Below are 576,716 nucleotides of genomic sequence, written 5' to 3'. Positions count from 1 at the left end.
ATAAGGAGTTTTATTGATGAAATAGTATGGATTTCAACTGATTTCACAAAGATTCTTGATTGTACAGAGGTGTGACATTGGGTCAGATAAGGCGATTTGCAGTTTTATTCCAGGATGAGAGTCTTGTTGATGAGGGATAACATTTAGGAAAGTAATTAATTTCAGCAGCTTTGAGCAGTTAGCTGTTATTTTATCTGTTTTCCCAGCTATCACTTGAGCACAGTCCCTTCGAATACTTGGGGATTTAATCTCACAAAGACATAGACACACACACACACACACACACACACACACACGCACAATCACAAAAGTAATATGACATGGTATGTACATCATATTGTAGCATAAACATTTTGAGAGGCCAGAATATAAAACAATAAAAATATTGAATGCATTATAAAGGCCAAAATGTTTTAATAAACAAAGAAAAAAAATAGTTTATAGATCATTAAAGGTATTTTTGTGTTTGTTTTTGCCAGTGGTCTTATCCTGAAGGAAGAAAAATTATTATCTAAATCAATTGATTTCTTTTTCATAATTATAATAATTAGCAGTCAGAAATACTTGAGAATCCTCCTAGTGATATAAAACTTCAGAAAGTATAATATTCATCTTATTAAATTTACTAACAAGTCTCCGAAGAGAAACAGCTATCGTTTTAATAAACAAAGGCCTAGTATCATATATAGGGAATGCACATCACAGACTTAATTAATGCTTATGCTAATTGGTCTTTACTAGTGGGATATTAAATATTGTATGATAATTAGATAAAATATTAATAATAAAAATGTAAATATATTTCATTAGATTATTAAGATTGAAATCATACAATACTTATAGAATGGTGTTGTAGGCTTTACTGATAGTAATCATAGCCAGTTCTTTGTCATTTTCAACTATAGTTGGTTGTGCTAAATGCTTGTTTTGAAAATGCAAATTTGTTCCAACTTGATTCACATAGTAGAAACTATTTGAGCAAAATGAAGTTTTTGCATTTTGCTTATATGCAAACTCTTCCTGAGAAACATTAGGTGCGCACCTAAAACTGTACCCAGATAAATGAATCCAAGCAGGAATTACACAAACTGCATACACTTCAAATATCTGCTACCTACTTGCATTCGTGGTACAGGTTAAAACTTGCAATGGTCTGAATATTTGTGCCTGTCCAAACCTCATATATTAAAATCCTGATCCCCAAGGTAATCATATTAGAATTGAGGGCTCTTGGGAGGTGATTACTTCATGAGGGAAAGAGGCTTCAGACTGAGATGACAAGCTTTATAAAAAAGGCCTCAGAAAAACCCTCACCCCCTTCCTTCCACCATGTGAGGACACCGCGACGAGGTACTATTTGTGAAACAGAAAGTGAGCTTTCACTAGATACTGAATCAGCTGAAACCTTAATCTTGGACTTTCTAGACTCCAGAACTGTGATAAATACATTTTGGTTGTTTATAAGCCACCTAGTTTATGGTATCTTGTTACAGCAGCCCGAAGGACTAAGACAGTCCTATTTCATATAATCCTCTTTCCACGCCCTACAAGTTGCTATTATTCTGACCCACACATCTGCAAGGAAACCTTAGATCTGGGTTTCAAGGTCAAATGCTATTATTCTTGTAGTATTTATATGTTTCTTAACCATAAAATTATATTATTATTTTTAGTAGTACCTACATTTTTTATTTTTTATCAGGTGTCACTGATGAAGTTTTTGACTGCTTGTTTTCCTAACCCCATTTCTTTACATAAGCCCTGTGGTTTGCATTTCATAATTTTACATAATGTGGTAATTTTAAGGAAGAATTACCTATACTGGAAATTTCCACTTTTCAGCCTCCTTTCAGTAATTTACGCAGCATTATGTAACACATTTTGGCTAATGGGCTATGGACAGAAGTAACGTGTAACTTCTAGGACAAAGTATAAGATCACAGGCACACAACCTTCCAATTGTCTCTGATCCTGCTTCATCAGTGTGGGAGGAGTAGTGTTCCAGATGGTGCAGCTATAGGAGGGTGGAACCCCTGTCAACTAGATCATTGCATCTCTGCATGAAAGACACTTTCTTTTAAAAATATTTGAGAATGTAATCATTTTTATATAAAAGAAAAATAAACATTTATAGTGTTAAACCACTGAGATCATGAAATTGTCTCCTACTGAAGCATAACATAGTATTTTGACTTGTATAGGAGGGAAATCCATAATCCATGAATTCAGGATGTAGAGTGTTTCATCATATATTAATATATGGATTTTTAATATTCACCTTTATTAATCTTACTTTGAATGCATACACGGTGCTCTGTTATGCAAAATGTTCTGAAGTTTTTACTAAATACATCATAGTAAATATTGTAACGTCTCATAACACCCTGCCCTCACATTGCCCAACTTCTTACCCTTAGAGCCATAGAACGAGAGTCAGGTCAACTGTCTAATGTGACTATTTCAATATCTCATACGTGAAGGATGAAAAGAAAATGATTTTAATTTGCTTATGAAGAAATAGAGGCAGCTGTCCCTCTTTTCTCCTGAAAGAGTCTACTCCTTACTCTGGCTCTTCAGTAAATAAACAAAATCTCTTCAGGAGCAAGGTAGTCCTTTTGTTCTTCTTTTACTGCATGTAGATATCTCTAACTTTCTTGGCTTAATTGCTCTTTGAAATGAAAATACCAAGAAGGTTAGCCACTCCAGTCTTCTTGGCACTCGGGGCTAAACAATTGTCCCCCTAGAGATAAGAGTTATTATTTTGGGAGGGTAAAAGCAATTAACTATACCAATGGCTACCGACAGAATTTTCATGCTTTGTAAGGAGTCTTAGGAGATAGATTCTAGCCATATCTATCAATGAAGCAAAAAAGATATCTTCCTTTTTGTAACTAGATAAAAAATCATCACGATTAATTTAAAATTAAACAAATTGAATTTTATACATGCTCTGACAAAGTTGACAAATTTTGCTCTTATTGAGAAAGGATTTAATAATTTTGTACTCCAGTCAAAAATAAGCATTATTTAAGCAAACACCATAAAAGTCTGTTTTTAAATTTTCCAAGAATAACTTCTTGTTTCTGACAATATTAGTAGTAGCTGACACTGTCCAAATGCCAACTTTGGGCTACATACTATTTTATGTGCTGTTTTATATTAACTTATGTATTCCCCACAACCCAATAAGGTTGGTACTAATAACAATCCCATTTAATCTGTAATACAACTGAAGTAAAGAGAAATTTGTCCAAGTACACACACTTAGCAAAATCTCTAGTTACAATCTGATCCTAAGTCCAAATCTGTTTCCATTCCCTTAATTACACTCTACTACTCTGAGGCAGTGTGTCCTATTGTCTCTCCCTGTTGCCTATTCAACCCAAGAGATTTTATTAAAGGACATGAAAGTTAATGGGTTCAGTTGAATTAACAACAATTTTGATAGTGACCAATGCAACTGCATATAAAATGTTAATATTTGCAATAAGAAACCCAATGGATAGGTCAAAGAGCAAAATGAATACAGCTAAATCATAAATCAGAAATGGATAAAGATAAAATTGCTATAGTTTGAATTCATGTTTCTCCCCAAAATTCATGTATTAAGTCTCAGATGATGGTATTAAGAGGTGAAGCCATTTGGCAAGTAACCAAGTCTTTAGGCATCTGCCTAAACCTCTTTTAAAAGAGGTTGAAGGAAGTTCCCTGATGCCTTTTTTCTTCAGTCTTCACCGTGTGAGAACAGAGAGTCTGCATAGTTTGCCCTATGAAGATGCAGTAAGAGGTACCGTTTGGGAAGCAGAGAGCAGTCCCTGCCAGACACAATCTGCCAGCACCTGGATCTTGGATTTCCAGACTCCAGAACTGTGAGAAATAAATTTTATTGCCTATAAATCAGCCAGTGTGGGTTTTTTTTGTTATAGCATCATGAATGGACTGAGATGAAAGGTGAACATGGTAAGATGCCTCATAGTAAGATAGATAAGAATAACAGTCACATGCTTATAAATGTAAATCCCAAAGAATTTATGTATATTGAATCACTCCACAAAAAATTAACTAAATAAATGTTTTATTTTTATTCTAAAAATGTTGCTTGGTTTCTGCAGTTTTAGAAAACTAGCGTTGTTTATACGCATGGCGATAGATGGGTTCCATGTTTGTTCCTTATTTTTGACTTCTTTGTGACTTGGCTCAAGTTAACCTTTGCAACTTGTTCAATGAGAAACTCCAGTGAACTGTGTCACCATACACAATTAACGGTTGAGTGGTCCATAATAAATGAAAATGCCACCACTGCTTAGCAATTAGCTTATGGATTATCTCCAACCACTTAGAAACTCTTCCATCTGCACCATTTAAACATGCTGAGTGATTTAAATATACTTAAAGTGGGCAGCAATAATATTCAAATACTCGTTGGTTCATCGTGTGGAATTGTCATCATTATGATTAATAACCCTTATAAAAAAACAATTAATTTGGTATCTTGTTGCTGGGTCAACTTTAAAAGTTAATTCCCTTAAGAGAAAATTAGTTTATCAGTACATACCCTTTTATAATGTTTTTTGATCTAAAACATTAATGTGATCTCTTTTTTAGAAAAGTTGTAGACTTTAGTATGACAAATATATCTCTGTTGTTTACCTAGGGGGAGAGGGATTATTTATGTTTTATACTGAAAGAACATAGTGACAGGTAGAAGGGAAATAAAAGCTTCAATTTACACAGAAATCAGGTATAGAAATCAGGTATATCTCATATTTCAAATCTGTCTTTGGGAACTCAATTATTCACACTGAAGAGATAAATTGCAGCTAAACAAAGGCATTTGCCTTCTCATAGAAGAGTTCAAGTACCCAGGAGATATGCTTCATTTCAAACCCAGTAGCACAAAACACAAATTACTATCTCGTCTGACGAAAACACTGAGTTAAAAAGAAAACAAGAAACAAAGCAAAACAGCCTTTTTCTCAGCAAATGTTTTCAATAGGGATATAAAAGAACTGTTCTTGACTTATTCATAATGCCCTGGGTGAGATGAGAGAAAACACTACTCTGCTCTTTTGAAACTCACCTTCTAGGCCAGGCGTGATGGCTCACACCTGTAATCCCAGTACTTTGGGAGGCAGAGGCGGGTGGATCACCTGAAGTCAGGAGTTCGAGACCAGCCTGACCAACAAGGTGAAACCCTGTCTCTACTAAAAATACAAAAATCAGCCGGGTGTGGTGGCAGGCGCCTGTAATCCCAGCTACCTGGGGAGCTGAGGCAGGAGGATTCCTTGAACCCAGGAGGAGGAAGTTTGCAGTGAGCCGAGATCGCACCACTGTACTCTAGCCTGGGCAACAGAGCGAGACTTCGTCTCAAAACTAACCCAACAACAACAATAAAAAAGAAAATAACCTTCTGCTCATATTTACATTTTTCCCTGAAGGATATGAGGTTTAAGATCATTCTGCTCCATGAAGCCCTTGAAATCAAAAGGTCAGTGAGTTGGATCGTGATGGTTTTAAGGTGGTAGAATTTGAACAAGGGAGTTATACATTATTGCGGTCTTAAAGGGACTATTTAGATATGTTAATCACTTTTCCAGTTTTCATTTCCTTTTCCAAGATTATTGCCTAATGTATTAATCATTTCCATAATGATAATTTCCATTATGACCAGTATTTTCTCAATTAATCAAATTCTTTATTTGAGCCTATGCAGAAGTTTCTTACATGATAAATTATTACTCTGAGTTTATCATGTGTCTTGATAAGAAATAAATAAATTCTAAAAATGTAGAAAACTATAGAACTGGAAGGAAGTTGAAAGATACTCAAATTAGGTTTTATTCATTACATACATTGTTGCCAATATCACTATTGAAAAATTTTGTGATTGTGGTTTCAAATGGCAATTTATTGTTTGCTTTATTCTTATTGAACAATCTATTGACATGACTGTCAGGTTTTTATTTTTCGTGCACCAACACCACCTTATATGTATTTTTATTTTTTTATTCATAGCTAATAATACCTATGAATAATTCTTCATTCCATTATGACTCCTTAAGAATAGAGGCTGTATTTTACTCATCTTTATATCACCTATATTTAGTCCAGTAGATGGTTTTTAAATATGTGTTGAATTAATAAATGAAGGAAGCAATAATTCACTCAATCTTGTCTTTATTTAGGCTGCTATAACAAAACACTATAAACTGGTTAGCTTATAAACCATAGAAATTTATTTCTTACAAGTCTGGAGGCTGCAAAGTCCAAGACCAATATACTAGTTGGTTTGGTATCTTGTGATGGCCTATTTCCTGGTATCTTCATAAATGGAACTTTCCAGTTGTATCCTTACATGGTAAAAGGGGCAAGGCCATTCTCTGGGAACCCTGTCCCCTGTTTTTATAAGGTCCTTAGTTTCATTTTTTAAGGCTCTACATTTATGAAATAATCACCTCCCAAAGGCCCCACCTCCTAATACCATCACCTTAAGGGGGGACATCAAAATTCAGACCATAGCAGATAGAGTAATTCATTTTATTCAGCAAATTTATTGAGAAGTGTACTGAGAAAAAATAATTGTTCTAAGACATGTATATATAATGATAGGCAAAATATCATTGTACAATTTTACTGTCAATACTATTGTCCAATAATACTTTCTACTGGCAATATTGAGGTATCCATAAATCCACATAGGTATAATATGGGACTCAGAAACCACATGGCTTACTCTTAGGCCAATTAGTCTGGCAAAAATCCAAGAATAGATCCTCAGCAATTTGCAAGTGAATGAAAATTAATCAGAGGGAGCTTCAATTAGGTTACAAATTTAAAAACTGTAGAGAAGCAAAGAAAAAAAATAACTACTACTCTCTCTAATTTATACAGCACATTATAGTTTATAAAATATATTTGGGAATGAGTTTGACTCAGAAGAACATTAAAAAATAGGCTTGACTTTGTTATAACCATTTTATAGCCAAGGAAATAAATTCACAAAAATTTAGGGAACTTCACAAGATAGTATGGAAATTTGAGCCAAGAAAATTCTACGGCCTTGCTTCTCAAAGTGTGGTCCTTAGATCAGTAGTATATACCTTGTTGGAAATGCAGAATTTTAAGCCCCAGATCTGAATCAAAATCTGTCTTTAAACGTGTTTTCAAGTGATTCATAGGCATATGTAATACAATGTTTGAGAAACACTAGTCTACTTTTCTCCACACTATAGCATACCTACTATTACAGTAACAAATTTAGGCATTCTTTTAAAATGCAATAGTCTGCCTAGAAATAGCAGAGGCTGAGGGGTAAAAATGCAAACCTACAGACACAGAACCCAGTGAATAGAAAATATGACCAATATTTGAGGGTTTTGTTTACTCACTTTGCAAAGACAATGTTTTGGGGTAAAATAAGAGGCTTCAAAATAAATGACAAATAATGCATGAGAAAGCCAAGGATCAGTGCTGAGTGTATAAAATTAAGACTAGGATTATAAACACAGGTGGGATTAAGACTGGGATGATAAGCAGCTTTCTTCATTTCTGTCATTAAAGGGCCTATCAAGTCCTTATAGTTAAAGATTAATTGCCAATCATGATAATTAAATAAAATATAAAAATTAGTGACAGAAAATATCATTCTATGATAAGTACTAGAAATTGCAATTCATATGATTGCCAAATTAAATTAGAATGTGTGTCAAGTGGAAGTTGGAATGTACTGAAATGCAAAGGCATTTATGAAACTATTTGTTTTGTTCTGTTTATTTTATGAAGTATGTTGACGATTTTTTTCTTTCCTAGGCTGACTCTTAATGTCAATATTGGATAAGATCTCAGAAGAATATTTTACATGAGAAAATGTGAATAAATATAGAAACATTTACTTTAGTTGTTGTTGCTACATACTTCATAGAGTTTTCCAAAAAGAAGTGTAACAATGTATAAAGACAGCAAATAAATTTCCTTATGAACTCAAACAAATGACTATGAACCATCTAGAAAGTAGAAAAAAAATTCATTTTAGTCCATTTGAGAGGTAGAAAATATTTAGAGGTTACAACTGTCTGAATTCATAGATAAGCAGCTACCTCTTTGGCTATATGTTTAAAGTGTAGATTTCTTTCTCCCTCAGAGATTTGCTTATTATTGATAGATTGTACTGAGATTCATACAAATTTATAGTTTTCATATAGAATATAGCTTCATATATGCAAAGATTCTGAGCACTTCAAATAATACTTAAGCCACTCTGTACTACTGTCATCAACCTTTAATAGCTTAATATTGAAATGACCAATTCACAAATGCTTAATGAGCTAAAATGCACCTGGCTTACAGATTTAAAGAGGGGTTAAAAAGTAATGCATTATGTGACATCTGCCTCAAAAGAAAAGCACTATGATTTGGCAAATATCATTATATGATGAAGAATCATAATGTGTCAGCTTTCACCTGTCAGCATGTGTGATGATGGTTAATTTTATATGTGAATTTGATTAGTCCACAGACTGACCAGATAGTTGGTTAATTATTATGAGTGTGTCTATGAGAGTATTTTTAGATAAGATTAACACTTCAATCAACAGGCAAAGTAAAGCAGATTGCTCTCCACAGTGTGGGTGTGCATAGTCCAATCTATTGAAGGCCTAAATAGAACAAAAGGGCTGAATAACTGGGAATTTGTTCTCTGCCTGACTCTTTTCAAGCTAAGACATAGATCTTCTTTCTTTGGACTCAGACTTGTGCTGAAACTTACACCATTGACGATCTTGGTTCTCAGGGTTTTAGACTAGAATTATATTATTGTCTCTCCTCAGTTTCCAGCCTGACCAATGCAGATCTTGGGAATCTCAGACTCCAAAATCACATGAGCCATTTTTTGGAGAACTCAGCATGTAACATTGGGGAATTTATCTACATCTTGATGTTCTCATTTTTAAATGAAGATAATACCACTCCTTCTTTTATCAACTTTCTCAACAAATATTTACTGGATAAATGGGACAAAGTCTCTTTTCAATGGAGGAGGATACCAGCACGGGAGATGAGCTGTTTAACAGAATGAAATAAAATAAACCAAACACCCTCATCTAGTAATACATGTAATAAATGAATTAAATAAAAATAAAGTGATGAACAGAGCCTGAAAGATTATTGAAATGTATTTGCATATAATATCTAGGGAAGCCATCTCTGAGGAGGTAATGTCTGAGCCTAGGAAGTAAAAGATAACAAACCGTTAATCACTGAAAGAGCTGATTAAATCCATTAAATTTTAAATATTACTTTCTCTTTAAAGGAAAAGAATTTAAATGGCAAATATAGTAAGGGAAATAAACTATGGTATGAATTATGTCACTTCATAAATGAGAAGATTGCCAATTAATATTTTAGCACTCATCAATGAAAAACCAAATTATTATGCCAATGAACGATATATAGAAATGGCATGCCCTCGACTGAAAAATATACATATATGAAGAACCAGTTGTGGGTGGGTGTATTAGTCTGTTTTCACACTGCTGGTAAAGACATACCTGAGACTAGATAATTTATAAAGAAAAAGAGGTTTAAAGAACTCACAGTTCCATGTGGCTGGGAAGGCCTCACAATCATAGCAGAAGGAAAAAGGCACATCTTACATGGTGGCAGGTAAAAAAGAGAGAATGAAAGCCAAGCAAAAGAGGAAACCCTTTATAAAATCATCAAATCTCACGGGACTTATTAACTACCAGGAGAACTGTATGGGGGAAACCATTCCCATGATTCAATTATCGCTTACCTGACCCGTCCCACAACACATGGGAATTATGGGAGTTACAATTCAAGATGAGATTTGGGCGAGGACACAGCCAGAAATAGTTTCTACAAAAATATGACTGATATTAATTAATTTATTATATATTAATTAATGAGATTGATGTGGTCAAACATTCGAACACATAAGCAAGAAATGAAAAGTACAGAGCATTCTAAAGGACTCCAAGCAGGTGCAGAAGAGAAAAGAAAGTCAGGCCAGTGATTTCCTTTAGCGCTTAGATTCTATGTAGCATTAATCTTCGTGAAAAGATAACTGCCCATTGATTTTTATCAATTAACAACAGCAAGGTATACAAACATATGCTATAGAAGTACTAATTTGCTGTTAATTTAATTAGTTGTTAAACTATATTTTTTGTATGAAAGAGTATCTAGATCATTTTCTAAACTTTAGGAAGACCGAATAAAATATAAAATATGTATCTGCAGTTAATGTTACAAGATCACAGAAGTCCCCAAATGAATATCTGAAAGAGTTTTCCTGTAAGGACCAAATTATTTCATAACTTTCATAAAATTATTTAATACAACGAATAAAACATTAATAATTTTATAATTAGAGTATAAAACAGAACCAAGGACCTATGAAATAATCCTATTTACTTTGGGAACATGAGAACCAGGAAACTCTACTTCTTCCTACAGATGCTATAGGAAGAGGGTACTGTAAAAGGACATTTATAAAACTGGTAATGGTGAATTGTGCTAGGCTGACTCACTACAGAGATGATTGGGGCAGAAAAAGCATACACCTCAAATATAATTTATAGAATTCTATACTCTATATTTTTGTTCCCTTCCGAGTTTCAGGATAAACTGTTCAGAATTCTGGATTTTACTGTGATGGGATAGAACGTAGGTAGGGTAAGATTTTACTGTGACGGGTTAGAATGTGGAAGGTAGAATGTAAGTAGTGAAACTAAATTTATTTTATCCAAATAATGTGCTATTTTCCTGTAGTCAAATCATATCCAACTGTTTTTTTTTCACTATAGTCAAATAATACTTAATATCATTTTAGATGTATTATTTTCAACAAGGAACTCCTGGAATTTTATTGTGACTTACGGCAGCAGTATAGAACAGTTTACTGATTTTTTACTGCATGCAGAATATACATTTACACTCTATTCATTAACCTTAGAAAGATATTTGACTTAATAAAAACACTTGGAAATGTTTGTTGATGCATTTGTTATCAACATAGGAAAAAGCAGCTATCATCAGTGGCAAGACTCACTAAACTCGATTGATTGCTTGAAATGAGGCAGGACATAAATTGTAATATTTTTCAACAACATAAATTGCTTCATTTGGAAAGAAACTGCATCTACATTCTGTAATGTATCTATATTAACCAGGTTCCTTTATGATGATGATAGTGATGAAGCTTAGACATCTTGCTGACCCTGGAAGGACTGCCCCTCAGGGTTAGCCCATTTTAAGGATAGTAAACAACTCTCCCATAAGTGCATTTTTCAACTGTATACCAAACAGCCCAGTTTCTATATTCCCAGCCTAGTATCTCTTTTATTATGCTCTCACATTCTGGGCCACTGTCTACCTGCCCTGATCACAAAGGGGCAGGTTCCAGAAACCTATGGAGAGCACCATAACTCCAGGGCTTGCTGAAATTATTCAAACTAGCCAATCCTGTGACTGCTTACCTTGCCTCACTCATTCCTGCCCACAGAAATCACAAATAAAGGCTCTTTGCACACTATCCCTGTCCTTCCTTCCCCTGAATGTTCCTGGTTGGAAGGGGAATCCTTGTGAGATCCCTCCTTCCTATCATGTGGGGGTAACCGCCGCCTCTTAAGGTCTGTGAACATAGTGTGCTGTCTTTTCAATGACAGTTATCTCCTGAATTGTTGGCCTTACCGTACATAAATAACAAAGAAACCTTCATTAAAAAACAGAGTTATATTTTTCAAAGTAGAAAAAGTATAATATTATTTTTTGAAAATAAGCTTTGTTTAATTTTTTACGGGAGTTTTACATTCACAGCAAAGATGAGTAGACAGTTCTCAGAGATTCCCCATATACCTACTGCCTCTATACATTCATAGTTTCTCCCATTATCAACATCCCCTACCAGACTGGTACAGTTGTTACAACTGATGAAACTACACTGACATATCATTATCACCTACAGTTCAGGATTTGCATTAGTGTTCAACCTTGGCATTGTGAATTGTACAGGCTTGAAAAAAATGTATAATGACATGCATCCACTATTACATATTATACAGAATAGTTTTATGGCACTACCAATCCTATGTACTCTGTCTACTCTTCTCTCTCTCCCCCCGACCCCTGGCAACTACTGGTCTTTTTTTTTTTTTTTCTTTTGTCTCCATAGTATCACGTTTTCCAGAATGTCATATAGTTAGAATCATATAGTATATACGTTTTCAGATTGGATTCTTCCTCTTCATAATACACATTTAAGTTCCCCTCACGTTTTCATGGCTTGATAACTCTTTTTGTGTGCTTAACAATATTCCAGTGTCGGATACACAACAGTTTATTTATGTATCCCTGTATTAGAGTAATGCTGGCCTCATAGAATGATTTAGGAAATTCTATCTCTGCTCCTATCTTCTGAAAGGGAATATATACAATTGGCATAAAGCAATTGGACCTCTTGGACCTCTTCCTTAAATGTTTGGTAGAATTCTCTAGATAACCCATCTAGGAGTAGTGACATCTGGCACCAGTGAGGGTCCAAGGAGGTTGGAAACTCCTTTGTCCTTGGTCAGGTCACAAAGCTCCTATAAATGTTAGTTGTTTACATATTTGACCTTTAATCCCAGAGTTTGTTTTAAAAACTACATGACTGCTGTTTTTGCATATTTTCTCAGTGCTCTAAAATTATTCTAGCCTATATGCAGGAATAAGTAAATGCCCCATGAACAATAATTGAGTTAGTTGTGTTAGTTCTTTTGCTGTTTCACTGTTAGCATTTCCCACTGTCAAAGACTCATTCATGGTCTTATGAGATTAGGTATATCAGGCATCTTCTCTCATCTGGCTACTTACGCGCTGAATGGGGTTAATGTGGAGTGTTTGTGGAATGAAAGTTTAGGTTCTTGTTTCTTTTCATTTTATTTTTTTACTCTTTAGGAAGATCTGATCTCCCAGTCAAAAAAGATGTAGTGCCACATCTGTGGGATGAGTGGTCCTGATAGAAACAAACTCATAGACAGAAGTTAATACAGTGCCTATAGTCTTAACATATTGCCAGTTGCTATGTTTCTTAAAGTATTAGCTGATTTTTTTCCACTGGAGCAGAAACCTGGAATGGCCTATCATGTAATAATTTAAAAGGACTCAATTTGTGCCCACTTCAGGGAGCCATTCTAATCTACAACAGAGCAAATGACAACATCTTATTCCAAGTTAAATTAGTTCCTTGACATATTTTGGCAATCCTTTTTAGACTATAGTTCATCTTTTTTAGATTTTACTAGCAATTACGGTCTCCAACATGGCAATCTAAATGTTATAGGAAGTGGTGAGTCAAAATTTCCCTTGCATTTCTGTAACCATCATATTCTCATTTGGATCAGGGAATAGACAGGTGTTAACTACAAAATATATGGCCCTCATATCCATAAGGAAGTTAATAAATGTGTTCCCCACTGTCAATGGTACCCAGGGCTCCAGTGAGATATGAATACAAGTTGACTAAACATACATATTCAACAAGTGAAGGGGCTATGAATATTTATAAAGATGGCCTGACACTTGCTTATTCAACAGACATGCTTGTAACATAAAACACATTTTACTTTGGGGTGGAGACAACATTTAAATATGCTACAATTAGGCCCTATTAGTCAAAAGGCTTTTTTCAGGACACAAAAGCACACTAGTGCACAATCTCTGTAAACTGGTCAGAACTGGTCCGTGCTCAGTGGTCTTCTTATCTGGTTTTGAGAGATAAAATTAGTTCAGACCCTCCAAATCAAAGACAGGCCCACAGATGTCTAAACATCTGATGGCCCAACACATAAAACTTATAAACAAGTCATTTTGTCACCTTTCTTTTTTGGCTTTTGGTTTTGGCTTTTATGTTACTTTAAAGGATTCTAAATATTAATGTGTACTTGCCTAGCTCCATTCTTATCTAGACTAAAAACATTGAAACTGGTTCTAAGTCTTTCGATTCCAAGTCCCTTGGCCGTAGGAATTCTTCACATCACTGTCTTGTACTTACTGGTTCCTCTCTACCGGCTTTTATAAATAACCTTTAAATAAACTTCTAATTTAAAAAAAATTTTCTTAATTAAAACTCAACTTACAAAATTACATATTAACTAGAATTCTTATTCCTAGTTAAGTGTTAGTGACAAGGAAGCAAGAGATTCTGAACTGTTAGATGCTACCATTGCATAAATAAAACCAAGACATAATTTTTAGAAACATGTTTCCCCATATCATAACCCTCTCTAAACTGGAAATGCTCAGACAGACATCCAATGAGCATCTATTATTCAATTCAAAATAATTTTCAGATTTTAAATTATACAGAAAGTTCACTTACAAGAATTTATCCCATTTACATGTACTCAATTGTTTCATAGCTTTTCTAGATTACTTTTGAAAACTGAGATATTAGACAAAGCTAGTCATCATTTAAACTTATTTTCCTATGAACCATTTTTAAAGCCTGTGAGCATCAACTGTTCACCTGAATGTGAGTCTTGAAGTTAAATACATGGGTATTTTGCTGATAGCTCAGAAGATTCAGCTGTTTTCATTGAACAATCTTACATTAGTCTTATTTGTCAAAAAAAAAAAAAGAGAGAGAGAGAGAATAAAACAAAACACACACACAAAGATTTTCTGCTTTTGGCTGGATCTATAATCTTATAATCTTTGTGCCATACAAACACTTTAAAATATCTAGCAAAGACAGATATAAAACAATAAGGAAACCCAGATAAACATTTATGCTTACAATTCTGAAAACATTCTTATTTTACCAGTAATTTAAAAACAATTATTATTTACTAATAATTACCAAATTCACATGAACTTGATAGACTTTTGGACTTAATTTACAAGTAATTATTTACTTAGAAGCCAATTTGGTAGCATTCTAAACACAAGACCTAACATAATACATGTACATATACCTAAATACCTCTACACATGTATACCCGCATAGAGATTCAAAACCTTTTAACCTGGAATTCTAGCCATGAGACAGCATCACAAACTCACCAGCCTGCAAAAGATGGCTAGATCCAAATTATTTCTGAAAATATTGGGACCTGCCCACGAGGCTAAACTTTGTTTTCCGGATAGGTAATCCAATGAAGGTCGTGAATCAAAATTTTGGACAAAGCAGTTTTCATGGCACTTTTGATTTAAAAATGTCTCTAACCTTTGGTTTTTTTTTTTTTTTTTTTCAGTTTTAAATGAATTTCCAATGTCTTACATTTTAGCTAGAACTGGCTGAACTGTCCAAGAAAACCAAAATCTCCAAGTAACTTTGAATCAGTGATTTTCATCTCAACACCAGTAGCTTAATAAATGCAGATACAAAGTAGGCAGAAACAAGAGAGAAATAGAGACTTTTAGAAGACCCTACTTAACTTTATAGTTGCAGATTAACCATTTGAGCTCTGAATTTTATTTATCGTAATTTGCTCATTAGTTTTAAAATGTGTACAAGTAGGCCATACTATTTAATCAAATGGAGTCCCAGAAATTCTGGTATGCCTTTGAACTTTTCCATGTTTTTAAACAATTTAAAACTAACAACACAGATACTGAAACAAACAGAGCACTCCCGAAGTAAAAGAGAGACTAAAGAGATGACGTTAAGCATCTTATATCACACCAAACAGTACTGCAGATGACCCATGCTAGGTCCAAATGGCACAAAAACCCAAACAGAAGAGACAGAAGATTCCCAGTGTGCACACTGGTTTGACTTACCCAGTGTTGGAGCCGGTCAACTCTCAGATACTGTTTTTCTTCACACCAACTGAGTCTTGCAGGCAGCTGACGCTGAGAACGGGGAAAGAACGAGAATCCCCAAGACAGACGCATTCTTAGCAGATGCTGGGATATCCCTGGAATTCTAGCTGCAGGGTCAGCTAGCCACCAGCAGCTGGTACTTAGGAGTGTTTTTTGTTATCCCCAGCAGAGTGACGTCCTGGCATGCTGCCAGTGGCCAATTGTTCCTTCCTTAAAAACCCGGAAGGCTTTTAGGCACACAGCCCCATGATGGGTGGCGCTAAATTGTAACCAAATCTAGATTTGGCTGCTTGCTGCTCCAAAGACGAACACAAGAGATGAGAGTTAGTGGGAGAAAAGGCAGGTTTATTCGGAGAGTCAGGAAACCGAGCACATGGTGGACTAGCATCCTGAGATACTCTCTGAGGTCGGCACAAATTTCAGACATCTTTTATGTTAAGAGAGATGGGATGAAACAGGGGTTGGCACCAAGAGATGACCAATGACCACAGATACCTGGGTGCCATAGAGAGTCTGAGGAGGTTGGGAACTTTGTCCTTGGTCAGGTCACAATTATGCTCCTATATATTTGAATAAAACATAGTTGTTGACATACTTCTCCTTTAATTCCAGAGTTTGTTTTAAAAACAGCATGATTGCTCCTTTTGCATATTCTCAGTGCTCTCAAATTATCCTGTCGTACCTGCAGGTATGAGTAAAGTGCCTTTAAACAAAAGTGGAATTAGTTATGTGTCCCGTCCCGCGGGATCGTCAACGTAGATCCTAGAAGAGGGAGTGGGAACTGGGGGGACAACAGACACCAGAAACGGAGACAAGACAGTATCCTGATCAAGTCTCGTTTATTGGTGGCAGCGTAATGCCTTATATAGACCAGCAGGGGCGGAGGTTGGGCCAGGGCGATGACGGTGGCCCTGCGGTGCCAGGTAGGTTTCGGTTTCTTCAGTCGGACGTCATGTTGCGCCTGCGCCGACGGTTGGTAATTTTCCCTGGCGCGGAATTGCGCCTGCGCTGTAAGTTTATCATCTTCCCGAGCGCGGGAGATGGGTGGTGAAGAACCCAGAAGAGCGCCATTTTGTACTGGCGTATGAGATATCAGTACAGGAAGGAAAGTAAATCTAGGGAGGAGGCATAGAGTAGAAACTTATAGAGTTCAGGCATCAGAATAGTGATAGAGATGGCTTTAAGGGTGAGATACAAGGCAGCTCAGGCACTAGAAAACAACGCCCTATGGCCGGGCTATTTGGCCCCGGACAGTTATGTTAGTTCTTTTGCTGTTTCAGTGTTACAGTTCCTCAGGACTCTGACCTTCACACATGCTTCTCAGTTCCTTCCCTACTCCTTACATGCAGCAGGATGGAGAAAGTGGGCTGGAGATGAGTATTCCCTTTCTTACCAATGTAAAGATCTGCTAGGACTCCAGCAGGTTAGGTTCTGCTTAAATAGTTTATCATGAAGGTAGACCAGTTAAGAAGGACAGAAACTGCCCTTCCATAAGCTCTGGCACATTTTTTAAATGATTCCTCTTTTAAATGGTTCTTTTTTTTTTTTTTTTTTTTTTTTTTTTTTTTTTTACCTTTTGGAGACAGAGTCTCCGGTCCCGGAGTTCAGTAGCTGGATCTAGACTCACTGCAACCTCCACCTCCCGGGTTCAGGTTATTCTCCTGTCTCAGCCTCCTGAGTAGCTGGGATTAAAGGGACCCGCCACCATGCCTGGATAATTTTTTATATTTTTACTAGAGACGGGGTTTCACCAGGTTGGCCAGGCTGGTCTCGAACTCCTAACCTCGTGATTCATCCTCCTCAGCCTCCCAAAGTGCTGGGATTACAGGCATGAACCACCGCGCTCGGCCTCCTCTTATTTTTCCTCAGCTGAAAACATGAGAAGATTTAATGATTTCTCTTTTTTTTCCTTCTCCTAAAAACATGAGAGGATTTTTCTACAATATTCAGTGTGGTAACTAGGTTGAGTACCCGGAGGTAAAGCTCACAAAAGTATGTGGTATTCTGTATGACTGCATCCCCCTTTGATTTTTCGGCTTTCAGAGTTGACCACACTGAGCTTTCAGCAATTAATCACTTAACATTTCACTTCCTCCATTCCACGGATGGATCCTGAGGAGGTTTCAGTTCATGAGTTTCTGTTCTGAGGAGTTGTGACTGGAATTGGCTCATGTGGTTGTGAGGGCTAGCAAGTTCAAAATATTCAAGGTAGGCTGACAGGCTTGAGACCCAGGGAAGAGTTGGCATTGCAAGCTGGAGTCCAGAGGCAGTCTTGAAACAGAACTGCTTCTTCCCCAAGGAACCTCTGTCTTTTTTCTTAGGGCCTTCAACTGACTGAACAAGGCCTGCCATATTATGGATGGTAATATGCTTTATTCAAAGTCTTAAATGTTAATCACATCTAAAAATTATCTTCACAGCGATATCTAGACTTGGTTTGACCAAAAATTATGTGTCATGACCTAGCCAAAATGACACATAATAATTAACTATCATATTTATCACTTATAAATTCATATTGAAAAAAATGCTAAAGAATTTTCTTTCAAAAGAAAGATGTTGAACTCTTATTTTATCCTAAATAACTCCTGGAATTGATATTCTCAGAATAGTTCAGATAATCTTGAATGATAATTTGCAGTGTTGTATATATTCCTTTTGACAAAAGCATCCAAAATGAAGACAGGTTTGCTGTTCATGGCTCAGATATAGAAATAGAGTGAAATTGATTCCCCAGTGTTTTTCTTTTACTGCATATGTATAAATTCTGAATTTTATTTATACTGTCTTTGAATTTTATTTCTGGATTTGTTTCTAATTATTTTACTCACCACAATATCCGATGGTTATCATCATCAAGATATTATTATTACCAAAGATCAGAGCTAATTCCTTTACATATTTACTAATGATTAATTGTCTTAAATCCGTAAGGATATGTTAGTCGAGAGCTCCATATTCGTCTTTTGATTTGAACGCCATCAAGACAATACTAGAAGGAGGTTCTATATCTCTCTTTGCCTTTCAAGAAATATACTATTAACTGTACACAAAAATGTTGCTTTCTCTGGGATTAGGTATCAGAATTATCCATGTTAAATAATTGTACAACTAATTTTGTTAAACAAAGAGAAGTCAGCGAGGAGTCTGCTAATATTCATTGTCAGAAGTATGTAATTACTGGGCAAACATTTTTTTCTGTTTGCATTTCTTGCTACTTTTCTCAGTTTGAACTTCTTTTTATTATTTTATTTTATTTTTCCATAAGTTATCGGAGTTCAGGTGATATTTGGTTACATGAGCAAGTTCTTTAATGGTGATTTGTGAAATCCTGGTGCACCCATCACCCGAGCAGTATACACTGCACCATATATGTTGTCTTTTATCCCTTGCCCTCCTCCCACTCTTCCCCGCCAAGTCCCCAAAGTCCATTGTATCATTCTTATGCCTTTATGTTCCCACATATCAGTAAGAACATACAATGTTTGGTTTTCCATTCCTGAGTTACTTCACTTAGAATAATAGTCTCCAGTCTCATGAAGGTCATTGCAAATGCTGTTAATTCATTCCTTTTTTGGCTGGGCAGTGTTCCACTGTGTGTGTGTGTGTGTGTGTGTGTATATATATGTGTATATATATATATACATATCAATCACAGTTTCTTTATCCACTCATTGATTGATGTGCATTTGGGTTGGTTCCACGATTTTGTAATTGTGAATTGTGCTGCTATAAACATGCATGTGCAAGTATCTTTTTTCAATAATGATGTGTTTTCCTCTGCGTAGACACACAGTAGTGGAATTGCTGGATCAAAAGGCAGTTCTACTTTTAGTTCTTCAAGGAATCACCACACTGCTTTGCATAGAGGCTGTACTAGTTTACCTTGCCACCAGCAGTGTGGAAGTATTCCCTGACCACCACATCCATGCCAACATTTATTGTTTTATCAGTATTTTGATTATGGCCATTCTTTCAGGAGTAAGGTGGTATCACATTGTAGTCTTGATTTGCATTTGGAGAAAATCTTCACAATCTATTCATCTGACAAAGGACTAATAGCCAAAATCTACAACAGAACTCAAACAAATCAGAAAAAAACAAACAATCCTATCAAAAAGTGGGGCAACAACATGAATAGACCATTCTCAAAAGAAGATATAGAAATAGCTAAGAAACACATGAAAAAATGATCAACATCACTAATATCACTAATGATAAGGGAAATGAACTTCTCTATGCACTATGAATTTTGTCCGTTTAAACTGGGTTTCAGTGTTATTTTCTCTATTTATCCAAATTATCTGCAGTTTTTTTTTTTTTTTTTTTTTTTGATAGTGTTTCGCTCTTATTGCCTAAGCTGGAGTGCAATGGCACGACCTTGGCTCACTGCAACCTCCGTCTCCTAGGTTCAAGTGATTCTTCTGCCTCAGCCTTCTCAGTAGCTGGGATTACAGGCACCCACCACCACTCCCAGCTAATTTTTTGTATTTTTAGTAGAGACGAGGTTTCACCATGTTGCCCAGGCTGGTCTCGAACTCCTGACCTCAGGTGATCCACCTACCTCAGTCTCCCAAAGTGCTAATATTACAGACATGAGCCACCACGCCCACCCTTTATCTTTAACTTTGATCTTTTTTAAAAGATATTCCTAAGGGTTTTTATCACTCCATTACTTACTACTTGCTGAAAAATCAAGAGAATGAGGACATCCTTTGACCTAAAATCAGATACACACCAGAGACAATTCTAAAGGGAAATTTGGAATGAGACTTTTTGGTAAACACATACAAAGAGAATATTAAAGTTCTAAACTACTCATAAAATTATTGACCCAATTTCTGCAAATCATGGGAAAAAGAAGAAAACAAAAAGAAAAAATTGAAATAAAGATACACTATTTGTTTGCTTTTTACCCTGCTTTGACTGGATTTAGAATATAAACTTAAGACACATTGCATAATCACAATTAACATTAATTTTGCCATGCAATACAAAACAAATCTCCTTTTCAAAATAATTTACCTTCGAGGATAAACTTTAACATATTTTACATTGAAAATAGGACACCTTAGATTTAAAAATGCAGTACTTATTCTACTTTTAAGCACCTTTGTCATGGAAGCACAGTGGTTTTAGAACACTTTCATAAGAATTGGATTTTTTTGCATCAAAAAATAAACATTTTTCACTTTTGTTTTCCTTACAAGAAAATTGAATCTTTAGCTATTAAGAATTACATTATAAATATTATATTTGACAAGTAAATGCAAATTTCCTAATAAGAAATATTTATTTAAAAAGTAGAATTTTTAAAAATTGTAGATGGATATTAAAATGATAGTTTTAGTAAAAATTTTAGTTATTAGAATATTAGCATAAGAGTAGTTGCTTTGTATATTTTACAGCACCACACCAATGTTTCTTTGGTTTATAACTTAGCCTCCAAAAGGTAATATTTAACTGAAATAATTTACTGGCTAGAAGCTCTTAGTAGGTCTTAGAAATATTATTTTTCACAGGAAATCATATATGAAAATGATTAATTATGCCTTGAAAGTTATTAATTCTGAACTCTTAAAGCAAATTTATGGATTGGAATTTTAGGAAAAGGCGTCTGTAAGCTATAATTGATATTTTTTACAGTAGACAATATTATATTGTGTTTCTGTTTATTTCTGATCCACTAAGCATTTATATTTCTGGTATTCATGAAGAAATTTCTCTTCCTTTGGAATTACTTAGATGTTTCTCTGTTTTGAAAAACAGTGATCCCAAGCACAGCAAATTATTAATATTTATTATAATCATATATGTTTAAAAAAAAATTACACCTAGAGTTTTTCTTATGGCTGTTCTGGGGATCCTTGTGGATTTTCATTATGAATTACAATATTTTCTCTTGTAAACATCTTACTCTTTTTCCTCCTTTCTGTAATTCAATAAATGACTCAAAGGTCACATATAAAACTGAAAGATCTAAAGCCAGATGTCTCTGGATTCAACCAGGAAGCTGCCTCTTGCTCAAAAGTGAACCGGAGTAAACTGTTGTTATGCACAGAATGTTTTTCAATAATTATTTATTATATTCACATTAATTTAACTCAGAACAGCCTGGATACAGACAGTAAGTACTCTCAAGATAATATGAAAAATGGCAAGAAATACTAAACTTTCTAGGCCATATTTACTATACTTCCTTGAATATATATTTTATTCCAAGATTTTTCTTAAACAAATAATTTTTAAGTTACTTTAAAAATCACCTTTAGGTTCCTGCTTCTCTTCCAATATGTGAAGTGCTTTACAAGTTATAATTTCCACCCTAACAACAACAACAACAAAAAGCCAAACAAACTGAAAAAACACTTTCTAAAAACCCATCAGAGAATTGAGGTCACTGGACAAGCTACCACTCTGAAAACTGGAGAAACAAGTGAATTCTGGGAATACAGATCAGTTACCTGAAGCAGAAGCCGCTGGATCCTCTGAACAAGCTTCAGTGAATTATTGCAAGCTGAGGGTGGATAAGCTTGACAGGTGAAAACTCCCAGGTGCCCAGCTTGGGAAAGGACCACATATTTTGATGGGTTTTTATCTACAGGGACCTTACTGAGGTCTCCTAATGAAGATCAGAGAAAAATTACTTTTTGTTTGGCTAGGGGACAGGAAAAAGTAACCATTTGGAAATGTACACAAGGGAAAGGTAATCATTTTCAAAGAAATCCAGAATGATCTCAAGAAAAAAAAAAAAAAAAAAAAAAAAGACCTACACAGAAAAGAAGAAGGCTTCTCCACAGCCTTATCCAACGTGATGAAAGGAAAATTACACAACTCTAGCCACTGCGAACCTTCTGTCTCACGACGAAGGGGTGCAAAACTGAGAAAGACTTGTGAAAATCACAGCAGACGGTCACAGATCCACTGAATGACTGGAACCTCATTATAGGTTTGCAGAACGCTTTTCTCCCCAACAAAATACATCAACAGGGCTACTATACAACAGCAGGAACACAGCTGGAAATTCTGCAAGGCTCAGACTCTACTTAAGGACTTTCTAGGAAAGCCAAGGGCAACAGAAAAGACAAAAAGTAAAATCAAAGTACACTAGAGGAGACTGAAGCCACTGAAACCAACAACTAGAGCAGTTAACACAGCTTAACTCCCAGACAGTTAAAGGTAAAACTTCACATTACAAGTCTATCTCAGTTCCTATTATCTAATACAAGCATGCTAAAAGGCAAAGTGCACATCCCCATCCCATGCCCCACCCTACTCCCACTCACACAGGAGAGCATGCAAGCAAAATAAAATTGAGTTTAAAGGGAACGTTTTCTGATTGTGGAAATGATTTCAATATTTAGTAGTATATTTTAGGAATGTGGGGAAAAATTAAAATAAGCACAAGGTATGTACTTGGGTATTACTACATCTCTGAAAAAACCCACATCACACTTATTTTTTCCTACTTAACATATTTGCAGAATGTTTGGCAGACATGAGCAATGCATCATTAAATTTTAGTTTATTTTGAGGCAACTGATCTCAGAGTTATGCCAAGTTCTTTTGGAATGATTTTGTAATTTATTATTTCTCTATCATCAATGAACCTAATACGATGAGCAGAGAGGAAGAACAAGAATAATCAACTTTAACACTATCAATTATACAAAGCCTGGAATATACTAGAAGTGTTTTAAATTTAAATGTCCATCTTATTGCGCTTTTTGCTACAATCTACAGATACTCATCTTTGTTACCTGGTAATCTAAAACCAATAAATGTTTTGAAGTGTTTTATTTTAATTTTGTCCCCCGAGCATTCATATTTTTCAATTTAAGTTTATTGAATCTAAATGGTTCAATTCATTAAGTAAGATGAAAACACAAACTGGTCAGGCTGATAAATATCACCACAAATAAAACTTATACATAATACTCTTGCTACAATCTGTATCCTTACATTTTAAATATTTTCTGGCACTTGAGATAGGACTTTTTCTTGAAATTTTCAATTATAAATATCCATACAGTTTTCTAAAATCAATCACTATAAAAACAACCAACACAAATAATTACATTTTATTTTTTCAAAATCAAAAATCAAGTTTGGTAAATGCCCCTGTTTATTTTCCATTTATAACCACCACCTTGTAATTTGTATCTATCTGATAAAAATATAAGTCTCTGATTATATCACCTATATAAAAAGATCTGACTGTCGGCACCAAGAAAAGAAAAATTAGCTTCTTACAGTGTGCTGGGATTAACAAGGATTGATCAGTTAAAGCTGTGTATTAATAACACATAAATAGAAGAATGGGAGGGAAAGTTTATAAATATGCCTAAATGTATTTATTAATTTAAGGTATTATGTCAATTTGTGGGGAATAAATGGGCTTGAGATGAGTAATTGACCATGTGGGTAAAAATTAAATTCAAATCTATAACTTATAGAGCAGAAATTTAAAACTAATTTAATATTTAAATTAAAAACAATAACTCATGAGAGACTATGAAAAATTGTGAGAGAATTTAGTTATATTCTTGAAGTGGGGAAAATCACAAAGCCAATAAGAAAATTTTGAAAATTTTAGTTGTATTAAAGAAATGGATACAGATATGAATATAGGCATAGAAATATGTTACTACACTTCCCATAGATAAAGGGCTAATATCTCTAATAAAGATCCTTTACAAATTTATTTTTAAAAATAGAAAACAAGCAAAGGGTATAAAGAGACAGGTTTCAAATAAGGGAAGACCCATTTAATATAGAAAGAAGTATTGAACATTCCTCAGAGTAAGATAAAATACACTTCAGGAAGACATTGAGACACTGATTTTCACCTGTCTGCTTGGTAAAAGCCAAATGTTGAATAATACCTCACATTTGTGAAGGTGTGGAAAAATGAGCTGATATGGACATACAATAGAAACTGATAAAGGATATTTGATAGCTTTCAAAATATTTCCTGTATTTTTAAAACGTGTGTGTATAAAGATAATAGATCAATAGATCGATCGATCGATCGATCGATCGATAGATAGATGGATAGATAGATAGAACTTCCTTGTAACTCAATAATTGCACTACAGGAATATATGCTACCAACACTAGATCCATATAACACATTCAAGAAGGGATAAAGATGCACAGGACTGAAACGACTTATGTACAGGTTTATTCACCATAACATTTTTCACTATAACTAGCACCTGGAAACAAAAGCACACCAGTAGGTATCTGTTAAATAAATTATAGCACATCCTTCAAACAAAATAATTCTTTAAAGTATTATATCCACATACAGATACACAAATGAAGAGTGAGGAAGCTCTTTATGTATGGCTAGGTAAAGACATAATGTTAAATGAAAAAGAGCAAGGAGTCAAGCAAATGGTATGTTATGCTATATATTACAATAAGAAAGAGTAACAGCGAATATATACTTTATTATTTAAAAAATACTATGGAAGATTAAATAAGAGACTAATACAAGTGCTTGGCTCTGGGCAGTAGAATACCCAGGAATAAGTTAAGGAACCAGGAGGATTGAGAACAGGTATCAAGCAAAACTCTACTTTTCGCCTGTTTGCTTTTGGAATCATGTGGTTGCATGATCTATGTAAAATATAATTTAGAGAAAAACAAAACTACATAGATGATTACATGGTTGTAAGTCATTAGTTGCAGAACAACCTGGGGGCCTTGGTGCTTACCCAAGACTGTCGTTTGTACCTTTGCAGGTTCAGTTGCATAACAATGCTGGCCAGAGGGTGTTTTTGCCTTTTCATGTTTTTTGACCATTTTTCCCTGGAGCATTTTTTCAGCTAATGTACAGGATTTTAAATTTCTTCAGACATTGTTCACTATACATAGAAACAAAGAATTGTTAACCAATTTTTTAAAGCTGCATTTTAAGGTAAATTTATATATCGTTAGCAGTAAATCTGTAGAACAGTAAGTCTCTGAAAACACTGAGCATCCTACACAGGGAAAGAGAAACAATGTTCACAAATATTACCTAATTGAATATTCAAGCAACTCATAAACAGAATTATTATTACAAAAATAGAGATAAAAATAGAGGCTGTCTTTGTGTATTTAGGCTACTATAACAAAATGCCGTAAACCAGGTAGTTTATAAATAGCAGAAATGTATTTCTCATGGTTCTGGAGGCTGGGAAATTCAAGATCAAGGCATCATAGATTTAGTATCTGGTGAAGGCCTTTTCCTGGTTCATGGATGAGGCCTTCTCTCTGTGTCCTTACATGGTGGAAGGGGCAATATAGCTCTCTAGAGTCTCCTGTATAAGAACACTAATCCCACTGTGAGGGCTCTACCCTTATGACCTAATCATCTTCCAACACGCCAACCTCTTAATACCGCCACACTGGTGATTAGGCTTCAATACATGAATTTGGGAAAGACACAAATATTCAGACCATAGCAGACTGTCAAACAGGTTAAATTTTCTAGTCATAAAATAAGTGATTTAGGCTGAGTGCTAAACCACATCACTGACTTCTTATACTCCTCTTCCAGAAAACCATGCTTCTAGCACAGAAGACTTTATGCAAGAACTAATTCTTTAATGGATGATGGTGGTATTAGCAATTGCTCACAGCTCTAGATACTGATTTTCTGCTCTGGAAATAAATGAAGATCATCCAGATGAGAACAAGCAAAGACTATTTTTTTAAAGCTTACCATAGCAAGGGAGTCAGCCACCATCACTTGTGTTTGACAAAGAATCAAAGGCAGATGGGGGCGTTTCAAGTCCCTGCTCTGATTGGAGATTGTGGGCATAGACAAAGTGGAGGCAGGCTAAAGAGAAACAGCAACCTATGTGCTTAGTCACAAGAACACATTTGGCTTTTTCTCGTTGGTTCTAAGTTGAAATTAGGGGCAAAAATTAGGGAAGCTGGCAGTTAGAACAAGTTCTGACCTGGTTGTTGCAAAAGTTGTGAGGCAGAGTCCTATCTAGTGGCCTAGCCTTTGTGCGTTCTGTTTCTTGTTGTCCTCAAGGAACTCATTCTCTGTTGGAGAAATATCTGACAGACGTGGATGAAACATTCCCCTTAGTGTGACAAAACTTTAGATAGGCTTCATCCTGACTCTAGACCCTGATCTCCCTTTTATTAGAGAAAAATTACTTTAAAAAACTTGTAAATTTTTTCTTTTCCCCTTTGTCTGCAAGCCTTTTTAGAAGCCTCTTGCCAGTGTTACAACCCAGGACTGTCTTTCTCAAGGACCTGAGACTCATCACTTGTTGTGTAATCACTAAGGAAAATGGCACCCATATCTCCCAGTCTCTGTGGGAGGGTAGGAGCCTAGTTTCGTGGGAGTCTTGCTCCAAGCTGTAAAATTATTTCCTATGTAAAAGAGAACGTTGACTGTTCTTTTGGGCCAATTAGCCCAAATTAGCAAACATAGACAGCCCGTGATCTTCTGTTGTAAGTTCCACTAGAACTTATTCCTCCTGTATACTCTTAGAAACTCTCCCATCCTTTATTTCACTTGAGCTGAGTTCAGACTCTCTCCCCTCATGCAAAGCCTTGAGGGAAGCCTTTCTTACCTATTTCACATTGGTGCAAATTTTGCTTTGACACACACATCAAAACTTTAGTGTTGAATTTTTTTCTTTCTATTCCTTATTTTAAACATTAACATAAACAATTATAGCTGACGAAAAGAAGTTCATATTAAAAATACGATTTAAAATGTTAACAGTGTAACAACACATAAATGAATATTGGTTAAAACCCCTAATTACAAAAGAAGTCTTATTTACATAATCATTTATTTTAAAAAATAAAATACAATTTGCTTAAAAGAATTAACACATTCATGATTAAAACGGTAAATTAATGTGGAAATACAAAAATCTCAGACAATGAGTGCACGTCGAGTCACAACCGGTCTTTTGGGTCAAGCAGCTTCAGCTTTTTGTGTGGCTTATTTCATAAAGAACTGGTGGTCATGGTGAGGGTAATTACCCCCAAGACACTTTTTTGTGTGTCATTTTGTTTAAGATTATAGTAGTTTCTCAAACTTTGATCATGCTCCACAATTCTTTTACCACAATCATTTACAGAACATGTAGGGTTCACAGTCAGCCTATACAGAAAGGGAGGAGTTTTGAAATGGCTGTCAAAACAAACAAAAATATATATCTGTCCAAAACTGACTATAAGAATAGTGGTTACAAGTTTTTAGTTATGTTACATCCATTAGGGATTGATAATTATCTTGCATAATCTTTGGAAAAGTCTTTCAGGTAGATGTATAAATTTTGGGCAGATATATAAATAGTTTCGGGTTATTGAAGTTACACCATCCAGGAGAAAGATGTAAACTCAGGAGGTAGAGCTTGCAGTGAGACGAGATCATGACACTGAAATCCAGCCTGGACGACAGAGATTCCATCTCAAAAACAAAAAAAAAAAGAAAAAGAAAAAACCCAAAAACTTGGCCGGGCGCGGTGGCTCAAGCCTGTAATCCCAGCACTTTAAGAGGCCGAGACGGGCGGATCACAAGGTCAGGAGATCGAGACCATCCTGGCTGACACGGTGAAACCCCGTCTCTACTAAAAAATGCAAAAAAACTAGCCGGGCGGGTTGGCGGGCGCCTGTAGTCCCAGCTACTCGGGAGGCTGAGGTAGGAGAATGGCGTAAACCTGGGAGGCGGAGCTTGCAGTGAGCTGAGATCCGGCCACTGCACCCCAGCCTGGGCGACAGAGCAAGACTCCGTCTCAAAAAAAAAAAAAAAAACCCAAAAACTTTAACAAACCTACATAAAGATAAAAAATATGCATATAGTAACTTGGAATACTTCATAGGCATTTCCTTATCTGTAGGGGAATGATTAGTCAGAAATATCTGCCAGGTCTTATGTGACTTGTTTTCTTTGCCTCCTGGTGTAATGTTAACTCCCTCTAATCACTCATTTAGTGCCTCGTACTCCTCACGACAAAGCCCTACATTAGAATAAGTGCCTGATTTTGGGGGGAAGTTAACATAATGACAGAGACTTTTTTGTCTTTTTGGTCTATATCATAAAAATCTTAATTTAACTATATAATCTTCATAAAGTGTTTGTTTATAACTATCTTTTTAATTTTAAGATTATTTTTAATTGACACAAAATTGTTTTTCCATATGGGGTACATACATATGTACTTCAATACATACATACGGTGCGTAATATTCAAATCAGAGTATTTGACATATCCATCACCCCAAATATTTATTATTCCTTTGTGCTGGAAATAGTCAAAATCTTCTCTAGCCATTTGAAAATGTGCAATAAATAGTGTTAACTATAGTCACCTTCCAGAACTGTCGAACACTAGAGCTTATTCCTCTTATTTGATTGCAATTTTGTATCTGTTAATGAAACTTTCCTATCCTCCTCTCCCCACTATCCTTCCTAGACTCTAGTATGCTCTATTTCACTCTCTACTTCTATGACCATTTTTTAGCTTCCAGATTTGACTAGAAACAGGCCTTATTTATATATCTGTGCCCGGCTTTTTCCATCTAATATCATGTCCTCCAGAGTCATCTGTGTTGCTATGAATGACAGGGTAGTATTTTTTTTTATAGCTAAATAGTTTTCTCCGGTGTATATACACCACATTTTCTTGATTTATTCATTTATTGATAGACACTTAGGTTGATTCTGTATCATGGCTATTGTGACTAGTACTTCAGTAAACATGAAAGTCCATATATATCATTGATATACAAATTTCATTTCACTTGGTTATGCACTTAGTAGTGGGATTGCTAGATTGTACGGTAGTTTTATTTTTAATTTTTCGAGGAAACTTCCTAAGGTTTTTCACAATGTTTTTACTGATTTACATTATCACCAAGAGTGTATAGGAGTTCTCATTTCTCTGCATCTTCACCAGCATTTTTAATTTTTGTTATATTGACAATATTTATTCTAATTGGTGTGAGATGATATTGCAAGGTGGTTTTGATTTGCATTTCGCAGATGACTAGTGATGCTGAGAATTTTTTCATATACTTCTTAGCCTTTTGTATGTCTTCTTTTGAGAAAAGTCTATTGAGATCATTTTCCCATTTTTAAGATCAGTTTATTTGTTTTCTTGGTGTTGTTTGATATCTTTGTATATTCTGCATATTAATCTCTAGCTTGCAAATATGTTCTCCCATTCTGTAGATTCTCTCTACACTCTCTGATTGCTTTCTTTGCTGTGCAGAATCCTTTAGTTTGACATAATCCCATTTGTCTATTTTTCTTTTTTGCTTGTGTTTTTGAGGTTTTACCCATAAAAATCAGTTTGTCCTGTTTTCTTCTAGTAGTTTCATAGTTTCAGGTCTTACATTTAAGGTTTTATTTTGAATTGATTTTATTTTATGTTGTGAGAGATAGAGGTTTAGTTTTATTCTTCTGCTTATGGATATCCAGTTTTCCCAGAATCATTTACTGAGGAAATTGTCCTTTCCCTCGGTGCATGTTCTTGGTGCCTTTGTAGAAAATCAATTGTTTGTAAATATGTGGATTTATTTTGGGGACTTTTATTCTGTTTCATTGGTCTATGTGTCTGTTTTTGTGCCAGTACCATACTGTTTTAGTTACATTAGCTTTTTAAGTCAGGTAGTGTGATGCGTTCAATTTTGTTGTTTTGGTTTAAGATTGCTTTTGCTATACTGTGCCTCTTGTGGTTTCATATTATACACATTTTAGATTTTTTTTTTCTATTTCTGTGAATAATGTCATTGACATTTTGATGGGGATAGCATTGAATCTGTCGCTTGCTTTGGGTAGTATGATCGATCATTTTTAACAATGTTAATTCTTCCAATTCATAAATATGGAATGTCTTTTCATTTTGTATGTGTTTCCTCTTCAATTTCTTTATCAGTGTTTTATAGTTTTCACTGTAAAGATCTTTTCCTTCATTGGTTAAATTTATCCTTTGAGTTTTTTTCTAGCTATTGTAAATTAGATTTCTTTCTTAATTTCTTTTTCATCAATCTTCTTAATTGTACTGAACTAGCAGACATCTGATTCTCAGTTATACACTTTGCCAAATGTCTAACGTTGCTATCAATTTCCCAGAGAATGGTTTCTCTGTATATGTTCTGTATCCTTAAAACTGTTCTAGTGAGAAGAGTTTGTTTTTTTAGTTTTTGAGGGAAAGAGAAAAACTTGCAGAACACTTATAACCTAGAAAAGTGCTCTCAGTAAAAACAGCCACAGTTTATTGAATGTTTACTTATGATATGTCAAGGAATTTATAAAAGCTTTAAAATATACAATTTTACTTTTTATAATTCTGTGACACAGATAGTATGTGACGTAAATATTATTGCCTTTCATTTTGGGCAGATCCCACACCCGTTACCATGACATAATATTGACTCCTTGTAATATCATGTCCCATAAACAATACCAGGCACTTTAGAGGCTAGAACCACAGTGAAATAAGATCCTAGTTTGTGATTGCCTTGGTCTATATACTATTGTTAAATATATGGAATCTACATTCCTTCTGTAAATCCTAACAAAATTATTCAAAACACATGACCAATATTATAATAAATATATGATTCAAAAATTCTAAGAGGATAGAATGAGACTCTTCTCAGCAGATAATAAATATAACCAATAAAAAGATAATTAATAATATTTATCTTGGCTTTTGTTTCGAATCACTATGAACCTCTAATAGTTCTAAATGAAAATATGCAAATTTGAGTATGTCTTTCTTTATTATTTTCAATGGTTTTTTATTTCTAAGTATTTATTGGACATTTTACCTCCTCATATAAAACATATCATAATTGATTTCCTCCAAAGACCCAAGTACCTCAAAGAACACCTGAACTTAAAAAGTATATATTTAAATATATTGACAAAATAGGATATTGCTCTGTTCTAATTATTTTAAATGAGCCCAAAAATATATACAGCTGACATATATTTTACCCTGCATCATCTCCAAACTTTTGTGAAGAAAATATGAGAGTGGACCTGATACTTTTCACTTTTCAAAATTATGTAAACCTCCTTGAACTCAATTGCTGGTAAAATTTCATCTTGTCCTAGTGCGTGAAAAGGTCTTTGTTGCTCTTTGTCTCATAACTTCATTCTTCTCTTGTCATCAGACCCTTAAAAGATACAGAATTTGGGGCAGAGTCAAGATGGCCGACTAGAAGCAACAGCAATTAGAGGCTCCCATGGGAAAGATCCAAAACAGTTAGTGAGTCCTGCACCAGCAACCGATGTATCCAGGTTCTGTCAGGATTGACTGGGTGGCTGTTGTGACCCATGGAGAGGAAGGAAGAGCAGTGAGGTATCACAGCCCACCTGAGAGCTACATGGGGCAGGGGAGCCCCCGACCCCCTGCCAAGGGAGGCAGTGAGTGAGCATGGTACCCAGCCTGAGAAATTGTGCTTTTTCCATGGAACTGTGCAACCCATGGATCAGAAGATCCCACTCAGGAGCCCACGCCACCGGGACTTTGAGTCTCAACCATGGAGCTGTGCAGATTCTCAACAGCCACTGAAATCGAATTGGCCTAAGCCTGCCGAGTTCCATATGGGAGGGGCAACTATCACCACTGCTACCTCTGCCTTCTATCTAAGCCACCTGAGCTCCTTGGAGGAAGGATGGCAGTCAACACTGTGATTGCTGGGCCTCCCTGCAGGACCTCTAACTCCAGTCAGGGTCTCAGGGAGAGAACTCTGATCTCTCTGGGCCTGAACCCCTGCATGGGGTGGGGTGCGGTGGCCACAGTCTCTGCAGACCAGCAGACTTAATCTTTCCTCCTGCTAGCTCTGAGGAATCTGTGCAGCCCAGACAAGTGGGTTTCCCCACAGTGCAGCACACCTCCTCCACCAAGGGACGGCAAAATTGCCTCGTTAAATGGCTTCTGCTTCCCAAGCCACCAAACTGGCTGAGACCCCCACAACAGGGTGTATCAGACATCCTGTACAGGAGTATTCCTACTGATAACAGGTTGGTGCCACTCAAGGTCAGAGATCCCCGGGGAAGGAGCAGGCACCCATCTTTGCCATTCTCCATCCTCCTAGAGTGACATCTCCAGGTATGGGAGTGAACCAGATGAATAGGGCCTGAGTGAATCCCCAGCAAACCACAGCAGATCTACAGAAGAGGGACCTCGCTATGGAAAGAAAAAACAAACAAACAGAAAGCAACAACAATGGTGTCAACAAAAGAAAGTCCCCACAAAAACCTCATCCAAGAGTCAGCAGCCTCAAAGATCAAAACTAGACAAGCTCAAGAAGATGAGAAAGAATCAACGAAAAAACAATGAAAACCCAAAAGACCAGAGTGTCTCTTCTCCAGATGATTGTAACACCTCTCCAGCAAGGAAACAGAACTGGAAGGAGGATGAGGTGGATGAATTGAAAGGAGTTGGCTTCAAAAGATGGGTGATAACAAACTTTGCTGCGGTAAAGGAGCATGTTCTAACCCAATGCAAATAAGCTAAGAACCTTGGTAAAAGGTTAGGGGAACTGCTAACTAGAATAACCAGCTTAGAGAGGAACATAAATAAGCTAATGGAGCTGAAAAATGCATCATGAAATATTTGTGTTGCATACACAAGTATCAATCCCATTAGTGATTCTATACCCAAAGGAGTATAAATCATTGTATTATAAAGACTCATGCACATATATGTTTATTGCAGCACTATTCACAATAGCAAAGACATGGAAGCAACTCAAATGTCCGTCAATGATAGACTGGTTAAACAAAATATGGTACATATACACAATGGAATACTACAAAGCCACAAAAGGGATGAGATCATGTCCTTTGCAGGGACATGGATGGAGCTGGAAGCCATTATTTTCAGCAAACTAACACAGAAAAAAAAAACCAAATGTTCTCACTCATAAGTGGGAAATGAAAAATGAGAACACAGGTACCCAAGGAGGGGAACAACACACACTGGGGCCTGTTGGGGGTGGGACAAGGGGAGGGAGAGTATCAGGATAAATAACTAATGCATGCAGGGCTTAAAACCTAGGTAATGCTTCGAAAGGTACAGCAAACAACTATGGCACACATATACCTATGTATACCTATGTAACAAACCTGTAAGTTTCGCACATGTATCAGGAAGCTAACGTAAAAAAAATTAAAAAAAAATGTGTATATATGTGTGTGTGTGTGTGTGCGCGCGCGCGCACGCGCACGTGTGTGTGTATGTGTGTGTGTATATATATATACACACTCATCCTCTTGCCCATGGTCCTGGTCTGAGAATCATACAAAAGAAAAGTTAGCTTATAAAGTTAGCTTATAAGGAACAAAGCGGCCGGGCGCGGTGGCTCAAGCCTGTAATCCCAGCACTTTGGGAGGCCGAGACGGGCGGATCACGAGGTCAGGAGATCGAGGCCATCCTGGCTGACACGGTGAAACCCCGTCTCTACTAAAAAAATACAAAAAAAAAACTAGCCGGGCGAGGTGGCAGGCGCCTGTAGTCCCAGCTACTCGGGAGGCTGAGGCAGGAGAATGGCGTAAACCCGGGAGGCGGAGCTTGCAGTGAGCTGAGATCCGGCCACTGCACTCCAGCCTGGGCGGCAGAGCGAGACTCCGTCTCAAAAAAAAAAAAAAGGAATAAAGCAATGTTGATTCATGAAAAGCTAAATAGTGATTGACAAGCAATATCAAACCTATATAGACAGGGTCAAGTTGAGTGAAAAATTCAAGAGAGAGAATTATGACTTGCAGGGCTTACTTGTAGATGTGTAGATTTCAGAAAAGTCATAAACACTGAGAAATTCATATAAATAAAAACAAAAGTGTTACAGCTGTGTAGAAATCTGGGAAATATATATAGAATGGATTGACAAATCCAATGTGTGCCTTTGAGACCAGCTGTTCTTTTTAATATTGCTTACTAGGAAGACTGTAGTTACCATTCTTGGACTGATAATATGTAATAGTTTTCTGCAGACTGTGTCTCTTAATTGACTACTTTACTTTGAAAATAAAAATAATACGAAGTTTAATATTTAATATCATCCTATTTTTTATTTATATTTTTATTGGAAATATTATCATGTTTTCCATATTTTCCTAATGTTCTGCAATAACTATATATGACTTTTAATCAGAAAAAATACATGCTATTAAAATTAGCTAATATATAGTTATGTTTAAACTTGCTAGATGAAGCAAATAGTGAAAATGACAACATTAAAATAATTTTCTTCTTTGGGTAATTTTTAAAAATGGCTCATGCAAAGTGAAGTTAATTTAGTGATTGTCCATGTTTTATGTTGTAAATATTTTCATATGTGAGCTTGAATATATATATATATATATATATGTAGTGGAAACGGTTCTTATGTTCTCTATCTGTATTCAGTGAAACATTATGAGACTACTCGTAAACTTTCAAGAAGCTATGGAATAAAAAACAACTAAATAAACAACTGAGTCACTGAACAAATGAATAAATAATGTATCCCAATTTGAACATGTGGCTTGAAAACAATTTTGTCATGTACAGGTAGTACAGAATGAAATGTTCCGAACAACTGAATGAATTTAGGGTATCCTTGTGACTGATCTCAAATATTCTGAAGTGAGAAATGCCCTCACGATTGACTTTCTGCAAAAGCCATCTCCATAAAGCCATCACGCTTGACTTACATCTTAAAGTTTAGAAAAAATGCTGCCTCCTCTGGTGTGCTACACAGCTTTTAGTGTACTTTATAGTATTTAGATGTAATTGACAATGTCGTTAAATTAGACACATATCTCCACAGAGTTTTAGAGGCCCGAAGTGTTTTTACAGAGTATTTAATCCAAGTCCCTTCATCTATTGGATCATAGGGAAGTGGCATAAACACTAAAAATATTTCCCCAGTTCACACAGTAAGTCAGCATTGACTCCAGACTATCCATGCCCACTCCTCATTCCCTATATAGCAGTGAGACTGCTTTTCTTAACACACAGATACACAGTTACAGGAAAAATAGACATATCCTATTACTTTATATTTCATCCACTCCCACCCTCACTTTCTTTTGTAGTCGTGAGTCGTAACTAAAATTGAGATACATCACAGAAATAAAATGTAATGAAAAAAGTCTAACAAAGGCTATTAATACTGAGATCTGCAGAACTCTTAACATACTACAAACTCATCCTAATCTCTGCTCTGTGATGCTTGACCACACTCTAGCATGACTTCTAGCAGCATTCAGCTGTGTGACCCTCAGATGACCACCTTTAAAATATCTGCCTGAGAATGTTCAGTGTTGGCAGGAAAATGTACCGTTTGCTCCAGCTAAAACCTGGTGATAGGCAGATATCTCCCTCAATTCCCTATTAGGGCAATTACTTTATAAATCTGTCAATTATCAAACCTTTCTCTGCGTTTTTCTTTTTTTTTTCCTTTTGACAGCACTGCATTGTCGCCCAGGCCAGAGTGAAGTGCAGTGGCACAATCATTGCTCACTGTAACCTCAAACTCCTTGCCTCAAGCGGTCCTCCTGCCTCAGTTTCCTGAGTATCTGGAACTCCAGGAGCAGGCCACCAGGCTCGGCTAATTTTTTGTAAAGACAGGATCTGGCTTTGTGCCCAGGCTGTTGTCAAGCTATCCTTCCACCTCCTTCCCATATGCTGTGATTACTGCCATGAGCCACCAAACCTGACCCTCTGTGTTTTGAGATGCAAATCTACCAACCAAAACTGTTTTCTCAAAGACCTGAGAGCCACCTCTGAAATGGTAATAGTTAGGGAACTGACTCTCTCAATATAGTTCCTGGGCCTGGTGAAAGTATAAAGGCCTACCATTTGTGGGCAGCTAACTTCAACTTGTTATAAGGACAGATTTTTGTTTCTCCTCCCAATAAGCAAATCCATGTGGCCTGGTCACATGGACCTGACAGCCCTTCCCACCAATCAATGCCTTTCCTTTAGCACACCCAAGCCTGTAAAATGTTTCCTGCCTTTGTTTGCTGGAATCTAAGTTCAGTTCATACTTGACTCTTTTCCTTACTGCAATAATGTTACTGAGTTAAATCTGTCCTTATTGCTTTAATTTGTGTCTGACATTATGTTTTCTTGATAATATGTTGCTGGATGCATAACTGAGTAAGCCTATCTCATTTAACTAGCCAGGGAGAGTACCAGGGCCTACACTGCAATATGATAACATGTACATGAAATCATTGGCTTACCTTCAATGCCTTTATTGCATACTGCATTTTGATATTAAATATTTTAAACATGTACATCAATTGCTGAATGGCTTCAGTGTAGGTTGAGAACTGTACTGTGAATGCTGGAGATAAGACTGACTCCACACTCTGTCCAAACAGTTTTACTGAGAAAAATCACTGCTCCCTAACCTTGAGGCAGGCCAAGTACAGGCTGTTTTCAAAGGCCAGATGGATTAAATGTGTAAAATCTTTGTTACAAATCATAGGGAGTCCAGGGAACTGTATCTAACTAGAGTGGAGAAATCTTGCAAGAACATTTGAATTCACAATAAAAAGAAATGTTAATATCCAAGTTAATTTTGAACCTCAGATGGCTATATTTTTACCTACCGTTTAAGATAATAATTTTATTGTATGCATGAAAAAATATTAACTATTTGGGGTTATTTTGCATTTAGGTCTATTAAATGCTGAGATATATATTTTGTATGTTTATAGAAAACTGTTTCTCTTTTATTTATTTAATTTTATTTTTCAAGACAGAGCCTCTCTTTGGTTGCCCAGGTTGGACTGCAGTGGTGCGATCTCAGCTCACCGCAGCCTTCACCTCCTGAGCTCAGATGATTCTCCTACCACAGCCTCCTGAGTAGCTGGGACCACAGGTGTGCACCAGTATGCTCAGCTAGTGTTTTGTATTTTTAATAAATACGGGGTTTTGCCATGTTGCCCAGGCTGGTGTCAAACTCCTGGATTCAAGCAATCCACCTTCCTCGGCCTCCCACAGTGCTGGGATTACAGGCGTGAGCCACTCCTCCTGGCCCTGTTTCTCTTTTAAGTAAAGATTAAATTGACTTATTTATAAGAAAACTATTTTGTATCTAGTATATTTATAAATGTAGTTTCTAATAAATGCTATATTTGTAGAAATAATTTGTTACTTTCTTTACTTATATTAAACATATTTCATCTTTTAAAAATTATTTCTCTGGGTTTTCAGAGACACATGAAAGTTATGAACATATCAGATACTGAAAATAAGAGGATTTGGTACAATTTGAGAGTTTTAAATATGTCAAATATAAAGCCCAACAACATTTTTTTCTGAAAGTATACTCTCATGTATGTAATTCTTTTAACTAATATAAAAATGAAAACATTTTAAACAATAATTTAGCTTTCAGTTTCTTTAGTTTTGTTGGGAATTACTACTAGGAGATGTATTTTTCTAATGGGAACAAGAAATTATGAGGTTTGCCTACATTAATTTTTATTTTTGTTTGACAGGAACAGGTGTTGGACTTTAAGTTTGCACCAGGAAACCAAGTGTTAGTAGAAAAACTGTGCCAAGATTTAAGAGCGAACATGTGAACCTAACACAGCAAGAAGTCAATGACAAACTTAAACAACTTGATAATTTCTCTACAGAAAGGCTGAGATATAAACTTGGCTTTGTTACTTATAGTAAGCACTATCCTCAGAATAGCTAGGGGTACTGGGACTTATGGTAACTTCACACAACTAATGAAAAGTACTTCTTGAGTACCTATAATATTTAAGGCCCTGAGTATTTTACAACACCTAAAATGGTGCTACTAAAGGAGTTAAAATATTTAGACATGAGTAGAATGAAGGATCATGTGGGAGCAATTTTTTTTTTTTACTTTAATTTGTAAGTTTATTTATTTTCTTTCTCCCATATCAAACATTCAGAAATGTTGACAAAAATACTGGAAAAGTACTAGAGCTTTGGTGAACAGGATGAGAAGCTGCTCATTCTTAGCAGAAGCTGTAGAAATGGTATATTTTAAATCATTTTTAATGACAGTGTATAGACACAAAAGTTTTTGACTTTGATGAAAACATACTAAGGAAAAGGGGTTCAAGATTTATACCACGTAACAAGCAGACAGGTGCACGGAAGATTCTATTTGCATCTTCAGATGCCAAATTTCACTGCTGGATCTTATTCTTAGCCTTCATCCTTCTGAAAGATTATTGTGGCTACCATTTGCACATTACTTATATTGAGTACTTGAAAAATAGATAATATTTACTTGCTATAAATCTGTTAGATGTTTTAGAAAAAAGAAAGCAAAACTGAAGAGAGGAGGACTTTATTTGATAAATAGCAGACTGATACTCATGTGGCAAATGCCTTCTTAGGTCAGTATACACCTATCCCACTGCACTCTCTATTGCACAGATAAGTTCATTTGTGGCTGTTAATGAGGAAGGATGCTTTTATGTGAGTAGCTATAGAACCCTTACACAGAAACCACGCATAAGGAAGGAAAATACTGGCTCTTAAAAGGCATATGTTGCTAGTATAATTCATATTTAGATTATCCAAAAAATATTGGAGTGCTACAAAGTTGTGGTAAATGATGTTATCTAAACTGAAAAATCCATCATACCTCTATAGATACCTATATTTGGAAGAGTGGAGTTTGAAGACAAAGACAGTAATTTTGTGAGTTTAAGAAGAAAAGGCTTTGAGGATATTTAAACAGTAAAAATAGCAGTTAACCTTGAAGAGGCTCTTTCATGAATAACTTGCCTCAAGAAAAGGATCTAGGCCCCTGGAAAGAAGTACACTGGAAGAATACAATTATTATATGAAATTGAAATGCATACTTCGTGTGATTGAGCTGAATGAAGGTGGCTTACACCATTTATGTGGCACTGTAAGACTCAAACCAGAGGCAAAAGTTGAAAGGCCGTTTATTCAATTCACAATCAAATTAAAAGGTACAGAACCAATGTTCCCTAAAAGCAACCACCTGAATTAATCTTTAACAATTTGAAATCAAGGGATGTTTTTTACACAGACAGTATACATTTAATGACTAAATTGGAACATACACAGTTGACTGTTAATTTCTATTGAATACTCTTCATAGTATTTTCTAGTTTATATTGAGTCAAAAAACCAAGAAACCAATGCCATAAATGAAAAGATGCAGAGAAACAAAGCCATTATTTCATCAGTAGGAGTGCAAAACGTAGAACAAATGAAACAACTTCTAATGGAATGAACTATTGATATAATTAAGGTATTATAGAAGCTCACCGAATCAAGCTATGAATAAATCAATTATTTTAATTCACCAGCCTGCAGTTTGTACCATATGATGTTTCTCTCTCTCTTCCTTTTTCTTTTTCTTTTTGAATAATAATATGTTCTAATAATCAGTAAAAATATCAGAGAAAAAAATAAAACCTTTAAGGTGATATAGTATTTTATAACAAATAATACCACATTAATTTGATAAAGTAATATCAAACATGACTTTAGGCCTATACTGTTGATAAAATGGTGTGAAATATGACTTTAAACTTGCCCTATTCATTACTATAACCTATAGTCAGTCAAATATGGCTATTGAACCCTTGAAATGGTTTAGTCCAAATTAACATGTGCTCTAAGTATAAAATATGCACAGAATATCAAAGGAAAATGTGAACTATTTCATTTCATTGACAATTTTTATATTGATTACATATTGAAAGGATAATATTTTGACTATATTGGGCTAAATAAATATATTGTAAGGTCAATTATTACCTATTACTTTTTCCATCCCTAAATATGCCTAGTAGAAAATTTAAAATTATATATGCAATCACTTATTTCTACTAGACATCATTGTTTTATAGTGCTAGGATATTAGTTAAGATGTTAAAAGAAATGAAGAAGTTTTATGTTCCAGAATTTGATCCAATATGATGTATGAAAATCTTACTACTTATGGCAAAACATGGTCAATTGTTTTTATAAGAAATTATCTTCAAGTTTTCTAAAACAAAACATGCTTGTAATATTATATTTTAAAACTCATGTGGCTATTTTAATACAATAGTTGATACAACTAAAATTAGGCATGAGAGATTTGATTTTTGGCATTTGTAATTAAAATAATGCAGAATTTTATTGAAATATTGATGACTTCAAAATGTTTGAAGGAGGTTCATTCAATTACTGGACTTGTTGGTTCTTTTGCTTTTTCTCCTCCACTAAGCTTGTCTTTACCCTCACTTCAGCTACTTACTATTAGTTGTAGCCCACACTTTTTCCTACAGTAATTTCAATTTCCTCCCTCATCATCTGCTTAAAACATTCAACTCTCCACCTCCTTCTATCATTCTAGTTTTTTCCCTCCAGAACCCCAATTGTAACAGTCATTCAACACATCAGAAACTAGAATTATGACTCTTATAACTCTTTTATAGGTACCAGCCTCATTTCTTCCCACTGTACACAACTGAAAGTTCATGATCAGTCATTAAAATCACTTTGTTTCATATGTCTTCTGATATCTTGCTCCTTACTTGTCTAAACCCTAATCCCTTTAAAAGTTAACTCTCTGCCTACTGCTGCTGAACATGGCTGGAGAAAGACACACGTCCACGATATGGGTCTCATTTTAAACTAAAGATCATTTATTTGAAGAAGGTCTTTGATGTTGCTCAGAAATGAGATTATACTTCCCTTTACTCTTTCAATTATTATCTTCCTCCATGTATCCAATAACTCCTCCTTCGTCCCAAGTCCCTGTTAGTGACCTTCTTTACAGTTGCAGTGTATGAAGAATGCAAAGTGTTCCTGAAGACTCCACTACCACAATCCTTTGTTTTGAAAGCAGTATTATCTAGAGCTTTTGTGACACAGACCCAGAGAACAGAGACCATCAATCTTCAACACATTGTATCTCAAGGTATTGTTAAAATAGTTGTCAAATGGCAAATGCTTATTTTTATTTTTTTAGAGACAGAGTCTCACTCTGTCACCCAGGCAGGAGTGCAGTGATACGATCATACCTCGCTGCAGCCTTGAAGGCAAATGAATGAATAAAATATAATGTATCAGTGGGATTTTCCCCCATTATTCCACCAAATAACTTTCTTTTGTATTGATTTGCAAAATAGTACATTACTAATTTCTATTTGATTTTGGTTTCAAGAATGGCTTATTTCCTTCAAGAATCTTTTATTTTTAGTCACAAATAGACAAATAATTTGCCACTAATGGAAAGTAATCAATAATTTAGTTTAACATTTTGGAAAACAATAATATATGACACTTGAATTACTATTTATATCATTTTTAATTAAAAATATTTTACCCAAGTGTTTTATTTAATTTGTTATATTGACCACTTTCTCAAAATGACCTCAAATTTATGAATTTTATGAACTTGTTTTTTCCCTTTTGAGAGATCGTCTTTTGAAAGAAACATTTTATTTACATATTTTCAAATTTGTTTTTGTTTACCAAAAGAAACGTTTTTTTAATGTAACCTTTATTAACTCGATTTTCACACTGCCCCTTACATTAATTGCCAAATATAACTTCTTTTTTGTCACGTTTCATAATAAGCTTCATAAATTACAAGTCAATTGTAGTTACTTGAGTTACTCAATGTAAGAATTTTCAGAGACATTAAAAATTATCTTTTTCATTTCTCTGATTCCCATTATAATACATTTAAGAAAGTATTACAGATTTTACTGTATTTTTTGCAAGATGGTCACTGGTTTCAAAGGTGGTTTAAAAGCACATACTTTTAGATAGGGAACATAACTGTGATATAATTTTGTTCACCATGTCATAAAATGTCACAAAATACATGTGAAAGCTGCTGCCTAGGAATTCCAAAGCTTTGCCCATTAACTTGTACAAGCAATGCTGTGTTTACTTTGTTTGTTTGTTTGTTTTTTAAACGGAGTATCACTCTGTCACCCAGGCTGGAGTGCAGTGACACCATCTGGGCTCACTGCAACCTCCACCTCCTGTGTCCCAGCAATTCTCCTGCCTCAGCCTCTTGAGTAGCTGGGACTACAGGCACAGGCCACCATGCCTGGCTAACTTTTGTATTTTTGGTAGAGACAAGGTTTCACTATATTGGTCAGGCTGGTCTCGAACACCTGACCTCAGGCGATCCACCTGCCTCAGCCTCCCAAAGTGCTGGAATTACAAGCGTGAGCCACCACACCTGGCAATGCTGGGCTTTATATCCCATAAACTTAATCTAAACAGTTTATTGTAACAAAAATCTTCATTAGTCAAGATTTTTTAAAAAGTACCTAAATAGCTACATTTTACATGCCTAAGAAACAAAAGGAGTTAGCATATTGTTTAATTCAATCTAATTCAACTAGTTATTGAAAGGTTCCATGTGAAAGTTAGTAGACTGAGTGTTGACAGTAAAGGATAGCACCCTTATCACTCTGGTTCCTGCTCTCAAGTGTCTTATAACTCGGTTTGGCCTGGAAGAAAGACATATTTAAAATTATTCTGTGACTCAAAAATTCAAATACACTGGTTCTATTTGATAAAGGTAAATGATTTCCCTTTAAATTCTTCAATAAATGCCTTAAGACTATTTATACATTCAATTTTTATAGTGACTCTTAAATTCATGTGATGTGCTAGAAAGAAAAATAACCTTTGAATGATGCAGGCCTAAGTTTAAATCAGTTTCTACAACTTAATGATGTCTGGCTCTGGGCAAAACTTTACCCTCTTTCTTGTTTTGGTTTCTTAATTTCTGAAGTGTAAATAAATATCACCCTTTCAGAGTAGCTATAAGGATTATACGTAAGGTTTACAGGTGCCTGCACAGTGCTTGAAAGTCATTTAGCACTCAAAATATGGTAACTATTTCTCTAGTATAATGTCTAAGTAGTAACAGATGCAGATGTTATTAAGATTATCAGAGACACTGGAAGAAGTTAACATTTAAAAGATAATAAAAAAGAAGAGAAACATATTTCTTCTCAAACCTAATCAAATTCCACCAACTAACTATTCAACATTTGAGTGTTTGAGACACTTAGTGTAACAACAACAAAAAAATAGGAGATTGAAAATAGAAAAAAAAAAATTTCCTCTAGAGATTCTCAATAACAGAATACTATTTAAAGAAGTGAAAATACATCCATAGATTATCACGGAATTGTAAAAGTAAGAATGATTTCATTAGTTACATAATACAAATCTCTTGTTGTATAGCTGAGAAAACCAAGGTCAAGACAACTCGGATTAATTCCTGTAGTCAACATAGTGAATGAGTTGAAGACTGTAAGTTTTCTTTCCCTCTGCCAAGACCTCTTACAAGAGCAAGAGCCACTTCCACTTGGAAAAACATATACTCAACCACAGAGATTTACACCATACACAGAAATGAAGAAAGAGAAAACATGCTAAAAAATAAATTGTTAAAGTAAGAAGCTTCAAAATAATTTACAGGTAAAACATTAATAAACTTTATATTTCTTTATGTATCTTTACTACTCTTTTCAAACAGAATTTACATAATATCATTCTAATCACATGATTAAGACCATTTAATTTCTAAGAAGTTATTTATTTTTTCTTTACTCATTTATCAACGTGGTATTTTTCAGACTATTTGGTAACTACCATTACTTATGCTTACCATATATTCAATGAACCATCATTCACTACTGAAAAATTATCCAAATTGCCAGTGATAATCAGTCTCTTTGTGGTAATCTTAAACCAACTGATTTGTTTTACACGTACCATATTTGTAACTAGGGCACACGTGGAAACCCGGGACACTTTTGTTAATTAGGTGTGATTTATAAATGTGATATTGAATATCTGTTATATCTTATTTGGAATTTATAAATTTATGATTGTGATATTCAGAACTTATAAATGTGATATTGAATATCTGTTATACCTTGATTGTATGTTAATAAGTCATGTTCATATTCATATGCAATTCAAGTTTGATTTCTTATTTTTTCATTTCTTTGAGATTAATATCCAGCATTGTGAATACAGCTAATAGTTGAGTATTGTACATATACATTTTATTCAGAGAAAATTTCAAATGTTTTATTCACAAAATTGTTAAATATTTGAGGTGAGGAATATGTAATAAATTTAATTTCACCATTCCACATTATGATAAAAAATCATAACACCACTTTTTACCCTATAAGCATATTGCACCTATAATTTGTCAATATAAAAATAACATTTAAGTTTCAAAATTTTAAAAAATCCCTTTTTAGGTACCACATTTATTTACAATTAATGTAACAATAGAACAGTAATACATTGCCTTAGTCTATTTGGGCTTCTATAACAACATACCACAGACAGGGTGGTTTATAAACAACAAACACTTTTTTTTTTTCTTACAGTTCTTGAAGCTGGGAAGTTCATAATCAAATCTGGCAAACTCAATATCTGCTGAGCGCTCATTTTCTAGTTCAGAGATGATGTCTTTTCACTGGCTCTGTCCTCACATGACAAAGGGACAAAGGCTCATTCAGAGGCCTCTTTTATAAGATCATTTGTCCTATTCATGAATGTTCCCATCATGACCTAATCACTGACGAAGAGCCCCACCTCCTAATACTATCACATTGGGTGTTAGGTTTCAATATAAAAATTTTAGAGACACATTCAGTCAAGATCACACATCAATTCAATTCTGCTTGTTAGAAAAGATTTTTTAAAAGAATGAGTTTGTGTGTGTGTGTGTGTGCATTTGTTATAGAAACTTTTAAATCTAATAACTTGAGTTTATTAAAAGAACCAAAACTAACATCTCATAGAAGAAAAAAAGTTTTCTTTATTAATTCTATCAAAAAACGAAGATATAACAGGAGGTGAGATATCTGCCCTCCAGAGATGATGAACATTTTTCAGGTGACAAAAATCATTTGGTTATCAAATTTATGCTAACATCCAAATTGCCTGGCATTATAATTGTATATTATTCTGACTTTAAGATACACATTTTTAAATGGTTTCATGGATTAAATAATATTCAGCAAAATAATAGCCTAAAGATATTACATTTCTGCCAGGTTCCATTGAAGTTCGTAAACCTACTACTGCTACACAAACACAACAGGCACATGCACACATACTCTTTAACCTCCAAAATATCACACAACAATTTTTTGTAGTTGAACTTAATAGGCTCCTTAATTTTCAAGAAAATATGTTACATTACCTCAATTGATTTTTTGATATTTAAGAATTTTCCTCTATTGGTTTTTGCTATGAGAAGTCAAATAGTGTCACTGTACTCCAGGCTATTTCCAGGAAATAGAGCCTCAAAATACTCAAATCATAATGTAAAGTTATAATGGATAAGTAATGTACATAAAGGATTGACTGAGAGATATGTTTTATATATATATATATATATATTTCTGTACTTGTCTAATATTTATTGGAAGATCTAAGTGGTCCACCACAGGATTATACTATTGATTGGGTTATTATTTCTATCTTCTCCAAATCTGAATCATTTAAAACACATTTTTTAGTAGGAGTTACCCTCTTTCTAATACAGTGCCACTAAAATAAAAGTAAAAAATGCATTCATTTCAGCATTGTTAATCAAGATATTGCTCTCTCTATCTCTACACACACACACACACACACACACACACACATATGCATATACACCTATACAGAAAGTTTTCCTAAAAAGTCAGTATTATAAAAAGAATTCTCTTCCTGAAATCCTGATAGGTATTAAATGTTTAGTACTGTCAACATACTTTATTTTTTGCATTTTGCTGAAGTGGTCAGTAAGCTCATATTCAGACTATTTTTCATCACAAAAGAGACATATTGTGCAGTACCAGGTAGTATGTGCTTCTTTTGAATCTCTCTTGATTCTGATAATTTATAATTAATTAATCAATTAATTATTTCAGTTTACATCATATTTTTATCCAAAATAATTATATTTAGATGCTTATGATTTTTGTAAGTTATATTTATTCTTGCTTGGCTCAGAGAAAAAAGAATTTAATAAATACAAAATGTAAATCAAATGGTTTGATCAAAAACATGCTTACTCAATTAGTTTCTGTAGCACGTACTTTAAGACTACAATCATCATATATTTTATTTCCTCCAGTCTGTATATATCCACTGATAATTTTGACAAAATTATTAAGAATAATCAAGTGTTTGAATATTAATCAAATGCTCCTTTTCAAGGAAAATGCCTCTGACATATTAGACTTTCAATTTATTTCTTGCCTGTACACTGGAGATTTACATGGATTTACTCAAATCCGTGGTGAATTTATTGAAACTAGAAACTGCCTTATTCTTCATTATACCTCCTGTGCCATATATGATGCTTTGCACAAATACGTGTTTTAAATTATTTGTTGGGTGTGGTACAGGATGGAGGAAGGGAAGTGCTGGGAAGAGAAGGGCAAAGACCCCGGCTAGGGCTCCACTCTCGGACACTCCTCTTTTTACGCCCCAATGTTGCGTTTTCCAAGATCACTCTAGCCCTCCATGCCTCCCTTTCTGTGCCCATAGAAACCTGAGACCTTAAGTGGTCACAGACACAAGTGGCTGGGTGTCAAGAAGAAAATGGGAGCACACCAGCAGACACCAGAGACACCAGCCGACCAGCAACGGCAGAAGGACACAGACCCCAGGGGAATTCAGCCAGGGACAGTTGGAGAAGAGTCCGATTCCTGGGCGGCGGGACTCCGGGACAAGATCACCTTCCCACTCCATCCTCCGCTTCTGGCTCCCCAACCATGTCGCTGAGAGCCACCTCCACCATTCAATAAACCTTGCATTCAACCTTCCAGCCCACGTGGGATCTGATTCTTCCGGTACTCTGGGCAAGAACTCAGGCTGTCACACTGGCGCCCCTGTCGTTGCGATGAGGCAGAGAGTCCATTGGGCTAACACAAGTTATCTGCAGACGCATAGCTGAAAGAGCACACTGTAACACACGCCCTCCTGGGCTTTGGAAGTTGTAAACGCTCACCCCTAGAGGCTGCCAAGTGCGGTCACAGTCCAAAAATGCTTCCCACGAAATAATATGCTGTATTGTCAAAATTGTATGCTAAAACTAAATTTTAGTTAATTTTAGGATGGCAGTGAAAGAGAATTTCTGGGATATTTGAACACATTATAAAAGTAACAAAAACACTTTAATGGCATATTTATTTAAGCTATAAAATCGTCATTTAGATATTTACTCCAGAAAGACATTCATGACATATCAAGTGTTTGAGTATACAGCATTTTTAGCAATAAATTTACTTTTTAATATATATATATATAGTACTATAGTGACTTTTACTCAGCTGATGTTATCAACTCAGTTAATGTTCTAAAATTAGCTTTCTCGGTTTTGTGTCAATATAATCAAAATGATCAAAATAAAAAAAATGAAAATTATGTTTCTTAAAATGGCCAAAACCTAAAAGTAGTGAAAATTATATTGCAAAAAGTATTATAAAACTATGCTAATCTCTTTATCTCAGTTCTGTTAAAATTACCCCGTCTTTCTTTAATTTATATACTATGAAATTTGAGAGTTAATGAAAAATTATAAATCATATGATACATTAGTGAACACATTATGAATATCTCATTCTCGACTCAGAAAAATAGATGGAGTTCCAAACATTATGAAACAATTATAGAATTTTCAACAAACATAAAATAACCTTAAGTGACATTGTTGAAATAGCAATCATCTTAGCAAAAACACAGGCAGCATTTTCAAAGAGCATGAAGGTATAACATACAAATAAAAAAAAAAAGATACAATAATCACTGATATAATAAACAAGAAAATTTCATTCTCACCATAAATTCATAATTCTTAAGGTAATAGATTTTTGAAGACTGTGTACATTGGGCAGTATTATTAGTTGCTCCTGTCTTCAAAAAATAAAATAAAATAAATTGGTGTTTATCTACAGTTTGCTCTGAAATGCCAGAATCTCAATTCTCAATAGACTTGAAAAGAGACAAAATACTTGAGGGATGAGGGCCAAGAGCAAATAACACATTGTTTTTATTCTGTAAGAGCTAAAATAAACTCAATCTGAAACCCAGAAGACACTTCACAAAGGACATCTGAGAAGGGTAAAATGTAGCTTCCTAATGAATAGATTCATGGACCATGTTTTTGTAAATCGCAATATTTATTGAAAGTTCAAAATACCTTGAGTCATAGATTTGGTTTCCCAAAACTAATTACTATTCAATATTTTTTGCTTCCTGCCATGTGATTTTTTTCATTAGATATACCATAAATTCTAAGGTTATTATTAGGATTATCAGATACCTGGAGAGATGAAGTGCAAGAAGACCTATGGCATAAAACAAGGGTGGCCAATCTTTTGGCTTCCGTGGACCATACTGGAAGCAGTAGAATTCACTTGGGCCACACATAAAATACACTAACACTAATGATAGCTGACGAGCTACCAAAAAAAAAAAAAAATTGCAAAAAAGTCCCATAATGTTTTAAGAAAGTTTACGAGTTTGTGTGAGCTGCATTCACAGTCATCCTGGGCTGCATGTGTCCCATGGGCTGTGGGTTGGATGAGCTTGTGTAACAGACAGTAAGTGTAAAGAAGAGATATGTCATAAAGAGGTAAGATGTTTGCTTTCTCTTCAAAGATAAACAGAAGGAAAAAAATAAACTGCCACTGTAATATAAAGCTCTCTGTAAGTAGGCAAATTTCATAAATAAAAACATGAAAATAAAACAAAGCATATGCATGAAATTTAAATCTACCATGTCAAAAGATAGAACAAAATAAGTCCAGCATAGGGAAATATTTAAATATACTTTGATATCAAAATATTTAAATCATGTTTGTAAAGATTAACTGAAAGGCTTGAAAGACTAATTTTTAGCTAGTTCATTACTATAAATATTCTCAAACTATTTTTTAAATGACAGAACTGCTAATTGTAAAGATATGATTTTATTTGTGTAGACTGACATATTAAATAATGTTGACCATGTGTTTAGTATAAGTTTTAACATTATGTATGCATAATATAGTTTCATAAATTTTAGTGAGACTAATTTGTTGGAAGCATCCTTAGTTTGAATCTGAAGACCTATGATTAGCATCTGTTTGTCAATGAGCTATGTGGTCAAATTACTTAAACTATCCATTGTAATGATATTATCTTCTTAGCTATACTACAAATATAGCATCAAATAGGACAATATATCAGGGCACACTCTGTAAATGTTTTTATACAAACGCTATATATAGTTTTATGGAGGTAGAGAATATACATATATATATATGGAATTTAAAAGATTGGTTTGTTACAGACACTATATAAATAGAACTTGATGGTTGACTAGATTAGAGCGAGGAGAGAAGAAGATGAAAAGAATATTAGTAGATTTATTCCAAGAAGTAAAATAAGCATCTATAGTTAATATATTTGCTCAGTCATTCCTGACTACTAAATGTAATATAATCCAAGTTCAAAATTATATAACAAACTAATTAGACTGCCATTTTTATCAATATGGTGGGAAAATTGCCATGGTCTGGAAAGCTGGTCATAATTGGAGATTTTTAGAAAGTAGTTTCTTAGAATGAAAATAATAATGATAATGTAGCCTTCCCTATTCAGAATAAAGAGTGATTTTGGGATCACAGTGAATCCTGTAGCATGTTTGACTTGCTTACTCTTTCTCAATTCAAACTGGCAACTTCCTACAAATGTTTTTGAGTTACCTTTATTTTTTCTCCAATACTGTTGGTTTCATTGAATAAAACATAGCTTAAAAAAAAAACCAGAATTATGAATAACTCTTTTGTGCCACAGGACCAATTTGAATGGCCAAGCCAATGCCTAAATTGGAAAAGTGGCAATATACAGCAAATAGAAGACAAAATGCTACATGATTAAACAAAGGAAAAAGTCTCGTAAGATTTGCTTGGTAGCCATGAGTACTTTTGCTTCCAAAACTGTGAACTATCATGACAGTGAAGAAGGAAGCTCTGGAAAGTGGAGCAGAATAGAGGATTGAGGGTTGGATGAGTGCTCAGAGAAGTAAGGCTTCAATTGATTGTCCTTTAAGCATGTACTACTGTTTTTAAAACAATATTGTAGAGTAAGCAAAGAGGTGATTATGAAATCTTAAAATAGGTTAGTATATATTATAGAATCATGGCTATAAAAACGTACAAATATATGAAAATAATTGCAAAGTTAGAACTTCATCCCTAATTACGAAAAAAATCTGTAAAATTAGAATTTCCTGTTTAATAAGCCTAACATAAAAATAAAACACATCTTGAAGATTACATATATGTATATATGTAGTCATACATATATACAAAATGGAGAATATTATGCTTTTAAAGTACTGAATTTATGAACATCAATAATAAGATAACTGTTATTTGAAAGAAATTTTTAGAAATTAAATAAGTAATTATTATATCTGTGTTTATCAATTCATCACTTTAAGACTGCAATTTGCTCTGATAAAAGACTGCGGTTTAACAATCAATATTTCCCTGAATAAGTGAGCCGAGATCGTGCCACTGCACTCCAGCCTGGGCGACACAGCAAGACTCCATCTCAAATATATATATATGTGTGTGTGTGTGTGTGTGTGTGTGTGTGTGTGTATATATTTCCCAGAATATAATATGTAAGAATAGGCAAAATATATTTTGTTAATAAATAGTAATAGAGATAAAAACAAAATCATCAAACAAGCGAAAGAAATGTTTTTATGGGAAATATAAAAGAAAATATTTTGGGACAGTCCATCTGACAGATAAAAGCAGGGCTGTCACTGGATAATCAAAATCAACTTATTTATAATTGAATAAAACAACTTTATTTTATAGCAATTATATAGGTTATTTTCCCATTTTGAACCAATGAATAAATCAGATAATTTATTGGTGGTTTGCTTCACTTTTCTTGAACAGGCAAAATATATGCAAATGCAAAGCCACTGTGTAAAACAGCAGAGAAAATTATATCCCTGATTAAATATTTTCGTACGTATTTAGTAGCAAAATATTATTCTTATAAGCATTAATTTAGGGGCAGAATGTATATTTTATGCCATAAGAAATAAAATGATAATAATGTTCAATACTAAGAATTTTCTAGTGTTTCCATTGTGGAGAATTCTCCACTGTGGAAAAAGAGTATGTGTAAATAAACATATTAATCAGATATCAGGAATAGACATTTTATTTTCTCAATACACTGGGATTTGAGCAATGGAAATACAGTATTTTGGTGACAATAACAGCAGTTATTACACCAGAATTGACAGCTATTTGTATTGCCTTCATGGAAGCTTAGTTATAGCAGCAGCAACACTTCATTTTAAGTTGCCTCTGGGGAACAGGTGAAATTGTTCCCTGTAAAAAAAGGGACAGAGTCGTGCTCTGTCACCCAGGCTGGAGCGCGGATCACATGACTGTTTTCTAGGTTCACGATTAACGAACCAACAAGCAGGGAAGTTCTTCAGGCTATTGTGCCGTCTTGAAATTATTTACCTAGGCCAGCATTTCCTAACATAAAGTTCTTCACTACACTCCACAGAAAGAAAAAAAAAAAAGCATTTATATTCATAATAATTTGAGGGGTATTGCAACCTGCTTTTTGAAAATGTATGAGCATGCATGCACACATGCATACACACATATACCTAGTGGACATAATTATTTATAGTTATGGCTATGCAAAAATAAATATATATATATATGTACATATCTATAATGATAGCATAAAGTTATGTATAAATGACCTGCAGTAAACAAACCTCCTTTATTTTGTTTTGTTAAAAATTCTGAAATTTTATGTACAGATTGGCACGTTCTCTTTCTGCTACCCCAAAGTGCACAGAGAACTTTGGTAAACGCTGAAGTAAACATTAGCAACAGCTGGTGAATCCTTCAACACTGATGAAAGCAATCTTTTACTTTAGGCCAAAGTCAACCAAACCTGGCTTACATGGGGGCAAATCATGTATACCAGGAACAGATTAGGAAGTTCAGAACACAATAGCAGCTGAGAAACTCATATCATGTTCCTGGAGTCCTAATACTCTGTATATAGTGATTGCTCAATAAATTTAATTAATTTAAACCAAAAGTTAATTAATCATTTAAGAGATTATGTGCAGTGTAGAACTTGTGCTAAAGAATATAGCATTCACTAAAGAAGATATTAAGCGTGACCATGTGTCCTACAAAAGATGTTGGATTACAATCATAGGCTTATACAAATTTATAATAGATAAATTCATTTATATCTAAAACAATATGTATATCTAATATGTGACATTTCTAGTTCTACAAATTATGGAAATTATTTATGTAAATATCCCATTGTCCCAAAGTATAATTTATTTAGAAAGTCATTCCATCAGTCTACATGAAACTTTCTGGAAAACATCAGAGTCACTGCATCCCCACAGGAAAAACACCCTCTAGGTTTAGGCTTGCAAAAAAGAATCACAATCTCATTCTAATCTGAATAGTTACAGCACTGAGATAAGAGTGTGTCGGATAGATAAATAACTTTCCTGTTGACTTACAATGGGAGTTGAGGTGGCTCCAACCCTTCTCCCTGATAAGACCTCAGCTCAACTCACTGAGATCTCCTCCAGCCACCTCTTTTAAGGCTGGAAATGTGTTTACCTGCCTGCTATAGCCACAACTAATTACTACCCAAAAATACCTCCAGTACTGGCCTGAAGCCTGAACCATCAAACCGATAAATAAAATACTGGGGGAAAATAAATAAATAAATAAATAAATAAATAAATAAATAAGTGCATGAGAAATGAGATAAAGTTTAAGAGACACCACAGGAGATAGTGAACTTGTTCACATACTGAGCACATTGCTACTAAAATCAGCATATGAGAGAACCATCATACAAAGACTCTCTATAACCAAAGAAATATTACAGAATCTTTACCCCTGAAAGCACTAATAAGAGAATTAGGCTATAATTAACTATAAGCATTAAAGTCTCATCCTTAAAGGGAAAAAAGAAATTAAAAAATAAAAAAAAGTCAAATCAAACATAAATTCAAGAATAATTAGAATAGTCTAACCAAGTGAGAAGGAAACAGAAAAATAACTCTGATAATATAACAAAAATCGAGTGCGTAACACCCACAAAAGTTCATACTAGCTCTCCAGCAATTGACTCATGCCAACATAATATCTTTGAAATACCAGATAAGGAATCCAGAAGATGGATTATTAAACTACTCGAAGAGATATCAGAGAAAGGTGAAAATGATTATAAAGAAAATTTTAAAAGCAGCTCAGAATATTAATAAAAATCTATATAAAGATATGGATATCATCAGTTAAAAACCAATCCAAACTTCTGGAAATTGAGGGAATTACAAAATGCAGTGACAAGTTTTAATAATAGCCTGGAACATGTAGAAGAACAAATTTCAGAACTTGAAGACATAGCTTTTGAATTAACCCAATCAAACAAAAATAAATAAAAAAAATTAAAAAAAAAGAACAGTCTCCAAAAAATATGCAATTATGTAAAATGGCCAGACTTCAGAATAAGTGATGCTCCTGAAGGAGAAGAGAAAATAATAAGTCCGAAAAAAGTATTTGATGCAATAAATGAGGAAAACTTCCCTGGTAGGCTAGAGATCTAGATATCTAAATCTAAGAAGCTCAAATAACTCCTGGGAAATCTATTGCAAAATGATCTTCACCAAGACCTATAGTCATCAGGCTATCCAAAGTCAACAAGGAAAGAATTCTAAGAGCAGTAATAACAAAGCATCAGGTAACCTACAAAGGAAATCCTACTAGACTAACAGCAGACTTCTCAGTAGAAACCTTACAAGCCAGAGGGATTGGGGTCTTATCTTTAATCTCCTTAAGCAGAACAACTGTCAGCCAAGAATTTTGTATCCTGCAAAACTAAGTTTTATAAATGAAGGAGAAATACAATCATTTTCAGAAAAACAAATGATGAGGAATTTGTCACTACTAAATCAACAGTACAAGAAATGCTTAAAGGACCTCTAAACCTTGTAACAAAAGCCAGATATTCAGCAAAATGGAACTTCTTAAACGTTTAAAACTCACAGGGCCTACAAAACATTAACACAATGGCAAAAATACTATGTAGGTAATAATTATAATGAGTGTGGAGAATATTACCTCACATCTCAATATTAATATTGAATGTAAGTGCCTTAAATATTCCACTTAAAAGATACAGAATGGCAAAATGGATTAAAAATCACAATCCAAATATCTGCTATCTTCAAGAGATTCATGTAACATGGAAGGATTCATATAAACTCAAGGTAAAAGATCGTAAAATCGTATTGCATGCAAATGAAAACCAAAAGCAAGCAGGAATAGCTATTCTTAAATGAGGCAAAACAAACTTCAAAGAAACAATAAAAGAAGGCAAATTGATCACAATATGATCATAAAGGGACCAATTCAGCAAAGAGATCAAGATGATATTACAGTCCTAAATTTATATATATCAAACACTGGAGCTCCTGGATTTATAAAACAATTACTACTAGACCTTAGAAATGAGATAGACAGTAACACAATAGTGGGAGACTTCAATACACTACTGAAATCACTAGACAAATCTTCAAGACAGAAAGTCAACAGAGAAACAGTAGATTTAAATGACACTTCAGAACAAGTGGACTGAACAAATATCTACAGAAAAGTATGCCCAAGATCTGCAGAATATGCATTCTTCCCACTGACACATAGAACATTCTCAAAAAATGGACCATGTGACAGACCACAAAACAAGTCTCAATAAATTCTTAAAAACTGAAATCATGTCAAGTGTCTTCTCAGACCACAATGGAATAAAACTGGAAATCAAATCCAAAAGGAACTCAATACTATATGAATACATAGAAATTAAATAATCTCCTGAATGAACCTAGGTTAACAATGAAATCAAGATGAAAATTTAAAAAAAAAAAATTGAATCAAATGATAATAATGACATATGTTACCAAAGCCTCTGAGATACAACCAAAGCAGTGCTAAGAGAAAAACTTATAGCACTAAGTGCCTACATCATAAAGTCTATAAAAGCACAAGTTGACAACCTAATATCACAACTCAAGGAACTGAAGAAACTAGAATAAACTAAACCTAAAGCTAGAAGATGAAAAGAAATAACAAGTTTAGAGCAGAATTAAATGAAATTCAAATAATCAAGTAAACAAAAACAGTACAACACAAGAGATCAAACAAAAGGCTGGTAGTTTGAAAAATTAACAAAATCAGTAGATCATTAGCTAGATTAACCAAGAAATGAAGAGAAAAGTTTCAAATAAGCTCAATTAGAAATGAAGCTGGAGAAATTACAACTGACACCATAAAAATACAAAAGATATTCAATACCACTATGAACATCTTTGTGCGCACAAACTTGAAAACCTAGAGGAAATGAACAAATTCCTGAAAACATAAAACCCTCCCAGGTTAAACCAGGAATAAATAGAAATCTTGAACCAACCAATAATGAGCAGTGAGATTGAATCTGTCATTTAAAAATTGCCAACAACAACAACAAAGACTAGGACCAGATGGATTCACAGATGAAATCTTCCAGACAATCAAAGAAAAAATGGTACCTATCCTACTGAATTCCAAAAGATTGAGAAAGAAGGAATCCTTCCTAACTTATTCTATGAAGCTGGTATCACACTGATACCAAAACCAGGAAAGGACACACCAAAAAAAGAAAACTACAGACCAATTTCTCTGATGAAGAAAGATGCAAAAATTCTCAACAAAATATTAGTCAACTGAATCCAACAGCATATCAAAAATAAAATTCATTGTGATCAAATGGGCTTCATCCAGGGAGGCAGGGATGGTTTAACATATGCAACTTAATAAATATGATACATTACATAAACAGAGTTGAAAACAAAAACTATATGATCATCTCAATAGATACAAAAAAAGCATTTGACAAAATCCAATCACTCATTATGATAAAAACTCCTAACAAACTAGGCATAAAAGTGACCTACCTCAAAACATTTCCTCCAAAAACAGGAACAAGACAAGGATGCCCACTTTTACCATTTCTATTCAACATAGTCCTGAAGGTACTATCCAGAGCAATTTGGCAAAAGAAAGAATAAAGGGCGTCCAAATTGGAAAAGAGGAAATCCCCCTGAAAGCATTCCCCTTAAAAACAGGAACAAGACAAGGGTGTCCACTTTCACACTCCTACTCAACATTGTCCTGGGGAGTACTAGTCAGAGAAATTAGACAAGAAAAAAAAAATGACATCCAAATTGGAAAACAGGAAGCCAAACTATCACTGTTTGCAAATAATATTACTGCCTACCTGGAAAATCCTAAAGATTACTCCAAAAGACGTTAAGGTATCAGGTTACAAAATCAACGTACACAAACCAGTAGCACACTATACACCAAGAATGGTGAAGCTGAGAATCAAATCAAGAACTCAACCCCTTTAAAACAACTGCAAAAATTAAAATATCTAAGAATATACCTAACCAAGGAATGAAAGATCTCTACAAAGAGAACTAGAAAACACTGCCATAAGAAATTATAGATGACACAAACAAATGGAAACACATCCCATGCTCATGGATTGGAAGAATCAATATTATGAAAATGACCATACTTTCCAAAGCAATCCACAGATTAATGCAATTCCCATCAAAATACCAACATCATTTTTCACTGAATTAAATAGATACAATCCACAAATTCATATGGAAGCAGAAAAGAGCCCAAATAGCCAAAGAAAACCTAAGCAAAAAGTTCAAATCTGGAGGTATCACATTACCAGACTTCAAATTGTACTACAAGATTATAGTTACCAAAACAGCATGGTACCAGCATAAAGGTTGACACACAGACCACGGAACAGAATAGAGAACCCAGAAATAAAGCTAAATACATATAGCAAATTGATTTTTGACAAAGCATACAAAAACATTGCAAAAGCGTGGTCCTATTTAATATATGGTACTGAGAATACTGGCAAGCCACATGTAGAAGAATGAAATGGGATTCCTATCTTTCACCTTATACAAAAATTAACTCAAGATGGATCAAAGACTTAAATATGAGACCTGAAACTATAAAAATTCTAGAAGACAACACTGAAAAAACTCTCTAGACACTGGCCTTGGCAAAGAATTCATGACTAAGACCCCAAAGAACCAGCAACAAAAAGTAAATAGAAGGGATATAATTAAACTAAAAATCTTCTGCATAGCAAAAGAAATAATCAGCAGAGTAAACAGACAACCCGCAGAGTGGGAGAAGATATTTGTGAACTATACATCTCACAAAGGACTAGTATCCAGAATCTGTAAGAAACTCAAACAAATCACCAAGGAAAAAAAAAAAAAAAAAACAAAGAATCCCTTTAAACAGTGGACAAAAGACATGAATAGTCATTTCTCAAAAGAAGATATACAAATGGCCAAAAAACATGAAAAATATGCTCGACATCATGAATCATCAGGGAAATGCAAATTGAAACTACGATGACATACCACATTACTCCCCTAAGAATGTGCATTACTAAAATGTCAAAGAGCCATAGACATTGGCATGGATGTGAAGAAAAGGAACACTTACATGCTGCTAGTAGGAATGTAAGTTAGTACAACTTGTACGGAAATTAGTGCGGAGATTCCTTAAAGAGCTAAAAGTAGATCTACCAATTGTTCCAGCAATCCCACTATTCGATATCTATCCAAAGGTAAAGAAGTCATTATATGAAAAAGACACTTGAACACTTATGTTTATAGAAGCACATTCCACAATTGGAAAGAAGTGGAACTAACTTAAGTGCCACCGACTAATGAGTCGATGAAGGAAATGTGCTATACATACATTATGGAATACTGCTCAGACATGAAAAGGAATGAAATAGTTTCTTTTGCAGCTACTTGGATGGAGCTATAGGCCATTATTTTAAGTAAAGTAACAGAGGAGCACAAAACCCAAAGTCGTATGTTCTTACTTGTAAATGGAAGCTAAGTTATGAGTATGTGAAGGCATACAGTGATGTAATAGACTTTAGAGACTCAGAATGCGAAGGGTGGGAGAGGAGCTAGGAATTTTAAAACTACACGTTCAGTCCAATGTACTCTACTTGGGTGATGGGTGCACTAAAATCTCAGAATTCACTGCTATACAATTCATCCATATAACAACAACAACAAAAAAACCTGCATCCCAAATTCAAATAATAATTAAAAAAATAAAATAATACATATATCAAATATGTTACATTTATACTTCTACAAATTATGAAAATACTTACAGAAAGAGCCCATTTTCTCAAAGTATAATTTTTTTATAAAGTCATTCCATCAGTTACATGAAACTGAAGCTATGCAATTTGCCCAGCATTAGGAGCAAAGGGGATAAGGTGCTCATTAGTGTAGCTTCAAGTTAATTACTAGAATGGCATTCCTGATAACATTATTCAACTTTGTCAATGTTCTGTTGTTGCTTACACATCTGGAAAATCAAAGGCTTAGGGCAGTGGTTCATGACTGTAATTCTAGCACTTTGTGAGACTGAGGCATGTGGAGCACTTAAGCAAAGGAGTTTGAGATCAGCCTGGGCAACATGGCAAAATCCCATCTCTAAATAAAATAAACAAACTAAAAAACCCCACAAAAATTAGCTGAGTGTGATGGTAAATGCCTGTGGTCCCAGCTACCCAGCTACTAGGCAAGCTGAGCCGGGAGAATCACCTGAGCTTGGGAAGTCAAGGCTACAGTGAGCTGTGATCTTGTCGCTACCCTCCAGCCTGGGTGACAGATTGCGAACCTATCTCAAAAATACATAAATAAAATCAAAAAGAAAAATCAGACCATTTTACACCTCCTTATGTGAACTTTTTACTTAACAATTGCAGAATGTAAGGTTTGACCATTTACAAATCTGTAAATGTAAACCTAAATATTTGTCTGCGTATATTTTTTAGGGGAAAATAATTATCTTCCCTGAATATTAATGTTTTCTCTTCAAAAACAAGGTATTTTAAATTTAAGCTTCTATTTCACAAATATATGATATAAAGATATAGGTCATTCTTATTTACAAAAGGTTTCCCTTACAATTCAGGCTGTACTCTTCTCCTGGCTAAACTGAATAGGCATTGATGAATAAAGAATCCGAAGATGTTGGCTTCAGGGCAACTGAGATAAATCTCATTACACAATATTGTTAAGAAAGCTGCTAGTTTTACACAGGGCAGCTATTATATGTGACATAGAGTAGGCAAAAGATTAAATACATATTGTACATTTTAAAAATAAAATCTTTTCAAATTAAAATAGATTCCTGAAGAGAATATATGCTGATATGAAAAAAAGGAAATTTATAAGCAATTCGTCCTTTAGCTTAATTCATTTCACCATATTAAACATACAAGATGGAATAAATAATATTTTTACCTAATTTAAAGTAAAACTTTAACTCTATCATAACATTCTTGCTGTATATTAACTTTTATCACTTCCATTGTATATTAGATTGATGTACATTGAAGGATATGAAATCAACATGTTTTTTATCACAATATGATTACAATAGGATATAATAATTTTCCTAAAAATTAGAAGCAATTTTAACAGCCTGAAAACATTGATAGTCTGTAAGAATCTGTATTTTCATTAAGTTGTTAAGTTGTGAAATGTGGAATTTTTTAGGTGAATTATTTTCAGGAGACCGAAAAAAGATTTTCACCAAGATTATGAAGATTGCTAATTTATATTGAACATATTTTTATTGACCAAGATTAAGCAAAAATCAATAATTTTCCAGGTTGACTTTAATTTTAATTTTATTCACAATATGAATATATAACTATATCTCTATAAAAATGAAACATTCTGAACACATAAAATGCAATAGAATGTTATGTTGGCATATATTACTGTATACTATAATGAATAATATATATGAAAATATAACAAATTATTATTCAGCACACATTATTTAGAAACATACATTAAGGATACCTTATTCTTGGAATTGACGTTTTAAATGAAATGAAGGCATTTAAAGATTTAAAAACATTTTGTTGGAATGGGCATTTTGCATTCATTTACCTCTTAGGTTAGATTTAAACCACTGCGTTACACTTGTTTTTAGCACCTGGAACTAGTTTTTTTATAAAATATAACTACCTATCATTTTTAAACAAGCAAAAATAAATCATTTATTAAGCATGATGAAATTGTGTTCTGTATCTAGATTCATCATAAAATTATAGGTATGTCAATACAAATTTGATGTGGTGAGTTGAAAGATTTAAATGCCATGAACTATTTTCTTGATACTAAGAAAGAATAACTATCCAGGTGCGGTGATATTTTCAGTTAATGTTTCTGTGGAGGTAATTAAAGGGTTATCAAATTATGACAAAGATTTAATCATATGTTAGGTCACAAATAACTAATCTAAATCTGTCCTCAAGGAAGTTTGTTAAAGTCAGTTTGAATGTGAACTTGTGTTCAAAACTGAGGTTTGCCATCGGGGCCATATCAATCAGCATTTTTTTCTTCAGTTCATCAAACTCTTTTCTATTTATGCTGGCAACCAATAGATGTGCATCTTGTATGCTAATGAAATGTGCAAGTTAATTCATTTAGGCCAACCAATAAGCCACTTTTTTCATGTGACGCCAGTTTAATCCCAGCCTATATGTGCTTTTCATGTTCCCTTTGAATTGCATAGTGAAAATACACAGTTCTGTTGTGGGTTGATACATCCTATAGAAGTCTTTATAGAGGGAGAAAACATTACTGGAGATTAAATAGGATTAGATTCATTTAAATGCATTTTATATTAATATATGCATATAGATCACACTTTTAAATGTTGATTTTATGTTGGACAGCCATAAAATAGCAGACAGGTCAATTGGATACTATTCTCTAAAAGCTGACTGAGGACAGGAATGATGTGTAACAGGACCTGCCACATAGCAGGCAGAAAGTATTCAGGTAATTTGTACTGAATAAAGGAAGTAGGGAAACTGAAATTTAATACAATTGCAGAGATCTCTATGTGATGCAAATATCCTGGTCACTAAGAGTAATGTTGCAAAGCTCGGTCAATTTATTAGAATTTTTATTGCTTAGTATAAAAATATATTTTTGGAAATAGCTGTGTATTTTATGGAATTTTCCAGTTTGGATTTAAATGTTTAACGTCTTGTGGTTGTACCTATATAATAGCATAATTAGGTATTTTGGGTTTACGTGACTTGAGGCTCTGGAAATTTTTTAGAAAAGACATAAAAATTAATAATGATTGCTGCTTGGGGGATTTAGTAGTGACTGGTATTTTAGTTACTTCTTCCACCCAGCATTACTGGGAGCTGGAATAATTCCTTAAAGACAGAGTATTACATTAAGGATGCTCCACTTGAATCTCAATTCTAGGTAGTGAACCGTCAAAAATATGTGAGTGAGGCCAGGCGCGGTGGCTCATGTGTGTAATCCTGGCACTTCGCGAGGCAGAGGCAGGTGGATCACCTGAAGTCAGGAGTTTGAAACCAGCCAGGCCAGCATGGTGCAACCCCATCTTTACTAAAAATACAAAATATTAGCCAGGTGTGGTGGTGCATACTTGTAATCCTAGCTACTCAGGAGACTGAGGCAAGAGAATTGCTTGAATCTTGGTTGGGGGAAGGTTGCAGTGAGCTGAGATCACACCACTGAACCCCAGGCTGAGCGACAGAGTGAGACTTTGTCTCAAAAAAAAAAAAAGTATACACACACACACACACAGACACATATGAGAGGTGAATGAGAGCACCCTTTTTAAAATTGTTACTCGAAGGAACTTGTTAATGAATTGTCAAATAATGTGGCGGAGATCAGTGTTTCCAAAAGTTTTATCACATTATTGTGAGTCTTGAGAGATGCTCTATAAAAAAAAATGTTTGTTCTCAATGAGTTTAGGAAATACTGTGTGCTATTCCACACAAATATTTAAAGTACACATTAGAATATTAAATGCTTATCGAAGTCATTCAATAAATTGTTGAAATGAACTACAGAAGTGCTGATGTAGGTAAATACACAAAGGATGAAATATTTTTGTCAATATTAAGTTATTATATTAAATAAGAGAGCATTAGTATTCTAATCTTTTTTAAATAGATGCCTCATAAAGAGCTACTAATTTATAACATTTCAGATAGCAAAGTACCACCTTGAGGTTATATCATATAAACCCTCCAATGGGGAGGAACACTTGACTTATCTGAATTACACCTGAACAGCTTGGGGACCTCCCAGAGATAAGCAACTCTAACAGCTTGCAGACCTCCTGCATAAAATAAAATAAAATATCCAGAGTGCTATAAAAAAGCAAAATGCTGTAAGTCTGTGAACATCTTCCTATTTTCTGTTTTATTTATACTGTTTATAAAAGTAAATTACTTGTTTGAAGTACTACTCTTGAAGCTGCCTGGATCTCTATGGGAAAGTACTCCTGTGAATCCTCTTTTATTGGAAGTGGTTGATCTTTAGCTCCGGGGATGAAATCTGCCAGGCTGAAAAGCTTTGCTTTTTAAGAAGAGAGTCAATCTGATTTGAGAATAGAGGGAGACCTTCTACGAAGAACTAAACCTGGTGGAAATTATCTCTTTTAAACTGACTTTGAATAATGTACACAGGGCAGCTTTATTTCTGTAAATAGTTGGGTACGGCTGTTCTTTATGTTTCACCTCCATAGAAGAATTCTAAAGGTAACATCTTTTTTTTTTTTTTTTTTTTTTTTTTTTTTGAGACGGAGTCTCACGCTGTTGGCCAGGCTGGAGTGCAGTGGCGCGATCTCCGCTCACTGCAAGCTCCGCCTCCCGGGTTCTCGCCATTCTCCCGCCTCAGCCTCCTGAGTAGCTGGGACTACAGGCGTCCGCCACTGTGCCCGGCTAATTTTTTGTATTTTTAGTAGAGACGAGGTTTCACTGTGGTCTCGATCTCCTGACCTTGTGATCCGCCCGCCTCGGCCTCCCAAAGTGCTGGGATTACAGGCTTGAGCCACCGCGCCCGGCCAAAAGGTAACATCTTAAAGGAATTTGAAACTATTTTGCTATCAGAAAGCTTACTTAGTTTCTTTTTTATTTTATTTTTCTTCTTATTTGCAGTTTTGGTTAAAGAACAAAAATGCTGTTTACTTCGATAAGTTATTTTAACTCAGGGGAATAATTCATTCTAAATATACAAATGACATTCCTGAATCTATTTATTTTACATAACAAGAATACATACAATATTTTCTAATCATCATTTTAGGTTGATCATACGAAACAAAATTACGTATGTGCTCCTAGCTAAAGAAGTTGACTTTTATACCTTTAATAACACTAAAACAGGGATTTCAGCCCTTGTTAGAAAACGTTTTTGAGAATCAGATAAAAGCTACGAATATTATTCCTAAGATAATAAAATAGTTTTGCAATCTAATATGAGTTTCCAAGACCTCAGATTAAGAAATGAGTAGGGGGTTAGGGGAGGAACTAGCTATAAGCCTTATTCACTCTATTCTCTTTTGTTGCTTTTCGTCTCTGATAGATAAGGGCTAGATGATTGATTGATAGATAGTTAGAAAATTGATAGATAGATGATAGCCAACCAATGCACATTTACATACCACATGCACTCACAAATTCTCTAACAATCACAATTATAATTATGAATACACAACAGAATATGTCCTAGGAAACTTGAATTGTTCCAGGTTTAAATGACAAAATTCAACATCCCAAGCTAATCTTCAGTAGGAGTGAAGTTTTTGAAACTGATAGTTTTAATGACAAAATTCTCTTCAACATTCCTTATGCCTACCCCATTTTGTCACACACAGATTCAAGGTAGAATGTACCAGACTGGGGGAGAAAGATATCTTAAAAATTTAATTAAAATACACAAATTATTATATGTCTTTTCTAGAAAAATATGTACTAATTAAATTTTTGCTTATTTATATGGTTTATAGCAGTAAATAACTTGCTCAAAGTAATTTGAAGCTGCCCAGTTCTCCATGAGAAAGCACTCTGTGAATCCTCCTTTTTGGAAGTGGTTGATCTTTAGCCAGAGGGATATTGTTTAGAGATGGCCTTATAGAAAGAGGCAAGGGCATGTCATGCTTTTTTTCAAATGGGAAGCAGGAAGGAAGGTATAGTATTTTAGATTTTTGTCAGCCAAATATTCTTCCTGTAGCTAAGCATCACCCTCAAAGGTCATCCATGAAGATGCCACATACATGTGTTAGTTACCTTATACTATTTCTGCTTTTGTGCTTATGACCTTTGTTTTTCCTTATCTGTCTCCTCTTTTTCCAGTCCTAATTTATTCGTAATTGAGTTTCAATCTCTATTGATCTCAGTTTAATTGGGGACACTTGTGAATCCTTTTTTCTACTAATTCAAAGACAAAGTCATAGTGATTACCTTCTTTTCTGTATTTCTAGATAATTTTTAAATCTTATTTTTACACTAAACATGTATGTTAACATATTTTTAGAACAATTTTCCTGACAGTAAACCTTGTCTATTCAATGACACTATAATGTTTAATAAAGACTATGAGCAAAACTTGCTTTCTAGCAATGTCTCTGGAAATAAAATAAGGGGTTCAAGTCTGATTCTGGAACTAAGTCCTTGCTGTCACCTATGAATAAATATGAAATCAAATTTCAATTTCATTATCTGTGGTGAGGATCCATTTGGGAAAAACAATGAATGAGGTAATAGTTCTCTAAGTAGTACATTTCCATTCAAATTTTTATATTTAATATAAATTCAAATACCTAGCAGATAATTTCTCAATACAATGTCTTGGTAGGAATTTAATCTATGTTATCAAATTCTTTAGGGATTATTTTGTTTCTTTCTCTTTAATATTGTTGAAAGGTATATCAATATATGTTAAGGTTTTTTTAAGAACATAGACATCTCTGAGATACATGAAATGTGAGTTCAACATATTATACAGTTAAAAAAGGGGAAAATAAGGTATGACATGTGAGAATCTTTATAAAAATGATCATTCTTTAAAATATCTAACACAAGACTTTATTTGAAGAGAAAATAATAGAAAGTGAGGTGTTACGATGAAGGAGTTGAATTCAACTTTTCAGTATCTATTTAAATAACTTTAATGAGACATTTTTCTCTAAATAATGATTTAGATAAATCTTCTGTAATAAGTTACTCATCTTGCTTATGAGTATATGATTGATATAAAGAAAGGCTAGTATTGTTTACTAGCTAAATGTCTCAGGTATTTATAAAATATTTGAAATTTGCCATACCATCAAAAATAGATAAAAAATATTTTCTTACAGAAAGGATAAATACATATTTCTTACAAAGGTGAGTAGCAGTGAAAGAGATGTCCATTCTTTCAGAGGTGTCAGAATGATGTCTAGCTATTAGTCTCCTACTGGATTTACATTTAAAGAAATTATCTCATTTCAATCTATCTCCACAGTGCCAACGAGTTACTGTTATTTTCTAAAATGAATCTGACATGTATTCACCTGTGTATTATCTGCAAATGTGTTGTGTGTGTTCCTACCTCAGTTGTCACCATCTTTGTGTCATGAGAATGGAGTCTTCATTACAGACCTGTGCCCTAGACGTCATTTCCTCTCACATTCTTTAAAGCTTCCAGCATTGAATCTGCCCTTTCTCTTGTCTTTCCCATAGTCTAATCATTCTGTATTACTTGATTCATTCCTTTACATTTATAAGGACACTTGTCCATACCTATGTCCTACGCTTGATCTTAGCCAAAAGGCCGAGAAGTGATCATGGGCAACGACTTCATGTCTAAAACACCAAAAGCAATGGAAACAAAAGCCAAACTTGACAAATGGGATCTAGTTAAACTAAAGAGCTTCTGCACAGCAAAAGAAACTACCATCAGAGTGAACAGGCAACCTACAGAATGGGAGAAAATTTTTGCAATCTACTCATCTGACAAAGGGCTAATATCCAGAATCTACAAAGAGCTCAAACAAATTTACAAGAAAAAAACAAACAAGCCCATCAAAAAAGTGGTCGAAGGATATGAACAGACACTTCTCAAAAGAAGACATTTATGCAGCCAACGGACACATGAAAAAAGCTCATCATCACTGGCCATCAGAGAAATGCAAATCAAAACCACAATAAGATACCATCTCACACCAGTTAGAATGGCGATCATTTAAAATCAGGAAACAACAGGTGCTGGAGAGGATGTGGAGAAATAGGAACACTTTTACACTGTTGGTGGGACTGTAAACTAGTTCAACCATTGTGGAAAACAGTGTGGCAATTCCTCAAGGATCTAGGACTAGAAATACCATTTGATCCAGCCATTCCATTACTAGGTATATACCCAAGGGATTATAAATCATGCTGCTATAAAGACACATGCACACATATGTTTATTGCAGCACTATTCACAATAGCAAATACTTGGAACCAACCAAAATGTCCATCAATGTTAGACTGGATTAAGAAAATGTGGCACATATGCACCATGGAATACTATGCAGCCATAAAAAAGATGAGATAATGTCCTTTGTAGGGACATGGATGAAGTTGGAAACCATTATTCTCAGCAAACTGTTGCAAGGACAAAAAACCAAACACCACATGTTCTCACTCATAGGTGGTAATTGAACAATGAGAACACTTGGACACAGGAAGGGAAACATCACACATTGGGGCCTGTCATGGGGTGGGGGGAAGAGGGAGGGATAGCATTAGGAGATATACCTAATGTAAATGACGAGTTAATGGGTGCAGCACACCAACATGGCACATGTATACATATGTAACAAATTTGCATGTTGTGCACATGTACCCTAGAACTTAAAGTATAATTTTAAAAAAAAGGACACTTGTTTCCCACTTGTTTCAGCTATGTAAAAATAGTCTACTCTTGATTCTTCCTTAATATGTAGCAGCTGTCTTTTTCTTCTCTTCAAAACCAGACTGTAAAACAGCAGTAATTACACATTCTAGGATTTTTTCCTTTAAGCTCCTGTTCATTTATTATGGCTTTGAAGTGTGGCTTCATCTCACATTATAGTTTGCTTTAAAATATTGCCAATCACATCTCAATTGCTACATTTAATATGTACTTCATCGTCTACATCTTAGATAATCTCTCTTAAAAACTTGACCAAATTGGCCAGTCTCTCAATCTTAAAACTCTTTTGACTTGAGCAACATTGCTCTTCCAATTCTTTTTTAAGTTTTAGCCACTTTGGAGTCTCTATTTAATATTACTGTTCTAAAATATTATCATGTCAATGAAAAGTATTTTATTATCTCTAAGTGGCTTCTTCCTTGTATTGCCACTGCATTCCTTTAAACATACCATTTATCCCTTTAGTTCTGTCATTTTCATAGTTAGTTATTTCTACACTAGTTTTACAAACATGTATGTAATTTTTTTAGTCACCTATGGAAATCTTTTCTAAAACATATTAGGAATTAGTTGGCTTAATAATTGATTATAATTATAAATATGTCATCAGATTGATGTTATAATTTTTCTTTATTTTTCCTAATCCCAGAGACTGTAAAAAATATGATCTTCAAAGTTATTAGAAAATATAATCTCTTCATGGAGACTTTCTTCATTTAATAGGGTTAAAAAATCAGATTGTTGTTACTTTGATATATAATATGGATTGTTATTGTTTGCAATAGTATCACATGATAACATAACACAATGGCTGAGTACAATATGCATTACATCCAGCTAAACCACAAGAGCCCATTTGCTGATGATGATTACAGAGAAGTTAATGATAATCATGGTAAATCACTGGTTAACACATATTCTTGCCATTCTAAATTAGCATTAATTATCTATTCCAGATTAATACATTTAAAATAAAGGAAAATCTAACCCATCCAGAATTTAATAAATTACCTTTGTAGTATTTACATATTCTTAATTATTTTCAGAGAATGTTATATCAATCTTGATGATGTATATGAAAGAGGATAACGATTTCAAAATAAGGTTCTCAATTAAATTAATTGAAAACTAACTTACTTTCATCGGTGGAGGCAAGTATGAACTCTTTTTAGAGTGTAACATCGTTGTCTTTTTCTGAATCTATGCCAGTGCATGCCACCTATTACATATTTTTATTTTATCCCCTGAAATGTGTAATGACAAGGCAATTTATCTGTAATGATATACCAGGAAGTGTATACCAGAAAGTATTATAAAGAAAAGCACAGTTTCAAAGAGGTACAACTACTTTCTAAATCACTAACAGTAGGGAGTTTCTAACTCTAAGATAAATCAGAAAATATGCAAATTGCCTTCTTAAATTTGCTTCTTGCAAAATGAATAGTGTCAGAACGACCTTGTACTTGGAAAAAAATTGTATGGGAATAAAGTGTTGAGTCTCAGAGCACCTCATTTCCAAACATTTCCCAGTATATCAGCATGTGCCGGCTTAAAAATTGCCAATTAATAGTTAGTTGCTAATGATACATACAGTATATTAATAAAAAGTAGGCAAAATACTACATCAAACTAAATGCAATTACAAGTTTTTCTTCTGTAAATAAGTGTAAAAATGCTTAGGGATAGACACGACCTTTGGTGTCAAACAAATATGGGTTTCAGCCATGGCTCTGCCATTCATTAGGTATGTCATGAAGGGTTGAATATTTCAGCTCTTGAAGACTAAGTTTCTACTAAGATTAAGTAGAAAATGTGCATACCACCTGCCTTTTAGAGTGGTGTGAGAATTAATTATTATATATGCAAAATGTGTGCATGTAGGTTCCCAATAACTTGGAGTTCATGTGCATATTATTATTTAGCTAATAGAAATTCCATTAAGTATTTGTGAATGAAAGTACTTAAAAAAAAAAAAGAAAAGAACAGTATGAGAATAGCGTAAAATCAACGAAAAGTCAAGATCATTATTTGAATGCACAGAAATATACATTAATTGAGCAATGTGTGTTGAAATAAACTCTTGCTTTGTGATATTTTGTGTCAGGAAAAACTGCAATCATAGTGTCAGGGTATATTTTTGAAAGGGATTACAGATTTCAAGGAGACTCGTTTAAATTAAGAAGAAATAAAATGTCTGTTTAATTTGTGCAATTTAGAATGAAATAAGGAAGATTTATCAGGGAAGGACACTTCACAAAGGGAATTTAGATTGTTTACAATATTCCTACAAAATGGATTAGAGTATAAATACAGACCTTGTTACAGGTTTAGGGAAAGCTAGTTTATTTCATGGAGTAGCATAGTGGCGAATCTAATACAATGATAAACTCAGGTTAACAAAGCATGCTTGTCAAATATATAATCAGATAATTCAAGGACAGGCAGAGAATGGAAGCTATAAAATGATGTGGGTGAAGTGACTCCTCACATAAAAGGACCAGAGAGCATGAAGCAGCTGTTAAATAATCTAATGGTCAAAATAGTTATTTAGAGAAATATTTTTCTATTCTTATAACCATATAAAGAATAACTCAATACTACTTGTTTTGCTAAACAGAAATATACATTTTATGAATTAGGCATAACTTCATTACTGGTATGAGAGTTTAAATTCACAGACGCTGAAGAATGCATTGATTAGGGAAAAACGTAATTATATCTAACATTCTGCTATTATCAATAGTGGTTGCAGATCAGTGCTGTACTTCTGAGTGAGTCCATAAATTTTGTCTTAAAAGAAAATCAGGTCGGGCGCAGTGGCTCACTCCTGTAATCCCAGCACTTTGGGAGGCTAAGGCGGGTGGATTACTTGAGGTAAGGATTTCGAGACAAACCTGACGAAAATGATGAAACCCCATCTCTACTAAAAAAATAAAAATATTAGTCCAGGCACGGGGAGGAGAGTGGGCACTTGTAATCTCAGCTACTCAGGAGGCTGAGGCAGGAAAATTGCTTGAACCGGGAAGCAAGGTTGCAGTGAGTCCAGATCCCGCCACTGTGCTCCAGACTGGACAACAGAGCAAGACTCCATCTCAAAAAAAAAAAAAGAAGAAGAAGAAGAATGGAAGAAAAAAAGAGAGAGAATAAAGAAGCAAAGAAGTAAGGAAGGAAAGAGAGAGAGAGAGAGAGAAAGAAAGAGAAAAAAGAAAAAGGAAAGAAGAAGGAAGGAAGGAGGAAAGGAAGGAAGGAAGGAAGGAAGGAAGGAAGGAAGGAGGAAGATCGCAAGAGATAAAAAATATTGTGGCTCTAAAACTGATAAATAAATGTTGTGCATGGCATCAACAAGTAAATTATGGTGCAACAATGCAACTTAGAATACATCAGTCCAGTGCAACCTAGAATAAATTAACCAACAAATGGAAGAAATTTAATATGTAAATTCAAACATTTTGAAATCATCTTTGCCTTTACCATTTATTATGGGGACATGAATAAACTTATCTATGTTTAGTTGGACTGTTATGAACTGCCATAGATAAAAAATAATGTAACCCCTCTTCAAAGGGGTTACAATTTTATTGTTATAGCTTTGTTTTTTCTATGTTGACTTGGAGTGCAGTCATTGTGTAACGTAATTGAGAAAAAATAGATATAAAATATATTATATATTGAGAAATTAGGACATTGAACTCAATTGTCCTGTAAGATTTTGGTTTGGATTTAGGTATTAAAATTATATAATTAATTGGTGTTAATACATTTGGACAATATGTCCACATGGGTTGCAACATTAGTCTGAATTTAGGGTAGATACACTGCTGTTGAATGAACGTATTATAACTGGAATTTATGAAGCTTTGCATCGACATGTTGAAGAAATGGAGCATGCACTTTGAAATATTCTATGTGTATATTTGTAGTCTTTTTCTTAGCTCCAGAGTTGACATTGTAGTTACAATAACAAAATATTTGTGGAACAATTGTATTTTCTGCTGCTTCTGGTATATATTATAGTCATTTGGGATAGTTTTATGTTTGTTAAAGATAATCATTATTTTTCATTATTATTGAAAACTATAATGGCAATAGTATGTTGTGATGGTATGTGGTATGTTCTATGAAAGGGAGGTGAGACTGAAAGCTAAGAAGACAGTGGGAAAGTGAAGAGATAGATCTTAAATAAACAGTTGATAAAAATTATACAAAGTAGGTAGAAGGGCAATCTTAGACTTAAGAAAACGGGTAACATAAACTGGAAAATAGAAAACTTTATTGGAATGCTCTAAATATTTAGAAAAATTGTGACAAATATGTTCAGGATTATATAATGTCTACAATATGTGACTTGTATGGCAGTCCTAAAGAGATAACCTATGTTTAAAATTTTGTTCTCCTCTAAACAGTGATGCAAAGACAACAGATGATTTCATCTTGACTGGCTATAATCCTGTAGAGCTTTGCTACTATCAGTATCCAGCCCATGGGAAGCAACAGAATGTGTGAAGGTATTAAGCCTGCCCCTTAAAAGCCTTGGCCTGGAAAGACCACACCACTCTCCTCACATTCTTTTGGTAGAATTCAATATTACACCTAACTGCAAGAGAGGCTGGGAAATGCAAGCTAATGCTCATGAAAGATTCATTATTGCATGAATTGTTGGTGAAAATCTAGCAGTCTCAGCCACAATGACATACAAAGACACATACTCTGGGGATTTTACAAGGGTAAACTACATCAGTGAAGAACAGATGCACCTCTATAAATACAAATGAGGAGCATCATTCTAATGTGAATTAAACAATGTAAGAAAGAACAAAGGATAGAAACCAGATCGAATCTGGCACCTGCTGATCTAAGTTGAAATACTGACTGCTTAAATTATTACTTCCTTTCCTAGGTCTCAGTATCTGCATATAACATAACATTTTTTAGTACTTTGGAAGTATTATCCAAATCAAAACATTCATAAATGCAGGTATTTGTTTTTCTATAAACCAAAAACCTGATATATAAAAGAAAATCTTAATGAAACTGAGGTTAGTGAAAAAACTTGATCATCAACAATGTAAGAACTGGAAGAATTCTTTCTGGCTGAACGTATTGCATCATATGGACAAAGGTAAATCAGAATACATTTTGCCATATGGTAACATCTTCTCTGAATGCCAACTGTTTAACTGGTAGTATCTGGAATGGTATAAGCAGAAGACCTTCCCTTTGACGACTGTTTCCTGTCCCCCATAATTAGTGTCTACATTTTATTCCTCACTAGAGAAACCCAGGGCCTTCTGGGTTGTGAATTTTTGGGCAGAGAAGAGGATGTGCCTAGGACATCCTGCCATTTCTAAAGGACAATGTTGCTCTAAACAACCTTTAAAAAAAAAAAAAAAAGAAAATGAAAGAATTAGTAAAATTCAATGGGCAAAAGAGATTTGAAATGTAATGTAATTAGCCAGTTCTGAAGGAAAAAAGGACTTTCAGTAATACATAGATGAAGTATAATATCCATTCCAAACAAACTGAGATCCAGCTAAGTTAGAATTTGTTTCTATTTTATGTGAGACAAAATGTATCAAAATACTGAAGTTGAATGTGAGTGTGTGAGTGTATATCTATATGTTTAGCAATAAGTAAAGATTGTTGAAATGATATTACATTTTGTAAAATGTAGGCTAAAAAATGTGTCTGATCTTGGAAAGTGGGGTATTGGGGGACAGGGACTTTATACAGCCATTCAGGTCATAGGTTGATTGATCGTCTTCAGTATATTGCTTCCAAGATTGTACTGGAATTTATTTCCATCTCAGTCACTGAGAAGAGCAAACAAGGAATGGGGGGAACATACATGGGAACCTTTTATGATCCATTTCAATCAGTGGCAGACATGACTTTTACCCCCATCCCATTGACTCTAACACACAAGAAAGGCTGGGGAAGAGAAGGATCTCATAATTAGCTAACAATTTCTATGACACAATGATTTGTGTATTTTTTTTTTTTTTTTTTTTTTTTAGACAGAGTCTCGCTCTGTCGCCCAGGCTGGAGTGCAGTGGCCGGATCTCAGCTCACTGCAAGCTCCGCCTCCCAGGTTCAGGCCATTCTCCTGCCTCAGCCTCCTGAGTAGCTGGGACTATAGGCACCCACCACCTCGCCTGGCTAGTTTTTTGTATTTTTTAGTAGAGGCGGGGTTTCACCATGCTAGCCAGGATGGTCTCGATCTCCTGACCTCATGATCCACCCGTCTTGGCCTCCCAAAGTGCTGGGATTACAGGCTTGAGCCACCGTGCCCGGCCGATTTGTGTATTTTTAATAATAATTATAACACATCTTTGGTTAGTGTTAGATAATAAATTGAACTTACATTCATTTCTAATTGTTCATATAAAAAAGTGTGGAATAATTAATATTTTGGGGTTTGGGACTATTAGAAAGTAATGCTTGTGGTTATAACTCCACAGGACTAGTAAACCCAGTCTGTTAGGAGTATGACGTATGAGATGGAGTTTTTCAGAATAAATAATAAAATGAAGGCTTTAAATAAATTAAGATGACGTAAATTTCAGAATATATCGACCTAAGATGAGACAATTTCTTTAAGGAAGATGTCTACGTGTTGTTGATGCAGCAGAATCAGTTCACTGTAATTGGAGAATTTCTGGTATGGTCATCTACTGGAGAGGGAATAATGACTTTTGTGGGAAAGATCTTCTTTAGGTAGTAGATGTTTGCCATATTGCAGGAATATTGATAGCTCCATAATACATGAAGTCATAAACTTGCAAGATCCGTCTTTGTGAAAAACCCTGAAAATATCAGTGACCATTCATCCTTATGTTTTTATTTTATTATTTTGCCATATAATATACAGTTTAGGAAGGAGAAGGAATTTGAATAAATACTTTCAACATCTACACTGGAACCATGTCTATCATAAGTTGTTTTAACAGAGTTTTTGTGTATACAGAATGTCTGTGAATGATAGTTAAACATACACATCTGATCAATTATGAAAATATATTCTACAGTATTCTATTCATTCTTCTTCTTGACATTTTCTACACCTTCTTCAGTCTGCCAGCATAATCCCTAGGTCCCCTTTGACTAACTCTTGTCATAACTTGTTTTTACCTGAACACATTTATGTTGATTACTGATCTGTCTTGTATCCCTAATTAGATGGTAATCTCCTTTAGGTAAGGGAACACATTTCCATGTTAATGGATGGTCCAACTATTCAGTAACATGCTATGAATTCTCAGTGATTCCTTTTTATTCTGATTTATTTTTGATATTTTGTATTGTCATATTATTGACTCAGATCTTTCTGTGGTATCTCTAATGTTGTCTCATCTTATTTTATCTGAAGAGATGTCAAAGTATCAAGCTTTATTCCTAATAATATTTAGATGTATTCCTAATATATCAAAAAAAGGAAGAAAAAGAAAGCTTGTAAAAGAAAGAAGTGTGCAAATAAAGCATGATGAACCTCACAGGTAACATCATTTTGTCCTTGATCCCTCCATGGACTATTCATATTATTTCTTGAAGTCTTAATGCCATGTTATCTGTGACAAGCCATTATCATTTTATCTATTTTAATCTTTAGATTTGACATAGTATCCCTTATGGGAAATGAAGGAATGGGCCAAATTAAAGGAATAGGTTGGACTAGTTAACTGCAGCAGGAGCATGTCCTTAAGGCACAAATCACTCTTGCTATTGTTTGTGGCTTAAGAATGCCTTTAAGCGGTTATCCACCCTGGGCGGGCCAGGTGTTCCTTGCCCACATTCCCATAAACCCACAACCTTCCAGCTTGGGTGTTAGGGCCATTATGAACACATTACAGTGCTGCAGAGATTTCATTTATGGCCAGTTTGGGGACCAGTTTATGGCCAGATTTTGGAGGGCCTGCTCCCAACATGTCCCCCTTCTCCAATTTGCAAATCGATCAAAGGCAGCTTTGTCATGGTGAGCTACTTCTTGCAGGAGTCAGGATCCACATCTGCAGACTATACAAAGACAAATAACACAGATTGAAAGCACAATCATCATTGAAATACAGCGCTTCCTAGTGTTTTTATCCATTCTAATGGCTTACTAGCTGCTAATTTGTCTGCAACTCCTTTAAGCACTCCAGTTCCTGGCATTAAGGTCAGGTGTGCCTGGGATACTTTAAATATTTGTTCTTTTAATTTCAAATCCTTTCGCTAAGCTCCTAGAGTGGGCCATATCTTTTGAGGTTGAGGTGCCATTATACCATCATGGTTCCAGATAATAGGAATTTTTGCCGTACTTCTTATCATTTCTACCATCTAACCATTTTGTTCAGATGGCCGTCGCACGCAGACTGAGAAGTGTGATTCAAGCTAAACATCCCCTTAGGGGACCAATTAATAATGATTCCATAGGTATTATTGTGCAGCACCTCTGCCTGTTCTGCAATGTAATCTTCCTAAACAAGTACATTCATTTTTTCTAACTGGGTCCAATTCTGTTTACAAATAAGTTTTTGAGGGCAGTATATCTCAATTTTAGTAGTAGATTTATTGTGGTAAATACTGAGATTAGAAAGCATGTGTTACTGTGTCATAGAGTGACTGCATCCAGGCATTATTGCCAGTCAAGATTGATAAATATACCCAATAAGTATAATTATTCTCTGTGTCAGCGCTTGTTGAAGGAATACTCACAGTAGTGGTGATAACCGCTATCATAGCTACCATTAAATTACTCGTTGTGATTGGTTGTCCTGCTTTCCTCAGGTTTTCTTCCGCCATCTGTGGCAGCTTCTTGATCTGTCCCCAGGTGCGTGGCTGTGTTCGACAGGTGTTGCTCGTGACAGTTGGGGTCCTCCTCAGCGTCAATGTCGACATGGCTGCAACCGGGGGTTCCTCGGGATCCTCCCAGAGTCTCTTCCTTGGCATGACTCATGAAATCGTAACTGAGCATTTTCAATTAACCGTGTGGAATGAACCACGTATGGAGAATCAGAAATCACATGAATAGGCGTATCAAAAGCAGTCAATACCTTAATTACAGTTACAAGCTCCACTTTTTGAGTTGAAGTATAGGGCATCTGGAAAACTTTACTTTTTGAGCCAGAATAAGAAGCTTTACCATTACTAGATCCATCTGTAAAACAATGAAAATGTTTAGCAGGCTTCAGGTTGTTTACCACAGGAATTGTAAATGCAAACCATTCACAGCCTTGGTTTGCCAAAGGGATAGTAAAGAAACAGTCTTTTAAATCTATGACTATTAAAGGCCATTTTTTTTTTTTAATTATAGCAGGAGAAGGCAATTCTGGCAGTAATGCTCCCATAAGTTGTATAACTGAATTGATGACTCTTAAGTCAGTTAACATTCTTCATTTACCTGATTTTTTCTTAATTACGAAAACTGGAGAATTCCAAGGGGAAAATGTTGGAGCTATGTGCCCATTTTCTAATTGTTTAGTAACTAATTTCTCTAAAGTCTCCAGTTTCTCTTTCCTTAGCGGCCATTATTCTATCCAAATTGGCTTATCTGTTAACCATTTTAAGGGTATAGGTCCTGGAGGCTTAACAATGGCCGCCTTCAAAAATGATATCCTAATCTTTGGCAGGAACTTTTTCTTTCCACTTGAAGCGGTTTTTTCAAACCTTGCAAATTTTTTTTTCTAGTCCTATACCAGGGACATACCCCATTTCATGCATTGTATGTTGACTTTGAGGGCTATATAATTGTTCTGGAATTAGAACTTGTGCTCCCCATTGTTGTAATAAATCTCTTCCCTATAAATTTATAGGTACAGAAGTTATAATTGGTTGAATAGTCCCAGATTGTCCATTGGGCCCTTCACAATGCAAATTATAACTACTGTGATATACTTTAGCGGCTTTACCAACTCCAACTATGTTAAACTGAGCAGGCTGAATTGGTCATGCGGACGGCCAGTGCTGTAGAGAAATGAATGAAATGTCCGCTCCTGTATCTACCAAATCTTTAAATTTCTTTCCCTGAATAGTTATTTCACGGGTAGGACATTTATCAGTAATTCGATTTACCCAATAAGTTGCTTTGCTTGTTTATTTTTGCTTCTAAATCCTCCTGTTTGTTTAATTTCACTTTTTCCCATTCCCACAAAAGACACTATCAGGAGCTGTGCTATGCGCTCCCCTGGCTCTGCTTTCCAGGGAACAGAAGTAGATATAATGATCTGAAATTCCCCCATTGTAATCTGATCAATGATTCCTTTATGTATGTGTACACCTTTTAAACTTAAACTTGATCTTCCTAAAAGTAATCCTATTGTGCCTGCTGGCAAGGGTCCACAGACTCCTGTTGGGACCTTTTGCAGGGGTTCCCCAGGCAGAAGGCTCACAGCTTTTGTGCAGCATAAATCTACTGCATCACTACCAGCTGTGGCGGTGGACAGACATTGTACAGGGGTGACGGAATGGCCTGAGCTGGAAATGCCCCAGTTTAGAATGGGGCCCGGGATGGGCCCCTCATGACGTTTCCTGAAATCAAGTTCCCATCTTTATCAAACTTAGAGTGACGTTGGTCAGCCAAATATTTTCCTTTTTTACGTTTTGGATATATGTCAAGATCAGCAGTTTTCTTTTTTCCCCTATCTGGCGGCCTGACTCGCTGATTTTTTCTACATTCTTTTTTGGTATGACCATGCTTCCCACAGTTAAAACAAGCTCCAGGAAACGGAGTATTTCCTTTATCCACTCTCAATCCTGCCATTACCTGTGCTAGCAGAGTAGCTTTATGCAGGTTACCTCTGATACCATCACAGGCCTTGATATAATCAACTAAATGTGCTTTCCCTCTGATAGGTCACAGAGCAGTCCGGCAATCGGGATTAGCATTGCCAAAAGCTAATAACTGCACTATATCCTGAGCAGCCGAATCTACAATCATCCTTTTAAGAGGCTCCTGTAACCGAGCTATAAAATCAACATATGGTTCTCTTGGTGCCTGTTTTATAGCACTAAAGGAAAGGTATTGTTCCCTACCTGAAGTGATTTTTTTCCCAAGCGCTAATGTACACTCTGCTAAACTGTTCTATGGCATCATCCTGCATGACCAGTTGTGCATCAAAACCAGCCCAGCCACCAACCCCCAAAAGTTGGTCTGCAGTTATATTAATTTGAGGTTGGGCCTGGGCATTACAAGCAGCCTGAATGGAAGCTTCATCTGCCCACCAAGTTTTAAATTGTAAGAACTGAGCAGGAGTTAGACAAGCTAGAGTAAGAGGGTCCCCGTCAGTAGGTATCATCTAACTGGAAACAGCAACATTCTTTAACAGTCCCATTACAAAAGGAGAACCTAGTCCATACTGATTTATAGCTTGTTTAAATTCTTTGAGTAATTTAAAAGGAAAAGGCTCAAATGTAGCTATAATATTTCCCTGTTGATCTGGGGGGTGTATTCTAACAGGGAACTACCAAGCCTCTAAATCACCATCCAGCTTGCTGAATTCCTGCCTGAATAGAGCTAAGAGCAGTCACTCGAGGCAGTGCTTGAACAGTCACTGGGGCAACTACTTTTCACCCAGTGTCCTCCAGAACAGAAAGATCTGGAGGGTCTTTTTCTTCAAAATAATAAGGAGTGGGTGGAGAAGGGTAGGGATGAACCTCTCCTTCCTTTGCCACTTTAGCTTTAGCTGGTAAATAAACACACTCTGTTACCTCTTCTGCTACTTTGTTATACTCTCCTTCCTCCTCCTCATCGGTGTGAAAAAGTTCCAAGGTGGAACGAACCAGACCCCACACCTGTCCCATTGTTACCTGACACTTCCGAGCTCCCCTTCTTACTCACCATGGGGATTGCTTTAAGAGTACTCAGGTGTCCTCCAGCTAGTTTTTCGTTCCAACCATTGCTCCAGTGACCCTTCGACCTGGATTCAAGCCCCCACAATGGATGCCACTTGCTGAAACCAGCTCGGTTGGGGAGACCCTAATCCAGCAGTGCTAGAGGAATTAAAGACACACACACAGAAATATAGAGGTGTGAAGTGGGAAATCAGGAGTCTCACAGCCTTCAGAGCTGAGATCCCCAAACAGAGATTTACCCATATATTTATTAACAGCAAGCCAGTCATTAGCATTGTTTCTATAGATATTCGATTAACTAAACGTATCCCTTATGGGAAATGAAGGGATGAGCTGAATTAAAGGAATAGGTTGGGCTAGTTAACTGCAGCAGGAGCGTGTTCTTAAGGAACAGATCGCTCATGCTATTGTTTGTGGCTTAAGAATGCCTTTAAGCAGTTTTCCGCCCTGGGTGGACCAGGTGTTCCTTGCCCTCATTCCCATAAACCCACAGCCTTCCAGCTTGGACGTTAAGGCCATTATGAACATGTTACAGTGCTGCAGAGATTTTTTTTATGGCCAGTTTTGGGGCCAGTTTATGGCCAGATTTTGGGGAGACTGCTCCCAACAATATACACATGTGTTACAACTCTATATCTGTTTTTGTATGTGCATTGCTCTCTGTAACTTACATATTATTAGGCTTGGTTATCCAGTTTAAAATTATTAATTATTGGAATAATTCTGAGGCTTCCTTAGAGAATTTTAAATTATCAATTATTCTTAAAAAAAAAACTCTTCTGGAATATCACACCTTTTTTTTTTTTTTTTTTTTTTTGACAATCAAATTGTGTGTCAGGGTCCATTCAAGAGAAAATGTGATACTTGTAATTTAAATGTGTAAGATTTCATATAACTTGTGTGTAACAGTAAAAGGACTTTTAAGGACAGATAAATAGCAAATGCACACAGTAGTTACTGCCTCAAAGGCTAAGGACAAGTACATATGGATGGAACTAAGAACTGAAAAGACTCCTAACACTGAGATCCAGATCTCATTTTAGAGGTTATGACTGACCAGGAGTACCCAATCCAAGTTGTGAGCAAAGTTAATAGATCGTGTGGTCCAGAAGTTCACAGTAAGTGGCTCACAAAGAGTAGATTTTTTTTTTTTTTTTTTCCACTGTGATGTACCGTGGGACCTTGTGCATGTTTCTGCCAACAGCAAGATGGTAGGAAAAAAGACACAAGACTACTCTGGCATTTTAGTGTCTTTCCAGCACCCTCTATTGACCAAGGTAGCATTGTGCAAGTAGGGCACAGGATAGTAGGTTTGGAGATATGAAGAAATAAATTGAAAATGGGCACAGATCACTGTTTTGTGTGCTAAACTCTTGTATGTATCTTTCTACATCCATTTTTGTTCTACTTAATAAATGCTACTGTCTTTCATACAGGTGAAGAAGTTCTCACTCTTCTTTCCCCAAAATGTGGTTCCAGTTTTCATTGAATCTATCTTTGATTATACCTATTAATTACTCTTCAAATTGAGTTCATCACAGTGAATATTTTTAAATTAACCTTCAATAACTTTTATGAAATAATCAGTGGAATAAAGTTAAATGGCATAAAAGAAATAATTTAATATATAATAAGTATGCAAAACAAGTAAAGAGAAAATAAAACTATTACAATCTTTATTTGTGAGCTTTTTCTAGTTTATTTATTCCATATATTTCTTGTCTTCACCAGAGCCTCAGCTGGCCCACAAAAACATTTATTCACTGAGAGACTGAATCCTTTATAATCCTGAATTTGGAATGCTGTAGCTTTCCATTAGTTATAATTACTGGTCATGGAGGCACTAAGGGGAGTCCATATAATTCCCTGGGTTCCTGATATTGTTCTTCCTGACTTGATTTTTTTTTTTTTTTTTTTTTTGTTAGCAGCAACTCAATTTCCTTTGGTAATTGCAGTCAACCATTCTAGCCAGTAGAATAGTCCCTTTTTGCCTGCTTGTTTAGTACCATAAGAATCCTCAAATGGCCAAGTGGCAGTCTCATTATAAAGTTTAATGCAACCCTCTTGGAATCCCAGTGGAATAATTCCCTTTAGTGGAAACTAAGAGTCCAAAGCCAAGATAGTTACCAGGACAAAACGTTTAAAAAGCCTACAAAGGGGTTATTATGTTTAATAGAGAAACCACTTCCATTTCTTGATTTCCAGACTTGTTTACCCTACTATAGGTGAGACATGCCCATGTAACCATCTCCATTCAAAACATGTAATACACCTGTAAGAACCTTAGTCTTTCAAGGTCTTATCTCTCAGCTGGTGCCATGACTAAATTTTTAATAAGCCATTCCATCTTTGCATTAGACTAATCGACCCTCATGTATGGAGTTTACAACAAATCTATTAATTCCATGCACATTATCCCATCGTTGTACTTTGTTTTGACTGCAAAATAAGTTTATTGATCAGAAATAATGCTGTGCAGACTGCTATAATGGTGAAAAATGCATTCCATGAGTCCACAGAGAAAGCTGCATGAAGATGTATTAATTATCTATTACTCCTGTGAAAAATTGCCATAAACTCTGTGGCTTAAAGTAATGAGATTGATTACTTTACTTTTCCTGTAGGTAAAAGTTTGATGCAGGTTTCACCGGACTAAAATCAAGGTGTCAGCACTTTGTGCTTCTTTCTGAAATTTCTAGGGGAAAATCCATTCTGCCTTTCATTCTGTTTATTTGGTTCCTTGTGGTTCTGGAACCAAGACCCCCATTTTATTTCTTGGTCTAAGCTGTTGATCTAGAGGCTGTCTCATTCTATGATTCATGCCTTTCTTCTTCTATCTTTAATGTAGACAGTGGTCTAATCTTTGTCATCCCACATCTTTATGACCTTTCTTCCATAGTTGCCTATTTCTCCCTAGCTACAGCTGGAAATGTTCCCTATGTTAAAGACTCATATGATTAGACTGAGCCATCCAGATTAAAGCCATTTTTTTGTTTCATTTTATTCACTCTTATCTGCTGACACATTTTCATATCACTGAAAAACTAGAAGTTATTAAATGTGAACTCTCTCATTTAATCATTCACAAATCTTCAATACCAGCAACTTTTGTACACATCATTTTGTACTTTTTTCTAGGTACAAGGGAGAACATATTTTTTCTCTAAGCAAGCTGTCACCCCTACTTGTACCCTATTTTATTCAGAGATACTAAATATACCTCAGTTGATTTAAATGATGATAATTTTTTTATCTTTTTTGTTAATAGATATTTATATACTTCTAAGAATCTTTTAGTAAGGTGTGTATAGACCTAAGGAAACAAACAATGAATGTTGAGGCCCCATGAGACAGGTAACAATGGAAAACCATTACTACTGCTAGAGTTAAAGGGGGAGAAATTATATCACCCTTATTCACTAGAGCTCAGCAGGGGAGGGGTCACACAGCAGGAACTGTCTACGAAGCCTTAAAATCACTGCCAGAGGCACAGCGATAAAGCCGGGAGAGGAATAGGAAAGGCGTAGCTTAACTTATATTTCCTTCTGCTTTTGAATATCTTGAAATGTTTCTCTTTGGCTAATGTCAACTAGAATCTTGATAGAAAGGAGCCCAGCTCATCTATTATGTGAAGATCAGCTTCTAATATATAGAACAGAAAAAAGAGAGTAGAGAAAAAATAGGAGTGAATCTAGTTAATAATAACCTGAACAATACACTCCTTCTGGCCATTCAGAATCTTTTTTTCCCGTTTATTAAGATAAAGAAACATTCATGTTCATGGCTAATACAAGAGAAACACAAACTCCTATCAGCTGCCAGATAATTCACATCAATTCACTTATATACTCAGAATTAAAATTGTAATATTCGCCACTACCAAATGTCGATAGAAGAAAATAAGTGAAAAAACCAATTAATATAAGAAGATATGTAGAACTGCTATAGTTCATGCTTTAGTACACAGTTCCAAGCCCGGGTTTAGGTATCTTCACTTGCTTTCACTACCAAGTCTCTGTTATCTTTGCCAGTTGGCATAAAATAGGATTTTTTACATGAGGAGGTGATCTAAACTTTCCTTCTCAAACCCTCTATGTATCTTTCTTGCTAATACTGAGAATTTTTTTATGTTAATTTTGCCCTTCATTATTTTAGAAGTTAGTTTTATGAGCCACTTCAATACATTTCCTCATTCCCAAACATAATTTATTTTTCTCACATTGCATAGCAACACATCCTTGCCTGTGCATGTTTGAGGGTGATTCTCCATGCATGTCTCAAGTTTCTTCAAGTCCTGTGAGCAGAGGCACTACATACTCATTTGTTGTGTCTGCCTTTTTTTTTTTTTTGAAAAGGAGTCTCTCTCTGTCACCCAGGCTATTGTGAAGTGGCGCAATCTTGGCTCACTGCCACTTCCGCCTCCCATGTTCATGTGATTCTCCTGCCTCAGCCTCCCAATTAGCTGGGACTACAGGCACATGCCACTACACTCGGCTAATTTTCTGTATTTTTAGTAGAGACAAGGTTTCACCATGTTGGCCAGGATGGTCTCGATCTCCCGACCTCATGATCTGCCCACCTCGGCCTCCCAAAGTGCTGGGATTACAGGCATGAGCCACCGTGCCCGGCCTGTGGCTGTCTTTTCAAGAGTGTTGATATAGTTAACAGCTTTGAAATATATAGTTAGGATTTCCCTCCAAACTAAATGGAATGTTTGGTTACTGTCTTGTATAGTAGAGATAATGTCTCCATCCAGAGAAATAGGCAAATTTACTTGCAGCTTGTTATTAAAAAAAAGGGGGTTTCTTAAGCACTGGTTTCCTCGGCTATCATAGAAAACCATAGCATAAAGAATTTCCACTTGGGTACCGCTGTTTTGCAACCAGGTGTCCCAAATCATGTTACTACTGCTTATATTTCTCTTGAGTTTCAGTTTTGTGTATTCAGTTGTTTGTTGTATACATTTCCTTGTTTGTCCATTGATACTATACTCACCTTTTCCTGAAAATGTAGTTTCTATCTTCCTACCTGAACTGCTCCTTACTCTAATTTTTCTCTGTTGCTGAATAATATAATCACATGATCAAGTCAATCACATGACCTTAGTGTCATTCCAGATACCTTTTTTCACCTATCATTTTCAATGGTTCTCTTCGTTCCCTACCTATGTACACAATGCTCATTCTAGTTCCAAAATATTTATTGGGTCTATCCCTTTGCAATCATCAATATTAAAATTGGCCTTCTTTATGCCTCTAAAATCCCTGGGTTCTTGCTATCACCCTTTTCCCTTTTCCAGTACTGACACCTCCAACTCTATTTGTATCACCCTGTCAGACTGATTACTCCTCTGCTGTATTCTCTGCAGTAGTGAGGTTTACTGAATGCTCATCATGGAAGTCTATGCTGTGCTATTATTTATTTTGATTCCTTGCTCCAAAAGAAGTTAAACTATCTTATGTTCCTCAAGACTCTCTTTTGGTATCATCTCACAGTTAAGTTTCCACAGACTTCTCAGATTGGTTATTTTTCTACTATTGTGAACAAGTAAAACATCCCTTTCTTTACTTTATATTGAAATTAAATGTCTAGTAGGTTCAACAGTCTCCAATAGATTATAAGAATTTATGATTAACAAACATGGCTTTTGATATACTCTTAACTCTCAAAACTTCATCTCAAAATAAAAAGCAATGTTTCCTTTGCTAATCATTACACCGAAAGTTAAAAATAAATTCTTAGTAAAACAAGCCAAGCAATAATTTCCATGATTTGAAGATACTCAAAACCTTGGACTTTCAGGATGATATGTAGATTATATAAGACATTTTTCCAACTCCAAACAAAGGCAGCACATTTTATAAACAAACAACCAAGCAAACAGATGAACAAAGTAACTCAAAAATAGTACCAATTTAGTGGGTTTTGCATATATCAAAATTTTCAGTGTGAAATCAATTCTGAAATGTAGCTTTTACACATTATAAAACATTGAAATTATATAGGAATGATTTATCATTCAACCATTTAATATCTAAATAAATATATTAAAAATACAGACAATATTTATATTTTTATATCTCAGAAGTTATTTTCTAAAAATATTGAAACTTGTTTTATAATATTGCTTAACTAATTGTTGATAACAGAAATAGCCTTATTAGCATAAATCCTCAAATTAAAATTGTCCTTATTAGTAAAGAATTCTACCAATGTATATAAAGACACATGAAGATGGAAAATTTATGTGTAATTATTTGTAAGAAAGATCTCTAATAAGATTATTTCAGTCACAGCAGAATAAAAATAAATAAACTTGATTATAATGCAAAATTGGGTAGAGGATTTATTGTATTTATAGAATTCTTTCCTAATGTTTTCTCTGGAAATATGATGTATAACTATATATAATTCTCTGATTTTTAGGATTAGAGAATTATATGGTTTGGCTCTGTCTCCACCCAAATCTCATCTTGAACTGTAGCTCCCATAATTCCCACATGCTGTGGGAGAGACCGAGTGGGAAATAATTGAATCCTGGGGTCAGTTTCCCCCATACTGTTCTCGTGGTAGTGAATAAGTCTCATGAGATCTGATGGTTGTACAAGGGAAAACCCCTTTTCCTTGATTCTCATTCCCTCTCTTGCCTGTCACCATGAAAACGTTTCTTTTCACCTTCTGTTGTTGTTTTGAGCCCTTCCCAGCCTGGGGGAACTATGAGTTCATTAAACCTCTTTTTCTTTATAAATCATCCAGTCTTGGGTATGTCTTGATCAGCAGTGTGAAAACAGAGTAACACAGGGAATGTATTTAAGTATTTATCACTTGCTCTATCTAAATATACATATGCTTCTTTAAACAAACCTGAAATATGTAAATTCAACTTTTCTCACAAAAGATAAACCAGAGTAGTATTTTATATTAGGATTCCCAAGTCCTGGAGGTACAGAATGGTACCAGTCTGGGCTCCAGGAAACTGGGAAGTGGGCTCCACAGCAGGAGGTGAGCAGCAAGTGAGCAATTACCACCGGAGCTCTGCCTCCTGTCAGAACAGTGGTGGGTGGCATTAGTTTCCCTAGGTTGCACACTGCTTATGAGAATTTAGCTAATGCCTGATGATCTGAGGTGAAACAGTTTCATCTAAAACAATCTCCCCACCCCCGTCCAAGGAAAATCTGTCTTTCATGAAACCAGTTCCTGGTGCCAAAAAAGATTGGGGACCGCTGTTGTAAATAACATCTAAACTTACAAAAACAGAAAGATAATTGTTTTCTCATTTACATTAATATAATTTGAATGGCATAATGTGGATGTCAAAATTTTGTTGAAATTCGACAATTCATGAGTTATGCTAAAATGATTAATTGTGATAGGTAATGGATTACACGTATTGTTTAATTTCTTTCTTCTTCTTCTTCTTTTTTTTTTTTTTTTTTTTTTTGAGACGGAGTCTCGCTCTGTCACCCAGGCTGGAGTGCGGTGGCCGGATCTCAGCTCACTGCAAGCTCCGCCTCCCGGGTTCACGCCATTCTCCTGCCTCAGCCTCCCGAGTAGCTGGGACTACAGGCGCCCGCCACCTCGCCCGGCTAGTTTTTTGTATTTTTCAGTAGAGACGGGGTTTCACCGTGTTAGCCAGGATGGTCTCGATCTCCTGACCTCGTGATCCGCCCGTCTCGGCCTCCCAAAGTGCTGGGATTACAGGCGTGAGCCACCGCGCCCGGCCTTCTTTTTTTTTTTTTTTTTTTTTTTTTTAATTTTGTGACCCACCAAGTAATAGCCCAAGTTGAAAGCAAGCGTCTCACATGGTCTCTTGTATCCCACCATTCTCCTTTAAGTTTGTCAAGCTATGATGTATGAATAATTCATTTTTATTTTCATATTAATTCACAGCTGAAAACTATACATATATAAGAGTTTGAATTTTTTGTCCCCATTCTGGTTCATAAGTGTCATCCACATTTGTATCTGGTTCTAGGTCCTCTCCTGCACCATATTTCAAATATTCTTTGAATATACATTTCAGAACCTTGCATAATTGACAATATTCAGATATCCGACTTGGCAGATGTTCTCAGTCTAGCCAAGTCTTCAAAACTAGTATATTCCTATCACTACAGGAATGATTGTCCCAGTTGTCAGCCTTTTAAAAAAAATCTTAAACTTCTGTATCATCACAGTTTGTCTTATTTGACTGACTTATCTATTTGATTGTAACTTTATTTGATGAAATTTTATAAACCTCTCCTTCTTCTAGCCCTCGGTTATATAAATTCACATGCCATTGTATGCACTGTAACTACTTACAAGCTTTAGAAACAGAAGGAGTTTGTATAAAATTATCGACCAGATTTTTTTCTTATAAGGATTCGGCATATGCTATCATAATAGAAACAGAATGAGAAAAACAACCAAAAAACTCTGTATAGGTTGGAAAACAAAACAGAAATAAATCTCACCAGAGACTGACATCCAGCTAACAAGTCCCTTCAAATCTGTAAATGCCCTTGTCTTTTGGCTTCCTCATTAAGAATCAGTAAAACCGGATTTAGTCACTATGCCTTCTAATAACATTATTTTGAGCAAGAAACCCAAAGGAGACAGAGGAACAATAAGGTTATTCTCATAACAAGGTTGACTATCGAACCTGAAAGTGAAGTTGAAAGTCTCTGAGTTAACACCAGACAAAATCTTTCCACAGTATTTGTACTGTCTGTTGTCACCTAGATTTGTCCCCATGACCCAATTTTTATTTTTATACCAGGATGATTGCCATTATCCTGTCAGTCCCTGAAGATCCTAACATTTTGTTCAGTCATCTGAGCTTTTATCCAGGCAAACTGCGGCAATATAAAAAATGTATGTATTTGAATATAACCAGTTCTATTTATACTGCTTTAAATATCATCAAGGTGAACTTACTTTTGTGTTGATTTAAATATGTTCTTGGGAAGGTTTACAATAATCAGTCTCTGTCTCTCAGGAAGATTTGCAATAATCAGTCTCTCTCTCTCTCTCTCTCTCCACCTAGTTCTCTCTCCCCCTCCAGTACACAGGTATACATATCTACACTTCACATTTACACACACTCAATCATATTTGGAAATTCAAAGGCATTGAAAATAGTGATTCTCTTACTATATAATATCAATTCTCCAGCTACTGATATAAATCTATGCCAATATTCATTAAAGAAAACGAAAAAATACACCTTTTGGTGATTTGTTTGAAATATTTTCTTGGATCGTCAAGGTTCATGTAAATAGCTGCTTACTCAACATCTTCACTTACTTTTTAATAATCATCTAAAGCTTAAAATGCTTGTTTGTTTGCTCGAGCTGCCATAATAAAATACTGGTTGGCTTAAACAAGAGAAACGTACGTCTCACAGTTTTAGAGCCTGGAAGTCCTGGATCAAGGTCTCGTAGGGTTTTGTTCCTGGTGAGAGCTCTCTTCCTGGCTTCTCACTGTGCCCTCACATGACCTTTCCTCAGTATGTGCACATGGAGGGAGAACAAATTTCTCTCTTTTTCTTCTCATGTAAGACCACTAGTCCTATAAGATTATGACTCTCCATCCTTATGACCTCATTTAACCTTAATACTTCCTAAAAGTCCTATCTTCAAATATAGTTACAATGGAGGTTAAGGTTTCAACATAAGAATTAAGGTGTACACAATTCAGCCCATATTAATATCCAAACAGGAACTCTGGCCTTCCCTCAAAAATCTATGTACTCACAATTTTCCATGCCCTAAAGTTAGAAGCTTCAATCCACGGTGAATCTCACTTTCTCTCATGCCTTGCTTGCCCTCTGACCTGCTCTCATGCACCCTTCCCCAATCATTCTGTTCCAACTCCATTGGCCACCTTTTTTTTTCTTTGATGTGCAAGACAGACTGTTCCCTTAGGTCATTGCTCATACCTAATACCTCTGCTAGAATACATTAGCCAACCACCTTAAATTATATACTCAGAGGAGCTTATTCTAATCACAATGTTTAAAATTGCAGCTTATATGCTTCGCATTCGTAATGTTCTTTATCTCACTTAGAATTTTCTTGAGAGAGTGGCAATTAGTTATTACCTTCCAATATACTATGTTACCAATTATCATATTTATATTTTATGATCCATCCATCTAAAATATAAGTTCCATATTCAGTGATGTATCCCAAGTGCCTAGAACAGTGATGAGCACATAGAAAATAATCATAAATAATTTGTTAAATACATGCAATATTTTGGGGTTCTCAATTTAGATGTCCTGCTACCAAAATGTGCATGATTCATGCCTGACTTACAAGCTATAATAGTTTTCTATTGATTCATAACAAAAAACGAAAATATATTGATTTATAATAACACTCACATTAGAGCACAGCTTAGCTGATCCTCTGATGAGGGACTCAAGGATGGACTGCGCTCTGATCTGGAGGCTTCACTGGGGAAGAATGTTTCTATGCTCATTCAGAATACTGAGAGAATTAATTCCCTTGCTGTTGTATGACTGAGCACTCCCACTTCTTAATGAGTGATTGGTGAAATTTGTTCTCCTATTCCAGAGGCCACCCATAGCCACCCCACCACATGGCTTTCTCCTAGCATGGCAATTTGCCTCTCCTGGTTCTAGGTCCCCTCCTGTAGCATACTGCAAATATTCTTTTAATATACATTTCAGAACCCTGCACATTTGACAATGTTCAGATCTCCAGCTTGGCAGGTGGTCTCAGTCTAGCCAAGTCTTCAAAAACTGGTATGCTCCTGTCACCTACAGGAATGATTTCCCCTTCAAGATCAGCAAAGAGAATCTCTCTGATAGTAGGGAGAGGCCAGTTCAAAGTACCTTCACTTCATGAACTCAGGTCCAACACGTATAATAATCTTTTTGATTGATTAAAAATTCTTTGATTGAAACCTTATTTTTGTATGTACAAGCTATTCACCTTGCCGTATAAAGTAATCTATTCAAGGGGGTAACATCCCATCAGCTTTGCTGTATAACATACTTCAATTATAACAGTGACATTCTTTTTTGTTTGCCATGTTCTCTCTCTCTCTCTCTCTTTTTTTTTTTTTTAAGAGGGAGTCTTTCTCTGTTGCCCAGGCTGGAGTGCAATGGTGCAATCTCAGCTCAGTGCAACTTCCAACTCCCGGGTTCAAGCTATCCTCCTGCCTCAGCCTCCTGAATAGATGGGATTACAGGCATGCACCACCATGCACAGCTATGTTTTGCATTTTTAGTAGAGATGGGCTTCCACCATGTTAGTCAGGCTGGTCTCAAACTCCTGACCTTGTGATCCGCCCACCTGGGACTCCCAAAGTGCTGGGATTACAGCGTGAGCTACTGCGCCCAGCCTGCCATGTTCTCTTTACCAGAAGCTAGTTTGATCACTCAAGCGGGAGGAGGTTAAACAAAGGCATGAATACAAAATGGCAGAAAATCATTGGGGGTCACCCTAGTTTCCGCTTGCAATGCAGACTAATAGGTGCTTATAAACTGGCTGCAAATCAAGCAATTTGTTCTGTGTTAAAACTCTTAATATTTCTAGAAACAATGTAATAATTCAGGTTATGTACTTGAAAATACTAGTTCGCCCCTCACACACAGACACATAGGCACACCTACCACATGCACACACACAAAACTAAGTGAAACAAAGTAAAATTCAACATGTGTACCTGGTAAGTATGAAAACAAGCAGTTGTCTCTAGTTCAGTTTTTGTGACTACTAATATATTTAAGTATCTCGATAACTAAATACTTACTAGTGATAATCACTTCCTCTTTTTAGCCCTTTTTAAAATTAAATCTTCTATTGTATGCATACTTTGCTATTTTTTATCTACTCTTTATATTAGATTTATGTTGGTTAAATTGTTTCACAAACAGTTCCTTGAATTTTGAAGATTTTATTTGCATTTTATTAAGAATTTTTTTGCTTTCCATTTAAATTTATTAATTTTTTTATTGATTATTTTATTTCTTGTCTTTTAAAAAGTCTTTCCTACCCTTAGTTTGAAATAATACTATCTTTATTTTTAGTGTTTTAAAATTTTGTTTTGACGCTTTGTTTTTGGGGGGACTTCTGAGACCACCTCTGGACATTTATTATATTGTTCTCTTTTGCTATACCAGCACCATGGCATTTTACTACTAAATCTTTGTAATGAGTTTTTACATCTACTAGGAAAACATTTTGCTATTTTTTCTCCTTCAGAATGTCTTGGCTACACTTGGCAATTTAAATTTTTCATACATATTTTAATATAACTTTCCAAGAGTCACAATAAGAACAACAACATAAATGCTGATAGTATTTTGATTGGACCTGTATTAGCTCTCTCTATAAAAAACTTTTGATAAAATTCTTATCTTTGTAACATTAAGTCTTCCTATCTGTGGGCATGAGATATGTTTCTCCATTAATTTAGATTTTAAAAAAATAATATTTTAGTAAAGTTTTAGAATATGCTATGCACAGAACTTGCACATCTTTTGCTAGATTTAATCCTATGCACTTTGTATATCTTTTGCAGTTTTAGATAATATATTTTTCTTTCTGTTTTTGAGTCATTAATTTTTGGCCTATGAATTGAATTTAACTGCCATAGTTTGATCTTATATCCAGTCCTCTCAAGCTTTCTTACGTTCATTGAAACTAACTTTTATAGAAATTCTTCCAAAAGATAGGATATTTTTTCATAATATTAATCATTCATAGATTTCAAATTGACTAGATATTTCATTTCATCAAGTTTAATTTGATACAGTATTAAAAAATAAGTAACAAAAAGTAAGATTAAAAAAAACCCAAGTGTTAAAGAATGTAGATTATCTGAATTTTTTATACTTTTATGCAAATATTTTAAATTGGTACTGTTTCTTTGGGAACATTTCACTGTTAAAAATGTATACTCATGGCTGGGTGCGGTGGTTCATGCCTGTAATCCCAGTACTTGGGGAGGTTGAGGCGGGCTGATCACAAGGTCAAGAATTTGAGACCAGCCTGGCCAACATAGTGAAACCGCATCTCTACTAAAAATACAAAAATTAGCTGGGTGTGGTGGTGCATGCCTGTAAGCCCAGCTACTCGGGAGGCTGAGGCAGCAGAATCACTTGAACCTGAGATGCAGAGGTTGTGAGATCACGCCACTGAACTCCAGTGGACAACACAGAGAGACTTCATCTCCAAAAAAAAAAAACAAAAAAAAAAACCAAAATTATTCTCACATATCCAGGAATTTTACACATAGATGTGTTCCCAGGACAAAGTTAACATGTATGTAAGTTTGAAAGCATGTATAAGAAGTCCTATAAAAGCACGGTTTATAAGAGCAAAATCCCCTCAATTCCCATCAGCAGTATATAGAAAAATAACTTGTGTACAGAAGTAAAATTAATGAAACAATGTAAATGCAGCAACATGAATATACCTTAGCAACACAATATTTTTTGAGTGTAGACATATACATACACACACACAATACACATTTCACAAAAAAGACCAAAAAAGAAATATAATATTATAATATTTTTTAAAATTCTACATTTATAATTTATAAATAAGAACACTTAAAATGGAGGAAGAGAGACAGAAATATTGACACAAAATTTACAATGACTGTTACCTCTAGGTGTGGGCTTATCAGGTAGGTAAGGGAGAATTAGAACTCTAGAGTCAACTACTAATATGGGTCTTGCTTGTAATTTGGGTAGCTTTTTGTATTCATTGTATTTATTGTATTTAATGAATACTCATTGTAATATTAAGTAAAACTAAAATATTATAAAAATACAACAAAGTAGGTATGTACATGGTATTATGCATATAGAATTGTATACCACAAATCAAGGAGACTTAACTCCTAAAAAAGAGAAATTACCAAAATATATTTTTTGTTTTTATATTTTTATTATTTATATAAAATATACTTAATAAATATTTTTCTACATGCTGTTTTCTGTTGCTGAATTTCTTTGAATAACAACATTCAAAAGGACACGTATGTGTACATATATTCACACATTTATATTATTTAGAGAGAATAGAGTATAGTAAGAGGACTAAAGCATGATTCCTATTTATATTTATTTTAGAATTGATCAGTCTTTCTTTGAATCCCAACATCACCATTTTCAAATTATGAAATTCAAGCCTTGCCTAGTTTCGTGAAAAGTATAAATACTGTTGACCCAATTGGTATATTTTAGGATTAAAGATCCAATACCTTATAAGTGTACAATAAATATCTATAATATCTAATGCTATAACTAATAATAGCTGTTAAACAAAAAAACAAAAAACCCTCTATATAACAACTTTAGTTTGGATGGCCTTGAAAGCAGATTCTGACATAAGGATTTACGTACAGATAGTTTATTTGGTAGATTGAGGAAGCAGCCAACAGGGAGAAAAGTGACACAACAGAAGGCAAGATGGCCAATAAAAAGTACACCAGAGTCAAAGTTTGTGTTCTCCCCAAATTCATATGTTGAAATCCTAACCCTCAATGAGCTAGTATTAGGAGGCTCTGACATTTGGTAGGTGATCAGATCATGAGAGTAGAGCCCTTGTGATCGAGAATACTGCTGTTAACAGGGGTACTAGACAGCTCTCCCCGCCTCTTGCCACCATGTGAGGATACCAGAAGACAGCAGTCTGCAACCAGAAGAGGGCCCTCACCAGAACCTGACCGTGCTGCCACCTTGATCTCTTACTTCCAACCTCCACAAATTACTGTGAGAAATAATTTTCTGTTGTCTATAAGCCATCCGATCTGTTGCTCTTTGTTATGGACTGATTAAGACGGCATGTTGTGAAGCTAACTGCCAGAGAGTTTACTGAAACTTCATCTTGTGAGAAAAGAGTAAGAAACGGTACAAAATACACACACCAGAATTATCCCACCAGAGAAGTGGAAAAAAGAAGCTGTGAGGCTGGGCACGGTGGCTCATGCCTGTAATCCCAACACTTTGAGAGGTCAAGGTGGGCAGCTCACCTGAGGTCAGGAGTTCAAATCCACCCTGGCTAACATGGTGAAATCCCGTCTCTAATAAAAATACAAAAATTAGCCAGGTGTGGTGGAGTGTGCCTGTAATCCCAGGTACTTGGGAAGCTGAGGCAGGAGAATCGCTTGATTCCAGGAGGTGGAGGTTGCAGTGAGCTGAGATTCAGCCTGGGCTGGAACAAGGCTCCATCTCAAAAAAAAAAAAAAAAAAAAAAAAAGCTGTGATATTTTAAATACCAAAACAGTCAGCAGTAGGCTTCTCCCTCTGGGGATTGTGGAGATTCTTTACCCCAGTCCTTCCTTAAGCACAGGTTCTTTTTGTGGTCCCAGAAAAAGCCTTCAGGTAAAAGTTGCATGCTTGCAGTTGGAAGTCAGTTGAAAAGTATTGAAATGAAAAGGTTTGGGCAACGCAAGGAAGGCACTCACTAAGTGAGTTGCTCTTGACACTCTTCCTTGAGAAGAGAACCTTAAAATTGCTTCAAAAAAAGGATTTTACATTTGAAACTATTCAAAGTAAACGACCATATGTGACTCCCAAGGGGAAGGATTCAAATCAACAATAAATCCTGAGACATTCAAGTTCTACAATGATGTCTTTCATATTATTTTATTTACATAAGATGATTCACAAAAACCAGACTTGATGACAAGATATGTCAGTATCAGACTTAGTGGTATTGATTAGATAGCCCTACCTTTGGATTTAGGTCATTTACACGTTAACTCTAGAAATTATTTTTAGTTGAAATTTTCACCCAAAATACAAAAATTTCTTTTACGAATGATCTAGATTTCTTACACTGCATAAAAATGAGAATGTATGCCTTAAACATTCTCAGCATTCTTGTCTAATACATCTTATGATATCATCATTTTTACAAAACCACCTTATTTGAGCTATTTATGCTTTTGTGAATGTTTTGTCCATATCTAGAATGACCTTTCTGATACTCAATCTAATGTATCTTCTTCAGTATTATTTCTTGGAATATGACTTGATACTAGGTCTTAGGTACTGGATTTACTAATTTATAAAATGACTGATAAATGTAGCAAAATATAAATTAAATAAAAACAAAGTTTAAAGCAAAATTATATATCATTTGATAGCATGGACATGAGATTGACCAACAAAATTTTCTTGGTTGTTCAGCCAAATGTTGAATGGAAATATTCTAGATCATATATTTTTGAGACAATTACTTGAGTTACTGTACTTTTGTTTCAGGATTTGTTGATTTGTTTTTGCTTTTGTGTGTTCATGTGTGTGTGTTTTAATAAACACTCTCTCATCCTTCCTATTTTGACTTTATCTCTAACTACATAGACTGATTGAAAAGAGAGTGGAGATTAATGTTCAAGATAAATTAGTGTTGTCTCTTTTTTATAACTTGCTATACAAATAATGATTTGCAATATCAATGTATTTTATAAGTTCTTGGTAATTTCTGTAAAAAATAAATGAGTATGTGAAGATGTGACATATCATTTACCACTCTCATTAATAACTGACCAATGAGTTGAGCTTTGTCTCATATACTGACATACATCTAACCTGTGGCAGGCTAACAATAGAGAAGAACAAGCCCATTTTAGTACTATTCTCTTTTGTTCCAGGAGGACTCTCACTGCAACAATAAAAATAGATCTATACATTAAAATATTATTAATGGAGTTGAATCTCCTGTCATAACCTATGTTTTAAGGATTTAGGCAGCTTAAAGGATAAGGCATATGTCAAAATGCTACATGGCTGTAAATTAAGAAAACATATTGATAACAGTACTTAATCTTTGTAATTAAATTCCAAGTCAACAGAGCTTGTTTGAAATAAGGAATTGATTTAATTCAGTTCCATTCAAACAATATAAACTGAGGGTTTTCATGTGCCGATCACCCTGCTCAACACTCTGAATGAAGCACTACTGTTTGAATCTGTCCCTTTCCTCCAGGAAGCTACAACTCATTTGGCGACAATGAAACATCAATATATAAAACAATTTGGGTTGAGCATGGAGCTGCTTTTAATCAGCCTAACATAGTTGCTGGAAGCATCTACTGAATTAGTTTTGTTCAGCTACAAGTTCAATTCCAAACTTAACATCATTGCCCTTGCTGATGTGGCTCTGAGCCAGGGTAGGCAAGAGGCTAACAAAATTTGTCCAATTTACTCTAAGCAATTTGATTTAACTGGCAGTTGTTACCTTTGTGTCCCATCTCCAAACAGGCAGATTTAGAGCTTTGCAATATCCAGGCAGGCTGCACGCCAGGGTGTCAGCACCTCATTGTAACTGCCTGCCCTGGCTCTTCCTACTGTAATCTCTATCAACAGCAAACAGATTAACATTTCACAGTCAAAACACAGGGCAGTGGCTAAAACTCCAAGTAGTGTGTTTGTGTGTGTGTGTGTATGTGTGTGTGTGTGTGTGTAATAGAAGCTTTTCACTTGTTTGGACAATAAAGTAAAATATCTTTCTTGTGTCCCAAACATGGCAGGAGGCAACAGATTTCTCACTGTATGTACGAGGATGTATACAATTTATAAATCAAAATGATTTGTAGTATTAAGTAGGTGGTACATATGCATAAATACAAAATCCAAACCTCAAATCACCAATTGCCCTGGCTTTAAAGTGGATTATGTTGATTCAGAAGGTATTTGGCTACCTACTGCAAGCATAAAAATCTACTTGAGAATGTTCAAATGCAACGCTGCATGGTTGGTTATTATTTTGCCTAGATGTGCAGTGTTTATTTACATTTGTATGTGTTTGCAATAAGGTTGGAAATATTTTGTTGAATTGCAGAAGCATGTATCTTTTTTGAAGAGTGTATCTGTTCCACATGCATAACTCACTGACAAAATGATGATAAGCCAATACAAGCTCTGTGAAACCATTCTTCTTTTCCAAAGTTAGAATTGGCTTTCTCACTTTACCTGACTGTCATAAGAATTTAGGTCATAAAGATCTATGGACCAGGAACATGGTTATTCAATACAAAATCATTGAGTAAATCACCTAGCAAAGATTTTTGTAACTATATTCTGAACAGCTTTTATATTATGAGCTGTAACAGACTATTCTTTTCTAATTCTCTCTTTCCTGAATTTTTCTAGCCCCATCCATAATTCATATAATTTTTAATTTCCCAATAAAATTTACTACTGCATAAGTATGTAAGTACACATGATTTACTATTAACAACTATAAAATAATTATATACTAATATAAAATCATTTCAGAAATCGTTCTTTGCTAAGAATCATAGTCTGAATTTTGGTAATCATTTTCCTTGTTATCTTTAACACATGTATATTCAGTTAAAATCTTTCAAGAATCTTCACAATGAGTGACAGTGTATTAGTCTTCGACAGTTGCTAAAATATATCACAAATGTAGTGGCCTAAAGCAACAGAAATGTATTCTCTAATAGTTCTGGAAAAGTCCAGAAGTCTGAAATCAAGGGGTTGGCAGGGCCAGCCATCCACCAAGAGCTTGAGGAGGGAATCCTTCCTGGCCTCTTCTAGCTGTTTCTGGTTCCTTGCATTTCGTGACTTTCAATCTCATAAATCTAATCTCTGCCTTCATCCTCACCTGGTCTACTCCCCTGTGACTTTAAGTCTCAGATCACCCTCTGTGTTTCTCCTATAAGGATATCTTTCATCGAATTTAGGGGAGACTGGCCCTATATCCAAGATGATCTCATGTTGAGTAACCTAATTATACCAATAAGAAGTGTGTTTTTATAAATAAAGCATCATTCACAGGTTCTTGGTAACTTTTTAGGAACCACAATTCAACCCGCTGTAGGTAGTAAAGAATTTATGAGGATAAATCTATTTTATTGTAGAAAGAAATTTTAGTAGCAAAATGAGCTGTTATTCTTAAGAATATTCTGGCAATTATGAGTGAAGATATGGTTAAAGTTTGAACATATATAGTGATGCCAATAGTTATTTTGCAAAAAAGCATTCTTGATTATCTAAGCTACAGGAACCCACCCACCTCCTGACTATGATAATACAATGAGAAAAATATATATAAATTCTTAGTAATTCTTTCTCTTTTGTACCCATTAACCATGTCCACCTTCCCTGCAGTTCCCCATGACCCTTTCCAGCACAACAGGGTGACTATAGTCAATAATAACTGAATTGTCCTTTTTAAAATAACTTTAATGGTGTATTTGGATTGTGTGCAATTCAATGGATAAATGCTTGAGGGGATAGACACGCTATTCTTCATGATGTGCTTTTTTCACACTGCATTCCTGTATCAAAGCATCTCATGTACCCCATAAATATATATACCAATTACGTACCCACAATTTTTAAAAATTATCATTGAAAATATGCATCTAATCAATTGTAGTTAGTGGAAAAGCAATATGATCCAGCTATCTTGTACATGGAAAAAAACCTAGAAATGAGTTTTTAGAAAATATGCACAGCAAAACATGAGGTTGCATGAGGAGGATTTTGAATAATAAATTTGTGATGAAATTGCAAAACTGATAAATTTCCCACTGACTTGTTTTATATTCATTAGAAATAGGCTGGGCATGGTGGTTCACGCCTGTGATCCCAACACTTTGGGAGGGTGAGGAGGGCAGATCACTTGAGGTCAGGAGTTCGAGACAAGCCTGGCCAACGTGGTGAAACCCCGTCTATACTAAAAAAAAAAAAAAAAAAATCTAGCATGGTGACAGATACCTGTAACCCCAGCTACTCTGGAGGTTAAGGCAGGAGAATAGCTTGAACCCAGGAGGTGGAGGTGCAGTGAGCCAAGACTGCGCCACTGCACTCCACCCTGGGTGACACAGAGAGACTATATCTCAAAAGAAAAGAATATAAATTAATTGCTTGTGGACCTATATTGTGTTACCTGTCTTATCTGATAATGAGGATAAGAAAAATCACTAAGATGATTGATTGTACATAATGAGAATGCTGAACTTGAAAATGTGGTTACCAACCTTGACCACCTCATCACCTCAAGAAGCAGCACTGTGTGTAGAAAAGTAAGAAAATTAGCACAATATTCTGTATTTTTCTCTGCATCTGGATTCCATTTGAGATAGGCTAATTTTGGTGAGGGACTCACCCTTTTTAGATGGAGATGGAGTAATTAAACATACTTGGATATTTAACTATGAGCTTGTTCGGGGAGTTATAACCTTGGCTCCTCCATCATTCTGATTGATGCGAGTGTAAAATTTTCTCAAGGTACTTCTAATTCCTGGCTCCACATGAGGGACTGAATATCCTTCTCAGAGAAAGAATTAAGAGAAAGAACCAAGTAAACTTGTTCTGAAACACTGGACTGTGTCAGATAAATTCAAGACATTCACAAAATAAAGAGAGATACAACAATGGTGTTTCTTATAGCTCATGATGTAAAATATGTTGAGAATTAGGTGGCCTAAATGTTTACACATTAACTTGCTCAACAATTATATATTGAGTCACTATGTTCCTGGCCTATAGAGACCATGAACTAAAGTCTCTTGATAGATCAAGTGAGAAAAATGATCTTAGTTTTATTAAAGCTTTAACTATGGATCAGGTCATATTAGTATAGGACAACCTGAATCAATGATTCTATTTATACATTAAAAAAGAAAAAAAGAAAGAAAAATAAATATTAATGAACTCCTATTGCTTATTGCTAAAAAAACATGGTATAACATAACTTCTGTTTGAAAAGACTTAAATAATTTAAGGTATACAAATAGGAAACACTAAAAATTCATCAGAAGAAAGCAGAATATAATAATGACTTTGAGGTTCTCAGCAGATTAAATAATAAATATTCTTTAATTTGGAAATTTGGGTTAAATATATTTTTCTTTATGGGCTCTTAATGAGAAGAAAAATGTGTAAGCCCATTAATCAACTTATTTGATGTAGAAAAATGGCTCATTAGTTATTTTCCTTGCCGAAAAATCTCATCTTTTTTAATGAGAGCAAGCTATGATCCCAGTATTATTTTGTGTTATTAAAATAAATGCAGTAACTTATTTCTGTATATATTGTAATTCAAAATATTAATTACAGAAAAAAGATCAGAATCCACTATATTAAAAACATCACACTCAGAACTAGTAGAAATATAGATTAGAATTTGAATACTTCATCTCCTATATGGTATCTGGTATCTGTGCTGCTCATGACATAGAATAATGTATTATTGGCAAATGAGCAGCGTACATAGTAAGCTATTTAAGAAACAATGACAGCTTAAGGAAACAGAGTGAAACATGTTTTTAGACTAACATACACATAGACATTTTTGGAACAAAGTTTCTTACATATCTCAGAAACAAAGTGTGTTCCTTTATGTAATTGAAAATAATGGTGCTAAAAACATACTAAATGCAGTATACCATGGTTGATTTCCAAATATTTATCTCAAAATTCTTAAGTGTTTTGCTGCCAGATGCTACTCTAAATGATGTCCAGTATTCACATATTGCTGAAAACCATCCTAGGAAGTAAAATTAGTACCTCATACACGCAGAAACACAAAAACAGGAATTAATTTGCCCAAAGTTGCACAGCTAGAACCTGGAAGGACAAAAACGGTGACACAGGAGAGTAAAAGAGAAAACACATTTGAAAAAATGTCATAGAACAGTAGGAAAACTAGAATTCCATTTTTTAACCCTTTTAGGTACTAATAAGATTCACTTAACAAATAAATATGTTTCTCAGTATCTTGTAGAGATCTGTGCTTTAACACATCCTTCATTTTTTAAATGAGTACAGCCAACATAATATCAATAAAGTGATATAAATAGTAAGTAATATAATCATTTTATAACCCAGTATCATCTTATTTTATATGTCCCAGGCATCTTTTACAAACTGAAAAAATAACTGTTCTGGGCAGATATCTGTTAACATATATGCTGTTTAAAATCACATCCAATAATAATATGAACAGTCTCTTGGGATATTTATTACAATACAGTATTTTTAATGGTTTTAGGGTGCTTTACATTGCAACTTTTTTTTTTTTTAATCTGGCATAATCCTGTAAACAAAGTAGATCTTTTGTATCCATTTAAAAATGATGAATCACATACATAAAGAAGGTAAATAGGGTCCCCAAATCACGCAAAAGAAAAACAAAACAAACAATAAGAGAGACTCAAATATAAGATCCTCGATTCCATATTTAATCCAGGTTCTCTTATATTTGATTCTTCTGAGGAAAAATTCCCTGCCTTTAGCTATGCTATCTGATACAATAATTGGTTTCAGTAAACTGCATAAACATTTGGATAAGTGTGTATTACAAAGGGAGCAGTGAAAGGGGTACTCTGTGGCGAATTATGATTTAGGATTTTATAAGAAACATTTATAAATGTTGGACTAGATAATTTCCTCAAAGTGAAAATTAAATAAGCTCAATAATGTTTTAGCTACATGTAAAAATAATAAAAATATTCCTATATTTCTCAAATTATGTTAGCTCTGGAAAGAGAATCCTTAATTTCTGGTTTATTAAATATATGTAAATTTATAGACTTGGCAAGCACAGCACCACAAAATGCACCCACAGCCATATGTACATACACATACATGCCTATGATCCATCTAGATGCTGTAATATTACACAGAATAATACACAGAATGCTATACAAATTAAAGAAGAATAGATATATTATTGTTCTAGGACTCTAGGTCTTTAAATTTTCTACTAGGCTTGTGCTTAAATAATTCACCAAATAGCTTGAAACCCAAGATTATATCTCAGATTCAATAGATGTGAATCTGTCCCTTTCCATAGATTTCACTAATGAAAATGATTGAGATTAATCCCGAAAAGCTAAGACAGACCTTTCTAATAAATAAACCGGCTTTCAACACTGTTAATCTGATGAGGCTAGGGAGAGTTTAATTAAAATTCTGTCTCCCATTTATCTAGTATTCCATAGTAAAATAGCTACCAAAACAGCTCAGCTTTCTCTTTTAACATAATTATGGTTACTTATTTATTTATTTTGGGGTGCTGACTGACCAAAATATTTAAGTTTCAATAGAGAAAATGTTCTGACAACTTTATTTATTTTTTTAAGTAGGTGATAAGAATCACAGCTGTGAGGCTAGGTTTTATTTATTATTATTATTTTTTTCCCAGAAATGTCCATTGTATTGGTCAAGGGTTAACACAGTTTGGAGAATTTAAAACTCTCTTTTTCTCTCTCTCTCTCTCTATTTGCTTATCAATAATTTTGGTAAAATATTTTGTGTGGGCTTTTGGACTGTATATAGATATCATACATTTTTTTTTTCCTATTCCAATGCCTGACATTATTCAAGAGATAAACATCTCCTCTTCAACTGGCCAAAGGTTAAAAAGAGAAATCAGAAGATACTGCAGGTGGGAAGAGGGGACTAAGAGAAATCACTGAGTCTACCCAGCGACCCTGTTGGCCTCTCATGTGGCACTGAAGGCAACATAATGTGAGTATTCTATGCATGTTTTATTAAATGCTCAGAGAAAGATAGTTTCAAGGCTGTAAAAAGGGAACAAAATGGACATTGTCACTTGATTCTTGAGTCAGTGATACAAGTTGCTGGCATGCAGTCAGTAAACAAATAAAGATGATTACTATTATTATATTCAAATGCACATTGTACCCTAGTTGAAAAGATGAGAAATAGAAATATTTTCTAACTAATCCAAGCCTACAAAGATAATCAGTTCTAATAAAAACAGCAAAACCCAAGTTTTGATTGGCTTAACTGTTTGGGTACTAAACACTATCCTACCAACTAAACCATTAAAAATGTATCTTATCCTTATATTATATTCAGGGAGGTTTATGAATAAGCAGTGTAGATTTATGTTAACACTTTCCAAACTTAGGAATTCCTAAATTTTAGAAGAAAAAAAATGTTTGAACTTAGCGTTGTTGCTGTTGTAGGGACATAATACGTTTGATCTGGTGAATTTGGCATTTTGGGTATGACACATTATACTGTAAATACTTACCAGGTAGGAAGTGAGACTCGGCTCTGGAGGCAGGGCTCGGACACGAGACCAAACTGAGGACTAGCTAAAAAAGGGATAGAGAGGAAGTAGCTCTCCATAAGTCCCCCCACCAGTGTGCCATGTCAGTTTACCATTGCCATGGGAACGCCGGGTTGAGGGATGTTACCATCTCTTTCCATGGCAATGAACTGATTACCCAAAAGTGACTACCCCTTACCTAGAAGTTTCTGTGTAAATCACCCCTTAATCTACATGTAATTAAAAGCAGGTATAAATATGACTGCAAAACCGCCCTGAGCTGCTACTCTCAGCATGCTACCTGTGAGGTAGCCTTGCTCTTCAGACGCAGTCACAGAGCTGTAACACCGCAGGAGCTGTAATACTGCCACTTAAATAAAGCCGTTGTTTCCTACCCTATGACCATCTCACCCTTGTCTTCTTTCCTGAGCAAGCCCAGAACCCTTGCAAGATAAGCCCCACTTTGGGGCTTGTTGGCCCTGCATCAGTGTGGTGCCTGGCCAGGGGCAAAGAGAGAAGATGCTGGCATGAGAAACAGCAAGAGAAGTGGCAGTTAGGAAAACCACAGTGAGAGAAGCAGCAGTCAGGGATTCGATGGCCGGCAGGTGGCAATCAGCAGGTGGCATTGGTAAACGGTGGGTTGGCCGTCAGTGGTAGGGAAGTTGGCAGGATGGCAGTAAGCAAGACGGCAAGAAAAAGCGATCTGCAGCACGACAAGCTGGGAGATGATGAGAGGTGGCGAAGCAGAGCTGTTAATACCTAGAAGTTAAAACACAACCAAAGACTATTTTCAGAGCCATCACTTTCTTTGGCCACAGGGGAATTGAGCAGACAGGCAAGCAGCCATAGTGTCACTGTCTCGTGTGAGACTTGCAGTTCTGATCCGCAGGTGGGTGGGTAAGCAGCCCTGTGACAGCCCCTCCCACCACTGCAGCTGAGCCCATCAGCAGCCATAGTGCCACTGCCTCGTGTGAAACACGCTGCTCCAATGGCAGACTGGTGGGTTACAGTCTCCATGCTGGCATCTCTCACCATGGCAGCTAATCCCACCCAAGCTGAGGGATCCTGGAGAGACCATCACGCAGGTTCCCATGTGGAAGATTGTCAGCATCATTTGACTCTAGTGGATGGGTGAGTGTCCCCTCTGCCCCCACCCCCATAGTATCAAGAGAACTAGGGCATAAAATAAAAGCCCTTGGCCAGGTGATCAGTTTGAAGCCCCCATTGTTTCAGTGCTCCAAAGCATGTCCTCATCACCCCTTCCCCTGTCCCTTTCTCCTCTGACTCCATTTTACTGTTCCAGCAGTCATTTTATTTTCAGTTCTAAAATGTATGTTGTGTTTGCTTTTAACTTTCTGTTACCTGTGTTTTGGCAATTGTTTAAGGTAGGACACTTGATTTTGAGAGGTCCCCCATTTTGTTGGCTCTGGGATGCTACAGTTGTATTGTTTGGTGTCTGCAACTTGGTCTTGGGTTCACTGTCTGCCACCCCCTTGGGTGTCCCAGGGGTCTTGGCATTTGATGTGGGAAACTTCATTGGCTGAAACTCAAGCACTCTGGGTTTTCAGCATTGGTTTTAGCCACCCCCAGATGCTCTGAGGTATTCAACATTGACATTGTCTCTTGGATTGTGAGTTATATACCTTCCCCCTAGGGAAATATTGGTCTTGCCTTTTGATGCCCTGAAGTTAGATACATTTTTTTTCTAATAGCCAGTTGCAAGCTCCTTACTGTGTGTTGTCTCACAACTGCTTTGCTCAAGTCCCTCTTGGTCAAAGGAACTGGGAGTTCCCAGGCTCCTGGCCAGATTGACAGCCATATACAGTGATAAACAAGTGGAGACCTGATTTTTTTTTTTTTTTTTTTTTTGGTGTCTCTGCTACTGGGTAGGTTCTACAACAGGTGAGAGCCTTTGTGGTCTCCCCTTGGGGAGCACTAGTAACTCCCTTCCCTTCCTCCCTTCCACTTTCACTATTTGTTTAGCCTCTCTCTGCCCAGCCCTCACTCTGTGAAATTTAGACTCAACATCTAATTGCCCTTTTGTAGCTGGTAATCTACTTTAGTAACACCTTGCTATCTACCTTTTGTAGAAAGTGAGAAATTAGAAGGGAAAAGTAACTAAGTATTTGCTAAACATAGGCTAACTGTAACTCCCTGTAGAGATCTTTACTAGACATGTGGATAAGAGCAAGCATCCCAAAAATCTTGCCCGTAGGGTGTTCTTTAGACCAATGGAGGAAATTCCAATTATTGGACAAATTTAAAAGAAAGAAAACTCATTTACTACTGTAATAATATTTGGGTTCAATACAAATTGGTAAGCCAACAGATATGACCTAGGCATGGTTCTTTATGTTATAATGATATTGTACAATTACATTGGCTTTTTAAAATTAAGGAAATGAGAAGTTTCTTATGTGCAGGCTTTTATGGTTCTCTACCAAGATCCTAACCTAAAGGCTAGCTGTAGAATGTGTCTGGGTCATGATACTCCCAGGCACCCAGAAGCTTTATAGGACATCCTGGATGACTCCCTCCTAGCTGCTCCCCCTAAGAGGCCTATGTTTCCCCCTCATTCAGCACCCCTAGTTCTGAGGCCGCCAGTTCTCCTGCACAGGATTGCACGCCAAGGTCATCAGACAACCTTCTTATCCAACAAACCCTGGCTCATATCCCCTACTGCCTGAGAAGTAAGCCCAATGAGTCCACCAGGAGTGGGGCCCCATATCAGCCCCCCAAATTGAACTTGCATACATTCCAGTAGATAGCTGACGAAGATGGAGGAACAATGAGTATCGGTGCCTTTTTCCATGTCCGACTTGGCTTTATGACAGGAAAAATTTGATCAATTTTTGGAGGATCCAGAGAAGTTTGTAAAGGTATTTGATAAGTTCACCATATCTTTAACTTAACTTAGCATGACATGCAAATATTTTTATCCACTTGCACCATAGAGGAAAAACAAAGAATTCTAAGTACTACTCGTCAACATGCAGATGGGGTGACTATGCGTAACCCAAGCCATGACATTTATTGTGTGGGAGGAGGTGTAATTCTAGATCTAGACCCTGATAGAATTTCCAGAGAAGATCACAAAATCTTAAATGCATATATCATATACTAACTTTTTAAATAGATCATGTGGAAAAGTGTGTGCTGAAGCCAGTTAATTACGATAAGGTGAGAGAAATAGGAGAAAGATGAAAATCCCACTCTCTTTCAGGGCCATTTGGTTGAGGCACTCAGGAAACATACTGATACAGTCCCAGACTTTTCAGAAGTCTGAGTTCTTCTGGGTGTGCATTTTATTATTCAGCCTGCCTCTGACATTAGGAGGAATCGATAAAAGGTAGTAATGGGACCATAAACCTCCATGGGCTAACTCTTACACATTGCCTTTGGGGTTTATAATAATGGGGACAGGGCAGAAAAAGAGGTAAAAATCCAAAGAATTGCCCAAAAAGTACAATTGTTAGAGGCTGTTTTAGGTCCCCTGCTGCCTCAGAGTTACTTATCTCAAGGAATGGGTGAAATAAGCACCTAGGGCACTCAGATGAGAGCCTCCCACTCACTGGCCTCTAGGACAAAATTAGTGTGCCTTATGTAAGCAAGAAGGCCACTGAAAGAGGAACTGCCCAGGTTTAAGAGGCATCCTGAGATATCAGACCCATAGTGGCCAAGAAAGCAGAGGTTTGATGGGGCCTAAGGTCCTCTACAGCTCCCACTGGACACCTTACCGTCTCCATAGATGATCCTTCATTAACCCTTGATATAGCAGGCAAGAATACTGAGTATGTATTGGACCCAGAAGAATTATACTCAGTTGTAAACTATTTCTCTGGACCACTGTCTTCCCAGTCTTGTATAGTAACAGGAATTGATGGCCAGTCAAAAGTTAGGAAGTTCACCAACCCCCTTGGTTGCACCATGGGGGACCAGATACTTTCCCACAGGTTTTTACTCATGCCTGAGTGCCCTATCCCTCTACCCCATTACAGGCTACAATTCAGTTTTCAGGTGCCTTAAGAAAAGGCAACAGTCCAGGAAGTGATGCTTCTCCTAGCTCTAAGTGCTTGCCTTAACACAGATAAGGAGAAGACCTCCTTTCCACCACGTATTGCTTCTCAAGTAGACCGCTGTGTTTGGGATATGAAAGTTCCCAGTAGAGCTGTGAATGTACCCCAAGCCCATGTCATTTTAAAACCCAAAAAGAAAGCAGTATGGAATTGCAGCCTCCTCAGGCTAAGAGACAGTTAGGATCCTTTTGGGGAATGGCTAGATTCTGCTGAATCTGGGTTCCCGGATTTGAGCTTATAGCAGAGCTTCTCTATGAATCTCTAAAAGGGATGTTTATGAGCCTTTGAATTGGAATGGAACCTACCATCATGCATGCTTAACCCTTAAAGACAAACTGGGAAGAGCTTTTGATTTGGGACTCTTTAACTTAGAAAAGCCTTTCACCCTTTATGTGGCTGAAAAACAAGGGAGAGCTTTGGGTGTCCCAACTCAAATGCTCAAAGATAGCTGTAGACCAGTGGTTTACTTTTCTAAACAACTAGAGCAAGTGGCAGCTAGGTGGCAAGGATGCTTGTGAGCTGTGGCCACTACTGCTCTATTGGTAGAAGAAGGCAGTAAGTTCACTTAGGGACAACAATTATATGTCATGTTCCAACCACCTCCCCTCAACCCCAACACCAAGTACAGATGGTCCTAGAAGCAATAGGACACCAATGGATAACAGGAGGTCACAGTAAGGCCCTTCTGCTTATACCACAGATGTTACCCTTAAAGTATGTCGAGTTTTACACCACACTACCCTGTTGTCAGATTTCACTTCCCAGGATACAGATCCCCAACTTATTCGCTACTGTGCAGAAACCATAAAACAGATCTACTCTAGATAGAAAATGACTTCATAGAGAAGCCCCTGTCTATTCCCAGCATTGAGTGGTTTACAGATGGTAGCAGTTTTATGCATGAGAGAGTAAAAAAGGAAGGTTATGCAGTAGTTAGCCAACAAAAAGTCATTGAGGCAAAAGCATTAGTTAGGGATTGCCAATTAGGAAAACAAAACAAAACATAAGAGTCGATATATTTACATATTCCAAATATGGGTTCCTAGTGCTCCATGCTCATGTGGCTGTACAGAAAGAAAAGGGACTATTAATGGGTGAGAGATTCCCTAAACAACATCATTCTGAGATCTTGGAACTTTTAGATGCTACCCAGCTCCAAAGGAGGCAGCGGTTATTCACTGCAGGGAACACCAAAGGGAGACCTCTATTATCAGAGGAAATATGCTGGTAGACAAAGCAACTAAGGCCACAGCTAAAACAATACCAGTAATACTGTCCACTTCATTAATGCCAGGTACTCCATCCAGGTCAGCAACACCCTGACATGTACCATACCCCTGAGGAAATGAAATGGGTAGAAAGTCTTACAAAAGGATCCCTCAGGAAGGTTATGGAGAAGCAACAACCTCTTTCTCCTCGAGGCCGAGCAATGGAAAATAGTTAAGTATCTCCATGGCTTCTTACATTTGGAATGAAATTCCCTATTCAAATTATTTTCTCTTTTTTTTTTGGAAAGAAACTATTCTAGACTGCAAAGAGGGTCACCAGGGCTTGTGAATTTTGTGCCTGTGATGACTCCGAAGACACCCCATCCTCCCTCTCCTCCTTGAACCTGTACAACATAAAGGAACATATCCTAAGGAAGACTGGCAAATAGATTTTATACAGATGCCACCCTACCGGGGACAAAAACGTTTGCTAGTATTTGTCGACACTTTCACCAAGTGAATAGAGGTTTTCCTCACAAGGACAGATAAGCTATTAGAAGTGTCCAAATTTTTACTTAAAGAAATCATCCCAAGGTTTGGATTACCTAAAACCCTGCAGAGTGAAAATGGACCCTTATTTGCAACTAAAGCAACCCAGCAGGTTTCCTCGGCCTTCATCATTCCCTGTCACCTTTACTCCTCTTGGAGACCTTAATCGTCAGGTAAGGTGGAAAAAACTAATCATGCTTTTAGAAGGACATTAGCAAAGTTCTATCAGGACACCCCATAGGCCTGGGTTTCTCTACTACCCATAGCCCGCTTATGGGTAAGGATGGCCTCGAAGGGAACTCTAAAATTTTGTTCAAGAAGACATATGGGAGGGCCTTTTTAACTTTAGACCCCCTATTTGATGAAGAGACACATAAAATGCTCACCCATATTATCAACCTGGGCCAGGTTCAAAAGGCCTCCAAACATATGGAAATAAAATATTGCCCCCTCCCACAAGGGGAAGAATAAACCCTCCTATTCAACCAGGAGGCTTAATCTTGCTAAAAACTTGGAAAGAAAGACCCCCTGAAGATCAATTATAACCAAAATGAAAGGACCCCTTTTGGGTGTTGTTGAGTACCCCCACTGCTGTTAAACTTCAGGGAATAACATGCTAAGTACACTGACCCAGGATTGAAACTGTTTCTTATGAGTCACAGGCAGAAAAGGAGGCCACAATCTACATCTGTGAGCCTTTGGATGACCTCCGCTACCTGTTTAAAAGAATCAGTACTCCAACCAAAGAGGTAATGGGATGCTGTGGGTGGAAATAGGAGCTTTAATTGTTTTTCTTCTCCTTAATTATAATACTTCTTTTCTGCACTTTAGCCACTCTTCTGGGAAGTAGATCTTTTGCCCTTGTTGGGTGTGGAGGCCCAACTGGACACCCTGTTGTCACTGATAATACTGTTTGCTCTCCCAATTACACTGATCCAGTGTGGGTGGGAACATAATTCTATAGTAAATATTTCAACAATTATAGCAGCAGGGAATCATCTTCTTGATTTCTGGATTTGTCATCAACATCCCCTGGGTAGAGAATTCTATCTTATCCATAAAATCTCATGACCATCCCCCAAGACCTCCCAACTAACCACAACAATCTCAAAATAACCCAAACTCCTACTTATTAAGTGGAACTCTCCCCCACTTAATGGATTCCATCTGTGCACATCCCTTACCACTATTACCTGGATCTGGGAAGTCGAGTATCTATACCTCCAATGCACTCACGTTTCTATCTTTTGCGCCTATTGTTACATTACTGACACAAAATCAGAAGCTTCCCTGTGATGCTGTGATCCTACTTTAGTTGCCAACTTCCCGAGGCCACAGCAAGGTAAATGGGATTCCTCATGTAAGCAAAGAGACCATATAAGGTGTCCTTTCCCAGATCGGATCATACAAGGAAAACACAACTGCCTAGTCTAGAAAGGTGGAAATACTGGCCCCTTCTGAAAAACAGACTGTTTGACAGCCTTTATTGGAATAAGATAAAAATGTCTCCATAAACCCAACTTGGAAGCAAAGGATAAACATTACACCCCATATGACCTCTATTTTTGCCGCACCTGGGTTCATTTTTGTTTGTTACTATGAATGGAAACAAGTCACATTCTGTAACTGCTCCCAAATCCACAGGGAGTCACTTTTCTTTTGGGATTAGCTTTCCCTTGTATATCAAAAACTTAGAACAGAGGTAAATGTATGTTGGCCATTCTTGCCTCTCCAGGGGTCACTAAAATGGGAATGGGGCAGAAGCAACTTTCCATAAGAAATGCCCACCAGTGTGCCATGGCAACAGTCAGCAGTTACCACCCCTTTCCATGACAATGTCCTGACAACTCAAAAGTTAATACCCTTTCCATAGAAATTTCTGCATGAACCACCCCTGAATCTACATGTAATTAAAGGCAGGCATATATATGACTGCAAAACTGCCTGAGCTGCTACTCTCAGCACATTGCCTAGAGGGGAGCCGTGTTTTGCATGAGCAGCCACAGAGCTGTAACATCACTGGAGTGGTAACACTGCCACTTTAATAAACCTGTTTTCTTCCACCTTACCACTGGTTCACCCTTGAATTCTTTCCTAAGGAAAGCCAAGAGCCCTCATGGGCTAACCACATTTTGCAACTCTCCTGCCCTGCATCGCTTACACATTAGTTACAAATTTACTGTAGCCTTTTGACAAGTCAGGCAGGTAACACTAAAACACCCTTTTAATCTTTCTTATGGAAACTCCTTCTGCTGATTAAATACCTTTTTTTTAATACCATAGATGCCATCAGTGTCTCCATCCATTATCTCATCTCTCTGTTACATCTTCAAAATCTTTATCTTTACTAGATTTTGTAAATGAGTACCAACGCTTAAATACAAATTCATGAAAAAGCAAAACCAGTCAACAATGAAAAATCCAACAGAATTTTTTTTTAGAACTTGTATCATCTCTAATTTGTATACTTGCTTTCTCTTCCCCTTTTCAGCCAACGTTCTTGACATAGAAATTTAAAGCCATTTCTCTATTTTTCTTTGGTTTTTCTTTTTTAAAAATTCCTTTATCTTTAATCCACTGCAGCCTAGCCTCTTCTCCTAGTAAACTGCTGAAACACTGCTGCTACAAGTCACCAATATCCTCCTGATTGACAAATAAGTAAACATATTTAATTACAGTATTTAGCTTTGAGTGACATGGTGGACTCTTCATGATGTATGACTTGTGGCTGCCATGGCAGAAAGAAGTATGTTGGTTGATGGTTTTCTTCAACTCTGGCTCTTACTTCTCAGTGAACTTCTCAGGTTCATTATTCTCCTCTGTCCATTTTTTACATTGTTGATGTTCTTTTGGTTTTTACAATGTATACAGTTTTACTGGACAAACTTACTCATTTCTTTGTGTTTGACCACACACATAACAGTCTGCACAATATAGTCATTTTGATAACAAGGAGATACCTCAATGAGCATTTATTAATCTTAACTAGTGGTGTTGATACTAAAAACCCAATTGATATTTATTTGTCCACAGTGTATGCCAGGTTATATCTATTCCTTTGTAATCTTCACAGTTTTTCACTTAGTGGATTATGATGAGTTTTAAATGTAGCATTTCTGGTAAAAAATAAAAACAAAAATGAGATAATAAAATAATAAAATAATAAAAAATTATTATATTAGCTCAAAACATAAATGCTTATTAATATATAAAGTATATTACATTTAACATATATTTTACAATATATAAATTATAAAATAAAATTATTTCTTTTTCTTAACTATTATTTAACTGGAGTTTTGGCTTTCTCTTTGATTCCAGGGGGAAAAAAAACACTTTCTTACTTTAAGATTTGTTTATGTAGAAGCCAAGGGAAAGCTTTCCTTCTGCCCTCTAAAGGTTCATTGAAAATGAACTGACAATAGACAGATTAATAGGATAAAAGGCATACAGATGTGTTTATTGTGCACAGCATGAGGGGAACACAGGATAATGATTATCCAATAACCCAGTAGGGTACAGAGGCTTATATACCCTTTTTCATAGGGGAGGGGAGATGAGGAGAAGGAGTAAATGATTTTTATGGGAGAATGAATGGACCTAATGTTTAGACAATGGTTAGTGAACACTTCTCTTTGGAAATTTAATGGGGCCTGAGAACAGATGAGAGTCTGAAATAAAATTCATTCAGGCTCTGAGTGATATGAATTTTAATCTTCTCCAGTTAATACAATTTTAATAAAAAAATCAAAGCAAATTGTGTTCGTCTTTGAGAGTCTTCCATTTCTGTATAGAGGAGGTAACTTCACAAAACAGCCTCATTCTGTGCTTTTTGGGAGAGACAGAGCATGAGGTCAGAGGGTGTAGGAGGAAGGTCAGGGTGACTTTGAAGCTGCTTCTTTGGTTTAGCATGTCAAAGTACAATATTTAGGGTTATCGTTTTTGCAGACCCAACATTTGTTTGTTTGTTTGTTTTTGTGATTAGTACTCTTCTTAAAATAGAATCAAACTATTACTACTGTGAGAAATATATTGAAAAATTTGGTGCAATATGTATGTATGTATGTATGTATCTCTCTGTTTCAGTGAAAGCTTGACTAGGAGGTTCATTCCTCTATTACCAAAGTGTAGTGTCAGCCAATTATCTTTTGATTGAATAATTAAAATTAATTAGTCTGATGAGTTTTGTCTAAACAATTTTTCAAAAACTGAAAGATGTGTTAGAATGTTGTGGTGGTTAATACTGAGTGTCAACTTGATTAGATTGAAGGATACAAAGTATTGATCCTGGGTGTGTGTGTTATGGTGATGACAAAGGAGATTAACATTTGTGTCAGTGGGCTGGGAAAGGCAGATCCACCCTTAACCTGGGTGAGCACAGTCTACTCAGTTGCCAGTGCAGCCAGAATATAAGCAGGCAGAAAAATGTGAGAAGAGAGACAGGCCCAATTGCCCAGTCTACATCTTTCTCCCATACTGGATGCTTCCTGCCCTTGAATATTGGACTCCGAATTCTTCAGTTTTGGAATTTGGACTGGCTGTCCTTGCTCCTCAGCCTGCAGACGGCCTATTGTGGGACCTTGTGATTGTGTGAGCTAATACTTAGTAAACTCATGTATGTATGTGTGTGTGTATACACACACACACACACACACACACACACACACACACACACACACACCCCTATTCCATTAGTTCTATCCCTGTAGAGAACCCTGACTAATACAAATGACAAATGTTTTTCACTGCTAGTTTGTTGAGAGCATTCATCTAAATATTTCAAAGAATGATTACCATGTATCTTTTAAAATGTTTTATTGGTATTAAATTTATAAAGCCTAAAATTAACCATTTTAAAGTAAAAAATTCAGGATCGTTTAGTACATTTATAGCACAACTGCATCTCTAGTTCCATCCTCTATTTCTATCATATTTTCATCATCTCAAAAGGAAACCTCATGCCCATTAAGCAGTTATTCACCATTTTGTCACTGCCGTCAAGTCCCTGAGTATCACAATCTGCTTTCTGTCTTTATACTTTCACCTATTCTAGATGTTTTCTATAAATTGAACAATATAATATGTGATACTTTATGTTTTACTTTTTAAATTAATGTATATTTGAGGTTCATTTATCTTGGAGCATGTATCAATATTTAATTGATTTTCATGGTTAAGTAACATTTTATTGAATTTATACTCCACAGTTGGTTTATCCTTTTATTCACTGATGAACTTTTGGGTGGCATCCATATTTTGGCTCTTGTGAATAATGCTGCAATGAACATGTGTATATGTGTATTTGTCTGAGTATCTCTTTTCAATTGTTTTAGATATATTCCTAAGAATTGAAATTAGTGAGTTTTTCATAACAGCTGAATCATTTTATATTCCTACCAGTGATGTACAAGGGTTCTATTTTTTCACATCCTCATCAACAATTGTTTTTCATTACAAATAAATAATAGCTTCCCTAGTGGGTTAAAGTGGTACCTCAATATGGTTTTGAGTTATATTGCCCCCAATGATGAACACTATTGAGCATCTCTTCATGTGCTCATTAGTCACATTGAATATCTTTCTTATACAAATGTATACTCAAGCCCATTTCTCATTTTAACTGTTTCTTATGTTTTTGTTGTTGAATAAGAATTTTTAGATAAGCAAGATACTAGCCTCTGAGCAGGTACATGGTTTGCAAATATTTCCTCCTATTTCAAAGATTTCACTTTCTCAATAATGTCCTTTGATGTACAAAGATTTTAAATTCTGACGAAGTTCAATTTATCTACTTTTTTTTTATTTTATTGCTCTTCCTCTTGTTATTGCTAAGAATACACAGACATATCTAATGTAATGGAAATTTAACCATATGTTTTTAGGGTTTTATTTCTTAGATTTTGGTCTTAGACCCATTTTGACTTATGTTTTTACGTGGTGTGAGGTATGGATTCAACTTTCATATTTTGCTTGTGCATATCTAACTGTTTCAGTAACATTTGTTGGAGAGATTATTCATTCCCTTATTGAGTGATTTTGGTACATTTGTTAAACATCAACTGACCATTGATATATTGGTTTATTTCTGAAATCGGAATTATTTTTTGTTGCTCTATATGTCTAACCTTACTCTAGTATCACACTAAGACAATGCTTGACCAATTATCTCTAAATAATTTACTTCTTAAGTCTATATTATCTTGTAATTCCAAAATTGGAATATCATTGTGAAATGTGTGCCCATCAGTCTGAAATTTTGGACTGCATATTAAACCTTACAGTACAAATTGACTAACACTTATAAGATATATTAAGGGCATTGTGCTTGAACAACAAAAACATTTAGTGTATTTTTCATGTCTTTAAACACTTTGCCTCCTTCTATTTACCTTGCATCTTAAGAACTAATAGATTACCACTTAAAGATTATTGCAAACCAACACAAAAGAAACAAACCTTTAATCCCAGCACTTCATGAGGCCAAGGTGGGAGGATTGCTTGAGCCCAGAAGTTCAAGACCAGCCCGTACAAGAAGGCAAGACCCTGTCTCTACGAAAATAATTTAAAAATAAATTGATCATGGTGTTACGCACCTCTAGTCTCAACTACTCAGGAGGCTGAGGTGGGAGGATATCTTGAGCCCAGGTGTTCAAGGCTGCAGTGAGCTGTGATCATGCCACCGCACTCCATCCTGGGCAACAGAATGGGACTGTGTCTCTAGAAAAATAAAAAGAGAGTAATAAATTTGTAATCACTTTAATACTGAGACTGTTGATTCTCAGTGAGCTTAAATTTTAGGACACTAAGCAGATTTATGCCATTGTACTTTTCACTTGCTATGTCTAATCAAATCTCTAATTAGTAATGAAGTATCTCATTTTGGTTTTTAGCTTTACTAACAAATTTCAGTTTAAATATTGATCTCCCAGAATGGCTTATGAGGTATGACAATAGAGGAAGGGATTTCTGAGAAGTAGGAGTGTATTAATCTGTTCTCATGCTGCTAATAAAGACATACTTAAGACTGGGTAATTTATAAAGGAAAAAGGTTTAATTCACTCGCAGTTCAGCATGGCTGGGGAAGCCTCAAGAAATTTACAATCATGGCAGAAGGCAACGAGGAAGCAAAGTGCTTTCTTCAAAAGGCAGCAAGAAGGAGAAGTTCAAGCAGGGGAAATACCAGAAACTTATAAAGCCATTAAATCTCATGAGACTCGTTCATTATTATGAGAACAGCATGGAAGAATCCACTCCCACGATTCAATTACCTCCTCCTGGTCCCACCCTTCACATGTGGGGATTATAAGGATTACAATTAAAGGACAGATTGGGAGGGGACACACAGTCAAACCATATCATCCCACCCCTGGCCCATCCCAAATCTCATGTCTTCACATTTCAAAACACATTCATGCCTTCCCAACAGTCCCCCAAAGCCTTAACTCATTCTAGGATTAACCCAAAAGTTCAATCCAAAGTCTCATCTGAAACAAGGTAAGTCTCTTTCACCTGTGAACTTGTAAAATCAAAATCTAAAGCAAGTTAGTTACTTCCTACATACAATGAGGCTACAGGCATTGGATATATATACTCACTCTAAATGGGAGAAATTGGTCAAAACCAAGGGACCACAGGCCCCATGCAAGTCCCAAATCCAACAGGGCAGTCATTAAACCTTAAAGTTCCAAAATTATCTCCTTTGACTCCATGCCTCACATCCAGGTCACACTGATGCAAGAAGTGGGATCCCACAGCCTTGGACACCTCCACCTCTGTGGCTTTTCAGGGTGAATTTTCCCTCCTAGTTGCTTTCATGGGCTGGCATTGAGTGTCTGTGACTTTTCCAGGCACACAGTGCAAGCTGTCAGTGGATTTACCATTCTGGGGTCTAGAAGACAGTGGCCCTCTTCTCACAGCTCCACTAGACAGTGCCCCACCGGGGACTCTGTGTGGCAGCTTGCATACCACATTTTGCTTCTGCACTGCCCTAGCAGAGGTTCTCCATGAAAGCTCTGACCCTACAGCAAACTTCTGCCTGAACATCCAGGTGCTTCCATACATCTTCTGAAATCTAAGCAAAAATTCCCAAATCTTAATTCTCTACTTCTGTGTACCCACAGTCTCAACACCATGTGAAAGTTGCCAAGGCTTGGGGCTTGCCCCCTCTGAAGCAATGGCCCAAATTGTAGCTTGACCTCTTTTAGCCACAGCTAGATATAAAGCAGCTGGAATGTAGGGCATCATGTCCTGAGGCTGCACACAGAAGGCAGCCCCTGGGATGTACTCAGGAAACCATTTTTCTCTCCTAGACCCCCAGGCCTGTGATGGGAGGCGTACTGTGGAGGTCTCTAAATGCCCTAGAGAAATTTTCTTCATTGTCTTGGTGATTAACATTTAGCTCCTAGTTACTTATGCAAATTTATGTAGCTACCTTGAATTTCTCACCAGAAAATGGGTTTTTCTTTTCTATTGCATCATCATGCTGTACATTTTCCAAACTTTTATGCTCTGCTCCCTGTTAAATGCTTTGCGCTTAAAACCTTCCACTGCCAGATACCCTAAATCATCTCTCTCAAGTTCAAAATTCCATAGATCTCTAGGGCAGTGGCCAAATGCCACCAGTCTCTTTTCTACAGCATAGCAAGAGTGACCTTTACTCCAGTTCCAAACAAGTTCCTCATCTCCATCTGAGACCACCTCAGCCTGGACTTCATTATCCATATCACTATCAGCATTTTGGTCAAAGCCATTCACTAAGTCTCTAGGAAATTCCAAACTTTCCAACATCTTCCAGACTTTTTCTGAGCCCTCCTAACAGTTCCAACCTCTGCCTGTTACCCAGTTCCAAAATCATATCATTTTGGGGTATCTTTATAGCAGCACTCGACCCCATTAGTACCAATTTACTTTGCTAATCCATTCTCACACTGCTAATAAAACATACCTGAGACTGTCTAATTTATAAAAGAAAGAAGTTTAATTGATTCACAGTTCAGCATGGCTTGGGAAGACTCAGGAAGTTTATAAAAATGGCAGAAGGTGAAGAGAAAGCAAGGCACCTTTTCACAAGGCAGCAAGAAGGCAAAGTGCAAGCAGAGGAAATGCCAGATGCTTATAAAACCATCAGATCTTGTGAGACTTACTCATTATCACGAGAACAGCATGTAGGAAACCACCCCCATGATTCAATTACCTTCACCTGGTCCCGCCCTTGATACTTGGGGATTACAGGGATTGCAATTCAAGGTGAGATTTATATGGGGACACAGAGCCAAAGCATATCAAAGATATTATCTGATTACTGGATAACTACCACTTATGTAAATATAAAGAGACATGAACCTTTAAAACAACAATCTCATTAGTAATTAACTCCTGTTTTATTGAAACTCAGTTCTTAATTAGTCATATAGTTGGCAACTAAGTAGAACTCAATGATACTTGGTTAACTACAGTTTCTGTGTTTCTTTAAATAGCCATATATCACCTTTAGCTAGATTTTTCTTCCCCATACTATCTTTCATTGACAAAGATTAGATAGATTATTTATATTAATAATAAGGTGTGAAAATAATTTAAAATGGCTCCTGATTGATCAAAGTCTATATACATTATACTTAAAAATTTGAAGTATATTTTTATACAAAGTACATTGTATTGTCTCTGATTTCTTGAAATTAATGACACATGGATGATACGTGTGACATCATTAGTCAGAAAATACCTTCATTTTGAATTTTACATACCCTTAATATTCTGAATAAATAGGTGTTGAATATGCATACATACAAAACACGTGCTTTGTTCCTATAGGTTTCATGTAAGTAATGAATGATAGAGTGCTACCTACTTTGTTCCTATAGGTTTCATGTAAGTAATGAATGATAGAGTGCTACCTACTTCCATCTCTCTGCTTTTAAGATAATTGCAAGTTTCTTTAGAGTTTCAAATATGAAAGTTTCTGAATGAATCCATCTCTGTGGACTGCACTGAGGGAAATCTATTTCCTTTTTGTAGTTATAATTATAGAAGACCAACAATATCAGATATAGAAAATATTTAGTAAATGTCTGAGTTGAGCACTATGAAGTTCTAAGCAGCACATTGCCTTTAGACAGCCTGATTAGTCTATACAGGGAGAGTTCTTTTAGTATACAATGTTGAAGAAACCAGTCTTTACAAACTATTGATTGTTCTTTGGTAATATTTATTTACTTTTCAAATTATACAAACAGTTTATTATGAACTGGTAGGAGTCCTAAATATACTCTATTCTAACTACCTCAGATTTGAAGAAACAGAGTTAAGAAATATTCAAGTTATTTGATCATGTGCTAATGCCAAGGTTAGCATCTTCATTTCTTAACTCCCAGTGCAGTGATTAACAAATGAAAAAAAAAAAATTTTTGTAATAAGGGCACAAAAGACAGAGTGTGAATTTTCACTGGAAAAGCTTAAGAAAACTTGGAAAATATAGTAGGAGAAATTGATGAGAAATTTAAAACACACCTGTTTCTATTTTATCCCTTTAAGAGGATTATGAAAGGTAAGTGGTGTTTCAATTCCAACTATTATTTCCTCTTACATTTTTCAAGTTCCTAGCAGTCAGCATATCTAATTTACTTTCTTTTGCTCCTTTTATGGTGGCACAGAAAGTAGTAAATGCCAATTGTACCAATGATAATTAATTCTAGTTTTTCTAAGATATCTAAGGTGTAAATAATATGCCCATTTTAAAACTGAAACTATGTACTCAGATTAACAAATGGTATCATGTGATTCACCTAGTAAATGATATAATTGGGATATTAACTGTTGTCGGAAATTCTGTCAAGACTTTCTTTCAATACTGCTACCTGCATTCTAATATACCATCTTTGTTTTCATGATTTTTATACTTGAGCTCATAAGGCATCATGAGACTATAAGATTCCTACAATCAATAAATGCATTTGTCTTTACTATTGCACATTAAAGTTTTACAAGTGTTTGGGCAGAACTTTGGATATATCTTGTGAGTCAAATCTGCTCTTTTCACCTTTGTTAATGGCGACTCCATCTTTCCAGTTGCTCAGGCAGAAAACTTACGTTTTTCTTTAATTTCCTGTTGGCACTAACCTAAATGTGCATTCAGTGCTCATCCACTTCACAGCTTTTTCATTGTTATAACAGTGATACCAGATGCCCTCAACTCTCACCTGAATCATTCCAATAGTCTCCATCTCCTAACTCGTCCTGTTTCTGATCTTGCCCACATTGATTCTATTCCTAAAAGAATTAACAGATTTATCTTTATAAAGGGCAAATTAATCATCTTTCCTCACTTCAATTCCTCCATCTCACTTAGAATAAAAAGTGAGAAATCTTAGCATGTCCCACAAAGACCCAGAGAAACTGGATCCAACCCTCATACACATGCAAACAGATACAAATACACTTCTGACCTTATCTCCCCATTTCCTCTTTAACCCTTTGCCCCAGTCAATATGACCTCCTTGTTATTATTCTCAAATCAACTGGAATGACACTTTTGAATCAGGGCCTTTATAATTATTGCTTCTTTGGCCTAGAACTCTTTGCTTTCAGTTGTATGCACTGCTAACTCCTTTATCTCATTGAAATATCTGGTAATATTATCAGTGTGGTTATCTTTAAATACCTTATTAAAACAGAAATCAGTTATATAGTTTGGGTCTTCCAGAAGAAGACTTCATGAGTTACCTACATGGAAGAAACAGCTCTTTAAAAATTCAATGTTTTGCAGAATGGTGCATTTGTAAAATAAACTAATAATTTTATGGTAATGTCAAATTGCTATAAAAGTTTTTAAGCATGTACTCTCATTTTCTGTATTCATCTCAGTATACTATTGCCACATAGTTATGTAGATGAGCATTGTGTCTCATAAACATATACATAAGTGTTAGCTGGGAATCATGTTACAGTGAAGATTCTACTTTAGTAGACATGTGGTGAAGCCAGAGATTCTGCATCTTTTTTTTTTTTTTTTTTTTTTAGTCTTATTTTTTTTGAGATAAAGTCTCACTTTGTCACCCAAGCTGGAGTGGAGTGGCACGATCTTGGCTCACTGAAACCTCCGCTTCCCAGGTTCAAGCAATTCTCCTGCCTCAGCCTCCAGAGTAGCTGGAGGATTACAGGCGCGTGCCACCATGCCCAGCTAATTTTTATATTTTTAGTAGAGATGGGGTTTTGCCACGTCGGCCAGGATGGTCTCAAACTCCTGACCTCAGGTGATCCACCCGCCTTGGCCTCCCAAAGTGCTGGGATTACAGGTGTGAGCCACCACGCCCGGCGGAGATTCTGCATTTTTAACAGATTTCTCCGGGATGCTGTTCCTAATTCATACTTGAAGTAGGAATGACTGGAAAGCAGAGTCTGAAGTAAAGATGAAATTACTCACATTTTATTTGTAATTCCTAAGCCTCGAGTGGTTTGAATGAGAAATAGAGAAAAGTGAAGAAAGAAAAAACAGGGAAAGAAGCGAGGAAATACAATTCTTTACAACATTCACTGCAAGGAGTTAAAATTTTCAAAACAGTTTCACTGATGTGTAGTCACAATGAACTAAATTTTTCATGAAATGATGCAAGGATGAAGTTAACCTTGAGAGACAGAAAGGCTCTTTAAGTTAACCTTGAGAGAGAGAAAGGGATTATCTTCAAAGCTTGTCAATTCTCACTCAATGAACAGCTGTTTCCTTCATGCTTTTGAGTATCACCAGTTGGCCCCTCAGTGACTTCTTAGAAATCTAGATTCTTTCATCATGGGGGCAGTATTTCAGCTAAGTCCGAAAGTATAGGGGAACCACCTAAAACAGGCAAGGTGCTAAGAAAAAGAAAAGAGAAACAATGTGTAAGAAGGCCCAATATTCACAACAAATACATTATTTCGCTCTCTTCCAAGCTTATTTTACTTTTTCCTCCATAATAGGTATCACCACTTGATGGTGAATATATATTTTATTTATATATAACATATTTAAATTTAAATATATTTATATTATATATTATATGTTTATAATAAATATTTTTAAAAAATATATTATGTAATATATTCATATTATAGTATATGTATGTATAATATATAAAATACATATATAATATCTTATCATATATGTGTATATATATGCGTCTATGTGTGGGCATATATGTATAATAGGTTTGTTTTTATTTTCTTCCATTATAATAATGTATGGTACTTGAGAGTAAAGATTGTTTTTGTTATCTAGCCCCAGAATAATGTCTAACACACAGTAGCTGTTAAATAAAACTATGGGAAATAAATAAATGTGTCAGTAAATTTTAAGAAGTATCTTTATGAAGAGATTGAGTCCAAAATGAAACAGTTAAAATGACTTTTCCCTTCACTCTTCAAATTAGCAATGCATTTTCCTATACCAATTCTTCAAATCAGGGAGTTACACAGAAATTCACCTGATGAAAAGTTTGGGATTAGCATTTCATTTGCTATTGCAGATTAATATACCAAACTCAAAAATTAGCATGGTTTGTATTTTGGGCAATTTTCAACAAATCATTTTTCAGAAAATAGTATCTCCCAGGCTAACAGAAATTATAAAGTTCTGATAAAAATGAACAAATTTATTTTGCTGAATTGTGATTATATTTTCCCTTGATTTAGAAAGTAATTTAAATCATTTTCAGTACTGTCACTATAGAGTTCATTATTTTTAATTTAATTTATTGCAAATAGGACTATTTTTATGAATTTTAGGCATAATTTTAAATCATACTGTAACTAGGTCTAGAAACCTTTTCCTACAGGATGGATATATTTTAAGGTATATTACTTAACAATTTAAGGCACATTATTTTGACCTTATAAAATAGTATTTATTAATGTATCTGACATTGTAGCTTCATGGTAGCACATCTATGAATCTCCTTTTCATTTGGCTCCATATTTACTAGTAGTTTTATTTATATAATTTCTGCTCCAAGTAGAAATAGTGAGAAAAAAATCAGATTAACTTTGTTTTATATTTTTGACTGTTATGCTTAGATGTTCCTTTTATCAAATTCAATAAGTGATGCATTTTATCAATCTTTAGAGTACATGATAATATCACAGATTGTATTTCTACAGATAATTCTCTTACTAAGAGACAGAATTATAATTTCACTTACTCATGTATTTATCATTTATTTTGTGATTACTACACATATATTACCATAAAAAGCACTTATGGGTAGACTGAAAACACTGTATTCTCTTTATATTTCCTAAACAAGAGATCATTTTGCATTAATAGTTGTCATAACATAGAGACATACTATGTTGAATACTGCAAAATAGCATAGCTGTTTCAAATATAAAATATTTGTATTGAAAATGTGTCTTGTTTGCTAAGAAACTTTCATAACAGTTTGACCTATTGTGTCTTTTCTTGTTAGGAGAAGAATAATTTTAAAATAACTGTATATTTTAGTGTCTATATCTCAAGGCATAGGTAACCTGTAGACGTAAGAATAGGTTGGGGCAATATTTGCTTTTATAATCCTTCACTAATCTACAACAAAGAAATGTCAGAGATTTGTAAATTTTCCATTTGTGTCTTTTAATAGTTTTTCTCTGCTGAGATTTTTTTATCTCTCTGTATTTTTCTACCTCATTTGTATATCTATTTTAAAATATTTGTCTGATAATATTATCTTTTGGGTCATCATGGGTTTCTTTTATCCCTTTGATTGGCTTTGAGTTATATTTTTCTAATTCTTATTGTGCTGAGTATTTTTATTGTATTCTCAACATTTTGAATGTTATAATTCACAGTACATTTTGTTATATTCCTCAGAAGAATGTTAATCATTTTGACTAAAAGCAGGCAGTTTTTGTAAACAAACTCACACTGAATACTCTCTCTTGCTCTTAAATGACAACTCCAACCTCCTGTAAGTTTGTTTAAACTTTAGCTGGTATCCATCCTGCACATATATAGTTCAGAGATAAGCAGTGTTTATAGGCAGAAATTAGGTTCCATATCTTTGACTCTCGTATTTAAATAATCCCCATCAAGTGTCTGTATAATGATTATTCTCTATCAGAGATTCAGGCATCTTATTTCTGCCCGCTTCCTACTTTTGTTCAATCTTTAGTGCCTCCATGTAATTTCAAAAATGTTCAGAGTTTATAGTACTTCCTTGTCTCTTACAATTTTTGGTACTCCAAACATTAAAAGGTAAGATAATAATCAATAATTACTTTTTGTTAGATTATTAAATTAAAAATAATTAAATATTTAAAATAACTGTGTTTTATTTCCTTTTTCTGTGTTTGATTTTATATCTCAGAGAAATGATGACTAACTGTAGCTATGCTATTTTCATATGGAACATAAGATTACTGTGTCTCAAGTTACATCTTTTCTTAACTATAGAATTTTATGCCCAGTTGACTTCTTGATCATTGTAATGTCTTTCTGACATCTCAAATTAAATGTTACATAGGCATCTCAAACTTAATAATTTTGAAAAGGCATTTCTTAATTTTCTAACAAAATGTTTCAGCCCTAATTCCCATCTCAGTGCCATTTACAAGTACCTGAAGTAAAAAATCTATGGATTTAACTTTTGGATTTTTTTCTCTCAGTCTCTAAGTCCAAACTATTATTCAATCTTATAAACCAAACCTTCAAACAATAGTATGAATAAAACCCACTTAAAATTGCTAACAGTATTCTCCTAATTGTAATGTCAGTGCTTATATCCTCCCTCTCACTCCTGACAATCTTAATTCACATATTCTCTTTTTGCCTGTATAGAAAAGTTAGTTATCAATTGTATTGATATCCAACAGCCAGCTTTTGTGTTATTGACTTTTACATTATTTTTCTATTTTCTATTTCACTGATTTCTGGTCTTTATTTCTGTGTCAGTCTGTTTTTGTATTTCTATAAAGGAGTATCTGAGACTGGGTAATTTATAAAGAAAATAAGTTTGTCTTGCGGTTCTGCTGGTTGTGTAGGAAGTGTGGTACTCTGCTCAGCTTCTGGTGAGATCCAGGAAGCTTCTAATCATGGTGGAAGGTGAAGGGGGAGTAGTGCCTTACATAGTGACAGCAGGAGCAAGAGAGAGAGAAGAGGGAGGTCTCTCAGATGCTTTTAAACAACCAGATCTCACGTGAACTAGCTGAGCAAGAATTCACTTATCAAGGGGATAATGCTAAATTATTCAGGAGGGATCTATCCCCATGATTTAATCACCTCCCACCAGGCCCCACCTCCAATACTGGGAATCACATTACAACATGAAATCTGATGGGGATAAACTTCCAAACCACACCAATTACTAATTTCTTTCGTCACTTTATTTTGCCCTTAATTTGGCCTTCATTCTTTTTTTTTTTTTTTTTTTTTATGGTGGAAATTTATATCATTGCTTTGTGAACTTTTCTAAGATATTTGAAATATTTCAAAATATTTTTTCAAATATTTTTTCAAATATCTGTAATTTCTCTTTAATCACTGCTTTAGCTGTATTCCTTAAATATTCATATTTATTGTGTTTACTTTTACTTAATTTCATAGACTTCTTACTTTTCCTTGTGTTTTTTTCTTTGACAAATGAGTTATTTAGAAATCTGTCACTTCATTTTAAAATAATTTAAGATTTTTTAGACATCTTTCTGTAAATCTTCTGTAATTGCATTTCATTGTTGTCAAAAGACATACACTGTATGACTTCAATACTTACGTATTTGTCAAGTCTTATTTTCTGGGCTATACAATTGTATATCTTGGTAAACGTTCCTTGTGAAGTTGAAAATTATGTGCACTTTCCTGTTATTGTGTAGTGGTTACAGTGTTCTATAGGTGTCACTTTATCCAAATTGGTTGATGGTGTTGTGTCATCAGAATTCTTACAAAGTTCTGTTTACTTATTCTACCAATTTTTGACAGAAGAGTGTTTACATCTTTGATTAATTATAAATTAACAATATTTTCTTCCAGTCCTATCATTTTTGCTTCATGTATTATGAATGTCTGTTATTAGGTGAATAGAAGCTTAATATTGTTATGTCTTCTTAAGCAATTGATCATTATAAAATGACTTTTTAAAATATTTAGTCATATTTGCTACTCTAAAATCTAACTTTGATATTAATATAAGTCATTCTGACTTTCTTTTGTTTAGTATTATCATTGTAGATATTTTCCCACTTATTAAATAGCTTTATTGTAATGTTATACTACTTCTTACACTATAGTGTAAGAATTTAACCGCAGTTTTCCATTTCCACTCTCTTGGACTTTGTGCCACATTTTAAAGTGTAACTTATTTATTCACATTTAAAGTGAGTTTCTTAGGTCTTGTTTTCGTATCTGATCTAATTTCTGCTTTGGTTTGATGTAATTAGATCATATATATTTTGCTGTGATTATTTTATAGTTGAGCTTAAATCTACCATATTGCTTCTTGTCTTTTATTGGTGACATCTATTCTTTGTTATTCTCATTGTTTTGTTTCTCTGTGTATTCTTGGGTTATTTTTAGGACTCCATTTTATATCATTTTTGGCTCCTTAATTATGCCTGCTTGTGCTTTATTCTTAGTGATTGCCATAGTTTTTATATTAAGTATCTTTATTATAGTCTACCTGAAGTAGTGTCATACTACTTCTTATACTCCAATGTAAGAATTTAGTCCCAGAATTCTTCCATTTCCACTCTTCTGGACTTTGTGCTGCTATGGTCATACATGTTAATTATACATATGTTATAAAACCCACAATACTTGCCAATGCTTTAGCTTTTAACAATTATTTTAAAAGAGGTTTTTAAAGGGAAAATATAATATTTTATATTTATACTCATATTTAACATTTCTGTCAATCTTCATTCATTTACATGGATCCAGATTTTTATCTGAAATCATTTTCTTTCTGCGAGAGATGACTTTCAAAATTTCTGATAGTTTGACTCACAATAAATCTGTTCAACTTTTGAAGATATAAGAAAGTATTTACTTTTCCTTTTTTTCTTCCTCTTTTTCTTTGCTGAGTATGAAATATTAAGTCATTTTATGACTTTTTCTGGGTTGTTAAGACTCAATGGGAAAATGCTGTCATTCTTTATTTGTCTGCAAATAATCTGTCTTTCTAATTCTGGCTACTTATTATTTCTGTTGTTAAGCAATGTCATATTAGTCATTTCATGTAATATCCTTCATTTTTGTTTTATTTTGTCTACAGGAAGTTTTTTCAGTTTCTTGAATATATGTGTTTATACTTTTCAACAAATTTCATAAAATTTGAAACATTTGTGTCCATTACTTTGGTCAAATATTTTTCTGCTCTCCTTTCTCCTATGAGGATTTTAATTACATGTATATTAGGCAACTTAAAATTGTTCCACAGCTTACTGATGCTCTGTTCTTGTTCTTTTTTTTTCTGTCTTTTTAATATTTTGTTTCTTTTTTATGGTTTTCCTTGCTGTGTCATCAAGTTCACTTCTCTTTTCTTCCATGTTGTTCTGTCTGTTGTTGATACCCTCCAGTGCACTTTTTAGCCAAGAAATTGTATTTTTTTTCTCCAAAAGTTTGAGTGTTTTGTTTTGTTTTCCCAATATTCTCTGTTGCTAATATCTCATGCTTTTCTCCTCATTATTGAACTATGAAATATGATTATAATAACTTTGTTAATACCCTTATCTACTAATTATAACATTTCATCATTTCTGTGTCAGTTTTGATTAAGTTTTTTTTTTTTTTTTTTTCCGAGATAAGGTCTTGCTCTGTCATCCTGGCTGGAATGCAGTGGTGGGATCTTGACTCCCTGCAGCCTCTGTTTCCCAGGTTTAAGGGATTCTCCTGCCTCAGCCTCCCAAATAGCTGGGATCACAGGCATGCACCACCATGCCCAGCTATTTTTTTTTTTTTTTTGTATTTTTTAGTAGAGATGGCATTTCACCATGTTGGCCAGGCTGGTCTCAAACTGCTGAACTCAAGTAATCTGCCTGCCTCAGCCTCCCAAAATGCTGGGATTACAAATGTGAGGCACTATCCCCTGCCCGATTAACTTTTATCTGCTTATAGGCTACATTTTCTTGCTTATTTGTATGCTTGGGGTACAGATAGTCTATAATGTACCTTTCTGAATGCTGGATATTTTGTAATTTAAAAAACACGTTTTATTTCCATTTTGAGACACAGTGAAGTTATTCAAAAATAGTATAAATCTTTCAAGGCTTACTTTAATCATCAGATGAGCAGGGCAAGAGCAATCTTTAGGTTTAATCTTTTTTCCTACTAATGAGGCAATAGAATTCTGATTACTCTAGTTGATGCCCCACATATTACAAGTTTATTCAACCCTTGCTAGTGGAAAACAAACAATTCCAAATTCTAAGACCTCTTGTGATATTTCCAGACTCTTCTTTCTGGTGTCTCCTCTCATCACCCTCTTCCTGCCTTGTGCTATGTAGTCACAGATATTTGCTGATAATTACTCAAGTGAAGTCTAAAAGGGAATGCTTTGTAGGTCTCCGGAGCTTCCTGAACTCTGAGCAATAATCTAATTTCCATGCAGTTCACAGTTCACAGGTATCTACTCTATAAACTCCAAATGCCTTCGTGGCTTGAAAATCTTCCCTCTGTCTCCTCTGTTCAAGAAGACATCCTGCTCTGTTTGGATGACCTCTCCTAGTAGCCTGGACACTCTTTCTAGGCATTAAACTAGCAAAATGGATGGCTCATCTTGCTTTTTATCCTTTCACAACCTCTGTCTAGTGCTGCATATTATCCGATGTCTGCAATCTATTTTTTAAATATATTTTGTCAATTTGTTGATATGCTTAAGGCAAGAGATTAAATCATTACTTGTTACACTGCCATGGCTTAAAAGGAAAGTCTGAAAATGGTGATCAAATTTAAATTTGCAATTAAATGGATATTGAAAGCTATCTTTCAATAATTTGCTAAACTTTTTCTGTCACTTTATTTTCTATTAATTAAAATTAAGGTATTATACATACTAAAGAAGCTAATTTCTTTACCAGAGGGAGAAGGTCTTCAGTCTCAGGCACCTAACAGGTATGGAAGGATTTTTCACTGCAAGTTGTGTGAATGTGAATGCTCTTAGTTCAAATATAAGAGAGTCTGCAAACACGCCAGGGCAGGGCAGCTATTCTAGTTTCGGAATATCCTTAATCAAATTATTCTTTAATTTTGATAGAAAAGGTGTAGACACAGCAGGAATCTGTTACATTTATTATGTTAGTTGAGTTGTTAGTGAAGACATTTACTGTTATAACAGTAACCTGCTAGCATATCTCCCAAATTGAAACTGCCTCCCTATTAATTCCATCTCAAGGCAGTCAGCAAAGATTTTGTATTTTTTTCAGGCAACCACTGCGTCCTTTATCCTTTCATCCTTCTTGTTTCTTTCTTTATTATTTTTGGTAAAGTAAATCATATTGGATTATCTCTCTGACGAAAATCATTCAAGACATTCTTATCTCACTTAGAATAAAATCCAAAATATTAACAGATACTAAAAACCCTGCATTATCTGCCTGCTTATTTTAATGACCTTGTAGTTTGTCCCCCTTTTTAAATATATCTTCTTTCAAATTAACTGAGTGTTTTTTATGGTATCATTGCATTTCCTTGTTTCACTATGAGCTATACTTTTCTTTGTTACAAATTGATATTTCAGCCTTAGGTTTTACAGTATAAATCTTTACACGTATCACCATCTTCCTTAAAATAATATTACAACACTTCTGATATAAGAAACTGATAGTGCTGTACTTCTACGTCATTTCTTCCAGCTTATATGCTATTTCTAAAGGAAATACTTCAGAAAGATGGAAAATATTTCTAAATAGAAATTTAGAATAATTCAAGAAAATGAACATTATTGGATACGATAATGTGAATCCCCAAAATTTGAGAGAGGTTTCAGTTAATTTAGAAAGTTTATTTTGCCAAGGTTGAGGATGCCTGCCCATGACACAGCCTCAGGAGGTCCTGATGACATGTGCCAAAGGTAATCAGAGCATAGTTTGGTTCTATATATTTTAGGGAGACATCAGAGCTCAATCAACATATGTAAGATAAACATTAGTTTGGTTTGGAAAGGCAGGACAACTCAAAGTGGAGAGGGGGCTTCCAGGTCATAGGTAGATACAAGACAAATGGTTGCATTATTTGAAATTCCTAATTAGCCTTTCCAAAGGAGGCAATCATATATGCATTTATTTCAGTGAGCAGAAGGGTGACTTTGAATACAATGGGAGACAGGTTTGGTCTAAGCAGTTCCAAGCTTAACTTTTCCCTTTAGTTTAGTGATTTGGGGGGCTCAATATAATTTCCTTTGACACTCCCTCCCTTTCCTTTTTAAAATATTTCGGAGAAAGTATTTTAGAAGAAAATGAGTCTCTGGTCCCAGGTTTCATCTGAACTCTCATAACTAGGATGTTTTATTCCTAGACATGTAGGTATGGAGTTATTAGGGCAGCTCATTTTTAGAAGGTTGTGAAGTCTCATGTTCAGTGAAGATAAAATAAGGGGAGGAAGGGAGAAAAACAACAATAAACAAAATAACAATTCTGGAAAATTGATATAGGCCACATTACTCCAAAGTCCATGCATCAGTGGACAGTATGAAAGTGGTTTATGTACGTAAATTGCTGTTATTTTCTTCTGAATTTAAGTTGTCTAGCTTCAGTTTGCAGGACTTTACAAAAGTACAACTTAGTTTTCAGTAATTCCAAATTAGGAAAAATGGAAAAAACAAAGTTGAGAACTTATAGACAAGAAAAATTAGAATTCCATCCAAAGTGTAGGAAATAATAAAATTGAAAAACATTTGGCAAGACTAAGAATCTAACAACAGCTGTACTATAGTTTTTGAAACATAATTTTTCTCTCTCCAGTTACCCATTTTTACTAAAAACAAATCATGATATGACTTATTTGCTTTGTTATACTTGGTCTAATTACTTGTATGCAGTGCAGCAAGAATAATTACTTTTTATGTGGTCTTTTAAATTGGCTTTGATGGAACTTTGTTCCATAGAGGGAATCTCAGATAAGAGTTTTTTGAAACCCAGCCAAGCCATAGAATTGTGCCATCAAATACCTATGAGTTGAGTGATCCTTTCGTCTTTAAGTTCCAAGATAAACTTGGGGCTCCTGGGCCAGTTAGAAAGTGACATTCTTTACTTACCACAGGTCAGGAACCCTGTACAGTGAAGGTATGAGGCCAGTTTCCCAAGGGGCTTTATTGGCTTTATAAGTCAAGTTTTATTCCTTAAAGGAAAGACATCATTCTAGTCAAAGCCATGGTAAAATAACCAGTTTGTTCAATTATGTCCTGTTGCAAAATGAAAAAAGATTCTTATTGCATTTATGCAAATAACTGTATTGCCGTAAGTTAAGAATACTCACAAATAGTTTTCAAATTTCAGAGAAATCAGGTAGAGAGATAAAACATATGCTCCAAATTTTGTTCATAGAAGTTTACTAAATTGTATATTAAACCTGACCAATAGCTCAAAAGAAAAGTTTCATTCACTCTGGGAAAAAAAAAAATATATATATATATATATCAATGTTTAAAGCAAACAAAGTCAAGGAGACTACTTTAGTTTTCTAACAGTTCAGTTTACGCACTTAACTTCTGTTCTGCTTGATATTCATGAACATTTCAGCTCTCCATCAGAGTTCTGAAAGTTTTTTCCTGTATTTTAATGTCACAATCTCCAAAGTCATCAGATATTTCCATTTTAGAATACCTGTTAGAGTTCTATAGCTGATAATAAAACCATCTTCTAAGGAGGATCAAAGAGGACAACAATTATTTGTGAATAACAAAAGGTTTTAGGGTAGCCACCGTCAAAGTCACAATTGACAAGGAAATTTGTTACCTCTGTGGCAAACAAAAACTTAACATAGCAATTATAATTATTATTGAAAACATATACTAAGTCATGTCAGAATTATAGGAGTTTCCCATTATTTTGGAACACATACCAATAATATATTTATACAAATATGGCCTAGAGTAAATCAAGCACCATTTCAAATTTGAAAATGTTTCCTGTATAATTTTTGTACCAAATAAGCCATGCTATGTCATTTTTTGACTTTAGGGAACATAATATCTTAAAGGGTTTAATTAGGTTAGAAAAATATATAACCTATAATCTTATAATTTGATTTTAGAAAGTTTGTCAAGTATCAAAGGTTAAAATTCTTGATATAACAAAATAGAATCATTCCTTTAACCAAAGTGACAACAAGGATTTCAAAAAAGGCAAATTCTTTCATTCTTTGAGACAGGAGACTAAATATTCCACACAGTAAGTCCTAATAAAAACCAGCATTAAGCCAATTAAATTTGTTTTTGAAAATGTTATAAACAATCAATAGAATTTTAATCCTGAACATAAGATACAACTTCCATAAGCCTTTTATAACCTTTATAAACTTTATTAAGGAGTCAGTTAATGCTTCAGGAAAATCTTATTAATTTGACACAGGGGCCAATATGCTGATCGTGCATCAGTCTGTCTTTAACATTCATTAGTAATTTATAGAGTAAATAAACTTACTTTATCCTTTAAAATCAGCCCTTCCAATTTCATATGCCCACCTCTTCTGTGATAGCCCCTGAGTTTTCAGTTAAAATAATTTTAGTTTCTGACCTTGCATCTCAGGAATGTGCTCATTTTGATTGGTATCTTCTATGGGGTTTGAAGATGGGAATTTATTTGCTATTATTGTTTCAAATTTAGCAGAATTGATGTCCTTTTGATCCTGGGGTCAAAGCACTGTAGATCAGTGTCACAGTACTTTCGAAGCACACACAGAGGGATACACAGATGTAATAACCTTAATTTTTTAAATATTAAAGTCATTTTTTCCTAAGCAAACTAAAACTTAAATAATTATATACAAACTTGATTATATAGACATTTTGTTGTTGTTATTGTTTATAAATCCTCTTATTGTGACTTACACTGACTGTTCATGGTATGCTTGGACTTTCTGGTTTGTTCTGAACGACCCACTTTTTAAAACAACTAGTCATTTTACTCTAAGACTAAATTTACCATACAAGAGTTTTTCATATCTGAAATTATTTCCCTTTAAACTTTTTTACCAAAAAAAAAGCTCTTTATTTTTTACAACTTTCTTTCTTTTATTTCCTGGTGTCTTTTGCCTCATTTTTATACATGACATTTAAATAAGCTTTTAAAGAGACAAAACTAGCTCACCTTTTTTTTAAGGACACAATTTTTTAAAGAGTGTTTTCCTACAAATATATTTTTAAAAGAAAATACCCAGATAATGACATATGTATTATTTAATTTAATATAACTAAATTTTAAATTATGATGAATTTTTCTACAAGTATTCTATTATGTTTCCCTAATTATTTTATTTCAGTTGTTTACCTAAATTATTGATAATAACTTCGATTGTCATTATTTAAAGTTAGGGAAACATATTGCACAATTATAACTGAGATAGTGAAAAAGATTTGGCCTCCCTGTTTCCATCTGGCTTCTAACCTCCCAGCTGTCCTTGTTTATTCCTGGTGTAGGCTAAACTAACTTTGTGAGGAACTTAGTTTATGGTTTAGCTTTGAAACAGAGATGATAACAGTCCTTTCCCAAAACAAACCATACTGTCTATGGACTAGACCACCTAAAGTCACAAGGTTAAAGTTATGGTAATGTTACTAAATTCAAGATGTAGTTATTTTTATTAAACCAATATAAATATCTTATTTAATAAAGATTACAGAGCAAAGATATTTCTCTCTTGGGCTAGGTATATAGTTTTGTAATCCCTATGCCAAATTTTGACACATTATAGTATTGGGCAGGGATAAGTATGAAATTGTTTGATTAATAATTGCAAAGACAAATGTATGCTGGAATTTCTTAAGATATTTCTAGTATTACTTTACCAATAATTTAAAGCTAGCTTATTTATTAAAGATTTTACTTAAGTTGTATAAATTTGAAAAAGCTTTTGACTAGTCTTTTTTATGATAAAGTGCTTGATTCAAGCACTTTTCTTTTTTTTTCTTTTTCTTTAATTACTTGTTTAATCTAGAAGTTATAGGACTTTGCCAATGGTCTGTTTCTTTTTATTTTATTTTATTTTACTTTAAGTTCTGGGATACATATGCAGAATGTGCAGGTTTGTTACGTAGGTAAACATGTGCCACGGGGGTTTGTTGCACCTATCAGTGCATCATCTAGGTTTTAAGCCCCTCATGCATTAGGTATTTGTCATAATGCTGTCCCTCCCCTTGCCCCCCACCCCATGACAGACCCTCTTGTGTGATGTTCATGTGTTCTTATTGTTCAACTCCCACTTATGAGTGAGAACATGAGGTATTTGGTTTTCTGTTCCTGTGCTAGTTTGCTGAGAACAATGGCTTCCAGCTTCATCCATGTCCCTGAAAAGGACATTAACTCATCCTTTGTTGTTGTTATTGAGAGGGAGTCTTGCTCTGTCACCAAAGCTGGAGTGCAGTGGCACAATCTCAGCTCACTGCAAGCTCTGCCTCCCGGCTTCACATCATTCTCCTGTCGCAGCCTCCCAGGTAGCTGAGACTACACGTGCCTGCCACCACACCTGGTTAATTTTGTGTGTATGTGTATTTTTAGTAGAGATGGAGTTTCACCATGTTAGCCATGATGGTCTCAATCTCCAGACCTCGTGATCCATCTGCCTCGGCCTTCCAAAGTGCTGGTATTACAGGCATGAGCCACCACACCCGGCCAAACTCATCCTTTTTTATGACTGCATAGTATTCCATGGTGTATATGTGCCACATTTTCTTTATCCAGCCTATCATTCATGGGCATTTTGGTTGGTTTCAAGTCTTTGCTATTGTAAATCGTGCTGCAATAAACATACATGAAGAACTTTTATTTTCTCAGCACATTAAGTAGAGCTCTTTTATATATTTTCAGTAGTGAAAAATTGTGTATCCAATATATAAATACACAGACATATTAGGTATGCCAACAGAAGTACATCTTATAGATTTATAAACACCTTTTGTTTTCCTATCTTAGACTTTCGGATTCACAAGTCTAGACAGTTGTCAGCTAAATTGAATTAAATTTGCATATTAAAGGAAACAGCTCAGATGAAAATCAAATACCAAAATTTACATAATAAGATACAGAGAGAAAAAGTCTGGTGGTATTAGAGGGAGATTAATGATGGATGCCAAATCAAACAAAAAGTATAGAAATGTATCATAGGATTGCATAAGGAGACCAGTTTTATTTACATAGAGACTAGCTATCTTTTAACTGGATCTCTGAACCCACACTGAATCCTGGGTTTCCAACAAGGAATAATTTTTATGAGATTAGATCACGTGATGCTTTTACAGTACACTTAAATTAAAAAAAAAAAAAAAATGTTTCTAAGTGCCTAAACCATATTCTTCCTTAAAAACCTAAGAGTAACCTCTGTTGCAAAAACTATTTTCGGCAAAGAAAAAAGAAACAGGTAACACAGTACAAGTAAGCAGTTTAAGAGCTAAGATGAACTTGTCTGTTTACATTCTTGGGGTTCCATAGGAAAAACAGGTTTCTTCCCCAAAGGGCGTCTGGCACCTTCTTTATTTTCTTTAAGGAATCCCAGGCTGTTATAAACTATTTTATGTCCCCGATTCAGCAGACGGTACAAGAGAAAGAAGAGACAGCAGAAGTAAATGAAAAAAACATAATTCAGTCAACTGAGAAAAAAAAAACTGTTACTCAACAAAAGACGAAGTCCTAGGAGAAAAACAAAAACAGAAGCATGAAGGCTTTTTAAAAACAATACACAAACATATGCACACATGCAAACACACATCATGGATATTAGCTTTTAATTAAGCTGACTTTTAACCACTGAGCTTCTTAAAACAAACCTTTTAAAATCTCATTACCGTATTTCAACTAGGACAAATTGCTGCTATTTCAGAAGTAAAGCCATTGCTCTTTCAGTTTGTCCTGGCTTGCAAAAAGGTGGCCTTGTTATGTAAATAAAGTATTTTAGTAGTCAAAAATCTTTCCTCTTTTTTCCCCTTATATACATAATATATATATTTATATATTATATATAATTTATGTAAATATATTATATGTTATATGTAATATATTTATATATTATATACAATATGATATTTAGATATTTTATATGTTGTATATTTATAATATATATGATATGTATTATATATTTATATATAATAATATATTCTAATATTTATGTATAAATATATGTTTAATTTAAAAATATTCTTAAAGGTTATTTGATTGAATGCAAATATAACATTGTCATTCTATTCTTACTCCCTTTACTTAGCATACATTTTGTCCTCCATTCCGTTGTATAAACATGCCAAGAATGCCGTCTTTTAGGCTTAGACTGTTTTTTGTGCCTGTAGATACAGCATCCACACCCCATATGCAAGGACTCACTCCAGTGTTGTGGCTCATCTTTTTGTTTCTAATGTCTCATAATGTCTCAGCCAGCTTTCATCTCCCCAAAAGACCTTCCCGACTTGTATCATTTAATTACCACCCCTATCCATTATTCTTTGCTTCCAATTTCCTCAGTCTTCCTTTTCACAATTTGTAATTCTGTATTTATGAAATATTCTCCTCTAATAGTTTTATAAGTTCCATGAGAGTAAGAAACATGATTATATTGCTTACCATCACATTTCCAGAATCTAAACACTATCTGTGATGCAGTCATGGAATAATTCTGGAATATATGCAGGATGTACTTAGAACAAATTTTATTCGAAGTTGGTCTTACAAAAGTTCCAGAAAGTCATGTTTCAACCTATTTTATATAATACAAAGAGTCATATAAAGTTATTTAGATTCTCTTTATTTTGTCTTGTGTTCTGTCTACAAAATAAGCTTTAAAAAACAGGCTAATAGATTTTTGTTTTTAACATGTTTTCAGAAACTAGAAGAAAAAAGTTAACATATTATTTTTTTTTAGTCCCTTGAGTTTCTTTGAAGTGACCCTGTCAACATCTCTCAGTGTTTCAGCACTTAAAGTTGTTTCTTGGTCTGTTGCCAAAGGACCACCACAGGGATTTATACTGGCAGCTTCTTTAAAAATATATATACAGAACATTCTAAAAATAAGGTGTATTTTGGAGCAAGTCAAATTACTGTTACTTGCAATGAAAAGGCCATGTGCAGATATGTCATTATTTTTATTTTTAGGGCTGATAATGGGTAAGGTTCGACAATCAACTGAATAGTTAACTTCCACAAGAGGATGTCAATGGGCTTTGCAACTACTTAGTCACAAGTCAATGTAGTTTTTGAATCAGTGGTTGCTGATGCTCATATACATACAACATGAAACCTGTAGCACAGAAAGAGCTGAATAAAACCTTTAGAAGATATATAATGAAAAAGACATTTCTAAATCTACTTTTTATAAAAACTGTGTTTCCTTAGACGTTGTTTTTACTTACGTAGGTTATAAGTAGACTTTTTACACACACACACATATACACATGCCCACACACATTATATAAATGTTAAATTTGTATTTCATAAGGCAATTAGCTTTGGAATTGTAACAGCAGACTATTGTATATCTTGATGGGGTTGCTTGAGTTCAACTATCAGGCACCCAAATTAACATATATTTGACAAAAACTAGCTGGGTGTGGTGGTGGGCATCTGTAGTCTCAGCTACTAGGGAGGCTGTGGTGGGAGGATCACTTGAACCCAGAACTCGGAAGTTGCAGTGAGCTAAGATCTCGTCACTGCACTCCAGCCTGGGCAACAGAGTGAGACTCCAATTCAAAAAAAAAAAAAAAAAGAATACTGTCTACTTTAAATGTTACCAGATCATGGCAAATGTAAGAACATTTATTTGGCACACCATGCACAGCAACAATGAAGAGATATTTCATTATTCAGAGTTCTCTAGGGAAACAGAACCGATACAGCATGTATCCATATGTATATACAGAAAGGGATTTATTAAAAGGAATTTGTTCATGCAATTCTGGATAGAAAAGAAAAAGATATATTAAAAGGAACTGGTTCATGCAATTCTGGATACTGGCAAGTCAAAATCTGTAGTGTGGGTTGGCATGCTGAAGACCTAGAAAAGCTGATAATGCAGTTTCAGTCTGACATCTGGAGCCTGGGGATCCAGAAAAGCCAATAGTACAAATGAAGTCCAAAGGCAGTTTTCTGGAGAGAGAATATATATCCAGAAATATATATATATATTCGCAGTATGTGTGTGTGTGTGTGTGTGTGTATATATATATGCAATACACACACACACACACACACGTATAGTTGCTGCAGGTAATGTCAGTCTTTTTGTTCCATTTCTTCAATTGATTGAATGAAGCCTACCCACATTATGAAGGACAATTTGCTTTGCCTAAAATGTTAATCTCATCCAAAACACCCTAGTGGAAGCACCTGGAGTAATGTTTGGCCAAATATCTGGGCACTTCCCAGCCCAATCAAGTTGATAACTTAAAATTAACTATCACAAGGGTCATGGGTTTGGAAATTTAAAACAAAAAAATAAATAAAACAGAGTTGAAGGAGCATTTGTGGAATGTAATATTAGAAAGAATTAATAGTATTCCAGCATAAACTTTATACCTGAAATAATAGAGTGACGCTGAATAATTTCTAACTGTAAAGGTGTTAGTTGAAAAACATTGTATTACCCTTTAAAATCCAAATGGGAAGTTGCCACTGATAATTGCAAAAATTGCAAAATCTGGATGTAGCCTAACTGACTAGCAATCCCAGTCTTCCCACTGTTAGTGAAGTGATTTGGAGCAAGTTGCACAGCTTTTCTGTGCCTCCGTTCCTCATTTGTAAGATGGGGTAATAGTACTTCATAAGATCTCTGTAAAGATTAAACTACTTAAGCTTGAAATAAGCTTAAAACATATTTAGCACATAGTAAACCTTTGATAGTCATAGTTCTATTGTTACTACTATTATATTCTTTAGTAGTATCCAACTCTCCTAATCTCCTGCAGTTATCATCTGTACTTATTACCTCAAAGTGAATTCTTCAGATAGTATTAAAAGTATTTTTACTGTTAAAAATAAAACCAAAGCAAACAAAAAACTTTATGTACTGTAGCGAGGTAGAGTTGTTTCTATCTGTGGACTGCACAGATCTGAAATTGCTTCTGAGAGACACGGAGCTTTGACCTATGAATCACAGTATAAAGTCAGCCTGTTTATTCAGTCTTTTGTCTGAATGACACGAAAGGATCAATCAGGTAGAGAAGTGATTAAAGCTGAGTTTCTTTCTGTATATTTACTTAGAGGCAAAATCAATGAGCATCCCCAGTTAATAATAAAAAGTGATGAATAAATAAATAATCACATACATTTTGGAAAGACACTGTGTCTCAGCCTTGAGGTAGTTGTCAGTCAATTGTTGAAAGACTGATTCTGGCACTTGACATTTTCGAAGCATATCTTTAATGCCCATTGTATAATGCAGCTTATTTCATTTTCTTTTGAAAGAATAAATGACTGCCTTTTTGTTCCAACATTATTAGTGTAAAAAAGGTTTTCAGAAGGGCAAGGAGACCAGAGCTTATTGAATTTATAAAACAAAATAGCCTAAAATGTTACCATTAAAAAAGCCTCATTACCATGCCAGTAATGTAAATAAATGGACTCTACTTTCTTTCTTCACTTTTTTTTCTTTTCTTTTCTTTTTTTTTTTTTTTTTTTTTTTTTTTTTGGAGACAGAGTCTTGCTCTGTCACCACCCAGGCTGGAGTGCAGTAGCACAATCTCCACTCAGTGAAACCTCCACCTCCCAGGCTCAAGTGATTCTCCTGCTTCAGCCTTCAGCCTCCTGAGTAGCTGGGATTCCAGGTGTCCGCCACCGTGCCTGGCTAATTTTCATATTTTTTCAGTAGATACGGGGTTTCGCCATGTTGGCCAGGCTGGTCTTGAACTCCTGATCTCAGGTGATCTGCCTGCCTCGGCCTCCCAAAGTGGTGGGATTACAGACGTGAGACACCACACCAGGCCTGGACTCTACTTTCAAAATACCTGTCTTCCCTGGTGTATGGCTGATTTTTAATATAAGTCAAATTTATACTATAATCAAAATTTGTACTATAATCAAAAGCAAATGTGAGTCATCTGTGCAGGAAAACAAGGTATATCATGAAACTGTGGAAAAGGTGAAAGTGTGTGGCAAGAGTCATAAAGGATTATTATTCTCTTATCCAGATTCATCCACTGTAAATTGACCCATTAATATAAATTTTGTGTATTATCCTAATGAATAGTAACATACTATGGTGTAGAAAAGATTTTTCACATATTACATGTGAAAGTAATATAAAATCAGATAGATTGCTGATCATGATTCAGAATCCAAGAGAATGCTTTGAGATCTTGATTTCATTAATAATTTAGGCTTGAAATATATATCCAGGGAAATCATTAAAAAATAGTCTAGCATTATATCAATGTGAATATCAATTTTGTATAACATCAAGTCATGTCTCATTGTTTCTGGTCTAGATCATTAAAGGATTCTATTGATACTATCTTTAGGCAAGAAGATTCTAAAATACTCAAGTCATTTAGAATTTAAGGACCTCATTGTGGTAAAATTTAGTGGGTATTAAGAATGTAGCAGAAATAATTAGGCATGTTCTACTTCAGAAAACTCACTCCCTGGTGGCTTTTGGAAAGAAATGATGTTGGAAACTAATTGGGGTTTAAATAAAGTCTTTAGTGTCTGCAAATTTCTTACAGGCTTCTCAGTCATGGGTATGATTAAAGCTTAAGTCATATATAATTTGCAATTAGAGATTATGACAAAATTTTATTCAATATAGCTGTTTTTTTCTGAGAAAGTAAATATTAAATTCTTTTGAAAATCTCTAAGTGAAAAATAGATATTTTTAAAGGAGTATTACAGAAAAATTGAAGATGACCATTTGAATACTTACTCTTATTTTTATCCATTCAAGAAGAGGCATCTTCCTGGTGTTTGGAAGTTTGTTTATACAGTGTCTTAGTGAGGTAGGAAACACACATTTACAGTTTGGAGTTCAGGCCTGTGGACATTAGCTTTAGCCATGAAAGTTGACATTATATTAACTTAGTAAAAAAGAGGAAAGAGAATAAACATATTAGGAGGTCCCCACAATATACAGAGACAGCAAGAAAGAGCTATAAAGGATGTTAATTTGGTGAGAAAAAGTACTAAAGTAAAACTAGTGTAGAAGGAAGTCAAAGAGTAGAAAGGATTTTAAAACCACAGTTGGTGAAGAGGCTACATGTGACAAGAGAGAAATTAAATTAACGGTTTGAATATTGCAGCGTTAGATGTAAGGTGGCCACAAAGAACACACTGAATTTCACAAAAAAAAAATAATTGGACCTTAGGCAGACAGGTAATATTAAAGAGATTTTGATTAAATGAAGACTGACTGTAAATTATGCAAATGGAAATATTATATAAATATTTTCTTCAGGAAGCTTAGTGAAGAAGAGCAAGAAAAAGGATGGAGGGTGTATTCAAGAAGGCAGACTGTTATTCTGTTTATAATATGACTGATTTCTGAAATATTTGTACATAGAAGGAAGAATTCAAAGAACAGAGGAAATATTAAGACAGAAAAAAAATTAACTGGTTAACAATATGAAGTCTAGTAAGAGGGAGAAAGAGAAGCAATTCAGATTACAGGGCTATATAGCGTGAAGTAGAGAGCATTCAAGGAGGAAAATAGTATTTATACAGCAACCTTTCTTCCAAGTACTTGTCTTGGATAGTTAAAAAGTCCAACTTTATTTAAACACATGTTTAAATAAACTTATTGCCTAAGATAGTAAAATATCACTGCTGAATGTTTTCATAGTAAATGTTTGGTATAGAAATAATCAGTTTCAAAAAGAAAGCTTCTCAAACTCAAACATTTCCACAAATTTCTCGCCCCTCAAATTTATTGCTTACTCTTTTTTTCTTACTCAATAAATACTTACCAAACACCAGTTATGTGTCAGGCACTGGTCCTGGCACAGTGAATTAAAAGGTGAAGAACACAGGTTGAATCCCTGCCTTCATACTGCTGCAAAGTCAAATAAATACTAAATATGTTAAAAATTAAAATAACTAATGTTGTGGCTTTCAGAAGTTTTAAGGAGCATAAAATATGTAACATGGCTTGAGAAATGTACTAGCTAAGGTAATCTGCATGCATTTTCCCGAGAAGACATTTAATTCAAAAGATGAATATTAAAAAAAAATGAAACTACAGTATTTTACAGACAGAGTATTTCTGGAAGAAAGAACTATTAAGTGTCAAGGACCAGAAAATAAACAAACAAACAAAAATACTTAGAATATTTAAAAAACAGAAAAAAAATGCTTACTGGAATATATACAAGAGTAGAGTGATGTTAGAGGGAGTTGCATTTGGATGTTAGGCTGGCACAAATATTAACAGTAAGGAACAGTCAGATTGGATATTTGTTTTGAAATTAGAGAAGATACAGAAGGTATAGAGGAATCATAGATTATGCCATTTTTTAACCATACAACCAAGTGGATAGTGATTATATTTAATGAGTTGGAGATGACATGAATAGACTGTATTTTGATAGAATTTTTTTTTGGTAAAAATCAATAGTACTCTTTTAGACATGGTAATCTGAAGGTGCATTTTAGTGATATCTACATACGAAGAGAAGAAAATGTATCCAGACTATTGGTGACTGAAGGAATGAACACAAGCAAGGAATTCTGAGAAGAGACAGTGAGATAAGAAAAAATCAAGCTATGTAGTATTGTAGAAGACAAACAGCGTTTATTTGAAGGCAGAGTGAGACAATGGGAATCCCAAGGGTGGAGGTTGCAGTGAGCCCAGATCTCACCACTGCACTCCATCCTGGGCAACAAAACGAGACTCTGTCTCAACAACAACAACAACAACAACAACAACAACAACAAAATGGATAGAGATTTAATTATCGGTGATTAGGAGGAAATATACTGTACATACATAAAGCATCCCTAGTACCTCATAAACCCATTTATTCATCTACTAATTCATTCCTGCAACATATATTTACTGACCTAATATGTGCATAGCACTCTTAAAGTATTGTAAACTAGAGTGTGGAAGAATGATTGCAACACCAGCATGACTGACTGATGTTACATGAAAGTCAATGCATAAATGACAGTTATCCAAATGATCATTTCAAACTTAAAAATCACATTTTAGAAAAGTTGATGCAATAAAATATACAGCATAATTTACCCTAACATAGATCATGATATATATAAAACATATGTTAAAATATGTATTCTATTATATTCAATATGTCCAGTATACGTGCATATTTTAACATATATCTAATGTATTCAGTTCTTTGAAAAAGTATTTATATCTTACCTATCTTATGCTTCTATATTTAGAAAACATAATCTGTAGCATGATTCAAAACTGTGTGATTTTAAAATGCCATTACTTACATAGTAATCATTTTATATAAATGCATGTCCTTTTATGAGGATATAGACATTCATTTTACTTACCACATCCTCCCCACATTTGAATTAATTTCAGCTGATTAATTTCAGCAGCAGTTTAGAAACAAGTTTACTCAATTATTTTCATTTCATCCAGTGCTTAAGGACTCCAATTTTTTAAATAGATTGTTTAATAATCCACAAACAAGATTCACACTTCATTGCAGATTTATTTAAATTTTCTTTCATTTTACTTAACAACATGTTTTAACCATTATTCTTTTAAATCATATACTTGATTACTGGTGTTTTGTCATCTTATGCTTAGGCATATACATTGCATGGTCTAATTTTTCTGCATCGATGAATGGATTATAAGTTACAATGATAAAACCTGGTTTACTTTTTAACTAGCTGGGATCATTTAACTCCTTCTTGCTTTTAGCCAAAGTATCAGTATTTATATTTAACTATTGCAAATTGATTTTCTATGTATATCTTTTTCATGAAAAATGATTCATTTCAAAAAGTAAATTATGCGGCTTTCACACACCTTCAATTTTCTCACTTACAGCAACTTTACTTCCAACTGTTAAATTCTGTCCACTGTTTATGGTTTCAAATTGTTCAAAACTGTTGCATTTCTATTTTATCTAATACCTTAATTCTAGCAACTAGACATGAGACGTTATTGAGCAACAGTCCCCAGATTTGCACTATGTTTGAAATAGCATTGTTTCTATCCTGTTGCCATATGCCTAAATACTTGACTTGACACTCTGATTGTGACCTAGTTCCTTCAGCAGGGGATCTTTCTTCTGGTAATCAGATCTGTTACATCCTCTGGTTCTGTACCTGCCCCCTACCTGGGATACCATGTACTGTTGATCTTTGTTATTTCACAACATCTATGAACTGTTTTTATTTTCTCCTTGCACTATACATAAAATAGGGATAATAGCAGTACCTCCTTTGTTGTGAAGAATATTACCAAATTACTGATAAACATACTTATGTCTTGCAAGTGCTTGTTCAATGACAGCAATTATTATCATAAATAATGTGCATTTATATGTTATCCCACATAAACCATCCATAATATTATTAACATAACTTTAGCAAAAGAAGCAGGCATAGGGGTATTTGGGAATGAATTAAATGCATTTAAACTACTGTTATAAAAACAATATAGCACATTTAAATTTAATGTTAACATTTATGGCTAGAGAAAAATTTTTAAATGATGAGGAACTCCATCAGACTTCAAATTTATTAGTTGAAGAGTTGGTAAATGTAGGAATGTGGATTCAGATGTCATTCTAAGTAAGGTTTAAGGATATCTCTTAAACCATGAGACAGAAACTACAATGGTGAAAATTTGTCTACAAGAATAAATGGACTTCCAGTATCTCTACAATGCCTTAAAATAAATCTCAGTGTGAATACTTTTGTAGACTATCAAGAACCATTGCAGAAATATATAACCTAATTTCTTGAGTCCTTGTTTCTAGGTTTGATGTATATAATTCCATAGCATGGTTTCACTTTTGTCTTGTCAGGAATAATTAACATGACTTAGGAAGCTCAATTAGTCTGGAATAAGATTCTCAGCTTGCCTGAGATGATAAATTTTCTTAGAGATTAGGTATCTTCTAAATACTTACAAATTTAAATATAAATACAAAAATTAAGAAGTAAATCAAATACATACTTCATTACTCTTAAATTTAGAAGAGTGTGCATATGTTTGGTAAAAAAATGAAAATTGTTTTAATGTTTAAAAATTTGTCATACTGGATGATTGAATAGATTAGCAGGTTAACCTAATTTAATATTATTTCAATTTTTTGAATGTTTTAAAAACTGTTTGTGGCCTAAGATATGGTCTATAATTAAGAACGATCCATGTGCTGGGAAAATAATGTGTCTTCTCCAGCTGTTGGATGAAGTGTTCCATAAATATCTATTAGGCCCATTTGATCTATAGTGGATATTTAAGTCCAATGTTTCTTTGCGGATTTTCTGCTTGGAAGAGCTATCCAGTGCTGAAAGTGGAGTACTGAGATCTCCAGTTACTATTGTGTTGGAGTCTGCCTTTTGCTCTAACAATATTTGCTTTGCATATCTGGGTGCTTCAGTGTTAGGTGCATATATATATAGACACATATTTAAAATTGTTATGTCCTCTTGCTGAATTGACCACTTTATCATTATATAGTGACCTTCTTTGTCTCTTCATAAAGTTTTTTGTCCTGAAATTTATTTTTCCTTATGTAATATAGCTACACCTGCTTTGCTTTAGTTTCCATTGGCATGGATTACCTTTTTTTCCACCCCTTTATTTTCAGACTATGAATTGTGTTTCTTGTAGGTAACAGATCATTTGGTCTTGTTTTTTTTCCTTAATCCATTCAGCCATCCTGTCTTTTGATTGGAATGTTTAGTCCATTTACATTCAATGTTTGTATTAGTCCATTTTCATGCTGCTGGTAAGACATACCCAAGACTGGGTAATTTATAAAGAAAAAGAATTCAATGGACTTTTAGCTCCAGGTGGCTGGGGAGACCTCATAATTATGGTAGAAGGTGACAGGCACATCTTACATGTGGCAGACAAGAGAGACTAACCAAGTGAAAAGGGTTTCCCCTTATAAAACCATCAGATCTCATGAGACTTATTCACTACCATGAGAACAGATGGGAGAAACTGCCCCCATGATTCAATTATCTCCCACTGGGTCCTTCCCACAACATATAGGAATTATGGGAACTAAAATTCAAGATGAGATTCTGGGGGACACAACCAAACCATATCAATGCTATTACTGATAAGCAAAGTCTTAAACCTGTCATTTTGTTATTTGTTTTCTGATTGTTTTGTGATCTTTTCCTCCTTTTTCTTTCTTCCTATCTTCCTTTTACTGCAGGTGATGATCTCTGGTAGTACATTCTAGTGTCTTGCTTTTTATTTTTTGTATATCTGTTGTATTATTTTGATTTGAGGTTACCACAAGGCTTGTGAATTCTATCTTATAACCCACTGTTTTAAGTTGATAACAGATTAACACTGGAAACATAAACAAACAAGCAAGCAAATAGAAAACCAATAAAAACTCTACACCTTAACTTTGTCCCTTCACTTTTTAACTTTCTGATATTTCTATTTATATCTTCTTGTACTATCTGTGTCTTGAAACATTATTGTAGTTACTATTTTTTATTGGTTCATCATTTAGTTTTTTTTTTTTTTTTTTACTTAGGATAAGACGTAGTTTATACAACACAGTCACAATGTTATACTGTTTTGTGTTTTTCTGTGTATTTAATATTACCAGTAAATTTTCTAACTTCAGGTGATTTCTTATTGCTCATTAACATCCTTTTCTTTCTGAGTGAGCTTTCTGAGTGCAGAACTCCCTTTAGCATTTCTTGTAGGGCAGAAATGGTTTTGATTAAATCCTTCAAGTTTTGTTTGTCTGAGAAGGTCTTTGTTTATGCTTCATGCTTGAAGAATATTTTCACCAGATATACTATTCTATGGTGCAACTTTTTTTTTCTTCAACACTTTAGATATATCATGACACTCTTCCCTGATTTATAAGGTTTCCACTGAGAAGTATGCTGCCAGACATATCGAATCTCCATTGTCAATATGTTATGTGTTTCTTTTTCTTTTTTTTGTGTGTGACTTTTAGGATCTTGTCTTTATTCTTGACCTTTGGGAGTTAGATTATTAAATGCCTTAAAGTAGTCTTATTTGGGTTAAATCTGATTGGTGTTCTATAATCTTCTTTTACATAGATATTGATATCTTTCTCTAGGTTTGGGAAACTCTGTGTTATTATCCCTTTGAATAAACTTTCTACCCACATCTCTTTTCTACCTCCTCTTTAAAACCAGTAAGTCTTATATTTGACCTTTTTATTTTCTAGATCTAGGCATGCCTCATTCTTTTTCACATTTTTTTTCTTTTGTCTCCTCTGACTGTGTATCATTAAGTAACCTATCTTCAAGCTCACTAATTCTTTCTTCTGCTTAATCATTTCTTCTATTAAAAGACCGATGCATTATTCACTATGTCAATTGCATTTTTCAAGTCTTGAATTTCTTCTTGTTTCTTTGAAATTATTTCAATCTCTTTGTTAACTTTGTCTGATAGAATTCTGAATTCCTTCTCTGTATTATTTTGAATTTCTTCGAGTTTCCTTAAAGCAGCTATTTTGAATTCTCTGTCTGAAAGTTGACATATCTTTGTTTCTCTAGGATTGGTTTCTGGTGCCTTATTTAGCTCATTTTATGAGGTTGTGTTTTCCTGGATTGTCTTGGTGCTTAAGGATATTTCTCTGTGTCTGGGCATTGAAGAGTTAGAAATGTATTGCGGTCTTCGCAGTCTGTGCTTCTTTGTATCCGTCTTTCTCAGGAAGGTTTTCTAGGTATTTAAAAGGACTTAGGTGTTGTCGTCTAAGCCATTTGTGCATTAGGGGACACCCCAAGCCCAGTAACATTTTGGTTCTTGTAGACTGGTAGAGGTACTGCCTTGGTAGCCTTAGATAAGATCCCAAACAATTCTCTGAATTACCAGGCAGAGACTCTTGTTCTCTTTCCTAACTTTCTCTGAAACAAATGGAGTCTTTCTCTCTGTTCTGAGCTGTGTGAAGCCAGAGGTGGAATGACGCAGCACCCCTGTGGCCACCATCCCTTGGACTGCACTGCGTCAGATCGAAAGCCAGCACAGCACTAGATCTCACTCAAGGCCTGCTGTAACCACTACTCTGGGGCTCTGCAATCAGCATGTAGAGAGGTCAGTCAGGCTGTTGTTCTTTCCTCGGTACAGCAAGTGTCCACAAGCCCCAATTAGGTCCAGAGGTGCCATCCAGGAGCCAAAAACTGGAGTCAAAAACCTGACAAGCCTACGGTGTTCTATTGTATGATGGCTGAGCTGGCACTCAAACCATGAGATGCAGTTCTTTATAATCTTCCCTTCCCTTTCCACAGGCAGAGGAGCTTCTCCCCATGGCCACCACAGCCACGTGCCCATGAGGAGTTCTTCCAGGCTCCCACCAATGTTCACGTAAGGCCCAAGGGCTCTTCAGTCAAATTGTGGTGAATGCTGCCTAGCCTGGGACTCACCCATCAGGGCAGTGGACTCCCTTCTGGTCCAGGGCAGATTCAGAAATGCCATCCAAGAGCCAAGGCCTGGAATGGGGTGTCCCAAAAGCCCATTTAGAGCTCTACTCCCTGTGGCTGATCTGGTACCTAAGGTACAAGACAAAGTCCCCTTTCTTTTTCTCTCCATTTTTCTCAAGTAGAAGGAGCCTCTATCTGTCACCGCCACACCTGGGAATGTGCTAAGTCTCACCTGAAGCCAGCAAGTGTCAGAGTCTCTCCTGTATTAATCCATTTTCACACTGCTATAAAGATACTACCTGAGACTGAGTAATTTATAAACAAAAGAGGTTTAATGGACTCACAGTTCAGTTCTGCATGAATGGGGAGGGCTCCAAACACTTACAATCATGGCAAAAGGGCAAGCAAACAACTTTTTCACAAGACAGCAAAAGACAGCATGCATGAGGAAGTGTCACACTTTAAACCCTTCAGTTCTTGTGAGAACTCACACACCAACATGATAACAGCATGGGGGTGGGGGGAACCACCCCCATGATCCAATCGCTTCCCTTCATCAACACATGGGGATTGCAATTTGAGATGAAATTTGGGTGGTGACACAGGGCCAAACCATAGCATCATCCAAGGCCATGGCATACTACCTGGGTATCACTGCTGGTTATTCAGGGCCCAAGGGCTCTTCAGTTAGCAGGTGATGGATCCTGCCAGGACTGGGTCCTTCTTTTCAAGGCGGTGGGTTTCCTTCTCACTCAGGGTGTGTCCAGAAATGTCATCTGAGAGCTAGGGCCTAGAAACGGGTCCTCTGATTGATGCCCTATTCTACTGCGTCTGAGCTGGTATTGAGGATACAAGACAAAGTCTTCTTACTCTTCCTTCTCCTCTCCTTAAGTGGAAAGAAGTTGTCTTTTTAGAAGCCAGGAACTGTGCAGCCTGGGATTTGGGAAGGAGGGGCACAAACACTCCCTTAGCCACCTTGGCTGGCATCAGTAGATTGCATGTCCCCCAGGTTCACTGGCTCTGAGCTTAATTCATTCTTTGGATTCAGCTAGCAATTGCAGTTCGTGTATCCTAGGTTGCCCTTCAAGTTAATCGTGAGCCCCAGAGCCCTTTAGCCTGTGTTGGTGAGACTTGCCAGAACTCATGTCTCAAATCCTGGGATGAATGATTCCCCCGCAGGTAGGGCTGGTTTAAATACTCCTTCCACAGGAGCTGAGTTCAGCTCAGTTTTGCTATGATGGGGAGGCACTGAGTTTAATGCAGTGCCTCACAATTGCTTTGCTCACTCTCTCTCAAGAGCTCAAATTCTCTCTCTGTGCCATGCGGCCATTGCTGGGGGATTGGAGAAGGACGGCCTTGTCGATACAAGACTCCTTTTTACCGTCTTCAGTGCTTCTTTCAGTGATATGTAGTTAAAACCATGTACTGTGAGTGCTCATATGATTTTTGATTTTTTGAGCTGTTTTTTGTGTTTGTAAGGAGTTGTTAAATTGGTGTCCTTGAAGTGGGTGAAATCAATGAAGCCTTCTATTTGGCCATTACACTGCTCCTCCTTTCCTGTGAACCTAATTCAAAATGTCACTGACTTCACATTACTGGTGATGATGAAGTAGCTTTATAAGAAATTATTTTGCATGTAGCAGTTATACATTTTAGACAAGTAAAAAAAAAAATTGAAGAAAAAAAGCAGTTAAAAAAAAACTATATAAGATTTGATTCTTGAAAAAAGACTGAACTCTGTAAGACATGAACTTAAATGGCTTCTTAATGGAGTAGGCACTTCCTAGTCCATCTTGTGTAGAGTGGCCACAACTGAAGCAGAGAGACATATATAATCTTATTAGATTACAGTTAACGAATGGAATATGAGACTAATAGAGTATCTAAAGTGAATGGGAAAATCCGAAAAGTAGAAGCCCAAAGAAAGGTGAACCCTTAAAACTGCATAAAAACTCCATCCCTAAACTGTGCATATTTTGAGGCTTTGAGGAGACTCCAATAATCCTAGCCAGAAGGAATAGCTGAAAGCCTGAATGAATGGGGCTATCACACGTGTTAACATCTGTAGAGGTAATTGAATTCAGAGATTGAGTACAGTTAAATTACTTCCTGCTAGAACGATAAAAAAATAAGAGTTTTCAGAAAAAAAAAAAACAATGAAACCAAGAAACTTTAAAATAAATCACCTGGAATGTACAGTATATAACAAAATGCTACCAGACCAAAACAAAACAAAACAAAACAACAAAAAAAAAAAAATTAAGCCACTATTAAAAAAAAAAAGAAGGTCAAGAGAAATGGACTCCACAATGACCAAGATGATGGAATTAGCAGACAATGGCTTTTAAGCAGCATTTGTAAATTTGTTCATGTTAAAAGAAAACTATGGTCATTATAAAAGAAGTTATGCAGAATCTCAACAATGAAATAAATACTGTATTTAAAATAATGGAAAGTCTAGAACTAATATGAGGAATGAATATGATGAAAATTGAAATAAAAAACTGAGCATCAATGTGCTCTGAAAAGAAATCAAATGCCACAATAAAGGCGACGTTTAAGTACTTATTAAAAAAATGGACAGAAGTTGCCACATATTTTGAGAAATGCATATATCTCCAAATGAACCCCAAGCAAGATATTTGTAAAGTAAATCAAACCTAAGTAATTACTAATTACCCTGCTAAAAGCCAAATAGAAAAAGAAAATTTTAAAGTATTCAGAAAAAAGTGACAAGGGAACAATGATGCAAAATTTCTGACCGATTATCAGAATCAATGAGAATCAAAGACAAAGAACAACACCTTTAATGGACTAAAAGAAAAAAACCAATAAAACTGTCATCCCATAATTGTATATTCAGAGAAATACTCTTCAGATGTGAAGACCAATATTACAATTTTGGATAAATATACACTGATGGAATCAATCACTAGCAGATTTATGTCCTACACTGTGAGAAATGACAAGAACTTTCTTTTTTCAAGCTACATGTAAGTGACACAAGGTTATGTAATTTGAATTTATGAATTTATAGGAAATATATATTTTTACTCAATTACAATTAATCACAATTAATATTAGTACAATACTAACTCTAATAAGAATAGGATTGGAAAAACATACATATTATAATCTTAAAGTAATAACTAAATACTAATGCATAAAATATAGCTAATGAACTAATAAGTAAGGCCCGGCGCGGTGGCTCACGCCTGTAATCCCAGCACTTTGGGAGGCCGAGGAGGGCGGATCACGAGGTCAGGAGATCCAGATCATCCTGGCTAACACGATGAAATCACGTCTCTACCAAAAAAAAAAAAAAAAAAAAAAAAAAATTAGCCGGACGTGGTGGTGGGCGACTGTAGTCCCGGCTACCTGGAGACTGAGGCAGGAGAATGGCGTCAACCTGGGAGGCGGAGCTTGCAGTGAGCCGAGATTGCGCCACTGCACTCCAGCCTGGGCAACAGAGAGAGACTCTGTCTCAATAAAAACAAACAAAGAAACAAATAAACAAAAATAATAATAATAAATAAAAATAAAATACTAAGCATATTTGATTGACAAAAACAGATGAAGGAAATAAAGGAAGAGTAGAGTAAAACAAAACAGATGATGACATGGCAAAATGGTAGACATAACATTAACCATAGCAAATAGTATGTTAAATGTAAATGAAATCAAAGCAAATAGTACTTTAAAATGTAAATGAAGTAAAAACTCCAATTTTAAAAAAGGCATTGTCAATACAAATTAAGATCTAATTAGATGGTACTTACAAGAGATTAATTCTAAACATAATGACATAGTAGGATAAAAGTAAAATAAGGTAAACATTAAAGGAGTAAATATAAAACCAGCTGAGATGGCTAAAATAAGAGCAGTATAAATGCATTTCAAGGCAGAGAGCATATACACTTAATTGCAATAAACATGCATAGTTTATGAGGGAGATAGTAATAATATATATATACTTGATAATAGAGGTTAAAATATATAAAGCCCAAACTGAGAACTGATAGAACTTGAAAAAAGAAAGACTTCATAATTTTAGAATAAAATACTCTAAATATACAAAATAAAGAAATGTAATATATGATCCTGAAATGGAATTTGTAATAGAATATAAAGGAATACATTATTAAAATGATTAATGGCTTTTTAATACAGATAATGAATTAGATAATATTATTATATCAATGTTAAATTTTCTGATTTTGATCTTTCTAATATGGTTATGTCAGAGAATGTCCTTCTTCTCAGGAAATGCAAATTGAAATGTTTAGGTGCAAAGGACCGTGATATCTCCAACGTAGTCTCAAATAGTTCAGAAAAAATAACTATATAGAGCATGAGAGATAGAGAATATAAACACATAGTGAGAAAACATGTAAATAGCTGGATAAAGGGTGTTCAGGAGTCTCCTGTAGCATGCTGATAATTTTCCTGCGATTTATAAATTATATTAAAATCAGACAAAAGTACTCAAAAAGTTGTGTTCTCTTGGAATATTTTGAATAAAATGTTTGATAATTTGACAGACTGAAAACAATAGTTTTAGAGCACTTACTTTAAGTTTTTAATAATTTTATTTAATTAAATTTATAAGAATCATTTAAGTATTTTGCATAATTTTTTTTATTTTAAGCTTGTTTGTTCAGGCATTTTGGTGCTTGAAAAGAAAACTGAGCATTTTTAATATACGTAAAATTTCATGCATTTTTCGTGTGGCTAATGATTAAAATATTTATTTGACTTTGTTCTAACTGTAATTAGAGCCTCTCCAGAAAGTAATATTTCTTTGGAAATTAAAATTGAATAGACTTATGAATAAAATAACAAGATATAGGGGTATCACTTAAGAACATAACTAACTTTTCTAGTTAGTTAACAGATCCGGACTTTTTAAAACAGAATCTGACTTCTACCAATTAAAAAAAAAAAAAAAGAAAGATAAAAGACAGAAGCCCACATTAATTCATTTCAGTAATTGGACCATATTCTTTGTACTGTAATTCACCTACCAGGGTGTTATCACTCCAGTGATTTGAAAAGTATTCACTATTTACCTATCTAATTTAGCCCTTTATTGCCAGTAAGACTGCCTCTGACAGGACTAGCAAAATTCCCGTTGTTTCAAAATTAAAATTGAGTGTTTATAATTAATTTCTTGGAGGAGTATAGAATCATTTAGAGTAGATAATTCAATGTATATTACTAAGAAATGCAGAAGTATGTGCCAAGAGTGGAAATCACTTTCTTTTTGGAAAAGCTGAGGTTACTTGGCAACTCACATTCCTCCGGGGAAGTTAATCTTGGCTGTGTGTGAAACATGTTACCATAATTTTTGACACGTTTTTTACTTGATCATATTTGACAGCACTTAACAATTAAAGACACCATATTTTGACCTTGAATTCTTAGGGCATTTCTATAGTGACACTTGTGTTGGTTTTTGTTGAAAGGAAGGATTTGTCTTGATTGCTGATTTGCCTTTTGTATCATTTGATGTTTTAGAGTCTTGACATATCTGTAAATTCAAGCTAAGAAATGTGCTGACATGGAGAAATACACAAACATCGGACTTGCTTTTCAACTTTGGTTCTACATCTGAGGCAAAGTGAAAAAGAGACTGATATTTAACAGGATAAACCCATAGCCCCGAGATGGGCTTATTATAAAACTTAAGGAGAAAAGTTGTTAATTTTCTATTGGTTCAGTATTTCCTAACAAGTCCTTCTCAAGATAGGTTCATTGATGAAATTTTTAAAAATTATCTGAAAAATAATAGTTAAAAAAGGACAACTTCATACGCAATTGAAATAGAGGTATCATTTGCTTTTAAATGAACTTTAATTTTTAGAATAGTTTTTTATTTACAGAAAAAATTGATAAGTTCATGCAGAGTTCCCAGATACCCTTCACTTAGTCTTCCCCATTGTTAACATGTTACATTATTATGGTACATTTGTTATAATTAATGAAAACATATGGATACATTATTGTTAACTAAGGTACCTAGTTTATTCTAATTAATTTAGTTTTTATCTTTGCTTTTTTAGTTTAGAATCCTATCTTGGATACCACATTACTTTCAGTAGTGATGTTTCCTTAGGATCACCTTGGCTGTGACAATTACTCAGACTATATTAGTCTAATTTCATACTACTATACATAACTGCCTGAGACTGGGTAATTTATAAAGGAAAAAGGTTTGATTGACTCATAGTTCAGCATGGCTCCGGAGGCCTCAGGAAACTTACAATCATAACAGAGGGTGATGGGGAAGCAAGGCACCTTCTTCACCAGGCAGCAGGAAGGAGAAATACCCAGTGAAGGGGGATGACCCCCTTATAAAACCATCAAATCTCATGAGAACTCACTATCACCAGAACATCAAAGGGGAAACCACTCTCATGATTCAATTACCTCCACGCGGTTTCTCTCTTGACACTTGGGGATTATAATTCAAGATGAGATTTGGGTGAGGACACAAAGCCTAACCATATCAAAAAGCTTCCTTGTTTTTGACATTTCTTGTTTCCTTGTTTTGGATCAGGACTTCTCAAAAACTGTAAGAAAGCGAGTGATTACTTCTAAGCTCTTCAAATATTGGAACTGAAATGGGAAGTCTAGATGATATTTTCAATTTTTCACTAGTTAATGCCTTCAAAGACACTTCTCTGTATATGCTTGAAAAAACAAATTATGATTAGCCACATTGCCTTAGCAGTAATTTTTTAATTGAATAGTTAATGAGCAAAGCCTAAAATTTCCCAAGGGCCTTCAAAACATTTAACAGCAGGTGAATTTGTTTTTTTTTTTTTTTTTTTTTTTTTTTTGAGACGGAGTCTCACGCTGTTGCCCAGACTGGAGTGCAGTGGCGCGATCTCGGCTCACTGCAAGCTCCGCCTCCCGGGTTCCCGCCATTCTCCTGCCTCAGCCTCCTGAGTAGCTGGGACTACAGGCGCCCGCCACCGCGCCCGGCTAATTTTTTTTTGTATTTTTAGTAGAGACGGGGTTTCACTGTGGTCTCGATCTCCTGACCTTGTGATCCGCCCGCCTCGGCCTCCCAAAGTGCTGGGATTACAGGCTTGAGCCACCGCGCCCGGCCTGTTTTTACTTTTTTAAAAAAATTGCTTTTAACATAAGGTTAAGACAACTGTGATGCTTACCATATGCTTGTGTAGGAACACGTTTATACATCTGTTAGTTCATTGAGTGATTAGGAATATGTTGTGAGAAATGTGGATTTGCAACTTCTGTGATTGCCAGCAGCTACCACAACCTTAGTTCTAAAGAAATGGTCATGAACCAGAAACAATGAAAAGTCATAAAAAGGTTTATTTTTAAGTGAACTAAATTGAAGAATAAAAAGTTTTATAAAAATTGAAATATATTTCCTGGGTAAAATGACCTAAAAATTAAATAAACACAAGTTGAAGAAATAGATTAAAAATATTTTAAATTAAAATAATCCCTGGTAAACCAAAATGATAGTGAAGCCAAACTTTTAGGTGTCAGTAATCCCTTCTATGTGGAACATGATTAATTACATTTCTAGAACAATGGGAAACAATGCACACCAAAATAATGTTAATATATATTAATATAATAATTTGTAATGAAATATTTATTTAACACCTACTACATACTAAACACCATTAGAGAATAAATGAAGAATGATACAGATCTTTCTCTGAAGGTTCTGATGCTCCCAGTGCCATAGAACAGATGCATCTGAGGTTTATCTAATACAGCACTGAGTCTGACAACTACATTAAAAGTCTAGGAAACAAAAGACTGCAGAGTGAGATGATTTGCCTAAATTCATACTAACTGAATCTCAGGATCTCCAAATCCTAGTCCTTTGCTATATAGTTAGAAGAAAAAAAAGAACATGCATTTTAAAAAAAGGTAACAAAACAAATTGTGATACAAAGGGTAGCATTTAGTTTCATCAGAAAGTGCTAATAAAATATTTGTGACTAAAAATATTTTATGGATAATAAATCAAACACCACATCTATATTGTTTTGAACTTACCACTTCGGTATTCAAAGTGATATAATGAAGTTTTATTATTATTGGGATAATAGAGTTCAAGGCTCTCAAAAGGACTTGAAAATATATTCAGATTATCTGTCTGTTTAAAGTAATGAGTCAGCTTGGTTTACCATATAAGCTTCCCTCTTGAAAAAAATCCTAATTTTTGTCTCAATAGATTCTCCCCACACATAGCTTATGTCAAAATATTTCACATGTAATCATAAAATCTTGGCTAAGTATCTCATACCTGTCTTCAGTGTTTCTGTTCCAAATAAGCACCAGTAACACTTACCAAATATTGAGTAAACAATATGCTAGAAAAATCTCAACACCTTAGTAATCATCTGTTTCAAATAATATGGTCCCAAAATAGCAGTTAGTAGAATGTGTGCAATTTAATAACTAGTGTTCTTGGCAATACTACTAAAAATAACATTTGGTGATAAAGTCATTTCTGGCACTATTTTTTTTTTTAATCAAAGACAATACATTTGTTATCTTCACACTGGTAATTGAAGAAATTCTCATAAAGTATAAATGGAGATGAAAAATATGCAAGATGCCTACGTAGATTTTTATATAGCTCCTAATAGTTCTCTTCCTAGTATTCATACTCTTGTTATTATGGGCTGGGCCTAGTGACCCGCTTCTAATGAAGAGGATATGGCAATTGTGACATGATGTCACCTCCAGAAATAGGTTGCAAAGGACTGTGGCATCCACTTGCTGCCTTGCTCTGTTTGGTGGTACTCTCTTGCTCTCTTGCTTGCATACTCTGATGAAGCAAGCTGTCATGTTGCAAACTGATCTATAGAAAAGCTCATGAATCAAGGAATTAAGAAAGCCTCCAATGAGTAGTTTGTGAGGAACTGAGGTCTCATTCAAAAATATGAGAGGAGCTGAATCATGCCAACCATTAGCTGAGTAAGCTTGGAAGTGGAACCAGTCAGACCTTGTGATGACTGCCGCTAAGCTATGAGTCAAAAATTCTTGACTCACAGAAATTGTACAGTAATAAATGCGTGTTGTTTTATGACTATAACATTTGTGGTAATTTATTTCACAAAAGTGAATACACAATTCATTGTTCTAATGAAAAATGCATGTCATTGACAATGTTCATCATGATGTGCCACGATAAAACTTTTTCTTCCAATTGTTATTACTACAGAGTAAACTGCATTGCCGTGTGTCACCATTTTAAGAGTCAGGAAAGATACAAAGGCAGAAAAAGAAAACTGAGTTTACCAATACCTTTCTTCCAAAGGGTATTTTTATTTAAAAGAACGAGCTCATGAGGAATACAACTGAAGTTCAACAAATGTCATTGAAATCAAATCAAATTGGAACCCACCCATACTTCCTTCCAAGAGCTAGCCTCCCAGACCTGATTGGGAGGCATAAATGTACCCTGAATTTCTACTAGAGGGTAAAATGATTCTTGGAAGATGGCACAAAGGTTCTCTTAACTATGACAATGGCCATCTGCAAGTTATTTCAAGGTTCAGAATTCTCATCTCAGTGGAAAATTAATTATAAGAATATCTCAGTTTTTAATGGATTTTAAATGATCTAAAAACCCTCTCGGTACTTTAATGTATAATTCTTTTATATTAAAAGCAGAAAAGATATGAGGAATAAACTTTATGAAGCATACAGCACATCAATAACTCTCTAGTATTTGAAGTTCTTATGCTTACATTTTTTAATGTATGCTCTGAGTAAGATTAATTTTCTCATAAAAAGCATTTGCAATCTAGCTGAAAACACTTAATAGATATTTGTGTTATTTCTTTAGAATGAATGCTGACTAATTTTCTTTCTTGCTTGTTTAGCATAACTCTTTTTGTTAAAAATTTATTTGACAGTCATTTTCATAACTGTAACACAAATATTTTAAAGCATAAGAAAATGTTTTGTTTCCTAATCTAAATAGTGAAACTGTTTTAATCAGTGGCAGTATTCCATTCAAAAATTTCAATTAAGCAATAGAGCCCAAAGGATCATTGTAGGTATTTACAGTTAATAAAGATTTGGTAAAAATGTGTTTATTTTAGATGTTGCAAAAGTGCAACATTATATGAACCATTACAGAGTTCACCAAGAGCAGATCAAACTATCATTCAAAAAGTAGATCAAGCTATCATTCAAAAACATTATCAACTATGAAATTTGACCTCGGGCCATCTGGACCTCAGTTTTCCCATTCATTAAAATGGGGAACCATGGTACCTGGTGTGTTCCAGGAAATCTTAATAAAGTGCTTTACATAAATATCTAATATAAGATGATCACAAAACTTCTAATAACTTAAGACAATTTTAGACTTTGGATTAATCTCAAATACCTAGTTCTTTAAAATTTTAAACATAGGCCGGGCATAGTGACTTACGCCTGTAATCTCAGCACTTTGGGAGGTTGAGGTGGGTGGATCATGAGGTCAGGAGTTCTAGACCAGCCTGACCAACATGGTGAAGCCCCGTCTCTACTAAAACTACAAAAATTAGTAGGGTGTGGTGGTACATGCCTGTAATTCCAGCTGCTTAGGAGGCTGAGGCAGGATAATTGCTTGAACCCAATGAGCCAAGACTGTGCCACTGCACTCCAGCCTGGGCGACAGAGGGAGACTCTGTCTCAAAAAAGACGAAAACAAAAACAAAAAAAACTAATCATGGCATTTATATAAAAGGTTGAGTGAATTCAAGAAATCAGAAAAAAATGCAATGCATTTATAATACATTTTTCGTTCATTATTGTACTTAGTGGTTTCAGAAACCTTGTATTCTCTTTACAAGAAGAGACTATTATGAGGTTCAGATAGTTTATGTAATTTGATCAGTTACCTAGGATAGTAATGAAAAATTATGGCTGTAACCCACATCAGCAACTACAATTCCAGTATTTTTCTTATTTTACAGCAATCACTTCCAAATTATCAGAAGCACTCAAAGAATGAAATATTTGATATTCATTGCATTTTAAATGTTTTCATATTGACCTTTTCAAGTATGATCACACTTAAACCTAGATTCTAAAATTTGTAATATCATGTCATTTCATTGCCCAAACTTGTAACACAGAAGAAAAAAAAAAAAAAAAAAAGGAAAAAAGAAAAACCACTTACATATATATATATATTTTAGATGGCGTTTTGCTCTGTCACCAAGGCTGGAGTGGAGTGGCACAATCTCAGCTCACTGAAACCCTGCAATCTCTGCCTCCTGGGTTCAAGCAATTCTCCTGCCTCAGCCTCCCAAGTAGCTGGCACTACAGGTGCATACCACCAAGTCCTGTTAAGTTTTGTGTTTTTAGTAGATACGGGGTTTCACCATGTTGGCCAGGCTGGTTGAGAACTCTTGACCTCAGGTGATCCAACTACCTTGGCCTCCCGAAATGCTGGGATTACAGGCATGAGCCAGATTGCCTGGACCTAAATATTTCAAAAAATAATTGTAGTATCTGTTTTCCTTTCTCTTGTAGTATAGCAGTTAATGATCTAATGGAAAAAGGAGCAGTACATCACAACAGGGAATAACTGGATAATTGCATATATATACATGCAGAGACACACAGACACAAATACACATATACATACCCACATATGCACACACAACATGCTTGTTCTGACTATATTAGATATATTTCACCCCCCGACTTTTCATTTTTTAAAGGTGAATAAAACATTTGCCTATAAAAATAGAGCTATGAAATTTAAAGCTAATACAGAATCTTGCAGCTATGTAGATTTTACACTTGTCATAGTTGAAAATTTATTGACTCTGGAAATAAAGTACTGAAAATTGTCATTGTGTGAAATTTCAAGTTATACAGATATGTAGATACTGTTAAACTATATATTATAATATGATATATTAGTTAGCTGTGATGTTCTCTCTACAAGAATATTTTAAATTTATTAGGAATCCTAGAATTTTGCATTATCAATCACATAAACGACAGAAAATATTTATTATTTCAGTATTTTTAATAGCTATGTTGGGGAAAATAAAATCTATTATTAGTTTGTCAGAAATACATTACTGGGCTCTGCACATTTCATAATTGCTTTAGTAATTATATTGTCTTATAAAAATAAAGTAAATAACAATATCAATAAATGTTGGTACTGAGTAGAACACAAGCAATTATCACATATCTGTTTTACAACTTCTTTTCAAAGAGAAAAATTTTACTAAATTATAACCTGTATGAAATATCCCATTCCAGTTTGAGGAAAACTTTTAAAAGTATTCATAAATACTTCTAAAAGAAACATTTGCTTAGCAACAACTCAGATCTATTGCTATCATATTACTATATATATATATATGCATACTCTGAATTTAAAATATGAGTGTGAATATCTACTGATTTAAACATAAATGAACTTTGCTATTAAATAATGCCTACAAATTTAGCTTTCTACCTTTAGTTGAATTCTTTCTTTGGTAGCAAATGTATTTATTTGAAAATAACCATTTATCTTATTCCATATGTATTGACTCACAATTGTAGTAAACGTATGTTACTTTTTGCTAACCACAGGGCTGGACATAAGTTTTATTTTGTCTGCTCAGCATACATTCACCTATTTTCTTTATTGGGAATACTCCCAATTTCTTTTCCAGAACCACCACACCTCCAGTCCACCTGGTTCAAGGGTATGCGGGTGGACAATTTCTCAACAAGATTTAATTTAAAACTATTTTCTAAAATTTTGGGAAAGATAAATATTTCCATGTTTCCATTTGAAGTTACTGATCTAATAGGATAAAGTTTTGGATATAGAAAGATAATCTTGCCAACTTGATACAGAGGAAACGTCTCTGCCTTCTCGAAATTTAAACCAGTATAGGAAACAATAGGACTATTATTTGACAAAACACAGAATCCTGAGGAGAAATTTGAGACTCTGGAATTTTTCATTCCTGAAGCTAAAATTCTCAGTTTTACTTGGAAAGGACCTATGAATTTGCAGTTTGAATTTAGATTTTTATCACCACAAGGAATGCTAAATAGTTCAGAAATATTACTTACAAAACATCTTTTAAAAGGAAACATTTTATAAAAAGAAAAAATCCAAGTTCTCTTCAATATGAATTCTTTAGACAGAAACCAGATCAAACAAGTCGTTATGTATTATAAGCTTTCTAATTCTATGCTATGATAGATATAAGTGAACTCGGTTTTTCAATTTGTGGATCACAGTGTGGTTATATTTTCAACCACAATACCTTTGAAAAATCTAATTGGTTTCAATTAAGATAAGTTAATATAAATCATTTCCACCATTTGGATGAAAACAGAAAAACTGACAAGTTCCTTCAATCATAACATATAAAAACCATCCATAAAATACATCAGGCCCAGCTGTGTCTAGTCATCGGATTTGTGTTTTGTTTCACTTTTTCATAGGAATATTAATGCAGTGACGAAAAAAAGCTAGGTCATGCAATCAGAAGGCTTAAAGGCAAATCTTACAAGCACTGTGAATTTGAACAACTCTCTCTTCACATTCGGAAACCTGTTTCTTTCTGTATTCTGATAATATTTAACATGTAGAGTGGTGGCTGTGATTGATGAGACCATGCTTGGAAGAATATTTTGGGAACTCTTAAATGCTATACAAATACTATAGATGTGTATGTTTGTGTGTGTGTGTGTGTGTGTGTATAAATATATACATATAAATGTATTCTATGTGCTAGGTTTATGTTAATGTACAAAATTAGATTCCACACACTGAGAAACTTTTATGTAATAAAATACTGTGTGAGGTACTTCCATTCCCTGGAGCCAAGACCCCTGTCTACAACAAGACATACTAACTTTAAGTTGAGTATCTGCCAATGTCCAGCTATGTGACCTTTGGCAAGTCTATTTGACTTCTTGATGACTTAGTTTCCTCATTTATAAATAATAATTATTATTAATTTGGCTAACACACACAAAGAGCTTACAACAGTAAGATCTACAGCTGGCACATGATAGGCATTCTACTGCTATTAACTTTTAGTTTGAACAGTCCTTAGCTAATTCTATGTTGTGGCTTGCTCAACCTGTGACTCAGGTTCAGTTCTCTCAGATAAGGCCCTGTTAGGTTTTTCCATTCTCTGTAGCCTGAACAGCATTTGTATACTTCTTCTATTTCCCAGAATGCTGAAAAATGTCAGGCAGGACACTGAGGAAGAGAGCCCAGAGAAAACAAGATGTCACATTCTAGCCTCTGGAAACAATCAGGATTCCTAGGGAGGTGACAATTCCCCCTTTGGGTGTTAGCAATGGGCAACACATGTTATGTTTGCTTGCTTGTCACTGGATCTTCTCTGGTGGATGATGAGATCATTAAGGCCATGGGTCATTTTAAATTTATTGGACCAAGTCCAGAGAATTTTCAGCTATAGGAGAGAAATCAGAAGCTAAAGATGGGAGCCAGGCAAGCATAAGAAAGAAAAGGAAGTGGAAAGGGAAGTAGGAATTGCAGACAGTTGCATTAGTCTGCAAAGCAATGGACTTAGAGTGCAAAAAACAGACATGTTGCTGATGATGATAACTCTCCACACAGATTAGGTGAAGAGTATATAAAATGACAACAATAATTCAAAGTCGTAGTAACTGTGACATCAAGAGTGTCAGTGGAAACAGTTGGTGTCAAGTAAAAAGGATCAACTGTCTTCTAATCTCTGGGGTCACTGGTGGTCTGGCTAACACTCAGATGTTTTTGAAGCAATTGGAGTTTCCTCCCAGTGCTCTAGAAACCAACAGAGATATTTGAGATAGTAAAAGATGAGTCAAAATTGATTTATCTGAGGGATAGTTCCTCTGTGACCTCAGTAAAAGAAAAGAATATTCTGGGACACATTTATATTAAGCTATTTGAGATATCTCTCTATCTCTCTATCTATTTATGTGTGTATATCCCTGCTCCCATGTCCCAAAAAAGAGCTCCTAAAAACCCTTCTAGAGTTGCTAGGGGAATTTTTTGTTCTATTTAATGTTTAACTCTGGTTACGAACACAGAGATCCTAAGACTTCTTCAATTTCCCAAGTGACAAGCACATCCTTTGTTTTGATGAGACAATTTCTAATGGGTGTTTGGACAGCCCATTGAGTAGGTAGGAAATGAAGGCTGAATTGATCTCCGAAGATTCAAATAACCATGCCTATGTAATGCAGCGTCCACGAAACCCCAATAGGCCAGGGTGCAGGGAGATTCTGAATCGCTGAATAAGTGGAGGTATCTGGATGGTTGTACACTCAGAGAGGGCATAGAACCTCCATGCCTCTGCCTTCCCATACTTTACCCTGTGTATCTTTCCTCTCTGACTTCTGTATATATTTTATATATCTTCTGTAATATATTTTATGATAAATGGGTAATCATAAGTAAAGTGTTTCCTTGAGTTCCTTGAGCTGCTCTAGCAAATTAATTCAACCCAAAGGGGAGCTCTCGAAATACCTGATTTCTAGCCTGTAAGTCAGAAATAAAGGTAACCTGATACCTGTGACTGGCATCTAAGGTGGAGAGCATTCGTGTGGGACTAAGCCCTTAAGCTGTGGGGTTTGATGCTATCTCCAGGTAGACAACGTTAGAATTAAGTTAAATTATAAAACACCCAGTTGGTGCCCACCAGAGAACTGGTTGTTAGTGATGAGAAACACCCACAAATTTTGGTGATGGGAAGTGAAGTGCTTTGTGTTGTATCGAGCATAAATTTAGGAAAAGTAGCTTTAGTTTTCCAGTTGCTTGTATTTCCACACCCATGTGTATGGGTAAAAACTCAGGCACATTTGGTGAGCACAGGCAAAATGCTCTGTGTTCACAGTGTGAGAATAGGGAAAACACATTTCGTTTTTTCCTATCTTGTATAATATGTATTTCCTTATATCTATCTTCTATCTACAATTATTTTAAATATAGATCAATATATGGTTAATATTTCACCCTATGCACCAACGGGTATATAGACTACAAAGAAGTTTTATGAATGCTGCAGAAAAGCTCCTCAGACATAGAATAACCCATAGTTTTGATTACTCAACTGCACCTACTCTTTTGCTCTTACTTGTACTTTATAACAATAAAGATAGCAACAGTAAAATTATGCCAAACACAGCTATATGTTACATAAATGAAAATTTCCAAAAGATTTAGAGGATACATTGAAAACAACTTTAATGTATTTAATCGGATGAAATGGAAGGAAAAAGTTGACATACACTAAGATGTGTACAAATGTAGGAGAAGCCAGTTTAAGGTAAAAGACTAGGAGTTCAGTTTTGGACATGAGTTAACATATTATCCAATTATTAATGTAGTAGGAGACAGATCTTTTACAAATCCTCCCTCCCTCCCTCCCTCCCTCCCTCCCTCCCTCCCTCCCTCCCTCCCTCCCTCCCTCCCTCCCTTCCTTCCTTCCTTCCTTCCTTCCTTCCTTCCTTCCTTCCTTCCTTCCTTCCTTCCTTCCTTCCTTCCTTCCTTCCTTCCTTCCTTCCTTCCTTTTTTTTCCCCCAGAGGGAGTCTTCCTATGTCAGACATGCTTGAGTATAGTGGTGCCATCTCGGCTCACTGCAACATCCGCTTCCTGGGTTCAAGCAATTCTGCTTCAGCCTCCCGAGTAGCTTGGATTACAGGCATGCACCACCACACTCAGCTAGTTTTTTGTATTTTTAGTAGAGATGGGGTTTCACCATGTTAGCCAAGACGGTCTCAAACTCCTGACCTCGTGATCTGCCTGCCTCAGCCTCCTAAAGTGCTGGGATTACAGGCGTGAGCCACTGCACTCAGCCCACAGGGAATATATATATACTATATATATATTCCATATATATATTCTATATATATTATATATATTCTTTATATATATTCTATATATATTCTATATATATTCTATATATATATTCTAAATTGAAAAAAAAATCTGAAAAATTTTGGATAAGGCATAGTTCTTTCAAAAGAGTGTGCTCAATCCCAGCACTTTGAGAAGCTGAGGCAGATGGATCACAAGGTCAAGAGTTCAAGACCAACACCCCATCTCTACTAAAAAATACAAAAATGAGCCAGGCACGGTGGTGCATGCCTGTAATCCCAGCTACTCGGGAGTCTGAGGCAGGAGAATGGCTTGAACCTGTGAAGTGGAGATTGTAGTGAGCTGAGATCACGCCACTGCACTCCAGGTTGTGTGAAAGAGTGAGACTCTGTCTCAAAAAAAAAAAAAAAAGAAAGAAAATAAAAGAATATATATATATATATATGTATATATATATATATATATATTCCCTGTGAAAAATTTATCAAACCTTGAAAATGTTTAGTAGCATAGAGAATGTGTTTTACAGATGAGTTTTTGTCACATAAAATTTCAAATTTTATTTTGAAGTACTGTAAGAAACACTTAATTTTTAATATACCTCCACTTAAATATATTGATTAATTAATTAATTAATTTATAGAAATAGGGTCTCACTCTGTGGCTTAGGCTGGAGTGCAGTGGTGCAATCACGACTCACTACAGCCTTGACCACCCTGGCTCAAGCAATCCTTCCACCTCAGCCTCCCAAGTAGCTGGGACTACAGGAACACTCCATCACATACAACTAGTTTTAAAATTTTTTGTAGAGAACGAGTCTCCCTGTGTTGTGCTGGCTGATCTCAAACTCCTCAGCTTAGGCGATCATCCTGCCTCAGCCTCTCAAATTGCTGGGATTATAAGTATGAGCCACTGCTCCAGCCTATCTGCATTTTTAGATAAAAGATATGTGCATTAGATATTTTTGATTAACTGTTTTCTCTAAACATAAAAGTTGGATCTCAACATATTCTACTTTGTTTTGTTTTTCTGGCTTTCCTTACTCTGTTCTTTCTGAATTAAACCTTATAATAAACTGTATTTCCTGACAATGTACAACTTCACCTCTAGGAGTGTCATTTCCTAATCAGCCCATTCTTCTGGATGTAGGTTAAGTTAGGTGTCTTTTCTTTGTGCTCCTAAACGTCATTTCTACAATTTGCAGTAGCATTTTCACATAACATTGTCATTTATTAACTTAGGATAATTGCTTCATTAGATACTAACCTCTTTGGGTACAAGGAACATAAGCTCATTTCTATCTTCAGCACTTCTTTCAGTGAACTTTAATATTTTGTTTTTATGAAAGCCTACTAGCCTCCAGGTACAATACAAATTGAAACAAATTCTATCCCCTAAGATTTTACAATCCAGTGGAAAACATTCAGTGCAATGCAAAAGTTGTAATAATAAAGATAGGCCATACCTATTGAGGTACTTGTTGAAGGAATAATAGAAAAATTAAGAATTTCTGATCAGGTTAACAGAATCAATGACAAAGTAAAAGCTTTTACAACTGTTCCTGGAGCAATGACCTAAATTTCCCACTTTTTTTTTACTTTGATTCAAAGATAATACAAAATTGTCCTGACCATTTTTTTGGTTATTAAGGATGCCTAGTTTTTTCAATAAGCATACATTCTAAAACTTAAAACCGGCTGGGTGCCATGGCTCACACCTGTAATCCCAGTTCTTTGGGAGGCTGAGGCAGGTGGATCACCTGAATTTAAGAGTTTGAGACCAGCCTGACCAACATGGTGACACCCCATTTCTACTAAAAATACAAAAAACTAGTAGGGCATGGTGGCAGGCACCTGTAATCCCAGCTACTTGGAAGACTGAGGCAGGAGAATCAGTTGAACCCTGGAGGTTGAGGTTGCAGTGAGCTGAGAGCGCCACTGCACTCCAGCCTGGGCAACAAGAGCGAAACTCCGTCTCAAAACAAAAACAACAAAAAATCATCTAAAAACCAATCTATTTCCTTGTCCTGTGAAAGAATACCCAAATATTCCTTTTAAATTTTCATTAATATAATCTTCATGCAAAGTATAATACTTTTTATGAAAAGCGAGTGATCCCACTATTTTTCTTTAAAGCATAAATTCATATATATATATATATATATATATATATATATATATATATATATACCCGCTACTCTACAGAGTCTTCAGTTTAATGCCAAACAATGCCTTACACATAAAATATAGCATATCCTTCTTATGATCAGCTCATCACATATATATTCTATAATACATATAACTATTTATTTATGGAAACAGGGTCTCACTCTGTGGCTCAGGCAGGAGTGCAATGATGCGATCATGGCTCACCACAGCCTTGACCTCCCTGGCTCAAGAAATCCTTCCACCTCAGCCTCCCAAATAGCTGGGACTACAGGTACACACCGTCACATTCAATTTATTTTTAAATTTTTTGGAGAGAAGGAGTCTCCCTATGTTGCCAAGGCTGATCATGTAACAAATATGTTTTATATATTTGTTATTTAAATGCATGTACACTGTTATTTATATTTAAATTATTTATATTACCTTATTTCTACAGGATTATTTTCTCACAAAAAGCATTTTCCATTAGCAGCAAATGATAACATGCTAGCCCCATTCTATTGTGCACGACTTCTGTTGTATTCTTGTTCAAATGTAAAAATAACAATAGTCAGTAGAGAGTTAAAGAGTTGAAATTACTCATTCTGTGGCATATAAATATATAGATTTAATTATACCAAATATATTGGCAATTTCTTATATACAAAACTGTCACATATTTAAAAATACAGTATCTAGTCATTTTTAAAACAATTTGATTTCATTTTTAGAAAAGGAAGCGACAGTCATATTGGTTGAAGTTAGAAACATATTTAGCAGCCACACATTTGAGTAGCACGAAATGGAAATATAAATTAAAATTTTAAAATAACTACCATTTATTTTGCTTGTATTGTACCCAAAGGATTTCAGCAACATGGGAGCTAATATAATATAATGACATCTGTCTCCATCCCAGGCTCAATTTCCTTCCATGTTAATTGAATGCCTTGTGTGTTCCAGGGACTGTTCTAAGTGCTTGGAATGTATCATGCAACAGAAGATACAAAAACTGCCACCCCGGTGGAACTTCCAGTTGGGAGAAATATGCAATGAATAGCAAACATAATAAGGAAACTGTATTGTGTACCTAAACACGATAATATAAAGTCAAGTAGAAGAGGAAAACTGACCTGCGAGTGTTGGGAGGAGGGTAGCCTGCAGAATTAAATGGAGTAACAAGGTTTCAGCATGGGCTTATTGGAGAGCAAAAGTTTGAGCAAAGATTTGAAGGGCTAAAAGGAGTTATTTAGAGGAAAATAATTGCAGGCTTAGCAAATGTCTTATGTGTTCGCAGGTAAACCAGAAGGCCAGAATGGCTGCAGGAAAGGGATTGGGGGCAGCAAGGAGGAGGTTAGAATACACAGGTCATGGGGAGCCATCTCACAGAGGACTCTGAAGCCAGTGTGGGCACTTTGGATTTTATTCTGAGTGAAATAAAGAATAATTGGAGGGTTTTTGCCAGACAGAGGATGCAACCTGGTATATTTTACCGAAATACATTGTATTAGTGTTATCTCCTTTATTCCTGATAAAATTAATATTGGAGACTATATAGAAAGATTTACCTAGCATGGCTCTGGTCAAACTGGAGGATAGAGGCCTTTCCACAGGAGGTTTTCCCCTCATATCTGTGCCGTGGAGAAGCAGACAGGGATTCATATTTTCTGTCCTGCAAACTGGATTCCTATCCTATAAAGGAAAACAAACAAAAAAGAGTGTGGAAATAAAGGGGTATTTTTTTTTTCATTTCCAAATTCTCTAATTAGATTAAAGAAGTGAGTGAGGCACATAGAGCAGTCATTCAGGAGTATTGTATGAAGAGCTTCCCAAGTGGAATAGAACCTCAGGAGTGGGGAAGGAATGATTTCTTCCGACAGATCCATTCTTGCCTGCTCATCTGCAATGCAGAGTCTGACCCTGCAGAGAAGATGAGAAGATATGAAATTGTCTAGCCTCTAGGATTAATTAGTCATTTTTATTCAGGTGAGGGCTACAAGGCCATTTGGCCCTCCTCCTAAGTCTTATCTTTGAATCCAGTTTTAATCAGTAATAGTAGTTTAATCTACATTAATCTGATTTCTCATCTATCAGTTGCTTGTAAATGGGGAGAGGTGTTATCCATTAATCACTTAAATACAATCAGAATGAAAACTTGAATGACAAAAGTAGTGGGCAGGGGAGGGGGGGGAGGGTGTTGCCAGAAAGTGTCATGTGGAAGAGAAAAGAGAGAAGTGCTTTTCCTCTGATAAGAAAACTCTCCAGACAAGAGCATTACCACCAACTCCATCATTAATTAGAAGCATTTGAGTTCTACAGTTACAGTATTTGCATTGAGTTTCTCCTTCAAGGCAGAGGCATCTGAATCCCCATCATCAGCAGTGACCTTTGGGTTAATTGGAAGCAGCAGTTGCACCCAAGTGTCCAGATACAGGAAGATATACCTTTAAAGTACAGCTGACATGATGTAAAAGTAGAGAGGAGAGTTAGTTCAGGGGTCCCTACCATATATTCAAAAGTATGATGGAGTTGGGGTGGTACAAGCCATGAAATAGCTATCATTTATATTTGTAATATCTAATAAAATTACTGACTCTTGTCACTTAAGAGATCACCAAAGACTAATTATAAAGGTGTCATTTGAGGTGAACCTGGAAGTTTGTCATTTGAAGCATTTGTTGGAGCAAGTATGTTTTAGATAAAGAAAATAGCAAGCTGATATCACAAAGGTGTAAACATGCTAACCTAATTCAAAGTAAAATTTCAAAAATATGTCTTACAGTTTGAATTTATGACAACTAAAAGGAATATATGTAGGACAGTAAATTGAAACTACCTATTAGAATTAAAATGTTCTCAGTAAAGCTTTATATGTATTCTTGAATTTTTTTTTAACCTGCAATGGAATTTCAGAACTTAACTTCAGTTTCAAGTTTGGGGTCCTTATTACTGGAAATGTTCCTTGCAAAACTATGCAAAAGGAGCATCTATGTTTAATTGAAACAAGAAAGGATGGGGACTGGAGCAATGCTAGGAAAGTTATTTCAGTTGCATGATTCTCAAAGTTCAATGTATAGAGCAATAATGTGGGAACCTGTTAAAACACAGATCCTAAGATTTCAGCCCCAGATATTTGAACTCATTTGCTCTGAAAAAAAGGCACACTGGTCAACATTGTAATAAGCTCTGTGCATGAAGCTAAAGTATATTGTCCAACACATGTTGAGCAATGCTGTAGTCGTTTAAATTAGAAGTGGTGAGTGCTTGAACCTGAGAATGGCAATGGAAATGAAAAGAAGACGATAGACCAAGAGACATTTTGAGCTTTCATCCATTAGGATTAAAAGACTAGGTGAACATACTGGTGAAAAAAGACTCACAAGTCATTCTTTTTATTATTATTATTGTACTTTAAGTTCAGGGGTACGTGTGCAGAACATGCAGTTTTGTTACATAGGTATACACGTGCCATGGTGGTTTGCTGCACCAATCAACCCGTCACCTACATTAGGTATTTCTCCTGATCCTATCCCTCTCCTAGCCCCCCACCTCCTGACAGGCCCCAGTGTGTGATATTCCCCTCCTTGTGGCCATGTGTTCTCATTGTTCAGCTCCCACTTATGAGTGAGAATGTGCAGTGTTTGGTTTTCTGTTCTTGTGTTAGTTTGCTGAGAATGATGGTTGACAGCTTCATCCATGTCCCTGAAAAGGACATGAACTCATCCTTTTTATGACTGCATGGTATTCTATGGTATACATGTGCCACATTTTTCTTTTTCCAGTCTATCACTGATGGGCATTTGGGTTGGTTCCAAGTTTTTGCTATTGTGAATAGTGCTGCAATAAACATACGTGTGTGTGTGTGTCTTTACAGTAGAATGATTTATAATCCTTTGGGTATATACCCAGTAATGGGATTGCTGGGTCTAATGGTATTTCTAGTTCTAGATCCTTGAGGAATCACCACACTGTCTTCCACAATGGGTGAACTAATTTACACTCCAACCAACAGTGTAAAAGCATTCCTAATTCTCCACATCCTCTCCAGCATCTGTTGTTTCCTGACTTTTTAATGATCACCATTCTAACTATGAGATCGTATCTCATTGTGGTTTTGATTTGCATGTCTCTAATGAACAGTGATAATGAGCTTTTTTCATTTTTTTTGGCTGCATAAATGTCTTCTTTTGAGAAGTGTCTTTTCATATCTTTAGCTCACTTTTTGATGGTCTTGTTTGTATTTTTCTTGTAAATTTGTTTAGGTTCTTTGTAGATTCTGGATATCAGCCCTTTGTCAGATGGATAGATTGCAAAAACTTTTTCCCCATTCTGTAGGTTGCCTATTCACTCTGATGATAGTTTATTTTGCTGTACATAAGCTGTTTAGTTTAATTAGATCCCATTTGCCAATTTTGGCTTTTGTTGCCATTGCTTTTGGTGTTTTAGATATGAAGTCTTCTCCCATACCTATGTCCTGAATGGTATTGCCTGGGTTTTCTTCTGGGGTTTTTATGTTTTTTGGTCTTACATTTAATTCTTTAATCCATCTTGAGTTAATTTTTGTATAAGGTGAAAGGAAGTGGTCCAGTTTCAATTTTCTGCATATGGCTAGCCAGTTTTCCCAATACCATTTATTAACAACCCAAGCCCTGACAGTGAAGTGAACATTGATGTTTTCAGTAAAATTAAACAAACAAACAAACAAACAAACAAACACTTCAGAAGACTTACATTTTAGTGCAGGAAAATAAATTTTTTTCAAGAAGACATCTTGAGTTTCAGGTGGCATAAGGAAAGCGAAATGGAGATGCTCTCTAGGTACTTTGATGAGGGTCAGGGAGAGTGAAGAAAGTTAAAGACCTAGACTCAGCAGTCACTTATCCATAGGTAACAAATAAGACTGTAAAAGTGGATGAAAGAAATGTGAAACTCTGAGAAGCCATAGAGCTAGGGGAGGGGAGATTTGGAACTAGCAATAAAAAATCATGTTTTTCCTGTCTGGGCACAGTGGCTCACACCTGTAATCCCAGCACTTCGGAGGCCTAGGTAGGGGGATCACCTGAAGTCAGGAGTTCAAGACCAGCCTGAACAACATGGTGAAACCCCGTCTCTGTCAAAAATACAAAAAGTAGCTGAGCATGGTTGCAGATGCCTGTAATCCCAGCTACTCAGGAGTCTCAGTCAGGAGAATTACCTGAACCTGGGAGGCGGACTGCAGTGAGCCAAGATCACACCACTGCATTTCAGCCTGGGCGACAAGAGCAAAAGTCCATCTCAAAAAATAAAATAATAATAAAATCATGTTTTTCCTGAGACTTAACCATTAAAACAAAATTCAAATGTAAAGCAAATGTTAATGTGGGGAAGAAGGAAAGACAGCATAATCCAGGCAGAGGCCACAACCACTGAGGAAACTGAGACTAGAGACAGAGAAGGAGGGAAAAGTCAATGCCTGAATTGCTTCTTGTGACTGAAGGGTTAGGGAGAAGCTGTCTTCTGACGACCTTTGTCTTTGTAGACCAAGTGAAAATTTTTAATCTTTACATTAAGAGCAGTGAGAAGTCACATGTTTCTAAAAAAATAAAAAATAAAAAAAGTTGGGAATATTTCTAGCACAGGGTGCTGAGTACATACCATAAGATGCTGTGCTGTTCTAATTCTGGAGCATGGTTGAGCTGCAGCATTGACTCAAGTCTGTTGTTGCTTTTCCAAATGTACCTTACAGGACAGTTACATGTGTCATGAAGAAATTGCCTTTCTAGGTGTTCATTCTGAATCCACTCTTACTCATTGTGTTATTTTGAAAAACTTATTTAATTTCATGCTTCTTAACTTTGGTTTCATATTTGAAGCATCTAAAAATACCAATGCTTGGCCCCACCTCCCACAGATTCTAAACTCAAGCACTGGTGATATTTTAAAAACATATGCAGGTGTTTCTAATGTGTATTCAAAACTGAGAACCAGGGACTGTCACTAAATGTTTCAGTTATTTATCTTGAAAATGGGCTGATTATAATAATACCTAATACTTGGAGATGATATAAAATGAGGTGGCGTTTGGAAACACTAAGTGTAAGCTAGCCATGTATTTAAGTGTATATTATCTCTTGTCATAGTCACTTACTATAGTGATTCAAGTGCTGAAAAAGACTCTTCCATGAAAAAGATCCATGAGGAAAGCTTTTTCTGTAGCTTCTGGCCTGGTATTTTAACTTGTAATGGTTTTCTTCCTTCAACTAGTCATAGAAGGCCTGTGGTTTGATGTGTTGCAAGGTTTCCCTGCTTTCTGTTTATAGACATATTAAAATTTGTTTGCATCATTCTTTCCACATGTGGGATACCCAAAAACTTTGTTCTTGCTCGTTTCTTGTTGAATATATATTTTTTCCCACCCTTCTACCCCACAATCTGTTGGCCTTCTTCACTTCCATGGCATGAAAAAGCAAAACAAACAAATAAAACAAATAACAAAGAACAAAAAGAAACTAACAGCAGCAAAACCAAAAATCTCCTCTTTTCTCTGGAGGATGGACATTTAAATACGAGAGTAAAAATTTGAAATGTGAGTATAGTGATATTGATGTAATGCCTTACTTTAAAACTCAGTACAAATTGTGTTATGCAGAATAATTATAGAGCCAAAATTTTAAATGACATCACTACATTCTCCACATAAGTTTCTACATAGGGAACAGCATGCAGTGCTTTCTGCCTGAAGCTAGTGCTCCACCTCCATTCTAGAGTTCATAGATGATATACAACTTTGAACTTGGTCATCTTAGTAAAGTGTGCATTTTCTAGCCTGGCTTTGATTCCTGTATTGATTCACTGTTGAGAGGCTGTAACTCAGTTTCTTGGCTTCTCATTTCTATCTGTCATGCATTGTGATTCATCATTGCTTCCACATTTGAGGATAATTTGTTTTCTGTTATTTTGTACTTCCTCAAATGTTCTCTAGCTAAGTCATACATGTATGCATGGTATCTTTCTTAAGGCCAGAGACCATGTTGCTAGGATGATTCTGGGCTAACGGAACTGGTCACAAGAGAACCACCATTTAAAAGAGCATAGAAGGCCTAAATTTAATTTTCTAATTCAGTTATTAACAGTTTTATTTAACAAAGTTGACACATGTCCTCTCCAATGAGTAGATCATGCCTGTGTGACACAAATTAAAGTGATCAGGCTGCTGACCAGGCCTTTGTTTTTGTTTTTTACCACCTTTGGTCACTTTATTCCCATGATTATGCTGAGCTATGTTCCTTTCAGTACAATGCTTAGCCATAATCATAAACAGTCAATGATTTTTGTCACATGAAAGCAAAATCAAAAGGAAAATTTTAAACATGTAATTTTTTTTTTTAAAAAATGTTATTACTTAGCTCTTTCAGAATAAGTGCTACATGTAAGTATTGAATATTTTGATTCTCTAATGCATCATTGAAGTTCATTGGATACATTTTACTAAATGAATATTAGAAATTAGATATAGAAATGGAGAATGGGATAAGGAGGTTGAAAATCTTAGCAGAGGCCTTTTTCAGTCTATCGAGAGAAGAACACCAGAATTTCATTGAAAGTCACATAAAAACATACAGTTTATTTAACTGTAACCTTTATTTTCCATTCTAACTTGAAAAACAGTGCTGCAGCTTTTCAACTAATGCCACCTGACAGGAGCAGCAGAAGGAAGTACCTCTGGCTTCCAAAATTATGATTTATTGTTTCAATGTAGAAAACTTCTTGGTGTGATTAATATTTACTATTTTACTAATAATATTTAGCTGAGTTCCACTGCAGGCACTAAAGCATTGCTTTAGGAGCTCTTTGAAGGAGATGATGTTCTTTTTGTGTTTGTTTGTTTTTCCTCCAAAATACTGTACTATTCACAGTGCACTTACCTTCAAGTTTTGAAATGCGAGTTTGTTTGAATTGAGTTTGACCTAAATGGCTTGGTAAATGGAAGTGAGGAAAAGCTGTTTCAACTTTCTAGGACTTTCAAATGTTCCCATCTAACAGCTTCTAAATACATGGGTCAAAAAACACTTCAGTAGCCTAGGTAAAGACTGCAAGCAATGGAAAATGAAGTAACATTTGACAAACACCTTTTAGTGCTGGGCACTTAACAGTGTTTTATAAGTCTGAGAATGACTATGTAAGTTAAATGCGAGTAGCTCCATTTTTAAAATGAGGAAAATAAAATCCATTGAAATGTAAGTAACTTGTCCACATAACTCAAAGGCCAGTGGCCAAGTCAGAACTCAAAACTTTGTGCTTCTGATCACAGAGACCTTGCTTAGCAGGCATTTCTGTGTCAACTAGCTGGTCCAGCCACTCTTAATAAGGAGTAAGTGGTTTCTCACTCCACCCTCTGTATGTTCAAGATGTTTTCCAAGAGACTTACATTGATAAAAATTCACCCAAGAAACAATATGATGTTTTTTGTCTTTTTCGGCCTGAGCCCTTAAATCTTAATAGGATCACAAACCCAGAACGTAAAAAAAAAACAAAAAAAACCAAACCAAAACAAAACAAAACAAAACAAAACAAAAAAACTGTACTGATCTCTCTTACATGTATTTTGAGGCAATGATTAAAACAAATGTTCTTTTCTGTCCTTGGAATAGTACTATATCCCAAAGTAGTACTGTAAAACTCCAGAATGTTGGAGTTGAAAGAGACTTTGGAGATGATTTTATTTTATTTATTTATTCATTTATTTATTTATTTATTTATTTATTTAGAGAGACAGTCTCTCTCAGCACCATCTTGGCTCACTGCAACCTCCATTTCCCAGGTTCAAGCAATTCTCCTGGCTCAATCTCCTGAATAGCTGGGATTCCATACATGCACCACTATACCAGGCTAATCTTTGTATTTTTAGTAGACACTTGGTTTTATGATGTTGGCCGGACTGGTCATGAACTCCTGACCTCAAGTGATTTGCCCGCCTTGGCCTCTCAAATTGCTGGGATTATAGGCATGAACCACCCTCTCAGGCCCCCATCTTCAACTCTAAATTTAAGAAAGTTGGAAGCTGAGCCTCAAAAGAGCTGACAGGTAGGTTTCAATCTAGTCGCCAAGTTAAGTAGAATAGTTAGAATTAAAACCCAGGGATTGTAGTCCTTATCTCTGTGTTTTTATCCACAATGCTATGAATAATCCTGCAACTGCAATGTTATTTTGCTTTCGCTTTATGTTCCTGTACACGTTTGCAGATATTTGTTCTATGTAATGTTTTAACACTCCTTCAAATAGTGAACCACACTTAACTTTTTTTCTCACTTGGGGATGTAAAAGGGAGTACTGAACAGGACCCTGTGTACTTGCATGCTTCTCCATTAAAGTAACCTGATTGTTACAGAAGTCTTACTGTTTTTACCAGGCTGAACACTGACTTGGGTTCATTTGAATGGTATATTTTAAGCATTGTTGTCTTTGGTCGATTAACATTTAATTATTGTCAGTTGACTTATCAATCTCATTGTCCTAAAATGTCCAAATATATATAAAGTACATTAAACTAGTAGAATAAAAAATTTTCTGTTACAAAGAAAAATTACTAAAATTACTCTATTTCTATAGATGCTAATCCAGGACTCTGAGAGAGTTCCATTTTTATGTGCAAATACATTCACCTACCCATACATGTGTCCTTTTGGTAGAGAATAATTTTTATTCACTTTCTCAATGAATAGCAAATTGCATTTGAGGAAACAAATGTTCTCACTGTACAAAATTGAAAATTGCTAATTTCTCACTTACATAGATTTCTTAGAACATCTGATACTTTTTCTATTCCTTCCATGAGAAATAACATTGTAAATTGAGCTGTTAAACTGATTCATGCTTAGACCAGCAGAAAAGGGCAGTAAGTGGCTCTGAATCTTTCATAAATGCAGCAGAAAAGATTTCTGTCTGTGCTTACCCCTTACCCCTGCTATTTTATGTCATAATGCATCATCACATACTGATGTTTGCTCTTGTGCAAGTCAGCAAAAAAAAGGATTACATCGTGTATGCTGGCCCTTTTCCTTAAATTAACTATGTCACTTTTGATTTGTTATGTTATTGAACCATGTTTCAGGCCTTTTTAACACTGACAACTATGGAACCAATATACATAGTCGTCCCCAGAGGTTTGCTATTTTGTCATCTGCACCCTGAACATTTTAAATATTTTTATTCAGCTAAAATGGTCTTAAAATAATCTAAAAGAATGCTCAACAGGGAAAGACATTGATAATGTGCAATGTAAACCGAGGGTTTGGGGTGACACTGTCTTGTGGAAATTTTGGTAGTGAGTGGAATTATTCTACAAATTCAGTTCTAAAACAAAATTTTAAAAAATGAATATTAAATGGCCTTAGGTAATACATAGTCTTAATAATCATTTTCATTCTCATATTTGTTTTCTGATAGCAAGGTCCAATAATCAGTTACATTTTGCCTGAAACTTCACTGATGAAGAATTCACTGCCTTCGTGGATGTTTCTGATACTCAACCCTCTCTTCATGGTGTTCACAATTTCCAAATGTGGTTTCATTTTCATCTATTGATCCCAAAATATCACCTGGAAATACTAAATGAAGGAATGGTGTACTTACTAAATACATTTGTGTAATATACTGTGAACAGGTAGTCTTATATTTTATTAGGCTTAATCTAGCAGAGAAGAAACAATATAATTTTTCTATTTAAATAGATTCATTTACTAAACTTCTATTGAGTTACAACTCTCCTTTAGGCTCTCGGATAAGTCCTGGGTATTCAAAGGGAAATAAGATGTGGTTCTTGTTCTCACAGAGTTCATGGTCTAGTGAAAAGACCGAAAAAAGGTAAGGGTGGAGTGATATGCCACACACTTGCTAAGTGACGCAGCACAAGTGTGGTTGCCTGTGTGTTTGTGTTAGAAGAGATAATGTTACTTCAAGGCCTTACCATAGGTGAAATCAGCAAAAGCTGGTTTCCAGTTAAAAGGTTGATGTGAAAATCTACATTACAACATTTATGAACTAATTAAGATAGTAGCTATTTTGTGACATTTGACATGGTGAATTTTAGAATGTTTTAGGTGCTGTGACATATATAGTCTGAAATCTTCAAATATGTCAGCTAGTAATATAAGAAAATTAAGAAACAATGCTTCTGTTACATATAGTAGAAATAATATCTTTGCCATTTCTTGGAATTAAATTAACTGTGAGAAGGTTAAAATGATATTAAATAAAATTGTGGATGCATGAATCAATTGTGAAGAAGAAATAAAGATAATTTTGTGAAAAGAGTGTTAGTATTTAAACAGCTACTAAATCAAGCCTTAAAATACATTTTCCTGAAAATATGGTCACTTAAGGTTGTGTTTATATCAGTCGAGAATTGATGATGTTAAAACTGAAATTTATTTAATTTTACAGTCATGTTACGGATTTAATTAAAACATTTTTGAGATTAGTAGGAAAATGGGTATGTATTTTTCTCATTTACTGATCTATTGTTTAGGTAGTCAAAAATCACCCACGCATGGAATGTGACATAGCCTCTACTGCTTTTATAGAAAGTAACTGTAAAAGAAAACCTTTGTAGGTTAAACCTAAGACCCAGTAGTTTAATGTCTAAATGACAAATGATTATGAAAAAAGAATCATGTGCTCTCTTCTCTCTCTTCCTCTTCCTATTCTCACTGTAACTCAATGTAGTTGCTTTGTTCGAATTTGAAATAAGCTGTTTTCTAATCGAGGATGTTATGGATAATCAATCATATGGGGAAGAAAAGAAGTGCTTAATATGGCTCGTAAGCATTCTCCAAGTTTGCTGAAATTATTTGTACAAGAGAGTGACATGATCTTTCTGTCTTGCTCATGGAGGAGGTTTCCTAGTGGGAAATTAGTGATGAAAATAAAATACCGAAATGTCATATCATTTATGTTTCTAAAAGCTGAAATAATTTCAATTTACACACCAAGACAAAGTAAGGCAAAGAAATCTTTACAAACGTGCCTTTTTTTTTCTTCATAGCATTCATAGCTCTAATGCATTTACAAGATGTTAAATCACATAGTTTTAAAGAAATCAGATTGAAATGGGAAACAATTTTCTAACATATTTGAATCTACTTCCAGGACTAATGTAGACACTCCCCAGAAACTTTGTATATCAATTTAGCTATTAGTGGAAGTTGACATGCATTCACTCAGGTTGGTGCATTGCACCAGTGCTGATTGTACCAGCTACATGGGGGAAACATGAAAACCAGTGATTTAGGATTTGTTTTGCCTGAATAACTTTTTACAGTCCTTCCCAATATTATGACTCAGTGAAAGTATATGAATTCCTGATTAAAACTGGCTTTCAGCAATACAAAGTCTACACAAAATAAGGAAGTAAACTATTTCAGTATCTCAATATTGAAACATTGACAGTACTCAATAAATAAATGTCGATGGAATGAATGAAGAGGTAGTTAGACAACTAATACTAAAGTAACACAAAATTACATGATAAAAATTTACCAGGGAGGTGGACCATACACCAATAATTAATGTGTCTGCATTGTTATTGTGATACTTTACTAACATATTATTGTCCATCTCAAATAAATAAGTTGTTACTTATTGAATGAACCTCATTCATTAAGTAAGACTCTTTAAATAGTTGGTACTTCTAGAGGCAATCATAAACCCCAGTCAGAGTCACTAAATATATGCTGCACTGTTCTATGGCCAACATGGTTATGCTAGAAATTATAGTTCCTAGGAGCCTCTTTTCTATATCATTTTAACTTATAAAGAATTACTAAATGGGAAGCAGCAGTGAAGAAATGGGCATTAGGTTTGAGATGAGCATATTGTCTTTGAAATACTCATAGGGTGACACAGATATTTCCCAATTTGTCTCTGCTCTTAACTGCTCTGCATCCAACTCTACTTTCTGACTGTTAGCTATGCTAAGAGCAAACCAAGTTCATTCCCCAAATGATTTGATGCAAACTTAGGAAGTAAGATAACCTCAAAGAGCAAAGAGCCAACATGATTCCACAGACTTCTACACCAGCCCTATTGATGGTGCTGCTACTCTAAAAGCTAGATGTAATGAGCATCGATATCTCCTGAAATATTCCATGCAATTCTATTTCTCCAACCTCTTTTGGGGGGCCTTTATTTCCCTGGATCCTACTTCAATAGTGTAACATCTGACTCCATTACCAAACTCATTGGTTCATAGTTCTTATGATAGTAGTTCTGCTTTTCTTATTTTATCCAGCCTAAGATTATCACAATGATATCTCCCATCTTCATGCTCAAGAAGGTGGAAACCATTTCTCTGCTCTCTTGAATCAGAGTCTAGGAGTTGGGCCTATGACCGCTTTGACCAACAGAATAAGAAGAAAAGGATGTTGTGCCATTTTCAGGCCCAAGGCTTAATTGGCTTGGTATATTTTGATTTCTCTTACAGAACACATGCCGTAGAGAAGCCAGTCTCCATATAAGAATCCTGAGTACTCTGAGACTTCTATGCTCTGCAGAAGGCCAAGCCAACTGTATGACGAATAAATGTTAAGAAAAAGAGCTGATCAACCAATTCAGAATCACTCCAGCCTTCCCAGCTGGGGTCCCAGACACTTGAACTGGTCCAGTTCATCCAAATTTCTCACCATTCTGGATGCAATTGACATTTGATAGCAACTGCATGTGATATTTGGAGCAAGAACTTCTGTCTGAGCCCAGTATACTCAAAGATCCACGAGAGACAATAATATATGAAGTTTTAAAATATCCAGGCTTGGAATTTCTTCTTAATGTAATATTAAATAACAAAAGGAATGAATTACAAGCGTTGTATTCTTCCTTGGTACCCTGTTTTCACCACTGTAGCTCATTCGATAAGGAATTCAGCAATTGCTAAGTGAAGTGGGGCAACCCATTCGAAGTACAATACATTGTTTAACTTTTAATAATTTCATTGCTGGGTTTACTTTCATAATACTTTCCATAATAATTTCATTGCTGGGATCATTTGCTGTGCAAGATTTACAAGCATTATTTAGACTACAGTGCCACAAAAAACAGAAACTATTTCTTTTTTTTTTTTTTTTTTTTTTTTTTGAGACAGAGTCTCGCTCTGTCGCCCGGGCTGGAGTGCAGTGGCCGGATCTCAGCTCACTGAAAGCTCCGCCTCCCGGGTTCACGCCATTCTCCTGCCTCAGCCTCCCGAGTAGCTGGGACTACAGGCGCCCACCACCGTGCCTGGCTAATTTTTTTTTTGTATTTTTTAGTAGAGACGGGGTTTCACCGTGTTAACCAGGATGGTCTCGATCTCCTGACCTCGTGATCCGCCCGTCTCGGCCTCCCAAAGTGCTGGGATTACAGGCTTGAGAAACTATTTCTTAAAGCTATAAATGACTGAGGTCCTACAGGCAAAACAACAAAACAACAAAACAACAACAACAACAACAACAAAAACCCCGATATTTTAACAAAGAATATGCACTATGTCTCCAAATTTTGTTATAAATACATTTTATATTACCATGTTTTATATTATCCAATACCATCCAGAAAGTGTGTTAATTTTTATTTGCCCCTTTATGTTTCTTGACAGTTGGAGAAGGCTGGAGGAATGTGTGACTCAGAGACTTCTGCAACAAGAGTTTCTGCTTTTCAGCAATTACTTAAAACTTACTTGAAATTCACAGCTGATGAGAATTTGTTGGTACTACAGGGCAGAAAGGAGTCTCAGTAAAGTAGTTACTGCACAGAAATTTACTTCAGTGGTGGTAATTCTTGCAACAATAAGACAAAATTTTGAGTTCCTCATTTACTATTTATCAGTATTTTATGTTTGATTTAATAAATTACTTAATCTCGGAGATTTAGTATGCTGTATGTAAAATAGAGACTGAATCCTACATATATATTTATTTTATTTTCTTCTTTTTAAAATTCCTTCCTTCTTCACTCACTCCCTCCTTCCTTCCTTCCTTCCTTCCTTCCTTCCTTCCTTGCTTCCTTCCTTCCTTCCTTCCTTCCTTCCTTCCTTCCTTCCTTCCTTTCCCTCCTTCCTTTCTTTTTTCCTTCCTTCCCTCCCTCTCTCCCTCCCTCCCTCTCTTCCCTCCCTTCCTCCCTCCTTTCTTTCTTCTTCCCGTCCTCTATACCAAAGAGTTCGGTATCCAAAAAATTCTCAGTGAAAATTAATACCCTTTATCTCTTAACTCCCACTGTAGCTCCACACTCCTCCTCTTCCACCTTACTCCATTTCTGTTTTTTTTTTTTTTTGTTTTGTTTTGTTTTGTTTTGTTTTTTTAAATCTTTTCTAGCTACATTCAGATTTCTGGTTTTCTAATTCAATATTGTATAATACTGTATCTGTTTCTTTCTGAGTATGAACAACTGCTATATCCTAACTATGCATTGACTGGCATCTTCTACCTTTCTCCGTATGATAATAGCTAAGATTAATTGAACAATTATTACATGTGAAGCATTACCTTAATGCAGGTATTATTAATATGGCTGTTTTACAAATGGGAGTTTCAAGGACAGAGAGTGACGAACTTCACATAAGTCAGAAAGCTAATAAGGGAAAGAGTGTTTTGGACTAATTAAATTAGTCAGACAGCATCTCCTTCCTAAGAGCAGGGCTTTACAATTTTTAATAAAAAGTCAAAATTTACACTTTGTTTATACCAGTGTTTCTCAAAATGTGCTCCATCATCAACTCTATCAGAATTTTCTTAAATGCTTCTTAAAATACAGATTCTTAGGCCCCAAACCGGTAATGGAAATGAGAAACTTGAGGTTTCTGTGGAAGAGTCCAAGTCTTTCATAGAATTTCCCAGTGATTCTTGGAACAAAAATGCTTGAGAGCCATTGTTTATAGTTGTTTAGACATAACAATGGGCTACACCATGTCCCTGACTATTTAATACTATCTACATCTGTTTTTTTTTTTTTTTTTTTTTTTTAAATATTATAAGGCCCAGGGCTGTAAAAATAAATGCAATAGTGAGGGTTTGCATGTAGTCTTTCCCCATTCTTATAATCCCTATGATTCTGAAGTGTTTTCTACTCCACATTCACCAAGGTTTTCTATAATTATTGATTCAGTGGATTGCCTTTCTCATAATTATTTACTGTTTAACAACAGCATATTTAATAACAGAAATTTTGTATCTCCTTTCTCCAAATTCATATGTTGAAGCCGAAATATCTCGTACCTCAGAATAAGACTCTATTTGAAGGTAGGCCCTGTAGTGCTTAAGGTAAAATGAGGTCATATGGGTGAGCCAAAATCTAATATGGCTGGTGTCTTAATAAGAGGGTATTAGGACACAGGCAACACAGATTGAGGGTAAACACAGACTGAGGATGTAGTGGCACATTCAGTAGGTGGCCGTCTGCAAGCCAAGTTGAAAGGCCTCAGTAAAAAATAAACCTACCAACACCTTGGTAGGGGACTTCTAGTCCACAAAACTATTAGCAGATAAATTTATTGTGTATGCCACCTAGCATAATGTATAATATATAATGTGTATAATATGTACATATGTATATATGTATAAAATGTATATATGTATAAAATGTGTATATGTATATATGTGTATATGTGTGTATATGTGTATAATATAATATATTATATATTTTACACATTAATATATAATTATATATAAATATATATTTATATGTAATTTAATGTATATTCATTTATATATAACATTTTAAAATTGTAAAAATTTAATTTATAAATATATATTTATATATAAACTCACACAACTATTATATGTGTGTATATATATTACATGCATTTAATTATATGTAATATATATACAAAATTTCTGTTTAAAGTAATTTAAGCTATGGATGAACAGATGGAAAATTTGGTACTTCTTACATTATTTCTGTGAGCTTCTGTAATATATCTGTCCCTTGTAACATAAGTTGAATCTTCCTTTGAGTCTTCTTCCATGCAGTCATCCAGTTGTATTAAAAACATATAGAGTTGTTTCCATATATGCTATATTCAGAGACAAAATACTAGTAGAAACCTGAATATTGACACAGCCTTTCTCCACTATGTTTTATACTATTCAACATTCTAGTTAATAGCTATCCTCTTCTATCTTGTCTGCCTCTACTGGACACTGAATATATGGAATTCCTTTGAAATAACCAGATGTGTTCGTGAAATAGCAAAGTATAATAGATTAAATTATTGTTGCTAAATACTCAATTATTTCCCCGCTCGTAGAGAAGAATATTTTCTTTGGCCCATTAATGTTATTAAACATTTTTTTTCTCTGGTCTATAGGGAATAAAAAAGAGGACCCCACTCTTGGCAATAATTTCTGAATTCTACAATGCCCAAATGACCAATTATTTATTCTCACTAATGAATCCCCAAGTAAACTTGTGATTAGTTAATATAGTCCGACTTAGCTGGGAGGCTGATTTCATACTTTGTTGGGCTTCTTGCCATTTTTTGGAAGATTTTAGTGCTTAATATTTATTATTAATACATTAATGTTAATATTGTATTTAATATTTATTACAAATTTATGTAAAATATATATAATTCCTCAAATCTACATATGCCTAAAAATATTAATTTGTAACATCATTCCACAAAATTTCATCAAATTTGAAATATTCACATTTATGAAAATACTAACTCAGTGATTCAAAAAGTCAAGAAGACTTTAAATTCTTTTCAAAAGATATTTATATTCTTTTTAGAATTACATCATGCTGTGTAATATTGAAAACTTTAAAAACAAAACCCTAAATTTGAGTTGTCTTAAAGAGTTAGAGTGGTGGACAAAATAAATAACATAATTTTATCTTAATGCTTAGAAAATATGGGACATAAATGATGGCTAATAATCTGCTAAGAATGAATACAAGCAAGATTTGAAATAAAAGTAAGCAATAATGTGGTTTTGAATACAAAATTAAAACAATGTTAATATTCAAAGACAATTTTATTTTTGTTGATATGCACACAATTAGAATTAACATAAACTGAAACAGTACACAATGATAGTACCATAGTATAATGAATTCAGGGTAGACAGATGTGACTATAGGAGTTTATAAATTTTAATGGGTAAAACATGTAAATTCAATTGTTCATTTATTTGCTGTTTCATTTAATACATAATTATTGACTCTCACTTTCTTGTGGTGCTGTTTCAGGCCCCTAGGATCTGCAGTAACAACATAACTAAATTACCTGGCCTCGTGGAGTGTACTTTTTAGTGGGGTAAAATAGAAAATGAGTAGATAAATAAGACAATGTCAGCCATTGTCATGGCTTTGAATGGTAAGTTGTGCGGGAACACTAAATTGTTTTAATAATTGAAAAAATCAGATTCAATGTCTAACTTTTTCATAATTATGCTGAATTAAAAGCAGATCTTCCAACTATGGCAATAACATCCCTGCAACATGCTTTAGCTTTACCAGTGCAAGTTTATGGGTCTTATAGATTTCATCTGACATTTAAATACGCTAATCGTAAAACAGGTAACACTTGTTATTAAAATGTTGCATTATGTGGAATGTACAAAAGTGTTGTCAACCTTATGCCATCAATAATTACATTTTCTGGGAATTAAGTAACTCCAACTATTCTATATGGTAAAAATAGCTATGACTGGGAGGATGAAACAAGCAGGAACAGAAAAGAAAAATGTCTTACAGCTTGTTTCTTATAGCTTTTTAGTTTTTTATCTCGTTTTAGTCCCATTACTATTGTTAAACTTGATGAGCGCTGATATACAAGAATATTTCTTTAATTGAAATTGTCCTGTATAGGACCATATAATTGCTGCCAAAAGAAATATCTGTGTGTTCTGTATTAAAACCAAAACAAGATTTTTTTATGGGACTAACAAAAATGTATTAAAGAATCACATGCATGCCATAAATAATTCAAAGTTAAAAAATAAGACAGGTATATTGCATGCTTACTTACTATATCAAAAATTTTATCATATGGGCAAAAATAGGCATCAAATTACCTTTACCATCTGTACTTAACCCCTAAAAGTATGTGAAAAAAATCACAAGTTAATTCATATTTAAATAGAATATATCCTCCTCTCATATGCCAAGAAAATAATATTTTCAAAACAAATTATCTTCATGTCTATTCAGTTATCAAAAGTGCTTTGTTTTTTACTCTACATAAAATTTTGATGGAATAGTGTCATTTACTAAATTTTTTTGTAAAAGCCTGCCTCTGGCAAGGAGCAATTTAAGCACAAAGGATACAATGAAATCTTAATATGTGTCACTAATCAAGGATGTACACAGGCAATCTGTTTTCGAGAAGAACTGGTATAAACAGCTTGTTGCCTTAGGAAGACAGCAATCTGACCTAAATTAATATGAATTACCACAACATCATCAGAAAAACTGCCTTGTAATCCAAACATTTCTAACTAGACCCCAGAGGTTCAGTCCATCCAACTGTTATGCTGTATATACTCAGATTTATTCTCTTTAAATCCATTTAAACAGCAATAATTGTTCTTTTAGCTTCCCACATTATTTTGTCCATGTTCCTTTTGTGGTTGACCTGTGGTGCTTTAAACACTTTTCAGAGGAAACTGTAGAATGCAGAAAGTATGTGTGTAAGTTTTGCTTAAAATTCTGTTAAAAATCAGTATTATTTTAAGGATAAGGATATAATTAAATATTTTTAATTACTATAATCTACAGAATACTCTCCTAAAATTGTTCTTCTATTCTTTCAAATGCTTTGTATGTGTATAATCATATAACTTTCAGCACTTTAAACATCGTTCACATTGACCATCCATTTAGTGGTTAAATCTCTTTATGTTTTTAAAAAGCTATTATTTGTTAAGATAGTTGATAAAATATTTGTTACAATTCTAGAATCTTGGGGATTATGGGACACCTAGAATTAGTTTTGCAACTCATTGTTTTGCCATATGGATGTGTGTTTAACAATTTCAGATAATAGTAAATTTTTATTTGAAAAGTAAATTGAATTTTAATAATATTAAAAAGAACTTTTAAAAAGATCTAACAAATGATCAATAATTCATAGGCATTAGAATGCTTCCTTATTATTAGAAAGAGGAAATGTTATTAGGAAACAATCATTCCTTATTTCACTAGCTAAGGTGATTTCTCTAGTATACAATTCCTAGTGTCATATTTATCTTGGATTTAAGACTTTTCATTTTGCTTTACATTTCTTCTTCTTTCTTTTCCCATCCAGACAAGAGTTCCTCCCAAATATGACAAGCTAATCACACCTCTAATGATTTCATAATTGTGATAAGCAATACATTTTAAATTTATCTTAAATTTATATATTCTATATATATATAAATCTTAAATTTATATATTCTAAAATATTTAAAAATAAATGTTATGGATGCCTAATTGCATTCTTTGCTTTATTTAATCTTACTATATTTTAATATCAGGATTTAGTATATGTGTTTGCTCCTCCAAAACATAAAAATGCATCCTATCTGAGAATCATAATGTGTATCATCTTTCCTTTCTATAGCCAGTGCATAACATGGTCTTATGTTTAAAAAAAGATCATATAGAGCAGTGGTCCCCAACTCTTTTGGCACCAGGGACTAGTTTCATGGAAGACAATTTTTCCATAGACGGGGGCGGGAGGTTGGCTTCAAGAAGATTCAAGCACTTTACATTTATTGTGTACTTTATTTCTATTATTATTATGCTGTAATATATAATGAAATAATTATACAACTCAACATAATATAGAATCAGTGGGATCCCTGAGCTTGTATTCCTGCAAATAGATGGTCCCATCTGGGAGTGATGGGAGACACTGACAGATCATCAGGCATTTAGATTTTCATAAGGAGCACACAACCTAGATTGCTTGCATGTGCAGTTTACAATAGGATTCACACTCCTAAGAGAATCTGATGCCACGGCTAATCTGACAGGAGGCAGAGCTCAGGAGGCAATGCAAGTGATGGGAAGCAGCTGTAAACACAGATGAAGCTTCGCTCACCTCCTGCTGCTCACTTCCTGCTGTGAGGCTCAGTTCCTAACAGGCTATGGACCTCCTTTATATCAGGGATCCATGGCCCAGGGGCTGGGGACTCAGGTTATAAAGGATATATAAATGAATAAGTAATTGAACCCATGTGTAAATGAATCAATGAATACAAAACCAGACAAAAGTACAATATTATCTTTAAATTTTTATTTACATCTGTGTCACTTTTAATTTTATATATATATATATATACATGTGCATGTGTGTGTGTGTTTATGTAGATGTCTGCACTTAGTACACTAAAATAAACGTTAACATAAGTTATTATATTTTATCTCAAAATATTTCAATTGTTTTCATGAATGTTTTTAATGGATTTATGTTTTTTTGAATCTTATTAAGCTTACTTGAGCTGTACAGGAGAAAATATGTTGCTTGCATGACCACTATCATCAACAATTATATATTTAATATCTTACATGTCTTTAGGCAGTTGAAGATGCTAATAATGGATGAACTGACAAAATGACCGGTCTCTTCAATCTTCTGTCTACTCATCTATTCCCTAATCAACACATCATATTTTCTCCACAGAACAAATAAGATGATTCAGAAAGAAGACTTTCTTTGTAAACTTTTATGACTAACTAGAATATATGATTTTGTATTATCTTTTTTTTTTTCCTTCTCTGAACTCTAGGGAAGATGGATATTGAATTGACAAGACATGCACTTTAGGGATCAAGACATAACTAAGCTGGATTATATGCCTCTGGAGAGTACTTTGATTATACAATTTGATTACCTTTCAACTTGAATTTCCCAATCCACATGTTATCTAAATTAATCTTTCCTGATGGGCAGCTCATTTGGACTTAATCCCACTGTTTATACTGCCAAAGTCACATATTTGAAACACTTCAGGGTTTTAAGTTTCAAATTATTAATGATATCTTGAAAAATCTTAGAACTCCCTTCTTTTTCTGCAACTAAAAGCCGTTATTTAAAATGGCCTTATTTTGAGGCCTTTTAATTTAAAAGATTTTCATTAATTAATACATTCTACAATGAATAGGCCATTTATATCCTGAATATGCCCAGAGTACGTTTAATCTTGAGAATTATAAATTGCTTTCTTTCAATTGTTATTTATCAAATAATAACTACATTTCATGCATTATTGTTTCTGGCTTCTTTTGAGATGTTTTAATTAGATCACAGTAAAATTGTTTAAATTAAATTTAAGGGATATCTTAGCCACTTTTTAATTCTTAAGAGTCATTTGAAATAAAGATCTTAGGATATAAAATTCTAACCAACATACTGCTCTCCTCTTGTTGGTTTTGCAAGCATACATTATTCAGGTAAACTGGGTTCTCAACTGCAGGGGTATTAAGTCCTTGGAGAGCTGGAGAACTGACATGCTCTCTTTCTGAGTGATTTCCTCTCTCAAGTCCACAGAGAGAAGTCAAGGACCTTAAGTAAAACTTACTGTTCAATTTCCATCTTGTGAGAGGATGTTAATAGATGTATCCACTACATAAGAGTTTGCAATTCAAATATATAGACTATTTTTCTATGCTTTGAGTACTTCAGCTAATCTTCACCATTGTCTAGTTTATGCTCCTTTTATTGAGGTCTAAATTTTCTATGGGGGTTACTATGCAATGGCTAAGAGACATCATATATAGGCATTGTATTTATTTATTCTCTAGGTTATTTTTGTAGTAAAAAACTATTTTATAATATCTTAAGATTATAGAAAATTTATCAGAAAACACAATGCTCGATAAAATTCAAAACATTTATAATAGAAATTTTACTTAGAGTTTTGCCAAGACAAAAAATTCAGAGGAGTACATTAGGTCTTAAGAATATTGCACATGAAATATATAATTTACATAGAAAAACAGAACAAATGGCTTTATTCCAATAGCTGTTGGGAACAGGCCCCCAAATCTGGCCATAAACAGGCCCCAAAACTGGCCATAAACAAAATCTCTGCAGCACTGTGACATGCTCGTAGTGGTCGTAGTGGTCATGATGCCCATGCTGAAGGTTGTGGGTTTACCAGAATCAGGGCAAGGAACACCTGGCCCACCCAGGGTTGAAAATCGCTTAAGGCATTCCTAAACCACAAGCAATAGCATGAGTGATCTGTGCCTTAAGGATATGTTCCTGCTGCAGATAACTAGCCAGAGCCCATCCCTTTGTTTCCCCTAAGGAATGCTTTTAGTTAATCTGTAATCCATAGAAACAATACTTATCACTGGCTTGCTGTCAACAAACATGTGGGTAAAACTCTGTTAGTGGCTCTCCGCTCTGAAGGCTGTCAGTCCCCTGATTTCCCACTCCACACTCTATTTATGCATGTGTGTCTTTAATTGCTCTAGTGCCACTGGGTTAGGGTCTCCATGACTGAGCCGGTTTCAGCAAATAGCCTCATCCCATTTTGTTAGAAAGTTTGGAAGAGATGATGCATGTAAGTTTGTTTCCATAGAAAAAAAGTGTTAAGATGCGGCTGGGTGCTGTGGCTCACGCCTGTAATCCCAGCATTTTGGGAGTCCAAGGCAGGCAGACTGCCTGAGGCCAGGATTTCAAGACTGCTGAAACTCTTGAGTCTGTACTAAAAATACAAAAAATTAGCTGAGAGTGGTTGCGGGTACCTGTAATCCCAGCTACTTGGGAGGCTGAGGCTGGAGAATTGTTTGAATCCAGGAGGTAGAGGCTGCAATGAGCCGAGATCACACCATTACATTCCAGCTTGGGCCAAAAGAGCAAAACTCCATCACACACACACACACACACACACACACAAAAAAAAAAAAAAAAAAAAAAAAGAAAGAAAGAAAGAAAAAAGGAAAAAAAAGATCCAATCAAACATCTCATTTCAAAAAAATCCAGTAGGCCTCTCAACAGTAAAAATTTACCTTGTTAGAGTCCCTTAGATTTCAGACTATCCAATGTGATTCTGTTTATTTTTATTTACTCAGCTAATGACAAATCTGCTATTCATGCATGTTTCAAATGTCATAGTGATATACAGATACATAATTTTATAGCATTATCACCTCATAAAATGTGTTGTAAGGAATAAACACATAAAAGTGTCCAGGATGGATTAGTAAAGACTCATTAAATGTTAGCTACAATTAAAACTTATATTTTATTTAAATAGACCTGAGACATTGCATACACAATGAAGCCTATATAAAACTGCATTTCTCTTTTTGCCTTGGCTACCAGGAGGTGAAATTTTTTTAAATCATAGCAACTTGGTTCGATGAAATGTAGATGAGACTTAATTTTTTAAGCTACCAGGCATTGTATGAGTCTCTTGAGAAAAAATAATTCCCTGACTGTCCCTAGTCAGAGTTTTGAGGTAACTCACACTGTGGTTGCAAACTGATGCTGGGACGAAGAGTAGAGGCTGAAACAGTGGTACATTGTTTGGGGAAAAGCCATAGCAGAGGAGATATAATTTGAGGTAGTGCTCAGAGTCTAAGCAAGAACAAGCTGAATTTTAATCATCAGGAAAATATTGCACTCTCATGAGTGATTTTTTTTTAAATCAAAAAGAGTCAGAAATCCAGTAGAAACTGGGATTCATTGAAAAGTAAAAAGATGTAAGAGTAAAGAAAATGGTTTTAAACTTTTGCTGTACTGTGAATTAGAATGGAGACTCAAGACTATTTTTATTAATAGCCTACTTTGCAGCATATAAGGAGATCATTTTATTCAAATAATAATCATTGTGTACCTAATGCCAAATTTTATGCTCGCAACCCCTCTATCACTTCCACACCTTCTTTGAATGTGTAGGCATTATCTTTACATGTAACCTGTGATTCAAGAATTATATTATAGCTAGACCTTTTACTTTAAATCAACTATAACCCGTTTAAAATGTGAGCATGGTATAAATAATAAAGTAAAGTAAAAGTAAGTTAACTGTGTTACATGGCCATGAAAAAGCTAATGTAAATTCTCAGCATAGTAGATTGGTAGCATCAATAATAGAAACCATTTATTCTCTACCAGTTAGACCACAAAGAAAGTAATGAAGTCATTTATGGATACTGTGTTTTCAATAAGACAATGTTAAGCTAGATATAATATGCTATAAAAAGTAGGCTAGCGAGTTTTATAATGTTGCCGTATGTAAATCATTGATGTACCTGAGGCAGAGACAATGTAATAGATAATTAGAGGCTCTTTGGGTGGCACCTTGAATATTCAGGATAGTATTAATGTATTGCAATGGTAAAGAGAAGAAATGCGCCACAAGGGTCTTAGAGTGAGGCAGCCTAGGTGACCATTCTAGGGCTGCCACCAACTTTTGCCTGATCCTGGGCTAGTCACTTCATTATCCTGAGCTTTGGTTTATTGAACTGTAAAATGAAGACAGTAAAATATGGCTAACTCACAGCATGATATAAGAATGAAATAACTTTATCTATGTTTTAATATATAATTATTTGAAAGTTCATGTGAGCCATATGAAATGCGTACCATCTATTTTTATTCAATTTTAGTCAGGGATACTGTTGAGTCACTTGTGGTAAACGGTTTAAATATTATCTAAGTTGTATCTTTTCTGTAGATTTTATGATGGGAAATTTCTAAAATTGTAATAAGAAAAAGACAGAAATTAGAATAACGGAGGCTTGATATTTGATAATCTGTTTCCCCAAGACTAGCCAAGCAGGGAGAATTCCAGGTATTCTGACAACTCAGAAGGGGAATGTGAAATTTCCTGATTGAGCGAATAGTCATCAATATCATGTAGCACTGCCAAATGTAAAAATCAGGCACATTACTGAAAGCAGAAATTCAGAATATTGTCAGTGATTCTTGACCTTGAATACATACTAGTTATCACTGGGGAAGTTTTTAAGAAACACACATACACACACATGTGCACACACACACACAAACACGCGCGCGTGCACACACACACACACTGGTTTAACTTCTACTATCCAGAAATTTGAATTTATTTTACAGGAATGAAACCTGTGACATTGTGTATCCATCTTTACAAGTGATTCTATTAGAATTTAAAACCACTAGACTATGTCAAAGAGAAATTTGAATTTAGTGAGACACAGAAGATGATGAGAAGCAGAAAGAGAAGAGCTTGAAGTAGAATTTAGTTCTAGAGCAATTATGAATAGAGCTGCTATAAATATTTGAATATTTTGGTGTAGGCTTTTTGTGGACATAAGTTTTCAGCTCCTCCAGGTGAATACCAAAGAGCACAATAGTTGGATCATATAGTAAGAGGATATTAAGTATTGTAAGAAACTAACAACCTGTCTTCTATAGTGGCTGTATTATTTTGCTTTCTCATTAGCAGTGAATGAAATTTCCTGTTACTCCACATCTTTAACAGTATTTGTGTTCTGGATTTTGGTAATTATAATAGGTGTGTAATGGTATTTTACTGTCGAATTTTCATTACCCTAATGACATATGATGTGGAGCATCTTTTCTTATGTTTATTTGCTATTCTCTCTATATTTTTGTTGTAGTGTCTGTTAAGGTGTTTGATCCATTTTTTGGTTAAGTTGTTTGTTTCCCCACTGTTGAGCTTTAAGAGTTACTTGTATATTTTGAAAAATAGTCCTTTATTAGATGTGTCTCTGGCAAACATTATCTCTGAGTCTGTAGGGTGTCTTTTTATTATCTTTCACTAAACATAAATCTTAATGAAGTCCAGCATACCATTTCTTTCTTTCATGGATTATGCTGTTGATGTTTTACCTAAAAAGTTATAACCAAATCCAATGTTATGTAGGCTTTCTCTTGTGTTATATTCTAGTTTTATAGTTTTGTATTGTACATTTAAATCTGTGATTCATTTTGTGTTAATTTTTTGAGAGAGTAAAGTCTGTATCTGAATTCTTTTTTTTTTGCATGTGAAAGCCCAGCCATTCCAGTTTCATTTGTTAAAAACACTACCTTTCCCTAATTTTGTTGCTTTTGTGCCTTTCTAAAAGATCAATTGACTATATTTTTGTAGGTTGATATTTGTGTTCTGTATTTTGTTCCACAGATTTGTCTATACCTTCACCAATGCCATACTGTTTTTATTACTGTAGCTTTATAGTACTTCTAGAAATGACATAGAATTAGTCCTCCAATATTTTTCTTTTTTAATACAGTATTGGCTATTATAATAACTTATTATTTTCCTCTTCATATAAACTTTAGAATCAGATTGTTGATATCCACAAATAACTTGCAGGGATTTTAATTGATCAACTCAGGAAGAACTAAATCTTGACGATCTTGAATCTTCCTATACATGGACCTAGAAATCCTGAATTTTGTTAGTTGTAATTTGAATCCTTTTATCAGAGTTTTGTAGTTTTCCTCACATAGATATAACACATATTTTGTTAGGTTCTTAGAGTATTTATTTTTGGAGATATGCTAATGCAAGTGATATTCTGTTTTTAGTCTCTAATTCTAATTGTGCATTGATGGCATATAGGAAAGTGATGGACTTTTGTAAATTAACCTGGTATCCTGTAATCTTAATATAATTGCTTATTAGCTCTAAGTCTTTGTTGTTGTTGACAATGATTCTTTTCAGAATTGTCTTCTTTAGAGACAGTGCCTTGCTGTGTCTCCCAGGCTGGAATACAGTGGTGCAATCATAGCTCACTACAGCCTCAAATTCCTGGGCTTAAGTAGACCTCCCACGTCTGTCTCCCTAGTATCTCGGACGACAGGTGTGCACCATCACAGCTAACTAATTTAATTTTTTTTTTTTTTAATAGAGATGGAGTCTTGTTGTGCACCAAGGCTGGTATTGAACTGCTGGACTCAGGTAATCCTTCTGCCTTGGCCTTCCAAAATGCTTAGAAGGTGTAAGCCACAGCACCTGGCTCAGATTTTTTTTTTTTTTTTTTTTTTTTTTTTTTTTTTTACATAGACACTGCCATCTATCAACAAAGACAGTTCTGTTTAGTTCTTACCAATTAGTATACACCTTTTCTTCTCTTATTGCATCATTTAGGACTTCCAGAATAATATTGAAAAGGAATGGTAAAAAAAAAAAAAAAAAAAAAAGACATTTTTGCCTTATTACTGATCTTGGTGGGAAATATGTTAGTCTGTCATTATTCATGCTCTCAGCTGTAGGTTTCTTTCATAGATAATCTTTAACAAACTGAAGTAATTCCACTTTACTAATCAGTGTCTTTTATTGATCTAGTCAGTAAATATATTTTCAGGCCAATTTTGTGCTACAAAGCAATATAGTCATTACAGATACAATGATGAGGAAAAGGGCATTGTGCTGTGTTCTTCTAAGAGAGGCAAACATTAGCGTAATAAGTCACAGCCCATGATAATGTCACAATGGCAGTAATGCCTAGATACAGAATTACATGCTACTCTAGCACCTAATAACATCTGAATAATCTGAGGTGTTCAAAAAAGGCTTTTCTGAGAAAATAGATTTTCCATGGACTTTATCCAAAGAGCAAAGAAAAAACCATTGCTTAAAATTATCTTTTTTCGTTATGACTCTGCCAGGCTTTGGTATCAGGATGATGCTGGTCTCATAAAATGAGTTAGGAAGGATTCCCTCTTTTTCTGTCGATTGCAATCGTTTCAGAAGGAATAGTATCAGCTCCTCCTTGTACCTCTGCTAGAATTCGGCTGTGAATCCGTCTGGTCCTGGACTTTTTTTTGGTTGGTAGGCTATTAATTATTGCCTCAATTTCAGAGCCTGTTATTGGTCTATTCAGGGATTCCTGGTTTAGTCTTCAGAGGGTTTATATGTCCAGGAATGGATAAATTCCTGGAAAAAGTTTATTTGCGTAGAGGTGTTTACAGTGTTCTCTGATGGCGGTTTGTATTTCTGTGGGATCAGTGGTGATAACCCCTTTATCATTTTTTATTGTGTCTATTTGATTCTTCTATCTTTTCTTCTTTATTAGTCTTGCTAGCAGTCTGTCAATTTTGTTGATCCTTTCAAAAAACTAGCTTCTGGATTCATTTATTTTCTGAAGTGTTTTTTGTGTCTCTATCTCCTTCAGTTCTTCTCTGTTCTTAGTGATTTCTTGTCTTCTGCTAGCTTTTGAATGTGTTTGCTTTTGCTTCTCTAGTTCTTTTAATTGTGATGTTAGAGTGTCAATTTTACCTCTTTCCTGCTTTCTCTTGTGGGCATTTAGTGCTATAAATTTCCCTCTACACACTGCTTTATAACAGAATTCTTTATAACAGAATCCCAGAGATTCTGTTATATTGTGTCTTTGTTCTCATTGGTTTCAAAGAACGACTTTATTTCTGCCTTCATTTCGTTATGTACCCAGAACTCATTCAGGAGCAGGTTGTTCAGTTTCCATGTAGTTGAGCAGTTTTGAGTGAGTTTCTTAATCCTGAGTTCTAGTTTGATTGCACTGTGGTCTGAGACACTGTTACAATTTCTGTTCTTTTACCTTTGCTGAGGAGTGCTTTGCTTCCAACTATGTGGTCAATATTGGAATAAGTGTGATGTGGTGCTGAGAAGAATGTATATTCTGTTAATTTGAGGTGGAGAGTTCTGTAGATGTCTGTTAGGTCTGCTTGGTGCAGAGCTGAGTTTAAGTCCATGATATCCTTGTTAACTTTCTGTCTCATTGATCTGTCTATTGTTGACAGTGGGGTGTTAAAGTCTCCCATTATTATTGGGAGTCTAAGTCTCTTTGTAGGTCTCTAAGGACTTGCTTTATGAATGTGGGTGCTCCTGTATTGGGTGCATATATATTTAGGATAGCTAGCTCTTCTTGTTGAATTGATCCCTTTATCATTATGTAATGACCTTCTTTGTCTCTTTTGATCTTTGTTGGTTTAAAGTCTATTTTAGCAGAGACTAGGATTGAAACCCCTGCTTCTTTTTGTTTTCCATTTGCTTGATAGATCTTCCGCCATCCCTTTATTTTGAGTCTATGTGTGTCTCTGCCTGTGAGATGGGTCTCCTGAATACAGCACACTGATGGGTCTTGACTCTTTATCCAATTTGCCAGTGTGTGTCTTTTAATTGGAGCATTTAGCCCATTTACATTTAAGGTTAATATTGTTATGTGTGAATTTGATCCTCTCATTATGACGTTAGCTGGTTATTTTGCTCATTAGTTGATGTGGTTTCTTCCTAGCATCGATGGTCTTTACAATCTGGCATGTTTTTGCAGTGGCTGGTACTGGTTGTTCCTTTCCATGTTTAGTGCTTCCTTCAGGATCTCTTGTAAGGCAGGCCTGGTGGTGACAAAATCTCTAAGCATTTGCTTGTCTGTAAAGGATTTTATTTCTCCTTCACTTTTGAAGCTTGGTTTGCCTGGATTTCAAATTCTGGGTTGAAAATTCTTTTCTTTAAGAATATTGAATATTGGCCCCCACTCTCTTCTGGCTTGTAGAGTTTCTGTCGAGAGATCCGCTGTTAGTCTGATGAGCTTCCCTTTGTGGGTAACCCGACCTTTCTCTCTGGATGCCCTTAACACTTTTTCCTTCATTTCAACTTTGGTGAATCTGACAATTATGTGTCTTGCAGTTGCTCTTCTCGAGGAGTATCTTTGTGCCTTTCTCTGTATTTCCTGAATTTGAATGTTGGCCTGCCTTGCTAGGTTGGGGAAGTTCTCCTGGATAATAATCTGCAGAGTGTTTTCCAACTCGGTTCCATTCTCCCAATCACTTTCAGGTACACCGATCAGGCGTAGATTTGGTGTTTTTACATAGTGCCATGTTTCTTGGAGGCTTTGTTCATTTCTTTTTACTCTTTTTTTCTTTAACCTTCTCTTCTCACTACATTCCATTCATTTGATCTTCAATTACTGATACCCTTTCTTCCAGTTGATCGAATAAGCTACTGAAGTTTGTGCATGTGTCACATAGTTCTCATGCCATGGTTTTCAGCTCCATCAGGTCATTTAAGGACTTCTCTACACTGGTTATTGTAGCTAGCTATTTGTCTAATCTTTTTTCAAGGTTTTTAGCTTCTTTGTGATGGGTTCAAACATCCTCCTTTAGCTGGGAGAAGTTTGATCATCTAAAGCCTTCTTCTCTCAACTCATCAAAGTCATTCTCTGTCCAGGTTTGTTCCACTGTAGGCGAGGAACTGCGTTCCTTTGGAGGAGAAGAGGTGCTCTGATTTTTAGAATTTTCAGCTTTGCTGCTCTGGTTTCTCCCCATCTTTGTGGTTTTATCTACTTTTGGTCTTTGATGATGGTGATGTACAGATGACATTTTGGTGTGGATGTCTTTTATGTTTGTTAGTTTTCCTTCTAACAGTGAGGACCCTCAGCTGCAGGTCTGTTGGAGTTTGCTGGAGGTCCACTCCAGACCCTGTATGCTTGGGTATCACCAGTAGAGGCTGCAGAACAGTGAATAGCCAATTCACTGTTTCAGAACAGCCAATGTTGCTGCCTGATCACTCCTCTGGAAGCTTCATCTCAGAGAAGCATCTGGCCATGTGAGATGTCAGTCAGCCCGTACTGGGAGATGCCTCCCAGTTAGGCTTCTTGGGGGTCAGGGACCCACTTGAGGAGGCAGTCTGTCCATTCTCAGATCTCAAACTCTGTGATGGGAGAACCACTACTCTCTTGAAAGCTGTCAGGCAGTGACATTTAAGTCTGCAGAAGTTTCTGCTGCCTTTTGTTCAGCTATGCCCTGCCCCTAGAGGTGGAGTCTACAGAGGCAGGCAGGCCTCCTTGAGCTGCAGTGGGCTCCACCCAGTTCAAGCTTCCCAGCCACTTTATTTACCTACTCAAGCCTCAGCAATGGTGGGTGCCCCTTCCCCTGCCTCACTGCAGCCTTGCAGTTCCATCTCAGACTGGTGTGTTAGCAATGAGTGAGGCTCCGTGGGTGTAGGACCCTCCAAGTCAGGTGCGGGATATAATCTCCTGGTGTTCCGTTTGCTAAGACCATTGGAAAAGCACAGTATTAGCATGGGAGTGACCTGATTTTCCAGGTGCCCTCTCTCACAGCTTCCCTTGACTAGGAAAGTTAATTTCCTGACCCCTTGCACTTCCTGGGTGCCCTGCTTTGGCTCTCACTCGGTGGACTGCACCCACTGTCTGGCACCCACATATCCCTGATGAACACCGATGCAAAAATCCTCAATAAAACACTGGCAAACCAAATCCAGCAGCACATCAAAAAGTTTATTCATCATGATCAAGTGATCAAGTGGGCATGATCCCTGGGATACAAGGCTGGTTAAACATATACAAATCAATAAATGTAATCCCTCATATAAACAGAGCCAAAGACAAAAAACATATGATTATCTCAATAGATGCAGAAAAGACCTTCCACAAAATTCAGCAGCCCTTCATGCTAAAAACTCTCAATAAATTAGGTATTGATGGGATGTATCTCAAAATAATAAGAGCTATTTATGACAAACCCACAGCCAATATCATACTGAATGGGCAAAAACTGGAAGCATTCCCTTTGAAAACTGGCACAAGAGAGGGATGCCCTCTGTCACCACTCCTATTCAACATAGTGTTGGAGTTCTGGCCAGGGCAATCAGGCAGGAGAAAGAAATAAATGGTATTCAATTGGGAAAAGAGGAAGTCAAATTGTCCCTGTTTGAAGATGACATGATTGTATATTTAGAAAACCCTATTCTCTCAGCCCAAACTATCCTTAAGCTGATAAGCAACTTCAGGAAAGTCTCAGGATACAAAATCTATGTGGAAAAATCACAAGCATTCCTATACACCAATAACAGACAAACAGAGAGCCAAATCATGAGTGAACTCCCATTCACAATTGCTTCAAAGAGAATAAAATGACTAGGAATCCAACTTACAAGGGATGTGAAGGACCTCTTCAAGAACTACAAACCACTGCTCAATGAAATAAAAGAGGACACAAACAAATGGAAGAATATTCCATGCTCATGGAGAGCAAGAATCAATATCGTGAAAATGGCCATACTGCCCAGGGTAATTTATACATTCCATGCCATCTCCATCAAGCTACCAATGACTTTCATCACAGAACTGGAAAAAAAACTACTTTAAAGTTCATATGGAACCAAAAAAGAGCCCGCATTACCAGGACAATCCTAAGCCAAAAGAGCAAAGCTGGAGGCATCACACTACCTGACTTCAAACTATACTACAAGGCTACATTTACCATGGTACTGGTAACAAAATAGAGTTATAGACCAATGGAACAGAACAGAGCCCTCAGAAATAATACCACACATCTACAATCATCTGATTTTTGACAAACCAGACAAAAACAATAAATGGGGAAAGGATTCCTTATTTAATAAATGGTGCTGGGAAAACTCGCTAGCCATATGTACAAAGCTGAAACTGGATCCCTTCCTTACATCTTATACAAAAATTAATTCAAGATGAATTAAAGACTTAAATGTTAGACCTAAAACCATAAAAACCCTAGAAGAAAACCTAGGCAATACCCTTCAGGACATAGGCATGGGCAAGGACTTCATGTCTAAAACACCAAAAGCAATGGCAACAAAAGCCAAAATTGACAAATGAGATCTAATTAAACTAAAGAGCTTCTGCACAGCAAAAGAAACTGTCATCAGAGTGAACAGGCAACCTACAGAATGGGAGAAAATTTTTGCAATCTACCCATCTGATGAAGGGCTAATATCCGGAATCTACAAAGAACTTAAACAAATTTACAAGAAAAAATTAAACCACTCCATCAAAAAGTGGGCAAAGGATATGAACAGACACTTCTCAAAAGAAGACCTTTCTGTAGCCAACAGACACATGAAAAAATGTTCATCATCACTTTCCATCAGAGAAATGCAAATCAAAACCACAATGAGACACCATCTCACACTAGTTAGAATGATGTTCATTACAATGTCAGGAAACAACAAGTGCTGGAGAGAATGTGGAGAAATAGAAATAGTTTTACACTGTTGGTGGGACTGTAAACTAGTTCAACGATTGTGGAAGACAGTGTGGCGATTCCTCAAGGATCTAGAACTAGAAATACCATTTTTTTGGGTATATACCATCCCATTACTGGGTATATACCCAAAAATTATATATCATGCTGCTATAAAGACACATGCACACATATGTGTATTGCAGCATTATTCACAATAGCAAAGACATGGAACCAACCCAAATGCCCATCAATGATAGACTGGATTAAGAAAATGTGGCACATACACACCATGGAATACTATGCAGCCATAAAAAAGGATGAGTTCATGTCCTTTGCAGGGACATGGATGAAGCTGGAAGCCATCATTCTCAGCAAACTAGCACAAGGACAGAAAACCAAACACCACATGTTCTCACTCATAGGTGGGAATTGAAAAAGGAGAACACTTGAACACAGGAAGGGGAACACTACACTCCAAGGCCTGTTGTGGGTTGGGGGTGGGGGGTGGAGGGATAGCATTAGGAGATATATCTAATGTAAATGATGAGTTAATGGTGCAGCACACCAACATGGCACATGTATACATATGTAACAAACCTGCACGTTGTGCACATGTACCCTAGAACTTAAAGTATAACAATAAAAAAATTAATTATACAATTAAAACAATAAAGAAAAGAAAAACCATTGTTTAAACCATAATAATGAGGAGGAAACCAGAAGGCAATATCAGTAGTTGAGGATCCCATTTAAAAATACTCAAGATCTATAGTTAGCAAGCTGAAGACCCAGGGAGGCTGGTGGTGTATTTATAGACCAAGTCTGAAAGCCTGAGAACCAGGAGAGTTACAGGTGTAAATTGAAGCCTGAAAGTTGGCAGGTTCAAGATATAACAACTAATGTTTCCCTTTGAGTCCAAAGACTGGAAACAACTGATGTCCCACTTCAAAGCTGTTAAGCAAGGGGAATTCCCTCTTACTCAGCCCTTTTGTTCTATGGATCCTCAATTGATTAGATAAGGTTTACTCACAATAGGGATTACAATCCACTTTACTTGCTCTACCAATTCAAATGTTAATCACATCCGGAAATATACTCACAGACACGCTCAGAGTAATGTTAGTCTAACTGTCTGGCACCCATGTAAGTAAAGAAAACACTATATGTGTTTGTAAAGATGACAGATAAAATTAGCCATCATACAGGTTTCTTGCCTTTTATGCATGAATGCAGAATCTCATTCTCTTTCCATCTCCTGCCTCTTTCTCTATCTCTTTCCACCTCACCATTTTTAAAGAAATTTTTGTATTGACAATTAAGTGAAAGTTTTTCTTATTTATGCCTTAGGTCAGAAATAGTTTAATTCATTCTAACTACATTAAAAGTATGATTTGCATAAGAATATAAGGAAATAAACTCCAACAATTTACTTTGTTGGTGAGAAGAGAAATGTGAGAGAATAAAACCTTTTATTTATATTGTCATTAATAGAAAAATATTATTTAATTAATAGTAAATAATTGTATTATTTAGACAACAACGTATATTAACTGTCTTCTAAATTGGCTAGAATGTCACAGAGTGTGATATTTTTTGGTGACTATAACACCAAATATCCTAGCTTGGAAGCCATCACGAAACATAAACATATAACATATATATAAAACTCACTCTATAAATGTCTATTTCATAATGTCTCTGGTTATTGCATAAGTTATTTTATCTTGAGTAGAACAAAATGGCCAAAATTCCATTACAATTTTATTATTCTCCATAAATAAATATCAATTCACTACACTCTCTACCTCCCATTGCCATACGTATATTTAGAAAAAAACTACCTCGTAGCCTGAGTTGTGTTAATCAGGCACTTTTTATACAAGGTTATACATTTAAAACAAAGATTCACTTAAAATAGCTAATTCTGGTCATTTTAAGTCAGTTGGTAGAGTTATATTTTGTTATATTTGTTTCTATGGGAATCACCACTTATTCAATGCACTCAAATATGGTGTGGATAGGCAGAATTTGGGGAAACATAATTTTTAATCTCAGGTGGCTGAATATTTGTCTCACATGAGTTATGTAACAGAGCAGAAATGCAGAAAGTAGTCCATGGACTATAAACACCAGCACTCTAGTCATTGCCAAAGGCTGAAAACAAGTGTATCTCTAGTGGAAGTAGAAAAAGAATATATAATGAGGAAATTAATGAACAAGGGAGATGGAAAACCTTTTTTTCTAAAATGCATGAGTTAGTGAGCTGATTTAATTCTTACACTGTTAAATAAAATCACCCCTTTTATTATTATTAATTCAGTAGATTATACCTTGGAGAAAGACAGACACATTTATTTAAGTTTATAGGAACTCAATTTTTCTCTTTTGTGAGAGTAAAATGACTATCTTTTTACTCCTGTTCTTGGTCTTGGTATTAAAATTATAGGTAAAACAGCTTAGAAAGACCTCGATTTTGAATCCATGATTTATACACAGTGATATAGTCTTAGATGCAGAAATGAGGGATTTGTAGATCATAATCTAAGAGTATAATGATGCGATATAAAATCTTCAAGGGGTAACTGAATTTTCAATTTGGAAAATATTTTCAAATACATGAAATTGAAGATGCTATATTTGAGCTCATCTAGTAACAAATACCTTCTCTTCCTCAAGACTCAAATACCTTCTCTCTTCCTCAAGCATTTATTGAAGGTTTTCATAGGTAGAACACTGTAACTGATGCATTAACAAAAATGTGTGCATGAAATAAACAGAAACCATGGTTTTTAGTTTCGGGGAGAATGGAACTTATTTTTAAAGACAATAAAAACGACCAAAAACATACTACTTGCTAAATGCTATATTGTTTGAGGACGTTTAAAAGTAAAAATATTTATATAATTTGATAACCTCAACAATAATAACTCCCAAATTTAAAAAAAAAAAAATCTTTCACTGGCTTAAACAGAAAACCTTCAACTATTTCAAAATAGTTGTTTTTCCCAAATGTATAAGATGGTTTATAGATCTTTTAATTTAACAAGTAAAAGAATGTAAAAACACAGCTATTATCTCAATACATGCTAAAATATATTTGATAAAATTTCATCTCTTCCTATTTTTTAAATTAAATTGAGTGTTATGTTTCACATACTGAAACACAATTTTATGAAACCAATAGTTTATACGACATATAATGTTGGTACATTGCAGAAATTAGGAATAGACATAAATATTGCAAGGGGCATCACCATTATTTAAATATATTCCTTGGATTTCTCTTGCACAATATTACATAAAAACAATACAAAGATAGTATCTATTGGAAGAGAAAAGGTTTTTTTCAGACAGTTTTAACAGACCATATATTTGCCTACCTAGAAAACACAAAGCAATAACTCATGACAGATACTAAAACTTATGAAAGATATTAGAATTAACAAAATCATTCCTTAAGCAAAACACATTTACATAAATTAACAGTTATGACTATTTGCTGCATAACAAACTACTCCAAAATTTAGTGATTTAAAACAACACGCAATCTCACAATGTGTCTATATCAGAAATACAGGAAGTATTTAGGTGGGTGATTACTCCTTGTGGTCTCTTAAGATGTTGCAGTCAAGCCATCAGCCTGGTTTACAGCCAAATCAAGACCACTCAAGTTGAAGTATACAGGAATCACCCAGAGAATTATGAGTTTACTTCCAGACTACTATAATAAAGCAGTATCAATTAAGCATATGATAATCTCAATACAGCGAGTCAAACAAACGTAGTTTATTGTCAATGGCATTATGTCTAAAAAAAGTATATACCTTGAATATAAAATATCTTGTTGTTAAAAATGCTAGCAATCTCAATAGATGCAGAAAAGGCTTTTGACAAAATTCAACAGCCCTTCATGCTAAAAACGCTCAATAAATTCGGTATTGATGGAATGTACCTCAAAATAATAAGAGCTATTTATGAGAAACCCACAGCCAATATCATACTGAATGGGCAAAAACTGGAAAAATTCCCTTTGAAAACTGGCACAAGACAGGGATGCCCTCTCTCACCACTCCTATTCAACATAGTGTGGGAAGTTCAGGCTAGGGCAATCAGGCAAGAGAAAGAAATCAAGGGTATTCAGTTAGGAAAAGAAGAAGTCAAATTGTCTCTCTTTGCAGATGACATGATTGTATATTTAGAAAATCCCATTGTCTCAGCCCAAAATCTCCTTAAGCTGATAAGCAACTTCAGCAAAGTCTCAGGATACAAAATTAATGTGCAAAAATCACAAGCATTCTTATACACCAGTAACAGACAAACAGAGAGCCAAATCATGAATGAACTTCCATTCACAATTGCTTCAAAGAGAATAAAATACCTAGGAATCCAACTGACAAGGGATGTAAAGGACCTCTTCAAGGAGAACTACAAACCACTGCTCAGTGAAATCAAAGAGGACACAAACAAATGGAAGAACATACCATGCTCATGGATAGGAAGAATCAATATCGTGAAAATGGCCATACTGCCCAAGGTTATTTATAGATTCAATGCCATCTCCATCAAGCTACCAATGAGTTTCTTCAGAGAATTGGAAAAAACTGCTTTAAAGTTCATATGGAACCAAAAAAGAGCCCGCATCTCCAAGACAATCCTAAGTCAAAAGAACAAAGCTGGAGGCATCACGCTACCTGACTTCAAACTACACTACAAGGCTACAGTAACCAAAACATCATGGTACTGGTACCAAAACAGAGATATAGACCAATGAAACAGAACAGAGTCCTCAGAAATAATACCACACATCTACAGACATCTGATCTTTGACAAACCTGAGAGAAACAAGAAATGGGGAAAGGATTCCCTATTTAATAAATGGTGCTGGGAAAATTGGCTAGCCATAAGTAGAAAGCTGAAACTGGATCCTTTCCTTACTCCTTATACGAAAATTAATTCAAGATGGATTAGAGACTTAAATGTTAGACCTAATACCATAAAAACCCTAGAGGAAAACCTAGGTAGTACCATTCAGGACATAGGCATGGGCAAAGACTTCATGTCTAAAACACCAAAAGCAACGGCAGCAAAAGCCAAAATTGACAAATGGGATCTCATTAAACTAAAGAGCTTCTGCACAGCAAAAGAAACTACCATCACAGTGAACAGGTAACCTACAGAATGGGAGAAAATTTTTGCAATCTACTCATCTGACAAAGAGCTAATATCCAGAACCTACAAAGAACTCAAACAAATTTACAAGAATAAAACAAACAACCCCATCAAAAAGTGGGCAAAGGATATGAACAGACATTTCTCAAAAGAAGACATTCATACAGCCAACAGACACATGAAAAAATGCTCATCATCACTGGCCATCAGAGAAATGCAAATCAAAACCACAATGAGATACCATCTCACACCAGTGAGAATGGCGATCATTAAAAAGTCAGGAAACAACAGGTGCTGGAGAGGATGTGGAGAAATAGGAACACTTTTACACTGTTGGTGGGATTGTAAACTAGTTCAACCATTATGGAAAACAGTATGGCGATTCCTCAAGGATCTAGAACTAGATGTACCATATGACCCAGCCATCCCATTACTGGGTATATACCCAAAGGATTCTAAATCATGCTGCTCTAAAGACACATGCACACGTATGTTTATTGCGGCACTATTCACAATAGCAAAGACTTGGAATCAACCCAAATGTCCATCAGTGACAGACTGGATTAAGAAAATGTGGCACATATACACCATGGAATACTATGCAGCCATAAAAAAAGGATGAGTTTGTGTCCTTTGTAGGGACATGGATGCAGCTGGAATCCATCATTCTTAGCAAACTATCACAAGAACAGAAAACCAAACACCGCATGTTCTCACTCATAGTTGGGAACTGAACAATGAGATCACTTGGACTTGGGAAGGGGGACATCACACACCGGGGCCTATCATGGGGAGAGGGGAGGGGGGAGGGATTGCATTGGGAGTTATACCTGATGTAAATGACGAGTTGATGGGTGCTGACGAGTTGATGGGTGCAGCACACCAACATGGCACAAGTATACATATGTAACAAACCTGCACGTTATTCACATGTACCCTAGAACTTAAAGTATAATAATAATAATAAATAAATTAAAAAAAAAAGAAAAAAAAATGCTAGCAATCATCGAAGTCTTTAGCCTGTCGGAAGCTTTTTGCTCTTTAAAGATCCTGCCTTGATGTTTATGGCTTCTCACTTATCAGGATGGTGCTTGCTGAAGGTTGGCGTGGCCGTGGTAGTTTAATTTCTTAAACTACGACACCTGAAAGTTTGGCATCTATTAACTCTTTCTTTCCCAAAAGATTTATCTGTAGCATGTAATGCTGTTTGATACCATTTTACGCACAGTACAACTTCTTCCAAAATCGTAGTCAATTTTATCAAACTGCTGTTGATTTATCAATAGAGTTTACATATTATTCTAAAGAATTTGTTGTCATTTGAACAATACTCACAGCATCTTCATGTGGAGTAGACTCTAAATCAAGAAGTCACTTGCTTTGCTCAACCATAAGAAATAACTCCTCATCTGTTAAAGTTATATATTCTGTATACTTGACTCACATGAGTCATGTAATGGATATTCAGGTTGCACTTCTAATGTGAGTTCTTTTGCTATTTCCACTACATCTGCAGTTCTTACCTCTAGTGAAATTTGGAACCCTTCAAAGTCTATGATGTCTGGAATCAACTTCTTTTAATCTCCCTTAATATTAATATTTTGACTTTCTCCCATGAATCATGAATGTTCTTTATGGCATCTAGAATGGGGAATCCTTTTCAGAGGGTTTATCAAATTATACGGCTCAGATTTATTATAGGAATCACTATCTATTGCAGCCTTGTGAAATGTGTTCCTCAAATAATGACTTGAAAGTCAAAATTACCTCCTGATCCATGGATTGCAGAGTGGGTGTTGTGTCAGCAGGCATAAAAACAGCATTAATCACCTATACATCTTTATTAAATCTGTTGGATAAACAGGTGCATTGCCAAAGAACAGTAACATTTTCAAGGTAAAGCAGTTTGATGTTATAGAGATGCTTATTTCCTTAAACCTCGTGTACTAAACTCAGCTAGCATCAAACTTTTCTTCTGCAGCTTCCTTACCTCTCTCAGCCTTCATAGAATTGAAGAGAGTTAGAACCTTTTTCTGAATTTAACTTTAGCTTAAAGGAATGTTTGATCTTCTATTAAAGGCAGGTTTGATCTTCTATTCAGACCACAAGAAATTTCTCCATATCAGAAATGAGGTAGTTTCACTTCCTTCTCATTCATGAGCTGAATGGAGTAGCACTTTCAATTTCCTTCAAGAATCTATTGCTTGTGTTCACAACTTTGCATTCACTGTTTGGCACAAGAGGCCTAGATTTCAGCCAATCTAGGCTCTCAACATGCTTTCCTCACTAATCTTAATCATTTTTAACTTTTTATTGAAGTGAGAGAGATGTGTGATTCTTCCTTTCACTTGAACACATAAAGGCCACTGTAGGGTTATTGATTGGTCTAATTGTAATATTATTTTGTCTCAAGGAATAGGGAGGAGAGGAGAGGAGACAGGAGACCCATAAGTTGGTAGAGCAGTCTGAACACACACAACATTTACCGATTAAGTTCACCATCTTTTATGGGTGTGGATTGTGGTGCCCCAAAACAGTTACAATACTAACATCAAAGATCATTGATCACAGATCATCATAACAGATATAATTAAAATGAAACACTGATAATATTACAGAATTACCAAAATGTGACACAGGGACACAAAATGAGCACATGCTGTTGGAAAAAGCAATGTCAATAGACTGGATTAATGCAGGGTTGCCACAAACCTTCAATTGGTAAAAAATGCAATATCTGTAAAGTACAATAAAATGAAGTGCAAAAAAAATAAGGTAGGTCCAATTTCCAAACTCAGCAATGTGGTTCTTCACAGGTCTCAGTTCTTCTCAGGCTGATTTAGAGAGACACAGAGAGATGGAGAAGCAGACAGATCAAGATAGGATGCACAGTCCAAATTCATCTCAGAAGTGATTGTATTAGTTTGCTCTTACACTGCTCATAAAGACCTACCCCGAGACTGGGTAATTTATAAAGAAAACAGGCTTAGTGGATTCACAGTTCCACATGGCTGTGGAAGCCTCACAACCATAGGAGATGGCAAAGGACAAGCAAAGGCACATCTTACATGGTGGCAGGAAAGAGAGCTTGTGCAGGGGAACTCCCATTTGTAAAAGCATCAGATCTCATGAGACTTACTCCCATGAGAACAGTGTGGGGGAAACTGCCCCCATGATTCAATTATTTCCACTTGACTCTGCCCTTGACATGTGGGGATTATGACAATTTAAAGAAATATTTGGGTGGGGACACAGGCAAACCACATCAGTGACACACCAGAATGTCTGTCATGTGTCACTGGACACACAGATCAATTGGGAACAATGTGGTAGAATGCTATATAAGTGTTAACAACAGGAGTTAGAGATCATTGCTGGATATATTGGAGGCTATAGAGAAAATAGTTGAAGAGCAAAGTTATACTCAAAAGAGTGTGGTACTGTCATTAAAAAAAAAAAAAAAACAGGATATAGATCAATAGACAAGAATAGAGGAACAGAAATAAACCCACACATAAACAGTCAATTGATCTTTGACAAGAGTGTCATAAATAAACAAGGAAAAAAAGATTATTCAATAAATTATGTTAAGAAAAGTGGATATCCACATGCAAAATAATGAAATTGAACATTTATCTTAAACCATACCCAAAAATTAATTCAAAACGAACTCATAACTTAAACATAAGGCCTGAAACAGTAAAAGAAAATGTGAGAAAACACAGGCAAAAGCTTCTTGACATGGGTTTTGACAATTACTTGTTAGATATGACACACAAAGCACAGGCTGTGATAGCAAAATTAGACACATGAGGCATATTAGACTAAATATTTCCTGCACAACAATGGAAACAACTAAAAAAAATAAAATGTCAATGAATGGAATGGGAGAAGATATTAGAAAACTATATATCTTATAGAGGGTTAATATCCAAAATATATAAGCAAGTCCTGCATCTCAATAGCAAACAAACAAACAAACAAACAAAAAAACCTGATTTAAAAATGAGCAAAAGATCCTAGTAGCCATTTCTTTAAAGAAGACATACAGATGGTCAAGTTACACAAAAAGGTGATCAATGTCACTAGCTCTCAGAGAAATTCAAATCAAAAACATAATGAGCTATCATCACAATGAGATTTAACAGTGGAGATGTCAGGTAAATTCAAATCAAAAACACAATAAGCTATTGCCACAATGAGATTTAATAGCTGAGATGGCTATTATAAAAAAGATGAAAGATGATAAGTGTTGGAGAGGATACGGAGAAAAGAAAATACTGCATACTCTTCAGGAGAATGTAAACTGGTATAGCCACTGTGAAAAGAGTACGAAGCATCCTCAGAAATTTAAAAGTAGAACTACCGTATGATCCACAAATCCACTTTAGTGTATATATGAAAAAAATATTGAAATCAGGACAGGCACAGTGACTCACATTTGTAATCCTGGCACTTTGGGAGAATAAGGTGGGAGATCCCTTTAGCCCAGAAGTTTGAGATCGGCCCTGGCAACATAGTGAGATCCCAACTCTACAAAAACATTAAAAATTAGCTGGATGTGGTGCCACACAGTTGTGGCCCTAGCTACTCGGGAGGCTGAGATGAGAGGATTGCTTGAACCTGGGAGGTCAAGGCAATAGTGAGCTATGGTTGTGCCAACATACTCCAGCCTAGGCACCAAAGAAAGACACTGTTTCAAAAAAATAAAGGGAAAATCAGGAACTCAAAGAGATATCTGCACTAACATGTTCATTCCAGCATTATTTACAATAGCCAAAATATGAAAGCAACTAAAATAAATATACAACCATGGATGAATAGATAAATGTGGCATATACAGGCAATATAATATTATTCAGCCTATAAAAGAAGGACAATTTCACCATTTGTGACAACATGAATGAATCTGGAAGACATTATTCTAAAGTAAGTAAGCCAGACACAGAAGGACAAATGCTGCATGATCCTACTTACAAGAGGAATGTAAAATAATTCAACTCATAGAAGTAGAGAATAGAATGGTGAATGCCAAGGCCGAAGGGAAGGAACAATGGGAAGGTATTAGTCAAAGGCTGCAAGGTTTCAGTTATGCAAGATGAATAGATCTTAGAAATCTACTGAGCAGCATTGTGCCTGCGGCTAATAATATTGTCTTGTATACTTACAAATTTAAAAGAATGTATCTTAAGTTGTAAAAAGGTAAGAAGAAATTACTAACACCATTATTTTCTCTTCATTCTACAACCTGACATCTTTATTCTCCAGGATAAGGTGGTTTACTTTCTCCCAATAGTAGCAGGCCTTCCCTTCTTTTAGTCAATTAGTTGTACTAATGAAGAACATACTTTATTTGTGTCCCTATACAGGCTGTTAATTAATGTTGCTTTTTGTTTCCTTTGAAGACATTTCTGTTATTATCAATATTAATGTATTAATGGGTACAAAAGATATAATGATTAGTAGACAAAAGATAGAATAGTACTAATTAAAAACATGAAAATGTTCAACCTTGCTAGTAATATAAAATTTAAATGGAAATTGAAAAACCACCTTTGTACTCAATTAAGCAACTAAAATAAAATAGAATATATAATCCATGGTGTGTGTGTGTGCATATGAATATATGTAAGACATATTTATTATAATCTATATCTTTATATCTAATACAGTAGCCACTAGTTATATATGGTTATTTAATTTTAAACTTAAATTAATTCAAATTTAAACATTCATTTCTTCAGCTGCACTAGCAACATTTGAAGGACTAAGAAGCCACATGTGATTAGTTGCTACCATATTGAATGTCACAGAAATATAGAACATTTAATTCATCATAGAAAGAAAATTTATAATATACAGCACATTTGTGCAGGATGAAGAGAAAGAGTTTCCAAAAACCAAATTACATAAGAGTTTTTAAAACTTTTTTTTTGGTTAAATGCAGTGTAAAGAAAAAAAAAAAAAAAAACTGAAAAAAAAAGCAGGGTATGCTTACATTTTAATAAAATGCAGCTCAGATATGGAAGAGTTCCTGGTCATAAAAATGAAAAGAAACCTAATTGTCACAGGCAGATCTTTGGTTTAAGCAGAAAATAAACACACCTTTGACAGTATTATTCACTATCAAAATGTAAACTTAAATTTAATTGCATAAAGGATGAATATTATAAAATTTAAACATTCACATAATAAAGGTAAACTTTTTATTTGTCCTTTTAGAGTTTTTGGATCATTTATACACATTAAATATAAAATTTATGTTCAAAATGTCAGACCAAGATGGTATTATGAAATATTTCATTTGATCATCTTCATTTTTCCATAGTGTCATTTAATTTAATGAAGTGCCCATTTGGTGATAAAAAGAAATTGTAAGCTTTCCTGATAGAATAACACATTATCAATGCACCCTTATGTGAAAATCAACCTTACATTTTGTCAAGGTTGGTGTTTCACAGTTACTTCAATCCCATTTAAAATGTAATAATACACAACAATCTTACTTGTTACCATGTGAGATAAATTGAATACTTTCCATTTCAATTTCTCTGAAACTGTTTAAAAGCAAAATCAAAACAAACGGTTCTGCTACTTTTAAAGGAGGTATATGCCTGATAGTTTTTAGACTAATACTGTGAAGAATCAAACACTACTTTTCTTTCCTGAACCAGATTGCATTTATAGATGCACAAGCTCTTCAACTAAATTTGGATGTATTTATGCATGAAGAAAATCACCTACACCCTTCCTTTATGCCTGTATGTGAGGTTTTGAGGAATACTGATGAAGGAGAAACAACATGGCCAGGGTGAGAGAGGTAGAATAAGCTTTCCACTGATTGCCTATGCCTCTCAAGGTGGCAGGAAACCTGTGCTCTTTTGCATTACTGAAATCTCACAAACTAGCCCAAAGCTCAGCATGTGGTGAATCACCAAAATTATTTTTAAAATAATTTTGAATTAGGTCATGTCATCTTGAGCAAAGTGAGCTATATGAGTCTCATTTTTCCTTTTCTATCAAAAAAAAGATACTAATACTCACTTGTTTGGAAAATAAAATGTTGATTGGCACACATAATGGCTTTCAAATAGCTTGTACTTGATAAATTGAATTACTGTGTTTCTATATTTGAAATATTATTTCTAATTATCAAACAATATTTTTGGCAAAAACAAATATGAGACATCAGCAAACTAGAGGTAATGACAATTATTGGAAAAAGAGTACTTTATATTGAAACTACATTAGACATTTAGATAAGTGGGGGTGATGCCAGTTTTGCTGGTCCTATCACCACATGCCTTCTCTTCTCTGTTGAAAAAAAGTCAAACTCTGTAAAATATTTGAAGAGATTTGTGCTGAGCAAAATGTGGGAACTATGACCCATGAAACAGCCTCAAGAGGTCCTGAGAACACATGCTTACTGTAGTTGGGTTATAGCTTGGTTTTATGTTTCAGGGAGACATAAGACAATGCATGTAAGTTATATATTTGGTCCAGAAAGGTGGCACAACTTGAAGCCGGGGGCTTCCAGATCATAGACAGATTCAAAGATTTCTTAATTGGTAATTGAATGAAAGAGTTATTATCTAAACACTTGAAAATAATAGAATGGAGTGTCTGAATTAAGATAAGCATTGTGAACATCAAATATCTTATTATGTAGATGGCCACAGGTGGCCACCTTTAGAAGCACTCGAGGGCAAATATTTCCTATTCAAACCTTTAAAAGGTGCCAGAATTTAGAACCACAACAACAAAAAAAAGCAAAACAAACAAACAAACTAGTAAGTAAAAAAATAAAAAATCCTCAACAAAAAGCAAAAAAAAAAATCCTGTAAAAGAGACAGCTGTGCAGGGTAATTCCAAAATATGTCAGAGTGAATTCAGCACCTTCAACTAAAGTATCAGGTTCTTGCATTGGGACTAAATAGGCAAGCTGCTTGATCCATGAAGATCAAGGAGAAGCAGCAGTGGTGGGGGTGATGGTCCACCCAGGAATGGCGTGGAACCTAGGGAACCCCCCACCCACAGCCAGGGGAGGTGGTGAGTGATTGTGTGACCCTGTGTGGGAAGCCGGCCACACTTCTGCCATGGATCTTTGCAACCCAAGGATCACGAGATCCCCTTGTGAGCTCTCACATCCAGGGCCGTGGTTCTGATGCATGGAGCTGTGTGGAGTCTCAGCAGGGCAGCAGCCACCGAGGCATGAAGAGACCCAGGAGTTTTACATATTCTGGCCCCCAGATCCCTGCCGTGGCAGAAAACCCATTTGTGTATATTCCTAGGAAGGGAGCTGAATCTAGGGAACCAAGCAGCATCATTCTGCGGGCCCCATTTCCAAGGCACCTCAGGGGTAGGAACCCACTGGCTTGGAATCTCAGCCAGCCAGTGACAGTAGGCTGAAGTCCACCTGAGATGGGACCAAGTTCCTTGGAAGAGGGGTGGCTGCCATCTCTGTGGTTCAGGGGACTCAGTTGTTCCAGCCTGCTGGCTGTGGAGAGTGCAGAAGATCTACACCAGGAGAGGGCACCACAGCAGCACAGCTGCCTTGTTAGATCATGGCCAGACTGCTGCTTTAACCAGGGCCCCAAACCTCTCCTCCTCACCATAGGGAACCTTGGTTCTGGGACAAAGCTCTGATCTCTCCCTGGCAGGGAGCTCCTGAAAGGAGGGCAGCTGCCATCTCTGAGAGTCCATAGACTCAGTCCTTCCTGCCTGCCAGCTGTGGAGACTACAGACAGATGGGAAGAAAAAGGGTCCTTCCCAGTGCAACACAACTGTTCTACCAAGAAGCAGTCAGATTCCTGCTTTCGGTGGGTCCCTGATCCCATCCCTTCTGAGTAGGTGAGATCTCCCAGCTTGGGTTCCAACCACCTCCTGCAGGTGCCTGTGAGCTGGTGTCAGGCTGGATATTCCAGAGTAGTGGAGCTGACTGCCCTCTTTGTCGTTTTTGTGGACTTCCCTGGTGATAATACCAGGTGCAGTAGAGGCCAAGGTGACTGGGGACTGTAGCAGACTCCAGCAAACCACAGCAGTCCTACAGTAGAGTGGTCTGACTGTTAAAAGAAAAACAAACAGAAAACAACAACAGCCACAACAAAAGACCCCCCAAAAACTCCACTCAAAGGTCAGAAACCTCAAAGATAAAAGGCAGATAAGCCCACAAAGATGAGAATAAATCAACGTAAAATCTCTGAAAACTCAAAAAGTCAGAATGTTTCTTATCCTTCCAACAACAAAAACACCTCACCAGTAAGGGCACAGAACTGGCCTGAGGCAGAGATGGCTAATTGATACAAATAGGCTTCAGAAGGTGGGTAATAACGAGTTTCACTAACCTAAGGGAGAATGCAAAGAAGCTAAGAATCATGATAAAACAATAGAGGAGCTGATAGCCAGAATAGTCAGTTTAGAGAAGAATATAACCAACCTGACGGAGGTGAAAAACAAAACATGAGAAATTCACAATGCAATCACAAGTATTCACAGCATAATAGACCAAGTGAAGGAAATAATCTCAGAGCTTGAAGACTATCTTTCTGAAATAAGAGAGGCAGACAAGAATAGAGAAAAAGAATGAAAAGGAATGAACAAAATCTCCAAGAATTATGGGATTATCTAAAGAGATTGAACCTATGATAGATTTGGATAGCTGAAACAAATGGGGATAATGGAACCAAGATGGGAAACATACTTCAGGATATCATCCAGGAGAACTTCCCCAACCTAGCAAGACAGGCCAACATTCAAATTCAGAAAATCTAGAAAACCCCAGTAAGATACTCCATGAGAATATCAACCCCAAGACATACATAATCATCAGATTCTCCAGGATCAAAATGAAAGAAAAAAAAGTTAAGGGCACCCAGAGAGAAAGGCCAGGTGATCTACAAAGGGAAACCCATCAGACGAACAGCAGACCTCTCCGCAAAAATTATACAAGCCAGGAGAGACTGGGGGCCAATACTGAACATACTAAAAGAAAATAACTTCCAACCCAGAATCTGGCGAAAGTAAGCTTCATAAGTGAAGGAGAAATAAGATCCTTTTCAGCCAAGCAAATTCTGAGGGAATTTGTCACCACCAGGACTGCCTGCCTTGCAAGAACTCCTGAAGGAAGAACTAAATATGGAAAAGAAAAATTGTTATCAGTCACTACAAAAACAAGTAGTGTCTCCCACTATTACCGTGTGGGAGTCTAAGTCTCTACCTAATGTAGATGACAGGTTGATGGGTGCAGCAAACCACCATGGCATGTGTATACCTATGTAACAAACCTCCATGTTCTGCTCATGGATCCCAGAACTTAAAGTTTAACGGTAAAATAAAATAAAATAAAATAAAATAAAATAAAATAAAATAAAACTCAAGATTAAGAAATTCACTCAAAACCACACAACTACATGGAAATTGAACAACCTGCTCCTGAATGACTCTTGGGAAAATAATGAAATTAAGGCAGAAATTAAGAAGTTCTTTGAAACTAATGAGAACAAAAAGATAATGTATCAGAATCTTTGTGATGCAGCTAAAGCAGTGTTAAGAAGGAAATTTATAGCACTAAATGTCCAAATCACAAAGCCATAAAGATTTCAAGTGAACATCTCAACTAAAAGAACCAGAGAAGCAAGAACAATCAAACTTTAAAGCTAGCAGAAGACAAGAAATAACCAAGATCAGAGCCAAACTGAAGGAGATAGAGACCTGAAAAACCCTTCAAAAAAATCAATGAATCCAGAAGCAAATTTTTTGAAAAAACATAGTAAAATAGATAGGCTGCTAGCTAGACTAATGAAGAAAAAAAAAAAAAAAAAGAAGAATGAAATAAATACGATCAGAAATAATAAGGGGAATATTACCACTGACCCCACAGAAATCAAACAACCATCAGATAATACTTTAAACATCTCTATGCATATAAACTATAACATCTAGAATAAATGGATAAACTCCTGGACACACACAATCTCCCAAAATCAAACCAGAAAGAAATTGAATCTCTGAATAGACTAAGAATGTGTTCTGAAATTGAGGCAGTAATAAATAGCCTATCAACAACAACAAAAAAAAGCCCTGGACCAGACAGATTCATAGCAGAATTCTATCAGAGGTACAAAGAAGAGCTGTACCATTTCTACTGAAACTATTCCAATAAATTGAAGAGGAGAGATTCCCTGCTTACACATTCTATGAGGCCAGCATCATTCTGATACCAAAACCTGCCAGAGATACAACAACAACCAAAAAACTTCAGGCCAATATTCTTGATGAACATCAACGCAAAAATCTTCTATAAAATACTGGCAATCCGAATCCAGCAGCACATCAAAAAACTTATTCACCACAATCAAGTTGGCTTTATCCCTGGGATGCAAGGTTGGTTTAACATATGCAAATCAATAAATGTGATTTATTACATAAACAGAACTAAAGACAAAAACACATTATTACTTCGATAGACAGAGAAAATATCTTTGATAAAATTTGGCATCTCTTTACATTTAAAACTCTAAATAAACTAGGTATTGAAGGAACATATCTCAAAATAATAAGAGCTGTATATGATAAATCCACAGCCAGTAACACACTGAATGAGCAAAAGTTGGAAATATTCCCCTTGAAAACCGGCACAAGACAAGGATGCCCTCTCTCACCAGTCTTATTTAAAATAGTATTGGAAGTTCTGACTAGGGCAATCAGGCAGGAGAAAGAGGTAAAGCGTATCCAAATAGGAAGTGAGCAAGTAAAATTATCTTTGTTTGCAGATGACATGATTCTATATCTAGAAAACACCATTGTCTCAGCCCAAAAGATTTTTAAGCTGATATGCAATTTCATTAGTCTCAGAATATAAAATCAATGTGCAAAAAATTGCTAGCATTCCTATACACCAAAAAGCATGCCAAGAGACAAATCATGAATGAACTTCCATTCACAATAGCTACAAAAACAGCAAAATACCTAGGAATACAACTAACGAGATAAGTGAAGAACCTCTTTAAGGAGGACTACAAACCACTGCTCAAAGCAATCAGAGAGGATACAAACAAAAAGAAAAATCCATGCTCATGAATAGAAAGACTCAATATCGTGAAAATGACCATACAGGCCAAAGTAATTTATAGATTCAATGCTATTCCTGTTAAACTACCACACACATTATACACATAATTAGAAAAAAACCATTTTAAAATTAATATGGAAACAAAATGGAGCATGGATAGCCAAGAAAATCCTAAGCAAAAAGAACAAAGTTGGAGGCATGATGCTACCTGACTTCAAATCATACTACAAGGATACAGTAACCCAAACAGCATGGTACTGGTGCAAGAACAGTCACATAGACCAATGAAACAGAATAGAGAACTCAGAAATGAGACTGCACACCTACAACTATCTGATCTTCGACAAACCTGACAAAAATGAACAATGGGGAAAAGATTCCCTATTTAATAAATTGTGCTGGGAGAACTGGCCAGATATATGCAGGAAATTGAAACTGGATTCCTTCCTTATCCAGTATACAAAAATTAACTCAAGATGGATTAAAGACTTAAATGTAAAACCCAAAACTGTAAAAACCCTAGAAATAGATCTAGATGATACCATTCAGGACATGGGCATGGGCAAAGATTTTATGATTAAAATGCCAAAAGCAGTTGCAACAAAAGCCAAAACTGACAAACGGGATCTAATTAGACTAAAGAGCTTCTGCACAGCAAAAGAAACTGTCACTAGAGTGAACAGATAACCCATAGAATGGGAGAAAATTTTTGCAATCTATCCATCTGACAAAGGTCTAATATCCAGATTCTACAAGGAAGTTAAACTTACAAGAAAACAATAATCCTGTTAAAAAGCGGTGAAAGGTTATGAACAGACACTTCTAAAAACAAGACAGACTGGGTGCAGTGGCTCATGCCTGTAATCCCAACACTTTGGGAGGCCAAGGCAGGCAGATCATGAGGTCAAGAGATAGAGACAATCCTGGCCAACATGGTGAAACCCGATCTCTACTAAAAATACAAAACTTAGCTGGGTGTGGTGGTGTGAGCCTATAATCCCAGCTACTCATGTGGCTGAGGCAGAAGAATCTCTTGAACCCAGGAGGCAGAGGTTGCAGTGGGGCAAGAATGCACCACTTCAATCCAGCCTGGTGATAGAGCAATACTCTGTTTCAAAAAAAAAAAAAAAAAAAAAAAGAAAGAAAGAAAACACACATGTGGCCAACAAATATATGAAAAAAAAAATCTCAAACATACGAAAAAAAAATCTCAACAGTACTGAACATTACTGATCATGAGAGAAATACAAATCAAAACCATAATGAGATACCATCCTACACCAGTCAGGATGGCTATTATTAAAAAGTTAAAAACCAGTAGATGCTGGCAAGGTTGTGTACAAAATGGAACACTTTTACACTGTTGGTAGTAGTATAAATTAGTTCAACCATTGTGGGAGACAGTGGTAATTCTTCAAAGACCTAGAGGCAGAAACACCATTTGACCCAGCAATCTCATTACTAGGTATATACCCAAAGAAATATAAAGATACATTCTATTATAAAGAAACATGTACATGGATGTTCATTGCAGCCCTATTTACAATAGCAAAGTCATGGAATCAGTCTAAATGCTCATCAGTGATAGATAAAGAAAATGTGGTACAAACACAACATGGAATATTATGAATCCATAAAAAGGAATGAGATTATGTTCTTTGCAATTTGCAGGGACATGGATGGAGCTGGAAACCATTATTCTCAGCAAACTAACGCAGGAACAGAAAAACCAAACACTGCGTGTTCTCACTTGTAAGTGAGCTGAATGATGAGAATACATGGACACGGGAGGGAAGAACACACACTGGGCATCTGGGCACCTGTGTGTCTTTTGAGGGAGCATTGCAAAGAATAGCTAATGAATGCTGGACTTAATACTGGGTGATGGGCTAATCTGTGCAGTAAACCACCATGGCACACGTTCACCTGTGTAACAAATGTGCACATCCTACACATGTACCCATGAACTTAAAATAAAAGATAAAAATAAGAAAGGACAAAGAAATAAAATATTTCAAATAAATGTATTTTAAGATAAAATACTTTTATATCCTTCAGGGCCTGCTATCGTGTGATGCTCTACTAGATTTATGATGGAATTTAGTATCTTATTGCTACAAAGAGTCTGTCAGTCTTAAGATCTTTGTTTTTATGTTAATTCTGGTCAGTTGTGCCTGAATTCCAAAGGAAGGGAGTATGAGGAAACATGTTCAACCCCTACTTCTCACTATGGCCTGAATGAGTTTTCAGGTTTCTTTGGAATGCCTTTGGCCAAGAGGAGAAGTCCATGCAGTCAGCTGGGGTCTTAGAATTCTAATTTTGGTTTACATCTCTCATAGAAAACAAGAACTCCTGAGTAAATCTGAAGAGAATTCGAGAAATCCCATTTTTCATAAAGAAAGAAACTAAAGATGGGTAGATTCTAAGGTCTTCTGGTTCTACAGACTTGGGCTCTGACTCCTGTTCCACAAATTATAATCTTGTTTTGACAAAATTCATTCTTTCTAAGGTTTACTTTTTAAAATATCTCAAAATGAGAAAAACATACCTAGTTATTTTACAAGAGTATTGTGAGAAGTAAAGGAAATAATTATACATTATATTTAGTTGGCAACTTGCTCATATTATCAGTTAATTATTATAATGATAATTATTTCATATTAACAATTTCCATACCAAATCGTAACCTTGAAAAAGATCTATGGTTTGAGAGCAGCAAAGTTATTTCAGGATACATTCAAAGACTTTGTTTTACACTTTGCCCTTCATAATAATAGTCCGGGCCACGTTTTTCAAGAGTTATTGTTCAAAACTGTTTTACTATCATTACTTGTTACACTAACACATTTTGGTATCCACTCTAGTTTTGTAACATAGCCCCAAGATGTCTCAACTATGCATGGAATATATGTAACTTTCAACCTTACATTGTAAATTAATTGCTGAAACTTGTAAATCATGCTTTCGATTGTAAGAGCTTTATTTACTCTGCTATAAACAATCCTCAGAACTGTGTTTTGCATTGAGCAATTGTTAGGCTTTGAGTAGTCTTAGATTTCTTCCTGTAAATAAAAATCAGGTTTCTTCAAGTCAGTGACCTTCAACAACAAAAATCACTTTTACTATGGTAGGAAATTACTAAAGAAAAATATTGCATACCAGGCAGTTGAGAAGATAAACAACTATAGTGTTCTTGGAAGTAAAGTTCCTTTGTGTCAGGCTATATAACACTTCCCAAACAGATTTAAATAACATACAGTCCCTATGTAAAAACAGAAGTAAGCTTAATATATTTTTTTCAGTTTCCTGCCACATCAAGAATTTTTGCCTATCACAAAATTCATAGTTAATTTTAATTGCAAATTATGAATTGAATACCAACCATGGGTTTCAGAAAAGTCTAATTGATAAGAATATCAGCTTTGTAATAATTTCTGGAGATGCCAGTCCTGTAATTCTTGGCAAGGTGTTCTATACTTTGAACTATAAATTTACTCCCCTGTAAAATATGAAAAATACCAACTAATTCAAGCAATTGTGGGATTAAATTAGGTAATACACACACAATGTTTAGCACATAAATTGAATAAATTACTGAAATAATTATCTTCTATACCTAAAGTTATCATTATTTATTATCATTATCATTTTTTATTAGCTAAGTATTGTTCTGGTGCTAAAGATAAAACATAGTAGGTAGACTATTGTCCAAGCCAAATGTTTCTTTATTAATTCAGTATTTACCTATTTTCTACTCATAAAGTTTCTCTCTCCTACTTTTACGATGTTCTGCCTTGAATTTTGTATGGATCCTTACATATCTACCTTTGTCTTGGAGATAGGAAGATTCTTGAGGTTGATATTATCCTCGAAGAACTTTTTACTTTTGTTTTCCAGAGACAGGGTCTCACTCTGTCACTCTGGTCGAAGTGCAGTGACACGATCACAGCTCACTGAAGCCTTGAACTCCTGGGCTCAAGTGATCCTCCCAAATAGCTAGGACTATAGGCACCTCATGCCTGGCTATTTAAAAAAAAAAAAAAAAAAAAAAAAAAAAAAAAGATTGTGGAGATTGAGGTCTTTCTATGTTGCCCAGGATGGTTTCAAACTCTTGGCCTCAAGCAATCCTTTTACCTCAGCCTTTCAAAACACTGGGATTACAGGCATGAGCCACTGCACCAGCCTCTGTTCTCTAAGAACTTTACCCATACAGTGTTCCTTCCCCTATAACAGGTCTAGCACAGCACTTTGTATATGCCATGGACACAAACACATTTACAAATGAAAAGAGTGGAGAAGAAAGGCGAGTTAAAGAGGGCATCGAAACAAAAGGAGTGGAATGAAATAAGGTGAAATGAAACAATGAAATGAAAGCAAACTAAATAAAGAAGTTCTCTGCTATAGAAAGAAAAATATTCTAGTTCCTTCTCCTTCTCTCCTTTTCCTTATTTCCTTCCTTCCTTCCTTCCTTTTTCTTTTTCTTTCTTTCTCTTTTCTTTCTCCTTCCTTCCTTCCTTCCTTCCTTCCTTCCTTCCTTCCTTCCTTCCTTCCTTCCTTCCTTCCTTCCTTCCTTCCTTCCTTCCTTCCTTCCTTTCTTTCTTTCCTTCTTTCCTTCTTTCTTTCTTTCTCTCTCTCTTTCTTTCTTTCTTTCTTTCTTTCTCTTTCTTTCTTTCTTTCTTCTTTCTTTCTTCTTTCTTTCTTTCTTTCTTTCTTTCTTTCTTTCTTTCTTTCTTTCTTTCTTTCTTTCTTTCTTTCTTTCTTTCTTTTTCTTTCTTTTCTTTTTTCCTTTCTCTTTCTCTTTTCTCTTTCTCTCTTCTTTTCTTTTCTCTTTTCCTTTCTTTTCTTCCTTTTTCTTTTCTTTCTGAATTCTTCAAGTAATTCTTTAAGAAGTTCTCCTAAGATTAGAAGTACTTTTGACCTACACGTCACAAAACAATTGATCTCTTTAAATAGCTCTGATTAGGAAGAAAAAATGTTGTCATTTGGACATAAGTTTATAGTCATCATGCTTCAAAAATATAACATGAACTAAAGCTGGAAATGCGATTTGATTATTAGGATATGCCCTGGTGAAATGATTATCTCATGTAACAGCTGGACTTAAAAAAAATTATACTTTTGAGTTACTTTGATTTATTTTTATTGTTATTTTTTATTAATTACATGTTTAACAATTGCATGGCTGTAGATGGGTGTTACTGATCAAAAGGCAATTCCCCTTCTCCCTTGTTAATTGCCTCTTGATATTTTTATGTGTTCATAATTGTTTACATTCCTCAGAAAATACATTGTCCCCAGCACCAGCCATTAAAAGTGAATCTTAATTAACGTAAAACAATAATGATAATTTGAATCTCCCTTTCAAATGATTAAATTAGATAGCGAATGCAATGCAATTATGATCCACGAGGCATTGGATAAATTTTCTGTGCTTCTAGCAAATGTATTTTAGTTATTAATGAGCTTTTTGAGACAAAAAGAAAGAGTGTTTCTATTTTTGGCCTCTGAACAACAGTGCACATGGTTGTAGTGCTTGGAGCTGCTGCAGCAATTTGAATGCCAAGAGGTGAACTAACAGACCTGCTGAGGTTGGGAGGATAAAACGATGGAAAGAACATGAGTTTCTAGTGACATTATTTGGATATAAATTCACCAGCATAACTTTTTATTCTGTGAGATAATAAATACCATTATCGCCTAGTTATCTTGACTCTGGATTTTTTAGTTACTTGCAAAAAAAAAAAAAATACCAAATATAATATTTGTGGAGAAAACTAAAAGACATTTTAGCTAATATATGCTGGTCTACAGAATTTAAAAGTAGCAATTTATCAGTGAAAATAATTCTAAATTTAAATATAATTCCTCAAGTGAATTAGTTTGTTTTCTTCTCCATTTCCATGAATCATTTTCCATTTTACCCTTTGTTATTTTCTTCCATGCTTTTACAAAAATCTTCTAGAACTCCCTGAATATAAATCTTTTATAAAGTGAACAATTTATAATGGAGAAAATAAATTGTGCTTTGTCCTCTGTTTAATACAACTTTCAAAACACATACTAAGGCATTTTCTGGGAATAATTAGCTCTAAGAAATCATATTTTGATTCTTTGAAAAACTGCATTAAAAAATATTCAATCTGTAACTGTTGCATGGAAGTGACAACTTATTAAAGATAATTCTAGAGGTAGTTTCAAAAAATTCTATTAAACCATAAATGAAGCATCTCCTTAATATCGTTGTTATCTCCAAGAGTAAAGCATTGTCACAGAGTTGTTGTAAATAAATGACAACAAATGTTATTATGTTTTAATTTATGCTTAGAGTACCATAACAGTCATATATATGAAAATACATTAAAACACCTGGCCCACAAATAGAACATAAGGCCAGTGCAGTGGCTCATACCTGTGATCCCAGCACTTTGGGAGGCTGAACAGAAGGATAACGAGGTCAGGGGTTCAAGACCAGCCTAGACAACACGGTGAACCTCGGTATCAACTAAAAATACAAAAATTAGTCAGACACAGTGGTGCACGCCTGTAGTCTCAGCTACTTGGGAGGCTGAGGCAAGAGAATCGCTTGAACTCGGAAGACCAAGGTCTTGGTGAGCCAAGATTGCGCCACTGAACTCCAGTCTGGGCAACAGAGTGAGACTCCGCCTCAAAAAAATAATAATAATAAATAAAAATAAATGAATAAAACAACACACCAAAAAAAAAAAAAACCCATAATACTCAAAGCTAGGGAAAAAAAAATATAAAAAGAAATGTACTTGAGGAATGTACTTTAGCTCTCATCTGATACGAATGCTACAAATGCTGAGATCTCACTGTGTTTGAACAGACATACAAAATCAGTTTCCTTAGTGATCAAAATAAATGTATTCCTAATCTACAAGTAACTGACATTCAGTGGTCAGAATTTAATTGCAGTGCTTATTTAAGTAACCAGTTTTAATGAATGCAAAGGGTCATTTTTAGTAATCTTGAACTAAAAGAATAAATAAGACAGTAAATTAATGTTTTGAGTTTTCACACTTTTTGAAAGGAAATGACCTCAATTCATTTTGTTGGTTTGAATAGAAATGTAAAGGCAGACTGACACTAAATTTAAATGTTTCTTATAAATGTGAGCATTTACTCTCAGTATTCAATTTTCGAAGATTATACTTGTAAATAATATTTTGGAAGCAAAATGTGTCTTTTTTAATCTTGTCTATAAATTAACTCATTGTATTTTATAAGGAATATTCTCTGATGACTGAATGTTGCCCCATGCACCATCATAATTTATTTTAAAGATCTTTCAAAACTGAAACATGCACTTTTGGGTGTCTTTTTATTTTATTTATTTATTTATTTATTTATTTTTTTGGTGTCTTACAAGTTAAACTACAAATAAGCTCACTTGAAATTTGTGTGGAAAATAAAAATTTCAAATTTTTAATAGCAATATGGGCATGTGGGTTATAACAGTATATTTATTAGATATACCAAGTTATGTCTATACTTACAATATGAAGCAGATCACTGCAATGTCAAAATAATTTCAACATTACCCTTTTTTTAGTGGCTACTGTAGGCTTTCCCTTAGTTATGCATATAAGATAAAACCATGCAAAGTTTTAATATAGCCTTTAGACATATGTTTAATGAAAACAGAAAGCAAAAACATCTTAAGGCCAAAAATGTAAACATATTTTCTATATGACTGGATGAAGAGTTATATTTCCTGTTAACTGTCCATTGTATCTCAAATTTTTATTTTTAAACTAAAATCATCTGACTTTAAGGCCACATTTTTGCATGGTTCAGAAGGGAAATTGTCTCTCTCTCTCTCATTCTGTCTCTCTTTAGAGTGACTTAAAAAATTCGTTAAAAGCTATACAGCTTGGAGATAAACTGCTTCCAGATGGGGTGAAATTTAGAGGTTGATCTTGCTCTTCTACTACATTGATGTGGTAATAGAAACTCAGCTAAATAATAGTGTCTTTGATAACCATCCATTAGATCTCATTGATATAAGAGAATAATCATTTACACTTGTGTTGGAACATACTTAAATACTATTATATTCTAAGATAATATTATATTCTCAGATTCATTAATATTAGCTCAAGTGGTACTGAGCCCGTGGAAAACTCTATTCCAAAGTATTACAGGATTATGTTAGAAACATGTGCAACTTTGTGACTGTGCTTCCTTGAATGTGTATTGGGGACCCAACAGGAAGGTAAATTGGGTCAGATGATACTCTTTGGAACTGTTAAATGGTTGTACTATTCCTTGGAAAGTAGGTAGTAGCATATGCTGAACAGAAGTAGGCCAGGTTATTATCTAAATTTGGTGTGTTTTAAGAGTTGATGAGTTGACTGAGAACATGATCATCTGGAAGCTACCATGAAGTCTGAAATTCTGTTTGACAATATTAACAATATTGTTTTTTAAGAATTTATAACATGTATTTTGTGAGTGGAGAACAGTTAACACCTCAGCAAAATGAAGTTTTCTGATCAGCAAGCTTCAGAATAAAGGACCCCTTAGTACTTATTTATTGCATATAATAATATAATATATTCCTATGGCATCCTCTAAAAATATCTTAAACTACTTTAATCTCAGATATACCCAAAGCATTTTAAGCAGTGGCATAGGCATGGTCACATAGAAAGCAAGTCAACCAAGTTTAAATTAGTTCTAGCTCCTTTCTTCCTAAGCTTTCTTCTTCATACCTTACTGCTCAGGAGAAAAAGAAAATTCCTGAATACAAAATGATGGAAGCAGAGGGGATGCTTGCAAAGAGACTGAAATGGGAGTCTTGAACTTCAGTGTCGGTGAAAAGACTTTGGTGTACCTTGGTGATGAATATTTCATGGAATAAGAGTGCCCTGAAACACCATTTGGGATGGAAGAATAACAAATATTTGCTTCTTCACAGTTTGGTTAAACATAGGTTTGCCAGGTAAAATACAGGAAGTTTAGTTGAATGTGGGTTTCAGATTGTATTAGTCCATTCTCACACTGCTATAAAGAGCTATCAGAGACTGGGTAATTTATAAAGGAAATAGATTTAATTGACTCACAGTTCTGCATGACTGAGGAGTCCTCAGGAAACTTAACAATCATGGTGGAAGGAGAAGCAAACTTGTCCTTCACATGGCAGCAGGAACAGGAGAAAGAAGTGCTGAGCAAAGGGGGAAAAGCCCCTTATAAAATCAACAGATCTCATGAGAATTCACTCAATAACGCAACAACAGCAACATGGGAGTAACTGTTCCCATGATTTAATTACCTTCCACCAGGCCCCTCCCATGACGTGGGGATTATAGGAACTACAAATCAAGATAAGATTTGGGTGGGAACACAGCCAAACCATATTACAGATCAACATTGAATAATAATCATTTTTAGTAGAAGTATATGTTTATATACTTGTACTAGATAATTCTATAGTTATTCTAAAAATTATTTTTTTGTTAAACTGATGTTCAAATTTAACTGGACAATCTGCACTTTTACTTGCTAAATTTGCCAATCTTTTTTACATGGCCATTGTATAAGACATTGTTAGTTATTTAATTCACAGAACTCCCTCCTTTTTTCTTCCAGTTGTTTGATAAGCCTTGAAAAAGTTAATCATGATCAGGCTAAGTCAGTCATAGTCATCTTGTTTCCTTTGCTATCTGTTGGCATAGAGTGAACATATGATATAGCCAATGAGAAATAAGGAGAAGCTAATGAGGACCTTTGTAGTGCTTCCTGGTTATAAAGGGGAAAAAGTGAGAATAGTTGTTTCTATCTACTCCAAAGAAACCAGTCACCTGCTCCTTTGTCTTCCCCACATAAATTTACTAGATAGCTGCACTAATGACATGACCAACACCAAGTATAGGAGATTAAAGTTTATAAATGCTGACATCAATAAGGAAGATGGGCTTCACCAGCCAGAGGTTGGTGATGATGAGAAAACTGAAGAAACAGCAAGGTTAAAGGTGAACATTATTTTTTAATTAAAGAAAGGCTACGTTTTGTGTGTTCACCAAACTGGTTGGATATGAAATCTAACTGGCAGTCATAGGTGTTACCAAAAAGAAAATTTGTTTTCCTAAATTTGTCACAGCATGTCAAAAAAGACACTTAATTACATAAAGTACTCAGGGTATCTGAGATATTAGGAGAGGAGGGAGGGAACAGAGAGAGGCAAGGGGGAGAACCTTCATAAGCATCACTTGGTCAAAGTGTACTTATATCAAGCACTTGTCACCTGAACACCACAAACCAATGGGTTCTTCTCATTACAATATTACAAGGAAAAATAACACTGCACCAACTTTTTGTTTCTTGCTTGATTGTTGTTACCTAAAGGTATAATATTGGAGACTATGGTGGTCATCCTGTAGCAATGATAGAGAAAGCCTGAATTCTTTATACAAAAACTGGGTTGACATACAAACCATGGACTCTGTACCTCTTGACAACTTGTTATAAAAAAATTCTTAAAATTTTGTTTTTTATTTCTTACAACTAAATTCATATCCACAAAATAGTAAAAATTCTTATTTCTTAATTTCTCTTATTTCTAAAAAAAAAAAAAAAAAGAAGAAGCAGTTTTAAAGACACCTATGGAGTTTCTTTTATTTGAAAATATTTGCTTAGTAACACTATAACAAAACACTGATTTAGACAATAAATGTAGTCATCCACAAGACAAATAAATTTTGTTTGCATTGGGGTAGAACCATTAGAGTTAAAGAAGAGGAGGGATTCTAAAACTTAGCTTAGGTGAAATGTGTAAGATTGGTTAAGGATTAAGTTGAAAATAGAGTAAAAAATTGTGGGCATGTAAATTTTATTATGACTTAGACTTTCAAGTATAGCAATTATGCAGTAAGTTTTATATACAGTTGGAACATCAGGAGGCATTGGAGAGAGAGAGATACATGGATAGATATAGATGGATGGATGGATAGATAGATAGATAGATAGATAGATAGATAGATAGATAGATAGATAGATAGACAGATAGAGTCAAAAGTACATAGGGGGAAGTTAAATACAGGTGGGATGACCTAGGGAAAGAATGTAGATAAAAAGAAAAACAAAAACCAAAAGGGACTTAGGGATGTTTCCTAAAATAGCCCAGAGTTTAAATTCTATTCAGAACCAGCAACTGTTGAAGAACATAAAGAAGCAAAATCCAATAAGGAATACCAGTAATTTTTTCAGAGCTCAATTGTATTAAACACTGCTTAGTGGTTGCTTAAAATGAAAACAAAGCAACTTGTATTGATTTTAGCCATGAATATGCTCTCTGTGACCTTGACAAGAATTCTAAAATGTATGTTGGAAATTGTATTAGGTAATTTAAAATGTCATTGGTAGGGGAGAAAATCTCAGTATTTTTTCATGTGAAATATGTTCTCGCAGTAACTGAAAGAAGAGAAATGAGGCAGATGACCAAAAGAAGTACATGACCAAACACTCTATGTTTGTGTGCTCCAATAACAGCTGGATTATAGGTCATAAGTAATTAAGAGAGGATGCGCTCTAGAGGAAATGTAAAAGATTTGGATAATAACTAACAAGACAGAACAATTTTATATGGTAAAATTAGATGAACAATACAGGACCACATATAAGTATGACTATTCAGTTGGCAATAGAATATTGAGAGAGGTAATAATGATTGAGATCCAATTTTAAAATGAGTTTTGAGTCAAGGTTACACACTATAAGTGAAGACTGAAGAAGACATAGGTGGTTTGAGGAGACACTTGAATATATAAAATAATTATGTGAGATCAAAATAAAACAAATTTAATGGAGAAAAAGTTGGACTAGTTGGTAGCATTACCCATTTTACGGTTATCTTTTTGCATTTAAAGATGAAGCCAGTCAGTTCAATGCATGCTTTTTCCATGGCAACTTTAGGAGAGTAAATACGTAGGTTCAACATTTGTTGGGATTCTATGTAAGTATGGAAGTAAGAAGCAAAAGAGTAACGATCACTTTGAAAATCTCATGTTGTCAGAAGTTTGGAAGTTTTAATCTGGTAAAGGATCTGCTACAATATGGTTTCTCACATAAATTAACTAGAACAGAAGAAGAGATAACTAAAATTTTTGAATAAGAAAGCAACGTTTTGAAAAAGGCAGAGTTATTGGGCATAACAAATTCCAGATTGTGAACTTGTATGTAGCTTCTTGCTATAGAAACCATTGTTGTTTGCTGGTTGAAATTTTATTTTTAGCTTGTAGTCATTCACCCTTTCATTCAATTATCATCGTTAATTTGAGCAGATAATTTGGAAAGACTGGTGAAGCACAAAATGTATTTGTCTTGTTAATTTTGTTAACAATTGAATCTACAAGGAGAGTGCATTTTCATAAATAGCTATGACAGTTGCATAGTTAAAATCATGAATTCTTCATTCAGAAAATATTCTCCAAAGTGAAGATATAATACTTGTTCCTTGTTTTTATAAGTCTTTGCTTTAAAAAATAACTCTATTCAAACCATTACTAATGTGAATAACATCCATCCATCCAGTTTAACTTCCTGTAACTTTTATCAGGGCCATTTAGTAAAATTTAGTAAAATAGTAAAATTGAGAAAAGATAAAATATCTACACTGTAAATAATCATAATCTTGTACAAACACTGTAATTTTATAATTTCCAAAATACTCCAACATAGTATATAAAACTTACTGCATAATCTCCTTGTAGATACAATTGTTAACAAAACTAACAAGACAAAATACACTTTTGTATACACAATACAAATGCTTCTAGAGCCATCTAAATTATACAGCCCGTATTTCCTTTTTGAAGTCAAAATAGGTTCTATGATCTCTCTTAATATATCGTTTCTTTTTATGTCATGGATGGTAAAGAAGTCGATCATTGCTTTGGTTTGGATGTGTCGCCCGAAAAGCATGTGTTGGAAACTTAATTGCCATTGTAACAGTGTTAAGAGGTGGTCTGTTAAAATGTGATTAGCTGAGGTGGGCAGGATCACTTGAGGTCAGGAGGTCGAGACCAGCCTGGCCAAGAAGGTGAAACCCCATTTCTACTAAAAATACAAAAAATAGCCAGATGTGGTGGTGCACATGTGTAATCCCAGCTACATGGGAGTCTGAGGTGGGAGGATTGCTTGAACCTGGGAGGCGGAGGTTGCAGTGAGCCAAGGTGATGCCACTGCACTCCAGCCTGAGCAACAGAATGATACTCTGACTCAAAAAAAAAAAAAAAAAAAAAAAAGAAAACAAGATGTGATTAATTCATGAGGGTTCTTTCCTCTTGGATGGATTAACACCGTTATAGTGGGAGTGTGTTCTTTATAAATGGACAAGTTTGTGCCCCGCCACCCCCTCCACTTTTCTGCCATGTGAAAAACAGTATTCCTTCTCTCTGGAGGATTCAGCTTGAAAGTGGAGAGGAGACCCTTACCAGACACCAACCCTACCAGTGCCTCGATCTTTGACTTCCCAGCCTTCAAAACGTTGAGAAATCAATTTGTATTTTTTATAAATTATCTAGCCTTAGGTATTCTGTGGTAGCAGCACAAATAGTCTAAGATAATTGTATTTGAAAGCTTTCTTAGGCGACATTATACCTTTTGTACCATCAATTCTAACAAAAAAAATCCCAAACCTGAACATCATAGTTATGAGTCTAACTTTTTTCTTAGAATGTTTCTTATTTTAAGTTCTAAGTTACAACTCTGTATTATAAAAGTAACAACATTAGAGAAAATAAAAGAAAAATTAACAAAAACACCTAATAAAATAATCATTAGAAACATACTTTCTTCTAGCTCTTTTTCTATGTATTTGTAGCTATATATGTAAATGCATATGATAGTCACCTTATGACATGTATAATTTCCATCCTGTGATTTGCTGAATAATTAATTATGCTATGAATTATTAGTGTAATGGGTTACCAAGTTGAGTGATGTTTTAAAATGTCTTACTATCTATTAATTCATTTGTTTTAATAGCTACATGGTGAGTATCTGGAACTTGTGGGCATTTTACAGTTTTGGGGATGGTAGATGTCAATTCTTGAGAACGACTTCCTTTTTGAAAAGATAGCAGAATTGACTCTGTCTCATAAGTTTTATAAAGCAAAATATCAAGTCCAACCACTTTTTACAAAGAAAATAGTCATTCTATACCTAAATGCAAACATTTCAAACTAAGATGGTATTATGTTAAGTCGTGTATATTAGATTGTTCTTAGCCTACACATGGAAAGAATTAGAATATTTACCTCAATTTTTAAAATCAATGCAGATTTTCACTACTTCGCTAGTGTTCATTGTCAACCACAGGTGTCATTCAAATTTGAATTATCCAGGATTTCTGAATACTTAATGATGATTAGGTGGGGCAAAGGTTACCCTCTGAAAAAAACCCACATATGTGGCAGTCATTTCCAGATGGAAATAAACAGGTCTGAAATTGGTGCTTGCACAGTAGCTTTATCTCTTTTGCACACAGGCCATTGCACACACGTTGAACATTTCCTTTGCTATGTGGGATTCTTCTATGACCATAAAACTTTCATATTATGTTTAAAAATTGTGAATTACTTGGGAGGCTGAGGTGGACAGATCACCTGAGGTCAGGAGTTCAAGACCAGCCTAGCCAACATCACGTTGAAACCCCGTCTCTACTAAAAATACAAAAAATTAGTTGGGGGTAGTGGCACATGCCTGTAGTCCCAGCTACTCGGGAGGCAGAGGCAGGAGAATTGCTTGAACCCAGGAGGCAGATGTTGCAGTGAGCCAAGATCGAGCCACGCACTCCAGCTTGGGCGACAGGGGGAGACTCTTGCCTCAAAAAAAAAAAAAAAAAAAAAAAGAGAAAGAAAGAAAGAAAAAGGAAAAAAAATGTGAATTACTTGCTCAAGACACATATTTTGTTTTTAGTACTGAGGCTGGTTAAGTAAAGCTTTGGTAAAGGTTTGCAGTGTTTTAAGGAGTTTAATATATGATGGGAGAAAGTATATGAAAGCATCCTAAAACATTCTGGGTCCTCTGGGTCAGCAAAGGAGAGAGAAGTAGCAGAGGCAGCAAATGATGACCAACATGACTGATTCTAAAGCATGTAAGCATAAAACCCAGACTCAAAAAACAGGTTTTACAAAAATCCTAAAAGTATTCTCACACCTTCACAGGACGATTACACCCCTAAGCAGCAACCACATCCATTTTTCATTTTATATCTCTCTCTCCTGAGATATTTTTCATTGGAATATTTTTGTCATATAAATAAATAGCAAAATATAATTTGCTTTAGAGAAAATTGCAGCATAGACAGCTTTCACAGAACTAATCTACTTAGTACTTTGAACAAAACTATTTGGGTTTATACATTCTAAAACATCAAGATTTTTAAAAATTTAGTCTAAAATTTATGTTATATCTAAAACATCAAGATTTTTAAAAAATTAGTCTAAAATTTATAATACTATACAGCCTTATAGTCTTTGATTCTTTGAAATAATAAAATGCTTTTATCAGAACCTTTAAATGACATTAGTTACAATTAGTATTTTAGTTCTCCATCAATAATTGCTTAGTTTTTCTCCTTAGCAAATACTCATACAATTATCACTGAATAAAGTAGTAGTCCAAATACTTTTTTAAAAATTGGAGTTTCCTTCAGATGTCTGGAATCATATCTACATCACCTTTCTTGACTGTAAAAAAATATGCTTCTCCTTAAGATATATTCAAAACCTCTTCTTCTATGATTCAACCATTTCTTTAATTTCAACAAGTTTTAATGACATGCTTACCAACTCTTCAGCCTAGTATTGGCTAAAATATAAAAGAAATACGAAATGATGTATTCCCTTCATAAAAGGTTAGAAACCTTTAAATATGGAGTAAAAAAAATTACAGAGGATTGCCAATCATTATTTGCCTGATCTAAATCAGTCATTACAATTACAAATTTTTTAAATGAGAATCCCCAACTACTGTATTTTTTAAGGCCAAGCTATATTTAGTTCTGTAATATTACCTTTAAAAACTCTTTCCAAAAAAGGTAAAATAAAATCTATAGTCTTTCCAATTCTTTTTTAAGTGGAAGCCATTTTTTTTTCTTTTTTTGGTCAACATTCACTAAGTGTCCAAAAGATGGGTTCCTTGTCTAAATTCTACCCCAACATTATAGAACATAATAGTTTCAGTTCCTCTGAAGGTCAGCTAAAGTATTTGTTCAACTTCTTCTAAGCCTTTTGGAACTAGCTCACCATAATAAAATTTTATTTTTTGACGTTTTGGTGCCAAGAAACATGCAATGTATTTTTATGAATTTTCTTGTATAATTTGTAGGAAAAGAAAAATAAGGTATATTCCCCAATTTTAAAGCCAAACACTTAAAAATATTTGGTTATTTGCCAAATATCACAAGTTAGAAAAAGAAGCACAATTGGGTTCTAGTACTACCTGATTGCAGAGCATGTACTCTAAAAAATTGTTCAATTCCGTACCTTTCCTCAGTCCCTCAGCATCATTAAACACTAACATCTACATACAGCTTTAAAGTAGCACGAACAGGCTTTCTGTTGAGAAACAAGTTCCTACAAAATCAAGGTCTCCTTGTCATGTGTCTCAGCTGGTAGCAGTCTCACCTTGGTGACTCTTTTCTGAACTGAGTTTTTTATGAGCTCAGATGCTTGGCTCACCTTCTGCACATCCTTCAGCATTTCACTAATGCCTTCTAGAGACTTAGATTCATGGGTGAAAAGTCTAGGTTACAAATATTCCATCCATACTACTCCAGAAGTCTGATACGCCCATGTCTCAACGTAATCTTTTGATGAATGCAGTTAAATGAATACCAAAGAGTAATTTATTTACATTTGGAACAGCAAAAGTTTCAGTCACATTCATTTAATCGATTTGTTATTTCATTGAAAATACTCTAGGCTGTGAAACTGTGCAGAGGATTGCCTAACATTGTCTTGCAAATGCCAAAATTAAAAGCTTAGTGCTCAGGCGGAGAAAAGGATAGTAATAATAACCTCCACAAGAGCAAGAAAAACCCTGTTTCTTGGCTAACTTTCTGATTTACATTCCAAATTCCCAACTGCCCATCAGCTAAAATCTCAGTAGCTATATTTTTGCACTGTCAGAGAATAATTTAAAATATTTTCTGCTTATATGGACATGGGGCTCTCACTCTTCTAAGCCTACAATTTACATCTTTTAAGATTTAAATACATGACCGATTGCAGCTGGGGAAGTGATGTGAACTTCACAGCATTCTGCAAACTGCTGCTCCGAGCCTGGAAAGAGGGGTGGAAGGTTCAATCTCTACTTATTTGATCTTAAGATTTTGCTGTGTCAGTGAAAAATAATGTATTAGGAGACAGGACACTCAATCTGCTGCTGGCCAGCATATTGATTGTATAAGCTGTGATGTGCTATCTGGCTAAAGAAATATTTTGCCATCACAGTTGGAGTTGGATATTGGCAGATTTGTTGAGAAGCAAATTCAATATATTAGAGGATTTACCCCATTCTTGTTCTTTACAAAGTATGTCCCCCCAATTATAATTATGCAATGCTGTTTCAGTGGGCAGGGTGAGTTTTGAGGAATTTATATCTTAACATATTCCTGGTTATAACTTTATTTTTCAGTTTTTAATCAAGTCATATTCCATTTACAGATAAATCTTGGGAAAAAAAGGTAGAGTTTCATTGCTTAAAGGATGCTTGTGAGCATCATTAACTTATTTTCTAGTAAGATAACAGGTGCATTAAGAAGCACAGCTAGTTAGTGGGAGTGCAGGAACTAGATCTGATTTTTCTCATTTGAGGCCATTCATTAACAACTTAAGGCAGCAGGTAACTTTTGAGAACTGAAGAGCTTTTTATGTGTTGTCTTATTCACTATTATCATTTACGCCGTTTGAAGTTTAGTAGCTATCCCTGCAAGAGTGAGATATTTGTATTTTTTAAATCAAGCAGTCTAATAGAGACTATTCGTCATAAAAAATTCATGAGTAATTTCTGTTTGTTTAACTTCTGTGACTCAATTTCCTTAATTTCCAATTGTGTCACCATTAATATCTGCCTCACAGGTTTGTTTAAGGGAATTCTAGAATGAAGATGTGTAAAGCAGTTGGAACAATACCTGGACACATAGTAAGTGCTACGTATACATATTTGTTATCATTAGAGTGTTCTTATTTTAGAAAATAGAGCTTAACCAGTTGAAACATGATTTTATGTATGTAACTTAAAACCAAAAAGTTTCCTCCATGAATCAAAGTGTCCCCAAAATATAAGTAACTGTTTAGTCGGTGGCTTATATAATAATAAAAAAAAAATAGCCTCAGCTGTGATTCAGTTGAAAGGCTGAGAGAATAATGAAATAGAAAGGCTACTTCTATGATTTTCATTCCTGTTTGTCAATGAGTCTATGCTTCCAGGTCCTAACTTTTTATGTAAGATTACTTTTAATTGTTTGGAGGGGAAGGAAAAGGGCAAGAAACACATGAAAAACAATCTTCATTAAATTCATTAAATTGCATGTTGCAGATATTTTTATGGAATATTGGCATCCTGAAAGTAATACTTAAATAATTTCCCAGCATGGTATAATCTGCCTGCACATATTTTGCATAAGTTATTACCTTCCACCAAGGAATGAAAATGAGAATTGTTTAAAATGGGATATGCTTGGTAGTGAATCAAATTTCCCTAGTATGTAAATTATTTCCTGGGAGTGAATAAGGCACATTGGGAGCAATTTAATAAATGATACCCTGGAGGTCTGAATGGATTAATGAAGCTGATTATCCTTTTCCTGCAGAATGAGAAAACTGTCACTCTGCAGTTAGCCTAAATGAGCTCTCCGTAGTGTCACTTGAAGGTATTTTTGCGTGGAGAAAGGAGATAAATATAGGTGCCCCATTTAATTCTTCTTGGGGTAGAGCGACTTTACATGATTACTTTCTTTCTCTCTCGGTATGGTGTCATTAGCAAAGAAGGATATACTCTTCTTGGAGAAAGAGAGTGAGCTGGTTCTGTTAAAATAAAACATATCTACCCTGTTGGTGTGGAGCCTTGTCCAAGGTGAATGCCATGGTCTTTCTCTCCTAAATACCGATGCTGATGACTGCACCTGGCCTCCTCTGCGGTGCTTCACAGGTGTTTTTCTATAAAGCACTTCTATGGAGAAGGCTTAATGCTCTTTACACAGCCACAAACCACAGGTGAGGTGCTTATAAGTCTCAATCAGAACGCAGAGTCTTATCCTTGTATTCAAAACAACTCTATTAGTTATCTACCGTTGTGTGACAAAGTATCACAAATTTAGAGACTTAAAACAACACAAATGTCTGATATCACTCTCTTAGTCAATTTGAGCTGCTAAAACAGGAATCCTATAGACTGGGTGGCTTAAACAATAGGAAATTATTTCTCACAGTTCTAGAGGCTGAAAAGTCAGAAATCAAGGTGCTGGTCAACTCGGGTCCTGCTGAGGGCCCTCCTCCTTGTTTGCAGATTGCTACCTTCTTGCTATATCCTCACATGGCAGAGAGAAAGAGGGAGATTGGGTCTCTGCATTTCCTTACAAGGACACTGATTCATCATGGAGACCCCATCTTCAGGACTTCACCTAAACCTAATTATCTCCCAAAGACTCTACCTCCAAATACTATCCCATTAGGGGTTAGAGTTTCAACATACACATTTGGGGGAGACATAAATACGGAGTTCATAGCACTCACACTTTCCTTGGATCAGGAGTCTGGGCACAGGTTTGCTGGCTCCGCTGCTCAGGGTCTCACAGGCTGAAATCAAGGTATCAGCTGGAGCCTCAGTATTATGAGTCTTAGCTTTCTCTTCCGAGCACATTAGGAATAATTGTTCACAAAATTATTTTCCTTGAGGATGTAGGACTGAGTTCCTTACTTGCTTGCTAGTTGTTGGACAAGGATATTTTCAATTTCAGAACCAAAGGTGTTTCTAGAGACCATCCTCACATCCTAGCCGTGTGGTCCATAACATCTGGCTCCATAAAAGGAAGGGGTTCCTCATTTTAAGGACTCGCTGATTAGATTTAGTCCACTCACGATAATTCTTTATTTGCATAACTCAATAAATTAGCGACTCCAATTATATCTGCAAAATCTCATTTGCTATATAAGGTAACATAATCACAGAAGTGCTTTCTCATTATGTTTACTGGACCTGCACATTCTCAAAAGAAGAGGATTAAACAGAACATGAATCGTTCGGAGTTATAGTTGAATCCCATGTACCACAGAATATACTATTTTTCTCCTCTGAGTATACATGTGCAGAAGTATATGTGTGTACATACATTCACACATACATATGATATGGAATACATAAAGTTTGGGGCTTTCAAAACAAAATCTTCCATGCTGCCAATTAAATTATTTCCTTTCCTAGGCAGTACGACATTTTTAAAAAAATCAATAGATATAGTACCTGTTCAAAAAAGAGACAAACTGACTTGCTACCCATGTAAGAATTAAGAATATAGTAGTATTATCTCTACATTTAAATATTGCAGTGCCAACAATATTTAGGCTGTAACAAAGTGAAAAAAAATATTTTTTTTTATTTACAACAAAGACAGATTAATTTTTCTTCTTTTCTTTCTTCTTGTTCTTCTTTTTTTTTTTTTTTTGAGAGAGAGTCTCACTCTGTTGCCCAGACTGGAGTGCAGTGGCATGATTTTTGCTCACTGCAACCTCTGCCTCCCAGGATCAAATGATTCTCCTGCCTCAGCCCCTCGAGTAGTGGGGATTACAGGCATGCATAACCATGCCCAGCTATTTTTTGTATTTTTAGTAGAGATGGGGTTTCGCCATTTTGGCTGGGTTAGTCTCAAACCCCTGACCTCCGGTGATCCACTCACCTTGGCCTCCCAAACTGCTAGGATTATAGGTGTGAGCCACCATGCCAGGACAGATTAATTTCAAGGGATTTGCAAAAGAAAGAGTAAAACTTAGACACCATGTGGTGGAGGACAAATTAAAGAGCTAGCTGTCAAAATTGTCAGAAGATTTTAACTGAGATTTAAAGTGAATATATATAATTTTTCAGATTATTTGTCAAATTAATCATTGTTTATTTAACCAGAATTTTTGAGGACTGAAAAGAGATGAGTTGCTATATTTGTTAGTGCTGAATATATACCCAAAACATGCGGCTAAGCAGGCCATGTGTGTTAATCCACGTAATACCTACAACAACCCTAAATGGAGAATAATAATAAGAGGATTAGTTATTGGACAAAAAAGAGAGAAAAAATCTAGAGGCTTCCTTAATGATCTGGTCCTTGAGATGAAGTCTAAGACTGTGTGGAAATTATTAAGCTAATGAAGATGAGGTTGATAAATTACATATATAAGGCAACCAGGCACTAGAGTGTAGGGCACGTTTGAGAACTACAACTTGTTCAATATTACCAGAACATGACTGTGGGTTTAAGAGAGTCCTACAAGAAAATATGACAACTAAATTGCAGAAAGGCGCTCCTTCCCCTGGACTCTCCCTAACCAGGACACAGGACTTGGCAAGCAGAGTGCAGGCACAATTTCAGGCCAACTTTATCCTCACACCAGGATGCTCAGAAGGATCAGTCATAAGTTTATCTAAATTTATCTCCCCAGATCTTCTGATCTGAGTCATGGGAGAGGTAAAGGAATTCAGAAATAAAGCTCAAAGGAATCAAATGAGTTAAAAGCTGATTATGCTGTATGATAAGGAGCTATGTGTACCAAGATGCAAAAGTTCATTCTAAAGAGAGGTACACATACTACAAAAATATGTAAGTATGTGGATATTAGAATAATACCTACGTTCTGCTTCTCAAATGGGTTCCTGGGATGGATCAACAATTTTGTCAAGGACTTTGAGCCACCTTAACATAGAAGAGTAGATTAGGAGGAGCAGCACTTTGTATGAGGCAATTTTATAGGGCTGATTTCATCTTACAGAGTCTCAGTAAGTCCCAGTTTAAATTTTCTGTGCTTGAGAGATATAAACATGACCTTGAGAAACATCAAAGGGGCATATGCATAAAGGAAACTTGTAGCCAGAATAAGTGTAAATTTGCCAAACAAATAGCAAAATGGACTATCAAGGCTGTTGATGTCAATATGGATAGATGACCAGAATTAACCCTATGTTATCCTCTCTGTCCCATCCCATGAAGAAAAATAAGTCCTTGGAACTTAGATTCAACCTTCACTAAAAGACAAGCAGAGGAATTTTAAGTTGGATTTATTATAAAAAATTGAGTTTCATGTGGAAACTAAAAAAGATACAGTAAATAGAATGTAAATACTAAGGCTATGGAATTGCAATGAATTAACTAAAGTCCTACATATATTGAAAGGGTAAACAAACTGAGCTCTACTGAACTCATGACTTAATGATTTACTGAATTTAAATAACATACAAGTTCCTTAGCATTACACATTATCTTTTAAAAATTTGCTTGTGTCCAATAATATAGTTCATCACTTGAACTCTCTTGCCAGTCCTAAAGTCTTCTGTAACAAATTTATGTCTGGAAAAATTATAACATTGATGATTTTTGTATAGAAATGAGTTAAAATAATATAAAATAATCAATAATATAGAATATATGAAAATTGTCAATTATATAGTATATAAAAATCATCAGTGATATTGTATATAAGATCATCAATGATATAGTATATAAAAATCATTAATTTTTCTAGACATGAGATTTGTGATAGTAGAATTTAGGACAGGCAAGAGAGCTCAAGTGATAAACTTATTAGATACCGGCTAATTATTAAAAGTCAATGTGTGAATACTAAGGAATTGGTATTTTATTTAATTACAGTAATATCATCAAATAGTTTTAAGCAAAATGATCAGATTTAGATTTTAAAAATATCCTATGGCTGAAGTAAAGATGATGTGCTGGAGGATATTTGGATGGAAGACAAAAAGCCTTTATTAGTGGATCCATGTTAATCCTTTGGTTCAGATGATTCAGAATGAAAATCAAAATAAATAATATCTTTTTTAACCTTCTCATACATAAATAATTATGGTGACTGACAGAAAAAGAACAATCAAGAAAGAAGATCCTCAGGTCATATAAGTTAGATGGAAAATAATGTATTTTGTTCAAATAAGAAAGGTAGGAAGGAACCAGTTGTGGTGATGAAAACGGTGGCTCTGTGCATTTGTGGGCCATACAGATCAGAAAGGTGAATGTTCCTGGAGCTCCAGAGAAATCTGGGGGAAGACAAGAGGTGGCTTATCAGCATAGAGGTGGTAGATGAAGACAGGGGATGAAATAACACGCAAAATATATAAAGGTAAATAGAAGTTGAATATGGAATTCTAAGTAATTAGGGGATAAAAAAATTAAAAAAAAATAAAAAAATGGCACACAGAAAATAGTGAACCTAGTCACATAGAAAACATTGCTTTCCTCAAAGACAAGAAAGGAGACAGTTTCAAGAAGAAAAGGCAAGATCAACAGTGTAAAATGTCAAAAAAAGAGTTCAAATGTAATAAGGACTAAAATGTGTCTATTAGATTAAGCAAAGAATAAGACAGTGATGACCTTTGTGAAAAATTCAAGAAAATGGTAAGGGCAGAAGTTAAGTTGTAAGAACCTGAGAAATGGACAGGAGGGAAGACCTCAGTCTTTCAAGAATGTTCATCATGAAGAGGAGGAAGGCTGAATGGTAGCTAGAAAGGCAAGGTGGTCATAATGTAGAGCTTGTCGTCTTAGTGGGGTCAGTATCACCCCCGTAAGCAAAATTTGCTTTTTCTTTTTTTGTTGTTTCTTTTTTTTTTTTTTTTGAGACGGAGTCTTGCTCAGTCGCCCAGGCTGGAGTGCAGTGGCAAGATCTCGGCTCACTGCAAGCTCCGCCCCCCCGGTTACCGCCATTCTCCTACCTCAGCCTCCCGAGTAGCTGGGACTACAGGCGCCCGCTGCCACGCCCGGCCAATTTTTTGCATTTTTAGTAGAGACGAGGTTTCACCGTGTTAGCCAGGATGGTCTCCATCTCCCGACCTCATGATCCGCCCACCTCGGCCTCCCAGAGTACTAGGATTACAGGCGTGAGCCACCGCGCCTGGCTTTGTTTTGTTTTTTTTAGATAGGCATGAAAAAAATCTTACTTTTTAATGTGCAAAGTATTGAGATACATGTAATATATAAATACACAATGTATATCTGTGATATTAAAATTTCAGGGCATGAAACTAGGAAAAAAATCACTAAAAAGTTTCCTTAAAAGGGTGATGTTAATAACTTTTAAATTGTTGAGGGAAACTTATGTAAACTAGCAGTGTTTGCTGAAAAAAAAAAGTTAGTATTGAAAGATAGAAGATAAAGAAGACTATTTATAATTAATAAAAAAGATAATAAAAAAGCAGAGAGTCTAAAGGATACAGATGAAAAGAAAAAGATAAACTTTGCCCAGGCGCAGTGGCTGACGCCTGTAATCCCAGCACTTTGGAAGGCCGAGACGGGAGGATCACGAGGTCAGGAGATGGAGACCGTCCTGGCTAACACGGTGAAACCCGTCTCTACTAAAAATACGAAAAACTAGCCGGGCGCGGAGGCGGGCGCCTGTAGTCCCAGCTACTCGTGAGGGTGAGGCAGGAAAATGGCATGAACTCGGGGGGGCGGAGCTTGCAGTGAGCCGAGATCGCGCCGCTGCACTCCAGCCTGGGCGACAGAGCCAGGCTCCGTCTCAACAAAACAAAACAAAACAAACAAAACCAAACCAGATTAACCTTAGAAAGTGTCAATCTGATGTAAATGACGAGTTGATGGGTGCTGACGAGTTGATGGGTGCAGCACACCAACATGGCACAAGTATACATATGTAACAAACCTGCACGTTGTGCACATGTACCCTAGAACTTAAAGTATAATAATAATAATAATAAATAAATAAATAAATAAATAAATAAATAAAGTGTCAATGGTTATATTTTCTTTGAAAAGAATGGAAAGGAACACGTATTTCAGAAATCAGAGTGTCCTGTTTGTGACTTGTATCACCATGTTCCAAAGAAATGAAGTCATTTGGGAAGAGAAAAGGATTAAGAGATTAGATAAAATAGATTAAGTTAAGGATTGAAATTATTCTGGGGAGGTGTGCTTCAATCAAAAGAGCCTTTGAAAGGGTTTGGCTCTTCTTGAAGGAAGAGGTTCAAAACGTGAAATCTCTCCTGCTGGCCTTGAATAAGCAAACAGCCATTTTGTGAACTATCTGTGAGAGGTAGTCATATGGCAAGGACATAAGAGTGGCTTGCAGGTCAAAGATAAGAAAGGAGACAGTTTCAAGAAGAATAGACAAGATCAGCTCTGATTTGGTAGCTCTGATCTTGTATCTAGGAGCTCAGAGCCATTCCTGATAGATATTAGATATTTACCAAGAAAAGGGGAACTCAGTCATACAACCATAAGGACATAAAATCTTCCAAACATCTGGGATGTGTTTAGCATATTCTTTCCTAGTGGAGTCTCCAGATTATATACTCTCCAGATGAGGGTATATGTAAATGCCCTAGTTGAGTCTACAGATTAGGTATGTATGAGTGTGTATATATATATATATATATAAATATATACAGACACACACACACACACACCCCTCCAGAGGAGGGTATATATAATATATGTAATATATTATTAATTATTAATTTTTAATTAAATATTATAAAATATATAATACAAATATATATAACATAATATTTAGATATGAATATATAATATAAAAATATATAACATAATATTTAGATATAAATATATAATATAAAAATATATAACATATTTATATATAATATAAAAATATATAACATAATATTTAGATGTAAATATATAATATATAAATATATAACATAATATATAATATAAATATATAACATAATATTTATCTAAATATATAATATAAATATATAACATATTTTATATAAATATATAAAATATATAAATATATAACATAATATTCATATATAAATATATCATACATAAATATATAACATAATATATAAAAATATAACATAATATTTATATAAATATATAATATATAAACATATAACATAATATTTATATATTATTATAATATATAAACATATAACATAATATTTATATATTATTATAATATATAAATATATAACATAATATTTATATATTATTATAATATATAAATATATAACATAATATTTATATATAATATATAAATATATAACATTATATATATAAATTTATATAATATATAAATATATAACATAATATTTATATATAAATTTATATAATATATATTTAATCAGCCAGACTATGATATCTATATAGCTGTATTCTGTTTTTCCAGAATATCACTTAGTTACCTAGATGTGAGGACAAAGTATTTCATCTAACTTGCAATTATTCTAGGAAAGGTTGGTGGAAGAAAAAAAAAGAGAAAGGATGAGATGACCAAAAAGTTTAAAATATTGGCAAGAGAAAGATTTAGGTAATGGAACAAAAAGAGCCATTACATTCAATTTATGAGAGTATGGTGGTGCAATATTCTCTGTGCTTTACTGTCTTAATCTACATAATGAATTAATAATAGTAGTGGCCTCAAAGGGTTGTGAATTCTTTTTTTTTTGTTTGATTTGTTTTTGAGACAGAGTCTCCCTCTATTGCCCAGGCTGGAGTGCAATGGCATGACCTCAGTTCACTGCATCCTCGGCCTCCTGGGTTCAAGTGATTCCCCTGCCTCAGCCTCCCAAGTAGCTGAGATTACAGGCATGTGCTGCCACATCTAGCTAATTTTATAGTTTTAGCAGAGAAAACGTTTCACCATGTTAGGCTGGTCTCAAACTCCTGACCTCAGGTGATCCACCCAGCTCGGCCTCCCAAAATGCTGAGATTACAGCCGTGAGCCACTGCACGTGCCCAAATCCTTTTTTAATATCTATAAACCACACACAACAGTGCCTGCCCTGTGTTGGGTAGTAGTAAAAGAAGAAGTTATAGAGTAACAGCATTATAAACTGTAAGATAAAGGAAGATAAGATCAGTGCTCACATTAGAAAATAAAAATCAAGGGGTTACAAGAAAGCAGAAGGTCAAAGAGCAAACAATGTTGTAGGAGTTAAAAAAAATGAGAGAGATTAAGGAGATAATAGTTAATGTGTAATGTTGGATTTATAATTGGAAAGAAGAGTACATGTAAGTGAACTTAAAACACACATACAGATGAATACCACATGCACACAAATGTATTTATCAGAAAATGTGTATTTCAAGAAAATGGCATACATGATAAGCATCTACCAACTAGATAACCCAATTTTTCATGAAATATTTATGCAAAAGGGATGAATATGGGAAAGGGGAGAATATAATGAATACATAGTTAACAGAATTGGTAGTTTTCTAAATAATCAATCTCATAAATAAAAGACATTTCAGCTGTGATAGGGTCTCTATTAGCATGTTTAGGAATCTTTTTTTAAAATGTATTAATCATGTATGCATTTTGGTAGGTGGATTTGTTATGAACTTAATATGGAGAAATATCTAGGTATGTGGGATAAAGAAAGATATGAAATATTTTATGGCAGTATTTCTCTACTTATCCTTAAAGAGCCCAATAGAGAAAGAAACATACTCTATTATCATATTTTCAGTGTTTGCTTACAAAGTTGTTTCTCAGTCAAACTCTTGGATTCAGTGAAAGAGAATAGTTTACAAGGCACTGTAAAGAAAGTATGTTTATGTAGTTGCATATATAAACCTATGTCATATGAACCAATGAAGAAAGAAGCATGTTCTAATAATATTAATGATTGCTTAAAAAGCTGTTTATTCGTCAAACTCATCCATTCATTGAGAGAAAACTGTTTATGATGTCTCTTTTTAAAAAGCATACTTACATTGGCTTTTTATTGCTTGATTTCTCAACTTGTCCTCATAAAGCCCAATGAAGAAAGAAGTAACATTTCTTCTGATAAGATATTTTCAATGTTTTCTTAACTCTCTCTCTCTCTGTATATATATATATATACACACACACACAAACACACACACACACACACACATATATATATACACACACACACATACAAATATTCTTATTTATGTATTTATCATTTTTTATTATACTTTAAGTTCTGCAATACATGTGCAGAATGTGCAGGCTTGTTACATAGGTATACATATGCCATGGTGGTTTGCTGCACCCATCAACCCATCATCTACATTAGGTATTTTTCCTAATGCTATCCCTCCCCTTGCCCCCAACCCCTGGCCAGGCCCCAGTGCGTGATGTTCACCTCCCTGTGTCCATGTGTTCTCATTGTTCAACTCCCACTTATAAGTGAGAATATGCGGTGTTTGGTTTTCTGTTACTGTGTTAGTTTGCTGAGAATGATGGTTTCCAACTTCATCCATGTCCCTGCAAAGGACACGAATTCATTCTTTTTTATGGCTGCATAGTCTCATTTTCTTTATCCAGTCTAACACTGATGGGCATTTGGGTTGGTTCCAAGTCTTTGCTATTTTGAATAGTGCTGCAGTAAACATACATGTGTGCATGTGTCTTTATAGTAGAACGATTTGTAATCTTTTGAGTGTATACCCAGTAATGGGATTGCTGGTTCAAATGGTTATTTCTAGTTCTAGATCCCTGTGGAATCGTCACACTGTCTTCCACAATGGTTGAACTAATTTACACTCCTACCAAAAGATATTCTTAAACTGAAATAATTATACTTAATTTGTGAAATTCAATCTTTTTGTTTCAGGCACTGAAAATCTTTATGAAAGAATAAGGTACTAATGTATGTTTTTTCTCAAAGGGGCCACTTTGCTTCATAGCTCCTCTCACCAAAAAGAGCAACAAATTACTCCACCCTTACAAGTTATCTTGCTTTGTTAAAAACATACCTGGTTGCTCTTCTCAGATACTGTATTGTTACAAATCAAGTATCTGTGGCAACCTTGTCTCACACAGACCTATTGAAGCCATTTTTCTAGCAGCATGTGCTCACTTCCTGTTTCTGTGCCACAATTATTGGAGTATTTAAAACTATTTCATTATTGTTAAATCTATTATGATACTCAGTGATCAGTTTTTTTTTTTTTTTTTTTTTTCCAGAATCTCTCTCTGTCTCCCAGGCTGGAGTGCATTGGCTCGATCTTGGCTACTGCAACCTCTGCCTCCCAGGTTCAAGGGATTCTCCTGCCTCAGCCTCCCAAGTAGCTGTGATTACAGGTGTGCACCACCATGCTAGGCTAATTTTTGTGTTTTTAGTAGAGACAGGGCTCCACTGTGTTTGCTAGGTTGGTCTCAAACTCCTGATCTCAAGTGATCTGCCCACCTCAGCCTCCCAAAGTGCTGGGATTACAGGCGTGAGCTACTGCACTCAGACGATGAGTGATTTTTGATATTAAGATTATAATTGTTTTGACATGCCATAAACTGTGCCCATGAAAGATGACAAACTTTATTGATAAATATTGTGTGCTCCGACTGCTCTACTGACTGGCTGTTTCTGTCTCTCTCCCTCTCCTTGAGCCTCCCTATTCCCTGAGACACAACAATATTGAAATTATGCCGAGTAGTAACTCTACAGCGGCCTCTAAGTAGTCAAGTGAAAGAAAATAAATTACAATTCTCTCACTTTAAATCAAAAGCTAGAAATGTTTAAGCTTAGTGAGGAAGGCATGTCAAAGGCTGAGATAGGGCTGGGTGCTCTGGCTCATGACTGTAATCCCAACACTTTGGGAGGCCAAGAAGGGCCAATCCTTGAGCTCAGGAGTTCGAGACAGGTCTGGGCAACATGACAAACCCCCCCCCCCCCCCACACACACACAAAAATTAGCTGGTCTTGGTAGTGTATGACTCTAATCCCAGCTACTCAGGAGGCTGAGGCAGGAGAATCTCTTAAGCCTGGCAGGTGGAATTTGCCTAGGAGGATCTCAGTTGTTCATGGAGAGATTGTGCCATTGCACTCCAGCTTGGGTGACTGAGCAAGACTGTCTCAAAACAAAACAAACAAACAAACAAAGATGAGATAGACTGAAAGCTAGGCTTCTTGAACCAAACCATTAGTCAAGTTGTGAATGCAAAAGAAAAGTTTTTAAAGGCAGAGAGAGAGTTGAGGAAGCTGCAGGAGGGAAATTTGAAGCCAGCAGAGCTAGGTTCATGAGGTTTAAGGAAAAAAGTCATCTCTGTAACACAAAAGTACAATGTAAAGCAGTAAATGCTGATGTAGAAGTTCCAAAATGTATCCAGAAGATCTAGCTAAGATTATTGATGAAAATAAATACACAAAACAACAGATTTTTGGTGGAGATAAATAGACTTATATTGGAACAAGATGCCATCTGGGGCTTCATAACTAGAGAAGAAAAGTCAATGCTTGGCCTTCAGAGCTTCAAAAGACAGACTGATGCTCTTGTTAGGTGCTAATGCAGCTGTTGACTTTAGGTTGAGGTCAGTGTGTATTTACCATTCAGAAAATCCTAGGGCCCTTAAGAATTTTGCTAATTCCACTCTGCTTGTGCTCTAAATGGAATAAAAAGCCTGTATGATGGCACATGTGTTTACAGCATAGTTTACTAAATTTTTTAAGCCCACTCTTGAGACCTACTGCTCAGAAAAAAAAAGAGAATGCTTTCAAAATGTTATTGCTCCATTGGCAATGTACCTGTTCATTCACCCAAGAGCTCTAATGGAGATGTATTGAGAGATTAATGCTGTTTTCATGCCTGCTAACACAACATCCACTCTACAGTTCATGGATCAAGAAGGAATTTTGACTTTCAAGTCTTGTTATTTAAGAAATAAATTTCACAAGGCTATAGCTGCCATAAACAGTGGTTCCTGTGATGGATCTTGGCAAAGTGAATTAAACACCTCTAGATGCCATTAAGGTCACGTGTGATTCATGGGAGGAGGTCAAAATAACATTAACAAGAGTTTGGAAGGCGTTTATTCCAAACCGCATGGATTACTTTGAGAAGTTCGAGACTTTTATGGAAGAAGTAACTGCAGATGTGGTGCAAAAAGCAAGAGAACTAGAATTAGAAGTGAAGCCTGATTAAATGAAGTGTCTTTTTGTGGATGAGGAAATAATAATTTTTTGAGACAGAATCTACTCCTAGTGAAGAGGCTGTAAGTATTGTTAAAATTACAACAAATAATTTAGAAGATTATAGAAACAGTTGATAAACAACAGCAGGGTTTGCAAGAATTTACTCTAATTTTCAAAGAAGTTATGTTGTGGCTAAAATACTATCAACCAGCATTGCATGATACAGATAAATCTTTCATAAAAGAAAAAACTAATTGATGGAGCAAACTTCATACTTTTCTTAATTTAAAAAAAAAATTGATACAGCAACCCCTATCAGCAATCATCACCCCAATCAGTTAGCAACCATCAATATCAAGACATTGTACCAGCAAAAAATTAGGACTAGTTGAAGCCTCAGATGATTGTTAGCGATTTTTTAGCAGTAAAGTATGTTTTTTTAACTATGATATGTACTTCTTATAGATATCATGCTATTGTGCACTTAATAGACTATATTATAGTGTGACTATCACTTTTATATACTGATAATCCCCTACAATTTATTTGACTCACTTTATTGCACCATTTACTCTTTTTGGGTGACCTGGATCTGACTTGTAATATCCTAAAGGAAAGACTGTAATTGCTGTAACCAATTGAATATGGTACAAACTACTCTGTAGCAATTCTGAAACCAGGCCTCAGAGCACTGTGCAATTTTGACTGTTTATATTATTTAAATTCTGTGACTGCTTTGTGCAAAAGTGCTACATGATGACAAAAATAAGACCCAGAGCCCACTTGTGCACTGTTCCATAACTTACCAACTGCATGACATGCAAGTAACACCACCCTGAATCATCCAAGTATCAGTCAACTCACCAGCTAACCACATTCCATGAAGGAGCCAAGCAAAAATTAGCTGGGTTGACCTAGACTAGACCATCTACCTAGCGAATAAAACATGGTGAGCTAAATAAACATCTGTTACCTTAGGCCTCTAAGTTTTTAAATGATATGCACATAACAATGCAATGAGAAAAAAACTCTTAATATTTTGATTACATACTCAGTACAAATCACTGAAATAATAACTGTGCCTAACCATAGAAACAAAATAAAGACAATGACAATTTTTCTTAGACTGCATTAATTGAAATAGACTTTCCAAAACAATGATGATAATTACTCTTCGTTGCATTTTTATGGCCATATTACAGACATAAATTACTATTCACTTCAAGTGCAACATTTTTTAGAAATGTTAATTTTCTACTGCATATGCAAAAGAAGGTAGCCAGGATTATACTCAGGAGACACCATGATTCATTTCTTCTACAGCCTGGAGACAAAAAAACCCAAGAGAAAACTAAAGACCATCTCCAAATACCTTGGATTTAATATGTCATGGAGAATTGAATTTATATTGTATACCATTCTCAATTGCAGAAAACAGATCAGGACATATATGTTTAGGGGTTAATAATCATAAGTTTAATCTAAAACAGAAACATTCTGATGATTAAAATTCAAAAAGGTATTTTGATGGGAATTGCATTGAATTTGTAGACTGCTTTTGGCAGTATAGTCATTTTTACAATATTGATTCTACCCATCCAGGAGCATGGGATGAGTTTACATTGGTTTGTGTCATCTATGATTTCTTTCAGCACTGTTTTGTAGTTTTCCTTGTAGAGGTCTTTCACCTCCCTAGTTAGGTATATTCCTAAGTATTCTATTTTATTTTATTTTATTTTATTTTATTTTATTTTATTATTTTGTAGCTATTATAAAAGGGGTTGAGTTCTTGATTTGAATCTCAGCTTGGTTGCTATTGGTGTATAGTGGAGCTACTGATTTGTGAACATTAATATTGTATCTTTAATCTTTGCTGAATTCATTTATCAGTTCTAAGAGCTTTTTGGGTCTTTAGGGTTTTCTAGGTATAAGATCATATCATCAACTAACAGTGATAATTTGACTTCCTCTTTATTGATTTGGATACCCTTTTATTCTTTTTCTTGTCTGATTGCTCTGGCTAGGACTTCCATTACTAAGTTAAATAGAAATAGTGAAAGTGGGAATATTGTCTTGTTCCAGTTCTCAGGGAGAATGCTTTCAACTTTTCCACATTCAGTGTAATGTTAGCTGTGAGTTTGTTATAGATAGCTTTTATTATGTTAAGGTATGTCCCTTCTATGCCAGTTTTACTGAGGGTTTTAATCATAAAGAGATGCTGGATTTTGTAAAATGCTTTTTCTGCATCTATTGAGATTATTATGTGATTTTTATTTTTATTTCTGTTTATGAGGTGTATCACATTCATTGACTAAGGTGTGTCAAACCATCCCTGCATTCCCAGTATGAAACCTACTTGATTATGGTGGATTATCAATTTGATATGATGTTGAATTCAGTGAGCTAGCACTTTGTTAAGGATTTTTGCATCTATGTTCATCAGAGATATTGGTCTGTAGTTTGTTGTTGTTGTTATGTCCTTCCCTGGGTTTGATATTAGGGTGGTAATGGTTTTATAGAATGATTTAGAGAGGATTTTCTCTTACTGTGGAATAGTGTCAATAGGATCGGTACCAATTCTTCTCTGAATGTCTGATAGAATTCAGCTGTGAATCCATCTGGTCCTGGACTATTTTTTGTCTGCAAATTTTTTTTTAAATTACCACTTCAATCTTGCTGCTTGTTATTGGTCTATTAAGTGTTTCTTTTTCTCCCTGGTTTAATCTAAGAGGGTTGCATATTTCCAGGAATTTATCCATCTTCTGTAGGTTTTCTAGCTATGCACACAAGGTGTGTTTATCATAGCTTTGGATGATCTTTTGTATTTCTGTGGTATTGGTTGTAATATCTCCTGTTTTGTTTCTAATTGAGTTTATTTGAATCTTCTCTCTTCTTTTCTTGGTTAACCTCAATAATGGTCTATCAATTTTATTTATTTTTTCAAAGAACCAGCTTTTTCTTTCATTTTTCTTTTGTATTGTTTTTGTTATTGTTGTTGTTTCAGTTTCATTTAATTCTGCTCTGATCTATGTTATTTCTTTTCTTCTTCTGTGTTTGGGTTTAGTTTGTTCTTGTTTTTCTAGTTCCTGGATGTGTGACCTTAAATTGTCTATTTGTGCTCTTTCAGACTTTTTTATGTAGGCATTTAAGACTGTAACTTTCCTCTTAGTGCTGCTTTTACTCTATCTCAGAAGTTTTGATAGGTTGTGTCACTATTATTGTTCAGCTCAAAGAATTTTTAAATTTCAATCTTGATTTCATTGTTGACCCAATGATCATTCAGGAGCAGGTTATTTAATTTCCATGTGTTTGCATGATTTTGATGGTTCGCTTTGGAGATAATTTCCAATTTTATTCCACTGTGGTCTGACAGAGTACTTGATATAATTTGTTTTCTTAAATTTATTGAGGCTTGTTTTGGGGCCTAGCATATGGTCTATCTTGGAGAATGTTCCATATGCTGATATATAGAATATATATTCTATAGTACTTGAGCAGAATGTCACCATAGTTCTTCAAAGAACTAGAAAAACAATGCCAAAATTCTTATGGAACCAAAAAAAAAAAAAAAAAAAAAAGAAAAAGGCCTACATAGCTAAAGAAAGACTAAACAGAAGCGCAAATCTGGAGGCATCATATTACCCAACTTCAAACTGTACTATAAGGTTACAGTCACCAAAACAGCATGGTACTGATGTAAAAATAGGCACATAGACCAATGGAAAATAATAGAGTACCCAGAAATAAAACCAAATACTTACAGCCAATTGATCTTCACCAAAGCAAACAAAAACATAAAGTGTAGAAAAGACACCCTATTTGACAAATGGTGCTGGGATAATTGGCAAGCCACATGTAGAAGAATGAAACTGTATCCTCATCTGTCACCTTACACAAAAGTCAAATAGAGATAGATCAAATACTTAAAGCTAATATCTGAAGCTATAAAAATTCTAGAAGATAACATTAAAAAAAAAACCCTTTTAGACATTGGTTCAGGAAAAGACTTCATGAACAAGAACCCCCAAAAAGCAAATGCAACATAAACAAAGATAAATATGTAGGACTTAGTTAACCTAAAAAGTGTCTTCACAGCAAAATGAATAATCAGCAGAGTTAACAGACAACCCACAGAGCAGGAGAAAATCTTCGCAGTCTATACATCCAACAAAGAATACTAAGAATCTACAAGGAACTCAAATAAATCAGCAAGAAAAAAAGAAAATCAAAAAACGAACAATCTCATCAAGAAGTGGGCTAAGGATGTGAATAGGCAATTCTCAAAAGAAGATATACAAACGGCCAACAAACATATGAATAAAATGCTCAACATCACTAATGATCAGGGGAATGTAAATCAAAACCACAATGTGATAACACTTTACTCCTGCAAAAATGGCCATAATTTAAAAATCAAAAAATAATAGATATTGGCATGTATGTGCTGAAAATGGGATGTTTTTACACGGATGGTGGGAATGTATACATGTATATACTGTGGAATACTACTCAGCCATAAAAAGGAATGAAATAATGACATACTCAGCAACCTGGATGGAACTGGAGACCATTATTCTAAATGAAGTAATTCAGGAATGGAAAACCAAACGTTGTATGTTCTCACTCAAAAGTGGGAGCTAAGCTATGAAGATGCAAAGTCATGAGAATGATACAATGACTTTGGGGACTCAGGGAAATGGGGGAAGGAGGTGAGGTATAAAAGACTATTCATTGGGTATGGTGTACACTTATCAGGTGATAGGTGCACCAAAATCTCCGAAATCATCGCTGAAGAACTTATTCATGTGACCAAACACCACCTGTGGGGTATGTGTTTCTCATTGGCCACAGAACCCACAAAACACTCAACCATCAAATAAGTTGAGAGGCAAACACCAAGAACCTATAGAAATAACAAAAAAAGAAAAGAAAAGAAAAGAAAAGCTGTCAACTAAGACTTTTCTACCAGAATGTTACAACTGCTGAATGATTAAATTATATGAGAATAAAATTTTAAATTTTAATAAAATAAAGTAGACCAGTTGTTGCCTAGGGCTGATGGGTGGTGGTGGTAAGGATGGGGAAAAGTCTGAAAGGGATGACTGCTAAAAAATACAGGGTTTCCCTTTGGCGTGATGAAAATATTCTAGGATTGTGTTTGCACAACTCTGTGAATATACTAAAAGTTGTTAAATTGTATACTGTAAATAGGTAAATGCAATATTCAAAAGGGAATGAGCTGCACTCACTAAAGGAGGCCTCCCTCACAGAAATTCAGACCTCAGGTATGAATTGAACTGTCAAATTCCTTCCAATGCAGATGTTATGTCATATAAGCTTGCTAAAATAAGGGAGAGAATGGGTTGTCTTTAAGTTTGATCACATTGTTATTCAAGGGAAATTCCATCTTCAAAGCTGGAAAATATGGTAGTTTAAGGATAGGAGGATGTAGAATACTGAGGGTAAAGGAAGAAATGGAAAATGTCAAAAGTCATATTTCTTTATTTTCTTTTCTGCTCATTTGACAAGTAGCAGTTAAGTTTGCCTGGTGATATCCTAGGATCAGCTACTTTTGTGTATGCATTTCTCATCAGTAACAGAACGTACATTCCAACACTCAAACATCAAATAAGTTGGGAGGCAAACACCAAATACTTAGTGAATAGGGCAAAGGAGTTCATAATCAAATGCTTAGTTTTGCATCTTAGGTTATAAACATCATTAGAAGACCTCAGTAAAAAATAAAAAGATATAGTGGCAGCATCAAGGAAAATTTTTTAATAAACTGGGCCTTGAGGTTAGCCTTTACAGGATAAAAAAGAGGCATATTCAAATTCAATTTTCTAATAGTTATATCTATTTACCAAACATGTAATAACAATAGATAATATTTTATGGCCTAAGTACCAAAACTCTGCTAGGTTTATGTGTTTATTATCTTGTCTTTAAACTCACAACAATCCTATTATATATGAGTCCATATTTCTCCCATTTTAGAGGTGAGGAATGTGAGAGAATATAAAGGTTATGTAGTTTCCCTAACATTGCACAGCTAGAAATGGCAGATTCAACAGTCAATCTCATCTAATAAGATTTCAAATCCCAGGTATTTAAATAGAGTATCATTGTCTCAGTGCAGAAACTTTAAAAGGCACTGAACTAAGGCTTAGTGGAAGACAGAGCTGATTTTTTTCCAACTGAAGCTCTAAAGACTACCATAGTGGGAGAAAGAATGATAAGAAATAAACAAAATATAACTGACGAAAGTGTGATAAATTTTAAATTTATATACAAACCAAATACTATGGGAACACAGTAGCAGGTGAGATTAGTTTAGCTGATGAGATTGGGGACAACTTCATGGAGGAGGTAATATTTAATTTTGACTTTGAAGAAGAGGTACAATTTTGAGCATTTTTATCACTCTAATACTTTGGTATAGACAGATGATGCTTTGCTGCCAGGGGTTGATGCAAAAACTCCAGTGGGAATGAAGAGAGAAGTTTTCCCCTTCATAAAACAAAGCATGCTCTGCCACCAGAAAAGAAAAACCAGACACACAATTCTTTACATGCATGTGGATATCTTTCACTAAAAGAACATTTTGTTTCACACATGCTGCACCACATTAAAGCATATCTCACATGCAACTTTCTTTTAATTGAGTGATTTTGACATAGTGCAATGCTTCCCTGTGGATTAATAAAATTAATGTTGTAAGAGTATAGTTACGTGCTTCATTGAGTCCTTATAAAATAGCCTATAGAAGAAATTAGACTAACATTATTTTGAGCTAAGGGAACATTTTGCAATGACACTGGAAAAGCAATTAAAAAAAAAACACAATTTTTAAATCAACCTGCTAAATTATCTTCTTTGGTTTGTCTCTTCCTTCTCAGCCCTGGACTTGGGTTCCACATCTTAGAATCACTTAAGAAAGCAAGCCCTTAATCTGCTCTCAAACTAGTCTCCTCCTGCCCCATCTAGTCAATTTGAGTTAGAGCTTTCATGGTAGAAAACATTGCCAGAATCAGCCTGTGATGTCTACCTTGTAATTCAGTCTCCCGTGAAACTTTCAGGACCTTTTGGGTCAGCTGTTTTATGTGCCACTGGCCTCACACACATCCCAAAAGTGCACCATGCCGCCCACAAAATTGACATCTCTGACAGAATGCCTCATGCTCAGTGACGCCTCCTTTATAGAGATATCCCTATGGAAAAAGATCAAAAGGTAGGTGGGGGCAGAAGAAGTAAAAATAAAACAAACATGGATAAAAGATACAACTGATTACTGAAAAGTTGTGAATTCTATGCTAGAAAATAATGAACTTTATGAAGCAAATAATTTGAATTTCTTGAAGCTTGGCGTCAGTGCCATGATATGGTACTATGTTTTGACCCCATCAAGAGGGGGAGCTAATGAAGGAAGGTAAATCCACTGCGAAAATTGCATTGATGCAAATACATGGTGACAAAGGCCATAAGTAGAAGCTGAAGTGGGAATTAATCAAGAGGGTGGATGAGAAAGGAGCTGCAGACACAGCACAAACAGAAAATTACACCATACCTTAGGGATGGGTTAGTAGCAGAAGAGAGTGTAAAATGTTCAGCCTGGGAGGCTGACAAGTTTAATTTACTCAAGAAAGTCTTAGTATCTAAAAACATGCTTTTCTCAGAAAGAGGCAATTGAATATAGAAACAAAAGCTACAATCATACCATCGTGTAGCTCACAGTTGATCATGAAATGTCTGTAGTTAGAACAATTAAAACGATTAATAATGATAAGTGAGGGAACATCAACAAATAGTTTTCCTGCTTATAGGTAGAGGCCATGATATGAAAGTATGGTATTCAGGAAATTTTAAACAAATACGTGACTATTAAGTGAGCTTTAAAAAGATAAATGTGCATGCCTTTTCTAGACATAGTTGGATGGGGAAGAGATATTCTTGGAAAAAGGACAAATAAATTTAAATATAGACAGATGAAAAAACCCTCAACTTATAATGCTGTAACAAATGCCTAGAAGTTAGAGTTTAGTGGAGAAAGGAGGAAGAAAAGAGTAAAATATTAGGTGGTGAGAGAGCTTTTCATGAAAGACTTATGTGGTTATTGCTTTGAGTCAATGGAGAAACATTAAAGGATTTTAATCAGGGAAGTTCAAGGACCAGATTTGTATTTCAAAAAGCTCTGTGATAGCATCATGGAGAATTGATCTTGTGTTGATCAGACTGGAAACAGAAGAATAGGGAAATTTTGCTGTGAAAGAGAGGAGGGATAGTGGGGAACTTTGTTAATGGAGGGTAAGGCCAAAGGGAATAGAGATAAGAAAACAGGTTGAAAATGGTTTATTAAGGGAATAAAATCAAGATTATATGATGAATAAAGACATGTGCTGAAATTTTACTTCTTCAAAAAGACCTTCCCTATTAAAGCTCACTAAATAGCCACCTATGGCAAAAGTATCTGCCTATCCCACATCTTTTCCCCATGCCTTCTTAATTACACAATGCAATCTAATTTGGACTAAGGATGAAAAGAGACGATATCTCTTGCAGCATGATGTATTAAATTAGAGTTACATGAGGTTGTTTTGTGGAGTCTCCAGGAATATTGTTAAACCATGTTAATCTCTTTGATAGCGGCCTGTGTTGTTGTTGTTGTTGCTGTTTTTTCTCTTCTGTGCTTTATGTTTTCTGCTGACTGGAACTTAGACTCAATAGCTGAAATCTCAGCAGACTTCATGAACTGAGATGTGACCTTGAGTTGAAAGCCTTACACAAGGGTTATAGAGGAAAGTAACTCGTGGGTCCCTGAAGAAATTGATGCCACCATACAAGCTGTGGACTGCCTAAAAATAAATTTTCTTTGCAATGAAAGAAACTTAAATTTTACTATTATCACTATTATTTTAGGTTTTCTGTTTCATGCAGCCAACTCTAATCATAAATGATACAACCTCCAATCATAATTAATATTCTTTGTACTGCTGACTATCTAAAATCACATATTTTATTTTTATGCATTCATTGTGAACTCCTGCCCAGTGGATTATAAGTGATATGAGGGAAGACTTATGGTTTGTTTTGTTTGTCATTCTACCTTTAGCACCTAGAAGAGGTTCTAGCATAAATTGAGTGGCCAGTAAATATTCTTTGTATAACTGAATGAATGGATGAAGTAGGCAGGGGACATAGAAGAGTCAAATATATCAAATACTTGTTTCTAGCTTTGGAGGCTACCCAGATGACATTAACATTTTTCACAATGGAAAAAACAAACAGTGGGTCTGAGGGTAGAATGAGTTCCATTTTTATCACCTTGCACCTGAGGTATATATTTTACAGCCAGGTTGAATCATACAGTTAGAAAGTTAGGTACATGGACTTAGAGCTCAAAAGACCGTTCTGCGCTTGGAAATAACTGTATTGTTAAGCGTAAGAATACAGATGATATTATAATTTAAAGTTCAGGAAAGTCATGAGGTTGTAATGTTAAGCATGAGAATGCAGATGATATTATAATTTAAATTTCAGGGAAGTCATGAACAGAGCAAAGCATTGAGAGCAGAGCTAGAGAAACAAACAGTATGTTCAATAGAAAAGGTGTTAGAAAGGTAAGAAAATATTTCTGAGGACTCTGTTCTGAACAGAGTCCTCAGAAATAATACCACACATCTACAGCCATCTGATCTTTGACAAACCTGAGAGAAACAAGAAATGGGGAAAGGATTCCCTATTTAATAAATGGTGCTGGGAAAATTGGCTAGCCATAAGTAGAAAGCTGAAACTGGATCCTTTCCTTACTCCTTATACGAAAATTAATTCAAGATGGATTAGAGACTTAAATGTTAGACCTAAAACCATAAAAACCCTAGAGGAAAACCTAGGTAGTACCATTCAGGACATAGGCATGGGCAAAGACTTCATGTCTAAAACACCAAAAGCAACAGCAGCAAAAGCCAAAATTGACAAATGGGATCTCATTAAACTAAAGAGCTTCTGCACAGCAAAAGAAACTACCATCAGAGTAAACAGGCAACCTACAGAATGGAAGAAAATTTTTGCAATCTACTCATCTGACAAAGGGCTAATATCCAGAACCTACAAAGAACTCAAACAAATTTACAAGAAAAAAACAAACCACCCCATCAAAAAGTGGGCAAAGGATATGAACAGACATTTCTCAAAAGAAGACATTCATACAGCCAACAGACACATGAAAAAATGCTCATCATCACTGGCCATCAGAGAAATGCAAATCAAAACCACAATGAGATACCATCTCACACCAGTTAGAATGGCGATCATTAAAACGTCAGGAAACAACAGGTGCTGGAGAGGATGTGGAGAAATAGGAACAATTTTACACTGTTGGTGGGATTGTAAACTAGTTCAACCATTATGGAAAACAGTATGGTGATTCCTCAAGGATCTAGAACTAGATGTACCATATGACCCAGCCATCCCATTACTGGGGATATACCCAAAGGATTCTAAATCATGCTGCTCTAAAGACACATGCACACGTATGTTTATTGCGGCACTATTCACAATAGCAAAGACTTGGAATCAACCCAAATGTCCATCAGTGACAGACTGGATTAAGAAAATGTGGCACATATACACCATGGAATATTATGCAGCCATAAAAAAGGATGAGTTTGTGTTCTTTGTAGGGACATGGATGCAGCTGGAAACCATCATTCTTAGCAAACTATCCCAAGAACAGAAAACCAAACACCGTATGTTCTCACTCATAGTTGGGAACTGAACAATGAGATCACTTGGACTCGGGAAGGGGGACATCACACACCGGGGCCTATCATGGGGAGGGGTGAGGGGGGAGGGAATGCATTGGGAGTTATACCTGATGTAAATGACGAGTTGATGGGTGCTGACGAGTTGATGGGTGCAGCACACCAACATGGCACAAGTATACATATGTAACAAACCTGCACGTTATGCACATGTACCCTAGAACTTAAAGTATAATAATAATAAAAAATAAATAAATAAATAAATAAATAAAAATTAAAAAAAAAACATATATGTTAAAATTTAAAAATTTTAACCTAATATAAGCCATTTTATTTAATTCAGGTTTGCCTGCAAACAAATTTGATCAAACTAATTGAGGTTAAGTCATGTTTCCTCTTAAGAGTATTTGTATAATAAGCTCATAAACTTTCTGCAATTGTTTCTAGTCCCAAATCACAACTTTTCTGTTTTCAAGCATAATCCAGTACAAAAGTCTGTATGCATGGTATATGTATTTGTTTTCTATTATTATTAAATTACTACTATATTTAGTGGCTTAAAAAAAACAAATAAAAAAAAAGAAAGGTAGGAAAATAAAGGCAGACACATCTTGTCAGTGGAGCAGGTGAGAGAAGAAAGGATGGCAAACAGAGTCAAATACTAGACTAGTAATTAGATAATAATATCCAACTAGAAGATATTTGTAAATATTGGGGGAAACAGTAGCTTTGGTGAAGTGAAAAGAGGAAATTACATGGAAACAAAATTGAGGTATTGAATGTAGAGCACCCATTCATTAAACTGTATCAGGAAAGCAATGAGAAATATCGCAGTATTGAGAGAGGACCATGGGACTAAGGAGGAGATGTTTGTTTATTTTAAATAAGATACTTGATATATCTTTATCTAATAAACAACCAAGATCAATAAAAAGAAAAATATACAAAAACACAGGAAGAACTAGAAATTGTTTATAGAGTAAAATCTGTCCAGACCCAGAAAAGTGTATCTTTGGAGTATTTTGTACTAAAGATATAATATAATGTAAAAATGTTAAGGAACATTATTTATTACAACTTTGATTCACATATATAAAAATATTTGAAAGGCATGATCTCTTGGTGCATCTTTTCTTCCTCCCCCCCAAAAATTGGCCTTCCTTTGAAAAACATGAGAGATACTATTATATAAATATTTGGGGTCATATATTTGTTCTTACACCCAAGGAAGGTGCTTTATTTTTTCTATAGATATCAAAATTTAAAATGAAATGAAAAGGCAAGGGGCTAGAAATGTGTGAACTTCAATTAGGATTTAGATAAAGACTGTATGATATAATGTACCAGAATATTAATTGAATTGAGGATGGTATTGATTGCTTTTCTGGATGTTTTAAGGCTTCTATTAGGAAAGTCAATCTGCATGTCCTTACACATCAATTCAGACTATAATAGAGATGAAGTTTTGACTGGGTTGATTTTTAACCTGACTAACTCTGTCAGATCATGGGAACTTAAGTAGAACTTAGGATATTGACTAGATGATTCAGAAAATAAACTCTAAAATAAATCATTAGAAATTCAGAAGATGAAAGAAAGTGATGAGATAATTTTCAGAAGATGAAAACAAGTGATAAGATAATTTTTTAAGTTCCAATTTCAATTTATTGTAGGTAAGCAATGCAGGTCTAGTCATTAAAAAAAAAAAAGATGAAACATTTAATGACCACTTCTTATTTTGTAAATGAATATATTGGTCTATGCCATCTCAAATATTTCCTCTAGTCCTATTGTCCTGTCATAATTTTACCAACAAAGATAGTTCCCCAAAAGATGAATGTTTTTCCTCTTGGATGTTGCAAAGCCAACACCTGAAGTTGAAAGTGAGTGTCAATCAGTGCAGGCTTTATTTGATGGCCATGGAATTGAGAAGCAGGAGGAGTATGGCTCATAAATCATATTCTCAATGAATGAAGGGTAAGGGGTTTAGAAACAGGATTTCTCCAATAAAGGGGTTGGACATTAAAAGTGAGGGAAGGAAAATTTGTGTCCTTTCCAGAAATGGAAAAATTCAAAGTGAAATGGGAGTACTCCTCCTTTTTGTTCTTTTCTTGCTCTTTCAGTCATTGTAATGGCAATTGTCAACTGTCATGGCACTGGTGGGAGTAACATTTAACATGATAATGAGAAGTCAGAAGTATTTTTGAAGTCATTTGGTCAGCTATCTTGGTTCCAATCAGTCTCACCTGGTCTTATTACAAAGGGAGCTCTTTATTACAGGCATCCTGTTTCTTAACGAAAAGCAGAGTTAGGACAGAGTAGAAATTCAGCTATGTCATGTAGGCATTACATCAGGTAACACAGGGAACAATAAATGCCAAATTTCTGTCCAATTTATTCTTTTTTAGGGGGTCTACCACTGTTGCTACTGTGGTATTATTTTATTTATTTGATTTATCTGAAAAAAATTTATTTGTTCTTCCCTAGTTGGCTACATTTTTATAAATATTTAATTTGTTTTTTTCATAAAAATCTTCACTAGAAATAACTTGGTTTTTATTTATGTGAAATCATCTTTGATTCAAATTCACAGGATAGACGCTTAATAGGAAACATCTTTCACCTTCCATTTGCTGGGTTTGTTCATACAAAACCAGTATTTCATATCCAATAATTTGATAAATGTAGCACTAGATGACACAGCAGTTCTTTTATGTAATATATAGCAAAAATATTGCTAATAGAGATATCCTCACCCTGGCAGTGAAGCGTTTACATTGGAAAACTACTTTTGAGTCACAAAGACATGAGTTTAAACACTTGTCCACTTGCTGTTCTGTGATCTAGGGCATTACGTTTAAAGCTCTAAGCCTGGTTTATAGAATCTGAAAGATGAGGATAATGCTATCTACCATGAAATTGTTGTGAGGATTAAATAATGGATGTCTACAACACAGTTACTTTGTGCCTGGATCACAAAAAGTGCTTAGTTAGACAGGAGCTATGCTAAGACAATGCAGCAGAGTTGTTCAGCATTTAGGTTTAGGAGTTAGACAATGGAACCTTGAATATCAGCTCTACTCTATAAAAGTATGAAGTGTGACAAGTTAAAAAAACTCTTTGAGCCTCAGTTTTTTTTCATATTCTACAATGGTATTTTTTATACCATTAAGTTATTTTGGAAACTAAGTTAGATAACATATGGAAAGCATCCACTTTTTAGTGGATGGCTAGTCACAGTAAGTATCAGACATCATAGACACATGCAGGGTGCATCCGTGTGTTTATGTTTCTGTGTTTGTATGGGTAAATGCAAAACTTGGTTTTGAAGTAATATGTATTGTACAATCACACATATATATAATATATACACATACATTCAATATATAGTTATACATATATATGATATGTATCTACATAAAATGTGGAAGCATTAACTTTTATTATCAACAAGTTACTATGCATTCAGACCAAGAGTTAACTACGTTTTTTTATTTGTAAATCAGGTGATTTTTTTTTCTTTTTGCTTATCTATATTATACACATTTTCTAAATGACTGAATTATTTGTATAATAATTTACAAGTGCTAGCTCTATTTGCATGAAAGTCAAACTAATGTAGATATTTTGCTTAAAACAAACATGATAAATAAGTGTATTCAAAACAAATAAGACAGGTCCAATGATGAGAACAACAATTTCAGGTGTGAAAAATGAAAAGCATGGAAGTGACTACAGTTGTTCAACAATGTCTGGGTGTTTTCTTTCCTCTGGAGCCAAAACTAAATGATATTTTCCAGCTTTTTATTTATTTATTTATTTTGAGACAGAGTCTCGGTGTGTCGCCCAGGCTGGAGTGCAGTGGCGGGATCTCGGCTCACCGCAAGCTCCGCCTCCTGAGTTCACGCCATTCTCCTGCCTCAGCCTCCCGAGTAGCTGGGACTACAGGCGCCCACCACCACATCTGAGTAATTTTTTAATTTTTTTTTTTTTTTTTGTATTTTTAGTAGAGACGGGGTTTCACTGTGTTAGCTAACATGGTCTCGATCTCCTGACCTGGTGATCCGCCAGCCGCGGCCTCCCAAAGGGCTGGGATTACAAGCGTGAGCCACGCGCCCTGCTGATATTTTCCAGCTTTTCTTACTGAGAGTCAAACCATTTATCTTAGACCTGACCCACGGGATGTGAATGGAAGTGGTGTGTGCTATTAATAGGCATGAAAACTAAAAATATCCTATGAAATCTGTTCACATTTTACACTCCCACTTTTCAGTTGACTTGTGAGGATAAGCTAAAAGTTGAAAGAAATCTGGACCCCTGAATGTAAGTTCTGAGTGAAAGCTTGTGCCTTGGCTTTGCTTATATCATGAATATACAGCCAACTACTATATCATGCAAGAGTTAGAGTAAAATAAATACACCTTTAGGCAAATATGAAATTGTGTAGCACCTCATTATACTTTTCCTGTGGCTAAAAATGCTACAGAACACATTATAAAAGGAACTAAATTGAAAACAAATCACAACAGAGAGAGACAAAGAAATTGGTACATGGATATGAAAATATGAGCATGCCTTATGATACATAGTCTCATTAAAATATCATTTTTAGAGTTTAGAGTCTATAGAACAAGATAAAATTGTTTTGGCATTTAAATAAATAATTTTAAACAAACTGAAAAATATTCATTGATCATCGATCACAAATCATTAGGAGATCATTGATTAAACATTGCTTCATATTATGTATCAATAACCACCTATGTATAACCTTGAATATAAATCATAAATTGTTACTCTTAGAACTTATCTACAGAATATCTATTATGAGTCAAGTTTTGTTCTAGTTACTGGTGAGTCTATAAATTTATGTTCTATGATAACTAAGTCATTTAGATTTTTAAATATCCTCTGCATCTATAGATTGTGAAGAATTGTTCAATATGACACGGGGAGGAAACACGAAAATCCATTTACATTCATTGCGCCTCAAAGGTGCTCCACATTGATCCCTGCCTTCCTGTCTTCATGCACTCTGTATTCTCTCAACACAGATTCAGGGTTGGTCTCTGAGACCACAGAAAACGGCACTTCTCTCTGTCTCTGTTTCTGTTTTAGTCTCTCTCTCTTTTCTCTTTTCTCTCACTATTTATTCTGGGGAAAGCCAGTTGCCACGCTTTCAGAACCCTAAAGCAGCCCTAGAGAGAGGCCCATGTGGTGAGGAAGTCAATGTTAATGAGCTATCTCAGAAACAGATCATCACCTTAAGTCCAGCGTTGCATCCCTGGCTAATATCTTACAATATTTTGACCTCAATCTTATGAGAAACCATGATCCAGAAACACTTAGCTAAGTGATTCCTGACCCAAAGAAACGGCAGGATAATAAATGTGTTTTTAATTGTATGTATATTTATGGTATTACTGTTATATTTTGCTATACATATGCAGATGAATAATTTCAGTAAAGTAAATTAACATACCCATCTCTGCACATTGTTACCTTTCTTGTATGTAGTAAGGGCACCTAAAATGAACTCCTTGGAAAATGTTCAGTATATAGTACAATATTATTAATAGCCATAGTCATCATGCTGTAGATTCAGTCTCGATTTAATTCATCCTTTATAGCTGCAACTTTGTATTCCTCGATTAAAAATAAATTGTTGTTTTAATTGCTAACTATGGGAGTAATCTGATGCACTGCAATGAGCAAATTATTTTTAGCCTTCTGATATCTTGCTCTGATACCAAAACAAAATAGAGGAAGTTTTGGCAGCAGTCTGTAAATATGAGCATTTTTACCATGTCAAATCTTCATATTTTGAAATTATAAGAAACAGTCAATCACAATGTTTCTTTTAGTATCCATTTGTTAATTTTAGTATTTAATAGAAAGCAGCAGGGGAGCAATCTCTTTTAAATGTTCTTCAGTAGTGCTCAGAGTGTCAATTATATTTTCAAAAATTTTAATAATTACACATGGTTAGTACTTACTAAGACCTCGTAGAAAAGGTCAGTACTAACTTATTCATCTGGCAATAAAGGAGTCAAGGTAATGTTAAGTGGCCTGTCATAGATGTTACTGATAAATATAGTCTAGAATATAGGATAGAACTATAGTCTTTTCCTCATCTTATTTTCATGGTTGAAGGACATATATAGCCAAATAACACAGAAACATCATTATTATTATCTTAATAATACTCAACTTATTTTGTGTTGAGGCAACTTATTAGAAACACAGTAAAATTATATAAAACAACAAATTCTAAAAAAAGATGCAAAAATATATACCTATGAAGGTTAACTGATATATGTGAGTTCTGAAAATTTTAGCAGTCAAGAAATAAAAATATGATGAGTTACATGCTTCTTCATCCTCTCTATAACAATCGCAAGGATGTCCTTAAATTAATTGCCATGTACAGCTTCACAGGTAATATTCCTACACAATATGCTTAAGAGAAAGTGTAAGGAAAATAAAGCATGAGTTTTAATGAAGCTGTTTCTTGTAGCTTTTCTTGATTGAGCCTGCAACAACACAGGAAATGAAAGTGATTCTTTAAGGTCAAGTTCACAAACATACTGCTCCAAATAAATGGATTTCTCACCGTCAGCTGGAGTCATTGATGAGTGTCTAGCTTTCCTAGATTTACTGTACAGGCTTCAAATGATCCTCAATTAATATCATTCATTTTTTCCAGGTTCTAAATAACAGCTGAAAACAAAGTTTGAGTTGATAACATACACTTTGTTTTTTAAGGGCTATCAGTGCTGTCACTATCTGCTTAGGACATGAGACCCTTTACCGTAGATAATTTAATAAGGTGAGGGAGGAGGAGCCTTTACCTGAACTCCTTTTTAGACATTTAATATTTTTGAATTAAGCATTTGATTTTAGGGGCCATAGACAACCCGCACAGATTTAACTGTGTTGATCACAGGATTGTTAAGATACCATTGAAAGGTGATTTTTGTATGTTGGGGGAGGGTCAGATTAAGAACATTACATTTGGAGGATGTACATATTACATCCATTTCACCATCTAAAGGAGGAGTATATCAGTAGATATCTGTAAGTGAGAATTGTTTCTTAACTATCCATGTGTTAATTAATTAGGACTATAAAGATAACTAACTTAACAGAAGAATCAGTCAAACTGGTTGAAATTCATTACCTTTTGGGGGAGGGAATTAGGATAGAAATAGGTAAGTCAGAAGACTTTTTTGTGTGCTTGTTTTATTGTGACTTTGCCTTGTATATTCATTAGGATATGCAGTGTTATTTGACATTATATAATATGAAGACATTATTTTAATGCTAAATAATATTACTTTAGGCAGTGATTAGCACAGTCTCTAATAAATAATAGGCAGTTAATAAATGTTGGTTCTTTGTTGTGAGAGCTCCAACTTCAATGTCCAAAAAGCTATACGGTTTTTAGAAGCAAAACCTGTGGTCTAGTATGCATATACCTGATTTATTTTTTCCTCCTGGTTGTAATTTCTAGGAATGGGTAAAATAGAATGAAGACTCAAGAACCCACATGTTAGTGATCAAAGAGTCAGCTATGATTTTTTACAGATGGGGTAAAGGACTGAAGTAACCTTCCTTCCTTCCTTCCTTCCTCCTTCCTTCCCTCCCTCCTTCCTTCCTCCTTCCCTCCCTCCCTCCTTCCTTCCTTCTTTCCTTCCTTTCTCTTTTTTGACATGGAGTCTGGCTCTGTCACCCAGGCTACAGTGTAGTGGCACGATCTTGGCTAGCTGCAGCCTCTGCCTCCTGGGTTCAAGTGATTTTCCTCCCTCAGACTCCAGAGTATCTGGGACTACAGGCATGCACCACCACTCTTGGCTAATTTTTGTATTTTTAGTAGAGAAGGGGTTTCACTATCTTGGCCAGGCTGGTCTTGAACCCCTGACCTCAAGTTATCCACCCACTTCAGACTCCCAAAATGTTGGGCTTATAGGCGTGAGCCACTGTGCCCAGCCTGAAATAATACTTTGTAAAGTTTAGAATTGGGTAGATTTTTCAGGAAAGGTTGCTGGCGAGCTTTTCCAACAAGCATTTTGGGAAGGTATTCTGTGGTGAAGCAAGAGGTATAGGATGTAAACAGAGAGAATGACTGCCAGAGGCCTCCGAGGCAGGGTCAATATGATGTGTGTGGTCAACAGTAAGCAGATTTTTATGATTTAAATGTGGGAAATATGTTCAACAAGTAGCATAAAATTATATCTTTAAACATGAAAGAAATAGGATTTGATAGGTATGTTTACTTTGTACTTGCTGACGAATTTAATAAGCCTCTGTATGTCTCTGAGGAAGAAGTTAAATTAGAATTTGAAGACTGATCATAATAGAAATATGCAAGACAGTTTGAAAGGAAGAGAGAGGCATGATAACTTCTTTTGCTCTAAACTTTTTTCCTGTTACACAAACTAACTATATCTCTTAGTTATGTGTTACCTCTTTTTCTACTTCATTTACTAAATAAAACATCTCATCTCTGTATAAGAGAAAATTATCCACTACATTATTTCATATGAAATTCCGTGCACATATTTATCTAAATACGAATTGTTTAACACTGATTTGAATTTGCTAGGGAGGTTAAGGGTAGTGATGATCACTAAGTTCTGGAGAATACAAGTTTAATTTTTACTTCATATGTCTCAAACCTTAAGATGGCTAATTAGGCCAGGGTGTGATGGCTCATGTCTGTAACCCCAGCACTTTGGGAGGCTGGGATGGGAGGATTACTTGAGGTCAGGAGTTTGTGATTAGTCTGGGCAACATAGGGGAGACCCCCCATCGCGATCCTGAGAGAACATGAATTAGCTGCTCCAGAGCAATATTATATAAATATACATGTCCATTTATTTATATCCCATGATTCTAGAAAGGAGTCATCAGTTTATAAAAATTCATAGAATAAAATGATAAAATGTAAGTAGATAACAATTGCCACCAAATATGCAGGTCAGGACAGAGGAAATACTTAAAAGACAGAGAGAGATTCAGACCAATCTCCTACTAAGTTATTAAAGTTGAGCTTTATATATGGTTTGAGTTTCCAGGAGCACAAAACTGAATGGAAATTATAGTCAGTAATGATTTGCAATATTTTAAGTTAGCATACATTCTGATTTCTTTTAAGAAAATAGTTTTTGTTTTTGTTTTTTTTTCCTGGAGCTTAAGTCTGAAAACTTTTCTCGTAATGGTGTTCATACAGAAAACAAAACATAAAGAAAATAACAAGAATAAAAATAATTAGGCCGGGCATAGTGGCTCATGCCTGTAATCCCAGCACTTTGGGAGGCCGAGGCGGGCAGATCACGAGGTCAGGAGATCGAGACCATCCTGGCTAACGCGGTGAAATCCCGTCTTTACTAAAAATATAAAAAATTATCCAGGCGTGGTGGCAGGTGCCTGTAGTCCCAGCTACTCGGGAGGCTGAGTCAGGAGAATTGCATGAACCTGGAAGGCAGAGGCTGCAGTGAGCCAAGATCACACCACTGCACTCCAGCCTGGGTGAGAGTGAGACTCCATCTCAAAAAACAACAAAAAAGAATAAAAATAATTAAAACTGATTGGTTTTTACTATGTACAAAACAGCATGCTAAGCACATAACATACATTATATCACCTATTAAATTATGTATTTATATATATTATAAATGAATACTAAAATAACAAATTTTTCAGTAGTTTATCCTTTGTCAGGCAGCTAAAAGTAGCAGAGAAGTGATTTAATTTTGTCTTATAATAATCAACATGCTCAATTGAATCCCTATAAATAGTAAAGTATTGCATTTTATAGCACATCTAGGATTTTCCACTGGAACTGGAATATGGAATGTAAAACAAAACTCATGATGCATAATCTAAGAGTGACTGAAATAAGACTTCTGACTAGTAGTTTTAAAGTTAAAAAGCACTTCATTAATTAAGCAATTTATAATGCCCAGTAAATATACAATGAAATTCAATTGCTTTTATTTTTTACTTTTTTTGTTAAGAAATGCTGCCTCAGTCTGTGTCCCAGCCTAGAGTGCAGTGACATGATTATAGCTTCCTGCAGCCTCGAACTCTTGAGCTCAATCAGTCATCCTGCTTCAGTCTCTGGAGTAGCTAGAACTACAGACCCAAGCCATCTCACCCAGATAATTTTTTTTCTTTTTTTTTTTTTTTTTTTTTTTGAGATGGGGTCTCACTGTGCCGAGCCGGCTGGGGTGCAGTGGTGCTGTCTCAGCTCACTGCAGCCTCTGCCTCCTGGGCTCAAGCAATCCTCCCACTTCAGCCTCCTGAATACTTTTACCCAGCTAATTTATTTTTATTTTTTTTATTTTTATTTTTATTTTTTTAGAAATCGAAGTCTTGCTATGTTGCTATGTTGCTCATGTTGGTTTCAAACACCTGGCTTCAAGCAATCAGCTCACCTCAGCCTCTACTCCATACATTTTTTTTTTTTAGTAGCATGAATGAGTGCCTTATTCTGAGTTTTAACATATTTGATTGTAATTGTTTTCTTAATGATCCGTTTTCTATTCTTTGGAAATTCCTTAAAGTCTGAGATTCTCTTGCTCTTCTTCAGAAGATCACATCCACCTGATAAGTCTACATTACTTATACAAAGTGGTAAATAAGTGAATACATGAATTTTAAAATATCTTTATTAGACCTTATACTGGTAGGATATGTAGTCTAAGTAATGTTCTTCATTATAAATAATAACCTCAAAACTTACATTTGAATGTCTGAAGTAAAAAAGTCATCACAAAAAGAAGTCACAGATAAGTTTGTATTATCATGCACCTTCCAATTTTGTAAGGGCAGGAACACATATGAAAAATGAAGACAGAGGCGTAGATGATCAAGTCAAATATTAACATTCTAAAATGTCTTTAACAACAAAAATGTTTATGTAAAATTTGAAGCAGCATAACATTATTTAGATCATAAATTTAGCAAAGAAAAAACATGTAGAATTGTGTTTTAATTAAGCAACTAAACGGTTAGTTCTGTGAAAATTAGATGATATGACCTTCTTTAAAAAGTATGGCACTGCCTTCTCAATGTTTCCATTTCTTTTTCAAATACCTGCTAATTAATCAAATGAATGACCAAATTACCCAATCTCTTGAAATAAACCCAGAACAGATGCATCACACCCTGAAGTGCAAAAGAAAGTCAAGGATAAGTCATTACAGATATCAAGTAAAGATTTTAAAGTAGCCGGGCGCGGTGGCTCAAGCCTGTAATCCCAGCACTTTGGGAGGCCGAGACGGGCGGATCACGAGGTCAGGAGATCGAGACCATCCTGGCTAACACGGTGAAACCCCGTCTCTAATAAAAAATACAAAAAAAAACTAGCCGGGCGAGGTGGCGGGTGCCTGTAGTCCCAGCTACTCGGGAGGCTGAGGCAGGAGAATGGCGTGAACCTGGGAGGCGGAGCTTGCAGTGAGCCGAGATCTGGCCATTGCACTCCAGCCTGGGTGACACAGCAAGACTCCGTCTCAAAAAAAAAAAAAAAAAAAAAAAAAAAAGATTTTAAAGTAATTGAAAAAAATACAAACAATTATGTCTCAAGTTTAAATTTTAGTCTTACTTGTTTAGATTATGTGGAGTAAAATATAAAGTATACATATTAAGCAAGATGGGCTGGTTTTAGATGAGCCTTAATTAAATGCATGCTTTGTTTTGTAGAGTCTTTCATATTCTTTACTGGGCTTGAGATGCTTAAACTTTTTGTATCACATAACTGACTGTCGGTCTACTGGAAGTTTAGAGCACTATATTAAGAGTGACATCGGGTATAACTCCCAATGCCATCCCTCCCCACTCCTCCCTCCCCACAATAGGCCCCAGTGTGTGATGTTCCCCTTTCCGTGTACAAGTGATCTCATTGTTCAATTCCCACCTATGAGTGAGAACATGCGGTATTTGGTTTTCTGTTCTTGCGATAGTTTGCTTAGAATGATGGTTTCCATCTGCATCCACGTCCCTACAAAGGACACAAACTCATCCTTTTTGATGGCTGCATAATATTCCATGGTGTATATGTGCCACATTTTCTTAATCCAGTCTGTCACTGATGGACATTTGGGTTGATTCCAAGTCTTTGCTATTGTGAATAGTGCTGCAATAAACAAATGTGTGCATGTGTCTTTATAGCAGCATAATTTATAATCCTTTGGGTATATCCCCAGTAATGGGATGGCTGGGTCATATGGTATTTCTAGTTTTAGATCCTTGAGGAATCACCACACTGTTTTCCACAATGGCTGAACTTGTTTATGGGTGCAGCACACCAACATGGCACATGTATACATATGTAACAAATCTGCATATTGTGCACATGTACCCTAGAACTTAAAGGATGATTAAAAAAAAAAAAAGAGTGACATCTAATTACTATTTTAACTATCCTACTATATCACTAAAGTGTTAACAGATGTGTGAATATACAGAATCATGGGCTTAATTTCTATAGGCTCAGCTAATAATGCTTCATTTACAGATTCTAAGGAATCATTTTAAACCCTCATGAGGCAAGACGGAAATAAAATATAAGTATTAAAACATAACAATAATAATATATATGCACAATACTCACATGCACTGTTGTTGGTAGAATTTAGTAGCTTTATTTCTTTCTAAATTTAATCTCTTCCTTTTTTCCTTTTTCAGAGGTTCAGTTGCCTCTAGAACATTATTCTTAAACATCCACCTAGAAGTTGTCTCTTCTAATCGTATGTCCATTCTGGCATTTTGGGGAACACTTCTTGGTAATACAGAGCACTGATTAGGTCTTAACTTCAGAGCCAAACATTTGAGGTTGAACCCTGAGTCTTCTTGCTAGTTATTGACAGGGTTATTTTCTTCTCTGTATTTCAGTTTTCTTATCTGTAAAATAAAGAATAAGAACACTAAGAGCATGATGTTTTTTATAAAGATTAAAATAATATATGAAAAACATTCAAGCTCATTTATTTTAAAAAATCCCTAAATTTTGTTATTTTTAAAAGATATTAATGGATTCTTTATGGTTCTGGCTACTACTTGGAACACAAGTCTTTTTTTTTTTTTTTTTTTTTGTAGAGACAGGGTTTCACCGTGTTAGCCAGGATGGTCTCGATCTCCTGACCTTGTGATCCGCCCGTCTCGGCCTCCCGGAACACAAGTTTTAATTCCTGAAACAGGTCACTTTCCCTCTGCATAAGCACTAACAAAAACATAAGATGTGAACCATGTTCTCCTATTAATTTATCATTCTGTTTTTAAGTCTTCTTAAGACATGACTATCCAGCTAAAATGCTTTATGGAAGAAACCGAGGAATGTACAAGGGATCATATGAAGAAAATGGAGAGAACGTTGCCAAATAAATATTTCCAAGCTTCTAATAGCATCAACAACAAAAACAACACACAAAAATGAGCAAAACAAGTAAATCCTTCAAAACGAGATCCATTCATAGGTATATCCTAGTTTTTAAACTCACTCTGCCATCTCAGGTCCCTTATGTTCTCTTTATAGAGATGTCTTTTCAAATCTTTCAGCCACATTTTGGAATATTCTACCCCTTTCTCAAATGCCTGCTCCCCACTCATTAGGCCCAAACATTTCATACCTCTGAGTCATTCAGTAAAATGTAGAACTCTGAATGTTAGCAGAAATATAATTGTTACCATTGAATTGTGGGTTCCAATTTGTGAAGAATTCTGTAGGTCAGAAATGAGAGCATGGGGCAAAGTTTGAAGGGGTAGAATGGCATTGCAAATTACAAAGATTTTACTGATATTATCACTAATATGAATTGCAAGCACATTCTTTTCTAAAGTATTGTGGACATATCATCAAATGCCTACCAGAAAAACTCAGACAACATATATATATATCACATAGTTCAGATATATAAATAATAATAATAAAATATTTTATATATATATGTGGTATTGTACATTAAACATTTTAGATCCCAAACTTGTAGATTTAGTATGGTGTACAAAATATTTTTTAGTAAATAAAAATCAAGGATTTGCTCATAAAAAGCTTGATTTCAGTTTCCTTTAAACAATGATAAGGATTGGCCAAAATAAATACAGAGTCATCTCCTGTACATAGGATGTGAACAAAAATAAAATATTTTCTTACAAACCTCATCTTTCTTTACCTCCTTCATGAGAGAGAGCAAATCCGTGATTAAGAGCAGAGATTTATTTCTCTCCTCCTCTCCTTTCAATAAATTCTGGAATAAGAATGTAGTCATACTTCTTAATTGTTCTTCCTTTAATTAAAAAACTAAAATGAAAATTTGAACTGCCAATTGTAGTAAAGAGTTGTTAAATTTTTGTCAAAAGCTTTTGTTGTCTTCAGTCTTCTTATTAACACATTTAAATAGGTTGGTCTGCTATAGTATAATAAAATAATAATTATTTTAGTACAATGCCAAAATAATCATTTAATATAGTACATTTTTATAAAAGACCCTCACTGTCCTGTAACTTGCTTGAGGTCAATTTTTTTTTTTTCTAAATAAGGCTTTAAAAATAAGTTAAAATTAGTACATTCTCATTACATTCCATCTCCTGGAAGAGATAACAATCCATGTCTCATTTAATTTAATCCTCATAGTAATCCTTTAAAACAAACGTAACAAATCAAGGTTCGGAGAAGTCGATCAATATCTATCAGATCTTATGGTTATCAAGCTGTTGTGTTTCAAGCTTGAAAGTGATTGTGTTGACATTACTGACATGGTATAATTTTTAAATTTTACAGATTCAATGCTATTTTTATCAAACTACCAATGACGTTTTTTCACAGAATGAGAAAAAAAAACTATTTTAAAATTAATAGGGAACCAAAAAAAAAGAGCTCAAATAGCCACAGCAAGCATAAACAAAAAGAACAAAGCAAAAGTCATCATATTACCTGACTTCAAACTGCAGTACAAAGCAACAGCAACTAAAATGGCATGATACTGGTACAAAAACAGACCCATAGACCAATGGAACAGAATACAAAACCCAGAAATACAGTTGCACACCTATGGCCATCTGATCTTCAACAAAGTCAACAAAAACAAGCAATAAGAAAAAACTTTCTATTATTCAATAAATGGTGCTGGAATAACTGGCTGGCAATATGCAGGCAATTGAAACTAGACTCCTTCCATATACAAAAATTAACTCAAGACGGATGGAAGATTTAAATATAAGACATTGAAGGATAAGAATCCTAGAAGAAAACTCAGGAAATACGATTGTGGACACTGGCCTCAGAAAATAATTTATGATTAAGTTTTCCAAAGCAGTTTCAACAAAATGAAAATTGATGAGGATACTAATTAAACTAAAGAGCTCTGCACAGCAAAATAAACTTAACAGAGTAAAAAGACAACCTACATAATATGAGAGAATATTCACAAACTGTGCATCTGACAAAGATGTAATATGCAGAGTCTATAAGGAACTTAACAAATCTATAAGGAACTTAAACAAACTAATAAGCAAAAAACAACCCCACTACAAAATGGGCAAAAACATGAACACACATCACAAAATAAGGTATACAAGCAGCCAAGAAACATGAAAAAATGCTCAGCACCACTAATCATTAGAGAAATGCAAAGCAAAACCACAATGAAGCTGGGTGCAGTATCTCATGCCTATAATCCTAGCACTTTGGGATGCTAATGTGGTAAGATTGCTTGAGCCCAGGGGTTCAAGACCAATGTGAGCAACACAATGGGACTCCATCTCTACAAAAAAATAAAAAATAAAAAATAAAAAAACAGCAACAACAGCAGCAACAAAACCAAAACGAAATATCATTTCACACCTGCCAGAATGGATATTACTAAAAACAAACAATAACAGATACTGGCAAAGTTATGAAAAAAAGAGAATACTTATATATTGCTGGTGAAAATGTACATTAGCCTAGCCACTGCGGAAAACAGTTTGGAAATTTCTCAAAGAAGTTACAACAGAACTACCATTTGACCCAGCAATTCCATTATTGGGTATATACTAAAAAGAATATAAATCATTCCACCATAATGACACAGGAACTCCTATATTCATCACAGCACTGTTCACAATAGCAAATATGGAATCAACCTAGATGCCCATCAACTGTGAACTAGATAAAGAAAATATGGTACATATACACCATGGAATACTATGCAGCCATATAATTGAATAAAATCATTTCCTCTGCAACAACATGCAGCTGTAGGCTGTTATCCTAAGCGAATGAATGCAGGAATGGAAAACAAAATACCACACATTCTCACTTCTAAGTTGGAGCTAAACATTGAGGATACATGGACACAAAGAAGGGAACTGTGATGGTTAATATTGAGTGTCAACCTGATTGGGTTGAAGGATGTAACACTGTTCCTGGGTGTGTCTGTGAGGGTGTTGGCAAAGGAAATGAACATTTGAGTCAGTGGACTGGGAGAAGCAGACCCACTCTCAATCTGGTTGGGCCATCTAATCAGCTGTCAGCACAGCTAGGATAAAAGCAGGCAGAGGAACATGGAAGAACTAGACGGATTGTCTTCTGGCCTTCAACTTTCTCCCATGCTGGATGCTTCCTGACCCTATACATCGGACTCCAAGTTCTTCAGCTTTTGAACTCTTGGATCTACATCAGTGGTTTGCCGGGGGTTCTCAGGCCTTCGGCCTCAGACTGAAGGCTGCTCTGTCGGCTTCCCTACATTTGAGGTTCTGGGACTGGGACTGGCTTCCTTGCCCACCAGTTTGCAGTTGGGATTGTGGGACTTCCCCTTGTGATTGTGTGAGTCAATACTCCTTAATAAACTCCCTTTTACATATACATCTATCTTGTTAGTTCTGTCCCTCCAGAGAACCCTGACTAATACAGGAACAATAGACACTGCAGACTATCTGAAGGTATAAGTTAGGAGGAGAGTGGAGGTGGGAGGAGAGTGAGAATAGAAAAACTACCTATTGTATACAATGATTATTATCTGAGTGATAAAATTCTCTGCAAACAAACCCCCAAAGATATGCAATTTACTCATGTAACAAACCTGCACATGTACCCCATGAACCTAAGAGTTGGAAATTTAAAAACATCTTGAATAAAGAGATACTTTATTAATGATATTCACTATTATATCTTATGTAGATTAAAATTCTATATTAAGAGTCACATACTTGAGGCCTGGAGCGGTGGCTCATGCCTGTAATCCGAGCACTTTGGGAGGTCAAGGTGAGTGGATCATCTGAGGTCAGGAGTTTGAGACGAACCTGGCCAACATGGAGAAACCCTGTATCTACTCAAAGTACAAAAATTAGCCAGGCGTGGTGGCAGGAGCCTGTAATCCCAGCTGCTTGGAAGGCTGAAGCAGGAGAATCGCTTGAACCCAGGAGGCGGAGGTTGCAGTGAGCCCAGATCATGCAACTGCACTCCAGCCTGTGTGACAAGAGCAAGACTCCATCTCAAAATATAATAATAATAATAAATAAATGTCACATACTTGAATCTTGATACATTTGTTTTTTTATGACTAAACAACAATCACTCACACCCAAACTTGTGGTTGGTAAACTACTTAAGAACAAAACAATGATATCTTCATGGAAACATGAGTAAGTTACTATACTAGTAGATGGAGCAGTATATGGTACACATAATGCAATTTCAGGAACTATAATGGAGATAAGTCCATGAAGTTTACTTTCTTTGGTTAACCACCTCATTAGATACCATCTTTCTTACTCCATGCAATTGTGATTTAGTAAATGAGAATGTCTTCTGGTTTCACTGTAGGCTCCTAAACTTTAGTAGGGCAAGATGAACGAGCATGCAGCCCACAGAAAGAATACAGAGCAGTGCTTTAGAATTGCCTTACCTTAGCATTAGAGGGGAACTTAAATTATGTTGAGTGTTCAGAAAAGAAGACAAGGAATAAGTAACACAGTCTTTTGGCAGTCTAAAGACTATTCAAAATGTTCTAAAAGGATTATTGCCTTTTCTAAGTGATCTAAAAGAATTAAAGACCAGTCTGGCCAACATGGTGAAACCCCATCTCTACTAAAAATTAAAAAAAAAAAAAAATAGCCAGGCATGGTGGCACACACCTGTAATCCCACTACTTGGGAGGCTGAGGCAGGAGAATTGCTGGAGGCTGAGGTTGCAGTGAGCCGAGATTGTGCCATTGCACTCCAGCCTAAGGAACACAGCAAGACTCCACCAAAAAAAAAAAAAAAAGAAGAAGAATTAAGAGCCAAGAGTATTAGATAAGAATTTAAACCCAGAATGTTGTCAGCAAGATTTTTACACTTGGAACCAAGTGGACTTTGTGGTAGAAAACTAGTCTTGTAACAGTGCAGTTAAAATAAGATTCAATTATTTGAGAGAATCTGGCCATTTCTTTCCTTGGAGATGATGAAATGTCAGCCATTGTGCCAATTTCTCAGAATACCAAAACAAATCGATGAAGAAATAAGTGAAATAGGGTATCTACTGAAATGCTTATAGGGGAAAAAGTCTTCTATATAGAAAAAATTTCATTGTCTTTTGGGATTCTAATCCAATTATCACTTGACAGAATCAATGGTTTGGCTAGCTTTTATGGATTACTTCTCTAATGTTACCATCAAATAGGGAATCATATTTTTAAGCAATTACTCTTCTTCCTGGTCAAACGGTGTCTTTTCTCTTCAGATTATGATATTATTTTTGCTGTATTGCTTAAAAATTAAAGTGTGTTAGATTTGGTGGAACAAAAAATGTTGAGAAAAGAAAACTGTGCATTTAATACAATTTAGATGTGTTCAAATTTCCAAAATCAATTACAGCTTTCTAAAATTCACAAGCACCAGAGTCTGCGTGGATATCTGATGACAAAAACTGATTTAATTTGGAGAGGATAGAAGACTTTTTACCACATTGAAATGCAATGATCTCATTACTGTGTATAGTTTACTATAAAATCAAGTAGTGTGTCAAGGCAATTTCATCAAAATAAAATTACAAGGCAAGAAACTCTGTGTGTCAAAATGGACAATTGATATTTTCCATCCATGTTGATTATTCAGAATTTTTAATACAGCCAACCCCCTATTTACCAACATTTGACTTAAAAACAAATCCTTTATCTGATTATCTCTGTCATTCACAGAGTTAGTCATTATTACAAATAGTAATTTCTATTAAAAACTTTTAGGTACATCTGATTAGAACTTGCTGCTTCTGGAGGTTTTTTGTTCTCTACTAAAGTAACTAATCCATTTTAGATATACATGGGCATATTTAATTATCTACATAGTTATCCATTACTGAAATGGGCCCAATTGCCCCATGGAACTGATATTTGTGGTTTCTTTTGAATAAACATGGAAATTGACCATTCTAGCCTTTAAACTTCAGAAAGTTACATTTGTTTTATCAGAGTTTATTTCTCAGGAAACCAACCATCTTCCCTCCTAGATATAATCAAGGAACTGGAACTAACCAGATCACCATATCTGGACAATGAGATGCCAGACCCCTCACCAGTTATGATTCCCTGAGCACCTATTTCCTGTTCACCAACTCCTATTCCTCACCCTTTCCTAATTTGTATTTTCCTGCACACGGTTAGATTTCTCCCCTGGCATATAAACTCCTCATTTTGTTGGGTTGAGGAAATGGAACTGAGACTGATCTCAGAGATTGGGTGCTCAGCTGCAGCAGCCAATAAGCCTTCTTTCCTGGTAATACTTGCTGTCTCAGTGATTGGCTTCCTGTGCAGTGAACAACAGGATCTAGACTAAACTCCTAGTGTCTTGGTAACATTATCTGAGACTTAGAAAAGAAAGTCCAAAAAACAAATTCAGAAATGTTTATGATTCGTGACACATACGAAAATACATGCTAAGTAAAATAGTTCGTGTTCGTAAAACTGATAATTGAAACTATCACTTATGACATAATTTTCATGGGAAATGTTCTGGACTCTAGAAAACGTATTCAAATATAAAATTTTGAAAAACATTCTATTCATCACAGATATGTCTTCTTCAAACTTTTCTAGACATTTTGTGACAGTAAATCTTATGATAAAATACACTTTACATTGATACTATGATTAAATTTGAAATTTAACCTCTTTATGGATTTTCTAGGCAGTGAGTTGCTCTCAATATTTGTGAGAGCTACATTAAATTAAACCAGAGTGTTAACTTAGACAAGTTTGGGTATAATGTACATCTAAATACGGATACAATAGGAAACAGATGATTCAGGTCAATGTGACAACCTAGGCATAGATACTAATGGTATAACACAGGTAGATGATGTGAAACAAAGACTCTAAGGACAAAACTACAGACATTAAAACTAAAAGCAATAATTTCTGGGAAATTATTGGTGGAAATTAAGGGTGGAAAGTTAAAATAGAAAGAAATAAAACATCATCTCAGATGTAGAAAGTAATTCTCTTTTGTGAAGGGTATGTGTGACATTTAGGGTAATTTAATAAACTGACCGCACAACCAATAACTCATTTGTATTAGTCAGGGCTCTCCAGAGGGACAGAACCAATAAGATATACATATATATGAAAGGGGGCTTATTAAGGAGAATTGGGTCACACAATTACAAGGCAAACTTCCGCAGTAGGCTGTCTGCAAACTGGGGAAAGGGAAAAGCCAGTAGCTAGCAAAAGAGTCCGAGTGTGAAGCCTCAAGACCAGGGAACCTGACAGTGCAGCCTTTGGTCTGCAATCAATGGCCTGAAAGCCTCCAAGGAAGCCACAGGTGCAAGTCCCACAGTCCAAAACCTGAAGAACTTGGAGTCTGATGTCCAAGAGCAGGAGGAGAGAAAGCAAGTGTCTGGCATGTGAAGAAAGAAAGAGCCAGAAGACTCAGCAAACCAGTTAGTCCCCTCTTCTTTCACCTGCTTTGTTCTGGCTTCACTGGCAGCTGACTGGATGGTGCCCAACCTCGTTGAGGTTGGATCTTTCTGTCCTAGTCCACTGACTCAAATGTGGATCTCCTCTGGCAACTCCCTCACAGACACACCCGAAGCAATACTTTACCAGCCTTCTAGGTATCTATCAATCCAGGCAAGTTGACACCTAGTATTAACCACTGTGACACTCAATATAGCTGAATGACCCACACGTTTCATAGTAGAAGATGTGCTCACTGTAGTAGGTAAGACATCGAGAAACACTCTAACAGGTGCCATAGGATGGAGGCTTTACCAGAAGTCATTGCAACAAGATGCCTAACTCTATGACTAGGTAAAAAACATTAAAAATTAAAACTCTCTTATAAGGTAATTCGTAAGCATTCTATTATAACAGAATGTTTAATACAATGTATTTCCCATATTTGTATTCTTACTTCTAACAAATATACATTAAAAAGTTGAAGATTTGGGTAGTATTGGAAGTATTTGTTTCCATATGTTATCTCTAATTTGATATTGACAGCAGTATTTTCTGTTAAGTGTATTATCAATAATCATGAAAAAATGAATGTCTAATAATTGCTGGATATGTTAAATATTTTCAGAAAATGTGAAAGGGGAATTTGCCAAAAAAGCACGTGTTTATGAAGTAATTAGTTGGATTATGGGCACCAACTTTATATTACCTTTTCTTTTCACTACTTTTGTTTGTATCACAAGACCGATTGTGCATGCAAGAAAGTGTGTGTGTGTGTGTGTGTGTGTGTGTGTGTGATTGTACATGTGGACCTGGCATTTAAAAATAATTAGAAAGGCGACATCAATGTGATTATTACTCAGGTACAAAAAGAGAACATCACAAGAATGTCAGAGCCCAATGTGCTCTTCTCCAAGGACAAACATTCCCCATTTTTCTAGGAAAACTCCCACTTTCATAACTTATGTGAAATTTCATAACTTATATGAAATGCTATACTCATTTTCTAGCTCTTCTATACAAACATACAACTTATACATGCATACCTATTATCTTTTTCCATCTTTGTATTCATATAAACACTGTGTGTGTGTTTTCTATCTTGTTTTTTTTTTCACACTATATTAAATTTAAGAGAAGTCCATGGTGTTACCTATGTATCTATCTTGTTATTGTTGTTATATAATATTCCTTTTTCAGTACACACATTTAATTTATCCAAGTTACTTTTTTATGCATGTCGCAAAGTTTTTTATTTAGAATGCAGTGAAAATGCAGCTATCAACAATTTTGAGTACATATCATGATATTGACAGATACTATCGTCTCCCAGGTATATGAGAATAGAATTTCTGAGTCATAGGGCTCATGAATATTTTTTATTTTATCACACAATTTCAAGCTGTTTTGCAATAATGTGCCACATATAAAGGCTCCTACTTTTATTTTTTGTGCTAGATTTTTCTTGTACTGCGTACAATATAAGCAACAACGTGAGCAAGTAATTTGCCACAAAAGAATACTCAAATTGTAAGACTATAAGACTATATTTATCTTTAACATCCAGCATAAATGATGTCAAGTGAGTATGATGGTTTATTTCTTCCCTTCCTTTTTTAAAAATTGCTATTAAAAAGTTAATTATAGATAATCTTTTCTGTTTACTAAACATGCAATTATGTTTAAGAGTATCTATTTCTTTTCCAGGCTCAAAGATTACCTTTTCTCTCTTCAGAATTAAAAATGCTCTTTTATCTATTTATCTGCATAGAGCACCCTCTACAATAGTTTTAACTTAATGATTCTAACATTGCTCTTTATTTTCACTTAATGTTTCTTCTTTTCAATGAATCACAACATGCTATATTTTTCACAATCTATTTCCAACTCTTTTTCAGTTGTTTCTTTGTTTGACCTTACTGTCTTATCATCTTGCCTATGGCACCCGCCTTTCTTCTCTCAATACTTAATATATACTAACATTTATGTCTATGGATAATTTCCAAGGGCCTTCATTTTAACTCTATCAACATTTCTTTCCTGCTTTGCTATTTGAATTTTAATTGCCCTTGATTTTTCTGCTAATTTATCTGTATCTTCTGTTTTTCTTTTTTCTAATAGGACATTTCTCAACACCTACATTTACAAATATTGTCAATAAAATTATCATATCAATTTCTAAAGCAATTTAATTCCCATATGATCCTTACAAATATGATTTATCAAGTTCTCTCATCACTACAGTTTTCCTATCTTGCTTTCCTATTTATGTTTTTCATAAAAACATCCTTAGATTGGGCATAGATTTGGGTGATTAGACCATTTAGAAGGTAGTTGGTAAGGTATCTCTTATAAGGTGATTAGTAAGCATACCAGTTTATAATACAATGTTTAATACTGGTATTTCCTGTGTATGTATTCTTACCTCCAAGAAAAGAGAATAAGATAATTTACATACAGTGTAAAACAAATGTATTTAATTTTTGTATTTTAAGTATTTGCTATGCTAAATAAAATTACTGTCAACCAATCAAGTTTACTTTTACGCAAGTTTGAAAAGGCAATATAATTGCTGTCTTAAATAGCAAGTTTGAAATAACAGAGACAATGTAAACTATGAGTGGGTGAATTGAGATAATTTCTTGTACACTTAGTTCTGGGCTCCACAATTAGCGTTGTTTTTTCCAATTATCTGCAAGTTATATTTTTTATAATAGAAAAGGATTAATTCTTGATTTAAGGCTGTGATTTCAGAAATATGTTAAATAAATAATCCTTAAATAGTGGGAACAAAATAGATAATTAGATCATTGAGATTTCACATTTCTCCAACAAAATTATAAAAATGTTTATCATTTGTTTTTTGTTTTAGGATAATATTCTCCTTTTAATTTTCTGGAAAATATTTCTTTTAGATTTAAAAATCCTGGCCGGGCGCGGTGGCTCAAGCCTGTAATCCCAGCACTTTGGGAGGCCGAGACGGGCGGATCACGAGGTCAGGAGATCGAGACCATCCTGGCTGACACGGTGAAACCCCGTCTCTACTAAAAAATACAAAAAACTAGCCAGGCGAGGTGGCGGGTGCCTGTAGTCCCAGCTACTCAGGAGGCTGAGGCAGGAGAATGGCGTGAACCCGGGAGGCAGAGCTTGCAGTGAGCCGAGATCTGGCCACTGCACTCCAGCCTGGGCGGCAGAGCGAGACTCCGTCTCAAAAAAAAAAAAAAAAAAAAAAAAAAAAATCCTAAGACATTTTCTCTAAAGTAGAAAAGTTAAGGTATTTACTTTTTTGGTTTCATCTTTTTTGCTTTTATCCTGTTTGGCAAAAATACATGTGCAATATTTTCTGAAATCAGGTTGGGCCTCATGATTGTGCTAGCATTGGGTATCTAGAGGATTTAGCATATGTTATCCCATATGTCCTTTATATGTTTTTTCATTCTAAGCACACTGGGATGAATAGTATCTTTCAAAGATTGTAATATAGTTCCTGTAACAGTGGAAGCCTGTGTGGCTTTGACAGGTGATGGTAGCGGATTGCTGGGTTTTGGTAAGAAATATCTGAGGATAACCTGATTTTCAAATGGCAATTATTTGCTTTTCTTCCCATTCCCTTGCATTCTAGCACACACATAATCTACTTATTTTAATAGTACTGTAATATGTTTCATAGTATGTGGATTAAATCTATGCACTTAAAAACAATACAAGATTCAAATCATTTTCACTATGTAAAACTAACATTTTAATTCTATAGTATTTTCTGCAAATAAAAATGAGGAATGACTAACAGTAAGACAGAACCAGATATACTATTCATTATAATACTAAAAATTTAAGCCTTCATTTTTTCCATAAATATGAGGAAAGCAGAAACAAATATTATCCAAATATAAATATTCCTTTAAAAACCAATGTTGTAATCTCTGTGATTATTCATAATATGTGTTTTTTATATTTTTGATCAATGACCAAAATTATTTTATAATACAAAAACAATTAAGTTTAATTCCTTTCATTATTAAAGAAGCATTTAATGTGTGTTACCCTGGAAATGAGCTGACATTAACTCAGAACCTTCCTTTTCTTTAAATAGCACCAAATACCTCGGCATTTAAGCTCTGCCTGTGGACTATTAATTGAATTTTTCCACACTGCTTCCAGATGTTTGGCCTTATATAACTCTTAGGCTCACACACAGTTCAGAATTGAATCAAATTGTGTCTTTATCTTTCTATTTTACAGGTACTTTTTATCTTCCCTAAAATTATTCTAAATAATAAATTGCAAAAAAAAAAAAAAAAGAAAACAAGGAAAGAAAAAGATGAAAAGGGAGATGCCTGACATTGAGCAGGTAAATCAATTGTGCTTTAATTGATATAATAAAATTTATGATAAAAATGGGGACCAAAATCTGCTGATCTTAACGGTTTAAACTTTCCCCTTCTCCTGTCTCTTCCTCTTTTAGCCTCCTTCAACATACAACATATGACCTTTGTATACAGAAAATATTTTTTAATGCCACTGTCATCAAAATATTCTCCCAAGAACCATTCAGATGAACTTTGCAAAAGGCATAAAAATGTATTAGGTTCAATCTCTTTGTGCTTTGTTAAAACTTATAATAATATGAAAATTCGCTCTTTTTGTAACAACTGATTTATAAATGAAGAAGCATGGAGAGGCAGTTTATATAGTGGGGACTTGTAAGCTGGTATTTCTTTCTGAATCATGTTTTAATATTCTATTAGGCTTTAACTTATGTATATGAAAATAAAATGGGTTGTGAGTTATTGGATGATATCCAGGTTTTAGAAATCCTTACTTAATAATTCTACATATATACCATCGATATGTGTAAGATCTACCTTAAATACAAAAGGCAATAAAAATGTACAATGAATAGCTGAACCACAAATTTATTTCTTTATTAATTAAACCCTTATTACTATGGTAGGCAACAGTTTATTCCTCCTTTCCCAGCCAAAATGCAAACACACCTTGTGTCAGAAAACGTGGTAAAGGAATCAACCCAAATGTCCATCAGTGACAGATTGGATTAAGAAAATGTGGCACATATACACCATGGAATACTATGCAGCCATAAAAAAGGATGAGTTTGTGTCCTTTGTAGGGAAATGGATGCAGCTGGAAACCATCATTCTTAGCAAACTATCACAAGAACAGAAAACCAAACACCGCATGTTCTCACCCATAGGTGGGAACTGAACAATGAGATCACTTGGACTCAGGAAGGGGAACATCACACACCGGGGCCTATCATGAGGAGGGGGGAGGGGGGAGGGATTGCACTGGGAGTTATACCTGATGTAAATGACGAGTTGATGGGTGCAGCACACCAACATGGCACAAGTATACATATGTAACAAACCTGCACGTTATGCACATGTACCCTAGAACTTAAAGTATAATAATAATAAATAAATTTTTTAAAAAAGAGGGGATTTTGACATAGAAAAGGAAAATAAATCAACTGAATAGAGTTTAAAGGCCCAGAAACAGACTAATGTATATAAATGTGCTTAAATAAAAGTGGATATTTTAACAACCCTCCAAAAAAAAAAAAAAAGAAAAAAAGAAAACGTGGTAAAGGTAATGATGAGAGATACCAACAAAATGAGGAAGGTTAGGAGAAGTAAAGTGAAATGGGGCAAAAGGAGGCAACTTGATGATGGAGCAGGATCAACAATCAGGAAAGAACCCTCAGGACATGGTCAAGGCATCAGAAGCATCCATTTGCATGCCCATTTGTACTTTCGCTGAGTTTGAAACCGCATTTTTTTTGACAATTCACTTTCCAATTGTTCTCTTTTTGTTATGTTGCACCATGATTACACTTCCAGGACTGTCTTTTTGATTCCTTATGCCAGCCTGACTATATCCAGCTGCATATTACACCAGTTCTGTTTTCACACAACTGCATTTACAATGCATGTATTCTGTGTCTGTGTATTCTTCTCCGTGGGAACTAACAAATAAACAGAAGGAATGTTATTATTACGCTGCAAATCATATGAGGCATGAAAATCTATCAATTTATGTACAATCCTAAACACTTATTCCCCTTCGAGTGCATACATAAAGCATTAAATTATGAAAAATCGTGGTCATATAAAATTACTTAAATTAAGGTATTGGCAACAGTATTCTTTAAACCAAAGAAAAGTACCATTCTAATTTTCAAGATTGTGTGCATATACAAAGATGGTTCTTTATTAAGGAATATTATCAAATTATATATCATGACAGCATTTGATTTACATTCAGCTGTTGTAAAGATCTCTCTCAATCCTCTGTTGACTTTATTAATTGCTTCTGTGAAATGTAAGCAGAGGTTTAATGGGTAATTATACTGCAAGGTCTTTTTCAAAGTGGTTCTATACTTGATCTTCTCAATTCATCGTGAATTTGTGTTTATTATTTCAGAGTTCAATGTGTATCTCTCTGATTAGATTGGAATGTGTTTGGTGTTTAAACTATTCTAGATGATAATTGCCCTTAGCAAGACAGCATCTAAAAATAAAATCAGAAAATCAAATAAATCTCCCACTTATTATTCTAAGAAAAAAAAAATCTTAGATTTAACATTTAAAAGAGAAGCAACTCAAAATTCTGTTTTTCTTTTTCTTCTATCTTCTTATAAACTATGATTTCAGATTTCAGTGTTATTCTACAGATGTATTACTGAAGCTATTTACTCACAATACCTGGTTTCCTCTTAAATTCTTTCTATTTAAGGACAGTTGCAATGTCTGCACATCCTACTTTATTCAGTTTGCTACTTTTCACTTTGGATTCTCATTTCGCAGTCAGCCTAATGTTTTTTATCTTAAAATGGGATATAGTTTGAATTACAGGAACTAGGGACACAGAATCCTCAAAGATGAGTGAGGCTTGCTCATTTTCTTCAACTTGCTGCTGGTTAAATGTCAGACATGTAACTAATGATTATAATTGTGGCAGAGATTTGTAATAAGTATTTGGAGAATTCCTCTAAGTTTCAGAATAACACAGCTATGAAACCATCTTTAAAATATATATTACTGTGGGCCCTTAAAACTTTCTTGTGCTTCATCTTTGTTGTTTTTCTAATAGTTGCAATTTATCTCTATTTGTGAATTTTAAATTTATAGTCTCAAATATTTGTTATTTACCCTTCACTACATGACATCCCTCTTGTCCTTACATGTTTAACTTGTAAAGAACTTCATAGAGGGAAAGGTAGAAAAGGAAGACGGATTAGAGGTGGGAGACATCAGTCTACAGAGTGGCAGGAATGTGATCAAATGTTCAGAACATTACCGAAGAAATAGCAACATGAAGTCTTAGCTTTCTAAGTTAATTTCTCACTTGCCTCACTTTGAACTGGGCTTAAAAGGAAAGGTAGAATCTAGAGTGGGTTTATAATCCTCCACTCTCAAGGATTGTGGGTTTCTGGTTAGTTTAAAAAAATAAAAATAAAAAAAATTACAATTAATTCTCATGAATGAAGAAGCTGATTTTTGATTTTGAAACTGGGTCTAACATGTTTGTAAGAGTGTACAGTAGTGTGACAAAATGTCAATTAGGCCAGTGACCACTTAGCTTCAGCCATAAAAAAGTCTAGCTATTAATGTATCTATTCATTGAAACAATATTTATTAAGTGCTTTCACACTGGTGGATTATTGTATCATAAAATCTCTCTAAAAGCAGCATGGAGTTACTCATGAAAGAAGAGTGAGATAGAATTTTATTAATGGCTGCAACACTTCCTCCTTCCCCTTATCTATCCCTTCACTATGTGTATTTTTCTTTGACATAGGATATGGCCATAAGACATGTTTTGGTCAATGTGATGATAGTGCATGTGACAGCTTTTGTCTTTGTAGTGTCCTCATGTGCTGTCTTAATGAGAGTTATACACCTGTAAATCTTTCCATTCCAAGAAAACTGAAAGACAAATGGAATATCTAGACCCAAACAGCAGTTTGAAGCCAAGTCAAGGTAATCCTAGATTACATGTAGTAGAGGCAGTCTTCAGATTCATTAATGAGAATAATGATTCTTGTTTTAAGCCATTGACTTTTGTTGCATTTTCTTATTGGCATTACTGTGGTAATAGTTGAGTGATAAAATACAGAGATGTTTAAGTATGAATTAGTAAGTGCTATGACAGAAATATGCATGGTTATTTTTGAGCAAAAAGGAGGGACTGACAATTTATTCTGATGTAGTTAGAGAACACTTGAGAAAACAAGTAGATTTTTACTTCTGCTTTAAAGGGAGATACTTCTGCAGGCAAGATATGCAGATGAAGAATGTTTTGAATAGGAAAAAAATCACTTGCAAAAAGTTATGAAAGGTGTTGAATTGCAAACAAAATTCAGAGAACCTCAATATTCCTTTATGTTTTTATTTATTTTTTTCATTTTTATTTTACACTTGGGGGGACATGTGCCCATTTGTTACCTGGGTATATTGATCATGCTGAGGTTTAAGGTATGAATGATCCCATCACCCAGGTACTGAACACAGTACTTAATGGCTGGTTTTCTAAGTGTTGCCACCCTCCTTCCCTCCCTACTCTAGTAGTCTCCAGTGTCCATTTTTGCTATCTTTATTTCCAAGAGTACTCAATGTTTAGCTTCCACTTGTAAGTGAGAACATGTGGTATTTGGCTTTCTCTTACTGCATTAATTCACTTAGGATCATGGCCTCCAGTTCTATCTATGTTGCTGCACAGGACATGATTTCATTCTGTTTTATGGCTGCATAGTGTTCAATGGTGTATATGTGCCACATTTTCTTTTGCAATCCATGACTGATAGGCACCCAGGTTGATCCCATGTCTTTGCTATTGTGAATAGTGCTGCAATGGACATGCCACTGTATTTGCCTTTGGTAGAACAGTTTACATTCCTTTGTGTATATGCCCTGTAGTAGGATTGCTGGGTCAAAAATGGTAGTTCTAAGTTCTTTGAGAAATCTCTAAACTGCTTTCCATAGTATCTGAACTAATTTACATTCACACTAGCCATGCATACGCATTCTCTTTTCTCTGCAGTATTGCCAACAACTATTGTTTTTTGACATTTAATAATGGTCATTTTGACTGGTGTGAGATGGTATGTCATTGTGATTTTGATTTGTATTTTTCTGATGCTGAGTACTTTTTTCATGGTTGTTGGTTAGTTGTATGTCTTCTTTAGACAAGGGTCTGTTCATATGCATTGCCCACTTTTAAATAGGTTGCTTTTTGCTTGTTGGTTAATTTAAGCTCTTATAGAGTCTAGATAGTAGATCTTTGCCATATGCATAACTTGCAAATGCTTTTTACCATTATGTAGGTTGTCTGTTCACTCTGCTGAGTTTTTGATGTGCAGAGCTCTGTAGTTTAATTAGGACCTACTTATGAATCTTTGTTTTGTTGCAATAGCTTCTGGGGACTAGTTTATAAATTGTTTTCCAAGGCCAATGTCCACAATGGCATTTCCTAGGTTTTCTTCTAGGATTCTTATAGTTTGAGGTCTTACACTGAAATCTTTAATACATCTTGAGTTAGTTTTTGTGTGTAATGAAAGGAAGGAGTCTGGATTCATTCTTTTGCATATGGCTATCCAGCTATGCAACCACCATTTATTTAATAAAGAGTCCTTTTCCGATTGCTTATTTTTGTGAACTTTGTCAAAGATCAGATGGCTCTAAGTGTGCAGTTTCATTTCTGGGTTCTCTACTCTGTTCTATTGGTCTATGTAACTGTTTTTGTACCAGTGCCATGCTGTTTTGGTTACTGTAGCCTGACAGTATATTTGAAGTTGAGTAATGTGATGCCCCCTGCTTTGTTCTTTTTGCTTAAGGTTGCTTTGGCTATTCAGGCTCTTTTTTGATTTCCTATGAATATTAGAATAGTTTTTTCTAGTTCTTGAAAAATGACGTTGGTATTATGATAGGAATAGTGTTGAATCTGTGGATTGCTTTGGGCCGCATGATTATTTTAATGATACTGATTTTTCCAATCTGTGAACATGAAATGTTTTTCAATTTGTTTGTGTCATTGATGATTTCTTTTAGCAGTGTTTTGTAGGTCTCCTCGTAGAGATTCTTAACTTACTAGGTTAGATGTGTTCTTAGGTATTTTATTTGTTGTGGGGTGGGGAGTACTGTGAATGTAATTGTGTTTTTGGTTTGGCTCTCATCTTGAATGTTACTGGTATTTAGAAATATGCCTGAGTTTTTTACGTTGATTTTACATCTTGAAACTTTGCAAAGTTGTTAATCTGTTCCAACAGCCTTTTGGAAGTCTATACTTTTCTATACCTAGAAAACTCTGAAGGTATAGGTATATTTTCCACGAAAAGAGTTATTTTGACTTTATCATTTACTGTTTGGATATCTTTTTTCTCTTTCTCTGACCGACTGCTCTGCCTATCAGTTATAGTATTATGTGGAATAGGAATGGTGAGAATGGGCATCCTTGTCTTGTTCCAGTTCTCAAGATGAATGATTTCAGTTGTTGCTCAATCAGTATGATGTTGGCTGTGGGTTTTTCATAGATGGCTCTCATTATTTTGAGGTATATTCCTTCAATGTCTAGTTTCCTGAGGGTTTTTAATATGAAGTTGTGTTGGATTTAATTGAAAGCTTTTTCTGCATCTATTGAGACAATCCTATGATTTTTGTGTTTAATTCCTTTACAAGGTGAATCACATTTACAGATCTGCATATGTTGAAACAATCTTGCATCCCAGAAATAAAGCCTACTTTATCAAGATGAATTAACATTTTGATATGCTGTTGAATTTGGTTTGCTAGCATTTTATTGAGAATTTTTGTATATTCAATCAATTTTTGTATATTAAATATACTCATCAAGGAATATATTGGACTGTAATTTTCTCTTTTCATTGTCTTTGTCAGGTTTTGTTATAAGAATGATGCTGACTTCACAGAATGAGGTAAGGAGGAGTCCTCTCTCCTTGATCTTCGCAATATTTTCAAAAGAATTGGCACCATCTCTTCTTGGTACATCTGGTGAAATTCAGCTGTGAATCTATATTGTCTAGGGTTTTTTTCTTTTTTTTTTTTTTTTTTTTGACTGATAGGTTTTTCATTACTGATTCAGTTTTGGAACTTGATATTGATCTGTTCAGGATTTCAATTTTTTCCTTATTCAATCTTGGGAAATTATGTCCTTCCAGGAATTAATTCATTTTCTCTAGATTTTCTAGGTGTTTATAATAGTTTCTGAGGATCTTTTGTATTTCTGTGGGATCAGCTGTCACGTCACCTTTGCCGTTTCTGATTTTGCTTATTTAGATCTTCTGTTTGTTTTTTTTTTTTTTTTTCAGTCTTGTTAATCTAGCTAACTGGCTATAAATCTTGTTCATCCATTCAAAAACCAAACTTTTGTTTTTGTTGATTTTTATATAGGTTTTTGAGTTTCAATTTCATTTAGCTCCACTCTGATTTTAGGTATTTCTTTTCTTCTGCTAACGTTGGGGTTAATTTGTGCTTGTTTTTCGAGTTCTTCTAGGTGTGATATTAGATTGTTAATTTGAGACGTTTTCAGCTTTTTGAAATAGGTGTTTATAGCTATAAACTTTCCTCTTAAAACTGCATTTGCTGCATCGCAGAGATTTTGGTATGTTGTGCCTCTGTTTTTATTTATTTCAAAGAAATGTTTATTTCTGCCTTAATTTTGTTGTTTCCCCTATTTTCTTGTTTACCTAAATGACTTTTAGAAGCAAATTGTTAAATTTGCATGTAATTGTGTGGTTTTGAGAGATCTTTTCGGTATTGATTTCTATTGTTATTGCACTGTGATACAAGAGAATGGTTGGTATGTCTTCATTTTTAATTTATTGAGACTGGCTTTATGGTTGAGTATATGATTAATCTTGCAGTATGTTCCATGTATAGATAAGAAGAATGTATATTATGTGGTTCATGAATGGGGTATTCTGTCTTTTAGGTCCAATTGGTCAAGCACTGAGTTTAATTCCAGAATTTCATTGTTAGTTTCCTGCCTTGGTGATCTAATACTGTCACTAGGGTGTTGAAATTCCTGCACAATTATTACATGACTGTCTAAATGTTTTTAAAGGTCTAGAAGTACTTGTTTTATGAATCTGGCTTCTCTAATACTAGGTGCATATATATTTAGGACAGTTATGTCTTCTTGTTGAATGAAACCCTTTATCATTATTTAATATCCTTCTTTGTCCTTTTCAGTGTTGTTGGTTTAAAGTCTGTTTTATCTGAAATAAGAATAGCAACTCCTGTTCTTTTTTGTTTTCCATTTGTATGGTAAATCTTTCTCTAATCCTTTACTTTTAGCTTATGGGTGTTGTTATGCACGAGATGCATCTCTCGAAGACAGCAGGCCAATGATTCCTATTTTTGTAAATCCAACTTGCCACTCTGTGCGTTTTACATGGGGCATTTAGACCATTTTTTTCAAGGTTAATGTTGATATATGAGGTTTTGATCTTATTGTGAAGTTCTTAGCTGTTTGCTTTGTAGTTTCCATTGTGTGGTTGCTTTATAGGATCTGCAGGTTATGCACTTAAGTGTGTTTTTGTGTTTGTGGTAGCAAGTATTGTTCTTCCGTTTCCTTGTTTAGAACTCCCTTACAGATATTGTGTAAAGCTGGTCTAGTGGTAGTTAATTCCCTTAGTGCTTGCTTGTCTGCAAAATATTTTATTTCTTCTTCACCAATGAAGCTTAGTTTCATGGGGCATGAAATTCTTAGTTGAAATATATATTTTCTTTACTAATTCTGAAAATAGGCTCCCAATCTCTCCTGGGTTGTAAGGTTTCTACTGAGAAGTCCACTGTTAGCCTGCTGAAGTTCCCTTCATGTGTGGTTTGACCTTTCTCTATCTGACTTTAAGGTTTTTTTTTTTTTTCAATGTTGACCTCAGACAGTCTGTTGACTATATATCTTGGTGACGTTCATTTTGTATAGTATCTCACAGGTATTCTATGGATTTATTTTGTCTGAATATCTACCTCTCTAGGATATTAGCAAAGTTTTTTTTTTTGTTGTTGTTGTTGTTGTCGTTGTTTTCTTGTTTTACTATTTCCTCAAATATGTTTTTGAGATTGTTAACTTTTTCTCCTTTCTCAGGATTGCTAGTAATTCATAGGTTTGGTAACTTTACATAATCTCATATTTCTCAAAGTGTTTGTTCATTTTTACAAATTCTTTTTTCTTCATTTTGTCTGATTGGGCTAGTTCAAAAGACTGGTCTTCAAACTCTGAAATTATTTTCTCTGCTTGGTCTAGTCCGTTGATAAAGCTTTCAATTGTACTTTGAAATTTCTTAAGTAAACTTTTCAGTTATAGAAGCTCTGATTGATTTCTTTTAAAGATGTTTATCTATTTCTTCATTTCCTAGAAATTTCTTTTTGCTAAATTTCAGCCTTACCGTGGATCTCATTTAACTTCCCTGAAATCCATGCTTTGAATTATTTATCTGTCATATCTGAGTTTCCATTTTGGTTAGAGTTCATTGCTAGAGAACTAGTGTGATCTTTTGGTGGTGTCACTACATTCAGATTTTTATAGTGTCAGAATTCTTGTGCTAGTTTCTTCTCTCTTTCCCTATAATATTATTTTATTATTTCCCTTTCTTTTCCTTCCCTGTTAAGGAGCTGTAACTGTGAAAATGCTGGGTAGTGTATTTTTGCATTGCTTTTAGAGCCCTATGAATTTCTTTCAGCAGTTGTTATATTGGGCTGTGCTATTCAAACCTACAAGCAAGTAGATGGTGTTTATAGATAAGAGCTGACTGTGCACAATGTAGGTGAATATATACTGGATCCTTATTTACTGTCAGAAGCTCTCTGTTGCCCTAGGCAATGGGCTGATTCATAAAATGCATAGTGGTCTATGTTCCCTGCTCAGCCCTGTGGAAATGGGGGCCATGAAGGGTGGGACCAGAGCAGGCATGTCTGTCTACAGCTTACAGAAGGGTAGGCACAAGCACCAGTACTGAAGGAGAATTCAGTGGACAGCCACCAAGCACCCCAAAGTGTGCCTAGGCATGGGGCTGGGAAACCTGCTCAGCCCCAAGTTCTGTGCATGGGGATGGGAGGCAGCCTAAACTCCTAATTCTGGGGATTGAGTGTTCCAGACGCCTGGGCATGGAGCAGAGTGGGCTCCTCACACCAAGATCTTTGTACAGGAGGGATGGAGCAACTCAGGTGGATGAATCAGGCAAGTAGGTGCTTCATATACCTGAATATCTGCTTGGGCTTATAGCAAAAAGGGCCCCGGCACTAGGATCTCTGCAAAGGAAAGGTGGGGCAGCTCAGGATGCTGAACCAGGCAAGCAGGTGCTCCAAATGCCTGGACATCTGTCTGGGTGTGGAGCAGAGACGGACTCATCACACCAGGATTTCTGCACAGGAAGGGTGAGGCAGCTCAGACTGCTGACCTAGGTGAGCTGACACTCCTAATGCCTGGAGACCTGCTTTAGCATGGAGCGAAGATGGCCTTGCTGCATCACAGCTATGTCCAGGAAGGGTGGGGTGGCTCAGGCTGAAAAACCAGAGGAGTGAGTCCTCTGAATGCCTGGAGATCTGCCTGGCAAGAGGCAGAGGGGGCCTCTCTGCACCAGGATCTTTTTATCAGCTGTATGCCATCATGGTGACTGTTTGCTGGCATTCTCCTCCATGTGATCGGTGGTGTCCTTCACGATTCTGATGGCTTCCCATTTTTCTTCCTGAATTAAAGCTCACAGAGTTGATCTTTGTATATTATCTTGCTATTTCCAAGTGGCTGACGCATGCTAAAAACCTCTCATCTTGGGAAAAAAGCATTCCTGTATGTTTAGAGTAACCTTTGCATAGAGTAACCAATGTAAAATGAAACATGAAGCATAACTGGTTAAAATTTAAATTATGAAATTCAAAATATTTTGCATAGGTTTATTCATTTACATGTCAAATGTGTATTGAGTATTCCATGGTGGACTCTCTTTTCGGCAAGGGGAATATAGCAATGAATGAGGCCAATGTAGGGGAGGAGACAAGAAAAAGCAAATCAATAAGTATGATAACTTACCCTAGTGATAAATGTGATCATAAATTAGAAAGATTGGTGTTTGATCATCTACAGCTGCTTAAATAACAGTCCAAAACTTAGTGTCTTAAAACAACAGTTTCATCTTCTCTGATGATTCTGCTGGTTGACTCTAGGCAGTTCTGATGCATATGATACCATCTGGGATTGTAGTTATCTGGGAACTCTGTGAGTCTGGGTAGGTTCAAAATGGCTCACTCATAAATCTGTTGCATTGGTAGAGAGAGTTGAAAGGTTAAATTTTACTGGGCCACTGGTGTTACTGTACCTCTCTCTTTTTCCATATAATCGTTGGCTCTTCTCTACTCCACATAGCTCCTCCATGACCTCTCCATGATGTCTCTCTAGCAAGAAAAGCAATTGTTTTACATGATGCCTCGGGGCCCCCAAAAGTTCAAAAAGCGAAGGTTCTGGGTCATGTTAAGATTCAGATCCACAATCAGCAGTGCCTTCTCTGTCACATTCTTTTGGTTAAAATGAGTCATAGGACCAGTCCAGATCCACTGTAAAAGGGAACTTCACAAAAGCATGAACATTGGTAGGTGTGGTTCATTGGAAATTATCTTTGGAGAGTAGCTACCACAATTGGGGTTAGAGTACCTTCCATGGAGTGGTCAGAGAGCATCCCTCTGATGAAATAACATCTAATGTGAGAGCTGCATGAGGAAAAATGGAGCCAGTTATATAACAATCTGAGCAAAGAGCACTCTCAGAAGAAGGGCAGTATTAAGACACAGAGATAAAAAGAGTTTGGTGTATTTTAAGAAAATAAAGAAGAACGATTTGGCTGGTGTCCAGTAAGGGACAGTACAATGTTATAAAATGAATTTTGAGAGCTAGGGCTAAAATTGTAGACCTGGTAATATTTCATAATTGTAGAAAAAATGAAAGGTGAATGAAAGGTCTGGATTGGATTTTATTTCATAAGCAAGGAGAGACAACCTTTGAATTTTATATTAAAAAAACCTCCTGAATAAAGCACTTTAACAAGTAAAATAACAGAAACAAGGACACAAGTTAAGAGATAATTGCCATAGTAAAGGAAAGAAGTGCTAGTGGCTTGACTTTTGATTAAAACAACGCAGATAAAGAGAAGTAGAGATATCCAAGAAATATATTTTCAAGGTAAAGCCAATTGAGGCTTTACCTCAATTGTTGAGGGATTGACATTGTAGGAAGAGGTTATAATAAAATCATGACACACAACTGGATTTTTGACCTGGTGAATAACAAGTGTTACTAAATGACGTAGGTAACCCTAGGAAACTGTATTTGACCCTTAAAAGCAGAGCATTTTAACCCTTTCTTATGGATGGAGAGTACCTGCCTTAAGAAGAGAGAGCATTTATTATTCATTAGAAGTAGAATGCAGACGATAATCAGTTGTCACAAAAGCAGTAGGCACATATCCTAGGATTTCTGAAAAGATGTGTCTCTGACTTTGATATGGATCTAGAGATTTGAAGAAACTATGTCTCATTCATTCAGGATAACATGTTCAAAACATCTGTAGCCATACCTAAGTCACAGAGAAGCAAGGAAATTAACAGAAGCATGCAGTGTTTGATAAAAGCATAACTGGCTATACAAATAACATAGTCAGCCCCTAGCAGTGACAATGCAGATGTTTTTGGTAGACCATATTTGTGACATGATTTTGGACATTGTGACTGCTTAAACTCCAAACCATGTATTTTGAAATTCCCTTAAAAGGATGAGGGGGGCCGGGCGCGGTGGCTCAAGCCTGTAATCCCAGCACTTTGGGAGGCTGAGACGGGCGGATCACGAGGTCAGGAGATCGAGACCATCCTGGGTAACACAGTGAAACCCCGTCTCTACTAAAAATACAAAAACTTAGCCGGGCAAGGTGGCAGGCGCCTGTAGTCCCAGCTACTCGGGAGGCTGAGGCAGGAGAATGGCGTGAACCCGGGAGGCGGAGCTTGCAGTGAGCTGAGATCCGGCCACTGCACTCCAGCCTGGGTGACAGAGCGAGACTCCGTCTCAAAAAAAAAAAAAAGGATGAGGGGTATCTTGGTAAAACACATTCATATAAAGGGAAGAAGATAAACTTAATGATTATGTAAGGCTAGACAGTAAAGTTTTTGAGAGCTCAGTGATTTTGCTATATTATAACAAACTGCAAGGAGAAGGGCAACTTGCCACACTTTCTTCTCTCCACCACCAAGAAAGAAGTCTATGTTTTTGGTTTGGGAAAGCAGTTTATATATAAAGCATGTTGCTTTAACTCATTCCCCAGGTGAGCAAAAGTCCTTGAATTTTAAGAAGGATATAGTGAAAAGAAGGCTTGTTGCTTATTTGCACGGTGGTGCAAGCAATCCTATCACTTAGCCTTTTTAACCCAGGCAATATCATAATCAGAAGCATCTGTATGCAAGTGAAAACTGTAGCAACCCCAGTAGAATAACATGCATGTTTTTCAGTATTTTACTTTTTCTTTAATTCTTACTAGTGAAATCATTTTGATGATAAAACTTGAGAATCCATAATAAACACACATATGACATATGCTGTCCATCTTAAACTGAGTGCTGTGTGTTCCATGAACCCATACAGTTTAATGCATTTTCCCTACTAAGTGGAAATTTACATATAAGATGATCCCAAGCAATTACTAAAGACACAGGTGAGTATCCTGAGCAGATGGCTCATCACACTGTCGTCTACGTCTCCCGTTCCACTGCCTTTCTCTTATTCTATATCTGCAGCTTTATGCAGAACTCCCTCTGACCAATTGAGTAAGATTAGGAAAAATAAAGCCTAACAGATGCTACAATACCATGCACTTTTACTTTAGCTAGGCAGAATTCTATGTAAAATATTATATCTCCACTAAGTGGAGAAAATAAATGTCCCAAGTGGACAGAACTTATGGTAGTACATTGAGTTGCCCCCACTGTTTGGAATGAGAAACAGCATGAGGTAAGGAAATACACAGATGCTTGGGCAGTAACTAATATGGCTTAAGAGTCAGGGACATGAAAAGACAATATTAGGAAACTGGTAGTAAGGAGGGAAGAACTATGTTAGCGGTTGAATTGTTTACCCAAAAAAGATGGACAATGAAGTTCTACCTTCAGCACCCATGAATGTAACCAAATTTGAAAATAAAGTCTTTGCAAATGACAGTTAAGATTAAATCATTGGAATAGATCCTAATCCAATGACTGCTTTCCTTATATAAAGGGCACATTTCAACACAGAGACAGATAAACACGCACACACACACATACATACACACACACACAGAGAGAGAGAGAGAGACAGAGAGAGAGAGAGAATATTATGTGAAGATGAAGGCAGAGTTTGGGGAGATACATGTACAAGCCAGGGAGCACCAAAGATTTTTAACACACCAGCAGAAAGGGAAAAGAGAAGTATGGAACAGACTCACAGCCTTACAGCCCTTGGAAAGAAACAACCCTGCTGACATCTTGATCTTTATCTTCTAGCCTCTAGAACTGTAAGACAATAGATTTCTCTTGTTTAAGCCACTCACTCTGTGGTATTCTGCTACAGCAGACCTGGGAAGCTAATACAAACTTTATGGATGCAACCTCACAAGAATTAACCCTTCGTATGAGTGAAATTACACCCATTTAAAAGTGCATTCAGAGACTAATATTGTGGTGTAAGTTACAGTTAATCACAAAGACAACTTGATGTGTTCTATGGGTTTCAGTCATCTTTTTTATTATCTTTCAGCTTAAATATTTAATCAATGAGGTCAAGAAAAATGTGTCCAGATGGTACATGGACTTGTCTTCACCAAAGCTGACTAGCAAACTTCTAAATCTACTGCATAATAGCAGAGTCAACACAGAGCCTCCACAATGGTCCCATAATTCAGAGATGCAAGTTAGTCAACTGGTGGTAGGTTTGTTGTCTTGAATTCCCTTGTGTCATGGATAGGAGAAACATTTTAATGTCATTTAAATACTTATTCTGGCAATGTTTACTTTCTCTGACAGTCACGTTTTTGTAGCATTACTTCTGTGGACTTCCTGAATGCTGTATTTATCATCACAAATCCAGCATAGCATTGTAGTGTAAGAGATAAGGCTGAGGCTCACAGGGTTCTCTGGTCTTTTCATATGTCCTATTACCAGAAGCAAGAGATGGCAAAATGACTTATTGAAGATTGAAGACACAGTGTTAGGGTCAGCTTCAATCAACTTCCATGGTTGAAAGTCACAGCCTCTGATTCCCTTTCTGATATTTGGGGAATACGCACTGTTAAGAACTCAAGCTTACTTTTACCCAAAAAATGTTTCCTGCTCTTCCAACTGCCCTTGAGCCAGGTCATGAGCATACAACCTTGGATCCACCACTGAGATACACTCATGTTTTATTTTGTATCAAAATCTACTAATACAAGTAAATGAAATTAGGTAAAATCTACTATGACAGCAAGGGGCAAGCAGTCAAAGCAATAGTAGTTACTAATGACAGCACTGGCTGTGGACTGTGGAGTATGCCTACGAGATAAACAGGAATTTATTAATATTATGCATTCTTTGCCTCTTTCCTTCAGTTTCATCAGATATTTCATGTTTACGCATGCTATGAACTGAATATTTGTTTCCCTGCCAAAATCCGTATGTTAAAAACTCTATCTCCCAGTGGGATGGTATTAGAAGGTGGGGTCTTTGGAGGTAATTACGTTTAGATGAGATTATGGGGATAGATTTTTCCATGATGGGATTAGTGTTCCTATAAGAAGAGAAAGAGACTAAAGCTCCCTCTCTCTCTTCCACAGGTCTGCAAACCAGGAAGATGATCCTTATCAGGAAGTGAATTGGCCAGCACATTGACCTTGGACTTCCCAGCATCTAGAACAGTGAGAAATACATGTCTGTTGTTTAAGACACCTAGTCTATGGTAATTTTGTTCTAACAGCTCCCACTGACTAACACAAGAAGATATTCACAAAGATGAGAATCTGCTTTCTGTTCCAAAATTTCACATTGTGTCTATTAACCTTCACTATATCTTGCCTCTCACAACTATCATCATAAAATAAAACAACATATTGTGTATAATACACATTAGTTTATCAAGAAGGAAATGATTCTCAATCTGATTTTATAAGGGTATTGATGAAGGATTTTAATAGGATAGTAGAAAACAGCAAATCCATTAACCAATTTTGCCAACAAGAGAAGCAGTAGAGTGTATATAGAAGAATGAGTTCTGGAGTCAAACAGCCTGGGTTCAAGTCCCACTTCCAATTCTAAATTATTGTGCTACCTTTGCCACATTTCTTGTGCCTCTATACTCCTGTCTCTAAACTGGGGATACAAATTATATCTGCACTATAGTGATGCTAATATGTTTAAATGTTACAATACTTCTTACCTTCTCAAGAAGTGTCTAGCTTATAGTAAGCAATTGATATTATCTATTTACATTAAAGATTGGTGCAAATGAATGCATCAAAATATCTCTAAGAGAAAATATAATATTATAAAATTATATCTTATGTCTTAAAAAGTCAACCAGTCCAGCTAAAACATTTTTATTAGCCTAAATTTAATCACATAATTTGAATAAGAAAAGAGAGTATGAGCACTAACTCTTACTTTATAATGTAGAAAATGCATCAATGTGAGCAGAGCTGTCCCAATAGTAGCTAGATTGAACTCCCTTACTCCACTATCAATGAAAAAGGCAAACAGAAAAATCCCATCTGTCCATATGACAAGTCCAAAATCAGACACCTGCATGGCAAATATGCGTAGCAGTGAGTATCACAGATGCTCTAAATTTAGTACAAACCATATGCTCAATGATTTACTTAAATTGGATGGGGATGACGATCCACTATAGAAAAAGTCCACAGAGCAATTAAGGAACAACATGTTTTGCTGCTCTCATCTCATCTTCTCTCCTTTAGTCCCAGATGTTACAACCACTACAGAGACATTAATCAATTTGTTAATTTATTGTCAGATTGTTAAAGGTTTATGAAGATTTTGACCCATTTTGCTACATTTGTTTTGGCAGTAGGATTAATTTAATTATAATTGTCTTGGGGACAAAGGGAAGACAATAGGATATCACATGTTCTATCTGAATGGATTCATACTTTCACCAGACAATTCAAGCATTTGTGCATTCCCAGCCTTCAAGCATGTGATTGCCCTGAAGAAATGAAGGAATAAAAGTAGCTGACATCTATCTACATTTCCTGACTGACATTACTTGTTTCCTTCACCCTTATCTCTCTAAAGGATAGTCCATAAATTTACTTGACTTCTAATAGCTCTAGTACTTTATTCACAGGTTTTTAATCTGCATTTTTTCCTACATTAAAAAAGTAAAAATATTTACATTTTTAAAATAATAATAAAGTTCTAGCTTAAGCCATCAGTATAATCTTTTCGATAAAATGTGATTCCTTTTTTCATTTTTATATAAAAGGAAAACTCACATTGTAGATTTTGTTCTAATTTTGCCCTAATAGATACCTCAAACATATTAATCTAGTGACATTATTTAGGACACAAATTCCTTGAGTCTAGCTTTCCTCATCTGTTAATAGAAATACTCTACGTCTCTACTAGGTAACAGGTTTGTTGTACAGATGAAACAGAATAATTGTATAACTGTGTTTTAAATATTTTAATGGGCAAGACTATATTGAGATTATATTTTTTCATCTATCTTTATGTCATCAGTCCAGCTAGACTCCTTTCTACAAGATTAGTGGATATGATACAGACACTAATATGATACTACTACAGGTACTTCGAGTACAGATTTGGAACCCAGTAAGCATATATTAAATACATTTAGAATGAACTTTTATTTAATTAAATACTCTGTGTAAATGAAAATGCTAGGTACATAATACAAAGCTCGAAGAAAAGAATGACTAATTGCAAAAGAATTTGTAAGAAAATATTTAAATACTCTAAGCCAGTGGTTCTCAAAATGTCTTCTCCAGACCAGCTGCATCAGAATCACCTGGGAACTTGTTAGAAAGCCTGCAAATCTTCAGTCTCCAGTTCTGACCTAGTGAAGCAGGAACTCCAAAAGTGGAGTGAAACAATTTGTAGTTTAACAAGTCTTCCAGCTGATTCTGATTTATGCTCAAGTGTGAGATCTACTACACTAAACAATAATGGTGGGATGGAAATCATTATTGTTGTAATTGTGTTGAACCTCCTTTAGGAGACTGGGAGTATGAGAGCCAATGTCATTCAATAGTAACATACATTTAATTACTGTACTTTAACAGAGGAGCTTCACTAAAACCCACATTAAAAATCCCATAGGGTACAGTATTAATCCTCTAGTGCAGCACTGTCTAACAGAGCTTTCTGCAATGGTAGAAGTATTTTATATCCCTGCAGTCCAACTGAAATATGGCTACTATGACTGAGACACTGAATTTTTGGTGTTATTTAATTTTAAGGAATTTCAATTTAAGTAGCTGCATATGTCTATTGACAACCATATTAGATATAACAACACTAGTGACTATTCATTCATTCATTCATTCGTTAGAGACAAGGTATCACTGTCATCCAGGCTGGAGTGCAGTCGCACAATCATGGCTCAAGGTAGCCTCTATCTCCAAGACTCCCAGGCTCAAGTAATCCTCCCACACAGGCTTTTGAGTAGCAGGAACTATAGCTGCAAGCCATCACACATGGCTTTTTTTTTTTTTTTTGGAGAGATGACTATGTTGCCCAGGCTGGTCTTGAATTCCTGAGCTCAAGCAATTCCCCCACCTCAGCCTCTCGAAGTGCTGGGATTACAGGTGTGAGCCACCTGCCTGGCCAATAGAGGCCATTAGATACTGCATGAAAATCTTCAACATTATATGAAATGGGACAATTTCTTCAATGGTGGAGTCAATGAGTGTGTTTAAATCCTAAAAACAATGGCATTTGGATTTGAACTCAGTGCATGGGACATAATTTCAAAAGACAGAAATGGGAGCTAATATAGAGAGGCTCTGACATACTAAAAGAATGGACAGACATATATGGTGCAGAAGTTGCCCAAATTGGTTTGTGCAAAAAGTGTATGTTGAGAAAGCATAGAAAACAAGGATAAGCTTCGTTACATCCAGAAAAAGAAAGACAAAAATGTTTGTATTTTATTGTTTATTCTCTTAAGAAGTAATGAATATTTAGGCAAAGGAATGACAGAATCTGTCAGATGCTTAATTGCTCAGGATGCATTAAGTGATGGAAGGAGACAATTCAGGAGACTCAATAAAATGAAGCTTGCAGGCAATAAGAGTACACATTTCGGCATATTTCAGTATAATCAGATAACGATTTGAGTACCTATTATAGGACCAGTATTTGCTAATATACTAATTATCAATGTTATAAAAGTATGTTCTATTTTAGCCATAAACACATGAGGCACTAGTTTAACAAGTCAATTCCTAGATATCCTGTCAAACCCACTAACTCAGAATCTCCAAGTGTGAGGCCCAAGAATCTATAACATATTCAGCAATTTCAGCAATAATTATTTAGAGCAAAAACATTTTAGAACTACGAGGCAAATGATAAATAAGAAGTCAACTGAGATGGATTCTCTATATAATTAGGTAAATATATAATATGTAATAATTTGGCTGCAATGTTTGCTCACCTGTTGCTTGACTAATTTTAACTTATTTATTTCTCTGTTCTACCATCCTCATAAAATTTAATGAATTCTGAGAACCAGCTATGTGAGTTTTTTCATCTATGGATTCATACAAAGTGACGTTTCAGATTAAGTAAACTATTGCTATAATTTAGCTTAAAATCATTTTCACCTGAAGAGGCCATATAATTTAGGAAGTGGAAAAATGATCACATCAGCTTGACACATTGCTTCATGATCAGACATATCCCTACTGTGTATTCTCAATAGATTCACGTTTTTCATTTTAGAAGTCATTATTTTATGTTCCTTTTGTGATTGGGATTGTCCTTTTCTATTAGGAAATTATATTCTGTGGAACATCCTACACCCCTTTCTATGGGAGAAAAAAACCCCAAACAGTTACCTGAGTGCATTTTCAGGCCTATCTGACTGTATATTTAAGAATATAACATAAAACAGTATTTTTCTGTGTCGGTATACCTGGCATCCTACTAACTAGTTAAAGGTTTATAATGATAATTTTTTTGTATTTATATACCCTGTAGCCTATTTAGACTTCAAGAAATTAGGCATGTCATTAACTCAGTGAAGAAAAAGGAGAGGAGAAAGACGCTAAAAACGACAGCAATTTTGATGCTGTGTCAGTAGTGAAAGTAAGCAAAATGAAATGAGTAACTTCTTTCCTTTCACTCACAGTGCAATAACTGACTGTGTTCCCAGTCTTCATTTTCAAGGTAAGTGATTGAATTGTGACACATGGATATTCTCCAGTCTTCATTTTACCAGCAATGAATTCTATTTCCTGCCTGCTGAAGTAACTTGTTAATGCTTTGCTTTTGATATATGAAATGAGAGTAATGGACACACTCTATAAAAAAAGATATGCTCTCTTACTTGGCTTACAAAATGCTGTTCCTCTTACCTGCTACAAGTGATTAAGAGTAAAATATACGTATTCATCAGGGAATTCTAAGCCCTGTAAATTTTTCTGGCCTCATGGTGTGTTAAAGATTTTTCTCTATATAAGTCTGTTTTCTAACTCTTTGCACATTGCTTATGCAGTGTGGATGCTGAAGAATTGTGACTCTACAGCCAGAAAATAATATATACGATAAACATTTACATCCCCTACCTTAAATATTTATAAAATCTTAAAGACTGCTAGGAGCTTCTTCCATTTTTAATTGCAATCAGCAAAGTGAAAACTGTTCAGTTGTTCTCTGAAGAGATACTTTACTAGGCACGAAAATAGTTTTTTAAAAAAATAATGCCACTTAATTATTATTTCATAATACAACTGTATAGCTATTCTATGCAATTTTATAGTTCAACTATAACAACAGGGCAAAGTACTTAATTTACATTATAATAGCAATAGAGTTATGCATAAAATTTTATATAAACCCAGTAAATAATAAAACAGCCAAGTCGACTATATTCTAACGGACTTTAAAAAATGACTTAGTTTTATTTTCACTAATTATTTTTTTTTCTCATGGTTAAAATTGCTGATCCCTGTGAAATGAAAAAATGCTCTATTTCTCTGTTGTTCTAGTGCACTACTAGTTATACACAGAGGCATTTTACAATGTAGGCATTTCACATACAATCCTGCTCCCATCTACCTACTTCTTCAACACCAGGGCAAATTTCATATCTTAAAATGAAAATAAATTACCCAGTAATAATGGCCCATTCATTGACTGTGAACTCATGACTATTTTATAAGAGCAATAGGGTGAGCTCACCTTTGACTATACACAAAATTTACTAAATAAATCTGACATATAAAATAAGTTGTAAGTCCAATCTTGTTGCATGTCAATCAGGCATATCAGATAAGAATTTTTTAAAAAGGAATTACCATACTGGAACTGTTTTACATACTGATATTTAGGGATTTTAAATTTTTTCTGAAGTATGCATAATTAACAATGAAAATATGTACAAATGAACCTTCTGTTTAGACACTCTGCTGTTTTCTTAGTCTCTTCTTCTCAGGTCCCCAACATACCCTCCCTGCAAAATTGTTGATCCGGTGTCTGTTTTATTTACTTTCACATCACCAACTTCTGAATAAACACCCCACCCAACTTCTAAGTTCCTTCCTGACATCTGGTGTATGCAAATGCTAGAGGACAAAATCCAGCAGGAATTCTTCACCCCAGGACCTGCCCAGTATGGATGGAGCAATCTTGATATCCTACCAGGAAGGAGGGTTGAGGAGGTACATCTGGTGCACCTTCAATGAGAATTCAAGGAAAGAGGGTCACCGTGCCATTTTATACTCACCAGGGGATGGTAATGGTTGGAAATCAGAAATACTTATACTTTATTAAACAAGGCAGTCAAGTTATGAATTCTGGAAATATAATAAATTTGTCAAACCCCATAAAAAATATAAAACAAAAACAAAAGCAAGGAAGTGTATTTTAAAGGGCTGCTATGTGAGAAGCAGAAAATACAGTGAATACTGTGTGAAGGAAAACAATTGGGTTCAAAGGTGTTAGGAAGACTTGGTCAAATGTTCCAGTTGCAAAGCGGGATTTAAATACACTGTGGGGAGGCTAGTTTCTTAGTGGACATATTTCTCTGTCAGATACTTTGTAAATGAAAATATCCCTTTGCTAAATTAATTTTTCCAGCATTTATGTGTAAATAATTAATGACTACTTAAGCATGTCTGTGAATTATCTGATGGTGCCCATGCAAGGAGCATTACTATCAGCAATTAGGTATGAAAAGAAACCATCTTTGATCCCTTATGAAAATTGAAATAATTCTCTTTTAAAAGAAACATACATCCATTAAAAGACTCACATTTCCCTTAGGGATAAATTTTTTCTGGAGAATTCCTAAACTACTTAGTGAAACAAATGGGGACTTTAGAGCAAATAAACGCTGCACATCTGCTTTGGAACTTTAGGTTTCTATCCACCAACAATTTGCTTCTCCGGGAAAATTTTGAGATTAATTACCCAGTCCTATTTATCTTGTGCTGCTTCTGTTGCTGCTTTAACCTCAATGTATTTCATAAGTACTTCAAAAGAAACCCAGAGCAGCTGAATATGTCCTTTCTTTTTCAACATGCAGACCCTACTCTTGAGTGCTGGAATTGCATTTTATATCTGGTTTGGAACCCAGTTCTTGGTAGCTGAACATAATCATCCTTAATCCGTTTGGCAGCTTACTTATTACTTTGAAGAGTAGGAAGAAAGGTGTTTCTATTAAGTTTGCTCTCCAATCCGTGTCTCTTTAAAGAGTGCAGGTGAATAATCTATATTTCAAAGAAAGATGACCTTTACTTGATTTAATGGAATCTCACTTTCAATATCTGAAATGAGAAAGTGATTAAAGCTTTGGTTGATAGGCAAGATGTATTTTAGGAATAGATAAGCAGAAAGGTCAGATACTGTCAGAAAGGATTTTGACTTTCTTTAATATTTAAGTACTTCCTATGAATCATGGTTTATGCATTTATAGTATATTTCTAAGTTGGATTATAGGTCCTGCATGTTTTATATAATTCTTAATTGGTTTCTGACATAAGGTAAAGATATTGGGCAAAGCAGGTATATTTTTGTCTGGGTTTTCATAGAGACTAGACCTACTCTGTTCTCAAAAGACCATTGGAGAAGATAAGAGTCATTTGGCACACTGCTTTAGAGAATTTACAATTCTGTTTGATATGATTTTAAATTACAATTAATTTGAATTTCAATGCCTATGTTTTGCTGTTACCTATATTCAAGGAATTTATCTCAACAAATTAACGGAAAAATTAATCTAACATTTATGGAAGATTCACGAGATGGCATTCACGAGTGATGCACAAGTTATCAATTCATTTAATCTGCCTCTGGATCAGTACTTGACCCACAGTAAAGATGTGTTGAAGAATGAACTACTCTATGAAGCAGGATTGTTAACTGTCCCCATTTTATAGACAGGGACTTTGTGACAGAGATAAGTTAAAGAGCTTGCCCTTTGCCCAAGATCATAAAGCAAGTAAGTAGTAAAGCTCTGGGTTTCAACACAGGTCCCACGCACCCACATTTCTCACCATGATGTTCTGCCATGTGTTCTTCACTAACAGTAGCATATAAATTATATAACATATAACAGTAGCATATAAATTATATGTAAACAGGATTTTGTACAGAACACTTTTGCTCACCTTCCATTTATTGCTAAAATCATAGTGTATTTTAAAATCTTATGTATCTTATCCCATTTTTAAACATTTTAATCTACATTAGTTACACTTGTCTACACTTTATAGGTGAATGCTTAGATGATTACTTGCTATTGTATATGACAGGATACGTATGAAGTGACAGAATAAATGTATAAACATAACTCTTAAGGGATTAAAAGAGAGGTTATAGTCTATTTCTGGATTCAGACACATATTATTGCGGAAGAAGAATTTATGATAACCATTCAAGCAAGGTTTTGACTGTTGACATCTCAGGCAGTGAGAACACCACGAGTAAAATGAGAAGGCAGGTAATTGCAGTGACATTATACAATACTTCTTGGAAGTCAACTCACGGCTACAATCATAGTACATTCTAAGGTTCTTCTATGCAAGAGAAAAATGTGGCACATTCCCTGACAGTCTCAGGGTTGTTAATGGTGACCCAAATCTGTGACATCATCGGCTTTCTTTATCAAAGCCTTTAGACTGCCCCTTGTGAAATCCAAGAGAGTAAGATAATTCATAATTAACTAGGAAAGAAAACTTACGTAGAATCCTCATCTAATGTGTATTAGTGTTGCCATGTCGGGTAAAATAATTATCTCCTTTGAATCTATTTTCTCATTTGTAAAATGGAGATAAATGTTAATGTTACCTTCTTAAGAGACTTTTCTGTGAGACTCAAATAAGAACCTTGAAATTGTTAACTATTTCATGTAAAATGTCACCACCATGCAAAACATTCACTCTATTTTACTTCTATCTTTTAAAGTGGTGTTTTTGTCACTGGAAATATAAGAGTCTTTTCTATGAATACTCTCAGTAATATATGAAGACAATATGGACAGAATTTTTTAAAAAATTGAAAATTAAAAAGCAAGAAAGTCAACAAGTATTTCAGATATTTAAGGGAATACTAGAAATCAGAGGAAGATAATTTGAAAAAAAATCAGAAGAAAAAAAGAAAAAAAACACCTGGAAATATCTTCTGAAAACTGAACTTAAATTCAAATCAGCAGTGTCACAGGCGGCAGCTCAGAGAAAGCGCTGTCTACCTTGGCTGCTGCTCAAGCCTCCTCACCCCATTCCCAAGTAGAGATTTCTCCCTGCCCCCACACCCATGCCCCCAGGTTCCCCATCAGTCCTTGCCTAGACATCATGAAGGCCAACTTCATTATGCCCTGATTCCTGTTCAAGTGAGTCACCATCTGAGCTCTGGGATTGCTAGGTTACTTTCAATGCTTGTTTTTTATTCTCTTAGACAGCTGTGTACAAACCCTCCTTGAACTCTTTTACCTACCCCTGAACAACTCCTGAGTTTTTCCATCTGGAACATACTGTTATCAGCAAAATCTCCCGAGACTCAATTATTTCCCTAAAGATTCTTTTTGCCTTCTTATTCTAATACAAGTTTCTTCCACAGGACTTGGCTTCATATGAAATCTCCAAAATGCCCCTGGTCATATTCTTTTCCATGATTCATCTGAAAGAGAAGCTAGGTGTTTTTCTTGAACCTCATGCCCATTTTTGAACCATTTTTCTCTTTTCCTCCTAAGAGCAGTCAGTATTGAGTCTCAAAGTTTCAAGAGTATATCATGCATATGGCTCCTCATTTCAGTGATTTGCCAACACAAGGTCACTCTCAATCACTTCTTGAAGATTTTTGCTGGCTCACTGTCTCTCTAATTTGTTCTTGCCATATTTTGGCAAGGCCAGTATTCTCATAGGTCATTCTTTCAGTACCTGAATTTTCAGTTTCTTCACTTCTTTTCTACTTATCTTATCTCCTATCCTACCTCAACATCACACTTTCCAAGCCAAAACTCTAAAACATATCATCACCAGTAACTTTAGAGCCTCCATAATCCCAAATTCAAGCATTCAACTCTATTCTACCTCTTTCATCCATATAACTCTACCCAGACACTAATAATTTCTTTATTCTTCTAAGAATTTTAGATCAATACTTATTTTTCCACTTCATGGCCTCTCACCCACTTTTTGTTCTTACTTCACTTGCTATCCAACTTAAATTCCATGCTTCAGGAATGTAGTCTCTCCATAGTTTGTAACGTCAATCATTTCGCTTGATTTCCATTCCTCAGATTTCCATGGAAAATACCGGACCCTGCTAAAGATCTGCTGGGTTGGCATCTACACATGCAACCATACTAACTGGCCTCACTGGTAGATATGAATTACTACCATTCATATCAATTAGACCCTTACTGCTTTCTGATATTCATACCACATTTTCTTCATCCATTCACTCACACAAGCTCATGGATATTACATTTCCAGTTTTCTCAGCTGAAACCTCCACAACTTTATTCTCTATTCTAACAGATAGAAAATGATGTTTTTATTGTACTAAGAAAATATAAATGACTAGGAGGAAAAATATTCATCAACAACCACTCTTTTAATTTGTTCCCATATTCCACTTTATTAATATAGATTTATGCTTTGTGCTTTTGTCTAAGACAAACTCATCTATTTATGCATTATATCTCAAATCCTCTCACTCGAATCCAGCCCAATACTTCAGTAACACTTGCACTCTCTCTTACTGTTTGATCCTCTCCACCTGCACATAATCATACTAATATTTTTCCATCTTAAAATGTAATAAACAAATCCTTTTCCTGAGCTCATATCCTTTTTTAGTTACCACCCACATTTTATCTGCTCTCACTTATAGCAATAATTCTCTAACAGACAAACAAACATGCAATAACAACAAAAGAAATCAACACGTAAACTTGAGGTATTCATATCCTCTGCTGCCTTTAACTAACTCCAATCAGGTTGGTCTCCAGCACTCCACACTGCTCTTATCAGGATCAACAAAGGCCATGACATTAATAAGTCAAGGTCAATTTTTGCCTCTCATTTAACTTGACATGGCAATACAACTGATGCAGATTATCTCTTCTACCCTTTGTTATACTATTTTTGCTTATACACACACACACACACAAATCCTCTACTTTCTTTCTACTTCTTGACTGCTTGTAGTTTTCCCAATCTCCCCAGCTTTTAGCATTGGAATATCCAGAGCTCAGTTCTTGAACTTTTTTTGAAGTGGCTAAAACTCTGCCTTGGGAAACCCAGAAACCCCGTCTTATGGGCATACATATAAATGAAGCCCAATTTTTTTAGTCACATACAATTCTTTTTACCTAAAACAATGATAAAATGGTATATATTGAGGTCAGTAAGTGGGGAGTGACTGAAGCGATTAATTTCTGCTGTTGCAATAGTTTAACATAAATCTTAGCAGGGAAATAACTAAAAATTTTCCCCAGGCCAAGTCTTCTTAGATAACCAGTATGCCTTAATAAAAAGAGAAAAGAGAAAACTTTAGCAAACGTAGACTTGATTCCGGTGTTAGCTAATTATTATTAGTGTAACTCTTAGGTTATCTTTGAGATTCCTCATCTATAAAATACGGCTAAAGCACAATACTCTGCGTTTTTATAAGAGATAAAGTCAGAATTTGGCTTTGCTTCCAGATTCTAAGAATGAGTTATCTCTTCTTTCTTCTCCACAAAGACAATCATTTCCCCTGCACTCTTGATCCTTATTCTCTGTTATCTCTAGACCTTGAAGCATCACTCATTTGTAGTCTCTTTGAATTCCCAAGAGGCTCTTTATTTTAATTTACTCTATTAACTTACTCGAGCCTCTCAAATCCTAAAGGATTCTGGGAATCTCCAGCAGAATGAACATACCAATGCCTCAAATTCAGTAAGCTCCAAATCAATTTATATATTATCCATTAAATCTAATGCCTTCTGGTAATTTCCATGTCAATGTCCAGCACTGTTATTCAGCCAGTCACCCAATATGGAAATCTAGAATTGCAACTTTGACATTACCATCTTCCATATCTACCACATCTAATTAATTACCGAGCTGTATGTCCTATAGCTTTTAATTTTTTTCTCAAACCTATACTCCTCTTTTCATTTTTATACTCACTGCTGTAATTTAAGTCTTCATTATCTGTTTCGCAGAACATGGCAAAGGTCCTATTTGACCTTACCGACTGGCATAGCTTCTTTATTATACTTGTTCAATCAAAATTTTTGTGAAAAATTCAAAGTTGATTATCTCAGCTCCCTACATAAAACAATTGTTATCCTGGTTTTGTAGTGCTTCTCAAACCTTTTGAACAATATACCACTAACAAGCAAAGAAGAATAGCTTACCACGCACCTTGAAGTTTGTGTACTCTGTTTCTTACTGTCTATCCTAATTTTTTTAAAATTGTGTTACATTTTAGTTAAGAAAATCTCCCTATTATCCATTCTAGTTTTCTGCTCGTGGATCTGGCTCCTCCATTAGACTGAGAGCTGCTTCATGGAAAGATATTTTTCTTATTCATCTTTATTTTGTCAGTATAGTGTATATTGTTTGATTTATAGAAATAACTCACTAAATAATGGCCTAGTGAATCGACAAAATAAAAAAAGTTAGTATTTTCCAGTATAATACTAAAATATTAAGATTTATTATAAAGATAAACTTCCAGAAAATAAAAATAAATCTGCACAAGTTTATATATTGCAACATTATTGAATTTCTAAACCATTGAAAACTACCTACGTGACAAACATAGGCAATTGAGTAAAATATAGCTAACTGTGATCAGAAAGAAGTATTATGTAATTGCACAAAGGAAAGATCCCTATTTACTGATAAGTTAATTTCAGATATAGTAAGTTAAAAAAGGAAAGGTGAAAAATATTATATACATATGTAGGGATGCACAATCTTTTCGGTAAGAAAGAATAAGAAATAAGAAAGCATACACGTATTTTGCACATATGCATTAAACATTTTTGCACATACATATTAAACATTTTTGGCTGACACACTTCTTAAGAGCTGCTGTGTTCTCTGGGTATCAAAACAGAGGTGTATGATCTTTGTTTGCAAATTATTGGTGATACTAATTTTTATTAGTAGGTTAAAATGTTTTTTTTTAATTTTATTCACTTCACAATTACTATTTTTTTCTTTTGTAGTTAATAACGAATTCAAGGCACAATCCTTTGACAAAGCGTAAATATTTTGTTCTTCATTAAATGACCTCTTCTGCTGATTAAGCCTTTACTAATGATTCTTGGTGGAAACTCTTTTTATACATTTGTTGTAAAAGGTAATTTTCTAACTTTATTGTTTCTACTGTATTTATTAATTGATAGCCTATTGAAATAATTTTCCATCTTCCTAATTAATTTATTCATTTACTTTGTACGTGTGTACGTCTGTATGTTCCTCTACTTTCAATGGGGTTATGTTCTAACAAATCCCTCATAAATTGAAAATATCAAAAGTTAAAAATGCATTTATTACACATAACCAGTGAATATTATAGATTAGCCTAGCCTACATAAACATTCTCTAAACAATTACATTAGCCTACAGTTTGGTGAAATCAACTAATGCAAAGACTATTTTATAATCAAGTAAAACCATTTTTATAATAAAACAAAAATACTACTTTATAATAAAGTGTTGGATATCTCATGTAATTTATTGAATACTCTGCTAAAAGTAAAAAACAGAATAGTTATATGGAACTTGAAATATAGTTTCTACTGAATGCATATAACTTTTGCCCCACTGTGAATTCCAAAAATTGTTAAGTCTAACCATTGTAAATTGAGGACCACCTGTGTTCATTTTCAATAAAGACTCATGGGGTCTTACTTTATGCAATGTGATAAAATTCATTAACATCTTTATATATATTTACATGCTCCAATTGTGCCTATTTGGCTAGTGGAAACTCCTTCAAGCTGGTTTCTCTATCCTTTCAACACACTCTCACCATCATTTTACTCACTTTCTGCAACATCAAGCAAGATATTTCTGTCTTGATTTGTAGCTTCCCTGTCCCAAACCTGGAATTAGTCAGTTTTTGAAAAATACCTAGCTTTTTTTTTTTTTTTTGTAGTGTTTAATAGTGTTCTAAATCTGTGTTGGTGATCAATTTTCATGTAACAACTTACTCCAAAACTTGGTGGTTTAAAACAATAACAAACGTGTTATCTCTTATAATTTTTCTGGGTCAGGAATTTTAGAGGGCCTGGTTGGATAATTCAGATTTGGGTTTCTGATGAAGTTTCTTAGGTGTACATTGGAACTTCAGTAATCTGCAGGGGTTAGGTGGAGGGGAGAAATGGTTGAAAGAGATAGGTGAGGAGTGACACTTCTCTGAGTGTAATTTTGATTATCCAAATCAATTTTTAATAATATATATATATTCAATTATGTGAACAAGATGGAAAATAAAAACCTAATATAAATAAAAGCAAATGAATCCAACTGTTTTCCAAACCACATTAAAGGTAGAGATTTTTAAATTGAAAAGAAGATATCCTATTACATTTTGAATAGATTACTTGGATTTTATACTCCTAAAGAAAAACAGAACAACGAACAAATCTTGAACTTTTCTTAGTAGGAATGAGCATAGAAGGTGTGAAGCCATTTTAGGCCTATTGAAGGATTTATCGGAGGAATATACTTATATATAAACTCATTAATTTATAATTTCAAGTATTTATATACACACATGGATACACATATGCACACATACATGTGAGGAAGAAAATCTGATAAACAGAGCTGGGAAAGGCTATGAAGGAGAGATTTTGTCAATGCCAGGCTTGCAAGAGCTCCTAAAGGAAGCACTAAACTTGAAAAGAAACAACCAGTACCAGCCACTGCAAAAGCATGCCAAATTGTAAAGACCATTGATGCTATGAAGAAACTGCATCAATTAACAAGCAAAATAACTAGCTAACATCATAATGACAGGATCAAATTCACACACCACAATATTAACCTTAAATGTAAGTGGGCTAAATGCTCCAATTAAAAGAAATAGACTGGCAAATTCGATAAAGAGTCAAGGCAAATCAGTGTCCTGTATTCAGGAGACCCATCTCATGTGCAGAGACATACATAGGCTCAAAATAAGGCGATGGAGGACGATCTACCAAGCAAATGGAAACCAAAAAAAAAAAAAAAAAAAAAAAAAAAAAAAAAAGCAGAGGTTGCAATCCTAGCCTCTGATAAAATAGACTTCAAACAAACAAAGATCAAAAGAGACAAAGAAGGCCATTACATAATGGTAAAGGGATCAATTAAACAAGAAGAGCTAACAATACTAAATACATGTGCAACTAAATATACATACAGGAGCACTCAGATTCATAAAGCAAGCTCTTAGAGACCTAAAAAGAGACTTAAGACTCCCACATAATAATAATGGGAGATTTTAACACTCCACCGTCAATATTAGACAGACCAATGAGACAGAAGGTTAACAAGGATATCCAGGACTTGAACTCAGTTTGGCACCAAGCAGACCTAATAGACATCTACAGAACTCTCCACCCCAAATCAATAGAATATACATCCTTCTCAGCACCACATCTCATTTATTCTAAAATAGACCACATAATTGGAAATAAAGCCCTCCTCAGCAAATGTAAAAGAACAGAAATCACAAACTCTCAGACTGCAGTGCAATCAAATTAGAACGCAGGATTAAGAAACTCACTCAAAACCGCACAACTATATGGAAACTGAACAACCTTCTCCTGAATGACTACTGGGTAAATAACAAAATGGAGGCAAAAATAAAGATGTTATTTGAAATCAAAAAGAACAAAGAAACAACGTACCAGAATCTTTGGGAAACATTTAAAGCGGCATGTAGAGGAAAATTTATAGCATTAAATGCCCACAAAAAAAAGCAGGAAAGATCTAAAATTGACACCCTAACATCACATTAAAAGAACTAGAGAAGCAAGAGCAAACAAATTCAAAAGCTAGCAGTAGGCAAGAAATAACTAAGATCAGAGCAGAACTGAAGGAGAGAGAGACAAAAAAAACCCTTCAAAAAATCAGTGAATCCAGGAGCTGATTTTGAGAAGATCAACAAAATTGAAAGACTGCTAGCAAGACGAATAAAGAAGAAAAGAGAGAAGAATCAAATAGATACAATAAAAAATGATAAGGGAGATACCACTACCGATCCCACAGGAATACAAACTACCATCAGAGAATACTATAAACAACTTTAGGCAAATAAACTAGAAAATCTAGAAGAAATGGATAAATTCTTGGACACATACACCATCCCAAAACTAAACCAGGAAGAAGCTGCATCTCTGAATAGACCAATAACAGGCTCTGAAATTGAGGCAATAATTAATAGCCTATCAACCAAGAAAAGTCCAGTACCTGACAGATTCACAGCCAAATTCTATCAAAGGTACAAAGAGGTCCTGGTACCATTCCTTCTGAGATTATTCCAATCAATAGAAAAAGAGAGGATCCTCCCTAACTCATTTTATGAGGCCATCATCATCCTGATAGCAAAGCCTCGCAGACACAACAACCAAACAGAATTTTAGACCAACATCCCTGATGAACATCAATGCAAAAATCCTCAATAAAATACTGGCAGACCAAATCCAACAGCACATCAAAAAGCTTATCCACCATGATCAAGTAGGCTTCATTCCTGGGATGCAAGGCTGGTTCAACATAGGCAAATCAATAAATGCAATTGATCACATAAATAGAACCAATGATTAAAAGCACATTATTATCTCAATAGATGCAGAAAAGGCCTTCCACAAAATTCAACAGTCCTTCATGCTAAAAACTCTCAATAAACTAGGTATTGATGGAATGTATCTCAAAATAATAAGAGCTATTTATGACAAACCCACAGCCAGTATCATACGGAATGGGCAAAAACAGGAAGCATTCCCTTTGAAAAACAGCACAAAGCAAAGATGCCCTCTTTCACCAATCCTATTAAACATAGTGTTGGAAGTTCTGGCCAGGGCAATCAGGCAAGAGAAAGAAATCAAGGGTATTCGATTAGGAAAAGAGGAAGTCAAATTGTCCCTCTTTGCAGATGACATGATTGTATATTTAGAAAACCCCATCCTCTCAGCCCAAAATATCCTTAAGCTGATAAGCAACTTCAGCAGTCTTAGGATACAAAATCAGTGTGCAAACATCACAACCATTCCTATACAACAATAACAAACAAACAGCCAAATCATGAGTGAACTCCCATTTGCAATTGCTACAAAGAGAATAAAATAACTAGGAATCCAGCTTACAAGGGATGTGAAGGACCTCTTCAAGGAGAACTACACACCACTGCTCAATGAAATAAAAGAGGACACAAACAAATGGAAGAACATTCCATGCTCATGGATAGCAATAATCAATATTGTGAAAATGGCCATACTGCCTAAGATAATTTATAGATTCAGTGCCATCCCCATCAAGCTACCAATGACATTGTTCACAGAATTGGAAAAAAAATACTTTAAAGTTCATATGGAACCAAAAAAGAGTCCACATTACCAAGACAATCCTAAGCAAAAATAACAAAGCTGGAGGCATCATGCTACCTGACTGCAAACTATACTACAAAGCTACAGTAACCAAAAGAGCATGGTACTAGTATCAAAACAGATATATAGACCAATGGAGCAGAACAGAGACCTCAGAAATAACACCACACAACTACAACCATCAGATCTTTGACAAACCTGACAAAAACAAGAAATGGGGAAAGGATTTCCTACTTAATAAATGGTGCTGGGAAAATTGGCTAGCCATATGTAGAAAGCTGAAACTGGATCCCTTCCTTACACCTTATACACAAATTAATTCAAGATGGATTAAAGGCTTAAATGTAAGACCTAAAACCATAAAAACCCTAGAAGAAAACTTAGGTAATATCATTCAGGACATAGGCATGAGCAAGGACTTCATGACTAAAACACCAAAAGCAATGGCAATAAAAGCTAAAATAGACAAATGGGATCTAATTAAGCTAAAGAACTTTTGCACAGCAAAAGAAACTACCATCAGAGTGCACAGGCAACCTACACAATGGGAGAAAATTTTTGCAATCTACCCATCTGACAAAGGGCTAATATTCAGAATCTACCAAGAACTCAAACAAATTTACAAGAAAAAGCCCCATCAAAAAGTGGGCAAAGTAAATGAAGAGACACTTCTCAAAAGAAGACATTTGTGTAGCCAACAGACACACGAAAAAAAGCTCATCATCATGGTCGTCAGAGAAAGGCAACTCAAAACCACAATGAGATACCATCTCATGCCAATTAGAATGGCAATCATTAAAGGGTCATGAAACAATAGGTGCTGGAGAGGATGTGGAGAAATAGGACCGCTTTTACACTGTTGGTGTGAGTGTAAATTAGTTCAACCATTGTGGAAGATAGTGTGGCAGTTCCTCAGGGATCTAAAACTAGAAATACCATTTGACCCAGCAATCCCATTACTGGTTATATATCCAAAGGATTATAAATCATGCTGCTATAAAGACGCATGCACGCGTATGTTTATTACAGCACTATTCACAATAGCAAAGACTTGGAACCAACCCAGATGTCCATCAATGATAGATTGGATTAGAAAATGTGGCACATATACACCATAGAATTCTATGCAGCCATAAAAATGGATAAGTTCATGTCCTTTGCAGGGACATGAATGAAGCTGGAAACCGTCATTCTCAGCAAACTATCACAAAGACAGAACACCAAACACCGCATGTTCTCACTCATAGGTGGGAATTGAACAATGAGAACACTTGGACACAGGGCAGGGAACATCACACACCTAGGCCTGTCGTGGGTGGGAGGTTGAGGGAGGGATAGCATTAGAAGAAATACCTGATGTAAATGACGAGTCGATGGCTGCAGCAAACCAACATGGCACATGTATACCTATGTATCAAACCTACACGTTGTGCACTTGTACCCTAGAATTTGAAGTACAACAAAAAAAGAGAGAGTTCTTATACTTGTGTGTCTGATAACAAAAACTATCACAAAACACTGTAAAAATCACAACCTTGCAGAAAGATAATTGCAGAGTTACACAAAAAAATACTTCTCCAAGGACGTATGCCAAGCAATTGTTTGTGTAACCTCAGAGTGGCGCCACCTTTGTAATTGATCTATTTAGCCAAAGATAATTATCTCAAAGCAATTATTTAATCCTCTTTATTTTTCTTTTTCTTTAAAAGTCTTTGTATTCTTTTACCTCCATGAATACATACACCATTTACTATGGCACTTGTACCTCCATTGCAGTGCCCTCTTCCAGAATAAATATATTTTTCTTTTGGAGAGTCTCTCTGTTTGTTACATAGGTTAACAATTCATATCTATCTATCTATCTATCTATCTATCTATCTATCTATCTATCTATCTATCTATTTATCAATCTATCTACCTATCTATCTAACTTTCTCTCTCTGATTTATGTATCTATCTGCATGTACGTATATAGCTCTGTTCTCTTAAAAGGCCCAGGAGCAATAGTGTACCAGAAGAAATGAGCATACATAATACCAGTGACTCTTGGGATTTCTGTTGAATTCACCATCCAAGATTGACTCCAGTGATTCTTAGTTTCTGGTATCACTACCTTTATGCAGTTCATGTTCACACTAAAGCAGAGCTTACCTAGCTAAGAGATACTAGAAGTGACTAGTAACTCCTAAAGCTAAAACACTGACACTTTTGAGACACACAGGCTGATTGTTTTTCTGTTTTGATGTGGTCTAGAATAAAAGAACAAAAGCCTCTTAATCAAGCTGTAGGCTTACCTAACTTCCAGCTATTCAGCAACAAAATACCCAAGAAGTTATTAACCACAAGTGCTGCTTTAGGGGGCTATGGACTCCCCTGGGGTCCCACATGTGCAGTTAGACTTAAACGTCAACTTAGAGTTACCCCTTCCTCATTTTAATGCTAAAAATCACACCCAGGGGAGGAGATTACAATGCTAACATTGCATGCTGTCTATGAAGAAGCATGTTGAATTACTGCAAAAGCACTAGAAAAACCTCTTCTATACATGCCCTAATGAAACCCTTCCCTATAGAAAGACCCTATAAAACTAACCTCACACACAGTGTTGGTTTCCTTGTGCACAAGCTAAATAAATTGTCTCTTTGTTGCTATATCTGGTAACCTCTCTTGATTTCTGCTCTGGGAGATTACAAGAATTCAGGGAGCTGATAACATTTCTATCTTGTTTCCTTGAAACATTCGCTCTGAGGAAAGTCAGCCACACTATCATGATAACATTCAGCCATTCCTGGGAGATGCCCATATTGGAGAGAAATAAAGGCCTCCCTCCAACATGCCAGTCGTGTGAGTGATCCATGTAGACTTCAGATCACTGTGGAGCCAGTGGACACCTGACTGAGAAAATTCGTAAGAAACCCTAGCCAGAGCCACTCAGCCAAGCCACTGTTGAATTTCTGACCCATAGCTACTGTAGGAGATAATAAATACTTAGCATTGTTTTAAGTCATTAAGCTTTGGGGAAACTTGTTAGACAGCATTTAATCACTAATGCAGTTGCTAAATACCATTAACCACTAAAAGCAACCAAGAATACTTGGAAAAATGACTGTTTCCGGGTCTGGGACAGGGAAAATAGAAGATGAAATTGAAACAACTTGCTGTACCAGAAAATTAAAGTGATGTTTAAAAATAATTATGGTTATATGTCAAAATATAAGATAATTCAGGTTGGCAGAGTTTCAACTAGCAAAATTGGTGCAATTTGGCATCACAATATAGAAAGATATGAAGTCTCATTGAATAAAATAGGACTCCATGAATATATGTGGAAAATAAATATATGCATACATGTATACAGATGTGCATAAGTATATAAATAAATAAGAATAAATAGTGGAGAAGAAAAATTCTTCATTTCAGCAAAATATCAGCTGATAAATATAGATGAAATAATATAGTTAGATATAGTAATTTTTTATAGCCAATATACTAAAAATTAATTCTGGTAAGAATCATCAATACATTTTTTTTTTTTTTTTTTTTTTTGAGACTGAGTTTCACTCTTGTCACCCAGGCTAGAGTGCAATGGCATGATCTCAGCTCACTGCAACCTCCGCCTCCTGGGTTCAAGTGATTCTCCTGCCTCAGCCTCCCAAGTAGCCAGGACCTCAGACGTGTGTCACCATGCTCAGCTAATTTCTTTTTTTTTTGTATTTTTAGTAGAGATGGGGTGTCACCATTTTGGTCAGGCTGGAATCAAAGTCCTGACCTCAGGTGATCTGCCCACCTCAATACATGTTTAATCAACTGGACGACATTTGATGAGAAACAGAATACTTACATATTCTCAAAGTATATCTTTTCAAATTTGTTATTAATTTCAAAAGAAAAATAGTAACTCTGAAGTGGATATAATGATATTTTAACCAACTGATCAAAGTTGATGTCATCAATAAACTGCAATTGGACATTTTAGGCCTCCATTTTGATGCCTTGAGAAGGACATAGCATCACTTAAGTACTGTGCCAACCAAAAATGCATAACCTGAATCTACTTATAAGGAAATATCAGACAGATCTAAACTGAGAGAGAGTCTATGAAATAACTGGCTTGTATTCTTCAAGAAATGTCAGTGTCAGGAAAGAAAGGCTGAGAAGCTGTGCGAGATTAAAGAAGACTCGAGAGATATGTAAACTTTATTCATTATGGGATTTGGGCCTGGATCCAATCCTGAAAAATGATCGCTATACAGAACATTATTGGCATCATTGAATAAACTGGAATTAGGACTGAAGATTAGAATAAAGTATTATATTACTGTTAAATTTTTTGTATGTATTTTTTTTTTGAAATGGAGTCTGTCTCTGTCGCCCAGCCTGGGGTGCAGTGGTGCGATCTCCACTCACTGCAACCTGTGCCTCCTGGGTTCAAGCGATTCTTCCGCCTCAGTCTCCCAAGTAGCTAGGATTACAGGCATGCACCGCCACGCCCAGCTAATTTTTTTTTTTTAACTCTTGAAATACAGAATTTTATTTATAAACTTTTTAAAGCAGAAGAAAACTCTGTCAAGAAAGACCAAGTGGAAAATGGGTTTCCAAAAAAATGTAATTTTAGGGCAACAAAAGTCTAAAGGGCCACAAAAGACAAATAACACCACTGCCATCTGAACCATGGCTAGTTACTTGCATTTTTTGGCATTGTTAATCATTGAATCTGGGTTTTCCTCTGAATTCCACACAGAGCATGCACTACACAACAATTTTATGAGAACATACTTCCTTTCTACACACATTTCAGGACAAGCTACCACCAGAAACAAATCAATACATATACATCAGGGGCTGAATAATCTCAGTAGTGAGTGAGACACATTTTGCAGAATCCTGCCAAACAAAGGAACGGAAAAGGCTGTGGGCAAAACAAATGGGGGGGCGTTAAAGAATGAAATACTTTCAATATTAATAATTAATTCAGGCACGGTACTGTGTTTTGTACAAAAGAAAAAAATTAACATTTAGTAACACACTAATGAATCTTATCTCCAAAGAGATTAGTGCACTGGCAAAGTATGCGGATTACAGTGGAGAGCTGTGGACAGCAGATACCGAAAACACCCCGGCCTGGCAGGTCCCAAGGTGAGGATGGCCTTCACTGACCACTCCCTTTCCAGAGGTCCAGAAAGAACTTGCAGCATGGTCACCTGCCTGCTACACTTCCAACTCTAAGCAGCAAACTTCAAGGAGCCAGAGAGGAGTCCCCAGTGGGCAAGGGGAGCAGAGAAGAGGAACATGGTAAATATAAACCTAAAAGACAGTAAAATAGGATGCAATCCCCATTCAAATCGCAGAGACGAGGACAAGTCCCCAAAAGTAGTTGTTAGACTAAAAAAACTGGACACACCTCACTTCCCCAAAAAGATAATACACAGAAATTTTGGGGATAACCGGAAAAATAGAGAAATGCTCAATGAAAACCAAGCTCTTCACCTCAAACATCTGAGGACTGGAACACATCCTCTATTATCCAGTCAATAATGCCCTTGCTCTTTAGCAGGGATGCAATTGGTCAATGACACCAAATGGCTTTACAGGGCAACTTTTAAAATGTTCCTTTTAGACCAAAGCCTAGGCTATGAGGATTCAAGCAGCCCTCTAAGACTTGTGACAGCAAGTTCCAAAGGTTCCAAGGTCTAGTCCTTCCTTCCAAGACATAACATCAAACACAAAATCCCGTCATGGTACAATTCATATTTTGAAATACGGAAGCATATTTTAAATACTCTTAAGGCATTTATTTATTACAACATTATCTGATTTCACATTAGCTTAAAATTCAATTCAGTCTTTCCATTTCTTCACTGAGGTCGCCACCTCAGCATATTACACACCGTCTCCAGCACTCAGTGTGACCGGCATCCGCACAGTGAGCCCCAGAGTCAGCCTCTGTTTCCCAAGTGAACCAACTAGATATTAATACTGCTCTGCTACAACGTAAACGCTCCTAACTCAAACTTACTGGAAAAGCAGTGAAACGTCTGTGAAGTGACTTTAAGAAAAGGTACTTTTGCTTATGAAAAGAAACCAGCGAGTCCTCTAAGGATAATAACAGGGAGTATATTACAGTTAAGCACATGATTTGGAGTGAGGAATTCAGATGTTGCTCTGTTGGTCCAGGCTGTTAATACTCTTCCTGCTCCTCCTGTGGGCCCCCTTCATCAGGTATCACAAAGCCTTCATCTGTGGCATACGGAATGTGTATAGTCCTCCGCAATACAGGGTTATTTTCCCCCTCATTCTCCTGGCAAATCAATTCAATGGTCCATAGCTTTCTGAAGTAGAAATTCCTCTTTCTCCAAGTCTTCAACAGTGAGTTTCAATACGTTGACCTGCTTCATCAACTCAGCTGCCTGGTCATCCCCATTGCCCACACCAGGGTTCTTTCACAACACGCCAGGGCCAGCCTTAGGAGCCGCAGCAGTTCTCTGTGTTGAGATGGGCCTCTGCGGAGCTGTATTGCTAAAATTTTGGTTTATTCAGAGCTGGAGCAAGGAGGGAGGGAGCCACCGAAGTTTCTTAAACTTGTCTGGCAGCCACAGGGTCACAGGCTTTTCCATCATACTTTGCATCAAAAAACTTCTTGAACCACTGCATGAATTCAAAATTGTCCTGAAACTTTCCTGTTACTGATTTGTCCATAGGAATTATTTTGTCAACACCCATCCTCTTAACACCCGCTTACAGTATTTTGAAGTTCCGGAAGCACTCATGTTCTAGCTTAGCTTGAAATTTCACTTTCTTCAAGTCAATGGAGCCAGGAAACAGCATGTCCATAAACTGACATTAGGCAGTCCCTGACCACACTATTTGATCTTTGTCAGATTCAACTGCAGAGCCTCATTGATCCAGGCCAGTATGTCATGTCGACTTAGGTTATCACTGGTCACTGACGTGAGTATATGTTCACTGCCATCTTCGGCTCTCAGGGGAACCACGTCCACTGCCCTTACCCGGCTCCAGTTCCTTCATCTCGTTCAAACCGCCAGACCCCACCCTTTTTGTATTTTTAGTAGAGATGGGGTTTTACCATGTTGGCCAGCCTGATCTTGAACTCCTGACTTCATGACCTGCCCACTTTGGCCTCCCAAAGTGCTGAGATTACAGGCGTGAGCCACTGCGCCTGGCCTTTATAATTTTATTGTAGCTATTTTTTAAAATCTTCTTACTCTTAGCTAATGTTAAACAAACATTTAAAGGTTAAAATGTAACAATTCCTGAAACCTAGTCTCATACATTAAAGAAATGCATACTATATACATGCTGAACACACATACACACATATGCATACGATATATACATATGAGAGAGAGGGAGAAAGATCATAAAAGAAATAAGCTAGTCATTTTTAAAACTGTACAAGGGAATTTTTATTTTTGCAACTTGTACAAAGTTTGAAATTGTTCCAGAATAAAAATGTAAACTAATTGCTAACTAGTTTCAGTTGTGTTAAAATTAAATTTTCGTTCCTTTAATATTTTATTTCATATGAGAGCCTTTATTTTGAGAGTAGAGAAATGGTGAAAATGTTAGAGATAAACGTTAAGTATTGGTGTCAGAAAGAAGAGAGAGGAGCCAGGTTCTGGATATAAAAATGAGTGAAAATTTCCAGTAAGCAACAACAACAAAAAGTTATGAGCATGGGAGGAGAAGGGAGATGGAGAGGAAAGGCCATAATAAAGAACTTTGTCCTGGAGCACAAAGGATTAGAAAAGAGATTCAGGATTTATTGAGGCAGTTTAAAAAATGAGTTTTGGCAGGGCGCGGTGGCTCACACGTGTAATCCAGCACTTTGAGAGGCCAAGGCGGGCTGATCATGAGGTCAGGAGATCGAGACCATCGTGGCTAACACTGTGAAACCCTGTCTCTACTAAAAATACAAAAACAAAATTAGCCGGGCGTGGTGGGGGGCGCCTGTAGTCCAAGTTACTTGGGAAGGTGAGGCAGGAGAATGGCGTGAACTCGGGAGGCGGAGCTTGCAGTGAGTCAAGATCCTGCCACTGGACCTCAGCCTGGGCGACAGAGCGAGACTCTGTCTCAAAAAAAAAAAAAAAAAAAAGTGAATTTTATCTGTTTTCCTCTATATTTTTTGATTCTCTACAGTTAGAAATTATTCTAGTGCTATGAATTTCACCTACTCATATGGAAAATAAAAACAGTATTTTTCTAACTAAATCTCATTATATACACTCAGTTGTGACTTTCACTTATTTAAAAATTCCAGTTTAGGTTTTCTCAGTCCATTCAAGTTTCTCCCTTTTCACCTGCTTTTTTTCTCCTCATTGTGATCCAAACACATGGTGGTGAAATAGGAGGAAGTGAGAAGAATCAATAGACAAAATTGGAAGAGGGAACTCTAATATTCTTTTCATTTAAAATGAATTTTGGTTTGAGAAACCCTCTGTTCTCAACTCTTCAGGCTTTATTTCCACAGCACCCACTGCTGTGTTGTCACTGTTTCTCTCACAGTTTCCCAAACATTCATGACATTGACTTCGTTTTCAGAATGCAAACGGTTGTTTTAGAGACGATCCATCAGGCCATTGAGGTTTTTATTTCTCTTCATCTGACACAAGAACACTCTAGTGCCACTGGCTTACCCTCAGACTTCCTTGATTGTTTTAGAGACATGTGACATTATGTAATAATCCATTATACCCACAGAATCATTAGTTGTTGTGCGGGGGTGAGGGGGAGGTATCTCAGATACTTTCAGAACACATTTTTTTCTCTCTCTATTGTAACTTATTTATTTATGTACTAGGGGAAAGTAGAAACCTTCATTTCTGATGTTGTGATCCTTTTTGTTCTTCCCTTTTCTACGTATTCTTTCTAGGGAAATGCCTAGATTATTCTAGATTATTTCCTTTTGGTTGAAAATCTGCTCTTCTGTAATCAACATATCCCTCCCCCACACTCAACACAAAATACACACACACACACACGCACACACACATCAGTTTCTTTAAAGTGTAAACTATGCTCTGATCCACCATATTCTTATTCTTTTGGATTAAAACAAATCAAAATAGTCTTTTTCGTTCTCAAAATCTTAGTGCTTGAAAATCTAAGGTCACCTGACTTATCAGATATATGTTCCCACTTTTTGAACTTTACAAAATCTATTAATATATTCAATAACTGTTTTTTTTTTCTTTCTTTTCTTTTTTATGTGTGTTTTTCCTTTCCCGGAAAAAATAAAATCTCTTCACCTAGGGCAAGCATTGATCCACTGAGGACTAGGAAGAAAAGTATCAGAAATGGCAGCTGTAAAACTCTTTTGTATTGCCAAAGTTTTATCTCACTTCACAATTTATCATCTAGTTCCTCTTTATGCTATCAGTGCATTTGTGCACTCCTAGTTTGTGCCAGAAAATATTCAGGGCAAATCTGGGTGGATAAGCCATAGTTTCTGCCCTCTTGGTATCCATGGCAAACACAGAGGAAAAATACGTTCATAGTACCTTAAAAGAAGAATCTTAAACTAATCAGATTTGTGGAGCACTGTTGGGGTCAGCTTAGGAGTGACTTCCAGAGGAATTCTGATACTCTGGACTTCAACCAAGACTGTGCTGGAGCAGCCACTGCACCCTAAGCAGGGCTTGCTTATTCTGGAAGTTTCTTATAATCGATAAGGTATAAGTCTTCAGAGTTTGTTTCATCAACCTACCTCTGAGCACTACTGTACAGCAGTGATAGAAGCACAGCCACCAGAAAGACAGTCCTGTAATATAACTGATCTGGCAACATTGAAACAATATTCGTCATAGCACAGCTCAACTGAGCTGCACATGTGCAGAAAATAGAAGACGGCAGGATATCCAACTGCTGCTGTAAAGTGAGCTGAAATGGGGGTAATCACAAGCAGAGAGGGCAGCAGAAACATGTTAAGGATTCATAGAAGCACAGCCTCAAGCAATGTAGCATAACTGAATATATGAGAAGGGGCATGCTGCTGAAGAAATGAAAGAAGAAGCTTGCTCTTAAAAAATCTACTTCTGATGACACTGGACACAGTGTTATACAGCTATATGCAGCTCTACTGATTTCTAATTTTAAATATCAAAAATTAGTATGGATTACAAACCCTGTCAGGAAATATGTATGCATTTATCTAGTATATTTTAGTTACATTGTAGTCATTTTAACTTATTGTTTCCCTAGCTATATTAGCAATTTGTTTACATGGCAAATCTAAAACATTCTGTTAATTTTTTAAGAACTGTTCATTTGGAAGGGCAAGTTGTATATTTACACACACAGAGACACATGCATTATGCACACTTGAGACTGTGAAATATTATTATGGCAAAAATCAGGAAAGAATCCAAGAAATAAAAGAATGAAGTTAAGAGAGTTCTTTTGTTTATATTGTCATGGCATTCCCACAAAGTAATGACCCTACTAATTGAGGGTGGCTCATGAAAATCATTCTCATTATTTCAGTCATGTATATGTATTTATTCCATTTATTCAACAAGTATTTACCCTGTGTGGTATGCGTATATCACACTATTATTCACAGCTGGAGACAAGAGATATAGACAAAGGATATTGGCATGCATGATAAGAGCTTTTGCTTTTCCTTCCAGATTTTTAACTCTGGGTAGGTAAAGGGAGTACACTTATTTCCATGCAGGTAATATTGCTCAGTTCATATAACAAGAAGTACTTAGCTCTCACAAACTAAAATTCTGGCAAACATCCATTGAACCTTAGACAAACTTCCTGAATCACAATGACTCTAAATATAGAATCAACAGTATATTATTATAATGAAAGTATCCTTTTTATTTTTTCCCTGCCTGTAGAAAAATTTGTGATAAAGGTGAACTAAAAGGTTGGAAATGAAAGAAAATGTAAGGGAATTAAACAGCAAGTAAATAATTTGAAGTGATAATTTAATTTAAAAGGATTACAATGGCACATGGAGGCTTTTCAAGGTCAATTCTTTAGATAGTTCAATTTCAATGTTTTTTTTAGCTGATTCGATTGAGGTCATTTACAATTTTGCAAGTTGGCTTTTTTTATTTTCGAAAGAATTAATGAGGTACAGTTTAAGGGAACTACCTGGAAAGTTAGTGAATTTGATTATAAACACACATAGACAATTACTCAGTTTATGTTAGCCAAATGCTATTCACTTCAGTGATGCTTTTATGCACATTCCAGGTTCTTAGTAGCTGTGCAGTCATTGTCTTAGTGGAAACATATGTCAATTCCTACTGAAGAGAAGTATTATTGAAGAAGAGAAGAAAACAAAGGAAGATATGGTTTCCTCCTATCTGACTGTAACTCAAGGGACTTTGTTTTCAGGAGCTTTGAATTATCTGCAAAGCATAAAACTTTCATATTCTTTTTAATAAGTTGGATTATTTTCATTTCCTAATAAAACTTCTTTCCATCTCAGTACAGGGTGAACTTTTCAGATTCTGCAAAGATCAAAGGTCGAGACTATAGATCATTCTTTTTTTGAAAGTCAGTTTCCATGGCCTGTGGGTTTTATTATTTAGTCTACAGTGGACGGGTTTCATTGCTTCATGGAGCCAAAGAAACAGAATTTTTAAGAACCTAAAATGCTAACGGGACAAAAATCACTGTTTAGAGAACTGAACTGTTATTTTCTTGCTTGTTATTGTTATCAATTACTCATTTACTTATGAACAGATGAATAATTTTTTTTTTTTGTTTCATCCCACAAATTCATACAGAAAATCTCTGCTTTGGAATGGAATACTTAGAGTAAAAACCATCATTCATATAAACACTTATTCTTGGGTTTCATGTTTATGTCACATAAAAGAGATTGTCATCCCTGGGTGAACCAGACAACAAGTCAGAAACTGTCAGCCTTATTAAATTTGGCTAGTATTTTTGCTCCATTGCTGAATTCTATCTGGTTGCAATCGATCCCATGAGAATGGGGGTTATTCTTAAGGTGATGGAAATGATGAACTTTTGTGCTGGCAAGCTGTTACACTATGGTAGTTCATGTCTTAAATGAAAACCAAATTCAGCATTACAATTTTGAGGAAAATATTTCAGAATAAGAAAATTATTTGTATAGCTTTTATTGCTGTTTCTATCAACAAGATTTATTCCTTAACACATAATTTAGTATTTTGAAAGTGCAGAAAATTTCCTTAGACTATTAAAAATTTTCATTTCATTATTTTTCTTAGAGAATATATACTAGCAGGAGAGTGAATTCTTATCATTTTTTTCTTACAAGCACATTTGCAAGTATACATTTTTGCATTCAAATTTCCCCAAATGTTAACAACATAAGATACTTAGTTTTATCAATAAAGTCATGGCAAATGTTAGGTACCACCAGATCCATCAAACAGCATCCTCATTATTTTTTTACATCTTCATGATCTGCTAATATTTATTTCATCTGTCAATATTTTCCTCAAAAAATGTCTGGTAAATAGCTTTTCACTTCTATTAGACTTTAATAAATGATATCACTTACTATGTGTCATGTTTACTTTTCAACCAAATAATCAAATTCATTTTGACCTCTTCTTAAAGATTTTCACAATCTTTCTAAATTAGTCTTTCTAAATGAGTCTTTCTAAAAGTAACTAATAAAGGAACATAACTGATAAAACTGCACAGTTTGGACAAAATGGGAGAGTTTCTCAGAAAATTTATTCTACATTTTTATGTGCATTCTTGGAAAAATGTTCATCTTTAATCTAAATGTGTTTAATTTACTTACTCTCATTTTCCCAGTCCAGGTCTTAATTATCCATCACCTTGGAGTATGGGAACAATTCCTTAAAGTGCTACTTGCCCCTCACCTCCATCACTCACAACCCATTCTTATGTACTCATACGTTGCTACTGCCAGTGATCAGTTTTCTCCATGACTCTCTGCCAAAATCAGAGTAGAACTTGAGCCTGGCATTCAAAGTTGACCTCAAACTGTGCAAAACATCTCTTTTTGACCTCACTGGTCTTTTCTACATGCTCAAAGACAAATCATACACTATACCGCTTTGCAAGAACCCTATGCCTTTACCAGTAGTATTTTTCTCTACCTGAAAATCATTATTACTCATTTCAATCTGCTAAAATTATAATAATTCCACCAGGCCTTATGCGAATACAATCTATATGCTGATATTTTCCTCAAGCAGAAATTCTCTCTCTCACTTTTGAACTCCAATATTTTGTGTGTGACATGTAAGATTCAGTATCTTCTGTTTTTCATAATGTAAATATGCATTGCAGTTCTTTTTTAAAACTAGAAGTTTTCTAGAGGTGATGATATTCACTTTATTTTTAGTAGTATTTCATTTGTATTTTGTGAATAGTACTTTTGAAATAGTTTTTTTTTTTTTTTTTTTTTTTTGAGACGGAGTCTTGCTCTGTCGCCCAGGCTGGAGTGCAGTGGCCGGATCTCAGCTCACTGCAAGCTCCGCCTCCCGGGTTCCCGCCATTCTCCTGCCTCAGCCTCCCGAGTAGCTGGGACTACAGGCACCGCCACCTCGCCCGGCTAGTTTTTTTTTTTTTTTGCATTTTTAGTAGAGACGGGGTTTCACCATGTTAGCCAGGATGGTCTCGATCTCCTGACCTTGTGATCCACCCATCTCGGCCTCCCAAAGTGCTGGGATTACAGGCTTGAGCCACCGCGCCCAGCCGAAATAGTATTTTTAAAATAATTATTTTGCCTTAAATAATTAATCATATTATTTAGCAAGTATATTATTCAGTGAGTGAAGTAACTAGTAAATTAGTATGAAAAATAATCATAAATAATCTATGTATATTAATAGCTAATACATTTTGGAGTGTTATTTTGTGTCAGTAAGTGGTTTGTCAGTGATTTATAGATAGATAGATAGATAGATAGAGATAGATAGATAGATAGATAGATAGATAGCTACATAGATATACATGCCTATATTAAAAGAATGGAATGGGCAGTATCACCCCTATTTTAAAGACAAGGACATAAAGTGACTCTTTTAAAGGGCACAGACATAATAGTTAGGAGAGTGGCAGTTTGAACTCATATCTATTTGATGTCAGAATGATGCCTTATTTATTATCCGGAAAACAAAATAGTATTATACAGACTCTTTAAAAACATATTTAATTGGGAAGGATATATTAAATCACACTTAAATAATATTGATAAATAATTGCTTAAGTGTGTGAAAGTACAGAGAATAAAATGTCAATCAAAATTGATACAAGCAAAAGTCTTCATAGACTAGAATATATGAGCATTTGGTTGGCCTTGGAAAATAAAATTTAAATATGGATAGGAATGTGATAAATGAACACATCAAAGAAGACACTTTCAGTGTAACCTATTGAACAAGTGGAGGTGCATACTACTAATAATCAAGCACATCCACATTACAATGACAGGTCTCACTGTAGATAATTTATGATTAGTTCAGCATAAAAACAAAAGTTCTTTCATATTGAACTAAATAACAAAGATATTGTACCCACATCCATTGTAATTATGATGTAAACATATATACTTCAAATATCTCTATTTAAAAGTTTTGGTTTTAACCATAGGAAGCTCTGATGATAATTATGCTGAAGTCAACTGGATAAATCCTGTGTTAGCTTGGGCTGCAATTACAAAAGATGGCATGGCTTAAACAATAGAATTTTTATTTTTGCATAATTCTGGAGGCTCCATGTCTAAAATCAAGTTGTCAGCATGGCTGGTTTCTGAACAAGCCTCCCTCCTTAGCTTACAGATGGCTACCTTCTCATTATGTCCTCATACGGTCTTTTATGTGTGCCCGAAAAGAGTGCATTCTGGTCTCTTTCTCTTCTTATAAGAGCACATTTCTACAGGATTAGGGCCTTACCCTCATGAACTTTAACCTTAATTACCTCCTTAGTGACCCTATCTTCAGACTGGAGTTTTACACTTCAATATGAATTTTGGGGGGACACAATTTTGTCTATGCGAGTCTAATTTTCGAATACTTTGCCGAGAGACTACAACTTTGAAGAAGCAACATCTCTGATGATATCTGTATATGTATACTATCCATGCCTAGGAAGCATGGGACAAAAATTATATATGATAAGACTAATAGTTACCTTTCAATGAGTCTACAGTTGTTCAACAATAATGTATTAATGTAAGTCTCAAGGAAAATAGTAAGAATATGGAAGTCCTAAATTAAGCAGTAATGTACTGTTTAGTATCAATATTTTTCTTAAAACCGTCATGACACGTGTATACCTATGTAACAAACCTGCACCTTCTGCACATGTACCCCAGAACTTACAATATAATTTAAAAAAACTTTCTCTACTTTTGGCCGGGCGCGGTGGCTCAAGCCTGTAATCCCAGCACTTTGGGAGGCCGAGACGGGCGGATCACGAGGTCAGGAGATCGAGAGACCATCCCGGCTAACACGGTGAAACCCCGTCTCTACTAAAAAATACAAAAAAACTAGCCGGGCGAGGTGGCGGGCGCCTGTAGTCCCAGCTACTCGGGAGGCTGAGGCAGGAGAATGGCGTGAACCCGGGAGGCGGAGCTTGCAGTGAGCTGAGATCCGGCCACTGCACTCCAGCCTGGGTGACAGAGCAAGACTCCGTCTCAAAAAAAAAAAAAAAAAAAAAAAAGCTAGAATATATCAACAAATATCAATACATTGGAAGAGTATTTGAAAAGTCCATTATTTGCATAAGAATACACAGATTTTTTTCCATTTGCACTTTAAAAAATTTTAGAATACACTAGAAATTCTAATTTCTCTTGATACTTGTGTAATTAACACTTATAGACACTCTAAAAACTAAAAGAAAAATAAATAATTTTCAAAAAATTACAAAGTATGGAAATACCTGTCACCTCATAACTTTGGGCACAACTGTCATTATTTTTTTTCTCTCTTTTTCTCCATATAGCAAGTTATTTACTAAATTTAAAATGAAATTCAGTTTGAAATATACATTTCGGTATTAATGTTTTTATAATTCCATTCATTAAACAATGATAAAATTAAATTGTACTTTAACCAAAACTAAAATTTAGTTTATCCATGCTTTGCAAAATTAATTTATCGTAACTAAAATATTCCTTTCTATTTTAAGAAACACAACGATATTTCCAATGTGAATGAAATTTACAAGAAATCAAGTGTTCAAATTAAGCTGATTAGTTTTCCTTCTGAGTCTAATATGTGATTTAATCTTATTTCACTCCATTGAAACAAAACATAAAAAGAGTATAACATTGTGAAGACGTTAATTTGATGCTGATTTGTAGTGACATCTTATCAATATATTTTTCTTTCCCTTTCTTTCCTTATTAAGCCATTATTTCTAGTTGTGTTCTTTGTTTCAAGATTGATTATAGTCACCATTTTAGGGATGGGATGCTTCTATGCTGACCAAAAAAAAATAAGAGTAGAATTATAAAAATGTAAATCCTATCAGTCTTTTATTTGACATAAATTAGGTTGAATCTAAAGGGAATTTCACCTTAGCTTAGCAAATTATCTGTATATAAAAAGCATATAATATTAATGTAAACACAATGTAAAAGACAATGTTTTAGCTTCATGAGAAAAAATCTACTTGAAATCATGTTGAAGCTCTGGCTTGCACTTTCCACAACACGATTTGTACTATATAGCGTGTAATCTCAAAGAGTGTGTGTGTGCCATCTTAAAATTATATATATGTATCTTCAAAGGAATGTCATACTTATGTGTTATATACATATGTATTATACATATATGTGTTAAATTTACATATACATATGACAAAATACAAATTATTCTTTTTATTTGTTTTCTACAATTGGTTCATTAAATTTAAAATGCTAAACCTAAAAAAGAGATTAGCCATATAAGAAAAGATGGATAAATTGGACTTTACTAAAATTAATATCTCTTGTTCATCAAAACATGCCATTAAAATGTCCATTTCACAACTTGGGAAACAACAACAAAAACTATGGGTAAAACCTACAAAGCACTTGTATCTATTGTATAACAAGAATTTCTACAAAATAAGAAAAAGACAGACAATCAAGTTTTAATAAAATTAATTTCTGAATAGGTGCCATACACGAGATGCCTAAATATATTGAATGTATGAAGTATGATCAGCATCATTAGTCACCAGAGAAATATGAATTAAAAATCTTCATTTAATAAATAATAAATGATACCCTGCAATGACAAGAATGGGTAAATTAAACTACTGAAAATACTGATATTTGGCAAAGACACTGAGCAATTTCAAATCTTACAGTATTTTGGCAGCACAAATTGATACAGTTATTCTAAGAAACATTTGGCATTATTAATAAAATTAATCATGGATGTATGATAAGGCCCAGCAATTCACTCCTGGTATAGCCCAAAAGAAATGAATGCCTAGATATGCCAGAAACATGTACAAAAAATATTCATAATTGTCTCAAATTAGGAACAATTTAGTTGCCATCAAATGGATAAAAACTAAACAACTTATTTATTTATAAAATGAAAAGAAAAAACAGAATTTCTGATTAGTACAACAAAATGGATAAATTATTCCATGGATGTAATGTTGAGCAAAAGAAGTCAGACACAAAAAAAGTAGAACCTGATCATTTTATCTGTGTTGTTTTAAAATAGGCAAAAGTGTTCTATGTATTATAGATGGAGGTCTGAATAGTGGTTCCACTTGGGGAGGAATATTAATTGGCAGGGATCACGAGAATGCGCTCTGTAATGCTGGAAGTATTCTACATTTTGATCTACGTAGAGTTTTTTGCTTTTGCTTTTAGATATTTAGTTTTTAGCAAAAAAGATTTTAGCAAAACAATATCTCTAATTTGTTTTTAGCTCTGTCATCCAACTGGAGTATAGTGGCACAATCACGGCTCACTGCATCCTTGATGTCTTGGGCTCAAGCGACCCTCCCACTTAAGTCTCCTGAGTATCTGGGACTCCAATCACATGCCACCATGACTGGATAATGTTTCAGCCACCGTGCCTACATAATTTTTAATTGTGTATTTATTTATTTTTTTTTTTGTAGAAATGCAGTCTCACTATGTTGCCTGGGTAGGTTTTAAGCTCCTAACCCCAAGCAATTCTCCTGTCCTGGCCTCCCAAATCAATGGGATTACAGGGATGGGCCACTGTGCCTGACCTATGTAGAGTTTTCAGTCTTTGAGAACTTTTCATAGTGGTTTTTATGTACACCTAATCTTGGCTGTACATTGAGTTGGACACTGAAGATTTCTGTATATGGCTTTATATAAGTAATTCTTCAATTAAAAAATAAAGAATATTAGGAATTCCTAAAAGTCTTTCATTAAGAAGCATATGGGGTAACTAAACATTGAAATTAAAACATAAACGTGTGTTTACATATGTATGTGTGTATATATATGTCTCTCTGTGTATATATGTATATATACACACATACATATATATGTTTCTCATTCTTTTTTCCTTCATTTATAATTAGTTTTCATCTTTTTTTGTTAATAAGATCCTACCCATTTTACCCAACCTTTCTGAGTAATATTATCTGTTAAATGGTTATATTTATTTTTTGTTTCTTAAAGAATTATTGTTGTAATCAGATGAAATAATGATAACATCAACATCTGTTGAGCTTTAACTATATACCAGGTGTTATGCATGTTGGAACTCATGTACAGTCATGTGCTGCCTAACAGTTTTTCACTCAAGGACATACTGTATATACTATGGTAGTCCCGTAAGATTATAATACTGTGTTTTTTTAGGTAGTTTTCTATGTTTAGATATGTTTAGGTACATTCATACTTATCATTGTGTTATATTTGCCTACAGTCTTCAGTACAGTAACATGCTGTACAGGCTTGTAGCCTAGAAACAGTAGTCTATATCATGTAGCCTAACTGTATAGTAGGCTGTACTATCTAGGTTTGTGTAAGTATACTGTTTACTTACACAAGTGAAAAATCACCTAATGACACATTTCACAGAACATTCCTGTTAGGCAACACACAACTCTATATAGTCAAGGGAGGCTGACGCAGGAGAATTACTTGAATCCAGGAGGCAGAGGTTGCAGAGAGCTGAGATTGTGCCACCGCACTCCAGCCTGGGCGATAGAGTGAGACTCCATCTCAAAAAAAAAAAAAAAAAAATCCATAAAAGGAAAGTAATCCACTTCAGATTCATACATTCATTTAGCTTTCATGTCTCTCTGATTTCTTTCAATTGTAAATAATTTCTCAATCTTCCTTTGACTTTTATGGTCTTGACACTTTTGAATGAATTATTTCATAGAATTCCCTTCAGTTTGGACTTACCAGATGTTTCTTCATGATTAAATTCAGGTAAGGTATTTTTTGAAGAAATATCATGAAAGTTGACATCTATGTATAGGATGAAATTTATTAAAATATTGTCAATCGTTCTTCCCTCCTACCTTTCTTAAGAAATTGTTCAGTTTTTCCCCTCCCTCACATATTTCACAAGAGTCCTCCATCCAGTTTTAGAGGATCTTTTGTGCTTTGTGACAAGGAAATTGAAGTAAAGAAAAGGTTGAGTGGAAAAGTCATGAAGGAAAAGAAAAATAAGGATGTTAAAGAAGATTGACAAATAATTTTGAAGCATGACCTTCAAAGTATAAGAAAAATCTTCAGGAAAGTAAACAGAGACTTTAAGTGAACTTTGTTGTGGCCTTTGCATGTCATTAATGTTTGGGAAATGTGAAGGAAGAACTTGATTACATGGAAATTTACTTAATAGTTTCAGAAGTGTCTTCCTTTGCTCATAACACTTGTTTAATATTAAAGTCTATCGGATAATTATTGTACCCCACCACAAAACTGCATAGAAATTATTATTTCTATTTTTCTGACAAGGCAAGTGACTGAATGTTTTAATACTTCTAAGGTTATTTGGGCAGTACTAGGCATTTCAACCCAAGCCTATAAATCTCCAAATACCATTTTCCTTGAGTCGATAATGGCTTTAGTTTAAATTATTCCATAAATTGCAAAGTGTAAACAATACTATTTACCTCAAGAAAACAATTATAAGAATAAAATTAAATAGGATTTAACAAGCTAAAATATTTTAAAGATGTACCCTATGATTATTATCATCTAAAACAGTAGATGAGATGCTGCTAGCGGAAGCTAATCATGTGTTCTTCATAAATAAAAGGAGTGATGACCCTTCATTACACTCTTTTTGCTTGCCAAGTCAGTGGACAATTATAGCAATTTAGATGCCTCTGTCACTGAATTAAGAAAAGGTAAAATAAGTTTAATTCTTAAAAAGATAATACACATGCATGCAGTGTTTCAGTCAGAAATAGTTTCAGCTGTGAGTAGCAGAAAACATAAAATAAAAAAGACTTAAAGAGTCAGGATTATGTGACAACATGCTATTGCAGCAATAATTCTGTGAAACAAACTATCTAGAAATTTAGTGGCTTAAACCAACAAATTATTAGTTCACAAGCACACATTTGTGCACTGGTGAATATCAGCAGCTCTTCTACAGATGTTGTTTCTTACAGAAAAAGGGGATCAGTGCACCATTCCATTCTCCTTGAAACAGTGAATAAGACAGATCAGATTGTAGTGATGACAAATACAAAGGTATCAAGTCTACCCTGCCAAGTACATTTGCAGCCTCAGCTTGAATCAAGTCTGCCTGATTCACAGTAGTCAGAACATAGTTACATTTCTTCTACTGGTAGTAAAAGACACTGGAAAATGCAATTGGGGACGATACTGTGTCTAGTCAAGTACCTGACTAAATATCATTGGTTCTTTGAGTAAGAAAGAATAGGATAATTGGGTATTGGGAGCAATGAGCATTCAGTACCACCTGGTCTGACTCAGGTCATCATCATAGGATCAACAATAAATTTTTTAAAATGTATAATGATGGCAAAATCATGCAATGTCAAAGCAAAAATTACTAATGTTGACATACAGTAATTTGGTTTTTTCCCATGGGAGGAAGATTATTTTGAATATTAGAAGGGAGCACAGTGCAAGTGAAAGTTCTTTGTATCTGATGTGATACAAAGGGTAATAGGAAGACTATGTCCCAAAGAGTTTGGTGGAATATTGATTTACACTCTTAGAAGGGGTGGGTGTGTGTGCTCATGCATGTGTATACATGTATGTATGTGCTTATCTAGGCTATATTTTCTCAGATGCTCTGTATATCTTGAATACCTCCCTCATCATTTAATTACTAAAGTTTATAAATCTACTCTTAATTGCCAGCACCAATGATCTCCACAGTAATTTGAGAGTTGAAGGTGTCTTTAGCGCACAACTCCAGGGTATACCAACCACTTAGTTCTGCTTCAGGGCTTGCTATTCACACATCATGCGAAGTGACCAGAACCCTCTAGACTTGTACAACACTGTGATTCTAAACTAACAGCATCACATTCTTATTAAGAATACTGTTTGAGAAATGATGTTTACTTTTAAATAATGTTTGAGAATAACCTGTTGTTCGTTGATTCTAAATTTTAGCTTTGTGTTACATCAGATTATTAAAGACAATATTGCTTTGCTTCAAAATATATTTTTGCCTCAAAAATATGTTGTTTTACTTTTTTTGTTACCGTGTAAACATATATTGAGTAAAATAATATTCTCTATAAAAAGTGTGAGAGAAATATCTGGTTATCCTGCCATAAGATCTGTCTTTTCATTCTCTGACAATAAAAAACCAGAACTTAACATCTTTTCCCAAGAAATTTTTTTTGCGTGTGTGCACACACACCCCCCCCCCCCATAAAATACAAAGTTTCCTTGGGAGACAGTTTTCCATGCCACAAACACTTGGGAAAAAAAAGTATATATCTTATATACATAAGATATATGTCTGATACATATCTGACATCTATATAAGATATAGAAATAGATATCAGATATATATCAGATATAGGAGATACATATATCTCATATCTCACATATAAATCTTTATATATCTTACATATAAATATATATCTATATATAGACACTTATTAGACATATATCTATATGTTGATATATATCTGTCATATATAAGATATATATACACATGATATATGATATGTATTTACAAATAATCATATAAGATATAGATATATATAAAATATATCTATTTTAATTAAAATATAAGATATATATAGTATAAAGATATATATATTAAAAAAACATAAAAAGATATGGGCCAGGTGTGGTGGCTCATGCCTGTAATCCCAGCACTTTGGGAGGCCGAGATGGGCGGATCACAAGATCAGGAGATCGAGACCATCCTGGCCAAAATGTTGAAACCTTGTCTCTACCAAAAATACAAAAATTAGTTAGGCGTGGTGCCACGTGTGCCGGTAATCCCAGCTACCCGGGAGGCTGAGGCACGAGAATCACTTGAACCCAGGAGGCAGAAGTTGCAGTGAGCCGAGATCGTGCCACTGCACTCCAGTCTGGGTGACAGAGCAAGACTCCATCTCAAAACAAAACAAAACAAAAAGATATGTATATACATATAAAATTATATACACATATATATATGTTTCTATGATGATGTTTTCCACACATCTTTTCTTAGCTGTGCTAGTAAAAAAGAGTTCATTGCATTTGTTCTCCTCTTGAGGAAGGTGTGACCCTTGGATTTATATATGTTTTCCTTTACATCCTGGCTCCGCATCTTCTTAAGGAGTGGTGAGGTAGGGAGCCATGTAGGCCTTAAACTTCTTATTCAACTCCTCCAACTACAAATGGAGGTATGAAGACATGTGTTTTGGAGAAGATGGAATTGCATTATAAATATTAATTACTGTGGGGTATTTTTCACTAGTATAATTTCCATGTCTTTATTGTGCAGATTTGGTTCACTATACTAGATAGAGTGTTTTTAATGAAACTCCAGACAATATTTTCTCAAGTCTCATTACTGGAATACATTCTGTGTTAGTTCAATCCAATAACATATTAATGATTAAGTGCCTATGTTTTATTTCTTTTTGTGAACTTCTCGAATATGGAGAGGCACGAATTTAGTTTATCTTTAGGAAAATATTACTGCTTTTCTCATAGAATAGCATTAGTGAAGTCAAAATGCATCTCAAAAAGCATCTCAAATATGATTTTTTAGTTTTCCCATTTTTTTTCTTTCCATCTTCTCTTCCTCAGCATTGATATCTGAAACTTATTAGTGTTTTCTTAGAGAAAAACAAGGAAGATGATTAATAATAATAGTTAATACATTAAGCATATTGCTAAGGCATTATGCAAATGGCCTGATTTAATTATCTCAAAGCCTGGCAAACAATGCTCTATATATTTTTTCCACTTTTATCAATGAGCAGGAATCAAAGATGTTAAATGACTTGTTGGTGATTGCAGAGTATGCATGACATAGAACTGAGTCTGCTATCCTGGATCATGTACAAACAAGTTCAAGCTCTTATCTATTCTACTACCTTGTCTGTCAGTACTTTGATTAGCAAAGCTCATGTATCTAAAAAGAAGCCCCAGAATTTTGTAAAGTAGGGGGGTTAGAAAAATCTACAGTTGCCGGTAACGCAGATGAACCATTTTGCCCTTGTATGGAAAAAAGGGAACAGAGAATCTCTCTCCCACTGCACACATTCTATGCTGTCGAATAAGTATTTGAGATGATAGTTTGCATGCATTAACATAAGATTCATGACATACATAAAACTTTTTCCTTCTGAAATTAAGTTCTTTGTTACTGGAATTAGAACAAAGTTCTCACAAAAGACTTATAATAGTGACTTTTCCAGTCTACTACTAATTTTTAAGCATATTCTAGATCTTTCATCAGAAGGGAAATGGTAACTTGCATGTGGAATGAAATATTCCATATTTCAAATTTCAAGGAAAAATGTCAACCTACATGCACACCCAAATTCTACCTGTTATCTGCCGGATATACAAATGGAAATAGCTACCACAACTATATAGCTCCTACAAATTTCCAGAAAGCCTAGTATCAGTCTTAAATGTTACATTCAAACACAAAATATAGCTGAGAAAAGAACCGAAGGCTTATGGTTAAAGGACAGGAACTATTGTGTTTCTCAACCACGTATTCAAGGGTCAATGCTGGTTGGTTGAGAATGAAATTCCCATGTATGTAATGTAATAATGAAAATAAGGTCAATGTAATGAATTCTTATGACAGATATTTCTAACTATGCACTGGATGCCAATGTGCTCTTTTTCCATACTAACAAAACCTTAATTTAGTCTTGGTTATAGAAGTTACCTATAAAAACTTTTATATTCCATAATTCTTTGCAAATAGATTTGATCATGCAACCTACACATTAGCAAAAGTAGATAGACTGAGTATGGAGCTTCTGAGAAACATAAAGTTAGAATGTGTCCTACACATTTCTCTTTTAGTTTTATTTAAAATGTGGAGGCAATGCCTGCTAGTACACCAACCATCTTAAAATAGTGAGAACTAAATTTCAGTCGAGAATGAAGCTTAAAACAAACAAACTTGAGTTCTTGAAAAAAATTTTTTAGTAACTACACTCTGCCTAAACTATGTTTTCCAGATATTTTTCTTATGACAAGAAATTCTTACTTAACCTCCCTAATATGATTTCTTTACATGCTGCTAAAGCTACTCCTAACTAGTACATTTCTTATTTAAACCAAATGAAATCCATGTGAAGTATTGCTTTCATTCTGAGAATATTTGAACTTTTTTGGTAACGAAAATATTTACCTATTTTTAAGAAATAATGGGAGTAGTGGAAATAGATGATAGTTTTTAATCATTTATTTATATTTTACTGCTCAGAAATGAAAATTTCATTGAAAAGACAAATTTATTCTCACATTTTAAATGTTTTTCATTGAAACAGACAATCCTAAGACCACTAGGCTAAATTTCCAGGTTTTTCACTTGCCACTTCAGTCATCCTTGTGAAGTTCATTGACTTCAGTTCCCAAGAGTAAAATATATACATCATGGATTCAACTCACAGAATTTTTGTGAGGATCAAGTGAAGTAAAGGATTTTATAATCTGTAGCGCACTAGGAAACTTTCCATTGCTATTACCAATAGAATGTATGTCACAACACTTGCATTTCATTCTAAATCTATGCCTGAATGAAATAAATTTCATAAACACCAGCAAATGTGATTTCAGTATATCCCATAGTTACACTGTAATTGTATTTCTTAATTTATGATTCTGTAGTGAAAATTGTCAGTATGAATGTAACCAACTCAGTGTCTCCTCTTCCACTGCCATAATGGTCATGATTCTGATGAAGAAAAAAGGACATCTGTTCACATAAATTCCATTATGTGCAGGCATGTGGCTTGAGCCAAAATGTGCTGGAAACAATCCAGTGTCTCCTTGTGATAACATTTCTAGTTAAGTGTCCTGGGAGTGATAACCTGCTGTGTTTGAATATCTCAGAAGACTCTTGGGGAAAATAACACATCTGGCCCCCTGATACACAAATTTTCATGCAAAAGATGCTTGGATATAAACATAATGGTAAGGTGGACAGAAATGTAAAATAGGGTCTATGAAGGAAATCTTACAAGGAAGGAAGGAAGAAGGAAGGAAGGGAGGGACGGAAAGAGGGAGGAAGGATAGAGTGTACACAATTCCCTTTGAAAATGTTTCCAGGGCTTGACTGGCCCAGGCACCTCACAGTAACCTGTGGAGTAAAAGTCTCTGCCCCCATAATTCTCTACATATTTCAAGAGAAATGAGGTAAGAAGATATGTAGATAAACATCTTACTGTGAAGCTTATGGATAAACAAATTTTCTAAATACAAAGGGCATTTTTCTGAAGTGCAAGGTACTCTAAAGATATATCAGACCTACCTAGCCAGTTCTTTGCTGTTTTTAAAGTGATTGAGCCTCTGGGAACAATGATATTTGCCTCTTCTCACATATCATGCTGAATTTGTGTAGGCAATTTTTAAGCCTTAATGCACAGTCCTCCTCGCTGTCAGCAATTTTGTCTTGAATATCTAGAAAAAAATCATATAAATATGAATGCCATTAAAGATTTAAGAAAATACATAACCTGTCTTCTAGGAGAGTGGTTCTCAAACTTTAATGTATGAAAAACCTCACCTGAGAATCTCTTTCAATATTGCAAGCTCTTAGGACAAGAAATTATTACAGATGATTCAATTCAGAGAGCCTATGTAGCATATTTCACAAAAAATCCAATTGTATGAACAAGCTACTCAAAGATTTCATTATAAACAAAAGTTGCAGCAACGGACTAATTAACAGACGTAATTGCACACAATTACTATCCTTCAAATGAGTCACCTTAGAAATCTATATACTTAGCTAACTATGGGACCACCCTTGTAAGCATTCGATAATTGTTTTTACAAAACTCCCTTACAATTTTGGCATTGTTCATTGGATGAAAACTGCCATCGTTTTGTGTGTATATATAAATATATTTAGTGGTCTCAATCATTTAGGGAAAAATATATACATAGTTATTTGAGAGATGATGAGTAAATGCATTTTGCAGGAGAAAAATAGTTGAACGAGAAAATAGAAAAAAAATTATAAGAATCTGCATACGTTTCACAGCATTTCTTAATAAATTTTTGTTATTGAATCACACGATGCCATTCTGTCTATTTCATTACACAGAGCTGGTCTTAAAATTACATACACACTCTTTATGTATTCAGAACAAAAAAGAAAACTACAAGGAAACCAAAAGAGAAAATGTTAAGCAACTACACAAATACTTAAGCCAGCAATTCTTTCTCTATTTTTTAATGGTTGAGACCCTGTAGCTGAATCCCAGTTCAAATGTCCACCTTCCCACTTATTAGCCTTGTAACCTTGGGCAGATTAAATTTTTTTTTGCCTTATTTTCCTAAGTCAGAGGATTAATGTGAATTTTAAATGAATCAATTCATGTAAAGCATTCATAACTGTTCATGTTATAGTTTGCACTTAACTGAATTAGATGTCACACCTACTGCTGTAGTCATTATTTTTAATATTTTTGCCTGTATTTCTCTAAAAATAAATTGTTAAGACTCCACAGGGGCTACCTTCTTAGCTGTCCCTGGAATCAGTGGAAAGGAAGCTAAAAGTAAAACATAAAGATATTAATCATAGTCTAAGTACTCACTTTACAGGAGACCACATAACAAACATCTTAGAAAATAACAAAAGGTTTCTATTGCTTTTCTCTAAAATTTCACACACAAAAAATCAAAAATAAAAGAATATTGACATACAATTGTCCTATATGTTAGTTCTTGTTTATTTAATCAGTTTTCAGTGTTGCTGATACACAGACATAACGTGAGTAACTGAAGTGACATTGGAATCATATTTGGTAAAGCTGTGAAATGAAAAGAAACTATTTAAAGCTCTCGGGTCATGAGTCCGTCTTGTATCCTTTTATAAAGTAATTATCTCCCGTGGTGTGTGATCTTGTATGAGTATTTACTTTTTTGAAAAAAGATGAACCTGTAATTAGTCATGCATTTGAAAACTGGCATGCATTCTTCCTTGCCTTACAAAAAAATTAATAGTTTTGGTTCAAGAATAGAAATTATAGCACAACAGAGTGACTATAGTCAACAATATTTTTCTGTACATTTAGCAATAAATAAAAGAGTACAACTGAAGTGTTGGTAACACAAAGAAGTGATAAATGCTTGAGGTGATGGATATCCCATTTACCCTGATGTAATTATTATACATTGCGTGCCTGAATCAAAATGTGTGTCTCATGTATACACCTACTATACCCATTAAAGTTAAAATTTAAAAACAGAATAGAAAATAAAATATTGGCAGAAATAGTGAAAATTAAATTTGGAATTGAATATATAAAGATACCACAATAAAAATGAATGAGAGTCTTAATTCAAACAGTGTGTTTAACACATTTGTAAGGATATACTCTAAATTCACCCTTTTTTTCTAGTCCCATGCTGATCAGTTCATAATTTTATTAAATGCATATTCAAATTGTTAATAATTTTCAAGTCCCCTGTGCCTCTCTCAAAGATAAGTAATTTGTGTCACAGAGGGTTTATTATTGAATTCTCAGTTATATTAAAAAATTGATTCTAATTCCAGTGTTTTAATTACTGCTTAATATCAGACAAAATCTTTCTGTTCATTATACTTTGAATTAACATAATAAATTTCTCTAGATGGTGCTGAACAATCATCTAAAGAAAAGACAACATGGACTATGATGTTTCTTTGGTAAAAGAATCAGAATTATTATTAAATTATTTATTAGAGTATTATACTTCAAGGTCATTATCACATTGACTCTACAGTTTCAGTTTGTAAACTTAAATATGATAATTCATCAGATTTAGAATGCTAAATTGAATATCTATTAATTACAAAACATCTCTTAGAAATTAATTTCAGAACATAATCCTAGTAACAATTAGATTTTAAAAAACTGATCTTTTTATTAAAACATAGGTTCAGGTATCGGGAAACAAAGTAGCTCAAAACTGAAGACTGGTAAGTATCCAAAATTTATAAACATATTTATATATTAATAACTCTGCTAACAAATCAATTGTTTTACAACTTACTCCATTATCAATATTAATGTTTCTACTAACTTTCTGCAAAGTACAAAGTCATAATGAAAATGACATGCAGTGGGCCAGGTGAGGTGACTCACGCCTGTAATCCCAGCACTTTGGCAGGCCGAGGCACATGGATCATGAGGTTAGGAGATCGAAACCATCCTGGCTAACACAGTGAAATTCCATCTCTACTAAAAATACAAAACAAAAACAAAAACAAAAAAAATTAGCTGGGTGTGGTGGCGGGCGCCTGTAGTCCCAGCTACTCGGGAGGCTGAGGCAGGAGAATGTCGTGAACCTGGAGGCTGAGCTTGCAGCTTGCAGTGAGTTGAGATTGTGCCACTGCACTCCAGCCTGGGCAACAGAGCAAGACTCCATCTCAAAAAAAAAGAAAGAAAGAAAGAAAGAAAATGACATGCAGTGGCAACTCATATTGTGTTATTTCCTTTAGATCAAGATGTCTGACTAGAGGCATTCAAAACTAGCCTCTTCCACAATGTACAACTGAAACAACAAATAGATAACTACATGATGAATAATGTATCTAAGAGAGAAACTGGAATTCAGCAAGGAAGTGATGAAGACCCTCTGATGCACAGAAACTCGGGATGGCAGTGCAGAGAAAGAGGTAACACACCCAACTATGATTGGCTCAGAGGCAAGAGGGACTTGCCATGGTGAGGAAAAGGTAAGCAGGAGATGCCCAGCAGTCCACATTTCTACCATGGGCACCTGAAATTCTAACTATAGGAGAACCCCAAAGCCTCATAAGCCCTGAGAATTGCTCATATTGCTCAGGGAATTCTGAGAATGTTATATGAGCAGAACTCCCACCAGAGTGCATCCTGGTGGACGTTACTGGGACGCAATGTTCCTGCATCTCCACACCCCTGGGGCTATGCTGACATCCCATCACATCCAACCAGCGAACTTCAACATCACAACATTAGGGGAACCTAGTGACCCAAGTCTTTGCAAATCCTTACACCCTGGGGAGCAGGTGGTCCAGCACTGTGGGAAGGTTGCCCCCAAAACAGAGTTAACCAATGTACCTACCCACCAGAGCCTGAGAGTCACCTGTGTGGGGTGGATGCTGCCACCAGCAATCCCATCACCTCTAACAGTAAAGCTGCCATGCACCTGTGTGTACACTACTAGGGTCCAGTGAATGGCCTGCCTAGTGTCTGCATCCCCAGCAAAGCTGTGCCACAGGCTCAACAACAACAACAAAAACACAGCCCAGGTTACTGAGATACCTCTGATGTTGATGACACCCAAGGAAATCATATGGAGGCTACACCACTGCAACTACCCAGGACCAAAGCCAAAGCATTCTACCTAAATGGCATTATTGGATACATCCACAGGAAAAAAAAAAAAAAGATATCAATGTAAAAGCTCAGGAAATTTGAAAAAGTAAGGAAACATGTTACTTCCAAAGGAACACAATAATTATTCAGTAAAACATCCCTAAGAAAAGAAAATTAATGAAATGCCAGAAAAAAATCAAAATAATGACCTTAAGAAAACTCAATGTGATACAAGAGGACACAGACAGACAATCCAAAAAATTAGAAAAACAATGATCGGAAAACTGGAGAATTTAATGAATAAAAAATTATTGAGAACTTTAATAGTCTAGATGAAGTAAAAAAAAAAATCTAAATTTAAAAACTGATCTTTTGAAATAACAGAGTCAGACCAAAAAAAAAAAGAATTAACAAATGAAGAAAGCCTACAAGACATATGGGCCACCATTAAGTAAGCATGTATTTGTATTATGGGAGTTCCAGAAGGATAAAAAGTAAGACAAGAAATAGAAAGCCAATATAATGAAGTAATAGCTGAAAAATTCCCTAGTCTTGGGAGAAATATAAACACTCAAACACAGAAAGCTCAAAGATTCTGATACCACAGAAATAAAAAGAATCACTAAAGATTATTGTGAACAATTGTGAACAACTATATGGCAACAAGGGAGAAAATCTAGAGAAAATGGATACATTCCTGTGCACATATAACAAGCTGAGATAAACCAGAAAAAAAACAACAATAAAAACAGACCAATGACAAGTAATGAGATTAAATCAAAAATAAAATGCCTGCCAGCAAAGAAAATCTGAGCACTGGATAGTTTCCCTGCTGAATTCTAACAAGCTTTTGAAGAAGAACTAACATAAATTTTCTCAAACTATTGCAGAACAATGAAGAGGAAGAAATTCATTCTGACTCCTTATATAAGGTCAGCATTACCCTGATAGCAAAACCAGACCGGGACACAATAACAACAAAACATCTCTAAGCCAATATCTCTGATTAACATAGTGCAAAATATCCTTAGCAAAATAGCAGCAAACCAAATCCAACAACACATCAAAAAGTTTATACACAATAATCAAACGGGATTTACCTCAGTGATGCAAATGATGGTTCAAAGTACACAAATCAATAAATACAATAAGTAACATCATTAGAATGAAGGACAAAAGTAGATGCAAAAAAGGAATTTGATAAAATTCAATATCCTTTGAATCAAAAACTCTTAACAAATTAGATATATTTATTTAGAGAAAAAGCCAAAGACTCACTAAAAAACTATGAGAGTGGATCAATGAATTCAGTAAAGTTATAGGACACAAAATCAACATATATAAATCATCAGTGTTTTTATACATGTGTAAAGAGCTAGCTGAAGAAGAAATTGAAAGCAATTCCATTCACAATAGCTACAAAAATAATAAAATACCTAGGAATAAATTTAACCAGGGAGATGAAAGATATCTATAACAAAATGTATAAAACTCTGATGAAAGAAATTGAAGAGGACGCACAAAAAATTGAAAGAGAAAACATGCACAGGATTGGGAAAGTTAATATTGTTAAAGTGATTATAATACCCAAAGCAATCTATAGATTTAATAAAATATTAATTAAATTACCAGTGGCATTCTTCATAGAAATAGAAAAGTAATTCTAAAATTGTTATGGAACTACAAAAGATTTTGAGTAGCCAAAGCAATCCTGAGCAAAAAAAGCAAAGTTTGAGGCATCACATTAGCTGACCTCAAAATATACTACAAACTGTAGTAACAAAACCAGAATGGTACTGGTAAAAACAAACAAACATACAGTTACATAAACCAATGGAACAAAATAGAGAAACTTGAACTAGATTCATATATTTACAGTGAACTGATTTTCAACAAAGGTAGCAAGAATATACATTGGAGAAAGGAAAGCCTCTTCCACAAATGGTACTAGGAAAATAGCATATCCATATGCAGACAAATGAAACTAAACCCTTTTCTCTCACCATAAACAAAAATTAACCCAAAATTTACTGAAGACTTAAATGTAAAACCCAAACCTATAAAACTACTAGAAGGAAACACAGGGGACATCAGGGGACATGCTTCAGGACATTGGTCTGGGCAAAGATTTTATGGGTAAAAACTTAAAGGCACAGGCAAAAAAAAAAAAAAAAAAAAAAAAAAAAACCCTAAGTAGACAGACAAAAGGGATTATATCAAACTAAAAACCTTCACAGCAAAGGAAATGAGTCAAGACAACTTGTATAATAGGAGAAATATATTTTCAAACTATTAATTGGACAAGGGATTAATATCCAAAATATATAATAAATTCAACCCCCCACACACAAATTCTGATTAAAATATGGGCAAAAATTTTGAAACAAATGAGTAAGCTTCTCCAAAATGAGAAGTGTCCAAAATATTAGTGTCTAACAAGTATATGAAAATATGTTCGGTGTCACTAAGCATCAAGGAAATGCAAATAAAACCACAATAGGATTTAGAATGGCTACTATGGTTTCTATTTCGCCACCAAGAGTTGAGATTTAGATCTTTTGTACTTAAATTTGGGTAATGCTGTGACTGTGGGGACATAACACTACTTGATTTGTGAGACTGTCACTAAAGTTGATTAAACTTCTGTTGTGTAATCTTGGGATGAGATGCCCTCTAAAGTAACCAAGTCATGCTATGAAGAATACCAGGCCATAGGGAAAGTTTATGTTCAGGTTTTCAGGATTACTGCACCAGGTGAGCATCCAGACTAGAGCTAGCATGAACTGGTTGACATGAGAGTGAGAAATCCTTCAAGAGAACCTAATCCCATCTACTAACGGGAACAGTGATGTTGAAGAAGAATCACATAGATGTGTGAAGTTAACTTCAGTATTGTGAGAGATGTCAACAAAATGATTCTTCTTGCTTGAAGCTATGGAGTTTTAAGGTGGTTTGTTCTACAAAAATAAATATTTGCAATAAGATATGATAGACTTTATCTTTGAATGTAGTTATTTCAGCCTGACATCTTCTGGTTGTATGTGCTTGGTTTAACTTCCTTAACATATTGTTTACTTATATAAAATTAAGGAAAATATGGTCACTTTTAGAGCAGTCCCAGATAGATACAACCTCTCAAAATCATGCAATAAAATAGAATATTTCAAAATAAATTTGAAAATTCAGAACATCAGTGAAACTAAATAACCAGGTTGCCCATTTGTCATAATCTGATACGAAATTCTCACTGTAACACCATTGGACATAATTGCATACACTAATTTATATGCAGTATGAATTAATTTATATCATATTTCATAACCTCTGTTATGAGCTGTGCCAAATAGGCAGAATACATTAAAAACTATGAGACATAAACAGAAAGGTATTTTTTACATTTTCTATTTCTTTCTCCTTCCTCAGAAAATCTTTTTTACATAGTTCTTTTAGCTTGCATTCAAATAACCCTGATTTGTCAATATCATCAGTATTATGTTTATGTAATTCAACTGTGTGATTTGTAAAGCTATAGGTTTTTATGGCTATATACCATTCCATTATTATAATTTATTAATTTTAATTGGACTCTTTTGTTATTTCCATGTTGGAGCTTCTATTACTATTACCACTATTACATTCCTTTAATGTCTTTTGGTACACGCAAAGTGTGTATCAATAGTGGATTATTGGGTCATATTTTTACTTTGCTATGAGGTTTTGCAAATCAGTTATCAAATGTATACTACTGTTTGCAGCGTATGGGAGTTTCAGTTGCTCCATATCCTTGATAATACATGATATTATCAGTCCTTTCATTTTTGGCTATGTGATAGTGATACCTCATGTAACTTTAAATTTTATTTTTCTAATTATAATAAGCATCTCTTTATATGTTATTTGATAATATAGATATGCTATTATTGAGTCCATGTTTCCATTTTTAATTGGACTGTGCATTTTCTTATATTTTTGAGATTTTTTATTGAGATTTTATGTATATTTTATTATATTTTATTTATATTTCTTATATTTTTATTTTCTTATATTTTATTATTATATTTTTGTTAATGAACTGTTTGTGAGTCCTTCGTATGATTTATAAACAGTAAAGATATTCCCCACAATAGACTTATCTTTTCATTTTTTCATGACAACTTTTCAATATTAGGTCTTAAACTATTTCATTGCTATTTTTTTTCCTTTGAGTTATGGCTTTTTGTGTCTTAAAGTATTCTCTTACGTTAATTTCTAAACACTTTTTGTAATCATGCTTTTAAAATAGCATTCTAGATACTATTTAAATAATATATGATAGGACGGAGGAAAGTGGGTAGAGAAGTCCTTTATGAAATTATTCGTGGTATAGGTGAGGGATAATCATTGTAAAGACAAAGAGAGTAGCAAAGAAAATAAAATAAGTAGACTGAAATGAACTAGGTTTTAGAGGCAAGAGGGATTTTACTGCTGACTTGAAAGCTCAAATTAAAAACAAGGTGTGGTTGAGGATAATATCTAATGGGATTTTTGTTTTGTTTTGTTTTGCCTGTTTTGCTGCTTGCTTTTTGCTTCCTTTGTGTGAAAAGCTGTGACAATAATGTGAGAAAAACAAGTTGTGATTATCATAAGTAGTAAGTTCTACTTAGGATATATAAATCTCATAGTAAATATCAAATAAGTCGTTATGTATGCAAATATAGTAACAGAGACAGGAGGCAGGCAAGAGTCCCCCTGGAAACCTCGCCTTCAAGTCTAAAACAGCATGAAGGCTGAAAAACAGGACTGCTGGTCCAGGCAATCTCAGACCAGTCTGCTCACTAGGAGGATGGAGTGGGGACTTAGGAAGTTCGTGCTGTTTGCAGCGGGGAGGAGCCTGGCCTCTCCTGTTCCTGTGTGCTAACATGGGATTCAATCTATGAGATGGGGGCCTGTTAACAGGAACCCCTCTCACTTTGCTGAGTTTTTTCCTTTTCACCCAATAAATCCTGTTCCTCCTCACCTTTCAAAGTGTCTGTGAGCCTAATCTTTCCTGGTCATGTGACGAGAAACCGGTTTTCCTTACAATACCTGAACTTACAGAAAAGTTTAGACTTGGAGATAGAATTTGCAAGTTAACAGCAAGGGTTGAGTCTTAAGACTTTTCAACATTTAGTGCCCCAGTAGTAGAGAAAAAGCAGGAGCAGAGAATGAGAAGTATCCATTGGGTAAAGGATAAAGCAGGAGAACAAGCATTTAGAGAAATTTAGAAGAAAATGTGTTTCAAAAAAGGCAAGTGATTGGCACCTGGAATGATCCTGAAAGGTGACTTTAAGGAGAGGAGAAAAAAGTTTTAGTCTATTGGTGGGAACAGAAAGCAGATTAGAGAAGGTGAAGGCTATTAGGATTGTAGAATATTACAAAAACAAGTGGAGACTATCCTTTGTATAATACTTTTTCCTTATTTTGAGAAGTGGCTTAGAGGAATGGTTGGTATCTACAGGGAATACAGTTAAAGAGTTAATTTTTAAAAATGAAGGTAAAAATAAATAAATAAGGACATGTTTAGGCCATGGGAATGATTGAGTTGAGTTAAAAAGATTAACACTGGTGAATAAAGCAGAGCTGAAATAGAATCCTTGAAAAAAAGGATCATCTAGCATCCAAAGCATAAGATAAAGACCTGGTCTTTGAGGTTAAAGAATCTTAACAAAAGCGACAGTGGATGATTTAGTCATTGAGTCAAGTTTCTGTGTAGATTCACTGATAAGAAGATGAGGTGTTTTCTATGTCCTCTTCCTCTCCACAGTGAAGACTAATATGATTCTATTGCCTTCAAGTAAGTTAGGAGAAGAAACTGTTAAAGAGTTTTCAGGAGAAAGGAAGATAGCCATCAGCTTGAAGAGACAGAAAGTGACTTTACAAGGCAAACAATAAAATATTCAGGTGGTGTTGAGAGATTATTTTAGGTCTATGTTTTAGAGTAAATTTAAATAAAAGTACTTAGGCTGGTTTTGTGATATTTGCTGTAATGTCCAATTGCTTGGGTATATGTACAGAGAGCATAGATAGATAAAATAATAGTTCTACCAAGATTTTAGATTTGCCAGTCCAAAAAAAAGGAAAATGAGAGTGGCATGCGGAATGGGATGGGATTGCAAATGAATGATTTTGATGATGGACCGTGAGTATAGAGTGATGAGTGGATATAGCAAAATGTCCACTGAAATAGGATCTTGGTGAGATAGAGTTACAAAATACATTTCAGTTATAGTATAGACTAAGAGAAGCCTAGTATCTGAAATTTTATCTGTTTCTGCATACATATACTTTGTGAGTTTTTATACTTAATGTTTTAAAGTTTATTTGTTACAATAGACATAGATTTTATGATTTAAGAAAAAAAACTTTTAAAATGGTTTCAACAATATGGATCAATAAAATATAGAATATTCATACAAAGAAATATGATATAGCAATCAATATATATCTACTCTAGGTAATACTTACATTAGACTATTACACATAATTTCCACATACATGATTATATAAAATATGTCTCAATATAATGATCAATCAACATACATTTAACATTTTGTTTTACAAACACATACAAGTTTTATACGTATTAATTTGCAAAAGCCACATGAGGTATACATGTACACATAATCATACAGTTGTGATTCCCACTGCATTGCTTAGGAAATTGATCCTCTGGGAGACTGTGTCATGTGCCCAGTGTCACATAGCTAGTAAGTGGTGGATCGGAGATTTGAATGGTCATCTGCATTGAGGGTTTTGGTCCATTGTCATTATATATCATATAAACAGAGAGAGATATCTGAAAGGATTCACTATTAAAATAATAACATCAATGCTTCCTTCTGTTTGGTAACTTTTAAAAATGTGTCATTTATCTGCCTTTTCTAATGTTTTACAATATAAAAGTATTGTGTGATTTCAAATGAAGTAGAATATAATTATAAAGAGAGGTGAAAATTCTCTATAACCTGAATCAGTGCTTTTTCAAAAGCAAATAGAAGTCACGCAGACATAAAGTGCTTTGTTGGATACAGCGTGCTACTGGAGTTCAGATTGAGGAAATAACCTCTACCTTATATTGAAAACTACAAGACTTCTCTTTCTGCCTTTAAAAGACTGAGGCACATAGGGTAGAGACTTCTATCATGTCAGTATTTACAATTATATAGGACAAAATAAAAACCTAACATATAATTGACTGAATACATCCTGTCCAATCTTGAATGGAAGGATTAATCTTAGTGAATATATTTAGACACTAGAAGAATTTGTCACAGGCAAATTATCAGTATAAATGGCCACCTTCTTAACTTTATTCTTCACACAGTTTTCACTTACTTGCCATTTTTTCTTTCATTTAATATATATTTATAATCATAAATAAATTATAATTCACCTATAGCCATCCAGATTGTAGGTTTAGAAAAATGTAACTGGTATTTTAAGCATACTCATTGCAAATAACAGTATACAGTGTACTTGAACCAGTATCTGAGGACCCATAGCAATAGCAGTTTCTGAATCTGGATGTGACTTGTTTATTCATTTATGATATATTTTTACTCATATACATGTTTAAGTAATCTACTCAAAATTTGGAATAACATAATATGGCAAAGTAAGAAAAAGTTACAAGGTTTCACTCAGAAATATAGGTTATAACTAGGTGGCCATAAAATTTATGAAGCAATACTGGGCAATTTGGGGAGTTAAATAGGTGCAATAAAAATTATTCCACGTAGTGGCATAAACACAAAATATCCTGGGTAATCTGGGTTGTACACTCAATTCAGTTATAATTTTTATTCTCCCCTGATGATCATTTACATTTATTCATGTAAATGTGTAAAAGTATTATTGTAGTCTTACTTAAGATAAGACTTATCTACAATAATACTACAATAATAAATAATATGTGAAATATCATTTAAGGAAGTCTGTACTTTGTGAAAGAAGTTAATCTATGGACACAGTTGGCTCAACATCTGATAGAGTGGAGAATGCCATTCTAGAACCTGGATTATTCTTTTTTAATCAACAATTAATATCAAAATCAAAGGCGACTTCAACAAACTCATTTTAAAGGTCAAATATTTCTACTGCTTCAGCAACCCGTACTTAATGACCACTTTCCAAACCTTGTCAGTACCTGAATCTTAACACCAAAACTCATAAATTCCAACATGCCAATAGCTTGGTTAAAAATGATCTCACAGAATTTCGAAAGAGTGATTGAAACAAGGAAAGGTTAGCACAGTGGAATTCTATTTTCACATGAGTTTAGGACCTGAACCAAAATATAAAAAGTCATTGGGAGACAAAACGGATTCTAGAGATAGTGTGACTGTAAAAAATTCACCGATTGACTGGGTGTGATGGCTCATGTCTGTAACCTCAGCATTTTAGGGAATGTGAGGTGAGCAGATCACCTGAAGCCAGGAGTCTGAGACAAGCCTGGGCAACATGGTGCAACCCCATCTCTACTAAAAATACAAAAATTAGTCGGGCATGGTGGCAGATGCCTGTAGTCCCAGCTACTCTGGAGGCTGAGGTGGGTGGATCGCTTGAACCCCAGAGGAAGAGGCTGCAGTGAGCAGAGATCCCCTCAGTGCACTCCAGCCTGGGTGACAGAGCAAGACTCCATCTCAAACAAAACAAAACAAAACATTAACCAATCACATCAACTACTACGATTTGTTTATCTGAATGTCAGCAGTGATCATCAAAGAAAAGGCAGAAGGAAATTAGGATTTAGGGAATAAAATTATGGTATAATGATTCAAAAGGAGAGAGGTGATTAATGCCAAATGTTTTAGTCATTAAAAATGAATAGATAAAATTTTTAAGAAATTCATATCTTTTATAAACAGTTTTAGTTAAATAGGACTTGGCTATTTCTAAAGGCATTTTTTACATTTAATAAAATAGATATCAGTAATTGTTAATGAAAAAGCATTTTTTCCTATCCCAACATGCTTTATCTATGTTTTTTTACAAATTAATTTTTATAGTCATTGACTTATATTGCTCCTGTCATCAACAACATTAATGTTTGTCTAAACTAATAACTGAGTAAAACTGGAAAGGAAGCATGGTTTTCAACTGAACTGGGATTAAACATCTGTAAATATAAAGTATATGTGAAACTAAAAGAAACTTTTTTAATGAGTGAAGTTATAATATTTTATTCATATAGGGAGAGCTATTTCAACGTACATATGGCAAAATATATTCTTCTAGATGGGAAACAGGCCATTCTCTAGCTTTTGGAATGAACTCAGCAACATCAGAACACCTTGAGAACTGGAATCTGTAGAAACAACTGTAGTCACCACCCGTGGCATGGACAATGCCACTCTAACGGAAAGCAAATGCCGCAAGGAGGTTGTGCAAAATGACAAATGGGTAACTGAGAAGAAAAAAAGGAAGGTGAAATATTCCATGAAAACACTCTAAATGAGAGTTATATATAAGACACCTCTAGGGGGACTTCTAGGTCTAACCGACAGATACTTTGAAGAGGGCTAATTGCCAGAAAAAAAGTAGGTGGAGCTTGTGCCAGAATGTCTTGATTTTTAAAAGTAGGAATTTTCTAATTTGAGGCTATATCCTGATGAAGTTTTCAATATATGAGGTATACAGATAATCTAGTTATAAGAAATCTATTTTTAAGAAATAATCTTCATTAACTCAGTTCGTAAAGTTGAAATCAAGAAGAGGTGGAATGCTATCCTCATAAAGAGTAAACCAATGTTCAAATAAAATAAGAATATAATCTGCACTACAAATAGCATTTTAACCACACAAGTTCAGATTTCCTTAATCATCGTGTTTAACAGGTTCAATGATTATTTAGTGTGTATTTGTATGCAATTTTATAATTATGTGTTTGGAGTACAGAAACAATTTATAGACGATTTCTAAAATAATATTCTCATTCCTGAGAGCCAAGCACAGGCATAGAGGCTTGACTTGATAACTGAACTGTAACTTTGTAAACAAGGTGAGAAAATAAGTCATATCAATTTAATATTTTCCCCTTACCAGCTTATAACTCATATTGAGAGGTGACAATGTGCTAGCAGCCCTCACTCTCAGCGCCTCCTCGGCCTCCGGTCTTGTCGTCCACTCTGGCAGCGCTTGAGGAGTCCTTCAGCCCACCACAGCACTGTGGAAGCCCCTCTCTGGGACTGCTGAGACCGGAGCCTCCCCCTCCTGCTTGTGGGGAGGTGTGGAGGGAGAATCCTGGCCCGGAAGCTGGGCTGCGCTCGCGGGCCAGTGTGAGTTCCGGCGGGCTCGGGCTCGGGCTCGGCGGGCCCTGCACACGGAGCGACCAGCCGCGCCACCGACCCAAGGCAGTGAGGGGCTTAACACCCGGGCCAGCAGCTGCGGAGGTTGTGCCAGGTCCCCCAGTATTGCCGGCCCGCCGGCGCGGCATTCTCGCTGGGCCTTAGCTGCCTCCCCGCGGGGCAGGGCTCGGGACCTGCAGCCCGTCATGTCTGAGCTCCTCCCCCTGCGGTGGGCTCCCGGGTAGCCTGAGCCTCCCCAACGGGCGCCGCCCCCTGCTCCGTGGCGCCTGATCCCATCAGCAGTCCAAGGGCTGAGGAGTGCAGGCGCGGCTCGGGACTGCCGGGCAGCCCTGCCTGAAGCCCTGGTGCAGGATCCACTGGGTGAAGTCAGCTGGGCTCCTGAACTGGATGGGGGCTTGGAGAACTTTTGTATCTAGCCGGAAGGATGCTGTGTACACCAATCAGCACTCTGTATCTAGCTAACCTAGTGGGGACTTGGAGAACTTTCCGTCTAGAACTCTGTGTCTACCTCAAGGATTGTAAGTGGGCCAATCAGCACTGTCTAGCTCAAGGTTTGTAATTACACCAATCAGCACTCTGTGTCCAGCTCAGGGTTTGTGACTGCACCAGTTGGTACTCTGTGTCTAGCTAACCTAGGGGAGACTTGGAGGACTAGCACTCTGTGACCCTGTGTCTAGCTCAAGGATTGTAAATGCACCAATCAGCACTCTGTCAAAACGGACCAATCAGCTGTATAAAACAGGCCAATCAGCAGGATGTGGGCGGGGCCAGATAAGGGAATAAAAGCAGGCTGCCAAAGTCACAGCAACTGGCTGTGGTCACCTTCCATGCTGTGAAAGCTTTGTTCTTTTGCTCTTTGCAATAAAGCTTGCTGCTGCTCACTCTTTGGGTCCTTGCTGCCTTTCTGAACTGTAACACTCACCACCAAGGTCTACACCTTCACTCCTGAAGCCAACAAGACCACAAACCTACGAGGAAGAACAAACAACTCCAGACCTGCTGCCTTTAAGAGCTGTAACACTCACCAGGAAGGTCTGCAGCTTCACTCCTGACAGTTGAGACCACAAACCCACCAGAAGGAAGAAGCTCCAGACACATCTGAACATCTGAAGGAACAAACTCCAGACACACCATCTTTAAGAACTGTAACACCACGAGGGTCCGCGGCTTCATTCTTGAAGTCAGTGAGACCAAGAACCCACCAATTCCGGACACAGTATCTTCACTAACAATTTTGTAATCGCAATAGTTTCAAAGCCTGTGATAGGCATAAATACAGGCTTTATTTGCATTTTAATTTTTGATCACCATTCCTTTTTCAACATTTTTAAATTTCCTATTCTTGTGTCTCTCTAGGGGAAAAGAGGATTTTCTAATCATAGCCTTGCAAATGTGGCCACATATAAAGAAATAAGAATCACTCAAGGTCATTGGCATAGATGAGATTAGATGACAAGGAGAAAACAAAATAGAGAATATTATAAAAAATGTTAAAATTCTAAAGAATATGAGTAGTTGTAAAATGTTTAAAAAGACACTGACAACTTCTAATGTCATTGTACTTTAATGATAAAACAAAAGTTTTCTTTTTGTAAAGTGTGTAAAATTGCATAAATATAAATAAGCAAAAGAAACCTAAAGGTACTTCCTGATTTTTTAATACAGTGCTTTCCTGGAAACTGAATTAAGTATAGAACAATATGGTTAAGGCAGGTTGACTCTTCTCAGACAAGCAGTATGAGGATCTCAGACTGTGTTCCTGAAGATTTGGAAGAGCAAAGAGACACCACAACAACAACAAAAAATCAAGGATGAAAATCAACATATACATATTATAAACTTGCAAGTCTTTGAAACCCAATGAAGCTTAGGAAAGTTGGTGATATATTTTCCAGGGTTCGTTGCTATGTTAAGGAGAAAGAAATGGAGCTAAGTTTTTAAACAAATCTGTGCTAAAAATTTCATATATGTTATTTCAAATTGGTCTCATGAAAATATTGGGAAGTAATTACCATCTCCCATTTAAAAGATGAGGAAACCACCACAAAGTGAATATTACTGAAATCGCACAACTAGCAGGAAATGTATTTAGGATGGAAATCTGTATTTTCCATTTTCTTTCCACTCACTCACACTGCAAAGAGTCTTCTGAAATGTAACTGCCATCAGGAATGAGGGAATGTGACACACATACAGACACACACACAGGCACACATGGACACAGAGACGCACAGAGGAAGACAGAGAGAAAGGAGAGGGTGACAGAGAGAGAGAGAGATTGGAACAAATGGACTTTTCAATAATAATATGCCCTGTGTACTCTCCAGTGTCCAGTGAGAATTAGCAGCCATCCTCCCTGTCAATTCATTACCAAGAAAATAATTTGTCACTAGGAGCAATCATTTTACAAACCCTGCATGCACAGTGCAACTGCTAATATAATAATCCCATGGGAGATAAAAGAAAATAAAAGATTCAGAATGAGGATGGTTTTTAGTGTGTACCAAATGCTAGCAATTCACTGCAAATGGAGTAGTGTTATTTCCTTTTTATTTCATTTCTCCCCCACTATTGCTTTGAATATTGGATTTTCTTGTGAAAAGGGTTCCAGGTTAATGATCAAAGTGCACTTCATGAACCAAAATAATTTTAACTTAGTTTTCAGAGTGACATTTCCTAAAATGTACCCCTGGGATTCAAATTTTCCTGACTCAAGACTGTTTCTATTCAAGGTCTAAAACCACTTTTAAGGGTAATAGCTATGTAAACACTATTATATTTTGGTTGATTGAATCTGCATGAATTATTTTTCATTAAATAGCAGAATCTAATTGTAGGGGAAAAAATCTTGTTAATTGTTTTTGTAAACATGTGCCCCAGGGCAGCAGGATTTAGTTTTTCACTAACCATGGGTTTCAGAAAGCTTTTCAATTCTGCCAAATCATTGCTTGCTTATATTTTTCATTGAAAATGGAAAATATGAAAATGACCTTTTATGATAAGTATGTATTAAATATATTTTCTTCTAGCTAAAAACTGCTTCCTAATATGAATTTTGACTTGTGTTCTATAAATGAAAAACACATGAAAAACATGTAGACTCACATTGGAAGGAACATTAGCCAGTAACTGATGTACAATTTCAAGTCCTAATCTTGCTATGTAAAAAGCTGGGTGCCTTGGGTTGCCTATTCAGTTTACCTAATGCTGAGAAGAAAGGAAGGGTCTTGCTTGGGAAAAAAATACAATGCTCTTTGGAAACCAAATGCTCCAATCACCAGATTCTTCAGATTTATTCATATACTGTCAGTGTTATACATATATATATTTTATATTATATGTATTATATATAATATATCATATATATTACATGTATTTTATATATATGTATTTATGTATATATCAAGAGGGAAAGAATGAACCGTTGTCCACTGAAACTAAGCAAGATTCTTATTCATGGCTGAAGATCTAGGGCAAGGATACAAAGCAAGCTAATTACTCCGCTTCATTAATCTCCAAAAAATTATTTCATTAACACATGCACTCACACCCACATAGTAGAAAGTTAGGTGAAATATCCTCAGCAACATTGAAGTGCTTTCTCTAGACTGATCACAGATTTTTGTAGTGTTACATCACTTTTATAAACTGCTTCTATTTTTTCTATAAGTCTAGAATTTTCTTGTTGCAGAATGGATTGGTCTTACTCCAGCTTACAAAATTACTCCAAAATGTACTTGATTCCTTCAACTTTTCTACTTAAAATGTTATTAGAGCTTGCATGACCAGAGCAGAATGTACTTTTCCTCAAGTACATGTTACTTGCATGCCTTATTTTGTGTTTCCTAATTGAGAAAAATTGTCAGTGGCTGACCTGAATGCTTCTACTAATAAAAATGCAACGTGGGATTCAAGTGACTTTACCTCTCTTACAAATGTCCTTCAAAAATTAAAGGAGAAAATCGCCTGAAGTTCCAAAGATGTTTCAGTCAAGTGGTTACTTCTACATTCTAGAGTCAACTACAGAGACTAAGATATAAATTGTGTACTATATAAAATAAATAGAACATTCAGATACCCTCTTAGCAATGTTATATTCTATGAGTACACTTAATTGCAAGGACATTTTAACTGAATACTAAAATCATATTTTCAAAATGACCTTATGATTTTCCACATAAGAAAAGTTTTCGAATTTATTTTCCTTTTTTGGAAGTAGACTTGAATTCCCCCTTCATGAAATTTGTCTTATTTTTGAGTGAAAACTGTTTAACATTTATGGTGTACATATAGGGGGCAAATATATGTGTGTTTTTCCTGTTTTTCCATGTAGATTCCAAATTCCTTAAATGAAAAGAAGCCAGGGAGTTATTTTACAGTAGTCTAATTCTCAACATTGAACAAAAAGCCATTTTATCTCCTAGTGAAATGTTACCAATATTTAGTGGAAGGCTCCCCAGGTTAAAAGGAATTCATGATCGATCCCTGGATCTTACGTTAACATGGTGTTCTTAAATCTTCCACACAATTGTTTGAACCTCAGATTTTTCATCAATAAAATCAGAAACATTTTAAGAATTCAATAGCAACTTATTAGTAGACTTTTATATTGATTAGCTAATGAATATTATGTGTTTGTAAAAAGCAAATCATTAGTTTGTGAAAGGTCATCTTAGTACTGGAAGTAATGGCAGTTGTAAATTATTGAGAAACTTATAAATACTCAGTGTTGAGTGTTTATAAGTTGAAAGTTATAAATTGGCAAATTATATAGATTATTTTCCACATACACGTAACTTTGTAAGATTGATAATGTTCTCTTTTTAAAAAGTATGTCAGAAAAGCTAAGAATCTTGAACAATTCATAATGAAAATAATAAATCCAACTCGGGTGTTCTGCTCATTCCCAAAAAAGTGTGTTTCCATCTACACCATCTACACCATAATAATAATAATAACAGAATCCTTCAATGAATTGAAACCACCGGTTTTAGTGGTAAAACAGAGTGAAATTGAGCATCAGGAAAACTAAAAATAGCTATTAAAATTGCACAGCAATTGAAATACCAGAAGGATAAACTGAAGATTAGTAAGATTGGTTACCTGTAAGATACGGATAAGAATAAAGAAATGCAAAATAACCTGTGTTGGGGTCACATCTCCAGGTTTATCCTTTTTGTAAAATCCTAATTTTAAAAATTCTAATATCTTACATACCCAAAAAGATAAAAATTAAAATAAAAAAAGCTTGGAAGAAACCCCCGATATTGAATAAAAATGGAAAAATGCTAAAAAACAAAACAAAACAAAACAAAAAAAACCACTTTGTATTTCAAGTAAACAGCATAATCTCACTGAAGAGTGGATAGGAAGAAAGAACTAGCCCAAATGGACTTTGAATATATTATTGGACAATGTAAACTCGGGTTAAAAAAAATAATTACTATAAATAATTGAATTCGTTAGTAGACATTTATTTTTCCCAGTGACATAGGTTAGCAATTTTGAAACTACTTTGTCTATAAATCTTAGAACTAAGCAAATAAGTAGATATATTGTGGATAATGAGAACCAGTGTTGTCATTGTCAGAGAAGACAGTAATGGAAGTGGAGAAGAACAGAATAAACCATGTGATGCTGAATTGGAATCGGGATAATCATTGTGAAATCCTAGACTCGAATATATGTGAGTGATTAGCTCTAGAGGTAGAAACAGATGTGTGTGTAGAACTTCCCACCTCTATTATCAGACAACTCACAAGCAATGAAAACCCAGAAGCAATGGGCACATAGAACCCAGATCTTGGTTTCTTTTCTTCTTCTTTTTTTTTCTTTCTTTTTGAGACAGTCTAGCTCTGTCACACAGGCTGGAGTGCAGTGGTGCTATCTGGGCTCACTGCAAGCTCCGCCTCCCGGATTCACACCGTTCTCCTGCCTCAGCCTCCCGAGTAGCTGGGACTACAGGTGCCCGCCACCACACCTTAGTTAATTTTTTTTTTATTATTATTTTTAGTAGAGACAGGGTTTCACCGTGTTAGCCAGGATAGTCTGGATCTGACTTCGTGATCCGCCTGACTCGGCCTCCCAAAGCGCTGGGATAACAGGCGTGAGCCACCGCTCCCGGCCAGGTCTTGGTTTCTTAATACCATTCTCCCCAGTAAGAAAACTGTGGGCCAGGCACAGTGGTTCAAGTCAGTAATCCCAGCGCTTTGGGAGGCTGAGGTGGGCACATCATGAGGTCAAAGAGATTGAGACCATCCTGGTTAATATGGTGAAACCCGGTCTGTACTAAAAATACAAAAATTAGCTGAGCACGGTGGTGCGCACCTGTAGTCCCAGCTACTCAGGAGGCTGAGGCAGGCGAATCACTTGAACCTGGGAGGAAGAGGTGACAGTGAGCCGAGACTTGCGCCACTGCACTCCAGCCTGGGGAAAGACTGAGACTCCCTCTCAAAAAAGGAAAGGAGGGGAGGGGAGAGGAAAGCAAAGGAGAGGGGAGGAAAGGGGAGGAGAGGGGAGGGAAGGGGAGGGGAGGGGAGGGGACCGTGATGAAACGCCTGAATCTAGGTCTATGTTTCTTAGGGCTGAAACATAAGAAAATAATCCTGAAACATGTGGGTGTGTGAGTAAATAAGAAAGTGTTATAACAAAGGACACAGAAGAGTCAGCTTGAAGGCCTTATCCTGCTGAGATCTTGGACAATTTGAGACTCAGAATAAATAATGACAATAAGAATTCTAATACTTTCAATAAAATAATTCAAGGATCCAGACTGATAATAAATAAATGAATAGGTAGATAAATAAACTAAAACAAAAAGTTCTTCCTTTTGACAGAAACCCGACTAACAAATAGAAAAGGAGTAATCAAATTACAAAATGAATCTTATTTTGTCAACCACAGTAATAAATATCGAGTCAAGCATCAGTTTTCAAATAGATGCAAAAACTAAAGGGTGGAATTTTGAGGAATAACAAGATATTTACATGATTTCAAAGTATCCCTCCAAAACATATTTATTCAATTTAAAAAGTTAAATGGTAACTGCTGTGGTTTGAATGTATCCCCTAAATTACATGTGTTGAAAACTTAATCCCTAGTGGGGCAGTATGGAAAGGTGGGGTCATTAAGTGGTGACTGTACCCTGAGAAATTAATCATGCCTTTATGAATGGATAATTTCATGTATTAAATTGATTAATTTGTTAATTGATTAAGTTTTATTAGGGAAATGGGACTGGTGGCTTTCCGAGAAGAGGAAGAGAGACTTGAGAGAGCACACTCAGGCCCCTGCCATGTGAAGCCATTTGCTTTCTCAGGACTCTGCAGCAAGACCCCACCAGCAAGGAGACTGTTACCAGATGCAGTCCCTCAACCTTGGACTTCTAAGCCTTCATGACTATAAGAAATAAATTCATTTTCTTTAAAAACTACCAAGTTTCAGGTATGGCTCACGCCTGTAATCCTGACATTTTGGTAGGCTGAGGAGGGCGGATCATGAGGTCAAGAGATTGAGACTATCTTGGCCAGCATGGTAAAAACCCATCTCTACTAAAAATACAAAAATTAACTGGGCATGGTGGCGGACGCCTGTAGTCCCAGTTACTTGGGGGCCGAGGCAGGAGAATCGCTTGAACCCGAGAGGCAGAGGTTGCAGTGAGCCCAGATTGTGCCACAGCACTCCAGCCTGGCCACAGAACAAGACTCTGTCTCAAACAAACAAACAAACAAACAGGAAACAAACAAATACTGTAACTTACAGTGAAGAAATTTAAATGATAGCAATTTAACCAAGTATTAAATTTAATATCCTCAATATTTTAACAGACAAATATTTTGTGCCTATTGATATGAGGCACCAAGAAGGTTATAACATCACTTCTGTATTCCTCTCCCAAATGTGCATAACCTGAATCTAGTCATGAAGGAATATCAGATAAACCCAAGTTGAAGAACATTCTATAAAATGACTATTCTGAACTTGAAAATATTCAATGTACAAGGTACAAAGAAAGATCCAGAAACTGTTTTAGATTATACATGTGATATATAATCTTAGATTTAATTTTACTTATAAAGCATATTGTTTTGTTAATTAACAAAATCTGAATATAAACTTTCCTTAAATTATAATACTATATCTATCAATGTTACATTTTTATTTAATTTTGATAATTATGTAACAGAATGTCTCTGTTTTTAGAAAATTCACATAAGGTAAATAGGGCTAAAAGACCATTATGTTTGCAACTCACTGGCCAGTAATTCAGAAAAATAATGGTACACACAGAGACACATACATAGTGACACACAGAGAGAACATACAAAGGATAAAGCAAATGTAGTACTACCATAACAGGGAAACTATAAGACCATATGAAATTTTGAGGGTACTATTCTGGTATTTTCTAAAATTCTGCATTTATGTTAAAGTGATGGTTAATTTTATGTGTCAACTTGATTTTGCTAAGGGATGTTTAGAACGCTGATAAAACAATATTTCTTTGTGTGTCTGTGAGATTAATTCTAGAAGATTTGTGCTTTTGAATCAGTAGACTTAAGAAACAATTCATCCTCACCAGCACGGGCAGGCATCATTCAATCCATTGAGGGTCCAAATAAAACAACAAGGCAGAAGAAGGATGAATTCACCATCTTCATGAGCTGAAGCTTTCATCTTCTCCTGCCCTAAGACATCACAACTCTTGGCTCTCAGGCCTTTGGACTCTAAGGACTACACCAGTGGTCCCCTGGTTCTCAGGACTTCAGACTTGGAATGAATTATACCACTAGCTTTCCTGGTTCTCTGGCTTGCACACAAATTAGCATGGGATTTTTCAAACTCCATAATTGTATAAGCCAGTTCCCATAATATATCTCCTGCTATATATCTGTATATGTCCTATTGGTTCTGTTTTTCTGGAGAACCCTGACTGATAAATATATTTGTTTTAAAAATGAGCACTCATGGCCATAAGCCTGAGGCTTCAGTGAGCTATGATTGCACCACTGCACTCCAGCCTAAGTAACAGAGTAAGACTCTGTCTCAAATAATTTTTAGGTAAAAATAAACAAAAATGTGCAATAATGAGATTCAGATTCCGTATCTTGGAAATTTGTGATGATCTCAAGGAATTTTTGCAGATGTAACATTCTCTAATTCAATAGAACACTTAATAAGCCTTCTGGCAGCAAAATTCTCCTTGATCATGATTCTGAAAACTGAATTCCAAAATTATCTTTATGCCAAACCAACTCTAATATGGCAAGTTCTTTCAATTTAGAAAACTCGTTTTTCATAATAATAAGATACATGCTGTGCCTAAATGTCATTAGATAAAATATGTTTATCTGCTGCTTTGTTAAGTGTTTAATTATTGCCTTGAAATTAATGAAATTTACTGTAACTTGTTCTTTTTCATTTTTTCAATTCTTACAGTATTAGAATATCTCATGTAAGGTTTATCATTAGGAAAAAAAATAAATACAATGGAGGTGATATGATATGTATTTTTTAAAAGAAACGTTTACCTGCCCACAATAAGTCCATTTTCACTCTCAATATAGCTTCATGCCTTTTAGTGTGCTTGTGTGCAAGGCTGTTTTCTTATATCCTGTTTGGGTGTTTTTAGATTCGCTTCATGAATTCAGAGTTTTGAAATGCTTCAAAGACAAAACTCATTATTCTTTCAATATTTCTGCTTAAGCTGGGTTGAATTTATGTGAATTACAAATGTTGACACTAATTGGTAATTTTTAAAGAAAAAAGTATCTAGACAGCTTCTACCCCTTGAGGGGGAACTTAGATAAATGAAAACATCAACTGTGGAATAATTGATACACTTGTATAATTCTGAATTTGCTGGTACAGAGTTAATATAACATTAAAATAATAGACAACAAATGAATACATGTCGTTGCCTAATGTTTCCTTGTGACCATATGTCATTCTTTTTAGTTGTTTACCTTAAATTACAGACATTTATAGCTTAAAATTGGCTCTTTGGGGAAATAGAATAAAATTCTTTTGGTTGAGACTTTGGAAAACAAAGTATCTTCATACGTCAAATAGTTTAATGACTTTATGCTTTGTTTCATCTTAACTTATATCTTTACCTATTTTTGTGCAAAGTGTCAATTAATGATATATGAATACTATAGTGGGATTTTGCTTACAGCAAATGAAATTGACAAAATAATAGAAAAATTTAGGATATGGCTTGAGAGAGCAAACAAACTTGAAGAAAATGGTTTATCTATTGTGGGGTATAGTAAATGCACATTACTCGCTGTAAACTATCCACCGTTTTTGTGCTCCATTTTTATTGATTTCCGAGACTAAGATGGAATTATTTTGTGTGGCATATTTGTCTTAAAGCTCAACATTTTGCAAAGTCCTTTAGGAGCAATAACCCCGCAGTACCTTGACTGACATTCAATAAATTGAAAAATGAAAGAGGACATTTATGAAGCTTTAGTGGTGCTGATGAGGAGAAACAGGAGGTAGACAGTGGCAGAAACCTGGGGAGAGTAAACAGCAGATCAAAATTGGAAGGGATCTAAGAGAAGTCAGTTTTACATTGGTATGTTTTCCCCTTCTCTTTTTTATATCTTTGAATTAGTTTCAGTTTTCTTAGAACAAATACTTTTTTAACATTAAACAGTTTCCCCTACTGCCTCACTCCCTTAGCACAAAGAGAAACCTGAATTGAAATTTGCATGAAGAACTGAGCATAGCCGGTAACCCTTAACACTTTGTATGCTGTTGGCAAGGTATCACACAATATCTTTCTAATCTAATTCTATTGTTTGTGTTAATTCATCTGATTGCAAAACTGGAAGCTGGCTTTTATTATAATTTTGGCCAATATCTTGAGGCAATTAAAATGGGTTGTATCAGTTAAGGATTTTCCAGAAAAATAAAACCAACATATTATAATGTGTATACCACACACACACACACACATGTGCACACACACAATTCTTGAATAACACGGGCTTCAACTGTGAGGGTCCATTTATACATGAGTTTTCTTCTGCCTCTGCCACTCTTAAGAAAATAAGGTTAACCTTTGCTCTTCCTCCTTCTCTTCAGACTGCTTATCATGAAGAAGATATGGATGAAGACTCCACCCAATGAAGATCCACTTCCACTCAATGACTAATAAAAATATTTTTTCTTCCTTGTGATTTTCTTAATAACATTTCCTTTTATCTAACTTACTTCATTGTAAAAGCAGACTTTACAATATATGTAACATATAAAATACATGTTAATCCATGGTTTATGTTATCGGTAAGACTCCTGGTCTATAGTAGGCTATTTGTAGTTAAGTTTTGAGGGAGTCAAATGCTATACTTGGATTTTCTTTTTACTGTGTGGGGGTAGGGGTGGCACCCCGACCCTAAAGTTGTTCAAGAGACAACTTAATCTACTTAAAGTCAACTGATTGTAAATGTTAATCACAGTACAAAATCATTCACAACATCTAGTGTTTGGCAAAACAACTGAGCACCACAGCCTAGAAAAGTTGACACAAGTTGACACATAAAATTAACCATGATAATGGTAGTTTGGCACTATCCTTAACAAACTCCTTCTACAGATATTTCATAAACCACTGACAGAAACTCCCCCTTTGGCCAAACTCTAACCCAGGCTCCTCTGAGCGCTTTAGTCACTAGGCCTCTACTTGTCCTAAAAAGACTTTAACAAAACACAACCTCAGTTCTAATAGGTCAATGCTACTTCCCTAGAATGATCATAGCCCTCTGTAAAGTATCTGCCAGAGAAAACTCGGGTTGCCAAAAGAATTTGCTGTTTGTTACAGCCAATGCCTGAAGACAGGATCCCTGTCTCAGATTCTATGGGAGGGCAGCAGTGTAAATTCAATAGGGCCAGTTAGGAAACCTGATGGGTTTCTTATGGACCAAACTTCCTTCCCCCTTTTTGTAATTTTGTACTTCCCTGACTCTACTGAGTCCCACTTACACCCTTATCTACAACCTAATTTTCTCTTTAAAATGCCCAGTAACATTTGTAAAAATCAAAGTTGAGTTAAATTCATACTGTACTCTTTTCTCTGTGGCAATAGTACATTAATGGTTAAAATCTGTCCTTACCAATTTAAACAGCGCCCAACTTTGTTTTTTCTTTGCCACCACTTCCCCTTCCAAAAAAAGAAAAAAAAAGAAAGAAAGAAAAGAAAAGGAAACAAACAATACATTGAAAAACAACAGGCAGAATATTTTAATTAATTAATATAACCTAAACTCCTATGATGCCATGATGAAACCAGAAAAAAATAACATATTTGAAGACATAAAATTAAAAGTAAAGGGTTGGTAAATGATTTTTGAAAAAGAAAAAATGACAAGGAAAAGAAAAAAATATTTTAGAAAACAAAATAATGTATGCATATTTCTCAACAGAAAAATAAGAAATGGCTATGAACCCACTTCTCTGAAATCACCATTTTTTAATGTTATGATTGAAACAAGTAATATCCCTTGAACCATAAAAATCCCAAAGTCTGTGACAACTAAGCTCAGGTTACCTTCCTTCTTCATAGATTATCCTTCCCCACACAAATAGTTCCACCTGAGCTTTCTTTATTCATATCAATGAATAATATTATATTTGCACTTTTCTTTCGCATTATAGATCATCTACCATTTTGTTTTACCTCTTCCCTATGCTAGCCGTATGTGACTTGAGACATAAAAGATGGTGCATTTCCTCTCACACAATAAAATGCTGTTTCTTTTCCTAGCAGGAATTACTGCTCTACCTAATTCAATCCATATGTGAAATACAGAACTCTATCTTTCATTTATAACTGCTCCTGAACCATGACACAGAGTGCTATCTGTCTCTACCTGTGATTACTCTGGATACCAGTTTAGATCCATACTGCTTAGAGTACTATTTAATAATTTTTAAAAGTCACATCTCTTTACCTCGCTAATTAACCCCTGACTATATTCAGCTACATTTATTTTTAAGTAGAATATGTACTATATATGTGTTACTGATTTATATACATAATATGTATATGTATACTTGTCAGTTTCAACTAATCAGAAATTACATGAATATAGCCATTGGAAAAGTATTCTTGCCTGCATAAACTTTCTCATGAAGAAGTATTCTTGCCTGCACACACTTTCCCACGTTGAGAGGAATGGAGGATAGAAAGTTGAGAAATCTTGAAAGACTGAACACAGACTAAAAGACTGAGTTGAACAAAATAATACGACTTTATTTCAATTAGAAGGAAAAAAAAAAGTGCCATTTGCTTCCAGCACTCATTTAATTTTACATAAACACGTTTTTTGTGGCTGAAGCAAAACTGGCTCATTTGCAATGTGAAATAAAGTATAAAAACTGTTCTTGGAGTTATTTCTAAGTAGAACCAAGATCAGAATTGTCTATTTTGGAAAAATCGTATTCGTCAAATGAATCTTGGACCAAAAACTGTTCGAAAAACGATGTTAACATCACGTGTAGGAATGGTGTTTTCTAGGATTTGACATTTTCAGTGATGGAGAATTACTAAATTTTATAAATGGAAAGATCACTACCAAAACCAGAAAGCAATAAATAGAATGATGTCTTTTGTTTCAAAAGTTGATAAACTCGGGAGATGCAAAAATAATAATAAAAGTGAGATATTTCCTGGCAAAGTTATCTCAGGGTAAACGCGGCAGCCGGAAGTGCCGCCAGCCAGTATTCTTTGAGCAAATGGGGGAAGGGTTAAACTAAAAGCTGCTTTATCACCTTTAATTTAAGAGTTCACTTTTCAATCCTACACATCACTGTCTATCCTCTATCAACTGAAATAGGAATGGCAGAATATCAGATGATATCAGCTTTTAAAAACGAACTTAAAAAAAAAAAAAAAAAACATATGGGCTGAATTGAATGTATTATATCTTTGCCGCAGAGGATATCAAGTGTTTTAAACCTGCAATCTCAAAAGATTCTTGACTACAACTTAATTTATGCACCTGGTGCTTAATTTCCCACCCCACCCGAACCCCACAAAGGAATATATTTAGAGTATTTTAAAATAATGAAAACATCTTAATTATCAGAGCAGTTGTGAACAGAAGGGTAAGTAAAAGAAAGCCCACATCCTTTCATTGTAATGATGTATGATGTAGACAACTAGGTTCTGTTATAAAACATCTCTTGCTTTTGTTCAGTTAAATCTGGCTTTTCTTTCACTGGTAAAAATTCTATTGTTTCTAATGGAAAGATAGGAAAAAAATCAGATGTTAAGTATTCTACTTGTTAAATAATTTTTAAAAAGGCCAGTCTTAGCCTGTGCTAATGATTTCATATAACTAAACATATATATAACAGAAGACTTTACTTTCAAAAAAGTTTCTTCCCATTTCTGTAATTATCATTTTAAAGGTTGTCAGTTATTTTCAAAATACTCAAGTTTCTCATACCACCAAGAAAGGTGGAACATGTAGTATTATCTCTGCTAAGTGACTCATGCAACAATAGCCATTTCAAAGCATATTTTAAGGAAAAATTTAGACGGAGAAACAGGATTTTAGTTTTTAAAGCATACTCTGGTAATTAACAAGTCCTTAGCTTTTTAAGGCCCATATAGTATTTCCATGTCTATAACAGAAGAAGCTGCAACTATCAAATCCTTAAAGTTTGTAATAAGTTTAAAAATTATGATTTTAAGTATTTCAAATAAATAATGTCCGAAATGTTTTATTGGTTCTAAAAATTAGAAACTGATAATGAAAACTTCTTAAAGTTTATGTAAAATGATTACCTTTTCTTTATCGTAACCTAGCTGATAATTTCAGCTGCTTTTATAAAGTCATCAACCTGACTCTAAAGCAACTGTTATGAGGTTAAAAACAGCAATGACAACCGTGACAACAACAACAACAAATAGCAATGGCAAAGGTAAAGATAATTTCTCAATCTGCAGGGGATCTGAAAGAAACCTCAGGATATTAAAAAAGAAAAACACAAACAAATACATAGTGCAAAATGGAAAAGTGTGGAGAGACAACACTCAACCAAGTAAATAATAAACCTAAGTAATAATGAAGAACACTAGACATATACAGAGTACTATCATTCTACACCGGAGAGCTCCTAGTTAGTTAGTTTTATACATTTTTAAGTTTTACCACAGGAAATAATGACAATATCTAATTTGTCTTAGAGACACATTTGTTGGTTAAACAAGGAGACTCATTTAACTTTTTTTGTTAAAACGCATGTATGCTACCAGAGGAATCAAGAAGATAGCTTTTTTCCCATGATGTACATTCTTTCAGCAATTATCTAAATTTTTTTTTGGTCATTTTTGAATAAAAAATATTTAAATTAATTTAGAAACAGCAGTCAACATAGGTTCATTTAAGAAACATTTTGTTCAGCATATATGAACATGGTTTTAGATAAGAGCTTTGAAACACAGACAGAGTTTTGGGGCAAATGGGTCCATTCCTCACTCTTCATGTCTTCAAATAAGAGAAAAGTTATAATCAACAGATAGATCACCTTCGAATCATTTGATTAAGTTGGACAGACGACTGAACAAAGCAACATCAATTCCTTTGCATTCTGTAACCTTATACTTATTTAAAGAGTTAAATTATTTTCCTCATGATTTTGAGCAAATTTAACCTATTAAATCAGAGTCATATAATAAATGTCCTTCTTATTGTCAAGTTTTCTGTAAAAAATAAAAAAACTGTGATCATTTTCTTAATGTCAATTGTGAAAATATAATCCTTATATATGAGTCAAGTATGATAAATGAGGTTTAGTTTTAGCATCAAGAAGGTTCATTAGATATGAACTTACATACTCACGAGGGGCCAAGGCCCTACAAGTTTCTAAGACTTAACGATCATATTAGAGAGATGATTTTTCATAAGTTCACATTGCTAAAATATTTTGATTCAGATTGAACATAGTGGAGCCAGGTTCTTTGTTTATAAATAAAAGCAATTAAACGGCGATTTTACATTTTGTTCAAGAAAACTGCTTTTGGATGTGTCCAATCTTCCATAGTAAACACAGCATCTTTATAATCTTTAAGAAAATGATTTAGGTTCTTCCGCTTTTAGATTGTAAGTTATAAAACAATTACAGGTTTTAAAAGAGTAATTTGCTTTTAAGTAGGAAATTCCAAGAGTATGTATTTTCATTCAGTTCCTGAGCTACTGTTTTCTAGTCTCTTACGATGTGTATGCATATCCTTTCCTGCCAGTGCCAAGCAGTCTGGTTTCTTAGCACACTTTAATTTTTTTTTTTTTTTTCCCATGGGCCAAATCAAGCAGTAGATCTTGAAACCTAGATAGACTTGTTGCTAGAGATGGGGCCAAGGCATAATTCTGGAGTGTATTTCTCCTAAAATGGAAACATATGTACACTTGTGAAGATTTCTATATTTGCTACAGTAGAGCTAACCTAAACTCTCAAAAATTATATTGAATAAATGCTAGTTAATAGCATAATCGACAACTTCACAGATTTCACAAATATTTACTGAATTTCTATTTTGTAATGCTTTTGATGAATATAGTAGATAAAATCCAGACCTTATTAAACATATGTGGTTACTAAGCATGAGAATTTCATAAGAAAGGAGAACAAAACATTTTTCTTATTCTTGAGCCACCTGGCTTATTAAAATAGGAGCTAAGAATTTGCTGATGGAAAGCAGTTAAGAGTAAATAACACAGCAACAGACAACCAAGAAATCAGACATGTAATTATAAAGGGCATATTACACAAAAACATAAGCTCAAGGACAAATAGATCAATGTGTTCAATAGGATTGGGGAAGGTATTCTAGAAAAGTAGAAGCTGAGAAACAATACCATACATACTTGGACAGACTTTAAAACAAAACAAAACAAAAAAAAATGAGTAGACAGAAGCTTATCCACATAAGAAAGAATCTAAGCAAAATTATAGATAAGGGAACAAACTTAGAACTAAAAAGTGATTGATAAAGTGTCTCAACAGACCATGACAATTGTACGTGTTTATTTAGATGTCTGAATAAATGACAGGGACTAGCACCAGATAATTAACTCCCTTAGACTTAAAAGTAAATTCAATAATTAGTAGCTAATAAATAACTATTAATGCAGCATTCATTTCCATAGAAATAACTTTTGTCTTGATTGTTTTATGATGGCTCATCCTCTTCCATACCATTGTATTTCCTACAGTAATGTGATTTACTAAGTTTGTTTTACATCTATGTATTGAGTTCTTCCATAGGCTAATATGTTGTTAAGTACTGTAAACAGAAAAATGAACAAACTGTCTTGGCCTTCATAGAGCTTACAGCAGAGGTTAACAGAATGGAGGATAGCACAACGGTACAATTAAAGAGACATGTCAATGTGGAAGTTACTTTTGCAAGTTAATGCATTTATCTTTGGAAAACTTTCCATAAAAATAAATTTGCAATTTGAAAAAAAAAATTATCACATGATATCAGTCAATTTCTAGTTAAAAAAAAAGTTGTCATTATGGAAATAGGCTACAATGAGGCTCCAAGCACTGGTTTATGAATTACAGGATGGTTACAATCATTATGCATGCCATATGTTAATCTCCAGCTGGTCAAGAGCTTTGTAACACACTGTCTATATGTACTATATAAATAGAACTGTTTAACTTTGTCTAATGTACATCTTTTTCTGTTACATAAATTGAAAATATTTAGAAAGAACAAGGATCTTTTCCTTTAAGAAGCCATGGCATGACCATGAGTAAATTAAAAGCACTGAAGGCAAATACATTGCTATCATTAAATGAAGTCCAGAACTACTTGGGGCGGCGGGGGTGGGGTGGGGGGGGGAACTAAATGCAGAATACCAAGAGTGAGAAGAAAGGCTCTTCTTCACAGAAGCTCAGTATTGCTTCCATCTTGCAACCGAAACAGATTTTGTTGCTCATAGTGATTCTAAATAACAAATGGGAAAAAATATAGGAATAATATCTAGTCTGTGTTAAAAGAATGGGTGATACAGAAATCACATATGTCAAATACCTACAATATTATCTGCAAGAACAGGAACTAAATAAATGGTAACTTGATTGAAGTTAAAATTATTACATATGATGTTGGTTGCACAAGAGATAATTCATTAAAATGAATGGTTTTACATATTTTTAACGATTACATGACTTATGAATAACTTTTTTATTCAGAGTAAATATGATGTTGCCAATCACAAATGAGAAAAATGCTAGTGACATTGATTATACTAGTGCGATGTATACAAATTATATATACAAAGTACTGTCCACAGTATTGGTACTCTCATAAAGAGTAGCTAATAAACTAAATGTGTTACTGAGTCTTAAGTATTTAAAAAAATATATTGTAAAATATCAAGTAATTACTAATAATATAATATTTATTTATGGAAGTTCCTCTATGATATTGTAATAGTCTGTATTACTTTCCTATTAGGATTTTCTAAAACTTAACACGAACTAATTATCTTACAATCCTAAAGGTCATAATTCTAAAATGAGCTTTATAGTGATAAAATGGAGGTGTGGGCAAAGCTGCCTTCCTTCTGGAAACAACAAGCAAAAATCTTTGTCTTTGTCTTTTGCAGCTTTTGGATGCAGACCTGTATCCCTTGGCTCATGGTCCCTTCTTCTATCTTCAAAGTGCATCATTGCAACCTTAGACTCTTTGGTCATATTCTCTTTCCTCTATCTTGACTTGCTTGCTTCCCTCTCATAATGATTCTTGTGATTACATGGGGAGCACTTACATAATCCAAATTAATCTCCCTGTCTCAACATTCTTAACTTAATCATGCCTGAAATTTCTCTTTTGCCATGTAAAATAATATCATCACAGATTCTGGGGAGTAGAATGTGGACATCTTTGAAGGCTCATAATTCCGTCTACCATACAGTCCTTAAGAAACACAATCTAATTATACACTCAAAACACCACAATAAGGTAAAATTTGCTGTCCTTATTTTACAGATGGACAACTGTAGGCACAAATCTAACAAATAACAGGCTTCATCTCTACTCTGTCTATCTGCAACCCTATCTTTCCTCCTGAAAATTCTGCTTATTCCAATCTTTCCTATTGGGAAATCACTTACCCTTAGTAACAAATATAATGAAACATTGCACATTCAACCTTCCCATTGGTTTTCAAGCGTGTATGTCAGGATGATAAAAATGAATGGCTGGCTGCACCTCCTGGATGGCTATTTCTTCCCGTGCTGGGAGGACAGTGTCCCTGAACTTAGCTGATGCTCCTCGTGACACACACGTGCAGCAGCAACTGTCAACACACGCGCTTTCAAAAGTTGACATTTGCTTTATTCAGTAGTAACTTCCTAGTGAATGCTCCTAATGACATCCTTTTAAAACCTCATCTTCTCCCTAGACCCTTCTCTGGCAAAACACTTTAAAGCTGCTGTTTCAGTGAAGTCCTCTAGAGTGTTGTTCAAAGAACAATTCCTGCCGAGCCCTCTGGTGGTGGCCACAGGGCAACACAGTCCTTGAAAAAAAAAAAAAAAAAAAAGAAAGAAAAACTTGTTCTGTGCTGCCTAGATTATATGCCATCTGATAGCACGTTTCGAGTTAACCCTTGGCCCCATTTGGCTACAACATTAAGTGGAACATAACTTATAAAAGACTTTGGAGGCTCGCGGGAAGCCTTAAAATTGTTCTCCTATGACTTCTCCCTGTCACATTAGTGCACAGGGATAATTAGATAAAGCAAGATCCAGGTTACACTAGGTTATTCCATTATTTCCTAAAATCAACGTTTCAATTAAACTCTAAAAATAATGCAAAGTGTGTGTATATTACAAATACACACAAATATTCAAATGCATACACATAATGTACATTTGACACATACACACGTACATATTTGTATACATACAAATACAGTATATATATTATGTATGCACAAGGATACATCAAGGGACGCATTCTGACTTGATACTGTTAACTTCAGTGGAGGTAAATCTAGTTGAGTCACCCTACTATTTTATCTCGGCTTAGGTAATCCCCTCTCTTGGAACATTTCTGAGCCCTTTCCTCAAGGCTACAGAACTGTCCTATATATAGCTCTATCATTGCACTTCCCTAACATTGCCTGCTTTAGTCAATCTGCCTGACTTAAATTATACTATAGGCAACATGAGGGGACAGACCATACATTATTCATCTGCATAATTCCTGAAACATGATAGAAGTTAAAAAATAATTGGCAGCCTTAAACAGGCATTCAGTCATACTCTAGTTACCTGAGGTCAAGGCCAGCTGTGAAGTGCACTGGATAATCCAATAAGGCATTTAGGCTTACTCAGTGACTTCAAACCTTTACTCGTGACAGGCCCATCACATGGCTATTCAGATTTCTATATTTCCATTTACTTGTATCCATCTGTAGTTCTCACTTTCCATTCTTCTTTCGCATTAGTTTATTATTGCTCATAGAAGTCTAGGACTGTTCAGGTCTGGGGCTAGAAATTAAGGAGGATACTAGAGAAAAAAATCAGTACAATATTAGGAAGTAATCCAGAAAATATGTTAAGTAAACAATTTTTTCCCTAGCCCCTGCGAGAAGATTTTAAAAAGGAAGAAAGCAAACAGAAAACAAAAGCAAAAAGCAAAATGAATGCAAAATGCTATAGAAGCCAGCAAGCAAAAACAAACCTAATTCTGTTTTCTTCCAATTTGGAGAAATTTCAACATAAGAACCATGCTGGCCAACTTAGGCTGCAAGCAGATCCCACTATGTAAGTTCACTGATTACTTGGTTCAACCCACTTGGGGCACCAGAATGTTGGCCACAATGTTAGTTTGGTTGATTAGTCAGGTAGCTTTCTTTAATAATACCTCAAGGGATTGTGACTTTTGGCAAGAATAGAGCTAATTCTAGCTTAATTGTCATACAAAATGTTCCCTAAAGCACAGTAGACACTGACCTTATGCTGCTTCCTATGACACACTTTTAGACATCCCTCCTGAGTGTAATAACACACCCTAGTGTTACTGTTTAAAAGCTTAAGACCACAATAGATGGTCCTGTCACCACTGTCATTTCACCTCTTCTGCAAAGAGAAAAACATATCAGGAGTATATCCTTCAGACCTCTGAACCCCTATTTTATTCTTTCTGAAACAACTTCCAGTAGCGATGCTTTGTCCTTCACAGAATGGAGATTCTTAGCACGAAGCAATTCAAACACTGTCTTTTCTTCTCCAAACCCTTCAGAGTTTCCTAATCCTAGTGTATTCTCTCTTCCCTCCAAGATGTCAAAGAATTCCATGTGTATTTCTCTACAAGTACAGCATTCATTTTTCCCTCTTCACAAGTTCCTTAAAAATAAGAACTATATTTTGTATACCTTTCCATTTGCTATAGCATTATTTAACAACTATATTCTATTGATCCCCTATTTGAACATTAAGGCTATGGTGGCCTCATTTGTTCGAAGAATTCTATGGTATATAATGTCTCCATGGTACAATGTACAGCATTTAATTGAAGCTATGATGCTTGATAAATGCAGTAGAAGCAAACTTTATTTTCAGCAGTAACTTCAAATTTTCAAAGAACCTCAGAGGGAGGATCAACAATTTGGAAAAATATTTTTGCTTTCTACTGGAGAAATGTATTATAATTCCTGAAGATGTGGCCTTACCCATGTTGTTTTCCAGTTTCTGACAAAATCCAGAATGCACTGGACACCTCTGGTTGTCACTGCTTTTCCAGGAAAGGGTTTTATCCAAAGGCTCTTCCTGATAGGGTATGGCTTAGGCAGCAAAGTGTTCTTCCAAAGAAGGAAGACATTCTTGCCTTTCCAGAGATAATTCTTTTACAACACATGCCAGAAATGCATTCCTACTGATTCATTGTCTCAGATATTCTGGTCTTTTACATCCTAAAAGAACCCATTGGGATGGAGAAAATTGTGATAAAGAGAAAAGCGTTAGATTTCAAAGAAACACTGGGTCAAAGCGCTGAAGAGTTAGTAGTCCTTCAGATCCTTTATGTACAAATTTAAATAAAAACAAAATATTAAGGCATAGAACAACTGTAAGGAAGTGTAATAAATTTCTACCCATCTGCTTACTTGCTGTAAACCTGTTGAAACTTTTAAAAATGCAAAATAGGAGATTATTTTTAATAATTCAACCCTATTTGAGAGGTATTATTCATATCTACCAGTTGGGTAACTGGCATTACTAATATAGACATGAAATGAAGATGACAATAATATTCATTTATGTCACAGTCTTATGAAGTCGGGTCTTGAACTAAATTTAAAACTGTGTTTGACCACCCTCTAAATATAAAATAAATCTAATTTCACCTCCTATTTCAGACATCTCTTCTCCGCTTTCAGATTATCCCACAAGATTTCTTAGCTGGGACTCCCTGCTCCCTTCTGTTCTTTGTTGCATTGGCATTCAGCATTTGGAATAATTTTTAGAAAGCCTACTGAGGGTCATATACTGTCATATAGATATTTTATATGCTACACAATTCTTAGAACAAATGAAGAAACTACAGCCTTGATATGTCTGAGTGCTGATTCTCATTCAGGATCTGTATGACATATTGTGCCTCTGATTTTCATCACTAAATATAGCCCATTATAATAGCTGAACAAGATAATGGCTTGTAGTGCAGGACCTGGGATATAACAGCCAGATTTCTAGCTCAGGCTCACATGCTGAACAATGATGTTCATTCCACTTCAGCAATAGAACAATTGGATTTTAGTCATGATCCTAAGTGCCAGCAAAATTCTAAGCAGCCTCCATTTCCAGACATATATTCCTAGAAAAGTCATATTTGTTTCCACTGCTAAGATATCTTTCTCATATTGTTTGCCTTTCTGGAGTGAGGAAAAAGATAAAATGAGGGGTGGGAGTTAAAAAATTCAGCATCCAGAAATGGTAGAGCTTTCTCCAAGTGTAAAGAGTACATTTGAGACTTATAACTCCATGAAGAATGCGTTTGAGGCTTATATACAGCACTTTATATAGATTCAGCTCAGAAATATTTAAACAGCACAAAGTTATGTAGCCAGGATGATATTAACATCCAGAGGTAAGAATTGTGTGCAGGTAAGCTATCCAACACCAATTACCAACGTTAATTCTGTTACTAATTAAGACACTGACTTGTTCCCGAACTGTGAAGCTTTTGAGTTTTCAAATGTATAGGACACATTTATATGAATTGTTATTTCTATGAGTTTTCCAATTTCATCCCAAAAATACCCTCTAAAAGCTATTACATTTTATTGCATTATTTATTAAGCAATTGAGCTCAATCTTTTTATGCCACATTTTATATTCTAAAGACATGTTATGTTGTCTTAAGCATCTTATACTTGATCCATTTTGTATGCACAGCTTATTATATTTATAGATTGACATTTACATATCTGATCAAGTACAAACCATTAGCACACTATGCAATATGATACCTTAGTTTAATTCAATTTCACTTTCAACTGGTTCTGACTTTAAATATTAATTTAGGTAAATGTGAGTGCACAATAGTGTAATTACTTCAAGCAAAAACATATTTCATCTATTTTTAGGACTATACAAATAAAATATGTGTCTACTTTCCAACTATAAAGAATGTAATGAAAGTTGTCATGCCCTCACCACTCCAAGAGGCTTCACTAAGAAACAGAACTTGATTATTTTAAACACAGTTTCATAGATACATTTGGTCACTTTCCAACCAATAAATTTACACAGTCAAGGCTTTCTCTGTGACTATTTATGGCAGAGGTTGAAAATTGCCTGAAAAAGTCATCTGGAGCTGGTATCTGGATATGCTTATTTTATCCCCCACACACAAAAAGGGATCAACATTTTAACTTTAAACAATTTTGCATAAAAGTCAAAATCAGAGATCTTGTACCACCTAGGCCATATTCTTAAAGGGCAGCAATTTCCTGGGCTTAGGTGGTAAATGTTTCACTCCCTTTAAATGGATGAGACAGAGGTGCAGCAGTTTGCCACAGCTACACTGTATTTCCTAATTTAATACTTGTACAATGAATATATGATATTTGGGAGGCATTTGTGTTTGTTATTCTTCATCTATAATGCCTTTATTATGGAAGAACACAAACGCAGTATATCTTTTTGAAGGGGGGACAGATTTACATAAGTACTAGTTGGGATCCTGTCTTGAAACTCTTACAACACTGTCATCAGTTATTTTTATGTTTATGAAATGAAAATCCCACATTTGTCTTTAGTATGCCTCACTGTTTCTAACCTCCCCTCCACCACCACCCCAGTCTTCATTGTTCCTTCTTTCTTCAGCTCGAGTTAAAGTAGAACATTGTGTATAAACAGAGTAGTATCATTCAGCAAATACTGAGTAAAACAGCTAACAGAGTTTAAGAAAAAAAGAGGGCATTTCTTTTCTAACTCTAGGAAACTGCAGTAAAATGTAAACAGAAAACAGGAGATACTTTACATCATGAAAATGTTGGATTTTCCTTAATTATTTTAGTGTGCTATTCCCCAGCTCATTACATATTAATGTAATTTGAGACAATCTTGTTCAAGCTGTTTTCAATAATAGCTATGAGGCTCTAAGTAAGGCATAGAGCCTTCGTGAGCTTCATTTGTCTTTTCTGTTAAAGAAATATCTAGTATAGATTTTAAGAGCACAGAGTGAAGTGTCAGACTGCCTGGGTTTGAAGACTGACCGTGGCTTTCGTTTTGAGACCTAGTGCAAGGCACCTAAAGCCTCTGGGCCTTGGCATCTGCATCTATCCAATGGAGATGATCACAGTAGCATCTCACTCCTAGGGTTAATTTGCAGATTAAATGAGCTAATATTGCAAAGCAAAAACAGTGGCTGGCATATAGTAAGTATTATATTAGAGTTTGTTAACACTAAATAAAACTGTCAATGTAGCCTAGATTATGTCTAACCAAATCATCAGCTTTCAAATTCCATCTACTTTGATTTCATATCTGTCACTTGATAATAATACATTAATTAAAATACCTCTTTAAATATGTGATATTAAAGAAGTTACCACTATTAATAATGCCGATTTTAATTTTTTAAATGATCATAACCAAGTATTATTTAGGCAAGCCTGTACACAATACTTCTAATTGTGAAAAATAAAGAGAAACTTAAATATGGAAATTTGCTACTCAAAATAGCATGAGTTACTTACAATGGAGTAAAGCTTCAGCTCTATTTTAAAACACAAACAACTTAACATCTGTATGTCACTTCCCACATGACAAATGTAAGTTAAGATGTTGAGAGTTTTATTGTAATCTTATACTGAGAATTTACATTGATGCTCAGGAAGCAAAATCTCTTATTGGATAACTGTCCTGACTTTTTTTCAAACCTAATTCTACTATCCACTTTTCTTTATCTATGCTTAGAAAAGTTAATAATTATGTTGTGGGTTTCTCAACTTTAAAAAGACTCTGACTTCTTTAAAATAATTCTGACATTATTTGTACTTACTATGGTTTTAATATCCTTACATATAAAAAAAATCATTCCAGAGAGTTTTAATTTGCTGTTTAATTCAAGGGTGATGATATGTCCAAAAATATTGAAATGGCTTACTAAAACTAGTAACCTAATTCCATATGGAAATGTAATTTGAAACCAGTATGGTTCTGTGCTAGAATGTTTCAAGTTTTTCCTGTTTCAAATAAAAATCTATTTTAAACTATACTCCATGAGTCATTGAGTATAATTGCCAAATAAGATTTAATTCAGAAAGAATAAATATTTCTATGAATGCTTACAATAATGGAGCAGGAAGGAAATATATAGTACAACCAGTCTGATGCCATTGTTAAAAGGGGAAATCATTTAAAACCAGACAGGTTAAGTGGTCAAAAGTTTATCCAACAAGACAGCATAACAGTCCAAACTGGAAACGTGTCATCCTACTTACTATCCATTTTGTCATGAATGGTCTTCCACTTGAGCTGGAATATTAAACAAGCCTCTAATAAAGAAAAGTGAATGAAATTTGCACACTAAATGCATTGTTTTTGTCATTGCTTCTATAAAACACTGGAACTTATTAATATTGTTGACCACCAGCTAGAAAAAAGGCTAATAAAAATTTTATTGTCAAGTTATATTATTAGTTCACAGGTTCAAAGTGTTTGCTGCAGGTATTTTTTTTTTTTTTTTTTTTTTTTTTTTTTTTTTGAGACAGAGTCTTGCTCTGTCGCCCAGGCTGGGGTGCAGTGGCCGGATCTCAGCTCACTGCAAGCTCCGCCTCCCGGGTTTAGACCATTCTCCTGCCTCAGCCTCCCGAGTAGCTGGGACTACAGGCGCCCGCCACCTCGCCCGGCTAGTTTTTTGTATTTTTTAGTAGAGACAGGGTTTCACCGTGTTAGCCAGGATGGTCTCGATCTCCTGACCTCGTGATCCGCCCGTCTCGGCCTCCCAAAGTGCTGGGATTACAGGCTTGAGCCACCACGCCCGGCCCAACTGCAGGTATTTTTTAACACTAAATATTTTATACTCATATATCATAAAATAAATTTCAAATTTTAGAATGGTAGGCATGCTGTACTCTGTCAAAAGAGTAAAAAAAATTGCTGTTGTCTAAATACAGAAATTATTATTACATCTGCTATCATGTCTCAGGATTTTTGAATCAATTATACATCCATAAACACAAATACATACATACATGAGCACAATTCAGTGTTTAAATGACATATGTGCCCTACAGAAATTAGGTGCAATGTGAAGGAAACATAGGTATTTAGGTATTGTATATGATTAATAAACTTTGATGTATAATAATTTAATACAAAATTTTAAAATACAGAAAACTAAAGAATTTTAAATGAACTCATATGCTAGCTACCTGCTGATAGACACTGCAAATTTTGTGTTTTGTTTTGTTTTTCTAGACTCCTTACTACCCATTTGTGTTCCTGGGTACATCTTTTGTATTTTGTGCTAAAGGAAGATAATTTAGTAAAATCTGAATACATAATAGTTGTTTTCTTTTGTTCAAGGATAGTGAATGTACTTTAAGACATAAAATATTTTATAAAGGCTGAATATGTTTTTTCACAACTAATAGGTTTATTAATAATAATTTATGTCTCTTCTTCATTTAACCATTTTTGTTAAATATTTGTAATACTCTACCTTAAAAAATAATGGGATGTATTTCTATAAATTTACCTCCAAATACAACTGGCTAAATTTACTTAATTTTAATACAGGAACATTCTTTTTTTAAATTTTTAAGTATTTTCTTGTTACAGTTTTTAATCTAATAATTCACTAACCAGACATCTGCAGGAAAATTATCTTACTGGCCTTGGACTGACCCATTTCTGTCTCATTTCCTGCTTGTAACTCTCAAGAATAATTGTAAAACACGCTGAGAATGCAATATTTTAAGATGGTGGAGGACTGGTTGGATGCCCCCTAGAAACAGGATGTCATTAATATCTTTAGTTCAGCAAGCTACTTGCCCTAGGAAATAAAAGCTAGGGTGGGCTGCTTTCTGGTGTCCCTCAGCTGTGGTGCAAATGAGGCATGCACAGATGAGACTCCATTTTCCCCAGAATGCTTTTTACAGCCTTGGGGGACAAGCTCACAATGAATCTTAGGTTTCTGTTGTCCCTTATGGTGTGTTTGTAACTAATAAATCAATTTCATGTAGCTTGTGAGTGTGAGTGTTCTGTTTTGCTGAACATGTTGGTAATCAGTGCAAAATGAACCTGCTTCACAAAATTGGGAGACTAATTTTTATTTATGTATCCAAAAAATAGTTTTGTGTCCATGGCATTTGTGTATTTATTCTTACACTGGTATAAAGAACTAGTGGAGACTGGGTAATTTAAAAGAGAAGAGGTTCACTTGATTCAGAGTTCCACAGGCTGTACAGGAGGCATAGCTGTGGAGGCCTCAGGAAATTTACAATCATGGCAGAAGGCAAAGGGGAAGCAGGCATATCTTCACATGGCCAGCAAGAGAGAGAGATTCCATGAAGGGCAATGGGGTGCTACACGCTGTCAAACAACCAGATCTCATGAGAACTCTATCATGAGACACCACTAGGGGGATGAGACTGAGCCATTAGATATCACCCCCATGATTCATTCACCTCCTACTAGGCCCCACTTTCAACCCTGGGATCACAATTAAACATGAGATTTGGGTGGAGATACAGTCAAATCATATGAATGTGAGAATCATCCTCTTAGAAGGTAAGGCCAAAAGCAATGAACTAATACCACCAAAGCAACAATAAAACCCTACCCTAACAGAATTTACTTTCTGATAGGTAAATATATATGATAAATAATTTGATAAGTTAAACTATAATATGATGGAAAGAAGTGGTGAGTGCTATGAATAAAAAAAAAAAGCAGCATAAAATGATAAAAACTATTAGGAAGCATGTTTTAGATAGGGTAATTTCTAAAACCTTTTATAATGAGGTAACACCTGAGCAAAGACCAAAATAAACTAAAGGAATCAGCAATGTGTTTACCGTGAATCCTACAGTGGCATAGAGTGCAATGCTGCCAATAACCACATGAATGGGGAAGCAGATCCTTTTTTAATCTAGAATTCAGAAGAAATCCTGGCCCGAGCTGACACTTTAATTGCCACTTTGTGAAATTCAAATCAAAAGACTAAAGTAAGACTTTTTCAGATTCTTGACTCACAGAAAGAATGACATAAGAAATGGATGCTGTTTTATACTACTATATTTGTGGTGATTTGTTACACAGCAATTTAAAACTAATACACATTTTGGTACTTGGAAGGTCCTGCTGTAACAAATATCTAAAATCGTGATGGTGGCATTAGAATTGGGCAAGGGGAAAATTCTGGAAAACTTTTGAGGAGTTTTCTAAGTTGCCTTGAACATGTTAGTGGAAGTATGGACTTTAGGATGCTTGAGGTTCAAAAATCAATTGAGGAATCCTTGTAATACAGTGACAGAAAGCTTACCAAAATTGCCTCTTGCAGTTATGTGAATAGAAAAATGTGTTAAGATGAACTTATTGCCGGGCGCGGTGGCTCAAGCTTGTAATCCCAGCACTTTGGGAGGCCGAGATGGGCAGATCACAAGGTCATGAGATCGAGACCATCCTGGTGAACACAGTGAAACCCCGTCTCTACTAAAAAAATACAAAAAACTAGCCGGGCGAGGTGGTGGGCTCCTGTAGTTCCAGCTACTCGGGAGGCTGAGGCAGGAGAATGGCGTAAACCCGGGAGGCAGAGCTTGCAGTGAGCTGAGATCCGGCCACTGCACTCCAGCCTGGGCAATAGAGCAAGACTCTGTCTCAACAACAACAACAACAACAACAAAAAAGATGAACTTATTTATCTAGCTAAGGAGATTTTCAAGCAAAGTGTGGATGGTACCAACTGATTTCATTTTTCTTGCTAGATATAGTAAAATATGAAAGGAGAGAGATAATCTGAGCGAATAACTTTAAAAAGAAGTTTAAAAAGCCATATCTTGATGTTTTTGAAAATACAAATTATTTTCAGAAGGCAATGAAAGCTAAAGTGCAGAAATGTCTTCCAAAAGTATGGCATGGAGCAGACCTAAGGGTGCAACTATAAAATATTTTACCATGACCTCAGAAAGATCAAAAGGTCAGAATATTTAGTCACACAAATGATCTATAAATAAATTGATAACATAACTAACAAGCTTCTCTTAGTCTCTCAATCAGCCTCAAGATTGAAAGCCTTGTCCTTCAGCAATTTGAACAAGTAGGGAGAGATTATCTCAAAATTAACTGTTGCTGCGACTTTTGCCTAATGAATTAAACTTCATTGAAATCTACAAGAGATCCATAAGGTCTTTGAGAAAATGATTTCAGAAGGTTGGACTGAATGATACAGAAAAAGTACAAAATAAAAGGAGGCTGTGGAGTCCCCAAAATTCTACTGGCAGAAAGCACACTGATCACCTGCTCAGATGGAAACAAAAGCTGACTTTTTTTTTTTTTTTTTGAGAGAGTCTGGCTCTGTCTCCCAGGCTGGAGTGCAGTGGCACAATCTTGGCTCACTGCAAGCTGCACCTCCCGGGTTCACACCATTCTCCTGCCTCAACCTCCTGAGTAGCTGGTACTACAGTGACCACCACCACGCCAGGCTAATTTTTTTGTATTTTTAGTAGAGACAGGGTTTCACCATGTTAGCCAGGATGGTCTTGATCTCCTGACCTTGTGATCCGCCATTCGAGGCCTCCCAAAGTGCTGGGATTACAGGAGTGAGCCACCACGCTCGGCGGGCATGCTCACTTTTATAAAAGGAAAGATGACTCAGAAGCTAGAACCAAGAGAACAGAAGGTGGAGTGGAGAGCCATAGAGAATTTTTCTTAAGCCTGGGGCTCTAATAAGGAATTTTCAACCTTATTTTAAATGGATTTCAGATCTGTTATTAAATAGGGGCTTATTTTTGCTTCCTATTTCTCAATTATTAAACTAGATGGTTTTTAACTCATATCCTATGCCTTCCCTGCCATTACATAGTGGTGAGGCTCTTCATATGTCTGAAAATAAAAAGAATTTTTGTCCCAGGAACTGTACTTGAGTAGTTACACTCAGGAACATTATCTGTGCCAGAAACTGATTTAAATGATGAGATTTTTGGACTTTGATCTGATACATACCCGGATGAGATTTGCGGGAACCGTAGGAGAGAATGGATGTGACTTGCATGTGGGAGTAACATGGATAAATCTGTGTCATGAAACATGATTCAGTCTGGGCTCTTGCCCATGCATTTCTCCCATTCCTGCTCCCTACAGTAGTTAGAAAACCACTGGACTGGATTATTTTCAACTTTTTTTATCTCTTAAGTTTACCCATTTTTCAGAGAGGCCCACAGGTATTCAAATTAAATAGCTTTATTTATAAAAGTAGTGAGAACATGGCTTGTGTTCTTATCAGAAATACTGGATTTGAGTCCTAACTGCAGCATCAACATTGCTAAAGTCTTGAAATTCTCAAAGCCCAGGTGTTGTTTAAACACATGAAGACAGAATTCATGTAGAGTGCTTAGCTCAAAGAAAGGCTGGTGTGTAGTAAATCCATGCTACTTGTTTGGTATTATTATTGTCATCATTGTTACATGATGAGTTTCACAGACTTCTTATTCTGGAAATAGAGGAGAAACATCATTGTTGTGTGAAAAATAAACACAAGATATCATAAATATTAAGCCAGACTATTCAGAAATCAGAAAACATGATCTCATTATAATGATTCCTGTCAATGAAAAGCCTTTCTCCTTAAGTGACACATTAGCCTGAAGAATCTAATACTTTACTACGTAAATAGAGATAGTGGTCAAGAAGTTAACTTGTTCATGGGTACTTTCATTCTTCTCTATTTATTATTTTTCCAACTTTCATGGCACTATACCAAATTTTCCTTTTCCTTTGAGTCCTTTCCTGGCCACTGTAGCAAGAATTGTTCCAAATTAACTCTGAACCTATTGCCTGTTTTCTCTCTCGCAGGTCATTTATTACTTGCTATCAAATAATTGAGTCATCATGCTGATTTATTTTATCCTAATACCAATGAACTTGTTGGAACAAGGGTCTATTTGTGTTCATCTTTATCTTACTATTCTCTGTACTTAGCACAGGATTTTGCAAAAGATAGGTACACAGATGTTCATCACATTGTTTTAAATACTGCCACAATGGCACAGGCTTCTGAATTTTCTGTGTGTTGTTGCAGATTATTTTTTTTTAAATAATCACAGTATGTCATTTCTATCCTCTACTTTCTACTCTTTACATCAAATGATACAGCAGCAGTGAAAAGTCTGATTTAACCTCTCTGAAATTCCCTTGCAACATTGGTAAACCGATATGATGTCATATTTTACAATAAGAAAAGCCGAAATCAAAAGGTTTATTTAGGTTCCTTGCAAGTCTTATATTTGATATGTGAGGCCTTTCTGAACTTTACCTAAACTTTTTGTCTCCTGAAATAGAAAGTTACTTCTTTGCATTGTTCACAAGGTAATTATAAAGATTTATAAAAACCACAAGTGAACATCTTACATCCTTACCAGGATTTCCAGAAGGCTTTGTTGCAGAGGGATGTATTTACCCCTCGTCACCCCCTGCAAAAAAACAAAAAAAAGTATTTGCTAGAAATAACAAAGTAAACTTATAGGACTGGACATAAAAGATAAACCCAGCATACTCTCAGTTTAATTTGAAAGGGAAAATAAGGGCTTAAAATAACTAAGATGAGGATCCAAAGAGGGAAAAAACAGATATCATGCATATAATCAATCTTTATCAAGCCTAAATCACAACCAGGAGGAGTACGTGAAAAATCAGTGCACCTTTCTAAATACAGATCTCAAAACTATTTTTAAGGATATATGCAGCACATGAGACACCACACACAGCTTTTAACTCACTCTTTAATTTTTATGTGATGGTCTTTGATTTGGTTAAATGAATGAGACTTAGGTGATTTTGGCTGGTGAAAAATTTTGCAATTTTACAATGAAGAGGAATATGAGTCAGGGGAATTTAGAGGAATTCATTACTTACCAGTGTTTTAACATTACTACTCTTAGGTTTACATTTCCCATTCCCCTGCTAGCATCAGCCAGAGAACATTCTCTGCTTTTAAAAATAATTTGTTTAATTGTGTTAAGAATGGTGAAGATGAGATCTACTCGCTGAATATTTTCAAGTGTACGATACAGTATTATGAACTGTAGAGATAATGCATTACGGCAGATCTCTAGAATTTATCAATCTCACAAAAACTGTAATTTTATACCCACTGATCAGCATTAATCCGACTACGTCAGGCCCACCTAGATGATTTTCCTATCTTAAGTTCAATGATATTACACAATATAATCACAGGAATCAATTTCCATTGTATTTACTAGTGCCAGACACATTCCAAAGGGAGGGGCTTACTCAAGACTGAGGCTATTGCTGAATATTCTTAGAATTCTGCCTGACATGCAGAAAACAGTTCAACCACTGCCCAGATTCATAAGCTTTCATTAAGTCCAAAAAGGAGGCCACTTATTATTTATATATTTATATATATATATATGTGTGTGTGTGTATATATATATATAGACTGTTACAATGCATAGAGAACCTGATACTGATAACAATAGTAAAACTTTATACAGATTTTTTTTCCATAAATGTTTTTAAAAAAAGAAAACTTAGGTAACTTTTATTATACCAATTTTCCCGAGGTAGAAACGGAGCATGAAGAATTTTAAGTAAACGCTTTTCAGTTTCTACCAGAGGGAAATTCAAAGAAAAATCTGATTCTAAACGCATTACATTTTACTCTACACAGAATTATTTATTGTTACCCAGATTATCAAATGTGATTGATTTTCACTGTCAACCATAGAGTGATTATATACTAATGTCTTATGGTTTGATAGAATTACGTGAGTTACAAATAATACAAATATTAAAATTGAGATATGGTAAAGTTTATGTGAGTAATGCTTACTTACGTCTTTGAAGCAATAATGGTTTTGAGTATTGAAGATGAGAAGACAGGGTGTAGAGTGATTATATACTAATGTCTTATGGTTTGATAGAATTACGTGAGTTACAAATAATACAAATATTAAAATTGAGATATGGTAAAGTTTATGTGAGTAATGCTTACTTACGTCTTTGAAGCAATAATGGTTTTGAGTATTGAAGATGAGAAGACAGGGTGAGGACTCTGGATTCTGAGCACTTCTCATCTTCAGGTGAACTGTGTCACTTTAGGAGGCTTTGCAACTGCTTGTGTTGTGGAGTTTAGGCTTTCTGCTTTGCTAAACATCTGGAAGCTGATTTTGACCTATTTAGATTTCCAGGTATATTTCCTTGGTGTTATATGTCAGGAGTTGCATTAAGTAGAAAAAAAATACCACTCCTTACACTCCCTCAATCTACTCAACTCCCAGGCTATTTAATTTCTAAAAAAATGTGCTGGTTTCTTTTATTTTCTTTCTTTCCCTCCCTCCCTCCCTCCCTCCCTCCCTCCCTTCCTCCCTCCCTCCCTCCCTCCCTCCCTTCCTTCTCTCTCTTTCTTTCTTTCTTTCTTTCTTTCTTTCTTTCTTTCTTTCTTTCTTTCTTTCTTTCTTTCTTTCTTTCTTTCTTTCTTTCTTTCTTTCTTTCTTTCTTTCTTTCTTTTTGTCAGGTGACTGTTATAATGTAGCTTCATTACTAGAGAACTAAGTAAATGAAGTATCATTATATGCAGATCCACAGGGACATTGAAATAGTTTAAGACAACATAACTCCTGCTTCAGGATATTTTTTTAAACAGAAATCTTACCTCTGGTATTTTTCTGCCAAGGTAAAGAAATCGACAACTTTAGTAACTAGTTGGCCTTAATATATTGCCTGCAGAAACGTGTACAAAGAATCTCAATGATTGTTCCTGGGAGAACTATGCTTGAATAAGATTTACACGTAAATAGTTCATTCAATGTTGATTTTTGTGTGTTAGTCTTCTGAGGAAAGAAAAGCGCTTTATACTCCATGAACTTCAGCCTTGGTGGCCTTGGAATGTCCTACAGAAGACATCTTTGTTCTATAGATTATTTAGCACAGAGTCTGATTATATAGCACACTTTTCTAAGAGTGCATGTGTCAAAATGAAGAACCACAGAGGAATTATTGAACATTGTATTTTCAGATGGAAAGCTAATCATATCTAAGAACAATAGGGGCAGCACACAACAGTTATTTTAAAAATATGAAAATAATATATATATTTATACATACATGATAGATGAAAGAGAGAAAAAAGGGGGGAGAGAAAAAGAAAAAAACAGCAAGAAAACAGAGTTACTAACTTTTTCTATTACAACTTTTCAAATTCTTAGATTTAGCAAGGTAGAAAATTTAGAGATTTTTCCTCCAATTTTAACATCTGGATAAGACAACGAAAATATACAGATGGATTTAGTAGAGTACTTATTCCAACTATAAATCAGAGCATGTACGCTTTGCTTATATAAGCACCACATTTTAATCCACAGTTTTCAAGTTAATATATAAAATTTTAAAACAATAGCAGTTATGATTGGTGTCTTAGACCTGATAAGGACAAATAATTTTTATTACTCAAGAAATACAAGAGGATTTCTGACCTTTATATTTTCAAAGAAGAATAAGTTGGGTACTTATTGAAACAGAGTAAGTTAAAAGTTATCACAAGAGTCTTACTTTATTCACTTTCATTAATACATATAGAACATTTCAGATAAAACATTATTATAATTATCATTCTGATTAATTATATTTTTAGCAGCAAGATATCATCTAAGGTTTATTAGAAAATGGTGATAATATCTCAGCAGATTTGACTCTAAAGTTGGCAATTTTGATAAATCTAGTTTAATTCTTAATCCAGCCAAAATGCTGGTATATCAAACCAAGTTTTCTTAAAGCATATTAAAAAAACTTTAAAATAGCACAACAACATTGGATTTAATTTAAAATGATGATTCATGTCTACTGACTTTAGCATAAGTGAAAATACATCATATTAATTCTGGAACTTTAGTAAGACATTAATTTTTACTTTAGTAGATAGATATATATATATATTTCTCAGCTTATTACAGTCAAACAAATCATTTCCTCCTGCTTTGATATTGAATCATTAATTACTTCACTTGGTATCTGTCAAATGATATGTAACATTAAGTTTATTTTTCCCAGTTAGTTTGAGCACCATGTAAATGAGACCAATGAAAGGAGTTTGATACTCATTTGGCTTTGTTTATGGTTGAATACAAACAGAAATGTCCTCTCTGATAAATGATTGCTTTGAAAATTATAGTTAAATAAGTTCTCTTATATTTAAAACATGCACAATAGTATATATTTTCTGTTTTATGAAACATGTGGTACAAGCCTTATAACAAAATATTTTTTTATCTTAAACTGTAAGAGGACTGTGTTGAAGAAATTATAAGTTCTTCATCAGCGAAAAGCCAGTAGATTAGTAGACAGATATTACTGTTGGTTATAAATTTACTCCTAGGTAGACATGTGACTTTACAGTTATTTATTTATTTATTTCTGGAAATCAGTTTCTCACTTAGAAAATTAGGCAAACTAACTGGGCTCTCAAAGGATCCCAATATCTCTTAAAATAGGCAAGAGTAAGGTCATGTTGGTTTAATGTGGAAAGAAATCAAAATATTCTTGGTATTTTTTTAAGCTTACACAAATGTTTCTGATGATCCAGGCCACTTTCTAACCCTAAAAGGTTACTATTCACGCTGCTACGTGGCAGCTGGCCATGCAACTTTCGTCATCGTGTCATCTGGAACATGAGACTTTCTCGAATGATGTAGCAGAGAAAGAAAATGCTGGTGGGTTTTGCCTAAGGAAGGATGTTCTTGGGATGGAAGTGATACACAAACTTTTCCCCATTAATTTCTTTGGTCACAGTAGGTCACACAATCCTGCTGACTTAAGAAAGCTTGTAGAAGAAAGGTGAAGAATTCTGAAAGTCTTTGTGGGCACTAATTATATCTAACATATTCCCTTGTATCTCTAACTTGTATCTGAGTCCCTTATGTGTATGTAACTTGTATCTGATTCCCTTATGTGATTCCCTGATGCCTTGACATTTTCCAGGGAAAAAGTACAGAACTGTGAAAATTTTACCAGTAATAAAAACTTAAGACTTTCGGCATTTTCTCAAGGTATATTCACAAAGACACCCACTCTTGAAATTAGGTATGGCAGACATCATTCTTATCTCACAATTGAGCAAATTGAGGCACAATGTACTAAGGAGAAATCATAAAATTACAGCTCTAAAGTACACCCATCTCCTCAAAGGTAAAGCTTAGAATCTAATCTGAATCCTAGTGAAGCCCTCTTATTCATAAGATGATGTTCTATATGATTGTAACTAACTGGACCATCCTAGGAAGAAGTCATTGTTAAGGAAAATCAGCTTGAGATCAGTACAACTATTTGAATGAAAATGCATAGTTTTATTTATTTTTAATAAGAATATGAATTTTCCAAAGTGGAAGGTATTCTTCATTTTCTGTTAGCTTCTTGCACAAAATTGAAGATAGGACAAGACATTGTTACTCAGCTGTCCTCACTGTGCTCCGCTCACGTGCCCACAGACAAAATCTATTTCTCCTGGGGTGTATTTAAATAAACCTGCACAACAATTTGTGATACTGTGCTAAGTTCCCTTAAAAAACTGTAACTTATAAAATATTTGAACAAGCAGGTCTTCAGAAATTATTTGGCCTAAAACCCTTATTTGCAGATGAGATACCTGAGACTCAAAGAGATCAATTTGGTTTTCTACTGCTACAATACCTGTCAATATTCACATTGTAACATAGATCAACCCTAAACCTAAGCCTTACTCCAATAAAATATCTGCAAAATTGAAGAAGGCATAAGAGATCATTTGGTGAGTTGGTCTTAGAATGTTTCCAATAATAAAATTCATATGGATTGATTTTTAAAGTTAGTTCTTTGCAACTAGTCTTCTCCCATTCCTATCCATGTTCCCTTTATTTTCCCCAGTTACCATAAAATAACAAACATAATCAAATAGCTCCCTTTCTGGAAGATCAGTAAGTTTCTGCTTAGCAGAGCGTAACTTTTGCAGGGTGGTCTATTGAACTTTGCAGTCTGGCTACCACTTGCTTCTCCAGGTTCATCAGCGATCTTTACAGCCCATGTCACAATCACACAGAATTCATTAATCTCTGCACATATGATGATATTTCACAACTCTTTGCCTTTGTTATTGCTACTGGGTATTCCCTGCTTCCCAGTACATCCAGGTCCTATCATTAGCCATCCCTCATCTCAAACGATGCCTGTCAGTGACAACTCTCTCATCCCCTTAGGGGTAAATCTGTGCTCCTACAGTACATTGTTCATATCACTCTTGAAGTTTTGCCAAACTCTTCTGCAATTTTCTTCTGTTTCACCCAGTAGACCCCTTAAGGGCAGGAAGCTCATTTGAAACCTCTCCTTTCCCAGTGATATCAGAGTGTGCAGCACCTAATAGCTACCTAATACATTTTGTAGAAGGGTGGAACCATTCGCGAATTAAAACTTCTAACACTTTACAAATCACAAAACACTTTTCATATTATGTCAACCCCTCACCACAGGGTGCCCATGTATTTATAATTCATATACAGAGTTGGCTCTGTGTGTGTGTGTGTGTGTGTGTCTGTGTGTGTTTGTGGCCAGTGGCCAGTATTTCAGGGGGTGAGGAGTAGCAAGTTGGGATTTTAGTTTATAAGGAGTACCAGAACAGAAGAAAACAACTGGTAATTGGAGAATGAGTACTTTTATTAACATCTAACCTATTCTTTTGACACATCTGTGCCTTTTACTGACTTATCCAGTTGTGATCTTCTCACCTTCTGAATGCCATGACCACAGACACACAGCACTAATCTAAACTAGCAGCTAGACACCATTTTCTCAAGCTGTAGAAAATGAGGATTTCAAGTCTGCACACCAATTTCCCTTTGTAAGGTGTTTCAGTCCTTATGTTCACTGACCTTATTTCCACTGTGTTAGTTTATATTGCTCTCCGCTTGAGGAGTTTAATGAGTGCATCAATTCCACTGGCTGTTCTGATTACAATATCCTTGCATATATGCACCTTTTTGGGATAAAAAAGATTACCATGGGCCTTAAAAAAAAGGAGTTTGAGGTCTTCTATTTGGATTTTATAGTTTTTCTTCAATTATTAGTTTCTCAACCCAAATTATAATATTTGGGACAAATATGCTGGTATGTCAAGAATAAATTCATGAATTCTATGTCAGCCCAGCTAGAAATGGAAAGAACATGAGATTTCAAGTGAAGCAACCTGTTCCACCTCCACTACTTACATTTTGTTTGACGTTGGAGAAGTCGCTAACTACATTTAGCCTCAAGTTCTTCTGCTAAATGTAGATACTAATTAGATACTGATTCTGTCAGAATCAAGAGAAGGGATAAATGTAAATGTGCCTTTTTATATTCAAAGATGTATATGAATTTCACGGTACAAAATTATATATGCACATTGTCATCAGTTCTTGCTAAATCTCATTCAGGTATTGACTTGTTATCTCTGAATGCAGTCACAGAATATAATTAAGCACATCTGACATGTAGTTCTGGCTCTTTAGTCAGAAGCCTTAATGGGTGACATTGGGCACCTTACAGTAACCTCAACCAAATCTGGCTTCCATCTTTAGAATTAAGAGATTCTGAGGGCCATCCCTGTTCACAGGATGTAAGTATGACACTTAATTAAGGACCCAGTGGAAGAACATTACAGACAAAAGCATCCAAAAAACCTCAAGCCCTGATGAAGCATGATTGAGGTTTTCCAGGAAAAAGTAAATCTAGTGGGACTGTGTGAAATAACTTAAATTACAGTAGTAAGAAATAAATTCAGAAAGATATACAGGAGCCTTTAAGTCCTTGTATCAGTAACAACTTTTTTTTTTCCTTACAAAAGTCCCACAGTTTGGGAATTACAAGTGCTATCAGATCCTGTACCAAATACAACCACATTTAGTCAATTATTCAACCCCAGGATCTATAAAAGTGGTCACTGAGTATGAAAAAGGTTAACAGCAATGTTTTAAAAGAATAATTATGAAAACCTACATGCATGCTCCAAAATTAAGGGGACAAAGAAAACTGTACTTAGTTCATGCCTGAAAAGTCTCAAAGGAAATAAGCCACTCTTTCACTGATGATAGTAGAAATACGGGCGTTTGCCATGTGGCCAGCTGTGAAACCTTTGACAGCAGGCTTTGAGTAACACTGAAAAAGTCTCTGCCTAAGACCACATATTGCCAAGCTCATTAGAAAGTGACTGAAGGTACCTCATCATATATAAAGTAGGCATAGGTCAGTGGTGAGTGAGAGGAAATCAGGGCATTGAAAACAGAAAAAAAATGTGGCATAATGACAGATCATTGCTATTCCAGTGTAAACACAAAAGTCTCAGAATGAGAGTGAAATACAATTCTATTTATTTTTGTATTTATTTACAGTCTCACTGACCCTTTAAAATTTATTCACGAGTGTAACCCCCATGCCACTGAATGGAAACTTCAAAAAGCTTCCCAAATTATTGGAAGTAGGCAATACTATTATTTCTTTATGATGCAAACCAGGTCCCCAATCAGAAATTATATTATATTGTTGAAGATGGTAATTGATAGTCATTTAATTACAAGAAATCTCCCAGCAAACACATTCTCTTCCCAATGTGAAGGACTGAAATTGTTAGCTCTTGGCATTTGAGAAAGACATATAGTTCTTTTTGTCTTCTCTTCCTGGTTACGTCTTTTCTCATTGTAGGTGGGGAAGGGATGAGATATGGATTGCTTGGCTGTATCCTCTCCTGGCCTGATAGTGGTTAAAATAGTCTCTTTCTCATGGATTCTTCAGAGAGTCCCATCTCTGGACATCTGTTTCTTATACTTCTTTTGTCCAGAGTAGATACATATCTATTTAGTCTGCTTTTTCAGTTCCCAGTAATTTGGCATTCACCACCGGTTTCTTGATGTTGGAGTCTCTCTGAATCTTTTGGACAGGACACTGGACAATCCCATACCAGCTTTCTCTCTTGCAGAGTCACTGCTGATCTATGGAAAAACACATATCTTTGCCCAACTAATTCTGGAAGAGCATGCCACCTCAATCTGCATACCTTTATCTTCATGTTTCCTTAGTCACTGCCAGTCCCCAGTCCATGATGACCTCCAATTTAAGGAAAACAAACCTGCCTCTCTGAAACAAATTAAAGAGGAGCCTTTTAGAAAAGAAAATCTTAAACTGTTTGAAGCTTGATAAAAACCACAAATATTAGTATCTGCTGAGTCACTATCTCAAATAAACTCATTCTTCTGAATCTTCAGTTCCCAACCCTAGAGGAAATCTTCACCAAATCTCAGCTTTAATGGCCACCATTAAATATGAACTAATAATCTGATTTTTCAGGCATTCAGAAGTCCAGGTCAATCCAAGTCTCAAATCATCCTACACTATTAATATCTTCTTCCCACGCTTGGGCCTGACTCAGGTCTAGAAGCCTCCAGTAGGAAAAACACATTATCAGCCTTGATTTCTCTTTCTCACGTTGCATTCCCCCTGCTCATTAGCTGCTCTTTCTCTCTTCTGCAAGGTTGATCTTTGTATATTTTAGAGGTGTAGGGAAATGAGAACTTAAGAATCCATAACAATATTTATATAGTAGATGCATTGCCAATACTATCCCAGCTGTGGAACGCTCTCAAACATGACAGAATTTTAAATATTGGCTCTTTCTTTCTCCTCTGGGGTGTGTGTGTGTGTGTGTGTGTGTGTGTGTGTGTGTGCTGTATGTGTGTGCTGTGTTTGTGTAGTGTTTATTCTTGGAGGTATTTACCACCTGACTTTCCTTTTGCTAGACATCTGACCTCTGACCTCCATCTCAGTCCTTGGATCTCAGTGGTCTACTTTGTACAGATTCTTTATGTTGGAAACACCTCATTTTTTTGTGTGAATCTTTTGGTGAAGGTGTCCTTTTCTGATGACTCTAGCCTCGGGTACATTCCACGGAGCCTACATCTAACCCAGCATAGCCATTTGCCTATGTGTTTCACTGGTGGGATGTAAATTGCTCTTATGCTGTCTCTTTCTACCTGCTCTGTTTTCAGAGTTGCTTCAAGCTCATTCCTGCTTTTAATATTTTCCAAAATAGAGTAAATTACTAGTTCTGTGCCCACCAATCTCTCTCAAATCTGTCAAATAATATGAAGTCAAATAGTTAGAGAATGGAGAAATCAATGCCACTTAAGAATTTCAGGATTCCTGGACAGGGTGGCATGTGAAACAGATATGGCTTAGACAGAAGCAAGAGAACAGAAAGGCATGGTAGGTGAGCAAGCTTGTTAGGTTTAAGAGTAAACTTTATAATTATGTAGACCTAAATTTGAATGTAATTTCTGATATTTATTACTTGGTTAAATCGAACAGCTATTTTAGTTGTTATGGCCTCCATCTCTTTTCTGTAAAAGGTTATCAGTATTTTATATTTCATAATGTTATTACAAATGTTGAATTACTTAAGATTTGAAGAGAGTTAATACCTAGTTGATAGTAAACACTCAATAACTTATAGCTTGAAATAAAATATGATAAATTATATAATTCTGGAGTTTGATTTTAGTTCATGCAAGGATGTAAAAAATATTAAAAATATATTATTTAGAAGTAAGAAGCTGTCTTTGGTTAGCAATGACCAGTTCATTCTCACCCACCAGGTGCTCCCTTAGTAGATGATATGTTATCTTTTGAAAATCTAACAGTTACTGGTCTTCTCCAAAATACTGTGGGCTCTTTAAAACAGACAATGTATCTTGTTTATTCTCTGTCCCCAGCTCCTGGCACAGAGTGTCTTTAAAAGGAATTTCCTGAATGAACACATTAAGATATTACCTACTAATTATTCTCTCAAGTTAAAAATTGGTATAATTATTATTAATAGGTATTAAGCAAGATAATTAAATAATGAAAGTGGTAAATTGGAAAAACTGCCCAATGTTTAAATGCAGAAAAAGTTCAATGAGATGAAGATGAGTGATTACAAGACGATTTCCCTAAATTAGATCCACAGTGATGAAAATCCAGACAAATGTAGCATTGAATGCAAAGGTGACTGTAGTCATCCAGGAGATAGCGTGCAAGAACAGGCTGTCTTACATTACAGAACAATACAGTTAATATAGGAGACAAAGGAAAAATAAAAATCTGAAGTCTTGCTCCTAAGAACTCTGGCAAACAAGAGAACAATAATAGTGTTACTTAACACATTTGTGGAAGTCGAGAAGCATATTGACTTGGAAGTAAAACATGAGCTATTGGTGTTTGGATTTTGAGACAACATTTAGTCTTTTAAGTGTAAACTTATTTTTCCAGATGTGGAAGTGTAGAAATGGATTCATCAAGCTAAAAAATCTACTTGCTGAGGTATCACTAGAGAAGTGATAGCTGTAATATCAGCTTAGATTAACTGAAGGAAATGTAAGTGTATATAAATGTACTATATTACATACAGCACATTTTCAAAAGCAGGTTAGTAACATGGAACTCTGAATTTTGATCAGACTTAGAAACTAGAAATAATACTATTTACTGAGCATATAAATTGTGCCAGGTAGAAAGAGGGCATGGGTTTTAAGGAGAAGAAGTTGTCTAAGATCACATAACAAGTAAATATTATGAAGATTCTGAACTTATCCTCACTCTATCTCAAAATCCTGTTTATTTTCTCCAGCAATTATAGCAAAGGTAACATAGATGGAATAGTCTGAAGGAAAAAAGGTTAATCCATGTTTAATGGAGATGAGTGCCTTATGAACAGGTTATTAAAACTATAGGTGGACATGAAGAAAAAGTTGAGGATGATAAAAATAAAATGTGATAAAGAGACTGAGTTGCCAAAACTCTCTTTGAGTGACCATGCTTGGAAAACCAAGTCACAGTGCTTTCTGGCCATCATTAACTAATACTTTTGGTATCTACATACTTTCTAATGATTAGAATTCTTAGATTTTACAAACAGTTATCCCTGGCATTGCTTCTAGAAAATTTGTCTTGAAAGATTTCTATAGCCCTGCACATTCAAGGTCTCATGTAACTGACAAGATAATGACAGGGGCAATTTTAAACTGTTAAAAGACTTTGCTGCATTTGATCTTTTCCAGTGCTGATTTCAGCAAAAGAGGGGGAAATTGTTCATTATGTCAAAAAGAATGTAAAATACAAAATATGATGCCAGTTTCTAAGACTTTTCCATCCAAATGTTCTTCTACCGAATGACAGGAGTATGTAAAAAATATAGTCAAGGAAAAGAAAGTATGTGTTGGTTGATCTCAAACTAAGAAAGTAGTTACTGTTAACAAGCTTTGCAATTTCACAAATCTCCATTTATGTATAACAGTACATGATTCTATATTAGCCAGAAGACATGACAGGAAAAGGGGCAATAGTCACTGCAATAAAAACGATCTTTGATTATATGAGATAGTTTTATTCTTTGGTTTTCAATTTGATTCAATACTCAAACTAATGAAAATGCTACAGCAAATAAAATGCATTTCCATTGCACAATCATTTGTCATGTGCTTGGGCTAGCTATGAATAACTTGTTTTTCATATATGTGGTTATTTAGTTTCCCAACATTAAACTGTTGTGTTGCCGGGCGCGGTGGCTCAAGCCTGTAATCCCAGCACTTTGGGAGGCCGAGACGGGCGGATCACGACGTCAGGAGTTCGAGACCATCCTGGCTAACACGGTGAAACCCCGTCTCTACTAAAAAATACAAAAAACTAGCCGGGCGAGGTGGTAGGCGCCTGTAGTCCCAGCTACTCGGGAGGCTGAGGCAGGAGAATGGCGTAAAAACCCGGGAGGCGGAGCTTGCAATGAGCTGAGACAGGCCACTGCACTCCAGCCTGGGCGACACAGCGAGACTTCGTCTCAAAAAAAAAAATAAAATAAAATAAACTGTTGTGTTGTATTGCTAACAACAGAAGAGAAAAGGTTAATTTAAACCAGCATTAAGAGGAAAAATAAAGCTCGCAAGAGAAATGCAAGGTTTAGTCAAAACAGACAGTTGGGAACAAATGGCAAGGAGCAAAATACACTAATTGAGAAGCAGGCAAGACATTTTTTCGCTTCCTTCTTTTTGAGTGCACTGATTAAAAAATAGTTAATTAGCACACATCACCAGATCTGCTCTACGCTGGGAGTTTAACCGTATAATGTTGTCATTTTTCAAAGAAGCAGGGTGTTCAATGAAAAGCACCATTAAGTTATAATGTATAATGATGTGTATTGTTGATAGATGAGAGACTACTCAAAACATTCCTTTGTAAATTTTGCATATTTCTGGCATTTATCTACCACTTTATGTTTACTAAGTGCTTTATTCTTGTTCAAAAATCTATTTTTCAACATCGTGTGAAAATAATTTTGCTTGAAGCCTATTAGAATATGTAATGGTAAATTTTTTCTTAACAGTTTATATCATTTATATTGTTTAAACACAGTTACTCTCAATTATTCTCAGTTGCATAGGAAACTGTTGCAAGTTTACAGTGCCCACTAGAAATTCCTGACTCAGCAATTATTGATCAATTGTCCACTATGTGAAGCATAAATGTACATGAGTATAATTCTCTTTTCAAAGTTTTTATAATCATTGGAGCAATAATATTTCTAATCAGGAATAAGACTTCCATAATTTATTGGCGGAACAAGACAGTTGAAACTAAGAGGCTTAGACCTACATCAGTGCAGGATTTCTTCAGGCTTGTCCTCCAGCATTCACTACCACATTCAAAATATACTCTACTCCTAATTATCAAGGGAAGGAATAACAACACCCAGATGAGTCACAAGAATAAAAGGCTGCTTTAGTTGAGTGTGTATTCTGCATCAGGCACTGTGCCTAGCATGCTTATGACTTATTTATCCTTTTGCCTCATAATAACTCCATAAAGCAACTATTATAATTACTTCCTGCTTCCAGAGGGGAAAACTGAATTTTAGAGAGTCCAAATGATTTGCCAGACATTATGTAACTAGACAGAATGGAGCTGAGATTCACACTCAGATAGACTTCAACAGGCTCTTAACTTCCACATAGTGAAATACACTTTCTCTCTATCACATTGGGGACTTGTAACACCTTACCTAGTGGCTATTTAAACAAGCCTTGCTTTAGTTTAGCTGTCCTCCTACCACCTTATTTCCCATAAAGGGGGCAAGCAAAGGCAGCATTATTTCATCAGGTGGAAAAAATTGCTCCCCATCTACTCCAGTCCATAGGGATTTGTGCCTTACCCTTCGGTTTGTGAGGCACCTGAGCCAGCACAAAATAAGATAAAATTATCTAAGCAGAACTGTTAAATCTTTGCCCAGCTTCTGTATATAGTCAGAAGGGCAGCTGTTCCTGTGATGGCCAGAATCTCTGGGGATGCCTTGGCTGTAACTACCCATATGATTATGATTGCAGATTTCATTCTGGCAAAGAGAAAACATATTCTGACCATGGCAAGTAAAGGAGAAAGTATTATGCATTCAGAGTATTGGGACATTATAACATTTCAGAATTGTAAGTGTCATAAAGGTCACTTTTCTTTCATGACAAGAGTGTCTGACCCAATGCAAGATCATTATGCATACCATCACAGCTGTAAGAGGAGTAAGCCTTTAGTAAAGCAGCTGTCCAGAATATTCTAGGAATTATCTACAATATCTGATGATTCTTTGTGATCTAATTTTTATGTATTGCAAAAGATGAGAGTATAGTTTCAATAATGTCCATAGAAAGATGTAGATAGTCTGGTGACAGCACTAACTCAGATAAAAATTTCATTTTGTGTTGGGCACCTTGCTCCAAATTATTTCTCTCACTCCAAATTCTGATACATTCCTCCTTCTGAACCAGTCCAACCTGGGTACCTAGCCAATCCTAACAAATTTGGAGGCATTATTTTGAGCTCCATTCTCTCCCATGGTATTGTTATGGTTCAGAGATACCTACAAGCTAACAAAGTTGCAGTTGTTATCCTTGCCATTTTGTCCTTGCCAAGTTTCATTCCCTTAGCAGTGATTCATACTTTGTCATTTTCATACAGTATTTCAAATAGGGCTTCTGTCTGGGTATCTTTAGTCTTTATGAGTTTTTATCTTAAGTTTGAGTCTTGCCTTAAACATCATAGCATTTGATGAGAACACCCAACAAAGGACTTCTCTTAGAATTTGAACTTTTGTTTTCTGATGTCCAATTCATTTTTGTTGATACAGAATTAATAACTTATATGAGCCCATCACACTGTAAGTGTCTTATCTCATTTACAATATTCTTTGCTTCAACCATACTCTTCTCATTATATTCGAGCACTGGATGGAGAACCAGAGCAAATTGGGCAACACTTCTCCCTAATGACATGATCTAATGTTCACTCACTTTTAAGGCCCTTCTTTATGGCAGATCATTCTGCTACATCCATTTCTAGATTCTTCTCCCCTGCCAGTCATTCATCATTTTGGTTTCAACATGTTTTTCAGTTGCTAGTCTTCAAAATTGATAGTAGGCAGTTTTTTTTATTATTCTTCTTTACAATAAGGAGCTTATTTTTAACATTCTCCTGGACATAAAAGAAGTATTCAACCTCAGGAAATATCCAATAAAGTATTTCATACCAAGATGCAATCCACACAGAGATTTTGACAGCAATAATTCTTTCATTTTGAAGTATATTTCCAATATTTTGGAATAATCTTCTTTCTATCTTAAGGAAAATCCTTAATCTTATCAACTAAGAGGATGTAATAGTTGGCTTTTAAGCCTCTGGCATTTTTCAGAAAAAATAATCTATTTAGGAATAAAAGTGGCATTAAGAAAGTGGTTGAAGAGGTTTTGCTTGGACTTTCCATAGTGCATCAGTCTCTGTACACTTAAAGAAATGAACTGTCTTTAAATAGTCTAATGGCTTTTAAAGGCACTCTAATAAAACACTTCCTTTCAACTATTTGATGCACTAAATGCATTGCTGCTCCAGTAGTTTCATGTTAAGTGTTACCTTTCTCCTAAATTGTTTTTACATTTGCATATATATTTTATAGCTATAGATACAGAGTATATTTTATACTATTAATGGAAAAGTATTTTAAATCCAGAAAGTTCAAATTCAAGAAGTATAGTCTTCAGTAACCCTTTAATATGTCCTTCCAAGCTTTTTTACTCATGCAGGGTTTCTATTTATAGCAAAGGGTTTTACTTTTCTCAGGTGATTTATACATTTATATGGATTAATCTCAGATGTTCATTCATATGCTTGTCACTAATAGTTAATATTTAATGAGTACTTTATTAGTGGCTGACACTGTACTATTTGCATGTATTAATGTATTTAATACTCTACTCCCAATAGTCCTCTAAAGTAGGTGTTATTATTATCCTAATTTGATAGATGAGAAAATCAAAGGACAGAAAAGTAAAATAACTTTTACAAAGTTGCACTGATAGATGAGAATACTGTGTCACCTATGTCACACAGTTGACAAAGAGAAGCATCAAACCCAGATTTAATGACAGAGCTCATAGCGTTAGCTCCTACCCTACCCTTCCTTAGTTGAAGTTTGGAGAATCTTAATATCTCACCCAGGGTCACCTAAGTAGTATTTGATATAATAGGAATTTCAATTCAAGTCTTAGAACTCCAGTTCCCAGAGCATAGTATCTATTTTACTCCAGTAACTCTTCTTAATAAACTCCAGTAAAACTCTTCTTAATAAAGGGCTTATCATAAATGATATAAAAAACTATGGCACTATAGCATGGTCATAGCATTTGGTGCTTTGAAATACTTCTGCCAATAAGTATTTTAACATAACTTTTCTAGCACTTTTCCCATAGCAAACACCATGACTAAAGAAAAGAAGCATTTCTGTAGATATTTCCAATTGGAGAAATTTGTTGAAGAACATTTTCTCAGCATAAAACTTTGGCAGAAACATACGTGTGTCTAAATGGGACAAAGGGGAAAAAACTTATTGTTCTTCTTTGCTGTTCTATTCTGTATTGGCCCTTTCTTGCTAGTAGCTATTGTAGGAACTTGAGGCAGACTGACAGACATACTAGGCTTTAGATCTAGTTAAAAACAGAAGAATTACATGAAAACCAATGGAATTATTTCTTACTTGTTTCTAAAGTAAAGCATGACTCTCATCACTGAGAGCACAATTCAACATCAGTGGTCTATGCTGTCACATTTGAGATACTTTCAACATGATACCATTTTATATATTTAAATGTCTAGTGTGTATTGCACATTGTGCCAAGCACTAGGGGTGGGAAAAAAGAGATATACAACACAAATTTTACTCTGCTTCCATTATTAGAGTATCAAGGGGAAAATATGAAGTTTGGAGTAAGGCTATGTTGCCCCTGGTAGAGAATAAGATGAAATTATATACTTAGCGGTAGACCTTTTATCTACAGGCCACAGTTTTTCTCAATCCCTTTTGCTGGTTCTTTGTTTTCTCCCCCACCTCCTGTTACAGGATTTAGGCCTTGGAGAATTCATTAATTTAAATACTATGGATTTGCTTTCACTTCACAGTTTTATCTAGCATAGACCTTTCCTCTGTGAGCCAGCCTCAGACTTCTATTCTCAAATACAGCCAAACCTACATTCTTGAACTTACACCTACACCAAAAATTTGCCTCAGCCACAGTCTTCCCCATTCACAGGATTGAAAAACTCAAATTTTCCAGTTTCTCAGTTTAAAAATCACTTCTTTCATCTTCTTAAGCACTCAACACTCTTGTGCATTTCTTTATTTTTATTATATTTGTTACACTCTATTACATGTTATATATTTATTATATATTATTACACTCTATTACATGTTATATATATACTCTATTACATATATATTATGTTATATATACATTACATGTTATATATATATTAATACTGTTCTAAGCATGCTGTATTAGATTATTTAATTTAATCTATACCATACCTCTATTAAGTGGAAACTATCATAAGCCTCACCTAAAAAATACAGTCATAGTGATATAAAAGGATTAAGCATCTCACCCAATTTTCATGGCTGAGCTGGAATTTAAACAGTCTGACTTGAGATAGTTGTCTAAAAACTATGCTGTGCTGGCCCTAGGAGGCAACATGGAGCTTACTACACTATAATCAGTGCTATGAGCAGTTACCATGGAGACACCAAGGAAGAACACCTAAGGAAGGTGTCAGCTTCAAGTTTAGAAAGTAGCAAGGAGGCTTTCAAAGATGAGTTCATTCTTGAAGAATGCAGTGGTATTAGGGCAAAAAATAAAATAAAAGGCGTCACAGAAAGATAAGGCAGCATAAAGACAGACAGAAAACTTGGCAGGTTGGGAGGTCTGCATCAGATTACAATGTTACTTAAACATAAAATGCCAAATCACAAAGAGCCAGGAATTCTGTCTGAATGGCCAGCAATACAAAAACACTGAGGACTCTGAAGCAGCATTGGTATTATAAGGTGAGTTTCCCTGAGCTAGCCCTGAGAAAGGTATGTGTAAAATAGTAGAAACAAGTGGAAAAGAAAGGGAAAAAGAACAATCGAGGGTGGGTATCAAATCAGATGTAGGTGAATTTGGCCCAGTCTCAAAAGAGAGCTCAGACCAACGAAAGCCACATCCCATAGCTTTTGGCCTCAGAGGCAAGGGAGCTGAAGTATCTATGCTCCCACTCACCAGTCGCTGGTTGAAGACTGCCAGCTGGAAGGCTCACATACTCAGGCACTGCAGGCTCCAAGTGCAGACAAACACATCTGGCAGCTTGAGCACAGCTTCTTTAGTAGGAGGCATGGGTGCTGGGAATAAAAGCTGGGAGCACATGAGCCCTCAAAATAGTAGTGGATCTGGGGCACGTGGGTGAAACTGTGATAGTGCCCCCAAAGCCACAGGCTTGGCATGGGTCTAATTGACTTCAGTTCCATTTATATTTGTGGACAGAACAATGCACTGGCCTAGAAACATCTTCTCTTCTGCTTGTTTACTGTTCACTTTTACTCTAATTTAATTACTCCCCACAATTGCCGAGTGAATAAAAATAACTATTGCTTTAATTAGCCCTCCATAATTACCAAAGTGTAAGGTTGGGAACTTTTATTTATTTCATCATGTATCTATTAAAATATATTAACTACAAGAGATCTACCTTAATGGAGGAGTAGCTACAAATGGAGAGTTTCGCAACGTTTTTGCGGGGACGTGGTAGGGAAGAAAATTAATTAACCAAGGCAACACTACAACAGATGAGCAAATAGTTTTCTGGGTAACTATTTTCATAAGGATTGTCTGCACAAGATAGTACTATTTTCTTCCATCTTACCAAGAAGAAATCTAAGTTACAAAATATGATTTAGCAAGTATTCCTAAGGTTGCAAAGTTGGTCTGGCAGCTCTGGCCTGCCTGACCCCACAGCCCATGCCTCTCATCACCTCTCTCATTATTGAAAATTCAGGAGCAGAGGCCAATAAAAGGTTTTTGTCTACTCCTATGCCCATCATCAGATAGTCTAAAACGGAAAATAAAAGAAGACTGTGCATAATTGGCTTTCAAGCAAAAGACAAAATGTTTAATTATAAAAGAGGTACATTAATTTACCTTTAAGATGTTTTAGGAAAACATCACTAAACTTAAGGTGCATTTCTAAATATATATGAACTGCATGGACATTGACAGGTTTGACTATTCACTAAGAAGTTGAAAAGTAGCTATGTGTGACGAAAATTTTGCCCTTAGCTTCTTCAGTGCCACACTTAAGTACATCCTTCATATCTGGCTAATATGTAATGGACATAATGAGGGTGAATAAGCTTAAATAATAAGTTAACAGAAATCACTGGAGATCCTTAAGATGGATATTTGCCTTTAGTGACTAAGAATTGGAGAGACATAATTTGTCAGTAGAAAGACTATTGTGAAAAGAGTAATCTTTACAAAACTTTTAGCAATTTATGAATGATTCCTTATGAGTAAAACAGGCTGATATCTACCCAGCCAATTTATAGTATTATTACGTAGATCAGAGGGTAGAAAGGATACAAAGAAACTCAAAATTGTAAAGTACACAGCTACACATACATAAATAAATTTGTGACAGTCTGTATCATCTAGATATTCCTATTGCAGACCCTCTAATAGGATGCCTTTATAAATTTGCACAGAATGTTTGTGTGTGTGTGTGTGTGTATTCAAGTTTTCTTCTCTTACTCATAGTGCTATGCCGAATAACTGCCACCAAAAACATTATACCCTTTAATTCCCAGAACTTGTAAATATCTCACGTTGCAAGCTAGAATTATAGTCACTGATGACTTGTAAGGTCATCAATCAGTAGACTTCAAGATGAGGAGATTTTACCGGCTTATCTAAGTGGTTTTTTTTTTTTTTTTTTTAATTAATTTATTATTATTATACTTTAAGTTGGAGGGTACATGTGCATAACGTGCAGGTTTGTTACATATGTATACTTGTGCCATGTTGCTGTGCTGCACCCATCAACTCGTCATTTACATCAGGTATAACTCCCAGTGCAATCCCTCCCCCCTCCCCCCTCCCCATGATAGGCCCCGGTGTGTGATGTTCCCCTTCCTGAGTCCGAGTGATCTCATTGTTCAGTTCCCACCTATGAGTGAGAACATGCGGTGTTTGGTTTTCTGTTCTTGTGATAGTTTGCTAAGAATGATGGATTCCAGCTGCATCCAAGTCCCTACAAAGGACTCAAACTCATCCTTTTTTATGGCTGCATAGTGTTCCATGGTGTATATGTGCCACATTTTCTTAATCCAATCTGTCACTGATGGACATTTGGGTTGATTCCAAGTCTTTGCTATTGTGAATAGTGCCACAATAAACATACGTGTGCATGTGTCTTTATAGCAGCATAATTTATAATCCTTTGGGTATATACCCAGTAATGGGATGGCTGGGTCATATGGTACATCTAGTTCTAGATCCTTGAGGAATCGCCATACTGTTTTCCATAATGGTTGAACTAGTTTACAATCCCACCAACAGTGTAAAAGTGTTCCTATTTCTCCACATCCTCTCCAGCACCTGTTGTTTCCTGACTTTTTAATGATTGCCATTCTAACTGGTGTGAGATGGTATCTCATTGTGGTTTTGATTTGCATTTCTCTGATGGCCAGTGATGATGAGCATTTTTTCATGTGTCTGTTGGCTGTATGAATGTCTTCTTTTGAGAAATGTCTGTTCATATCCTTTGCCCACTTTTTGATGGGGTTGTTTGTTTTTTTCTTGTAAATTTGTTTGAGTTCTTTGTAGGTTCTGGAGATTAGCCCTTTGTCAGATGAGTAGATTGCAAAAATTTTCTCCCATTCTGTAGGTTGCCTGTTCACTCTGATGGTAGTTTCTTTTGCTGTGCAGAAGCTCTTTAGTTTAATGAGATCCCATTTGTCAATTTTGGCTTTTGCTGCCATTGTTTTTGGTGTTTTAGACATGAAGTCTTTGCCCATGCCTATGTCCTGAATGGTACTACCTAGGTTTTCCTCTAGGATTTTTATGGTATTAGGTCTAACATTTAAGTCTCTAATCCATCTTGAATTAATTTTCGTATAAGGAGTAAGGAAAGGATCCAGTTTCAGCTTTCTACTTATGGCTAGCCAATTTTCCCAGCACCATTTATTAAATAGGGAATCCTTTCCCCATTTCTTGTTTCTCTCAGGTTTGTCAAAGATCAAATGGCTGTAGATGTGTGGTATTATTTCTGAGGACTCTGTTCTGTTCCATTGGTCTATATCTCTGTTTTGGTACCAGTACCATGCTGTTTTGGTTACTGTAGCCTTGTAGTATAGTTTGAAGTCAGGTAGCGTGATGCCTCCAGCTTTGTTCTTTTGACTTAGGATTGTCTTGGAGATGCGGGCTCTTTTTTGGTTCCATATGAACTTTAAAGCAGTTTTTTCCAATTCTGTGAAGAAACTCTTTGGTAGCTCGATGGGGATGGCATTGAATCTATAAATTACTTTGGGCAGTATGGCCATTTTCACGATATTGATTCTTCCTATCCATGAGCATGGTATGTTCTTCCATTTGTTTGTGTCCTCTTTTATTTCACTGAGCAGTGGTTTGTAGTTCTCCTTGAAGAGGTCCTTTACATCCCTTGTAAGTTGGATTCCTAGGTATTTGATTCTCTTTGAAGCAATTGTGAATGGAAGTTCATTCCTGATTTGGCTCTCTGTTTGTCTGTTACTGGTGTATAAGAATGCTTGTGATTTTTGCACATTAATTTTGTATCCTGAGACTTTGCTGAAGTTGCTTATCAGCTTAAGGAGATTTTGGGCTGAGATGATGGGGTTTTCTAAATATACAATCATGTCATCTGCAAACAGGGACAATTTGACTTCTTCTTTTCCTAACTGAATACCCTTGATTTCTTTCTCTTGCCTGATTGCCCTAGCCAGAACTTCCAACACTATGTTGAATAGGAGTGGTGAGAGGGCATCCCTGTCTTGTGCCAGTTTTCAAAGGGAATTTTTCCAGTTTTTGCCCATTCAGTATGATATTGGCTGTGGGTTTGTCATAAATAGCTCTTATTATTTTGAGGTACGTTCCATCAATACCGAATTTATTGAGCGTTTTTAGCATGAAGGGCTGTTGAATTTTGTCAAAAGCCTTTTCTGCATCAATTGAGATAATCATGTGGTTCTTGTCTTTGGTTCTGTTTATATGCTGGATTATGTTTATTGATTTGCGAATGTTGAACCAGCCTTGCATCCCAGGAATGAAGCCCACTTGATCATGGTGGATAAGCTTTTTGATGTGTTGCTGAATCCGGTTTGCCAGTATTTTATTGAGGATTTTTGCATCGATGTTCATCAGGGATATTGGTCTAAAATTATCTTTTTTTGTTGTGTCTCTGCCAGGCTTTGGTATCAGGATGATGTTGGCCTCATAAAATGAGTTAGGGAGGATTCCCTCTTTTTCTATTGATTGGAATAGTTTCAGAAGGAATGGTACCAACTCCTCCTTGCACCTCTGGTAGAATTCAGCTGTGAATCCATCTGGTCCTGGACTTTTTTTGGTTGGTAGACTATTAATTGTTGCCTCAATTTCAGAGCCTGCTATTGGTCTATTCAGGGATTCAACTTCTTCCTGGTTTAGTCTTGGAAGAGTGTAAGTGTCCAGGAAATTATCCATTTCTTCTAGATTTTCCAGTTTATTTGCGTAGAGGTGTTTATAGTATTCTCTGATGGTAGTTTGTATTTCTGTGGGGTCGGTGGTGATATCCCCTTTATCATTTTTAATTGCGTCGATTTGATTCTTCTCTCTTTTCTTCTTTATTAGTCTGGCTAGTGGTCTGTCAATTTTGTTGATCTTTTCAAAAAACCAACTCCTGGATTCATTGATTTTTTGGAGGGTTTTTTGTGTCTCTATCTCCTTCAGTTCTGCTCTGATCTTAGTTATTTCTTGCCTTCTGCTAGCTTTCGAATGTGTTTGCTCTTGCTTCTCTAGTTCTTTTAATTGTGATGTTAGAGTGTCAATTTTAGATCTTTCCTGCTTTCTCTTGTGGGCATTTAGTGCTATAAATTTCCCTCTACACACTGCTTTAAATGTGTCCCAGAGATTCTGGTATGTTGTATCTTTGTACTCATTGGTTTCAAAGAACATCTTTATTTCTGCCTTCATTTCGTTATGTACCCAGTAGTCATTCAGGAGCAGGTTGTTCAGTTTCCATGTAGTTGAGCGGTTTTGATTGAGTTTCTTAGTCCTGAGTTCTAGTTTGATTGCACTGTGGTCTGAGAGACAGTTTGTTATAATTTCTGTTCTTGTACATTTGCTGAGGAGTGCTTTACTTCCAATTACGTGGTCAATTTTGGAGTAAGTACGATGTGGTGCTGAGAAGAATGTATATTCTGTTGATTTGGGGTGGAGAGTTCTATAGATGTCTATTAGGTCTGCTTGCTGCAGAGATGAGTTCAATTCCTGGATATCCTTGTTAACTTTCTGTCTCGTTGATCTGTCTAATGTTGACAGTGGAGTGTTGAAGTCTCCCATTATTATTGTATGGGAGTCTAAGTCTCTTTGTAAGTCTCTAAGGACTTGCTTTATGAATCTGGGTGCTCCTGTATTGGGTGCATATATATTTAGGATAGTTAGCTCTTCCTGTTGAATTGATCCCTTTACCATTATGTAATGGCCTTCTTTGTCTCTTTTGATCTTTGATGGTTGAAAGTCTGTTTTATCAGAGACTAGTATTGCAACCCCTGCTTTTTTTTGTTCTCCATTTGCTTGGTAAATCTTCCTCCATCCCTTTATTTTGAGCCTATGTATGTCTCTGCGTGTGAGATGGGTCTCCTGAATACAGCAGACTGATGGGTCTTGACTCTTTATCCAGTTTGCCAGTCTGTGTCTTTTAATTGGAGCATTTAGTCCATTTACATTTAAGGTTAAGATTGTTATGTGTGAACTTGATCCTGCCATTATGATATTAACTGCTTATTTTGCTCGTTAGTTGATGCAGTTTCTTCCTAGCCTCGATGGTCTTTACATTTTGGCATGTTTTTGCAATGGCTGGTACCGGTTGTTCCTTTCCATGTTTAGTGCTTCCTTCAGGGTCTCTTGTAAGGCAGGCCTAGTGGTGACAAAATCTCTAAGCATTTGCTTATCTGTAAAGGATTTTATTTCTCCTTCACTTATGAAACTTAGTTAGGCTGGATATGAAATTCTGGGTTTAAAATTCTTTTCTTTAAGAATGTTGAATATTGGCCCCCACTCTCTTCTGGCTTGGAGAGTTTCTGCCGAGAGATCTGCTGTTAGTCTGATGGGCTTCCCTTTGTGGGTAACCCGACCTTTCTCTCTGGCTGCCCTTAAGATTTTTTCCTTCATTTCAACTTTGGTGAATCTGGCAATTATGTGTCTTGGAGTTGCTCTTCTCGAGGAGTATCTTTGTGGCGTTCTCTGTATTTCCTGGATTTGAATGTTGGCCTGCCCTACTAGGTTGGGGAAGTTCTCCTGGATGATATCCTGAAGAGTGTTTTCCAACTTGGTTCCATTTTCCCCCTCACTTTCAGGCACCCCAATCAGACGTAGATTTGGTCTTTTTACATAATCCCATACTTCTTGCAGGCTTTGTTCATTTCTTTTTCTTCTGTTTTCTTTTGGTTTCTCTTCTCGCTTCATTTCATTCATTTGATCCTCCATCGCTGATACTCTTTCTTCCAGTTGATCGAGTCGGTTACTGAAGCTTGTGCATTTGTCACGTATTTCTCGTGTCATGGTTTTCATCTCTTTCATTTCGTTTAGGACCTTCTCTGCATTAATTACTCTAGCCATCAATTCTTCCACTTTTTTTTCAAGATTTTTAGTTTCTTTGCGCTGGGTACGTAATTCCTCCTTTAGCTCTGAGAAATTTGATGGACTGAAGCCTTCTTCTCTCATCTCGTCAAAGTCATTCTCCGTCCAGCTTTGATCCGTTGCTGGCGATGAGCTGCGCTCCTTTGCCAGAGGAGATGCGCTCTTATTTTTTGAATTTCCAGCTTTTCTGCCCTGCTTTTTCCCCATCTTTGTGGTTTTATCTGCCTCTGGTCTTTGATGATGGTGATGTACTGATGGGGTTTTGGTGTAGGTGTCCTTCCTGTTTGATAGTTTTCCTTCTAACAGTCAGGACCCTCAGCTGTAGGTCTGTTGGAGATTGCTTGAGGTCCACTCCAGACCCTGTTTGCCTGGGTATCAGCAGCAGAGGCTGCAGAAGATAGAATATTTCTGAACAGCGAGTGTACCTGTCTGATTCTTGCTTTGGAAGCTTCCTCTCAGGGGTGTACTCCTCCCTGTGAGGTGTGGGGTGTCAGACTGCCCCTAGTGGGGGATGTCTCCCAGTTAGGCTACTCAGGGGTCAGGAACCCACTTGAGCAGGGAGTCTGTCCCTTCTCAGATCTCAACCTCCGTGCTGGGAGATCCACTGCTCTCTTCAAAGCTGTCAGACAGAGTTCTTTGCGTCTGCAGAGGTGTCTGCTGCGTTTGTTTAGTTTACTGTGCCCGGTCCCCAGAGGTGGAGTCTACAGAGACAGGCAGGTTTCCTTGAGCTGCTGTGAGCTCCACCCAGTTCGAGCTTCCCAGCAGCTTTGTTTACCTACTTAAGCCTCAGCAATGGCGGGCGCCCCTCCCCCAGCCTCGCTGCTGCCTTGCCGGTAGATCACAGACTGCTGCGCTAGCAGTGAGGGAGTCTCCGTGGGTGTGGGACCCTCCCAGCCAGGTGTGGGATATGATCTCCTGGTGTGCCTGTTGCTTAAAGCGCAGTATTGGGGTGGGAGTTACCCGATTTTCCAGGTGTTGTGTGTCTCAGTTCCCCTGGCTAGGAAAAGGGACTCCCTTCCCCCTTGCGCTTCCCAGGTGAGGCAATGCCTCGCCCTGCTTCAGCTCTCGCTGGTCGGGCTGCAGCAGCTGACCAGCACCGATCGTCCGGCACTCCCCAGTGAGATGAACCCAGTACCTCAGTTGAAAATGCAGAAATCACCGGTCTTCTGTGTCGCTCGCGCTGGGAGTTGGAGACTGGAGCTGCTCCTATTCGGCCATCTTGCTCCGCTCCCTCATCTAAGTGGTTTAAATGTAATCCCAAGGATCCTGCAAATGCATAAGAGGGATACAGAAGAGTAAGTATCACAGTGATGCAATATGTAGAAGACTCAATTGGTCGTTACTGGCTTTGAAGATGGAAACTGACTATGAACCAAGGAATGCAGACAGTCTCTATAAACTGGAAAAGCAAGGAAATCAATTCTTTCCTAGAACTCCAAAAGAAATGCAGCCTTGCCAACACCTTGAATATAGTCTAGTAAAACCTATTTTGTATATATGAACTCCAGAACTTTCAAATAATATATTTGTGTTATATAAAGCTACCAAGTTTGTATTATTTGACACAGCTGTAGTTGATATCTAATACATATACAGATAAAATTATCCTGCACATTGATTTTGCATTGAAGAATATAACATTATACTTACGGAAAATAAATTTTTGTCAATGTGTTCCTATGTAAACAGATGGAATATTTTTATAACTATTTCCTTAACCTAGAAGAATAAAGGCAGAACACTATTACAACTGCAGAGGCAACGGGAACACTGAACCAAAACATTAGTGAATAAGCTTATGTAAGTAGGATACACTAAGCTCTTAAATATAAGTTTAGGGACATTGTGTTGTTATTATTATTCTTTATTGTTATTATTATTTATTTATTTTTTATTATTATGATACCTTAAGTTGTAGGGTACATGTGCATAACGTGCAGTTTTGTTACATATGTATACTTGTGCCATGTTGGTGTGCTGCACCCATCAACTCGTCATTTACATCAGGTATAACTCCCAATGCAATCCCTCCCGCCTCCCCCCTCCCCACAATAGGCCCCAATGTGTGATGTTCCTCTTCCCAAGTCCAAGTGATCTCATTGTTCAGTTCCCACCTACGAGTGAGCACATGCGGTGTTTGGTTTTCTGTTCTTGCGATAGTTTGCTGAGAATGATGGTTTCCAGCTGCATCCATGTCCCTACAAAGGACACGAACTCATCCTTTTTAATGGCTGCATAGTATTCCATGGTGTATATGTGCCACATTTTCTTAATCCAGTCTGTCACTGATGGCCATTTGGGTTGATTCCAAGTCTTTGCTATTGTGAATAGTGCCCCAATGAACATACGTGTGCATGTGTCTTTATAGCAGCATGATTTATAATCCTTTGAGTATATACCTAGTAATGGGATGGCTGGGTCATATGGTACTTCTAGGTCTAGATCCTTGAAGAATCGCCATACTGTTTTCCATAATTGTTGAACTAGTTTACGATCCCACCAACAGTATAAAAGTGTTCCTATTTTTCCACAACCTCTCCAGCACCTGTTGTTTCCTGACTTTTTAATGATCGCCATTCTAACTAGTGTGAGATGGTATCTCATTGTGGTTTTGATTTGCATTTCTCTGATGGCCAGTGGTGATGAGCATTTTTTCATGTGTCTGTTGGCTGTATGAATGTCTTCTTTTGAGAACTGTCTGTTCATATCCTTTGCCCACTTTTTGATGGGGTTGTTTGTTTTCTTCTTGTAAATTTGTTTGAGTTCTTTGTAGGTTCTGGATATTAGCCCTTTGTCAGATGAGTAGATTGCAAAAATTTTCTCCCATTCTGTAGGTTGCCTGTTCACTCTGATGGCAGTTTGTTTTGCTGTGCAGAAGCTCTTTAGTTTAATTAAATCCCACTTGTCAATTTTGGCTTTTGTTGCCATTGCTTTTGGTGTTTTAGACATGAAGTCCTTGCCCATGCCTATGTCCTGAATGGCATTAGCTAGTTTTTTTTCTAGGATTTTTATGGTTTTAGGTCTAACATTTAAGTCTCTAAGCCATCTTGAATTAATTTTCATATAAGGAGTAAGGAAAGGATCCAGTTTCAGCTTTCTACTTATGGCTAGCAATTTTCCCAGCACTATTTATTAAATAGGGAATCCTTTCCCCATTTCTTGTTTTTCTCAGGTTTATCAAAGATCAGATGGCTGTAGATATGTGGTATTATTTCCGAGGACTCTGTTCTGTTCCATTGGTCTATATCTCTGTTTTGGTACCAGTACCATGCTGTTTTGGTTACTGTAGCCTTGTAATATAATTTGAAGTCAAGTAGTGTGATGCCTCCAGCTTTGTTCTTTTGACTTAGGATTGTCTTGACAATGCAGGCTCTTTTTTGGTTCCATATGAACTTTAAAGCAGTTTTTTCCAATTCTGTGAAGAAACTCATTGGTAGCTTGATAGGGATGGCATTGAATCTATAAATTGCCTTGGGCAGTATAGCTATTTTTACGATATTGATTCTTCCTATCCAGGAGCATGGTATGTTCTTCCATTTGTTTGTGTTCTCTTTTATTTCACTGAGCAGTGGTTTGTAGTTCTCCTTGAAGAGGTCCTTTACAGCCCTTGTAAGTTGGATTCCTAGGTATTTTATTCTCTTTGAAGCTATTGTGAATGGAAGTGCATTCATGATTTGGCTCTGTGTTTGTCTGTTACTGGTGTATAAGAATGCTTGTGATTTTTGCACATTAATTTTGTATCCTGAGACTTTCCTGAAGTTTCTTATCAGCTTAAGGTGATTTTGGGCTGAGATGATGGGGTTTTCTAAATATACAATCATGTCATCTGCAAACAGGAACAATTTGACTTCTTCTTTTCCTAACTGAATACCCTTGATTTATTTATCTTGCCTGACTGCCCTAGCCAGAACTTCCAACACTATGTTGAATAGGAGTGGTGAGAGAGGACATCCCTGTCTTGTGCCAGTTTTCAAAGGGAATGCTTCCAGTTTTTGTCTATTCAGTATGATATTTGCTGTGGTTTGTCATAAATAGTTCTTATTATTTTGAGATACGTTCCATCAATACCGAATTTATTGATAGTTTTTAGCATGAAGGGCTGTTGAATTTTGTCAAAGGCCTTTTCTGCATCTATTGAGATAATCATGTGGTTTTTGTCTTTGGTTCTGTTTATATGCTAGAATACGTTTGTTGATTTGCATATGTTGAACCAGCTTTGCATCCCAGGGATGAAGCCCACTCTATCATGATGGATAAGCTTTTTGATGTGCTGCTGGATTTGGTTTGCCAGTATTTTATTGAGGATTTTTGCATTGATGTTCATCAGGGATATTGGTCTAAAATTCTCTTTTTTTGTTGTGTCTCTGCCAGGCTTTGGTATCAGGATGATGTTGGTCTCATAAAGTGAGTTAGGGAGGATTCCCTCTTTTTCTATTGATTGGAATAGTTTCAGAAGGAATGGTACCAGCTCCTCCTTGTATTGCTGGTAGAATTCAGCTGTGAATCCATCTGGTCCTGGACTTTTTTTGGTTGGTAGGCTATTAATTATTGCCTCAATTTCAGAGCCTGCTATTGGTTTATTCAGGGATTCAACTTCTTCCTGGTTTAGTCTTGGGACAGTGTAAGTGTCCAGGAAATTATCCATTTCTTCTAGATTTTCTAGTTTATTTGAGTAGAGGTGTTTATAGTATTCTCTGATGGTAGTTTGTATTTCTGTGGGGTTGGTGGTGATATCCCCTTTATCATTTTTTATTGCGTCGATTTGATTCTTCTCTCTTTTCTTCTTTATTAGTCTTGCTAGCAGTCTATCAATTTTGTTGATCTTTTCAAAAAACAAAATCCTGGATTCATTGATTTTTTGGAGAGTTTTTTGTGTCACTATCTCCTTGATTTCTGCTGTAATCTTAGTTATTTCTTGCCTTCTTCTAGCTTTTGAATGTGTTTGCTCTTCCTTCTCTAGTTCTTTTACTTGTGATGTTAGAGTGTCAATTTTAGATCTTTCCAGCTTTCTCTTGTGGGCATTTAGTGCTATAAATTTCCCTCTACACACTGCTTTAAATGTGTCCCAGAGATTCTGGTATGTTGTATCTTTGTTCTCATTGGTTTCAATGAACATCTTTATTTCTGCCTTCATTTCATTATGTACCCAGTAGTCATTCAGGAGCAGGTTGTTCAGTTTCCATGTAGTTGAGCGGTTTTGATTGAGTTTCTTAGTCCTGAGTTCTAGTTTGATTGCACTGTGGTCTGAGAGACAGTTTATTATAATTTCTGTTCTTGTACATTTGCTGAGGAGTGCTTTACTTCCAATTATGTGGTCAATTTTGGAATAAGTGTTTTGTGGTGCTAAGAAAAATGTACATTCTGTTGATTTGGGGTGGAGAGTTCTGTAGATGTCTATTAGGTCCACTTGCTACAGAGATGAGTTCAATTCCTGGATATCCTTGTTAACTTTCTGTCTCGTTGATCTGCCTAATGTTGACAGTGGGGTGTTGAAGTCTCCCATTATTATTGTATGGGAGTCTAAGTCTCTTTGTAAGTCTCTAAGGACTTGCTTTATGAATCTGGGTGCTCCTGTATTGGGTGCATATATATTTAGGATAGTTAGCTCTTCCTGTTGAATTGATCCCTTTACCATTATGTAATGACCTTCTTTGTCTCTTTTGATCTTTGATGGTTTAAAGTCTGTTTTATCAGAGACTAGGATTGTAACCCCTGCTTTTTTTTTGTTCTCCATTTGCTTGGTAGATCTTCCTCCATCCCTTTATTTTGAGCCTATGTGTGTCTCTGCATGTGAGATGGGTTTCCTGAATACAGCAAACTGATGGGTCTTGACTCTTTATCTAATTTGCCAGTCTGTGTCTTTTAATTGGACCATTTAGTCCATTTACATTTAAGGTTAATATTGTTATGTGTGAACTTGATCCTGTTATTATGATATTAACTGGTTATTTTGCTCGTTAGTTGATGCAGTTTCTTCCTAGCATCGATGGTCTTTACATTTTGGCATGTTTTTGCAATGGCTGGTACCGGTTGTCCCTTTCCATATTTAGTGCTTCCTTCATGGTCTCTTGTAAGGCAGGCCTGGTGGTGACCAAATCTCTAAGCATTTGCTTATCTGTAAAGGATTTTATTTCTCCTTCACTTATGAAACTTAGTTTGGCTGGATATGAAATTCTGGGTTGAAAATTTTTTTCTTTAAGAATGTTGAATATTGGCCCCCACTCTCTTCTGGCTTGTAGAGTTTCTACTGAGAGATCTGCTGTTAGTCTGATGGGCTTCCCTTTGTGGGTACCCCGACCTTTCTCTCTGGCTGCCCTTAAGAGTTTTTCCTTCATTTCAACTTTGGTGAATTTGTTGTTCTTTTGTGGAAAAGGGAATACTTTTCTGGGAAAAGAACCATATATAGTATTTTATTGCACAGAAAGTACCTACTTTCCTTTTCCATTAAGGCCCCAGAGAGAAAAATAGCAGTTGTGAAGGAACCACAAAAATACATTTATTCTTTCATTCTTAGTTACTCTAATGGATGCTAAACCCTAGTTACTAGTGAGAAAAGAGAATTCATTCCATATTGTAACAAAAGAGAAATAGTCAATGTTGAAAGACTACTTTTTTGGTTATTGACAATCCATTAAAATATTCAACTATGATGAGTTTCAATGTTACTAACATAATGTTCAAAAAAATTAACACTTCCAAGCAGGATGATTTTGTCACAAATAGAGACATGGAATGGGAAAGAGAAGAGGAAGGACAGAGAAAGAGGCTGAAAGAGACAATGGTTTCTGGCACCATCTGTCAGCATGCTAATAGTTGCTTTTATGGCAGCAGCAGGTTTAAGTAAAGAATATCAAGCATTTGGATGGTTTGCCATTGCATCAGCTGTTGTCATTTTCATTATATTTTTGCTCATTATCTTTATTAGGTAAAGGCATTGAAAAACACATTGCTTATTAAAAGCGATTATTGAGTGAGGAGGAAAAATAGACTCTAAATAATATTTTAGAGATCAATAAATGACAAAGACAAAAAAATGCTAAAGTAATAACATATTTTTGGTATATTTTGGAATTAAAATTTTGGAAATAAGAGATTTTGAATATAGGAGAGTTCACGTATAGAATTGGAATTGTTATAAAAATTGACTGCACATTTTTCATCTATCTAATTTGAATTATGTTTAAAACATTATCAAACTAAATTTTTATGGTGTGCTAATAGCTCACCTATTCTTTATATTTTCTTTTCTTCCATGAGACAACCTTTACACTGTAGCTGGGATGGATCAGTAAATGCTTCATGTTGGGCCTGTCTCTGTGCCTATGTGGAAACTTCCTTCTCCAAAACCATCCTGATTTCAAACCTAGGCTTCCTTTAAGAACATATTTAAAAATTACTGCTTATGTGAAATTGTGTTGACATGAAAGTTCAGTAGGTATTAGATAAAGAGTTGTGGAGGAAAGAGAAGGATAGCTAGACACTGAAACACACACAGAGACTGAATGTGAAAGCTAGAAGGGAGTGCTCAGGTCAAGTGGATGAATGATACAGTGTGTTTTAAAGTTAGCAATACAATCAAATAAATTAGAGGAAAAATACATGATCTTTACCAAACTTCTGTTCCCTTACATGTAAAACTTCTCATAGTATTTTTAAAAATAGACATCAGTGTATGTATAAGTTTGAAAGGTATTCTTAATCATCTCATTACATCTACATACCAGGAAAGTAGAATTCTTTATCCTCATAATCCCATTTTTAACATTTGTTATTACTGAACACAAACTACTACTGTAATTTTGTTTTCACTAATCCCCGAAACATAAATGTATACCAATATCTTTGATAAGAATAGCTGCTCTGAATTGTAAGCATCTTGTCACAATGATGTATAGTTCATACTTAAAATGTAGTCACTAAATGAATGAATGATAGGTTGAAAGAATGAAAGTCTAAATATTCCTCTCTTTGGATATTGTTACATTTCCTTAATTAGCAAAGGAGAAGAACTAGGTAGACCAGACTTCATATGGTCAGAAATATAGGATAGATCACGAGCACTCATAGCAATTTCTAGTGGCATATAGGGATGTGCATCACCTAGACTTAAGGATCCTCATAATATAACTTGAAATATACAAATAATTCAGCCTCTGTAGCTCTAATCAGGCTCTAATCCTGAAAAGGTGATCAAATCATGTGTTACCAGAGTGTGTACTTCTTTATGGAAGGTAGTCAAAACTATGAGTATATTTTAAATTTATTTTCCTTTACTTTTTATATGAACTTATTTATACTAGGAAATTTTATATCTTTCCAAACTTTCAAACACAATGAAATGAATTTTATAAAATGAAAACTATAGTGTTATGCTGTACATCTTTAAGCAGACTGGCAATCCCATTTGCAATGTTCTGCTTTAGGCACCTGAGGTAGCTAAAAAGGTGAGCTAATAAATTGCCATGTGTTGCCTGGCCAGTTCTAAATAAATACATTCAAAAACAAAAAATATATATATAGTGGTAAATAAACAAAATAGTCACTTAGGTGTATAACCTAATGAACTACATATTTGCCAACAGTTTTCCTTCTACTTTACAGACACAATGGGGACCTATTCATCTAACGTACTCTGACAGTATTTTACTATAGATTGTCTGACTCCTCAGGCAGTGAGAAATAAGGCTAAATGAATGATGTTTTTGTTGTTATTCGAAAACAACATTTGCAGTGCTATTTCCATGTAGTTATTCACACGTGTACACACACACATATGGATATATATACACACAAATATACACATATATAAGCATATATATTCACATATATATTACACACATGCGTGCGCGCACACACACACACATATATATATAATTTATATACACACACTCACACAAAGAAAGATAAATAGCAGATAAAGTCTTCATATAGGTAATGGCTGCATCCATTCACTGTAAGTCCGCTAGCAATTAGCCTCCCAGGGAGCACAATAGAGATGCTTAAAGGATGTAACTGCACACGTAGTGTTGCATTACACTATACTCTAAAAAGATACCTTACATTTTGGTGACATTGCCATGATGTTTCTTTTAAGAAACTATGCAATTTTATCTCTTGTAAACAACTAGTGTCCTATTTCCTATAAGCAACCAGTGTGCTATCCTGAGGCCAAAATGTGAACCCTCAATTTGTAAAAATGCAGCTAGGCAAGCTATAGTTCTCCAAAATGGGGATTATAACTCCTTGACCTAATGGGAAAAAACACAACCACATAAATGATTCTAACAGCCAGACTGATATACTTTCTGCTTCCTGTAGTTTCTCAGAATGTAGCATCTCTTGGATACCCACAGATAAGAAAAATTTCCAGTATCCAATGGGTTTTTTTAAACAAAACCCCGAATGACGTCCTCCAATCTACCTCATGGTATTCTTTCTTTCCCTGGCTTAAGTGTTCCTCAAATCTCACTTGTAAGTAACCAAATAATATGATTTTGTTTTGTCATTATTATTTTTTAATTTCTATCCTTTTTCTGTTTTACCATTATTTTTTGTCTAAGGTTGGCGGATCACCGTATTATTATTTAATGAGGGTCTACTGTCACAAATCCACTTAATTCTTATTTCTTTCTTGCAGCAAATTTCTCAGTGGTTATGATTTCTATTGTAAATATGAAAAAAAAAAGGTCTTTGGAACATTAAAAAACTGGTTAAGTTCGCACATTTCATAAGCCACAGACTTAGGATTCAAACCTAAATCAATGACATTCTAAAATCAAGCTAGACATATGGGCTCTGGGTTTCCCTCTTCTGTTTTGAAGCTTTGGAGTGCTTTCTTTGAAGGATGTCTCTTTCTGGGACTTGGAGCATGCCATGGTCCATGGTGCCATCTATGTGTGGATACCAGTCCTGTTTCTTTTACTTAGGGTACTTTTAAATCATTTTCTTCCTTTGCCCCACTCACCTTTTTTTAAGGTTGTCCATATATCTGAAGAGTCACACCAATGGAGTTCTGGTTCCAGCAGCATGGCCTGAAAAGCAGATATCTCTCACTATGTATGTTCTTTCTTTCACAGAATCATTTGAAATTGGAATACCAGGATGGTGCTGATATTCTGATTTGAAGTCATGTTTAGTCATTTTAGACATAGGATGCGGCAGTTCTCTAAGATGTAGTGCATCATTCACCTTGTACTTAAGTGAAGCTCTTTCCTCTTGCCCATCTGTGTTCTGTCATTGGTGAACCTCCAGTCTACAGGGCTTACACCAAAAGTCTTGAAAACAGACAGCATCTTTGATCTTGTGGGCCTCCACCACTGGCATGCAAGAGAGTCAGCTTACTAAATTTGCAGGCTTTATGCCATGTATCAGGTAGCTTCTGAAAGAACTCATTCCTATCACTTCAATGGCTTTGCTCCTCAATGCCCATGGATCCTTATTGTTGATGTCCTCTCTTGATTTTGATCCATGTGGAGATTTCTTGCTTTTCTTGGTTGGTATTGAGACATGCCAGATGAGGGAAGGATATTCTTTGTACAAATGGAAGTATTGTGAGGAAGGCAGTGAAATGGCCAATATTAAAAGAGATCACTTTCTAGAATGCAATGTTTAGTGCCTAAATAATTCAAAAGCTGATACAGAACATGTGTTGTTCTGTATTTATAATAAGACATTCTGGATGGTTAATTTAACATCCCGAGGAAAAATAAATTTTTGTTCACATTTTTCCTTATACTCTAGGCAAGATTTGCATTTGTATTCCTCACCAGTGATGTACGACAACCCTTGAAAGAGTCACTGCAAACCAGTAGTCATGATGGTCCAATGGATCTTGATGCATCATCGTACAAGTAATGATACAACCAGCAAGAAATAAACTACAGAGATAAGAAGATCTATTTCATTTTAATAAAAGCTACTTCCAAAGATCTACCTACTTGTGATTAATAGTTTTGCCATCTTTTCTTATAGAGGGAGACATGAAATTGGCCAGGAATTATGAAAAACGGCAGGAACAAATAGAAAGAATTGATTCTTGGGCCCAGGAGTAGAAAGAGTTGGCTACAGAGGCACTTTCACTGGTTGGAATTAAAAAAAAAATCTCCTTTTTACCCATTATTCAAAATCCTCATTGGCAAATATCTATAATTAACATAGATTTATGAATTGTAAATATAGTTTTTCTTCAAATTGTTTGTATAGACTGAGGCCCCACAAAATTATTTCCCCAAGGTCTTGCATGCCCTACTGGTGGCTTTGTCCCAAGAGTCTTATTCTGTTGTCCAGCCTAGAGTGCAGTGGCATGATCTTGGCTCACTGAAACTTCCACCTCCAGGGCTCAAGTGATTCTCCTGCCTCAGCCTCCTGAGCAACTAGAATTACAGGTGCATGCCACCATGCCCAGTTAATTTTTGTATTTTTAGTAAAGAAGGGGTTGCACCATTTTGGCCAGGCTGGTCTCAAACTCCTTACCTCAAGAGGTCTGTCCATCTTGGCCTCCCAAAGTGTTGGGATTACTGGCATGAGCCACCACAGCTGACCCCTAAGATATTGTCTTGTATAGACTCCTCTGTCTTACAGCTCAGTCATTTGCCCTTCCCTTGGTGCTACTTCTAACATGTAGCTACTCACTGTTCTATAAACAAATCAATGTCGTGGAAATGGCAACATAACTGTAAGACTCATTTATTTCACACAGTATTATATGGGTCACACAATGCCCAGACTTTTAAAATCATTAATATTTTAAAGATACTTTAATTATCAGATTCCATTTAATATTCTTACCAACACTCCATTTCATGTCTGGAAGCTGGTTCAGGAATAACCTAAGCAATATGTACTTTGTTTTGTGGTTTCCTCAAAAGCATTATAGAGACATGAAAGGCCCAAGACGTTGTGTCTTATAAAGTCACACTATTTTCCACCTGAGTTCTGAATCAATGAAGAGATAAAGTAGGAGAAGACAGATGGAGATAAGTATATTATCTTTATTACTGGTAACTACCAAATCAAACGTTAGTAATTCTAACCGTAGAGTCAGAAAGAATTATTGATCCAGTCTCAGGGAGACAATTCTAGACAGTCTTCCAACATGGCAGAATGCCTTGGAAAACATGACATAGAGCATCTGCTTTCTAAAGTGCAACTGTCTACAAAACAGAAAAAGTGCAAGGCTGAACTGAAGGTGCACAGCTCCCTAACTAACCAAAATCACCTATCAGGAATTTTATATTTTCCCTTGAGGAAGGCCAATGAGGCTCCCTTGGGTCAAGAGTGTTATTATCCAATGTCTTTTTGAGTGGTTTCAGAATTTCTATTCATAGAATATTAAAATATTTTGATAGAAGCACTAGTAACAAAACTGGGGTGTATTTAAAGGTGGACAAAGTATACACAGCTCTCTTTAACACGGCAAGAGGCTAAAATGAATCAACAAGTTTTTGAGGTTCCCTTGTGTGTCATAACTTCCATCTCTAAAAGAATAATGTCTTCCCCAAAGACATCAATGGAGTTGTGAAATTAGACAATATATGCTAAATAACTTTCTAAAATTAGCGTGAGATGAATTTTAATGTGATAACAGGAGCTGTCAGTCAGAAAGATTTGATAAAAAAAGGGAAAGAAAATATGACTTACTTCAATTCTCATATTCCAAACGAAGATGTGGTGATAAAATAAGCAGTAAAATGAATCAGAAAATAACCCCCCATTCCTAAAAAAAAAAAAAAAAAAAAAAAAAAAAAAAAAAAAAAAAAAAAGAAGGACAGGAGAAACAAAGAAAAGAGCTCAAATTGTAGTTACCAACTGCCATTCAAAAAGTCCTCCCTTGTTCACCGATGTGGCTAGCATAATTCTACAAATCCTACATCAAAACTAGTGTTTTAGTTCATGGAGCTCCATGAATAAGTAATCAATGACGTTATAGCAGAAAACTTGGAAATGTGTCTGTGGCCGGTACCATACAATTAAATCCCTCAAATAGCCCTAAAATATAGGTATAAAATGTGCCTGCTGTGATTAAGTCTGCCAAGAGGCAAGATTAGTCAAAATTATGCCTTTCTCTGAACCTACATGCACCTTCTGTCACCATGATGCTGGTGAAAAGAATCATCAACATTGCATTGTGGTTCAACAAAGAATAATTACCTAGAAAATACCTTAAATGGTTTTGTTCCCCTGAAAATGCTTTCCTTTCTAGACATGGTTTTTTTTTGTTTTTTCTTTTTTGTATCACAGATTGGGAATTTTAATGATTGTCTTTGAAAGCTTTACAATCCTAATAGTACCATTGGAATAAATCATTGTACATCTGGGTATGATCTGTTTATTCTTTTCTAATAATCCTAATTCTCATATTCAAATTGTAGCATTATGGGATAGTAAGTCAAAAAGAATACACAGCACAATGCTTTCATCAGATGCGAGGCAACATGACTGAGCATGAATTATTGATAATGAGGTCGTCCTTCAATTTTTACCAGTTCTACTTACATGGAATGAAAAACATAAGACAATTTATCATAGGTAGGAAAAGAAACACAACAGCTGAAAATTTCTACATTAAAAAAATTTAAATATATCATCAATTAGAGGAGATTGCTGTCTAAATTTTCATAGTATTACTTTAACGATGAAGAGTTTGATTGGCTAAAATCTCTAACCAAAGGTATATGCAGACAGATTGTAAAAATGACCCTTTTATTTTAAGGAAGCCATTCTTAGGAAGGAAGATTAATATCATTTCTTGTGATATAGATTGTTTATATTTTCCATGCCTGGTCACTTAATTAATATTAAAACATATTCCAAACTCTATTCATTAGACAATTATTTTTACAGTGAAATGTAAATTAAGACACATTAGTGTTATCACAAGATATTGCATGTGAAAATTCTAATTGCATATTTGTAACTCTTCAATCATGTGTATCTGAGATTTCTTCTTTTTTTTTGCACTTTTTAAAATTACTATACTTTAAGTTCTAGGCTACATGTGCACAACGTGCATGTTTGTTTCTTTGAGAGAACAAATGTGGGATAAGAAAAACTACTGTGTTTTTTGCTGCATACCTTAGGTTCTAGATATCAAATATAATAAACTCAAACAGAATTAGAAAACTCTCAAGAGACATAGCCAATCGTTTGTTTTTTTTTATAGTGCTGATTGAAACAAATATCACTAGTTTAACATGATGTAGGTATAATCTACTATTAGACATTTGTAACATGGTACTGTATTATAGAGGATTTTAAGTACATTAAAAATATATAGAAAGATGATTGTTTTGAGTTTTGTTATTTCATTATTCTTAGGCTTAGATCACAAGTCTAGTTTTCTTACAAATAATTAGAATTGATTTATAAAAAAATATATAGAGAGTCTCCCCATTTGTTTTCCCAGTTAACTTATGAAAGATTGCACTAACAAGGAGCCTACATATTCCCATTTTAACTTATGTATCTCCCATCATTTCACACCCTTGTATCTCTATCCCTATTTCTAAGCAGCAATAACAGCTTAAAAAAGACAAAGAAAGATAAAGGGAACTATGACATCTTATCTTACTTTCTTTCTCATTCTTGTCCTTATGAGAAAAAGAAGGGTAGACTGGTTGGAAAACTAACAAGTCATTTAGATTTACTTACAAGTTTACCAGTGAAGTTACAATCTAAGTATAAGGAAACTGGACCACCTCCCTCCATTCCCACCCTCTGACTTACATCTGGCTCTTCCCATGGCCCACTCTTCTGGCTTCAGCTTACTGTCTGTACCTCACCAAAAATCTTTGCTAAGAATGATATGTTTCCTTCCTTCCTTCCTTCCTTCCTTCCTTCCTTCCTTCCTTCCTTCCTTCCTTCCTTCCTTCCTTCCTTCCTTCCCTCCTTTCTTTCCTGTCTTTCTTTTTTCTTTCTCTTTCTTTTTTCTTCTTTCCTTCCTTCTTTCTTATCTTTTTCTTTCTTTTCTTCTTTTTTTCTCTCTTTCCTCCTGTCTTTCTTGGTTGCTTTTTTCTTTCCTTCCTTCCTTCCTCCCTCCCTCCCTCCCTCCTTCCTTCTTTTTTCCTTCATTCCTTCCTTTTTGCCCTCCTCCCTTCCTTTCCTTCCTTCCTTCCTTCCTTCCTCCTCCTCCTCATTTTTCTTTCTTTCATCTTTCTTGTCTTTCTTTTTTCTTTTTCTTTCCTTCCTTTTTTCTTATATTTATTTTTCTTTTGTTCTTTTCTTCTTTCTTTTTTCTCTTTCTTTCCTTCTTTCTTGGTTGCTCCCTTCCTTCCTTCCTTCCTTCCTTCCTTCCTTCCTTCCTTCCTTCCTTCCTTCCTTCCTTCCTTCCTTCCTCCCTTCCTTCCTCCCTCCCTCCCTCCCTCCCTCCCTTGTTGGGGTCCGCGTGTTTCCTAAACAAAGGAATGAACACATAAGACAACACAGGACAAGACATACATGGCGGCTGCCCGGAACGGCACACTCTGCTTTATTTTATCCAGCCGTTTGTGGAATGTTGCCAAGTCACGGGACATGTGTTGCTTCTCTGACCTTTCCTTGACTCGCAAGATCAGTAAACATTGACCAGTTCCCAGAGCCCGCTGTTTACAGCTGGCTTCTTTATCCTTCTTGTTTGCAGAGAAGGAATGTCCTGCTTTGTTTGCAAGAGCAGGGCTTATCGGGAACATCTCGTTTGCGAGCACACAGTCCTCTACACTCCCTCCTTATTTTGTCCTTCCTTCCTTCCTTCCTTCCTTCCTTCCTTCCTTCCTTCCTTCCTTCCTTCCTTCCTTCCTTCCTTCCTTCCTTCCTTCCTTCCTTCCTTCCTTCCTTTTTGTGTCTTTCTAGTTGAGATACAGGAAAATATTCAAAAATGCGGGTGTTTTTTCCTCTGTCTTTAACAGACATATAATCTGCTTTCTGTCAAAAAAAAATTGTACTTGACATGTTAAATGGTAAGAGAGACTTTATTCGTGATTACTGCAATGGGGGAAAGAGTAAACTCCATTTCGCTGAAACAAAGGTGTGAGAGTTTTTAAATGTTGGCATGAGCTAGCACTTAAAGTACTGGAAAACATTCAGGGAGTGCTGTTGGTCAAGAAGGGCACTGCCTTTGTTGATGATTATGTTTCAAATGGGTCGCTTCTAGGTCTTAAAGAGAAATATCTCTGGGTTGGAAAAATGACAAGAGTCTGTCAGAAGATTTACGTCTCAAAGGGGCAGAGAAAGAAATTACTACCGCAATTTTTCCAAAGTAAATATCCTAACCCAAAGCAGGTCAGGGACATCTATCGTCAGGAAATAAAACCTGTCTAATGTTTAGTGAAGCTGAGGGAGTAAGAGAGGCACTTTCTGCAACCATCTGGGACCATGAGATAAGAACCAATGTGAGGAGACTTGAAAATGAGAGACAGTAAATGGAACCTAGGACTATTATTTGAATATTTATCTATCAATATCTGAAGGCATTCTTTTATGGGCTTTTCATTAGTGTGAAGCAACAAACCCCATTTTACTTTTGGATTTGCATTTTCTGTTCCATAAAAACAAAAGAAACCTAAGTGATGGCCACTGTTCACAGAAACACTCTCACACGTGGTGCTGAGATACTGTGTTACATCGCTGACAAACTGCAACTCCACTGCTTCTAACAAAAGGAAAAAAGAGAGACTTGAAAACATTCACCTTATTTCTTGTCTCCCAATCACAGGGGAAATCAACAATGATATGTAAAAACAGGACAGTTTGTGTTAGATCAAAAGTATGAAAAGAAGTATTTCTTCTCTTTTTTAATAGGTTGATATAACCTTAAAATATGTATTCCGAATGCAATGGAAATAGCATTTTACATGCCTAGGTAAAGTTGTGTCAATTGCCCTCTGTGGATTCAAGATCATGCTCAGAAGCTTACTGTTGGATAGAAAACCAGTCCATGAAAATGCATTACCAAACTACAATACCAGCGACAAAACACACACACACACACACACATACACACACATACACACACACACACTACCTATTGGTTATATTCAAATCAAGTAAGAATTCGTATTCTGAAGATTTCCTTTATAATAAATACTTCTCTCATAAATAAAACCATTGTCTGTATTTGTCAACTGTTGTCTAAAATTAACTTCTAGGTGTGTGTTGGGGTGGACTTTTTCTAGTTACACATGTATATCACTTAATGCAGAGTCTAATATGCCTTTAGTGCACAGAAAATATATTTAAAATGTGTGAATAAATTACCGTAGATCAGAGGAAAATAAGATTTCATTGATTACAATGCAAAATAAATCTGAGGGTGAACAATGCAACTCTCAATGGCACCAAAGGGAGAAACTTCTTATGTTGTAGGTGAATAACACACAGAGGTTTGGGGCATGTTTTTAGTTTAGGAAAAGGTGAAAGGTAAATTAGGAAAGTGTAACTCAACAGAGGAAGAAAATGGATTCTCTGAAAGAAATATGAACAATAGTACAATCAAATCAAACTATTATTAAAGAGTAATGCAGGAAAGGATATTTTTAGTTGTTACTGGATCTAATTGTAACTCATCATTTTTATTACTATATGAACTTCATATGAATTCAGTTCTGTAATTAGTGACTGTTGTATGCCAAATTCTAGACATGAGGACACAATATTACGCAGAATATACTGAAGTATTTGTTTTCTTGTAATTACATCCTAGTGAAAGGATATAGAAACAAGCAAATAAATAAGTTTATGTCAAGTGATACTAAGATAAATAAGACAAGATGAGATGATAAAGAATTGGGATGATACTTTATTTTGGATTAAGTGTTCAGCAAAGATTTCAAGGAAGCTAAATGTGAACCTGAATTCAAATGTATAAGGGGGTTGGTAATGTGAATATCTAAGGTAAGAAATTCAGGCTGATGCTGCTTTAGTTGCGGTTTTAGAAACGAAAAATACATGAGATCCAGCCTGAGAGAGTATCAAGAAACAAGCGGGAGAGATATTTGCATAACCATAAGAAGGCTGCCATGACCATAGCTGACTGAGCCAGGGAAAGAGTGATAGAAAAAGAAAGTTGGAATGGGCCTGAAGGCCCTGGTCACGTGGTGCCCTCATCTTCTTCCGTATCGCTCACTCATTCCTCCTCTAGTCACTTAGGCCCTATCCTGTAGATCAGCTAATGATTATTATCGTTAGGTGGAAGGCTGTGCAGTGATTATTACCATTTGGTGTAAGGCTGTGAAATATCTTTGAGTACAAACTCTGCTGGGTGATTAACAGGCAATGTGAAGGCTTCTGTCAATTGGTGATCTCATCTGACAGCAGAAAGGAAAATTAGATCCCAACCTGTCTTCCCCATAATCCCAAATCCTGGTGATGGATCGTGTTTTTTTTTTTTTTTCTGTTGATTTCCCACTCTTATTCTGTACAGAGTCCTCCTCTTTCAGCCTACCAGCCTTGTATATTTTTTAAATTTAATCTGGGGTTAAGAAAATTCAATCACTGGTTTTCTAACTCTAGTAAGTAAGAATCTGTTTTCCTAATATTGTGCTACTTTGGCTTACTTCACTCAAAGCAGTAAAGAACTATGTCTATATATCTAAGGTGAGCAGGCTGAAATAGGGAAGGAACTCTGATGCATCCAGGAGATTAGGCAGGAAATTGAAGCTCAGGGCACCTGTTCACACTGTGAAAGAAACCTTACCATTATTTACCTAAAATTCTTGAAAGAGTACATGTGAAATGATTGTTGAAAGTTATCCCTTGCCAGTTCTGGAAAAGTAAATAGATGTATTGTTTATCTTACACCCTTTGTTATTTTTGCACTTAAAAAATTGCTCCCATGTATTAATTCTATAGTAACAACAACAACAAAAATAATTCAAATAAGAGAGTGCTAAATAATGCAGTACTAAATATCCCATTGAAAATGAAACCCACCTAAATAGTGGTAAGAGGAACAAATACTATGTTTTAAAGCATATTATGATTCGTTAAACAAATGTATAAATTTAAGACAGAGATAGTATGTTGGTAACTCTAATCCGTCTAAGTAGAAAACAGTGAAAAAGAGAACAGAGGATGGTAATATTTTGTAGATAATGTATATTAGATAAGTTTGCTTATCATAAGTAATGCGGAGATAATACAGACTGAATGTGTACTTGAGGAAATATTTTGTATAAAATCACTGTTAATGTAATCTGGATGGCATCTGGCTGTGAAGTAAAGTTAGTCAAGGTGTACCACATAACTGTTTATATTTTTTTACAAGAAAGGAAAAACTCGCCTTGTATCTTTTTACTTTTTTTAATAAAGCTGTCTCTAGAAATATTATATATTATAAATTCTTTAATATTAAAATATAATTTTGTTTAAAACTTTATACATTTTTTAAAAGCTAGCCTTAAAATTTCTATGAGAAGAATATGTTGTAGTAGGAAAGCAACACAAAGTGATTATTTTGCATCATGCATAAGTGACCCATAAACTTCTGTGCTCCCCATAGTAAAGCAATGAATTGAGGGATTCATTATCATTATAATTATCTGTTGAAATTAGAATAATTTCAACATATGACTTACTGTTTGAAATTCTCCCTCCTCTCACCACTTTAGGTCTTCATCTTCACGTGTCTCTTTTTTCCTTTTCATTTGTCTTCTCTTTTGAATACCTTCATTAACATAAAGCATGCCCCCTATTCTCACAAAATCTTCCTTCCGCCACATGTTTCCCCACAACTACCACCTAATTTCCCAGTCCTTTCCAGAGAAAATATTATTAAAATAGTTGTCTCTGGACATGTTCCTCGTCTTCTTTTCCTTCTTGCACACACTCGAGGGTACCAATAATCTTTGTACCAGCTGATTCTTTTTCTCCCATTACCTTGAAAGTTTTCTGTTCTTGGTTCCTATGACACAACATTTGCCTAATTTTTCACCTACACAGCATTTTTTTTTTCTTCTCTCATTTCTCTTTGTTAGCTCTATCTTCTTTGTTCCACCTCTAAACACTGGAAAGATATAGCTTCTCTTTTCTACTCATTCTGTTCCCAGGTAATATTATTTATTCTCATGAGGCCAGATGCCATCCAGATCACATTAACAATAGATTTTATACAATATATGACCTCCACTACACACTCAGTCTGTACTATCTTCACATTACCTATGAAAAGCATCTCAAATGAAAACACAGTCAAGCGTTTTGTTCCTCTCCAGCCCGTTTCTCTTCCAGGCTCTGGTGTCACCCTCTGCTCAGTAGCACACACAAAAAATACTGCCTTGATTTTTTCATTCTTTATGATCCCGCCTTCCCTATAGTCCCTCCAGAACCAAGATGATCTTATCTGCAAAAAAACAGTCCGCTCTTCTATGTTTTTCATCTCTGCTATTTATTCAAGTCTTTTTTTTTTTTTTTCCTGAGACAGAGTCTCGCTCTGTTGCCCAGACTGGAGTGCAGTGGTGTGATCTTGGCTCACTGAAACCTCCGCCTCCTGGGTTCAAGCGATTCTCCTGCCTCAGCCTCCCAAGTAGCTAGGATTATAGGTACATACCACCACGCCTGGCTTTTTTTGTTTTGTTTTGTTTTGTTTGTATTTTCACTACAGATACAGTTTCACAATGTTAGCCAAAAAGCTCTTAAGAATGTAAACAAGATTATAATTTCTTTTCTTTTCTTTTTTTTTTTTTTTTTTGAGATGGAGTCTCACTCTGCCGCCCAGGGGGGAGTGCAGCCGTGTGATCTCCGCTCACTGCAAGCTCCGCCTCCCGGGTTCACACCATTCTCCTGCCTCAGCCTCCCGAATAGCTGGGACTACAGGCGCCCACCACCATGCCCAGCTATTTTTTTGTATTTTTAGTAGAGATGGGGTTTCACCTATTTAGCCAGGATGATCTCAATCTCCTGACCTCGTGATCCGTCCGTCTCGGCCTCCCAAAGTGATGGGATTACAGGTGAGAGCACCCTGTCAAGATTATGATCCCTATAGAATTTAAATTTCTCTAAAGTTGTCTCACATGCCATTGAATGAAATCCCAATTCATTCCATTAGCCTATAAGATTCTACATGATCTGCCACTTGCTTACCTCACTGACCTTGTCATGCACCATCTTCCTCATCAGCTAATTCCTGCATGGTGTCTTCTTTATATTTACCAAACATATTGGGCATGTGTCTTTCTTTCTTATGCCATTTTCTGTCTAGAAAGCACTTCCTTGAGTGTTTGCAGTTATCTCTTTTCATTTAGCCCAAAGCTCTTCAAAATGGCTTGACTTTGCAACTCAATTTAAACAAGCTATCCCCAGACACATTCTGCCACACACATATAAACTCATGAACTTTTAAATAAAGATGGTAAAATATATAATGAAATTTAGAAAGCTAATTTTCTGCCATCTTGAAGACATTGAGTATTTTAACATTAAGACATCAGCTTTTCTTTTGCTGCTATTTTTTCATCTTAATAACATCCCCGCTTTAAGATTGACAAATCCTTATTTTTTTTTCAAGAATGCTATCACTTTCACAAGAATGAGAGGCTGCCTTTCTCAAATCATAAAGAAATGACCTGAATAGATGCCCAACACACAGGAGGCATCTTATGATAAATTCTGATTCAGCATTCGTGTCAAATTAGCTACGCTCCTCTTTATCTTGTCATACTTTAACACAGAAAGCAACAAGACTGCAAGTGTCACAAGTAATGTTATGAAACATGTGACTTTAGGTCACATCATTAATAAACAACTTTCAATTTCACCTTCTGCACCTAGTTTAAGAAAGCAGGTTGTTTTCAAAGTGCAGATTTTCTATATTCCCTGTAATAAAGCAACAAATTCAGGGATATTTGCCTTTGACTTTTGCTAACACATTTTTCTCTAAGTTTGGTAGAAGACTCAGAATTTGCATTTTTACCATGTGCCTCAGGTGACACTTAGGACCATAATTGTGTAAATGACTATATTAGAGTTAGAAAATAATGGTCATACTAACCAAAATTCTGGTTATAAGGTTTTTTTTGTTTGTTTGTTTTGTTTTTATTTTTTTATTTTCCAGAGTCTCACAAATGGCGGAATCTTGGCTCACTGCAACTTCTACCTCCCATGTACAAACGATTCTCCTGCCTCAGCTTCCTGAGCAGCTGGGATTACAGGTGCTCACCACCATACCCAGCTAATTTTTGTATTTTTAGTAGAGACAGGGTTTCTTCATATTGGCCAGGCTGGTCTCGGACTCCGGACCTCGTGATCCACCCGCCTCAGACTCCCAAAGTGCTGGGATTACAGGCATGAGCCACCATGCCCGGCCCGGTTACAAGTTTTTAAGTGATGTAGTTAGTGGTTTAAAAATTGTAATAAGAATGTAATATTTTAATAAATGTATGCCATCCTTAACCTTCTGGGACCCAATACACACAGCACTGGTGGTACTGTCCATCATAATGTCTGCTTGTCCTCTGGATGCAGGTATGGCTTTGTGATACATGACTGGTCACTGTGGCACACTAACCAGGGTACTCCTGCTAGTGATTCATCCAAATCATGGACAACAGAGTCTGGCAAAGCCATTCGGTTTATCACACACACACACACTACACATGCACACACATGTATGTGGGTATGTTATATATATTTATATGAACACACACATATACATGCACACACATACATTCATGCATACAATATACAGTCTAAGTGAGAGAAGTAAACAGAAAAATTAGCAAAAAATAAGAACCGTGTATCTCTGGAGGTGTTGGTGCCTTTTTAGCATCAAGTGGAATAAGCCTGCTGAAGAATGAAGTCAGCACAAAAGCAAACAGTGCTGGGATACAGAAAGAGCAGCGAGATGAGATAACAGTTTTGAAATCCTGGATACATTTGTGTGTGTGTGGAAGGTAAAACTATCCTCTTGAATGTCCCAGTCACAAGCCAAAGTATCAACGCCTTGAAAGAGGTCTTCCTAATTGATTGTATTTGTGCTTGCATTCTTCTATTAATATCACCTAATTAAGTTTCCTTATATTTGTTTCATTCAATATTTAAAATAGAATTCTTATATCTATAAAGATAGTTTACCTATATTGAGAGTATACATCTTATGCACAGACTTGGGCAGGTACTTTTTTAGAATTGTCTCACAGAATCCTCATGTAGTAGGCTGCTGTCTTACAAATGGTGTAACTGAGGCTTAGAGAGTTGAACACACTTGACCAAGATGAGACAATTTGTACATGGTAATTTTCAAATTCATGCTTCTCAGTACTAAGTTAATCTGCTTCTTTGTAGCACATGAGAAACATATTTGTGCTACTCAAAAGAGATAATTATACATATGTCCACTTATCCAAAATATTTATAGTTAGATAGAATGACACTAACGTTTAAAAGTGTTCTAGAATAAATTATCCTAAAATGGCTACATTAATGATTCAAATATAAAACCTGCTATAAAAGAAAGAAGACCAAATTGTAAACAATTTTTTCAAAAGTAAAAACATCCTTCTTAATATAGAGAGCATTAAATTTTAAAGCTCTCATTAAGTATTTAAAAGTCATAAAGTTAAAATAATTTCTTAAGTCTTTTAGCAAAATGAAGAATGATCTCAGAGATAACTGGAGAAATCCAACAAAATGAGGAATTAGAAAGGGTTAACTAATTCATAAGGAGAATAGCATTTTAGGAAAAATGCACATTTTAATAATGTATACATTTTTATGAATTGTGTATACTTTTAAAGCACATAAAATTCATTATAGCAAAGAGATAAAAAAATTATAAGCATCTCTCATGAGAAAAAATCTTGTGATATTAAAAATGTACATACATAATAGCAATTACTGAATTTCATCATGTATGAAATAGAATTACATTGCAATAAGAGAGTCTCATAAAATGCATCAGCTATACCTATATTTTGCTACAAACAGCAAAAAACATCCCACAAATGAGAGGAAGGATCATGCAGTCACCATGAAAACTTGACCATATTACTTTAAAAAATAATACTAATGTATAATGAACAGTTGTTAATTTTGGAAAAACAGGTACCTATATGGTAATGTGATGGAATGAATAAGTTTTCAGCACACATTTTTTTTTATCCTAGGAATCAAGATAAAACATTAAATTTTGCAGAATCCATCATAAATAATATTAATTTTAAAAGCTACTTATTGACATAATGTTATGGCTCTTTAAAACAAAAAAAGTACATAATAAGCAAAGTCCAAGCGCATTTCATTTATATATATTAAAAAAGTGCTAGTTCTCCTTACAGAGATCTTTTAACTCCTTGATTAGCTGTGTTCCTAGGTATTTCATTTTTGTGTGTGGCTATTGTATATGGGATCCGCTCTTGATTTGGTTCTCAGCTAGAATGTAATTGATGTACAGAAATGTTATTGATTATTGTGTATTTATTTGCTAACTGAAACTTTACTGAAGTACCTTATTAGTTCTAGAAGCCTTTGGCAGGGTATTTAAGATTTTTCTATGTGTATAATTGTCTTATTTGCAAAGAACTATAGTTTGACTACTTATTTGCCTATTTGTATGCTTTCTATTTCTTTCTCTTGCCTCATTGTTCTGGCTAGGACTTTCATTACTAGATTGAATAAGAGTGGTGAGTGTGGGCATCACTGTCTTATTCTAGTTCATGAAGTGACTGTTTCAAGCTTTTGCCCATTCAATATGATGTTAACTGTGAATCTGTCATAGATGGCTCTTATTATTTTGAAGTATTTTCCTTCAATGTCTAGTCTTTTGAGGATTTTTCATTTTGAATGAATATCAGATTTTATCTAAAGTGTTTCTGCATCTATTGAGATAATCCTATGGTTTTGTTTTTAATTTTGTATATGTGGTGAATCACATTTATTGATTTGCATATGTTGAAAAAACGTTGCAACCTAGGAATGAAGCCTACTTAATCATGGTGAATTAACATTTGATATGCTGCTCGATTTGATTTACTAGTATTTTGTCAAGAAGTTTTGAATCTATGTTCATCAGGGATATTGACTTGTAGATGTGGCTTTTTTTTTTTTTTCATTGTGTCTTTACTATATTTTTCTTTTATCAGGATGATGCTGGCTTCACAGAATGAGTTAGGGAAAAATCTTCTCTTCCTTGATGTTTTGGAATAGTTTCAGTAGAATTTGTGCCAATTCTCTTCTTTGTATGTTTGGTAGAATTAGGCTGTGAGTCCATCTGGTTCAGGGTTTCTTTTGGTTGGGAGGTTTTTTCTTACTAATTCAGTAATAGAATTTGTTATTGTTCTGTTTACATTTTCACTTTCTTCCTGGTTCAATTTTGGGAGGATGTGTGTTTTCAGGAATATATCCATTTCCTCTAGATTTTCTAATTTGTCTCCACCAAAGTGTTCACAATACTTCCTGCAGATATTTTATATTTCTTTGGGATTGACTGTTATGTCATAAATGTTACTTCTGATTGTGCTTATTTGTATATTCTCTTTTTTTTCCTTTGTGAATATAGCTAGTGGTCCATCAATATTGTTTATGCATTTAGAGAATCAACTCATAATTTTATTAATATTTTATATAGATTTTTATGTTTCAATTTTGTTCAGTTCTTCCCTTATTTTAGTTATTTCTTTTCTTCTCTTAGATTTGGGACTGTTTTATTTTTTAGCTCTTCTAGGTGCAATGTTAGATTATTAATTTGAGATCTCTCTAACTTCTTGATGAAGGCTACAAAACACTGCTGGGAGAAGTTGGAAGCAACAGAATTAAACAGAAAGGCATTCCATGGAATGAATGAATATGGAAGAATCAATATCATTAAAATGGCCATACAACCCAAAGCAATGTATAGATTCAATGGTATTTCTATAAAACTGCTATTGTCATTTTTCACAGAATTAGAAAACATCTATGAAATCTATGTGGAACCTAGAAAGAGCCTGATAGCCAAAGGAATATGAAGAAAAAAGGAACCAAGCAGGAGCCATCACATTATCAGATTGCAAACTCTAATATAAAGCTACAGAAACCAAAACAGCACAGTACTTGTACAAAAACAGACACATAGACCAATGGAACAAAATACAGAATCCAGAAACAAAGGCATACACCTACAATTATCTGATCTTCAATAAAGTTGACCAAAATAAGCAATGAGGAAAGGATTTCCTAGTCAATAAATGGTGCTAGATAACAGGCTAGCCATAGGCAGAAGAATGAAAATGGATCCCTCTCTTTCACCGTATGAAAAATTCACTCAGGGTAGATTAAACATTTAATTTTAAGACACTGAATTATAAAAATTCTAGAAGAAAACCTAGGAATTGTTCTTCTTCACATTCTTCTTGACGTGATTTACCCACGTTGACATTCTTTACCCATTTTGCAAAGAATTTATGGCTAAGTCCCCAAAAGCAATTGCAACAAAAAAGTTTACAAGTGAGACCTAATTAAACGAAAGAGATTCTACACAGCAAAAGAAACTACCAACACAATAAACAGAAAACTTACAGAATCGGAGAAAATATTCACAAACTATACATCCAAAATAGGTCTAATATCCAGAATCTATAAGGAACTTAAATCAACAAACAAAAAACAACGTCATTTAAAAACACTGGGTAAAAGACATGAATGGAAGCTTCTCAAAAGAAGACATATATAAGGTCAATGAATATATGAAAAAAATGTTCATCATTGCATTTCAGAGAGATGCAGATCAAAACCACAATGAGATATTGTCTCACACCAGTAAGAATAGCTAAAAAGTCAAAAAATAGTAGATGCTGGTGAGATTTCAGAGAAAAGAGAATGCTTGCACACTGTTTCAGGGAACGCAAGTTAATTCAACCACTGTGGAAAACAGTTTGGAGATTTCTCAAACAACTTAAAACAGAACTATCATTCAACCAAGCAATATCTTTATTGGGTATATACCCAAAGGAAAATAACTTTTTCTACCAAAAAGACACACGCACTCGTTATATTCATTGCAGCACTATTCACAATAGCAAAGACATGGAATTTATCCAGGTGCACACCAATGGTAGATGGCATGAAGAAAAAAAAAACAGTTGAAACACATTGTGGAATAATATGCGGCCTTAAAAAAGAATAAAATCATTGCTTTGAAGCAAATTGGATGCAACCAGAAGCCATTATTCTGAACATATTAACATGTTAACAGAAAACTAAATATCACATATTCTCATTTACAAATGGGAGCTAACTATTGAGTACACAAGAATATAAACATGGGAACAGTAGACACAGGGGACTACAAGAGGTGGGAGGAAAAGAGGGGTGTGTTGGCTGATAAATTACCTATTGGGTACTATGCTCACCACCTGGGGTGATGTAATCATCTGTACCCCAAACCTCAACAACACACAATTTACCCATGTAACAAACCTGCGCTTGTACCCTCTGAATCTAAAATATAAGTTGAAAGTATTTTTAAGTGCTAAGGTTATATGTAATAGGAAGTTCTACAGTAGTATAAATCAACAGACTCAAACTTTAAAACTTTCTTAACCACTTTATATAAAGACTACCTTACCTTGGGCTAGTTACTTTCCATCTCTCTGCCTCTGTCTGCTCATTTATCAAATAGAGATAATAATAGTGCTTAGCTTCAAAGGATGCTGTGAATATAAAATAACAACATAAATAGAATAATTTTAGCATAGCTCCAGAATATTATTCTTGTTCTGTAAATATTAGCGATGACACTCATTAAATTATAATTAAGTGGATATAAACTTGGACTAGAGACTTAATAATAATGAAAGATAATTTCAAACTAAATTCAAACTTCTTCAGATATTCTGAAGTATATGTGTCCAATATGGAAAATAATACTTGGTGAATTTTTTTATCTTCAGACAATAAATTTCCACCTGTTTTTGAGGCTGTTTCTAGAGCTTGAACTGACAAAGTGACTTATGAACCATGATTCTAGGATTAACAGTGTTGTATTTTTAAACTCCCATTCCTCAGACTGATTTAATAATTTTAGTACCTTATATTATAGGATACAGTGATAACCATTGTGTTATGTTTTATTAAAAAAAAATACTTGCTGCTTCTCTCTGACGTCAGAGTTGAATATACGACTGGCTTTGGGCCATGGAATGTTACTTGTGAGGAGAAACTTTAAAAGAGTGAGCATAAGGCTTGTGAAGTTCTCTTATTTCTCTGTCGTGAAAACAATGTTGCAGCTAGAGGTTGCTTCCTTAGTTTAACTCCAAAAGCCCAGATGACATGGAGCAAAATTAAACCAGAGTCATGCTGGATATGAAAAAAATAAATTCTTGTATGGCACTATTATTTATATGCAAGCAACATTATAGTATAATCTAGCTAGTGGTTACTTAAAGAGTTATAATAAATATTCAGTTTTCTTTTATTTCCCTAAGCATCACTCTCATTAGCTTTTCATAATCCTGCATCCATCTGTAGCTATTAGGATTAAGTAGTAGACAAATGACAGAGATAAATAAAATCACCTATGTAGTAAGAAATGCTCCAGGACTCAGAGTGTCCCAAAAGTCAAAGGAAGTTCCTGTGATCAAAGGGTCAAAAGCCCACAGATGACCTCAGATGAGCCCAGTCCAATTCAACTTTGGTTAAGCACATTGCACTGTGTCTAGGACTTGCCAAAGTAGTAGAGAAACTGAGGAACAACATAGTCCTCATGTTCAAGGTCCTTTCAGTCTAAGGAGAAAATAAAACATTCAAAATAGAGTAAAGGATCCTATATTACAGGAAGACCTGGGAGTCAGCAACAGTACAATGAAAGAAGCAGTCATCTCTACCCAGAAAACATTCACAGAAGACAGTATTGGAATGAATCACACTGACAGTAGAAAGGAGTTACTCAAATCAGGTAAAGGACTAAAACCAAATCACTGCATTTGACAATTAGTGAATACCAGTGGAACCATGCTGAGAATTTTTCTGGGTAGATATGAGGGCAACAGTTTGATTTTAAGCAGAATGAGGACTCAATGGAAAAGACAAGTGGATCAAATTAATGTAACTATTTTTTGGTAATATTTGTGTATAAAAAACAGATACGATGCAGACTGCAGGTGTGTGCCAGGTTTGCTAAAATTGAATGGTTTATTACTTTAGCATTTTGAACAAAAATAGGCAAAGTACATAATTGATGAATTGCAGTTCCAGATAAGATGTCAAATGATGGCATCAAGAGTCCAGGTCATGAGCAGGGGCAGTAGTCACTCACCTGAGACTAGAAGCAAAGATATAACAATAGTTAAGTATAAAAGTAGTGGAGAGTTGATGTTTTAGAGATTTTATTCTTGGTGGACAACTACATTTTTCTGGAAAATTAGATCCCAGTTTCATTTCTGTGGCTAAAGATGACAGAGGTTATGAAGACTGAGGTGAATGGTATAGCTAGAGAATAGCCTATGAGTAGAATAGAAAATAAAATAAATCAAATAAAGTAATTGGTAAATCTGTATCAGAACAGTTGAAATATTCATTTCTTTCTTGCACTGCAATTCCATCTGCAGGAATTTATTCTAAAGAAATAACCTGAAACATATAAAAAGTTCTGAGCAAATTTGTTTGTCACAGTTATATCTTGAGAAAAACTAATAATATAAAAACTATGATAATGGTTATAAACTTATGATACTTCCTACAACCTTTATAACTTCTAAAAAAGAGCTTACAGTGATATGGAAAAATACTTGTGTGCAAAGTTAAGTATGAACACTATCCACATATATACTCATTTATTAAACATCAATAATAGGTCAATCGCTAGAGGGCATACATATATACATATATTATGTATGTGTAAATATATGTAACTATATAACATATATTATTTATTTTTCTACATTTTCTTTTATAATAAAATAGAGCACTTTTATAATAAAATAAGATACGCCTCCGGTTAACTCATATAGCCAAATAGCAGAAGATTTCAACAGATAGTTGAAAAGGGTTGTAGAAGCAAAGCAATAAGCTTGGAATTTGTGTGATTATTCACTACTGAGCGTGTTACTTCACATACCCAAAGTCATAATGCATTCTTAACTATGAAAGATAGAAAGTGCAGCTTGTGCAACATAGGGAACTCACATCTCTACACATAATGTAAAAATTAGCCAGCATAATGACACATAACTGTGGTCCCAGCTACTAGGATGGCTGAGGCAGAAAGATTCCTTGAGCCCAGGAAGCCGGGGCTGCAGACAGCTGTGATCGTGCCACTGCACTTTAGCCTGAACAACAGAGTGACACCCTGTCTCAAAAGAAACAACAACAAAAAAGATAAAAAGTCAAAGAGAAAATAATCGAGTGTACCAAAATGTTCATGGAGGTGACCATAGGTTAACCATATGAAGTCCAGTACTTCCCAAATCTTAATATTCACTAGACTATCTTAGGTATCTGTGTATTTAGATTTTTGTGTTACTATAAAGCAATACTTGAGGCTGGGTAATTTATAAACAGTTTTATTTTGACTCATGGTTCTGCAGGCTGTACAAGAAACATGGTACTAGTATCTGCTTCTGGTGGGGGTGTTAGGAAGCTTACAATCATGGCAGAAGGTGACTGGGAAACAGGCACACCACAGAGTGAGAATGGGACCAAGAGATAGGAGGAGATGTCACACTCTTTTAAACAACCAGATCTCACATTAACTCAGAGCAAGAATACACTCATTACCACAAAGATGGTATGAAACGATTCATGAATAATTCACCTCCATGACACAAACACCTCTCAGCAGGCCCCACCTCCAACATCGCCGATTACATTTCAACATAAGATTTGGAGAGGAGAAATATTCATACTGTATCATTTTGCCCCTGCCCCCCAAAATCTGATGTTTTTCACACATTATAAAATAAAATAATTATTTCCCAATAGTCCCAAAAAGTCTTACCTCACTCCAGCATCACTCAGAAATCCCAAGTCCAAAGTCCTAAGTTTAGTCTGATACTCAAGTCACGTTCATTCCACCTATAGTCTTGTAAAATCAAAAAAAAAAAAAAAAAGTTATTTATTTCCAAGATACAATGGTGGTACAGGTATTGGGTAAACATTCCCAACACCAAAAGGGATAAATCAGTCAAAAGAAAGGGGCAACAGTCTCTAAGCAACTCTAAAATCCAGCAGGGCAGACATTAGAACTTAAACTCCAGAATTATCCTTGGCTCCAAGTCCTGTATCCAGGTGATATGGTTTGACTATGAACCACCCAAATCTCATCTTGAATTGTAGCTCCCATAATTCCCATTTGTTGTGGGAGGAACCTGGTGGGAGGTAATTGAATCATGGGGGTGAGTCTTTCCCATGCTCTTCTTGTGATAGTGAATACATCTCATCAGATCTGATGGTTTTATAAAGGGGAGTTTCCCTACACAACCCCTTTTGCTTTCCACTACGTAAGACGTGACTTTGCTCCTCATTTGCCTTCTGCCATGACTGTGAGGCCTCCACAGCCATGTGGAACTGTGAGTCAATTAAACTCCCTAGTTTTGTAAATTACCCAGTCTCAGATATGCCTTTATTAGCAGCGTGAGAGCAGGCTAATATACCTGGTGTGAGGGTTAGACTCCCAAAGCCTTGGGCAGCTTTGCTCCTGTGGTTTTGCTGAATGCAGCCAATGCTACTGTTCTGATGGGTTGAAATCTAGTGCCTGTGGCTTTTCAAGGCTGAGGTTGCAAGCTGTTGGTAGTTCTACCATTCTTGGGTCTGGAGGGTGGCAGTCTCATTCCCACAGCTCCATTAAGCAGTGCCCTGGTGGGGACTCTGTATGCAGCCTCCAACACCACATTTCTTCTCAGCATTGCCCTGAGAGAGTTTTTCTGTGGGGGATCTGCCTCTGCAGCAAGCTTCAGCCTGGGTCCCCAGCCTTTTCAATACATCTTCTGAAACCTAGGGGGAAGCTGCCAAGTCTCCTCTATTCTTGTATTCTGTGCACTTGCAGACTTAACACCATGTGGAAACCACCAAGCCTTATGGCTTATGCCCTCTGGAGGAGTAAGGATGTAAAGTGCAGCCTCCTGGAGTGGCAGGGCTGACCCCTAAAACCATTCTTTTCTCCTAGGCCTCCGGGTCTGTGATGGAAGGGACTGTGCTGAAGATATCTGAAATGACTGTGAGGTCTTTTTCCCATTGTCTTGGCTGTTAGTGCTTAGTTCCTTTGTAGTCATGCAAATCTCTAGCAAGTGGTTACTCCACAACTTGCTTGGATTCTTTCTGTACTACAAGGCCAGGCTGCAATTTTGTATGCTCTGACTCCCTTTTAGAAACAAGTTCCAACTTAAGTCACTTATTTGTTCTCATAACTGATCATAAGCTGTTAGAAGCAGGCCACATATCAAACACTTGCTACTTAGAAATTTCTTCAACCAGGTACCCTAATTCATAAGCTTAAGTTCACCCTTCCACAAAACTCTAGAACATGGATACAATGCAGCTAAATGCTTTGCTACTGTGAAACAAGGGTGACCTTTACTCCATTTTCCAATAAGTTTCTCATTTCCATCTGTGACCTCTTCAGTCTGGCCTTTACTGTCCATTTCTCTATCACCATTTTGTTCACAACTATTTAACCAATCTCTAAGAACTTCTAAACTTTCCCTCACCTTTCTGTCTTCTGCTGAACCTTCCAAACTCTTCAAAACTCTGCCTGCTACCCAATTCCAAAATTGCTTCCAGATCTTCAGGTATAATCTTTAGAGCAATGCTTGACTCCACAGTACCAATTAGTATCATGTTAGCCCATTTTTTGCATTTCTATAAAGAAATACCTGAGTCTGGGTAATTTATAAAGAAAGGAAGTTTATTTTGGATCATGATTCTGTAGGCTGTACAAGAAACATGGTACCAGTATTTGCTTCTGGTGGGGGTTTTAGGAAGCTCGCAATCATGGTGAAATGTGATGGAGAGACAGACATATCACAATGTGAGAGCAGGAACAAGAGGAAGATAGAGGTGGGACATGCCACACTATTTTAAACAACCAGATTTCACATGAACTCCAAGAAAGAGCTCACTTATTACTGTGAAACTAGCATTCACGAGGGACCTACCTCCAAGACCCAAACACCTCCCATCCGGTCCCAACTCCACATTAGGGATTATGTTGTAATGTGAGATTTAGAGGAGACAAATATCCAAACCATATCAGTATCTAAAATGCAAATTATGATTAAATGGAGTCAGGGTGACATTCTGTATCTCTAATAAGTCCCCAGTTGATGTTCATGTTGCTGGGAAGCTTGGACCACAATTTGAGTAGCAAGCATCTTGTCTATGTAAGAAATTCACTAAGAATTAATTCTAAGTGATTATGACATAGTCATTTCGATGTTTAAAAATAACAGCAAGATAAAACTCAAACAATGATTTTGCATCAAATTGATATAATAATAGTATGGAAGCTATCTTAAGGAGAAAGAAAGTTGCAGATAAAGCTTCCTGTCTCCTCAGGATTAGTAGAGATAGCAACCTGAACATCAAGGCTAGAGAATCCAGCCATGATATTTCTTTCTCTTTTTAATTTTTATTGACAAACAAATATATTACCAGTAGGATTACTAATATAATAAATATGCTATTTAGGAAGAGAGAAAAAGCATTTAATTCTATTCCATTAGCCCTAGGTATAGATTTAATTAGGTCAATGGAACAACTTAAAATACCTGAAGGGATACCAAGGGAATTACTTACAAACAGAAGTAGATTTACCATAAAGCTGCTGAAGCTTATGCTTCAAGAACAATCAATTGCATAGACATTTCCAAGGTCCTGGTCATAGCAATGTGTTCCATATCACAATATATTTATATGCAATTCCCCAAATAAGATAATTTAATAAAATTGGTTTAAACCATTGCCTTTTTTTTTCATCCAGACTTTACTTCTGTTTTATTTTTCATTGTGTCATGTGGCAGGAACTAAATTTTTGTGTACAGCTGAGAGGAAAGTTGAATTGGAGTTACATTTAATCAGGGTTTGGTGGGATATGGTTATGTGGTTTGTAGTCAATTCCATTTATATTATTGCTAGTCTTGCTACTATAGGAGTTTTCCTCCAATCCCCCACAGCTGACTTACTCGGCATCATGATAAAAAGGTACAGAGATAGAGTTATAGCAAGGTAACAATTTGAATTTTTGCACTTTCAAATCACAAAACTCAACTGAAAAAAATTTGATACAGATTTCCCAATTTGACCATAAACAAATTTGTTACAGTTCAGAAATAAATTTTTATATGCTATTAGTAATTTTTAGCAAATTGTTTTGAGCAATTATGCCAGAAGTGAGAAAAATTATCTTATCTCTATAGAAAATATTTTAAAATTCTCATTTGAAGAAAAAATAAAAGCTTGTATATTCCCCAAAATATAGGAAAGGGATTGTTAGGGTATATAATTTTTTATTTATCATTATAAAATATAGAATTTATTTAATGTAAGCAGTATGTTTTTATTTGGGGAATACATATGTATGTTTTAGTTTTATAATATTTATAATTTATTTTGTTTGATTTTCTCATCAGAAATACATACTGGTTTTAAACCTAATTTTGTATTTATCATATTTAATTCATTTTTCTTTATTAAGCGACCTTCACTTTATAAATTGTACAAGTCCCACAACACCTGGTGTCCCCTAGATACCATCACTTCACTTCTCTGAATTTGTTTTCTCATTTGCAAAGTAATAGCTGTCTTTCTGGGTTAGAGGAAGGATTAATTGAGATAATAAATGTGTTCAGTATAGGTCAGGAAAGGTCAATAAATGTCAGTTGTGTTTTTTACCATTACATGTATACATAGTCAATATTTTAATTATCGATAGTTATTTCTATTATACTATCTGTCCCAGTGATTTTATTATTACATCATCTCTTGATAAACTTTAAATATTAATCCATAGGTTATTCTCAGCATGCAACCCATTACCTTTTTTTCTCATTCAGCGTACCTTCTCATTTAGCACAAATAAATTAATTTAATTATTTTAACATGCTAAAGTATATATAACATATATATGTTATATATAAATTCATATAACATATATAAATATATGTTAAATTTATATAACTTATATATTATATATGTTAAATTTATATAACATATGAATATATAACATGAATATATATAGCATATATAACATATATAACATAAATATTTACTCTAATGAAGCAGAATTACATGCCTGTTACATATTTTTTTGGATGAGGCTCTTTACAATTCAGTTTCCACTTACCTCTCCAACTGCATCCTTGAAATTTTAACCATTTCCAGTTTTCAGATACAATACTTGTTTACATGTTGGAGACCCAAGTCATGCCCTTTCACTTTTCTCTCTTTTGTATACGGAATTCCTGCTTTTTGGATGTCTTTCTCTCTTTCATAACAATATAAGTTTCTACTCATTCTTTAACAATATTCTTAAATGCTAGATTTTATAAATTATGGCACAATGGATAAGGATTGGCACTTACTTTGTGCTTTAGTCATCTTTCGGCTGCTATAACAGAATATGACAGACAGTAATTTATAAAGAATAAACGTTTATTGGTATCATATTACTGGAGGCCGGAAAGTCCAAGAGCATGGTGCTGGCATTTGGCAAGTGTCATTCTATGGAAGAAGTGGAAGGGCCTGGAAGACAGAGAGAAAATTGGAGCTGAACTTGTTCTTTTATCAGGAGCCCACTTTTACAAAAAATGATCTTAATTCATTCATGATGGCTCTGCCCTCATGGCCTAATAACCTCTCAAAGATCCCACCTCTTAATTCTTTTAGCATGCCATTCAAGTTTCCAGCACATGAACTTTTGGGGGGAAAAAATCAAACATAACATCGTGCATCAACCATATTCACTTAATGAGGATATTGTTAAATATAGTAGACAAAATATAATATCTTATGAACCAGCCATTCCATACCTACAGTGAGAAACTCTCAAACTCTTTATAGGAGGATATGCTCTACATAGAATCTTTGTGCAGAAGAATGTTGAAGGCCACATAGCTAAAATGAATAAATAAAATATAGTAGGAGCACACAAAGAAATGTTTTGAACAGTTAGGCAATTTATTATGTTCATTTTTATTGTTGGAAAAAAAGTAGAAATGAACTCAATCTTCAGCATAAATCCATTGTGTAAATTAAAACATATACAAAACAAACATTTTTACTCAAAAACACAAATATTTAATACATTTGAGTGAGTGCCTATAATAAGAAGAGTGAGGCATTCCTGGAAATACTACATGGAATCTCTAATCCCTGATCTCATGCAAACCTAAGATTATGTTTTCCCCATCTTTATTTCTTTCTCTTTCACCATCTTTTGTCTGGGCGTTGTAATTTATTTAGTGTCAGTCTGTTTGTGCTGCTATAAAAATACCTGAGACTAAGTGTAAGAACAGAAATCAATTTCCTCATAACGGTTAAGTCTTAGAAGTCCAAGAGCAAATTGTGGGCCTGTGTAGTGTCTGGTGAGGGCCTCAGTCTTTGCTTTCAAGATGGGTCTTTGAACATTGTGTCTTCACATCATGGAAGAACAGAAGGACAAAAAGAGGCCTAAGCAACTTCTCTCTAGCCCTTTCATAGGACATTAATCCATTTGTGAAGGCTGATCTCTCGTGACTTAATCAGTTTCCAAAAGTCCTCACCTCTTAATATCACCACAATGGGGATTAAGTGTCAACATGAATTTTGGAGGGGACACAAACCATAGAAATTAAAGAGCTCAATGTCTCTCCAAAGGTAGACAATCAAGTCTGTCACTATCATCCGGGAATACACATTGAAAAAAGCAGATACTTGAACTGTATTTTAGAAGTACTGAATGAGAATATATTCTAATAGAGCCTAGAAATATATATCTTGAAGAAACAACCCAGGTGCTTCTTAAAAAATGTATTTTGAAAACGATAGACTTAAGCTGTGGGACACATGAAGTCCGAGTCACAGGAATCTCAGGGACACAATTTCTGCAAGAGATGCTGTCAACCATTTTTGACATTGGTTAAACATCATAATTATTCAATAAACATTTGTTTAAAGGCTAACTTGATTAACAATTTAATGGGTGGTGTTACTTCATAGAGAACGGATAGGTAGAAGAAATCAAGACTACCAAAAAAAAATTATAAATAAAACATAAGTAATTGGAAAAATCTCATTTTAAACCATAATAGAGCTCCAAGTTTACTTATTAATCTCCCATTAACACATATACTTATATATACACATTTGACCATACACATATATACAATGTAAACATATATATGTATATGAGAAACTTCCCTAGTTTCTAACAAAGAAGATGAACAGCATGCATGCAAGACTAAAAGGTAGCATAATAGCATAGATTTTTGCCTGCTGCTTACATACCCAAAATTTGCATTAGTTTTTGTATCCAACTTTCCTTAATAAGATTGGTAGTCCATTTGGAGTAGATCTGAGCCAAACTTTAAAAACATAATCTGCCCTTGACTATATAGTTCAAATTCTCTTGGGAATTTGTGCCAGTTCAGGAAATTTGAAAATGTTCTTTCATTCAAATAACTGTGTTCAAGCAAAGGGCATGCTGGGATTTGCCATTTTGGCTGTCGTAACAACTACCCCTATCAGTATCTATGCACAGATGCTCAATGTGGGTAACTATTACTGGCAGGTTATGCTGGCGGCTCATACAAATGAATAATCATTGGCTCATGATCACCTCGACTCCCCAGACCACTTGGAATGGCCCAGCTGGGCTAAGTAGGAAATCTAGCTAACGAGAGGGATTTTTTTACCCTCTAGTCATGAAGTGTAATATACAGGATTTCACACAGCTGTCTTTTTAAAGGTTTATCCTAAAGTTTTTAAAGTTATTTCAAAATGTTTTTATTTTTATCTTATTAATAAAAACACCATTTATTTATATTGGATATAAGACAATGATTCAGTGAGGAATTTAAGTTTTGAAATTCATACTTAAAATGGAACATTACTTTTTCCTATGTTGCATTGTCCAATTGCTAATGAATAGTATCAGTCCAGCTGCTTACTGTGAAACTGACACCCTCGCACCATGCATACAATAAAATAAGGAACACAAAACCTGTTATTAAAGCTGAACAGAAAATGCTATTTTTAAATGATTCAATCTATCTAATAGCAGCTAAGTAATGAAGTAAACATCATTAGTGAACTTTTCAGCCTATATTTACATTTTGCTACCTTTCTCCCACCCCATTTCACAAGGTTTCTGAGGATACAGTTTACTCTTTATGCTTAAATTGTGGAACTACAATTTACTGGACCATTAGCATCAAGAAGATATGTGCACTTTTTCACTCTAAAGAACCACACAGAGAAGTATGGGAAAAACAATCTCTGTAATGTGTCTCCATCAGAAAAGATGATGGTACAGTGTTCCTAGATCCTGTGATAGTGAGGAAAATTTAAGAACAATAAACATCTAACCAAAATATGATGGAATGATTTTCCCTACCCTTCTTCAAAATCTGACTCTTAATCCAAAATCTGACTCTCAATCCAATGTCTTTGATCTAGGAAAAGTTATTATACACTTTACTTTTGAGTTGGTATAAGTATAAGACAGAAAATTTCCTGAAGCCTTTTATCTTGAATTTCTAAATATAATTTAAAGGGAAATTATAATTTCTAATTAGGATGTCATTAGGAATATTTCCTGAAGTTGCTTAATTCTTACCTAAGGAGTACTGTAACTTCTTTTATGACTAAAATTATTACTGTATTACAATCTACAGATTTAGATCTTTCTTTTCCTTTCTCAATGTATGATTGTTTACCTCAGCTTTGAAAATGTGGCAATATGCCAATTTTTATTTCTTCATCCCCCAGCCTTTTTTTTGCATTCTTCTTCAGCTGCACCTTGAACTTCAGAGTTTCTTCTATCTGCAGCTTTCAGAATTTCTTCTATCTGCAGCTTTCTTCTATCTCCTCTTATTACTTTATATATTTGTTCAGGTAATCTCCTATATTAATATTACAATCTTTGACATACTCATTTTAATCTGTGTCTTCATGTCATTTATTCACCTGAGCTTCAGTAGGTAGCCAGATGACAATTCAGCTTGAAATTCAAATAAAACCCTAATATTCACTTAGATTATTTTTTACCACGTCTTTTTTTTTTTTTCTGAGGCTCTCTGTCATTTAACATCATCACTATGCACCCAGGTCAATTAAGAAACCTTGGACATATCATTGATTGCTCCTACTCTCTAATTTTACATCAAATCAACCACCAAGTCAATATGAATCTTCCATACTTTTGTCTACATTTCACAGTTCCATTTCCCATTTACCTAGTGAAACACTAGCAACTGTTTTGTACATGACAGCAGTGTGATTATTAACCTGCCCGTCTTTGTCTCAGCACTCTCCAATTCATTCCCGACAATGCATCAAAAATAATCCTCTATTTGACTTTACTATTACACTGTAATAGCTCAGTGCCTTGACACCTTTCAATTCCCTTAGGAATATAACTCTCTCTCTCTCTCTATATATATATATACACACACACACACACACACACATATATATATATATACACACACACATATATATACACACACACACACACACACACATACACACACACACTCAGTGAATATTTGTTTAATAAATATACTAAAATATGTTTTGGAGTTTTCCCACATGAAAACTAATCTAATGAAATACTTTCTTCTGTCTTGAATCCTAGAGACACTATTTTTTAAAATGGAAGGATTAGCCTATAGGTCCCTAAATTATTTACTCCCTCTAGTCACCCTATATTTTCTGAAACAATTTGATACAAATATTTAAGAGCCTTGAAAACATACAATGTTCCTCCATTTTTATGAAAGAAGAAAGAGGGGCAAAAGACTTCAGAAAAATTAGAGAAAAGAAGGAATTTTAGCAGAGCCAGATATATTGATGATATAAAAGCAAAGACTTGCAAAGCAAAAGATGCAAATAAGAAAACTTACAAATTTAATTTCATTCAAATATTAAAGAAATGAAATATGACTATTTTTTTAAAATCCCAGGAGTCTTACAGATAAACAACTGTATTATATTTAATTTGGCATGATTTTATAAATTAAAACATTATTTTATTTAATATCTAGAAAAACAAAGTATGACAGAATATTGTTAGCCCTATCATGTAAGTGACAAAATTGAAGCATGGGGTAAAACCTTGACAGAAATTATGGAGTCAGTAAATGCAGAAGAAGCATTAACACTCAGATCCACAGTTCTTAACTTCATTCTTGGTCACAGTAAGATACATCACCATATTTATTTATTTATTTATTTATGCATTTGTTGAGACAGAGTCTCGCTCTTTCACCCAAGCTGGAGTACAGTGGTGTGATCTTGGCTCACTGCAACCTCTGCCTCCCAGGTTCAAGCAATTATCTGCCTCAGCCTCCTGAATAGCTAGGATTAGAGATGCCCACCACCACACCTGACCAATTTTTGTATTTTTAGTAGAGACGGGTTTCACCATCTTGGCCAGGCTGGTCTTGAACTCCTGACCTTGTGATCCACTTGCCTCGGACTCCCAAAGTCTGGGCTTACAAACCTGAGGCACCGGGCCGGCCACATCAGCATTTTTTAAATTAGAATGGACTATACTTCCAATTTGCCCTAGTCACTTTGGATTTGACAATTATTCAATTCTCTCCACTTATCATTCATACATCAAAGTCATATTTGTATGGTATAATCATTCATAATATATTTAGAAAAATTTTCATTAAATACAGAGTATTAGATTGCTTAAAAATTTAAAAACAAGTAGCTTTTATTTTATTTTTAATTTTTATTTTTTTTTATTTCCATAGGTTTTTGGGGAAGAGGTGGTGTTTGGTTACATGATGGTGACTTGTGAGATTTTAGTGCACCCATTACCTAATCAGTATACACTGAACTCAGTGTGTAGTCTTCTAGTCCTCACCCACCTCCCACACTTTTCCTGGAGTCCCCAAAGTCCATTGTATCATTCTTAGGCCTGTGAATCTCATAGCTTTTGTAAATAAGTCTTTGTCACACATGAGATAAAAGTCAGAGCAGTTATGAAACAAATAGAAACTTTTGAGTTTTTCAGCAACAAAATGATATTCATATCATTCCAAAGGAGTATCTCTACAATCAATAATGGTCTCTTCCAACCCATTTTTGATGCAATAATCTAAGATGTTTTTCTAAAACTCAAATAAGATTACGCCCTCTCCAGTTTAGAAAATGTAAGTATTCTTTCCTAGCTAGGATGACCACCCTTTGTTGATTACTTTGCATCCATTTTCCCCTTCTCCTATGCCAGAAGTTTTTAACTGGAGGTGTTTTTTTACCCTCTGGGAAAGATTTGGCAATGTATGGAGACATTTTTGTTCTTCATAACTAGGGAAGAGGCTGCAACAGTCTTTTAGCGGTATAGGACAAGGATGTAGCTAAACACCTTCAGTGCACAGCATAGTCCCTCACCACAAAGAATTATCTGGCCCCAAATCTCAACAGTACCAGGATAGTGAAACCATCTTCTATGTTTAACTATATGTCAATTAATTTATATCAGTATTGTGATTTGTCACCAGAAAAAAACCAAAATTCACCAAATTAACATATACAATATTTTATAATTTAATCCCTGCTGACACCTCAACATTATTTATTGTTACTCTACTTCTTTGTTCTGAATTATTTGCCATTTATAAAAATCACGCATGTATCTGTCAAGATGAGATAAGCCGTACCACATGGAGAAACACCTCTAAAATAACAGTAGCTTACAGTCACAAACTTTATTTCTTATGCTATGTGCCCAAGGTATATTGATAAGAGTGTTCTCATTGTACTGAAAGAAACTCAAGCAAATGGAGGCTCTATCATCTTAAGAAGCTTTTATTTCAAGCTGAGTCTTCAGGTTTCAGAGTAGCAGGAGAAGAGAACATGGAACATTGCAACGTGACCCTTAGTTGCTTCTATCCAACAACAAAATACATCACTTCCCACTCATATTGGTAACAACATCTTGGCCAGACAAGTCACATGGATGTGGCCTAACCAGCATAGCATTTTCTTGGAAGAAAAGAGGAATTAGAACTCTTAGTGAGCACTAGTAGTATCTACTCTTGTGGGTTATTCTTTTTTCTCCTTATTTCCAGGACTAATTCATATTTAAGTTTAATTTAATACATTACTTCTTAGATAAAGTCATCTTGATCCATTTTTTTTTTAGACTTGATTAGATGCTCCTCTCTGGTACCATTATCCTAACTTGTACATAGATCTCACATTTAGTACTTGCTATTGTGAAAGTCAATAGTTTGCCTCTGCTTGATGACTGGCCCTTGGTAGTAGAAGTTTCTTATTTATTGCCATATTTACAAAATCTAGCATACGTGAAATGATTTAATTAAGCATTTTTTAATACAAACACACAAAATACCCACTAAGTCAGATTATACAATGGAACACGTAAAAATCCCTTATTTTTCTATCAAACAAGAGCCTCTTGTCTCTCCAGGTACCTGATGATTCACTGACTTAAAGTTCTATCCATATTTTCTCCTTATTCCAATATGAGAAAATGACTCTCTTGTCTTCATAGCATCATAAAATATAATTTGAAAGTATTGTAAAAATCATGTTGTATAAAATATATCAATTTTAGGCTACCCAAGGCAATAATTTTTCTTTAAAAAATGCCATTACTAAGTAAAGATAAGAGAAATTATTGAGGATAGTCAAACTCTTGTTCAACCTAGATTACCTTTGAGCAACTCAAGAACCTTCAGTTTTAACTGCAAACAGCTTTCAGCATTCCCTGAAGAAAAAAAAAAGATCAAGCAAACAGTGGTGAATCTAATGGGCCCCAAAGAAACCCAAAACTGTTTGGGAAAGATTGAATTCTCCCCCTCCTGAAAATACAGTTTTTGTCATATTACTGTGAAAAATATTTACTTCATCACTGTTGCAGAAATATATTGATTTTATTCATATATTAAAACTCTCCCCCGAATAAATCCAGCTGTATAATTCAATTCTGGGGAAAGGTCACTGGACTAAGACTTAGGAGACTCTAGTTCTTTTACAAATCTTGCCCGATTTAGTCAGGTCACTATGATCAAGTAACTAAGACTCTTCTGAGCCTTAGTATTTTTTTTTTTTTTTTTTTTTTGCCAAAAGTCAATTTAGTAACAGTTGTCCCATTCATTCCAATTACTAGCAATAGAGTTATTCTAATTAATGTAGTATAATAGACAATGTAAAACAAAAAATAAATATAAAGTAATTTATACAGTATTATCATTGAAGTATCATAGCAGTTAGAATAGACCTGCATTCCTTGCAATACAAGCTATTTAACCATTGAACTTCTTTACCCATTAAAGAACAATCATAAAAAGGAGCAATGAAAAAAAAAGTGTTAAAAATTAAATATATGTTCAATAAATACTAGATATTTAAAGGTATAATTCCCTGAAAATATAATAATAAAGTTTCAAAAAATAAATTATAAATGTAATTTTGGGGAAATGTTAAGTAAATACAAGCACCGTTAGTTTTCCTGAACTAGCTAATAAAGGCAAATAATTTACCTTTGTATGTGAAAACAGAGTATTTTCTTTGGACAAGGGATAGCAAGCCTTCTTCTGAAATAACATTATTGTACCATTTAAAATATCCCAGATAAAAGTAAATTTAATTAAAAAAAAAACAAGAATATAAGAATTATTTCATAACTATGCAATTCGGCCGAGTGTGGTGACTCACACCTGTAATACCAGCACTTTGGGCGGCGGAGGCAGGCGGACGACGAGGTCAGGAGATAGAGACCAGCCTGGCTAACACGGAGAAACTCTGTCTCTACTGAAAATATAATAACAAAATTTGCCAGGCGTGGTGGTGGGTGCCTGTAAGTCCCAGCTACTCGGGAGGCTGAGGCAGCAGAATGGTGTGAACCCAGGAGGCGGAACTTGCAGTGAGCCGAGATCCCACCACTGTACTCCAGCCCTCCAGCCTGGGCGACAGAGCAAGACACCGTCTCAAAACGAAACAAAAGAAAAACAAAAACAAAACAAAAACAAAAAAACTATTCAACCAGAAAACCAGAAGGAACTGTTAGGAAAAGAAAGAAATGGAAGGAAACAAAATCATAGCAACAAAAAGAAACAGTGATAATAAAATAAGAATCTGAAAACCTTAAGCCCTGACTCTTTTTTTTTTCTTAGAGAAGAAGCCTCACTCTGTTGCCCAAGCTGGAGTGTGGTGGCACCATCTCGGCTCACTGCAACCTCCACTTCAAGGTTCAAGAGATTCTCCTGCCTCAGCCTCCCGAATAGCTGGGACTACAGGCACGCCCCACCATGCCTGGCTAATTTTTGTATTTTTAGTAGAGACGGATTTTCACTATGTTGCCCAGGATGGCCTTGAACTCCTGACCTTGAGATCTGCCTCTCTCAGCCTCCCAAAGTGCTGGGATTACAGGCATCAGCCACCATGCTCGGCCCCTGATTCTTACGCTAAACAAAAATTGTTTCCAGAGAACAATTTTCAGTTCTAAGGAAGTTAGCTTTAATGCATGATGTATGCCATGCTGTAGGAAGCAGTATTTTACGGTGCTTTGAAGGGTGGGGACTCTGGAACCCAGCTGTGCCACCAAACAGCACTATGCCAAATACATAATGGGAACTCAGTAAATATTAGCTGATATTGCTATTGAGATTTTTGTGAGCGTTGTAATTTTAAACTACAAAGATTAATCTACAAACAAACAAACAAAAAGATAATTCTGCTGTTTACTCCGAATTCATAAGTGTACATCCTTAGGAATGACAAAGTAAGACAAAGGAGACAGAAAACTGAACAGATCTGCTTCTTTCTTAAGCTTGATGGATCTTGCAAGGGCCTGAAGCAGGAGGCAGAGTTTGGTGTAGGATTTCAAACTCTTTTCATTAAATACAGAGCTTGTTCAAAAGTATCACAGTTCCCCCATGTTTGTAACTACTCAGTAAATATTAAACAATCAATAAACTGTTAGCTTCCTCTTTCTTTCTCTACACTGTGGACAAAATGCAGGGGTTCCTTGAAACCTGCTCTCAGAAACCTACTGACTTGAGCCCTCTGTTCATATTGGAAGGATTCACTTACTGGGCTGTGTCATAAAACTGAAGAACCTGAAGAAACAAATGTCTGAATCCAGTCTTCTCTTATTATAGCCCAAATATCAACTGCCGTTATTTATCCTAGGATTTCTCTGAATTCACTTTTATTCCCCTTGGTGTTCCATACATACAAACATCAAATGGAGATAGTTTACCATCTTGTATAATTTTCATTAAATTAAATGCTCTGTTGGGGGAATCTAAAAAGGGGAAAAACAGAATGTTGGATTATTTGTGAACTTATGTAACTTGGAATAAAACTAATAAAAAAGTGATGGTTTTCTTTCTTCTACAATTCAATATTAATTTCAAAGTGACATTTGGGGAATTATACTTTGTTACAAATTTTATATTTCATTATTATATATGTATGTGTCTATATGTGTGTATAATATATATATACACATAAATAAATTTCATTATTTTTCTAAAAGAAAGTTAGACCAAGGTTAGCAAAGTTTTTTTCTGTAGTACCAGAGAGTATAAGCTTTGTGGGCCACATTTAATCTTTGTCACATATTTATTCTTCTGTGTTTTGGGTTTTTTTCTTTCACTTTGTTTGTTTTACCACCCTTTAAACATGTAAGCAACACTCTTAACAAGTTGATCTTAAAAAACAAAACAAAAGAAAACAAAACAAACAAACAAACAAAAAAACAGGCTGCTGCTGAATGTGGCTCTGGGGCTGTGATTTGCTGACTCTTAAGTTAGATGCTATATGCACCTGAAAACAAGCACGCTGAGAGTGAAGATGCAGAGGGAATGGGATATATGAAAGAGATAAAACTTGTTTTTTTGTTCTTCTGATGCTGAAAACAGTGAAGAAAAAATATGTACTGAAGGGACTTACATTTTCTGCCATTGAAAATACATACTTAGCGATATTCAAATTTCTACACATACTGGAGACTCTACAGTGACACCCCCACCCCCCAAGTGATCCCTGCTTCCTGGAATTCAAGTTCATGCTGTCCCCTCCCATGAAATGTGTACTAGGTTTTCTGATTCATTTCCAAACATTAGAACATTAAAGAAGAGATGGGATGTCAATCCTGAAAGTAGGTTTTGAAATGACTATGGCTTTCATTATGGATGTCTTTTCCTGTTTTTTTTCCCCTCAGCTCCCTTGATCTGGAGAAATAAACTGCCATGCTGTGAACAGACCTACAGAAGGGACTGTGTGGTGAGGAATTGGGTCTCTAGCTTACAGCAATTTGGCTTGCCAAAACACACGAGGGTGAACTTTGTAATGAAGCCTTTGCCAGTCAAGCCTTGAGAGAACCACAGACCTGTGATGGTTAATTTCACGTGTCAAGTTGGCTGGGTCATGGTGCCTAGATATGCAGTCAAATATTATTCTGAATATTTCTGTAATAGTGTTTTGTATTTTTTCTTTTTTTTTTTTGAATGATATTAACATTTTAGCCAGTGGACTTCAAATAAAGCAGATTCCCTTCCATAATATGGGTGGGTTTTATCCAATCCATAGAAGACCTTAATAGAACAAAGACTGACCTCCCCAAGCAAGAAGAAATCTTGCCCGCAGACTGCCTTTGGGCTCGAACTGTAACTCTACTCTGAATCTCCAGCTGGCCTGCCTAGCCCATCAGAATTTGAAGTCCCTAAACCTCTACAATCACATTAACCAATTTCTTAAAATAAATCTCTCTCTGTCTCTGCCTCTCTCTCTCTCTGTCTCTCTCTCTCTCTGTCTCTCTCTCTCTCTCTCCCTCTCTCTCTCTCTTTTCTTACAACCTGCACCAATACAGACACACACCCCCTCTTGGTTTTGTCAATCTGGAGAACCCTGACTAATGCAGGCTAATACAGGCTCCATCTGACAGCCTGACTGCAAACTACTGAAGACATAAGCTACAGGCACACAGCCAAGTTGCACCTGGATTCTTGATCCACAAAAAATGTAAGATCATAAATGGTTTTTGATCTACCTGCTAAATTGTGTGGTAATTTGTTACATAGCAACAGATAACTATCACAGATATGCTGATGCGAGTATATAGATCAGCTTTTTAAAATGATTTTATTTCTTATTTGGAGAAAGCATACTCTCAAAATATATTTGCCCCTAGTGTCTAAAACATGTATCAAGAATTTGTAGATATAAATCAACGATGTTTTATCAGTTGATTTATATTTAGAGACATTTTTATTGATTTTTAAAAACTTTTAAGTTCATGGGTACATGTGTAGATTTGTTACATATGTAAACTTTTGTCATGGGGTTTTGTTGTACAAATTATATCATCACCCAGTTATTAAGACTAGTTCCCAGTAGTTATTTTTCCTGATCTCCTCCCTCCTTCCAATCTCCAGATTTAGTCATCTTTTGCTGTGAAATGTAGTCCAAATATTTCTGTTTTGACTTCCATATTCTTAAACATTTTTTTTTATCACTTAGCCATATCCTGAGCATCTTGTTTTATATAAAATATAAGAAATGTTTATGGCTTACAGAACAGACTAGGTGGTTATTTTCTCACCATCGTCTTGGACAGAATAAGGGTACTTTCACGTAGAGATGGAATCCTGTGGCATCATCTTTGTGATCAGGCATGGCCACTCAGAATAAAATCTCAAGACATCATTATGTTCTGATCTACAGTGGAACCAACTGAAATAATTATTCTGCCTCTACCTGGAAGATAATCAGCTTCAAGTAAGATCATTCAAGACAATCAAATTCATAATAAAATATCTAACTCACTGCTTATATGGTTAACATTAATTACCCTACATTTTTCAGATACTTTCCATTAAGTGTTGTTGGGCATTTGACAATGGGCAGGTACTTCAAAGATAAATAAGACATACTTCCTACAACTAGATATCTCATGTTTTAGTATGTGGTTCAGATACAGGAAACAGGGTATTGAGTAAAATTTTCTAGTTGTTTGGAATTGCTGAGTTGTGTCTCAAGAAAAGATAAGATGCTGTTTGGTATTCTATGTTCTAAAATACTTGCCAACAATGGAAACTAGACCCTACCTTCATCCCCACTGAGAAGCAGCCTAGCTATCTCTACTATTTTCAACTATAACTTACATTTACCTTCCAGTTCATTTATAAAAATAACTTTTGAAAAAAAGAAAAAAAAACCTGTCAGAATCTTGGTATGTTAGCCTCTTGGAGACTATAATAGCTCTCCACACTGACCTTCACCAAAAGAATTAAATGGGTTAAAAGACACCGACAGAAACTTTTGAAGAGATAAGAGGGTCTCAAGAAAGGGGATGTTGCCTTTTCACTCCCCAGGTGCATGCTGAAGAGCAAAGACATAGTCGAACCTGATTTGGTCATGAAGCAAAGTAAGCATGGTGATGAAGATCTTGGGAGATTTTCAGGTATATAGGAAGAGTGAGAGAGAGCAAGAGAGAGAGAGAGAGAGAGATTCAGAGAAATAGACAGAGACAGAGAGAGACTGTGTGTGTTGCACATCAATCAATGCAGACTTATAAAGGCAGGAGATTTGCTTGAGCTGTCAGTAGGGTAATCGGTTTATTGTGCCTAAGGAAAAAAAATGAAGTGACTCCCACATAAGTTTCTCACAGCTTTCTGCAACTATAGAAAAGGAAACAATGGTTCATCTGGCTTCATGTGAACAATCATGGAGTTAAAAAGGGCCAGGAGCTAAGAAACTGGTGTGATAGCTCCAAGCCAGTTGAATCTATGATTCTTTCTATCAGGGCATTGGAAAAACAGACTCTTGGTATGAGATAATGGGTACGACTACCTGAGAGCACTCTTGGCAAAAGGTGTGACCAACATAGATGCTGTCCAGGAAAATCACATGCAATTTGGACATAAGAATGTCTCTAGATTGGGCTTTCAGGGCTGTAAGCAAATAGAAACCAACTGAGCCAACAAAGAATAATTCAAGCTTTTCAACAAAAGGTTACCAGGCATGTAAAATATCATTCCCATTCTCCCAGTCCCCCATACTCTTAACACACATAATGGGGTACAAGGACACTGCATCTCAGAACCCAGACCACAGACCCTCAATATCTAAGGTACAAGAGTGGGAGGAGTAAACCTGAAGCAGTGAGTGGGGCTATAGTTGCTAAACTGATGAGCTCTTGGCTAGCAGTAGATGGTGGAGCCCAGGAGGCATGTCTTCTAGGGAACTTAACTTAAACCCACCTCAAGAGAAGGAGATATGAGAGGCAAACTTATTTCTTAATCTAGAGACTATAATGGGATTCTCATGCTGTGAACGGAAGTTGGAAATAGCTAAAAATGATCCTTGTCTCTAGCTATAGCTTATGTAATACTGTACACTTCAAAAGGTAGAGAAAAATTTACTACATCTTTGGCTATAATATGGGCCAAGCTTCCCAATGGCTCAGAGACTATATTTACAACATTTTCAATAACACAATGGGGACAGCAGCTTGAGCCACTGAAATGAGAGTTGGATACAGACTAGAGTCCATGTGGATCAAAGAAGGCAAACACAAAATTATTACAGGAATGAACACAAGAAGAATAGAACAAAAACTGAATATATATCTCCCCTTAAGGCAAGCCTGCATACAGAAATTCCAAAGCCCATGAGGAAAAATAAAGCTTTGATGAAACTAGGTAAACATTAAGTGGATGACCACTCCAAATGAAAGAGAAAATAAAATAATAACTTTAAAAATGATATCACAATAGTATAGGCAAAATGGACAAAAAAGAATATCTACAAATAAAACCAAAATATTATCAAGCAAATAAAGGCAGAAAATACATCAGTGTAGGTAGATATAAAAAGTAATCAATTAGAAATTCTTGAAATGAAAAAAATATCAGTCACTAATTTTTTTAACTCATTTTCTGCTGCTTTAAATGAATACCAATGACATTATCATTTAAAAAGCAAAAAATCGAAATATTTATTTGTCTCATGGTTCTAGAGGCTGGGAAGTCCAAGGCCATTGTGCCATCATCTGCTTGGCTACCTGGTAAGGGTCTTCTTGCTGGATTATTCCATGGTAGAAAGCAGAAAGACAAGTGAGCACAGTAGACAAAGAGGAAATGGGGGTCAAACTCATTCTTTCGTTTGGAGCCCATTCCTGAGACAACTAACTTACACCCATGATAAAGGCATTAATCCATTCATGAGTGCAGAACCTTCATGATCTAACCACATCTTAAAGGCCCCACCCCCCCAATTAAAATGACAATTAAATTTAAAAATGAGTTTTGGAGTAGACATTCAAAGTACAGAATTAGTATATACAACTCAATAGCTGTTATAACTTCTGGATGCAAGAATTGGTAAATTAGAATATAGTTCTCTGGAGTGCACCTACTACAACAGAGAAAACCAAAAGTAGAAATAGGTAGCAAACAGATGGACAGATGAACAGACAGACAGAGATAGAGACATGAAAGAACAATTTATTGAGGGGAAATCTTCAGTTTTGATGCTGTTCCATGTTTCTGAATCTCTATAGACTGTTACTCTAGATTCTTTGTTCATTTAGTCATTCCTCCCTAGGGGATGTGTGTTGTCATTGTATGATTGATAAATTTGGGCAGAATAACTAGGCATGCTTTGCTGAGCTCCTACCCCTTTCTCTCAGAGTGGGTCCAGGGGTGGGTGTGTGAGATGTTCCAAGGAGCCAGAAATCTCCTTCACTTTTCCAAAAGGCTAACATGACTCCTCCCATATGGAGAAGTCTGCCCCAAGATCAGCACTTTCAGGTCCAGATGGAGAAGTGTGAATAATTCTGCAGTTCATTGTTAGGAAACCCATGTGGTTAACATACACGGTCATGTCTTCCAGCCTGGCCTCTACCCGTAAGAGGGGAATTCTTTGGTCTCCATATGCCATCTGGATGTTTTATGTCTCATATGCTTTAGATCCCAAGCAGGAAAAATGGGAGTAATTTAAGACGAACCTGCCAGAAATCCCATTACTTGCACGGAGACTATGTGTGTATAGGTATTTGTCAATTGCATTTCTTTCTTGGTCCCCTCCTTTATCAATATTTTACTCCATTGATAAGTTTGTATAGAGGTCTAAATCTGCTCTGTCTTTTCTGGGGTTGGAATAACATATGTTAGAACATTTCTGGCAGCTGTGTCCATTTTTCCTGAGAGCTCCGAGGAATCAATTTGTCAGTAGTTTGATTGTTCTCTCTGTTTGACAAGTAAGACCACAGGGGACATGGCAAAGTTTTGGGTACTGCGGGATCATCACTGTTTGGATTGTATAAATCTCACCACTTTCTGTTAAAAAGGATTCACCAGACTCCTTTATTTCCCAGTGTTTAACAAATGGGATTTTCTCTGAATGCTACCTGGGTTTTTTACAGTATCTGAGCCTTATTCTCTTGATGTGTTAAAACAAATTCATAGGGAGCAATGGGTAGTCAATCAAGAGAAAACAATTCACTGAACTCTGAACACAGCTGGGATTCCTCAAAGCTAGCACTCCTCATAGAGTGTTCTGAGATTTTATGTTCATATCCATGCCTAAGTGAAGTAGAATAGATGAGTTCTGGCCCTTGCTGGCAGCCTGACAGTGGCTCTGTATCTCTAATATATCTTCACATACATATTGTACCAAACCGAAAACTTCTTATATAAATAGGCCCATAAGAAAGTCATAATCACAAATATATGAACTTTAGATACATAACTGCATCTACATTATGCTCCACAGTCAATCATAAGGATCGATCATCATTTTTTAATTCTCATGGCCAGCCCGTTTACCCTCCCCCAAGAAAATCTCATGCCCACACCCCAATTCAATTCACCTACAGCTTAGAAATTGTTGTTTGCCTTCAGTTAGGCACTAAATCTACTAAAGGTGCATCGCTAAACCTTACACTTAGCTTTCTCCTTAGTTTGTATTGGACAGTTGATTCTGATATTCAGCCTTCACACTAATCATATCCTTGGGCCAAAGACTGGCATGACAGGATGATAAAAGAGCTATCTGTGTTCAAACCACAGAAAGCTATTGAGCATGGTCTGGAATATGTGCTGCTATTAAGGCAAAGTCTTAATGCATAAACTGATAAATGTGAGAGATGTGGGAAAGAAGATAAGATCACCCACTGGCTCAGACATAAACCATTTGGGTTTTCATTCTGTCTTTTCAATGTCTTTTCATTCCAATAACTTGTTGAGCTCAACAACTCAGATGCTAAGTTCTATCATGTGCTTTCCCTTTTGACTTCTCAGAAATAAACAATGGAAAGATATGTTATTACAAAGGGAATAAACCTAGGTGACAACAATTTCAAGCAAAGAAGTAATAAAAAAAGAGCTGTAGAATTTGACTCAAACAACCCAGATTAAAGACATATTACTCAATACAAATTAAGCATTGTAAACTCAAGACTCAGTTTCCTGGACACAGGATAGAAGTTAACTAAATGTTTTCTGTCTTCATTTAATAGCACATTCTCTTCGTATCTCTCTATTCAAATTTCCCTCTTACAAGGACAGCAGCCATATTGAATTTAGGGTCAACTTTAACAAACTATGATGTCACATTAACCTAACTACATCTACAGAGACCTTCTTTCTTTTCCTTTTTTTTCATTGTGAGATGGGGTCTCACTCTGTCACCCAGACTGGAGTGCAGTGGCTCCATCTCAGCTCACTGCAACCTCCGCCTCCCTGGATTCAAGAGATCTTTTCACCTCAGCCTCCTGAGCAGACCTTATTTCCATATAATATCATATTCATAGGTTCTGGGAAAAGGTAAGTTTTGCAGGATACTGTTCAACTGACTATAGGTGTCATACAAAACCTTGTGAGCTTTTAGAAATTCAAGTGACCCCCTTTAACATTGTGAATAATTCTTGTAACTCCTACACAGGCATAGGTTTAAGCAGCAGAAATGTTCCACACTTCGCACAATTTCTCTGAATTGATAGAACTACCACAGTGTGATTATTTTAATCTGTCATCAAAATTAGCACAAGCAGAAGGGTGCACTTTCACAAGGCTTCATGGGAAGGTAAAATGACTGATAGCCCATGGTGGTTGAAAGTACCTATGAAAGAAATACTCTCTAAAACCTTAAAGACTTAAGAAAACTGAAAGAAAAACTTAAGAAGATGCTGGGAGAAAGGAAAGTGTGGAGAAGGGACTATATGTCCATCAACAGAAGGGGGACAGAGTATTGTGATAAAAGAAAAATATATATTCCAATAAGAGGAAAAATATAATCCCAAAAATAAAGTAAATCCATTCCTCCTAAGTCTTCATTTTATAATTGAAAATACACACACACACACACACACACACACACACACACACACACACACAGACACACACACACATCCTGGACATAATGCAACAAACAAAACTACTCTGAAAGATGAAAAGAAGAAAGTGCATTGCCTACGGTTCTCCATATTTACTTGAAGAACAAAATGGTAGTGAATTCCTTGGATTTCTTTATGCTCTCATATATGCCAGAAAGGGAGCTCTGGAAGCCTTAAATCCAGAATTGCCAATCAGCACAGACCAATAAACGCTTTAAATAAAGCCTGTTCCCCACAGACAAAGGACCTGGAAAAGAGTGCCTTCCCAATACAAAACCACCATCATCTTGTGAATAAAAATTGTTTTAGACCAATTTTTTTGTGACAAAGTTAAAAGTCAGATCTATCAAAAAAATAATTAATATATGACATTTACCTGTCCTGCATGGAGACTTTTACATATCTGTCTGTGTATCAGAGTCAGCTGGAGGTAAATTTTTGCAGTTTATCAGCATATTGGCTGTGGTTGAAACCTTGATTGGAAACAAAATCTCCAGAAGACACTAGACTTTCTTTCATAAAAGGAAAATCCAAGCAAAATGCAACATTTTAAGGGCAAGCAAATGAAGAAAATAAGCTTGCAAACGAGATTTTTTGCAACAGGCATAAGTCTATCATGACAAAAAACACCATCAAAGGATTGTGGAAGCATAATATTCAGCTAAGTGGTAGTTTATAAATTCTCATTCAATTGTACTGGGCTTTCAATATTATAGCTGCTAGGTAAGTATTGTCAGCCAAGACAATAATTAGTCAACTATTTGAGGACTAGATGAAGTATTTATTTATTTTTTTTCTGAGAAACGCAGCCATGAAAAATAAGGAAAATATAAAAGCATCACACATATTTTAGAAGAAAAATTGAAGGAACCATATGAGGATTCATGTTTTATGGAGTGGGCATAATATATTACTTACACAAGAGAAATAAATGACTAATTGTAGTTTATTTCAGGATCGATATTTGTGACTCAAAACCAAACAAAAGAACTTGTGTACATCATACTTTTTTTCTGAACTAGCTCACATTCTTATCATAAAAAATTAATAACTTTAAAATAAGTTTCACGTATTTGCCTGTAAAAGATACATGCAAGTTCTTATAGTGGAACTATGAAGTTTTATATTTAAGTTTTACAAAGTATAATAGTCTTAAAAAATGCTACTTAAAATACATTAAAATTACATGTAAACTCCCTTTGGGTATATTTAACAGAAAGTGTTAAATCTAGGATACGAGAGCTTTAAAACTATTTTTCACACTTTATTTGGTATCTTATTTCTTGCTCTGTTAAACTGTTAACAAATAGCTATGATACTCATTTCAAGAGTAACTTTAGAAGCCGGTTGTTTTTGATTTATCTCTTTGAATATTCCCCAGAGCTTAGGAAATATATTTTTCTGGGCAGAACAATCCCTTTTGGTAGGTTTTGATCAGAGAAACAGAGAAAGGTCTTTGCACTGATTAAGTAGAGTGCATAAACTCTTTACCAAAGTAGTCTCTTGCCTGACGTGGGCATTGATCTCCAAGAATAAGGCTGAAATGCACAAATATAGGATAAATAGCGCTCTGTTAATTCTACAGCAAAAATACTTTTATTTAAATGCATGGATTATGTAGTTTCCTGGTTAAATTCTTTGATCATATAAAGGTTCATACAGAAAGATTTATTGAGAAGAGAAGAGGCCAGAATAGTCAAGAGTGTGGAAAACTAGAGATATGAGAATGGAAATCTAAAATTCTGAGAGAAGTTCTGTGTGTGTGGCTGGAGTACAGGGGCATAAAATGGCACTCAAATAGGAAGAGCAAGTGTATTAGTCAGGGTTCTCTAGAGGGACAGAACTAATAGGATAGATGTATATATAAAGGGGAGTTTATTAAGGAGTATTGACTCACAGCTTCACAAGATAAAGTCCCACAATAGGCCAACTGCAAGCTGAAGAGCAAGAAAGCCAGTCCCAGACCCTAAACCTCAAAAGTAGGGAAGCCAACAGTGCAGCCTTCAGTCTGTGACCAAAGGCCCAAGAGTTTCTGGCAAACCACTGGTTTAAGTCCAAGAATCCAAAAGCTGAAGAACTTGGAGTCCAATGTTCGAGGGAAGGAAGCATCCAGCATGGGAGAAAGATGAAGATTGGGAGACTCAGCAAGTCTGCTCTTTCCAACTTTTCCTGCCTGCTTTATTCTAGCCCCGCTGGCAGCTGATTAGGTGGTGCCCACCCAGATTGAGAGTGGGTCAGGCTCTCCCAGTCCACTGACTCAAATGTTAATCTTCTTTGGCAACACCCTCAGAGGAACAATAATTTGAATCTGTCAATCAGATCAAGTTGATACTCAATATTAACCGTCACAGAAAGAGAAACTAAAGTTTAGGGATAGAGGCAATGCTTCTTCCCCATTCCTGAAATGTCCTTCCATATGAGTTTTTCATCCAATGTCTTCAAAGTTTTTATTTTTCTTTACCAATTCAGTCACCGCTGCCACTGCCTAGAGGGAAAAATTGACAATACATGTGAGTTAGAAAGAACAACAACATGGGACATATGAGTTAGAAGAAAAAACTGGGTTTGTATACCCAAACCACACCTCTTTTTATTTATTCATTTTATTATTATTATTATTATTTTGTACAGAGTGTCACTCTTGTTGCAGAGGCCAAAGTGCAATGGTGCGATCTTGGCTCACCACAACCTCCGCCTCCCAAGTTCGAGTGATTCTCCTGCCTTAGCCTCCCCAGTAGCTGGGATTACAAGCATGTGCCACCACACCTGGCTAATTTTGCATTTTTAATACAAACAGGGTTTCTCCATGTTAATCAGGCTGGTCTCGAACCCCCGACCTCAGGTGATCCACCTGCCTCAGCTTCCCAAAGTGCTGGGATTACAGACGTGAGCCACCACTCCTGGCGCAAACCTCACCTCTTTGTCTTTCTTTTTCTTTTGAGGGAACATGGCCTGCTGTGGCAGTCCGAAGAGGCAGGATGGGCCCCTATATGAAATCTGGTTTGAATGTTGAAATTTATAAAATCACACACACATACACCAACAGGGCACGAAAAAGATTGTTACTGACATGATGAGGCTTTCTGTGGAGATCAGGGCAACCTCCTCAGTAATTCCTTAAGTAGCCTGAGGGAGCCAGGCTAAGTGAGTGGCTTTGGCTTTTGTTGTATTCAGGGGTGGGCTTGGGCGAGACTTTCTGTGTACATGCACAAGCCAGAGCAGGCATGGTCTACCAGTGCCAAAGGAAAGAGCATCTGAGCTTTGCCATAGGCTTTCCCAGATTTGGAACAAGAACAGAAAAGGAATGAGTGGAACTTAAAAGCGGTTAGTCATCATCTAAAATGAAGTCAGACTTCTTATTACATTGCCACACGAGTATGTGCTTCCAACTTCTCCTCTGTATCATAATCTCACAGGGGTTGGTCTTGCAGGTGAGAAGCCCTGTCCTAGTCCAGTATTGCTTGCAACTGGATTGGTAAAGTTTGCTTAATTATGCATTCAAGATAATTGTCTACAAAAATAGGTGAAATTATTTAACCTGTTCTTTGTCAGTGCTAAAAGTCATGTGTGTTAATTTCATGAGAACTTCTTTGTCTTATTTCTTGAATGGTTTATATTTGAACATGGGACCCAACCATAAGAAATTTGTCTTACCTGCCTGATTCATGATTCTCCCACATAGAGCCTGTAACACGTGGGAACTGGCCACTGGCACATGAATGTAAACCAGCCAACTGTGAATCAGGCAGGTAAGGCAAACTGAAACATTACTGATGAGCTCAGAACATTAAAGTGAAGAATAAAGTCTAGGTACTGAATAAAGTTGTGATCCATTTCCTCTTTGTGAGCATGGATTTATATAATCAAGGTAGCATTTTAGGAAGTGCAATATGGTATTAGTGTATAAAATAAATAGTACTGAGGGAAGACAATGGTTTTGGAAATAATTAAAGAGCTATTTTATTCAAATATATTCTATTTGTCAATGGCATGGATGAAGGTGCTAAGAAAATGAGCAAAATTATCTGTCTCTTGCTTTAATGTCAATGGAATTATGTCATCTGAAATAGGCGAGTCAAGATAGAAAAGATTTTTTGATAATATGGGATGTATTTATTCAATTGTAAGTTCAAAATGTGGTAACAGAGTTGGAAAAGCAGTTAGAATTGGGGCTTCATTAATAGCTAAACTTCTGTCCAAGGGGTAAAACAGTCCTTTAATATAATAGATTAATTATGCTTGTTTTGAATGCTGTCATACAAATACCATCATATATCATATCAATTCATGTGTCTGGCCTCTTCAAAATTATTATTTTTTATTTCCATAGGGTTTTTGGGGAACAGATGGTGTTTGGTTACATGAGTAAGTTCGTCAGTGGTGATTTGTGAGATTTTGGTGCCCCTATCACCTAAGCAGTGTACACTGCATTCAATTTGTAGTCTTTTATCACTCACCCCCTTCCCACACTTTCCTCCTGAGTCCCCAAGGTCCACTGTGCCATTCTTATGCCTTTGCCTCCTCACAATTTACCTCCCATTATGAGTGAGAACATACAATATTTGTTTTTCTATTCCTGAGTTACTTCATTTAGAATAATAGTCTTCAATCTCCAGGTTGCTGAGAATGTGTCTGGACTCTTCATATTGACATTGTGTTTGTGGAATTCTTATATTTTTGTCAGTAATTCTAGATTGATCATTCTTGTTGGTTTTCTTTTTATTTCACTGTATAAATAAACCATAATCTGTTTATTCATTTTGCTGTTCCTGGACACCTGAATTTTACCGTGTTTTAGAAATTGCATATATTGTTGTGCTAAACATTCTTATAGCTTCCTTTGGTAAATATTTGTGTACTGTGAATATATTTTGAATGCATTTTAAATATATATGAACCCCTGATCACAAATTATGCATACTTTCTTCTTTAGAAGATACTGCCTACCAGTTTTCCAAAAAGAATGTGCAAATTTACACTCCCATTGGCGGTATATGAGAGTTTCAGTTGCTCTGTCTCTTCACCAATACTTCATTTTATCTGTCCTTTCCATTCTTCAGTGGGGTTTCAATTGCATTTCCCCCAATGAATAATAAAATTGAGCATATTTTCATATGTGTTTTTGTTCTCTGGTTGTCATAATTTTGCCTGTTCAAGTATTTTGACCAATTTTATTGAGTTTTCTATGTTTATCTCACTGATGAATTACTTTTATATTCTGAAATAAACCTTTAACTATATAATGTGAACATTAAAAAAAAGAAATTTGTAAAGATACGATCAAAAAAATTTCAAATTTTAATATTTTAGGGTCTATTTTAAATTCAATCTTTCAAGTATCTTTGAATGTGAGACTAAATTAGGAAATGTGAACGAAATATTCCACAAAACAGATCTTAATAGATACTCATTTCCTATTTTTTGGGCAATTTTAGACTTGAAGATTTTAATTTTCAGAATTAAGAAACAATATTCCTGACAAAAAAGGTAAATACCACATTTGTCACTAGTTGGCTTGATTAGGGTATAGGGATGACGTTCATTTAATACGTTTTATTCCTTATAAGATCCAGAGGACAGTGATTCTGTTGGTCAAAACCACATTTCCTGTACCCAATGTAGTTTTGGATACATAGTAGTTGTTTAATAAACTTTGTTAAATTAAATTAGATTACAATTAAGAAACATGAATTAAACATATTTTTATACTCTTGTGAGTGGAGAATCTGTAAAATATATATCTTTTTAAAATTGTATTTATTTTATCCATCATTAATCAAGAATTATTTTATCAGTGTATAAATATATGATAGTGTTGTTGTATTACAAAGTGACTATCTACTATATTAGTTTTCTATTGCTCAGTGACAAATTACTATGCATATAGGGGCTTAACAACATACATTTATTAACTTATAGTTCTGTGAGTCAGGAGTCTGGGCCCTGATTAATCAACTGCTATGCTAAAAGTTTGAAGAGGAAGATATCATATAAGTTGTTAGGATTCATTCTTTTCCAGAGCTTGGGGTCCTCTTACAAGCTCATGTGGTTGTTGGCAGAATTTGGTTCTGTGTTATTGTAGGACTAATGTCCCATTCTCTTGCTAGTTGTTATTATTTGGGTTCTGCTCTTAGCTCCAAGAGGCCACTCTCAGTTTCATGCCATGTGGCCATCTCACAAGCCTTTTCACAACATGACAGCTTACTTCTTTGAGACACATATGAGAATTTCTGCCTATTGTCTGCTAAGACAAAGTCATGCAAGGACATATACTCATGGTTGTGACTATCATATCACTTCTATCATATAAGGTAATCGCCAATGGAATGGCATCCTATCAAGTTTGCCATATTCTATTCACTGGAAGTAAGCCATAGGTCATAGGGAAAAAGATTATACAAGAACATGAGTTATTGGGTTCATCTTAGTGTGCATCTACCACACCTAGGTGAAAAAGAAAACACGCATTTTCTAAAGAAGAAATTGAATGGTACATACTATTATAGCTTGTATAAGAAACTAAAATCACTTATATTTTACTACACGAAGATACCGAAAATATATTTGAAAGGTATAAGTCCAGTGTTATTGGATATATTAGAATATAAACACAGCAAATCCACAACTTTTTGTTATTTGTTCAACAGATAGTTCAAAACTAAGAACTATTGTATTAGTATTAGGGTTCTCTGGAAAACAAATAGGATGTGTGTGTATATATAATATGTACACGTTTATAAAATAACTTACCCGTTTATATTTACATTACTTATATTGATTATATATGACTTTATGTATTATATATACATTATATATGTATACATATATATAAACACAGAGAGAGAGATTTATTTGAAGGAATTGCCTCACACAATTGTGGTGACTGGCTAATCTAAAATCTGCAGGGCAGGCCAGCAGGCTGGAGTTCCAGGGAAGAGTTGATGTTGCACTGTTCAGTCTGAAGGCAGTCTGGAGACAGAATTTCTTTTTCCTCAAGGGGCTTTTGTCTTTTCTCTTAAGATCTTCAACTGATTTGAAGGGTTCTATTCCAATTATGCAAGATAATCTACTCAATCTAATGATTTAAATGTTAATCGCATCAAAAAAAAAAAAAAAGAAACCTTCACAGCAACATCTAGATCAAATCTAGATCAATGTTTGATGCAAAACTGGATACTACAGTTTAGCCAAATTGACACATAAAATTAACCTTTATAACTATTATGGAAAGTTCCTCTATCATTTATATTTTCAGTTAGGGTTGCCACTCTTTTCTATAATTTCCAGGGCAGCAGCTGAGAAATAGCACTGATCCACCAAGCTGTCTTCATAAATAATAGTCGATGATTGTTTCTAGCTCTTCAATTTCATGCTGATTTTGATGATGATATGTTGATAGAATTATATGATGTCTTAGCGCTGCAGGAGAGGCTTCTAACTCTCTTCTCTCCTGTTACCAATGAAGGTTAAAAAAAAATGTTCTACTGTCTAAAACTATGAGCAGGTGGTTATAAGGGAAGGTACCTAACGTAGATATCTCAAGACTTATTGGCAAAACCAAGCACTTTCCTTATAAAAGTGGATCTTTATCACTGTGACACCAATGACATTGCATTATGATATTTCACTAGGTGATTGCTTCCACAGAATATTGTCAAGTTGCTATATTCCTTTTTTTCAAAGATCTGTTTGAAATATAAGATAGGACTCATCATAAAATTGTATTATATTACTGCATCAAAAACACATATTATGAATTAGTGTGTGTAGTAGTATGTAGTAGATTTTGATAACTACTAGGTAGTCTCAGCCTTTAAATAGTTTATCAACTGACCTAAAATCGCCTGTGGTAAGTGTATCTTATTAATTTCTAAGTTCCTTTTCCTAACCTTTTAGTTTTCTATACTTCCTTAGCTACAATGAATTTGGATTCATATGGCTATATACTAGATATATATATTACATATTATGTATATATATAATACTCAAAACATTGTCATTAGACTATATCATTCATTTAGCAAGACTAGTCTTACATGAAAGCATATAACATTTTGGGATAAAAATAAATCATTCTTTTACTCATCACAAAGAATCAAACATCTGTTTTTTTATTTGCAACTGGAGGTGAAGAAAGGGGCAAAGAATAAAAAAACTCCTGAATCAGCCTCAGGAAATGGCATGTAAACTTTTTAAACTTTGTTGTGTGTCAATTATATAATCAATATAGTAGTAATATGAACAATATTTTACTTTTCCTTGTTTTCAAAGACTAAAACAATAACTACAAGCTAAAACATATACAAAGCCTTAAGCAATTGCAGAGTTGTTTAAAGAATCTCCTTGCATGGCTATTCTGAGAATGAATGGATATTATGTGCACAAAATTCTGAAACTGGGCAAAACTCCATTATGTTGTTTCAGTCCCAGCTACAATTTGAATTTAGAAGAAACAATATAGTAGTAATAGTAGTACCTGACCTGGCTCTGGCATAGGGTATGCTTACTGTGGTATTCAAGACTGAAGGCCTACCAACACAGAAGGATGGATTGGAGAAAATAACTCATATTAGACGGAAAGATAAATGCTTGAGAATTTAGAATATATCTGGCTCAGTCTCCAAGGAAAATAAATCATTGGGAAGTAAATGTGATTTGGAATGGAGACTGTTATGGGTAACATTTGAAAGACATATTAAATACAAAGTTATTTCCTTGGGAGTTCGAGAACTAACATAGAGATTATTCCAACAGTTGGGGAAATAAATTCTCTACAGTCAAGTCATTATGACTTTGAGGGCTATCCACATAAAATATTAACACCAGCACCATCAGGGTGGCAGCAAACTTGGAAAAGCTTTGGCTGATTTTGTAAGAGGGGATTTTATCGAAGGGATTGGTAACATTCATGCAACTTGATACCCTTCATTTTGGTAGCGAAAAGACATAGACAATGGAAATAAATCTCCTTCTGATAATTAGAATTTAATATGCAATAACATGTATTAGGATGGGGGCAGTATATGGGAAAAAAGAACTATAAAAAGAAAGCTTTTTGCTCTTAACATTATCCCATTTTTTTAAAAAAAATCCCAAGATTCTACATTCCGGAAGTATGGGTTGCATTAGATTTTTTAAAAGAAATTAATACATTAACGTAAGATCTAAACTATCATAATTAATCATTTGTGTATCCTAAATCCTTAATGATTCCTTTTCCCCTCAGAGTCTTTGTTAGACACAGGTGCAGTTCCTCACTATTCTCCATGCATCCTCCATCGACAGCATAATGTAAAATAAGCAGGGGTGAATCTTTGGGAAAAACAATGAAGAAATTGATCAAATCACTGAAATACAAATGCTACCAGGTTTTGGACTTTGAGAAAGCACATGTGTATGAGAAAGTACCTATTCAAATCTCAGCTGCTTTTTGAGACCTTTCCTCTTTCATCTTACTGCTTACTAGGATATCTGAGGCCAGTGTAATCTTAGTTTAGTTATACAAATTCATGTCTTGGTTTTCTCATCTTTAAAATAGGCATAGTATTATTTGTCAGCTGTGGACACCTGCTGCTGTTGCCTGTGTAGGATGCCTTTTTTTTCTCTGGTCACAAACCTCTCTTTCCTTTAGAAAACACATCTATTTCTACTGGGAGCAACACTGATGAGCACATAACCCGGGCTTGACTGATCACACAACCCTATCATCCTGGCACAGAGATTAGTTCATGGATAGGTATGCTACACACACAGGTCGAAGAAATGTCCCACTGTGGTTTTTCTGCCTAAGCTTTAAGATTCTATTACAATGTCAGGATGAAGGTCGTGGCCCACCATCATTCCCTTTATTAGAAGAGAGTCTGTGTAAGAGATTGAAAGAAAAAGAGTTCTAAAGGTATCACTTGAGCCCTGGATGCAGCAATGCTTGAGGCTAAAGTATCCTTAATTTTTCAGTCACTTAGACCAACAGATTTATATTTATGCTACCTTGAGCTGTAATACTATATGAAATACTCTAAGTAATAATATTTCACACCTTGTTATACTAACAAACATTTATTTGGTGCTACATAAGCAGAAAAACTAAAAATATATATATATAGTTTCCTTATACTTAACACAGCTTTAAAATGGTGTTTATCTTTTAAATTCCTTCATTGATGTCTCCTAGAGTACTTAGCCCAGTAAGTTAAACATAATGTACCCCACGCAGAGATTTTGGAATTCGGATATGAAGGAAATGGTAGCAAAGGAAAGGTTGAGAAATAATTCGTGGTATGTGTGGTGATGTTCAGTGTGAAAAGAGACATTTTGAAGACAGCATAGTTAGAGAACTTACTGAAGGTGAAACTATACACAACAATAAAGTGGCAGGTAGTAATAAATGAAGAAAACTCAATAGTAACATTGGCAGAGGGAAGAAAAATATAAGACCACACGTATGTCAAGAATGCTCAGACATATTTGCAATTCAAGACATTTCAAGATTATACATTAAGCCTAGAGTAGATATATAGTACTGTTTCTTGATTTTACTCTTTTATAAGAAGAGTTTAATATTAGGTTCAGAATGAAAACTCTATTTTTAAATGTTTAGAATGCCTTATTAACCACACAGACCATCTGACTGTCATCCCAAGTATGTTACACCAAGGGTGAATGTGTTAGTTTTCATGTTGGTACATGAATAAAAGCTGTTTGTGTGGAGCAGTGTTAGGCCTGCACCCTCCTGGGTCACATGCTTCACTGTTTCCTGCTGGAAAATTATTGAGTGAACAAGGTATATTCACAGCCACAAAGAGAGTTCAGCAGGCTGTGAAGCATGTTTCATCAGGGGTTTTGCTGGAGTGAGAACAATTTTCAGAGTCCTAGTATGTGTGAGATGGACGAGTGACTACATCAGAGAGGCTGTGAAAAGGCATGTAAAGGGGAGAAATAAGAACTAAATATATCAGACCCACACTTGTCATTTTTTTTTTTTCTTTCTTTCTTTCATTTGACAAGGCAGGTGGGGGAAGAAATGTGGATGAGGACACAATGCACTTTTTAAGTGCTGTGTTTCTTGAAATACATCAAAGAGTCTGAGAGAAAGCAGAAAACTCCAAATAGACTTCAAGAGAGTTTTTTTTTTTTTTTTCTATTAAAAGCGTCGGCATCTATAAAGGAAATAGAAGAACTGCATTAGACCTAAATGATCTCAGAGAAGTGTCAGAGGAACTGACAGGTAAATGAACAATCTATGATTATTTTATTTTATTCTCTTCTTTGAAAAACAAAAGCAGGGAAATGTCTGACTTTAAGCCCATTTCAGGGGAACCACAATATTATATTCTCCTCCTCTTGTTTATCTTGTAGAGATGGTATCTTTTATGCAATCAATTCTATAACTGCAATAACACAACATACGATTTCATTTAAATGACCATTCACTGAGGACCTATTGCATGCCAGGCACTGGACTAGGCTTTGCATGAAAGATAAATTACAACATAGTCCCTGGTCTCAGGGAGCTTAAAGACAAGTGAATCTAGATAATATAGGACATGAAAATATTCAAGAAACACGCTCTGTTCCAGATATGCATGTTTAATATTATTTATTTAGATTACATCATGGAGGGTCAAACTAACCAACTGAAGGTTAGCAAATATTTAATCTTTCAAACGTATTCATTATTTTAATAAGGCAGTGGATCTGGAAAGTAATTCAATAGCACAGATATATATGGAAATATTTTTTGTGATCCTAATCTTTGTGCCAGGAAAACTGTGAGCATATTGCCGTAGATGCCCAGAAAATAAAGCATCTTCCTAAATCTGCTCCTGATCTCTGACTTTGTCCTGCTTAAAAGGGAGACATGCATGAGTACAAGCAGAGAAGAAAAAAGAAAATTACTGACCTGCTTTCTTTTTACCTGATTCTCTGGTAGATGCTAGTATTAGAAGAATTTAGAACAACCCTCATTGTCTAAGGCAGCCACTCATTGCACAGAGACTCATCATGGTCAGCATTACTGGCAGCCATTCATTGCACAGAGACTCATCATGGTCAGCATTACTACCAACACCAGGAAGGTGAGCTGCATACAGCATTTGGATGCAAAATGCTGCGAGGAGATTCTCTGTAGCCACTGGTTCTTTCTTCTTACTTACAGAACACACTGGGACTAGGAGGTTATTTTTCCTACATAAGAATGTTGACAAAATAGGCAGATGATGTGGGACTTTTTCTCTTATCCCCAAAACAGCAGAATTGTATGGCCAATATTCTATCTTCTACAGTTTTTCAATATATAGAGTCTTAACAACCTCATGTTATAGTTACTTTCTCTTTATTTTATTCCCCATACACAAGATGCAATTTATCTGAGGGTAGATACTCTGTCCCTTGCTTAACACAACAGAGATAATCAACAATCAACAAGTGTTTGTTCCATGAATTAGAGCATTGTTGGGACCAGATTTCCTAAAATATCCTTTATTAGATGCAGAGGAAAATGAAACAATCTACTTTTTTTTTTTTTTTTTTTTTTTTTTTTACAATTATATTGAAGACATAGATACATCAAATTAGACTTGTTTGGTTACTAGAAAATTTCAAGAGTGCATGTTCCTCTATATGCAAGTTTTGTAAAGATTTAAAACTTCAACAAATATGGAAAAATGCTTACATGTATGCTAAAATTATGAAAACTCTCTTACATTTGTTTAAGTGATTACATAGTGAATCTAATAGTAATAACACTTGTGTAGAATCTTATCAAGTACAACTTATTCAATGATATATATGGGTATAAATATGTATGTGTGTGTGTGTGTGTGTGTGTGTCTGTGTAGGCAAAGGATGTGTTTGGTGTCCTGCCATTCCCTCATCCATTCTCAGAGAGTAAACTTTAAGCATATAGTTTATTTTATCAGGGACAAGTCCCCAGTTGAAGCAGATGAATCAGATTCTCTCATTTGCAAAACTGAAAAGGAAATACAGTAATGCCAGTCAGTCCTCACTGTGGTGCACTTGAAATGGGAACTCATATGTTTGGTTTCCCATGTGTCACCACTGAGATGGAAAAGATAGGACTCTTGCTTGTGAAGAACATACAAGCCCCGACTGATCAATAGTGGGGAAGAAGCTGCTTTGTTTCAAAAAGGCATTCTGGGTCTTGACCCTGGACCTTCCAGAAGCCTGGCTTCCTGCTCTTGAGTTTCCTGGACACTGTGTGTCCTGACAACAATCAAGATATTTTCCTTAAGCTAATTTGAGTGGTCTTCAGTTGTCATACTGCCTTGATAACAATCTTTCAATTTCAATTCAGTAAGTTCAGAAATACTGATTGAAGACATACTCTATATTTGGTATGTGGGAAGGTGTAGGTATGCATAAAAAAGAAACTTACCCCCTCCAAAAAAAATTAATTTTGTAGTGGAAAAAGGACAGATTAAAATAGATAAGTTCAACATATGTGTTGTGCTTTCTGTTATATATGACATAAAATCTTCCATAGGCAAATAGTGAAGTCCCAACTAAGACTGAGCTGTAAAAGGAAAGTGTGGGGTTTCAAGAGGAATAAAGATATTACCTAAATTAGGTATAGAAAAGCGGTTGAATTAATCAGGTAAGTGCATTCCGGACAGAAAGAATAACAGGAGCAGGGACATGGAGATGTAAAATCCTACATTCATTTATTCATTTTAAGATTTGTAGAGGCCAGCCACTACAAAACAGGCCAGTCACTATTCAAGATGCTTTGGGAGTAGCAGTAAACAAAGTAATTTAAAAATTCCTCTTTTATGATATTTACACTTTTAAGGAAGAAGGCATTTTATGTAAATGTGTATATATATATTGTGTTAATAAACCACATGTTCATATATGTGATAAAATATACTATAACATAATAAAATAAATGAATATAAGATACAGTACAATAGTTCTTAAATTTTAGCATGCATCAATGGCATATTTAGGATACTGAAGGAAAAAAGAAATTACCCTAGAATAGTATATCCAGGGAAGATATTCTCTAAACATGAAGGAGAAATAAAGACTTTCCCAAACAAAAATTGATGAATTTAATCACCAGCATACATGTTCTACCAGAAATGCTAAAGGAAGTACTTCAATCAGAATTAAAATAACATTAATGAGCAATAAACAATCACCTGAAGGTACAAAATTCAATGGCAATATTAAGTACACAGAAAAACACAGAATATTATAACACTGTAACTATGGTATGTAAACTACCGTTATCCTTAACTGAAGACTAAATGATAAACCAATAAAAAATAATAATTACAACAATTTTTCAAAACAAAGTCAATACAATAAGACATAAATAGAAACAACAAAAAGTTAAAAAGCAGGGGGACAAAGTTAAAGCATAGAGCACTTGTTTTCTTTTTGCGTGTCTGTGTTATGCAATCAGCGTCAAGTTGATGTCAGGTTAAAATCATGAGTTATACAATAATATTTGTAAGTGTAATGGTAGCTTTTTTTTTTTTTTTTTTTTGCATTTCAGACTTTTCTATTTTATCTTCACCAAAATTATCTTTTTTAAAATGACCTAAATATTTTGAATTAAAACAGTAGGAATTTCTTGGGATGTTTAAGCTGTTAGTAATATATGTTGACTCTAGAATGTTATGCAAATGTACCCTACAACTTAAAGTATAATAATAAATAAATAAATAAATAAATAAATAAAAAGAAAAAAAAAAGTGTAATGGTAACTTTTAACCAAAAAAAACACAAAGGCTACACATGAAACAAAAAGCAACAAACTAAATCAAACTAAATCATATAACCAGAGAAAATCATCTTGACTAGAGGAATACAGGAAGAAAAGAAAGAAGAAAGAGAAGACCACAAAGGAACCAGAAAACAAACAACAAAATAGCAGGAGTAAGTCCTTACTTATCAATTACAAAATGAAATGTAAATGGACTAAACTCTTGAATCAAAAGACATAGACTGGATATTTTAAAATAAAAGACTCATTGATCTGTTGCTGACAAGAAACACACTTCAGCTATAAAGACATAAATGGACTAAATTTAAAGGGATGGAAAAAGATATTCCATGTCAATGGAAAGCAAAATAAAGCAGGAGTTGCTATACTTATATCAGACAAAATAAATTTCAAGATAAAGCTATAAGAAGAGACAAATAAGGTATTACATAATGATAAAAGGGTCAATTTAGCAGGAAGATATAACAATTATACACACACACACACACACACACACACACACACACACACACACATGCCCAACACTGGAGCATTCAGATACATAAAGAAATATGATTAGAGTTAAAGAAAGAGATAGATCCTGATACAAGAATAGCTGGAGACTTCAAGACTCTTCACTGTCAGCATTGGACAGGTTATCCGGACAGAAAATCAACAACAACAAAAAACATTGAATTTAAACAGCACTATAAGCCAAAAGGAGCTAAAAGATATTTACAGAACATTTCATCCAACAGCTGTAAAATGCACATTGATTTCCTCAGCACATGGATCATTCTCAAGAATAGACCATATGTTAGGTCACAGAACAAGTCTTAAAACGTTCCAAAAAAAACCTGAAATGATATCAAGCATTTTCTCTGACCACAACGAAATAAAGCTAGAAATTAATAACACAAATAATTTTGGAAACTATACAAATATATGGAAATTCAACAATGTGCTCCTGAATGACCAGCAGGTAAATGAATAAATTAAGAAGAAAACTGGAAAAATTATTGAAACAAATGATAATAGAAACACAACATATCAAAACCTATGGAATATAGCAAAAGTAGTACTCAGAAAGAAGTTTATAGTTATAAGTGTCTACATCAAAAAAGAAGAAAAATCTCAAATAAATAACCTAACAATGAATCTTCAAAAACTGGAAAAGCAAGAGCAAACCAAACGCAAAATTAGTAGAAGAAAAAAAATAATATAAATCAGAGTGGTAAAAAAAATAGAAAAGATCAATGAAACTTGGTTTTACAAAAAGTTAAAAAAATTGACAAGCCTTTAGGATGACTAAGGAAAAAAGAAACAAGGTCCAATTAAATAAAAACAGAAAAGGAAAAGGAGACTTTACAACAGATACTGCAGAATTTCAAAAGATCGTTTGTGGCTACTATAAGGAACTACTTGCCAACAAATTGGAAAATCTAAAAGAAATTGACAAATTCATAGATATGTACAACCTACCAAAATTGAATCAGGAAGAAATCCAAAACCAAAACAGACCAGTAACAAGTAACAAGAACAAAGTAAAATAAAACATTTCATGGTAAGAAAAACTCAGGACCTGATCTCTTCTCTGCTGAATTTTACCAAACATTTAAAGAAGAATTAATACCAATTGTATTCAAATTATTATGAATAATGGAGTTTGAGGAAATATTTCAAAACTCATTCTTTGAAGTTAGTATTGCCTTGATAACAAAAACAGACAAAGACCCGTTTGAAAGAAAAAAATAAAATAAAATAAACTACAGCCCAATATCTCCAATTAATTTTGATGTGAAAATCCTCAACAACACACTAGCAGACTGAATTCAAAAATACAGTAGAAAGATCACTCATTATGACCAAGTCAGATTTATCCTGGGGATGCAAAAGTGGTTCAGCATATACAAATTAATCAATGCCTTACATAATATCAACAGTGTGAAGGATAAAAACCACATGATCATTTCAATTGATACTGAAAGGCATTTGATAAAATTCAACTTCCCTTTATAACAAAAAGATGATAAAAAACTGGCAATAGAGAGAACATACCTCAACATAACATAATCTATATATGACACACACACAACCGGTATCATACTTAATGGAGAAAAACTGAAAGTCTTTTCTCTAAGATCAGGAGCACAATAGGGATGCCCACTGTCACCACTGTTATTCAACATTGTACTGGAAGTCCTAGTCAGAGCAATCAGATAAAAGAAAGTATAAAAGGCATCCAAATTGGAAATAAAGAAGTCAAATTATTCTCATTTGCTTATAATATGATCGTGTATTCAGAAAAACCTAAAGAATCCACAAGAAAACTATTAGAAATTATAAACCAATTCAGTTAAGTTGCAGGATACAAAATCAACATACAAAAATCAGTAGAATTTCTATACGCCAACAGTGAACAATGTGAAAAAGAAATTTTTAAAATCCTATAGCCACACATAAAATTAAGTACCTAGGTATTAACCAAAGAAGTGAAAAATCTCTGTAATAAAAACCATAACACACTGATAAAAGAAATTGAAAAAGGACACCAAAAAGTGGAAAAACATTTCATTTTCATGGATTGGAAGGATCAATATAGTTAAAACGTCCATACTAGCCAAAGCATTCTAAGGATTCAATGCAACCTCTATCAAAATACCAATGTCATTCTTCACAAAAATAGAAAAAACAACTCTAAAATTTATATGGAACTACAAAAGACCCAGATTAACCAAAGTTATCTTAAGCAAAAAGAACAAAACTGGAAGAATCACATTACCTAATGTCAAATTATACTACAGAGCTATAGTAACCAAAACAGCATGGTACTGGCATAAAAACAGACACTTAGACCACTAGAACAGAATAGAGAAACTAGAAACAAATCCACACACCTACAATGAATTCATTTTTTACAAAGGTGACAAGAATATACACTGGAAAAAACACAGCCTCTTCAATAAATGGTGCTGGGAAACCTGGATATCCATACACAAAAAAATGAAGCTAGACCTCTACCCCTTGCCATATACAAAATCAAATCAAAATGGATTAAATACTTAAATCTAAGACATCAAATTATGAAACTACTAAAAAAAAAAAAATCTGGGAAAAAATCTCCAGGGCATTGGTCTGGGTAAAGACCTCTTATGCAATACATCTCAAGCACAGGCAACCAAAGCCAACATGGACAAATGGGATCACATCAAATTAAAAAGTTTCTTCACAGAAAAGGATACAATCAACAAAGTGAAGATACAACTGACAGAATAAGAGAAAATATTTGCAAACTACCCATCTGACAAGGGATTAATAACCAAAATATATAAGGAGTGCAAACAACTCTATACAAAATAATAATTTGATCAGAAGGTAGACAAAAGATTTAAATAGACATTTCTCAAAAGAAGACAAACAATGGCAAACAGGCATATGAAAGGGTGCTCAACATCACTGACCATCAGAGAAATGCAAATCAAAACTACAATGAGATATCATCTCACCCCAGTTAACGTAGCTTATAGCCAAAAGATAGGCAATAACAAATGCTGGTGAGGTTGTGGAGAAAGGGGAACACTTGTACACTGCTGGTGGGAATGTACATTAGTAATACCACATAGAAAACAGTTTGGAGGTTCCTCAAAAACTAAAATTTGAGCTACCATATGTGCCAGCAATCCCATTGCAGGGCATATACCCTAAAGAAAGAAAATCAGTATATTGAAGAGATGCCTGCACTCATATGTTGCAGTACTGTTTACAATAGCTAAGATGTGGAAGCAACTTAGGTGTCCATTAACAGATGAATGGATGAAGGAAATGTGGTACATATAAACAATGGAATGCTATTTAATCATAAAAAGAATGAGATTCAGACATTTGCAACAGTATGGATGTAACTAGAGATCATTATGTATTATCCTAGCTGCCCTATTGGGAATTGATGGGAGTGAAAGAAGGCAGGAAAATAAGAACAATAAGGAAGCTATTATAATACTAGTCATACCAAGAATGATGAAGACTTGGACCAGGGTGCTAGCTGTGACACTAGTGAAAGCATGCCAGAGTACATGTAGAAAGATATATTTTGAAGGCAGAGGCATGAGATTAATGGATTAGATTCGGGATACGAAAGAAAGAAAAGCGTCAAAAATGATTCCTAAAAGTTTGGTTTTAGCACATGGAAGTATTGACTTGCCATCAACTTGGATTGAAAAGACTGTGAAATTAGAGGGTTTAGTTAGAAAAGTCAGAAGCTCAGTTTCACCATGGTCATTTTGAGACATCTATTATAAACTTAGGTAAGAATGCAGAGCAGGCAATTGTATTTAGGTACTTGGAGATCAGGATAGAAATTGACCTCGAGACACAAACTGAAATCATCTTTGTGTATATTTGTCTGTTGACAGAAAAGATACATCATCTAAGGACAAAGATCCAAGGTGATACAATGGTAAGGCACTCACGGGGAACAACGTAAAGAGAAACAGCAATAATAGCCAGTAATGTTAGAAGAACCCAGGGGCAGATGCTGTCCTGAACGCTAAAGGAAGACAGTATTTCAAGGCAGAGAAACTAAGCAGCAAAAATAAGCAGATATATGCAGGGTTTAAGGAAAAGTTACAAACAAAAATTATTATGATTGGCAGAATTTGGTTAGCAGTTGACGTGGGGAAAAGAGGAAGACAATTCTTCTGTTTCATCTTTTTATTAAACAATTGGTCCCTGTTATTACTTCCTGAAGAGAAAATAGTTATTGCTTTAGAGATGAAACCAAGAACTTGCGTGTGTTTCCCTTTAGAAACCATCTGCCTGTTCTGATGAGGCTGAAACTCTTTAGCTCTGTGAATATAATTTACTTAATGCCTGGAAATAATATAATGAGTGAATTCAGGTACTAAACACAACCAAAGAAAATAGCTTATTTTCTGAGATAAGTAGAATAATTGTGGGCATTTGTTATATCTAAAAGGTAGGTTCCATCAACGATTCTTGAAAACAAGGTAGTTAGCTTTTAAAAAATGAAAATAATGATGCACTTTGAAGCAGACCTCAAAATTATCTGTCTTTAATAGAAAGTCATTATGCATTCTCACGTAATGCTAGAGCAAGTGCTGACTGCTATTTCCAACTGGGAAAAGTTAAGTAGTATCCTATCAATTGGCAAATAGCAAGTGATTCTTGGTGAAGAAAATAATTATGACATATTATCTATAATGTGTGCATCTTTGAGAGGAAGGTGATTTACTTGGGATCTATAACAGGAGAAAAACATTTGGGGATGCAAATAGTTCTCTTTAAGATGACTGTTTATGCTGAAATATTAAGTTTCCATTTGTGGTAAATGGGAAAGCAGATGGCTAAAGAAAAATATTTTGTCAAGTTTGTAACATAAACTACCTAGTTGTAGGAAAAATGTCTTTCTCATCACTGGGAGGAGTAAAGAGTGAAAAATAAACATAAATAGACTGATTTTTCCAGGATAGCACTTCCCTTTGGGTTTTGAGCACCCATTAACTTAAATATCTCTCCACAGCTAACTGATTAGTCAATTATGCTTATATTCAGCAGATACTTATTGAGCTTCTGCTGTGTTCCGGCCCGTTTTCTTGTCACTGTGGGGATACAGAAAGCAATCAGACATAAATTCTGACTTTTAGGCTGTAATGATGTGGTGGTAAAATTAAGGCATGTCCTGAATTTGTTCAATACCAAATATTTATTAACTGCTTACTTTGTTTGCAGAAATACCAGTAGAAAGAAATACATGAAGATGCAAAAATGAATTTGGCACTTTTAAAGTAATACGTAAGTGGTGGTTAATATTAATATTTCATAACCCTTTCTGGTTTTAAATGAAATGATGGGACAATATGAAATGTATTACCTTCTACTTCTGCATTATTTAGTTTGTTTAAGTATATGAATTACTTTATTATTTTTATTATTATCATTAATAATGGTAATAATTGTGATTTTTTCTGTGTTTTCTATACGGCAGTCCTTACAGGCATTATCTTATTTAATTGTCAAAACAAATCATGATGAAAGTACTTATAGTAAATACAATTTATAAATGTGGCAACTGAGACTTAAGATAGCTATTTACTTTGCCAAAGATCACATCCAGTAGCAAAATCACATTTTAACCCTGTTGCCTTAGAGTATGGCTTCAATACTGTTTTAACTTGTACTACACACATGCACAAAATAAATATGTGAGGTGGAAGTATGAAAGGTTAAATAAGAATCAAATGGAAGGTTTTGTGGAAGAAGTAGCTTTTGTTGGATTGCCTTTGATTGTGAATACCATTTCAATAGGAAATATCGTAACATGCAAGTCACTAATAAATAGAAATAGAGTTGGATTGGAATGTAGAGTTTTTGATTGAGATATTTATGGAATTGTATTAAAAACTTATTCAGGATCTTGATCATGAAAATCCTCAAAAAACAAACCAGGTGGAGGAAATAGTTTCAATTTTACTATAAAGGCACTGAGAAGATACCAGTGGATTAATCTGGCAGCAGTCTGTCAAATGGACTAGAGATGTTGGAAGTTGAATGAGAGAAGAACAGTTAAAGGTCCGTTTGCAAATTATAGATCAATGCTTCTCAAATTTGAATGTGCATCTAAGTTCCTTGGGGATCTTATTAAAATTTATATTCCGATGCAGTGAATCAGAGTGAAGCCCTAGAATCTCAATTTGCATCAAGCATCCAGAAGATCCCTTTGCTACTATTCTAGAACAAATTTGTGGTTCTCAACACAGGGCATTTTGCCCTCCAGAGGACATTTCACAATGTCCGGAGACATTTTTGGTTGTCCACATTTGGGGGTGGAAGTTACTACTGCCATCCAGTGGTGAGTATAGCCAACAATGCTATATAGCCCAAGGATGGTGTGAAACCTTCTGCAATGTACAGGTGGCCCCCAAAACAAATAATTATCCAACCAAAATATTGATAGTGCTGAGGTTAAGAAACCCTGCACTATAATCATAACATTAGCAGAAAATTGATAGCATATTGTTTAAACATTAGAAAATGTTTAAAATGTTTGGAGAATGAATTCAATCTTTCACATGGCTGGAGACAAGGTTGTAGAGCTGGAAGTGCGACAAAAAATTGTCAACTCTGATGTATGTGCAATTACTAAAGAAAATCTAATGCTTCTTCTTTTTTTTTTTTTTTTTTTTTTAGCCCAGGCTGGAGTGCAGTGGCCGGATCTCAGCTCACTGCAAGCTCCGCCTCCCGGGTTCACGCCATTCTCCGGCCTCAGCCTCCCGAGTAGCTGGGACTACAGGCGTTGCCACCTCGCCCGGCTATTTTTTGTATTTCTTAGTAGAGATGGGGTTTCACCGTGTTAGCCAGGATGGTCTCGATCTCCTGACCTCGTGATCCGCCCATCTCGGCCTCCCAAAGTGCTGGGATTACAGGCTTGAGCCACCGCGCCTGGCCGAAAATCTAATGCTTCTAACAGAATGATCTCAGGCTAATATTAAGAATTAACTTCCACACGTTTCTCCCAAACACAAGGGATCCTGTTGGGGTCCGTGCTGGGGGTGGTGGAGAATGAAAGAACACACAAAAGACAAAGACACACAGAGAACATGGCGGCCGCGCTCAGAGCCTCCGCCTCACTTTATTTATACCCCATAAACCCCACGTCAGCAGAAAGAATGCAATGCAAAACAAACTTTCTTTTCCCAGATGTAACCTTCTACTCAGTTCCTTGTTTCTATGCTCTTCCTTATCTGCCTGCCTTCTTGGCGCCTACGGGAGTTCATTAAAAGTTCAATTGGAGATACTGTCCTTGAGCCCTATCTATTCTCAGCATACTGTTTTCAAAGGCCCCTGCATTTCCCCCCTTTTTTTTTGTTTTGCCTCAATCCTAAAAAGGTAGCCCATATTTGTTCTTGTGTTTTCTTTTGTTTTTGGAGGCGACGGAGGGAGCATCGAATCACCAAAAGAAGTAGACCCAATCCAAGTGCCCAAAGCAATATACTTCCAGAGATTGTAGAAATCCATGTCTTCATCTGGGTCCATGGGTTAAAGGCAGCAAGGCGCTGACCCAGCTCCTGAAGGGTTACAGTTCCGGACAACACATGTAATTGTTGTCGAAATGCTTCGGAAATGTTCTGAGTGAGCTCTTGGATGTCCAAACTAATATTTTTATGGCCTATTAATAATTTTCGGATTACGGTCCAATTTTAAGAGATGTTAAAAAGCACAGGCGTTACACAAAATTGAGTGGAGTTCCAATCACATTGTAATGTTATCCGAGTACTGAGGACAGTGAGATAATCTCCAAGCCATGTCAAGGCTTGTTCCATGTTGTCCAATCTTTCAGCAAGTTGAGAATCAATGTTTCGTTGTTGAAGCCATAACCGGTGAGATTGTTCATGCCATTGCTGCACAAATTCAGCATTTTGTATGCTTTGATGAAGAGTGAGCCCTGCTATGGCCGCAGTGGAGATGATGGCGACAAGGCTCATCACCGAGGCAATTATAAGTCCAAGGGCACGGAGGGTTCGCTGGAGAGAAGTCCAAATATAAGTTTCAAGAGGTGATGCCCCCCACGGTCGCGTAAGGTTAACAGGTAGCCAAATTTCCTTATGAGCCCTGAGGATATCAATATCCCCAGTAAAGTTGTGCCACCAGGAATGATTGAGGCAAGACAAAAATGTACACATATCTGTACAATTAACAATCCCCGTATCATTATCCCATGTCAAATTCCCTGCTAATAATAGGTAGGGCTTACGGACACAAGCAATAATATATCAGGAGGTATTTCGATATAACTGAATATGAAAGGAGTTAGTTGGGTTAGAAAGATTAAGGGACATATTCCCCACAAAAGTGCTAATGGCATTGCCTGCAGCTAACAACTTCCAAAGATGACTCTGTACTTCAGGCCTCCTTCACGCCATACCAAGGTTTCATTACTGTTAGCAGCAATACTTTTATTTACCCAGTGTCATTTCAAAGGTATGTGACTAAATTTTATTTGAAAATCACCGTGCACACTCCAATCAGTTATTTACATTCCATTGTATTCTAATAAAATCTGGGGTTTATTTCCCCGACATTGTTGTCACTCCAGCACCTCAATATTAGGAGAAACCTCTAGAATAGGACAAAAAAGTAAAGAACTAGGAATAGTTTCATTACTATATACAATATGATTATATTAAAAACTTCTAGTTACAATAATAACAGTATTAGCAGCCACATGACTATGATTATAACGAACAGCCCAGGCTTCATGCGATTTTCGGAGACAATGAGAACTATTTCCCATACATATTGGAACTCCTTCCACTCCAAATTGATATGTGTTGTTTATAATTCCCGTTTCCCGTTCTATATTGTCCTTGTCTATATAGGGGGACGGCATCCAAGTAATGTTATTGGTGAAAACCTTAATTTCCGCCTCCTCCCAGGCAACTCCCTGATACAAGGGCGGAAAGGGAATATAAGTCCAATATTCATACAAAGCCTCACTAAGAGAAATAAGTCCCCCGCCGAGGCACATCCAACAAAGGAAGAAATGCATGCTGAATCCAGTTTTCTTTTCAACAGGGTTTCAATCATCTTGTAGGAAACCACTCAGGTCCGCTCCCTGTAAGGACAAGAGCATAGCCCCGTCCCTGTTTTAGAACTTGCCCTTGAACATACTTACCTTCTTCATTAGGATACCAAATCTTTAAACTGTCAGCGGGGACTATCACCGAGGGAGGTGAAGAAAGATGAGTTATGACAGCGGAGTCTTGCAATTGTCTCCATTGATTCAAAAAATAATTAAGGTAAAAAGAACCTTCAAAATCAAAAAAATTAAGGTAGAAAGGTTAACCTTCAAAAAAATCTGGGTTTTTGGGGGGCTCATTTCCCCCTTTTTTTTTTTTTGTTTTAGCAGTTGAGTTTTTAAGGTTAAATTTGCGCGCTTAATGATGGCTTGACCTTGACTGTTGCCCGGGATACTGGTGATATGTTGAATATTGTATTGCTGTAAGAAAACTTGTAATTTATGAGAGACATAAGCAGGGGCATTATCAGTTTTAAGTATAAGAGGAATGCCCATGATGGCGAAACAAACTAAGAGATGAGTAATAACAGAAATGAGAAAAGGTATCAATGGTATGATGAACATTTTAATCGTCCAAAAGAAGGGACATCTCATGGATTAACCCCAGGATGGAAGGATGGAATGCTCAAAGGAGCACAGGAAGGAGAAGCTCGAATAAGAGAACAAGCTTGTTTATGAGTTAAATGAAACCATCGTTGAAGGCCAGAACTATTAGTGTGATGTAGAGTATATTTTTGTTCTGCAGCATGTAGGTGGCCGATTAAAAGCAAATCAATCTGAGTATTACCATGAACTAATGGTCCAGAAAGTTGAGAATGAGAACGAAGATGAGTGATGAATAAAGGAGCTCGACGTTGGCTCAAAGTAGAAGATAACAAGGAAAAGAGTTTTTGAAGAGAAGAAGTAGCACAAAGAGGTAAAGTGGCCTGAGAAATGTAAGAAGTAACATAAATGGTGTATTGAGAATCACTAACAATGTTACAACCAGTAGTAGGGAAATCAAGTAAGACCATGAGAATAACAAACAATTCTCCCTATTACACCGAGGGATAAGGATAAACTGTAACTCAAGATTGATGAAGCTTCTTGCCAAGAATCAGAAGTTGCAAGAAGATAAGTGATCTGACTATGAGTGAATTGAGAGATAATTAAGGAAGGATCTCCTCCCCAAAGTTGTCGACAGTGATGCCGTCCTTTGATGATCAGTTCAGCTAAATGATCGATATAAGTAGCCAAGCGTTTAGATATTTTATTGGACAAAAAGATCCATTTTAGTGGTCGACTAGTTTGATGAATCATTCCTGTGGGAGAAGGTAAAGTATGAAATACACAAAAGGAAAGGGGAACATCAGGAAGGGGCCTTTTAAAGTTGCTCTTCTACGAGCTGGAGTTCCTGTAAAGCCAAAAGAGTTAAATGGCGTGAGTTGTCCAAGTGACTGTCTCCTTCTAGAATAGAAAAAAGATGTTATAACTGATATGTTGGTATTCCTAAAACAGGACGCATCCAATTAATGTCTCCTACAAGCTTTTGAAAATCATTTAATGTTTTTAAATGATCACGTCGAATTTGAATTTTTTGGGGTCGAATATTTTGTGCCCCCAAGGTATAACCTAAATATTGAATAAGAAAATCCAGTTAAATTTTTTCTGTGGCAATATTAAGTGAGTAGAAAGAAAGCTGAGTTTGTAATGATACAAAAGCATCTTGCTGCTTTTCTCTGGTTTTAACTTTGGGGGATAAGGGCAGGATTAGGAAGACCAGGTTGTAAACTTTCCCTAGGTTTAATGTAAACATTTATAGTTTTAAGACAAGACAAAGACGGGAATTCCATGCAGAAATACGTGGCTTTATATTCCTCTCGGCCATTTGTTTTTTGACTTACTCTTTTAGAGTCCTAAGTATTTCTTTAAATAATGGTCACTGTTTCACCTAAATAGGAGTGGTGGCTATGAGTTTAAACGATTGTAGCCCATTTTGAACATCATATTTTTGGCAGCTGAGGAAATATGAGGAATGTTTAAAAAAGCAGCAAATTGTTGTGAAAGATCTTGTTCCCAAAAATTAATATTGATAGGAACAATATAAAAATTAAAAAAAAAAAACACTTGACCTTGTTGACCTTTAGGACTGACACAGGTTAAAGGTTCTACATCTCGATAAATCACAGAAGCAGCACCCAAGCCAGTGAGTATAACTGAAACTTGTCTTTTTTCCCATTGTATAGGCCACTAATTTAAACAAATAATAGACATATTCACCCTCGTATCCATTAACCCTTTAAAAACTATTTCATTAATGTGCAATGAACATAAGGGCTTTTGATTAGAAACTAAAGTTTCCCAAAAAACAGTTTTTTCTGTGCTACGAAACCCTCTCTATTGAGAATACGTTCCCCTGCCTCTAGGCGTATAAATTGTGAAACTTGTACCAAAATAAAAGTTTTATTAGTAATATCATGTCCTTTTGGCAAAGGGCCACACACTCTAATAACTAATTTATATACTCCTCTATTAGGAGACAAAGTATAAGGCTGAGTAATAGCTAAGTCAGCAGCGGCGCTCTGCTTAGTTGCCGCATAAAGCTGAGAAACTGGGGTAAGGTGTGGGATCCTTAAGGAGGCCTTGAATTTATTCCTTAGTGTTGTAGGCCATTGCTCACTGAATATTGTAGTAGACTTGTATTGTAATTGTTGGGGCCCCAAGCCTGTGGGCCCCAGCTCCCGTTTCCCAGGAGAGGAGACAGTAAATTTCCACTTTTATCAGTTTTGGAACGACATTTATTTGTCCAATGTCAACCTTTACCACAACATTTGTACACCTCTGAAGGCAGCTTTCTGCCTTGAGGGATAAAAGTGTTCAATTTTTATGACATTCTTTTTTGAAATGTCTAGGTTTACCACACTGAAAGCAAACCCCTTGTTTGTTTTTTCCTTTTAAGGCTTTAGACAAAGCTCTAGCAAATAATTGAGCATTATAAATAGCCCCTCCAACACTAACACAAGTTTTAATATATTTATCTAAATTGGCCACATTGGCCTTTAACGATTTTAACAATTTTTAACAGTCAGCATAAGCATTTTTAAAAGACAATGTTTTTAACAAAATTTTTGAAGCAAGGCCAGCACCCACAATTTTGAAGACAGCATCCTGAAGACGGGCTACGAAATCTGGATATAGTTCATTTGTGTCCTGTAAAATCTTCACAGAGGAAAGGGAACATTTTCCTGTTATCTCTACCTTATTTCAGGCCCTTAAAAACAAAGTCTTGATTTGAGTAAGGGCAACATCATCTAGACCAGCCTGAGCATTAAGAGTAGCATATTGGCCTGTGCCTGTGAGTTGTTCCTCAGTGGGTCCAGGGGGATCACACATAATATTTTTCCTAACCTATACATGTACCTTGTTCATTTACCAGTTGTGCAATTGTAACCACTGAGAACAATCAAGAAAAGCCTTCCCCAAAGTCTTCCAGTCTATAGGAATTATCAAATTTTCTGATGAAAAATATCAAGAAGACCAAGGATAAAAGGAGATTGAGGTCCATAGTTAGAAATGGCAGCTTTCATTTCTTTTTAAAAATTTAATTTGTAAGGCATTAAATTGGACATTATTGCCACCATTTGAAAACTGAGCATTAGGAGCAAAAGAAGCACAAATAATTGGAAACAGATCCAGCTCCTTAAATTTTTTTTTTAATTAAAAGTATATATAATATATAATAATACTCATATCCCCAAATATAAAGAATCTCAACATATTAATAAGAAAAGGCAAATAACCCAACCAAAAGTAGCAGAACAAGGAAATGACAATAAACCTATATGTCTAACATCATTACTCACTAGGAAATATGTATATTAATACCAAATTGAGAATCATTACATACACAATACAATGGTTAAAATTTAAAAACACAGAAAATATCAAGAGGTAGTTAATGTGTTAAGCAGCTCGAATACTCAACTTCTGTTTGGAGTGTAAATTGGTGGAACCTATGCACCCCTATAACATAACAATTTTCTAGCTGGGGTTATTAATACTATATTAATATTAATAGTTAATATTAATGTGCTTATTTATTGACTATTGAAATACTCATAATATTTTAACAAACAACAACATATACATATACACTGGTTTTGACATATTAAACAGATGTTTAGTATAAATTTAAAGTATGTCTGATGTGAACAGGGCTTCAACTTTGCCAAACAAAGGTAAAGATAAGGAAGCCGGGGGGTTGGAGGCACTGGAAAATCCTCTTTTAACAGGGCAGAAGGAAAAGAAACAGGGAAAACTCACAAAGGTGAATTAGAAAAATGTATCTGTAATATTTGTTGAAGCATTTCCATAATACACTGCATGTCAGAATTTCCCTTAGAAGAAGGAAGAGCTGGCTTTTTCTCTTCTCCCCCTTTTGCTACCCCCACCATCCTCTGTTATCCTGGCACAAATGGGCTCCATTTCAGATTTATTTATTTATTTTTTTTTCCAAATCCTCAGATACCTTTCCTCCTGTGACTACATTACCACACTCTGAATCAGTCTCAAGTAACTCTAATGTCTGAGTGATAGAGTCACACAAGGTCCACAATTTTAGAGGCATAACATCCCCTAACTGGAGAGCTCTAAGCAGGGTTTTTACTACCTATAACCATTCTCTGCGATTCAGCTGCACTTTAGTCTGATACTGAAACCAGTAACAATGTTGTTCAACATGGGCAAACAATCGCTTCAAAGTCTTTTTCTTTCACTTCTACTCCTATAGACAGCAATAGTCCTTGAAACAGCTGTAAATATTCTGAGGCCAGAGAGATGGAATTCCCCATAATGAAAGCTTAAGAAGGTTCCCCTTAACAATATCTGGGCCTTACCCGCCCCTAGGGGGTTCCCCTTCTTGTTCTCCCCTACTCACCCGTGCTGACCCTGCTCGCTGCGCCACTTGTTGGGGTCCGTGCCAGGGGTGGTGGAGAATGAAAGAACACACAAAAGACAAAGACACACAGAGAACATGGCGGCCGCGCTCAGAGCCTCCGCCTCACTTTATTTATACCCCATAAACCCCACGTCAGCAGAAAGAATGCAATGCAAAACAAACTTTCTTTTCCCAGATGTAACCTTCTACTCAGTTCCTTGTTTCTATGCTCTTCCTTATCTGCCTACCTTCTTGGCGCCTACGGGAGTTCATTAAAAGTTCAATTGGAGATACTGTCCTTGAGCCCTATCTATTCTCAGCATACTGTTTTCAAAGGCCCCTGCAGGATCCTCTTTTTTTTTTTTTTTTTTTTTGAATTTTCTTTATCCAGATCTTTTAAATCACTGATTAGTATTTCCTCTTTTTTCACTTACTTTCTATTTTGGAGGGAAACATTCCCACCAGTTATTCCAGTTTACCTATTTCCACATTTCCTCAAACTTACTACCTCTAATTAGAGATTCGGTTCTTTTTATATACATTATTCTACCCTCTCTTATTTTTGCCAGCATAACCTTAATTTTGTGGCAAGTCCAGGACAGTCTCATGATTGTTCAAAGCCAATGTTAATATTGCCATTACCCACGATTTTTAGTCCTCCGTCAAAAAAATGATGTCTATACATATGACCAATCAGATCAATATCACATCATTTAAGGTCTGCTAGAGAAATCTCTAGGAAAGCTATTACATTCCTTGCATCAAAGAGCAGAGGTACAGATGTGGCTGTCTCCTTCCTCCTACCATCAATATCAACATGAGTCCAGGATTCAGCAATCATTCTTGCTGTCCTGTGAGAAGAACTTTGGTCCTTCCATTACTGAGCCACTGAACAGAGACTTTAATCACTTACTTCAAGAATTCTTGATAAATAAGAAAAATAAGGGAGGGGCCTGAAGAACAAAAAATTACTTAATAGGTATAATGCACACTATTCCAGTGATGGCTGCACTGAAAGCTCAGTCTTCAATACTATGCAATATATCCGTGTAACAAAATTGTACTTGTACTCTCTAAATTAATAAAAATATAAAAAGAAAAAGAAACTCCTATTTACTCAACTCATTATAGATATAATTTCTATTTTTGTGGCAAAATATGATTTTATCTGCTGTACATTTTCTTTCCACCCCTTCTGAGTCCATGGCCCATCAGTTTTCACCTAACTCTATACAATTTTCATTCATCCCTTCTTGAATCTCACCTTCCCAAACCTGTAAACAGACTTCACTTTCTTCTACCTCCCCCAACAAAAAACTATAGCAAACCAAGACATACGTATATATACACCTATATATCAAAGAAATACTAGATATATTTAATTGTTTTCTGAGTATTAAAGTTTAAAGCAGAATTCTGTATTGTTACAGTTTGACAACGAATAGAAAGATGAGTGCTTAACTCTTCATATCATATTTCTTGTTTCTTTTTCTTCTTTCATACTGAATATAGGCTTATCCAAATTTCTATGTCCTTACCCTTCAGTTTGAAATTCTACATAGTAACAGATTAATCACTTATGAAAAAAAAAGAACATCAAATATGTCTTTCTTTCTTATTATTACAAAGTTATTTTAAAGAATACCTGCAATATATCTCTACAGTATATTTTCAAATGCCAACTATATATCTCCTCTCAAGAACATCTATAAAAATTGTGGTATAGTGAACAACAACAACAAAAAATTTTGATTTTCTCTAATTTGAATTCCATTGTCAAATCTACTTGTCTAACATCTATCTTGCCAACATTCTTTCAGCACATCTTAAAATTACACAACAATGCTTAGATAATTGGTAAGGCATTTTCAGAATGCCATGGGTAGATTAGAGACATTCTCTCAGATCTAAAATAGAATAACAAGTCTTAGCTCTCCCCTGTTGAGAAGCTTACTAATTCAAGGATTGTGCAGACTCTCACAGATGCCAGTGTTCCCACAGGGAACTGAGCTAGTGCTGCTACCTTTTTACTTGTGACACCTCACATAATTAAGAAAATTACAGTTATGCTCCTTTCTTCAAGAAAGAGAGCAAAAAGTATCCTTGGACTCTTTCCAAAGATAAATGGGCAATAAATCTCTCCAAGCTTTTTTTATTTTCTTTTTCTTCTTCTTCTTCTGGTTAAGAGGAACATGAAAAAAACATACAGGCATTACATTTTTTAATATTGATGTACAGACTAGTGAAAAAGTTTAATTTAATATATGCCCGCTGCTGCTCATGCTCTCTCATTTAGAATGATGTGATAATGATTGCATTAACATAATCCATCTAAGGTGAACTTTACGATATATATCAATGCACTCCACAAAGGCGGGAGGTTGGAATAGAGGTGAAAAGAAGTTCCTGGAAGATGTAATATATTAGTCTATGCATAGTATCTTTTTATTTCTAAAAACAGTGAAAGACAGACTCCAGGTACTAAAACTACCAACTCCACCTCAGAGTGGCTCAGACGCAGTGTGCCAGCTCCATCTAATTCCTCCCTGGTTCACTGACTTCTTCAGTTGCTTGTGCTATGTTAATCTTCACTTTGTTGTATGAGAGTAATTATACACATTGCAGAGTATTCTTAGTATCTATGTCTACAATTACTTAATGTTATTATTTTAAGTTCTCAATCCTGGTCAACTATAGTTCCATAGCTATGTTCTTAAATTCTGACTACTTAAGAAAGACCTTTTCTTCAGTTGTGACATACTGAGCAGAACATGTGGTACATGCTCACTTCTAGCGGCATTTCTCTGAGTTTTTGTGTTTGTTTGTTTTTGTTTTTGTTTTTCCCACTTGAGAACTCTGAATTGTGTTATAAAGGAAATGGGTCTGTGAAACTGCTAAGTATTCCTCTTCCTATCTTTAGAGAAGAAGCACAGCTTCCGTGTTGAGGAGCTACTGAAAAGGATACACATTCCATGAAACTCTTTGTTCACCACTTTGAATGCAGCATATCTTTCTTTACTTCATCAAGTAATCCCACCATGCACTTGGCTATGAACACATATACTCAGTACACAGTAGCCTAAATGACAAATGATAATTTTCTTCTCTCATATGATTATGTCCTAATATATGTGAAGGGAGAATACTTTCTTTTGCAGTTATAGGATTATTTAATTCAATAATAAATCACCAATTTAAATACTCAGATGAATATATATTAATATATGAATATATAAAAATATAATATATAAATATATATAATGATATATACTGTATACTAATATAGATGGCATATAATATATAATATATAATATAGATGATATATGATATATAATATAGATCATATATCATATGTGATATGTATCTATATATTCTATATAGCTATATAATATTTAATATATAATATATAGATCTATAGTTCTATTATATATAGATATATATATCATATATACATACATTATATATACACACACATATATAGAAAGAATCTACAAGTAGATATGCCTTCTCCTAGGTTACACGGAAATAAAGTGTTATGAGATTGTTTGTGATCAGCTCATGAGGAATATGCCATGCATATGTAAGCAGTTACTGCTTAGAACAGTACTAACCTTCTAGAAAGCTGTAGTTAGTGCTTGCCAGATTAAATCTTCTAAAGTAGATTTTAAAATTAGTGCCGAGAGGAGAGACAAAGCTGTTTTCATATAATATTATTCTATTACTAATAAGAAATATTATTTCATTAAATAGATTAAGTGAAAATCTAGAAAAAGAAATCAAACGCAGCATTGGCACATTGGCAAATTAAAGGCGACTCTGTAGTGAAACATGGGCAATGACTATAGGGTCATGTTTAAAGCATTATGTAGGTATTTAGAGATCATGTTTAAACAGTATATAGATATAAAGTAGTATGTAGTATGTAGGATTAATAACAGCAGACATTTGAAATAATAACAGTAGTGGGAAAACGGAAGTTTCTTTCAATAGTGTCTGGTTGTTTCTGTGAAATGGGAAAGGACACATTTATCTTGGGGGAAATGTACATTTATGTTAGGCAATGATTTTATGTGGAACTGACAACACTGTCATGTACAATATCGTTTTAGCAAATGGGGCTGCAAATTTCAGTAAAGCAATACCACTTGTTGTCTTTTACATAATAGTACTGTATAGAACATATTAAACCTGTAGCATGTTTATTTGGCTCATGGGGCTAACCACCACTCTTCTAGTAACTGCATCAGGGTTTTTGCCTTATCTAGCTTCCATGAAAAAAGCAAATTTACTTTTAAAGTAATTAAAATTGTTTGACTTTCAATTTCTGTTTTGAATAGTCATTCTATTTTAATTTTTATCATTATAGTTACTCTTTTAATTTTGATAACCTACATGTTTGTATGGCAAAGTATTCAATATGTTTTGTGCTATTTTATAACTATGCTATTTAATTATAAGAATATATAAATAGTATGATAAATATGATATGTATTTTTTTAATGAAAATTAAATTCCATTAAAGTACTCTACTTTCTAAGGTAGGTGAGAAGTTCACCTTAAGATTCATTGAATTTTTTCTCTCTCTCATGCCAGTTGTACCAGGTCTTGAGCCTAATGTGGTAAAGAAAACTGGGAAAGAAGCCAGGGTTTTAGATATTATTGCAAACATTGATCGTACAAAAGTTCACTCAGTGTGGCCCGTTCACATTTGCGACCCAAACTCAGTAATCATGACTTTCACAAATTTTCTAAATTCAGAATTTATATTTGAGATAATCACACCAGAGAGTTTGCTGTCTCTGGGAATACTACATTTTCAATCATAGTTCAAGTTTCTGCCACTCAAGTTATTCAGCTGCCCTCTTTTCTAATGTCCATAGATCTGCCAGTTTCTAGGTTTAAGACTCCACATCTTCCACTTATCTTCCATTTTACTTCTTTGGTCTTATCTACCCAGAGACCCGAGAATTGTTTACAAAAAAGACCTACAAAGAGCTTCTGTTCAGAGTGGGACTGTCCCTGTCTGGTAATTCCTCTCTCTACTACATTAACAAAAAGTCTGTTCCTTTAACTTTGGAAGGAAGAAGAGTCCACACTTAAAACAAAATAAAACAACAGCAACAACAACAACAAAAAAACTCCTGACAACTTGTTTTTCACTTATATGAAAAAAACAGATAGCAAAAACCAAAGCAAAAACCAATTCCCTACAATAAAATGCTAATTAAGCATGCTGTTACACACAAAAAGGTGTTCGTGCAGACACATGCAGACATGTGTGTAAGAGAGAGCAGGCACAAACAGAAGAGTGAGGCAGTCAATTTTTGGGGAGAAATTTGTTCTGGTGTTAGAATTAGGAAGCGTTTTGCTATGTGGGTTTCCCTTTAGCAACTAATCAATGTTGTTACACATACTATGAAATATACAATTGAAAACAATTACTTTTTATACACAATTTTATTTTTATTTCACTTTATAGACTTGGATATTTTTTGCAAAGAGAATGGATAACGTAATCGGATAAACATTAGCTAAAATACTAGATGTCCCTCTCACAACTAAAGGCCATTTGATAATTTACTTTGTTTTTTGGAAACTTGGTTTCTGTATCCACCAGATAGAGACGATGATATCCAGTCCATAACACTGTTGTAAAAATTTTTTAATGATTTGGTAGTTAGAAATGCTTAAGATGTTTATGCTTTACCCACCCTCAACAAACCATGTGAGACATTAACTTCATCCTTTTTGTGTGTATATGTTTGAATGTTTTAAATAATCCATACAACTGTCTCAATTTTTCTTTCAAGGTTTATGTCCAAGTAAAGTTTTAGGTATCCAGAAAGAACAAAATGAGACATAACAAAATAAAGAAAAAGTACAAAATCATAGCTGTTTATCTGCTTGTAGGAAGTATGAAACATTAGTGTCTAGTGCTAATATTAATTACACAAGAAGTTGGAACAAAAATTAAAAGATATAATTATCAATTAAGAAAATTATGATGTTAATTTTCTGTAGAATACTGAAAGACAAATGAGTAATTGAAATCAATATGATGACAACAGAGGACTGCTGTCATAAGTTCCTTGATCATTTTACTGCCAACAATAACTGCTTAAAGTAAGGTTATATGCCAAAATTTTATTTCAAAATAAATAAAGATAATGGGACAAAATGTATAATTGTAATGTTTCAAAAGTTGTATAAAAGATCATAACTATGATACAATTAAAAATAAGAAAGAAATTTACATTTTTACAGAATTTTCTTTAAATGAAGTAATCCATCAAAAATCTAAGCTTTTGGTGATGTTTTTGAAATATGAAATCATGGCTTCATCCACTGCATTAAATATCCTGATGCACTTGATGACCATCTTCCAGCATGAAACAAGATCATATTTCTGATTTTTTTTTTTTTTTTTTTGAGACACAGTCTCGCTCTGCCTCCAAGCTAGAGTGTAGTGGTGTGATCTTGGCTAACTGCAACCTCCGCCTCCCTGGTTCAAGCGATTCTCCTGCCTCAGCCTCCTGAGTACCTGGGACTACAAGCACCCACCAGCACGCCCAGCTAATTTTTGTATTTTTAGTAGAGACGGAGTTTCACCATGTTGACCAGGGTGGTCTCAATCTCTTGACCTTGTGATCCGCCTGCCTCAGCCTCCCAAAGTGCTGGAATTACAGGCGTGAGCCACCATGCCTGGCCCAATATTTCTAATTTTTAGAATGCAATTCACTGGAAAGTTTGTGTTCAAGTAAAGTCTTTTCTTCCTAAGATTTATTGTTATCTAAAAAAGTGTGATAATAGTGATGGTGCCACAATAGTGTGAATGCACTTAAAGCCATTAAACTGTACACTTGAAATGGTTAAAATGTTAGTTTTTATGTTACGTGTACTTTAAAATTAAATTTTAAAAAATAAATACATAAAAATAAAACATAATTACTACCATTTTTGGGGGAAAAATCCTTTCCTCTTAAATCTTCTTTTTAATCCCTTTATCATACAAAATAAATTCCTTTGACTTCTTGTACTTTCCCTGTTCTTTTAAAATGTTGAAATCTATGATGATACAATACAGAAAACAATGGAAAATAATTTGACTAAAAAAAAATTGCCATAAAACAAACTCCCACAAACTTAAAAGAATTGAAATCACAGACTATTTTATAATCATAATAAAAACATCTCAAAAATAATGAGAAGTAAATATTAAAAATAAAAATCTCAGAACAAAATGAGACAACACACTTTTAAATAATCCTTGGGTGAAAAATGAAGGATCACAAAAAGAATAAATCACATTAAATATAATAAAAATAAACATATATGAAAATATGTGGGGCATAGCCAAAGCGGGCTGAGAGGAAAACATATCATTAATTGCTTGTATTAGAAAGTAAGACAAGTTCTTAAATAGAAAGTCTATGTCCTTACCTCAAGAAAGTAAGAAGAGCAAAACCATGCTTAAACTAGCAGAAGGAAGGCAATAATAGAGATAAGAGCAGGAATCAGTACAACTGAAAACAGGAAAGCAATGCAGTTTATCTGTGGGTTCTGCATGGGTAGATTCAATCTACCGTAAAATCTACACGCTCTGCATTAATACACTCCACTCCACTATAGTATCTACAGGTTCTGCATAGGTGGATTCAAACACAATTCAACCAACATTGAATGGAAAAATATTTTGGGGAAAATAATACAAAACAACTATAAAAAATAATGCAAATTTAAAAATACAGTATAAAAACTATTTACATAACTTTTATATTTCACTAGGTATAGTAAACAACCTAGGGATTACTTAAATATACCGGAGGATGTGCATAGGTTATAAGCAAATAATGTGGCATTTTATGTAAGGGACTTGAGCATTTGTGAATTTTGGTATCCTTCAGGGATTCTGGAATAAATTTTCTCTGGATAACGAAGGATGACTATACAGAAATGAAAAGAGAATTCTAGTTCCCTTAAAAATTAATAAAATTGATAAACTTCTAGCAAAACTGACAAAGACGAAAAAATAAAAAAAAAAATCATTACCAGAAAGTAATCAGTGATATCACTATAGATCTTGTAGACGTTAGAAACAAAAATAACCTTATACTCATAAATTCAACAATTCAGAAGCAATCTATCAATTCCTTAAAAAACTAAGACATGATAAATTAGATAATATGAATTTTCTATAATTGTCCAATAAATTGAATTTGTAATTAAGTAGCTGAAAAAACAAAACAAAACAAAAAAATTAAAAACACCTTTAGGCCTGGATGGTTTCACTAGAGAATTCCACCAAACATTTTTTTGGGGGACAGGTCTCACTCTGTCACTCAGGCTGGAGTGCAGTGAGACAATCCCAGCTCACTGCAACCTTCACCTCCTGAGTTCAAGTAATTTGCATACCTCAGCCTCCAGAGTAGCAGGAACTACAGACACCTGCCACCACACCCAGCTAATTTTTGTATTTTTATTAGAGATGGGGTTTCGCCCTATTGGCCAGGCTGGTCTCAAACTCCTGACCTCAAGTAATGTGCCCACTTCGGTCTCCCAAAGTGCAAGGATTATAGGCATGAGCCACTGCACACGACCTTGAGAATTCTACCAAACTTTTAAAGAAGAGTTAACAGCAATGATGCACAGCATCATTCAAACACTAGAAGAAACATTTTAAAATTTCTTTCTTTTTTTTTTTTTTTTGTAGAGCTGGTTCTTTTTTTTTTATTATTATTATACTTTAAGTTCTAGGGTACATGTGCACAACGTGCAGGTTTGTTACATATGTATACATGTGCCAAGTTGGTGTGCTGCACCCATCAACTCGTCAGCACCCATCAACTCGTCATTTACGTCAGATATAACTCCCAATTCCATCCCTGCCCCTCCCCCCTCCCCACAATAGGCCCCGGTGTGTGATGTTCCCCTTCCTGTGTCCAAGTGATTTCATTGTTCAATTCCCACCTATGAGTGAGAACATGCGGTGTTGAGCAAGTTTTATTCTCATGCCAAAACCAGATAGAGTGCATAAAAGAAAATAACTACAGACCAATATCTCTCATGAATTTTGATGCAAAAGTCCTCCAAAAATATCAGCAAATAGAATCTAACAATGTGTCAAAAGAAGCATACACCATGACCAAGTTAGATTTATTCCAGGTATGTATAAGGCTGGTGTAATATTCAAATCAGTCAATGTAATCCACCATATCAACATGCTGAAAAAACAAACCATTTGGGTTGTAATAATTGATGCAGAAAAATATTTGGTCAAATTGAACATAACATATATTCAGCAAACCAAGAGCAGAGGTGAACATCCTCAACTTTGCAAGAACCACCTACAAAATATTTACAACTAACCTTATGCTTAATGATGAAAGGCTGATTATGCTCACTCTAAGAGTGTTAAAAATGCAACAATATCCATCTCACCACTCTTTGTTAACAGATTATAGGAAGTTTTAGACATTTCAATACCACAATAGAAAAAATAAAAGGTAAGCAGATTGGAAAGGAAGAAAGAAAACTGTCCCTATTTGCAGATGAAAGAGTTGTCTATACAGAAAATTTCAAAGAATCTACCAAAAATTTAAATTAAATTAAAAAATCTAGAACAGATAAGTTTAGCGGCCTTGCCAGGATACAAGATGAATATGCAGAATGTAATCCCCCAAATATTGCTGGCAGGAACATACACTGGAATTTGAAACAATTCAGCATTTTCTTAGAAAACTAAGCATGCAATTACCAAACTCTCCAGCAACTGCACTGTTGATTATTTATCCCAGATAAATAAAATTTATATCCACACAATAACCTGTAAGTAAATGTCCTTAACCCTGTATTCATAATAACCAAAAACCTGAAAACAGCCTGCATGAACTTCAACAAATGAATGATTAAACAATCTGTAATATGTCTATAGTATAGATTACGAGTCAACAATTAAAAGGAAAACACTGTTGAGGTTTTCAGTAGGGCAACTTTTTAAAAATGAATCTCCAGGTAATTATTTTGAGTGAACAAAAATACCTAAACGTTTACTGTATAATGTACTGTATAGTAATAAAGGTTTGCTATGTAATTCAACTTATACCACATTCACAATATAACAGAATTATAAAAGTGATGAACCGATTACTGACTGCCTGGTATTAGGAAGAGGAAGATGGAGAAAGGGAAGTGAGTATGGCTGTAAAACGATGACACAGATGATCCCTGTGGCCATGGAAAGATTTTGTAAATTGGCTGCATCAAAGTAAAAGTCAACATCCTGGTTTTGACTGCACTATACTGCACTATAGTTTTTGAAGATGTTCCCCTTATGGTTCCTGGATTTGTGGTACCTGGGATTTTCCTGTATTATTTCTTACAAATGTATATGAATGTATAATTATTCGAGAATAAAAAGTTTAATTTAAAAAGTAAAATTGTTTCCTAAACCCCCCAAAAAAAACCACAGTAACATTTTCAGCCAAGTAAAATGATGCATTTTGAGGATATTTGGGTAAAAAAAGTATGTGTTTGTGTGTGTTTGTGTGTATTTCACATATTTAAGTAAAAAATAAGTGATTTATAGCACTAAAACCGAACATACAAAACTGTCGTAGTATTTCCTATTTTTGTTATATACCCAACAAAAAATGTCTCCATAATTTTGCTAAAAGCTCTATGAAACATCTTAAAAAATACCAGGCATAACAGCAAAAAATGGAAATAATCTGAATTTGCATCAACAGTAATAGAATGAATAAGCAAATAGTGCTATAGTCAAACAATGGAGAATTGTATAGCTAAATGAGAATGAACAACTATTACTATACACAGTAGCATAGATTAATTTCAGAAACATACTATTAAACTGAAGTAGACAGTCATAAAAGAATACAATTTGAGGCCGGCTGTCGTGGCTCATGCCTGTAATCCCAGCACTTTGGGAGGCCAGGGCGGGCAGATCACGAGGTCAGAGGTTTGAGACCAACCGGGCCAACATAGTGAAACCTGTCTCTATTAAAAATACAAAAATTAGCCAGGCTTGGTGGTGGTCGCCTGTAATATCAGCTACTCAGGAGGCTGAGGCAGGAGAATTGCTTGAACCTGGGAGGTGAAGGCTGCAGTGGGCCAAGATTGCGCCATTGCACTCTAGCCCAGGCGACTGTACGAGACTCTGTCTCAAAAAACAAAAAACAAAAAACAAAAAAACAATTTGACTCTATTGATAGAAAGTATGAAAAGAAGATAAACTAATCTATAGTGTTAAATGTACAGATGGTGGTTATCTAGGGAGGAGTAGAATCTGGAAATAGGACTGAGGGAGTTTCATAGGGAATAAAAATGCTCTGTTTCTTGATTGTTAAGCTAAAACTAGGGACTGTTCCTTCTATGAAAATTAACTCAAAAATAGATAAATCTTCATGTATGTTATATGACAATAAGAAATATACTTTAAAAAAGATAAGTTCCATACTATGTCCCATGGTAAATATATATATGCAGTTAACATTCTTTCAATTTCTTTATACATTTCTACACATAATACACACATAATACATTTCTAAACATAAATAATAAATGGATAGAGAGTGATAGAATGGCAAAAATACAAATCACTGAAGATAACAAATGAAGAAACCATAATGAAATATCTTTCAGGAAAATCCAAAACCAGAACTGAAAAATAAATTTTAGCAGTTTAAATCAATTAATAGAACATTTTTGAATGTGTCATTTAACAGAATTTTTACACCATTAAAAAAGAACAAGGAGATTATATTGCAGATGTATCCATTTTTATCCATTTGGTCTCCCACCTAGCTGTATGTGCTTAATCAGTTCTTCCTTATTCTACGTTTCTATTTTAACCTTTCCATTAGGGGTATTGTTTGTTCTTTTCTGCTTTTCTTGGTGGGTGGGTGGGGGAGGCTTATTGATGTCAAATTATACTTGCATTAAATGTTTATCTTATAAAGAAATCCACACTACATTGCTTAATCTGTAAATGGAATGAGTATAGGCTAAATTCTTTCATCCAGGTCATGGACAAAGATTTTAGGTAATATTTGCCTCAGGGCATATTCCCTGTGGTGACTGTAATTAGAGAGTGCAGCTGTGGACTATAAGACTGTTCTTTTCTATAATCTTTTCCATGTGGCATTCACACAAGAATTTCTTTAGTTTTCAGAGGCAGCGACTCTTTGTCCAAATTAGTTCAGTTTGGTAGTTCTTCCAGATTCACTTCATCCTTGCTGTCTTTGATGATAAAACTTCCTGATTTCATAATGTCTCAGGCAAGGTGGGTCTGACTTCCACCATTATTTTCCTAACACACTTCAACTCCTCTCCTACTTTGGAACCTGTAAGTTTATGTGCCTGGGATGTACAATAGTTTTGTCCACCCTCTCTGTTTCGGCCCTGATCCATTTGTACTAGCCATGCAGCTGGTAGATTGTCACAGTTAGCATTCTGAGGAGTGTCAGAATCATTTTGTATCATTTCCATTCGTTAGGCAAGGTCAGCTTATCAAATGAGAAGTGTTAGAATACATAATAGAAGCAGATCATAGAGTCTCAGACAAGGATCACACTGTATGGTGTGACTACCATATTCCTTGCTAGGCATTTGGAAGATGTAACTGCTGTTGCAATAGAGGAATCTAGAAGAGAAACCAATGAGGTATCTTTTGTTGTCACACACATTGGAGATGAGGATTGTGCCTCATCTCCAATATGTGTGTGGTAACACAAGAAACTCCAAGGTGACCTAGTGGCAGAGACCATCTAGACCAACCATTCTTAAACAAGCACCAGTGGAAGAGGAGTCTCTTCTGCCTTCTCAACTATAGCCAAGGCTCCGTGTAATGAGACTGTTTGCTTTCAAGGACAATAATGCGTTTAACACATACTGAGCACTCATTATGCAGACAGCAACTCTTTTTGACACTTTATTTGCATTGTCTCATTTAATCCTTTGATAAAGGATTGAATTATAAAATCTTAACATGCCTCTTCTAGACATGTGAAATTGAAACAAAAAGAAGATAAATCATATGCCCAAATCCTATCTCATATAACTTTTGGAGCTGGGATTTCTGTGCTGGCTAGTTGACTCTAAAGTCTGAGTGCTTGGGTGCTTCTGGACGACGAAGGAAAAATGAAATAGATTAACGCTTAAATACTATCCTCCTGTAATGAGGACGTAAAACTCCTGAGGAAAGACTAGAAACAATCTTACTCTCTGTATGATTTTTAGGGCTGTCTCAACAAAGTGCCACAAACTACGTGAAGTTCAAAAACTTGCCCAAGACTCCAGCATTAGTATATGAAGCCAGGCCGTCTAACTCCAATGCCCTGTGTATTAGTATCCTGTGACTGCTGTAACAGCCTTAAACTGGTTGGTTTAAAACAATGGAAATTTATTGTCTCAGGTTTGGAAGCTAGAAGTCCAAAATCAAGAGTAGGCAGTGGCCATGCTCCCTCTGATATCTGTAGGGAAATTCTTCCTTGCCACTTCATAGATTCTGATGTCTATTGTTTATTTGGTTTTTGGGTTTTTTTTTGTTTATTTTTTTGTCCATCTTTGGCATTTCTTGGTTTGCAGCTGCATAACCTCTATCCATGCCTTTTCTGTGTGTGTCCGTCCTTACATGGCCATCCTCTTTACAAGCACTTCAGTCATATTGATTAGACCCACCCACCTCCCTATGCCAGTATGACCCCACCTTAACTAATTATATCTGCAAGTATCCCATTTTCAAAGTCACATTCAGAGGTACAGGGAAGTTAGGACTTCAGCGTATATATTTGGGGTGGAAAGAGTGCACTACTCAACCCACAACACTCTCATTCAAGCTTCCTTGTTGAATGAGAAACATGTTATTCCTCCTTGTAGAAATCAAGTGGTAAGAAACATAAAAGAGAAAGAGTGGAGAGCCATTCTTTTGGTCCAATGGTAGCCAAAGTCATTCATTTAACAAAGTATTGTTAGGTAATATTTAGCATTTATTAAGCAATTTACTCTACACCAACTTTCAGTCTAAAAATGTTATAAGGATTGCTCAATTTAATACTCAGATTTATCCTGTGAAGTAGATCCTGTTATCATCTCTAGTTTATAAATGAGAAAACTGAAATTTATATTAGTCCAAAACCTTATCTAGTGTCAAATAAGTCACTGTAAGCTTAAGAGATAAGGTTGAAATCCTGTATAATTTGAAACTATTGTCTGTACTATTAAGTACTTGCTTTGCAAAACAATATGTGAGTATACACGGAGACCAATACAACGTTTCTGACGTTAAGATGCTCATATCTATTTGATTTACATGGAACTAAACTAAAAAAAATCATCAGGTAGAACAATAATAAATATTATTTTTAAAAGGTAACAAAAAACCTCAGAAAGAGAAGTAACTAACTGTTTAAAACTTATGATACATAGAATAGTATTACGGGAAGTCAGGGACCCTGAATGGAGGGACTGACTGAAGCCATGGCAGAAGACCATAAATTGTGAAGATTCCATGGACATTTGTTAGCTTCCCAAATTAATACTTTTATAATTTCTTATGCTTGTCTTTACTGCAATCTCTGAACATAAATTGTGAAGATTTCATGGACACTTATCATTTCCCCAATTAATACTCTTGTGATTTCCTATGCCTGTCTTTATTTTAATCTCTTAATCCCGTCATCTTTGTAAGCTGAGGAGGATGTATGTAGCCTCGGGACCCGGTGATGATTGCGTTAACTGCGCAAATTGTTTGTAGAGCATGTGTGTTTGAAAAATATGAAATCTGGGCACCTTAAAAAAAGAACAGGGTAACAGCAATGTTCAGGGAACAAGAGAGATAACCTTAAACTCTGACTGCTGGTTAGTCAGGCGGAACAGAGCCATATTTCTCTGCTTTCAAAAGCAAATAGGAGTAATATCACTGAATTCGTTTTCTCATGAAGGAACATCCCTGAGGAAGAGAATGGCCCCTGAGGGTAGACCTCTGAAATAGCCTGTTAGGTGTGGCTGTCTTTTACGGTCAAAGCCAAAGGGATGAAATAAGCCCCAGTCTCCTGTAGTGCTCCCAGGCTTATTAGGATGAGGAAATTCCCACCCAATAAATTTTGGTAAGACAGGTTGCATGCTCTCAAATCCTGTCTCCTGATAAGATGTTGTCAATGACAATGTGTGCCGAAACTTCATTAGCAATTTTAATTTTGCCCCATCCCGTGGTCCTGTGATCTTGCCCTGCCTCCATTTGCTTTGTGATATTTTATCACCTTGTGAAGCATGTGATCTCTGTGACCCACACCCTATTCATACGCTCCCTTCCCTTTTGAAAATCACTAATACAAACTTGCTGGTTTTACAGCTCGGGGGGCATCACAGAACCTGCCAACATGTGATGTCTCCCCAGACACCCAGCTTTAAAATTTCTCTCTTTTGTACTTTTTCCCTTTATCTCTCAGACCAGCTGATGCTTAGGGAAATAGAAAAGAACCCACATTGAATATTGGGGGTGCGGTTTCCACCAATAGAATAGGAATCTATACCATTTGGATTTGAGGGGTTCTGCATTATCTTTGCCTGCTCCTGACTTCACGCTTACTGTTTTACTAATGCCAGTTGATTATTATAGAATAAATTTATTAAAAATCTTAATTATAAATTTGTTAGATGTTCTCAAATAAAAAGAAAAATAACGAACAAAGCAATTCTAAATAGGTCATCCAATTGTCAATGAGAAACATATAACTCATCAAACAATAATGCATGTAAAATGTGACATTGTTTAACCCTTAAAAAAACAAATAAAAGTAAAAGCCAGTGCTAAAAAATTTGTTGAAGCTGCATAGGATAATTCATAGTCAGTTATACATTCTGAATGATCCCTAGATAAAATTAATTAAATGCACATTTTAAAAAAATACATGTTACTATTAATGGCTACATAATTGCTTAAATAATAACCACATGGAAAGAAGGCAAAATTCTAATGTCTAGTAAAAAAAAAAGTATTCCATTGAATTATGCAAATATTTATTTTAATACACTAAATTTATATACATATATGTTTACACAGATATGTACATGTATAATAGTGATAATTTTACGTAAACATTTCTGTGAAACATATTAAAAAATAAGCATTCTCTATGCAAAAGTGCATGCAAAATCAGAACACTAGGAAGCACGTAGATACATCATTTATTATCCAAATAGATTATAAAAATGCCACAAAATAAAATAATTTCCACCAGGACTATATTAAAAAAACAATTTAGGCCAGGTGTGGTGGCTCACGCCTGTAAACCCAACTTTCTGGGAGGTCGAGAAGGGTGGATCACTTGAGGTCAGGAGTTCGAGACCAGCCTGACCAACATGATGAAATCCCCCTCTCTACAAAAAAATACAAAAATTAGTAATTATGTAATCACTAGCCAGGCATGGTGGTGGGCACCCGTAATCCCAGCTACTCTGGTTCTTGGCTGAGGCACAAGAACCAGAGAGGCAGAGGTTGCAGTGTGCTGAGATAACACTACTGCACTCCAGCTGGGGTGACAGAGCAAGACTCAGTCTCAGAAAAAAAAAAAAAAAAGAAAAAGAAAAAACAATTTAAAGAAGGGGTATATTTTTACATGAAAGTGGACATTTTGAATGAAGAAGAAAATTAAAGCACTCCAGATTTTCTAAAACAGAGAGGATTTTGGTATTTGGGGTCGTTTTGATCCGTAGAAATACATGAAAACCAATCAAATGAGCAAAGCAAAGCCTCTTTATTGAGAACCTGCTGTAGCAAGGGAGTCAACCACCACCTCTTGTGTTTTGACAGAAACTTAAAGGCAGGCAGAGGAGTGTGAAAGCTTTAGAGTAGAAAAAGAGAAAGATGTCAGATGTTGGAGACTCTTTGCCTGGGGAAGCTGTAGGTGATTAATTAGAAGTGGGACATCCTGTCAGTTGGTTAGGGGTGCATATTGTGTTTTCTCTGGTCTGTCTTAAGTTAGAAGCAGGTACAAAGTAAACAAACAAACAAAAAAACATGAGAAGCTCTCAGTTAGTTATTAACCAAGGCCTAGCGATTTGAGGCCAATTATTACAAAAGTTACATTTTAGTTTTCTGAATTGCTACTAGAGATACGCTTGCCTTCCTACAAAATGCAATATTAGGTTGGCTTTCTGGGTTGCTTGTTGTAGTTAAGGAGGTTAGTTTCCTGGAGAGGTTGCTGCAGAGTGTGAGTCAAAGTTCTATTTTTATATGTAGTCCTATCATTGTCTCCATATACAGTTTCTCAGCTCGTTGGTTGGGTTTCTTGATTTTCAATTAAAAATAAGAACATATAAGATATTGCAAATGTCCATGCTTGAAACCAGAAGTAGCTTTCTGTTTTTGTTTTGTGTGTGTGTAGCTGTATCTATATCATATATTGGCAATGTCAAGTTTTCTCTTTTCAATCCAGAAATTGCTATCTTTTCACAAATAAACACAGGGAACTTTTGCCAACAGAAGAACTTATAATGGTGGGTAATGTTGGACTGTGTTTCTCCTGATAATAGTACGAATCTTTTCTTTTTTGTTTAGAATTTTTCTACATTTGCAGATTGTAAGTGTATGAAAGGAGAGGCTGCCAAAAGGAAGCGTAATTGGATTTAACTTGTCCGCTGAATTGGAAGATGTTCTATTCCCAGAGGCTTTCTGAAAAGTTGTAAAATTCCAGGCTTTATGAGTCTTGATTGCTGTAATTAACATATGTGAAGTCTTTCAAGTGTCTTCAGAAGCAAGTGTATCTACTGAAAACTACCTTCAAGCAGCTTTTAAGTAGAAGAAAGTCTGCTCCACAGAGAATAGCTCTCCATAAATGCATGGCTATTATCAAGGTCATAGGTTAGTACAAAATAGTTAACTCAACCCTAATTTTTTCATGAAATGTATATACTTAACTGTGAGAGGACTAAGACTACATATTCTTTAGAAAAGCAGTTTCATTTCTACTCTCAGAAAGACAGGGAAATGATGCAAAAAAAAAAAAAAATAGCCTTAATGAAAATATGAAAGAAAATGCATCATTCATAAGGAATTTGGTACCACCTCTCCAAGAAGTTCAGAATTTGTAATTTAGAGCCTTTTATCCACATGTGAACGAGCTCCAGGTGTAATTTACTTTATGAGAGAAGGCAAGATGTACTAGAAAAAAGGACTAGATTTATTTCAGAATGAAAAGGCCTGAGTTCTAGTGATTCTTCTAACACCATACGGAAAAGTGCCATATTTCCCATTGGTAAATAAAGGAATTATGTTTGAGAATTTTAAATATTTTAAATATATTTGGAGATTCTTTTTTTTTTTTTTTTTGAGACAGATTTGCTTTGTTGCTCAGTGTGGAGTGCACTGACAAGATCATAGCTCAAAGCAACCATGAGCTCCTTGGCTCAAGTGATCCTCCTGCTTTGGCCTCCCGAAGTGCTGGAGCACAAGCATGAGCCACTCTACCTGGCCTGAGGCTCATATTCTGAATGAAATTATTAATCTTAAATATTGTTAACTTTTTAAATCATAGAGATTCTTTCTAGTATCATAGTTACAATTCCATAGTCTCTGTTTTCGATCTCCTTTTTCTGTTTAGCCATAATGGACCGGGGGAGGCAAAAGGTACATCTTTTTATAGGTACAAAAGGTACATCTTTTTAAGAAAATTATACTTGAGTTATGAATACTATACATAATATGAAATAAATGTATATCAATTTATGTTATCACATTTATAAGCAATATCATACTCAATACAAAATCATACAGCAAACTCTATAGAAATATGTTCAGAAAAGGAAACAAACTATAATATTAAGACCCAAACAAAAATTTGTATTTTTCTAAGAGAAATACAATGAAAGGAAGGTGGATTGAGAGTTGTTTTTTTTTTTTTGTTTTTAGTATACATCTGAAATATAAAGCCTTTTTGAAGAGAATGAATTTCAGTGCTTAAAATATTTATCAAAGTTTAACTCCTATAATAAATAGATGCTTCCTTTCATTGCTACGTAGCACTTCATATACTTGATCGTATGGATGTACCATAGTTTGTTTATCCATTCACTGACTGAAGGACATTGGCTTTGTTTCCAATGTTTGGTTATGAAAGATAAGGCTGCTATACATATTCATCAACTTACTCTGTATACATCTTGGTAGATCTTAGAGTTTATATTTGAATACCGCTATATCACTTCACATGTAGTAAAGGATTTTACAACATTATATTCTAATTCCTTCCATCTATCCTGTTTTATGTATGTTGAAATACACGACATATTTCTAATATTTTTACATAAACAGTTACGTTTTAGAGATTTTTCTATGAAACCACAATTGAACTTTACCTTCCTTTATTACATTTCCAATGCTATTTATTCCTTTGCCTAATTCCACATTTAAGTAATTATATTTTTTTCCTTATGAAGAACTTCCTTTAACACTTCTAATTCTCTGAGTTGATTGGTTAACAAGTCTTTCATTTTTGAAAAATATTTTTGCATAGTAGAGAATTATGGGGTGACAAATTTATTTTGTTTCCTTTTCTTTCAGCACTTTAAAAATGCTATTCTATTGCCCTCTGTATTGCATGATGGCTCACAAAATGTCAGCCATAGTTCTTATCTTTGTTCCTCTAGGTGTAATATATTTCCTTCACACTGGCTGCATTCAATATTTTTTCTTTTCAGCAGTAGAAATATCTTTTTCTTTGTTTTGTTTTAATTTTGTAGTATTTATTATATTTAGTGACCTCTGAGCTTCTTAATGTCCGCCATTAACTTTGGAAATCTGTCACTAATTGTTCAATTTTTGTTTTCTCCACTGTTATCTTTACCTTTTCTTTTGACGATTTCAATTATAGATATATGGAATGTTTAAAATTGTTTCACCTCAATTAAATGTTTTGTTCCATTCTTTTTTTTTTCTTTCTTTCTATTTGTATTTCAGTTTGGGTAATTTGTTTTGCCCTACCTTTAAGCTCATTAATTCTCTTCTCAGCTGTGTCAAGTCTACTATTGAGTTCTTGAAGGCATTCTTTATTTGTTTCTGTGTTTTCCTTTCCTATCAATTTTAATTAACTCCCTCTTTTAGTTCCTATCTTTCTGTTGAAATTAATTATGTGATTTCACGTGGTCTGTAACTTTAGTGGAGCCATTAATATATTAGTCATAGTTATTTTATTTTATTTATTTAATTTTTTTTCTCCAACTTTGTTTTCCCCCATAGGTTTGTAGGGAACAAGGGTGGTGTTTGATTACATGAATAAGTTCTTTAGTGGTGATTTCTGAGATTTTGGTGTACCCATCACCGGAGCAGTATACACTATACCCAATTTGTAATGTTTTATCCCTCACCACCCCCGCCAACATTTTCTGAGTCCCTAAAGTCCATTGTATCATTCTTATGCCTTTGTATCTTTATAGCTTAGCTCCAACTTATAAGTGAGAACATAAAATGTTTGATTTTCCTTTCCTGAGTTACTTCACTTAGAATAATGGTCTCCAATTCCATCCAGATTGCTGTGTACTGTGAATGCCATTATTTTACTCTTTTTATGGCTGAGTAGTATTCCATGGTGTGTATATATAAAATACACCATGGAATGCTGTGATATATGTATATATCACAATTTCTTTATCCACTCACTGATTAATGGCCATTTAATATAATAGTATTCCATATTACATACACACACACACACACACACACACAAACACATGTATATATAAACACAACATGCAATACTGTGATATTATATATATATACACACACACACACAATATATATATATGTATATCACAATTTATTTATCCATTCATTGACTGATGGGCATTTGGGCTGGTTTCGTATTTTTGCAATTACAAATTGTGCTGTGATAACCATGCATGTGCAAGTATCGTTTTCATATAATGGTTATTTTTCCTCTTTGGGTAGTACCCTGTAGTGGGATTGCTAGGTCAAATGGTAGTTCTACTATTAGTTCTTTAGGAATCCCCACAGTGTTTTTCATAGCGTTTGTACTAGTTTACATTCCTACCAGCAGTGTAGAAGTGTTCCCTTTTCACCGCATCTGTGCCAAGATGTATTATCCTTTGATTTTTTGATTTCGGTCGTTCTTGCAGGAGTAAGGTGGTATCACATTGTGGTTTTGATTTGCATTTCTCTGATCATTAGTGATGTTGAACATTTTTTCATGTGTTTGTTGGCCATTTGTATATCTTCTTTTGAGAATTATCTGTTCATGTCCTTAGCCCACTTTTTTTATTTTTTTATTTTTTATTTATTTATTTTTTTTTTTTTTTTGAGACGGAGTCTTTGCTCTGTCGCCCAGGCTGGAGTGCAGTGGCGCGAACTCAGCTCACTACAAGCTCCGCCTCCTGGGTTTACGCCATTCTCCTGCCTCAGCCTCCCGAGTAGCTGGGACTACAGACGCCCGCCACCTCGCCCGGCTAGTTTGTTGTACTTTTAGTAGAGACGGGGTTTCACCGTGTTAGCCAGGATGGTCTCGATCTCCTGACCTTGTGATCTGCCCGTCTCGGCCTCCCAAAGTGCTGGGATTACAGGCGTGAGCCACCGCGCCCGACCCTTAGCCCACTTTTTGATGGAATTTTTTCTCCTTGATAATTTGTTTTAGTTCCTTGTAGATTCTTGAGGTTAGTCCTTTGTCAGATACATAGATCATGAAATTTTTCTCTCACTCTGTTTACTCTGCTGATTGTTTCTTTTGCTGTGCTTTTTAGCTAAATTAATTCTCAAATACTTGTCTCTGTTTTTGTTGCATTTGCTTTTGGGTTCTTGGTCATGAAATATTTGCCTAAGCCAATGTCCAGAAAGGTTTTTCTGATGTTATCTCTTATAATTTTTACAGTTTCAGGTCTTAGATTAAAGTCCTTGATCCATCTTGAGTTGATTTTTTTATAAGGTGAGATAATGATCCAGTTTTATTCTTCTACATGTGTCTTGCCAATTATCCTGGCAGCATTTGTTGAATAAGGTGTCTTGAACTCACTTTATGCTTTTGCTTGCTTTGTTGAAGATCAGTTGGGTGTGAGAATTTGGCTTTATTTCTGGGTTCACTATTCTGTTCCAATGGTCTATGTGCCTATTTTTATACCAGTACTATGCTGTTTTGGTGACTATAGCCTTTCGGTGTAGTTTGAAGTCAGGTAACGGGATACCTCCAGATTTGTTCTTTTGGTTTTGTCTTACTTTGGCTATATGGGCTCTTTTTTGGTTCCATGTAAATTTTATGACTGCTTTTTCTAGTTTTGCAAATAATAACGTATTTTGATGGGAATTGCATTGAATTAATAGATTGCTTTTGGCAGTATGGTCATTTTCACAGTATTGATTCTACCCATCCATGAGCATGGGAGGTGTCTCCATTTGTTTGTGTCATCTTTGGTCTTTCAGCAGTGTTTTGCAGTTTTGAAAACCTATAGAGGTCTTTCACCTCCCTGGTTAGATATATTCCTAAGTATTTTATTTATTTTATTTTTTTTTTGTAACTATTTTAAAAGGAGTTGAGTTCTTGATTTGATTCTCAGCTTGGTCGCTGTTGGTGTATAGCAGAGCTAATGATTTGTGCACATTAATACTGTATGCTAAAACTTTGTTGAATTCATTTACCAGTTCTAGGAGCTTTTTGGAGGAGTCTTTAGGGTTTTCTAGGTACTCAGTCATATTGTCAGCAAACAGCAACAGTTTGATTTCCTCTTTACCAATTTGGATGCCCTTCACTTTTTTCTCTTTTCTGATTGCTCTGGCTAGGACTTCCAGTACTATGTTGAATAGACATGGTGTGAGTGGGCAACCTTTTCTTGTTCCAGTTCTCAGGGGGAATGATTTCAATTTTTCCCCATTTAGTATTACATTGGCTGTGGGTTTGTCATAGATGGCTTTTACTACATTTAGGTATATCTTCTGTGTTGATTTTGCTGAGTATTTTAATCATAAAAAATGCTGGATATTGTCAAATGCTTTTTCTGCATCTATTGAGATGATCATGTGCTTTTTGTTTTTAATTCTGGTTATGTGGTGTATTACATTTATTGTCTTGCATATGTTAAAACATCTCTGCATCCCTTGTATGAAACCCACTTAATCATGGTGAATAATATTTTTGACACATTTTTGGATTTGGTTAGCTAGTATTTTGTTAAGGGTTTTTGCATCTGTATTCATTAGTTGTTGTTATATCCTTACTGGTTTTGGTATTAAGGTGATACTGGCTTCACATAATAATTTAGGAAGGATTTTCTCCTTCTCTATCTTGTGGAATAGTGTCAATAGAATTGGTACCAATTCCTTTTTGAATGTCTGATAGAATTAGGCTGCAAATCTGTCTGGTTCTGGACATTGATTTGTTGGTAATTTGGTTTTATTACCATTTCAATTTCACTGTTTGTTATTGGCATATTCAGAGTTTCTATTTCTTCCTGGTTTAATCTATGAGGGTTATGTATTTCCAGGAATTTATCCATCTCCTCTAGGTCTTCTAGTTTATGTGCACAAAGGTGTTTGTAATAGCCTTGAGTGATCTTTTGTATTTCTTTGGTGTTTGTTGGAATATTTCGCGTTTCAGAAGTTTTGATAGGTTGTGTCACTATTATCACTCGGTTCAAGGAATTTTACAATTTCTACTTTGATTTCATTGTTGACCAAAAGATTATTCTGGAACAGGTCATTTAATTTTCCTGTATTTGCATGGTTTTGAGTTTTTTTGTTTGTTTGTTTGTTTTGAGATGATTTCCAATTTTATTCTACTGTGGTCTGAGAGAATACTTGCTATAATTTTGATTTTCTTAAATTTATTGAGACTTGTTTTGTGGCCAATCATATCGTTTATCTTGGAGAGTGTTCCATGTGATGATGAACAGAATGTATATTCTTCAGTTGTTAGGCAGAATGTTCTTTAAATATCTGTTAAATTCTTTTTTTCTAGGGGATAGTTTATATCAACAATTTTTTATTGACTTGCTGTCTTGATGACCTACCTGGTGTTGTCAGTGGAATATTGAAGTCCCCCACTATTATTTTATTGCCATCTATCTCATTTCTTGGTCAAGTAGTAATTATTTTATAAATTTGGGAGCGCTAGTGTTAGGTGCATATATATTCAGAATTGCTATATTTTTCTGGTGGAAAGGTCCTTTTATCATTTTATAATATCCCTCTTTGTCTTTTTTTGACTGCTGTTGCATTAAAGTTTGTTTTGTCTGACACAAGAATAGCTACTCCTGCTTGCTTTTGGTGTCTATTTCCATGTAATATCTTTTTCCATCATTTTATTTCAAGTTTATGTGAGACCTTATGTGTTAGGTGAGTCTCTTGAAGACAGCTGATAATTGGTTGGTGAGTTCTTATCTATTCTGCCATTCTATATATTTTAAGTGGAGCATTTAGGGCATTTACATTCACAATATTGAGATGTGAGATACTATTTTATGTATTGTGCTATTTGTTGCCTGAATACCTTGTGGGCTTTTTTTTTTTTTTTTTTTTTTTGTAATTGTATTTTTGCTTTATAAACCCTGTGATATTTATGCTTTAGGAGGTTCTATGTTTTGGTGTATTTTGAATATTTGTTTTAAGATTTAGAGCTCCTTTTGGTAGTCTTGTATTGCTGACTTGGTAGTGGAAAATTCTCTCAGCATTTGTGTTTCTGTAAAAGACTATCTTTCCTTCATTTATGAGGCTTAGTTTCACTGGATACAAAATTCTTGACTGATAATTGTTTTGTTTAAGGAGGCTGAAGATAGGGCCCCAATCCCTTCTAGCTTGCAGGGTTTCTGCTGATAAATATGCTGTTAATCTGATAGGTTTTGTAATAGTTATTTTAAATTTCCCCTCAGTTCTAAGATAGGTGCTATGTCCAAGTCTAGTTCTAATGATTGTTTACAATATGTTTTTACCAATTGGGAGGAGTGATAACTGCCTGCTTCTCCCCACAATCTCACAGATCATGGCTTCCTTTTTTTTTTTTTTTTTTTTTTCATGAACAAAAGAAGTTGGATCTAGAGGAAGTTTCTTGCTTCTCCCACATGATATTGGCTGTTTTCCTTTCTCAAGCCTGCACCATGATAGAAATTTCTCAGGGCTTTCTTCAATTATTTTATGAATGCTTAGTGGAGTTAGTGGAGAAAGATCTTGAAATGTATAGATTCCCCCAGTTTTCATAATTCCAAATTTTTGAGTGTCTTCTGAATTTTGCATTTAAAGATTGTCAACTCTTCTTGTTCAACTCTTTTTATTGGTATCTGGTCTTGTCTACTAAAGCAAACGAATGCTTTTTCTCTCTTTCTTCTTTCAACATATCTTGGGGCAGTTGTCCTTCCACTCCAACTCTGTTTTGAATACAGTAAAAGTCATGATATTAACTATTAGAATAAAACTACTTCTAGCTTTCTACATCTTGAACATGAAGCCAGATACCATGAATTTTGAAGATAAAATGGGAAAACAACAACAACCACAACCACCATGATGATAAATTTTATCCTTACAAAAGGAGTGCTGTTCTAAGCGCTTTAACTTCATTGTCTCATTTATTATAATTGTAACAGTATAAAGTAGGTATTCTTATATTTTCCAGACAAAGTCTAGGGTACATATTGAGGGTATTGTATTTACCCAAATTGCTACACAAAAAGTAAAAATTTAAGCCAAATGCTGACCCACAGTTCATACCAGTAAGCATTAAACATGTTTAGTTTCTATCATATGAGGGAGCAAATGAAAGCATCTAACATGTCTCACAACGTTCATGGCTGTACTTGGTAGATGCTTAGGAAACATTTTCCTCCTTTCTCTTCTATTCTTTGTTTCAAGTTCTTGCTGACATTTATTGTCATCTCAAGAATACTGAAGTCCATTAAAAACAATTCTTGTTCTTTTTGCAAGCCTTTGCACAGTGTTGTTTTAAACACTATCACATTGTTTGTGACACATTTTATTCAGCAGCTTGAGCATTTTAGTTCGCAAATAGAATCTGAGTTGCTATTGATTTATTTTTCCCCTACTTAGGGCAAAATAAACTTTCCAACCTGTGTTTATTTTTAGAGGTTAATAAGCGGATTGAGTGGTGAGTGGTGATGCTTACTTTTTGTGGTTACTGTGCCCAGAGCTGAAGCTTCCGGCCACTTAGGAAAGCATCCAATGTTAGTGTATGCTATTTCCCCTTTTGAAGGTAAGAAATGAATACAGAAGCAACAGAGAAATAAATAAACTGAGAGTATTTATAGGAGCTACACTATGCAATTTTGACCCAAGTTATTTCCCAGAACAGCAGCTCAATCATACACTGATGATTTATAAAGGCTTAGATTGGCCTCTTGAAACCACGAATCTGTTACACTGATATCTTTAATTTCCTTTTGTTCTGTCCTAGGCTAACCCTATCATTGTCAAGCACCAACTGGCCACAGAGAGAGAAATCAAGGTGGGAGCATTCAATTTAACCAGAAACTATATTCAGAGGCCCCTCTTGATCTAATCAGAATTCCAGACATTTTCTGTCAGAAGAAGGCTTTGTCTTCATATCTTGTCATGTTAAAAGACACTTAAAGCTCTTATTAGAAAACAGTTCAAGTTTAACCTTTTGAGACACAATGGTCTTTGATTAATTAATAAGCTAATGGACTCCAATCATTTTTTAATTCACTTTGACAATCAGTGCATGGACATCTGATTTTGATTTCAATGGCTTATCTCATAAAGATGCCAGTCTCTGTGGTTACCCTTGTTGTTTCAGAACAGTCCTATTTTATGCATTTTCCTTCTTAATATCTCATATTAAAAAAAAAATTAGGACCAGGAACAAGAATTTCTTACCTAAAAGTAATTTGCCCAAATCTAAACAATTATTTCATATACATTCTACATTTATTTTATGTAAAATAAAAGGATAATTTAATAGTTTTAGGAACAGTCCTGTGGGAGGTAGAATTCCAAGGTGACCCCATGTGACACTCATCTTTATATAATAATCTCTTCCTCTTGTGAGAATGGAACCTATGAATATTATAAAATGTCATATCTGTGATTATGTTACTGTTATAGAGTGTATTTTTTGTCTCCACCAAAATTCATTTGTGGCACTTCTTACTACCAATGTGATGGTATTAAGAGGCAAGTCTTTTGAGAGGTGCCTAGGTCATGAGGACCACTGACGAACTAGGAAGCAGGGCTTCATCAGATACCTGATTTTCTGGTGCCTTGATCTTGTCTTTCTTAGGCTCCAGAATTGTGAGAAATATATTTCCGTTGATCATAAGTCATCTAGTTTATGGCACATTCCTATAGCAGCCTATACAAAGACAGATACCTTCTGTGGCAAAAGGGGTTTGAAAATACAATAATGGGCCAGGTGCGGTTGCTCGCGCCTGTAACACCAGCACTTTGGGAGGCCGAGGAGGGCAAATCATGAGGTCAAGAGATGGAGAACATCCTGGCTAACACAGTGAAACCCCGACTCTACTAAAAAAGTACAAAAAATTAGCCGGGCGTGGTGGCAGGCACCTGCAGTCCCAGCTACTAGGGAGGCTGAAGCAGGACAATGGCATGAACCCGGGAGGCAGAGCTTACAGTGAGCTGAGATTGTGCCACTGCACTCCAGCCTGGGCGACAGAGCAAGACTCTGCCAAAAAACAACAACAACAACAACAAACAAAACAACAACAACAAAAACGAAAAAAGAAAAGAAAAGAAAATACAGTAATGCCCCAAACTACTTGACCTTAAGATCGGAAGATTATCTGGGTGGGACTGACCTGATCATATCCTTTTAAATCTGGGTCTAGAAGGCAGAGATGGAGGAATTCAGAGACTCAAAGCAAAACAAAGATTTGATGTGCCATCACTGGCTTGAAGATTGAAGGTGTTACATAGCAGGGAATGCAAACAGCCTCTAGCTGAGAGTAGCCCCTGAATGACAACCAGCAAGGATATGGAAAAAACACACTGAATTTAATTCAAGGAAATTAACTCTGCCAGAAAATATGAATTCAAATTTAGAATTTTCTCCAGAGCCTTTAGACAAGAACTCAACTTCACTGACATCTGTATTTCAGTGTTGTGATACCATGAGCAGAGAACCTAGTCACATCATGTTAGATTTCTGATCTACACAACTTTGAGCTAATAAATGGGTGTTGGTAGGCCAGGCGTGATGGTTCACACCCGTAATCACAGAACTTTGGGAGGCCAAGGCGGGAGGCTTGCTTGAGCCCAGGAGTCATGTCCAGTAGGGGCAACATGGCAAGATCGCCATCTCTATAAATAAATAAGTAAATAAATAAATAAGGGTTATTTTATGTTGCTATACTTGTGGTAAATTGTTATGCATAATAGAAAACTGATACATCTCTATTCTGCTGGTGTTATGCTGAATATTCATTTGCCTCATGCTCTTCCTACAACTAATGATATTCACATTTTTGTTACCTAGAAATTTAATTATTTAAAATAAAAATGCACTCATTAAAGTAAGTCAAATAGCTGTCACACAAGTGATAGATTTACTTCGCAGAAGAATTCATTCAGTGTTTAAAGACTTATATTTTGTCCATATCTTAATAAACATGCTATTGCATACTTTCTATTCTGTAAGGATCAAAATTAGATTATAAAGGAGAATAAGTTGAGAAGTAAAAGCTGAAAGGTTCATAAGTAGGAAATATACATAAATAAACATGTAAAACAAACTAAAGAGACACAAAGCAGTGTAGTCTGAGCTCACTAACTCTTAATTATGTTCATTTGAAGAAATAGAAGCAGTGAGTGAGTTTACTTTGATTCCCCAGAGGAAGTAGGTAAGATTAAGTACTGGATTGACTCTGTTACTTTAAACCTTGAGATAAAAAAAGACCCACGGAAGTTTTTGCTCATTAGAGGGGATTTTAAGAAAAGTCTGTCTTTCAAGTACTCTAGAGAAAATGGGCAGCTATCATAAGAAATCAACTTTTGTTACATTTAACCCTTGGAATTCCAGAGTTGTTTGTTACCACAGCCTCAACTGAATCTGTCCTGACTGACCTAAATATATTCATACTCCAGTCTTCTTCGTTTTTATGCGACACAAATTCATTCTTGCAGTTTCTTATGTGAAAAATATTAAAATTATCCTTGACCCTTCTTTTTCTCTCTTTCATCACTGAATATTCAACATGAAATCTATAACTAAGCTTGTTGTTTCTATCTCCAAAATGTATTTGCTTCTCACCATTACTGTTCCACCATGACCTAAACATATGAGCCCAATGGTTACAGAATCTTTGGGGTGTCATTTTTCTGGCCAGGAACCTCTGTGGCTGGTGGCTTCTTTTCCCAAGTTTTTCTTGGGCCCACTGGGCTCATTCTTCCCACTCAGCCTGACAGACTGCACTCTGCTCACGCTACCAGCCTGGATACCACCTCAGCCAATGTAGACTACATGGAGTGGTAAGGGATGTGTGATCAAGTGTGGGGTCTGGCCACCGTGCAGTCAGACATGCCGGCTACTGCAGCAGGGCAGGCAGTTCCAGGTGCCAGCATGGGCACTTGCTCTCCCTGAAGCTGCTGCTGGACCAGACACACCACAAGCAGCTTCCACAGCTGGCACCAGGGAACATGGTGGTGTCTGGAAACTTGGAGATGCCAGCAACCACAGGACCCCAAAAAGGGATTCACAGCTCTGGATCAGGGAGGTCCCAGATCTGGGATCCCCAGTGAACCACAGCTTTTCTTTCCTTCTCTTTTCCCAAAATGTGGCAAGCAAGGGGCATGTCTCAGCCCTGTTCATGTTACTGTTCTTTTAGCCTCACTCAGTGAGTCCAAAGTTATTGTCCTGTGCCCAGGAAGAATGAGGTATGCAGAAAAGTGGAGCGTAAGCAAGACAAGGAGGAGCTTTATTGAGCAATAGAATAGCTCAGAGGAGACCCGCAGTAGGTAGCTCCTTTCTGCAGCCAGGGTGTCCTGAAAAATTTTCAGTTCCTAGCAGAGAGGAGACCCTGGAATGGGAAGCTCCTTTCTGCAGGCAGTTATCCCATCATCTCTGCACCTCTCGGCTGAGAGGAGGCCTTGGAGTGGGTTGCTCCTCTCTGCAGGTAGGTCCTCCCATCATCTCCTCAGCTTTCAGCAGAGAGGAGGCCCTGTAGTGAGTTGTTCCTCTCTGCAGCTGGTCATCATGATATCTCTGCAGATCTCAGCAGAAAGAAGGCCCTGGAGCGGGTTACATCCTCTGCAGGCAGGTTGTCCCATCATCTTCTCAGCTCTCATCAAAGACGAGGCCCTGGAGTGTGTAGCTCTTCTCTGCAGGTGATCGTCCCAAGGTCTACTCTGCTCTGGCTGAGTCCTTGAGTCTGGGAGTGGAGGAGGTGCATCATTATTGTCACGGACGGCCATGGATGGGCCCGGAAAAAGTGAACACAAGTTCCCACTCTAGTTAGGGACTGACAGCCCAGCCCCCAGCCTACAGGCCCTCACTGGTCTGAAGGTAGAGCCTCAGCAGGAACCTGCCCCCTTCCAACCAGAACCCTGTTTGCCTCCATCCATGGGTCCAGGATGCTCGCACCAAGGGGCATCCATAGGCCAGTACCAAGCTGCCCTCAGCACCCGATCGGCTCCCTCCTACCACGCTTGTTGGAGCCCAAAGTCCAGAAGGAGGTGAGGCAGCAGGGGCCTGGCATGTCAATGCTGTCCCAGCACTGAGGGGTGGCACAGGCCAGAGTGTATTGCTGCCTAGAGCCTGGCTGTTGGGAGTGTCAAGCTCAGCAGTCATCCCAATGTGGGGCCGACCCCAGGCAGCCCTGCACAGAACCTCCTCCCAAGGCACAGGAACTTTGCACCCTGGTGGGGGTTGGTGCAGTGGCTTCACCAATGGCCAGGTCCCTAAAGCGGGAACCACTCCTACTTCTTGCCCCAAGGGCTCAAGCACAGCCCAGCTCCACGCCCCAGGCTTGGCCCCTGCGTTTTGTGTGCAAGTGCTGCACTGGCCCAGGTCCAGCTTTGCCTCAGGGCCCCTTTCTGTTTAACTCGCGGCTCCGCCACCAGGGGGCGACGGAGGCCAGCCCCATGCTGGCAGCCCTCAGGCCCTGTGCTCTTGCTGCAGTGGCCGGTATGATGGCAGTGGGAGCTCCAGACAGTCTTCTGCTGCCGTCACAATTGTTACATTAGCTTTCAAATTGCTTTTCGTAAAAACTGGCTAGGTATCTTCCCCGATAAAGGATATATTTGGTTAGATAGTCTATTGTAAATAGACTAATAGACTTAATAGACATAGACCTAAAAGAAGGAGAAGCTACTTGGGATGTGAGAAAGCACCTCAATTCAAGTAGTTTCAAAATAGGAGGCAAATGACTTATGCTTGCTCTCCAGGTAAACTCAGTAGACATAAAATCAATTTTATTAAAATAAGTTATTTTAAAGAAGATATAAATGTGTAAGGAGAAGGGCAAAAAGAACCCTTTGGGTTTGGATTAAATTTAGAAATGTCAGCATTATTTTATGATTCAATCAATATATATTTTCTAAGGGCTGAATGCTGTGAAAGGATTAAGATGTAAATGGCACGTCCAAAAGAATGAGCATGTTTAGCACACTGATTTATTTTAAGATATTGTCTCCCACTGTAAGGGACCAGACTTCCTGGACAAATGGCCAGTTCTAGGATTAAATGAGAGAAAAAAAAAAAAACAAAAACAGAAAACCCAAAATACATTATTGTGCCAAAGAAAAAGCAGAACTCAAAACCTAGTGAAAACGTATCAAAAGGATACAGGAGCCAACTTGAATTGGTTCCCACTGGCCAACAGGAGCAATATGAGCCTTGTAATAAGTCATGACAGTGACAGAGAATGACATATATAAAATATAAGACGTGTCCCATAAAATATTTCAAGATATATTCCTTGAATTACATGGAATCGCACCCAGATAATTCAACTGAAAAGACTTCAGTGGAAAAACTACCTAGGAATTATGAGTAAGTCTGACGCAACAAAAATGAGATTCCAAGGTGCCAGGAGTCAATAGCAGTAGAGTTTAATAGGGCCGGATGAGGATCTTACTACGTACCTGGTATTGGGTGAGGACTTGAACTGTGGAGTTGGAACTATTGAGATTTGCTGGAGTTCACAAGATCCTTGAAGCAGTGAGTGAGTAGGGATATCTATATTCTTTTACCCACAATATCTTGTTGCTGTCTCCTTTTGGTCTGAACTTACAGGAGTGTCCAGGTGATGCATCTACATGAGTCTGCCACATATAGAAGAGCTGGGCAGAAACAGAATCTGGCAGAGCCAATATATGAAGCACTAGCACAATGGCATCTCTCTCCATAAATTCCAACAAGCTGGAAATAACAGTTTAGCACAGTTCCAGGATTTTATTAGAATGCTTTAAGTCACCTTAATTCTATTTTATAGTTATTTCCATTACTTACAGTCCTGAAATGTGACAAATATCTATCATTTGTCATTGTATTGGCATACATAGTTCTTTCATTTGTTCAAATCTATTTTATAACAGCTATTTGATTTTAAGGAATTTTCTGAGGGTCTTCAGTCTAACGTTGCAAGAATACCCAATAGATCTCAGATTCCTCCCTCACCTCATGATATCTTTTCCCTTCTTTTTATGAGACACAAAAAGTGAAACACAGAGAGCAAGGGTGATAAAGCTGAAGGCACTAACATTTCAAAAGCAGTTCAGTCACAATTTCTACTTTACTCTTGGATAAATTTGAAATACTCATTTGCATTATTATTTTTCCTTCTCAATCTATTATTTTCATAAGCATGAAAACATATTTTAATATCACTCATCTTAAAGCAGAAGAAAGGGGAAGAAAAGTAATCATTTGAACTTATTCTTCCTCCAGGGATTTCCTCTGTTATATCAAAACTTCAAATCACTATCACAACTTCCTGTCCTCCAAATCTCCAAAAAACCAGTCATCAGGTAAGGTTTTTTTACCACTTTGCAGAAAAATTTTTTAAAAGTTATCAGTAATGTCTATGCTACTCAATCCATTGGTCAAGTTTAATTTCATAATTAGCAGCATTAGGCATAAATGATCATTCAACTCTTTCTTAATTATTCCTTCTCTTGTATTCTGGGATATCATTTTCTTTTGGTTTTTCTCCTATCTTGGTCAGTGAGATTACTTTCTCAGTTTTCTTTGTTTCTTTCTCACCTTACTGCCTACTCAAATTTGTTTGACCTGTCGCTTGAGCTTTTTACTTTCTTTTTCTATCTACATTTAATTCCCAAGATTATGTCTACAAACTTTAAATTCTAACCCAAATGACTCTTCTGAATTATTTATTTATTTATTTATTTATTTATTTATTTATGTATGTATGTATGTATTTATTTAAGACAGAGTCTCATTCTGTCACCCAGGCTAGATGCAAACTCCACCTCTCAGCTTCAAGTTACTTTTGTGCCTCAGTCGCTGGAGTAGCTGGGATTACAGGCATGCACCGCACCCCCGGATAATTTTTTTTTTTTTTTTTTTTTGTATTTTTAGTAGAGATAAGGTTTCACCCTGTTGGTGAGGCTGGTTTTGAACTCCTGACCTCAAGTGATCCACCAGCCTCAGTCTCCCAAAGTGCTGGGATTATAGGCATGAGCCACTGCCCACAGTCACGATCTCCTGAATTCTATACCCAAATAGACAACTCTGTATTTGGCATCATTACTTTGATGCCTAATAAGAATTACAAACTTGGCATGTTTAAATATAAATGTATTCTAATGTAGCCTAAGTCATTAAACAAATATCTCCAGTTTTCTGACACATGGTAAAATAACACCCGTAGACCCCTTTCGAATATAAATGTAGAAAGTGCATTTGCTATGGCAAATGAGGTAGAAGTTATGAGTTTTGCTTTAAGATTTAGCGCATGATCCAGTATGTTTCCTGACCTGTGCCACAGGGATCATTCAAACGCTCATCATTGTGCAGCCTTCCTCAGCCTGCGTCTACAAGTACCTATGACAAGCAGAACTTTTGCTTGTTGATTTTCTTCAGACATGTGTCATAGCCTGAAATGAATCTTTATTGTTTTTAGCACCTGAGATTTTGAAGTTGCTTGTTATCACAACATAACTTAACCTATTCTGACAAATATACCTTTCTGAATGTGCTCTTTCTCTAGTTTTTTATAATTTTAGTCTGTTGCAACTTTACTTTTCTAGGTAGACCTAAAATTTTGAAATTATCCTAGACTCCTCTTTTGCTAATATTGCACATCTATCAATCACCAAATATTGTTGTCTCTATCTTCAAAATGTATCTACTTCTCACCATTTACTGTTTGAACCTACCTTAAGGAACTATAGAATATACTATTCTTGATTGGATTTTTACAGTAGCCTCCAACTGTTTTTCACATCCTTTCCTTGTTCTCAACTGAGTAGCCATAATGAATCTTGCAAAGACAGATTATATAATTCCACTCACTGATCAAGACCTTCCAATCACTTCCTGTCTTAACCAGTGGAAAGCCAAATTTCTGCAAAACCTTTAAGGTCTGGCCTCTCTAACTTCACAGGCCCTCAACCCCAGTATGCTAGCCTTCTTGCTATTCCTTTAGCATGAGCCAAATATGTTGTCCTCTCCAAGTATTTTTCCTTACCAAATCCTCTATCTAATGTATTTTTCCAGACCTTTTCTTTAATTTGGTACTCATCTTCCAACATCTATAAACAGCAATTTCTTCCACTTCCAGAACCTCTTATGTTCTTACCTCCATTTATTTTCTTCTTAACTCCATTTATTTTCTTCCATGGCATTTATATAGCCTGAACCTTATTTATTTATGTATTTACTTTTTTATTGTCTCTTTCATTTACTACAGTATAAGCTTTCTCAGAATAGGGCAATGACTGGCACATAGTACAAGCTTCATAAATAAATGGTGAATTAAAGGTAAATAATTTATTTGAATTTGTTAACAGCAGGAATGGAAAATAAATTTACTCTCAGAGGTCATTTATTGTCTATTGGTTGTGATTATCTTAGGATTTGTGCAGTGGATACAGAAGTCACATCTTGGCTCAGTGGAAAGTGTGTCATGATTACTTAGAGGTATCTTCCATAACTTCAGGACAGTTGATATTTGCCAGTCTCTAAACTTTCTCACACAAAAGTGAAACATGTAACCTTTGCATTAAAACTTAACTCTGATTTCTGATCAGAGATTTTAAGAGCTTTGTCACTCATAGTGGTGGTGGTGGTGGTGGTAAAAGCAGAAGGGATATTAATTACTGACTTGATACACTTAAGAACTTCCAAAATCACTGTGGTGACCTTAGAACCCCATTTCCTCACGTATTCAGCTTCTTTCTTTCTTTCTCTTTTCATGATTTTCTCTTCTTTTGCTCTGCTTTCCTATATTTCTTACTCCCCCGCCTACATTTTTGTCTTTTCTATTAAGTCATTTGGTTGCATTCCCAGATACTCTTTAGCCCCACTGACAGTAATATCAACTAATGATATTTTCCCTTCTGTTCTCTTTAAAGTATGAATGATCTAATTGCCACTCATCATCAACAAATTAATTTCAAAATGATGCAATATTCTCAGACTAACATTGCATGCCAACGCACTTCTGTCCTAAAGTAAGGCATCAAAATTATCTAATGGAATTCCAAGACTACCTTTTATGTGTGCTAGCACAGTTCTTTGCATAAAGAGATAAACATTTGTTGAATAAATGTTGTAAATAATTTGTGGCTAGCTGCTCTATCCCAATCGTTTTCTGTGGACTGCAACACATTTTAAAAGAAATTTTATGCAAAACAAAACAAAACAAAAAAGAGAATTTTGATCAAACTGTGTCAGAAACTTAGGTCTTATACAATCATAGAATTATGGTTTTGAGGCCCATACATACTTAATCAGTGCATATTGCCTCTTTATTTTAGCCTCTCCTTAGCATCAGGTAGTCTGAGATCTTAAAATGGTCAAATAGCACAGTTTTACAATTATATAAATCATATCCTACATTAACATCAAGGGCAAATATTGAGTGAGAATTATCAAAAATGATCCTTTCTGAAACTATAGAAGTAACATGCTGTTTTTAGTAATTTTTAAAATTTTTTATAAGAAATTATTTTTGAAATATTGGAAAATTATTTTGTGTATCTAAAAGTGAGAAAAAAGCAAAACAAAAATTCTTGTAAATGTAAAATAATCACACCATTTTATATCAACATTCCCGTTACTACATTAAACTAGTTCAAGTGTATATCAATTCATTCCTTATTAATACTCAAACTCTCTCAATGTTAAATCTGTAGAAATGCTAGGGATACAACAATTAGTAAGATCTTATCTTGGCCCTTAAGAAATTTACAGTCTGGTAGAGAATAAAACATGTAAACCAATATTCCAGCAAAATATTTTAAAGTTCCAAGACTTGACAGGAACCAATCTGGGGAAAGCACAAATTTTATTAAGATGAAATTGATTTAATTTAAATTTCATTCTACTCGCGACTCCAATTTCAATATTTAATTCAACCCCAATATTTTATATATGAATTTTTCCTTGTATAGTTTGGTTTGCTTTTATTTTAAGCCACTCAGAGCCATGAATTTTCTTTTCTTTTTTTTTTTTTTTTTTTGAGACGGAGTCTCGCTCTGTCCCCCAGGCTGGAATGCAGTGGCCACATCTCACCTCACTGCAAGCTCCGCCTCCCGGGTTCACGTGATTCTCCTGCCTCAGCCTCCGGAGTAGCTGGGACTACAGGTGCCCGCCATCTCGCCCGGCTAGTTTTTTGTATTTTTTTAGTAGAGACGGGGTTTCACCGGGTTAGCCAGGATGCTCTCAATCTGCTGACCTCATGATCCGCCCCTCTCGGCCTCCCAAAGTGCTGGGATTACAGGCTTGAGCCACCGCGCCCGGCCGAATTTTCTTACTTTTTTATGCATATATAAAGTAAGCTCTGTTTTTAGAATACTTCAAGAGATAAATAAACTGATTATTTTGACTATCACAACAAAGCTGTAGCTAATCAACTAGGCTTGATTGCTCTTGAAAGTCCATTCTCTAAAGTTAGGGAAAGTTCTCCTATATTTGTAAAATGGTCATGTAATTTAGAGACTTAAGTATGATTATAAAAGAACATTAGTTTAACCAAGTACCTACAAAATGTTGCAAATAGACTTTGAACACAAACAAAACATAATCCACAAATGGGAAAATAAAAAAGGGTGGGAAATGGAAAAATCCAAAACTTCGAATGTAAAGAAAGATGTATTTTTGCACTTCAGTGAGAATATAAAATAAATATGCATAAGACCGTTAAGTGTAATATAGACATATAGTCATTTTACTAAGAATAGATTTGTTTTCAAAGCTTATACAAGTTGAAATGGATACAGCTTTTCTGTGATAAACTATAGTCTAGTCCTAGCATTGACATCTAAAGACCTAAGTTCAATATATCAAATTTCGTGCTAGCCATCTTGTACTGGAAAAGTTGTTTACGATCTGAAAATGTTAATGCTCTTGCTTTAGAGTACAAATGTTTTACCTCTGACAGCACTGTTTCAAATCCAAATGAAATCATGTATATAAAACCATTATATACTTTTAAAAAATAAGATAGTTCTTGAAATATAAGGATGGACGTTTTTTCTTATTTTTAAAAATCAGAATAATACAAATTTTATATTGTTCTTTTCTACTTTTACATTGTGTTATTAAATGTTCAGCAAGACTTTTCTGGCTCCATGTTATTCTATATGATGGTTGCATTACATCCTTAACTATTCCATTATTACTAAATATTTATATTGTTTTCAATTATTCAGTTTATATATAATGTTCTTCCAAACATTCTTTTTCTGGAGCCTGTGTACATCTTTGATTTTATTTTCCTTCTAAAAAATTAACAGATGAATTACTAAATGAAGAGATTATTTTTAAGGTTTTTGTTACAGATTGACAAATTGCTTCTAAGAATGGTATTACGGATTTATAGTAAGTGTATCTTAAGTTCACTTGCTATACACATACATTTTTAGAAGTAGGGTGGCAGACAACTTAGCAGACAGGTTGTATTCTTTGGTGAGTGCCTGAGAAATGGCGTTTTATATTTTGAAAATATTTTACATTTCTATAACCAGAATGACTCCTGGCTTATAACAGGGAGTCAATAAATATTTGATAAATATTGGATAAATAAAAGAAGAGACATACATTTTGGAAATCAGACAAAACAACTGTGTGGCTGAAAATTTGAAAGCCTGATGAGAGTAATTGTCCTGATGGAAGAGCAGTTTCCTATCATGTCAAGGCAGGTTTGAGTGCCTCCATGGGCAAAGTGCAAACTTCTTCAGACACATGTACACATTGAATTTTTAATCTATTGAGAATATAAGTATAAAAATTAAAAGAAAATAAAATTTCCATAACCTTTGGGAAATGATAGACAAAAAAAAAAAAAAAAAAGACTTGGAACTGTACTCTGCTTGCTAATGGAATTTCACCTCATAGAAGAGCTTGTACTAGTCCATTCCCACCCTGCTATGAAGAAATACTCGAGACTGGGTAATTTATAAAGGAAAGAGATTTAATTGGCTCACAGTTTCTCATTGCTGGGGAGGCCTCAGGAAACTTACAATCGTGGTGGAGAAGGAGGTGCCTTCTTCACAGGGTGGCAACATGGAGTGACTGCAGGTAGAGGTAATGCCAGACACTTACAAAAACATCAGATCTCATGAGAACTTATGCACTATCATGAAAACAGCAATAGCATAAGGAGATATACCTAATGTAAATGATGAGTTGATAGGTGCAGCACACCAACATGGCACATGTATACACATATGTAACAAACCTACACATTATGCACATGTACCCTAGAACATAAAGTATAACAAAAAATAGTAATAATTAAATGTAAAAAAAAAAAAAAAAGAAAGAAAGAAAATAGCATGGGGTGAACCACCTCCATTATCTGATTACCTCTACCTCTTTCTGCTCTTGACACATGAGGATTATGGGGTTTACAATTCAAGATGAGATTTTTGGTGGGGACACTGCTAAACGACATCAGCCCTACAATACATTCTATCATAACATGGCATAGCCTAGTGGTAAAACCGTGAACTTCTGAGCCAGAATGTCTGGTTTCAGATATTTGCTCTACCCCTTTGTTGCTGCTATTAGGTTTCAATGTCATTAAATGTGCTTCTAAACCACTTGTATATGTTATGTGCTAAGAGTAATACATTAGAAAATTTGATGTAAAACTGAATCATTCACAGGAGCAAGCAAAAGACAAATTAGAGTAAGATTTAAAGGAAATATGCATGAATTATATAAATAACCAAAAATGTCTCAATAATTTTTTTCAAAGCTGTGTCCTCAACATTAATCTAGGTATTGTAGTAAAACAGTGAATAAGACAGATAAAAATCTTTGCCCTCATAATTCCTATATTCTAGTCAATGGAGACATATAAAAAATATAAATTTTTAAAAAATAAATAGATGATAGGTAAAAAGTTTATTAGGGTTCTCCAAAGGAATAGAACCAATAGAATGTATAAGTACGTAGAAAGAGATTTACTGTAAGGAATTGGCTCATGTGATAATGGAGGCTGAGTATCTTGATTTGCAGTTGACAAGCTGGACATTCAAAAGAAACACTAGTGTAGTTACAGCCCAAAGGTCAGCAGGCTCAAGATGCTGGAAAAGCTGATGTTTAAGTTCAAGTCCGAAGGCAGGAAAAAAAAAATAACAAAAACAAACAAACAAGCAAACATGTCCCATAGCCAAAGGTAGTCAGACAGAAAAAATTTCCTCTTCTTTGACGGAAGGTTATTGTTTTTGTTCTACTCAGGTATTCAAATGATTGGATGAGGCCTAGTCACATTCAGGAGGGCAATGTACTTTCCTAAAATGTTATTATTATCCCAAAACATCTTCATAGAACCATCCAACATAATGTCTGATCAAATATCTGGGTATATCACGGCCCAGTCAACACATAAAATTAACAGGTAGATTTATAGATAAGTAGATAGATTAATTTATGAAGTGCTAGAAAGTGATAACTTGTTTGAAAAAAAAGTAAACCAAAGTGGAGAAATTAGAAATGGCAAGGAGATGAGGATGCAATTTCAAGTTACCTTAATGATAAAATGATATTTAAAAAGACTTGAATGAGATAAGGGCATAAGTCATACATACATATGCATAAAAGCATTCCAGGCAGAGGATACAGCTAATGCAAAGGCATTGAGATTGCAGTATATTTTCTGAGTTTGATAAACAACCAAAAGGTCACTGTGGCTGCAAAGAAACGAAGAGGAGGTGAGGATGGCAATGAAAAGAAAGGCAGGTGAACGTGACCATGTAGTCAGTCCCTTGTAGGCCATTATAAGGACTTTTGCTTGACTTGAGTGAATGCATAACCATTGCAGAGTTTTGAGTAGAACAGTATCTTAGTTTGATTCATGTTGTGAAAGGATCACTGCAGTTACTCAGTGGATCATAAGCTAGGGTGAGATGGTAGGCAAATGTGGAAGAAAAATGCCAGTTGGAGTTTAAATTTATAACATAGTTTGGCTGCATCCCCACCCTAATCTCATTTTGAACTGTAAAAATCCCCAAATGTCAAGGGTGGGACCTGGTAGAGATAATTGAGTCATTGTTTCCCCAATACTGTATTTATGGTAGTGAATAAGTCTCATGAGATCTGATGGTTTTATAAATGAGAGTCTGCCTGCACAACCTCTCTTGCCTGACACCATGTAAAATGTGCATTTGCTTCTCCTTTGCCTTCTGACATCATTGTGAGGCCTCCCCAGCCATGTGGAACTGAGTCCATTAAATATCTTTTCTTTATAAATTTCCCAGTCTTGAGTATGTATTTATTAGTAGGGAGAGAGCAGACTAACACAGGAATTTGGTATTGCAGAGAGTGGGGTGCTGCTGTAAAGATACCTGAAAATATGAAAGTGATGTTAAAACTGCATAACAGGCAGAGATTGGAACGATTTCTGAGGGCTCAGAGGAAGCTAGGATAATGTGGGAAAGTTTGGAACTTCCTAGAGACGTGGAGGGCTCAGAAGACAGGAACATGTGGGAAAGTTTGGAACTTCCTAGAGACTTTTTGAATGGCTTTGACCAAAATGATGATAGTAATATGGACAATAAAGTCCAGGCTGACATGATCTCAGATACAAATGAGGAACTTGTGGGAAACTGGAGCAAAGGTAGCTCTTGCTATGCTTTAGCAAAGAGACTGGTGGCATTTTGACTCTGCCCTAGAGATCAGTGGAACTTTGAACGTGAGAGAGATAATTTAGGGTATCTGGTGGAAGAAATTTCTAAGTGGCAAAGTGTTCAAGACGAAGCAGAGCATAAAAGTTTGGAAAATTTATAGGCTGACAATGCAGTAGAAAAGATAACTCCATTTTCTGGGAAGAAATTCAAGCCAGCTACAGAAATGTGCATAGGTAATGAGGACCCAAATGCTAATCACCAAGACAATGGGAAAATGTCTCTAGGCATGTCAGAGACTTTCATAGCAGCCTCTTGCATCACATGACTAAAGGTTTAAGAGGATGAAATGGTTTCCTGGGCTGGGCTCAAAGTCTCCCTGCTGTGTGCATACTAGGGACTTGGTGCCCTGTGTCCCAGCTGCTCCAGCTATGTATAAAAGGGGCTAAGGTACAGCTCAGGCCATGGCTTCAGAGGATGCAAGCCCCAAGTCTTGGCAGCTTCCATATAGTGTTCAGCCCACAGGTGCACAGAGGTGAAGAATTGAGGTTTGGGAACATCCACCTGGATTTCAGAGGTTATATGGAAATGTCTGGATGTCCAGGCAGAGGTTTCCTGCAGGGGAAGGACACTCATGGAGAATCTCTGCTAGGGTAGTGTGGAAGTGGAATGTGGGGTCAGAGCCCCCACGTAGAGTCTCCACTGGAGCACTGCCTAGTGGAGCTGTAAGAGGAAGGCCACCATCCTCTAGACCGCAGAATGGTAGATTCGCCAGTAACTTGTGCTGCGTGCCTGGAAAAGCTGCAGACACTCAACAGCAACCCATGAAAGCAGCCAGGAGGCTGCAGTCACAGGACACTCCATACATAAAATGAACAAACCGATTGTAACATAAGAAAATTAAATTTTATTTACTTAGTAAAGTAGGGAAGATGTCAAGAGAGACACTTCTAAAATAATGTCATGTAAGTGAAAGCGAGTGCAGAGGTTTTATTGCTGTGTTTTGGTGTCAGAAGTTCTTAGTATGGACCTCAGAACATAGAGAGTCTTTGTGTTGCCTTATCTCTTAGGGATTGTTAGAAAATCTTTGATGATGAAATCTAAGTTTCCGGGGACAGTGAGCTGAGTATACAAACACTGATTATAACTCTCACAAAGATAAGGAGCAGACAATGATTAGATTTGTTTGACTGCTTTAAAGCTACAAGATTAGGGAAGACACTTTGGCTTCTTTTTAAACATGGATGTTTCTTTTTGCTCAAAAAGAGGTATTTAACCACAACACCAAATATTAGTGATGGCAAATATGACATTATGGCTAGCAAATAGAATAAAATCTATGAGATTATATAATAAGAAATGGCCAAAATATGTAGACTTATGTCTCAAACCTCAAGGCATGTTGAAGATTTATCATTTCAGCTAGGTTATTGATCAGTTTCTGACTTTTTACATATTTGAATAATTGTGATTGTAACAGTGTCTATGCCAGTGTGATTTGAAGTTTAAAGAGTTAATCATTGATTGCTCTGAGTAATTTCCTGGTGTAATCTTTGATAGTTTGGGGGTAAAAACCAAAATATAAGATTGAAAGATGGATATAAATAAATCTTGACTGTCTGAAAAATTCTAAGAATTCTCCCATAGACACAAGTTTTATATTTGGTAAACAAATGAAGTCTTGATGTCTATCTGCATAAAACATGGGAGAAAATTACTAAATATAGATGTCCTTTAGTGTGATAGTATTTGTTTTATTTATCTGTTCTTTAGGAAGAAAAAATTTTGTGTAGAGATGGAGAATAAGAAAAAAATGTGTGCTAATAAATAGAGTTCCAATATATGTTTCCAACATTACTATGTCTTTTGCTCTTGGGAACAGCACTGTAATTATATTTTTGCCAATAAATTTTTCTGCTTCTTGTTCAATTTTTAGCATGAATGGAAGCTGATATTAATAATGTGGGACTATTTCATTTACCCAAAGTATCTAGTAAAGGCAAATGATCCTCTGAAAAGTATAGGGGAATATATACTAGATTTTAATCCAGAGAAATCAGGTAGTAGATATTAAAAATAACATTTACAGGATACAAAGCTGTAGCTAAAACGTATAATAATTGTTTGGTATGCATTTGCAAAGGATAAAGAAGAACTTACTCTTAATGATTATTTGCAATATTTAAAGAAACTCTCCTCAACAAATGCAAGAAATAAGAATTAAGTTATCAGCAATTTAAAACCATGGTCTCAGTCTGGTTTTGCTGCTATAACAGCACACTTGAGACTAGGTAATTTATAATGAAAGGAAATGTGTTAGCTCACAGTTCTAGAAGATGGAAAGTCCAAGATCGACAGGCTTGCAACCGGCAAGGGCCTTCTTGCTGTGTCATCCTACGGCAGCTAGGTGGAAGAGCAAGAGAGAAAGAGACAGAGAGAAAGGAAGCTAAATTGGCCTTTTTATAATAAACATACTCTTACAATAACAGCATTAATCAAATCATAAAGCCAAAACCCTCCTGGCCCAATCACTTCTCAAAAATCCCAGGTCCTGACGCTGTCACAATGCCAATCAAACTTTAACATAAGTTTTGGAATGGACAAACATTCAAACCATAGCATGTATATAACAGCAAAATAGAAAGAAATAGGCTAAAAAAATTAAGGTTCTAGGAGGGTCATACACTAGTTTATGGCTCTTGGTCCTGCTGCAGATATTTTGGGTGGAGGCTATTTAATGTGTCCTGCAATCAACTTTATACAAAGGTCCTGGTTTAGAAGTCTTCTTCTGATGATATTCTGATCCCCAAGTATTCTTTAAGTATACTTAAAGGCTGAATGTGGTGGCTCACACCTGTAATACCAACACTTTGGGAGGCCAAGGTGGGCGAATTGCTTGAACTCAGGAGTTCAAGATCAGCCTGGGCAACATGGTGAAACCCATCTCTACAAAAACAAAAATTAGCTGGGCACAATGGTGGACACCTGTAGTCCCAGCTACTCAGGAAGCTGAGGTGGGAGGATGGCTTGAACTCAGGAGGTGGAGGTTGCAGTGAGCCAAGATTGTACCACTGTACTCCAGCCTGGGTAACAGAAACAGACCCTGTCTTATTTATTTTTTTTTTAAGTATATTCAATTTGAGAACTTTAGTTGGAATGCTCTTCTAGTCAGTGTATAATGTTTTGTGTCTCTGTAATTTGAAAACATGGATCTTGAAATTCACCCCTTGGAATTGTACCAGTGAGTTAGTTATTCATACTATCTGATAAGATGCTTCCATTGGGAGTTGATGGCTGTCATCATGTAATTTCTCTTCCAAAACACCAAGCCCCCATGTTTTAAGTCATTACATGTTTCTTGGAAGAATGTTGAAAATAGATTGCTGATAGGGTTTGGCTGTGTCCCCACCCAAATCTCAACTTGAATGGTATCTCCTAGAATTCCCATGTGTTGTGACAGGGACCCAGGGGGAGGTAATTGAATCATGGAGGCCAGTCTTTCCTGTGCTATTCTCATGATGATGAATAAGTCTTATGAGATCTGATGGTTTTATCAGGGGTTGCCACTTTTGCTTTTTCCTCATTCTCTCTTGTCACTGATATGTAAGAAGTGCCTTTCACCTTCTGCCATCATTGTGTGACCTTCCCCAGCCACGTGGAACTATAAGTCTCATTAAAACTCTTTCTTTTGTGAATCACCCAGTATTGGCTATGTTTTCATCAGCAGTGTGAAAACTAACTAATACAGTAAATTAGTACTAGTAGAGTGGATATTTACCCAATACCTGTACCGACATTGTATATAAGAAGTAACTAGCTTGCTTTTGATTTTATAGGCTCATAGGCAGAAGGGACTTGCCTTGTCTCAGATGAGACTTTAGACTGTGGACTTTTGAATTAATGCTGAAATGAGTTAAGACTTTGGGGACTTGTTGGGAAGGCATGGTTGGTTTTGAAATATGAGGACATGAGATTTGGAGGAACCAGAAGTGAAATGATAGGGTTTGGTTGTGCCCCCACACAAATCTCAGCATGAATTGTATCACCCAGAATTCCCATGTGTTGTGGAAGGAACCCAAGGGGAGGTAATTGAATCATGGGGGCTAGGCTTTCCCGTGCTATGCTCATGAGAGTGAATAAGTCAAATGATATCTGATGGGTTTGTCAGGGATTTCCACTTTTGCTTCTTCCTCATTCTTTCTTGCTGCCGCCATGTAAGAAGTGCCTTTTCCCCTCTGCCATGATTGTGAGACCTTCTCCAGCCATGTGGAACTGTAAGTCCAATTAAATCACTTTCTATTGTAAACTGCCCAGTCTTGGGTATGTCTTTATCAAGACTGTGAACATAGACTAATACAACTGCTCAGACAGTTACATGTCAAAATTTATTATACTGTATAATTGTTTTGGTCATTTAAATTTGCAGACTAATAGGTTCTAGGACCAAAAATAATATTCTTAAATGCATAGATTAACTGGTTACTAACTAATAAAACTATATGTAATAGAACTATTTCCTTGATTTACTGTTTATCAACTTTGCCTACAATATAAAAAGTTACAATATTTTTTGGTATAATCTGTCTAGATAACAAAGTTTGATGTATTCTTTTTTAATAGTTATGCCCTAAGTTATTTAAGAAAACAAGGTTTTCTTACTTATAAGAGAGCTCACATTTTTACAGTTATATTCTCGAAATGTTTTATAGTCACTTAGATTAAATAGGAAATCAGGTATTCTTTCTTGGGCACATGTAATCCTATATTAATCATATATTTAAATATCAACACTTGTTGATTTTTGGTTTCAAAAATTGGATCCTAATTACAAAATATTCCATAGAATTCAATTCAATTTGGTAATCTCTTTTGCATGTAAAACAATCTTTGAGATTTTTTCCACAACTTCTGGAAATTTACAGAATAAAGAGTAAAAAAAATCACATTATCTGATTACAAACAACACTATAAAGACATTGTCACCAAAACAGCATGGTATTGGTATAAAAACATGTACATAGACCAGTGGAACAGAATAGAGAACCTAGAAATAAAGCCAAATACAGCCAGCTAATCTTTGACAAAGCAAACAAAAACATAAAGTGGGGAAAAGACACCCTATCCAACAAATGGTGCTGGGATAATTGAGCAGCCACATGTAGGATAATGAAACTGGATCCTCATCTCTCACTTTATATAAAAACTAACTCAAGATGGATCAAGAACTTACATCTAAGACCAAAAACTACAAAAATTCGAGAAGATTACATTGGAAAGGCCCTTTAGAGATTGGCTTAGGCAAATATTTCATGACCAAGAACCCAAAAGCAAATGCAGCAAAAACAAAGAAAAATAGGTGGGACTTAAGAGCTTCTGCATGGCAAAAGGAACAGTTAGCAGACTAAAGAGACAACCCACGGAGTGGGAGAAAATCTTCACAATCTATACATCCAACAAAGGACAAATATCCAGAATCTACCAAGAACTCGAACAAATTAGCAAGAAAAATACAATCTCATCAAAAAGTGGGCTTAGTATATGAATAGACAATTTTTAAAAGAAGATATACAAATAACCAACAAACATGAAAAAATGCTCAACATCCCTAATGGTCAGGGAAATGCAAATCAAAACCACAATACAATACCACCTTACTCCATGAGAACGGCCTTTGTGTGTGTGTGTGTGTGTGTGTGTGTGTATACATATATATGTGTGTGTGTGTATGTGTGTATATATATATATGGTGGGATGCAGTGAAAAGGGAAAGCTTTTACACTGCTAGTGGTAATGTAAACTAGTACAACCACTATGAAAAACACTGTAGAGTTTACTTAAAGAGATAAAGGTAGAACTACCATTTTATCCAGCAATCTCACTACTGGTTATCTACCCAGAGAAAAAGAAGTCACTATACAAAAAAAGATACTTGTTCACACATGTTTATAGCAGCACAATTTCCAACTGCAAAATGTGAAACCAGCCCAAATGCCCATCAATCAGTGAGTGGATAAAGAAACTGTGATATATGTACATGGATATATATATCCATATATGTGTATATGTATCATATATGTATATATAATATATATATACATATATATGTATATATACATATATATGCACACATATATGGATATATACACACATATACACATATACACATATATAAATACACAGACACACACATACACACACACGTATATATGTATGTCTCATGCCTGAAAGTTCAAGAGAGAAATCTTAGGCTTTTTTGGTATGTAAAAATTATACAGGAAGAATTGTCAAAGAGGAAAGAGGAAATGAGGTCTAACTTTCTCTGAGTTATATTTGTATGCATGTATTATTCATATGTGTTCCAAAATTGTATGAGATTCCTAAAAATCTAATGTATCTTGGTAAATATTATCAATAATAATAATAATTATTTTTTTTTTGTGAATGATAGCATACACAAAAAGAAAATGACAAATTTCTTCATCAATTTTATCTTTAACCATGGCCATTTTAAGTCTTGTCCTATTCTTTCTTGGGGAGTTCCTTTAAAATTTTGCAGAGACCTAGGAACCCATTTTATTGGTCAGACGTTAGTTTATTTATAACCTATGGCCAACTGTTCAGTATTTCCATTTTGCATGCCACCTTTAGTCCTCTGAACTGGTGGAATGTATAAATGGAATTAAAAAAAATGGTAAAGTTATAGAAACCTTGAAATTTCCCTGGTCTAATAATCTTTTACTGGTATTACTTAACTTATGTTCTACTCTGTTGGAAAACATCAGCTTTCTCCTTTTGAAATAATAACAGGAAGACCCACATTCCTGGACTTAAGAGCCTTCAAACCAGCTCCCTTTAAAGGTAATATTCTTCATTCTTGCCAAAGTCTTATATAGCTTATCACTAAAAAATATTTAAATTGATTTAAGATGCTTTAACACTGAGGACCTGGAAGATAAAGACATCAAAGATCACCGCCTTTGACCTGGGTTTTTTGTGTATTAGAAATGCTATCAAATAAAGGAACCCTTGCAACTACATTTGAAGTGGCCATATCAGATATTAAAAACAAAACTTGTGCAGCTAAACTCAAAGGCGTACACTCATGGACTCATATTTTTCACTTAAGAAAATGTAGCTCCAGCTAAGTAGATGTCTTCCATCTATAGAGATCTCCAACTGAAGGTGATCTGCAACCAGTCATATCGATCTTGCTCAGGATGATAAGTAGAAACTCAGTTCAAAAGGATCACTCAAAAGGCTCAATTTCTACAAAGCATTAGAAGGCAAACCCCTTAGATGATTTATTTGATTGGTTACCTTCAGGAATAGGAACCCTTTTTAGATCTGGATTTGAAATGATGTTAATAATTATTTTCATTGCATCATAGCTTTGAATCATAAATAGATTACGGTTTGTGTTTTTAGATGTCTAAAGTCAATAGCAAGAACTGAAATCATGACAGCTAGACACTCAGAAATGATCCTACATGCCTTGGCTCTTTGTAAGTGGATGATCTGACTGAGATTCTGTTGCACTGTCCCTTTGAGTTGCCAATCAATTTGGCCTAACTTTTTAAGTCATAGTACCTCTCCTTTTTGCATTTGACATGAGACAAAATTACCTGAGAATGATCCTCTCTAACAATGTAAGACAAACTTATATCTAAATAACAATGCCATCAAAAAGTGGGCAAAGAAAATGAACAGACATTTCTCAAAAGAAGACATGCATACAGCCAACAGGCACATGAAAAAATGCTCATCATCACTGGTCATCAGAGAAATGCAAATCAAAACCACAATGAGATGCCATCTCACCAGTTAGAATGGCAATCATTAAAAAGTCAGGAAGCAACAGGTGCTGGAGAGGATATGGAGAAACAGGAACACTTTTACACTGGTGGTGGGATTGTAAACTGGTTCAACCATTGTGGAAAACAGTATGGCGATTCCTCAAGGATCTAGCACTAGAAGTACCATATGACTCAGCCATCCCGTTACTGGGTATATACCCAAAGGATTATAAATCATGCTGCTCTAAAGACACATGCACACGTATGTTTATTGCGGCACTATTCACAATAGCAAAGACTTGGAATCAACCCAAATGTCCATCAGTGACAGACTGGATTAAGAAAATGTGGCACATATACACCATGGAATACTATGCAGCCATAAAAAAGGATGAGTTTGTGTCCTTTGTAGGGACATGGATGCAGCTGGAAACCATCATTCTCAGCAAACTATCGCAAGAACAGAAAACCAAACACCGCATGTTCTCACTCATAGGTGAGAATTGAACAATGAGATCACTTCAACTCTGGAAGGGGAACATCACACACTGGGGCCTATTTTGGGGAGGGAGGAGGTTGGAGGGATGACATTGGGAGTTATACCTGATGTAAATGGCGAGTTGATGGGTGCTGACAAGTTAATGGGTGCAGCACACCAACATGGCACAAGTATACATATGTAACAAACCTGCACATTGTGCACATGTGCCCTAGAACTTAAAGTATAGTAATAAAAAAATAATATCACCAATGTTTTCAGAAAAGAAAGATCTTCATCAAGAGGGAATAAATAAGACTGGGCACCGTGGCTCATGCCTGTAATTCCAGCACTTTGGGAGGCAGAGGTCGGGGGAATCACTTGAAGTTAGGAGTACCGTACCACCCTGGATAATATGGTGAAACCTCATCTCTAATAAAAATTAGCCGAGTGTGGTGGTGCGCACTTGTATTCCCAGATATTCAAGAGGCTGAGGTATGAGAATTGCTTGAACTCAAGAGGCAGAGGTTGCAGTGTGTCAGGGTTTCACCACTGTACTCAAGCCTGGGTGACAGAGCAAGACTCTGTTAAAAAAAAGTTGGGGGGGGGCAGTAAGTAAGAAAAAAATCAGAATAGTAGTTTAGAGAAGTCTGAGTTATGTGAAACAGGCAAAATTTGTCAGGCCCAGAGATCTAAGTATGAAACTTCATTGTCCAGGGACATTTGTTTGAAGAAATTTTGTTCTTTCTTTCCTTTCCTGTAGTTTCCAGACTAACTAGATATATTACCTAAAATGTTATCCCAAGTTACAAATGTGACTCTCACCCATTATCTTGATAATGTGGTTTTGGTTAAAGAAAACCATAAATGTAGAAAGCCCAAACTCCATTGCATGACTCTCTCTTGAGTATGCCCACTCTCCCTATTCCTGAGTGTGTACTTCTTGTTTGGCAATAAATCTCCATACTTTCACTATTTTCTGACAAGTCCTTGAATTACTTCTCAAGATGGTTTTAAGAGCTTCAACACTGGTCATGGTCAAGGTCCCACCAGAATTTGGAGACCATCCCTAGCCCACAGATATTGCCTCCAACTATCCTCCCTCAATTTAGAAATTGATTATATTAAGTTTTCTTATTTTATATTGCTATTAAGTTATTTGATAAGTCCATTAAGAATCTCTCCTCTTGTTTAGCAGGATGTGATTTGTTACCATGGTATAGATAGGAATACTGATTAAGCAACCAGGTCTTTCCTGGATTGTGCTATTTGGGAATGATGAACATTTAACCAGGAATGACCAGTGTTGGGGTACAGAAAATAATTCCCTAAAATACAGTACTTGGACATGCTGAGTGCTTTTGAAAATGGAAAAACTTCAGAATCAAGATTCATCTAAACTTGTCTTTCCTTCACCCTTCGTGTGCAAGTGGGGACTCTTTATAATTTTCTTATCTGACCAAGGAAGCTTCTTACCAAAAAGAAACACAATTGCCTTCAATCTCCTTTCTGAAATCTCATAATCTATTTCAGAAGAGAAGACTGAGGAATGGCATCACACCTGTATGGATTTTTCAACAAAATAATGCCTGACTGGCTCATTAAAATTTCAGAGAGAATCATTTACAAGTTAATTTCTCTTTCCCTTGTCTATCTATTCTCCCCAATAATCATTATCTGTCCCTCGAACATATTGTCTACATCCCCCATCTTCTCGCTTGCCTGTGAACAAAAATACATAATTTTGTACCCCACTGAGGGATTGAAGCAGTCACTCTGACTTTCCCCTTATTTGTTAATAAATTTATATGCCTTTTCTCCTAATAGTCTGCCAGTTTTCAACTGATGTTCATGAACCTTCAGAGGGCAAAGGAAAGTTTTCCCCATGCCCCAACACCAGCCACTTTAAAGGAGTTAAGTTTGGTTTTATGAAGTCAAATACTTTCAAAGCCCTTACCAGGAATATTGACCTATTACCTGACTTATAAGGTCTAGCCTTACAGGTGGTAAGAGAGGTCACCTCTAGCAGGTCAAATACCTTAGGATATTTGAGGACTTTGAGAAGAGATGAAATCATCCAAAGTTATGGATGCTTGATATGATTTGGCTCTGTGTCCCCACCCAAATCTCATGTTGAATTGTAATCCCCAATATTGGAGGTGGGGCTTGGTGGCAGGTAATTAGATCATGGGGGTTGTTTCTAATAGTTTAGCACCATCACTCTGGTTTTGTCTTATGATAGAGCTCTCAGGAGACCTGGTTGTTTAAAAGTGTGTAGCACGTGCCCCTTAGGTCTCTTTTTACTTCTCAGCCATGTAAGATATGACTCCTTCCTCTTCACCTTCTACCATGCAGGCCCTCCCTGCCATGCTTCCTGTACAGCCTGCAGAACTGTGAGTCAACTAAACCTCTTTTCTCTATTAACTACCCAGTCTCAGGTAGTTCTTCATAGCAATGCAGGAACAGACAAATACAGTAGCTTAGTCAAATATCAACAAGAAACTTTTTCAGGCTTGAATTAGCTTTCTAGGTTCAACATAGCAAATAATGGAGGCTCCTAAAAGTCTAACCTGAGACCCCTTTTGACAACTTACAGCAAAGAAAATTAAAGAAGACCTATGTAATATATTAAGATTCTTGCTGTACCTCTCAAAATCAGGCCATATCTAATGAGACCAGCTGTATTCTGTAGAATATAATAATCTTTCTTTAGATTATTCTTTAATAAATGGCCAGATCTATGGAAACAATTTGTGTTTCAATGGAAAGCTATGCTTTATCTAGAACACCCTATTTCTGCTTAGTTTATTTCTAGTCTTTCATTGACACTAAGCTGTTTTACAACCCTTTTTTGTTGTAGATAAATTATAGGAATTATAGGAATGCAACTTACTGTCCATAGGCAAGCTAATAAAATCTGTCTAGTAGAGGTTTAGTTGATTTCCTTTACCAATGTGAGGAAAAAATGCACCCAAAATTTAGTTCTATTTGTACATTCTTAATCTATAGACTTTCAATATTTAGATTCTCTTTTGAACCAGATGTAGTATCTTACCAGTTCTCTCATTAATCAGCTAAATAATATCTTTAACATTTGTTCATTTTTATATCTATATAAATGTTATGATTTTATGATTTTTATGTTTTAAAGTTTAATGTTTGATATATTGTAATAATTTTTCTGCTTTCTTACCACTTTGGTTTGAAAATATATAGTCTTTCATTTCCCCCCAAATTTAGCATCTTATCACTGGATTTTAGCCTTTAAGTAACAAAAACAAGAACTTTGTTTTATCCTATGGATTCTGCAATTCCATTTATTTACAATTAAAGAAATAATCCGGGGAAGATGTGTTACACAAATTAATAAACTTTCTTATTTTTAAATGAAATTCAAACATAATAAATGTTTTTAATGTGCATAACACAGGTTTAATTCCAGCAGTCATCTTATGAAGCAGGAATATTATTATTTTCATTTCAAATGGAATAAAATAGTGTTTAAAAGGCAGAGTAATAATCCCAAATTTGCACAACTATTAAATACCTAGAAAATAGAATTGAAGTGATACAGTGGGCCATATGAAAATCATCCATTGGTTCAGACTATTAATTTCCTTCTCACTTCACATATCTCCCCTTTCTTATATCACATAGATTTCTGGGAAAGGATATGACAAAATCTTTCACAATATGCCCAAATGACTGGTAAGTCCTGTAGTCTGCCTTTCTAAGAGGTATTTTTGTGTACAATGCATTATGGCTAAGTAGAGGTAGGAGCTTTAAAACACTCCGTAAGTAAGCTTAGCTTACTTTTTTTCCAAGAATATTACTATGCACAATCAAGCAGTCAAAAGTTAGCTCCCTAACCATCACTAACACTACTTGCCAATAAAACAAAGCAGAGTTTATTTCTTACCAATGTAAGGGAGAATGCTACCTTGCAAAGCTTCAGCAACGTCTCAGAGGGAGAAGTCAAGGTCAGAATGTACTGAGAATTGGATGTTTGGTTTATGGCAGGCCTTTCAATGCAGGCACTTGACTGATATTGAATCAGAATCATGATACAACAGTTTAGAATTTGTGGAAACAGCAAACAAAGATTTCGAGGTGAGAGATTCAAATAATCTTAGGGCACAAATTCTCTGTTTATGTTTTTCTTTGAAAAGTTGACAGGCCTTTCAGGTGATTCCTGTACTGAACAACTAAATAATATTCTTAGGCAGTAGAATGCTGGAAAAATAAAATCATGTTGCTGAAGACATAGCAAAGTCATGTCAATGTAAAGATAAAAGTGTAGTTTCAGTTTTCAGGGTCCAGGGTGAGTGTGGGGATAGCTAGTTTTACTTCTGAAAAATAACAGGCAATCAAGGAGAAAAAAGTTATTTTTGAAATCTTTAAAGAATTACTGTTTATGAAATTATTTAAGATCATTTATACCTCTGTTGCCTTTTAATCTCTGTGTAAGATTTCTGTAACATGCAAAGTAGATTTCAACCTTCACAGATTAGAGAGACTGGGGATACATTAGGTAATGAAAACAAGGATAATACATCATTTTCTTAGTCTAATGACAATCTAGTAATATTAGAAAAACAATTGACATAAGAAGCACAAAGTACTTAACAGCAAAACAAAATGTAAATTCCCAGAACTGAGGACTTTCTAAAAATGCTCATATTTTATTTAAATTAATCTCTTAAAATGTGGTATAATTAACATAGCTTGCACCTTGTTATCAACACAGTGCATGTCACATTTCTGTCTCTTCAGGTTTCTCTAGAGTTCTAATAAAAGAAATATGTTCATAAAAATTATCACATTAAAACAAGAGAATAAGATTTTAAGAATAGGGAAATCTCAGATATCTCTCTTTATCAAACAAGTTGGAGAGGTTATTCATTAGATTTGTGTGTGTGTGTGTGTGCACATGGTGTCTGAAATGTTGAACTTTACTTGTGTCCTGTGTTCTAAGAAAATGTCTATTTAAAATTTCTCCCAAATCCCCTACATCACCCTTTGTTTTCAAGGAAAGCACACTAACAGCAAGGGCCATCCACACTCACACATTCCAAGATAAGACCTTTCTCCATCACTCTTCATGATTTTCTTAAGAATTGCCAAAGATTCCCATGTTTGCTGGCCTCCAACGTATCCAAAGGCCCTCCCCCCACTTTGAGATCTTCTTCATTGAGGCCTGTTGTCTATATTGCAATAAGTGATTATTGAATAAAATAATCTCTGTAATTGTGGGATCATCTGGTGCTATATATGCATGCATACATGGAGATAGGCAGATAGATATAGTTGATAGCTACAAATAGCTCCACCATAGTGGACTTTTCACAGGGATGAAATAGATAGATTTTCTCTTTGATATCCCAACAATGCCTGCTTTCAGCCTCTATGCCGCTACCTCATCATTCACAAACACAAGGTGAAGCAGCATAAAGGGACACATTCAAAAAATAAAAAATGACACTATTTTATAAAGATTTTGTTCTCATTCTATTTACACATATGGAGCAGCTGTGAAAAAAATAGTATGGGCTTTGGCATTTGAACAATAAGGCCTTCAATTTTAGTTTCTCAGTTTCTTAGCTTATGACTTTGGAGAAATTACCAAGTCTTGTTCTACCCTCCCATAAAATGAAAATAAAGTAGATCATATGAAAATATTTCTTAACCCATATAAAATATGTACAAAGTTCCTGGCACAAAGTGGATGTTAGTATTCTTTCATCCTCATTCCCAGCTGTGTTTTATTCTATCAATTTATGAAGAACTATATCTCCTAATTAATTCACTTATATTAAGTTATAAATAAATAATAATGACTAAAGTGATTGAAACTGCCTTTGCAAAAATTATAACTGAGAAAATTATGATGGTGAAAGAGATCTGACCTAACTGACTCTGTCTTACTTCCAACCTCCAAACTGTCCTTGTTCATTCCTGGGTGTAGGCCAAACTAACTTTGGGAGTAACTTATTCTACAGATTAACTTTGAAATGAAGATGGTAACAGCTTTTTCCCAAAACAGACCCTCTTCCTGCCTAGGGACTAGGCTGCCTTTGCCAGACTAACAAATTAACCACGAGATTAGAAATTATGATTTAGGAGTCATGCAGCTGGAAGCTACAAGTTTCTGAACCTCCTCAAATAGCTCCTGGGGATAACATCACTATTGTGAAACCTAACATCAGTGCTTGAGGTATTTTGCAGACCCTGTACTTGATGGATCAGCTGGCACCACCCAGATCAATGAAATGTCTCATCTGGTTTTGTGGTCCTCACCCAAGAACTGACTCAGTGCAAGAGGACAACTTTGACTCCCTATGATTTCATCCCTGATCTAACCAATCAGCACTCCTGACTCACTGACTCTCCGTCCATCAAATTATCCTTAAAAACCCCAGTTCCTGAGTTTTTGAGGAGACTAATTTGAGTAATAATAAAACTCTGGTCTCCCATAGAGTTGGCTCTGCGTGAATTAAACTCTTTTTCTATTGCAGGTTTCCTGTTTTGATAAATCAGCTCAGTCTAGGCAGAGGGCAAGGAGAATTTGCTGGGCAGTTGAATTTTGCCCCTATTATTGGTATTTGATTGTAAACATCAACAGAGCTATAATCAAGCCAAAAGACATATAATATAATATAATATAATATAATATAATTGCATATAATATATAATATAGTCAAGCCAAAACATATATAATAGCTAATATAGATACCATGATTCTCAATAGAGAATATAAAGATGCTCCCAAAATCAGGGATATTCTCTACCTCTGTAAAATCAACCAATACATTAATTTGAATAGGTAGATACAGCTACTCATACCTGCTACATATTTCTTTCTCTAGTCTGTCTTAATTATTTTGAGTTTTGGACTCAGTTTGTCAAATATATGACTTGTGATTTTTTTTATAAATGATAGTAAGTAAACATCACCCAGGTGATCACATATATGTGGCAAATCAAAACAAGATACTGGGATTTCGGAAGGCCTATATAGAAAAACCAAATCACCTTCAGATACAACAACCTGTTTTCATTGAGATTGTCATTCACAAACAAGGGCTTTTAATAATCACTGTCATCATTGTAGTTTGTCATGCATGCCTACCAGGCTCTTTTGTTAAAATAACAAATTAACAGACATTTAAGATTAACCTATCCTGTGCTACATAAACTATTCTGGAATAACCTGAAAAGTAATATTTAAATCTCTATAAAGGAATAGAAAATGGTGGGGAATGGAGACACGTGCCCTTTAAAAATAATAAAATAAATGAAGATGCTAGAATATTCAATCATTTATTAGGGTGAGCATACTAAAGGTGATCCAGAAATCAAAGAAAATAAAGCAAAGTGATATAAGTTAATATAATTGTATTAGTGGCTTTCAGGGCCTCGAGGCCAGCCATTCAAAACTAGACATTTGGCTCTGTATTTTATTCATAATAAACTGTTAGTCTGATGAAGAAAACTAAAATATTTTTATTTTATTTATATTTATTTGACATATTTGGATATGGCTGTTCAGGGTGTCTGCACACAGAAGTAACCCAGCAAAGCTGCCTTCTGTGGGGAAGATTTGAATCTGTAGAGAAAACAAAGGGAAGTAAACAACAGATGCATACACGTTTCTTTGAGGCCCTCCTTTGTCCAATCTAGGAAAGATTAACTAAGAATCTGACTACCTTTAAATATCTGACTGAAGCATTTACCATTGGCTGCCATCTATTCTTTCAGAGGGCTGTGACTTGTAAGATTTCATCTGCATAGGATCACCTTTGCTAGCCAGGCCTTCTCTCCCTCCCATAATGTGTGTGGCTACCATAACCCATTCTTGTCAAGCTCCAAGCTTCTATTCTTTCTGTAACTTCAAGATAACATAAAAATGTCAATTATCTCACTTTTTTTTTGTTTTTGAAACAGAGTATCCTTTTGTCGCCCAGGCTGGACTGCAGTGGCATGATCTCAGCTCACTGAAACCTCCACCTCCCTGGTTCAAGCAATTCCCCTGCCTCAGCCTCCCAAACTATCTCACCTTTTTTCAATTTTTATATTCTGTATAACTCCCATGTACACATGGCATGCAATAAAACATAAATGCCCTTTTTTCCTGGTAATTTCTCTTATAGTTTCTTTTATAAACTCAAATTATCAAAGCTTCAAGAAAAAAATTAAAATGTTCTATAATGAATAAATAAATGAATTTGTCAACAAATATTTGAATGATTGCACATAAACGTAGACAAGATAAAACTCTCATTATTAGATTTTATTTCATTTTGACAAATACGTCAGTTAGGTTAATGCCAAGAAAGCAGAAAATAATTGCATGTAGAAAAGGACTAAGCAAAACCACAGAAACTGAAATTATAATTAATTGTAGGATTATGTACGAAACATCCTTGACAATGCCATTGAGGGATAAAATGAATGGATGAACTCAAGCATCATTTAAAAATTATGCATATACATTTCTTAGGAGAAACATTTAATATTGAAGTTGTCAACATTAAAATAATGGAAATACCTCATATAACCCACACATATACACATTTACTATGTGCCCATACAATTTTAAATGTAAAAATAAAATAAAATCAAAATAATCACAATAATCAGAATCTAGTTCAAACAGGTTTATTCAAGAACAAAGCTGAAGATGGCTGTATTAGTCTGTTTTTACACTGCTCTAAAGAACTATCTGAGAATGGGTAATTTATAAAGGAAAGAAGTTTCATTGACTCACAGTTCTGTATGGACTGAGGAGGCCTCAGGAACTTTACAATCATGGCAGAAGGTGAAGGGAAATGCTAAGCACATCTTACGTGGAGGCGAGAGAGAGAGAGAGTACAGGAGGAACTACCAAGCACTTTTAAACCATTAAATCACTGAGAACTCACTCACTATCACAAGAACAGCATAGGGAAAACCATCCCCATGATCCAACCACCTTCTACATGTGAGGAACACAATTCTAGATGAGATTTGGGTAAAGACGCAGTGCCAAACAATATAATTGGCAATCCTGGAACCATACACTCCAAAGGAATGGGGTCAGTATTTTGAAGTTGTAAAGGTTAAGGTCATACTTATATAGGCATATAGAGGATCAAGGAGTTTGCATGTTACAGAATCAGTTGTCAATATTATACAAAGGATAAATTAAAACAAAGAGTGATAATAATTGGATTATGAAGAAATCAGTCCTGGAAGATCAATCCAAAAAGAGATCAGCCTAGATAAGCGGTGACTTTATGAACATCTCAGAAGTCAGTGACAAGTACTACTACTGTCATATACTGATCAAGAATGAATATCAGAATCATGTGGCAAATCCAACAATCTGATCGGTTCCCTCCAGTGGCAACACTTTGGGATAATTTAACCAAAGTGTTATCATGCCAATCTATGCTTTGGGACAGAAAGGCAACTATAAAAAAATATAATAACTATATTTTAACTAATTTAAGGAATTTAGTTAAAACAAGCAAGGCAAAAGTTCTACTTTACATAGGATGGTAACAATTATCAATGTTCCTAAGATAACAATAACAAGAGCTACTATAAAATAAATATAAGCATTCATTCATATACATGCCTCCTCCCGTGTCTTGGAAAAGCTGACCACCTCCGATGTCATCTCCTTCTCATCGTGGCATCAGTTTATCTTAAGTCAAAGATCATCTTCCAGTGAAAAGGTTCATCCAGGAGATTCAATTTTCTTTTCTAGAGAGGTAAATCCAGGTGTCTATGCCTTTTAATTTAGCAATATATGTACTCCTTATTTGGTAAAGTTCAGTCCATCTTATTTGGAGAAAGTCATTTACAATGTATTATTTCTAGCAGACAAAAATTCCATGATCTTTGAGATTTTTGTTTCCTGGGAGCTCACTGTGAAAAGATTATTTTGCCAATTCATAATTTTTAATTAATTGTTGAATAAGACTCTTAGATAAATGAATTTTTTTACTATTAAGAAGGCAAAGTTTTAAAGACATAATTTCATAAATCTGTCAGTTTTAATTTCAAATGAAGATGATCAGTGTTTACTGAAAGGAGTTGATCTTAAGTTTAACAAAACCAATGGAAGAGCTTTTGGCCAAATGATTTTGAAAACCTTGGTTGATTTTGCCAGTTGGTTTTGAATATTCGATTTGTGCTTTCTACTAATCCAGATTTCTGGGGGTAATAAGCACAACAGAAAAGTTGCAGGCCAGATTTACTACTGAGTGAGTGAAGTGATTTGTCCAATAAAATGAATGCCTCTGTCATTGTGAGTTTCCAAAGGAAATCCCCAGTCAGAATTTTTTCTAAAAGGATTTTACCATTGCTAATTGCTCCTCTGTGTGGAAATGAATGAAAAAACATACAACTCATTACCAGTACATATTTGTAGTCTTGTGAGGGTGGCAGCTAGATAATGATGGCATTTCAGAGATCCTTGGGTATAGGAAAGTGTCCTTAGAATCCATGTATAGTTTTCCTGGATTATAATTTTGGCAGGTATGACATCTGTTGTCTACCTTAGAAGCTATGGTCAGAGAAAATTCTATAAATGTATTTGCTCCAAGCAACAATTTTGTCAGGACTCCAGTGAGTTAGATTACACACATACGTTAAAAATGGTAACTGCAGTTCAGCAGAAGGTATGAACAAATCATTTGGTCTGTACCACATTTCATCTTTGGGAAATATTTTTACCCTTGTGTTTCCCCACCTTTTTGTTCTGATTTTGGAGCTTTGAGTTGAGTTAATTTTATGTCAAATTCAGATGCTTTCTTAAAAGTTAATACAGGTTGTTTTTCTTACTTAAATGTGCTTAGAGCAGCATTCTTTGCCACCTATCCGCTCACTTATTTCCTCTGCTTTCTGTGGCATTTCATTTTGAATGATACAGAATTCTAATATTGGCCGGCGATTTTGGTAATAATATGGCTTCTAGTACTTTTGAAATAAAATGTTTATGTTTTATAGATTGACCCAGAGAAATTAAGAAACCTTTTTGCTTCCCTTACATTCAAAAATCAAGGACTTCTCCAAATTTTGAATATAGTGTGAGTTCAGCAATGCCACCACAGAATGAGGAACAAAGATAGTAAGGGGTATTCCCTTTATAATTTCTTCAGCTGTCTTAACTAAGTGGTCCAGGCACCAGAGACAGGTTTCATGGAAGACAGTTTTTCCATGGACCAGGGTTGAGGGATGGTTTCAGGATGATTCAAGTACATTACATTTATTGTGTACTTTATTTCTATTATTATTGCATTGTAATATATAATGAAATAATTATGTAACTCACCACAATGTAGAATCAGTGGGAACCCTGAGCTTGTTTTCCTGAAACTAGTTGGTACTATCTGGGGGTGAGGGGAGACAGTGACAGATCATCAGTCATTAGATTGTTATAAGGAGTACACAACCTAAATCCCTTACACATGCAACTCACAATAGGGTCCCTGCGCCTATGAAAAATCTGATGCCGCTACACATGTGATATGAGGCTTACTCTGGTGGTAATGTGAGCAAGGGGGAGTGGCTGTAAATACAAATGAAGCTTCACTCAATTGCCTGCTGCTCATCTCCTGCTGTACTTCACAGTTCCTAACAGGCCAAAGACCATTCCCCATCCATGACCTGGGGACTGGGGACTCCTGCCTTAACTAAAATAGCAGTGGCTGATATGGCTGTCATACAAAGTGGCAATTCTCTAGATACAGGGGATAATTGTTGTCTACAATGCCCTGCAGGTGTATTTTGATCTCTTTGTTTTTGAGTTAGGACCCATAAAACATTTCCATCCCTTTCATGTATAAATAATGAAGATGGAAATGTATAATTTGGATGACCCAAAGCTGGGAGGTTAGTAAGGTCATTTTTTGATCATTTATAAAGTTAGTTGATTTTCTTTAACGCAATCTAGAAAGTCTGGCATTTCTTGTTCTAAGACAGCATATAGGGGCCAGGGTTTTAAAAGTAAATAAGGGTTCAATTTCTACAACTCCATGCTCTTTCCAAAAACTCTCTCAATTGTTTCTACATTCTCAGTGGCTGAAAAGTTAAAATTTCTTTCAACCTATCTGGATTCACAGAAAGTCTTTCCTTAGATATTAGGTGTCCTGAGTACTTTAGTTGATTTTGACAAGATTGAATGAGGTTTTTTTAGATACCATATGATATAGTTTGCCTTTGTCTCCCTACCCAAATCTCATGTTGAATTGTAATTCCCAATGTTGGGAGTTGGAGGTGATTGGATCATGGGGGTGGTTCTCATCATCAATTTTAGAATAAGTGTGATGTGGTGCTGAGAAGAATGTATATTCTGTCGATTTGGGGTGCAGAGTTCTGTAGATGTCTGCTTTGTCCAGAGCTGAGTTTAAGTCCTGAATATCCTTGTTAATTTTCTGTCTTGTTGATCTATCTATATTGGTAGTGGGGTGTTAAAGTCTCCCACTATTATTGTGTTGGAGTCTAAGCCTGTTTGTAGATCTCTAAGAATCTGGGTGCTCCTGTATTGGGTGAATATATATATAGGATAGTGAGCTCTTGTTGCATTGATCTCTTTACCATTATGTAATGTCCTTCTTTGTCTTTTTTCATATTTGTTGGCTTAAAGTCTGTTTTATCAGAGACTAGAATTGCAACCCCTGCATTTTTGCTTTCCATTTGCTTGGTAAATATTCCTCCATCCTTTATTTTGAGCCTATATGTGTCTATGCACGTGAAATGGGTCTCCTGAATACAGCACACCAATGGGTCTTGACTCTTTATCTGATTTGCCAGTCTGCATCTTTTAATTGGGGCATTTCACCCATTTACATTTAAGGTTAATATTGTTATGTGTGAATTTGATCCTGTCATCATGATGCTAGCTGATTATTTTGCACATTAGTTGATGTCGTTTCTACATAGTGTCCTTGGTCTTTATATTTTGGCATGTTTTTGCAGTGGCTGGTACCAGTTTTTCCTTTCCATTTTTAGTGCTTCCATCAAGAGTTCTTGTGAGGCAGGCCTGGTGGTGATAAAATCCCACAACATTTGCTTGTCTGTAAAGGATTTTATTTTTCCTTTGCTTATGAAGCTTAGTTTGGTTGGATATGAAATTCTGGATTCAAAATTATTTTCTTTAAGAATGTTGAATATCGACCCCACTCTCTTCTGGCTTGTAGGATTTCTGCAGATAGATTGCTGTTAGTCTGATGGGCTTCTCTTTGTGGGTAAGTTGAATTCCTCTCTGGCTGCCTTTAACATTTTTTCCTTTGTTTCAACCTTGGTGAAGCTGATGATTATGTGTTTTGGTGTTGCTCTTCTCAAGGAGTATCTTAGTGGTCTTCTCTTTATTTCCTGAATTTGAACACTGACCTGTCTTGGTAGATTGGGGAAGTTCTCCTGGATAATATCCTGAAGTGTGCTTCTAACTTGGTTCCATTCTCCCCATCACTTTCAGGTACACCAATCACTTGTAGATTTGGTCTTTTCACATAGTCCCATATTTCTTGAAGGCTTTTTTTGTCCCTTTTTATTCTTTTTCCTGTAATCTTGTCTTCACATTTTATTTCATTAAGTTGATCTTCAATCTCTGATATCATTTATTCCGCTTGATCAATTAGGCTATTGATATTTGTGTATGCTTCACGAAGTTCTTGTGCTGTGTTTTTCAGCTCTATCAGGCCATTTATGTTCTTGTCTAAACTGTTATTCTAGTTAGCAGTTCCTGTAACATTTTATCAAGGTTCTTAGCTTCCTTACATTGGGTTAGAACATGTTCCTTTAGCTCAGAGGAGTTTGTTATTACCCACCTTCTGAAGCCTACTTCTGTCAGTTCATCAAACTCGTTCTCTGTCCAGTTTTGTTCCCTTGCTGTTGAGGAGTTATGATCCTTTGGGGGAGAAGAGGCATTCCGGTTTCAGAATTTTCAGCATTTTTGTGCTGATTTTTCCTCATCTTAGTGGGTTTATCTACCTTTGATCTTTGATGCTGAGGAGCTTTGGATGTGGCTTTTCCATGGGCATCATTTTTGTTGATGTTGATGTTGATGTTATTGCTTTCTGTTTGTTAGTTTTCCTTCTAACAATCAGGCCCTTCTTCTGCAGGTCTGCTGGAATTTGCTGGAGGTCCACTCCAGATCTGTTTGCCTGAGTATCACCAGTGGAGGATGAAGAACAGCAAATATTGCTTCCTGCTCCTTCGTCTGGAAGCTTCGTCCCAGAAGGGAACTGACCAGATGCCAGCTGGAGTTCTTCTCTATAAGGTGTTTGTTGGCCCCTGCCAGGAAGGGTCTCCCAGTCAGGAGGCATGGGGGTCAGGGACCCACTCGAGCAGGCAGTCTGTCCATTAGCAGGGCTTGAGTGCTGTGCTTGGAGATCCACTGTTCTCTTCAGAGCTGGCAGGAAGGAACATTTAAGCCTGCTGAAGCTGTGCCCACAGACAGCCCCTTCCCCAGGTACTATGTCCCAGGGAGATGGGAGTTTTATCTCTAAACCCCTGACTGGGGCTGCTTCCTTTCTTTCAGAGACACCTGGGCTCTGCTCAGTCTGAACTTCCCAGTAGCTTTGTTTACACTGTGAGGGGAAAACTGCTTACTTAGGCCTCAGAAATGGCAGACTAACCTTCCCTCTCCAAGCTCCAGTGTCCCAGGTTGACTTCAGACTGCTGTGTTGGCAGCGAGAATTTTAAGCCAGTGGATCGTAGCTTGCTGGGCTCTGTGGGGTGGGACCCACTGAGCAAGACCACGTGGCTACCTGGCTTCAGCCCCCTTTTCAGGAGAGTAACTGGTTCTGTGTTGCTGGGGTCCCAGGTGCCACTGAGATGAAAAAAAACTCCTACAGCTAGCTCGGTGTGTGCTCAAATGGCAGCCCAGTTTTGTGCTTGAAACCCAGAGCCCTGGTGGTGTACGCACCCAAGGGAATCTCTTGGCCTGTGGGTTGCAAAATCCATGGGAAATGCATAGTATCTGGGCTGGATTGCACTATCCCTCATGGCACAATCCCTCACAGCTTCCTTTGGCCAGGGGAGGGAGTTCCCTGACCCCTTGTACTTCCCAGGTGAGGCAATGCCCCACCCAGCTTTGGCTTGCCTGCCCACTGTCTAAGCACTGTACCCACTGTCTAAGCAGTCTCAATGAGATGAGCAGGGTACCTCAGTTGGAAATGCAGATATAATCTGCCTTCTGTGTTGGTCTCCCTGGGAGCTGCAGACCGGAGCTGTTCCTATTCAGCCATCTTGCCTGGAACTTCTATTTTTCTCTTCAGAATAAACAACAACAAAAAATAAAGAAATGATATCAATTTAAATATTAAAAGATAGGAAGAATTCTTAAATAATGACAGAAAACTGGGTTGCCAAACAGGAATACTTACTGAAATATATGTACTAGAAATTCTATATTTGAAAGAAAATTTTTGTGCTTAGTTTTTCTAAAAATTATTCTTTATATTGGTGGTTTTTAAATACCTACTTTAACATGGACACATAGAAAATAATTTTACACATAATTGGTATCTAGCAATCAAAACATTTTACAATTAACATTTTAAGAAAATCACTATTAACATTTAAACAGCTTTGAAAATTACCTCTATGCATTTTCCCTTCTGTAAATCTAAGACATCATTTCATTTTAATTATAAATTATCCAATATGTATTCCTAAGAGATACAATATTTTTTACAATAACCTCAATGCTATTGTATGCCTGATATGATTACAATGCATCTTTATTATCACCTAAATCCATATCATGATTATATTTTCAAGTTATCTCAAAAATATCTTTTTAAAGTGTTTTGTTTTAAATTGAAAAATATCCATCAGTTGCATTCAATTAATATAACTCTTAACTTCTTAAAATTGATAATTTTTATTTTTAAAGTAGTTTTTTACATGTTATTTGCTAATCCTGTGGAATTAGACATCATATTTGAGCTGCAGAATTTCCCATATCTTTAATTTGGCACCTTGATTCCTCATGACATTATTTATGTATTTACTGTATCTCTCACGTATTCAGTATATGGTAGTTTTAGAGACTTAGACTCAAGTTTAATTTTTTTGGCATGAGCACATTATAGCTGGAGCTGTGGAGTTGTTAATATAACACTAGGAAGTACGTAAGGTCTGGCTGGCTGATATGGTTTGGCTCTGTCTTCCCACCCAAACCTCATCTTGCATTGTAATCCCCATGATCTCTACATGTCAAGGAAGGGACCAAGTGGAGATAATTGGATCACGGAGGCAATTTCCTCCATGCTGTTCTCATGACAGCGAGTGAGTTTTCATGAGATACGATGGGTTTGTAAGTGGTTGCCAACTTCCTCCTTCAGTCATTCTCATTCCTGGCATCTTGTGAAGAAGGTTCCTGCCTCCCTTTGCCTTCCTCTGTGATTGTAAGTTTTCTGAGGTTTCCCCAGCAATGTGGAACTGTGAGTCAATTAAACCTCTTTCCTTTATATATGATCCAACCTCAAAAAGTTCTTTATAGCAGTGGGAAAATGAACTAATACACTATCTCACCTTAGTAATGTTTAAAACTGACACTTGGATTCAGGTGTGGGCAGCTGTATCAGACTATTATGATATGTTCCATCATGCTTTCAAGTTTCTCAATTAACTATTATTCATTTTGAATACCTCAGTGGATTTTCTTGTTTTCTAGAGTACATGGTAAGGTGACATTGTAAGGTTTTTATTCTGGCATTGGTTGTTCTGTAAGACGCCGTGGTTCCTTTTAGTAAGAAAGGCTTTTTAAGATCCCAACCTAGCCAGTAGAGTTACTCATTGTTAGTGATTTGTTACTACTTTTAAGACTTTATAGTGGGCAGAGATTGAAAATATGTATTCTTCAGAAAGAAAAATAATTCATATTGAGTTTATACTATTTAAATATCAAGTATAAGTTATAGATTTTCCCTCTATATTTTTTCTTTCTTTCCTATTTACTATTGACACAGACACAATTCATCTGAAAGTATAGCAAGATGCTTTTATAAAATCTTATAAAATAATTCAATTTATTTTACACAGAAATAAAATATCATTAAATACAGTTGATGCTTGAACAACACACAGTTGAACTCTGCAGATCCATATATATGTGAATTTTCTTCTGCCTCTGCCAATCTTGAGACAAGATCAACTTCCTCCTCCTTCTCCTCAGCCTACTTAAAGTGAAGACAATGAGGATGAAGATCTTGAAAATTATTCACTTTCACTTAATGAATAGTAAATATATTTTCTCTTCCTTACAGTTTTCTTAATAACATTTGGTTTCCTCTAGCTTACTTTGTTGTAAGAATGTGGTAGATCATAAATAGAACACAGAAAATATGTATTTATTTGTTTATTTTTATTTTTATTTATTATTATACTTTAAGTTGTAGGGTACATGTGCACAATATGCACGTTTGTTACACTTGTTTATTAAGTGTTTATGATATTGGTAAAGCTTCTGATTAATAGTAGGCTATTAGCAGTTAAGTTTGGGAGTAGTCAAAAGTTAAATGCTCATTTTTGACTGCGTGAGGAGTTGATGCCCCTAACTCTCACATTTATTAAGGGTCAACTGTATTAGATATGTTTCATTTTAAAATAGTCAAATTATTTATTCATCATATTAATCCCATTTATACTAATTTGAATACTTTTATAATGCATCTAGTAATATTATATGTAATTAAATGAGCACATATCACTTTGACACAAACAGGTTTGTGAATAAACATAACTGATCCCTGTTAAGCATTGACCTTTATTTTATGGCAAGTTTAAGGACATACAACAGACTACATAAAGAGCTTCAAACATTTTACAAAGGGAATGGAAATCATCATTTAAGAAAATGATACAGATAAGTGAGGTTTCTGAAGAGAACTTCTACTCTGTTTTAGTAGGGATAATTTCTATCTTTACCTACACCCAAATGATTCTGCATTTATTCCAGCCTTCTTTTTGACTTCCGTTAGAGTTTAGTAATAATCCTCAGTCAGGTTCGATAAATTTTAGGTTAAATTTACTCCCGGTGTTTTAAAGTGCATTTGTTAAGGTAGATGTATCTGTATTTCCATTACTCTTTATGGAAAATATTGGCCTTTTCACACTACTTTTTCAGTCAGACAAATCTTAAGCTCCAGCTAAGGAATACTTTCATATGAACTTACTAGACAATCTCTAAATCTAACTATATTGTATTAGTCTGTTTTCACACTGCTATAAAGATACTACCTGAGACTGGGTAATTTATAAAAGGAAGAGGTTTAACTTACTCACAGTTTTGCATGGCTAGGAAGTCTCCAGGAACCATACAATTATTGCAGAAGGTGAAGGAGAAGCAAGCACCTTCTTCATAAGGTGGCAGGAGAGAGAGAGAACAAGGGAGGAAGTGCCAAACACTTTTAAACCATCAGATCTCATGAAAACTCACTCACTATCATGAAAACAGCATAAGGGAAACCACTCTCATGCACTAATCCCATCCCACCAGCTCCCTCACTCTACATGTGGAGGTTACAATTCAAGATGAGATTTGGGTGGGGCCACAGAGCCAAATCATGTCATTTTGTCTCTGGCCCTGCTCACATTTCAAAACCAATCATGCCTTCTCAAGAGTCCCCCAAAGTCTTATATCACTCTCAGCAATAACCCAAACATCCAAGTCCATAGTCTCATCTGAGACAAGGAAGTCTTTTCAGCCTATGAGCCTGTAAAACAACAACAAAAACAAAACATGTTAACTACATCCAAGGTACAATGGGGGCACAGGCATTGGGTAAATGTTCCTGTTCCAAATGGGAGAAACTGGCCAAAATAAAGGGGCCACAGGCCAAAACCCAACCAGGCAGTCATTACATTTTATAGCTTCAAAATTATCTCCTTTGACTACGTGTCTCAAATCCAGGGCATGCTGATGCAAGGGGTGGACTTCCAAGGCCTTAGACAGCTCCACCCCTGTGGCTCTGTACAGACCCTGTGGCTGCTTGCACAGACTGGTGTTGATTGCTTGTAACTTTTCCAGGTACATGGTGCAAGCTGTCAGATCTACCATTCTGGGGACTGGAGGACAGTCTTCTCACAACTGCAATAGGCAGTGCCCCAGTGGGGACTCTCTGTGGGGACTTCAACCCTACATTTCACTGCTGAATAGCCCTAGCAGAGGTTCTTCATGACAGCTCCAACCCTGCATCACACTTCTGCCTGGACATTCGGGTGTTTCCATACATACTCTAACATCTAGGTGGAGGTTCCCAAAGCTCAACTTTTGTTTTCTGTGCACCTACAGGCTCAATACCATGTTGAAGTAATAAAGTCTTGGGGCTTGCAGCCTCTGAAGCAAGTGCCTGAGCTGTACCTTGGCCTCTTTTAGCCACAGCTGGAGCTGAAGTGGCTATATACACCAAGTCCTAAGGCTGCACAAAGCAGCAGGGTCCTGGGCTTATCCCAGAAAACCATTTTTCCCTGGTAGGCCTTTGATCCTGTGATGATGGGGGCTGCCATGAATGTCTCTGACATGTCTTGGAGACATTCTCCCCATTGTCATGGCTGATAACATTGGGCTCCTCATTACTCATGCAAATTTTTTGCAGCTAGTTTGAATTTATCCCCAGAAATTGGGTTTTTATTTTTCACCACATGGCCAGACTGCAAATTTTCCAAACTTTTATGTTCTGCTTTCTTTTTAAACATAAGTTTCAATGTCAAATTTTCTTTTTGTGAGCATATATAACTGTACACTTCCAGAAAGAGCCTCTTGAATGCTTTGCTGCTTAGAAATTTTTTCTGCCTGATACCCTAAATCATCTCTGTCAAGGTCAAAGTTCCACATATCTCTAGGAGAGGGACAAAATGCCATGAATCTCTTTGCTAAAGCATAGCAAGAGTGACCTTTTTCTAGTTCTCAATAAATGTATCATGTTCATCTGGGACCACTTCATCCTGGACATTATTGTCTATATCACTGTGAGCATTTTGGTCAAAACTATCAACAAATATCTAGGAAGTTCCAAACTTTGTCATATCTTTCTGCCTTCTTCTGAACCCTCTACAGTGTTTCAACCTCTGCTCATTGCCTGGTTCCAAAGTTGCTTCCACATTTTCACATTATCTTTATAGCAATACCCCTGTACGCCATTAACAATTCTCTATATTAGTCAGTTTTCACAGTGTTATGAAGATACTACCTGAGCCTAGGTAATTTATAAAGAAAATAGGTTTAGTTTACTACCAGTTCTTCATGGCTGTGGAGACCCCAGGAAATTTACTATCATCATAAGGAAAAGAAGTGAGCACCTTCTTCACAAGGTGGCAGGAGAGAGAGAAGCAGCAATGGAGGAAGTGCCAAATGCTTTTAAACCATCAGATCTTGTGACTTACAATCATGAGAACAGCATCAGGGAATCCACTCCTATGATCGAATTTCCTCTCACCAGCTCCCTCCCTCAACACATGGGGATTACAGTTCGAAATACCATTCAAGTTGAGATTTTGGTGGGGACATACAGTCAGACCATATTACTTGCTATCTGAAACAATTGTACTTTTGTACTTCTTTGTTACAGCTATGCCTGTTTTAAGAAACTGATGTAAATATGTGATATTTTTTATTTTTTCTGTCTTTATACCCTCTAATTAGTTTTGAAAAATTGCCTCATAGAAAAGTCTACATGTTTTTTTGTTGAGATAATTTCATAGAAACATTTTTAAGATTTTCTATAAATTTTGGTCTAATTAGATTATTATTACTTTTCAAGTCAACCTTAAACATTTTTGTTTTAAAAGAGATAACTTATTCTGGCTTTGACTTAAAGTATAGACATATTAAATATTTCAGTGAAAATTCTTTATCTTTTCTTCTTTTCCTCATTTCTATTTTTTGTATTTGACTGTCTCTTACATTTTCTTGACTCGTTTAATTAGTGATTTATCTATTTCATTTACTATCTTAAAGATTTTTTCTATTTAATTAACAATTTCACTTTTCATGTTCAATGTTATTAAACTTAACTAAATCACATGAATTTTAATATTGTTACCTTAATTTTTATTATTTTAGTAAAATTTTAGTTTGTTGCCTATTCCTGTAACTTTCTTCTTTTTTTCTTAATTTGGTAATATATAAATGTGTTTTAATACTTCCTGTTGTGTTATATCTGTGTTTCCACAAAATTATCCCAGACTGTATTTAGAACAATTTATTTATTGTTAAATTATACATCCAAAAATGGATATTGTTTTGAGTTCTTCATTAATGATTTTGTAATTTATTGTTACTTTTATTTAACTTTTGATTAGAGTTTTATATTTATTTCACACAAAATCTATAAGATGTGGAATTAATTAAAATGTTTTTGTAGCCTAGTGAATAATTCGTATAATTGGTATATTTGTTCTGTAAAGAACATTTCTATTTTGTGTTTTTCGTGAACATTTCAAGATAGCACATTGTTTCAATTTTACGTAACTTTGGTTTTCTTTTGTCTACCTTATCTGTCATACCTGAGTGAGGATAAAGTCTACTACAATATTACTTTCTTAATTCTCTTCCAACCAAATTTCTAATTCATTTTTGACTTGCACCTGTCTTTCACTCACTCCATATCCAGTCATTACTAAATATCTTTAATTATTTTCAAACTTGTTTCAGGATTTATGTCATAATTTTCAATATTAGTGTTTATTGTTTTTATTAAAATTATTACATCTGTTTTGAGACTTTTTCCCAATCTACACTTCATACTTCTATCAAATAAATCCTTTAAAAATAAAATGTAACAATTCAGTTTATAAAAACTATTAAAGATTTTATGGAATAAAGAAAATCCGAACTCACAGAAAGCGCCTTGATTTTATGGTTATTTCACTTATTTTGAAAGAATTTTTATAACTTAATTCTAGAATGATCTCTAATCTAAATACTTTAATTTGCTAATTGTCCATGAATTTAAATGTTTATCAAATCAAGGCTTAAGAGTTTAATTAATTTACTTTCTCATTTTCTTCTAAAATATTTTTTTTATCTCTCTTTTTTTTTCCTTTTTTAAAATTATTATTATACTTTAAGTTCTAGGGTACATGTGCATAACGTGCAGGTTTGTTACATATGTATACTTGTGCCATGTTGGTGTGCTGCACCCATCAACTCGTCAGCACCCATCAACTCGTCATTTACATCAGGTATATACCCAAAGGATTGTAAATCATGCTGCTATAAAGACACATGCACACGTATGTTTATTGCGGCACTATTCACAATAGCAAAGACTTGGAATCAACCCAAATGTCCGTCAGTGACAGACTGGATTAAGAAAATGTGGCACATATACACCATGGAATACTATGCAGCCATCAAAAAGGATGAGTTTGTGTCCTTTGTAGGGACATGGATGCAGCTGGAAACCATCATTCTTAGCAAACTATCACAAGAACAGAAAACCAAACACCGCATGTTCTCACTCATAGGTGGGAACTGAACAACGAGATCACTTGGACTCGGGAAGGGGAACATCACACACTGGGGCTTATCATGGGGAAGGGGGAGGGGGGAGGGATTGCATTGGGAGTTATAACTGATGTAAATAAAATATTCATCATAAGAAAGTCTGTGTGGCTCTTTTAGGCTTCTGTGTAGTGTGGTGGCGGAGGTAATAAGATATAGATAAAAAATTAACTGTGAAAATAATAGAAATAGGTTAAAAACTTTAATAATGATACATACATGTAGTATAGTTTACGAGACCTGCTTTTCAAAACAATTTTTTTTTGCATGCAAATCCTACTTGGTCTTAACAGTTTAATAAAAGAGTATATTTCAACTGGGATTATTACAAAGTGGTGAGGTGTCTAGTTTCTTAATATGGCATGATTGCAAGAATAAATGTAGATCAATAATTTTAAAAAGGCTAAGTTTTAGAGAAAATGATTAATTCCTAAAATTATGTGAATAATAATGTCAATAGTCATAAGAGAGATTAGATTTAAAGAGAGGAGCTGTTTTTCCTACAATGAACTCTACTTACTATATATATATATATGTCTTAAAACAGATAAATGAATCAGTTTAGAAAATAATAAATGGGCATATATCCCACCCCAGTTATTGCAAAAATGAAAATGAGAAGTAGAAGGGAAAAGAGGAAAAGAAGAAACTTCAATATTTACATATTTTGAGGTTGGAGAGTTGACATAAAGAAAAAAAATGGAATGAATATAGTATCTGAAAATTATAACAGTCCTTCAGTTATTTATCTAGAAATAAGATGAAGGGAAACAGTAGAAGAAGGTGAGGAGAAAACACTAGGTTTTATATGCTAGATGCCTTTTAATGGTTAACCACTATACTTTTATTAATAAAAATCTTTTAATTTAAAATTTTCACAGCTATAATAAGTAAAATTAGAGTTTGCCATTTCATACGATATTTAGTAATACTGATACATCAGGCAGAAAATGAACAGATGATGATGTCATGGTGGCCTAATCCACTTGATCTGAACAGTGCAATTTGGATAACTACACATTTGAAAAAGGAAAACAATTTTGCTTAAATAATGATTTAGAAATTTTTATTTTTCATTACTATTGCTGTAAATTCTACATTTTTCTTTCTGTTTAGTATATATTTATCCAGATAACACTTTTCTATCAGAATCACACTGGAGAGGGAGACAGATGAATAAATAAGTGGACAGAGAAATCATGACTATGCAGTTTTCTTGGAATTAAGGAATCTGAACTCCGTCTTGGAATTAAGGAATCTGAACTCCGGAATATTATTCATCCAGAATGCTTCCACTCCAGGACAGTTTCTTCTTAACTTCTTACCAGACAGTATATCAATGTGGAAGACCGCAAGGTAAACCTATTATGTGAGACTGAGTCCATATGTCTTGAAACCATTCAATCAGTAATTCCTATTTTCGATTATAGTTTATATAATAAATTTTCTTATTTATCTCTTTCCTTGCACTCCTTTCCACATTATTTTTCCAAAATAATGATTATGCTATTTTTCTCCCTTTCCACTTTCTTTTTTTCTGCAAACTGCTGGGTTTTGTTTGTTTGTTTGTTTGTTTTTGGGCAGTTAAAGACAGGTTTTCTTTAGTTAAAACCTGAGAGGTGCTCCTGGCCGATTTCGATCAGGAGTACTTTCTCTTATAGACTAAGAGTATATCTTGGTTTTAGGGTGAGGGGCCTTATTACAGCTTGGAATGCTTATGTGTGTGGAGAAGTTTATGGTGGGGTTGGAATCTCTCTGGAAGGAGGGGAGGTTATCTTGGACAGACATCTTTCTGGCACGGAGGGAACTTATCTAGAGGCTAGCATGTCTCTGATCAGGGAGGAATTTGGAATGTTTCTGGTTGAAGATGTTATTTGTGGTTTATCGTCATGCTGACTTTAGCCATTAGGCTGATACCCTTTGGATTTCAGTGGTGTTCTTAATAATGTGAACTCCAGAATGAGGGGTTTGTCCAAGATGGTGATGCTCCTGCTCTGTGAATCCAGACCCTATAGTTATAAAAAAGAGGAGAGACTACATGTTCTTTCTGACTACTTCCTGCTGATGAGGGGACAGAGAGTTTTTTGGTCTCAGGTTGACCGTAAGAGCAATGCCGTCTGTAGATGTTTCTAGATAGTTGTCTGTGAAATGGCCGTAATCCTGTCAGTTAAAAATCTTTGAAAAAGATTAATTTAGCAGGGTAAGAACATTAGTTCCAGGCATATTATTTGGAGAGGGTCCAGGAATGGGATGGTTATGCTATGATTTTGCTTCCAAACCAAGTATCTGTTTGGTTGTTTTGATCGTCTCCTAGCTTTTTAGCCCTTTCTTTTTCAGCAGCGTTTTTTACTAGGCCAGATTAAGTGATACGGAAACAACTTTCTTTGTCTAATGAGAAGCAGAGGCACATTTTTGGAAAGGCTTATGTGTTATTTTTTTTGTTAGTAACCGTTATTCCTGCTATGAGGATAATCGTTAAGCAAAATGCTATAGTAATTGAGATTCTCTGTGTGATATTCCACCCTGAGGTGTTAACAGTATATATTCCTACTGCAAATAGCAGAGTGACTAAAGCAATTCCTGCAAGGGTAGTGTAGTAAATAATTGCCATTAAGAAGTTTTAATATTTGGATTAAAAGGAGAGGTAGGAATGACAAAAATATTTGGTGGAGTAGAGGTGAGACTGAGTAAGTTGAGTAGTTCTTACTTAGTTACTTATCTTTTATGATTTTCAGCTTAAGATTTCCTATTTCTTTATATTGCTATTTAGGGTGTTTCTTTAGGCTGAAGGGGTTACTTCTTTAGCTTTCCAGCCTTTGACTCGAGTGTGATGGATTTAGGAGTTGAATCTTGTAACAGATACCATGTTAGTTACCCTGGGTTCCATGGACTCACTAAACGTGGGAGTGAATGATCCTGGGCACCCTCAGTTATGAGTTGTCTGCACCAGCAGTGAAGAGATTTCTTCCTGTGTTGGTTGGGGGGCTTAGAGGCGGCACCTACTGAAACATCTGCTTTTCAGTTTATAGGGCTTTGAGAAAGCACAGCTTATTTTGAAAACTTGTAGCCAGAAAAAAATATAATTTAATTTAAACAGTAGAAAATAATAAAAATTGCAAAACATTAGGCAACCCTAGAATTTAACAACAGGTGTGCTATGGTTTTTGAAACATAATTTTTTCTCTCTAGTTTCCCATTTTTATTAAAAGACAAATCATGGTAGAACTGGTTTGCTTTACTATACTTGGCTTAATTATTTACATACAGAGCGGCAAGAATAATTACTTGTTATATAGGCCTTTTAAATTGACCTTGATGGAACTTTATTCCATAGAAGCAATCTGAGAAAAGACCTTCTTAAAGCCAAGCCCAGTCATGGATCTGTACCATCAAATACCTATGGGTTGGGTGAATTCCTCTCTTTTTGAAGTTTCAAGATAATTTGGGGTTCCCGGCCTACTAGAAACTACAAAGTGACATTCTTTACTTACCACAGATCCAGAAACCCTGTGCAGGGACTGTGTATGCAAAATATGAGGCTAGTTTTCCAAGGGCTTTATTGCTTTATAAGTCAAGTTTGATTCCTTAAAGGAAAGCATACCATCCCAGTTAAAGCCTTGGTAACAATAACCAGTTTTTCCCATTGTGCCCCATTACAAAAGAAAACCGATTCTTATTGCACTTATGCAAATAACTATATTGCCATAACTTAAGAATACTCACAGATAGTTTCCAAATTCCAGAGAAAATCAGGTAGAGAGAAACAAATATGCTTCAGATTTTGTTTTTGGGAGTACACTAAATTGTTAAAAGCTGTTAATAGCTCAAAAGAAAAATTTCTTTGACTTTGAAAAGCAAAACAAAGGATTAGCAACATTTTAAGCAAAACATTAAAAAGATTTCTCCAGTCTCCTATTAGTTCATTTTATGAAGTTAATTTCTGTTCTGCTTAATATTAAGGAACATTTTAACTCTTCAAGATTCCTGAATGTTTTTCCTCTATTTTGATGTTACAGCCTCCAGAGTTACGAGAGACCTGCATTCAAGAGCCCCCGTTAGAACTTTATAGCTAATTATAAAACCACCTTTGAAAGAGGACCAAAACAAGACAATTGTTCATGGATGACAAAAAGTTTTAGGGTAGGCATAGTTTAAGACACAATTGGCAAGGATATCGTTCCCTCTACGATAATTTTACCATAACAATTATAGTAATTATTGATAATGTACACTAAGATATATAAGAATTATAGGAGCCTCCCATAACTTTGGGACACATACCAATAACATATTTATACAAATATAGCCCAAAGAAAGCCAAACACCATTTTATATTCAACAGTGCTTCCTGTATGATTTTATACCAGATAAGCCAAGTTTCACCTTTATATTAGTGTGCTGTTAATGTTCAACTCAATTTTAATAAAACCTTGTAGACATATTTACTCAATTTTAATGTTTGACCATAAGTTAAGATTTTTATAGACCACTTTTAACCCTTTATAATTTGTGTTAAAGATCAGTTAGTTCTTTAAGAGAAACCAATTGTGATTTTATTATAATGATCAATTTACAGAAAAACTGGACGATACCACTTTAACTTTAGCCAATATGTTTACACACAGAATTTCCTTTACAATTAACCTTTCAAAACTTGCTTAAACCTTCAAAACAAATTTTTAACCTTTTAATCTGGGTAAAACTCCACATTCTTATGCCTCCTTATAATCTTTTTACCAAAAGTATATTTTACTTTCCTTATAGACTTTACACAAAAATTGTCTTTTCAATAGTGTTAAATACATGTTACACTGTTAACTCTTAACAACCTTTACCTTTGTTGAAAACCTTGGTAAGTTTGGGAATTTAATTATGTGCCAGATGTAGACCCTAGGACCTAGGACAGAAGTGCAGGTAAGGTCTGGCTTATTCCAGCATTTAACTCCATGTGTCCTAGGTTTTACCTTAGCTGCAAAGCAGGAAAGTTGTACAGCTAAGAGCTACAGTGACATTTTATAAAGCATTCAGGAGGCCTAATCAGTTTTAAATTGTACAACATTCCTGCGTAAATTCCCTTTTATAAAATTTTTCATGATTTTCACAGACAATTTCTGCCATGCCTTAACTTTCTGACTTGTTGTAAACATCCCTCTCTTTAAACAACCAGTTAATTTACTTTAGGACAAGAATTTACCATTTAAGATTCTTTTTATATAAATTTCCATTTCTTTAATGTTAAAGATGATAACAGTTCTTTCCCAAAACAAATTTCCTTCATGTCTGTGGACTAGATTGCCTAAGACCACAAGATTAGGAGCTAGGATATTTTAC

The 576,716-nt window shown here is 35.3% G+C and overlaps 4 long non-coding RNA genes and 1 pseudogene across 6 annotated transcripts; 2 read left to right on the top strand and 3 right to left on the bottom strand.

Moving 5' to 3' along the window:
• Nucleotides 1-41,266: 41,266 nt before the first annotated feature.
• LOC139362219 (uncharacterized) lies at nucleotides 41,267-47,802 on the top strand. Its single transcript, XR_011620620.1, has 3 exons — nucleotides 41,267-41,730; nucleotides 44,028-44,264; nucleotides 47,352-47,802. It is a non-coding gene; the product is annotated as an uncharacterized lncRNA (long non-coding RNA).
• Nucleotides 47,803-152,362: 104,560 nt separating this feature from the next.
• Nucleotides 152,363-381,709, bottom strand: LOC105487774 (uncharacterized). 3 transcript variants are annotated; one of them, XR_011621385.1, is made up of 7 exons: nucleotides 381,360-381,709; nucleotides 380,641-380,766; nucleotides 379,957-380,194; nucleotides 345,289-345,437; nucleotides 273,772-274,061; nucleotides 169,717-169,840; nucleotides 152,363-152,448 (listed from the first exon to the last, which is right to left on the bottom strand). It is a non-coding gene; the product is annotated as an uncharacterized lncRNA (long non-coding RNA). The 3 variants fall into 3 exon arrangements; XR_011621384.1 differs by lacking the exon at nucleotides 380,641-380,766; XR_011621386.1 differs by lacking the exons at nucleotides 379,957-380,194; nucleotides 380,641-380,766; nucleotides 381,360-381,709 and adding an exon at nucleotides 359,387-359,579.
• Nucleotides 325,147-326,366, bottom strand: LOC105487773 (microtubule-associated protein RP/EB family member 1 pseudogene; annotated as a pseudogene).
• A 110,752-nt stretch (nucleotides 381,710-492,461) lies between the features above and the next one.
• LOC139362442 (uncharacterized) lies at nucleotides 492,462-499,686 on the bottom strand. The gene is made up of 2 exons (XR_011621383.1): nucleotides 499,360-499,686; nucleotides 492,462-494,675 (listed from the first exon to the last, which is right to left on the bottom strand). It is a non-coding gene; the product is annotated as an uncharacterized lncRNA (long non-coding RNA).
• A 31,734-nt stretch (nucleotides 499,687-531,420) lies between these two features.
• On the top strand, nucleotides 531,421-575,762 carry LOC139362218 (uncharacterized). The gene is made up of 4 exons (XR_011620619.1): nucleotides 531,421-531,516; nucleotides 532,242-532,321; nucleotides 562,993-563,150; nucleotides 575,402-575,762. It is a non-coding gene; the product is annotated as an uncharacterized lncRNA (long non-coding RNA).
• Nucleotides 575,763-576,716: the final 954 nt, after the last annotated feature.

The sequence above is a fragment of the Macaca nemestrina genome, chromosome 3 (genome assembly GCF_043159975.1).
Source record: "Macaca nemestrina isolate mMacNem1 chromosome 3, mMacNem.hap1, whole genome shotgun sequence".
NCBI lineage: Eukaryota > Metazoa > Chordata > Mammalia > Primates > Cercopithecidae > Macaca > Macaca nemestrina.
The sequence above is the reverse complement of the archived record's forward strand: the minus strand, read 5'-3'. Positions and strand labels throughout refer to the sequence as shown.